This window comes from Antennarius striatus, chromosome 15 (assembly GCF_040054535.1).
Source record: "Antennarius striatus isolate MH-2024 chromosome 15, ASM4005453v1, whole genome shotgun sequence".
Taxonomy (NCBI): Eukaryota; Metazoa; Chordata; class Actinopteri; order Lophiiformes; family Antennariidae; genus Antennarius; species Antennarius striatus.
Genome location: NC_090790.1, coordinates 14,617,368 through 15,183,667, shown reverse-complemented (window position 1 = coordinate 15,183,667; position 566,300 = coordinate 14,617,368). Strand labels below are relative to the sequence as shown.

At 41.6% G+C, this 566,300-nt stretch overlaps 41 protein-coding genes across 69 annotated transcripts in view; 15 read left to right on the top strand and 26 right to left on the bottom strand.

Annotated features, from left to right (window-relative positions):
* grk3 (G protein-coupled receptor kinase 3) overlaps positions 1–30,344 on the bottom strand; it is a 37,701-nt gene extending 7,357 nt beyond the window's left edge. Inside the window, exons 1-13 of the mRNA XM_068334453.1 lie at positions 28,544–30,344; positions 18,674–18,750; positions 6,624–6,697; positions 6,414–6,515; positions 5,982–6,056; positions 5,365–5,426; positions 5,217–5,268; positions 5,038–5,129; positions 4,854–4,953; positions 4,478–4,556; positions 3,098–3,228; positions 2,099–2,193; positions 1,459–1,566 (exon numbers count right to left, since the gene is read on the bottom strand). Of these exons, the coding sequence (XP_068190554.1) occupies positions 1,459–1,566; positions 2,099–2,193; positions 3,098–3,228; positions 4,478–4,556; positions 4,854–4,953; positions 5,038–5,129; positions 5,217–5,268; positions 5,365–5,426; positions 5,982–6,056; positions 6,414–6,515; positions 6,624–6,697; positions 18,674–18,750; positions 28,544–28,656 (1,160 nt within the window). The 5' untranslated portion in view covers positions 28,657–30,344. The remainder of the gene's footprint in view (positions 1–1,458; positions 1,567–2,098; positions 2,194–3,097; positions 3,229–4,477; positions 4,557–4,853; positions 4,954–5,037; positions 5,130–5,216; positions 5,269–5,364; positions 5,427–5,981; positions 6,057–6,413; positions 6,516–6,623; positions 6,698–18,673; positions 18,751–28,543) is intronic.
* A 1,104-nt stretch (positions 30,345–31,448) lies between these two features.
* On the bottom strand, positions 31,449–33,379 carry cryba4 (crystallin, beta A4). Of its 2 annotated transcripts, none has more exons than XM_068335029.1 (6): positions 33,277–33,379; positions 32,983–33,026; positions 32,229–32,347; positions 31,999–32,140; positions 31,779–31,921; positions 31,449–31,685 (listed from the first exon to the last, which is right to left on the bottom strand). In XM_068335029.1, the coding sequence occupies exons 2-6, from the start codon at positions 33,019–33,021 to the stop codon at positions 31,538–31,540; spliced, it is 591 nt and encodes a 196-aa protein (XP_068191130.1). In that variant the 5' UTR covers positions 33,022–33,026; positions 33,277–33,379; the 3' UTR covers positions 31,449–31,537. The 2 variants fall into 2 exon arrangements, with proteins under 2 accessions (XP_068191130.1, XP_068191131.1); XM_068335030.1 differs by having other exon boundaries at positions 32,983–33,022; positions 33,277–33,321.
* Positions 33,380–35,609: 2,230 nt separating this feature from the next.
* Positions 35,610–39,270, top strand: crybb1 (crystallin, beta B1). Its single transcript, XM_068334721.1, has 6 exons — positions 35,610–35,768; positions 35,969–36,112; positions 36,633–36,751; positions 36,873–37,005; positions 37,828–37,970; positions 38,901–39,270. Exons 2-6 carry the CDS (start codon positions 35,990–35,992, stop codon positions 39,076–39,078), a joined length of 696 nt encoding a protein of 231 aa, XP_068190822.1. The 5' UTR covers positions 35,610–35,768; positions 35,969–35,989; the 3' UTR covers positions 39,079–39,270.
* A 465-nt stretch (positions 39,271–39,735) lies between these two features.
* acads (acyl-CoA dehydrogenase short chain) lies at positions 39,736–45,100 on the top strand. 2 transcript variants are annotated; one of them, XM_068334226.1, is made up of 10 exons: positions 39,736–39,826; positions 40,920–41,080; positions 41,219–41,368; positions 41,442–41,553; positions 43,000–43,151; positions 43,236–43,406; positions 43,528–43,665; positions 43,847–43,942; positions 44,018–44,074; positions 44,149–45,100. In XM_068334226.1, exons 1-10 carry the CDS (start codon positions 39,799–39,801, stop codon positions 44,299–44,301), a joined length of 1,218 nt encoding a protein of 405 aa, XP_068190327.1. In that variant the 5' UTR covers positions 39,736–39,798; the 3' UTR covers positions 44,302–45,100. The 2 variants fall into 2 exon arrangements, with proteins under 2 accessions (XP_068190327.1, XP_068190326.1); XM_068334225.1 differs by lacking the exon at positions 39,736–39,826 and having other exon boundaries at positions 40,027–41,080.
* Positions 45,101–46,776: 1,676 nt separating this feature from the next.
* Positions 46,777–47,775, bottom strand: cldn5b (claudin 5b). Its single transcript, XM_068334227.1, has one exon. The coding sequence runs from the start codon at positions 47,758–47,760 to the stop codon at positions 47,065–47,067; it is 696 nt and encodes a 231-aa protein (XP_068190328.1). The 5' UTR covers positions 47,761–47,775; the 3' UTR covers positions 46,777–47,064.
* Positions 47,776–53,727: 5,952 nt separating this feature from the next.
* Positions 53,728–64,721, top strand: septin5b (septin 5b). 3 transcript variants are annotated; one of them, XM_068335581.1, is made up of 13 exons: positions 53,728–54,806; positions 55,903–56,166; positions 56,300–56,310; positions 57,359–57,449; positions 59,228–59,314; positions 59,403–59,526; positions 60,840–60,974; positions 61,044–61,161; positions 61,659–61,760; positions 61,902–61,998; positions 62,068–62,203; positions 63,860–63,962; positions 64,086–64,721. In XM_068335581.1, the coding sequence occupies exons 2-13, from the start codon at positions 56,124–56,126 to the stop codon at positions 64,146–64,148; spliced, it is 1,110 nt and encodes a 369-aa protein (XP_068191682.1). In that variant the 5' UTR covers positions 53,728–54,806; positions 55,903–56,123; the 3' UTR covers positions 64,149–64,721. The 3 variants fall into 3 exon arrangements, with proteins under 3 accessions (XP_068191682.1, XP_068191683.1, XP_068191684.1); XM_068335582.1 differs by lacking the exon at positions 53,728–54,806 and having other exon boundaries at positions 55,847–56,166; XM_068335583.1 differs by lacking the exons at positions 53,728–54,806; positions 55,903–56,166; positions 56,300–56,310 and adding an exon at positions 56,855–57,230.
* Positions 64,722–64,987: 266 nt separating this feature from the next.
* mctp1b (multiple C2 domains, transmembrane 1b) lies at positions 64,988–79,422 on the top strand. Of its 2 annotated transcripts, XM_068335579.1 has the most exons (21): positions 64,988–65,701; positions 70,227–70,347; positions 70,416–70,558; positions 70,634–70,713; positions 70,989–71,112; positions 72,501–72,539; positions 73,577–73,732; positions 73,838–73,968; positions 74,449–74,635; positions 74,805–74,898; positions 75,089–75,191; positions 75,545–75,647; positions 75,735–75,836; positions 75,997–76,071; positions 76,184–76,303; positions 76,627–76,737; positions 76,816–76,869; positions 76,938–77,047; positions 77,479–77,588; positions 77,666–77,763; positions 77,890–79,422. In XM_068335579.1, the coding sequence occupies exons 1-21, from the start codon at positions 65,171–65,173 to the stop codon at positions 77,959–77,961; spliced, it is 2,664 nt and encodes an 887-aa protein (XP_068191680.1). In that variant the 5' UTR covers positions 64,988–65,170; the 3' UTR covers positions 77,962–79,422. The 2 variants fall into 2 exon arrangements, with proteins under 2 accessions (XP_068191680.1, XP_068191681.1); XM_068335580.1 differs by lacking the exon at positions 72,501–72,539.
* Positions 79,423–84,358: 4,936 nt separating this feature from the next.
* Positions 84,359–94,049, top strand: LOC137608877 (arrestin domain-containing protein 3-like). 4 transcript variants are annotated; one of them, XM_068335490.1, is made up of 8 exons: positions 84,359–84,861; positions 87,763–87,844; positions 88,815–88,962; positions 90,096–90,198; positions 90,286–90,542; positions 91,148–91,301; positions 91,378–91,532; positions 93,000–94,049. In XM_068335490.1, the coding sequence occupies exons 1-8, from the start codon at positions 84,582–84,584 to the stop codon at positions 93,078–93,080; spliced, it is 1,260 nt and encodes a 419-aa protein (XP_068191591.1). In that variant the 5' UTR covers positions 84,359–84,581; the 3' UTR covers positions 93,081–94,049. The 4 variants fall into 4 exon arrangements, with proteins under 4 accessions (XP_068191591.1, XP_068191595.1, XP_068191594.1 ...); XM_068335494.1 differs by having other exon boundaries at positions 92,968–94,049; XM_068335493.1 differs by having other exon boundaries at positions 92,965–94,049.
* Positions 94,050–100,421: 6,372 nt separating this feature from the next.
* On the bottom strand, positions 100,422–121,812 carry LOC137608264 (myocyte-specific enhancer factor 2C-like). Of its 3 annotated transcripts, none has more exons than XM_068334507.1 (11): positions 121,628–121,812; positions 119,000–119,098; positions 112,759–112,904; positions 111,154–111,357; positions 105,967–106,110; positions 105,707–105,890; positions 105,591–105,635; positions 105,324–105,487; positions 104,346–104,475; positions 104,149–104,272; positions 100,422–104,064 (listed from the first exon to the last, which is right to left on the bottom strand). In XM_068334507.1, the coding sequence occupies exons 3-11, from the start codon at positions 112,810–112,812 to the stop codon at positions 103,719–103,721; spliced, it is 1,395 nt and encodes a 464-aa protein (XP_068190608.1). In that variant the 5' UTR covers positions 112,813–112,904; positions 119,000–119,098; positions 121,628–121,812; the 3' UTR covers positions 100,422–103,718. The 3 variants fall into 3 exon arrangements, with proteins under 3 accessions (XP_068190608.1, XP_068190610.1, XP_068190609.1); XM_068334509.1 differs by having other exon boundaries at positions 105,707–105,887; XM_068334508.1 differs by lacking the exons at positions 119,000–119,098; positions 121,628–121,812 and adding an exon at positions 118,739–118,937.
* Positions 121,813–127,631: 5,819 nt separating this feature from the next.
* Positions 127,632–130,617, bottom strand: cetn3 (centrin 3). The gene is made up of 5 exons (XM_068335084.1): positions 130,492–130,617; positions 129,323–129,458; positions 128,870–128,984; positions 128,570–128,761; positions 127,632–127,997 (listed from the first exon to the last, which is right to left on the bottom strand). Exons 1-5 carry the CDS (start codon positions 130,506–130,508, stop codon positions 127,954–127,956), a joined length of 504 nt encoding a protein of 167 aa, XP_068191185.1. The 5' UTR covers positions 130,509–130,617; the 3' UTR covers positions 127,632–127,953.
* Positions 130,618–136,057: 5,440 nt separating this feature from the next.
* hapln1b (hyaluronan and proteoglycan link protein 1b) lies at positions 136,058–150,873 on the top strand. Of its 2 annotated transcripts, none has more exons than XM_068333978.1 (6): positions 136,058–136,141; positions 145,345–145,509; positions 146,391–146,554; positions 146,990–147,188; positions 147,516–147,818; positions 148,655–150,873. In XM_068333978.1, exons 2-6 carry the CDS (start codon positions 145,410–145,412, stop codon positions 148,942–148,944), a joined length of 1,056 nt encoding a protein of 351 aa, XP_068190079.1. In that variant the 5' UTR covers positions 136,058–136,141; positions 145,345–145,409; the 3' UTR covers positions 148,945–150,873. The 2 variants fall into 2 exon arrangements, with proteins under 2 accessions (XP_068190079.1, XP_068190080.1); XM_068333979.1 differs by lacking the exon at positions 136,058–136,141 and adding an exon at positions 144,201–144,393.
* Positions 150,874–152,380: 1,507 nt separating this feature from the next.
* On the bottom strand, positions 152,381–180,817 carry vcanb (versican b). The gene is made up of 16 exons (XM_068333977.1): positions 180,679–180,817; positions 179,553–179,624; positions 178,863–179,300; positions 177,001–177,175; positions 176,721–176,848; positions 176,022–176,318; positions 170,563–171,324; positions 166,079–166,263; positions 163,735–165,088; positions 162,567–162,680; positions 162,326–162,439; positions 159,739–159,897; positions 158,948–159,030; positions 156,908–157,052; positions 155,756–155,938; positions 152,381–155,670 (listed from the first exon to the last, which is right to left on the bottom strand). Exons 2-16 carry the CDS (start codon positions 179,611–179,613, stop codon positions 155,447–155,449), a joined length of 4,422 nt encoding a protein of 1,473 aa, XP_068190078.1. The 5' UTR covers positions 179,614–179,624; positions 180,679–180,817; the 3' UTR covers positions 152,381–155,446.
* Positions 180,818–181,038: 221 nt separating this feature from the next.
* xrcc4 (X-ray repair complementing defective repair in Chinese hamster cells 4) lies at positions 181,039–199,785 on the bottom strand. Of its 2 annotated transcripts, XM_068334921.1 has the most exons (9): positions 199,671–199,733; positions 199,468–199,589; positions 198,209–198,366; positions 197,645–197,829; positions 194,564–194,730; positions 192,789–192,920; positions 191,766–191,908; positions 188,947–189,088; positions 181,039–182,563 (listed from the first exon to the last, which is right to left on the bottom strand). In XM_068334921.1, exons 2-9 carry the CDS (start codon positions 199,497–199,499, stop codon positions 182,461–182,463), a joined length of 1,062 nt encoding a protein of 353 aa, XP_068191022.1. In that variant the 5' UTR covers positions 199,500–199,589; positions 199,671–199,733; the 3' UTR covers positions 181,039–182,460. The 2 variants fall into 2 exon arrangements, with proteins under 2 accessions (XP_068191022.1, XP_068191023.1); XM_068334922.1 differs by lacking the exon at positions 199,468–199,589 and having other exon boundaries at positions 181,040–182,563; positions 199,671–199,785.
* Positions 199,786–207,755: 7,970 nt separating this feature from the next.
* zcchc9 (zinc finger, CCHC domain containing 9) lies at positions 207,756–210,559 on the bottom strand. Of its 2 annotated transcripts, none has more exons than XM_068335085.1 (6): positions 210,452–210,559; positions 209,453–209,876; positions 209,219–209,369; positions 209,044–209,136; positions 208,710–208,778; positions 207,756–208,006 (listed from the first exon to the last, which is right to left on the bottom strand). In XM_068335085.1, exons 2-6 carry the CDS (start codon positions 209,852–209,854, stop codon positions 207,894–207,896), a joined length of 828 nt encoding a protein of 275 aa, XP_068191186.1. In that variant the 5' UTR covers positions 209,855–209,876; positions 210,452–210,559; the 3' UTR covers positions 207,756–207,893. The 2 variants fall into 2 exon arrangements, with proteins under 2 accessions (XP_068191186.1, XP_068191187.1); XM_068335086.1 differs by having other exon boundaries at positions 209,453–209,865; positions 210,452–210,512.
* Positions 210,560–212,867: 2,308 nt separating this feature from the next.
* Positions 212,868–214,605, top strand: LOC137608864 (astacin-like metalloendopeptidase). The gene is made up of 6 exons (XM_068335454.1): positions 212,868–213,102; positions 213,190–213,304; positions 213,479–213,651; positions 213,773–213,854; positions 213,925–214,046; positions 214,208–214,605. Exons 1-6 carry the CDS (start codon positions 212,868–212,870, stop codon positions 214,603–214,605), a joined length of 1,125 nt encoding a protein of 374 aa, XP_068191555.1.
* Positions 214,606–215,665: 1,060 nt separating this feature from the next.
* Positions 215,666–226,865, top strand: LOC137608361 (alpha-2B adrenergic receptor). 7 transcript variants are annotated; one of them, XM_068334689.1, is made up of 4 exons: positions 215,680–215,745; positions 217,600–217,639; positions 218,176–218,618; positions 221,875–226,865. In XM_068334689.1, the coding sequence occupies exon 4, from the start codon at positions 222,019–222,021 to the stop codon at positions 223,570–223,572; it is 1,554 nt and encodes a 517-aa protein (XP_068190790.1). In that variant the 5' UTR covers positions 215,680–215,745; positions 217,600–217,639; positions 218,176–218,618; positions 221,875–222,018; the 3' UTR covers positions 223,573–226,865. The 7 variants fall into 7 exon arrangements, with proteins under 7 accessions (XP_068190788.1, XP_068190790.1, XP_068190794.1 ...); XM_068334693.1 differs by lacking the exon at positions 215,680–215,745 and adding an exon at positions 216,255–216,313 and having other exon boundaries at positions 217,600–218,227; positions 218,515–218,618; XM_068334691.1 differs by lacking the exon at positions 215,680–215,745 and adding an exon at positions 216,268–216,313 and having other exon boundaries at positions 217,600–217,647.
* A 40,426-nt stretch (positions 226,866–267,291) lies between these two features.
* Positions 267,292–276,225, top strand: wdr45 (WD repeat domain 45). Of its 2 annotated transcripts, none has more exons than XM_068334313.1 (11): positions 267,292–267,410; positions 267,545–267,639; positions 267,717–267,791; positions 270,300–270,404; positions 271,198–271,303; positions 271,387–271,481; positions 271,569–271,648; positions 271,729–271,937; positions 272,333–272,434; positions 272,504–272,649; positions 273,296–276,225. In XM_068334313.1, exons 2-11 carry the CDS (start codon positions 267,591–267,593, stop codon positions 273,403–273,405), a joined length of 1,077 nt encoding a protein of 358 aa, XP_068190414.1. In that variant the 5' UTR covers positions 267,292–267,410; positions 267,545–267,590; the 3' UTR covers positions 273,406–276,225. The 2 variants fall into 2 exon arrangements, with proteins under 2 accessions (XP_068190414.1, XP_068190413.1); XM_068334312.1 differs by having other exon boundaries at positions 270,300–270,431.
* A 2,901-nt stretch (positions 276,226–279,126) lies between these two features.
* On the bottom strand, positions 279,127–281,379 carry LOC137608452 (L antigen family member 3-like). Its single transcript, XM_068334840.1, has 3 exons — positions 281,289–281,379; positions 280,463–280,591; positions 279,127–280,389 (listed from the first exon to the last, which is right to left on the bottom strand). The coding sequence occupies exons 1-3, from the start codon at positions 281,336–281,338 to the stop codon at positions 280,245–280,247; spliced, it is 324 nt and encodes a 107-aa protein (XP_068190941.1). The 5' UTR covers positions 281,339–281,379; the 3' UTR covers positions 279,127–280,244.
* Positions 281,380–282,050: 671 nt separating this feature from the next.
* LOC137608433 (cGMP-dependent protein kinase 1-like) lies at positions 282,051–295,011 on the top strand. Its single transcript, XM_068334813.1, has 21 exons — positions 282,051–282,184; positions 283,624–283,862; positions 284,484–284,613; positions 284,700–284,766; positions 284,845–284,944; positions 286,245–286,358; positions 289,384–289,489; positions 289,592–289,655; positions 289,738–289,815; positions 290,735–290,823; positions 291,383–291,448; positions 291,585–291,659; positions 292,357–292,453; positions 292,541–292,680; positions 292,772–292,861; positions 292,938–293,079; positions 293,156–293,319; positions 293,396–293,518; positions 293,599–293,661; positions 293,748–293,814; positions 293,887–295,011. The coding sequence occupies exons 2-21, from the start codon at positions 283,646–283,648 to the stop codon at positions 293,983–293,985; spliced, it is 2,091 nt and encodes a 696-aa protein (XP_068190914.1). The 5' UTR covers positions 282,051–282,184; positions 283,624–283,645; the 3' UTR covers positions 293,986–295,011.
* Positions 295,012–300,029: 5,018 nt separating this feature from the next.
* On the top strand, positions 300,030–302,006 carry stc1l (stanniocalcin 1, like). The gene is made up of 5 exons (XM_068335201.1): positions 300,030–300,177; positions 300,504–300,646; positions 300,735–300,842; positions 300,917–301,020; positions 301,459–302,006. Exons 1-5 carry the CDS (start codon positions 300,063–300,065, stop codon positions 301,751–301,753), a joined length of 765 nt encoding a protein of 254 aa, XP_068191302.1. The 5' UTR covers positions 300,030–300,062; the 3' UTR covers positions 301,754–302,006.
* Positions 302,007–305,407: 3,401 nt separating this feature from the next.
* fgfr1b (fibroblast growth factor receptor 1b) lies at positions 305,408–317,328 on the bottom strand. Of its 2 annotated transcripts, XM_068333975.1 has the most exons (17): positions 317,011–317,328; positions 313,889–314,014; positions 311,817–311,909; positions 311,555–311,727; positions 311,355–311,478; positions 311,073–311,263; positions 309,765–309,909; positions 309,501–309,691; positions 308,944–309,089; positions 308,474–308,595; positions 308,232–308,342; positions 307,959–308,149; positions 307,648–307,770; positions 307,117–307,187; positions 306,744–306,881; positions 306,461–306,566; positions 305,408–306,263 (listed from the first exon to the last, which is right to left on the bottom strand). In XM_068333975.1, exons 2-17 carry the CDS (start codon positions 313,998–314,000, stop codon positions 306,189–306,191), a joined length of 2,112 nt encoding a protein of 703 aa, XP_068190076.1. In that variant the 5' UTR covers positions 314,001–314,014; positions 317,011–317,328; the 3' UTR covers positions 305,408–306,188. The 2 variants fall into 2 exon arrangements, with proteins under 2 accessions (XP_068190076.1, XP_068190077.1); XM_068333976.1 differs by lacking the exons at positions 305,408–306,263; positions 306,461–306,566 and having other exon boundaries at positions 307,117–307,200.
* Positions 317,329–323,975: 6,647 nt separating this feature from the next.
* LOC137608863 (sodium- and chloride-dependent betaine transporter-like) lies at positions 323,976–333,709 on the bottom strand. The gene is made up of 14 exons (XM_068335453.1): positions 333,553–333,709; positions 333,309–333,443; positions 332,668–332,805; positions 331,580–331,670; positions 331,251–331,383; positions 331,037–331,171; positions 329,886–329,989; positions 328,587–328,711; positions 328,395–328,507; positions 328,166–328,303; positions 327,982–328,084; positions 327,775–327,875; positions 325,811–325,981; positions 323,976–324,152 (listed from the first exon to the last, which is right to left on the bottom strand). Exons 1-14 carry the CDS (start codon positions 333,707–333,709, stop codon positions 324,048–324,050), a joined length of 1,749 nt encoding a protein of 582 aa, XP_068191554.1. The 3' UTR covers positions 323,976–324,047.
* A 5,785-nt stretch (positions 333,710–339,494) lies between these two features.
* Positions 339,495–346,939, bottom strand: LOC137608862 (sodium- and chloride-dependent GABA transporter 3-like). The gene is made up of 14 exons (XM_068335452.1): positions 346,783–346,939; positions 346,547–346,681; positions 345,980–346,117; positions 345,599–345,689; positions 345,101–345,233; positions 344,897–345,031; positions 343,746–343,849; positions 342,507–342,631; positions 342,325–342,437; positions 342,095–342,232; positions 341,907–342,009; positions 340,593–340,693; positions 340,144–340,296; positions 339,495–339,616 (listed from the first exon to the last, which is right to left on the bottom strand). Exons 1-14 carry the CDS (start codon positions 346,937–346,939, stop codon positions 339,509–339,511), a joined length of 1,734 nt encoding a protein of 577 aa, XP_068191553.1. The 3' UTR covers positions 339,495–339,508.
* A 1,666-nt stretch (positions 346,940–348,605) lies between these two features.
* Positions 348,606–358,968, bottom strand: LOC137608253 (sodium- and chloride-dependent GABA transporter 3-like). Of its 3 annotated transcripts, none has more exons than XM_068334486.1 (15): positions 358,897–358,926; positions 356,640–356,798; positions 356,388–356,522; positions 356,101–356,238; positions 354,628–354,718; positions 353,943–354,075; positions 353,733–353,867; positions 352,182–352,285; positions 351,571–351,695; positions 351,384–351,496; positions 351,157–351,294; positions 350,972–351,074; positions 350,631–350,731; positions 349,986–350,156; positions 348,606–349,336 (listed from the first exon to the last, which is right to left on the bottom strand). In XM_068334486.1, exons 2-15 carry the CDS (start codon positions 356,794–356,796, stop codon positions 349,232–349,234), a joined length of 1,749 nt encoding a protein of 582 aa, XP_068190587.1. In that variant the 5' UTR covers positions 356,797–356,798; positions 358,897–358,926; the 3' UTR covers positions 348,606–349,231. The 3 variants fall into 3 exon arrangements, with proteins under 3 accessions (XP_068190587.1, XP_068190585.1, XP_068190586.1); XM_068334484.1 differs by having other exon boundaries at positions 348,607–349,336; positions 356,640–356,801; positions 358,897–358,968; XM_068334485.1 differs by lacking the exon at positions 358,897–358,926 and adding an exon at positions 357,294–357,330 and having other exon boundaries at positions 348,607–349,336; positions 356,640–356,801.
* A 2,672-nt stretch (positions 358,969–361,640) lies between these two features.
* Positions 361,641–368,739, bottom strand: LOC137608202 (sodium- and chloride-dependent GABA transporter 3-like). Its single transcript, XM_068334359.1, has 13 exons — positions 368,656–368,739; positions 368,094–368,231; positions 367,898–367,988; positions 367,385–367,517; positions 367,182–367,316; positions 365,319–365,422; positions 364,070–364,194; positions 363,877–363,989; positions 363,647–363,784; positions 363,461–363,563; positions 363,241–363,341; positions 362,722–362,892; positions 361,641–361,754 (listed from the first exon to the last, which is right to left on the bottom strand). Exons 2-13 carry the CDS (start codon positions 368,200–368,202, stop codon positions 361,647–361,649), a joined length of 1,431 nt encoding a protein of 476 aa, XP_068190460.1. The 5' UTR covers positions 368,203–368,231; positions 368,656–368,739; the 3' UTR covers positions 361,641–361,646.
* Positions 368,740–370,090: 1,351 nt separating this feature from the next.
* On the bottom strand, positions 370,091–381,927 carry LOC137608519 (sodium- and chloride-dependent GABA transporter 3-like). 3 transcript variants are annotated; one of them, XM_068334965.1, is made up of 14 exons: positions 380,087–380,326; positions 379,351–379,488; positions 379,183–379,273; positions 377,991–378,123; positions 377,787–377,921; positions 377,238–377,341; positions 376,506–376,630; positions 376,319–376,431; positions 376,085–376,222; positions 375,899–376,001; positions 375,131–375,231; positions 372,798–372,968; positions 371,563–371,633; positions 370,091–370,571 (listed from the first exon to the last, which is right to left on the bottom strand). In XM_068334965.1, the coding sequence occupies exons 1-14, from the start codon at positions 380,229–380,231 to the stop codon at positions 370,568–370,570; spliced, it is 1,572 nt and encodes a 523-aa protein (XP_068191066.1). In that variant the 5' UTR covers positions 380,232–380,326; the 3' UTR covers positions 370,091–370,567. The 3 variants fall into 3 exon arrangements, with proteins under 3 accessions (XP_068191066.1, XP_068191067.1, XP_068191065.1); XM_068334966.1 differs by lacking the exon at positions 370,091–370,571 and adding an exon at positions 381,810–381,927 and having other exon boundaries at positions 371,387–371,633; positions 380,087–380,221; XM_068334964.1 differs by lacking the exon at positions 370,091–370,571 and having other exon boundaries at positions 371,387–371,633.
* A 1,045-nt stretch (positions 381,928–382,972) lies between these two features.
* LOC137608212 (sodium- and chloride-dependent GABA transporter 3-like) lies at positions 382,973–390,861 on the bottom strand. 2 transcript variants are annotated; one of them, XM_068334386.1, is made up of 13 exons: positions 390,761–390,861; positions 390,162–390,299; positions 389,964–390,051; positions 388,814–388,946; positions 388,599–388,733; positions 386,979–387,082; positions 386,629–386,753; positions 386,437–386,549; positions 386,208–386,345; positions 386,007–386,109; positions 384,720–384,820; positions 384,283–384,453; positions 382,973–383,522 (listed from the first exon to the last, which is right to left on the bottom strand). In XM_068334386.1, the coding sequence occupies exons 2-13, from the start codon at positions 390,274–390,276 to the stop codon at positions 383,415–383,417; spliced, it is 1,434 nt and encodes a 477-aa protein (XP_068190487.1). In that variant the 5' UTR covers positions 390,277–390,299; positions 390,761–390,861; the 3' UTR covers positions 382,973–383,414. The 2 variants fall into 2 exon arrangements, with proteins under 2 accessions (XP_068190487.1, XP_068190488.1); XM_068334387.1 differs by having other exon boundaries at positions 382,973–383,491.
* A 1,071-nt stretch (positions 390,862–391,932) lies between these two features.
* On the bottom strand, positions 391,933–398,689 carry LOC137608373 (sodium- and chloride-dependent GABA transporter 3-like). Its single transcript, XM_068334713.1, has 14 exons — positions 398,523–398,689; positions 398,274–398,408; positions 397,368–397,505; positions 397,172–397,262; positions 396,341–396,473; positions 396,129–396,263; positions 395,604–395,707; positions 395,076–395,200; positions 394,886–394,998; positions 394,666–394,794; positions 394,479–394,581; positions 393,750–393,850; positions 393,289–393,459; positions 391,933–393,068 (listed from the first exon to the last, which is right to left on the bottom strand). The coding sequence occupies exons 1-14, from the start codon at positions 398,677–398,679 to the stop codon at positions 392,961–392,963; spliced, it is 1,743 nt and encodes a 580-aa protein (XP_068190814.1). The 5' UTR covers positions 398,680–398,689; the 3' UTR covers positions 391,933–392,960.
* Positions 398,690–402,078: 3,389 nt separating this feature from the next.
* LOC137608861 (sodium- and chloride-dependent GABA transporter 3-like) lies at positions 402,079–410,163 on the bottom strand. The gene is made up of 14 exons (XM_068335451.1): positions 410,007–410,163; positions 409,759–409,893; positions 409,169–409,306; positions 408,968–409,058; positions 408,663–408,795; positions 408,451–408,585; positions 407,689–407,792; positions 406,726–406,850; positions 406,543–406,655; positions 406,318–406,455; positions 406,137–406,239; positions 405,804–405,904; positions 405,027–405,197; positions 402,079–404,056 (listed from the first exon to the last, which is right to left on the bottom strand). The coding sequence occupies exons 1-14, from the start codon at positions 410,161–410,163 to the stop codon at positions 403,949–403,951; spliced, it is 1,752 nt and encodes a 583-aa protein (XP_068191552.1). The 3' UTR covers positions 402,079–403,948.
* A 7,698-nt stretch (positions 410,164–417,861) lies between these two features.
* Positions 417,862–422,597, bottom strand: LOC137608321 (BTB/POZ domain-containing protein KCTD9-like). Its single transcript, XM_068334607.1, has 12 exons — positions 422,439–422,597; positions 422,162–422,283; positions 422,042–422,085; positions 421,860–421,953; positions 421,717–421,775; positions 421,517–421,645; positions 421,373–421,440; positions 420,537–420,632; positions 420,291–420,440; positions 420,101–420,206; positions 419,843–419,976; positions 417,862–419,764 (listed from the first exon to the last, which is right to left on the bottom strand). Exons 1-12 carry the CDS (start codon positions 422,484–422,486, stop codon positions 419,648–419,650), a joined length of 1,167 nt encoding a protein of 388 aa, XP_068190708.1. The 5' UTR covers positions 422,487–422,597; the 3' UTR covers positions 417,862–419,647.
* Positions 422,598–423,516: 919 nt separating this feature from the next.
* marchf5l (membrane-associated ring finger (C3HC4) 5, like) lies at positions 423,517–427,936 on the bottom strand. 2 transcript variants are annotated; one of them, XM_068334633.1, is made up of 7 exons: positions 427,825–427,936; positions 426,772–426,855; positions 426,377–426,579; positions 425,985–426,115; positions 425,726–425,897; positions 425,183–425,349; positions 423,517–424,382 (listed from the first exon to the last, which is right to left on the bottom strand). In XM_068334633.1, the coding sequence occupies exons 2-7, from the start codon at positions 426,798–426,800 to the stop codon at positions 424,218–424,220; spliced, it is 867 nt and encodes a 288-aa protein (XP_068190734.1). In that variant the 5' UTR covers positions 426,801–426,855; positions 427,825–427,936; the 3' UTR covers positions 423,517–424,217. The 2 variants fall into 2 exon arrangements, with proteins under 2 accessions (XP_068190734.1, XP_068190735.1); XM_068334634.1 differs by having other exon boundaries at positions 427,879–427,905.
* Positions 427,937–428,950: 1,014 nt separating this feature from the next.
* Positions 428,951–435,897, top strand: actr1b (actin related protein 1B). The gene is made up of 11 exons (XM_068335599.1): positions 428,951–429,136; positions 430,699–430,763; positions 431,695–431,770; positions 431,990–432,115; positions 432,207–432,331; positions 432,709–432,925; positions 432,996–433,088; positions 433,176–433,350; positions 433,499–433,560; positions 433,780–433,820; positions 433,973–435,897. The coding sequence occupies exons 1-11, from the start codon at positions 429,089–429,091 to the stop codon at positions 434,073–434,075; spliced, it is 1,131 nt and encodes a 376-aa protein (XP_068191700.1). The 5' UTR covers positions 428,951–429,088; the 3' UTR covers positions 434,076–435,897.
* A 6,549-nt stretch (positions 435,898–442,446) lies between these two features.
* On the bottom strand, positions 442,447–463,045 carry npy8ar (neuropeptide Y receptor Y8a). Its single transcript, XM_068334984.1, has 5 exons — positions 463,015–463,045; positions 448,321–448,836; positions 447,516–447,757; positions 445,755–445,901; positions 442,447–445,184 (listed from the first exon to the last, which is right to left on the bottom strand). The coding sequence occupies exons 2-5, from the start codon at positions 448,627–448,629 to the stop codon at positions 444,734–444,736; spliced, it is 1,149 nt and encodes a 382-aa protein (XP_068191085.1). The 5' UTR covers positions 448,630–448,836; positions 463,015–463,045; the 3' UTR covers positions 442,447–444,733.
* Positions 463,046–486,272: 23,227 nt separating this feature from the next.
* LOC137608512 (cytochrome c oxidase subunit 5B, mitochondrial-like) lies at positions 486,273–488,087 on the bottom strand. The gene is made up of 4 exons (XM_068334956.1): positions 487,932–488,087; positions 487,424–487,494; positions 486,792–486,891; positions 486,273–486,651 (listed from the first exon to the last, which is right to left on the bottom strand). The coding sequence occupies exons 1-4, from the start codon at positions 488,026–488,028 to the stop codon at positions 486,539–486,541; spliced, it is 381 nt and encodes a 126-aa protein (XP_068191057.1). The 5' UTR covers positions 488,029–488,087; the 3' UTR covers positions 486,273–486,538.
* Positions 488,088–488,669: 582 nt separating this feature from the next.
* On the bottom strand, positions 488,670–490,572 carry LOC137608578 (cytochrome c oxidase subunit 5B, mitochondrial-like). Its single transcript, XM_068335065.1, has 4 exons — positions 490,437–490,572; positions 489,419–489,489; positions 489,225–489,324; positions 488,670–489,051 (listed from the first exon to the last, which is right to left on the bottom strand). The coding sequence occupies exons 1-4, from the start codon at positions 490,531–490,533 to the stop codon at positions 488,939–488,941; spliced, it is 381 nt and encodes a 126-aa protein (XP_068191166.1). The 5' UTR covers positions 490,534–490,572; the 3' UTR covers positions 488,670–488,938.
* An 871-nt stretch (positions 490,573–491,443) lies between these two features.
* On the bottom strand, positions 491,444–500,050 carry LOC137608450 (drebrin-like protein B). The gene is made up of 23 exons (XM_068334837.1): positions 499,840–500,050; positions 499,691–499,746; positions 498,370–498,482; positions 498,114–498,188; positions 497,541–497,684; positions 497,297–497,374; positions 497,060–497,205; positions 496,923–496,977; positions 496,490–496,549; positions 496,297–496,374; positions 496,061–496,212; positions 495,928–495,982; positions 494,981–495,040; positions 494,397–494,474; positions 494,160–494,311; positions 494,027–494,081; positions 493,190–493,255; positions 492,956–493,067; positions 492,727–492,867; positions 492,540–492,608; positions 492,371–492,459; positions 491,859–491,916; positions 491,444–491,718 (listed from the first exon to the last, which is right to left on the bottom strand). Exons 1-23 carry the CDS (start codon positions 499,920–499,922, stop codon positions 491,582–491,584), a joined length of 2,112 nt encoding a protein of 703 aa, XP_068190938.1. The 5' UTR covers positions 499,923–500,050; the 3' UTR covers positions 491,444–491,581.
* Positions 500,051–505,067: 5,017 nt separating this feature from the next.
* On the top strand, positions 505,068–515,611 carry LOC137608673 (transcription factor 7-like 1-B). The gene is made up of 12 exons (XM_068335198.1): positions 505,068–505,923; positions 506,004–506,073; positions 507,436–507,572; positions 511,181–511,258; positions 511,490–511,607; positions 511,685–511,766; positions 512,774–512,848; positions 513,026–513,151; positions 513,229–513,391; positions 513,983–514,090; positions 514,198–514,246; positions 514,833–515,611. Exons 1-12 carry the CDS (start codon positions 505,753–505,755, stop codon positions 515,351–515,353), a joined length of 1,698 nt encoding a protein of 565 aa, XP_068191299.1. The 5' UTR covers positions 505,068–505,752; the 3' UTR covers positions 515,354–515,611.
* Positions 515,612–518,344: 2,733 nt separating this feature from the next.
* Positions 518,345–523,537, bottom strand: LOC137608860 (serine-rich adhesin for platelets-like). Its single transcript, XM_068335450.1, has one exon. The coding sequence runs from the start codon at positions 523,535–523,537 to the stop codon at positions 518,345–518,347; it is 5,193 nt and encodes a 1,730-aa protein (XP_068191551.1).
* A 14,028-nt stretch (positions 523,538–537,565) lies between these two features.
* Positions 537,566–541,691, bottom strand: LOC137608753 (caspase-7-like). The gene is made up of 4 exons (XM_068335311.1): positions 541,456–541,691; positions 540,034–540,197; positions 538,799–538,931; positions 537,566–538,334 (listed from the first exon to the last, which is right to left on the bottom strand). The coding sequence occupies exons 1-4, from the start codon at positions 541,670–541,672 to the stop codon at positions 538,018–538,020; spliced, it is 831 nt and encodes a 276-aa protein (XP_068191412.1). The 5' UTR covers positions 541,673–541,691; the 3' UTR covers positions 537,566–538,017.
* A 938-nt stretch (positions 541,692–542,629) lies between these two features.
* Positions 542,630–545,651, top strand: dusp11 (dual specificity phosphatase 11 (RNA/RNP complex 1-interacting)). Of its 2 annotated transcripts, none has more exons than XM_068335297.1 (9): positions 542,630–542,919; positions 543,409–543,484; positions 543,568–543,699; positions 543,991–544,114; positions 544,279–544,339; positions 544,413–544,459; positions 544,538–544,613; positions 544,939–545,055; positions 545,139–545,651. In XM_068335297.1, exons 1-9 carry the CDS (start codon positions 542,882–542,884, stop codon positions 545,383–545,385), a joined length of 918 nt encoding a protein of 305 aa, XP_068191398.1. In that variant the 5' UTR covers positions 542,630–542,881; the 3' UTR covers positions 545,386–545,651. The 2 variants fall into 2 exon arrangements, with proteins under 2 accessions (XP_068191398.1, XP_068191399.1); XM_068335298.1 differs by lacking the exon at positions 545,139–545,651 and adding an exon at positions 544,799–544,837 and having other exon boundaries at positions 544,939–545,048.
* A 67-nt stretch (positions 545,652–545,718) lies between these two features.
* Positions 545,719–551,923, top strand: atp6v1b2 (ATPase H+ transporting V1 subunit B2). The gene is made up of 15 exons (XM_068335296.1): positions 545,719–545,825; positions 546,290–546,529; positions 547,720–547,775; positions 547,854–547,952; positions 548,054–548,147; positions 548,253–548,330; positions 548,476–548,615; positions 548,936–549,037; positions 549,653–549,750; positions 549,945–550,068; positions 550,147–550,297; positions 550,390–550,472; positions 550,723–550,827; positions 550,957–551,086; positions 551,255–551,923. The coding sequence occupies exons 1-15, from the start codon at positions 545,798–545,800 to the stop codon at positions 551,389–551,391; spliced, it is 1,665 nt and encodes a 554-aa protein (XP_068191397.1). The 5' UTR covers positions 545,719–545,797; the 3' UTR covers positions 551,392–551,923.
* The last annotated feature ends 14,377 nt before the right edge of the window (positions 551,924–566,300 follow it).

Below are 566,300 nucleotides of genomic sequence, written 5' to 3'. Positions count from 1 at the left end.
AAGGAATGGTGATTTGAGCTGACCTAGATTGTTCTCGCTCTAATTAACCGCCTTCGTGCTCCTGCCGTCGACTTTAAGCACTTCAGACTCACTACTGGAGGAAAAATGGACGACTCAGTCTGGTTCAAACACACGCCTGAAGCGTTCGTTCACACAAGAAATGAAGCCAAAAGCTCTTCAGAAGTAAATAACAAGAATTTCAAAAAGTGAAATAAATTATCGGAAAAAACAAGAATAGAAAAGAACGATTGTCATCAGTTGTAACAGAAAAGTCAAAAGGAAAATCTAAATTAAACAGTAATTATTAATGTGGCAATAAAAACAGCAAACATAAAACATAAAAACAAGTGGTGATATATGAACAGCTTAATGAGTTAAATGTCAGCAGGTTATTGTTTCAGTCAAACTTTAAACCGTTACATTTGATCATCTTCTTGTTTCACTGATCCCACATCAGATTTATCTGATCATTCCTGATGAAATCAGGTCGACTGATTCAGAACGGATCATCGCAGGAAGCGCCCGGGTCTGAAGGCGTCAGTTTAAAACGCACATCTAGACACAGGACATGTTCTGATTGGCTGATATATCTCAAAGCCACGCCTTCCTGGGCTTCTGACCCGTTGTTTAAACTCTGATCACCGCCGGACTCACTAATAGCAGAGAAAGCATCTCCACCTGAGAAACGCTCAGTGAAGCGGCTCCAAACAACATCTATAGTTTAATTAACGGCATCAGAATCGACCGCTGCAGACGGGAATCGATAAACGTGAACATCATGGATGTAAGCAGAGAACTTGTAGACGTCCAGACTGAAGACGTAAACACGAGCGCGTGGACGATTCATCGCTCCGCCGCCACTCCCGCATCGATTTACAATCACCTACGAGGAGAGAGGAGCAGGATAGTCTTCTCATATCTTGTTCATCTATCCTTCACATCCATTGGTTTCATCTTTATCCTCGTTTTTTTTAAGTCGGTTTCAGGCTGCAGGTCAAAGGTCACAAGAATCTCATCTTCCTGAACATAAAACCATCACAGGTGGTCTGACGTAACTTTTTCTAACTCCGGTTGCAGGAATGGATTTTCTCTTCATTCAGCCTCATGTCTGCAGTCGATGAAACCCCGAGCGTGAAATACGAAATGATGGAGCAACGGGACGATGCAGGTGGAGAATAAATTATGTCATCACGTTTAGAAGTCACGTGACGAACATTTCAAGTGTCTCTGAAGCAGCCAACCTTTGACCAAAGGCACTCACAGGTAGGAACATCAATAGAAAGACGCGTCACACTCTCTTCCTCCTCTCACCTGATTCCTGACCTGCCAGGTCCAGGCTGGCATTTACACACTCCACATCAAACCCCACACACACAGATACACACACGATCAAACGCGCAGCCGAACCAGAGAGGAGGTGTCCTCTGATTGGCTGAGGAGAGCAGCTGGAGTGTTTACCCTCGCAGGAGCTTGAAGAGCATGCAGCCTAAGGAGAACCAGTCAGCACTGCTGTCGTACGCCGTCCCCTTCTGGAGCACCTCTGGAGCCATGTAGCCATGAGTCCCTCTGTGACACACACACACACACACACACACACACACAGTTACATTAACGGTGGCACCAGGAGCAGCAGCTTTAACACGATTTAAAGGAAAGTACAATAAACCAACAAATAAACAGGAAGATTTGATTTATCACCAGATAAGAACTAAAACTGAACTAAAGCTGAAGGTCAAACAGAATTCTGTCAATTCATATGAACAGATGTTTGTAAAGGGAGGCGACAAAAAGACCACACACTCCAATACACTAGGGGGCGGTGTCAGCCCAATGAGATCAACTCTTATTGGACTGATTGATCGGTAAATCATCAACTTTTTAAAAATGATATAAGACAGGTGACCCTTCTGGTATAGAGAAGATGATTATTATTGATTATCAGCTCAAAAATATTGATAAGGTTCATCCTTTGTGTCTCTGTTTATGATATGTTATCACTACTGGTGATGGATGTTAATGGTAACCTCTCCTAACCAGAGTGTAATGTAAGGATGTCATATCTGATTAGCCCCGCCCCCAGAGGTGACATCACACTTACACGCTGGCGTGGGGTTTCTTCTTGGAGAAGTCGCAGGCCAGGCCGAGGTCCGAGATCCGAACGTGACCGTGTTCATCCAATAGGATGTTAGCTGGCTGTGGAGGAGAGGTGGTTGGGGGGGGGGGGTGTTAATGATGGATCAGCCTGTATCAGCAGCGTCCGCCGAGTGACGACGCAGCCAATGACAGACGCCCTCCCCGACTCCGTTGTTCTGTTTACTGAACGGCTCCCTGACTCCAGTTATTATGGCAACCGATCCAAACAGTAGGAGCAGAGGAACGCAGAGGGAGACGTGGTCTACATCAACCCACGGCGTCTTCTCCTCCAGCTGCTGCCACCAATCAGCACACTCCGTTTATGTTCTCATTGAAACCTGATGTTCAGGATGAGACCTGCTGGATTCTAGAGTCTACAATAAAGACACGACAGCATCCCCAAACGGAGGGGAAGAGATCGCCCCCTGGTGGATCCATCTCAGCATCTGACGTTTGTCCTGATGTGACCCGTCGAGGCTCCGGGGTCACCGGTCACCATCAGACTCCTTAACGTGTCGTACCTTCATATCTACAGCAACTAATACAGCAAACAGGCAAATCACCCCCCCCCCCTTTGATTAAGTGAACAAACATGTGACTCACTATGATGATCATGTGTCAACATGATGCTATTTGCTCACTGCATGTGGCTTCCAGTCAGAATCAACTACAGCTGCAGTTTGGTAATAAAGGAACGCGTCAACAATGAAGCTCTGAGGCGCCGAGAGGAGAGACATGAAGGCAAGGCGGTCAGCCAATCAGGAAGCAGCAGGACCGGCAGAATTGAATTTAAATTAGAGGCTGACGCCTCTTTGTACTCCTTCTTATTTACTTTATTTAACAGTAGATTTCTACCCATAAACCTTATGGGGGGTTAACGGTTTGTGTCTACTGGTTCTGGTCTCCTGCGAGGTTCGTTGATGATGTCACCTGCGGGTCACTGGTGGGCGTGTCTGCATCTCACCTTCAGGTCTCTGTAGACCACGAAGCGGTTGTGCATGTGCTCCAGGCCCAGAATGATCTCCGCTGCATAGAAACGCATTTCCTTCTCGCTGAAGACGCCGTGCTGGGACAGGTGGTAGTGCAGGTCGCCCCCTGGACACACAGACAGGAAGTGCATCAGCAAGACCCAACCACACCCCCCACTTTGATCAGTACCCAACAATACATGGCAGCGGTCTCAGACGCCGTCTCCCCTCCAGCCCTGAATCGTCCCTCTTAAAACGGATCGACCTGCGTATGAATCTCTGGACTGTAGCCGGTAACGGTCCCTAACGGGACGCTGTGAGACGCGTCGACGTTAACGGGTGACTCAGGCTGTGATGGTGAGAACAGTGTCTGACAGTCCTGAAGCGATGAGGCGAGGCTGTTATCAGACCAGTACAGCCATGTTGGTGTGTTTACTGGTGTAGTTCCTAAACATGTGTGAAGAAACCCTAACCCAAAACCTAATCCGAACCCTAATCCCTAACCCAAAACCTAACCTTAAACCTAATCCTTAACCCTAACCCAAAACCTAACCCTAACTCTGACCCAAACAATAATCCCTAACCCTAACCTAAAACCTAACTCTAACCCGATCCCTAATCTCTAACCCAAACTTGAGGGCCTGAGAGGAAGAATGAACCTCAGGAGAGCTCTTTTTGACCATAAATTTAAAATACAGTGCACCCTTGCGCATTTCGCGCATTAACACTCGGGACTCGTGACACCTCATTGTGGATTTCTGGTAGGTAGTCACGTGATACCATACGAGTATTTTATTGGCTGACGGCATCCGGAAGTGCGCTACTTTCTCTGGGTCTCTGACTTTCGTGAGACACAAAAGTGCTGTAAACAGTCTATCAGAGTGTGGGGAAAGGTAACACAGATAGAAGGTGGTTTAATATCAGTATGGGGAGGATTCATAAATGTTTAAATTACCGTAAATAATAAGATAAATAGATCACAATCTCGATTGCGGATTCCTTAATTGCGTGTGCTTCCTGGAGCGCATTGAATAGGTGAATAGGTGAAAAACACCTGCAGGCTGTGACAACAACAGGACCAGCATCCAGCTGGAGGTGTGACCCTGTGTCTGGAACAGAATCCTGTAGGAACTGGTTCTGTGTGTGTGTGTGTGTGTGTGTGTGTGTGTGTGTGTGTGTGTGTGTGTGTGTGCGTGTGTGTGCATGTGTACCCATTAAATATTACATTATCCTAGAAAAACAAAAAACACTGGAGTTCCGTCTCCACTGGACGCGTGAGGGGTTTCAACAGATGCTGACCAATGACGACGACTAACAGCTCAATAAATATTTTTTGGGGGGGTGGGGGGGTTCTTGGCTGAGGGGACAGGGCTTACCGTTCATGAGGTCCAGAATGAAACACAGCTTGTCGGGGGTGTGGAAGGCGTACGTCATGCAGACGATGAACGGGCAGTCCTGTGGAAGGAAACCGACGTCAGTGGAAGTTAAAGAAGAACCGGTTTGATCCGGTTTGGTTTGATCCGGTTTGGTTTGATCCGGTTTGGTTTGATCCGGTTTGGTTTGCTCCAGTTTGGTCGGGTTTGATCCGGTGTGGTCTGGGGGTTCCCAACCTGAGGGACGGGTCCATCTCAGAGGTCACCAGATGAACCTGAGTGGTCGTCCGTGTCGTCTCCACCGATGAGGTGAGTCCTCCATCGCCATCCTGATCACGCTTGACCATTTACCCATAAGCCTTTGTACCTGATCACTCACCCCTGTGCTGACCAGCGACAGCATGATCCTCTCATTGAGCGCTAGAGTCTCCCCCTGCTTCATCTTGATCCTCTTCTTGTCCAGACACTTCATGGCGTACCTGGACGTTAAAAAAAGGAAGTGTTAATCGTCATCAGACGCGGGAGACCCGCCTCCTCCGGAGTGGGCGTCGCCCTCGTCTTACATCTTCCCCGTGTCGGCCTTCCTGCAGCCGTAAACCTCGCCGAAGCCGCCCCTGCCGATGATCCGGTGCACGCTGAAATCGTTCATGGTCAGCTGGGGGAGGGACAAGGACGTCAGGCAGGATGTAAAAGAACACCCCCCCCCAACCCCAACCCTAACCCTAACCCCACCCCTACTCACGTGGATGTTGAGCTCCACGTTCTTCCACTGGCAGAAACGGGTGAATTTGTCACTATGGGGGGAGAAAGGTTGAAATGTGAATCGAGTGGATGCAGAGCGATCCCCCCCTCCACCACCCCCTCCGACCCTCGCCTCCCCCCCGCCTCACCTCTCGATGAACTTCAGGAAGATCTTCCCTCTCAGGCTGTCACAGATCTCCACGATGTACGGCTGCAGGGCGACAAACAGTAGTTCAGGAAGGGGCTGCCCTCGCTAACGCCTGATCAAAACTCTACAATACGGCTCAACGCTGTTTGGTCCGAACATGAAGTCAGAGCGGCTAACAGGCTAACAGGTGGAGTCTCACAAGTACGTTCAAATTGAGCATGAGAGCCGTGTTGTCGCCCAAAAGAGGAAATTGTTTATTAGATTTACGGCGTTGAGAGGGAACGACCTGTTCCTCTTTGGTTTGCTGTTCGCTCCGGTCAGAGGAAAATTAAAGGAGTGTGTTCAGATTACAGATAACGCTTGAGAATAAGAAGAAACACTTACAGATTCTACCTTTTTAAAGGTTACTAGTTACCATTAATATTGTTATTTTACTATTATTCAGTTTAAGTCAACTGGTTCCCACCAGGAGTAAAAACCTTTTTGTTCTGTAAACATCCGACGTCACAAGAGGAAGACAATAAAGCGCTGAATGAAGCCTTTAGTGACGGAGAAGGAACAACAACCCGACGAGTAATGGGTGCTGACAGGTGTCCTACCTGCCTACAGGTGTCCTACCTGGAAGAGAGTCGGGGGAACCTGTTTCTTTGCGAGGTGACTCTGGACGTGGTCCACGGCTTTCTTAGAAAAAGGCTGAAGACAAAGGAAATAAAGGGAATAAAAGGAAGACGTTAGAAGACCAGACACAAAGTCGCGTTGTTCATCCCTCAGCGCTGCCTTGCAGGAGGACAACAGCTGCTCCACAAATGAGACTTCGCATTCAGTAGCTCTTGATCTTTGCATTTTTGGGTGAAACAGCAAAATTTACCTCATTCAGGTTTTGCGAACTTTTTTATGAATGCTGTTGATTTGTTCGTGTGTGATCTGAGTTATTGACGATCCAAAGATGTGATAAAACTGATAAACTACAATATATTTTTCTGTCCATTTCGCGACCTTTAGGTTGGTCATGTGACCTGTGATCCCAACTGTGGACGGATGTGACCTCACGTGTGAACAGGACAGCAGCTCCTTCATGATGTAGCCGTCGTAAATCTGCCGACTGCGGCTCAACCTCTCCTCCTCCGAGTCCAGCTTCTCGTAGTCCTTAATCTGAAACGGGCAGAGGTCGCGTTACCACGCTGAATCGGGATTAATCCTGACCTCTCCACCCGTCCCGTCATGCCTTCTAATCCCACACACGGGACACGCTGGACTTACTTCTTCGTAGAACTTGAGCTGCGGCACGGCCTCGTCGATCTCGTTCAGACAGAAGTCCTTAAACAGGAGGAAGCCTGGAGGAGACAGACGGGAGGCGTGAGGAGAAATCGACCCGTGGCCTCGGGTAGAACGCGACATCTGACAACGCTCTGCTGTCAGGAGCACGCAGCTCAGCTCCTACTCTGATTACACTGAAGTTTACAGTATTTTCCGCACTATAAGGCGCACCTAAAAGCCTTTGATTTTCCCAATTTCTTATAATCCAATGTGCCTTATATATGGAAAAAGTTTTAAAATAGACCGTTCATTAAAGATGAGCTCTCACATGCGTTTTATGATCCAGTGCACTTTATGCATGAATTTTTTAAAAAAAATAGGACATTCATTGAAGGTGTGCCTTATAGTCCAGTGCGCCTTATAGTGTAAAAAATATTATATATGTTTATGGAGGCTGAAACGGCATTAAGAATGTGAGAAAACACTGAATCTATAAATGAAATCCACAAATTAAACAGACCTACAGGTAGAGACAGACAAGCAAAATGTGTGTGTGTCTGTGTGCGTGTGAAAAACAAGACTCAAGTTCACGGCTTTGTCCCAAGGCCTCCAAAATTTTCAGATTAGATTTGTCATTTGTTACCACACACACACACACACACACACACACACACACACGCACACACACACACAAAGCCCACAGGAGCGTGAAGAAGCTCAGATCCGCTGCAGAGCCTGATTTAGCCCTAATAATGGACTGAAGTTGTCTCCTTCTCTTTCGGGCAGAACAAGCAGCTGATGGCGCTCAGAGCACCCCCCCCCCCAGACCTACATACGTACCCCCCCACTGAGCTCATAATTACAGAAGATGACACCACAAATTAAAAGCGTCACTCCCAAACAGAGGATGATCATCTTCACTCAGTGAAACATCATCTGAGGAAGACGAGGAACACCATGCGTGCTGTTGCCATGGCGATTGCCTCTGTGTCTACTGCCGATGTCTGCGGCGTGACACCGCCGCCGGACTGTTGGTGGAAACGAAGTCGCGAATAGGTCAGAGGTCGCCGGCGGCGGCGCCGCGTGTTGGGTGCGACGTAGCGACACGGCGGCGCTTAGCGATGGATGGCGTGTTCCTCTCTGAGGCTTCACCCGATTAGCATCAGGCATTAACAGAAATAGAGGACTAAGAAGATCTGGATCTGGATGAGATCAGGAGTCCGATCCGTCGCTCTGACCTTCAGAACCGTCCTGGAACGCTGCTTCGCACCGCAGGAGGTCCAAAAGTCACCATTGAGTTTGATGTTTGAAGGGCAAGACTCACGTGAACGGATCTGGTGTCACATGACAGAGGCAGTGGGGCATTTGAATAAAAAAATGTTTTAACGCTCAATAAATATGTAGAATGAGATTGTCAGGTGAACGGTGGCAGGATGGATTCAAATGGTCTCTTTAACGGAACACAAAATGGGTTTGGTTCTATTGGTTCCCCTCAGAGTTTGGGTTCCGCCCCCTGACGGCTCCGCCCCCCCCCCCCCCCCCCCCCAGGCTCCACGGCGAGCTCGCCTCTCGTTTCCAGGCCTCCGCTATCTACTGTTCTCACTTCTTCCCCCTCGGCTTTATCTCCCCTGCAGACGCCATGCATCACTTCCCCTCCGCTCCGACGCTGACACGCCAGGTTCACACACATGGATGTGCTCACACACACACACACACACACACACGGTGGTGTGTGTGTGTGTGTGTGTGTGTGTGTGTGTGTGCACAGCTGACTGCACAGGGCATCCCTGTTTGTAGAGTTGCGCTGCTGACAGATCAAACACACACATGTTGTCAGCGGCGGCGACCGACACACACCGGAGAGAGAGACGGCTCTGACATTGCAGAGACTCCAGGATTAACCCTAATCTCTGGACGCTTCGACACGGCTAATCTGACACACGGCCTCCAGAGCGACAGACGTGAACTCTGGGCTGAGCTCCATTAGCAGGTTTTAGAAACACCGGACCGGTTCGATGTGTGGCCAAAAAAACAAATCCTGTTCACACCAGTTTTGGAGGTTCGATTCTAATCCCCCGCGCCTCTAATCTACGATGTCTCTCAGGATGTGAAGCTTTTCTTTTAACCAGCGTCTCCATTCTGCTGCTCCACTGTTGATGTTAACAGTGTCTAACCGACTCTTTAAAATCCCTCGTTCAGGGTCTAAACTCTCTCTGCTGTGGAAACAAGCCGTTTGTGTTTTGGAGGTGAAGATGATGAAGGTGAAAACACACAAAAATAAAAATAGTACGATTCTGTTCTGAGTCAATTTATGGAAAAGACAAAATCAAGATTCTTGTTGAGGGTCATGTGGGAACGACTGGCTGTTGTATTAAACATAAACTGACCTTTAGTGGAGGAAGAACGCCAGAAAGAGAGATGGGGGGGGGGGGGTTGCACGATGTGACAGATATTCATTCAACAACATCCGGATAAGCCAACAATGCTAACTCTTCGTTTTCTGTTCTCTGGCTCTGCTGTGTGACGGTGAATTCTGGATAATCGCTGCCGTCTGACAATTTCTGTCATTATTGGTTCAAAAAGTGAAGTTAAAACACAGCTCAAGCTTTTTTAGGACGTTATTGAACTTTGACGCAGCAAATGTTGAATTTTAAGAGACATAAAACTCCACAAATACGCCAGAAAAAAACAAAATAAAGGATCTTAGTACGTCAGCTCTGGAATATGTTTTAAAATCAACTCATATTTTTTTTAGTAGACCCAACACTTTGGGACAGGAGGGGCGCGGCCCCTTTAACCAGTTCAGTGGTGTTTGGTGAATATTGTCCCACATTACATATTTAATTCCCCTGAAGCCACAAATGTCCCAGTTAAAGAGGGAAAACACTTTTGTATGATCATTAATAAAAAAAAAAAACAACTGTCGGTGGTGCCTGAGAGTAGAACCAGTCCTGTCAAATATTGATCGATCAGCAGCAAATGTTCCTTTCAACGATTCTACGGTGAATAACACAACGTGTGATGGAGACAGCTTCCGCAGATGTCACATGTGGAAGAACGATTTCCCTTTTAAAGACGTGTGTAAACTTTCCCGTTCATTTTTAAAGTAAGTTCATTTGTGACACTGAGGCTTTATCCACAGATGATTTACATTGAAATTGCTTCGAGGATGTTGGCTAAAGCTCCGCTAACACGTCCCACATCAGGACTTTTGACACTGGCGTCAGAGGATTGTTTGCTAAGCTTCAGACGAGCAGCTGAACGACTGTCTCCTACAAAAAAAAACAGCCTGTTTGCACAGCCTGACGCATTGAATATGTTAACCGAGCCTGCAGGTGTTGGCATCCGAACGCGTTTCACCTTCTGCATCTCATTATAGCACAAGACTTTATTAAAAACAGACGACCGCCCTCGTGCTGAAAGAGACGCCATGATTTACTGCGTCCAGAGCCGGACGGCACAAACTAAGGACACGGAATACTCCACACGCTAAACGACTTCATCAGATCATGCCTGACATCCAATCACATCCAAGCTGGTTCCATCCGAAAGAGTCTTTGGGACCAATCGGTGTCCTTCGGATAAAACCGATGAAGTCGGCAACAGAAGTCAGGTTCAACTGCATTTCTATTGGTATTTAAAACCTGCGCTGCCAGGGGTATGATGGGTAAAAACCTTCCCACAACAGGACTGAAGAGACTCAACGTCCTGTGGGCTTCACCACCATCGATCAATCCCATCCCATCAGTCCAGAGTGACTCGCTGACGCAGCAGAAACTTTCTGAACAATTCTGGGGCAGAACTTTTGAGCCCCTTAGTGAACTCATTTCCATTTTGACCTGATGAGGTTTTACTTCCTCAGAGTCGACGTGAGCACCGATCGCTGGCGCTCGCTACCGATGTGACGACAGAACGGCGGCTCAGGACGCTAACAAGATTTTAGTTAGCGACGCCAAACCCCTTCATCACACCTCGTCTCTATGAATTCACAGGTGTGAGAAGGTGGAAGGAAACAAAGCCCTGATGCGTTTGGTGCGATCGAGTCGATCTGACCACAGGTTCACACATCCGACGGTCTGAACGCGGCTGCAGCTGAAGGTTTGGGGCGTAACCAGGAAGGAAATGTAGGCAAATCCATGTTAACGGTCTAGAGCAGGGGTGTCAATGGATTTTCACTGAGGGCCACTTCAGCATGAAGTCTGTCCTCAAAGGGCCAGATGTAACTAATAAATGTAACTAAATACAACTCAATGTATTGTAATATACAGTAAATGTAAAATGTAACTACTTATTAATGTTAAATAACGCCAAATTTATTACTGATTCAAGTTACAAACATTACAGTTACATAGAAAAAAATGAAAAAAAACCCACAGAACTCCATCAATCAAGGATCAAACCATTTAAGTGAATAACGAAAAATAACATCAAACACAAGTTAGGACATTAACTTTGTTCAAAATGGTTTTCTCAAAGTTAATTACTGCATTGTGGGAAATGTAGTTCTGGTCAAAGCATACTTTTGGCCTATTATTTTTAGACACTGACCTTTTATGCTCTCGCTGGCCACATAAAATGATGCGGCGGGCCACATTTGGCCCCCAGGCCCTGAATTTGACACATGTCGTCCAGAGAATCAATTCATTCTGTTTGAATGGAAGCAAGAAGCCAGAAGCGACCATCTAACAGGTAAAAAGTCCGCTTTTGAAGTCAACTAAAATGTTTCCATGCAAAGAATAAATCAAAAGCTACTAATTCTTAAGTGGGTAATATTTTTTTAAAGTTTGGTGATGCTGACATGTTGAAACACACATGCAATTATTCCCTCATTGAAGGTTGAGTGGGCGGGGCAGAGTGGGCGGGGCTAGCGAGGTGGAGGGTCAGGTAACGGACCTCAGACAGGACGTCCCACCGCCAGGTTCACTGACCGGCGGTCAGAAGAATGCAACTTCGCTCATGAGGCCAACAGGAAGCGGTCCGGAGGATTTTAATGTCTCCATGGCGACAATCATGTGTTACCACCAGAAGCTCCAGATGGTTGGTGGGTTGAATGTCCAGTGCGGTGGAGCCAACAACCCAGGCATTAAAACAAAAAAAACTCCACCAACACCTGTGAAGGCGGCGCGTTTGTCCCACCAGCTGCTGACTTCATTCGGAGACGTGTCTTTGTAATCGAGTCTGATCATCAGGGGTTTGATTGATTATCATCTAACGATACGAGCCGGCGATGTCTCCACATGTTTGAACAATGCGTTACGGTACGAGAGCCCCGTCACACCTACAAGCACCGCTCACATCCCTGTCGTGAAGACATGTGAATCATGACGGATGAATAAAGGACAGCCGTGAGAAGGGCTGGAGGCGTGGGCAGTCTGTTGACAGACACGCTCCAGGAGGAATGTTGCATTGTGGGGGAAAATAAAAACAAACTCTTTCCATTTATTGCTCTCCTTCTAACATCCTCTGTGTTTCCTCTCTCCCTCCATCCTCATCACCTGTTTTATTCCTCCTTTAATCAATTTCATTTCTCCCCCCAGTCGACGACCAAATGCAGCAGTTTCTGCCGGGGTTGCCACGGCAACCGCAGTTGCTAGGCAACCCGTGACTCTCCATCATCCATTCCAGAAGTCTGACAGATGGAGAGCTGAGAATGCCGAGGCAAGAGAGGAGACGGCAGAGGGGGAAGAATGGAGGAGAGAAAACGCAGAACGCACAAAAAAAGAAAAGAAAACAAAAAACAGGGGGGCGGAGCCTCGCCGCGGAGATGATGCAATCCGAATAAAACGCAGCGCCTCTGATGATGGCATCCGTGCTGCTGCTGCTCGCCTCGTCTGGACTCATTCTGACGGGAAGCCTCCATTAGGACACACTTCATGTCTCACCACAAATGATTTACAAAGATACACACACACACACACACACATGAAGGGTGTGTGTGTGTGTGTGTGTCACAGATTGGTGATTTAAATCTTTAGCGTTTACCTGCAGGCTATCACCTGGTTATACATTATAAAGCAGTGAAAGTGGAGCGGCGTGTGTGTGTCCGTTCATTGAAGGTGAACACATGTTCCTGCTAATCACACATGTGAGGCTTTGTCACATTAACATGAGTCAACATTAAGAGGCTGATATTTAACCGCAGGCGTACTTGTCCAAGGTAAAGAAAAGAGTTATTAAGAGTTATTAAATTAAAAATGTGAGCGGCTCTGACTAAACAAAGCCTAACCCTAATCCTAACCCTAACCCTAAGCCTCCTGATTGGCTGAGCTGTAAGGTCCGATCATTTTGGGATCATGTTTATTATCAGTTTATGAGTCAGCAGATATTTATCAACAGGATGCAATGTCTTTCACGGGAAAATGAAATCTACCAGTCGCTAACATGTGGTTGTCGTCAGTGTAACGACCTAAAAACGAGTGACCTGCTTTGACCCTGGGCCGTGATGGGGTCGGGCAGCGGAGGTCATGAGCAGCTTCAGACTGAAGGGGGGTTGATTTTGGAGCCAATCAGCTCTGAAGCTATCTTTAAGGACCGATTGATCTGATGAACGATGGAGTGGTGCTCCATCGGACCCATTAGGCCACTCGTCGATATTCCAAAACCAGGTTTTACGGTTAGAAGAAGAAACACTTCATTCTCAGCCCTGAGGAGAAACATTCCGGCATTTCTGAAGCTTCTCCTCCAACCTCGGTTGTCATGACAGTAAACAAGACGTTTGGATCTGAAGGACAGACCAGGAATCGAAAGGTGAATTCCAATTAGCTCCTGGCCGTGAAGATGAAATCTGAGCGCCGCCACCAGACGGGTCGGTTGTGGTTCCGTTTCACCTGGAGTGACCGACGCATCTCTGCACGGATCTTAACGCGAGGCGAGATCTGACAGTGGCGCTTTGAGCGTGAAAAACCTCACAGTCCAGATGGCTCATTGAGCCAACGCTTCCCAGGATGGAATTAGAATGGATATTCAAACTAGAATCAATTCCATGTGACGGGCTCGTTGGAGTCCGGCTCGTCGTGGTCTCAGCCTTTTGTCTGGATCAAAACCGCAGCTGCAGCGTTTTAAATGATCGAGGCAGAGCGATTAATGAAGCGTGAATGAGTCTTTGTGTCTGATGGTCGTCTGATTTTGGAAACGTTATGCAAATATAACCAATAAAAACTACGATCTGGATTTATTATAATGCTATTTACTATTAATATTCCAAAACCAGAATCAGACACGGGGCAGAAAGTGTGTCTGCCAAGGAAACAGTCCTACACGTCTGCATCCTACACGTCTGCATCCTGCACGTCTGCATCTTGCACGTCTGCATCCTACACGTCTGCATCCTACACGTCTGCATCCTGCATGTCTGCATCCTGCATGTCTGCATCCTACACGTCTGCATCCTACACGTCTGCATCTGCACATCAGAATCCTACTCGTCTGCATCCTGTGCGCCTGCAACCTAAGCATCTGCATCCTACGAGTCTGCATCCCACGAGTCTGCATCCCAAGCGTCTGCATCCTATATGTCTGCATCCTACACATCTGCATCCTACACGTCTGCATCCTACACGTCTGCATCCTACACGTCTGCATCTTACACATCTGCATCCCAAGTGTCTGCTTCCCAAGTGTCTGCATCCTACAAGTCTGCATCCTACGCGTCTGCATCCTACACATCTGCATCCTACACATCTGCATCCGAAGTGTCTGCTTCCCAAGAAGTCTGCATCCTACATGTCTGCATCCTATGCGTCTGCATCCTACACGTCTGCATCCTACACATCTGCATCCTGCACGCCTGCATCCTGCACGCCTACATCCTGCGCGTCTGCATCCTACGCATCTGCATCCTACGCGTCTGCATCCTACGTGTCTGCATCCTACGTGTCTGCATTCCAAGCATTTGTATCGTACACGTCTGCATCCTACACGTCTGCATCCTACAGGTCTCAGAGACAGACTTCCAGCTGACGGATGAACTCCACACAGCTCCTCACACTTTATTTTTCTTCATGCACTTTTCTCTAATTCTGTACAGCTGCTGTTTGTTCATGTCTCACATCACAAAGCTGCGTCGGTTTGATGCTCATGAAACCCCCCCAGTAGGATCCACATCTGCCTCCCGGGGTTCCTCCCGCTGCGGACACCAACGCCCTCACAACCAAAACCGAAGCCTGCAAGGTAAAAAAAAAAAAAAAAGATTCTGGATCCAAACCCAGAGTGACAGGGATCTCATCAGGTCACGTCCCATTCCTCTGGTTCGGAGCTACTTCATGCAATGCTTCTGTTTTTGTTTTGTTTTTTTTACATATCAGGCCGTCAGACAAAACCAACAACCAACCAAAAATAAGACACATGTCAACAAGCAGGTCTGGGGTTTTTTTGGGTTTGGTTTTTTTTTGCACACGTTTTCGACCACCTGACGTTGAACGACATCTCTTTATATGTGCAGATCCAAACGTTTGCTGTCCAGATGTGACGCATGCTGCGACCCCTCACACCTCATGATGCCCTCGCCGACGGTCCGTCAGCAGAACGTCCTACACTGTTCTGTGTGGATCCGGATGGAGCAGCAGATCAAGAGCAATTTCTTGTTTAGCTTTTATACAGCAATGAGGTGAGACGGCCAGAAACAATGGATCAGGTCGTCCCTGTTAATCAAACAAACTGAATTTTTAAAAATGGTTCCCAGAACACAGAACGGCTCCAGGGACAGGGGTGAGGTGTGTGTGTGTACACAAAGCTTATTGACACGGTTTTGCATAGTTTGACTTATTCACCTGAAAGCCTTGTCTGAGACACCAGCTCAAACTGTAACCATAGAAACAAAAATAAATAATAATGACAAAAGTCCCTGAATGGCGACAAACACTGCTGCATTTTATGACTGGTGAGTTTAAAAAGTTTGATAACAAACAAAAAATGAAAAAAGGAGACTTTATTTTGCTCCAGAAACAACAGATGGAACCGTTGTTTAGCCTCGACCCGTTTATGTGTGTGTGTGTGTGTGTGTGTGTGTGTGTGTGTGTGTGTGTGTGTGTGTGTGTGTGTGTGTGTGGGTGGGGGGTAATTATTGCTCTGCTAGCGAAATTGTCACTGTGTGCTATTTATAGAATTATTGCTGTGTTATGCTGGGCTTGCGCTAGCCATTCGCCACTTCGCCATAGGCGAAGTAAATTCCATATGGCTACAAGGTTTTTAGCTTGTGTAGCCACAGTTCTTATTTTTAGGAAAAAAATTCTAAAACTTACAACTTTTTTGGACTCACGAAAATCCCCGAGCGATAAGAAAATAATAGCATGCTGCTATTTCCGCATGCCGACGGAAATAGCCGAAGTGACCCCAACGCTACCGATCTTTAAATATGCACTTGGGTCATGCTTGCTATTTTTCATGCCTTTTTAAATTGAAATGAAAAAATCATATCATCGAATTTAAAACAAAACAAAACTATGGCATACCAATGGTGTTGGTGGTGGTCAAAGTTAAAATGTCTTCTAGTCCAAGTAAAACATACAAGTAAACATTGAGTAATATTTTGTGAATGCAAGTTTTCAATTGTTGAATCTCACATTCATACCTGCATAAAGTAGGATAGAAATACAGATAGTTCAGCTTGAACTGTTGACCTTGGTGTATTTTTGTAGGTAAACTGAACAGAAGATTTTGCCCTCAGAATGCAGGAAAACAACCACATTTTCTAAAAAATTTCCCATGGGGGCCCCCCTACGACAAGTGTGGTTTTACACCCCCCAACAATTGAAAACTTGCATTCACTATGTGAAGATAGTCATAAAAAATATTAGTCAATATTTACTTGTAAGTTTTACTTGCTATTATAGCAAGCCGCTGTCTTGGACACAGAATGTGGCTTTTTGTGGTTTACTCAATTCTTTACACTGAGCCACAGCTGCTTATTAGTGGGCGACATTAGTGGAGAGCAAAGAAGAAGTATACTTTATTGATCCCGCAAAGGGAAATTACATGGTCACTCAGGTTAGTATTTTTAACAGTATACGGGCCCCCTGAACACAGCACACAAGGGGGCCTGTAAGCATGCAGTTAATACATACACATCAAACTACACACATTAGGAGGCAGAGTGACGGGCAGCGGCTTCTGGAACGCGCTCCAATTGAGCAGCTTGTAGGGGGGATGGTGCTTTGCTCAAGGGCGCCTCGGCAGTGGTTGGGAGGTGAGCTGACACCTCCCACCCTCAGCTCACACTCCTGGTGACATCATGGCGGGAGCAGGATTTGATCCACTGATGGCTGGGGCGATCTGTCTATGAGACATCTGCTCTACGGCTGAGCCACTGCCGCCCCGAAGGGTTAAATGAGAGGAATGAAGCTGTTGATCCACTGCTGAACACACACAGACACACACACACACACACACTGTCCGGTGGTAGCAAGTGTTTCTGGGAGCGTCGCTAATGAGAGCTGTTGGGGGGGAGGGCTCAGGCCCAAAGGAAGATGGGAAAACGGATGAGAGGGGAGGCGGCCAATCACGTTGGAGCGGGCTGAAGTGGTTCTGTTCGAAGGAACCAGAGTTACTTTGGGTTTTTTTATTTTGACTGATTTCCAAGGATCATTAATGACTCGGCGCCGTTTCAGTTTCAGCCAATCGCTGCCTGGAGTCTGTGAAACATCTGCCGCTAACAGGCTAACCCAGGCTAGCATCAGGCTAGCATCAGGCTAGCAGCTCTCTGCACCGACATCTAATAAACATTCCATGAGGGAATCCTAATCCTAACTTATTGATCGTGAAAACATTTACTTTTAGTCCCCACCCCCCCCGGTCCAGAAATGTCATGTATATGTTGAATTCTGACGAGTGGATGAATCCATGAAATGTCAAAGCAGCCTCCCCGGTGGCAGTGGTGACATCATCAGATCGCTGCTGCGTCCAGAAGAGGTTCCGTTTCATAAAAACAATCCTGAGCGTCTGAGGAGCTGCGAGCAGGAAATGTTTTGACGTCTCTGGTCCAGAAATGACTTCTTATCAAAACACCTGCTGGTTGATTTCTGTGTGTCGCCTTAAAGAGAGTTTAATCACGGTTGGGGGGTGGGGGGTGGGTGAATTTTAACAATCCTGGCACGTGTCAGCGGCGCCGTCCTGTCAGAATGTGAAAGGGCAGAGCGTCACCTGGGAGGTGCTGGGATCTAATTGGACGGGTGAATGTCAGGAGTTTCAAACCGGCGTGTTCGCCCACACACACACACACACACACACACACACACACACACACACACACACACACACAACAAACACAGACACACAGCGTGGAGGAGGGGACGAACGGAGGGATGAGAGAGAGAATGAAGGAGCCCAGCGGAGAGGGAGAATTAACGCAGTGTGATCTCATGGGGGGGGGGGGGGACACCTCCAGCGGTAAGTAAAGCTTGTCGAAGGCTGTGGGGGGGCCGGTCCCCCTGGCACGCCACCACTGAGCAGCACCACACACAGGAAGCAGGAAGTGTGTCGCTGCTGAACGCAAAGTGATCTGCAGGGAAGTGACTTTGAACGGAAACTGACACCAACTGACACCAACTGACACCAACTGACACCAACTGACACCAACTGACACCAACTGTCCACAAAAAGAAAAAATAAATAAATATATATATATATATATATTTATACGAGGTAAAAACGTAATGAGGGAGTGACACATTTGTGGTTCCTGTCCGGGCAGGAACGTGGAGAACAACCAATCGATTGATCGATTGGCGTGGATGTGATACCTGACATTAAAAGAATCCACCCTGTGGGCTCGCCACATTTCAGCCAATCACAATCGATTTCATCAATATTCCTGAGAAAAAGTAATTTAAAAAACTAGACCAGGACAAAAACTCCAACGCAGCTCAGGTTCTAAAATCGTCAGGCCCCCTGACAGGCGGACCCCCGTCAGATCAGATTGAAACTAGTAGTTGTTCCACAATGGAGGAGAATCCTCTCAGAACCTCGTGGACCCAGATGCTGATCCGGGTCCTGATGCTGCTCCTTTGAAACATCTGCTGCGTTTCATCCTCTGTCACCACGGAAACCTGGAGACTCACCGATTTTCTGGTTGAAGATTTTGTCGAACGTCAGCTCGTCTCTCTCCTCCAGGTACTTCTGCATCACGCTGCGAATGCTGTGAACATAAAGGGGGGGGGGGTTAATGAACAGCATCATCACCAGCTCATCCAACCACAACCCAATCACACGCGGCTCCGTCTGCGATCCCAGCCTGGGTTTGGGACTCGCCCGGCCACCTGTCCCCTGACAGTCAAACCGCAGGGAGGCAGGGGGGGGCGACACACATGGGAGGCCGTGTGGGGTGGATGGGGGGGGTGAGTACACGCTACCCTGGGAACGGGTGATAATGAGACAGGGAGCGGGGAGAATGAATCAATTAGCGCCCCCCTCCCCGCCCCCGACGGCCCATTAACACTCCAGCAGCACCAGAGGAAAGCAGCCGGGCCGTCGCCTCAGCAGGAGCCAGCGGCGCGCCGATGGGGGGGAGGGTTGTCCCGTGAGGAGGGCGTCTCCTCACGGCGCGGTCAGGTTTCTCCACTGTTTACATTCTGATAGCGTTAGCGCACGCGGCTAGCTGCTGGTATGTTCCGCTCCAGCGGAGGACAAACGAACCAATCAGGAAGCAGCTTCTGCTCGCAGGATCGAGGGCAGAGAAAACCTGGAAGAAGAAGTTCTGCCAGACGGAGGTCAACATCCAACCCGATCTTTGACTCCGCGAGTCTTATCGCTGCTCTGGACCATAACTAGTCCACCAGGAAACAGGAAGCGACTCTGTGAAGTCACAACGCCACGTGTGAACGATGAGGCCGCAGATAGTCGTTGTCACATGTTCAGATCGACACGTCTGATGTCGCATTACTACAGAGATACCGTCCAGTCGACTCAACAGGTACTGGGAACCGTCTCCTTGTGTAAACCAGTTAAACCATTACTCTGAATCGTATCTGAGGCGGGATCAGAAACAGCGTTCGTGTTGACAGCAGACGGAAAAAACCCCAAAAACAACTCTCACTCCTAATGTTGCAAGCATTAGTCAGGTTTATTAGCATGCTACGTAAAAAAAAAAAAGAAAAAAAAGAATACAAAATCTCCACAAAGTCCTGCAAAAGCAGAGGTCAGTCAGTCTGAAAGCTGTCGTGGTGGAATTAAAAGAGAAATGCTTTTCACAAGCTGATCATTAAATATTCAAAACGCTAAAAATATGCATCGACCGCTTTCAGGGGTAGCAAAAACTAAGTTGACCTCCTTCCAGGTGGCTCTGGCTCGCAATCATATCTGGCATTGTGACATCACTACCAGGGACGCCACCGTGTCCACGCCGGCCATCAACTGGACGTTTCTGCTGCTACTGCTGCTGCAGCAACCAGGAAGTGAACACTTCCTCTTTGAGACGAGGGCCGTTTTGTGGCCCCTGAATCATCATCACAAGCTGACTCGGGAGGATCTGGACCGTCGTGTACATTCTCCAGTCTCACCCCAACACAACTGGTGAACTATTACTGTTCAAGCGTTTAAAATGAAAAAAAAAAAAAACACCTTCCACATACCGACAGCTGACATTTCAGAATTCACTTTGGTATTCGTGTGAACACGCCAGCAGCTTCCAGAATCCCTTAAACAAATATTTGATGAGCGTTTCACTGTTTTGTTCCATTTTTAAGGCTGTTAAAAGCTGACTTTTCAGACATGTGTTTAAAAAAATAGAAACGCAGCATCGACTGGTGTTTCGCCCCTAAATCGATGGAGACGTGAGTTACGGTTCAGGTCCCTCCTGTTGGAGGACGACCCGTCAGAAGACGGAGGTTCCACCGTATCCATTTCACCGTTCTATAAACAAACGATGAAAAAAAAAAAGCATGACAGTGTCTTCGCTCGAACCCGACCGCGCCCTCAGTGACAACAGGTGATTGGCTCTCGACCCACGGGATCCGGCCTGGAGTCACGCTGACGCGGCTGCCACTGAGGGACGCAGGAGAGCCTAACGTCAGCGGCGGTGGACAAGGAGGTGAGGCGAGGCGCTGCTCTGCGCCTGTGTCCTCAGCTGTACCCGCTGTACAGTAGGCTAACCGAAGGCCTGCATGCGGACTGCACGCACACGCGCGCACACACACACACACACACACACACACACACACACACAATCTGCTTCAGACGAGAGCTGCTGCCCAAACGGGGACGAGAACAACGAGCCAGAAGCCGCTGTTCGGACTCCCGCAGACTCCGAGATGACCTCCTGTAAACCATCGACGGCTGCGATGACAAAGCAGCGCCCTGACGGCAGGGGGTGGGGTGGTTGGTTGGTTGGGGGGGCGGGGGGCGTGTGACCCATTTACACGTCTGTCTAAAAAACCCTGAGCTGAGCTGACCCACAACCAGCGTTTGCTGGGTTGGCCTCCAGGCAGCGGCCCAGACGCCTGTATTTAACACGTCCGTGAATGAAGAGGTTTTAATACCAGTGGCTGCGTGTTTGCATGAGCCGGTATTTATCACCGCATCAGAGTCCACTGCTTACAACCTTTATGATGAAACGTTTCTAGAATACGCCGCCTCTCCTCTTCATCATCGTCAACAAAAACAGTCTTCTGTCTGTCGTTCTCTGCAGGCCTCATCATCACAGGATGGTTTCAGTCCAGACCAGGGGGGTCAAACGGATTTTCACCGAGGGCCACATCAGTATAATGGCTTTAATCAAAGGGTCAGATGTAACTTATAAATGTAACTAATCCTTAATGATAACTCTGAATTTATTACGTATTCAAGTTACAAACATTACAATTACACAGAAATTTTTTTTTTACTGTATTTGTTGCTCTGTTATAACATAAATTGTTTTAATTTATCAGGTTATTAAACCCACAAAACTCCCTAAATCAAGGATCAAACTATCCGATGAATAAAGAAAAATAACATGAAACACAAGTTAGGACATTAACTTTGTTCAAAACATTTTAATCGGGGTTAAAATGGGCTTGATTATTGCATTGTGGGAAATGTAGTTTTGGTCAAAGCACACGTTTGACCTATTTATTTTTATTTGACACTGACCTTTTTTGCTCTCGCGGGCCGCATGACATGATGTGGAGGGCCACATTTAGTCCCCGGGCCATGAGTTTGACACATGTGGTCTAGACCCTCCAGAACGCTCTAACGCGACAACATCAACAACCAATGGACCAATGAACAGGAAGTCAGGATGTCAAGAAGGCTGGCCCCATTCCATTCTAGTGCTCCCGGTTTAAATCTCGCTGCTAAAGCACAATTCCAGGACCCAGGTCTGAACAAATCTATGTGTGTGTGTGTGTGTATGTAAAGACTGATCTGACACGGTAACAACATGGTGACTGTTTAACACTACAGGAAGTGTGCACACATGTAAATATTTCACACATTAACAGGATGGGACAGACGTGTGAGTAGCCCGGTCTGTGGGCACGTCATTAGCGTGTTGCTAACACGCCGCCTGTTCACATCGATCCCTGATCACCTGATATTTAACACGGGCCAAGATGAAGCGTCACGTCTGTCCACGGCGCCGTATTTCAGCTCACCTCGGCCTCCAACATATTTACTCTTCCAGGAAATCGAGAGGAACTTTGAAACCTGTTTTTCTGTCTGCCGTCTGACAGCCAGCCCAGGATTCAGAGGAGAAACAATTTTCAGTAATTGTTTCCTGCTAATTTTCTGAGGAACCAAAAAAATATTTGGCCTATCTGATGTCAGTTTGGGTTGCTTTACGAAGCGGCTTCAGCTCAGAAACTGAATCAAAAGGCAAAGCTTTGTAACGGCGGCGTTGGACAGGTTCTGTGTCTCGGCTGATTGGACATGAAGGCAACTCGACAAACCAGAGAGACTCAGGAAGCAAATACCTCTGGCAACGGTTAGAAAGGAGTTTCCAGTCCGTCAAACACAAAACACGACTAAAAAGACACAGCAGGAAGTCACTGGATGTCAGTGGACCATGGTGATTACAACACAATACAAGTGTTCACCATGACTTTACCAGGATGACGTCACTTAAAGATGACTTTTGATAACAGAAGTTCTATTTTTCATCCAGATGCAGATACTTATCCTTCAGATCTGGATCCAGATCAATGCTTATCGCTTTCATGTCGGCTTTGATTGTTTATTATCATAGTTTTTCGTTAGATCGGCCAAATGTTGTGAAAAGTTCTCAGGCAGATAATGACAAAATGTCATTTATTATCCTATTTTATTGAAATATTAACGATAGATCCATGTGTTCAGCTCTTATAATCTCTTCCCATAGTGGGACAAATGGGAAAAAACGAGGAGACATTGTTTTTATCTGCTAACCTGAACACTGCCTGTTATTTTAGAACCAACATTCAAACCTTCTGAGTCCTGCAACAACAACTAAAGCTCTTCTGAATTTCCTACATGTGCAGCTCCGATGGAGTGGATCAGGCGGATTTTACCCCACTGAGGTCAAACGGGCCTGTTGGTGCTCTGCTGAGTCAGCGCTCCATTCCAGAGTGGAAATGAAACAAGTGTAAAAAAAAAAAAAAAACACCACAATGGCTGCAGAATAATGTCTGGTGTCCTGGAATCCATTTTGCGTTCACATTGGTCCAGATTCCGTGAGGGAACCGTTCTCCTTCTGTCACGTCAACAATAACGGACGAGCGTCGACTGTTTGCCACTCCAGAGAACTTACGTTCACGTGATTAACATCTGAACTGACTTCACCGCGTGCTTCAGTCGTTTTATTTCTGTGAATGTTGTCTCTATGCAATATTATCTGTCGTATTCAGTTTGGGTTTCAGGCCTGGGAATGATTCATTATTACACAAACACAACCAGAAAACCCCCCGCCGACCGGTAGAATGGACTGTTCCTGCACATGGGAGTTCCTCCACAATCCCTAAAACACGGATGATGATGATGATGATGATGATGACGATGATGTTCTTAACTACAGATTATTGTGTTAATATCTCTCACTGTGACTGCAGTAATTATCTCCGTGGGGGGGCGTCACATGACTGCCCCGTTGTGTTCATCAAGTTATTGTCCCAGGACCCAATGACAGTTTATCCCTGTTTACTGAGCAACAGTAAGTTAAATCCTAAAGCCTGTGTCGTCATAGCAACAGGCTCCACGATGACATCATGTTGTCAACAGGAGAATGCTAACTTATGCTCCCTCTACATGTTAAATTAAAGCCCTTCAACAAAACGTGGCTCCGGACGTCCAACAGGAGCGAGCCTGGATCCGGATCTGTGTGTAATCCTGACTCAAATTAGCCTGAGCTCAAACCCGACATCATGTCTGCACCGTCTTTATCCTGAACAAACCTGCAGCTGCTAAAAGCTAAACGTTGAGCCGGCGTTCCGAGGGCACAAAAGACGTGTAAAGTAAAACGTAGCCTCCAACACCCCCGTTAGACCTTCATCCTACCAATGAGGAGGTGTTCAGCTTGGAGTTAGCTGCTAGCCACTATCTAGTTAGCAGCTAGCGACAAGGGTCACACGTACAGGTCGCGCCTCGACACTCCGCGAGTGTTTAGGTAAAGCGTTGAGGAACAAGCGTGTAAACGGGCCTCAGGTTCCACCAGTGTCTCCCCTCCCTGGATGAGTCGTTCACGCCTCGTGTCAACAGCACACACACACACACACACACACACACACACACACACACACACACACACACACACACACACACACACACACACACACACAAAGCCTTGCATCTCCTCGCTGTCAAACTCTCACCTCACTGCCAGAGGACACAGCCTGGGCTCGCTAAGAATGTGGCAGCGCCGCGCTATCTCCAAAGTGGCACATTTAACCCCCCCCACCCAAAACACACGCACGCACACACACACACACACACACACACACACAGAAAGGTTCAACCGCTACCGTGAAAACCACGCATCCATTAAAGTTTTTCACAGTCTATCAAGTTCTGCTATTTTCAGACGCTGCTTCACACAAACTCTTTCCTCTCTCATGTCGGCCCTTCTGTTCTTCCAGGACCCCCCCCCCCCTCCAAATTAAAGCCGTCCTCTGAAGCACCATACATGATAAGGAGGTACAGTAGCCCCATAATGAACCTCCATCCAGCTGTAATAACAACAACCTGACTGAAGCGTCTCCAGTTAGTGTTCGAGTCGCTGTGAGAGTTGCTTTGACTGATTTACTCACCAGAGCTGCAATCGAGCTTTTACAAGTCCATTAGCGGAAGCTTTTATCTCTGCAGCTCCCGGATTATTACAGGCAATAAATAACCAACCGGTACGTAACATAAAGCACACCTAATAAACTGATTCACAAACCCCTCAGAGAAACGCCGCTTCAAACCGATCGGCTGCTTATTAATGAGATCATCAGTCAAACATCTCAGACGATCAGCAACGAATCAGCAGCAAGAACCAGATACTGATCAACACAGAACCATCCAGATACTGATCAATACAGAACCAGTCTACATACCAGTCAATACAGAACCATTCAAATACCGATCAATACAGAACCAACCAGATAGCAATCAATACAGAACCAATCGGGTAATAGGTTCATCTCATCACCAGGAGGATGAAGTCATTCAGATTTATAGGGTTAATAATTGCAATCCAATCAGGTGAAGCTAATTGATCTGATGTGTTTGTAGAGTTTCATGGTGATGGATCAATTAGTTAGAGAGCATCTCTGATTGGACGTTAAACTTTTCAGGTTCCTCTGATGTTTCTGAATGATGTGTTCTGTAGAGCTGGAGGACGAGGAACCAGCTATCAGGTTCTGGTGCTGATCACAGACCCACAATGCACTGCTGGGGATACGTGGTGGTGACCACAGGAAGATCACCGGGCTGCTGGCAGCTCCATTACGTTTATTTTTCTAAAGAACGTTTTAGGACCGAACCAAAAAAAACGACCGCCCAGCTTACATTTCTGATGCCGACTTGTGAGGTCAGCAAATGTCATTGACTTTCTGTTCCTTGTATGGTTTTAGATAATGCATCGATCAAGTGTGTACCTGATGTATTGATCATTTGTGTACCTGATGTATTGATCATGTGTGTACATGATAGATCTATGAATGCCGACCTGCTCCTACAGGTCGTCTGATGATGTCGATGCGACCAGAGGATGGCAGTGAGGCGTCAAACGCCTCAAAAACCAACACAGCAGGAGCTTATAGGGGGGTGGGGGTGGCACCTTGCTCAAGGGCACCTCGGCAGTGCTTGGTAGGTGAGCTCACACACACATGATCAAAGTACCATGTGGAAAAGGATATTTTCTATTTCAGAAGCCACCTTTTATCTGACTGGTTATTGATCATTAGCGCACAGGCCATCGGCATTTGGAATCTGCGACAATATTATGAGAAAACAAGAGTATAAGTAGTCTGGAGTTAATAGAATTACAAACAGAAACGATATTGATTCTAAACCCTGACCACAGGTGTGTTTACTAAAAGCTAACAAATCTAAAGGTGGGTGAGTAAATAGAGTTTACATTGAACCCAAAAACAGAATCTGCTTGAAAATAATCCAATTAGATGTCAAACTGTCACACATTCACATATATAATATCTAATATAATATATTATATTACATATTATGCAATGAAATATAAATACAGTGTGCCCTCGTGCATTCGCGCGTCAAAACTCGTTGACTTCACCTCATCGCGGATTTTTGGTGGGCAGTCACATGATACCGTATGCACATTCTATTGGCTGATGGCATCCGGAAGTGCGATACATTCCATGAGTTTCGGACTTCCGTGAGACACAAAAATGCTTTAAACAGTTGATAAGAGTGTGGGAAAGGTGATACAGATAGAAGGTGGTTTAATATCAGTATAGGGAGGGTTCATAAACGTTTAATTACAGTAAATAATAAGATAGATAGTATGTCGCTCTATCGCCGAACTAATTATTCGTGTGTGGTTCCTGGAACGTATTAACCGCGAATATGTATACAGTATGTATATTTGCATGTGTGTATACAGTATATACATGTACTGTATACGTATATAAAGAGGACCATCAACAGCTATACTAGTTAGCCTAACACAGGAAGTCTGCACAAACCAACAGGCCCCTACGGCTGTCCTTTGAAACATCTGATTAAGATTCTCAGCTCGAGTCGTTTTAATGACACTTTAATAATTTCATGTCGACGTCGATGGCGAGGTCATGTTTCCTACAGGGCTCTGGAACGCGGGAGCATGTGATGGAAATGTCACATTTAGATAATTGCTTCCAAGACACAGTTTAAACGTAAAGACCTGGTCGTCTCCAGACTCAGGTTTGTCCATTTGATACCCGAGGAGGTTTGTTCACATACAAATGGTGCAACAGCATAACAATGAAGTCTTTTCTCTGCTATGCCTTTTGTTTGTTCCTGCTGTGGTGTAACACAGCTCCAGAGGGTGATTCCAGATCACGGTGATCACCGGCAAGCAGCTGGACCCTCTGAAGGTTCCCTCAGGACAGAAGGAGCCCAGAGCCCCAGTTCTATCTGTATGATTAGAGGTCTGGAGCCCAAAACCATCTCAACCTATAGTCAAACTCTAAATATGTAGGAAGCCCCGATCGCCGGCTTGGAGCTGGGTGTGGCTCCTGATGCATCAGCCAATCAGAACACGCTTCATATCTGGATGTATTGCTTAAAATGACACTGTCAGAGCACACGCTTCCTGCAGCGCTGCATTCTGATTCCTTCATTAATAATCAGATAAATCTGATGTGGAATCAGTGAAGGTATGAAACCAGTGATCAAACATATTTGTTTAGGCTTAATAACAACCTGATGAGAACATGTTTCATTCATAGGACTCAACACAAGCTAACATTTAGCAACTGAACAACATTCCACAGATGGTTAGGGGAAATGCAGGGCTAAGCTAATTTACTGAACAGCAGCTATCATTTAAAGGCCTTTTTATGTCACACTGAGGATATCTGGTGGTGGATGTGAAGTCATTGTCAGGGCTCCGAGTTAATATTGACTGTAGTCATAAACTGCCAGAGGGAAAAATTCATTCCAACCCTCAGATCTTTGATGGCTGGAGGTGGAATCGTCTCATCAAACCTGTCCCAGAAGCCACTTCTGGTGGTTCGCTTGAATACTAGGCTAGCCTGTTTGATCGCGTTTAGAATCAGCTTTAATGAAATAACTTCAGCATCAACGGGCCTCGTTTGTTCGCGTCGGCTACACCCAATGGGTCACCGCTTTCTGCTGATCTGCAAAAATAAACAACAAGTCAGGCGGTGGATGAGCAGCTTCCACAGTCACTGACGGCTCAAACGCTGGATCCACCCTGAATGCAGCGCCGTTAGGTTGCGAGAAGGGTTTGCCTTTATCTACGTGTTCCGCTCTGTAAACAAGACGAACACAAATCAAACCTGCAAGCGGGGCCCTTCAGTCAGACGAGGATCAGCTCGGCAACCAAGCTGCCGTTCTCATCATTTGACTAAACCCACAACGCAAATTTACAAACCGTCTGTGACAAGCAACTCTGTCAATAAGCAAATGTTAACCACTTCCTCTGCATCAGGTCACAGGCTGCACAGCAACCAGGCAGGAGATGCTGCACCAGTGCAATCAGGGGAGGGGGGATGCTGGGGGGGGGGGAGAAGGGAAGGGGGTATTTAAATGTCCTGACGGCCCACAGCACAGATGGGACCGAGCAGCACCGGTTCATGCTAAACAGAACCTATGTGAGCAGAACCGGGGAACATCTGCAGCATCCATAGTGTCAAACCATGGCAGCCGTGAGTGCTGCGTGTATGCTGACACACACACACACACACACACACACACACACACACACACACACACACACACACACACACACACACACACACACACACACACACACACACACACACACACACACACACACACATGCACACCATCCGAAATGCGTTTACCTGGGCTCGGGGAGGATGATTTTCTTACTCGCCCGGGCCGCCGGAGTGGATTTGCTCTTCTCCATCGCCATCAAATAACTGACATCGGCGAGAACTGCTTCGAGGTCCGCCATCTTTCGACCCGGGGAATCAATCAGAAACCGGGAATGGGTTTGGTTTCAGGGGATTTGGGGGAGAAAAGAAAAAAAAAAAAAAAAAAGCACAAAAAAAACCCCGTGTCCTCCTCCTCCACCAGCGGATGCGACCAGCATCCAGCGCCGAGATGCGTGACTGGGCCGAGGGGTTGGTTGGTGTCTCCGTCCGTTTCAAGCTGCCATGACCGAGACGGACGATGTGAATTCAAAGAGGAGGTGGAGGTTGGGGTGGGGGTGGGGGGGTCCTGAGGTGACAGTCACCAGGTTTGGTAGATTATCCCCATTCGGTGTGAAAAATACAAAATAAAAAGCGCAGATCCGAGGAGGAGTCCGGTGCGTCCTGACCGGATCGGTGAGACGCGGCAGCTGCCGGGAACCGGAGACAGCTGTCAGAGCCTCTCTGGGGACCGTCCCGCTCCTCTCGGTGGAGACGTGACGGCTTCCAAAAAAACCGCCTCGGGCGCCTCCGAGTGTAAATACTGCGCCTGGGTTAATCCGAGCGAGATGCTCCCGCCGCGGCTGGTGGTAGAATCCGTGACCCGGGGATGGAGGAGGCTCGGCGGCGGGAGGAGATGTGTCTCATCCGGTTTGCTCGGTTCGAGCTCTTCTCAGGCGCGATTCGGTGAGGCGCAGGAACCGGTTGGAGTCATGGTGTGTTCCGGTGACTGCTTACCCCGTCCGAAACGTTCTTGAAGCTTCAGCAGCTTCGTCCTAATGGAGGCTGGAGCACCGAATCCCGGAGGGGCGACGGGTTCTGCTCGGCTAATCACCGGATGGAGCTCCAGCGAGGCTAACGCGCTTTAGCCGCTGGCGGCGCCGATATGCTAACTAGCGCCGAGCTAGCAGCTAGCTCCCCTGCTAGCTCGCAGGCTAACAGCGGAGCGAAGTGAATTCTGATTAATCAATAAATACATTTAATCGATTCCCTCTTCGATACCAGCAGTAAAATAAACTAATAACCAGCAGCGGATTGACGATCCGTGACCGGCTAACGTCTGCTGGTCAAGTCGTTCCGGGGAAATCTCTCTTTTTCCCGAAAATGGCTTCAGATCCTCCGGAGATGATCCATATCTGCTCGGTTAGCGGCGGGGGGCGACCGTCCTCTCCCGGAGACCCGGCGGAGCGGAGCGGCGGAGCGGTGACGCTGATGGCGGAGGAGGAGGAGGAGGAGGAGGGTTGGTGGGGGTGGGGGTGGGGGGTGGAAATCGGTTAACGTTCCCCTCGTCGCCGTAAACTGTGGTCAACCGACAACACAACCGACACTTGGGGGCCACCCGGGTCGCGTTAACACCCGACACGTAGCCGTTGCTGGTGGGCTGCTTTTCTGGATCGCCTCCGCTTCTCCTACCGACTCCTGGTTCCCAGGCGATCCGCGCTGAGGAAGTCCAAAGTCGGGTTAGAACTGTCGTCCGTCCCGCTGCGGTTTGTCCCCCCCCTCCCGGTGGGCGAGCCGTCCCCTTCCGTTAAGTCGTCCCGTTCCCCCCTCCAATATGGCACATGTTTATGATTCAGCGTCTCCTCGGGTGTATTTTTCGGTAATTTTCGAGCTCCACTCGCGTCGTCGTTCAACTTCCTCCCACTGCGGCGGGGAGAGGCTCGAAAACCCGGAGCGGGTGTTGGGCCCGGAGCCGGACTGCGGCCCCCCCCCGACGGGGACCACAGCGTATATTTACGGGCTCAGACGCTGTTTTTAAGAGCCACAGATGAAAGTTCATTTATTTAACACTTACGGATATTTATGGTATTTTACTGGGATTAAAAATCCACCGGTTCGAACGGGATGTGTCCCGGATTTATAAAACAGAATGAGATTAATTTTATTTGCGTGATAAGAAATTAGAATATTTGACCGTTTCCTTCATTCCGTGTCAGCATTGTGTTGTTTTTGAGTCACGAAGCAGCAACAATTCAATCTTCTAACACGCAGAATGGATGATGCGGGTTCAGCGGGAACGCAGTGCCGTTTACTGGACAGTGCCGGTAATATACCGGAATAAACTGCGGGATTCACAGATGAACGCGTTGAACGAAGCATTCACTCCCTTCGCTGACATGCGGTTTTAAATTAATATTTGATCGATTGGTTATTGATTAATAGTTTAAGTTATGAATCCATTTATCTATCTATCTATCTATCTATCTATCTATCTATCTATCTATCTATCTATCTATCTATCTATCTATCTATCTATCTATCTATCTATCTATCTACACTTCTTATTAAAATCCATATGACAAAATGTCATTTCTGACATTTATTCCACACTTTTGAAATATTTAATCCCATTTCATGCTTTTCATTTCTTCCATGTGACTAAATGTATGTTTTCACAAGCTAATAAAACTCTTTAGTATATTATACGCAAAAACCTTAAAAAGATGAATTTAAGGATTGAAAAAAAAAAAACCCCGAGGATTGAAATTAAGTGAAACAGAATATCAGGAAATGTTCTTAAACACAACTTTTTTTTCCTTGATTCAAAAATTTGGAATTTCAAATAATATAAAGAGAAATAAAACGTTTTGATATGAGAAAATCTAGATCCAGATAAAGCCCATCATCTTTTCTTGATATATCTTTTCTTTTTTAAGTCTAAATGGTTGCAGATGATTTTTAGCTATTTGATCAGCTCTTAATTTGACTCTAGACACTGTTTTCAACCTTCATTCCTAAACACCGTCTGCACCCCTGAATGACTTTGACTGAGAGAAACACGAGTCTGAGTTTTGAATCGTTCTTCATGTTAGAGAAGCAGATAGATTGATGGAGGTCAGTTTAAGAAAGACAGTTTATTCAGCACTGGGAAGCAGAAGGGGTCAAAGGTGAAGGGTCATGCAGCGTAGAGGGCGGGGTGAGCTGTTACTGCTGAATACGGCGGATGGACTGGATCTGAGGGGTCTGGCAGTGGGAGCCAAACTCCCTGAAGTGTTTGAACTCCCCACAGTGACGATCACACTCCATGATATACTGGTATCCACGGTAACCAGGGTACTGGTAGCACACAAATCTGTTGAGAAATCGCACAAAGGGGGAAGTACAGAGGAAACGTTGCAAAAGACGAGCTTGTTTTTCACAGATGAGGGGAACTTATGACACTCACGCTCCAGACTGGATCCTGAGAGAGCCCACTTCATTGTTGCACCAGCCCATGGCCTGGAGGGAGGGGTAGTCGTCGCTCAGCTCGCCCTTACGGCCCAGGAAGTTCTCCCGCTCGTAGATGGTCATACGACACTCTCTGTGGTTCTGGAGGGAGGGGGGAAGCGTTCGCTGATGAGCCCCGTTAGTCTGATCTAATGGACCTGATGGACGCAGGAACTTACGGCACAGGCGATGGGTCTGAAGGAGGTCATCCTCTCGATGTGGTAGGCGTTGCTGCCGCCGAAGGCATCACACTGGGGGTACTCGCCCCGCTCCAGCACGAACTGCTGCCCCTGGTAGGAGGCGTGCTCGTAGCCCACCCAGCTGTGGAGAAGCAACACGGATCGTTACCTCCTCAATATCATCTCATATGTTCATTTACTCCAGTGTTTTGTATCGGCTGCTGACTCACGCTCCGCTCTCCACCCTGAGGGAGCGAACGGTCTCGAAGCCAAACTCCATCACGTTGCAGCACTCAGAGGTGAACTCATGGCGACGGCCCTGGAAGCACTCCTCATCAAAGACGATGATCTGACGGAGAAAGCAACACGTGTGTTTGAAGGCATCGCCGCATGACAAGCATGATGAGCTCAGGAGAGGCTATTTGAGTACATATCATTAACAATATCTGAGAAAAACGTCCAACTTTAGAATTCAAATAAAGAAAGGAAATTCAAAAGGCATCTCTCTGTTTTATGGAAGATGTGCGCAGAAAAGTTTGTGGAAAACTATTCCACACTTTTTGAGTGACACCCCAAAAGTCTCGGTTAGAGACTAATTCCATTCGAAATGTTTTTAAATTCAAATTGCAACCATGGGAACAGAAAAAAATCTAAATACAGTAATAATAATCTGTACGTAGTGAAAGACACCAGTCCATGTTACCGCTGATGCAAAGTTTTGTTAAAAATGTACAGATGGAACTGCAGGACGGGCCATTCCTCGCTTCTTTAAAGTATTAAACTATCAAATGCTTTTGTCCCAGTGAGACACTTTAGCATTAATGTTATGATACTGAACTCTGAAGGTAAGATTCTATGATAGTAAAATGTTTATGGTTGCAAATAAAATCCGAATTGTCCAAATAAATAATACTTCTTATCAATTTTAATGGAGAACACCCATGAAAAGTGAGGAGACTTTGAGCGTTTTCTGGACAGACTTACCTTCCAGTGGCCGGAGAACTTGGTGCAGTGGTGAGTCATCCTGTCTGGAACAGAGGAGACGTTTGAATTAAATCTGTTCCAGAAACGATTCAGAGACTAAAGCAGAAAAACATAGAACAGCTGAAGAGGAGAATGACAGCCGGACTCCAGGGTTCTAACACAAACCCTCTTCATCTGATCTGAGCTCTACTGCTGCAGCCTCTGTGTTGGGGGGGGGGGGGGGTTGTTGTGACATGAGGTGGGGGGGTTGGGGTTGAGGGGGGGGCACTGGAGGGGTCAGGGACAGACACTCACCTTGTTTCGATGCTCTTGGTTTGTCCTGCCGTAAGAGTGAGAGAAGCCACACGCCCCCAACCTTATAAAGCCTCCCCTGGCAAAAGGCCACTGTGAAAGCCCCAGGTCAGCAGCAGGGAGGGGCTTTTTCTCTTTGTACGTCCCCCCCCACCGACAAAAGCCTGGTTAATCTGTGTGGGGCAGAAGTGCAGACACCACATTCTCACTCTGGGCGGTGGGCATAAAGTTGATATATATATGATGATATATATATATATGCATATATATATGTCCCCCCCAGGAGAGAAAAGAGTTAATTCCTGTTTAAGGTTACAATAAATGGTTGATTTTATTCTCGATTTTCATTCTCTTCATTGAATTCTTCCAATAAATGATGGCAAATCTTTATTTTTTTTATCTGACCAGCAGTAAACAAAATTATTTTTGCTCGGATTTGACAGAGAAACTCATGAATGATCGTTTCAATATGAGATGATCAGTTTCTACTCTCAGCTCTCATCTCTCATCCTGCCTCACCTGTGCAGGTAAAATAGATTTGAGCAGAATGGATTAACCAGAAGACCAAAAAGCTTTTATTACCCAAGACAAAAATATTAAAAAATAAAAATACAGTTCTGTTCTGTTCAATTATTTATATGTGAAATGATTAATTTCGGTGTAATAAAGAAGCTAATCCATTAGCTTGTATTTTAGCAAGGAACTGAAAAACACTAAAAAAGAAACAAGCTTAAAATAAAATATTTATTTCAGGATATCCTACAAAAAAATCAACTTATTTCATGATGTTTTAACATAAAAATCTTAATAGAAACATAAAAAAAAACACCTCAGTGCATCTGTAGGTTAATTAAACCATGTATTTATTTAAGTGTTATGTCCCAGGGAGCGACTTCAGATCAGCATCTGGCTCAAGGATCCTTCCACATGTGGATCTGGGAGAAGAAAGGCTGTAACCACCGACCTTCTGATCAGTGGATGAAACTTTACCTGAAGAAAAAAAACAACTCTGAAAACAGAAGCAGCAGATATTAGTTTGTGTGTCTGATCAGAAGCAACCAGAGTCTCTAAGGTCAAACGATTGGCTCGATTGGCTGTCCCAGTCTGACAGGTTCGTTCCACAGAGGAGACTAATTAATAGCAGAGGTGAGAAAAGGTCATGGGGTCAGAAAACAATCCATATATGTTCTCTTGTAAGCATGGATTTGAACACAAACTGCAGCATGTTCAACAAAGGCAGATGATTTCATGTCTAATAAAGATGATTTTATATTTAATTAGAAATGTACTCAGATAATGATATTAAAAGTCTGAACTCTAGTTCAACTCAAAGTTTCCCTCAACAAAATGATCTAAAAACTGGTCAGATGTTGTATTTGATCAATGACTTCAGATGCTGCCAGAGGGTATTGAGGGCCGATGCCCATCAGGCTCCACAGAGATTACACAGCAGGATTAGTTCACACCTAATCTGTGTATGTCAAACACACTTTAATCCCGCTTTCATCGCTTAGGTGTTATAATCCAGCTGTAATCCCAGAATTATTATCGTCATCATCATCATTATCATCACCAAAGGCCTTCATTTTACTTCCACACAGAGAAGTCATCAGTCTGTACCTGTGATAAATTCATGTTTATTTATTTAAATTTTACACATGATCACCATTATATCAATAAGCACAAGTAAAACTTGTTGTCTGCTATGTTGTCTGCTACTAGCAGCTAATATTTAAACTAATATTAGCTAATGTTACCTGACATTTACATTGACTGTTTAGCGTCTGGGTTTTGTTTATGGCGTTCGGTATAATCCGTATCATAGTGTAGATAATTTGGCTAATTTTAGCAAATTTTTCCTATCATTAGCTAAAAGCAGCATTTACCGTGTTACTCCTGGGTCACATTGATGTGGTTGGCTGTGACCAAATGCCCCTTCCTGACTTCAGGTCAGGATCAAACACAACCTTGACACTGATAATATCTAGATAAGAACTACCGTTGTTTGGAAAGACACATTTTGTGTGTTTGATTTTTGTCTTTTCCAACAAGTGATGTGGTTTAGATAAAGTCTGATAGAACGCAGGTTTCTGTTTTATGTGTTGTATTTCCTTTTGTGTGCGTGTGTGTGTGTGTGTGTGTGTGTGTGTGTGTGTGTGTAGGTGACAGAGGAGAGATTACCTCCCTGCAGTTCTTCTCTCTACATGCAACCAAAGCTGACACCCCTCCACCAACACGCGACAGAAACACCTTACTCAGTGGTTTCCTTTCATAGTAAAATGCTTACAGGCAGGCCAGAGAGGCCGGCGGCATTTCTAGGCTGTGCAGCGAGCAGCTGCTTTGGCGTGGGGGTAACTGTGATGACAAGAGGCTTTCTATTGTGCTGGGAGCTTCTGCATTTGGCCTTTGCCAGAGTATAAAAGCCTGGGTTGAGCGTGGAGGGACCAGCACGAGCCAGCCTCCCTCACACGGCACCGCAAGCTATACGAACGCAGGTAAGGACACGCAGACGCAGACATCCGCACCTGAACATCCACCACACACCTGGAACCGGTGCATGCCCACCACACCCAGACCAACCAGCCTCAGGCTGGAGGTCCAATCAGAAGTCCACGGCTCAAAAAAGTCTCACACAACCCCCCAAAACACGCCACCCCTCTAATAGTGTGTTCACCCCCCTCCATCTCTCCCCCAGACTCTCCTGAAGCCCCTCACCATGTCTCAGACCGCCAAGTCCGCCTCCAGCCAGGGCACCGATGCTAAGGACAAGGGAGCCCCGGCCCCCGCCGCCTCCAGCAAGGCCACCAAGACCGGCGACCCCGGCATGGGATCCTACAGAGTGAGTCACAACCCGAAGAACGACGTGTCGGCTAAAGTTAAAGGGCCAGTTCGCCCAACGAAAACACTTTGTCTTATTAACCAGAGCAGGTTAAAAGAACTGAGCAATTTGACCAAATTGATCCTTTAATGACGGTTTAGGTGTTGATTAATACTGCATGGATTTTTCTCAATGATAGTTTTATTGTATTACAACTACAGTAATTTATATTGGGGAAAAAACAATGTCCAGGACCACAAGTATACAGAAAGATCCATAAAAAGTGTTGAATTACAGCGACATTTGTCTCCACTGCATTAACATAGAAGTTATTTATGCTGCTACAACATAAAATTTTCTTGGAACTACTTTATATAGTAATATTAAATTAATGAGAGTGTTTTATCAGGTTTTTATGAATACATGAATCTGTAACATAGTAGTTCAGCTGTTGAATAAATGCAGTGGAGTAAAAAGTAGAGTCTTTTCCTCTGAAAGAAATGGGATAAACAGGAGGTTTGACTGATGATATCTCCTGCAGATCATGCTGTTTGACCAGGAGAACTTCCAGGGCAGGATGATGGAGATCCAGAATGAGTGTATGAACGTGTGTGACCGTGGCTTGGACAGAGTGCGTAGTATCATCGTGGAATGCGGCCCGTAAGTGGACACACACGCCCGATTGAAGCAACCTCCCCCATCCACATACATCCTGTAATGGTTTGCTGCTGTTCTCTCTTCTCCTGTGCCCCCCCTGTACCTGGTGGACCCCCTCCTGCAGCTTTGTTGCCTTTGAGCAGACTAACTTCCGTGGGGAGATGTTCATCCTGGAGAAGGGAGAGTATCCTCGCTGGGATACCTGGAGCAACTCCTACCGCAGCGACTGCCTCATGTCCCTCAGGCCCATCCGCATGGTCAGTTCAAGACTGCTGTTAGAATGTTCTGCACAACAGAACCTTTAATCTTCACATTTCCTTAGACTGTTCCACTACAAGCTCTTTAATGACCCCTACAGAAAATAGTAACTTAATTAGCCTAAAGAGTTCTTCAATGACCTCTAGACCTTCCTTAAGGACCACCTTAACCACATGAACTTCTGCAAAGTCTAGTGGGAAGACAAGAACCCATTTAGAAGCCCTCAGAACCTCAGAAGTGGGTTCTAGATGTTCATAAACAACAGATTAACATCTTTAAATTATGTAGATTATCCTAGACTTTTATAATCCATTTATTGACCTTTTAGACCAAAGGTGGGTAAACCTTTTGACTGGTAGACCTCCCAGAGTTCTTAAATTTGGCAGGTGGGCCAGCTGAGGAGCAGATGGATGGATACATTTGTACTGATGCAAACGACATGTAAAAACCATTACGTGAAAGGTTTTGGCCTTTAGCAGGCAGCAAAGTATAAAATTAATTAGTTTGGCGTCCTGATTACAAAGCCTCAAGGGCTGTAAACCACCTGTGGGCTGCAATTTGCCCATGTCTGCATCAGACCCTTAGTAATTTAGTCATTAGAACTCTTTAGATCACAAAGTGAAGATGGAAGAAGTAAATATTTTGGCAATTCAGTGAAATTCTTAATCATCAGTTCTTATTAACTTTCGGTCCATTGATTTATAAAAGAAATCCTGACTGTTCTTAGATCCAAAGAACCTCTAATGGAAATACAAACGCCTCCTTAGCAGCCATCGAAATGACCAGCAAACCTCCCGTTTCCCTTCATTCCATCCCTGCAGGACAGCCTGGAGCACAAGATCTGCCTGTATGAGCTCTCTGACTTCAAGGGCAACAAGATGGAGATCCAGGAGGACGATGTTCCCACCCTGTGGGCGCACGGCTTCTGTGACAGAGTGGGCAGCGTGAGGGTGCCAGGCGGAGCGTGAGTACACTCGAGTGCTTTCGATGAAAAGGGATGAATTCTGAAAAAAACCCTCAAAAAAGCAGCTCAAAAATTAGACTCACAGCCTGGAGACAGATACGAAGCTTTTTTTGTCCAAATGAAGTCGAGTCTCTGTACTGGAAATGTTTGAGGCATAGCTGCAGAGGAAATCAGACCAAACACTACAGCAGAGTCGTTCATACAAAGTAGGATGGGGTGTCGGTATGAAAAAAAAAAAGTGTATTTCTAGTCTGAAACATTTCTTCACATGTCCTTTTTTTTCTTAGTCTCCCAGAGAAATTCACATTAAATAGTTCAAGTGACAAAAGAACCTTTATGACTGATATATTGTCCTCAATGACTCCTCGAAAGACCCACAGAACCGCTGCAGTGACTTCTTGAAGTTTCTTAATCATTTCCAAAAGTCAGTAACAAGTATAACTTTCAGAGGGAATACTAGAACCTCCAGAGACCTTTAAACTCTCCTCATTTACAATGATCGTCTCCCCAGAACTCTAGAAGCTTTCCACTGACCTCTAGAATCTTCACAATAACCTGGAGTATCTGGAATGTATGGTTCTCCTGGGTCTTCTTAATTTGCCAACAGAACGTCTTCGGTGGCTTCTAGAACCACCTCAATGACCTTAGAAGCTCCCCACTGACCAGGAAACTAACATCACAAACCTTATGAAAAAGGAAAAAAAGAATACTAGAAAGACTCCAGATTGGATACTAGAATCTTTTTGGGTCAGTGGAACCTTGAGTGAAACGATTAATAATGTAATAAAATATATAAGGATACTGATAAGAGAATTTCCCAACACAAACATCTGTTAGGAAACACTAGATGCAACAAAAGCCCAGTAAAGACCTGAGGATCATTTAAACCGATCCTGGTGCTCATCATTGATCTTTCCCCTCTCCTACCAGGTGGGTGGGGTACCAGTACCCAGGATACAGAGGCTACCAGTACCTGTTTGAGTGCGGCGACTACAGACACTACAACGACTTCTGCGCCTTCCAGCCCCAGATCCAGTCCATGCGTCGCATCAGGGACATGCAGTTCCACCAGAGAGGATGCTTCACCTTCACCTCCGCCAGCAAGTGAGCGTCTGCTGGCCGCCTGGTGCAACCCTCTGGGCTTTTTATTGCTCCAAACGCCCCCCACCTCAGTTTCTTTCCTCAGTCTCCACCATCACCGTTCCATCCCAGAGGAAAGACAGAATGAGAGCAAATACACAGGACACACTTCACTGACTTTTTATGATGCTAAAAAATAAACATGTTGTGAAAAACTTGAGCCCATCCTGGTTGATTACCTGTGTTCTTTCCACAGTAACTACGAGTGGATCACATGAATTCACGTGGAGATCAAATGTTCTCAGCACTGATATCTGCTATTATTATTGACATACTATAATTTCAATAATAATATCTTATATAGTACTGATTATTATGGATATGATAAGTTACATTAGTCTCAAGATATATCTGCAATATTTTAGGATTTGTGTCAAACTATTTCTTCACATTTTGCTCTAGAACCAATGGAAGTATCACTCAACAGAAAACAGATTATGCTGTCAATCTTATTTATATAGGAATAAAATTTGCTCACTTTCTTTGCATGTACAATTAGATAATAATACTAATGATGTAATTCGCTGCTATCTAGACAACTCTTTGATTTCACTTCTTCACCTGCTTAGAACACACCCATCATTCCTCCCCTGCTAAATTGTAAAAATTCCAATACCCCGTGAAGGCAGCAGCATAGTGACAGTAGGTAGTGGAACTGGTCTGAGGTCGGATCGCTTCGGGAGGAATCATGGCTGCTTTCTTGAAAGCGAGGAGAGGTTCGTGTTTGACGATAATGACAGATTTACAGAAGAAATATCAATTCAGGAGGAGGACAAAACTAGCAGGAGCTGCTTTAGCTGCGATAGCATCGAGACAAACACTGGAAGTGAGAACAGCGAACACGGACAGCATTGCTTGCTAAGTAAACAGCTCATGACATGAAGCTCCCTGATTATACTTTACAGATTTATCTAAAATTAAACATATAACTTTAAATATTTAACTAACATTAAACATATTAATGTTTTCTACTCTGGATAATAACGCGCTGGGGTGAAATAAGAAACGGTGTTTAGCTAACAGTTGCAGTAAACCTTGACCCGGTATGGTTATGAGCTAGCCGGCTAAGCTAGCTGTGGCCAGTAAAGTCTTCTGCGGATTTTATTTTACAGACTTTACAGGATATTTTATGGGTTTATAACCCGTCCCCTGAACAACAACACAGCAAATCTTGTTAATTTTACGTTAAAGGTTAACTCAGAAGCAAATGGCTGATGTGACGTTAACCTTTCACCTAAATAACGTAACACCGGCAGAGCACTCGGGGTGACGATTGTGTTGTGATGGATGACACTTGAATGAATCCAATAATTCTCATTCTGTTGCCATTTAATTTTTCAGGTTGTTGGATGTTGTGAACAATATTTCATGAGTAGAAGGTTTATCTGCACATGTAATGTAGAGAATGATCATTGTTTTATCTATGCTGGTATTTTGTTCCGTTCTTAAAGCCTTTGGGTGACTTGTCAACGTGGGAAGTTGGATCGTCCGAGGCGCACATGAATGCACCTTAATGTCAGCTTCGTGCTGCCTTCAAGAGAGAAAAGTTCTGAAAACCAAACTCAGTGATGGAAGTCAAATATCTGTAGCCATCATATTTACTAACAGAGGTTGATGCATTTAAGTCTCCATTTTATTAAATTAAAACAATTAAATTCTTATCATTTCCAATCCATGTTCTAATCTAATGGATGTCAGTATGTGTTCTGCATCACTGAGACGTTATAATGGATGTTATGTCGGTGTGTGTTCTGCATTACTGAGACGTTATAATGGATGTTATGCCGGTGTGTGTTCTGCCTCACTCAGCTCTCGGCCTGTGTCTCAGCGGCTGTCGGAGGCTCTCTCAGCTGGCAGAGCTACCAGACACTCACCAGATCCTCAGACAGACCTGCAGAGACTACGCTGAAAGAGAACTGATCCCCATTGCTTCCAAACTCGATCAAAGTCACACATACCCGGCCAAACAGGTTAGTTTTATCAGTGCATTTTCACACTGATGGATTTTAATGCATTGCTGAAATGATTACGTGCCTGCTAACCAGTTCCTGTCAGTTTTGGAGGCATCAAACCCTTACCGTCCTGTCTTACCCTATTGAACCGTCCAGATCCAGGAGCTGGGGGCCATGGGAGTGATGGCCATAGAGGTGCCTGAGGAGCTGGGTGGAGCGGGGATGGATTACCTGGCCTACAGTCTGGTTATGGAGGAGATCAGCAGAGGCTGTGCCAGCACGGGGGTGGTGGTGTCGGTGAACAACGTGAGAGCAGCCTGTTGGAATAAAGCGCAGCAGGTGTGATGTTGTGTGTACTAATCCAGCTGCTGTGCTTCAGTCTCTCTACATCGGACCGATCCTGAAGTTTGGTACAGAAGAGCAGAAGCGTCAGTGGATCACGCCGTTCACTACCGGAGACAAGGTGGGCTGCTTTGCCCTCAGCGAGCCCGGTAAATATGACTCTTCACACAGGAAGTCTTGTGTGTTTTTATGCGTCATTCATTCAAAAGATGCTTTTACTTGTAGATTAAAATACATATTAGTATCAAGCCTCCCCCGTTGCGTATAAACAAGAAGAAACCAATGAAAATCACTACAATATACAGCTGGTTAAATAAGTTAAATAAGGAGTGCCACTATAACAATCATAAGAAGACTTGTTCATGTTCTTCCCGACCCGGTAGAGGACTGGAATGCTGATCGACAGGACTGTAGGATGATTAGTAGGAATGGATCCAGCAACACCGATGCATCAAACTCATTAGCGAAGCGCGTATTGCTTTAAGAAAGTCATGTGATCAATACAGGAAGTGTTTGGAACTGACTGACAAGCCAAACTGTTTATAAGAAAGCCTCATCTGGCCTGTGTGAGCAGCTGTTTTCTACAGCTGCATCAAAAAAGATTAACAGACTCAATTTCAAAATGCTGGAAACTTTTTTTTTTTAAGTGAAGGTTTATTAAAAAAAAACTCCCAGTCCACAAGCATCCCGGTTTACAACACATCCACTTAATTTTCACGTTACGATGCATGATCACATTATTCTTTGAGTATCTAAAAATTAAAAAAACAGTGATCCCTCGCTACTCGCGGTTAATGCATTCCAGGATCATCCTTGAAAAATGAAACTCTGTGCTAGCTACAAACTATTAGTTACGACAATTTAAACATTTATGAACCCTCCCCATACTAATATTAAACCAATTTATATCTGTATTACCTTTTCCCACACTCTAATAGACCGTTTTAAACAATTTGGAATTAAAGAAAAAAAGTGCAGTGTTCCGTGAGGCTCGGAACGCAGCGCATGCACGGATGTTGTCAACCAATGACATGTGCCAATGGTATCACGTGACTACCAACTACAAATCTGCGATGTTGTAAAGCTGTGCGTCTTGAAGCGCGAACAAGCAAGGGATTACTGTAATTTAAATTTCAATGAATGTATGAAATAATGTCTAAAATTCAATTTCTTAAATTATTTTATTTACTAGGTATTTACTAGATCATCAGTGTCACTTCTGTCAACTGGTCGCCTGTAGGGATTTTAATGTCCAGCAGGTGTCAGTATTCAGTAACACAGTATCAGTGCACTTTGGTAAAGTTTGTAAACCCTTCATGACACCTCATCTACCAACGCTAATGATAAGCAATATGGTGGCTATGATAATAAACAGCTTTAACACCGGGCTGGAGCCGAGTCGTTCCAGCCCGGTGTTAAAGCTGATTCACCAGTGAAGGAATCTGTTCACAGACCTGGAATCAGCCCGATAAAGTTTTCCCCTTGTTGTTTCTGTCCTACCGGTTTCAGATGTACCAGAAATCTATGGCTAGCAGTTAGCATGTTGCTCAGGAATAAACCCACCCTGCTCCTCTAACGTGATGTCATTCAAACAGGTAACGGCAGCGACGCAGGAGCCGCCTCCACTACGGCTCATCAGGACGGAGACCAGTGGGTTCTGAACGGAACCAAAGCCTGGATCACCAACAGCTGGGACGCCTCCGCCACAGTGGTGTTCGCTACCACAGACAAGAGCCTCAAACACAAGGCAGCACATTTCATCTGGTTTTGTGTTCACGTCCTCCAGATAGAGAGAGGGTCGTGTTTTTAACCCTGTCCTCCCCGTCACCAGGGCATCAGCGCCTTTGTGATCCCCATGCCCCATCCTGGCCTCTCTCTGGGGAAGAAGGAAGACAAGCTGGGCATCAGAGCCTCGTCCACCGCCAACATCATCCTGGAGGACTGTAGGATACCACTGGACAACATGCTGGGACCCCGTGGGGCGGGGTTCAAGATCGCAATGGTACTGGTCTGGAGTATCAAAACGAGCTGGATCCCAGAGAATCGCCTCGTAGAAACACGTCATTTTATCAGGGAGTAAATAAAGGCATGATAGAACTGACGAATGTCCGTCTGTCACTCAGCAAACCCTGGACAGCGGACGCATCGGCATCGCGTCTCAGGCTCTGGGGATTGCTCAGGCTTCCCTGGACTGCGCCGCAGACTACGCTCACAAACGCAGCGCGTTTGGCGCCCCCATTGGCAAACTACAGGCGGTGCAGGTAATCTGACCTCCGATCAGAAAAAAAATCTGACATTAGCCTCTTGTTTGAGTCATCTAACCTGATTTAAATGCTTTCTGAATTACTAGAGTGCCTCAGTTTTATTAGTCTGTTCACTGAGGATATTGTTGAGCTTGCTTCATAACTAATGAATAAAATAACAGAGGATTTCCACCTCCAGTTCAAACTGGCCGACATGGCCGTGGCCATAGAGAGCGCACGCCTGCTCACCTGGAAGGCGTCGTTCCTGCGAGACGCACAAAAACCCTTCACCAAGGTACGCAGTCGCCTCTGATGGCTCTGGTACGTCTGTGCTGCGTGGCGTTCACTGACCGTCTGTGTTGTCCTGCAGGAAGCAGCCATGGCCAAACTGGCGGCGTCAGAAGCTGCCACGTTCTGCTCCCATCAGGTAAGAGACTGGAACCCAACAGGAGAACCCGTCTGGACGACTCCTTCACGCCGTCTGTTTGCGTTTCGCCTCAGGCCATCCAAGTTTTGGGGGGAATGGGCTACGTGACCGACATGCCTGCCGAGCGCCACTACCGCGACGCCCGCATCACCGAGATCTACGAAGGCACAAGTGAGATCCAGAGACTCGTCATCGCCGGACAGCTCCTGAAGGAATACCAGCCGTAGACGCGGCGTCCTCATCAATACTTGAACATCTGGAATCAGATTGATTAAGACATGCCATCAACCCTCAGGACTGTGTGATGGATTTTAAAGGAATGCCTGTGAACAATCTGTGAGGCTTGTTTGGAGCGCTGCAGCAGAACAATGTTAAAAGCGTTCCAACACCCACCTTAAGCCTCCTGATCAGTGCAGTTAAACGTTCTCCCACGTTTTAAAATGTTCTCCTGCTATAGAGTTTTAAATGTTCTAAGACACCAACTGCCTTCAAAGTAGAATGTTTTTAAAACTACTTATAAACTGCAAAAGCAGTTTCACTGGAAAACACGTTGAACTCGACTGCAGGTGGCGATCATTTTTAATAAATATAACTGACTACTCGATAACTGACATTTACTGTTAGTGTGATGAACACACTCCATCTTTACACATCCATACGTCCACATGTAACTCCCAGAAATTAGTTTGGTGATTGTGAAATAATTCACTTCCAGCAGAATGTAGATGTTAAATTGAATCCTTATGTTTTGTTTTTTGAGTTACAGCTGAACGCTTTAAATCGTCTCATCCCTGGGCTCTGACCGCCGCTCCTTTGCCCTCCAGCCAGCAGGGGGTGACGGTGAGCCTGGTTTTATCTAATAAATTTCTCTGATTTAACGATGCTGGTGGACGAGTTTGGATGTAATCTTATTTAAACGTTTAATGAAACGGTCGATCCCACCAATCTGAGGTGCCTCCAGGACTTGTACATAAGTGATGTAATTTATTATGTGCAGATGAAAATTAAACTGTCTTTTTAAACAATTCTGATCATGTGACTCACTGATTTGAGCTGCTCTAATCAATACGTTCATCTCATATTTATCTGGTTTACAAAGAGGTGGATCCTAATCCAGATCTACATAAAATTTTCCATGTTTCTCTGGTCACCGACAAAAAAAACCTCATGAGATTTGGTTTATAATCCAATAATCCTGCTGACAAACAAAGGTGATCAAGGCCGTGTGAACCCTCCACCTTCGGTTCTTTTTTACCGGTGTTAATTGTTTGCGTCCTGTCTCATTCTTCATGTTTACCCCTGTCACCGATGAGGTCACTGATGGCTCATATGGTCCAGATCCAGGCCCAGCTTCCTGCCTCGAACCACTGATTGTATTAATGATGGTGACCGTCTGCTGGTCTCATTGTTTGCCCCACCACTCTGACCTGAGTCCTGATTATTTGGCTTTGTGATTCTTTCCTTTGGTTCCTAAACAAACAGCTGATGGAGAACATTTGTGTGAGCCCATCAGGTTGGTTTTCAGGATGTCTGGGTCAACAGCTTTATCATAAAACATCACGTGAGCAGACCTGCCATAGCAGCCAATAAGATCAATCCGCCTCAAGCCAGGATTGGTGGAGTCATTCAATAAAGAATTTGATTGTCACCGCGAACATAACCCTAAAATTAAGTAACTCGAGCTATAATGTGCTGACCTGGCTTTACTATTTAAAATTAGCAGAGATTAGCTCTGACACTTAGCATTAGCCACTTTTAGCTGTGAGAACACACATTAACCACCTTTATCTAATTGCTGACATTAGCTATCAGATTTCAGATAATTATTCTAAATTCGAATTTTAGTAAAATATTCCATTGTTACTGTCAAAGTTGGACTTAAATTTATTAGAACATTAGGACAACTTGTCAATGTCAGTAACGGTGTAACGAGTCAGAGGTAGGACCCAAGTACAGTACAGACTGAGACCAGATCAGGAATAGTCCCAACAGTTTATTCTGAGGTTCGCACGGAATGGCAGAACTATTCCAGAAAAACAGTCTCAGTAAAGAGGAATCCCAGGTGACAGGTAGCAGACAGGGAACAAGCAGGCAGAGTAGTCAAGGACAGAAGGCTGGTCAGTTTACCGGGGCAGAGACGAGGAAGACTGGTTGAAGACAGGCAGGGTAGAAACCGAGGAAGCAGTCCGGAGATCAATACGAGAGAGCTATGCATGACACAAAGACAATCTGGCAGAGACTCAGAGGAATGGGAGGGTATATGTACTGAACAGGCAGGTGAAAATCAGGTGAGGAAACACAGGTGAAGGCAGTTGCACTGATGAGGTGGGAGTGGAAGGCAGGTAGAGCTGGGCGGATGAGAGGAAAACTAGGAGCGGATTGTGACAAACGGTGTGTAATCTCAGCAAATATAAATAATTTCAAAAATTTGGTTTTTTTTTGGTAAATGACCTATTTAAATATCAATTTACGCTCAAAAAAGGAAGTAGAGGGATTGTTGTACACTTTTTAAAAATTACTTTTTTTCAATTGACTTCAAATACAAATATTTGTAAACTTCACCCAGTTTCTAATAAAGCTGGTGACTGATAGTTTCTGGAAACCTTTTGACAATAATTTTCATTCCTTAATAATAACATTTCTTGTAAAATGAATAAACAGAGCTAAATATCAACAAAATGAAAATATAAATGACAAATTGAGACAATTAAAATATTTTCTCTTTATTAGAAAAAGTCCGTTCTGTTAAAAGAAGACAGAATAGAGATAAAAAAAAACTGTACATGAATTCAAATCAAAATCCCCTGGTTTGATCACGTGGATGTTGACCTGAATAACTTGACTGAGCTGGTGATCATCCTGGTAACCAGGATGGAACCGGTTCGGTTCGGAGTTCTGCTCAACTCCTCAGTTCATATTTACAGTTCGTGCGCTTTCGTTCCATTACGCACCGGTGCGTCTTTTTGCGCAGCACCGACCGGTTCGGGGGGTCACACGTAATGCTTCTTGTCGAACTCTCCGTGGGTCGTGATGGTTTTGGTGGGCGCGTACTTGATGGGGTACGCGCCTCTCACCCCCTGGGAGAAGGAGCAGCACAGCAGGGTGCCCCCGAGCAGCAACAGCGCCGTGGCGGCCCAGCCGATGTAGATGGCCGCGCCGATCTCCCGCTTCTTGGACGGGGGCACCTGCGGGTCGTGGAAGTCCACGATGATGTTGTTGGCCATCCAGCAGAGCGGCACCAGCACGAAGAGCGCACTGACGATGTGGATCACCCCCCCGGCGTTCACCACCCGCGCCTTCACCACCTCGTCCCTGATGCAGTTGGTGCACTGAGCCCCGGCGATGGTCACCGTGAGGGCGACCACGCCCAGCACGGCGGAGATGACGGTGAGCGCCCGCGCCGTCTGCAGGTCCTGCGTCAGCGCCAGCAGCGAGTCGTGGACTTTGCACTGCATCTGGCCGGTGCTCTGCACCACGCAGGACATCCACAGCCCGTCCCAGATGGACTGCGCCACCACGATGTTGGAGTCGATGAAGGCGGTCACCTTCCAGGTGGGCAGCCCGCACGCGATCATCACCAGCAGCGAGCCCGTGACGCACAGCGCCAGCCCGAAATACTCCAGACACTCTGTGAGCATGGTGCCGGTCAGCGCTCGGTCTGCGCTCCGCGGGCGTGCGCTCCGCATTTATGGGACCCCCATCACGTCCGCACTTGTGTCAAATCAAAACTCCGGACCAATCAGGAGCGAATGCGTCACCGTGTCAGCCAATGAAGGAGCACGTGCGCGCCCGAGCGCCGGTGTGACCGGGTGTTTGCGCACGAGCGGCCCAGATGTGTTGTCTTCCGGTGATTCAGGGGATTGATGAGGGAGTTGTTGGGACCTGGGACCGGAGCCAGTAATAATATAAACACATAAATCTTAATGTAGATCGCAGATACGGAGATGAAAGCAGAAACGACTCCATTCTGGCTCCCCGCTGCGTTTCCTCATCATTGTCCAACAAAACGCAGCGCAGCGACGCGCGTAATGAACGCAGGGTGATGTGGGACAGACAGAAAGTTGGCTAAAGTGAAGGGAAATTAAAGGAAATTAAATGTTCCCAGGAAATTATTGTGTTTATGGTCTGAAATGCCGTCAGTGGTTTATGAGTCTCTAATTGGGTGGAGAGGAGAGAGATGGGGGTCTGAATCCAGCTATGGCTGACGTCACTTCAATGTTAACTATCATAGTTAATATTAGTTAATATTAGGTAAGTGTGGCTTTGATAGCTAACATTATTTACCCTTGATATCACTTTATTTAATTTTTGTGGCTCATCGAGGCATCCATGTTATTTCTATGTTTATTACATGAACACATTTTTCAGAAGTTGTCAGTTTCCAGATTTGGATTAAAAGACAAAAAAAAAAAATCAGTCCACAAAATTAATCAAACATTTACTTCCACCCACCATGTTTCTGCATTTATGACATCAGAATCAACGAGAGAAAGTAGCATCAAGTCAAAATAGTGAAACAGAAAATTTTCTAGCACAGCCTTTTTTTTTTATGCAGAAAAGTGAGACACAAAATTAATAATTGCTTGATGATTGGATCTGCTTATTAATTTACACGCTACAGAATATATTAAAGGATTGAAATTTATATGAAAATTTTTAATGAACAATTATTGATATTTTAGAAATAAATCTGGAGCAGAGCTGAGTTGAGAAAAGAACCAGGAGATGATCTCATAGTTATGTTTGTAACACAAATAAAAACATTACTTTATTCTCGTGGCACTTCTTTATTGATAAAGTCTAACTGACATCTCTCTCTAACGCTGACTTCTGACAACCACTGCCGGCAGGAAGCCGGACGTGGCGGCCATGATGACACACTCCATTGTGTGTGTGCCCGTCGCTGAAAACTTCCCTCAGCTCTCTTTGTGATTTTGTGCTTTAACTTCACTCACTTCACATCCTATACATGTTGCAACGTTAAAACCATGATGAGAGATGCATCAGAAGCAAAGCATTGTGGGCCGGTACTGAAACATCTAGAAACCCTGCCAACTTCTTGTTTAATCTAGGTCAAAACTGATTTGTGTTTACCGGCAATGAGATAACTGGAAAAGTCAGGACAATTTTTAATAAAGAGGTTTGTATAATAATATGTACTCTGTAACTTAAATTATTACTGTTTGTTAATGATGTGACAGGAAATCTCAGCCTCAAAGAAAGTCAAAGGCATTTCCTGGAATCAGCCGTATGTTGAAAGGAGTTCATCCTATCCTGTCACCATTTGGTTGGAATTCATTCAAAACATTTGTTGAATAACAGCATTAAAAGTTTCAAGTCAAGGTAGATAATTCTGTTAAAACCAAAGAAAAAAAAGGATTAAATTGGATTAAGTTAACGTGGTGTATTAAACATTTTTTAAAAATGTGAGAAGATACAAGTTTAGTCTCTGAGTTTGTGGAAACATTTTGGATGTTTACTGCAGACAAAATGAGGCGTGTTGATTAAAACTGGACCACACCTTCTGTAATGAGCCCCCCCCCATCTTTATTTCTGAGTCATGAACTTACTCCATCTCCATTAAATAGGTGAATCAGACTGGTATTTGGGGAGTGGATGGCGGTTTGGGAATGGGGGGCGGCGGAATCAACACCAACAGGGTGGAGGAAGAGCCTGGATACCAAGATAAAGGATTAAATCACAACAACAGTTAATCTGAGCTGTGAAGAGGAAATGCAATTAAATGTAGAATTACTCAGAGTGGAGAATAAGTTCATTCTATTATTATATTCTAGGGGACTATTTTATTTTATTTCAAAGGAACCTTTATTTGACCAGGAGGAACGGGAAGTAGCAGGGTCACAACAAATCACACCTACAGTTTATATCCCTGTAAGGAAGTCAATCAATAGCCCAAATTGATCACCCTTAATGATCGATCAGTAGCTGCTTCCATCTGATGTTCCTGCTTTCAGCTTATTTAAGGTGGATTTAAACCAGTTCTGAGGTTCTGGTGGTTCTGTTTCACGACGGCCTCACCAGAAGTTGTGACGCACGGCTGCAGGTGGTGTTTGTGTGAACCAACAACATTCCTTCTGCATGTGGAGCGCTCATTATATCACACACACACACACACACACACACACGATACTGATGTCACGCAGCCGGTGACTGGGTCAAGAAAACAATGATCATGATCATGACCGTAAATATGAACACTGTGTGTGTGTGTGTGTGTGTGTGTGTGTGTGTGTGTGTGTGTGTGTGTGTGTGTGTCACCAGGTGCTTCCTCTCCTTGCTCAGCAGATGCATGTTTACACGTACATAACATTTCTGATGGATCCTGATGAGATTGGCTAAAAAATTTAAACTCATTGATTGTAAACTAATGTTATAATAAGTGTTAAAACGACATTTGTGAATGAGAAACGAACCGGGAGTGAATTCAGGCACCGGTACCGGTTCAGAAGGACCCGGTTCCAAACCTGGGTAGAGGATTTGTTCCTACTTTCACTCCCAACGCGACCTGAACTCTTTAACCGACTCTTTTGGGTTTGTTTCCAGGGCTGCCCACTGACGTGTGGACAGCTGTGGTCGCTGACACGATGTCCTGTTTCTCTCCACTTCCTGTCCGCTCCATTGTTCTCCAAGGCGCTGGGATGTTCTCCTCCTCTGTTTCCACATCGTCTCCTTTTATGATCCGCAGCGAGGTGTCACCTGTTGTCACTGCCGGTGGAGGTGTGAGGCCTTGGTGCTGCAGCGTGTTTGTGTGTGTGTGTGACCTCTGTGATCTGTTTTGTTCTGGGCGCTACAACAGAAAGACTTTATACGACAGCATCGTTAAACTGCAGGTTATGGGACCGCAGAGGCGAATCTTCACTGATGTAAGTTGCTGTATTTCTGTCATCGCACACAAATGGTTGGATGAAGGAGACCGATCCTCTGTAAACCAACGTGCAAACAGTGACATCCACTCTCAGAGTCGAGCAGCGTTGTTTCTTCCAGTGAGTAGAGAGAATCTTCAGCAGGTCGTCGTCATGTCCGTCGCCATCCAACCTTCACCCGTCTCCCCCAGCTGGGAGACCTCTGACTTGGCGACGGGAGGCAGCGATCCTACCAGTCAGACGGTGCGTTAGTGTCTCTGCTATTCTAGTGTAAAGTCACGGCCAGCGATGGTTAGCGTTGAACGTATGTTGGTGTGTTCAGTCCAGTCTTCCAGGGAGGTGCATTCATGTGAATAATCGGAAATACGATTTCCTGATGGGGAAATTCCCATGGATTCCGCCTGAAGCTGGAACAATAACCTGATAGAGAGGGAGAAATACAAGATTCACTGATGAGTAAAGGTTGAAGAATCTCTTTTAATCTCTCTTCCTCTTCTTCTCCAGTGTTTTTTCCCCCAGCTGTTTAACTCCACCAACCGTCTCACGATCACAGCAGATGAAGGAAACGATGACCCATCACGTCTTCAGTGATAAAGCCACATATGAATCATGACGGGTGTGATTATAGCTGAATTATGGCTTCAGGGAGCCGTGGAGACAACCAGAAGAAATTCCAGCATTGCTGTTGGGTTGGTCCTTCATCTCCACTCCTCTTCCACTGCTCCCACCTGTTCAAACTAACAGAGGATGTCCACACGTCTACGTCACTCAGGGTGGCGTCACGGCGCCGTCATCCTGAGAACATCCACACCACCGGGTCCAGTTAAAGAGATTTATTACTGTTTTACAAAAAATATATCACTGATTTATGGACAAATCATCTAAATCCTAACTCAGTGTTTGTTCATTACTTCTTTTCCACCATCAGGTTTTATTCACTCTCTTTATGCAGGTTTGGTTTTTGTAATTAGATTCATTCTCAACCGCATCCACAGAAACTTGTTTTGATTTCCGGAACTGTTTTCCTGCCTTATCGCTGCCATCGTCTCGTTTCCTGTGTGAAACAGCAGCACTTCCTGTCTCTGTGGGGAGATAACGCAACCCAAACCTCAGTTTCTATTTGTTTCTATTTCTGCACACCTCCTCCTCCTGCTCCCCATGCACACCTCCTCCTCCTCCTCTTTCTCTACCTCCTCCTCCTCTTCTTCCTCCTCCTCCTCCTGATATCTCTGCTTCATCTCTGTCCTTGTCTGTTGACCCAGACGCTGCCTTCATGGTGGGCAGGAAATATCACATCATGAGTTCTGACAGAAGTAAATGCAGGATTTATACTTTACTGAAGTTAAAGGACTAATTTCACAAACCTAGAGGTGTGGCCCGTCCGAGGGGACACTGGACACCCCCCAGGGTTGGTCACATGGTTGATGGAAAAGGAAGAAGAGTTCATGTTCAGGGTTTTTCTGTTGTTGGTGTTTTGGATGTTTTCACCTGTCTGGAGAGAGAATAGTCATCTAAATAAAACGCCAAGGGAGAAGATAGATTACACATCTCATCGCTTCGACCATGTTCTGAGGTTCTCTGGGTCACATGACCATGAGAACGTGCCTCCAGAACAAACAACTCAAACTGATCCTAACTGAACCGTTGCCTCCTGTAGATCTTCCTCCTCTTGGATCTGTAGAGTTTCCCCCCAAACATTTCGGTCAGGGGGTCGCCGCCGGTCACTCTGGAGTCTGGGTGCGATGGCATCTTGTCGGCGCAGCACCGGCGTTAGGTCATCAAAGCCCTCAGACGGTTTCTTGTTGTTGCCGCCAACACGTCAGCAGTGAAGGTTAATGATCTCCATGGCGGCGGTGCTGGGTGATCGGAACCGGTTCTTGAGGTGCAGCAGGCGGATGTGATGCTGAATCTGGATTGTTAGATGTGGCCGATTGGGGCGGGGGTGACCTGGCGTGGGTCCACTGTCTACACTGGCATTAATCCACTATTGTAGAATGGTGGGTATTCAGCAGCGCGGCGCCGCCAGCATGTCCACGTCCAAACACTGGTGTGACGTCATCGTACACGTCATCTTCTCCGGATCCCTTCAGTCGTTCTGGATCAGGTGCATAAAGACGGTTTTGACAAACATCTCACATCTCAAACCGTTCCCACAGACGTCCAAACCGGTTTCACCCTGAGGCCCCTGGGAGTCCTCCACCGCTGGAGACACACAAATCTTGTGAAACAGAATGAACAGAAATGTTTTCCTTCTGCTCCTCTCTCTCCTTCCCCCCTCTCTCCATTGTCCCCCCACCAGGGGAGAGGAGAGAGGCTGGTTCACAACAATGTCCACTTCCTCCTGCGGGGGGGGGGGGTCAGCAGCTCCTGTGATGAGCTATTGTGCGGCGCCGCGCGGTGACCTTCCTGAGCGAGCTGGTTTCCCAGCTGAAGTGATTGTTTCACCTCCACTGCTCCTGTGTATGTGTGTGTGTGTGTGTGTGTGTGTGTGTGTTGGGGGGTCACATGACCATAGCACTACACGTCCATCGCATACATGTTGATCGCAGGCTTGTTCTACATGTATGTTCCTCCTGCAAACACAACACACACCTTCAAGGTCGGCCCATGAGGTCCTGTCCTGTGTGTGTGTATGTGTGTGTGTGTGTGTGTGTATGTGTATGGGGTGGGGGTGCGTCCCACTGAGGGGGGGGGGTCTGACTCTCTGTGTGTTTCAAAGACTTCTTCACATCATCCTGTAGCTAATTAGCTACTTTGTTGTTGGAGATTAATGAGCTGTTTTCAGACTTTAGCTTAGCTTTTTTGTTCGCATTAGTTGCTTCCTGAGCAACATTTAATTTAATACCTACAACAATCTGAGAGGTTTTTTTTTAAAAGGTCAGAAACCTGACGATAAAGTTGAAGATGAGGTCAGTCTTTTAACAAAACACCTACATTGTGCTTTGGTTCGTTTTTTTTATTTTGATAAAAGTTCAGTTAGAATCTGATGAGGAAATGAAAACGAATGTTCCTCTGAAACAATGGGAGGATCAAATATTCAGAAACAGAAAGTAACCGAACAGGAGTGATTCTCTAAGTCAGTCCAGCTGAACTGAACACGACTGCTAATTCATTCCATCCATCTTTAGATGTTTTAGTCTTTATTTCTCCCCCAACAGGTTTGTTTCCTCATTTGTAACTGAACACATTTTCCAAACCTTGTTATCGGCCCCAAGGTCTGGTTTTCCAGCTATTAGTCATGTTCAATATTTTCTCATTGCCCTGACAACCAACAGTTTAGAAGGAGAGACTAACACTGAAACAACACTGGGTTGTTGTTGCCCCCCCACCAGCACCACCAGCAGCACCAGCAGGTTCAGGCTACATGATGCTTGTAAATAAATAACTAGTGATTCCAGTGGTATTGTGTTTATGAGCGGGGGGTGGGATGGGTGGGGGGTGTCGCTGTGGTCCTGGGCCCTCCTGACATGTGAAGGAATCTGTTTTGGTGCTGTTTAGGAGGGAAGGTCACTCATTGTGTGAACCCTCCTGGCCCCCCACCCATGAGGCTCGGACAGGAAGCAGTCAGTTATGGCACCCTACTCCTGCCCCCACTCCCACGTTCCCATCATTGTTTGCCTATTCCTCCTCCTCCTGCTCCTTCACCTCCTCCTACTCCTCTTCCTCCTCCTCCCCCTCTTCCTCCATCACCCCTCCTCCCCCTCCTCTTCCTCTTCTCCCTCCTCCTCCTCCTCTTTTTCTTCTTCCTCCTCTCCCATCAGGTAATTGACGGACGTGTTTGAATCACTCTCTGTCTGTGAGCATTGAGGCGTGTCCTAGGGTGGCCCTGAAGGTCCAATCACAAACAGGTGAGTGGGTCTTATGAAATGATTGGCTCGTCACAAACTCGCTCCAGCTCTAGTGGGTGAGGACCCACACAGACGACACGGCAGCATCCTTAAACCCACCCCACACTCAGCTGTGGGAGGTCATGATGTAAATAAACATGTCGATGTAAATAAACAAACTCACGTAAATAAACATGAACATGTTGATGTAAATAAATACCTTGATGTAAATAAACATGGCACGGTTTGAAGAGATTTTGTCCTAGATTTACTGGAGCAATTCCTGAAGGGATTAATCCAACTAATTATCAGACGTAATGTTAATTAAAACACTCAGAACTAATTTAGATCATTAAGAATTACATTTATAAAATCCCACACTGCCTTTCCTCTGCCAGGTTTTGGATCTATGACACAGCTTTTCCTTTCCGATGAATGCAACACGATGTGAAGGCTGCTGGGGCTAAACTCAACAAACTTCATGTTCGTTTCTACTGAATACTGGAGAAATTTCCAGAATTTTTACCATTTTATTTCTTTCATTGTATTTTGAATATTGACTTTTCCCTGAGATATACAATTAACAAGAACATGAACAGTCAACAGTACCACTTAATTTTGTCTCTCAAAGAAATGCACATAATCTATCATTTTTATTATTATTATTATTATTATTATTATTATTATTATTATTATTATTATTATTATTATCATTATTGGTCTTAGAAGTTGCTATTCTCATTAATTTTGCTAATTGATCTTATATTTGTTATTAATAATGATGATGATCGTGATTGATGACTTATTTCTTTTATAATTATCATTGTTGTTATTGTAGCTATTACTATCAATATTATCATTATTATGATTGTTACTGTTGTTATTCTTACAATCACTAATCACTAATAATTCTTCTAAATTTTCGACTTCATCCTGATGAATGCAGGTGAGAAATGTTAACCCTTTATACATGGGTAGGTGGTGGTGATGAGGATGATGATTGTTATATTATTATTATTATTATTATTATTATTATTATTATTATCAGTTCATCGCAGAACCACACAGTGTAACTATTTGGCGTCCAGCAGCCAATCAGCGCATCTGCTACCCCTAGGAACACAACTCTACCGCCCTCTCCTGGTGATTCTTGGGGAACTGCAGCCTGTCTTCCACACAATGAGCATTGTGAGTGGATCTGCGTGGAGCAGCGCTGTGACGTCTCGAACACGGACGTGTGGATGTTTTTCTGATCCGGATCTGGACCCATCTTCTCCCTCCGGAGGTGAAACACTCCGCATCCTCCATTAAAGACGTTTTCCGCCTCCCGTGTCCGACATGACGACCAGCGGCAGATACCGGAGCCGAGCCCCCCGCTCAGGTACGGTGATCAGCGACAAACCGGAGCAGGTTGGTTGATTGGTGATCGATTAACGGGTGTTCTGATCCACATGTTCTCATCTCTTCCCGGGTGGACGGGTGTGGATCTGCGTCCAAACGGGCGGATGTCACAGATGATGGAGAGGTGAGAGACATTTACAAAATAAAAGCCTCCTGCTGCGTCTGCAAGAGACAATAATGACCCTTTATTTTGTCGGGTCAAACTGTCTGCTGGTGTGATCACGTGACACACCGCACAGGTTATTTTATATTTATCCGGCTGTGTGATGATGGCTAATTATCAATACAAGAAATTAATTTGTCTGAGGTTTCATCATCTCCATGTTTGTTTGTTTGTTTGTTTGTTTATTTGTCCTCAAAATATGGTGAACCGATTTTAACGAAATGTACGGCGTGGATCTGGTCTGGATGTGGATTCTTGATCATTTTGGCTCTAGAAAGGTTTAATGATTTTTATTTTATTTTAACAATATTATAATTTCCATTAACACATCTAACCCCAGCAGTGAGTGAGGTGAGCAGCGTCTATTTTAACAAGCACGTCCCCAAACATCCCATGAGTCCTTTCAGAACAGGTGCCTTCATCCTGCTTTGGACTCCTGAGTCAGAACCGGACGGACGCAGCAGTCTGGGTGTATTTTTGTGATCGGTGTGTGGGTGTGTGGGTGAATCCACAGACAGAATGTCAACACATAACCGGAGCCAGAACGGTCCCACACCTCCGTGAGCAAATATTACAAGAGGAGATGTGTAGAATAACCTGATGCATGATGGGAAGAGAGTCTACTCATCACACGCTATCCCTCTTCCCCTGTACGCCCCCTCCCCTCCTCTGATGTTGCGTTATAAATGCAGGCGGGCCCTCAGGGGCCGCTCTCAGTCCTCGCCATCGTCTCTGCTCAATAAAACATGCTGGTGTCCTACTGACACTGTCCTGACCCTGATGCTGCGCCGGGGGTGTGGGGGTGGGGGTCTGACCGAGATCAGACCCACATCAGACCCAGATCCAGTTCTGCAGTGATACACAGTGTGTGGTGTTTGATAGTAAGTCACATATTGAATCTACAGTGTGTGTGTGTGTGTGTTGGGTTTACACACGGCACCGATGCTACGACGTTGGGATAACGCGATCAGCTGCTTCCTCACCACTGATGATGTTTTTGCGTCCCCAGGAAAAAGATTACGTTGGTTTTGCTTCGTTACCAAATCAGCTGCACCGAAAGTCAGTGAAGAAAGGATTCGACTTCACGCTGATGGTGGCAGGTGAGAAACATCAACCCCGTTGCACGGGTAGCTGGTGGTGATGCTGATGATGGTGATAATGGTGATGGTGACGATCATGATGATGATGGTGATGATGATGATCTTTTAAACTTTAAACCGTTGCAGATAGAAAGATGAAAGAAAAACTCGGGCTGCAAAGGGGATGAGAATGAGATGATGACCTTGACCTTGAGAAAACTAGATCAAGGTCAAATTTCTACTTTTGCACATGTTTTCGCACATATCTCAGGAACCGGGTAAGATAGAAAGACAAAACAAAAGGCGTTATATACAGGGAGGCAAGGGGATGAAAATTAGATCACAATATTGAACTATGTCAAGGTCAATATTTCACTTTTAGACCTTTTTAGTTACACATCTCTGAAACCTGATGCGATATACCGTAATCGCAAAACAAAAAGCAACATTTTCAGGAAGCCAGAGGCAGAAAAATGTGATGATGACCTTCACCTTTGGATAACTACGTCAATGTCATACTCGATAGTACAATATAGAATTCATCGCTGCGACCATTATGAAAGTGGTTCAGGGTAAAATTAAGAATTTAAAGAACCTGTTATGTGGTTTGAATTTTCACAACAGAAACATTCATATGTTGGATTTATTTGCTCAAATTGTGCAGTACGTTTCACTACATGAGAAAATGAAGATGAAGACCGAGGGAACGGTAGCTTACACTCTGATAATATTCATCTTGGTGGATGTTTCTGGCCTGAAAGGGTAAATTAACTAAAAAAAAAAAATAGATGGAGGGAATCCATTTTAATTTAATTAGATTTCAATTTTGTTTGTGCTGCTAACATTGCTTTAGCAGCTAGTGTTAGAGCCCACAGATGTCTCTTAAAGGCTGACTGTGTGTACAGGAGCTCTGTGTCTCCATGTGGCGCCGGTCCAAAGCTGCATTCACACGAACAGCTCAAACTGGGCAGAATGCCGACATCATGATGCAGCTTCACCACCGCGCCTCCGTAACATCACAGCCTTCACACATTTCCTGTGAAAGTATCTGACTTGGCTAAAAGCTGAATGCTAATCCAAAGGAACAACTTTTTCCAAAACAATTATCTGAATTTAAAAAGGTTCTGAAACCATTTGGTAAAAGTCTAGAAGCAGCAGTGAAAACAGTTAGCATCGCATTCCAGCCATCCATGATGCTGTTAAAAGTCTATCATACGTCCATAATGACAACAAAGGGATTTATTTAGGCTTTGAGAATCTAATATAGTTTATAATTTTATTTGCAGTCTCATATATTGTCTGTGACACACTCAGAATCCCATCTGTGGGATATCGTGTTTTTACCAAGTCTGGCAAGATAAATATGTGATACAGTATTTGAGTCAAATTAAGTTTATAAAGTTTGCTTCAGTCTGTCTGCTGTGAAGTCTCCACCATGGTGACGATGGCTGATGACCCTGCAGAGATTGAGAAGCACCAAGAAACAATGTCTTTGTACTAAAGCCAATGATTGAATGGCTGAAAAAAAATCTCAATTTACTCTCAAAACCTGAATTAAATGATTGAGAAGCTTGGCGTGGTTCAAATTACATTAGCTATCAGATCTCAGTGTGTATTATTTATTCTGATTAGGTGATGACCAGATAAATCTGACATGGAATCGGTGAAAAGAGAGGAAAATCTTGAACCTACTGAATTTGGAGTCTCAGTATAATCCAGATTATCCCAGGATAATTTAGTGGAGGATCTGAATTTGCCCTGACTACAGACCTGATGCTGTGATATTCTTTACGCTACAGGTGAGTCCGGTCTGGGTAAGTCCACTCTGGTGAACAGCTTGTTCCTCACGGATCTTCATAAAGACAGGAAGCTGCTCAATGCAGAGGGTAAGCCACCGACACCGGTACCGGTACTGACCTCATGTCAGACCGGGAATATCGATCAACATCGATCGCTGGTGTTTTTGTTCTCTAGAACGAATCATCCAGACGGTGGAGATCATGAAGCACACGGTGGACATCGAGGAGAAAGGAGTGAAGCTGAAGCTGACCATCGTGGACACGCCGGGGTTTGGAGATGCTGTCAACAACACCGAGTGGTGCTTACTCAGAAACCACATCAGATTAAATCCACAGCTTGAAGTTCAGAGATTCTGTTTCCCTGTTCTTGTTTCTCTAGTGCTAAATAATCCTGTCTATTGATACACACCAATCACAATGTTCAGATCCATCAGAAATGTGATCATTCTGGTTAATATCTGCAGAGAACAACATTGATATCTCCTGCAGTGAACCAACAGGAATATAAGATAAAATAAATGAAAGGTGTTAGGTTGTCTGTGACATTTATGCAAAATGCACAGAAGCTGAGCATCACTAAATATTTAAATCTGTAGCAATGGGATGGTGCAGATCCAAAGTCCAAAACCACTAAAGAGCCACTTGACTATCATAGGAAACAAAAAATATTATTATTCACATTTAGAAGACAGAACCACTGAATTTTTGTATTATTTATTGAAAAGGTTACAAAAATTAGGAGAGCAGCTAAAAATAATGTAACAATAAATTCTTTATAAATTATTACCTTAATGAATTTCCTTTGCCTTGTTTTAGAAATGTTATTTCTCCACGTAGCTCTGACGAGATGTGAAATGTAATTGCAGATGTTTCCTGTTTAAACTGTTTGCAGCCTCAGCAGAACCAGAGATTATTGATCTGATTCCATTCAAGCACAGCATTAATTATTCTTCTCGCGCTGCTGCTGATCCTGTCGTATCGACCGGCTGTGGCTCCGTCATGTTTCTCCTGGTTATTAGCACCTCGTAAAAGCCTTGTTGTGATGTAATATATTTCACATCAACTGAGCAAAGCGACACACCTTCTGCACTGTTAAAATAAATAGGAAGGATAATATCGGTGTAAAAACAAGAGAGATGTGATCCTTACACAACTTGAATTCATCACCATAGATATTCTTTCATTTGGATTAAACCCTTATGTAAAGTTTCAAATAAAGCTTGATATAATCTACATGAAACTACTACAAACGTTTAGGTCCTTTTCTAAATAAAAGCAAGAGAATTGTTGATTTATAAAACTATTACAAGTAAAAGTCAGACACTGAAACTGTCCCTTTAGTAGTGTTAGTAAAAGGTATTGTAATATGACAAGTTATTCTTTCAATCTACACTTCATTTTATGTATAAACTCATATTTTTGTGTGTTAGTAGTGTTTCCTGGAATAAATACAACAACCCCGCCAGTGAGAGTTCTTCCATAGGGCTGAATTTTGCTTCTATGGGCGTGACGGGGTTCAAAACCGTATATGAGTCAAAGCAGTCAGTGCTTTGACTCATAACAATGCCTCTATGGCGTGACGGTTTCAGGAACGTCTCCATGTGTTTCACAGCTGGAGGCCCGTCACCGACTACATCGAGCAGCAGTTTGAGCACTACTTCAGAGACGAGAGTGGACTCAACAGGAAGAACATCCAGGACAACAGAGTCCACTGCTGCCTCTACTTCATCCCTCCGTTTGGACACGGGTAAAACACTAATAACTGCACGCATGCTACCTATTAAATACACACATGTGAACCGGTGTCCTCCTTCAGGCTCCGCCCGGTGGACATTGAGTTCATGAAGGCTCTGCAGGATAAAGTGAACGTGGTTCCTCTCATCTCCAAGGCGGACTGCCTCACCCCCACCGAGATCAGGAAGCTGAAGGAGAGGGTGAGAAACGTGGATCCATGATTATTTTTTTTGTTGTTGTTGATGATTTGTGTTAGCTGTCTTCCATCTGCTTTTATTAGTTTTTTTTTAATGATTTGCATTGTCTGAATGTATGTTTAGAGATTTATTAAAGGTCCCAGATTATGCTTTTTTAAATTCATGTCATTCAGCTGCCAGATGTCCAACTACACTGTATTTGAAACGTCTTGCCCCAAAGTGATCTGTGGTCCTAAATATCTTTGATTGAATATTGATAAATCTGAGTGGACCTGCTTCCTCATGTTCCCCAGTCTTTGCTGAATAAAGACATGGATATGAGCCCCAGAATCAGCTTTATATGACTGATGGTATGATGTAAATATTCCACCTGCAGATTTAATATGGACTGAGTCGTAAATCTGTAAACAGGGCAGGACTTCCTGTTGGGTTTTAGTGAAATGTGTGTGTGTGTGTGTTTCTACTGTTACCCACTCTTCTTGTGTGTGTCGTTGTTCCAGCTGAGGGAGGAGATCGACAAGTACGGGATCAAGATTTACCAGTTCCCTGACTGCGACTCTGACGAAGACGAGGAGCTCAAACGACAAGATAAAGAGCTGAAGGTGAGCTCGGTACCGGTACCGGTCTGTCGGGCGGAGATGCAGCTCCTGATCTTCAAGCTTAAAGTTTGGGACGGCCTGGTTGTGATTGGATTAAACCATGACTCCAGTTTTTAATTCACTGTCTTTTTTGTTATGATGCAGGAGAGCATTCCGTTTGCGGTAATCGGCAGCAACACTGTGGTGGAAGCCCGCGGTCAGAGGGTGAGGGGGAGGCTGTACCCGTGGGGCATTGTGGAGGGTAAGAACTGCTCCCTGGCTCGTTGGTCCTGGTGGTCTAGCCCTGACTCACAGCTCCTCTCTCCTGCAGTGGAGAACCCGTCCCACTGCGACTTTGTGAAGCTGAGGACCATCCTGATCAGAACCCACATGCACGACCTGAAGGACATCACCAGCGACTGTCACTACGAGAACTACCGGGCCCGCTGCATCCAGACCATGACCAGGTGTGTGAGCACCACGCTGTCATAGGCTCAGTCTCAGGCATACAAATTGTTGCATCGCATGATGGGGTTGTTTCATCACACCTGTTAGTGTTGGTGTCATAATCAATCAGCAGCTTTGTGAATCATCAGTGTTCTCGTTTGCGTGCGTCCTTCCAACGCATATTATGACAGGGATGCACGATCGTCAGACAGCGTGCGTCCCTGGGACACGAGCTTTACATGCACTTCCATTCAACAATAATATTCACAATTTTTCCATTTCTCCACTTATATTTCGAAACCGGGAATCGCCATTATGTTTTGATCCTGCGCGATTTTCTAGCGTGACTTTCTCGTCACGAGACTCACCATTCGTTATTCAGCCTGAGTAAGATCGATCAAATGGCAACGCAGCATCTGCTCGTTTTATACGCTGCAGTGAGAGTGAGGAGTTAGATAGACGCTCCAGAGCAATCATAAGCGTCCTGTTGGGTTTGTCTGTCTGTTAAAGCGCTTTGAAATGTCTGCTGATGTGATTAAGCGCTATATAAATAAAGGTTGATTGATTGATTATCACCATGCCTCCGAAAAACATGCATAAGTTGGAGAAAAAGCAAGTGACAATGGGTGCTTTCTTGAATAAAAAGAATCAAAGTTAATGAAGAAAAAGAGACAGATATTACTGAAATCTGTGTTTAGAAGGCGTTGTCAGCTTGGTGCTGCTTCCACAGGAGAATACAGTATATGAATTAAAGGCAAAGAAAACTGTTGAGGGAAAAACAAAAGTGAAGGGAAAAAAACTGTATTACGTCTTTCTTTATTTCTAAAACAGTTTTTTTAACGACTACCAGGATTTAACATCTTGATAAAAATAATACATAATTTTACCCTTTTTTTTTTTTTTTACTTAAACAGTTATGACATTGTTATTAATAAAATCATTTAAATTTACTGTTTGGTTAGTTTTTGTGCAGTACTATTGGCAAAACTCAATCTTTGCTTATGCTTCTACTGTATATTCTGTTATTTTCGGATGTATAAAAGGTTTACTTAAAAAATGCAGGCAGTGGAGAAACTTTGAAACATGCACATTTTCAGTGTTCGTGTGTTCGTCCGTCCGCCCATCCGTTCGTCCGTTAGTATGTCCACCAAATATCTTCGCAACCCTTGCAGATGAAAAAAAAAGCACATTACTCGGGCAGCAAAGGGGATGAAAATGAGATGATGAGCTTGACCTTAAGAAAACTATGTCATGGTCAAATTTCAACTTATATGCACTCAGGAACCGGATAAGATAGAAAGACAAGGGAGAAGGCCAGTGTGAGTAAGACCATAGACCAAAGCTAGTGCTTTGATCAACCTATGCACTAGCTTTGATCTATGTTCAAAGCTTGTGCATAGCTTTGACCTACCCGGAAAGGTCAAAGGTATGAACTTGTCAGGTACTACTTTCAGGGTACCCTGACCTACCCTGGAGGTAGGTCAGGGTAAGTCATGGGATGTGACTGCCTTGGTTCTTGTTGTCTTTAGAGCCCTCTAGTGGTGTCAGAAAAAAAATTAGTGACGCTAAATGAACAGATGGAAATCCGTTTTCACTGTAAATGTAGTCATTTTACTGGAAATGCTGCAGTGAGATAAATAAAATCCTTGTTGCTGTTGTCACCACTCGTGTTTTAGTAACATGGCTGCAGACAAACGGGTGGAGAGCCCCATCCCACTGCTGCCGCTGTCCACACCAGATGTGGAGACGGAGAAACTCATCAAGAAGAAGGATGAAGAGGTGAGTGGAGCAGCACCGACTCCTGATTACAGCTCAGATGGTGAATAATGCAATGCTGCCAGCGTTACGTAACCCAACTCCCTCTGATCCCTCCGTTTCTCTGTCGTTTCATCTCCTCTGCAGCTGAAGAGGATGCAGCAGATGCTCCAGAAGATGCAGCAGCAGATGCACGAGCAGGACCTGTGACCTGTGACCTCTAACCTCCGTTAGAATAACCAGAACCATGTCCCACAGCACAGATTTGACAAACACTGTCCCTCCAGGTGACGAGGCGGATAAAATACCACCTGATTCTGAAAACACTGGTGGCAGAGAATGATGAGATGAACGAGCATGCTGGGAAATGTAGTTGTGGGCTACTTTAAGTGTTTTTTTTGGGGATTATAGGAAGTTTCTTACAATTAGATTTTTTTAATGCAGTCTTTAGCCAAGTGAGTGTTGTTAGGCAATAGATTTTACTTTAACTGTAGATTACAGCTGATGTGTTCTATACCTGAAATAAATCTCACATCCTGCTGTTGTTGATGGGTTCAGTGTAAGTGAACAAACACAGCACAGAGGTGGCTCGGTTGAACGACGGCTGCACATTCTCACCATCCCATAATAGTAAATGTCATATGAATTCAGTGACTGTGTTAGGAAGATTTAGAAACTGCAGGTATAAATTGCAGTATTTGATACTGTCCAGAGAAACTGGATCACTCAGTTCTGTTGCTTTATAATATTAGTAATAATCAATCCTGTTTGTATGAAAGAATTAAGCAAATAAAAAATAAATAAAATATTGTCAAAAAGAGGATATTTTTTCTTTGATAATATTTGTATCCATGAACATACATATATATATGTGTATATATATATATATGTATATATATATACATATACACATACAGTATATATATATGTATATATATACAGTATATATGTGTGTGTGTGTGTGTGTGTGTGTATATAGTGTTTATTACCGGGGCGGTGGGCGTGGCGGAGGGCGTTGCCCACCCGAACCCTGCCCCGGGGCTCAGATACCGCTAAGGCCTACCTTCGTGTCCTCTGTGTGGGGCTGAGGGGGCTGGACGACCGCGTTGGAGGGTCCGGTTACGTGTGTGTTTCTGTGTCTGTGTGTGTTTTTATGTACAACACACATTGCGTAACTTTAAGGACAACACCGTCACCGGCCCGCCGGTGCGCCACACGGCCGGGAGGCGGGCATGGAGCGGAGGGAAGCGGGCGATCATGGGAGCTGCTCGGCCCACCAGAACACGCTGTGGAAACAGTTCCACGCCAGAGCCAAGCCGCTGCTCAGCCCTAAGCTGGGCTCCAGAGACCCCGAACACCGGAAGCAGCGCGGCTGGGTGTTCAGGAAGCCCAAACGGACGGAGAACGTCGTCCTGGACCGGGTCATCTCGTCGTCGCAGCCCGACCTGCTCTTCTCTTCCCCGGGGGATTTAGACGCGGCGGAGGCTCAGCTATGCGGCAAAGCGGCGGGGAAGCTGCCGCGGACTTCCACGCACCAGTCTGCCGCCACGAGTAAGTCCACGATCGCGTATCTGGTCCAGTCCCACCACAAGAGCTCTTCTCTGGGCTCTGCGTGCTGGGAGAGACTGGCCGACGGTCCTGGCGGCGGCGGAGGGGGACGCGGCGCGGCAACAGATGCCGAGGGACCGGGCGGCGGAGGAGGAGGCGGACGCGGCGCGGCAGCAGCTGCAGCAGCGGCAGGACCGCAGCTGGATGAGCACCCGGTGAGCTCCCGCCGGTCCGATCCGGTGGTTTAATCTCCGGTGTGTGTTGATAAGGGTTCCAATTTAAGGTTAATATCTAGATGTCCAGGTTTCCGTGCAAGATTCTTTGCGTGGCGCCATGTGTTAGATGCAAGAAGACGCATACAGTATACTGTTTAGGAGGTTATAATTTATTATAAGTTTTTCTTCAGTAAAAGTGAAATTGTTAGAAAAAGTGAAATACCACAGCACAGAATTAATAGAATAGACAGCTAATACATGTTTCAGAAAAACATAAAGTTATTCAACTTTATCATCTTTAATTTAACATTAATTTAAAATTTCAAAATAAACACTGATTTTTTATTTTTTTTTGCCAATTCCCAGAATATCGGAAAGCTGGATGGAAACAAACATGCATGTTTACGTAAAGTTTAATGAAAGAAATGTGGAGCAGTTTTGAATTACAACCCACAAACTCTTGGACTAATCCCCATAGAGTGAGTTCAAAATAACCTGTAACCATATAAACAAAACAAACACAAACAACAAAATGTGGATGTTGTGTGTAGGACGTTTTGTGAAATACATTGAACGTGTTCTTTATTTGTTCTAATTATAATGAATAAAAACCAGCTAAAAAAACAAACAAAACCCTTAAAACCTGTTTTATAACACAATCTGAGGAGTTGAGGAGTGATAAATAAATTAAAGTGACTCCTCTGACCTCCCTGGACGTGTGGCTGTATGTAAAGGACGGTTACACTGCTGCTGGTGCTGATGTTGCTGCTTGGGGGCTGGGGGGCTGGGGGTGCTGCAGAGGCCCTGTTGAATTGAACGTATTTTACCGGAGAAGATCGACGCCCTCCAGGAAACAAGGGAATGGACTCTATTGAATTAGAGGAAGAGACGTCGGATTCTGCGGAGGCGGCGTGACTCTGCAGCGTTTTGTTGGTTTCCTCTGTGACTTCAGGCGTCGTTTAGACGACGTCTCCTCCTGACTGCTGTCTGCCGCTGAAAGATGTGAAACACAAGGCCTCATTCCTCCTTATTGATCCGTGTGACATGTTATCAGTCCCGTATTGACAGGCGGCGTCTGCTCACCGTCACGTATTGAGTGTCCACTGTGTAGAGACGCTGTAGAGACGCTGACTCAGGTGGAAGGTGTTCTGGTTCTGTGAGGGCCCCTGGCTGTTAGCTTTATCAGCTAGTGGACAATCTGACCTCAGTTAGAAAAGAACGGATAAAAATCACCGGTGTGCACGCCGTCTGAAGGGCGAGACGACCGTGACCAGAAACCAGATGTATAGATGCTGAATTAATATGACGCTGCTGTTTAGAAGCTAATCGCTAAGAGCGAGTCCATGTCTTCTCTTCCGTCTTCCTCCACCTGGATGTCTTCACAGAGAAGGTCCATCTAGCAGTTCTGGGGGTGTTTGGCTGTGGTTCTGGTGATGACGCCGCCTCCTTGGTGGTGACGGCTGCTGTGGTCGAGAATCGCTCCCCAACACAAACACGACTGACAGCTGTATTGATCCGGGGGGGTCGGTATCGGCAGCCTGTTGACGTTAATGGACCACTGAGAATGATCTGGAGGTCGTCTGCTGACACAGACGAGATATTCTAGCGTTCCTTTGTGCTGTTATTGACCGTTATTCCAGCCTCCGTTCCTCCGGACTGACACGACAGAACATGTGACCTCATTGGTGGATCACTGACCCCAAACCCCAATGTGACCTCATTGGTGGGTTGCTGACGGCCCAAAGGGAGAGCATGAGTTCAGCTGATGGGATTGTGTGTGATGCTATTCTCAGATGGTGCTTCCTGATTTGACCGGCGGATAATCCCGGAGAGATTATGACAAGCGGGGTTCACTCTGACTCACCCACCGCCTGTGGTCGCGTGTTCTCCCGTTCTCACCTGCCAAGGTGACCCGAAGCCGTGATGAGACAGAAATATCAGATCTCTGTGAGGTCACCAAATGTTTATGGCGTTTCAACGATGTTTCATACGTCTCTGTTGTGATCAAATGTTCTAGAACATCGATTTCTATGTTGGTAGAATCTATAGAATCTCCTCTTCCTCTACTGTTTTACTTACAACTTTAACTGCTTCTTCCAAAACTAAAACTTTATCTCTACCAGAGATGGGAAGAATTTCAAAAATCACTTTTCCTTTGTTCTAAAATGTCTCCTCACAAATTTCCTGAAAATATGATTCACGTGAACATCAATGATGAACACCTTGAAACGATGAATTCTATTAGAGATGTGAAGAAGATGCCCTCAGGTCCTCAACTGTGCTCCTCATTCCATTAAAGAACCAGTTTTTATCCAAACAGAGGTTTGACAGACGGTGAGCTTGTGGCCACCTGAGGGTGGATTTAATGACATGTTTTAGCAACAGAACCACACGTCTGTCATTTTAACACGCGTGTTCTGTGTACAGATTAAACTGCGTGTTGAGATCTGGGGCGTTCAAGAGCTCTGGGGGTATTTAATCTCTTGAGTTCACACCTGCGGGGAACTGCTGCTGCTCTGATTGGTGTTAGCGTTAGCTGAAGCAGCTAACCTGAGCGTTAGGCGATGTGACCCAGCAGACCTCATTCACCAGCGCTGCGTCTGAACCGGACTTTACGGCCTCCTTGTGTCAAACAGGATGCTCACACCTACTGTGTTATCCATTCCTGCCCAGCAGAACTTCCGCTGCTTGCAAAACAGCCGAGCCGACAGAACTTGGCTCACATGAGAAGTTTTGAGCCTGAGGAAACCGGCGTGTTTCATAATGAATGAAATTCATTCCTGTTTGTCTCTGATGTGAGTTTCCTGCACGCAGATCAGCAGCATTACGTCTTTTTATAGGCAATAATTCTGGTCGTAAGTCGTTTTTATTCCACTGACGGCAAGAATAGCTTCCAAACCAACATAGCATCATTACATTATAATGGTCGGCAGTGGTGGGAGTCCATTAAGTAGAACCAAAAACCAGTTTGTCTGTCAGAATCTTCCCGGATTTACATTCCAAACAAAGATATTAGAGGTAATTTTGTTAAAAGTCTTCTTTGTTCTCAGGCCTTCATCAGTTCAAAGTTAAAAGCCTGCACGTTATTTTAGATTCTGGACTAGAATGAGCAGCTTTTCTTGACTAGGAAATATTCCATAAATATTATTTTTACATAAAGATAAAATTTAGTATATTATTATTATTATTATTATTATTATTATTATTATTATTATTATTATTATTATTATTATTATTATTATTATTATTATTATTATTATTAAAACTGTTCTTCAAGCAATGCCAAACCCCAGGATGATGCTTTTCTAGGCCCTACAGGCATTATTGATTGAACAACTGATTGAGTTTTAGAGAAGAGAAAGTGAACAATCAATTCTTGATCATCTGATCAGATAAACTGGATCCATGTTGTTGAAGCACCAGATGGAGTTTGTGTTTCACTGTGTGAACCTGGACTATTTCACTGCGTGAACCTGGACTCTTTCACTGTGTGAACGTCACAATGGACTGTGATCCTCCTCCTCCTCTTCCAGGTGAGACACACCTGGTTTTTAGATGAACTTGAAGACTTTTGTCTGAATCCATGATAAAACTCTCCTCTAAATACGAAAGTTGAGCTCTTCCTGTCTTCATTTCTTCATGACACGTTCTACATGTCCTCCATTGATATTCTCTAGAGCTAACCTCCAGACGTTAATGCACACCGTGGACCGAGGCCTTTACGTGTTATTACACATTACTAGTATTGATCTGTGACAGGATGTGTGTAGTGCTGACAGGGAGCAGAATCCCCAGCAGAGCGGTCCTACACTGAATATGATGTACGGTGAGACTGATTGATGTCCACTGATGTCTTCGTTGGACCAACGCTGCCTGATGTTTCCTAGACTTTCACATCTGATGGGTTTGATTCGTCACACTGCAGACCTGCTTTGGTTTTAGCTGTGGCTGCGTCCGACCACAGTTCACATCCAGAACCGCCGTCATTCTTTAACCTGAAATCTGAACCACGAGCGAGTTGGTCTTTGTTGTTCTGTGGCGTTCTTTGTGGTTTCTTTGTGTTGTTTTGTGGTTGTTTTGCTGTAGTCATTGAGTTCATTGAGGAAGGTGTGGGAATCCACCCGTGTGCAGAGGAAGTCAGTCCGTCAGCCGTCAGTTTTCAGCTAAATGTTGAGAAAGTATTTGGTAAAGTCGTCCACCCATCCTAACTTCATTTTGATTCTACGGTACCACAGCAGGGGTGATGCTGCTGCAGTAGAAAAACTTTCAGCTACACCTCTCTGGTCGGACTGGAGGAAGCTGCTCTTGTGTAATTTCCTGTTAGTGGTCGCCCATGGGAAGAGTTAGCTTCTGACAGTCAGTGCTGGGGGGTTGCAGGTGCAGATGCTGCTGAGGAAGTCAAGGCTGCGCTTCTTTTAGCAGGTTCTATTTCTCGCAAACATGTGGGTGAGTTTGCGACGGCCGATGTAGCCAAGGTTTTCGAGGTGTGCAGTTTGGAATGAATGCTGGTTTCTCCTCCTGACAGGGAGCGGGTTCTCCATGTTCCTCGAGAGTTTGTCTTGATGGATCCATTCAGAACACGGGGTTGTACAAGCTGGAGCTGGAGCTCAAGAGAGGACGCCATCTGGCCGTCCGAGACCGAGGAGGTAGGAGTCAGAGTTATCCGTTCTCCTCTGGATTAGATTGACCGCTCACGACTCAATCTGGTTCTTAGGCTCAAGCGATCCTTACGTCAAGTTTAAGTTTGCTGGTAAGGAGGTGTTCCGGAGCAAAACCATCCACAAGAACCTCAACCCAGTCTGGAACGAGAGAACGACTCTGGTGGTGGATTGTCTGAGTGAACCTCTGTACATAAAGGTAAAGAAACTCACCCAAAGCCAAGCTTCTCCCTGTCAGAGCCTCATGAACACCAACGGACGTCGTCTGTTGCAGGTGTTTGACTACGACTTTGGTCTTCTTGACGACTTCATGGGATCTGCTCACCTTCACCTGGAGTCTCTGGAGCAGCAGAGGTTTGTCAGTCCCTCCCTTTGTCACCTGTCTTTACCTTTATCCATCAGACTGATCGTTCTTCAGCTGCAGTCATCCTTCTTCTTGTGTGTTCTGGAGACTTTCTTTGATGGACATTTGGACGTGTGAGGATGACGCTCCGTCTTCAAAGCCCATCAAAGAAAATTTATGAATTTGAGAAGAAAATTAGCATTTTTAGCATTCCTAACATTTCTGATTAATCCAATATAACCAGACACTAGCTTCCATTACACTTGTGCTAATGTTGTTGCTACAGGACCATACCTGTGAACCTGGAGCTGACGGACTCCCAACACCCCGACCAGGACCTGGGCAGCCTGGAGCTGAATGTCACCCTGACGCCCAAACACAGTCCGGTGGAGGAACGGCGAGACTCCACGGTACGTCTGCTCACACCTATTTCATTTATCCCAATTTATAAAATACTATCAATGCAAATGACCGAACCATCACCCTACTAACTATCTAACACAACTGTCTTCAGAGGAACTTTAGATCAGATAGGGATATATTTGTTTCAAAGAACAAACTGTTGATGATTTATATCTTATTTGCTGATGACATCTTTATTTCCTCTGTGATCGGTGGTGCAATATATTTTGAAATATTCTTAATGTAAGTTTTTTTTTTGGAACGTATTTAACAGGAATACAAGAATCCGCAGCTGTTTTTACACAAGCTGTCAGATGCTGTTTAACTGAAAGGAAATTATTTAACCAATAAAAACGCGTCTGTGACTTATGACACAGACATTCATGGAGGCGTCTCAGACCACCGTTATCTAAAGCCGTGGATTTGCCCCCTGCTGTGAGGTTTGCCCTCATGAGTGTCTGTGTTGCCCCCTCAGCGGGGAGAGGTCGTGGCGTATCGCTGGAATCCATATGTGGATAAAGTGAGTTTAAAGGTGTTTCCTGTGTCTTCTAGACTTCCTGTAGCTCCATTGTAGTGAGCAGCTTCAGTCCTGAAGCTGATTACATTTATAATAGTGTTTAAGTTTAGTTTCAAACCCTCTGCTTCTGTTGAATCATCTCTACGAAACCCTTCAGTCGTGGATCAGAAGCAGATCTTTCAAGGTGTACTCATGACAACACTGACAGTTTTGGTGGTTTTATTATTTACCATGAAAATGGAAGCTCATGTCCACCACCTCGACCTCATGATGCAATTCAATTTGAATTTTGTTGATGTGTGGTTCTAGCGCCACCTGCTGGCAACAGCCATGTGTGATGAGTATTTTTTTGACATGAAATTTCTATGTTGTATACTATACTTTCTATAGTAATTAGTGTTTGTCATCTTGCGCCACATGGTGGATGTTGTGGCCAGTATATAACCCATTAATATACAGAACCGTGTGGATTGCAGTGGACGGGTCGGAACCTCAAACCTGCCTTAATCTTAAATTTGTTCAATATTTCAGCATCAGAAGAAGTTCTCCAAATGCACTAGAACACGAGCCATGTCTCATCCATGTTTTATTTAATCAGGATATAAATTAGTTAGAGACCAACTGTTTGTCCTTGCTGCATCCAGACGGAGAAAAAGGCAGAAATAAAGGAGGAAGAGAGGAAGAGTTCAGATAGGAGACGGTTACTGAGACTTTCTAATGAATAGTCAAACCTCAGAATCCACAGTCAGCCATCGCCTGTTTTAACCGTCTGTAGTTAGATAGAAATACTCCTTATGGTGCCCCCTAGTGGCTTCTTAAAGGCTTGGGTTCTCTTTTTGTTGCCCTCAGTTCTATTAACGCGTTCTAATGTATGTTCAGACTATGCTGCTCAGGAGGTCCTGGAAACGATCTACAAAGGTAACCTCCCATCGTTTGTGTGTGTGTGTGTGTGTGTGTGTGTGTGTGTGTGTGTGTGTGCGCGTGTGTGCGTGTGTGTTCTTTAACATCCCTCCATTAACCGTCCGTCATGCTGAACGCCTCTCTGTCCCGTCTGTCACTGTGTTTGTTCCCAGCAGGGGGTCATTTTTAGATCTTAGTGTTTTAAGCAGACAGACGGAGCTCTTCAACCATCATCTTGTGTTGTTGTTGTTGTTGTTGTTGTTGCTGTTTTTGTTGTTGTTGTCATTACACCCACCGGCTCTGACCGGGTTCTGTTCTTCAGGCTAACTCTGATTGGCTCGTCTGGGCTTCTGCTAAACACATCAGCTCATATGTGCTGATTTTTCTTATTGTCACTTTATCTCAAGTAACCAAACCCAATACAGCAGCTGGTAGTTAGATACTGACGTGACTCCACACCTGAACACTGTCCAGAGGTCAGACGTGGAGAATCCATCGCTGAACAGAGTTCACAACAAATGATTCAGAACTACAGGCAGCCCAGGTTTATTCCGGGTTTCCTAAACTTTGCATCGCAGGTTCAACAAAGACCTTCAGCCCGCTGATGAGAAAGCGTCTGATTGGTCCTTGTGGGCCCTGTTGGAGTGTTTCCCATCAGGCCCTGAGGTGGTTTCATTTCTGTTGCCCTTGTGAAGCCATGAGTCACAAAGTTTGGTCTGAGTGATTATTAATATACAATATCTATAAAAATTAACTTTATATTTTTGTGGGTTTCTGCTGGAATCAGTGGGTTTGAATCCGACCAACAGGAAGTCTGACAGTATGGAGTGTTTTGGTTTAATTATGGGATTTGTGGCAATAAGACAAATAAAGACCAAAGCAGAACCTGGATTTGAATATTATATTAAATCATCGAGTTGCAGGACCTGCATGTCGTCCTGCTTCTAATGGACATAAATACAGTGTGTGTGTGTGTGTGTGTGTGTGTGTGTGTGTGTGTGTGTGTGTGTGTGTGTGTGTGTGTGTGTGTGTGTGTGTGTGCGTGTGTGGACCAGCAGCAGCAGTCAGAACGGCGCAGGAAGTCCCTGTTCTGGAGGGGGCTCGTCAGCATCGCCCTCATCGAGGGGCGGGACCTGACCCCCATGGACCCCAACGGGCTGAGCGACCCCTATGTCAAGTTCAAGCTGGGCCACCAGAAGTACCGGAGCAAGGTGGGAGTCCCCCCCCCCCCCCCCCCGTTCACAGAGAGAGGTGCATGTTCCTTCAAAATAAGAATGTGTGTGTGTGTGTGTGTGTGTGTGTGTGTGTGTGTGCAGACTGTTCCCAAGAGCCTGAGTCCACAGTGGAGGGAACAGTTTGACCTCCACCTGTCTGAGGAGACTGGGGGGGAGGTGGAGATTACCGTGTGGGACCGAGACACCGGGAGGAGGGACGACTTCATCGGACGGTCAGTTGATCTCCAACCATCGTTCAGGAATATTGATGATCCCAACATGAAGTCTGTTAATAAAGGAGCATCAATCCTGAATAGAACTTTCTTCAGGAGCTTCTAAACCCTTCAAAGACCTTCCAGAAGTGTTTTGGTGATCTCTAAAGCAGTCCAGAAGAAGAATTATTTATTAATATTTAGTGGTCAAAGCTCTCACACCCTAAAGGTTGTCCGTGACCTTTAGTGACCTCCAGACCTCTTCTGGTACTGCTTCAGGATCCACATCCTCAGGTCCAGAAGACATAGCAGCTCTGATGGGGATGATGACCCTCCTGAGTGAAACGACTGCAGCGCCTCCTGCAGGATGTTGTGCGTTTTGATAGTTTTAACCGTATATGTTATAATTCTATTTATAGTAATCATACAGATCAAGGCGTAGTGGAGGTGAAGTGTTTCTGGGACCTTTCTGATCAGATCTTTTCCTCCATTCTTCCGTAGCTGCCAGCTGGACCTCTCCACGCTGACCAAGGAGCAGACTCATCACCTGGAGCTGCCACTGGAGGAGTCCCGGGGCCTCCTGGTGCTGCTGGTCACGCTGACCGCCTCGGCTCACGTTTCCATCTCAGACCTGACCGTCACGCCGCTGGACGACCCGCTGGAGCGCAGGGAGATCGCCAGAAGATACGTGAGCAGCGCGGTCCTCACACCCTGGTCCCTCACACACTGATCCATCACACCCTGGTCCCTCACACCCTGATCCATCACACCCTGGTCCCTCACACCCTGATCCATCACACCCTGGTCCCTCACACACTGATCCATCACACACTCGTGTGTTCTGGTGTCTCCTCCAGAGTCTGTTTCGGTCGTTCTCCAGCCTGAAGGATGTGGGCGTGGTCCAGGTGAAGGTGATGCGAGCTGAAGGACTGATGGCTGCTGATGTCACCGGTGAGTCACCAAACATCTGATTCTGACTCCGGCTCTGATCCAATTTGGAGGAGGAGGGTCAGGAACTGATGTTGTGTACTTGTGCTTGTTGTTTTTGCTGTTTAGCTGTGTTTGTTGTTTTTGTTGTTTACCTGTATTTGTTGTTTTTGTTGTTTACCTGTGTTTGCTGATGTTGTCTCCTCTCTTCCAGGTAAGAGCGATCCGTTCTGCGTGTTGGAGCTGAACAACGACCGACTTCAGACTCACACGGTTTATAAGAACCTCAATCCAGAATGGAACAAAGTCTTCACTTTGTGAGTGACCCCCCACCCCCCGCCCTTTATCACCTCCACCTGTCCCCCGATTATGATTATTATTATTATTATTATTATTATTATTATTATTATTATTATCATTATTATTATTATTATTATTATTATTATTATTATTATTATTATTATTATTATTATTATCATTATTATTATTATTATTATCATTATTATTATCATCATCATCAGTTCAGGATGATTCACCAGCACAGCGTCAATGATAATAACTACTGTAGTTTTAATTCTTATCCATCATCTGATTGACACCAAACTGTGTGATTCTCCCTTCTCTTCATGCTTCCTCCTCGTTGCTCCTCTTCCTCTCGTCTTCCTCTCAGCAATGTGAAGGACATCCACTCGGTGCTGGAGGTGACGGTGTTGGACGAGGACAGAGACCGGAGCGCCGACTTCCTGGGTCGAGTCGCCATCCCCCTCCTCCAGGTGAGTAGAACATAGAACCCCTGTGGGTCTACACCGGTTCTACTCTGGTTCTCCGACACCTCGTCTGGTGTTATATTTCTCTGTCAGATCCGTAACGGCGAGCAGAAGAGCTACGTGCTGAAAAATAAAGAGCTGAGTGGTCCGAGCAAAGGAGTCATCTACCTGGAGATGGACGTCATCTACAACACGGTGGGGGTCCCTCTGGGTCAGGGGGTGAGGGATTAGGGGTCAGGGTTAGAGGTTAGGTTTAGGGTTCTCATCTGCATACACACTCACTCTGCTGGACACACACTAGTGACAAGTGGGTCGGCTTTGACGTCATCACATTTTTAACTTGATGTCCTTCCAGGTTAAAGCTGCTCTGAGGTCAGTGGTCCCCGCAGAGCAGAAATACATGGAGGAAGAGCCCAAAGTCTCCAAACAGGTATGACATCATCACTGAAACAAGTATGACATCATCACTCACTGGAGGCTATCTTGTTCAGAGAGGAGCTCGTATTAAACGGTTAGCTTTGTGTGTGTTGTTTGTGTTTCAGTTGCTCCAGCAGAACTTTAACCGCGTGAAGAGGTGCATCATGGTCCTGATCAGCTATGGCGCGTACATCAACAGCTGCTTTGAGTGGGAGTCGACTCAGAGGAGCATCACCTCCTTCCTGGTATGAAAACACACACACACCACCTTTATGTCGTGTCGACGTGAACGACCATCAGACTTCTCGGAGATTACAAAAACACGAAAACTGTGAGATCAAATTTGGACAATTGTTGGTTCTATTTTTTTGGATGTCAAATAAACCCAATAAACTGCAAGAATGAACACTAAATAGAAAGGCGACGGTAGATTATTATAAAACACAGCGTAATGTCAGGTCTTAAGGAATTGAGTGTGTGACTGGCTTCTCCGGTCATGTGACTGGCTTCTCTGATCATGTGATTGGCTCCTCTGGTCACATGAATGGCTCCTCTGGTCATGTGACAGCTGTTCGTGGTGGGGGTGTGGAACTTCGAGCTCTACATGCTGCCTCTGGCTCTGCTGCTGCTTCTGCTCTGGAACTTCTTCTTCTGCTCGAGCAACGAAACGTCAGAAACGGTGAGGAAACGGGAAACGGGTCATAACCGATGAACAGCTGTGTTTAGGGGGTCGTTGTTGTTTCCTGTTCCACTGCAGACCATGGAGGCCATGTTTGAGTGGGACGAGGACGAGGACGATAAGGAGGACAAGGTGGGTTCACCTGCAGGTTCACCTGTAGGCTCACCTGAGCTGTGTGTAATCCATCCTTTTCCTCTCAGGAGTCCGAACACAGAGGCCTCTTGGAGAAACTCTACGCCATCCAGGACGTGTTCGTCAGCGTGCAGAGCGCCCTGGACGAGGTGGCGTCACACGCAGAGAGGGTGAAGAAGTGGGTATCGTCACGACGACGGTTTGTTAGGGCGAAAAGTTAAAGATCAAAACAGCAAATACAACTACAATAAAAGTCAGAGTTTGGTAAATCTGAACCGCAAAACAGAACGAAAGAAAGAAGAAAGCAGTGAAACCAGAGATGTTCTATATAAAAAGGAAACGCTAAACAGGAAGTGAAAACCAAAAAAGACATGTTACAGTGAAACAGGAAGTACTAAAACCAAAATCACAACAGTTTAATTTCTGACGTATCGTATTGGATGTTTTCTAATAGAACGGCAGAATACCAGCAGAGAGCGAACCGTTTGTCTCTGACTGCTAAAACACTTGACTTCCTGTACGTTCACATGTTGTCCTTTGATGGTGACTCTGTGATAATAAACAGGCGTCGTGACGTCACACAGGTGCGTTTGTTCTTCTCACCTGCAGCACGGTGAACTGGACGGTGCCGTTCCTCAGCTGGCTGGCGGTCGCCGCCCTGGGCGCAGCTTCGGCGCTGCTCTACCTCGTCCCCCTCCGATACGTGGTTCTGGCGTGGGGTGAGTCCTGCAGCGGCTGCTTCCTCCCTCCTCCCAGGGGTTCGACACACACACTAAAGCGATTCTCGTCTCCGCAGGCGTCAACAAATTCACCAAGAAGCTCCGCAACCCATTCGCCATCAACAACAACGAGCTGCTGGACTTCCTGTCCAGAGTTCCGTCTGACGTCCAAGTGGTGAGACGCTCGTCTGGACGTCTGATGGTGACATCACAGCAGTGATGACAGTGTGTGTGTGTGTGGGTGTGTGTGTGTGTGTGTGTGTGTGTGTGTGTGTGTGTGTGTGTGTGTGTTTGCGGACAGATGCAGTACCGCGAACTGAAGTTGGAGCCCGGACAGAGTCCCAGCAAACGCGGGAGGACCAACCCCAGCTAGCCTGTAAACAAGTAAACATGTAAACACTCTGGTATTTATACATCTTTTGTTTTTATTTTGTTACTTTGGAAAGATTTATTTTCTTACCTGCTTGTTTGTTTTTTTAAATTTCCCCTGAGGTGTGTGATGAAATGTGTGTGTGTGTGTGTGTGTGTGTGTGTGTGTGTGTGTGTGTGTGTGTGTGTGTGTGTGTGTGTGTGTGTGTGTGTGTGTGTGCGCGTGTGTGTGTGTGTTCCCACAGCCACTGCAATACATACACGTATACACGGGTATATAATCATAATACACACTTTACTCAAATGTAGCATGTTAAATCCCTTATGTGAAAAACCAAAAAGTGGATGGGCTGGATGTCAACGTTACCATAGCAACGTGGACCCTTTTTTTTTTTTTTAAAACTTTGCTGTCAATTTCTTTCACATCTTGAGGTCAAAGGGGCGTTTCGTCATGTTTACACAGCTTCATGCCACTCGGCCTTGTCCAGTGTCTGGATGGAGATTTATGATGTCATAGTGATGTCATCAGTTCAGACATGAACAATTTAAAGAAAGTCAGATATGAAACAGCAACTGTTGATGGCAGCTGAGTGCATTTACTAAAATATCTGCAGAACATTAATAATATCCTAACGAAATGCTGAAGGTTTAATTAACCCTTAATTCACATGTAAGACAACATCTCCCACAATCCCGCGGTACATTCACTCAGTCACTCTAGTGGCTGAAAACATAAACCTATAAAGCCTTTAAAGCCCTTAAAATGACTTGTTTACGAAGAGGAGACTACTTCCACAGTGGTTTCATTATTTCGCGAGTAATATAAGTAGGGATTTTTAAAATGACTCCATCTGTGCTGCAATTGAAGTAATTCAGTCAGTAAAGCCAAATGTAACTTAAATCATTATTAATCATATCAATCTGTATATTTTTTAACTTGTGGTAAAAGAAAGTCACAAAACTGCTTTTAATTTGAACATTATTCTGTTTATTCTTGCTTTTATACCTTTCAATATTTCATATTGAACATTCCAATTTGATTCATTATCCAGCAGCAGATTATTTATTTTAATGTACTGTTCTTTAAATATATTTTTTCCTGAGTTAGTGTTAAAATGTTAACCATTCTGTGTTTTATAATGTGGAGGTTTTGTGGAAATGATTCCCTGCATGTCTGTGGACGTCATAGTTTTTATGTCAAACTGTTTTTTGCATGACTGAACTTAAAATATATGCAAAGTGATTTTATGGCTGCTGAACGTGAAGTTCATCCATCGCTTGTGCGTCACACTGGGACGTAAAGGGAGGAAAAGCCGTGTTAAAGATCTATTTACTATTCCACACCGCTGTTGTTTTGTACATGATCCGTTTCCTGTTGTATAATGTTTATTTGCTCTGCTCTTGTATTGAAGTCAAATGCACTATTGCCTGTAACCACAGACTGAAAATATATTTCTACACAGACCTCATTGGCTCTGAGTTTCATTTGATTTGAACTAAGCTTGCAGGCTTGAGCCGGATGACAACTTTATTTTTCTTAAAATAAAAGCAGTTTGCGTAGAACACATTTTACATACAGATTAAGGTGTGTTCCGTATTTCAACAGCACATATTGACGATCTATAAAAATCACAATGATTATAGTTATATGTTAGTTATATGAATATCTTGTGGCGTTGCTGGGTGACTCAGGAAGAGCGCCCTGTACCTGCCTTGTGGTCGGTGAATGATGCTCGGCGGTCCGCCCTCTTGTTGCACTACTCAGGTTCCACCAGTAGGGAGCGATAGAGACCGGTAATTTCCATCAGAGCTGGATCTGGAATGAACTTTCTAACTGGTTTGTTACACCAGTAAAAATAAATATTTTTTTTATTTGTGTCAAGTTCATAATATGAGGAAATAATATATGTTGACATTCTCTATACTCATGAAATGTATTTTATACTCTTTGCTATTATGCTGTCCTTTGTTCCTGCAAACTGCTTGTCACATTTTAATCTTTATTTTTGTTCTTCCATAGTTTCTATTTTCTTTTTATGGGTCAGAAAAAGCAGAAGTGTGAGCATACTAAATTCTGAGGTCAAGATTCTTCTGCTGTTGCTTTTTGAACAAAGAGGTGTAGTAAACTGTCATGAGTTTCACGATAGGTTGTTGCTCCATGTTGCCCCCTCTCCTCCTCCTCCTATTGCAACCCAAAAAGCATCAAAGAAGTGGTCGTTCTGTTCATGACATTTAAAAAAGTATGGAATGTACTCTTTTACCTCCCAAGGTAATAAACACCTCACCAGACTCAGCTTTTACATCCAAATCACTAACATGTGTTTATGCTTGTTTAGATATCTGTTAATCTGTATGTGAATTCCTATGCATTGTAGTTGTGGAGTACGGGTTTTCCTGCAGACGGTGAAGGTCATCGCTCTGACTTTGTTGTGTTCTGGAGCGTTGACGCGGGAACAACATGTACACAACACAGAAGCTAGCACTGCTCAGAGCGTTTAAACATGGTGATGCTCTATGAAGATTTCTTATTATATTTTGCCAGACGTACTGGCTGCACCAACACATTACATAAACCAGTGAAAAGTGGAATTACTTGAATGTCCACCAGGTTAATGCTAATCGCTTCTTGAGGTCACACTGTGTAGACAGAAGCCATAGTTACAACCTGAGCCAACAGGACAAATATCATGTGAGCATATTAGTAATGTCCAGTGCAGTAAATAAAACACTTACATGCAACAATCATACAATTATTTTTGTCTTCTCTGTTTCTGCATCGGAGATTAAAGTAATAAGTGGCACCGTAGCCTCACAGTGAGACGGTTCTGGGTTCAAGTCCCGCTCTGTGTGGAGTTTGTATGTTCTAATTGCCCTTAGGTGAGTGTGTGTGCACAAGAGGTTGTTTGTGTTTGTGTGGCTCCACGGTGGACCGGCGTCGCGACCGGAGTGTCCCCTGCCACTTTCCCCATATGTCCGCTGGGATGAGCTCTAGCAACCCCTGTGACCCACAAAAGTGGAAGAAGTGGATAAGAAGATGGATGAATAGAAGTTGATGAGTCATGAGTAACATTTTGCACAATTTTGATGTTCAGATTGAAATTTTTGTGAAGTTAAAAATTTGCTTGAGTGAACAAGTCCTAAATTTGTATATTTAATTATCTTGTGTAGTTAATGCTAATAAATAATTGGTTGTTTTTCTCAATTGTTTTTTTTTTTTTTACAGTGTACAGGTCTTAAAATTAAGAAGCAGTAAAAGCAGCTCTTTGATTTTAAACGATAAGATGTTTTAACGTCACTTAAACTACAGTTTAACTGGCGCCGCATTCGGTATGTCCCCCGCCTCTCACCTGTAAGTTAACTGGGATAGGCTCCAGCAACCCTCGTGACCCACAAAAAGTGAAGGAGCGGTAATAGGGGATGAATGGATGAATAAACTACGGTTTAAATGTGTGTGGATGGAGAAGTTGTTTGATTGATAGAGCGTGAACTAATGATTGTTTCCAGATCATCTCATTTGTTTTGGATCATTTCTCAAACACAACGTTAAAACTTTAAAAAATAAATGAATTAAAATTGTTTGTTATTTGACCAGATTGCATGTTTTTTTTTTACATGTATTTGAATGTGTGGATGTTGCTGTCTGCAGCCGTAAAATAACATACATTAAGACATTTATGATTTCTGATTAGCATAAAAGTTACCAGGTCACAATTAACCAATAACAGTGCAGCTACTTTACATAAAAGTAGTTGTTTTTTTTGGTTTTTTTCTGTTTACAGTACATGTAAACAGTTACATTTAATTTACACAAATAAGTGGGTAGACATACACTATGGTTTACTGTATAGTTGTGACGTTTGAAAGTTAACTTTACTCCTGAAATCTGAATCTAAAGCTGAACACTGACATCTTTGTTTGGCTCTGTTGCCATTGGTTGGCTGACAATAGACCAATCATATGACATCATGACATAATGCTCATGATGGGAACCTCAAATGTCATCCTGTTGTGTTCCGGCTTGTTTCCGGCTTGTTTTTATCCGGACACAGTCAGAACTTGTCTCTGATTAGTCGTGTGAATGAAGCTCAATGTTGGAGCTTCTATCCTGTATTAGACTCAATGAAATGCAGCATTTAAAGGATCTAATGTCGGTGTGAGGCTAAACAACTTGTTGATGCACAGTAGCTCACAGTCCTCACACGGTCCTTCTTTTTTTTAACCCATTAGTTATGGCTGGTTAACAGTTAGCATCAAACCACCTCCTCGCTAAATATCACACATTATGATAAGAAGCGTATAAATTGATTTAATTAGCACACAACTGATAACAGAATGAAGATTTTTGGGAACATTAGGTCATTAAAAAACATTAAAAATCAACTGGCCTGTGTTGGATAACATTAGTGTTCAACCGCCTCCTAGCGAATGCTACATAAAACGACTACAAAGGTGTGAATTCATCCATCTTGAGCGATATATTTAAATCTGAGAGTAAAATGCAATGGATAAACTCAAATTATTTTTGTTAGCTGGGATAATTTTGAAAACTAACCTTAGCTTTCGTGGCTAACAGCTTGTATTTACAACAGACACAACCACAGTCTTAACTTAAAATATGACACAACATCCCTTCAGGTTTTCGCCTTGCAGTGACTTTTTTAGTTGGTGAAGCAGTAAAACGTTATTACTGATAAAATAGCCCGGGAGTGTCAGCTCGTGTGTGTGTGGTAGTTGTGCCCCGGGTTATAAGAATCCAACAAATCATTCTCCATTTTAAGACAGCTATGTAAATACTTCATTGATAGCATATTAAATATAATAATATTAAAAATCTGGAGAAGTAAAAAACACTTTTCAGGTTAAAACATGTTTAATTATCAATTATTACCTAACTAGTGCAACTGGGCTAACTTACTAACCTAAGAGGGGCACAGGAACCTGACCCTGCTTTGAAGAACACAAAGTGGCTCCTGTTGATCCAGCAACTACACTGTCTCAACTTTCCTACCCATAATGCCCTTTCCTACCCCTGATGTCCTGAACAACTTCTTCAGTGACAGATACAAGCTTTATAGGTGAACAATTCCACATCGGCAGCCATTATTGACGCCGGAGCACCACAAGGTTGTGTGTTCGGCCCGTTCCTGTTTCAAAACGACGACTCAAATAGAAAAGACTAAAGTTTGTCTGACGCCATGTGTTTATTTAAACCCTTTGTATCCTGGAATACATAAACAGCAAAAACATCAGGTATGATACCAGTCTTATGAATGATATCTTTTACAGTGACCTTTAAAACCGCTGTGAGGACAGTTGTGAAAATTCCACTAACTTTGCAGAAATTTGTTCCCACTATGACGTTTTGCAGCATTTTCTTGGAAATATTTTAATCCTTTGAACGTGTTTGTTACAGCGGTGAGGTTTGAACAGAATAGTCATTGTTAAAAGAGAAAAATGATCAGCAGATTAATGAATATACAGTGCTCTTAATGTCATCCTGTACAAAGCCTTTCAAAACAAGCCCCTTCAGCTAAAAGAGAATTAAAAACTGAATTTACATAGCAACAGTATAACTGAAGGGCAGCATTACGGATTCATTCCCAGGAGACATTTTCTTGCATTGTGTGCCTTCACTTTGAATTCTGGGATATACTAACTCCACATTTATTCCAGAACAGACTTCAAAGGAGGATTAATGACAGTTTCTTCCTTTCTCATCACTCTCTTCGTCCTTTATGAGAAACTGAGCTTCTTATTGGCTTTTTAGGCCCTGAGTTTGTCTCATAGGTCAGCAGAATACTTTTACTCTAAATATTATAATATTTCGTGACATTATTTTACGTGCGTACCATTGCAAGCAGATCTTTTACTTATAATGTGGTGATATTAGCGCGTTTCATCCACGGTGTGGATGAGCTGGGTCCTGTCCGGGGGTCCGGTTCGTCTCTTGGGGAATCCAGCTGTTGCTCTTGAAGAGTTCTTTCCTTTGAGTACTTCAGGTACATTTTAGCGGAAGCATGTACTTCTGTTGATGCAACACTTCAAAGCGACACAGAGTATTTTTCACTATTAGTACTTTCGCGGAGGTAAAGGAAACTCACTACTCAGAATAAAATAAGAAGTAGCACTAAATGGAAACGCGCACCTCACATTTCTCCAGTGGTTGCGTAAATATTCTCAATGACACCGCCGGGGCGAAACTAACATATTTATACTCTCTTTTCGTCCAAATGCACAACAGAGAAGTGAGAAAACGCTTTCGTGGGTAATTGTTTGTGCTTTCATGTTGTGTTTCGTGTTGGTGAGCGGCTGTTTGTGCGCACATGCTCAGTGAGGTCATCTTTGCGCACAGAGGCTATAAGAGCGCAGCGGCTGGAAGCAGGCGGCAGCAGACACCGGAGAGCGCCGGGAGGACCGGGAGGAGAGCGGAGCGCAGCGCAGCGCAGCAGCGGCTCATCAGCTGAGCGTCTCTGCCGGATGAACGGTCAAGGAACCGGCCGCAGATCCAGCTCTGAGCTGGGCGACCGGAGCTAATCAGGACAATCCATTTTTTTCTTTATTCCTCTCTTTTTATCATTTCTTTTTTTATTTTATTTTATTTTTTTTAAAAATTTCACTGACATCATGGTGTTGGCCAAAGTGAGGGCCTTGGGGATCTACTTTGACAGTCTGAATGAGAACAACCTGCCGGTGTTCTCCGGCGGGGACCTGGTCTCCGGGAGGGTGGTGGTGGACGTTACCGGGGATGTGCGCGTCAAGCGGCTGGACGTCACCGCCAGAGGAGTCGCCAAGGTCCGGTGGACCGAGTCACGGAACGCGGCGGCGAACACGGCGTACAGCCAGAACTACAACGAGGAGGTGGAATACCTGCACCATTACGACACGCTGATTGGAGAGGAGAGAGGTGAGCTCGCGCTCCGGCGGCACGTGACACAAAAGTTTACCGGTCCGCGGCGGAGACGGCGGCAGTGGTACTGATGCAACAGCTGGTCCGCGGCGCCGGTCATCACCCGCGGCAGACCGGACGACGCGCACCCGCGCGGTTACCAGCGGTTTAATTATGGGCACCCGAACCCTCATCCGTCCCGCAGGTTCGGGCTCTTTCTTTCTTGCCGGATGATGATAAGTTTGGTGAAAAGACTTCGAGTAAAAAGCAGAATTCCGACACGGAGCGCTTGTTTTTTTTTTCCCCCCCCCCGCATTTGCTTGCAACCGTGGCGCAAACTCGCGTGGAAATCAACATTTGAATTGATAACATCATGAAGTGGGTTAGCCCAGACAACTCCCTTTGTTAGAAGCGGTTCAAACCTGTTCAGAAACTAGCAGGGAGGGGGGGAGGAGAGGAGAGGGGGGGGGGGAGGAGAGGGGAGGACCCATCTGACTCCGTCTGTGTGTGTGTGTGTGTGTGCCATACTTGTAAACCTTATAAAACACGGTAATAGTAATTTAACTCTTCCACATCAGACATTTCACACACTGAGGACCCGACTATCACCTGGGGTGTGACCCGTTGATGTGTCACATTACTGAGCAGCACCAACCCCAAATCAGCAGAATAATTTTTTGGGTTTCCTGTTGTGGCCCTAAGCTATAACACCCCCCCCCCTATGTTTTCAATATTTGTTTGGTTATCATCATCCTCAGTATGAAGAATATTGAGGGTTTCGTGTTTGAATCAACATTTATTTGGACATTTAAGGGTCAAAAGGTCAGAAGTAACTGGAGTAATGATGGTAAAAGTTGACAGACGCGTCCCTTTTAGAGCACAAATGAAGAATTACCCTCAAAAGGAGCGTTGGGGTTCGACTGATACTACAAATGAATTCATTCATCTCCACGAAAACAAATGATTCGAACCAACACGGCTGCCTTTATGAGCGTCCATATCAAAGGTTAATCATGATAATATCGTAGCACAGACATGTTTGGAGATACAAGAACGATCCAAAACACATCACATGCAGCTGTCTAATAGTCAGCTGAACAGTGATTATACACAATAGAATGCACCGTGTTTTTGAAGAGAAATCTGTGGATTACCAAGGAAAAACAAACCAACCTATCTGTGAATTCAGGATTCAGAGTTTTTGTAGAAGTCCCCACAGCTGAGCTGCTAATTGTATCACAAGATTCTCCTCTGGACTCGAGCTTTTTCATTTTAATGAAAAGAATTTTGACTGACAAATCTGTTCAACAAGAAGTCGTACCACCAAACATACTTGAAGATTAACTGGGAAAAATGGGAGTTTTATTGTTGTTTAAAACAAGCTACCATTATTATCACGAAGCTACCATTATTATCACTTATTTTCTCCAATTTGAGCAGAAAATGTTACTTAAACATTTTCTCCAAGCAACAGTTTTGGCTAAAACCCGAGCTGTTCTCAGATTTGAGAAGTTTAATGATGAAAAAAAAATGTTTTTTTTTTTTTTTATTCCCATGTGAAGTTAATGTGAGAACAGCTCGATTGTTTGACGGACATTCAACAAGCACCTGAACGCATCTTGCGTCCACGGCCTGTTGGATCCGGTTTAAACCCGACACACTTCCTGTGAGTAACTCGGGAGTTTTTTGGGGGGAGCGACACGGGGGCCACACCTCCGTCATCTTTTCTTTCATTCATCGGTGAGGAAGTCGCTCCGACACCTTTCCGCCCGTCTCGACCTACTCCGTCTCACCCCACACACACACACACACCGCATGGCGGTACTAATGTGGGCAGGGGCTTGTCGGGGCTCCACCACTCAACGCGCGGCTCGTGCTCTATGTCAACTCCTCGTCCAATCAGGAGCCGAGCTGCGATGTGTGCGTTGGCGTTTCCAGCTGGAGGAAGCTGCTCAGGCTGGTTCGTACCGGTCTGCTCCTGCTTGCTCCGTACTGCCGGCGACTTGACGGCAGCGCGCGCTCACTCACTCACTCACTCGCGGTGCGCGCACTCGCGCGCTCGCGCACTCCAGCCGCTTTATGACAGCTGAGAGGGAGAGACTGCTGAGGTGGCAGGAAGATGAAGGTCTGGAGACGTTTGAACGCGCTTTGAAGAACATAAACGGTAGAAGAAGAAAACCCGGAAGTGAGCAGAGGGCTTGTTGTTGTTGTTTCTTCTTCACCTCCATCTTTAAGCGCGTGAAACATCGAGTGTTCGTTTGTAATGGAACAACTTTATTTAAACACAGCGTTTCGGTATAGTCCTGAATAAATTACTATTATTATAATATTATTAGTATAAAAAGTCAATTTAAATAGAGTACATTCGTTTTCCGTTGAAAATTTTTTTAATTATATTTTCCGTTTTTAACCATCTTCTATTGATTTTTAAGGATCAATCCTTAACATACTAAAAAGTTTTAAAAAAAATATTTTCCGGTGTCTCCGGAAGCAAATGTGTCAAACTGCACCATCAGAATATTCATTTTACTTCCAAATAACTGCAGACAAAAGGTGAAAATCCTTGTGTCTGCAGTCCTGAAATTACAAATTGAACAATTTGTTTACGAAAATAGTTTGGGGATTATTATACGGTTAGCAAGCCAACAGGTGACAATGTAAATTGGAATGGCATGTCTGAGGCGAGCTGGTAATTATGATGTCGTTTGACTGATGGTTTTATTTGTAGAACAGCCTTGCATAAAATTCAGATCTTTACTACAAAGAAGCGACGTGCACTGGGTTTACCACAGAATTAACACCACATGAAAAGTTAACGCTGGCGTGAATCGATGTTATTGTTATTAAGGCATGCATTTTACAATTAATGGCAGCGTGCACCAATGGATGAGGTGTGTAATGCTGATGTGCTTTTTTCAGATGAAGACTGTCCTGAAGAGGGTCTCACTGTTCTGCATGCTGGTTTGCACGAGTTTGCCTTCAGCTTCAACCTCCCTCAGATGTGAGTACATTCACAGACATCCACCACACGGTAGTCGTGTCGTGTTTTACCATCAAACATTAGAGCCACACCAAAGATTACTTCCCCTATAAAAACAGCTTATATGGAGAGAGTAGTCACCCACCAGGAAATAATATAAAGTTTCTCGCGTCTCCAGCATTATTGGGTCAAAATGTCCTCAGATGTTACGGTGAAGGCCCGACTATGTAGAGGAGACGATTAAAACAGGACGTGAGCCTTCAGCGAACACGAGGCCGCGACATTTCTTACATTAAAACCGCCCGGGAACATCCGACGGTTTGGGTTCGATGGTTAAAGGAAGGATGTGTATTCTCGTAAAGTTTCTGTTGAAAGTCGTAGAAATCAGGTTTAGATGCTGTTAAAGACTCGCGTCTATGTTTGGAGCAAACGGTTCAGGGCTTTACCTCAGACGATGCCTTCGCTCGTAGGACGGCGAGCTTCGCCTCCTGAAGCTGCAGATTGTTCTCTAATCGCTGACTCGGGTTTTATCGAGCGCCTTCGGATCGCCTCCATCGGCTGTTTGTCTCCATCAGCCCCGTTTAAAGCTGCACCTCCTCAGCAGGAAGGGATGGAAAATTAACACTGTTGAGTTGTTTCAGGTGACTTTCATATAGTTTGGGTGAAATTTGTGCAAAATTTAGATGTTTGACCAGAGAAGCAAACATAATAAAAGAAAACTCTGAATTTGAATATGAACGTGTGTTCCGTGTATGCTTTTCTTCTCTCCCATTAACCAACAGACGACCTGGAATATTTAGCTGGTGGCGCTTAAACACCAGATTAAACATAACGTTCTAATAATAATAAAACGAGACACGTCCAGTACTTATAGATGGAATGTTCCTGGAGTAACGCAGCACTTAGACTTGTGTAAAGGATCTGAGCGGTTACACAAGCGCAGACCCTCACTCCTCACATTCTTTGTGCTGCCCTCTGTCTCGTCTGTCAGGGCTCTGGCCACTTCCTTTGAAGGGAAGCACGGCAGCGTGAGGTACTGGATGAAAGCTGAACTGCACCGCCCATGGCTGCTGCCCGTCAAGGCGAAGAAAGAGTTCATCGTGTTCGAGCACATCGACATCAACACGCCGGTGCTGCTGGTAGGACGCCACACGTCTGCACGGCAGCAGCCGCTTAGCCTAGCTTAGCATTAAGACCGGATTCAGTCATGAAAAAGAAAGGGTTTTTCATCAAACTCAGCTTCATGTCTGCTAATTCACGCCTGGAATAAACTATTTTTAAAAAATTTAAAAAAAAAAAAAGAAGAGCAGCACAAACAAAACAATTAGAGAGATTCTTCATGAAACATGTCAACAATAAACCAATAAAAGATCACAGGAATTAAGCTGTAAAATAAAACAATTACAGTCAGCGAAATCTAAACAAGAGGGTAAAATTAGTAGAAGAAGAAACAATCGGATAAACAGCAAAATTAGAGAATCTGTGAATCTATTCAAATCCATCACACACTCATTGGAATACATTTATCTATATGATGATGAGTGTGTCAGAAATGATGGAGAACATTTTGAAAGAACATCCGTGTGAACTTAAACCATCCTGACATGCATACGTTCTCATTTTGGTCCTTGCAGCTATACTGAGATCAGCTCCTGTCGGATTACATAAGGCCACCTAACGACCCTGAAAACCTGCCCCTCATCACTTCTTTTTGTGCCAGTATTTTTATCTCCGTACGGCTTCTTTCTTACAATGTTCTCACGATGACGAACAAAGAGAAACGCGATCAGGAATCGGAAGTGAAAACATTATCAGTGCTCCTTTGGCTTTCTTCCATCGCAGAGAATGTCATTATAACCGACTGACAGATTCACGAGATATTTTGTGGTCGATCAAAATAATTGACGGATTAGATGTGTGTGATAGCTAAAGGAGACACCAGGGGGCAGCAACGTGCATTCCAAGTCATTAGCGTGTCCTGGTTTGTCAGAAAAATAGAGAGAAAAGTTTCTTGGAGGTTTTGATTATACTCGGAATGGTTGCTAGGCAACCAGAGGAAACCTTATTCAATAATTTTTTTTATTCCAAATGTAATAAAGATAAAAGCCTTTTTTCTTCTGAGCTGTGGAGGTGCTGGGAGTTGGGAGTTCCTTATAGCGGTGTGTCGCTAGGTTAGCTGCGTGCTAACTGGTTTACCATCTTTATGCTATGCTAAGCTAACAGGTTGTATCACGGGGGGGTTGTGACACTGGATGTTTTCCTGTGTGAACAGGCCCCCCAGGCGGGTACAAAGGAGAAGACTCTGTGCTGCTGGTTCTGTGCTTCCGGCCCGATCTCCCTCAGTGCCAAGATCGAGAGGAAAGGCTACACCCCAGGTGCGCCAGGCCTCCTCCTCCTCACCCCTCACCTCTGCTTGTCCTTCCAGCTGTCCCTCACACTCTTTTCTCTTTTCTCTCTCCAAGGCGAGTCCATTCAAATTTTCGCCGAGGTGGAGAACTGTTCCTCCAGGGTGGTGGTGCCCAAGGCGGCGCTCTACCAGAACCAGACCTTCTTCGCTAAAGGAAAAGGCAAACAGATCCAGCAGCTGGTGTCCAATCTGAGAGGAGATCCTCTCCCTCAGGGCAAGAGCCAGAGCTGGGAGGGCAAGCTGCTGAAGATCCCCCCGGTGTCGCCCTCCATCCTGGACTGCCCCATCATCAAAGTGGAGTACGCCCTTGTGGTGAGTCGGGGGTGGGGGTCCAACCGGTTCTGACACAGATCACATGATAACATAAGGGAGGCGTTCTGCAAGCAAAATGCTTTATTGTTACAGTTGCTAACGGCTAGTAGCTGTAACAGGATGCGACAGGTCATCCAAGCCTCACAATCTTTCCTGTTTTGCAACTTTAAGCGTTCCCTAGTCAATTCCACACTCGTTCAAATCGAGTTGATCTGCACGATTGTATGATGTGGCCGTGACGATGACTTAAATCCGGAAATCTGTGTCTCCATGGCGATGCCTGTGTATCTCTCGCCATTTCCTTTTTATCAGATAACACTAAAGAAAATTAAACTACTCAGAAAAATCTACGTCTGTGAATAAAGAAATGCTTTTAATGCAGAGCAGGAGTCACACATGTGTCGTTTCCACCATCAGCTGCATCATTCAGTCATTATGGGATTGATGGCAGGCCTTTGCGCTGCTTCTAATGATCTGAATGCTGCAGAACAAACGTCAGGAGTTTTGGAGTTGATCTCATTGTCATCAATAAGAACCGGTAGAACTGGCTCCCACTCAGGTTCTGGTATTTGCTTTAACCCTGCTCTTGTCGTTGATGCCTGCAGGTGTACGTGGACGTTCCCGGAGGGTTGAATCTCTCTCTGTCATTACCTCTTGTGATCGGGACCATTCCTCTCCACGCCTGTACTTCTCGCACCTCCAGCATCAGCAGCAATTGCAGCACTTTGAATTGGTTGGGCCTGCAGGAGACACCTGAGGGTGTGTATGCTGAACCAGTGTGCTCCTTTATTACTGTCATGTTTCATCGTTCGTGACACTCGTTTGATTGTTTCAGCGCCGCCAAGTTACAGCGACCTGTCAATATCAGAATCTGAGAGACGGGACTGTCTGCATGGTTGCGGTCGCCCCAACGACGACAGTGAGGAGCACGGATCTCTGCTGACGTTCATCACAGAGTTCAGATACCGCCCTCCGCCGCTCTACTCTGAGGTACAGGCGCCACTGTCTCACCGTGAACACATGAAAGCTAGAACTCAAAGTTCTCTTTTGCGTGTGTCCTTGCGTCTTTGATGCACATTTTTTGACAGGGATGCACGATTGTCAGAAATCGGCATTATGTTTTGGTCTCGCGCAAGTTCCTCACATGAGTTGCTGGTTATGAGACTCACCTGCGTGATTCTGTCTCATTAAAATCGACCGTGAGACAGTGAGAGCGAGGAGTTAGTTAGACCCGCCAGAGCAATCATAAGCGTCCTGTTGAGTTTCTCTGTCTGTCAAAGCGCTTTGAAATGTCTGCTGATGTGATTAAGCACTCTACAAATAATGGTTGCTTGATTGATTGATTATCACCAAACATGGAGCAGTTGGAGAAAAATCAAGTGACAATGAGTGGTTTGTTGCATAAAAATAATCAAAAGTTAATGAAGAAAAAGAGACAGACCGATATTATTGACAGATATTATTGAAATGCGTGTGGAGAAAGCTCTGTCAGCTTGATGCAGTGTGTACAGGACAGTACAGTTTATGAATTAAAAGAAAACTATTGAGTGAAAAGCAAAAGTGAAAAAATAAATTACAGCTTTCTTTATTTCTAAAACTGTTTTTTAAATGACTAGAAGGCATTTTGATAAAAACTTATATATAATTTTACTCTTTTTTTCTTTTTACTTTAACAGTTATGATTTTATGAATAAAAACATTTTGTTTAGTTTTTATGTTGTGCTATTGGCAAAACTCAATCCTTGCGTACGCTTCTACCGTATATTCTGTTATTACTTTTGGTATTCATAAACGTCATGTTGGGATGCACAATTTTTTTATAAAGTGCATCCCAGGGATGCACCACTTTCTTGAGATAAAATGAGCTCTGAGAACTGATTGAGAATATATTATAAACCAGCTCGATGTAAAACATCTCGTTCTTGTACTAAAAACGTAAAAATGGTACCATTGGCGATTTATGATCAACATTTTATGATGTCAAAAAATTCTAATTACTAAAGAATCCAAAGAAATGTCCTTAACATTTTGTATTTCCATCATCCTTTAATGATTCTTCCCTTAGAAATCAAAAACTGCTGAATCTTCTGACAACATTTTTGCAAAGTTTGGAAAAATGTTTACAATTTTACCATTTTGAATTTGTTATTAATTGAATTCATATCTGGATCTAAACCAAAATTTGGTAAAAAAAGACCAACATTTTTGTTCAGGAAAGTTACAAAAAAACAAAACAGCAATTGAACTAACCAACAAACTAATCAACAAATTGATAAAAACAGAGCCTAACTAACGCAGGAGCGAGATCTTCTGGACAGAATCGGGTCCCATCAGTGTGACGTTAGTGAACTTCAGAACTGTTTTGTCTCCTGTTGTATCTTCTTGATATTCACCTTCTGTATTTCATCTGTCGCTGCACCAGCAGCTCGTGACATTCCTCTGTGTCACCTGTCTCAGGTGGATCCTTATCCTGACCCCCCCGTGGAGGTGAGCGGGACCGCCGGCGTGACGAGACCTGACATGTGCCCATCCCGCTGACGGGGGCCCCGGAGGCCCCAGAACTTCTGCTTGAACAAGAATTCGTCGCCTCTAGCAGCTCCCAGACCTGCTGCTTCTCTCCAGATGGTGTATCACTGTATGTCACCGACCCCCCCCCACCCCTCACTCGGGTGGGGGGGTTGTCAGCTGACGGAGGATTTGATGACGGTTAACATATGGACCAGGGATTGAATCCAATCCTGTTCTCAAGACGAGGCAAACAAACAAACTCCTGAAGGAGGCAGGAAGTGAAGCGGACGCCTCCCCAGGCCTCACCGTGGATTTTGCACACGCTGTAATGAGTTTTTTTCTCTGGGTGGGGGTTTCTATACTGCAGGATGCCACGGGCCTATACGCTACAGATTCTGTCCACAGGTGTGTGTCTTTACTTTAAACAGATTTTAAAGCTGTCTTCAGTTAACGTGAGCATGTTATACAAGACAGCAAAATGTTTTCTATCGTTACGTTTTGTAAGAACGACCACCTCAAGCACTTAAAGCTCAACGTGTGTGTATGAGTGTGTGTCTGTGTGTGTGTGTGTGTGTGTGTGAGGGGAGTGAATGCAGTGCGACGACCAGGTATAAACCCAAACAGGGTCAACAAAAACAAAGCACAACTCCGACCAATCAGCATAAAGCCTCACACGTCTCCTGTTGGTTCTGACGAAGCTGTTCTGGATGTGGATTCATGAAAGAAGCTTTGTGCAAAAAAAAAAAAAAAAAGAAGAAAAAAAGTTTACAGACAAAAATATCAAATTGAGAATGTTGTTCAAACATGACTTCTTCCACCTAAAACTTCAAAGTGCAATATATTTTTGTATTTGTGTTTTTTTTTTTGCACTAGTTTTTCATATACTCTGTTGCTCTTTATTCCATTTCTGTGCATTATAACATATATATTATTGTTGTCATGATCTTTCTGCTGTCATGATCAACTTTTGATAAAATAAAGTTTATTTTGTAAAATAAATGAATTGCTTTTCGTTTTTTGGTTTTTCCATGAGTTCCTCAAGTCGTCGTCCAGAGTCACAATGTTTGAGACTTTCTTAAAAATGAATGACAAATTAATACTTTTCAAAATTAAAATCACTATTATTCTGGCTACAATCCAGAAAGAGTCTGACTTTTTCCTGTAGACGTTTCCATCAATATTGTATGACTTCACTCTCCAAACACATTTTTTGTCTTATAGAATTATTGCTTAATTCAGGTAATATTACAGCTCTACTCACAAAGTACAACTGATCTTTTTGTCAAGTTGTGATTTTACTCTTCTAATATGACTTTTGGTTTATTAAAAATTATTGCTGTATTTTTTTTTAAATACAGCAAATTTATTTTGGTATATGAGCAATAATTGGAAATTCTATATTATGCGTTCTTTTAAAAAAAATATGAGTAAAGTTTTCAATATAGTGACGTCTTCACTTGTAAAATTGCGATATCTTTTGATTTTTGAAACTTTAAATCTCACCTTTATGTTTGCTCTATGACTTTTTCTTTTCAAATTATGACTGTTTTTAATTAGGTTTACTTGCAAATATCTTTAAAACATTAAATTTTCTTGGAACATAAGCACTTTAGATAAATGGATAGATACTTTATTAATCCTGGAGGAAACTGTACATATCCACTGCTCAGGCATTACATAGCGAATAAAAAAAGACACTTTTTAGAAACTTTTTCAATTTTTTTTCTTGCCATTTTTTTGTAAACTTGAGACATTCTGTTTTTATTCTACAGATATTTTACTTTTTAGTCATTGAATCATTGTTTTTCATCATTTCAATTATCTGGATTTCTCTTGAAGCTTTATTCACTACAGTGAATAGTAGTAACATAACAATAGAAGCCATACTGCAAGAACAAAGTCATATTTTCAGATGACAAGTATACCTTTCTGAACATCTACTTTCGGCTGAATACTTTAAACTCGAGCTATTAGCAGTAAATCAGTCTTTTAACTCATTTTCATATCATTTTGTGTAAAACTGGTTTTCTGGATCTGTTGGCCTGTCATTTAAGACTATATGGCACATTTTTGATGCTTTAGTTACAACTTATGAAATTATTTCTAAGATACACAACAGTTCTGTTGTGTATTTACAACTTTTTTTGTCATAATATTATGACTTAAATAATATTTTTCCTTTCTTTCTAAAGTTCAACGCTTACAGAGTTGGAATGAGCATTGATCCATTGATCCATTGTCATCTGTGTCTGATCGTTTGTCCTGTTCAGGTTTAAAAAGAACAACTTTATGTTTATGAAGTTTATGAAACATTACATCATGTTCAAGGAGAGCTTTGTGTATGTGTGCGTGTGTGTGCGTGTGTGTGTGTGTGTGTGTGTGTGTGTTTGTGTGTGTGTGTGTGCGTGTGCGTGCGCGTGCGTGCGTGTGTACCTTGACCCACATATAATCACATGAATGGTGTTTTGGCTTCTTTTATGCAGGCTGTGTCTGCGGCTGATAAACAGAAACTGGTTTGAACTGGATGGAGACGCAGAAGGAGACAGTGAACGCACCACAGACAGGAAGAACAGGGAACGTCGCCACCAAAAGAAAACCGCTTGTTTTTTCATGCTGGGTGGAAAAGGTGTGTATCAAGAAGCACATGATGAGGCGTTTGCAGATCTTCAGTCCCGTTTGGGTGGAACATCGCTGCAGCTTCACCTCCACGATTATTTCCATTTAAATGAGATTTTTCAGAGATACTTACAGATTTGATGGCATTGGGCTGGACTGAAATTGAACACACAACATGTCTAAAACATGAATCATCCGCTTCACTGGTTTCTGTAATTATTCTGACTTTCATGCAGCAACACGTGTAAAACGTTGGAGAGGAACAAAGGATGGTCAAATCATGCACGTTGACAAACAGGTGAAACGTTTCCTGTGTGGACACGAAGGAGATGCCATCTGGGCAAATGAGGACAAATCCCACGGGGGATCTGTGACCTTTGACCTGCTGTTGTCCTGTACACCTGTAATGGTATGGGGGTGTTAGTATCCATGGCAACCTGTACACTCGACTGCACCTCATTGAAGTTGTGGGAACAATATTGTTGTTGTTGTTTTTGGGTTCAGGAACTTTTGGACGGATAATCATCAATCAGACAACAGTTATAAAAATAAGTTTTATTAATCACTTATAGAATAGGGGAGGCACCGTGATGCAGTGGGTGTATGTGTGTGTGTAGTTGTTTGTTTTTTGCGTGGCTCCACGGTGCACCGGTGTCGCACTTGGAGGGTCCCCTGCCTCTCATCCGAAGTCAGCTAGGAGAGGATCCAGCAACCTCCCGTGACCCACAAAAGAGAAATAATCCGATCACAAGACGAATGAATTATGATCGGCTTATTTGCTCCTCCTTAAAGAAAGGCAGGACTGCTGACACTCCTCTACCTGACATGGGACGTGTCTCTTATCTGATCAGTTTGTGATCTAACACGATCAATAGCGATCAAAATAAAACTGCTGTGCGAAGTCTTTGTTGGTTGAGCGTTAATCAACATGTTATAGAAACATCCTGTCGTCGTGGTAACAGTAATGAGCACATGTTCAAGGTCAACAGAAGAGAAAACACTGACCATCGGTACTACTTTCTAAACTCCATGCATTTCAAAATAACACAAAGATAACATTTTAAATATTGAAAATAAGACATTTAGCTGTTTTTACATGTCGCTTCAAAGCGGTGATGTATCGTAATTGTCAGTGTTCATCCGTTCGTCCGTCTGTCCGTTAGTCCACCAACCATTGCAGACAGAAAGATGAAACAAAAAGTTCATTTCTCGGGCAGCAAAAGGGATGAAAATGAGATGAGGACCTTAGCCTTGAGAAATCTATGAAAGGTCAAATTTCAACTTTTGTACACTCAGGAACCGGGTAAGATTGAAAGACGAGGGAGAAGGCCGGTGTGAGCAAGACCATAGATCAAAGCTCTGTACATTTCTGGTACAAACCAACACGACGTGGCCTTAATGACACCAAGTCTGCGTCACATGATACTGGAGACGACCGGTTTTCCTGGAAGCATCTTGCTGATTTCAGTGAGACGGGTTTGAACCACGTTCTGTACCTGTTCCTCCAGCATGGCTTCACCCCCCTTCTGCAGGTTCATCCGCTGAAGATGAGAAGGAAAATCTACAGCACCTGAAACCCACTGTCACACAGAAGTGGGAAAACATTCTGCTTTAAAATAACATTTAATTTTAACATCAATGCCATATTTGTGCCATTTCCCCTCAATTTAACTTGTAACCACAGAGACGAAATGACAACAGCTCTTTGACCTTTTTGATTATCAGGAAGAGAGTTTGCTTAAAGCTTGACCCAGTTTTTTGTTTTTTAATTATAGACCAGAGTTAAAACGTGCAAAGAAACCCTGTCCGTCTGTCGTCTTTGTCTCTGAGCTGCTGTTAAACGAGACTGACTCAAAGCTGCGTTCCTCCACCAACCAGCAGCGCCCACAAACCTGAACAACTGGAATGTAATTTCCAGCCAGCCGGAACAAAAGGCGTTTGTTCACACGAGTCATGGAACACATCCTTCATATATCACCCGCAAAAAAATAAAGATGACATGAAAGTTTAATAATTTCATAGCTGAAGACTTCTGAGGAATGGAACTTTTCTGACCTTCTGCTACACCTGGAATTACAGGTTCCTCCTCACTGGTTCCTTCAGGGAGATTCTGAAACTTCATCACCTATAGGCGACGGTGTAGAGATTCAAGCCTGGGGTGGGGGGTGTTGTTTCTTTTTATTATTATGATCAGTTTTCCTGATTTAGGCAACAGTTTACATCAAAGTTGAAGTATTCATTCATTAATTCATTCATTCGTTCATGTGTGATATTTCTCATCAGAGATCATTAATAAGATCAAACTGCGGCATTTAACAGATCAATGCTGGTTTCTATCGATCTGTCCAACAAGGATTTGGTTCGTCTCTATTTCCAGCTGGATTACACAAAAACCTGATGGATGAAGGGGTTGAATGAAACTTCGACCTCTGACCTCTACATCTAAAAAAAAAAAAAATCAATCCCATTTTTGATTTAATGACTAAAACGGAATTTTTAAACAATTTCGTTTTACTGTCATCTGCTGGTTACGGATGACAGAAATATGAAATGCTTTCATATTTCTGACACTTTTTTTTTTAACAATAAAAAGTTGATTCAGAACATTTTGAACCATAAAAGTAAGTTTTCATTATGGATTAAAGATTGTAGAACCTTCTAACTGAGATGACATGAAGGTGGAACTGCGGTTCGTGGCGCCCCCTGGCGGTTTAACGCGTGAATTAAACGCAAACACATTTTGTGTTCCAATAACTAGTGCTACAGGTATTCAGATCAGGGCTTTGAACCAGAACTTTTTTTTGGGACAATTGGTTCTCTCCGAATAGCAACAGAATTATAACGTTTCTGGTTTCATGGAAGTGGCGTGTCCCCTCCAATGTTGGAGACAGGCGTATTTTTCCAACCCAAAAATACACCGCGGGGGGGGGGGGGGGGGGAAGAAAAATATTAGATTTTGAAATTTTCAACTCACCATGCTTTTATTTTGAATGTGCAACACCGCCTCACGTCATTGGCCCGTTCCCTCCGTGTGAGGCGGGACTTAGCAACAGACGGTCCAATGACAGACAGTGCGTTGAATGAGGTCAGACGGTCCGTAGGGAGCGTTGCTATGAATATGACTTGTTGATAACGTCTTGTTTTAGTTTACGTTCATATTTAGAAACCATACATTTTGAGTTAAGTCATGTTAACTCGTTCACTATTTAACCGATAACTCTGTCAGTGCCCAGAGTGACGTCACCTTTAGCCCAAATGTTCTAATAATAATAATAACCATTACTTTAATTGTCCCTCTTGGGGAAATTCTTTTTTTACACATCACACGTACATAAAATATGTGTTAATTACACACACGGCGGCTACAGGCCCCAGAACACAGCACACACCAGGGGCCTGTAGGCATGCAGTTAGTATAGAGAGGACATACAGGGGTACAAGGAGGCAGAGTGACGGGTCACGCACGAGCATCTTGTAGGGGGGACGGCGCCTTGCTCAAGGGTGCCTCGGCAGTGGCTGGGAGGTGAGCTGACGCCTCCCACCGTCGGCTCACAAGAAAAAAATATTTATTATATTAGATCCAGTGAGGAGAATGATTGGTTATCAGCGGCACTAGAACACGCCACTAGTTTTCTACATATTTATATGGTGAAGAGCTGCATAATCCCTCCTGCAGTCATTGAGGAATACTCAGAGTTGAACAGAGAGTCACTTTCAGTGCAACTTTCCATGTTTCTCCTGGATTACTCCTTTAACAGGAGGGCAGAAGCTGTAGGGATCTTTTTGGACAAGTTGAAACACTGGTCCGGTTGCTTTTAGTCGTCCCTGTTTCCTCCTCTGAGGCAGAGAAGTTTTAGTGCCCCCTGCAGGCTCCAAACCGTTTTTTATTTGAGGTTTTGTAAGAGGCTTTAATTGCACAATGAGTATCCCCACCTATGTATTTGAATAATCTGATTTGAAAACCTCACAATGTCACGCTTCAGGTGTCTACCCGGAAGTTTGATATTATTGTTTTATTGTGGAATTTCCACGGGTTCCCGCTAGTAATCATATTACAACTCAACATTTTTGTGTTTTAAATTGATATTAAAAGTGAATAATTTGTCACATTCTTGTGTTTTTATCACAAAGTTATTACTTAAAGAACCACGAAGTGTTTCTTCATGACGATTTGCCCACATCTTATGATCATAAAACATGCAGTACATGCATTATTCAAATGCCGGTGTGCACAACACTGTTTTTTCAAGAAACATTTGAAGAAAGAAGAAAAAAAAAATGTAAAAAAATCACATAATATTTTGTGAATTTTTTGCAATGTAGTTCATTTATGACATTTCTACTCAAACTTTACGGGTCTATCAGATTATGATCGAAACACCGTTTCGATCATAATCAAAACCTGAGAGGACACGGAACTGCGGGTCGTGGCGCCCCCTAGAGGTTCAATATGTGAATTAAAGGCAAACGTAATTAATTAATGCTGAATGTATTCAAATAAAACAAGCAAAAAGGAAGCACAAATTTATGCACCTGCCTACTTTTGTTAAAATAATTATTGTGCATTTTCTGCACTTTCTACTATGATTTTTTTTAAAAACTTTTAAAGAGATATGTTTTGTGGTCTTTTCCACTTCTAGCTCTGATGTGCAATTTCCAACACTTTTCTGTCTCTACTTTAAGCCTCATTTCATTTGAAACACCTAAACTCCAGCATTTAGCTGAAGAAGCAACGACACACAGAGACGTTTTTGTTTTGACAGAGCCCATTTATTTTTGTACATTTTTCTGCAAAATACAAATACTAGCACATTTGTGTTTGAGCAAACTGCTGATCTCTGAACGTGAGGTGCACATCGTTTTTCTTCTGGGACACATCGTCTCCATGGCGACAAAGGCCAGCTTATGCCGCTACAACCTCTGCGAACACTTTATGAGAGGGATAAAAGCCCGGATTACAGCACAGACACATTCAAATGATGTCATCAGATACAGACACATTCAAATGATGTCATCAGATACAGACACATTCAAATGATGTCATCAGATACAGACACATTCAAATGATGTCATCAGATACAGACACATTCAAATGATGTCAGATACAGTCACTGTCATCAGGGCGCTTTGAGATTGGAGCACATTTGTGATTAACTTACACCCCACCTCCGCTGGAGGACAAGCTCCTGGCTCTGGTGACCCTCAGCGGGGGGCCGACCGGCGAGGGGACAACGCTGCCATCACAGAAACGGAGTGCAGAAGAAAAATGCCCCCCAGGGGTAAACGGGCTCAAACAGACGCGAAGCTGTGGCTGAAGGTCGGAGCTCCAAATATACAGTTTTTAAACCAAAATATTCAAATGTGATGACCCTCAGCCACCTCCCTGTTCCTGCTCAGACTCTGGGGGGGTCAGACCTGGTGAACCAAAGGCACAACGGTTCACCAGCCTGGGTTAGTGACAGCACAGAACACCAGAGGTGGAGAGGAACTAAGTACATTTACTCAAGTGCTCAGTGCCCTGTGGGCCTCATCAGTCCTTCTTTAATCCAATACTTTTGTGATTATTTACAGCTTATTGACTGGTTCTTGTTCAAGTTAATGTTTTAAATGAGAAAAAACATTATTAGCTTATAAAAACAACTTACATCAAACCAGAGGATACGAACTTCCGCTTCAGATGTCTGACTCATTCTCAAGTCATTAAATCTCAACAAATACTTGAGGCTAAATTAAAATTAAATTACAATTATGATTTTTCACAAAACAAAATACAAAATAGAGGAAAATCCAAATGAAAAATCAGATTTCTGAATAATTATCAACACTCACCTTCCTGAGTATGTTTTGTTGACTTTTTCTTAAAAATTAAACAAAAAATGTTAAAATTAAGTGTTAAATTAAAATTGACATTTTGCTTGTTTCTGTGAGTTAGAAAAGACAATGTAAACACACATTAACTTTTAGATCTGCACCTATGGATGCAATACAAAAATAAAAAATACTACTTTTATATATCCTGTAATGACACTGTTACTTGAGTAAATGACCTGAGTACTTCTTCCACCCCTGTAAATACTGTATGTTATAATAATCACACTACAGACTGTCACCATCGAGTCTGACGCCGTCTGAACCATCAGGGTGATTTTGCTTTTATTTAAAATCTCCCTGAATGTTTAATAGAAAATGTTGTGCACCTCCGCTTTTTATTACATTACTGTCATCTTTTTAAATAGAGCTGGAGACATCCAGGAATATCAATTTAATATAATAAGAAATTCCCCCCCAAAAATAACAACAAAAAAACACAACACTAAAAACGTGTGCAGCAAAGCATCACCATCCAGTTGGATATGGCTTAGAGTGCAGTCCTGACTCTGCTAAACACATTAGCACATGCTAACATGCTAACTGTATGTGTGCATAACGAGGACATGAGGCGGCTTCAGGTGTCACCGAAGTCTGACTGTATGGAAGCAGAAAAAGGCTAAAATTCACAAATTTTTCTTTTCTATTCAACTTGGAAATAGAACCAGGACTGAATACATAAAAACTACAACACCGAAATAGTTGTAATTCCAAAGATGTCCTTCTGTATAAATGGATGGAATCTCAGTTACCATCTCATATTATCTAAAGGCAATTTCTCAACAGTTTTTTTATTTTGCATAAATCTATGAATTAAAAAAAAAAAAATCTTCAACACTTCAGGTGGAAAACATTCAGATGCAATGCTTCTAATCTGTGTTTGTATAAAAGTCCCTTCTTTTTAAAAAGGACTGCAAGATATTATTAAATATTTTCTATTGTTATGATATGTTGTGTTACTCAAATGTTTCTTAATGAACTTCTTTTTATTATTTATGATAAATGTAATTTCAGTTGCTTTTTTTTTTTTTCATTTTGACATCGTTTAAATTTTTTTACCATTATAATTTTACATCTGTCCCTGGAAATGTCAAATTTTAAATGATATTTTTTAAAGCAAATCAAACCATTAAAATAAAAATAAAACTTTGGCCTTTCTGTGCTTCCATTCTTTTGTGTATCTGGTCTGAATCAACTAAAAAAAACACATTTATTCTAGCTCTGAAAATGATTCCCTAACTCTGATAATCGACTTCACATCAAGTGAACATCATCCAAAACCTCTCTTCCACACAACCTGTTGCAGAAACCGTTCTTTAACATCCAGTCACCCACCCTGTCCCCCCTCCGTCTGGACCTACCCTAACCCCCCCCTTCTGACTTCCTCTCTCCTTCTACCCGCTTCCTGGTCGCCACCTTCCGTACTTCCTGTCTGAACGTGTGCGATCATGTTGAACCTGCAACACGGCGTGGGCTGGCCGCTCCGCCTCAACACGCCTGCTTCACCTGTAGCTTCAAAGTACCAGACGTCTTCACTGTTAGCTTCATACACACCTGATCATGTGACCTGTTGTTTATTTACTAACAACCCCCCCCCCCCAACACACACACAACAAGCCATACATGTACAGCGACAGACCGCCAGCTGCTTCAGTACATGCTCATCCGGACGGTTTATCCAACTAAAGACGTTTGACCCTCAGATTCACGTCGACTCACAGAGCAGGAAAAAATAAAAGTCTTTTTTAAAATAGCTCCTGTTTTTTAAATTGTTAAGTGAAGAAGGAGAAAATCATTTAATAGTTTTTTTTACCGCCGGTGGTTTGTCCGTTTTTAGGACTATAATAAACCTGTAAATTTACAGAATCACAGATAATTCCCCCACTCTCAGATGGATGCTTGTCTCTGATTGGCTGCTACTGTTCTGATGCAGAGAACTGCTACCAGTAAAAATTTGCTGAGTCGAAAAGACGTGAGAAACGTTCTGATTGGTCGTTTGTGTTTAGCTGATAAACACTTGTCCTGATCTCTAGTCCTGCTACAGTACACCTGCATCACATCTGACCCCTCATTTGACCTTTACACTGAAACACGCCCACTCAGTACAAGAATATGAGAATAATAATAACACTATCTGGTAACTATGGCGACGACCCCTCCCCTCTGGCGGCAGGCCGCCGCCCATCATGTCGCCCACCCCTCTGATAGCCTCATGCGTTTCACTGACGGGCTGTGGTGCTCCTCCTGATTGGATAGAGGCCGGAGCAGGAAGTTGTCGTTGCCATGGTGATCTTCACGCTCCTCGCTGCCTTCATACGAGCTTCCGCAGCTGGACGCGCTGTCGCCGGGGGAGTGTCCCGCCTCGCCGGGACCCCGCCCCGCTGCGGAATACACGGCCGTGGCCACGCCTCCTCCCAGCCCCGTGCCCATCAGGCCGACGCCCCGGTCTCTGGGGGGGGAGGCCGGCTCGGACTTGATGTGGAGGTGATGGGAGGGGGGGAGGTTGAGGGTGGAGCTCTGGCACAAGTTCCTGAAGAAAAGAGAGACTCATTATTGGAATATTGATTGATCCATCGTTTGATCCTATTGGGTCAGACGTCTGCTTGACACCCACCCCATGTGTCCGAGGGCGGAGGGCTGCACGTTCTGGATCTGATGCTGCTGCCAGTTGGCGACGGACCCAAGACCAGAACCTCCGAACCCGGAGAGGGAGGAGAGGTCGTTGCCAAGGGAGAACTCTGAGGGAAAACACACACACGTAATTAATCAGTTTCTACGTCAGGCCCCGCCCCTTTTGTGTGTCGTAATCACCTGAGCCGTAAGAGGAGGAGAGTGAGGACGGGTACCCGCCCATCACTTGTCCAGGTAGAGTCGGGGCAGCGAGGGATACGGCGGGGGTGGACAGCGTCTGAGCGCTCTGAGAGTGATTGATTCTCTGGTTCTGCAAAGAGAACAAGAACATCTGGAAGATGAAGACGACTAAATTTTCATCACTGGGAGGAATTTTACGAATCCAGATTTAAATATATTAAATAACATATTTTTTGAAGCAACTACAAAGAAAACTGTCCTTAATTTAATATAATAATAAGAACCTCAGTGGAGCTGAATCCCTAAAGCGAGGGTCAAACTGAGTTTCACATCAGCATCATGGCTGTCCTCAAAGGGCCAGATATAACTCCGTGTAATGTAAAATAAATGAAATTACTCCTAAATGTTAAATGACTGAATTTATTACTTATTCAAGTTACAAACATAATAGTTTGCTTGTTTCTCTGTTGTAAATAAATCCTTTTAATTTATCCGGATATTAAACCCACAGAACTCCATCAATCAAGGATCAAACGATCCAAAAGAATAAAGAAATAAAACTTTGAACACAAATCAAGACATTAACTTTGTTTAAAACGTTTTTGTAAATGTTAAAATGGGTTTAATTACGGCATTGTGGGGAATGTAGTTTTTGGTCAGAGCACACTTTTTAAAATCTATTTATTTTTAAACACTCTGACCTTTTTTGCTCTCATGGGCCACATAAAAAAATGTGGCGGGACACATTCGGCCCCCTGGCCTTGAGTTTGACACATGCGCCCTAAAGTCATTATAAAACTAATCTAACGAAGAAACTTCGCTGAAAACGACTCATCTTCACGTCGACAGAAAACCTTTGTTTGTGTTTACGTCAGATCTACTCATCAACAGGAAGTCGTAATCGTCAGGCTGCGGCGTTAAAGCAAACACCGGAATGAGTCTCCCGTTAACAACCAGCCCGGCTGACGGTGAACTCACCATCGTCGGCATGGTGCCGCACTTGTTGGACGGCGGCATCAGCGTGCGGAGGTCCGGCTTGCGGCTCATACTCGCTGGGGGAGGACTCTTCTCCATGTTCTTGGCCACGCCTCCTGGAGACAGCATTCCAGGGGAGGGGCAATGGTTGCTATAGCTGCCGTTTCCTGCGAGCAAAGACAGGAGGTTACAGGGCAGGTGTGACAGGTGTGACAGGTGTGACAGGTGTGCAGAGACACTCCAGGAACCAGAGGGAGGAAGTGGACTTACCCACAGTGGTCGTGACGGCGCCGGGCAGCTCTGACGCCATCATTCCTGCAGACGGGAACACGCTCCGTCAGAACGTCACACCGTTAACCCCCGTGTTCACCATTGCACATACATACCTGCGTTCCCAGCGCTGGGGGGTCGCTGGGGCGACATGTTGTTCCTCTGTAGGTGCGACATGGGCTGCATCAGGCTGTGGCTACTGAGGCCGCATCCCATTCCGGACTGGGCGTACAGCAGCCCACTGGTGTTACCGGCTGGGATGGATGCCCCCATGTCGTAGTTAGAGGGGGGCAGACCCTGCTGGACAAATCAGGAGCTGTTAGCGTGAAGCAGGGGAGTTGGACGCCGCCGATGCGGACGGTGGGCGTCGACTTACACAGATTCTCTGCCGGTTGATCATCAGGTCGATGTCGTCGTTGATTTTTCGGTATTTCTCTTCTGATTCTGGACTCTGGCCGGCGGAGTCGTCGGCTTCGATGTCGGGGCTGTCGCAGCCGTTTAAGCCCTTCTTACGCAGCGTCTGAAGAAAACAAACATGTGAACACATCAGGTGAACAAACACATCAGGTGAACAAACACATCAGGGACAAATATCCTGATGTGTTTCTACACATAGGAACAAAATTCTAAAACTATCAATAGAAAAGAAATAACTGTTAAAATACTTTAGTGCAGCAGTAATAGATTACATCACTGGATGAAGATACTTTTGTTTTTCATACTGAGGACATCCTGCTGTTCAGATTTGCTTCCGTTTACATTGAACGTTCACATCTAGTGGAGAACATCCACAGTGAATGGATGAGTGGATCTTCCTCCGCCTCTGACCAACTGCCGTGTCCACCTCAGACACTAGAGGGCGCCGTCGGAGCAGATAATCCAACAGAAGACCCGTTTAGGAGCCAAAGAAGGCCCCAACAGACCTGCTGGTTTCTTCACATCAGAACGTGGATAAAATGAACATTTAAATGTTTTTGCCTTGAAACATTTGTCCGATTTGTACTTCAGTCACATGTTGAGGGGCTTTCTGCTGATTTACACCAAAGGTTAGAAGAAATATTGTTCTTTTAACTCTTTAATAAGAATTGAGCACAGGGTTGGTTGAGTGTGTGTGTGTGTGTGTGTGTGTGTGTGTGTGTGTGTGTGTGTGTGTGTGTGTGTGTGTGTGTGTGTGTGTGTGTGTGTGTGTGTGGTGTGTGTGTTGTTTGGCTCTTGGGGTCCTGCTTCAGCACTTCACAGCTCATTAGCCCAGTCCATCTCTCTCTCTCTCTCTCTCTCTCTCTCTCTCTCACACACACACACACACACACACACACACACACACACACACACACACTGGGCTCAGTGGTGGGCCCAGTGCAGCTATCCCATTCATCCCAGTCATGCCACCTGTTTGGCTTGAGAGCAGGAGGGTAGGGGGCCGGAGGATGAGGGTGGGGCAGCTACCACCAATGCTAGCCTGGCTACAGGAGCGATGGCCGTAGAAGGCTATTTTTTGCACCTCAGCTCGGAGGAGTTTCTCCCTCTCTTGCAATCTGTCAGTCTGGCTCGTCCATTAAAACAGCGGCCGTCGCCATCCAGCAGGAAATCATGGAAATCAATTTTCACTAAATTACAAAATAAAGCCGTTTGAAGTTAAAGCTCAGAAACATAAATCATCCACCAGCAAAGATAAAATTATGATAAAATTAAAACAGCGAGACAGATTAGTCTGTTTGTTAAAGGCGCCAATGTTTAGTGCCCTTAAAGCCAGTTAGAACGAAAAAAAAAAAGACATTAAATTCATGATTTCATTTGAAGAGCAGCGATAAAACTGTAATCTTTTCCACGATGAACTAAGAAGGGAAATTTTCAAAAAACATAATTCAATTTCCATGGACACCGTCACTGGGTCGACTTCACATGTGACCTCAAGAGATGAATGAATGTAATGGGTGACCATGAAGAAGTTATTTCCTCTCTGACCCGTTAATCTGAATATTTGCCAGAAGATATGAAAATAACCAGGAAAAATAAAGAAAGAAAGGGATGATGGGAAAGTCCAGATATTGGTAAAAGGTTTTCTTTCTCGTGAATCACGCTGGCCTTTAGATTTAACATGTATGTTGAGTTTAAAATGGAGCAAAACTGTCATTAAATAAATTCTTTTAAATGTTCAGCTGTCAAACGAACAAAGTTGAAGACTTCCTTTTGAATTACAGTGAAGCTAGAAGCGTCAGGAATGTGTGGCAGGTGGTGCGACCAGCCTCCTGCCGACAGCTGAGGACGGAGGGAATACGCCGGAACGTCAAGCCAGACCTGCTCCTCTTCCTCACTGATCCTTCCACACCTTCATCCTCACTGCTTTTCAGTTCCATCAGTTCTTTTTTCAGTTACGTGGGTGGTCTCTTCCTCCTTAGCCACAGACACGCTAACACTAGTCAAAGCTCTGGACACAGACATGCTACAGAGGTGTAAATACCAGGTAAATGCTAGCTGTAGCAGCTACACTCTGTCAATCACATCCATATTTTTCATGTTTCCTCCGATGTAACACTGGCTTCAGGTTTGACTCAAACAGGTGACTTCATCTCTCTGTTCTGTTCTGTTTCTCTGGAACGTTTGCCCGTTGGATTAACGTGAATCTTTACTCAGTTCGACCGCATTGAAGTACCTTTAAATGTGCAAACACAGGGACGCAAACCTGGTAAGAAGTTACTTCTTATTTATGGCAGGGAAGTCCAATAGATTGTTTTAACTTGAACTGAAATTTATGAAAAAAAGAAATCCAAACTAGAATCAACGTAAGATCAGAAACTTCCTGTGAGACAAACACGTCTGCTGTTGCTCTCCTAAACTTGCCTGCAGGATTATTAAATACATGCACAACAAACATGAGAAAGAAGAAGAGGAAGAAGAATAGGAGCTTGTGGTCGTTGCTCAGCCTGTCTTCCTCCTCTCTGTTCTACACACTCATCCAGTCACACACTCATCCACACACACTCCCAGCACCGTCATGGCTATTCTTAGCTGTGTACAGGACTATTTTTAGACCACTACCGGTTTCCAGCCATTTAGCAGGGAGGGATCTTGGCCAACACAAAGGAACTGGACTTACTCTGTGAGCGTCGGTGTGTGTGTGTGTGTATGTGTGTATGTGTGTGTGTGTGTGTGTGTGTGTGTGTGCACAAAAAAGTTCATCTGTTTCTAATCTGAGAGGACAGCGAAACACGAACAGAACAGGCCGGAGAAAAATGTGGAGTAAAAGTAAGGAGGGCAGATTTATAAATATCAGCAAGGTTCCCAGGCTAAACCAACACAATACAGTAAGCTGATAGTCACACACACACACACACACACACGCACACAACAAATACACACACACACAAACACATACACACCCCAGAGGCAACATGCCAACCTGCCACATTAGGGGGGGGGAACGGATGAAAAACAAAGGAGCCTCTCTTTTGCTGAATTCCTGTGAGGCAGACATTTCATTGGTGGACAGTCTTTTCACGACTGAATGGGACTCACAGTCCAGAAGGATCCTTTGTTAAACTCGCAACCCTTAAGGTTCATCAACAGCCGACTCACATGAGATCAGTCGGGGTCAAATTTCAGGCCCTGACTAAACTCTGGGCCTGACTTGACCTTTCAAAACCTTTAAAACGAATCTATGTCACGCAGTGTGGTCCTGTAGGTGAGGGAGATGAAGCTAGGCTAACTCTTCCCCTAGCTTTAAGTCTCTATGCTAGGCTAACAGAACCGCGTCCACCTGAAGGGTTGACATATTCCTTTAACATTCCGTTCACCAACTTGGCACGACGACCGTGACCTTGGCACCGTCGCCTCGATGCCGTGCTGTGCCATGTGTCGTTGAGGCTAAACAGCCGTTCAAAGATGTCTATCCCTCTCATTGTCCAATCAGAGAGCAGTAAGATTAAGCGTGGTGAGTTGGGCGACTAGCGGGTGTTAGCAGCTAATGCAGGAATCACATGGAGGAATCAGACTCCCAAAGAGGAACTTGTATTTAACAAGCTGTAAGAAAATTTTAGCAGATGACTTTGGTGTGTTTAAATTGAAAGTTTAGTTTGAAATACATACAAAATAAATCTTTACTGGTATTTCTTGTTTCTTCAATGTGTTTTCCTTAAAGGTTCAGTTGACTTAAATTTCATTATAATGACAAACCACATCGTGAATCATACATATTCTATTTATCAGACAGGAGTTTTAGGTTGTCGCTTATCTTTTTACTGGTATTTTTTTTTAAAAATGTAATTTTGCATCAAGTTAGCATTCTTGATAAAACTTTAACAAGGTTTTGTTAACTTTTATTTAGATCACCTTCTATAGTAAACATCTAAAAGCAGAATTCATACAAAGTGGGCGCTCTATGACCCAATCTGTTTCAGGGTCCTTGATCAGATAAAGTTAGGGAACCAGTAAGCTAGTAAAGAAGAGATACCATCTTAGGCTAACCCAGGATAGCATGGTCTTCCAACAGTATGAAGAACATAGTAAAAAAGCTATTATAAGCTTTTGTTGTTGGCGATCAGATGACACATGTAAAAACGTGATCACATCCACTGTTTGTTATGAGCAATTTGGGAATGTCCATAATCAACTTTTTTAGATTCCAAACAGGAAAACATACATGAGTGATGTAAGGACTGCCTTCAACTCTCACTGGTGGAGGTAATGAAATATTCTCGCTAACCTGAAGAACATAAAAGCTGCATTTTCAATCAGTTTGTGAGGGAACAATGTGGAGGATGAGACCAAAGCCAGGAACGGGAGACCGAGCGTGATGAGGGAGGAAACGTGACGTGGAGGTAAAAGTGGGCAGCAGAGGTAAAAAACCCGGAAACGAGGAGGCTGGTTGCACAGATTAGAGTAATGAGCTGAACTGGATTGTGGTAGATTACAGAGAATTACAGGGTGTAAGCCTGGTTGTGACGGGTGGGCCAAGAGGCCATGTGGTCAGCCGTGTGGAGGGAATAGGTAGAATCACACACACGGTACCAACATGTGAAAACAACACCTTTGTTCCCAACGTCACCGCCTGACGGCTCTAAAGACGTCTCCATAGCAAATCCAAAATAAGAACACCAACATCTCCCATCATTAAACAAGGCGTGTGTGTGTGTGTATGTGTGTGTGTGTGTTCCCCTAACACAGCTACATAACTCAGGACAGTTTGCTTTAATAGGTCCAGTATTGATCAGGCCCCACCAACACAGTCTATAAATGAGGCTGTGAGTCTAAATAAAACATAAAATCCTCCAGGATCCGCCCCGTTGTTCTCAAGCACATCAAACTTTAATGATTTCTTTCCCGGCCAATGACTCAACATTCCTCTAAATGTCATTATTAAATCTGTCAAGAGGCTGTTGTAAAATCTTGCCAACAAACAAACATGGATGGAAACAAATCCCCTTTAATGGAGGTAAGAAATCAATCAGTCATGAGTCAGTCTATTAGTTTACTAGCACAGAGGAAAGAAGGGAGTAAATATTCAGATTTAGTAAGTCTAGGTTAACTAAATCCTGATTAAATGATCCTGTGGGATCTGACTTACGTCCACAATGTCGGAGTTGGTCCGGCTTTCATGGGGCTCGTTGTACTCGGTGTATTTGAGCAGAACCTTGTCCATATCTGTGCTGGCGTACTGGAACAGTTTGTTGGTGCTGTTGAAGATGATGAGGGCGATCTCACAGTCACACAACACGCTCAACTCGTACGCCTTCTTCATCAGGCCGAACTTACGCTTGGTGAATGTCACCTGGAGGAGAGAGGACGGCCTTTAAGATGCATGGATGGATGATGTACAGATGAAGAATGACGGACGTACAGATGGACGTCTACTAAATGGCTTCATGGCCTTTCAAGTCTCAGAACTGCGTTTTTCCCCATTTCCATTCGTTTGAGCAAATCTGAGGCGATGCAGCGGAGCGTTGAAATCAATCTGCACTTAGACGCCACTTCCATACATAAATAATGGAACTAAATGCAGAGCTAATGCTGGTGCTGATGGATTACACGACTCATGCAAGTTTTAAGAGCCTGCCCATTGATTCCAACCGAAAACACTTGAAATCAATGGCTGCCTGAAAGTGGACCAAATGCAGAAAATAAGGATTTATTTTTGTGACTGTCAGCTGAACAGGGTCAGGGAAGGGGAATAACAGGGAATAACAATACATTTGTTTACAACAGCTACAGTTATTTCATCTATCTTTAAAGTTAATCTTAGCCCCGTGTTGAATGTTCTGAATAAATTTGATCACATTTGGCTGCTCCTGTAGAGCCTCCATGACAAATTAATCTAGAATTTATGTAAGAAAAAAAATTGGTCTCCTCTATTTGTGGGTGTAAATAAATGGTTGATCTTAACGTTTTAATATATATCAGTCTTTATTTGACACCATCGCTCTCGTCTCGTAGCGTTCCTCCAGATCTCAACTTTCACCGCTTTGTTTCTGTTTTTCTCTGATTGTTTCTGCAGCAGCTGAAACGAACAGAAGCTGAGACAAACTAAAGATGAGGTCAGTCCTGCTACGAGGGTCAGGAAGCACATGTGCCTGCATTTCCTGTCATAACAGGAAGAGAGGAACCGCTGCCACGACGTGTGTGTGTGTGTGTGTGTGTGTGTGTGTGTGTGTGTGTTCTTCGCTATCTTTCTCATGCCGCTACCAGGCATCCTACCAGACTCACATTCAATCACACAGCTTGTTTGGTTCACGTCTCTTCTTAAATTGATCTTTTTAAGGTGCCTTCATGAATTATTTTTACTTTTATATTTTAAATCCAAACCTCAGTTTTCAGATTTATGATTTTTGAAATTACGTGAAGTGTCATTTTTAGGCTTTACGTGCTACTAGCTTCTTCTTGAATCTTCTGGTTGGGGCTCATCACCAAACATCCAATCGGATCGCTCCTTCACTCTGATTTGATGATAGTGCTAGCAAGGCGAGTTTAGGGGTGGAGCAACTTAACACTTCCGTGACTTTTATACCGAAAAGCAAGTTGAAAAAAAGCAGACTGCGTAAAAGAGGCTGAATCTGAAGCTAATTTTTGTGTTTTTTAATTAAAGAGCTAATAAATATGAGAGAAATAATCTCCAGTGATTTTCATCAGGCGATAATCCAGTCGCCTTTGTTTGAAAAAAGTCTTGTGTACTCACATGTCTGTTGCGTTCATCCATTATCCGCGCTATTTGAATCTTTTTCCTCCCCATCTTGGTGATTTTTCTTGGTCGTCACAAACTTTGTCTCCTTGAATCGGCTCTTGGCTTCTCAGTTTGACTTTTTAATCCTGAACCTCTGACTCCTGCAAAGAAGACATAATGTGGATTAAAACCATTAGATGTCAACACCCCTGCTTCAGCATGGCAAGAAGAGGACAAACTGGTTCTTGGGGTTCGTGAAAAGTCAACAGCAGTGTAATAAAAAAAGACAAAAGAAAACAGGAACATGTAGTAACACCACATTTAATTACCAGCAGTGGATTGCGTGTGCGTTTCATGTCATGCTCTAATGAACAGCTAACCGCCATGCACGCACAAACAGGCAGCACATTATCTGTCTGCACGCCCGGCCATTCGCCGCAGCCCAATCCCCTGGACACACCCAGCATCCTCGGGGGGTTTCTGTACCTTCAGGAGGAAATGACACAACCGCATCGTCTGACGGCAAACAGCGCAGAGACATCAGCTCTTAGTGGAACAGCAACCAGAGAATAAACATCCAGAGGTTTGACAAAACACACAGAAACAACCCCAGGTGGAGAGATAGCAAATAACTCAGCAACAGACGGATTAATTATCAAACTTTATTTGCAATGCACTTTTGATACACGCCATGATCTTAAATTATGCTAATATAACTCCCTGGTGGTGGGATTGACAATCTTTTTTACATGCATGAACGTTTCATTATCATTCTAGTAACAGAAAAACAAAAGATTTAAGTCTGATTTTGATGAAAAGCATTCACATTTGAATCTTTTTTAAAATATCACGTTATTGTTAACACATCGGACAAAAAAACTATTAAACACATTTTTAGCGTGACTGAGACGAGTTGACTTGATCAAAAATGTGGTTTTGTTCTCAAGATTTTTGATCAAGTCAACTCGTCTCAGTCACGCCAAAAATGTGTTTGATTAATAGTTTTTTTTGTCTAGAACTACAAAAACATTTAATTTTTCTTGGAGCCAAATCCTCATTGGTTGAAGGTTCCACTCATGGTTCTGCTGAAACATCCTGAATAAAGATGATTGTTTGAGCACAAACAAACCTCCTCAGCTGACACTGAACATCTTCTTCACCTCGCAGCTCACAATGAGACCCTCACAAATGGAAGACACCCTCTCCTTCTGAAGGGATGAGATATAAACCGATCTTTTATCTCAGGAGCCTCTGGGCACAAAACCCAGGACGCGACTCCAGAACACAGGAATGTGTGTTCTACTGTCGGCCCGAGACGGCGCCATGTGACCCGTGTGTTCCTGCAGAATGCAGCTTAAGAGGTCGTCCAGTTCAATCGGATGAACACACTCAGAGACAAACACACAAACACAACAGGTTTCCTCGTGTCATCTCAGCCGGATGAAGGAAGAGGAGGAGGAGATGGCGGCCCTCGGGCTCAAGCGATGATGGGAAAGTAGGAGGAAGATGTAAGACGATGATGCAGGCGTGAGTTCTGCGTCTGTGAGTGCAAAACTAGAAGGGCACTAAACTAAACCCCAACCCGGACTCCAAAGCTTCCTGGATCTCCAGCTGGGTTCTAAGGGGTTCTTCTCTGGAACCTGCTCAACGTTTCTGCTAAGTTTCATCAGAATCTATCAAAGAGGTTTTGTGTAATTCTTCTAAAAGTTACACAACTAGGAACTGCTGAGAACAGAACCTTCTTGGTGATTTGAGTCCAACTCCAGGTTAGGTTCTGATGTTTTAAGTGATTCTGCTGGAACACAAAACATCCAGACGGAGGTCAAACGGAACGAATCACTGCTCTGACAGCTGTTTCCCTGTGATCGAATCAGAAGACGGCAAAAGTGTGTAAAATGGAAACGTTTAAAAAAAAAAGTTTCATCTACCATTGTGGAAAAATCCTTCACTCTCTGCTGTCCAAAAACCTCCACACCCCACCCGTGGCTTTGAGGCAAAATCAAGTTCAGGGAGAGACTCAGGAATCAGCGTTAGCTGTCATATAGGTCTGGTCGCTTCATCAGGATTACACAAAAACTACGCAACAGATTTCCTTGAACATCATTGGAGGGATGGACCACGCTGTTCCAGCTGTGTGTTTTTATCATTTTATTTTTGTTTAGCAGCAGTTCCCTGCCGACATGCCGTCGACTCCGCACCAGCATCCTGGTTCTTCTTCTGTTGTGTCTGTGACAGGATGGAATGTTTGTCGCACTGCGAGCGCCACATAAACTTTGGTAATAATAGATTAACGTGAGCCACACCTGCTCACAACTATGAAGGAGCTCACTCCCTCTTTCAAAAAAATGCACCCATAACCCGACACTCCTGCATTCCCAACGACGACAATGAGGAAGCAGAGTGCCGCTGATATCACCGTCCCTGAGAGCAGAGGTATCTTCAGCCCCTAGGCCTCAGGGCTGCATTGAATTAATAACTATTAAACTCATACCTGAGGTGTGAGTCAGAGTTTTAATGAGGGGTAGGGGCAGAAAATTAACGGCAGCGAGTCGACGTTTATTGACGTGTTATATTACAGCGGTACTTCACGTGTCTTCCCCATACCGTCCAATCAGCTGCTCTCTCCCCTAGAAGGCAGCTCTGATCAAACAAATTCGATAAAAAACGTTTGACTTTTTTACACATTTCGAAAATGTGAAGCTTTTATGCATTTAAAAACAACTTGATTCCTCTGTTTCTCCACATTAGTAGGACCAAAAATATCTCCGAATGTCACTTTTGGGATCTGTGCGGTGCCGTGGTTCCACGTTGCACTGGCGTAACATCCGGAGTGTCCCCTGCCTCACGCCCCTAGTCAGTTGGGATAGGCTCCAGCACCCTGCGACCCGCGACAGTAGAAGAAGCGGGTTTAGAAGTTGGACCTTTGGGATGTGGAAACATGATGATGTGACATTTTATGACAATTAACCCAGAAAATCAGATCATCGGTTTCAATTACAACCTGTGTTGACGACACCTGTCAGGGTGAGTCTGAGCTGATTGGCTGTGACAGAACACCACTCACACTCTGATGCAGAAGAGCGTTGAAGTATGGTCGGTATCATCATGAACATCTGAGTCACGCTGCTGCTAAACAGTCCAGGATCAACGGTTTAAATTTAGACCTGCAGACTCAGCAGGTTGTCATTAAAAGGGAATTTTAGGCCAAACGGAGACGTGAGAAGTTGTGTAAAAACAATCAGAAGCGGCGAGCGTGTGTGTGTGTGTGTGTGTGTGTGCTCTGATTGAATGTGGGGTTTGATCTTTTACAGGATGACAGTAAATCTCCACCCTTCACACGCCCACGCTCACAAACCGCCCTGCTATTTATAGCCTCAGCGTAAAATAAAAGAATGAACTTTTTACCCCAAACAACAATCAGGCTGGTTTCTGGTTCACACACACAGATGGAAACCAGCCACATCACACCATCCTCAACTGCCCCCCACCCCCCCACACCAATGATTTTCCAGCGGGCTTGAAGGCTGCGCACCGTTCACACCGCTAACGGGCGACATGTGGCGCCGCCCCTGTGTTCCTTGGCAGGACACTCTGCATGTCTTGGTGTCAGCGAGACGGAAAGGGTGAGGGGTGAGAGTCAGGGGGGGTGAGGGGGTCTAGGGTTCGCCCACTGACAGACAGGAGGGGGAGGGACATTGTGAAAAGACCACATTCCGGACCAATAGTGTTGGTCAGAGACAGGAAGTACAACCAATGGCAAGAGGCCGTAAGGAAAGCAGCCATTTTTCAGGCTGAAAGCTGAGAGACTAACATCAGCATTTGTTTCCTTCAGTGTGTTTTAAATACAGGCGAAAATAAGTATGACTGAAGTTTTACTTATCATTATCTACTGTTATCAGCTGCAACCAAATAGCTGAATCTATTACGTAACTAAAATAAAATCAGGTTCCCAGAAGCTAAAACCTTAGCGATTTGTTAGCATTCACTTCCTCTATGACGTTCCCTTTAAATTAGAAAAAAATAAAATAATTTTCACTCGCAGGGTAAACTTTACAGATTGTACTTACAGGGTTTTACTTTGCAAGAACTGACTTAGAACAATTATCTTCTTTTCATTCAGCGACTGAATTACCTTCTGTAGCTGTTAAACTGTGTTTGATCCTAATCTTTTTGTTGTCTCTTCAATTTGGACATACTTTTGGTTACATTGACAGTTAAATGAGAACTCCTTCTAATTAAAAACACTTTGGGGGTAAAGATGAACTCATTATGTCTTAGAGGCCCTCGGCTATAATCACATTTCACTGTTAGCACGAAGGTCTGAAATGAGTTCATCCCGACGTCGGAGCGCCGTCGGTTGTGTTCGGATGTATGTGAAGCAGAACAATGTGTCGGCTCAATCAACTTAAAATAAAACCAATCCGAGCTAATTACTGGTTCGAGTCCCTTTTAAGGTCTCAGATGTGGGGTAACTGGATCTGGTGTGGTCTGGTGAGGGATCCCCCCTATAAGCAGCCGGTGAGTCATGGCGGCTCAGACAACACTCCACATGCTCAGCATACGTGGATGAGATCATACGGACATCTGCTAAACAACATGGCTCACGTCTGAAGGACTCACAACCACAGCACAATCACATTTTCCAGCTCACAACTTATTTGACTCTGATTCCTCCGTTTAGGACGTCCTCAATGCCATCTGACAAACTTCTGGCACATTTTTTACCCCCCCGCAATTGTGTCTCTTTTAGATTATTTCTAATTATTTTTTAATTATAATAATAAAAGCTGTTTAATTGAAATTTTTTTCGTTTGATTGTGCTTTTTTCAATTTTTCATTTGCATTCATGAGATAATTATTCAGTCCCATTTATCGCCACCATTTTTAGTGAAAGCAAAGAAATAGTTTCACTTAAAAACTAAAATACAATTTCTGACATTTATCGACTATTTTATTCTAATTTTCCAAAGAGATTTGAACAATTCCTAAAATTTTCCGTAATTATGAATTAGAATTCACGTACTACTTGAAGACAAGGAATCGTAGATAGTAAAATTTGAGCCATACATGGTAAACAACTAAATAAATGACAACAACAACCATTTAGAACAACATGAGGAGCTCTTGAACGTAATTTTCATTCTTCTCTCATTTTCCTTTCATGTCACTTATCTGTTAATCAATAATAGCCCTGTTGTCTCCTCCACTTCCATCAATAAACAACATAACTGATGGTTGAAATTACCAACGTCCACATCGGTTTTGCTGTTTATCCTGTGAACGTTTACAGCGATCAGAAACGAGGATCTTGGGATTGACTCGGGCCCCAGCATCACTAAATTGAGCCCTGATTGGTAGAATTACCCACAAGTCTTTGCAGAGATGACCGATACAGAGAGAGGTGAAACATACGGACAAGTGAACCCACCCTAGCAGGAGCATTGACATATTTTGTAATGACAACTATAAACCTTCATATAGAAGAATCAATAACACCTCAAACAAACAAACAAACAAACAAACAAACTCCTAGAAGGCTCATTAACTCTGGAGGACAGAATAACACGTCTGCAGTACCAGCAGGGACCACTGGAGGCAGCGCCACCATCATTTAAGCGCCGCATTAGGAATGTTTACCGACGGGGCGGAGACCAACACACTGATATTAAATAACATATTATGAGGCATTTAATGACGTCACACACTTTAATTAACAAAGACAGAATCACAGCCTCGTGTTTCCATTGGCAATGAAACGCGAGTCTCTTCACTGCCCCCTAGAGGACACATCAACATGGATGTATGGAAGTAGGAGGTGTGAATGCACCTGAAGCCCCCCAGAGACTACAGGACGACGACTGACCTACAGTATTATTATTTTTAGGAAATGGAGATTTAATTTAATTTAATTTCAAACCCAAACCTAAAGGTTCTCCCAGAAAGAGTTCCCATCAAACTTTCTCCCGCTCTAACATCACTTCTGTCCGTTTCTTACCGGGAGTTGCTGCAGAGGAGAAAAACACACTTTGAATGTTCCATCAAAAAACACGTCCTGAGTGTTTCCACCGGACCGGTCCAGGGGTCTGCACCGAGCTGTTAACGGAGCCGCAGCTCCGGGATCCACACGACAATCTGACGGTCAGAGCAACCGATCCCCGCTGCTGTTTGTTTCCTGTTGTTTATCAGTCGTGTGGAGCCCCCACGCATCACTCACACACTCACACACACACTCACACACACACACACAGAGCCTTACCTCTCCGCTCAGCTCCGCATGTCTCCCGCGACTTTCTGCGTGTCTCCGTCCTGCGGTGATTCTCCCGGTGCGCGCGCTTCCCAGACTGTCAGCAAGCACCTGGACGTCAAGAGGCGGCACACACACACACACACACACACACACACACACACACACACACACACACACACACACACACACACACACACACACACACACACACACACACACACGCACGCACGCACGCACGCACACACACACACACACACACACACACGCACAAGAGGAAGCAATGAAAAAGATGAGAAACATTTGTTGTGTTATAAAAAATAAAGTTAACGGGATTAAAAATAAAGTTGTGTTTAATATTTTTAAAGTTTCCAACAGGTTTAACTGCTAGATATCGTTTGCGCCGCATCGCTACCGCCTTCAAGTGGACGCAGAAGAAAGTGCACCTGTGTTTTTATACATGACGGGACTGAAGATAAATTACCCCTATGTACATTTGCTCAAGGTTAGTACAAATTAGAGGTTTTGATATTTGCGTATTTGATGAAATTACTGTTTTTGAATTTCGGATTACAGTTTTAATTACATGTAAGAAGACTGTTAGCCCTCAGAAGGGTTCTTTTATTTACTGAGCAAACAAAATTTTTTTTTTTTTAGTCTTCAACAGTAATAAACTAATTTCTTTGGAATTGATTTGGCTGCCGGTTGCACAAAGTGCTTTTTGAACATATGGAGAGTTTGAAAACTAGAATGCTCTTTTATTCAGTACGGCTGGAACTAATCATATTTTAATGCATTAATCTTTGAAATCATGGAAACATCAAAACATCATAGTAACAGATGCATCAAGCTCAGTCTTAACTTCAGAAACACAAACCTGCACCAGACTGGTGGCACCTCATCAGCTGGTTCGTACAAATCTAAACTGAATTAATGCGACAAATAGTTGTAACGGAGTACAAAAGAACAAAGAACAAAAGGTTTTACAGTCTGAATTTGACGTTGTCGTGCTGACACGTCTTTATGAGTTGAAAATATTCTGTCATCAACAACAACACATTAATATTATCCTCCCCTCCACACAGGAGCACGTGGTTTCAGCCAGTCTTTGTTTGTCTGCAGGATGTCTTTCAAAAATTAAAACCACATGTTGCAGGGGTTGGGTCAAAAACCACTGGTGTTCCAGATCTGGACCGGGATCGGGAATTGCTGTTTATTCTCTTTAACATTACCGGAGCTTTTTTCAGTGCATAAAAACAACTGACCTAGACTCCATTAACTTTTGTGGAGGTGGATGGTTTAGGGTTAGGGTGAGTTCAGAAGAGAAGATCATTCGATTGTCAGGTGGTTTTTAAATGACATCTGAAATTTGTATATTTTCATGCATATACTTTCAAAAACTGTTGTTTGACTTTGTGATTTATTTCATAACCCACAATATATTAAGCTTAGAGAACGCTTAGTTTGAGGAAATATGCAAAAACATTTGATACATTTAATAACGAATGCAATCAACCTCATTTGTTCCACACATTAAAAGATATCAACAGCATTCATCCTGGACGCAAGAAAATCTTAAGTTAAAGATGGTTTATTTGTCATTATTTCACATTCAGTTTATGTCTGCAGCTTCAGTTTTACCATGAACTAAAAACATTTTTCAACGTTTAGATAAAAACCCCCAAAAACAAACAACAAGATATTCATCATTAATTAGGATGAACAACCAGGACACAAAGTACTAAATAGAAAATACCTCACTTTAACTTCAGAAAACATTTCAAATTCAGTGTACCGCTGGCACATTTACCGTCAACAACAACAAAAAATACTGCAACCGTCTATGAAAACCATGCAGCTATTAGCTCACATATCATTTACTATCATTAACGTTTGTCAGTCAATAACGTTATATTAATAATGGCTCACAGTTCAGCGGCTGCAGGACATTTTAGTGTCTTTCAGCTCATAGTTTTGATTCTATCTAAACTAATCCTAGCTTGCTAGACGCACAATGAAGGAGAGATTACCTCGAAGCTAACAAGTCAAAAGCTAACCAGAAACATTAATGCTTGTGCTGCTCCCCATCTGCCAGATGCATAAAAACACAACTTTATGCTTACACATTAGCTGTGCTAACATTATAAAATCACTTTGGCGTAAACAGCTGATATCCGGCGCCACCAAGTGGTTGAAAAGTGAACACAAAAACAAATAATTTTTGCTTTTTCCTACTTGTATATTTATTATCCTTAATGAATCGAATGTCAGAGCATTTTAGCCACTTTCAACTCATTGTTTCTGTCTTATTTTTTAAACCAGAAAAATTGGCCTGCATACGCTTAGTCAGCCAAACACAGAGATGTTTCTCTCAAGAGTTGGTGCGAGAGCAAAAAACAGATCACCAACTGTTTGCTAACACATTAGCTGCATCAGCGTTATCTGATCACATCTGTGTATCACAACTTTTTTCTGCTACTACCACAAGAAGAACAAATGACGCTTGTTCAACCCAGCTTCCAGCTCCAGCCTCTATTTTCTTGTACAGCCCAGTAAACATGTTTTTCTTATTGTCCTCTAACAATATTCCAGTTTTCCACTGAACATATGTCACCAGTCTTTGTGCTGAAGCCCACTTACCTGTGCTTGTTGTTGCGTCTTCACCTGGAAGGTTCCCCAGCAGCTCCAGCTGTGGGTTGGATCAATCAATCCTTGTATCAAACAAGAAACGATAAAAAAAAATAGACCAACGTGAAAGGAGTGAAGTCAAGCCAGACCAGCTGGCTTAGAGAGGAGGGGGACCCAGAACGGGGCTGCGTTGGGATCTGAGATCAGTCCGCTGTGAGCCGAGGTAGCCAACGCTCACAGACCCTGACCCCCAAACGCCGCCCCCTCCGTTACACCCGTCACACCCGCTGACCTCCCGTCTGAGCTGCTGGCCGGCGGACCAGCCCAGTCACCTGTCACTGTCACTCCAGGTATATTTAGCTCCGAGGTGTCAATGATGCTGCCTGAGTGTGTGTGGCAGAGAAAAATGTGTTGCTGACACTCAGGGCCCCCAGGGGCCTCGATGCAGGAGCCCAGGATTACTGGTCCAGAGCCCAGCGGCTCTACACATTACATAGACGGAGAGAGAGATCAAACCGGTGTGTCCCAGATATCAGCACAGAGCATCTGCTGGGTGAGGGTCGCTGTCAGCTGTCCACTCCCGTCAGGAAGGAAAGGAGAGCAGGGGCCGCTGTGGATCCATGATACACGAATCCATCGCATAACAGCCCAGAAACGCCCCAAAACAACAGCCCAAATGTTGGCAAGGAGGGTAGTGTGGGGGTCTGTTAGGAGATAAATGAAGCCTCACTATGAAGCTACGCTACAGAAACATGAGGAACGTTGAGAGAGCATAATCAGTTCCTCCAAAAGTCTCTTTCCTGTTTGCGTTCACCACCTGTATGTAGAGCCTTCTCACAAGAGAACCGACACGAGAACCCAGATTCATCCAGAATTTCTTGATCTCATGAGCGGATTCTCCTCCTACTCTGATCACCTGAAGGTTTCATGTAAATCTGTTCAATGGCTGCCATCATGTTTCCTTCTTTTGCACCTATTTTCAGTGATTCTCATGGACATTCGTCATATCCGACCATCTGCCCTCAACATTTGATGTTTCCTGTTTTCTAGCCTTTTAGCCGTTAGCCTCTCATCGATATTAGCTCTCAGCTAGCACTGCATTTCTTGTCACAGACTTCAGAAATGAGCATGGGTTGTTCAGCAATTCTAAACAGCTGTAGCCGTGAACCAGTTTACAGACTGACCTCCATCAGTAAACACTAGCAACGCGCTAAAAGCTAAAAATGTCATCAAGGTTGATTTGTTGGGTGTGTATTTGGAAAATTCACATTTATTAATTATGAGGTTTTATCTGAAGAAATGACCACTAAACAACTTGAATTTGGTCTCATCGTCCATTTTCTGCCACTAAAAGCTTCTGACCAGGTTTTGATGGAAACCGAACAGCTGAAGCATAAATGTTAATTCCATCTTAAAATAAATTTTCTGCATCATTTCCTTCCTTCAACACCCAGAGATGGAGAGGAGGGCGGATTGTTGGCGTACAGGCTTGAAAGGAATGTGTAAAACGTTCCGGTGTGTTGAATTCACATGTTTTAATCGGTTTGCATCCAACCGTTCCCTCCGTCTGAAAAAGAAAGGCTGTGTTCGTTTACACCCTCCTGTCTGCCCCCACTGAGGTGTTTAAACTCCTGTTCTGCTCCATTTACACCTGAGGATGGAAGGTGGGGGTGGGGGGTGAGGAAGAGGTAGCGAGGAGGAAAGCCAACGAGCAACTGTTTGTTCTTCATATTGTTGTCAGTAAACAGATTAAACTGAAATCTGGAGGATTCAGACTCGTTTCTGGAGGTCCTTTAATTCATGACAAAACTGACCCCCCCAGACTGGCGGATCTTGTTAAAACCAGAGACCGATGGCGGTCACGGCTGGAGGACGTTGACTGTAGGTGGGAAACAGGAAGCGTACCGCGGTCTCCGGTTTGTTGACCCGACCCACCACAGCAGCCCCCTCCCTGTGACGCCACCTCACTTCCTCCTTGCTCGCCACTGGCAAAAGTTATAATTAGTACAGCAGCGAGAGGTCGGTCAATGTGGAAACCTCGTTTTTGGATATTTACAGATGTTTTCATTGAAATAAAGACATTTGAAGAGATTTTTAGATGGTTGCTCAAGTTTAGTAAAGATCATAGTTTGTTTTAAAATGAAAATAAGAGTATATTAATACACTATTAAGAAAACGTATAAGTAGAAATACATTTATAATAAGTACAAATAACTGGGAATTAAGTTTTTTTTTACTATTTCACTGAATGAACCTGGACTGTTTCACTGTGAACCTGGACTGTGCGTGGGACCCTTTAGATGCTGAGAGGAAAACAAACATTTCATGAACATTAGATCCTGTCTGTGTGTCAAAGTTTAAATCATTAATGAAGTTAAGTTGCAGTGTATTATGGGCAAATTTAGTTGCTCATATGCGGTCAAACGCAGTTGTTGAGACAGGACAAAGAGACGGAGGAGTTAACACACCTGGCCACTAAAGGAAACGCGAGTCTTCAGGCTTAAACACTCCTATGAATAATTAGTGGGCTAGAAACATCACCTTAGTGTTTGGACCTTTGAGTTCAATCCGGTACCACGAGGTGAGGTGATTGGCTACCTACAAAAACAAGTCGTCGGACCTGCCCTAAGCGACCATTTACCAGCGACCCACGAGCTACTGACCATTTCTAAGAACATTAAACCGTTTTCTGTATCGCGACACAAACTGCCTTCATGAAGAAGCTTCACAGAGGAGCGGATCAGACCTGGGGAGGGAATGCCTGAGACGTGCTGTGGACTGTGGGCGATGCCTGGCAGCTGGTGAAGGTGGATTGGTTTACACTCGCTCATGGCTTTAACGGTAACCTGATATCAGCCCACGGCGCTCTGCAGTCGACGCTGTCATTGTGTGAGCACCAGAGCGACACTGACAGGATACGATGACCTTTTCTGATTTACTTAAACAGCGGCAGATAAAATAAGTTTTTATTATGGCAGCAGACACATTTCATCACTGCTGCTGAGGAGATATTGTAGCAATAGTCAGTTTTGTTAAAGCTACAGAAATGACTAGCAGGTCGACACTCATCAAAAAAAACCAAAACCTTCACTAAATTCATCCTCAAAACAGGTGAAGAATATAATTTTTTTCTAATCAAAATATTCTGATTATCTGTGGCATCTACAGCGTTTTGGTGTCTGGTGCTACTCTGGATGACCTGCCTGACCTGCTGCATCGTGAGGTGTGAACACGTGCGGTAGGACCCCACAGGTGGTGACCTACAGAAGGTCTGGGCCTGGTGGGGCCACAAAGAACTCTGAGGAGGCCTGTAGTTGTCCTGGTGGTCCCATCTAGGTCTAAAAGACCAACAGAACCAGCCAGTTCCATCTGATGGTTCCATTTTGGGGACGAAATACATCAGCCAATCAAAACACAATCCATATCTGGATCTAACATCATGGGACCAGACACTTTCTGCAAAACGGAATCATTCAAGCAGTTTTGATCAGATAATGATCAGAGAAATCTGAAGTGGAATCAATTGTTTAAGATGTAATAATAACCTGATGTCTTAGAAAAGATTTGAGTGTCAACACTTTTAATCAAAACTTTTGCTTTGACTGCAACACCACTAAAATGTCCAGACCTTGAGTCTAAAAATGGAATAAAAATCAGGTTCCTGTAACTAAACAATGCTTAATTAACTCACTCACGTATTAAACTGACGTCGGCTGGCAGACAGAGCGATGCTTCATATCGACACGTTATTCGTTGGTAAATAAATTTGAAAACGTTGATGAGCTGCTTAAGGTGCCGATCATTTCGGACACAGCTCTGGCTGTGGTGGCCTTGTCGGTGGAGGTCAGCCATACAACAAGGGTCAAAGGTCAGCATCCCCACCTGGACCCTGATGTCACGTCCCAGCTGGCATGAACTCTCAGAATCACCTAGAATCCATCCCTTTGCTCTGAGATTCTGTGTGATCTAATCCTGATGATGGTTGAGGGTGAATGCGATCCGTTTAACACCAACATGCCATCATGGGTTCAACCCCCCCCAGTGCTGTCTTGTCTCAGTGAGGGTCGGGGGGTAAGTGTTGTCACATGGTCGGCATAACTCTCCTAATGACTGACAGCTGGACACGAGCGCTGACACTGGTTCCCACTGCACAAACAGAAACGAGACTTCAGAGATTCTTAGTCTGAAGATCCAATTTGAACTCAAGGTAGTTCAGATTTTCATTAAAAATTAAGGTCAGTACAAAAATTCTGAAGTGTTCATGAACAAATGTCCGTTAATAACTGGAGCTGTTGAAGGACTGGAAGTTCACTGCCCTCACCTCAATCTGGAAGCTAAGCTAACGCTACTAGAGCTAACCAAACAGCTATCAGACTGTGTCGTTCCCTCACGGGTCTATTTTTAGACGTCCCATCAACACAGACGATTACCGGCAAAACACAAGACTGCGTGTAGAGTGTGTGGTGAAAACCACATGGGGGCGACTTTGAGGTTGTAACTGGGGAGGAACTGGGTTGGGTTATTCCTGGCGCTCGGGTCCGGGGAACCGACAGCTGAGCATGTGCCGGAGCAAGGGCAAGTCCTGCCGAGATGACCGGACGCAAGCGTTCGATCGCCGGCGCTGCTGCTGACCTTCACACTCTGCAACACGATCCCTGTAGCGTTCCTACAGCGCCTGAAGTCACCCTGTCATCTTCATTTGTCTCCAGAAACTCCAGAAACGTGGGAGAAAACCACTGTCATTCATTGTGTGATACGCTCAAGAACAAACTGGGTTCGCTAACCACAGGCCTCTTCATCTGAATCAACATGTGAGGGTCTGTGGGGAGCTCAATCACAGAGACACGCCTGAAGGCTTTTGGCTAACAGTCTTCATCAGTTCAACACATCTCTGGAAGAGGTTTCAGTCTCATTCTGTTTAGATTGTGGCCAATCAGCAGCCGCCCCAGTGAAAACTCTCTTCTATCATTGTTGATGTGACACCATTGGCGTCTCCCTTTGGGAACGAATCCTCCACTTGACTCGCGGGCTGCGATCTTCAGAGGCAGCTGGGATTTATCTGCTCTCTGCTCCAACATGTGCGAATGTAAATGTCATGGAGTTTCTAAAAACAACAGACTATACAAATGTGTGAGACTGATAATTGATCAGTCTCACACGTTTGGAATTTCAGAAGAATGAATAAGCAACTCCCTCTAGTGGACAGCTGAGGTAACGCAGGATAACTAAAAGCATCTTAGACAAATAAAATGAACCAATGAAGGTAATAAAGAATAGACGACACCTTATATTATCTTGTCAGCTGTTGCTGGTTTGTTTGTGCCCATCTATTGGTAGGTTGGTAAGTTTGCTTCAAATCGTAAAACAAGCGTTGCAAAGGTTATTGGATGGGATTGACTGAATTCCAGATAGGGAACTTTAGACGCGATTATAACTAAGCTGTTTTTAAAATCAATTTCTGTTAGTCCTTTATAAATAATCCGTCCCTGATAGAAGCCTCTCACTTTTTGTTATTGCAGGAAGTAAACTAGAAATCATACATAGAAAAATTCCCAGACAATTTGAATATGATTACAGTTTGGCGAGTATCCTGAGTATTTATAGAAGAAATATTAAAGTTCACACGCTGCATACTTTGTCAGTGTTGGTGAAACCTGTTCCACTAGTAGTAGCAAGAGTGGATAAGTGATAGCTGGTATCCACTGAAAGACATGTAGTACTTATTAATACTGGTAAGAGTAAAAGTAGAAACCTGTAGTAGAAGTATTAAGTTTAGTTTCCTCAAGAGGGTTTCAAATGACAAAAAAGCTCAAGGTAAATGGACCAATCAGAGCAGAGGAGTAACCTGTCAGCCATTCAGCACCAGCTGTGTGTAACCGTATCCGGGGCCTGAAAATGCCAGCTTCCCTTTGCCATAAGAGTTAGCTTCCAGATTAGCATCCTTAGAACCACACCATAGAAATAAAACTCGATGACAACCAGATTTATTTTTTACAAAATAAATAGAACATTCGAACAGTCATGTAATATAAACGGGAAAAAAAAGTAAATAAAAAGACTCTTCATGATGAACAAATCATGTCTGGTCTCCTGTTTTTGGAATGTGACACAGATTTTAAACAAGGTGAACATCAGATCAGGATTAAACCATTAATACACTACAGCTGGTTTGTGTTTTTTGTGTGAAACAGCTGTGTGACCTAAATGACATCCCTCTCCATAATGAATCAAGTACAAACCACATCAGACCCTTCAGACTAAGCTCACAACGCTGCCTCAAGTTCACCTTCATGCTGGAAGTCTATCATCAGGACCACGGAGCAACACGGACCTCTTCCTCAGGAGTCTCTGGTCATGATGGAGAGGAACTCCTCCTGGTTTACTGGAAGGAAACACAACCGGACTAACAGTAAGATAACAGTAAGATAACCATACTGACAGTAAGATATGTGTGTCTCTGACAGTCAGAGACACACATTCCTCCACCTATACCCACAATGCAGTATGTGTTTATCTTTCCTGACCTTTGACCCACACCATCACTGCCACGTAAATAGCAAACAATTACAAGAAAGCAACACAGTTGAGAATGTGTTACATGTCCTCTCCACTTCACACTGCTGCTGAGTAAAAGGCTTACATCATATTTGTTATGAAGCATCACCTGGTTTCAACTCAATGAAAATGATTAACTGTCTCCCTCTAGAGGCCAGTTGGTGCGAACCACGCAGCTGTCACCATCAGCTGAACGCGACCAGTCCTTTCCGGGGCCTCTGGATAATTTCTGCTGGTGCTACTCGACTCAGTCCACCCACGTATGAAGCTGAATTAGAAACTTCATCAGTTTTCCCCTCTGAAAACAGCCTTAGTTTCTTAGGTTTTTACTGCTTTCCACTGAAAAGGTTTGAGAATACAACAATAATCCTTGACCAACACGCGAGCTCCATGACTTACTTTCGCCGTCTCCATCGGTGTCGAACTCGTCGATCATACTGCGCAGCTCCTCATCGCTGATGCTCTCCCCGAGTTCTCGAGCGACTCGTCTCAGGTTCCTCAGACTGATCTTTCCCGATTCATCATCATCAAACAACTTGAAGGCCTTCAGGATCTCCTCTTTTGGGTCTCGATCCAGGATAAGTTCAGTCACTACGGGCATAAAACGACAAAGAGGAGGATTTACTCACTGCCAGCTCTGATACACCCTTTACTCCAATTACAAAAACTGTGTTCAGCGAGAAATAAAGGAAAACGTACCAACTTCATTGAAATCCTCAAACGTAATCTTGCCATTTCCTTCTCTGTCATAATCTTTAAGAATCTTTAAAACGTCTACTTTCTTCACCTCAAAGCCAAGTGCACGCATCGCCACCTGTTCGCATTTTTAAAATTATTAGACAGATGGAAAACACAATGTAAGATCAAATTTCTAGTCACTTAAAGTAAAAATCATGCTGGTCAACATTGAAATAAAGGTCTAAAGAAGAAAACTGACAGTTATTGCGAAACGGATGAATAAGCATGTCTGCATGTAGCACTGGCTAAATGCAGACATGCTAATGTTAGCTGAAGGTTCTGCAGGGGACTTCGGGTCATCAAATACAACCACTCTTTGTCTTTTAGATAGATGACCATAAATAAAAGTACAACCCCTCCCCCAACCCAACATCTGTCTGTAAGGCAACCTCAATGACTTCAGTCATCGCTCACCTTCAGTTCGTGGTAATCGATTTCTTTATCTTTGTCAGTGTCAAACAACTCAAAAGCTTCTTTAATTTCATGTTTCTGGTCCTCACTCAGCTCTCTCCTCTTCTTACGCTTGGTTTTGTCTGCAGCAAGTTCAGTTCTGGAAAAACACAAAGCAGCCAAATGATGAGACAATTAGGATGTTATTTTTAGCTGTACTTTTGGTGCTTATATTTCCATATGTTGTGATGAACTTATAGCAGCCGAAAGGCGTGAAAGCACAAACACCAGTCAGCTAGTCTATCTGGAGACCACAAATCCTTTTCTAGTAAGGATTCTCATTTATTTTTACAGAATACAGGGTAAAAATTCCTAAGTTTAATTGACAGAAAGGTTCAGTACAGTGGAAAAAGTTTCTGGCGCTGATCCCACATCTGGATTGAGTCACAGATGTATTTGGGTTCTGCTGCATGAGGATCCTTCTCAAAGGTTAACTGATATCTGTCGGGTAATTCTTGTCTGACTCTTAAAAGAGATCAAAACGACAAACAAATCTTCCATCACTTCCGCAGTGGATGTAATAAAACATCCAATGAGGTTCCATTAAATGGTTTGACAGGATGAAGATTAGATTCCTCACAAGGTCAGTCGAATTATGGTGCGTTCATGACACGTTACAGAGTGGGAAATACAAACTCTCAAGAAGACGACGTGATTTGAATTCATTGACTGTTGAATGTGATAGTTTTCATTATTATTCTATTAATAATAGAACCGGTTATTCTCACACTTGCAGAAATAGCATCTGCATCAATTGATGTCACTCCACTAGTGAACTCCAGCTCTGGGGATTCGATCAATCATGATAACAAACATACTGTTTTCCGAGATGCATGCGTGAATTGGCATCAGATCGTGCATGTAGCACTAGATAGTATGTAATTCATACCTGTTACGGTATCCCGTTCATGATTTAAAAGATACGATAGTTATCACCAGCTAGCTTAAAATGCTACTGATTAGTGTTATAAAATGAGATGGCAAAAGCAGCGGATTAGCCGACAACTCTGTTACAGAGAATTAATAACATACAAACGTGCTAACGCTAACGAGTTAGCTACGCCTCTGCAGAAAACATTTTGCGACATTAAAGTTATTCGAAACCAATAAATGAACCGTCGGGGTTCAATTACCTCAGGCTGAGACTCATGGTGGGTTTCAGGGTTTAAGTTACTCACACGGATACCGCGGCGCCGCAACAACCAACTCGGTAACTCGCTGTCATGTAAAACATTTCCATTGGTCGCTGGTTACCAGGCAGGAGTAAAGTAATTTCTGATTGGTGGATGGGACCGCCATTTTTTTCTTCTGAAACTTTATTTATAAAGTAACCAAAAACAACTACGTATCCCTCGTATGCGTGACAATCTGAACATTGTTTATACTGTATGTCAACGAAAGTAACATCAATTGAATAGAACAAGTAAAAAGAACAAATAACAACAAAATCAGCAAACAACAACAAAAAGGGATATTTTGTAACAACAAAAATACTTTTGAGGTGTTAAGTTTTTTGAGACAGCTGCTACATAAACAAGTAAATACATTTTTAAGATGGCAAACTTAAATATATAGTATATGAGAATCAGTTGAAATGCATATTTCTTTTGTATGGTTTTATCCCAAAAAGTCTCTTCTATTATCATAATTATTCACTGATATCCAGCCTAAACACCAGGATAAATGTTGTTCTACAAACAACATGTCAAAAAACTATTTTGTAATAGCACATTCCCATATGTAAATAAAGGTGCTAGACTAAATCCGGTCCCTTTGGAAATGAGGCCTTACTAGAGCCCAGTTCATGTGGGTTTGGCACCGGTCTGTGAGGAACAACCACAGAACCTATTTTCCGAATGAAGACTGTGGAGTCACTGACATCTGCTGGATAATCCTGAGTAATAACACCACTGTGACGAATTCACAACCCTGAAAGGGAAAATCAACATCTCATTTCAGTTTATTTCTTTTTCTCTTCACGTTCTGTGTGGTCTGTGTGTGCAGGAAGGAGAATCCTCTAAAGTTGCTGTGGTTTTAAATTTTTTTCGTGTTTTGCCGCAGTTCACATAATGTGACATAAAAATCTTTTGTTTTTTTCTGTGACATTTATGATTTTATTTACTTTTTAATAAATAAAATAATACTATCATTTCTTCAGCTCCGTCAGGTTATACATTACAGGATGCAACCAAATAAATCAGCGTCCCTCTCAGGTTCAATCCTCACTCTTCCTGATCGCCTCTTCCAGCTTATCCGGGGGTGCACCAAGGGTTTTCCAAATCAGTTGGTAGATACAAACTCTCCAGGGTCTCCTCCCAGCGGGTCATGACTGGAATCCCCCCCAAGGAAGAGTCACAGAGGCCACTTAACAAAAGGCTCAAACCATCTCAGCAGCAGCGACTCCACTTGGAGCTCCATACTCACAGACATCCTGTGGAGGAAGCTCCCAAATATATATGTTTATTCATGTGTGACCATTCAGTTTAAATAAACCCAGTCTGGGTTCAAATCCTAGTGAAAAAAATCACCAGATATTCTCTGCTTTAAAAAAAAGAGTCAACATAAACTTGTAAATCTTCTTTATCTGCCCCTGAAAGTTGTTTTCCGGAGTCGTGAGCCCTTGTGAGTCCCTTGTTGACCCCTGACCTTTTCACCACTATCATGTGTTTCCCACAGACGTCTCATCGGTGCTGATGGTCCTGTTTAAAGGAGATGCTGCCTGGTCTTTGCTTATCTCCTGATTCACATGTGTGAGTCGAGATAAAGGCTGAGAGAGGAGTTGTATCTCCACAAAGAAAGACTCTTCACTTGTTTTCCGCCACCAAACTGTTCAGTCAAAGCGGGGATCTATCTATGACACAACAAACTCTACATGATGTTGACGTCTTTGTCACGCAGGACAGGTTCTTTTCCCTCCGTTTAATCCAATAATATATAACATTCAGCTCTGGAGGAGCTCCTTCACGATCGCTGATGATCAAACGATGTGTGGAGATTTGTAGTGATTTTACACGATCATGGTGGATAGAATGACCTGATGTACCTGAGAGTGTTGTTTCAAATGAATAGTGTCTCTTTTCACTTTTACTAAATCCATGGGTTTTATTTCTCACACAGGCCTGTGAACAAAATTTGAGTTTGGAGGAACTAAAATAAAACTGGGATTAAATCACTTTTTCATCACATTTCTTGTACTAAATTGGATTTCGCTTTGTCTTAATCTTACGTAAAACAGAGATGACCTCATGAAACACTAACTGTGACTAAATAAATGTGAAATATGCTGATGAAAAAAGTAGAAAGAAAAAACTACCAATATGTGAAAAAATATTCTGTTTATTTGGAAATTAGCTTGTGTATGTTTTAGATGTTCATTCATTTACTTTCATCCTTCTGCTGCTAGGTTGCCGGAGCCAATCCCAGCCCACTGGGGGCATGAGGCAGGGTACAGTGCGGACGCGATGTCGGTGCACCGCGGTGTTTAAAATGTTGTAAATTTTAAATGATTGATGAATATTCTAGTCGTGGATCAGACGCCTCTGGCTCAGTATCTTGAAGTGGGTGTGGCTCAAGATAAACCAGCCAATCAGAACATGTTGTGGTGTGAGCCGAGCCCAAGTGAATGGAAGCGAACGGATGGTGAACACCAGGGAATGCAGATCCGAGTGAGTGTAAATCCAACTCCTGGTCATTCAAATCCACCTGAGGTCAGTGAAGTAACCACTGGACCAGCGCCGCTGTCCCACAACTGAACCCAGCACTCGCAGACAGAGGTGGTGTGTCCTGACAGACTGACCCTGAGCCCACAGACGTGAGGGGGGGCGTTCTGAGTGTTTACCTCATCCAGAACCAGCAGCAGCACAGAGGCAGCTTTCTACAGATGCCACATGTGAGCGTGCCGACCCGAGAACATGTGTTCTGGTGTGGCCCGCCGGAGCCAGAGGGGCCAGGCTGGGGACAGCTTCAGAAAGCAGCTTCTGTTCAGACTCTCACTGGGTTTCATTCAGACTTTTTTGAGGCTCACGTTCTCTTAATGGAGGTTATTAAAGGTCCATATCAGGAATGTTCTGTTCTGTGTGATCCTTTACCTTCACTAAGGAGATTATGTTTTGTTGGTTTTGTTGGTTGGTCTGTTGGTCAAGAGGTGCGAGGACCAGGAAGGAATCCATTAGCTCTGGGTGTAGATGTGGATCCAGGAAGTTTAGCACTATTTTTAAAAAAACATTGTTTGATTTGGTTGGTTTTCCACATTTTGACAACAAATCCACAAATTCCTGCCAAACCTTGTAATGAAGGAGCCGTGTTCATCCATCTATCCATCCATCCATCCATCCATCCATCCATCCTTTCATCCATCCATCCATCCATCCATCTATCCATTCATCCGTGTAATGTGAAACGCCTGTTTACAGAAACATAAAACACAAAACAGGATACAGAACCCCTGAGACGTGAACCCATCGTCTCATCTTGATTTCACAGAAATCGTTTCAACAGATTTCACAGAAATCTCTCCTGGAGTTTTTGCGTAATCTGGCTGACAAGCAAAGAATCCCACAAACAAACCAACATGGCTGAAACAAAGGCTGCTGGTGTTTCCCCTCCCCTGATGGAGCATGAATTGTGAATAGAGCTGGGTGTGTGTGTGTGTGTGTGTGTGTGTGTGTTTTCAGTTTTCATGTCATTAAACACTGAACTCCACCCTAAACCGGTACAAAGACCTCCTGTCCACATGTGTGCCCCCCCCCCCACACACACACAGGTTAAACAGTCCAGGTTTATACAGTGAAACAGTCCAGGTTCACACAGTGAAACAATAAAGGAGTAAAGCAGCTGAGATTCCAGCTGCTTTACTCCATTCAGATTTTGTTTCTATGGTGTTTTTGTTTAAAATAATTTTCCATAGACCTTCAGAAGTTTACATTGAGCTCATTTTCAGCAATTTAAGTTCATCTGATCAACATGATAAGCATATCTGTAGCATAACTTTCTGTGAGGAACTCGAAAACAGTTTTTGACAGTTTTTCTCAAACTATATAACTCTTAAGGTAATCTGAAAGGTAACTAAAACTGTCAGAATACTACAGAAAAGCACTGGAGTAATACCATAGCAGTTGAAGAGCGATTAACCATCACACCGACCACACACTTCACACACACACACTTCACACACACACATGACAACACCGACTGGAGCTCATTAAGTTCTCAACTAGATTTACTCTCAGGCATGAAGCTGATTGGTCGTTTACGGCTGACAGCTGATTGGTCCTTTATGGTTGAGCGCCTGATTGGTGACCTCCTCAACTCTTTACTGCTTTAACCTTTTGCTGTGAAGCTCAGTGACCGCGGCGATGGGGCCATTAACGGTGGATGTATGGAGTTTGTTGCAGCCTGAAACGCTCAGAGCCTCAGAGATGAGTTAATATAGTTTATCAGCATTTAAATGAACTAGTTTTCAGGTTTATTTGTGAGATGGAAGCAGGAAATCAAAGTATAAAACCATCACATTAACCTCCACCAAGGAGGTCGTGACCCCATGCTGGTTAATCAGTCTGACTTTGGTGAAGGCATCACTGATCAAAGAGAAAATTTGGACCTCGACAACCTCAAAGATGGGATTTTCATATAATGATAGTTTGTTATTGACTTTGGTCAATATGGTCATGAGTGTAAAGATAATTACCCCGTTTGGGAACAATAAAGTGGAGTTTTTTTCTTTCTTCTTTAAACACCGCAAAGAGATTCAGGTTGTTATTTTTTATTACACATGTAGGGTTTGAGTGTTATCTACCTAAACATTGTCTATTCAGACTATACAGAATAAATAGCTATATTTAGAGTCATTTCTGTGCTACCTGGTATTGCAGGTATAGGTTATGCTAGTTCATTAGCATGTTTCCTTATGCAGCAAACATTCAAGAAAATGGCTAGGGTTTATGGGAGCCTGTTGAGCTTTAGTTCCACACATTTACAAAAATAGCCATGATGAAACACCTTCAGGTGACATCACAGCAACATATCACCTGAGGCTCGATGACCTCACCCGGTGATGTCAGGTTCTGTAAAGTCATGTTGGACAGAACTGTCCAACATGACTTTACAGAAAATGAGCACAAAGGAAGTCCTCTACAGCTGTGCACAGGATGACATCTCCAACATCATCTGAAGGTTGGACCAGTCCATGGGGAGCAGGATTACTGCTGGTGTGAAAATCACCTGAGATATTGTCTTTGTTACTGATTCAATAAAGTTAGTCATTCAAAGTTACTGTAAAACAGACACAGGCTGTTGTTTCCATGGACCACCCAAGAACCTCAAACACAGGAACGCTTTAAAATCACCATAAACAACAATTTCATTGGTTTTTGAGTAGAACACACAGAGAGCAGGAGCGGTTCCCAGAACAAAGTTCCCTGATCAACAAGTTCCCTGATCAACTTGACCCTCCCTGATCCGGACACCCGGAACCACCAGAACCACCAGAACCAGGACCCGCCAGGCTCTGGACCTCCAGAATTACATGTGGTCCCGGTGAAAGTGATCCACCCGGTCTGGAGATGATCGTTACTCAATCTCACTGGACACACACACACACGCACACACACACACACGCACACACACACACACACACACACACACACACACACACACACACACACACACACACACACACACACACCCTCCTCCTACTTTGACGCGCGGAGTCGTTTTTGCGCTTCATTCCGCGTCTGAACCGCCGGAGAGTTCAGGCTTCAACCGCAGAACTGCGCACCGAACAAGGTACCGTTACTTTAGCGTTACTTTAGCGTTACTTTAGCGTTACTTTCTGCTTTGAAAAGCGCTTTCCAGGTTTTAGTTGAAGGTTAGAGAAAAACGGAAAACACGGAGGAGAGAAAGATATGAAAGAAAACTCAGGTGATTTTATTCTTGAAGGCTAATTAGAGGATGAAACGACAGACAGCGATGCACGAAATGAAGAGAATGAAGTTTATGGAGATCAAAATGCTTTATTAAGTTATTTACTGACATTAAACGAGTCAGGATGTGGAGATGTATTGAGAAGAAAGGAGAAAAAAATTATCTCTGATTCTACATTTCTTCTTAAATGTACTCTTTAAAAATGTTTTTGTAAGTAAAATATAACCATAAAATGTTTCATATTAAAATTGACGACAGTCTCAATTTTCTGTGAGGTGAGGCTCAATCAGTCCCAGAGTGATATCAGAAGAGATCATTTGAACCAAATCCTGAATAATAATTGATTATTAAAACACTCATGTGAACCGTCTGAATCAGATACAGAGCGTGTTGAGCTTCCTCCTCTTCCTCCTCATGATTTGACTGATGAAAGGTAAAGCAGAGTGACTCCTGTGACCATCAAATCACATCTGAGGATTTCAGGGTGAGGATGTGCAAATGTGAGGTCATTAATATTCCAATTTATACTCCATCTACGTCTGTTAGAGCAAGAACATCAAGTAATTTTGACATTAATTTTAAATTACAATTTTACATTAACAAAATACCCTTTTTGCAGTGTCAGTTTTCATGAATAGAAAAATGCCTTCATGTCTGTAGGCATTTGGGGTAAGTTGCTTAAATCACAATTTCAGGGGTACGGCACTGTTTTTTTCCCTGTATCTGTAGTTTTTCATGTAATGCAGATGGGTCAGGACAACATGAAGGTTGGGGGGGAGGGGTAAATTTGGGGGTTTAGCATGAGTTTAAAGCAATAAGTGCGGTCACACTTCTTGTTTCTGGAGCATAAATGAAAACATTTGGAATCCTTTCTCACAAAACTGAATTTTCGTCTTTGTCATTTTAATATTTCCTGTCTCCATGGTTACAAGCTGAACTTCAGTTAATTGTGGTGATTGGTTTCATTTCTTGAGCAGATTTAAAACGTTATTCAATATTTTTTCCAAACAGAACAACCAAACATTGAAGTGGTGGCTCTCCCTATTGAGGAACTTTTACTGCTTTTGTTTTCTATTGTTTCTGTGGTTACAAGATGAATGTAGACTCATTCCCTGACAGGGATTTGTCTCAGATGAGGGGCTCTGAACGTTTTTTTTTTTTACCAGTCACTATATAAACATCTCCATGTTGTAGAAGTGTCTTTTCATTTTGTGTAAGCATTTCTCCACCTCAGCCATGGATGGATTACATAATCACTTTTAAAGTGTTTACAAGCTGGATAACTAAAAAGTTTTGAATAGATTTCAATTACATATAGTGGGTAATTAATTTGGGCTCTACTTTATTCATTTCTTACTGCACATTTACAAACTGAACTAAGTTAATCACATTTCCTCCCATTAAACACACCAGCGAAGTGGGATCCTGAATTTTCATGCCTGCTTTTTGGTTTTAATTGATCGATACGATGTGAACCAAACTGCCGGGTAATAGAGAGGGATGCTGAATCATAAACGGGGGGGGGGGTGTTGATCAGATTGATTTAACACCGAGGGTCTGTGGGCCATGTTCAGCCCAACAACCCCTCTCTGTGTGCCGGCTTAGACTTAGCGGCTCCACCTGGACCCCCACCCATTAGCCCTAACAAACACGTATAGACTGTGGCTTCAACCCCCCCAATGAAAAGATGGGTGTTTCCTCTGTGGACACACACTTTCAATTTTCAACTGTTTCAATTTGAAACAACTGGTTAAATGATGGAGAACATGTGTGTTGTTTTATGTGTTAATCAAGTGGAGGTTATTTTCATCATGAATAGACGTGTGTTTGTCAGGTCGAGTGATGTGTGTGTGTGTGTGTGTGTGTGTGTGTGTGATCTACAGGCTGAAGAAATGTTCCACTACAGTTTGACTAGAAAACACTTCCTGAAGGACATTTTTACACGTATACCTCTATAAATGGAACAAGAACTTTGATTCAGGGTGAAAACATGAGCAAACTGTTCAGATTCAGATGAGGTTCAGATGCATTCAGGTGTTTGAAGGCGACTGAAAACACTGAAAGGTGACTGAGCAGGATGCTCGCTCAGCAGAATATGTGATCAAATAGGATTATTATGAAGAAAATGAAGGAAATCAGGTACAGATTGATAAATATTGATATATTTTAATGAAAATAGACAGAGCTGTCAGAATTATTACCAAAAACAACCAATAGAGGGCAGCGATACACCGGTGTGGGTTCTAACCTCACTTACCCAAAGAAGAAGAAGAAAGCAGCGACACCACCTGTGTGTTTCGTTGATGTAGTAATTGTTAAAATAGTGATTGTGTATTGTGGTATTTCCTGTAAATATTATTTATGATTGGTTTCAACCTCAGGTTGCAGACATACTAGATATCACATTGTTTTAGCTGTTTAATAGCATGTTGCTAAGAGAGTTCAAAAGCCATCAGTGCCTGGATGTGTGTTGAAGCTAACATGAATTAAAATGTTAGGCTAACATCATCCAAGACACATGGTAACACACACACAGTAACACACACACACACACACACACACACACACACACACACACACACACACACACACACACACACACACACACACACACACACACACACACACACACACACACACACACACACACACACACACACACACACACACACACACACACACACACAGTGCTGGTAGCAGTAGAGCTGGTTGCAGGTGTGCTAACATTAGTGTAAGCAAAGCCTTGCATTTACTAAATTGAACATAAACTTAATTCAACTCTTTTGGAAGAAAAAGCACATTTTATTTGCAGTTATCTGAAATTTTCTCATTAACTCAACTTAAAAGGTTTCATTTAATGGTAGTAAACACATGATTTTATGCTATTTTTACAGCAAGAAACCAACAAACACTGAAGTAATGACATGTAACCTAAGACCTCTAAAGGGATCATCTGTTTAATATCATGTGGTTGTGAACAACACTGAACTTTGACCTTAAGTTTTCACCCCGTCACCTTCAGTTGGGGCTATAGAGAGACCCTACATATACAACCTTCCTAAAACCAGAGGCATGCTGGGATGAAGCCCAGATTAACTTTTAACTGGTTCTCTTTGGGGTCAAGGTAGCCAGCTAACAAAGACAAGTTGTAAAATGGCCGATCCCAGTGGGGGGTGACGGGGTGAGGACAGGGGTGAGAGGTGCATCTGCTCCATAAGGGGCAATATACTGGATTGGTAGCCTGCTGCTGGGTTTTATGGATCTGGAAAAAAGAAAGAGAGTGGGTAAAGTTTACAGTGTGTAAGCTGTTTGTGACGCTCTAAAGGCAAGACGCTTTAAATCAAAGCAGATCATGTTGAGTTCTGGAGATCGGTCCTGGGAAAAGATATTGGCTGTAATATTCCCAAATTTTCCTGAGTTTCCCTTCAGACCCACACAGCTATGAGGAAATGTTTGACTTACCAAATGGGAGAACAGGAAGTTGACACCTGTGACATCACATATACCTTTGAAAGATGTGTAGACTAGAAAAGAATAACAGCCGATTGCCCCATGAAGTTTAAGCCATGTTTTCTGTCCTGCTGCCTCATTGGTCTACAGATGTGACATCACAGGCTGACTGTGCTTCAAACTGAGGACTCTTTGTAGGAGTCACGGTGGTGTGAAAATGAAGCGTTTGGTTGTGGACCGGTTTGAACCCACTACTTCAACCACTGAGGAGAATAATGTCCTGGGCTGCGGGGAAACTGACTGAGCTATTTGTGAATACCCCAGGTTGTGTGTAAATACCCCACCCATCACTTCCCGCCCCACCTATATACAAATACATACTAGTTCTCAGTTGTTTTTTTTTCCAGAACAGGTTGTCTGACAGCTGCTAGAACCTGTTGCTGCTCTCATACAGATGTTAGTTCAGTCTGAAAATTAATGGAAATAGTCTGAGGGGGGGAAATGCCTGCTTACACAAGACTGTAGCTTCAGCAGAGGTAAAGTAGAGCTGTAAAAATGGGCTGGTTGGATCTTTGCTGCTGATGGTGAAACATGATGAATGCGTGGACCCTCAGAGACATGGGTTGGTGCTGAAGCTCCCTTTTTTGACAGTCTTATTGTGTCGACTGAGCCTCTAAAATGTGAATGAAATGATGGCTAGAGTTCAGTGGTCATTTTCTTGTCATCCACTGGCGACCGTCCATCGGCCCACCCCGAATCACAGAGCTAATGTCAGAGAAATAAATGTTGTTTGTTTGGAAGAGGTTTTAATGCTTCTTCAAGATCTAAAATTGATCTAAAACCATCAGTCCTGATGGACGGGAGCTGCCACAAAGATAACTCCATCACCACCACCTTACTGTGATTTAGTCCATGAAGCGGTCTGACCTCAGAGCTAGCACGTTAGAGCTAGCACCTTCATCAGGTCAAAATGAGGCCACCTCCTTCTTTAGGACAAAATACTGACATACTCAGCTGGACCCTGAAATTTAGTCTGTCGATGAGTCATAAGTGTGTTTTGGATGAAACGATTAAACATATCAGTTTGTGAGAGCCTTCAACTGTTGCATCACTTCCTAAATCCAGATCTTGGATTTTTTGAAACGCATTTTTAATTCATTCTCTATTATTTTTATTTAAAAAATGAAATATTGACTTTGCCCACTGGGTGGAGATACTATGGTGTTGAAAGTGTTTTCAACAACAAACTATAAATCAGAGCAGATTATAGATTTGGGCAGTGATCTGGAGATCTGAGGCTGGTTCAGGTGTGTTTCCTCCATAAACCACATGACCAACTTGACACTGAGGAGGTACTGATGGACTTTCAAAGGAGACCTGCCAGCAGCTTCTCATCACAAACACTTATTAAGCCCAAGGAGCCATGACAGTTTCTTCAACATGATAGAACACCTTGTAGATATGCCGGAACAGAAAGAGGAGCAGCTGTGTGGTTGGGTAATCAGCAGGTCAGGCATAAAGACATCAGGAAAAGAATGGACCTATGACATGCCATGCCAGAGATGACCACACCCCCAGACAGATAAAAAGGACCTTCGTTGATAAGACTTCTTCCTGGGATTAGGGAATGGATGCTGTGACAACAATAGTCTTGCAGTCATTCCAGGACCGCTTTGAGGCCCCTCAAGGACCCATGGGAGACTTCAGACCGCAGCCTGAAACCCACTGTGGTAGGACTCTGGTTCAAACCAGTGCTCACCTCAATTAAGATGATACTGCTGATATTCTCTTTATGAATGCTAACCTTTTTAGCCGATTGAGTTACCATGCAAACTTTTGCTAAATGAGACATTTCTAACTGTTTGTCTTGAGGGGAACATGAACACCGGAATTAGCTCAATGCTAACATTATTTTCTCATCTTTTGAATCTTTTGAAGAAGAAGGTTTAACTCAAACCATCAATACGGTGATAGGCCACCTTGTTAATGATCTGGCAGATTTGGAATTTGTTTTGAGGGACAGTCTGAGGGACAGTTTATCTGCTTGATTACAACGGAAATCCATCTTCATTTGACTTCTGAGTTTAATCAGGTATTTTGAATAAAAACCGACAACAGACGGAAAATTTCACTTGAAAAAGAGATGCATGAACCTCACTGGAAAACCGTTGAAGTGTTGAGTTACATCCAGCTGGGTCCAGATCGAACTTCAACACATCGCCAAGAGCACTGATGATGAAGCTTTTAAACTAACAAAACTGAAGTCATGTCGGCTGCACATGAAGGAGAATTCATTTAGTCAAACATCACACAGTGGCTTCTATGAGGTTTTCTGTTAGACGATTCTCCTCTCGAACCTCTTGTCAAAAAGCTGGACTGATATTTGGATAAGTTTAAATGAGGAGATCAAAGGTCATTTAAGCATCTAATGGAGAAAATTACTTTTCCCAACGCAAACCGTGGACTCAATAAAATGACCAAAGAAGGAATGGAAACTGTGAGGGAGCCGGAGGAGCTTCGTTAAAACACTGGTTCGCTCTTATTCACCTCCAGCAAGTAGGTTGTTTCCAGTCGTTCCTCTGAGTCGGTTCATTGGTTGGTTGATTTAGTTTGTTTCTCAGTTGGTTGGTTGTTAATTGAGTAGTGATGTGGTTTGCTGTCGGACTTATTGCTCATTTGGCTGTTTGATTGGTTGGTTGGTTTAGCTCATAGAAAAAATTTGGCTTTTTTGTCTAGATATACGTAAAAATGATTATTTTAGCCATCCTGCTCCATTCTTTTAGGTTAATGTTAGCATTCTTACAAAGACAATGAAGGAAGTTGCCCAGATTTCATTAAAAAAAAAAACCATCAGAGAAAACATCAGAATCATCAAAAAAAAAAGAAATCTAGAAGGTATTGATGACTAGATTAGGATAAAAACACTGGACTGAATGGAGCGACCGTTGGTCTGTTCCTCTGCTGTCCTGCAGTGACTCCAGTGATTAGGAACAGGGAGGGGTCCCGCTGTGGAACAAAAGATGACTTCAGATCCAACTCCAACAAATCTGTGCAGCGATCGCTGCGTCTGAGTTCAGCTGCACATGTTTTCGGTTTCTTTAAAGCTGTGAGGCCAAATGTGAGTGTCAGAGGTTTGTCGACACGTCCTCTGTGTTTGTGCAGCGAGTGCTGGTGTGTGTGGGTTCAAATCACATTGTCAGTGAGGGAGATGATGTGAGAAACATGTCAGACCTCCGTCACAACCAGCTGAGTGTGTTTACAGCTGATCAGCTGATGGAGCTGGAGGAAGGTTCACATCTGATATGGAATATAAGCTAATAAAGATATTATTACACTCATGCATTAACATCAGATTCCATTGTGCAGCCATGCATAAGCAGGAAATAACCATTATGAATTTGATTTGTTATGTTAATAATAAACTTGGTCACAGACTCAATGCCCTCTCTTAATCTAAGGGCATTTTCTTTATTTTACATCTTCCGTTAGATTGACCTTCTTGACGTCTTTGTATCTAACCTGAGTCCATGTGTTCGGTTTATTTTATCACAATTTACGGCCGACTCTTAGTTTTCACTTTGCTGTCGGACAAAGAAAACTGAGATTTATCTGCAAATTGTCTTTTACAATAAAATGGTAAGATAAGAAGGTGAGATAATGAATGAAAAATTCAGATTTTTTTTTGGAATTCTCTAAATCAACTTTACTCCTGCGTCATTTCTTCCCCTGCAGCCTCCTCCATCCCCACCTCCTTCTCCCCTCACAGCTACATCTCTACTTTCATTTCACACATCATCTGCTCTCCTTGTCCCCTGCAGAGACTCAAAGTTTTTAAAAGGACGTTTAACTCCCTCCCTAACCCCCCCCCCCCATCCAGCAGTACCCCCTCGTCCCGTGTGCGCAGTGTTCTCCAGGCAGGGAGGGGGTGGTGGTGGTTGGGGCAGAAGTGTGTGTGTGTGTCTGTGTACGCTGCAGTTATTCTGCTGACTGCAGGAGCTCCACCTGGCAGAGGAGGGCAAAGAATCAGCAATCTGGACATTGAATGGAGACACACACACACACACGCACACACACACACGCACGCACGCACGCACACACACACACACACACACACACACACTGTGCTATAGAAGCCACTATTAAACTGGCTCAAGTTGAAATGTTTCTTTGGTTTTTTGTCTGTCACAGTTTAGAAAAATCCCCGTTACTGTCTCCATTACATCACTTTTTTCTAAAGTGTGTGACGATCAGCTGATGACTTATTCTACATTACAACAGTTCTGTGTCAGTAACCACCATTAATAAAAAACAATCCTCACTGAATCTACTGCAGTACTAAATGTTAGTCACACACTTCATCATGTGGACTTTCACAACAAAAATGAAAATCTGTTGTGCTACCATGGCAACAGCCTCCAGTTAATTTCTTTCAGTTAAAGACACTGGGCAGCTTTATTATTTCATAATCAGAATTAGAGACCATCGGTCCGATTGAAGGACTACTTTTTTCCCAGCATTCTGTGGGAGCAGATTTCAGCTGGAGCTGGTTTTCTATTGGCAGTGTCAGTCTTCCACAAACCGAGGCTGCGCTGTGAGACAGTTTGGGTCTGTCGCCGGTCCGACCTGCTGCTGCCTCGCTCTGCTGGATGCCTCATTCACTCACAGTATGTATCCTACCTGACATCTGTGTACCAGGTACAAATCTTGGAACACACTCCATGTTGTGCTGTCAGATTGAATCGTTTTGTGCGTGAGGATATCCGGTGCGTCCATCGTGGATGTTTTTTTTTTTTTCTGAGTTTTTTTGTGTGCTGACGGGATTCAATAACTTTGGAATGAGGTTGGATGTATTTAGTGTTTGCCTGCAGATGTGCTGACTAAAGGACGAACGCTGATCTGTGAAGCAGCAGCACTGCAGATAGAAACAGCTGCATGCAGAGCATTTAGACGACAAACTTTCCTTGCCTTAAATGTCTGCATACTGTTTATCCCAAGGTTGTTATGTCAGAACATTACAGCTTTGTTCGTGTTCATTACATCACCTTTAACAATGAATGGAAGTACAGAATAGTTTTAGCTCTGCCTCCTAATTAATTTGATAATTAATTTGACAATACCTGCTAATCTGATGCTGTTTCCAATACTGTGAGATTTTTTGCCTCATTGTGCTTCTGAAGTCATTTTATGCAGCTTTTACACTCCTGTGACATTTTGGCTCCACTTCCTAAGTCTGTGTACAGTATTGTGAGGTTTTAGCTTTGCCTCCAGCATGATGATGCGGATGAGTCTGTCAACGCAACTGTAGTCAACCAGATTTTTGAATTTATAAGGACTTGGGTTGCATCATCTCTTGACTATTATCTACAGACTCAATCATCAAATGTTTCAGTCTCTCATTGAGATGTTTTATTATCAGGATCCTGCATTTGTACCTATCCCTCTGTGAAGCTCCCGTCTCATTAAATTACCCAATAAATAACCTTTATCCAAATTCTGACAAGTTTCATGAAATCTGTCAGATAAACCAAACAGCATGTGTTCCTGAATTCGTCACTTAAAATTCTTGTTCTTCTTGTTCTTGTTCTTCCCTGTTTCACATGTTGGTCCTCCAATAGGAAACACCCCTGTCTCTTCTCCTGGCGCCTCTGCAGTGATCCGACCTCCAGCTTGGTGAAGGAAGATGATTCCTGTGTTGATCTGTGCTCTGATCGCTCTGACTGCAGCAGACCTGGACATCCTGTATCCTGAGCTGGAGCACTCCAGAACCATTTATGTGACAGGTGAGCATCGGAGTCCTCCTCCATTATCTCTCCCTGAGTTTCGTTCACAACACTCTCTCTACTGTGTCGTCTGTGTCCTCGCTTTATCAGTGTGTCCAGCCGCTGCGACTCAGTGATAACGCGACTATGTGGGGATCATGAGCTCACTGAGATAGAGTTATCTCATCAGGACTAGTTTGAGTCAGTGGAAATTGATTTAGTAATCAGAGAAAATGTTGGAAACCTTCCTGCCGAGCATTTGGAGGATCCACACCAACAGTATCTGTGTTCTTGTTGGACTTTTATCCTATCTTTCCACCACATTTGTAGATATCCATCCAGTTTTTGCAGTTGTTTGCTTACCAAGATGACCACAGGTGCTCAAACTGAGGTCAAACTGGAGATATTAGCCCCACCGTGATGTGGATTGTTCATGTGGTGCAAACAGTTCAAAGTCATAAATAAATGTGAATTCCTGTTGGCTGAGTTGAAAAATTCGCATATAGTTTAGTACAGTTTTTACTATTTTTAAGTTGAAATTTGTGTTTATATCTAGCTGTTGATTCTTGTTAATCAAGGTTTGGTAGACTTGCGTCTGTTTCGCAGGTAAGACCTACAGAAATTACCCTGTTCATCACTGGTCATGATGCGTCACTGATCTTTGACCCAAGCAACTTAGACAGATAAAATGATTGAGTAAAATCAGTTACCGTCAGTGTCATTCAGTAGTTGTGAGTGTTAACTGGGTGAATGTTGAAAAAGAAAGGTTTTCTTGTTTCTGTCCGTTTCTCTCTGTTTCTGTTTTTTTCTGTGAACTGAGAAAATATTGTACGACTGAAAGAGAGAGAAACATGTCATCAGCGTATGGCAGATAGAAAACATTGTATCATTCTGCGTTGCAGAAAACGGCCCCCGGCTCTCGGTGGTGGCTGACCAATCAAAGGTCGTGTCAAGGAGAGGGGGGAACGCCACTTTACCCTGCAGGATCCAGAGGGACCAATCAATGACACCAAACCGCAAGATGAGAATCAAGTGGACCAAGCTGACCTCCGACTATCTGAAAGAGGTATTTTATAAACGGCACTCCTTGCTTCTATGCCTCCATTATTACAATAACATTTTTTCGCTGAAACTTGGATGAAATAAAACAAATCACTGCAACAAGTGGTTGCATCCAGATCGGTTGATACTGAAAGAACACGTTTCAGAATGAGCTGTCATGGTTAGCGTTAACAGTGTTATTTAAATAAAGTGATTGCAGAATCTGTTTCCGTGAACATTAAACATTAAAGTGTGAAAAATTTATTCAAAGTATCAACTGGATGTGTAGTGAAATAATTCTTCGTTGTCTCTTAGGTAAAAGTACCTTGTGCCGATTTCCTAAAATGTGTAAACACTGTAGACCACTGATTGGTCACATTTATCATGTCACTAAAACCTCTTAAGTTTGAACTTAAACTCACGACATCTTGACATGGTATCAATGTGTTCATCGTTCTAGCTGGACGTTTATGTCACCATGGATTATCACAAAAGAAGTTACGGCGGTTTTCATGGACGCGTCCACCTGCAGGGATCCTCTCCCATGGACGCCTCTCTGGTCATCACAGAACTCACCCTGGAGGATTATGGGAGATATAAATGTGAAGTGATTGATGGACTGGAGGACGCAACAGTGGTGGTGGCACTCGATCTAGAAGGTATAATAGTTGGACTGAAAGGTCCCTGTCTAAAACTAAGACGCTTTTTAGTCCTATTGTGCTGTAACAGACAGCATCTAAATTTAGCACTGTAGTCAGAGATTGTTTGGCTGAGAGTCAGGAGCCAGTGTAAGCATGGCGCGCATTAGTGTCATGATGTTTGAGAGGAGCCAGAGATGTCAGCCATTACTGTTAAAGCCAGGAGAAAGCAGCTGTGCTTACACAGCAAGACCAGATTTTACTTTCATTAGAATAAATAACATGACTGAACCCAGAGGGACCGGTGCTGCTGGTCATTCATCACATCGTTCTCTCGTCTCCATGCAGGCGTCGTCTTCCCCTACTTCCCTCGTCTGGGACGCTACAACCTGAACTTCTACGATGCTGAGAGAGCCTGTCGGGACCAGGATGCCGTGGTGGCGTCGGCGGACCAGCTGTATGAGGCGTGGCAGGGGAAGCTGGACTGGTGCAACGCTGGCTGGCTGAGTGACGGCACGGTCCAGTACCCCATAACGTACCCCAGAGAACCCTGTGGGGGCAAGAACACGGTGCCTGGCATCCGCACCTACGGCCTGAGAGACAAGGAGAAGAACCACTACGACGTGTTCTGCTTTACCTCCCACTACAAAGGTGAAGGTTCTTCAAAATTTGATGGTTATAAACTTATATATAACATATAAAATATAATTTATCCAGATCCATTCCAAAATTTCATGGATTCTTCATGCCCCTTCTATATGATTTTATCCACCTAATGGATTTTTACATAACCATAGTAACATAAGGAAATACATGAAAGCATGATGTTTAAAGAACGAAATATGGGGACAATCAAACTAATAAAAAAATTAATGCGCAGTTTTTAATTTGTCCCACAACAAAAATTACTAAAGCATAATCTGGAACTGATTATTAATTTATTCAAGTATCTCATACTTTGAGGTGACCAGTTGAACTATTTTAAATCAGGACTGGTACTTTCTGGCAAAGCTATTGCCCAAACGTGGTATTATGTCATCATCCCGTTCATACTCCGCATTATCATCATTGGCCTGTGAAAAGCAACGATTGTACGACCACTCTCTTTCCCCTCATCACATACACTCTGTTAGGGGAGGCATCAGGACCCACATGGGGAACACCACAGGAGAAGTTCTCATTCATAGTTATAATTAGACACGGAAAACCCAGGAAACGCACAAAATCTCATAAAGGCCAACAAACTTGAAGCGCGGAAAAAAGTCTGATCGCGAACAAAAGGAAAGGCCGGCTTAAAAAGCCTCAGGCTTATCAGCCTGATGAGGCACAGGTGTGGAGATGAGGCACAGGTGTGGAGATGAGGCACAGGTGTGGAGATGATTTTTGTTTAATCCGTCTGACGACCAATTAGTGAATGAACCTTTAAACTGAGGTGTAGGCCATGTATAATGCTGCCAAAATATAAATCTGTGTCTTTACCTTCTCAGGTCGCTTCTACTACTTGATCCACCCTTCTAAGCTAACTTATGATGAGGCGGTTCGGGCGTGTCAAAAAGACGGCGCCCAGATCGCCAAAGTGGGCCAGATGTTTGTTGCCTGGAAGCTGCTGGGCTACGACCGCTGCGATGCCGGCTGGTTGGCGGACGGCAGCGTCCGTTACCCCATCTCCCGCCCCCGCCAGCGCTGCAGCCCCACAGAGGCCGCCGTCAGGTTCCACGGCTTCCCCGACAAGAAGCACAAGCTGTACGGCGTGTACTGCTTCAAAGGGCCGAACTGAGCTAGGAGACGACGTGCAAACACACGGCATTCACACGCACACTCACACACTAGTGAACGCAAAGGGTGGGAAACGGTTTGGGGAACCAACTGTAATTCTTTTGTTTTTTCATCGAGACCTGGAGCAACAATGCAGCCTTGAAACATGCAACGTCATGCCTGACAGGTAGGACTACAAGCCGAGCACAGAGCTGATCCTACCTGTCCAGACCTAACAAGGTGCTACCACAAATTCATCTAGTATTTAAAGTTTTTATAGAAACATCTTGGACCAAGCACTAGTCACATCCAACTTTTTATGATTTCTAAGTGTGTAGAAAGTTATTATTATGAAATGTAATTCTCCTTTTTTTCTTATATTGTAGAAATAATTCCGATTTTTTGTGTTATTTTGACCAAAATCTCTGGTTTATATAATACATAATAGTGGAAAAAAGACAAACTTGATAAGAAGAAGTCATTAATTTTGCACTAAAGATGTAGGAGATTCTCATTCCAGGCTCAGACTACAGGAGTTCTGAGGTAAAGGTTTAAAATCTGTTTGATTCCATCAGTACTTCCTGTGTGTGACCACCAATGAGACATCTTAGAACATCTGATGGTGCACGCTTTAGATTAGATGGAAGGTAATCTGTGTAGTCCTGTAGTCTGAGCCTGGTGTTCAGGAGGATACGAGGTGAATAGTGGGAAACGCCTGGCATGATTGAAACCATCAGCGAACATGCACAGAGCGGTTCTAAAAGCCCATTGGTGGCTGTTATTGTCTGTTTTGCTTCATTTTAGATACCAGAGCATGACGTAGCCTCTATAAGCATCTGTCAGTGTCTTTCTAGTCCATCCAGCGCCTTGATAAACTATTTTTGATACTGATGCTGTAGTTTCTTATAGCAAATAAACAGAGCCAATATTAGCCTCGTTTGAAACCTCAGCTCCTGTTTGTACTGAAACAGTCAATGGTCGCTAATCCTAAAGGACTTGTAAAACTATCTTTCTGTGATTCTTAATCTTGCTGTTTAGCATCATAATTTTACATCTGTGGGGTAAACTTTCCGAACAATTTGTTTGTTTTACTTTTGTTAAGTTACTGCAAACAATGTTTAGTATAAAAGAAAAAGCTTGACGTTTCCTGGCAGGGAAACGGTTCATGGCTGTTAACTCCCCATCAAAACTCGACTGTGTACAGATATCTGTTGATGGTCTGGATTGGAACAAGAATACAAAGTCAGTAACTTGTTTTTTGTACTTATTTATTTGCTTCTGGGTTTTTTTTGTTAATGTGTGAACAGATGGCAACATAACCTAAACAGTTACACCTTTCAGTCTTTTTCCATTGCCCCCATGGAATGACTTCAAATAATCTGAGAAGTTTTAAGAAAAAAACCCAAAGGATGTGATATGTATTTGTGATCCTGAGTGCCTTGGCCGCCTCTCTGTCACTCTTCTACAAACACACACTGATGTTAGCTTAGAAAAAGAGTCCTTGGATACCAGCAAAATGACCACAATTCACCAAAGTCCAAAGTCACTACTAACATGATCTGATACTGTGGTTTAGGCTGGCTAAGGTTAGCTAACGTTATCCTAGAAATGGAGTTCCCTAACATCAGACTGGCTCAACCTACTAAATATAACCAAATAAGTACAAAGTCACAGCTAATGCTACAAGGAATGTAAAATATAGTGCCTGCTGTTTGAGCTTCAAGCTATGTAACGACATACTGTATATAGAGCTTCTCATTGCACTCTCAAAGCAATTACTGGTAATTATATTTCCCTAAATGTCAAGCTGTTCCTGAAAAGATTTCAAAAATGTCTGCTTTAATCTTGCATATAATCTGATCAAATGTGCTTGTTAGGAACTTTGTTAATAACTGCAGCAAACCTGGAAACTTTCTGGAGCCAAAGGACAATAAAACAGTAGATAAAGCTCGACTCTGTCTTTGACTCTTAACTCCAGGCTCACAGACTTCACATTCTGCAGAAAGAAAAGTCGGCATGTCGTCTGGAGCTGGGATGAAGTTCCTGGGTGATGCAGTCATGTGTGTTTTCTAAGGGAGGGGCTCCGCTTGCACAAATGTTTTCTTCAGAAAAACACCAAGGTCATTCATGGAGCTGTTTTCACCGGATTCTGTAACTGAACTGCTGCATTGGCAAAGCATCAGTGTGGGAGCTCTGGCGACATGTTGGTGATGTGTGCCTGCGTTCTATGAGCACGTTAGCACATGTTAGCACGTGATCCAAGTTTATTGAAAATGTTCAAATAGTGCAATACAGTGAAAATCAGAGTTACGCATTTCGAAACGAACTTGCAGTGTGTAGAGAGTACAAATTTATTTTGCACTCTCTACACACTGCTACACAATTATTTTTTTAATTCAGGAGGCGCCATCTGCCGACAGAGAGGCCTGAACTCTGTTGGTATTACATAAGTGATGTGCATTAATTTGCTGGGTAAATATTATGTCTGACCAAAAGAATTTTATGTGTATTAAAAAGTCAAATTTTGAATAAATCCCTTATCAAAATCAAATATGGATAGGCTCGCTGCAGAAAACAGTCGCCTACAAATAAATTATCATTCTTCTTATGATCTTGGTTTAATTCCTCACATTTGAAAACTTTCCTGGTGTCTTTCTCAGCATGTGAACTGATTTACAAGCATATGGGATGACGTTTTAAAGGAATCTAAGTGATGTAACATTTTGTTTTCCTGCATCTCTTCCACTCATGTAATGTTAGCTATTGTTAGCTAGAGATGAGAACACAGTCAGTAATATTCAGAATCAAAACTACTGTAAAGCATGTGACGTATAACAAAATATCACAGTTTTAGAAATTTAATATTAGCTACTGTTAGCTGAGAAATGGATTGAGCTATGAGAAAAACTAGATTAACAAACAAATGAAACACTGAGAAGGTCAATAACGGCCTAAGTTATAAATTCTCAACCTTATTTGGATATGATCAAAATGAAAAAGATGTGTTTTATTGGAAACTGTCGGTAAAAGCAAAACACAAAGAAGCTCTATTTCTGAGAGAAAACTTTTAAGAATAGTACTAAATCTCAAATTTCAAAAGAAAAAAACTCTGGATTCTGGAGCTGCACAAGAATTCTGGAGGTAGAACCTTTAATTGCTTGATTTTAAGAGGCTGATCCACATTATTACAGCTGACTTCCTGCAACAGATAAACTTGAATTATAGCTCACAATGAGATTTATCAACAAGTAGATATTTATGAATTTGGAAGAATTTTGCTTCTAAAAATACCCCCAAATGCATTGAAATGTTAGAATAACTCAATGACACAGCATAAACAAATGGCTTTGTTGTAGAGATAACTATCGTAGCTGTAGCGCATCAGCTGGTTCACTATGAAAATGTCAACTGTTCATATTCAATGAAAGAGATATAAAATAAACACAACAACCACAAGCTGTCTTATTTTAGTTCTTATTATTGCACACGCAGCATCGAAACAGGACATTTTTACAGTCACTCAAATGGAACACAATGATTACATAAAACAAGCCTCTGCCACAGATACAGTGAACCCACATGGAGTAGAAAAACATTAAAAATGCAAAGACACCGACAAACAATATAGAAAAGGAAAATCGATAAAGAACATGACAAGGAAAAGGTCAAATGCATTAAGACGACATGAAAACATCTGGTGGAGCTTCGCGCCCCCTCAGTCGTTGGAGTAAAACAGATCCCAGATCTGTAGGAAAGAAAAAGTACCTCCAGCTTTGATAAATCAATCAGAAGTAATTTAGTGATGAAGAGTCACAGCACAACGAGAAAAGCTATTGTTTGTCCAACGCAACGTAAATGATAAGATCAGATGTTCTCATGACAGATTCTGTAAAAAGGAAGTCATCATTAACAGAATTGCTTCAGTTCCAATGACATTTATTTAATATCACAGTTCATTCATAGTTTTAAAGTGTAAAATAAGTTAAATTCTTATGGCTTCATATACGATCTATGATTAATAGACACACACACATTCACAATAAAATCCTCTTCAGCTCTGTGTGCGTCGCTCTGCTCCCTTTAGAAACCTTTTCTCAGCATTTTGTACAAAAATCTACAAGAGAAATCAGCGAAACGGGAATTAATGCTGCTTATACAGAAACCATGACGAGACAGAGGAGAAAGCTAAACTTTTTTGAATTATATTATTTTGTTTTGTTAGGATCACATCTGTAAAAATAAATCTAGTACAAAATCTTGTTCAGCAGAGTGAAGATGAATGAATGAATGAATGAATGAATGAATGAATGAATGAATGGATATATCTTGTTAGCAAATGATGTTAAAGATCATATGAAACATCCTTTTAATTATCCTGACCAGGAATGTTATTTTGGATATATGGACATAGGATATGGATTTGTAGTAGCAATGTTTTTTCCACTTTCTTTAACACTTCTCTCCACATAAAATGTTCACCTTGGATACCCAAGATAATAATTTGCACTGAAATGGTGGAATATTAGCATATATTTACATGTTTTGTCACTCTTCGCAGTTGTAATATTTTATTGCTTAACAATCTTAAGTGAAATTTATAGACATTGACAGCACATTTGCTTTCAGCAGGATCTGTCTATAGAACAGTCCATACTGTACCCACCCACAGAGTCCAGCAGTCCCTCTGAATTTAAACACAACCTGATATAAAGTCCTCTTAGGAACCACATAATGCTGTCCATATGAATTAAATCAGAAACTGGAATATTAGCCAGCTATTATCATGTATTTACTAAAAATTTTATCAAGCTGTAAAGATTCCTGGGTTGGTTGGACATGTTGCTGGCTCTAAATTGTATTGGGCTTTTCATCCATATGAAAAACCTTTTTGCAGCATATCATCAAAAAAAAAGTAGAGTCAAGCCTTTGGTAAAACTGAATGAAGGTAAATGCCTCATTGAATAATATTAAAGAAAGTGGAAAAGATTCCTCGATTTGTCCATTTATGTGTATGCCAGTAATGAATGGGGTCTTTCTCGGTTCAGGGTCCATCCTTCCACCAAATTTTGTTCAATCTGGTTAAGTAGTCTTTCAGTTATCCTACACACCAACAGACTTATGTTAAAAAAGCCTCATTGATGGATTCCAGATGAAATGTTTTTAAAATGTGATCCTGCCAAAACCTTATTTCACCTTGTTTGAAGGTGGTGAAAAAACATGCAAGAATAATTTTTAAACTGGTCGCAGTTTGTTCCTCACTTTCTTGCCAAGGTTTCTATGAAGTCTATCAATAAAATGAATTGAATTCTCAAAGCTAACGGCAAAGCTGATAAAATAAACCACGGCAAAGACGGAGTTATTGTGGTGGTACCAATGATGAATATATGTACTAGCATATGCAGCATTTTCATAATGTTAAAGGTACCCTGTGTAGTTTGTGATAATGTACGACAAAATGCAATGCTAACAAAAGTAAGGCGAGCTAACAAACTGGAGATTTGCGAGTTAGCACTAAAACCAGAGAAAACCACAGAGATGAGAGACGAGTGACAAAACAATGATTTTTGTCACCGTGATTGACAATAAATGGACAAATTAATCTGAGAAACAAAGTGAGAAAATACTTTAAATATTCATGGAAAAGCAATTTCGAAAAATTTGAAAAACAGATGACTTCTGAAAACACATTTAAATTATCAATTCCTGCTAAGCTGGTTGAATTTCTGTCTTATGCTTACGTCTCATTAACGATTTAAACCTCAAAGACGTTTGATAGGATTAAATGCTGGTGAATATTCTTATCTTGAAGTTCCTGTACACAGTCCAGGTTCATACAGTGAAACGGTTTGGAGTAAAGCAACTGACCTCCTTATAGAGTAAATCCAGAGACGACTCGTGAAATATATGGAGTCTTTAAATATGATTGTTGCTTCAGGCGGGTGGAAGAAACTACTTACTGTGAACCTACTGTAGGCTGTGAATTTAAATGTGTCACATGTTTCAAAGACGATCTTGTAAAATAAATAGTTTCCAGGTGTTTCTTGGATGATGACCCTCATCTTGTAGTTCCCTTGATGGCTCCTCAAGAGTCACCAGTAAACACACTCAAATTATTCTATGAATCAGCTTTGAAAATGTTTCCCTGTGTCACACATGAACATTTTTTTAAAGTTAACTTTTATTTAACCAGGTAAGTCAGAGAGACAACCCACGCAGTTGGGTTTAAACTTGAGACCTTGTTGCTGTGACCACTGCCCAAAATAACAAGTTCTGATGGGAAACAACACCAAAGGGGACCTTTAGAATCAGATTCTTTATCACATTGTGAAGACATGACTTTTTTCTAGCACTGAAAAATCAGTGACTTAAGACTAAAACAGAAACAGAACTCAGTTATGCTCAGACTGTGGAGTGTTTTTGAACAAACCTGCCCCTCCGTGTAGTAGACAGGTCAGCACATCTCTGTCTATCAACGCCAATGGACCAGCTGTGATTGGCTGTCTCCACTCAGCCGATCAGAGTCACTACTGGTCCTCAGGGTGTGTTCGGACCTTCTGATACCTCTTCTCCCGCTGCAGTATCTCCACTCGTCTCTGGAAAGGCTTCCAGAGGTCCTGGAGGATGCTGTAACTTTGCGCTTGATTGTCATTGGGAGTCTTGGTGTGATGAATGTGGTTGTCATAGTGACGGTTGTCATTGTTCTGGTTGATGCGGCGCCGCAAAGTTATTGACTTGTGATAGATTGCAGCTGAGGACACAGATAAAAAAGAGCTTTGAAAAAATCTAACAGTCATGTGATTCTGAGCCAACGCTCCTCAAAGACGAGTACTCACGGCTTGTGCAGGTTACTTTTGGGGTGTCCCATTGGCCATTGGCACGGCAGTGTATGATAGGGGTGTGTCTTTGGATGAAACCTTGTTTACAGTGATAGCGGAGAAGGGCATTGATCTCATAGCGAGGCTTCATGGGTCCAAACACCCGAGCATCCTTCACCTCGGGTGGCTGTCCACAGGACACTGATGGCAGGAAACAAAGATGTCATTGTCTCATGCTTACCGCTAAATTGGCTTGGAACGTTTTTTAAAAATAAAAGCCCCTCAATTCAAGCTATCTGCGAGAAAAGGAAAAACCACCAGCAGCTACTAGTCCAATTGTTTTAACCACACTGGTGTCCATCATCACCATTGCCGTGGTACCGGTATGAAACTATGTGAACTTTGAACAGTGAATATTCCAACACACATCATGCCCTCGTCTCTCAACATCTGAAAATAACGTATTCTCTTGCTCAGTTTGACCCGTGAACGTCCTGGGAAGCTGAAAAGACTTTTTATTTCTAGTACAGGAGCAACTAAGATCAGGGAAGGTCACATATTTTCAAGAAAACTTGTGACTTTTAATATCAGTGGAGAAGAGGGTTTCCAATGGTAGAAAATATTTCTACCACCATTCTTAACAATGTATTTCTGTCAACTGAAAACCTTTGTGCAGCATATGTTAGCACATCTGCAGCATATGTTGGCACATCTGCAGCTAGCACCTTCTTATTCACAGACTGTTGAGAACTGTCTAATGAATGAACCTGTTGGACAAATTGTTGTTGGAGATAACCAGGCCTTGAAAAAAAATCATTAGCAGCATGCTAACTAGACTGCTAAAAGAGTCTTAAAGCTGATTATGAAACCAAAAGTACATGAACTGTTAACTTTTTACAGGAAATATTACAGTAATCATCCCTGAGTTAGTGACGTCAGAACAACACACAGGAACAAAAATCTATTGCTACCAATCCAAAAGTGTACAGAACCATTACTAGCCATTTGTATGGCTCAAGCTCAAACTCATTGTATCCTACAAATCCCATAATGCAACACCATGGCAGATATTTTAGCATTGATGCTACTGCTCAACCCCAGAAGATACCTCAAATGACATTTTGTTATTTCTCCAGATAGGTTGGTGTGTGTATACGTGTGTGTGTGTACCTGTTCCCTTTTTACAGGTGAAGGTCAGGTGATAGTTGCAGGGCACGTCGTTCCACTGACCCCCCTCATGCCAGATCATCACAACACAGTCCTCCCCCGAGTGGAAGAAGCTATCCGGCTGGTTGGGCCTCCAGAAGTCATATTGCTGTCAAGATGCACAAAAATGTATCGTTATTATTATTACTATTATTGTTGTTGTTGTCATCGTCATCATTATTATTATTAATAATCTCAGTCTGGCTTCCCTCATTGCTATTATTATTATTACTATTACTATTATTATTATTATTATTACTATTACTATTACTATTACTATTATTATTATTATTATTACTATTACTATTATTATTATTATTATTACTATTATTACTATTACTATTACTATTATTATTATTATTATTATTATTATTATTATTATTATTATTATTATTCCCACTATGAACAAAGTACGAAGTATCAACCAGGAACTACAGTTTGTTGATAGTTTTCATGGCAGAACAGACTTCAAATATTACTACACTTGACAGAGTCCCCTTAAATCTAAAGCAGGTGTGTTCACACACAGCAAATACCCTTCAGACATAAGTAATTACAGCTGCACGGACAAACTGATGACAACATCTCTGTCAGCTTAGGTGTAATCCTGTCACAGAAATCACAGTCAGGACTTATTTCTACACTGCTCAAACACATTGTGTGGATAAAACCAATGAAATCACCACCGATTGATATTTGCAGGATGTAATACCCACAAAGAGCAGACAGTGGTGCTGCTGGGACGCCACCGGTCTCCACCAACCCAAAGCTTCACCTCCAACAAGCTGCTTCAGAACAGAACAGGAACAGATGCATGCAGCAAACATGAGGTAACACCCCCCCCTCATGAGGGCGTGCCTCTGCTGAACGACCGAGTTCACTGCATAACTCCGATCACATGCGTGAACAGCTGATCGTTCCCAACAGACGCACCATTGCTGTGAGTGTGTGTCATCGTGATTCTGACTGAGAAACACATATGTTCAGTTGGGCGTCTGCAGGAGCTCTCTGGAGGTCATGGAGAATGAGATGACTTCACTTCATTCTGGTGCCACAAAAAAACCCCAAACCCTTCTGTTGTCTTACAAAATAGCTAAATATCATCTTTAAATAGAACAAAGTTGTTGCCGTGTGATGGGTGAGGCAACAATCCAGTGTTGGCTTTAACAGACCCATTGACAAAGACTAACAGGTTTGGTTTTCATTGATGGTTTCCAGCTTAGAGAGTCTGGACAACACCTTTCAAACCGGTCTTCTAAAACGTTTTCACTGCAGATCTACTTTTTGATTTACCAGCTTCTGTTGCCCCACAGCATCTCAGCAGGATTCAAGTTTAAACCGTTCACCAGACTCTGGATTCCATTGGGCTAAACAGACGTTTTGATATCTAGACTGATCTTCATGAAATCCCAGTTTGTGTTTGTGGTAATTTTGGCCAGATTCAGATTTGCTAAGAGGAGTGTGTATTGCAGGAATGTGAGTGACATCATCATTCAAGGGGCGTCGAGCTGAAAGACTCTGTGGTCTGAACATGTGTGTGGCAGGAGTCCAGGACAACAATAGAAGAAGAGGAAACATTCAGGCTGAGCTGCTTTGGTAAAGATGGTTGACACGAATCAAACATCAGCAGCTTTCAGTGTAGATGGAACCGTTTAAACGACCTCATTTGATCTCATGCTCATCATCACAGTGGAGGGAAGCTGAAAAAGTCTCTTCACTACTTCATTAAAAAGAGATACTGAACCGGAACACAAATTAGTACTACCAACAAGTATTAAGTAGTAAGTAAATCAGTTCTTTTTGTTCTAATCATCTCAGTCTGGCTTCTCTCATTGCTATTTTGTCCTTGTTTTTATTTCAAAGTTTATATTTATACATAAGGTATGTGGTCCATGAAAGATGTAACTGATTATTCTTTAGCTTTTGTGATACGACTATAGGAAAACACACCAGAGATCAGTCACTCCCAGAACCCCTAGAGAAATGTTCCAGTAACTGTATTACCATTGGTTTGCCATCGGTCCATCTGAAGTCTCTCTCAAACATCTTGTCGTTCAGGCCGAGCCACTGGTAGTCGCTGCCAAGACCTGCAGAGCAAAATGCATCAGGTTCACGCCAGTGTCACAAAACATGTATCCCGGTGCAACAGGAAGTAACGCTCCACACAGCTGGGGGAGGCGTGGAGGGATCTGACATCGTGGAGGAGGAAGACAAAGTGTCAATGCCCCGATTTGAAGCTCTGTGGTCTGAACATGTGTTTGACAGGAGTTCAGGTCAACAATACAAGGAGAGGAAACGTTCAGGCTGAGCTGCTTTGGTGAATCTCATTGAGCTGCTGAGAGACGGTCGACATGAAGCCCAAACATTCGGCCCTGAACGTCTGTGGAAACGGTTTAAACAACCTCATTTGATCTCAGTCACACTCATCATTGGATTAGATGAGAATGGCATCGTTCCAGACATGTGGTTTTATTCAAGCTTACTGACCTATAAAACAGAGACACTCTGCTGGAGGTTTACAGAAGTAACAGGAGAAAATGTCCATAATCTTTAGGAGTGTTTTGGTCTCCTTGCCTTAATGCACTTAGATTGGGAGTTTTGAACTCATACCGTAATCCTTATTAAAATTACCCAGAACCTGAAGAACGATTGTATATACTCTCAATTAGAGCCTTCTGAAAGAAGCTAAAACCCCAGAGAACCATGGGAAGTCTAAAATGAATGCTACTAACTACTACAAATGCTAAAGGATCTCCAGAAGTAACCAACAACCCAACAGACCGTTATGAACTTACGGTTGACAAACACCTGCTCCTCCTGTGACAGGATGCTGGTCAGGTGAGCGCCGTGCAGCCGACACTCCCTCTCTGCTGCGTCCCAGGTGCGACGGTGGGTGAAGTACTTGTAGCAATGAGATTGGAACTTCTGCCACCCGAACCCACAAACCTCCGTGTCTGCAGAGAGGGCAGAAATGAAGAGTCAAAGCAGCGAACATCAGTTCTAGCGAGATGTTGACGCCCACAGAGAGATTCACTCAGTCCTTTGTAACGCCATCGTGGACGAGGTATGACATCATCAGGACTTCATCTTCCACTTGAACCCATGACTGTATCTCATTTGTCACATGTTGACAGTTTGACTTTGCCTTTACTCCAAGATGTTTCACTGTATGAACCTGGACTTTGTTCTTATGCGTGTAAATGTGTTTATTGATGGTCAGAGGTCCGGATGAGGTGCAGCAGCGGGTCACCACAGACTCCATACCTGCCCCCCAGGTGAGATACAGACCTGGTCTTCACTAGGGGGCAGGTATTCTTTCTCTTTCGCACTCTTTGCACCTTTTCCCTAACTTAGTGACTTCATCAGCTCCATTTACCCAGAAAAAGAGAGTTGGACAGACTTTTAAAGAACTTGCCCGTAGTTTGTTTAGAGTCGAGGTTGGGAATAAAGGCCCCTTACTGAATGAATTCAGTAACACACAGTTGGTCTCCATTAAGCGCCATAACTCTACCATTATCTGCTGTAACACACATTCAGTTTGATGCACACAGACCTTCAAGCCATACAATCAGTTCTCTCAGTAAACAATGGATGTTTTGTGTCGGCGGCTGCAGAATAATGTTGGTGCCAACGAAGCCGTGATGGAAAGCTGCTGTTGAAGCTTTGGGCTATTGGCCATTGTCGACTCGTCTTGTCTTAAAAAGTCCACTGTGCACCCACCTGGGGGGTCAGGTAGTGTCTCCAGACCCACGAATGAATGCAGAACTCTAATTCTGGCAAGAGCAGACTCATCTGAGTACAGAAGAGCTGCAAAACAATGGAGAGTTTGAGTCTGAGGCAGGATTTACCACACATTCAGTGCCATTCAGCTGCAAAAACTTTTTGGCGCAATGAGAGCGGAATTATCTTTTTCTTGTTCTTCTTTCCACTGGCAGAAGGTTAGGAGAGGACAGCTGTATATGGATCTCTCTCTGCTGCTGTGTGCATCAGGATGGATGACTCACATCCAGGTTTCTCTAACTTGCAGCCTGAGAATTAGCTTCTGGGGATTTCCTATTTCTAGTTTCTCAACAATCTACCAAGAATTGATGAGGACAATAAAGCAAAAATAAAAGAAATAAAAGTTAACTAGCTTTTTCTATTCTTGTCATCCATTTTAAACTGATGATAACTTTAGAGGACGGTCCAGAATTAACTAAATATGTTCACATTGGTGGAATTCTGAGGACTTTTTACGCATTTAATAACAGTTCTACCTTTGTCACAGTGAACCATCTTACACATCTGTTTAACTGTCATCACGCTGCTAATTAAAAAACAAAGATCACCTCTTGAAAATACACTAATTAGAGCCAACAAATCCTGATTATTATCTGCACACCCATAAACAGCATCAATATATGTGACTTTTTACACCAACGTTTATAGATTATTTTCTGAGAAATTTAAGAAAACATTTGAAAGATGATTCCTTGTATGGTTTATTTACCTGTTCTCTCATGCTTTAATTGATCTCATCAAATGGAGAGTTTATTTAAAGAAATTCCCTGAAAAATTCCAACAAATCTTTAACAATTTATTTTTACAGCTTGACTAATAGTCTTGGAGTATTAAATGTGTCAGCAGAATAGCTGATGCAGCACATCCCCAGATAAATCAGCCATTAGTCCAGACTTACGGTAAACACAACTAAGACAAATTAATTTTTAAAAGTGAAAACATCTTACACTGGTCACCAATCCAGAGACATCTTAAACTCTGTGAAGGATTGTTAATGGTCACGGAACACATTCGTCCTTGGAAATTTTTTGTATGGTTGGAGCTGCTCTGGTGGAGAGACGATCACCCGAACAGGAGGAAAGCTGATCATAAACACCTGTGTGTGTGTGTGTGTGTGTGTGTGTGTGTGTGTGTGTGTGTGTGTGTGCGCGCATGTGTGTGTGTGTGTATGTGTGTGTGTGTGTTTAGCTTTCCTATAAAATCAGTCATCCTATTTACTGGAGACTTCTTGTTGTAGATTTGATTATTTTTACTTTACTGAGAGCTGGAGGCTGGAGTCACTTTATTGATTGTCTGGATGCTCATTTAAAAAAAAAATCTATGAACAGTTTTTGATATAAACTTTGTGCAAGCAGATTTAAATTTTGTGACAAATACTGATGTTGATTCTTGATCACTTCCTGTCACATTCCCAACCCTCCGAACAAATTTCATCAAACTCCATTGGTTTTATAATCTTGAAATGAAAATGCAAATGAATAAAACACAACCCCACCTTGGTGAAAACAAGAATGGATTGCTGTTGATCACAAATCATCAACGTATCAGCTACAAACTGTAGCTCTCAAGGATTTTGCACATTTTTCCCATGGTGCAACTGACCTTGTTCACAGAACTCCCCGGTGTAGCTGGGCAGGCAGAAGCAGCTGAAAGAGGTGACTCCATCCAGACAGGTGCCTCCATTCAGACACGGGTTCGACTGGCAGTCATCAACATCTGCAGAGGAAACACAGGCCGGTATTATTCCATACTGGTTGTCTGTCACCATGGCAACACAGGCCAGTGTTATTCCTCATTGGTCGTCTGTCACCGTGGGGTTAGATAGACGACACCTGACACACACCTGTTTCACACAGCTGACCGGTGAATCCAGGTGCACACAGGCAAATAGCTTGGGCTCCGTTTTCATAGCAGGAGCCTCCATTCTGACACATGCTGGTGGAACAGGGCATCAGATCTGCACCATTCCAAATGGAAATGCATTAAAATCATGTGATAGTGTCTGATTATACAAGAGGTGTACAGCGATGTTTAGAGAAATCATGGTTCTTGCACAGTAAGGAAAAACAGATCTGAACAAAAAGTTTTTCAAAAACGCAACACTAAAATAATATTTCATGAGTCTTCCTATCAGCAAGAAAACAACCAAACAACCAAAAACATCCTTCACAATGCTTTTGTATTTTTGCGTGGTCAGCTGACTAACTTCTTAACTAGGTTAACTAATATGTGGTTTCTAGCCACAAATATCTCAGGTCACAACTGAAACATCCACTTTAACGTAGCTGCTGTAGCTGCTGTGACATCAGGCCAACATTTACAGCTTAAACTTCTTCAGCCAAAGGTTTATGGAATCACCATAAAATCCAGGGTCATCTCGAAACACATTTAACCACATTCTTGGTAATTCTGAATAGTTTACCCCAAATACAAGAGCAAACTGCTCCTTAAGGTTTATATAGTCCATAAAGCTCATCAATTACTGAGAATAAGAGCCGCTTTGGTATCATTTCATTAGCATATACTGTAGTGCGTATAGACATCAGGTTATCAAGAAATCCAGTGTACAATGTCAGAAAATAAATGACATATATTATATCTTTAACTACCTGAGGTCACATTTTACATTATTTCTATTAATATGTTAATGAAAAAGGGTTAGAGAAATGTGGATTAAATGTGGTTTAATTTGCTGGAATCTGTAGAGTCTCCTGTTTCTCATCTTAACAAACTAACTACATAGTCGTTAACTTAAAAAAACAAACCTGTAGATATATGTCCTTTATCTGTTTTATTTAAATATTCAACAACTTCTGTTAATCTAAGACTTTATAAACTTCAATTTAAGAAATGAAACCGTTCATCGTCATAAACACCTGAGCTGAGCTGTAAAACTCAGTGAGGATTCACCTGGAGGCAGCATGAAGAGCAAAGGTTCAGCACTAAAATAAGTTTACCAAAGCAAAAACATATAATATAATAAACAGGGTTTATTATATCTAGATAAATACCTCTGACATCCACACTGCTGGACTCCACAGAATCAGGTAAGTCAGTCCCGACTGGTGGTTGCTCCATGGTCCAGGTTTCTCCTGGGCGTGACTCCAGCAAAGGGACCATTTCTTTATCGTAGTCCACAGAATCAATCTCTGGGAGGGGGGTGGCAGCAGGGTCAGGGATCAGAGCCCACTGGGGGACGGAGTGGGGGCTGTGGTCAAACGTATACAAGGGCATGGTTGTGGAAAGTATCGCCTCTCTTGTGTTTTGTGTGGAAGCCGAGGTGGACCGCTCAGGCTGGAGACCAGACAGGTCCATTTCATGGCGGGTGAGGGCTTCAGTGGTGGTGGGTTCAACCTCTGTAGGTCCCTTAGGATCTGTGGCAGCGAGGAAGGGGTGAGTAGAGGGTTTTGGTACACTGGTTCCTGTGGTTTTGTTCTTAGTGTCTACGGTGAATGTGGTTTGGTCTGCAGAGGTCACAGCTGCTGCATCTGGTAGGACAGTAACTGTGACCCCCTTAGGAAGGTCAAGCGGACCACCCTGATCCCCAGAAACCTCCCCCTCCCCTGACAGCTGCTCTGCACCTGAGCCTCGTTCTGTGACTGTGTCAGCTGGTGGTGAAACTGCAGGTACGTCCGTGACCTTTGCACCTGCCTCAGGTGGTGGCTGTTGGGTGTGAGTTGTAGAATCTATCGGTGATAACGTGCTGGTAGATATGGGGGTATCTGGGGGGTAGATATCTTGTCCTGAAGCCTCGTCCTCCCCAGAAGCAGATCCTTCAAACTCCTCCACTAGGGTCTGAGTGCTGGTTTCCAGTGATGGTGTGACTGGGATCGACGTCGGAGCCTCGGTTCCTCCGATTTCAGTTTCATCCGTCATCACGCTGGACTGGCTGCCTGAAGCGGTGGTGGGCACGGCGTCGTCTGCTGAGCCCTCCTGCAAAAGGACTTCTTCGTCAGTCCCGTGGCTTCCAGAGGCTTCCATGTCCTCATAGGTGGAGACCCTATCGGAGACAAGGGGGGTCGCTGTGGCCGAGGGTGTGGGGGGTGCGGGTGATGAGACAAGGACTGTATATGGGGTCATAGTTGTTGTCTGGTCATGTGGTCCCTGGATTTTTATTCCGGGGGTTGTGTTAGCAACAATCTCCAAACCTATGACTGCTTCAGTATCTGTATGAGAGACCGCATCGCTGGTTTCCTCTGTCGGCGTCTCCTCAGTGTGGATTTCTATGGTACCGTAGTCAAAAGGAGTCGCGTGCACCTCCCTCTCCTCCTCCTTTTCTTCTTCCACATGACTGACCAGAACAGGAGCAGCCGTCTCAAACTGATCCCCTCTGACTTCCTCCGGCATGTCCTGCTTAAAAGTGACCTGAGAGGAGAAATGAGTAAAGAAAATAATCAGCAAGACATGAATTACAGCTTCGAAATGGAGAGAAATCTGTCTCTGTTCCTGGTTGGTACTGAAATTTGGCTCAAACTTTTTTGGTAATTTTTGCATACAGATACTTCATAAATCTCAGAAACTGCTCATAGAGTAGTTAGGGTCATGCCAAAAACATCAAAGAGATAAACACGTCAGACTTTTCTGAGTAGGACCATCACATTATTCTACTGTTGACAGAATCCTGACTTCTTTTTGAAGTTTATTCCTCTTTGATAAGCACTGAGTCACTAGCATCTTGCATTTGTTGTCCCGCCAACAGCAGTTGGAGGAGGTTATGTGATTACGCTTGTTTGTTTGTCTGCAAGATGTCTTCAAATGTTGTCAAAAAGGTTTTGACTAAATGTTATCTAGCGATGGAGGCGGAATATGCAGAACATATTCCATGTCAGAAATGCATAAGAGATGTTCAGATTTTTGTCAAAAGATCAACATAAAAAAGAAAAATCATTCATTTCCAAGTTTGCAACAGTAATATTTGTAAGTGTTAGCATGTGATAGCGGTTCTTTCAAGGTAAAATGATGGATGAAATTAAGTTATAATCCTATAAAATCCACAGAAACAAAACAGACAAAAACATATTTTTCGGAAATGTTGGTTAATGTAATATTTTCAAGGAGTGTGGGTGTCGTGTTAATATTGGGTTAGTGGCTTGTGCATATTACTAAGGATGAGCACAGGATTGATAATGGAAGTAAAATACAGTATTTATTTACACATATTATGTTGTTAATTCTGTTAATGTTATCTAATACTTGTCCACTTATTGCAAACTGAACTGAGATCAGTCAGTTTTAGATTTAGAAAGTGCACATCTGTCTTCGTTGTGTTTCCCAACTTCCTGCTTGACTATGTAGATTGGACAGCACATAAATTATTGATGTCACCAGATAAATGGGATTATTGACTGGCGGCACCTCATGTTTTCCATTGACGAAGCTGACAGTTGGAGGCAGGTCAACAGGAGAGGGGTCCAAAGGGTTAACATCGCCGCTGAACTGGACAGCCTCACCGGTGAACTGAGACAGATCCGTGATCTGAGGGAAGTGGGAGTCAGCGAGGCCATCCACATGTTGGGTCAAGATGTCCACAATGTGATCAACTACAGACAAAAAATACAGTACATAGACAGATATTAGTCCCTGCCCATAAAGCACAGTGTTGGTTAGCACCAATGAAACACTGCTAAGAATGATGTGATTACAGAGAGTTACTCAGGGGTCATTTTCATCATCTGTGCTGAGGCTCTACTAAAGTTTGCTAGTGTCATTTTATTTTGTAGTTTATTAAATGTTGGTGTGAATGTGAAAATGTCACACTATATGCAGATGATGCTGTCTTATACTTCACACTTCTTTTAATTATGTAATGCCAGCGAGTTATCCAAAAGTCACAGACTTGGGAAGAACCAAACATCTTTGTTAAAATGCAAAATCTCTGAAGAGGACTTTTAGTTTCTCAAGCAGAATAATTTGGCACAGATGGATGTAACCTACGTAGTCAGTAGTAGATAAGTCATTTTGTTAACCCCCCTTAAAAGTTTGACATCCAATCTTCATCTAAATACTTGACTAAATGCTTGCGTCACAAAAAAATTGTAACACCATCTCAGTTGCACTTTAAGTTTTTGACAGCGTTGGTTTATTGAACTATACATATTGTTCAAACCCCAAATTTTATTGATGACTAGAATTAATGTAAAAAAACAAAAACCTCCTCCTTGCTTGAGTTGCTTTGTTAGGATCTCAGCTCATTTTTAATGTTTATTAAAACAAGCCAGAGTGTCGATCTGGGTGGTTAACAGTCACTTTATGATTCATGTCAGTTGATGCCAGGGGCCGCTCTCAAACAATGCACGCCTGTTTCTCTTCATTAAGGCTTTATGGTACACATGGCAGCTATATCCATGGAAGCTATATCCAATTTGGATACGAATGCAGATCAGAGACGCACGCTCTGACCCGATTAGCCTCTAACTTGTCTACATCAGCCACCACATTTCACCCAAAGTAAAAGAAAAATACCTAAAACCTCTGCATGACTCACAACATGATGCCATATGAAACAGGAAGAAAAGTTTCAGTCAAACAAACTTTACTAATTCCCTCAAGATGTGGACACAGGGAGTCGGTGGGCATTAAACTGACCACAGCCTGTATTATGTGATGATATATATTACCTGTGCAAAAGAAAATCCCTCCAACATTTCAAAAATAAACACACCTGATGGAAGATGGCACCACACTTCTGGAGGTAAATAAACATCTGAGCTGTAGTTGGGCTGAGTGTGTGTGTGTGTGCGTGTGTGCGTGTGTGTGTGTGTGTGTGTGGTGTGTACAGGGGGTGGGTTGAGTGGCCCCCTGCAACAAGCCTCCCACTCGTGTTTAATGACTGTGGGGCCCAAAGCAAACCTTGGCACATGGTCCAAGTCTCATTTTTTAGTTGTCATGGATTCAGTTGCTTTTTTCTTTTACATAAACAGTGAAAGCAGTCAGTAAACCTACCCCTCCATGAGGCGAGGTGGTGCTACCGTCTAAAATGGGTCTGATTATGATGCTTAGTTAGATATGAAACATGTGAAGAAGGGTTTTAACCTTCACCTTGATGACCTTTTACCGAGTAGGCAGGGACAATGTGTTGAAATGTTTTCTTTAGTTCCAAGAGGTGACCCAGATCATCACAGAAACACAACGCACTAGTCATGATTTGCTAACTGCTCGAGGTGTTCTTCGGGGAGAAGAAGCCACCAGTGGCCAGTATGGATGTGTTTAGAAAGGGAAGCTGCGCCACGGCCTGTATTCAGTGGGGAGCTTCACATCTGGGACAAAGTGATGTCTTAGGTAAGATTTTCAATAAATATATCAAAGTAAACATCTGCGTTCATGAAAAAGAGCAAGGGTACAACATAAATATCTAAATCATCATAAAGAGACCATCAGGTTTCATAAGGCTTATATACAGTGCGCCCTCGCACATCAACACGTGCAACTTTACCTAAAAAAAAATCTGTGATTTTTGGTAGGCAGTCACGTGATACTATATGCACATTCTATTGGCTGACGGCATCCGGGAATGCGCTACGTTCCGTGGGTCTCGGACTTCCGTGAGACACAAAAGTGCTTTTATCATCATACGAAGTCTGCTAACCAAGATGAATCTGCTGAGCTGGTCACTTAACGCGATCGACTGAATTTTTTCCACCAGACCTGTCGGAACTGGGGAGCGCCATTGTCCAGATGGGACTTTTTTGGCTGGCTACATGCTGGACAGCTGGGGTACTTTCAAAACTATGTGTCTGGTCCCACTGGATGTGGAGGACGTCGAGGATGTGTACATCTTCACCACCATGACAATCGGGATAACAGCACTGGGTTTTGGTGTTTTCATGCTGCACCGCAAACTGAGAAAAATGGGATTACAACAGACCAAAGCACAAGAGGATACCGACCGAGCAGCAGAGGCAACGGCCAGGGTGTATAAGGAGGCTATGGCCATCATGCTGAATGAAGCCATAGCCAGGATGAGTGACCGGCATGAAGAGTCCAATGCTCGGCTCAAGGAGGATATCACCCAAAAGCTGGAGAAATGGGTAAAACATTTGGACGTGAAGGCCAGAAACTGTGATACTGACGCCAGCGATTAGGAGTGTGGAAGGCACAGAAAGCAACATCAACTCAGTCACACAAAGCAAGTCTTTCCAACGGCGATTAATAATAAATTTGACCAGAAACAACCCTTGAAAGGAATAACAAAATGAGCATTAACAAAATTCGGACTCTTCTCAAGAACTGATGAAGAGGTGTGCAAAGACGCACGCCTATTGGACTAAATGGACGGATCAAAACAACAATGTACCAGAATAAAATAATTGAAATTGATTTGTGACATGCAAAGTATGTATTGGTTGACAATGTGCTGTAATGAGAGAGATGTTGATGATTTAGGGGACGGGAACCTTACAAGCCAATGACTTTTACCCGTCAACCCTTTTTTTTCTTTTCGGATGATGTTGCTGATGTCTCAACACTGATGAAAGTAAAATCTGTTGTAATAACATGTCTGGAAAGAAGAAAATAAACTGAATAAATAAATTTTAAGTAAAACAGTCTATAAGAGTGTGGGAAAAGGTAATACAGATAGAAGGTGGTTTAATATCAGTATGGGGAGGGTTCTTAAATGATTAATGTACCTTAAATAATAAGATAAATAGTTTGTCGAAATATCGTGGAATTCGTTATTCGCTTGTGGGTCCTGGAACGCATTAACCACGAGGAACGAAGGTGCACTGTATATGATCAGATTCCTGTGTTTCCAGTCACAGCACAAAGAAAACCAACGACTGGAAACAGGGAACATTTGAAATCACTTATTACTAAAAATGTTACGTCTGATTCTACATGTGTCTTACATGTATGTAATTGATATTCAGTACCTGAACTTACAAAACAGTCAGCAAGCATGTGACAAGGTGATTGTTGAGATGGTTTGACAAGTTACAGAGATAAAAGAGATTGGTGGCGGGGCGACGTTTCCAGTGCTGTGGGACAACTGGTACCTCTTTGACGAGGATTAAAGTATTTAAACCACTGGGGGGTTCTGCCGCTGTCCCACCAGAAACCTGTGAGGTGTTTACATCACGATACGCTCCAAATCTGTGTGTCCGACTTCAGAACTTTCCACATCTGGCTCTGCAAACAGTGTGTGTTTGTGTGTGACGATCTGTCAGCATGTAAACATGAAGCTAACAAATCATTGGTTGTTTCCTTGTAGACAACAAACAATCGCTCTGAAGGCCGAGTCAGCACCACCAAACAAACATGATCTCATCCAGAAAGATTAATGTTCTCGCTGATAGACTGAAATGTGAGACTGTTGGTACCAAAACACCAACAGCCTGCGAGAGGTTTGGAAGTGGGGGTGGGGAGTGGGGGGTACATTAGTGTAGATGACGTGTAGAGTTCAGTGAAGGTCATGGATCACCTTCTAAATATTGTTAATTCAGTCTGAACCCCGACCGTAATGACATTTTAGCCTTGCAAAGAAAAACATGTGTTTTAGTCCAGTTTTAATAAAATTGTTGACATGTTAGTCTTTTCTTTTGTAAAACTTTGGATTAATAAAAATAATACAGTCAATCTAGTGAGGACCAAACCAGTATCTCTGATTCCAAATCAGAGCAACCAGTGCCAGCTAAAGGAACACATCTGGACTCAGAACGTGTTCTGATTGGCTGATTTATTTTTCCAGAGAGGGCGGTATCTGACCCATTTAATGTCTGACAATAGGTTGAGATAGTTTCTGTCACAAGCCCCACCCCCGTTTTAAACAATGCTAGACGTGAAAATGTCCGATGTGTTGTTAAGCAAAGGTTTCCAATCCACCTGATGCTATGCTAACTCACCTGACTGGTTCTGGTCGTGCACGTTGACAATGATCAGATGGAACGGCGGTTTGGCTGATGAATCCACATCTCCAGGGACGGCAAGTGATTGGTCCACATCAAATGTGATTTTAGTTCCAGGTGTGACATCCTCTTTGAAAACGATAGCGGGTTGCTGGCTCAAATCCCCAGTCCTGGCTGGGATGCCTGGCTCTGGGGTTTCCTGACCAACCACCAGCCCCTGTCCAGAGGTGATTGGGTCGGCACCCATCTCCAGATGCTCTGCTGAACCTGTCCTGGCCTCCTGCTCTGAAGGTGAGACAGTCTCTGGAGACCAACTCGGTCTTGATGTGGTCTCCATCCACACCTGTATCGGGGGTTCCACTGTTCCCACCTCAGTTCCATGGGGGCTACCCTTTCTGCTGCCCCCATCTCTGCTGTTGTCGCCCCGGCCCAACCCTGACTGGCCCACCACCTCTCCCCCATGGGAGATGTCGAGGCGTTCAGGTCCTGGGCGGATGGTGGGTAAAGGAGGGAGTTCCATGGGGTACAAAGTGTCTCCCCTATCTGGTATGGACTCCACCCTATGTGAATCACTAAAGTCTTGCGCATCGTACTCATTAAACATGGGGGCCAGGGTCTCAGAGATTACAGCGGGGTTCAGGTAGATGGGTGGGCTTCCAGTTGCTGAATATGACTCAGGATCTGGTGCTCTGGCTTGAATTTCAGCTCTTTCAGGGTCCAGTAGTGGTCCAGGTGTGGTGGTTGGCTCCGGTAGTTTCGCTGAAAAAAATGGGGACAGAGAGGAGGGGGTCATAAATTGAAGATTTGAAGAGAAATATTACAATCCACATGATGTTAATGAACATTTTTCCTCATCCTAGTTTGTTCTGACAAAGCTCATGAATCTTAGTGCTCCTCACCACAGCCCTGTTTTTGCACAAGGCAGAAGAAGTAGGGCATCCAGTAAAAAACCCATTACCAAACAAAAATGAGTGCCCATCATGGAAAACAGATGACACGCTGTGGAGTCTCCTAACAGGACAAACTGAAAGGAAGTACTGTATAGTTTTAATGAAACTAGAGAATGTGTTTGTCAGACTCGTGATGGAGATGGAGAGCATGAAGAGGAGATGGAACAGTCACAGGACAACGGGATGAAGCAACACAAATTGAGGCGCTAACAGAACATCAATAGAGACAGCTGAGGAAGGAAAACAGTCCAGGAGAACAGTCCAGGATAGTCAAACAACATTCACAGGCAAAGTCCAAAAATCTAACAATATCACAAGAACAGCCAAACAGTGAAAACAACTAAAACATATAGATGCAAGATCATGTTTTCACCTCTATTTGTTTGTCGAACTACGGAGTTGATTTTACACCAATATTTTTGTAGGGCTTGACGGAAGAGCGACACTAAATAGAACTGTTCCATCTTGGTACGGAGTGGGACTCCACAGCATAACATTTCACTTACAAAGGGAATCATAATTGTAAAATGATGAACACATTTTCCAAATGTCACAAACATTCCTTAACTGAATTTTCAGAATTTGGTCAGGCCGTTCCTGAGGCCAGGAAGTTGGTCAGCTCATTAACCTACCATGTATTTGACAATAAACCAAAGTTAATGTTTGCACCTATATATAAATATAAAGTTGCACCTACATATAAAATTTAAATAAATAAATAAATATACATATTCCTGTTATATATATATTCCTGTTATATATATAACAGGAATAATCACATATATATATTTACAATAGAATAATTACAGATTACATATATATGTGTGTGTGTGTGTGTGTGTGTGTGTGTGTGTGTGTGTGTGTGTGTAATCTGTAATTATTCTATTTATAGAATAGAAGAAGAAGAAGAAGATACACTTTATTGATCCCCTAGGGGAAATTACATTTGTCACTCAGGTGTTTGTTACATTTTTTGTGTTAGTTTTTCACACTATGTATGTACAGGCCCCTGAAACAACCACAGCACACAAAGGGGCCTGTAATCATGCAGTTAGTATACAAACACAACACAACACAACATCAAGCTGTACATTGGGAGGCAGAGTGACGGGCAGCAGCTTCCTGGAGTGCGCCCCAATAGTTGGTAATCCTGGCATTTCGTGTTGAATATAGAAATTTTAATTGATTATATTTGGGTTGGTTATTATAAACACCTGAATAAACAAGAGAGTTCGAATAATTTAGCCTCTAACTGTGTGTTAACAGTTTAAGTCATGACCTAAGCTACGCTATGATTGCTGCTTCAAAAAATGGTGCAGAAAATGAGACCAGAAACTCCTGCAAAAGCTTCCAAGAGTAAAAATGGTCTGTAACTGTTCTAGTCAAGCTAACGTCATTCGTATCTAAGAAGAAATGTTTACAGAATGATTCAGTATTTCAATGAGTCATTAAAAAAATAAAACGGAATCTGGAAAATGCTAGCAGATGTGGAGCCGCCGTTAACTTACGGTGGCTATAAAAGGAAATGTATCAGACTTGAATTAAAAAAAAATAAAAAAAATGAAGTAATCTTTCAAAAATAAAACAGAATCATGTCCAGATACTAAAATCTTCAGTATTGAAAGACCGAAGATTGCTGGAAAAGCTTCATTTTTAGGAGGAATCTGTCTGAGCAGCGACCCGAGCTAACAGTACAGTCATTTTCTGCTCTTGCTAAAGCTGGACTTCATATTTTTCTGTCTTCTCTAAACATATTTACTATTCTGAGCCGACCCTGAGGGTACAGTCGCTCAGACCTCTTCAAAGTCGAATGAGATGCTAGCAAAGATTTCTATCTCATTACACAGAAACACATACCACATGAGTAAGGACAGGCTCTGGGTCTACCCAACCTGCACACAATGCTAGCCTTTGTCAAGTTGTTGTGTGCTGACCTCATGTGTTAGTGTCTCGGGAGTAAGCAGCACACTTTGAACGTCACTGACATCATGCTTTAATAAACGCAATTGACTCGGTTCCGTCGCTCCAGAGGAGGAACGTATGGATAGAAGAGAGCGGGGTGTCCTTCTTCATTTACCGCTCTTCTTTCTACATGATCCTCTTCCCTGTAATTTGATTTGGTCTGAGAAGGAAAAGGTTTATGGCAGTGGGGAAACCTTGGTGGCAGGTGAGAGACCTCACCTGTCCAAAACTATAAAGGACAAATTCCTCCTGAAATTGTGGAAGAAGCTTTTTAACTTTTTTTAATAAATGAAAAGACAATTTCAATTCATGTCCATAGCATCAAAACTGGGTAATTTTGGACATGTTGGAACAATTTTAGCTATTATTGTGCCATAAAGAGTCATTTGTTCCAAGATTTCCGAACACTTTCCAGCTGCATCTGTAATGACGATTTCTTTTTTTTTTTTTTTTTTTGAGATCTTGAGACAATTTTTATTCATCTGTTCCTACATAAGAAGTTTTCAAAGTCTTTTTCAAAGCTGTAATTGTAGCAACTAAACAAGTATCTCAATCATAGATCAAGATCATTATTAGGCACATTGGCATCAATAAACCTTAAAGGGGGTTTTAATGAGATGTTGGGATAATTTACAGGCGTGTTTCTGGCCACCAAACCAGGTCAGACGATTCCTTTCCAAACCCCAGCCTGGTGTTTGTGTAACTAACTTTAACTAGTCTTTAATATTATTGTTGGAGCATAAAATTGAAAACTGAACATAAAGAATCGCCAAATTTCAGCACATCTATGGTTCATATCCCTAGATGGATGAGCCATGTGATTGTTTCTTCATAAAGTCTTTTAGAGCAAACCTTTTCATTGCCTGCATTCTGCAGCATGAGAAGGCCCTGCCTGAATGTTTGGCCCCGCCCAGGTGTGATGTCATGCGTTTGGCGGGCTGCAGTCCTCTGGCTGCACTGGGGTCTGTCCTCACACTGTCACCTTACCCTACATGACGTATCCTGCTGCTTTCAGGACGGCTTTGCGCTGCCAAACACGTGACCGTCTGAATTATTTCATGTGAGCAGAATCACAATCGGAGAGTTTAATCGGTTCCTGGCTGCAAACCTACGTCATGCTGCACAGACTAAACTGACCTCTCACTTTAAAGCGTCTTTAATGATGATGATGCTTATGGGAGAACTTGCTGTGTGCTCTCACCCTCCTCCCTCTGTCTGTCCAATGGGCCGGGTCCAGCTGGGAAGCATTAGGGACCTGTCCCCCTTCTGCAGGATCCATGTTCGACTGCATGAGTTGGGTTTTCCCCCTCATAAACGTACGTGCAGAACCATAAACAGGGCAAAGGGAGTTGAACCTCTTTGTTTTGGGGTTTTAGTGTTTGTTCATTCTTGTCCCTCTCTGTCGTCGCTTCTACACCCTCTGGTTGCAGATTGTCGCTCGTGTTTGTGACTCACCTCAGGGTTCCACGGCTCACTCTAGCACAGTTTCGTAAGCCACATGATTTGTGATTCCAGTGTTTGGAGGGGAGTCATTTTTGAGTGTTTGGCTGAGAATGGAAGGGAGGAAACCTCCACGTTGGCCCAACTAAGTGCATGAAGTGTCTTAATAGACAGTCAGACAGACAGACAGAAATGGACTGCCTACACCCCCCCCCCAGACTGACTTTCTTAGTTCACAAAACATTCCTGGGGCTCCACAGTAAAACAGCAGCGTTCTCTGAAACACTCCGGGAACATGGGACCGAAAACATGATGATGATGTAATCCCAGTTTCTAGAAACTCCCAAAAGATTAAAGAAGAATTTAACAGCTGTTTTAAGCATAAATCTTCAAAGTTGCCTGTAAACTAACTGTCAGAGTGCGGAACGCATAACCGTCCACTAAATGTAGTCTGATTCTTGTGTAAAACACTGATTAGATTTTAGTCAGCAAGTCTCGTTAGTCAGCTTTCACATCCGGATGTCGAAACCAGCGTCCGATCCAAGGTTTGAGATTTCTTAAATATGCTACATTTGATCCACTTACAGTTTATTTCACATTATACATGCACTACAGAACCAAAAGAATCTCTTTTGGCTGGATCAAAGAATGGTGCTCTGGAGCAAATGTTAGACCGAGTCAAACTGAAGGGTTCGAAACAAATGACTATTCTTATTTTTAGTCAAAGAAACTATTTTTAGTCATCAAATTGAACTAATCACCCACATCATGTGATTTCTCTGCTTCCTGTCTGGTCTGAATGGAGGGGGTTTGGAAGGAGGTGCTCTAAGTGTTCAAGCCGTCCCTGGTGACGGGATTCAGGATCCCAAGCCTGGAAGGACTTGGATTACACCAAACACAAAACATGAGTTATTCTGTTTACTTTTGAAAACTAGTCTCCATCGTCTAACCCTACCTTTTGGTATGGGGATGAGTAGATATTGTAATGTAATGTAATGTAATGTAATGTAATGTAATGTAATGTAATGTAATCTCTCTTGTCAGCTGGTGTAGCTAATATGGCTGACAGGTGTAGCTAACAGCAGATGTGTCTGTGATTCTCACCCTTGAAGCAGTAAACTCCGAATCTCTCCGTGGGGTCGGGGTATCCAGTCTGGTTTTCATACTTGTAGAGCGTGCGGACCCCCAGCAGACCCCCCCCACACTGAGGCCTGGGGATGGTGATGGGGTACCGGGCGCTGCCATCAGACAGCCAGCCGTAGTCACAGCGGTTCAGCCCCGCCCTCCAGGCGGCGAACAGTTGACCCGGTGAGGCCAACACGGAGTCGTGCTTCTCACACTCCTGTCTGGCCTGATGGAAGGTGAGTTTATCGCTGACAGACGGCGGGTAGAAGACGTCCCCTAGTGACATGAATAACTTTATTTGATGAGAACCCTCCAATTCTGAATAAGATGAATGAAAAATAGTAAAACTATTAACAAACAACAATGGCTGCAAGAAATATGATTGAGAGATGACCTGATGACACTATTGACTGACGCTGGCCAGTAGAGCTAACCACTTAAAACCCTGATATTCCATATTACATGTAGATATTGTGATACGGGTTAGTTTATCACACCGTCGTGGGGTTGGATGTGTTCACTCTACTGTTTCTACTTAACAGGAATCACCTCCAGCAGAGAACTCGAGTATGAATCAAACAAAGATGTTCCATTTGATGACTCTAAGCTAATCATAACCGGATGCAACTTCTGTCTTTGGCACATTCCCACAGGATTAGTATGAAGCTGTGTGTTTACCATGTAGTTCATCTACGTAACAGTACACGTCATATTTCTCTGCAGGGTCACGGATGCCGTAGGTTCTCACTCCGGGTTTGTTCATGAGATCACCGGCGCAGCCGGGACGAGGCTGCGTGATTGGATACCTGGAAGAGGAATTTAAGCACAAACCATTAGATCCGTTATTTGAGTCCTGCAAAGTGTTTTCTAGAAATGGACTGAGGCAGGAAACCGCCGCCTTTTTGAAGGATTTCAGGAACTGAAATGTCAACCAAAGCATGAATGTGGGTTTTCACACCTGACAGACTGATCGGCGAGCCAGCCGGCATCACACTGGTTAAAACCGTCCTCGAAGGCAGCCGTCAGCTGTTGGGGTGTGGCGATGGTGGCGTTCACGGAGAGACACGCCTCCACAGCCGCGGGGAAGTCCATAGTGTAGCGGCTGGAGGCAGCTCTGTAGTGGAACACCACACCTGGACAGGAAACAGGAAGCAGGAAACATCAAGAAGATACCAGAGCTGATTCCAGAACCAACACCAGAACTGATACCAGTACCCTACTGTTCCTTTAATGTCACTGGATAAAGAACAGGACCAGTGATGTTTGTCCCACAGACCAAGATATTTGTGTAAAGGTTGCTAACATTTGCTAACATTATCCACACAAAGCAGGTAAAATTGTCGCAGCTACACCCTTTAAATAAACATGGTTGTTTGCTGCTGAATAAAACTTTAAATTCTTTTGTTGTTGAAACTTTGGAGATCATGTTTTTAGTTTTCTATCAATCTTTTGCTTTCGCCTGCCACTAGCTTCATAGCTAAATTGAGATTCACGTGGAATCGGATCAGAGTCACAGACTAAAAATAATCTTGAATCCAAAATCAACTGTGTGGATTTTGGACTTCAGCCAAAACTGACGAGGAATCCAAAATCTGCTCAATGTGAAAATATCTGCAGCAAAGGGAAACCTCGATTATTATGTAACGAGCCACTCGATTATCTCAACTGTTGTCCTCTGACTACGTGTGACTATTAGTCCTTTATTTTCAGCTGGATTGGGGGATCGGTTCTCGTCTGAGAAACGATCATCTGGCTGAGTTACAGGAGGACATGAACAGAAGGTTAACTGGTTAAATGGGGAGTTGTGTGTCACTCATAGGGAGCATCTTTGTCTGGTGCTGCCCAGCTGTGTAAATGTCTGGAGCCAACAGTTGGCTTCCTCCTGACCCGCTGGTGTTTCTACAGGAAACCGCTAGTGGATGATCCCACCAAGTATCTGACATTCACTGTATTTAGCATCCAAAATGCAATGCAGTCGAGCCGATGAATCCAGTCACAACATTACCTCCAAAGACGTAAAACAAACAAGAGCTGAAAAAGTAGAGCTGAAATATTCAACAATCTGACTATCGACTAGGCAATTACTGAAATAAGGGAATTAAAAACGAAATGTTTTAGGGTGTTCTTACAAAAAAACAGTAAAGTGATTTTTTTGTGTTCCCACCAAAACCCTGAAGCATTTACCAGCGACTGAGCTACAGATTTCTCTTAGGAGGTTGAAGAGACAAAAGCGAAGAGCTAAAGACTATTATTGACTCCAAATGAGGGAAAACTTTTCTTTAACAAACTCAACCGTAAACAGCATTGATAGATGATACTTTATTTTTCCAGCATGTTGTTAAATTGTCTAAATAAATTATTCAATATGGGTTAATGCGTGCTTGCTGATGCTCTAAAATAGTGATCCAGAAAAAAAGAGGTGCCAGGAAGAAATTTAGCATTCTTATTTGGGATTGGTACTCAAATAGTCCATTAATCATTAGCAGCACAGGTACTCTCCTTATTAGAGGTTTACACTATAATTTTGGTCTCTACCACCTTCTGAGAGAAATGTGTGGTTCTTAAGTCACTAACCTCTATGCTATATTCACCACTTTGTCTCCAACGGTGTGTGTCTGCTGAGCAAGTTGTGTGCAGCTGTTTTATCGCTATGCGTTTGGCTTCTGGACTGAACCAAAACAGCAAATTTATTGGCTTTAAAACCAAAACAAAAGCTGAAAGACACTAAAATTTTCTGCAAAGCTGCCAGCAGGCTGGATCCTAACTGTTAACACGACCTATAAACGTGCACCTTTGACAGTGTGTGTTTGTTTTACTCACCCCTGACACTGAGGCTGACGGTGTCCTGGGTGTCCTCCATCCCATGCATGACCTCACAGCGATAACGCCCCGCATCACTTGCCCGGAGATGCACTATCATCAGAGACGCGTCCCCGATGGACAGCGGGTGGCTGGGCACCGACACCCGGTGCTGGTAGTCCAGCCCCACCTTCACCGCCTGTCCCTGAGCCACCAGCACCACCTTCTCCTCCTCGCCCTCCAGCTTGGTCCACTTAATTCTCACCTCCTCCTCAGGTACCGGGCTGGTGGAAGGAGTCTCACCTTGGAGGAGGAGTCCAGAGGTGGCGTGAGAGGGCGTGTCTGTGGGGCTGCTGGGAGAGGTGGGCATCATGTGGAAGTTGCAGGGTAGCACCACCCGGCCCGCCAAAGAGGCGGTGGCTGGGGTATTCTTCTCCATCTTCATCGAGTGTGACGATGCTGGAAAACACAAACCTGGATGAGTGTCGACTTAAATTTTTCCACAACTTTAAGCAGGAGGCTGTGTGTGTGTATGTGTGTCTCTGTGTGTGTGTAACCAGAGTCACTGCAGAGCATGTGTTCACAAGTGCCTCGTATTGGAGTGAAATACATTTTCCACTGTGTCAGTGTTGGATCTCTTCATGCATTTAACGTCAGAGACAGGCGGAGGAAAACAGGTGTCGATGGACGTTTTTTTCAAACCAGACTCACCTGGTTGGCCGGAACACACACACACCAGGCAGAGCAGGAGTGTGAAGATGTGTGGAAGCATCTCAACACAATCTGAAGAAACAAAGGAAATATTAAAATTGGATGAGACTCTTGCAAAATGAAGCTGAATGTTATGTTAAATAAACCCTTATTGTACTTAAATCAAAAATTTCATGAGATGTAATGTTTGACCTGAAATCAGTTGGTTAAATGGTAAATATAATTTTTTTTTATCTGACATCTCAGTTGTCCATTTTTATTGTAACTCTGGTTCATTTGAGAAATAACTCATTTCGTGAAAAAAAAAAAAAAAAAAAAAAGCTGACATTTGAGTTATGCCCATTTGAGAGAAATCCCGCTGTAGCTATGGAAACAAAAAATTCCAAACAATATCACTTCCTCAATTGCACAACACATTACTTTGGTGATCTGTATGTTAAATAGTCTTTAAGTCTTGCTCTGGAAACCAAACATGAGTCAGTCCTGACCCCACCCTCCAATTTCTGTGAATATTTTAAGGCTTTTTAAAACAGATGTGTTGTAATTTTATGATCTGGGTCATTTGATAAACATTTTTTTTATCAGTATTAAAAAGTTTCTATGCTTCCTACTTTTGCCTGAACCCCTCAGACTAACCAGTGGTTCTAACAAAAGTCTTTATTCATTATTATTGTCTGAATCATCCAAAATAAAGGTGAAGAATTTAAGAAGTAATACAAGAAAAGCATGACATGTGTGATCAATTCTATTCTTTCTATCAGCTGCATCCATGCAGGCATGTTTTCCTCCAGTGTGCAATAAAATAACACATAATACTTTAAATTTTTTTGTTGATTTAAAAAAAAAATCACCTACACAGATGTTTCTCAGCTGTACCAGGATCAGTTAACAGCTGGAGTGACGAGACGTGTGAGGTGATGGACAGAATAAAAGCTGTAAATAGACCTAAGTGGATCCTATCAGTGGGTCAGTTATCTAGTGGGAACATTCCTGCCCCCCCAACAAACCTGCAGCGCAAACAGCCCTGATCTAAAATAATAACGCACACATGTGAAATTTAAAGTAAATTAAACATCATAAATGAAACAAATTCAGCAAGGAAATTCTCAAAAATTTACTTTCTCACCTCTTAAATCCAAATTTAAAAAAAGAAGAAAAGTCCAGAATCCAGCTGACTTTTGTCGACTTCTCCAGCAGAAATTCCCAAATGAAGTGAAAGTCTGGAGCTGCTGCTCGACCTCCTCCTCCTCCTCCTCTCAGCACCGGCTGCAAGTTCAAATCCACTTTACACAGCGTTTATCCGGCATTCAGGAGAGGAGGGGCGCACATGTCCACACACCCCCCCACAGTACACCGCCCAGTGTAAAGGGGGGCAAAAACGGGAGGAGGAGAGTAGCGAGAGGGGAGATGGAGGAAGTGAGACTGAGGAAAGCCTGAAGAAAAGGGAAAGACTCTAAGAGATTGAGACAGAGAAAGAGAAAGGGAGTGTGTGTGTGTGTGTCAGAGAGAGAGACGGAGAGGGAGTGTATGTGTGAGAGAGAGACAGAGTATGTGTTTGTGTGTGTGTGTGTGTGTGTGTGTAAGAGACAGACACACTCCACATTTGATTTCACACAGTTTGACTCAGACAGATTAAACCTTATAATCATCAAGAATTTATCTGTTTTGAACAAACACCATTTCCCACAAGTCCTAGTTGTTCAGCAGGCAGACGCCCCGGCTGAATGTGTGAAAAAGTGAGTCTGTGATCAGAGGTAGACGTGAACCATGTGTGAAGTCAAAATGATGAGCACAAAAACCCCTAACCCTAAAACCACATCCACTGTTTATTATTACAAATATGTAAAATGACTCTAATGAGTCATAGGTTATTAACAGGTCATACGTTGTATTATGAAAGAAAAAAAATCCCAGTGTTTAATGCAGAACCCCTGGAAACCTCAAACAGATTTAAATCCATAGTTCTCAAAGTCATCAGCAGGTTCTAGTGTTTATTATTGTTTCTCGTGTTTATTATGGGTTCTAGTGTTTATCATGAGTTCTTTTGACATTTTCCATCAGTAGACACATTTTAGTTCAGTTACAGGGTTGCTTTATGGTGTTCTAAAGGCCCACTAGGATGTTCCACAGTTGATCTAAAGGGTTCTACCAATATTTATGGCGGTTCGAGTGTCACTTTACACAGTTCACAACATCCTTAGGGCATTTTAGTTTAATCTAATAATCATTTAGGATGTTCAAGGATTTTTTTTAGGGTGTTTTTTTTCAGTGTTTCATGAAGGTCCTTTTTAACAAAGTTCAACTGTGAATTTCCCAGTTTGGGATCATTAAAGTATATCTAATCTAATCTAACAAAAATCCAGGACATTCTCCAATGGCTTTAGGTGGTCTAGAAGGTTTGAGGGTTAAAGTTGGTCATCTTATCAATGCTTTGAGACACTCATTCATTTCTTTAGTGTTTTCTTGCAACCCTTTAGAATTTCTTAAAGTGGTTCTATGATTCCTTGAGCATTCCTTTGAGAGCCATTAGAACGTTCTCTGTTTCCCTTTGGTGAAAGCTATCCTTGTAGCACTTCTGGTTCTGATGATCATTTTGGGGCTTGATGGGACTTGAGCCTTAGTTAAAAGTCCTCCAATGGTTTTAATGATGGAAGGGATGTTTTCGGTTGTTAAACACCTGCAGCTCTCGAACCTGTAAACACCTACAACACTTAACACCGCTGATGTCTTTAATCCCGTTAGTAGAGTTCCACAGAGCTGGAGAACATCTGGTGAGGAGAACCAAAGCGGTTTTGGTCTGCCGTTACAGGAATATTTCTAATAATTTATTTCATTAAAAAAATTAGCTTTAATAAATAAACTCTGCATAAAAATAATAAAATCTGTGCTTTTATCTGTAAGATCAGGCTCAAAATTTGTCAAACAGGTCGTCGGCTGATGAACTTGTTGCTGCAGCGTCTGCGGAGCGCCGGGGTTTCGGCTGCTTACTGGATCCAGCATGGGGGTCCGTCCTGAACCACACAGAAGAAAGGGGGGGGGGGGCGAACAGGTAAGTGGACTAATGAAGCTGCTTTACAGGAGAGACTTCCTGTTGAGACAGGAAGTGTATCATGTGGCACATAAGAAGCAAGACTAGAAACACATGGGCAGTTTTTATACCTGCTTGTGTGTGTGTGTGTGTGTGTGTGTGTGTGTGTGTGTGTGTGTGTGTGTGTGTGTGTGTGTGTGTGTGTGTGTGTGTGTGTGTGTGTGTGTGAGTAGCAGCACCCCCGCCCTAAGAAGTCAACATCAAATGCTGGACGTGGCGACCGGTCTGCTTCACCACATGACGGCTTACATCTTCCCCCTGAACTTGAACGTAACACAGTGTGACGTTCAGGAGTCAAAGTTTAAGACATTCAGACGACAAACGAGTGGAAAATTAAAAAGACTACGCAGTATTTTATCCTGTTAAAAGGACCAAATTCTCCTTATATGAGGAATAATGGTGTGAAATATGTTGTCGTATTTAGAGAGTGATACCAGCAGCGTTTGTCAGATAGATACCAAGCTTAAGCTAAAACAGCAAATCAACATTTTACGAGGTGTTAGATGCTTCAAGAAGTGATGACATTTTATAAGTTTATGATTTATTGAGTTCTACTGAAGCTTTATGTGGTTGTAGAGATCTATTTGCGTTGAACAGTTCATTATGGAGAATCTACGATTGCTCCGGGTAGCTCTAGATATCTTTCAAGAATTCCAGTTCGCGCTAATTATTGTTTAGGATGCTCTAAGGTTCTTTTTGTGTGGTTCTGTTAATCAGTTAACAATTTCTAGGGCTGTTTTAAATTAGTTTATTGATGCTTTAAGATTTAGAGATAGTTCCAAGGGTCATTTAGGACGTTCTAAGGTTTCTTTCAGCGGTTTTTGGGATTGATTTTGGCAGTCAGTTTTCATACATTACGGTTTCATACATTACGCTTGGTTCTGACAGTCCTTCAGGAGGCTCTTGGATCTGTCCAGGTGGTTCTACAGTTCCTTTGGGTGGTCTTGTGATTGGCTAGTTGACAACGGCATTCTAGATTCCCTTTTGATATCTTAAGCGGTCCTGTGGATGGCTCTTCTAAGAATGTAATCTAATCTTATTTTGGGGGCATAGTTTCGTTTGGTCCGTTAGCTGTGTCGACCAATCAGGACACAGACATGTGATTTGTGCTCTCTATCATCCAACAGTTCAGAGACAACAACAGATATGGAATGAATTAACGTGAAATAACTTCTGCCCTGCTGTAATCCATCAAAGATGGGGCACCTCTCACCTCTGCACACGTGAATCACTGAGAACCCCAAACCAAAGTCGACAGGGGGACCACCAACAAACCCAATGAAGAACTTAAAGCCGCTCAGGAAACAAGGACATGAGATTTCTTCCCTCTATCCGATCCTGGTGTGCGATGATTAGCAAAAATGAGAAGAAATGTTGGGTGTGAGAGAGGAGAGGAGGAGGGAGGCCCTGAGCTCGGTTAAATCGTTCCCAAACAGCGCTGCGCTTCTGGAACCAGTTAGGAGGAAACTAGAGACATGTTCTCTGGAGAGGGGGAGCAGCTCCACGCCGCCGCCGAGGATCACTGGAGGTCTGACGGAGCTGCTCCAGCCTGAGAGCCGAGGTTAAGCTCAGGCACCCAGAAGCCCCCACATGGAGACGGTCTGGTGACATGAACACCAATTATGAGTCTGTCGCTTCAGAAGCTAAACAGAGGTTCAATCTGGAACAGGTAGGGCAGTCGGATTAGGTTTGTCCAAATAAGAGCAACTAAATCACAAGTTCTCTCATTGAAGTACACCAAATTACATTCAAAAATATGTTCTCACTTATCTCGCCAGGTACGTCCATTCAGTTCGTATATCAAAGGTTTAAGGATACGTCCAAACCATTCTCATTTAAAGGTGTGTGAGTTACTATCAGGTCTACACAAAGATAAATCAGATATCCACATATCAAATATTTCAAGACCTACACTGAAACTTGAGGCTTTATGACCTCATGAAATGACTGAGGTGAGAAACTATCCTAAAGTACCTGGTGAGATCACCTTGCTGCCAACATGAAGTATTGGCACTGAATATTTCTACAAATCAGATTCAAATATTCAAGTATTTCATAGTAAAAACAGTAAATATAGAAAATAAAGCATCCTGAATCTCTGTTGGTTCCCCTGGTTGGGGAACCTCGTTTGACGGCCACACATCCACAGACAGAATCATTGAACGGGTCCGTTCACACCTCATAAATACAGAATTCGATCAGGAGCTGAGACCAGCAGCAGAACCTCCTGGTAGAACACAGAATGTAACCAGGCCCACGTCTTGTAGTGATTATTTGTGATGGCTGAGAGCGATCTGTGATGGTTTACAGAAACAGTTCGTGTGTGACGGAGGAAGAGAGTGGCTTTGCATGAGAAACACACACACACACAAACAGACACACACACAGACAGACACACACACTAACAAGGACATGTTATTGGAACTATGATGAGTTAGAATTGAAGAAGATCAGTAGAAACAGCTGTTCAATCAAACCAAAAGTAACCCGAAGGAACCAACAGATGGGATTTGTGTGAGGAACCGTTAGCGTCAGGAGGTGACGGCTGGACCCGACACAGTTAGCTTAGCTCAGCACACAGATTGGACCAGGGGGAACCACTACTCTGGTTCTTGTCTGAACGTCAGAGCCGTCGACTAGTGTCAGATCAGCTGTGATCGGATGTCATCCTGGTTTCTGAGGCGTTCCTGTTTGTCTTCAGTTCCTCTGCTGTCGGAGCGTTGGGCAGAAAAATCACTGAGTTGATCATCAGCAGGACAAAAATACACCTGCTGATCCTCCCTGTAGGAGGCAGCAGAGATGAACAGGTAGAATATAAGAGAAGGAAGGAGGTGGCAAAACTTTGGAAGTCGGACAAATTCAATCAGCTCACACTGGTACAGTTTGGTGAGGAAGCACGATGGAGAGGATGAATAGATGGGAGAGTCGAGTCACATCCCCTTCACCCCACAGAGCTTCCGTGACACTCACAGCTATAGATTCACTATAGCTATAGATGCACTATAGCTATAGATGCACTATAGCTATAGACTCACTATAGCTATAGACTCACTATAGCTATAGATTCACTATAGCTATAGATGCACTATAGCTATAGACTCACTATAGCTATAGATTCACTATAGACTCACTATAGCTGTGACAGCGAATAATATCTCACCTTTTTGTCAAATGTAGATGCTGAATTTATACATTCGCAAATAATTTGTTATTTCACCATCAAAAACTTATTTCAATGTTATTTTATGGAAGGAAACCACTATTGACATGTTTGAGGTGTCACTAAAGCGGAAAAAATTAGTCAGACTCACTGTTCTGCTGACTCAGCTTTTCACTAAAAACTCATTTTTATCCGTTTCTTGGTCAAACCTGGGTGTGTTTGGTTCGATTAACCTGCTTTACTGCCGATATACAGTAGAACGGAAAACGTTACAAACTTTTTTCTTCTGACTTCTTGATGTTTACATAATCATAGAACATAATATCCTGGAGGATCGGTCAAAACACTCTAAGACTGCCAGCAGAGCTGGCCTCCTCCATTGCCAGCTCAAAAATCCCTTCTTCTCGAGGCAGTAAATGTGAAACAGTCGAACAGGAAGTGTATCGGGAGCTCCTGCCACCCTCGTTTCCTTCCTTCGCTGCAAGTTTTGTGATGACCGGGATGTTTGTTTGCTCTTCATCCTGTTGACAAACAGATGCAGAAACAAACAAACCTGACCGCAAAATGTTGAGCAACTCCTTTAATTATTCGTCCTCGTCTGTTCATGTGGTTTCATTCCATTCTGTTCAGGCTCCTTCTTTCCTCCTCCTGCTGCATGAAAGCATGGAGGAAGACTGAAAAATGGAGTGATGGAGATGGAGAAAAACAAAAGCTGAGTGGGCCTGTCAACCACTATGACCCCCCCCAGTAGGTTAACAGATGAAGGGGGGGACTCAAACATCGGTCCGCTGTTGTCAGGGCCGGTAACGGATTCTATGGTCGACGGCTGACAGCTCAGGACTGTTGGTGCCACTCACAGCGACATGTGGACCCGTTTACCCCCGCAGAGCCGATCTAAACGCTGCTGGACAGAACGACAGAACACTCTCCAACCGCTCACATCTAAAAGAAAATTGAATGTAGACACAACCGTCACAGACAGAGAGGGGAGGAGCACAGACCAAAAGTTACACAACTGGTTCTACAAAAACCAGTCATTGGCAATTTATGTCTTCAGTCTCCCCCAGAAATCACTCTCGTTCTGGTTCACTCTGGTTCAGGATGACAGTCGTCATCTTGCTCACAAATTCTAGAGCCGAGCAAGTGATAATTCTGTCCAACACTGGATAGTTTTTGGTTAATCCAGGAAGAGTTTGACAGAAACTCGTCTTTCCTGGATTTGTTCTTGTATTCAGAACTGAATGGGTTCTTTCTGATGCAAGGAAGAACCCAAACCTTCCAACAAAACTCACGGGGACTGTCTGACAGTTTGTGTGTAATCCTTCCAACAATGCAACAATCAAGAAAAGTCAATGAAACAGAAGTTTCTTGGTCAACGTTAGAATAAAAAGGTTTCTCTTCTCATAAGTGAGCGTCCTGATTTCTCTGAAAAATCCTCAACAGGGACTTCTTGCAGGCTGTAAAAAAGAGAAGTTCTTTTTACTTTGAAAACTCTCCTTATTTCCTCCTGACGAAGTCCCACTGAAACATTTTCACATCAGTGATGGACGTCACAAAATCTGAGCATATAAACCCAAAACCATTTGACCAGATATCAATGCTGTTGAAACCTGCTGTAACTTTATTTTAACGGTCTCAAAAGTTCAGGAGACTCAGATCCAAACGTGAGAGCTGATGAAGCTTCCTGATGTTTTCCACACCCTCATTAGTGGAGTTGTGTGTTCACATAAAGTCCACAGTGGAAAAGATCTTCTGTCCTGGGGCTGCTCATCAACAGCTGCTCCGCCTGAAGCCAGGCTACCATGTGTGTGTGCAGTTAGAGAAATAAAACCAGCAAATCATAAACCTGCAGGACAACACCAATAAACTCAGGAAACTGAATCTGATGTTCCCTCCAGAGGAATGTCGTAAAGGTGACGCCCTGAAGGTGGACAGCTGGACCTTCTCTGTGGACAGGGCAGTGATGTGGATCCACCAAGTTGGGGAAGAAGTGTACGAGGAAGAAAAGCAGGAGGAAGAGGAAGAGGAGGAGGGCTGCCAGACATCCCTGGATCAGTAATGGGGCTCTAGATCCATCACAAAAATTGTCATTCTGATTAATGTCTGATGGGATCCAGGTGGCTGAAATCATCCATCAATACTGAGGAAAATATTCTCGCATCACCTGCAGAGATCCCCCAGCAGCAGAAACCATAAATATGTCTCAATCTGTGGCATTTACCCACAATGCACTAAAACTTAACTTTATTAATGATTTAAATATCTGACATACTGACAAGTTTTAATGCTAACGAAGGTTCTGTGTTCTTCTACAGATCTGAAAGATCCCACACACGGTCCAGGTTCACACAGTGAAACAGTCCAGGTTCACACAGTGAAACAGTTCAAGTTCACACCCTTTATTTCCATCCACTGACTACTGTAAAACATGAACATAGTCCTGGTTTCTGCTGAAAATGATTAATTTCTACAACTTTTTTTTGGCTGTGTCCAGTTTATTTACTTTATTGTTCTTCTTGAAGTCGTGAGGTCACAGGAAACCATCGGTGGTGTCACTGAATGTTTTCTGTATCCTTAGTGAATCGCTGCTGCTCACATTCCTTCATATGTTTACTGATTGCTTTGACATAAATCAGCGGTTTACGGCTGCCGCCATATGAATGAGATTAGTTTCGACACTGCTGCCGTCTTGTGTGTGCTTCACCACAACCATTTGAGCGATCAGGTCCACAGAGAGCTCCCACAGACTGGGTGTAACTACCCAATATAAAGAAGATGGCTGACAGGGACATTTATGATGTTTGACTTTCCCATTCAGGGGGGTAAGGAGTGAGAAACAGGGGGGAAATAAGGTGTTTAAATTTAAACTCTCTGCAATAAAATTAATAAATGTAAATGCATTAAATGTGTATTTTGGTTGGAGGTAGCACCTCCTGACTACACGAACAAATCGGTTGCTTAACCTATCAAGATCCACTAAATCATTCCAAGAGAAGATGTTAACCACAAACCACAAAGCTGGAGACGACTTTTTAAGAGGAACTATTTTTCACGCATTGTCAAAACAAACTTGGGCGATACATACAAGGACTGTGACCGCTGTTAAAGACATTAGTTGAGGTCTGAAACGCTGTTCGGTCATTTACCTCTGTCTCTGGGAGCTCGGAGGATTGGGCTGTTTGATCACATGGTCAGGGGTCCTGAGGTGACGAAAGCGCCGCTTACGGGAGGGGGCCACGTCGGTGATGTCCTTCAGGCTGTCCTCCAGTGGACTTGAAGTAGGGGACTCTGTGGAACGCAGGAATCCTTCAGGTTCTGGCATAAAAAGCTTAAAAGAAGGCAGATGTATACTAAAGCCCTCAGAGAGTTCATGATGAGACACCAGAACCAATCCGTTTCCTGCCTCCAACCAAGTAATGAAAGAGAGCGTTCCCTCAGAAATCAAACATACATACTTCCATGGTGAGTGTATGAGCGTGAGCTGCAGTGTTTTCTCATGTCAAACCTCTCTTGACTTAATGGAAGCAGATAAAAAACCTCTTTCCAGAGATTGGATCCAGTTCCATAAGACAAAGCACAGACTTTGTTGTGCATCCAGAAGAGACACTGTTGCTTCTTTGCCATGATTTGGAAATGACTCATGAGAAAAGTATCATGAAAACTAAGAGAAACCTTCCTGAATGAGCAGTGAGGTTAGCTAGCACAGTTAGCCTCTAGTCAGATAAGTGGCCTAACATTGGTTTCGGGCTTTAAACAGCAGAGCTGCAGAGGCCGTGATGAATCTGAAAACTGAACAGTCTTCATATTAAAAATCAGTGCAACGCCCTAGAAGGTTGTGGAGTTTGAATGCTGAACAAAGGTGATGATGGGATGATACACTTCCAGGTGTGTGCTGGAATTAATCTCTAACATTTCGGATCAACAGCAGGTTCTGGAATTCCCAGCAGTCTGAGGTGTAGATTTTTTTCAACACTCCTGCATCTCGGTGTGACTTTCCTCTGTCCTTCTATATAAAGATGATGTCAGGAATCAGTGTATAGAAATCCACAGAAGAAGACGGGTCCCCGCCCACCAATCAGCACGTTCTCCAGGGATTACAGAACCGAGGCCCGCTGTGACCGAGCCAGCGGCAGCAGGATGACAGCTCTAATGCTAAGCACAGCTGACATATTTCTGTCAGCTGAGGGGAGAGGCTGGTTTCCACATTATCGTCCCTTTTTTTTTTAAAGCACTCGTCCCTTTTTTAAAGCACTGACAGTGAAGCAGTCTGTTAAACTGTCTGTTAACCTCAGTGACCCAGTAGCCCAAGACAAACCAACCAAACAGGTGTCAGGTGTGTCTGTTCCCCTTTTTCCCATTTCATGGTTCTTCTGGTTTTCAATCCACCACATTTTCAATGCACGTGTGTATTAGATTATTATTAGATTATAATATATTAGATTATTAAAGATATTACTGCCAGTATGTCTGCAGTCCTGCAGCTAACATTGGCATGTCTAAATCCTGTGCTACCGCTAATGTTAGCATGCCTGCAGCCACTGATCTGAACCCACCATAAACATTTCAGGACATTCAAACCTTGATGACATTAATATATAATTAATTACCATTTTGATTCATTGGCTGTACTTTTATTCACTCTTTCCGATGAAATTTGCAGGGTGTAGCATTTTTATTAGCAATAGCACACACACCATGCATTCTTTTGTCCAGTAATGTGTCGAATATTTATGATTTTTCTTTTCAGGTTGATTAAGGTATTATTATAGTAAATCAGTGAGTAAAGTAAAACTGGAATATTGAGAAACTTAATTCCAGGTAGAGGTATCGGTTTCACAAACCCATATGTGATAGATTGAAAATAAATCTGATCAATCATTTTGGTTGGTTTAAAAGTAAAGACATCAGATTTCCTGTACTTATTTATTGGGCGAGATTTAAAGCCTGGCACCAGCAGCCTGGACATCAACAACAGAGTGTATTGTTGTGTGGATCAAACCTGAAACTGTTCATTAGGGGCCGTCTCTATACAAACCGCAAAAACATCCACAGTATAACTACAAACTCCCTGAAACGTCCCTCCGTGTCTCTATCTGCTGGCTTTAACTGGCAACGCGCTGCCATCTGAGTCACTGTCGTAGCAACGGAATCAACACAAATCCTAAAAGATTTTCCTCATCAGATGGAGGGGAAGGCCCAGAAAGGACGACACCATCAACCCTTCCCCCACCCCCCAAATAATCCAACCGGTTTCTGGACGACTCAACATATGAGGAGGTGGAAAAATCGTGGATGTAAACAGCTAAGAGCAAGGCAAAAACGTCTCAAAAAACCCCCCAGAATTTCCCAGGATGGGTTTTTGGTGTTCAGCTCTTAACTTGTGTAACACACACACACACACACACACACACACACACACACCAATGCAACATACATGTCAGCCTCTGCTGGGGGACGTTAATCACAACCAGACTGTTTGGGGTCCGCAGGTTGATGAAGTGTAACATCAACCTGAGGAGTTGCTTGTATTTAAAGGTGTTTGGGGGCCATCAGCCGACAGAGGCCCCGGACCCTACGTTATATAACCCCTCAGTGACGTCAGGGTTAGTGTATGAAACACACTCCGCTCCCATGACAACAGCTGAACGTGTGTCTGCAGTCATATTTCACCAGGAAAACATATTCTGTTTTTGTCAGCGGGTAGCCGTATTTATCTCTGCTGGCTTCCAGCAGCTCTGCTGGTCGCCTTCACCAAGTGTTTCCGGCACCTGCAAAGGAAACGTTCTGTGATTTAGCATCAGCGTCTCTGTTCAGCCCTGAAGTCCTCCTGTCCGTTCCTCAGGTTTATCATCTTCTCAGACAAGAAGATGATAAATGTTTGATCTTGTTCACCTGAGAGGCTTCAATACGGGTCACATGGTGAAGACTGTGAGTGAGATCGGACAGAAGATCGGACCAGTCTTACCCCTGGATGGTAAAGTCGGGGCTGGAGGCAAATTCATCCTCTCTGGCTCCTCGTCGGTACTTCCTCCATATTCATCCTCCTCTTCCTCCCCTGCTGCTCGGTCTGCTTTTACAGAATCCTCCTTTTTCTCTGCTTCAGCACTCCTACCACAGACACCACAGAGTTCATATCAAGAGCAAGCAACAAAGTATTTTCACAAGTGAGGAAAATGTGCAGCTGAAATGCTCTATATCGACAAAAGTATTGGGACACTTGTCCCAAACATCTACAGCTGTTACAACATCCAGTTCCCAAATCACCAAAACAGTTTTTTGCTTTAGGGCACAGATGTCGTGTAGTGTGGTAAGTTGTAGGGATAGAACTGCAGTAAACGTCTCCGTCTACAGAAGCGTAACGCTTTCCCTTCATTCTAACCGGGGCATCTGGCCCACACCCTGAAAACTAGCCCCATCCCATAATCCCTCCCTCCACCAAACTTAACAGTCGGCACAATCAAACACTGTTTCTGTGCTTCGCACCACTCCATCCATTTGATACTTGGCATCGTGCTCAGTGATGTAAGGCTGGCATGCATCTGTTCGGCCGTGAAAACCCATTTCATAAAGCTCCCGGCTCAGGTTAATGCCAGAGGAGGTTTGGAACCCTGTGATTTCTGGTTCTACAGAGAGTCTGTGCTTTACACACATCAAAACACCAACACATCGGTGACCCGCCCCGAGACGTTACGTGGTCAGAGACCTCGGGACTGAGTCGTTGTTGTTCATAAACCTTTCAATACCACCAATAGCTGACTGCGGAATATCCTGCAGGAAAGTGACGTCATATGACAGAACCACCCCAGAATTCACTGGCTTCTTCAGAACAACATATTCTTACACTGTTAGTAAATGCAGACTGCAGAGACGAGACTGACTTTATGCACCTGTGGAACAGGTTCGGAAGGAAACATCTGAATTCAACTACAATGGTGTGTCCCAATACTTTTGTCCATAAAGTTGACAGTTTTGGGCCTACAGGCTGTACCTGGAGTCCTGCAGCTCTGTGATGGACTCCTGCAGACTTCGGATCTTGGCCTTCTTCTCGTTCAGGACTACGACGAACCGAGAATAGAGCTCCGCCTCCAGGGCTTCTTTACCTCCAGCATAACGTTTCAGTCTGAAACACAGAAACAAATAAGCGATGCCTCTTCCCACAACCCTCTCTTGGATGTCAGGAGAAGTTTACGAGTGTTTCCGTCTGGCAGCATCACAGTGCTTTCTCCGATCGCTGATGGATCGAGCGGTCAAGGCAGTGATTACAAAACCATGAAACACACAAGGCGAGCAGCTCATGGCATCAAACCAGCTCGTCTTTCATAAGAATGTAAAGGATGTTTGAATCTGAAGCCTTGCAGGCTGGTAATTTTATCAAACATCTAAACTGATGAAGAAAATCCTTACAAACCAGTTTTATAAATCAGTTATAATCTTGAAAAATCATTCACTGGAGCAGCGGCTGTCAATTAATTCCACCTATTTCCATAATTTATCTCGATCTGGTTGATTAAAAAGTACCGTTCAAATGTGAAATTTGTGAGGTGCTCTAAAAAATTTAAGGTTTTAGGGAGAACCAATGAGGTACCCCCCCTTCCCCCAAAGAAATCGGATGCACCCCCCTTACAACGGACCACAGAACTGGGACAGGGCCTTCAAGGCGTACTAGTTTGTTGTTCAGGACACTCGACGAGGCCTTTACAGTAACATGCATGATGAACAGGTGGGCTCATGTGAACCATGGGGCCCCTCTTGGGTGAGATCAGCTCACTGTGTGCCCCCCCACCCCCCCGATACACGAGTCGGATAATAGCTCAGCAGGAAACCTGTGATGGATTTAGGGGAACTAAAACTTTTAACCATGCCTGTGTCAGAATGTGCGTTGCCGGTTTCCCAAAAATGACTTGACGTCACCTTCATCACCGAGCAAACAGTCTGAGGCTCCGACATGAGGTTCTGATTATATTTATAGTTTATGGTTGCATTCAGGCAAAGAGGAAAGTAAATAAGACAATAGCCCTTCTCAGAAGTTTGAGTTATACAAGAATGGAAGTACTCAGATCCTCTACGTCAGTGAAGGTATCCATAAAGGTATTCCTGCAAATGGTAATCAAACTGTATTTTATTTATTTACGAAGATCTTCTTGCTGACAATCCAACAATGTGGCTCCCTCTGGTCTCTGATCATCATCGTGTTAACAATGAGCTCAGGAAATTTAAATATTTAAATATGACTCTACACAGATGTGGAAGAAGTAGTAGAAACATTCCACGTGGAGACGTTGTCCCTTTTCAGCAATTTAAAAACTTATAACTGATATATAATGGTGTGAATGTGTGTTTGTGCTGAATATATAAGGTCTATGTTAAAAATTTTAAGGGATTAAAACATTTTCACAGCGTGTTTTCCAACTTTGCTGTGTAAGTTTGACTGATATGAATATAACAACGTCCATTCTGTTCATCATTAACTTGAAATTATTTTAATCTAACGTGGAAAAAAAACCTTAAATTTATCAAGTTTCCAGCAGTAATGCTCCTCCTGATGGATTGACACACCCTGCTGGATGACATCAGACAGAAATAGAAAAAACATTCCTAAACTGGGTCAATAAATGCATTTTTGAATCCGTTGAGTGTATTTATTTTATGTCTTGTATAATTATATTCACATAGATGTATTATAATCTGAGTTTGAGACCATTTCCTGTTCAAATAATGGTTTGGCGATGATGAACTGTTTTTACTGTGTTTTACTGCGTTTACTCTGCGGTGATGCGCCGGTGCTCTTCACTGAGTCGTCGGTTTTCCTCCTCCAGCTTGTGGTTGTGGTTCTCCAGCGTGGTTCCCTTCTGCAGGCTGTGGACCAGCAACTCCCTCACTGCCTCTGCCGGCTGCGGGACGGCGTCCAGGAGAACAGAACCCAACCGAAACTGAGATGAAAAGTCAATGAGCAACGAACGGAGATGAGCTGCTCCATCACGCCACTAATCGTGCTAAAACAAACCTCGTCTCCTGGGAAACGGAGTTTTAAGTCAGTCACAGCGCTGCTATGTTTACACAATGATAAGAGGCTGAGCAGCGAACATCGCCGCTGACCTCTGACCCCTACCTCCCTACATAGCTGACCTTTACTGGGGAGACACAGCGGTATGTCTGCAGGTATCTGTTCAAACTGGATAAGAGGAGATAAGATGATCTGTTGTTTTCTAAAGTGGTCGGCAGACTGGAAAAACACGACAGTCGCCATAGGAAGATATAGGCTTTACTATCCTACTGCTAATGCTAATTTATTAGCTTTCATAAAAGATTTCTCAACTTTTCCCAGATTATATGAAATTATACCAAAAAAAAAGCATTAATAATTTATATCCTAAATACTTCACATGTACATTATGCGTTGTTGAACTTCACAGCCCGAGTTATAGATTTACCTTTAAACAGAGGCACTGTAGAAGCTCTGACACGTTGGTGCTTATGCTAGTGGAGCTTTTTAGCATGCTAACGGTTGCTTATTAGCAATAAACGCAGCACAGGCTGATCATTCAGTTCATGTCACTCATCATTTGAGCAGAAGGAAGAGCTTTTGTCTTTTCGCTGAGTTGTGGAGTTGCTGGTCAGCTGCTGTTGTTGACCGGTCTGAGATGCTGGCTCAAACACTGTTAATGTGGGCAAACTCATGTCGTCATGGAGACGCTTCAAAAGCTGTTCCCGACTTGCTGATTCAAACCAACCGACTGCAGGATGCTTTCATTTGAGGTCCAACTCCACCGACTCTAACGGCGCTGGAGGTTGGCTGATGTGAAGCTCATGAATAGAACAGAAGGGACTCGATCCAAACTCCAGAGGGGGCAGGATCACCCCACCCCAGCGTCACCCCACCAGGACTTAACGCCCTGACACTGTTTGAGTTGTAACATTTACTTTAAATCATATCTAAATTAAAACGCTATAAATAACCACAAATGTTTTCATCCAGCAGATCCCAATTTTCTCATCCGACTTCATGGACAACAATGATTGGACAAAAATGGAATTACAGTATCTGGATCCAATTCATAATGTGGATCTAGTCATCCAGAATGCTTAATTCCCTACAGTGGGACAATAAATAATGTGGGAACCACCCATCAGGATCAATAGAAGAAGACTGATGACTGTAACGGATTCACATTAAAAACCAACAGTCAGACATCAAACGGTGAGAAACAACACAGAAACCGTGATGAAACCAGTTTCTGCAGCACCCAACAGTGTTCATACAGATGAATGGAAACCCTTTCAACCAGTATAATAAATAATGGTGGTTAACCCAAACAGTGGGTAAAAGTTGTGGCAGGCATAGCTGTGGCTGTTGTTAGCTAGCCTGCATTAGCAGAGCACCAAAGTTAACATGTCAGAAAACGATCTGACTAAACTGATAACGATTGATATGCAATCAGTTAAATAATGGTTGAATTGAAACAGACAGTTTCTCAAGGATATCAAAAACCCTTTTCTGTTCTATTCAAACGGTTTGTTGAACAATGCAGTTACTGGTTGACCATCTGACGGTGATTAAGACATGTGATACAGGATCGGTTGTGAGTCTTAACATCGACTTCAGCCGTCTGATAATAGAAAACATCTCTGAACATGAGCCGACATGAAAACCACACGTCTGTCATCACAAACGTTCCGTCTGCGACACGACGTCAGGCCGTCCCAGCGGGAAGTGTGTGAGGTTTGCAGCTCAGATGACACCTGTACCTGTGTGTATGTCTGAGCCACGATCACACGGTGAACAACCAGACGTTAGACCGAGCCCTTTCATTATGACTCACAGCCATATGAACGATGAAATGCCATCTGACGACATCTCGGAACGCTTCTGCTAACCCAGCAGTGACCTCTAGAACAGAGGCACTGATTCATTTCCTCTTCGATGTGAACGGCGCATCCAGATTTCCTGTCTGTTGTAATTACCATGGCAACAGATGTTTTGCGTCTACATCGTGAAGGTGAGATCAGGCAGCTGACCCCTAAACACAGATCATTCAACCGGTTGCTAAATGCCATCGTGCTCATCATGAGTCACGTGTTCCGTGTGTCGACTTGAATGTGTCTCGAGCATGCTTCAGACAGTTTTATCATGTTTTCATTCCTCAGTTCTTTTCTGATCACATTTATCCGTCTGAAACGAGGAAAAGTTGACGCTGATCATTCATATTAGTACTCAGTTTGTGCTTCTAGCTTGGTGGAACACATGATGTCAGAAGAGAATCTAAAGTCTTGGTTCGTTTTTGATCCACGCTGCCTGATTGTGATGCTTTGTTTGAGTTTCTGTGAGAAACACTAAAAGTCATAAACCTGAAGACAAACTGAACTATGCCCATGAAAATAAATTCAGATAATTTTTTAGCTAATGTTGTGCATTTAACCTAAGATTTATTGTTGTGATCAAAACTTCTGGTCTGTGAACGGTTTTATGTGAGGACTGACTGTGGAGATTACATTGATTTGTAACTTTCATATTATCTAAATCACATGAAAATAACTAATAAAAGACCGTCCACAGATCTGAAGCTCATCACAGTCCACATTATCCTAAACAGTTGTTACGCTGGTGAAGACAGCACTGAGATTCCTGGACTAACAGAAGATTTAACACTATCAATCACCTCCTCCAAACCAGCTTGTGAAGCTTTTGCGGATTTCAAAAGTTATCTGACATCACAGCTTTGATCTACGATCAATATTTCACTGATAAAACACTCCAGTCCTTTAAGGGTTAAACCTCGTGGAATGTTGGAACAAACACATCCTGTGGTGACATCACAAACCCCATGGAGTCTGGGGTTCACCTACCGACAGGTCCTTCTCCACCTTCTCGTAGGCCAGCGTGACGGAGGAGGTGCGGGGGGGCGGAGACGGCATCAGGATGAAGCTGTAGGTGGAGGACGCCTCCGTCAGAGCCTGCAGGAGGTCCTGGGCGTATCGCTGAGTCGGCATCTCCAGCTCCTCGGCCTCGCCGCGGAGCGCCGCCGCGTTCACTGCAACGTCAGGAGGATACTTACTGACGGTAGGACTACACACAGGCTAACAGTAGGACTACACACACACACAGGCTTTGAATCAGGGGTGTATAAACGTCGCCATGGATCAATAGCAGCGTTTAGGGTTAGGGTCTCAGCACATCGTCTAGACCTGTTTTTCAGCACCTCGTTCAATCCTGACATGGCTGAAAAATCTTCCTCTGAGTCTAAGGTCAACAACGGCATGCTCCAAATGAAGTGGGAAGTGTGTGTGTGTGTGTGTGTGTGTGTGTGTGTGAGTGTGTGTCAGGTCTCGCCGACCAGCCATCAAGTGAGCATAAATCTGTCAGATCCATGGTGTTAAATGTCTTAAGGTCACACTACGTGACATTTTTACCTTCTCCTCTCCAAGCACCCTGTCCATCAGTCAGCAGCAACTGGAAGCCTGAATCTAAGCCCCGCCCACTCCAGTCCACTCTCAGAAAGTAGGAGGAGTCACAGTCAGATGAGACGTGAATCTGACGCGTCGATGTGGACATATCTGCAAATGCCAGGCTGGAAAAAAAGCACGAAGTTGAGGACAGCTCTGGTTTTTCTGCTCGGGTACACATTGACTGCTCTTTTCAATATTTACTATATCTTCAAAATCATTATGTTGATGCTAAGTCTAGTAAAAGGCTAAGCTAACATCACCCCAAACAAAGACACAGGTCAAAGTGATAACATGATGACAACACAATACTGCCGCATTGAGGATCCTTGAAATCAGAAGGTACCAAATCACCACGTAAATTTATGTTGCTTTATGTTAAAGAAACAAATTCTGAACTGAGTTTTTTTATTTCTTATTTTGAGTATTTCTAACCAAGCACATGTGATTTAGCCAACATGGCCCAAATGTAATGTCTCTGACTAGTGTTGTCCTGGACCAGGTAGAGATCTACCAAAACTCAAACGGTTGCTCTGACTTCATTTTCCTGGCCTTGGTCGCAGCCGGTTCACATGCCAACGAACACTTTGCTTCTGGTGCAAGCATTATGCAAAACAGCCAGGTGGAGAAAAGCGTCTTGGCTGCATGTACACGCTGTGGGAGGGGTTTTTACAGAATGGAAAACATACTGAAGGGAAAATGAATCTGCAAACCATCACACACCAAAAGAAAATTAAAAACCTCGGCCAAAGGAGAAAACACTGGACGCTTGTCTGTTGTTGAGCCATGAGAAAAGGAACTACGTCATAAAAAACCTTCAGAAACTCTCACATTTCTTATTTGGCAAAATGAACTTCAAATTCTGGTGGTCTGTCCAGAAATCCTCATAACACAGCGATTATTACAACCTCAACACTATATAAGAATATATAGAACAGCACATTATATTACAATCTTATGTAATTATGACTTAGTTAACGTTCTGCCACTATTAGTAAATATAAATGAATAAACTTGAAAAAATATAACCAAAGATTATATTGTGATGATCAAACTTGACATACTATGGGGCTAATTCGTGTTAGTTCCACCTGTAATTCTGTAACAGTGACAGGGAACATGTGACTGAATTATCTACTTAATTAAGTATTTTCTTTAACATTATATAAACTTATTCGGACAGTACACGCAGAAAAAAGCTCAGGTGAATAAAGTATCTTAGTTACTGATAATGGTATTTGATGTGAGTGCTGTACATCTACAGGAGGTTGTCCTTCTGTTCAGAACCAGAACCGCAGTAAACATCCTCCTCCTCCCCACGAGTGAACATCTAGCACTCTGACGCTGTCTGTAAACACGAGCACGTGATGTAAAGAACGTAAAAGTACTCGATTACTCCTCCAGAAGAATTTTCTACATCAGTTCTCACCGATAGCTCACTGTGTGCTCGTCCGATGGTTTATTTTATCCACTGACGAACTCGTCTTGTAGTTTTATTGACTCGCAGCAGCACCGGTCGCTAAGTGCAACGTCATCACCACGCGACACTGCCAGTTTGTGTACAGGGGCGGGCCTAGAAATGAAAGCTCTGCAGGGGCCAACCCGTTTTCCAAATATCAAATATTATTTTGACAATAACACTACTTTTTTTTTACTATTTTGTTTCTATATTATATTATATTATATTATATTATATTATATTATATTATATTATTTTATTTTATGTTATGTTATGTTATGTTATGTTATGTTATGTTATATTATATTATATTATATTATATTATATTATATTATATTATATTATGTTATATTATATATTATAAATATATAAATATTTATACACATATACTGTATAACAGGTACACACACACACACACACACACATACACACACACACACACATACACACACACACACACACACACACACATACACACACACACACACACACACACACACACACACACACACACACACACACACACACACACACACACACACACACACACACACACACACACACACACACACACATTGTAAGAACAACATCTGATATTGGCTGCTGATCCAGAACACTTCTCTCGCTCATGCTGCATTTTCCCATCATCCCTATAAAAGACCCTGAGATAATTAAATCAGTGGTATCTGGTGATTTTGGTGAAAAGTTAAATATTTGGAAAATCACAGGACTTAGAATTGAACATTTCCTTTATTTCAGCAACAAGCAATACTCCCTCTTAAAATGTATGAGTTTTTTGTGTGTGACTGTATTCAATTGTTCCCCATTTCAAAGACTATTCAAGTAAAAGATGACAGACTCAGATGTAATCCTGTGTTGTCCTTTTAACCCCTAAATTTCACAGCACACTGTAGCAGTAGATATTCAGGTTCATAAAACTACTACGTTCAACAACAGGAACTAAGTAATTAATAATAATAATAAACGTCTTTTGTCTCCATGTTGATGTGGCTTCCTTGTCAGAGAGGCTAAGGCAACAAGCTGTGTGCCACATGTTGTTGAGAGGGAAATGAAGGGATTACTGCATGACTAAGGTTTGAGTTCTGCAAACAGACACTCTTTCCAAGAATAATTGCTTTAAGAAGCGGCTCTGACATTAGAACGCTTTCAGTTAAGGAAACGTGTGTGTGTGTGCGTGTGTGTGTGTGTGTAACCTGTGCAGCTTTCCCAGGTGGCCTCTCATGCGTGATAGTATGACTTAAGGACTGTGGGAAAAGAGTGAATCAGAGTAAAGTTTCAGGACCGTAACTGCCAAACAGCCAATCAAATGTCACTAAATCCCACCTCAAAACAGTGATCGTCCAATCTTTGCTTTAAAAAAAACAAAAAAAAGAGACAGCCATGATATATGATGGGGTAAATTATTACATCCATCAGTATTTGATATGTTCACATGTTGAAGTTGTTCATGGAGCTGAACTCTGATGTTTTCAGAGAACCTGATTTAACTTTTAGTCCTCATTAACAAAAACAACTCTGAGCTCTGACCTTTAATAATAAAGGCTAACAGACCTGCTGATCTATATTAAAATTAAATTGGATCTGTGCTGGTCCAAAACCCATCCTTTCACCTTTCATGAAAAGCAGTTTGGTGGTTTTTTTAAAAAATTGTACCAGCGTCAACAGTACAATTTAAGAACTGTATTTTGTCTAAGATAGCTAACCAGCTAACCAGCTCACCGGCTACACATTGTTGCATTACCCAATGTTAGGATGCTACAAGTTCTTACATGAACTCAGTAATTGTCAGTATCTGTAAATAATTATGAGCTCTGGTAGATTTAGCCTTGAACACAATGAACGCCACTTCCTCCATCCTCCGTAATCCGAGCTCAGCCTGCCAAAATGGCTTTCAGGCAATGTCAATGCATTATTTATCCATTAATTTAGGTTGCTGATGTTAGTATGGCGCAACATGTTGAGTCTACCTTTACTGTATGAGACCAGATCATGTTTCCTCTCCTGGTTGACACGGCTGGGACTCAATCGAGGGAGTTTAAATTCAACCATACACCCAGCTGCAATATGCTAAATATGTGCGAAACAATCCTGTTTTGTCTCTCCAGTTTGGTGGAGGATACTTGTGGTCAAAGCCATGTTGGCTTCTCTCAGAAATGTTCTTTATGTTGGCTGAGATAACCTCACTTTGTCACGATTTGCTGTCTGTGGTTTCCTGCTGTCATTAAAACACTGCTGAACAATATCCCATCAGCGCCAAACGGCTTCTGACTACAACCAAGTGAGACGTTATCTCTGTCTGGTCACAGAGTCCACAAGCTGCTTAGAATAAAGCATTTATTCACAGAGATCGAGGCTGGTTTTCCCAACAGACCTTTAACGATAAAGAAGGTCAACAAACTGGCGCCCACTCCAAGACCCGGGTCATTTATTTAGACTGGATCATGCAGAATATGATACTGGTCTCTGTTTGGGAACAGAAGTGGGCAGAGAGGCCTGTCCCCAGTGACTCATCACACCAACTACATCCACCTAAAAACAACAACACCTAATCTTAAAGTTATGAGAAACGGTTGTAATTGTATGAAAATAATAATGTTGACTGCGTGAAGTTAAAGGTTTTCATTTCTTTTTCTGATAAATTTGAAGACATATTTAGCACACCATTACCAACTGGAATTTAATTTCTAATAAAAAATCAGTGAAAAGGAAATTAGATGTTGTCCAGGTTTGAAATCAGTGATCTGATCTTCTTCTCATTGTCATAAGCTAGAAGCAGAGGGCAGTGCAGTTAACAGTCAAACATATGTGTTTCGACTCATCTGGACAGACTTCTGTCATTAAGATTATTTGTACAGATTTATTGGCATAAATAATTTTTTAGCAGTATGGCTTTTCAAATAGTCATCTTGTATCTCCAATGGTGAGGTCACCCATTAGGGTCATAATGACATAATGTGATAGATAAAGAGAGGGCCAGCTGGGGGGATGTGTAGAGCTGCAGAGGTTAATATTATTACATCAGTAATATTGGAAATAGAACTCGTTAAAAACCAAGACGCTTTTATCCAAATTTTTTTGTTTGTTGAAATTGTCAAACTATATGCAAGCAAAATCAAGTTTCTGCATAGTGACGTTATTGAGCTGCTGAATAGAGACTCATTAGATGCTCTGTAATTGGCCAAAATTGTTGGTTTCCAGTGACGCCACTAGAGGGCTAGCCTGATTAGCTCCACTCCACTCCACAGATTCACTCAAGGCCTTCGTTTCTGATCTCTGCTCCATCATTAACTGAAAGCCTTCACTTTCATCTCCCCTGTGCGACTCAGGGATCCTTCCTTCCTTTGGTTTTTAGCATGGCCTGCCCCTCATAGCCCCGAGCAGACATATGTTCATATGTGTGTACTTGCGTCAAGCACTTAAGGCTAGATCCTACAATAATGACTTCCTGCTCAATCTGGGTAACGACCACTTCCTGCTACTCGTGTCTGCCCGAGGAAAACCACTGACCGACTTACTGCAGCCTCTCTGCGGTTATGAAACATTGCTGGACTCATCCATCTGCTGAACAAACACTGTTGATCATTGTTACCCACACACACATTTGTTCTGTGAACACTTACTGTAAATCAATACAATCTGGATTTAGATGTAAATACATTCAGGGGAATCATTCAGAAACCTAACATTTTGTTGCCCAAGACCCTGTCGTGGAAGAAAGAACGCCGAGCAGGAAAGCAAAGAGGCCTCCTTCCCGGACTGCGTGACAAATAGCTTGGGATATTGTTTGTGAGAGATCAGAAAAAGGGAACAGCAGTTGGTTTGGACTCTATGATGTCTAGAATGAGGCTAAGACATCAGGTGAGGTGTTTGGACGACCGCATGGAGCTCAGAGTAGAGTCTAACAACTGGTCAGGTTGACTTCTGGTCACCTGCTGGGAGAACTTCTAGGCCAATGCGATGAGAGCTAACTAGTCCAGCGTGGATTCACCTGGAGATCCCCGAGAGGAACTGAAGGATGAGTGGTAGATCCTACTTGGATGATTTGAAAATCAGCAATGGAACCTCTGGGAACACATTGTCGATGAGAAATTTATAATTTTTCTTCTGAAACTTTTATTGATTGCCAGGAACACCATTTGTTATGTCTGAGAAGGAACAGAAAGACCCAAACTCAGACAACCAGGAAGTATCAGCGGCAGGAAAGAATTTAAGGACAAAATTGAGGATTTTACAGAAAGGGTAAAATTAAAGATATAGTTCAATATAGAGTAAATATAAGATAAAGATAAAAAAAAAGCAGACACCATTTAAAAAATGAAGCAAAGATCCCAAATAGTTGAGAAGAGACGGATAAACATCAGGTAAAACCAATGAAGAATGAAGAGAGGGAAGAAATCACAACATATGGATAATAGGAAAGACAGGAAATCAAAATAAATGAGGGAACAGAGCTTTCAAAATGAAAGATGAAATAAGTTTAACCCAAAACCAGTCCAAGGAAATTTTAATAACTTCATATCTGTTATGTGTTTGAGTATCATTATGAATACATAACAGACATAACATTATTGTTAGCATTTTGAAATGAGTAGATGTACTTAAAATATGGACATTTCACAATATGATAAAACCACAGATTTTTGCAGAGATCCAGAACAACAGCAGCCAACTTGGACATTTCCTGGACCCAAATCCCAGAGTAAATTCTGTTTGGTTTGGATGTCCAGCCCCAATTAGTGGTTGTCAAATACTGACTAATGATAACTTCTGAATCTGTGTGTAAACAGGCTACAGAACCATTTAGAAGAAAAGCCAGAAGCTGGAGGTGGATGGAGAAATCTCCATTCATTTTTTTTTCAAGACTTATTGAGTGAGAGCGCTCCTGATTCCAGTCACCAGTGCTGTTTGGCGGTCAAGACATTATAAACCTCTGATGTTTCTCTGAAGTTCTGTTATACAAGCCGGAAAAAGCAGAAAACTCCCTTTTAATTGTTGCCATCCTCTCCGTCTCCAGTCACAATCAGCCCATAAATACAGGTTCATTATAAATGGAGACAGGGACACCAGGAAGGGGGCCTAAATTTGTTTTTTATGGATCAAGAAACTCTTCACTGATTCCATATAAGAGTTATATGATCATTATATAACAAAAAATAGTTGAATGATTCAGAATGCAACTTTGTAGAAAGCATCTGGTCTGATTAAGGAATAGATCCAGACATGGAACATGTTCTGATTGGCTTCTGCCTTGAATCACACCCTGAGCGTCTGACACATTTAAAGTTTGACAGTAGATTAAGATGATTTCAGGCCCCGGACACGAACAATTTTCTTAGACAGATAAAACTGAGCTCCAGCTGTGAGGGAACCTTCCAAAGGAACCGGCTACTAGACCGTTTCATTAGTCTTTGGCCCTTAAACCCAAGTCAGTCCACAAATTTGGGGCGGCAGTGGCTCAGCGGTAGAGCAGATATCTTGGAGACGGATCGCCTGGCCATCGGTGGATCGATTCCCGCTCCCGCCATGACATCCCTTGGAGTGTGAGCTGACAGTGGGAGGTGTCAGTTCACCTCCCAGCCACTACCGAGGCGCCCTTGAGCAAGGCGCCATCCTCACTCCAAGTTGCTCATTTGGGGCGTGACCTCCGTGCGCAACCCGTCAATCTTCCTCCCCTGGACTAATTGTATGATTAGGCCCCTAGTGTGCTGTGTTTCAGGGGCCTTGTTCACAATACTGTGTGATGTAATAAGACTAACACATATATACATGCATGTACTGAGAGTGAGAAGAGAATTTCCCCTCTGGGGATCAATAAAGTGTGAATTATTATTATTAAATTTCTACGTCCGATTTGACCTGGCTGTAGCACAACAGAGGGAAGCTAGCTTAGGGAACATTTCAGCATTTAAAATAAACTTAAAGCATCCTGCCTGTGTATTTTCTCATTAACATTTCAAGTATATTAGCATCCTTATTACTTGAATGCTCATGGGGGTAAGGGTTAGGGTTGGGGGGTATCTGGTGTCGAATAATGATAAAAATTCATTTAAGTTTTGGAGTGAAACTGCAGTCATGTTAAGGAACTTCAGTAAGCTGCTAACTGCTACTGGCTGTTGTTAACTCCATGCTGAATATTACATATGATCAAAATGTGACCCCCCATTCTGGCCCTGCTGCCCTGTTCCATTTCTACAGAAATGGGATTTGGAACTGTTCCCACTCCTGCTGGAGGCTCAGCAGCTCAACGATGACACCTTTTGCCTTCGCATCAGAATCCTGAGGCACATCAAGGTGCAATCGTTCAGCTTCCAACGGGCTGTGTAAGAGGGGCTTCTGATAATTCACAGATGTTAGGCAATCCAGCGACAGAAACACAATCGTTGGAGGAGACACCCCCTCTTAGCTTCTATTAAATTGGATCCAGGAGACATCAGTGAATGAACCTTCTGTGCTTTTGTTATGAGGCGCGCACACACACACACACACACACACACACACACACACACACACAAATCCTGTCGGGTAAATTGTGTAATCAGCCTCAGTGCTGGCAGCATGAAGTCGTCTGGCTGCAGCTCTCTTTGCCTCCATGAGAATGAATTAAGACTCTATGGAAACCAGGCACGGCAGGGGGGAAGGGGGGTCTTCTGAGGATAACCTCCAGGAGGTAACCCCCCCCCCCCCTTATTTACTTTGAACCAACCAGGGAGCATTTGGATCAAAACCAACTACTGCATAGAAGATCCTGATGAAGACAGCAGGAGCGAGCTGAGTGTAGCTGGGGTGAGAGAACCAATCAGATCCCTCAGTAACCAACATCAGACATTCCACCTATCTGTCTAAAGGTGTTCTAGACCTAACCCCCCCCCCACACACACACACACACACACACAAACAAAAAGACCAGATAGATCCCTGTCGTCCTCAAGCCCTTCAATGTGTGGGAACGGATGCTGGTCAGTGGATCCAGTAGCCAACAGAAGTTGTGCGCCGGTGCCTCCATCTCCTCAGCTGGGACACTTTCTGAGGATCACCACTTCCTGAATGAAAGTTACTCCTCAGTCACATCTTATTGTCCTTCTGTTCTCCCCTGCAGGAACCATCTTGACTGAACTATCATATGAGAACAGTAATCCTGCAGCATTCAAACAAACAAAATGTGTTTGTTGTTTCCGTAGCAATCGGGCCTCAGCGCAGAACACAAGATGAAAACCATCATTGTGCGGTTGAAGGGGAAATGCAGGGATGAACTAAACCTCTGGTTAAATTAAATTTAAAGGTAACCAGAGGTAACATTTAAGATTACTAAAGGTCTCAGGGGAACATCATAAGTCCTGTTATACGGTCCACTATGATTCTATAGATGTTCAAAATCTGTGACCATATCTGTCTTTTGTGTCATCCTGTCAGTGGCTTTTTGTTTGATTGAGCCAAAAGCAACAGTTCCTGCCAACAGGGACATCGACAAACTCCATTAATAATGGTAAGATAATTAAAGTATAGATTATTATTATTATTATTATTATTATTAAGTCGACACAACACTCTTCCTCCAATTGCGATCCCCACTAACGAACGAGCAGGGCTCAACAAAACTTATCCTCCCTGAACTTTCACACCCATCACCAAAACCAGCAGCTCTGAAAGTCAAGCCTGGTTCTATTGCAAACATAATAGAAAAATCTAAGCCCATGTCAGCAGCAGAATGAAGACAGTTTGAATCGGTGCTGCCTCCTAGTGGCAGAGGTTAGAAATGACAGCTACACTTAAGGAACCGTTCAATCGTTCTGCATGAACACCTTCCAGCAACCAGATGGCAGTGTTATCATCTATTTGAGATTTTTGACTCCTAAATTCCAACATAACACAGAAAAATAAGCATGACTTGTGTAAACACAAACAAGTCTTGTTCATAGTAGACATAATGAACTGTAAAATCTTCATGAACCATATCCTATCAGACAGTATTGACAGTTTTTCAAGTAACTGCAGAAACTTTGTGCGTGGAATAAGTGAATTAAGCCCACAGTTAAATCAGCCTGTAAATATATGATTTATTTAAAAAAAAAAATCTTTGGTATATAAACACAATCAGCTCAATGTGTGAATGAATGAACGAGTCCATCACGGTTCAGTGGGAGGACCTATTGGACCCAGTGATGAGTCAGCAGATCAGAAAATCACCACTTTAGTCTGTTTGGGTTTGACTTTCTTCACGGGGACATGAACATCCTCGTAGTCGGCGCTCATGTTGTTGGACAGCCATGCAACCGTCAGAGAGTTCGCTGGAAGCACAAAGAGCAGAGATTTGATTCTCATCAATAAAAACACATCAGGATTAGGGGTTTTCAGTCCTGCAGAGCAGATTCATTTATTGGACATGTAAATATAACAGACTTCACACCTTCACAACAGCCGAAAATAAAGGTCTGACGGGTGGAAGCCAATAGGCTTGTGAAATTCCCGTCCCCCAGCATCAACAAACATCTCTCTCATTACAATATGTTGTCAGCCAATTCAGACATGAAATATTTTCAAGATGAATGTTAAATAAATCTAACATTCATCTAACAATGATGAATGTTAAAAGAATCTATTCCAGTCTTAGTATCTGAGAGCAGAACTTAAGACGTCAGATCAAACGGAGACTTCCGATTCATGCAAAATGTGAGCATCCACTTTGCTCTAAATCAATTTCTATTGATCCAGGTGCCAATCAGGTAACAGTAATTTTTGATGAAACATAATAATAAGGTGGCTATACCCCCTAAAAATTTCTCCACAGATGTAGACGATTCACAAAATTGATCAATTTGAATTAAAATCAGAAATCTGTTAATCAGCACAAAATAACTATCTGTGGTAAAGAGTTAAGCACATAACATTTTAACTCTGCTGAATGAGTTACCATGGTGATTTACCCAAGTTAAGAACACTGTGCTGAAAAGGCAGACTTATCTGGAATAAAAACAGAATATTTTGACTCACTTGCAGCCTGGTGTTCTGGACAGTCCTTCTGAAAATGTTCCACTGAGCCACAAACACGGCAGGAACCTCCTGCAGATGCACAAAACAATTTAAAACAGTGGTTCGTTAAACTGGTTTGTGGCATGAAAAAGGTTCAGTCATTAATTTTTTTTGAAGACGAGAGACGTATCATCTTCACCCACTTATCTGAAGTAGGGGTCAAAAGTGTTGCCGGAGCCTATCCCAGCTGGCTACAGGCAAGAGGTGGAGTACACCCTGGATGAGACACTAGCTCATCACAGTCAATTAAAACAGTGAAAATGAATGATGCTGCATTGAAAGCCTGTGTTTATACCTTGTGCATAAAGTCCTTTAGGGTTATCAGGACACGACCGCGACAGATGTCCTGACTGACCGCAGATGAAGCACTTAGCATACGGGTAGTCACCTGAGAAGACCAACAACATAACGTCAATAAAGCCGCACATCCATCACACATGTCCTGTTGTGGGCCTCCTAGCCGTCCTCACCCAGAGCCGGGTCCACTTTAGCTCGGCACTTCTGGATTTCATGTTCAGTGGAGCCACAGCGGTAACAGATGCCTTGACCCATCTCCACATCCTGGATGGCCTCTGGACAGTCGGCTAGGCCGTGACCTGGCTTCCTGCAGTTAAAACACAGCTGGGGGACAGAAGGAAACAAGGAGAGGAATAAGATGAAGGGAACAAGTCGGCACCTGGAACAGTTGATGTGAATTTTCTCACCATGTTATTCTTTTTGTCTTTCTGCCTCTTAATCCTTCTGTTCTCTCTTCTTTGGTCTTTCTTCAGGGCGGTTTCCACCTCCACCCTGACCTCCTGATCCAACCCCTTCCCACTGTGGTCTACTCCAGACAGCTGCTGTCCCGTTTGCTGCAGATAGTCCAGGAATCCGTTCACGTCCTGATCAGTGTAGTCCTTCTTCTTGCGGTTGGGTTTTTTCACGGCTGAGCCACCAGGCTGAGTCCTGCTCAGACGGTCCCTCTGAGGTTCTTGTTTGCCACCGGCAGGAGCAGCCGAGCCGCCCGGACCTCGCCTACCCTCTCCTCCTGCTCTCAACCGGCTCCATGGAGTGGCCTCTGCTGGCTTGTGTTTGTGGATGTTGTTGGCTCTAGCCCACCTCGTCATAACTGCACCACCTGAAATGAAGCTTGAGAAACAAAGATATTACCGGTTGAACATTTGCTGGTTGGTCTATGTGTTAGGACACCAGAAACACCACCAGACTGGTGTTTGACAAAACTTGTTTTGAAGGTTTGGCCATGAAACAAAGAAGAACTCATGACATCTGGACAATAGGGGAATCAGGTGTTTGGTTGTAAGGCCTTGTAAAGTCAAGTCTCCTCTACTCTTTAAAAATATTGGTGCAGTCAGTGCTGTGGTAATGAACGCCCCAAACAGTAGCTTCACAACAAGCATTTAACACGTTTTCTGAGACATTGGTGTATATTTCAGTCAATCCAGTGGGGACCAAACCTATTTGTTGATTTACCTCACATTTAACTGATTCCTCATTGGATTTATACATTAAAAACAGATTGAAGGAATGTTAATTTGACTGTCAAGATATCTGTTAGCAGCTAGCAAAAACACGTAGCATTGAACTTGTGCCGTTTCAGAAATAACTTTTTGAACGATTGAATCCAAAAGGATATTTAGCGGTTGCATAGTTCTTTCTACATAACATGTAGTTTAAAATTAAAGCGTCATTTCAAACAATATTACCTCGTGTGCCTCTCAGTCCATACGTATTTTAGTTTCTTCCGGAAGTCGTCAGTCTTCTTCTACGGCTTTCCGGATTTTGTCTCTTCTTCTCTGAATTTTGAGCAGAACTCCACAGCGCCCCCTAACGGGGAGCACGACGCGTAACCACTAATACCCGTTTCATTGAAGAAAAATTAACTCGGTTTATGGGAGAATAATACTGACAATTTTTACGTTTCATATGTATTCATATTAAATTCAGGTGCACTGAGAAAAACCAGAAAGAAAAATTCTATTAAACACTTTGTGAAAATCTGAACTGATCTTGCGTTGGCGCTTTCGGAGGCATTACAGTAATTAAAATCACATTAAATAGGTCTACATTTTGTTAATGCAATATTTATACCATACAAATTTGGTATTTTCTATTCAATGTTACTCATATACTTTAATGGAGATTTCAACCATAACACTGGGCAGCTTACTCCCAGCTGTATATCAGTATATCAGCCCTATCACACCCCTTGACTTCCAGCGCTCCCTGGTACCAGTCACCATCTACACCGTCATTAGCCACCAGAGGAGTCTGTTCAGCCAAAGGTTATTCCTTCCAGAGTGCAGAGACTAAAATCAGTCCTCTACCCCTCAGGCCATCAGGGAGTGGGGCAGGAGTAACAAGAGGATGGGAAAGAGCAGCAGGCCGTGGTCACTGCAGTAGATAATTAAATGTGTCATACATATTTATCCACTGGATATCTTATGTTTATTTATACTGTGCAATTTTTTTTTAACCTTTGATAGGCTGTGTTTTTCTGACACTGATAACTATTGCTGCTGGAATCTTAATTTCCCCGAGGGAGCCTTCCTGAGGAATAATAAAGTTGTATCTATGGCGATCTATCTCTGTCCTTCCAGAAGGCAGAGGGCTGAAAAGTCTCTTCACTGGGTGGATGATAAACTGCAACCCATGTTTCTTTGTGCAAAGTTAACCACCTGGTGTTCTTAAAGGTTACAGTTTACTAAGCACAGTTTTGATCTCATGATGAAGATAAGAATGGAGACAATTGTTTAGCTCTATTAGTTTTTCTGACCCATACTGTATTTTTAAAAAAGTATAACATCACTGAGCAAAGCAGGCTGCGTATTCTGTATGCTTTGCTTTTATATCAGTCAGAATGCAGTACTTTATTGTTTCCTTAGAAAATTGCTTTTTTTTAGTCACACTGTGAAAAATAAATAAATTCCACAATCAAGTCCCCACAATCAAGAAAAAAAAAACCCTTACAAGACATTCAATAACTATATATTAAAATTAGCCAAACCTATAAATTACTGTCAAATAAATGTATTTCATAGAAGACAAGGGAGCGTTTTAAGTTTAGGTTTAACTTTTGTTATTTAATAGAACAAGATAAACGCGTGTTTAAAGCGGCCATGAACTCAATCTCATGCTGTCAAAGAAAATAGAGAAAAGAAAGAAAAACTGTTGGACCTCATCATCCAGATCCACCGTAACATTCAAATGTTGTTTCAATTCAACAGTATTTGAAGAAAAGAAAAACAGCTGTTTTTGTAGAACATGAATGAACTTTGTGGTCCCTGGTTTCCACGGAGCCTCTAAGGATCCATTTCATTTCTGCATTAGTGTGGCTCTGATCCAGATTCAAGTCACTTGTGCAAAATCAAAATTCAATTTTGTTTGGACATTTGCTGGTGAACAAAATAGTAACAAACCACAACTTTTTCACCAAAGGTTTTGAGTATTGGAACAAACAAAGGACTCCTTCCCTCTGAACTGGAACGTGAAGCAGCAGCTCAGGTGGTTGTATTTAAGGTGATCAATGAGCTGGAGCTGTTTGTCCTCACCTCAGATACATTATGTTTAGTTTCCTCCTCACTCTGCTTGTGTTCACTGAATCTCCTCTAGATGGTAAGAACTCATTTATGCGTCACAACCTTCCCCGAAGAGGAAAACAGTTTTAAGATGTGTGTTCTGTTGTAGTTCAGCCCAGTCCGATACGAGAAGATGCAGCAGGTAAAGACTGAAGCACGGATCAGTCAATGTTAGCGACTTTAAGGTTGATTTAAGCCCGAATGTTTTCACAGAGCTTCAGGAGGACTGGGTCACTAGAGTGTTGGAGTATGTGAACTCCAACTCAGAGACTTTAGAAGGTGAAGCCAAACTTCTGCATCTGTGTTAAATGTACTATATTTGAAATTAAAATAAAACAAAAAAATCAGCATTTTTTTGTTTCTCTTTATGACAGAGCTGACAACCAGCAGTCATTTGGTGTTTGAGGGAGACATCATTCCACTCGTGGGTGAATCTGACTCATTATTCAACTTATTTTGTGGATGAATGTTTACATTTTTTGTTGAAGGGGAGACTTGTGTGTCTCACGATGACAGTAACCTCATGAATGTCAGAGTAAGAGTTATGAAACACGCCCGCTGTGGATATCTTATTGCACTCTGGTGTCATTTTCACACGTCTTCCTCCCGGTATCACGCCTGTCCATTGACTCTGAGGCTACAGATTGACAGGAACGTTTGGATTCTGAGCCTACAGATTGACTGGAACTTTTTGATTCTGAGCCTACAGATTGACAGGAATGCCGTGGAGCATATTTGGCCCAAGTTGGAGATTCCGTACGACATCAGTCCCAAGATAGGTGAGCAGTTTGACGCCACGCTGCTCGTCTCTTTTCACAGGAAGTTGTGTTTTAGTTGTTGTTTTACTGTTTTATCGTGGTTTACAGTGGGACGCACAGACGACATCCTGTCGGCTATGGCGATGGTGTCTGAGCACACGTGTGTTTCCTTCCACAAGCGAACCTCTGAGATGGACTACCTTCTCTTCAAAGCCAGCAGTGGGTAGGAAATAATGACGCTGTGGATAACAAATAGTGTTGGATAACAAATAGTGTTTTATTATCTCGACTATTGGCTGCTTAAGATATTCAAAGCTAATTATTATTTTCACTGATTCTTGATGAATGCCTCGTATTAAAGTGGGATTTGGTGAATGTATATAATGTCATTTCCCAGTTGTGCTTCATATGTGGGCTTCATTGGCGGTCAGCAACCTGTGCTTGTTGGGCCCCTGTGCATTGTGGGCAACATCGCTCACGAGATCCTCCACGCTCTGGGCTTCCACCATGAACACACAAGGATGGACCGTGACAAGTACATCACAATTCTGTACCACAATATAATAAGGGGTAAGACTGCTGAACTCATGTCTATAATTTAGATATTTAGTTATAACTATTTAAAAGTTAACCCGGTTAAATTTCCTCACTGAAATAAAATAGAACTTTGGGGGATTAAATTGTCTTTCAGGGATGGAAGCAAACTTTCAAAAGCGAAACGGCCAAACATTCAATCTCGATTATGACATTTCCTCCATCATGCACTACGGAAGGTAAACTCTCCAAAACACAAACATGTCAAGTTTTTGACCTTCTAGTTTTAACCCTTTATTTCCAACTCAGTGGGTATTTTTCAGCGAACGGCCTGCCCACCGTTGTTGCCAACAGTCACGCTCCGAACATGGGTCAGAGAGTCACGATGACTGAGACGGACATAAAGCGAGTTCGTAAACTTTACGACTGTGGTATGTAAGCTTTTGACTGGATGTGGCTGCAATGGATTGGGCCAAATTTCTCAGTTCAGCCAAAGACTGCTATGCTAAAAATAACATGATTTGCAATGCGGAAAATGCACAATTCAATGGCATTAAAAATAAAATTACCCTCAATTTATCCTTTTTTGCAGATGCAGCAGAAATGAAGCTCGAAGAGGACAGAAAAGCCAGGGAGGAGGGCGGCAAAGCCACGGAGGAGGGCGGCAAAGCCACGGAGGAGGGCGGCAAAGCCACGGAGGAGGGCGGCAAAGCCACGGAGGAGGGCGGCAAAGCCACGGAGGAGGGCGGCAAAGCCACAGAGGAGGGCGGCAAAGCCAAAGACTGCAGTAATGATGACGTAAATGAAGGCAAAATTCGCAAGACAGAGGCAAATACAAACTTACACAAGCTGGTGCACTATCTGGCATCTACCCTTGATGACACACTGGGGGTGAACCACACATCCACCTCCGCCTCTGCAACGGCATTACTGCGCTTCTTAAATATCGCCACTAGGGGGCAGAATATCACCAAGACAGAAGAGTCCTAGAGTCTCAACCACACATAACTGATCCGTCATGTCTTCTTGTGCAGGAAAATGTCACAATAAATATTGAGTCAGATCGGAAACTGCATGTGAAATTGACTTTTTATATTACGGTCAGTAATCAGAATAATATGAAAATAAACAAATTCCACAAGAACACAAGCCTCTGAAACAATATTCTGTGAAATCTGGGGGTGATCCATGGATTGTTGGGTTGGCATTTGAATCTTGGGGCAGCTGTGGCTACGCATATAGTTTAACATCAATAAATACGAATGAATGAATAATGGAACAACTGTGAGCAATTGATTTCATTATGACGTAGAGGGAAGAAGTTTCCTGATCTCTTGTATGAGATGATTTATCCCAATAAGTCAGGACCTCACAGGCCTGCAGTGCCTGATCCGTTCATTCCCTTCCTGAACCTCCAGAAAATGAAAGTGTTTCCACAGCAGCAAAGGTTCAATCAATGGTGACCACGATGCTCCTCCTCAGGAAAACAAGAGATGTCTCTTTACTGACGCCTGATTTGTCTTAATGATCCTACCCTCAACGTCAAGTATCTCTAGTTCTTCACAGAGACGCTTTAGCTGTTAGGATGTTGCAAACATGGCACATATTACAGGATGACAGCAGCTTCATGAGGAATCTTTGCACTTTCCTTGTGGACAATGGCCTCCAGGTCTGGAATATTCCTGGGATTACGTGATGCGACCACTTCCAAGTTCCGTCGGAGATTTTCTATGAGGTGAAGGCCTTTACAACAATTCAAGGATCACAGATCTTTTGGAAAAGCCAATGATGTTCCAAACAGATGGTGTGATGTTTTCTTCCAGGATTTCCCAATTATCAGTGGAATCATATCTGACCTTCTACATGTTGCAAGTTTCCAGGGGAAGCAAAGCAACCATAGAACATCACCAATCTGACTAATTTCCATTGCCGGTAGAGTGTTTTTATGAGCATCAGTTCTTCCTCTTCCCAACAAACTGCTGATTCATACGACCTAAAGCCCCAATTTTGTTTTCATGGTTCCACAGAACAGCGTTTCCAAAACACTGGGGTCCTATCTGGATGGTTGTTCTGGAGCTTTTGGGTCAGTGGTCGTGAACTTTCTGGAGTTGGTACACAGAGCCACATAATGTAAATGTCTAGTTTATGCATAAACATGTTTATTCACAGATTTAACTTCCTGTTTGTGTGTTTGATTAATTGAGTGAAATGTAGAAGACAATGTGCAGGCGTCTTTACAGTTTAAAAACTCTGGCCTCATTCTGTCGTCTTAACTTTACCGTAATGGACACTTGGTGCTTTCAGCTTCACCGTGTGTGACTATATGTCAGGTGTAAATGTCAAAGTAATTTTATGCCTGCCCACCTGCACAACACACTCAGGTGGAAATAAACACCCAGCAGTTGCCTGAGAGTTAAGGCCGGCAGCCTTTGAAACCTTTCATGTCACTTAAGTGTTTTAAGAAAAGAAGAATTTTGCAGTAGATTGAAAAAAGTGACTCTGAAATTGGTTTTCGGTGTGTAGTCAGTGGAGCAACAGCCCTGAATGAGTCTGTAGCTGCTTGGAGGAGATAAGGTGACCCTGTCGTGTTGCGGCGAATGATAAAAAATTCATGTTTTACATAAAACACCGTATTTCTCTTTCTGAATACCTCTGCTATTATAAACACATCCTTTCAATCAGAAGCAGAAAATTCAAGGTACCTTAGTTGTTTCTGTCTGAAGCTTTAATATTCTCCTTTACCAATGTGTGCGTATATCTATCTATCTATCTGTCTGTCTGTCTGTCTGTCTGTCTGTCTGTCTGTCTGTCTGTCTGTCTGTCTGTCTGTCTGTGTATATATATATATATATATATATATATATATATATATATATATATATATATATATATCCACTGATCTGTAAATACTTTTCAACATTTAATTTTCTAGAAAAGTTTAATTTAGTGGTATTTGCTACCTCATATTATTACTGCTAAATTTTCAAGAACTGTTTGATAAATTTGTAGAAAACTCTTGAAAGTCTTTCTATTTTAGTATAATGAGGTCACACAAACAGTCCAAGTATCTTTACATGTATGATAAGATATCTGTACACACCTAAAGTGTGTGCGGTAGCTGCAAGAAATCCATCTGCTGTGTATAAATAATGGTAAAGAGACTGCTGTGGGTTTTGTCTTAATTCCAGCTGTCACATAGACATACTCTAGTTTGGTTGGTTCTTCCCGTTTGTAGCTTTAATGAGTAGCTCAGATGCATTCAGACGACATAGAAATCACTAAACTCTCTGGAGGAGCTGCCCAACATTAATCTTCTGTGTCCTGTATGAATTATTACCCGCAGAGAAGCTGAGATATATTTCTGTGTCATAATATTAAGACACTCAAAGCAACACTGGGTTCTGTTCCGCTATTAAAGTGGTGAAAATCAATCCTGTTTAAATCAAGACACAACATGCTGTATTATAAGCAGGGATTTACAGCTTTTAAGTATAAAAGAGAGTAATTACAGTCAATAATGGATCAAACTCACCAACATGGAATGGAGTGACAGGATGTGATCTGAAGGCATCGGGGGTCAAATTTAAGCTGGCGTGAGTCAGATTTCCCATGAGACTGTTTTTCCATTAAACGTCATTATGACTCATTGTTAATGTAAAACCATCATATTACTGTTATTTCATGCTGAGCTGGAGCTGTTTTCATTATTTTGTTTTAGACGGTAATGGTTGTGTTTTCGGAGTACATTTGACAGCAGAGTACATAAAAATTATAGAATGGATTTGTTGACTTTGTTTGGGAATGAGCCAGAAAAGAATCAGTTCCCTTTGTGGACCCAGGTTACAGGAGGTATTTTTTAAAAAAGGTTAATAAAATTTTTTGTACGGTGGTGCTGTGGGTAGCGCTGTTGTCTCACAGCAAGAAAGTTCTGGGTTCAAGTCCTTTTACAGTATGTTGTCTCTTTGTCTGTGTGGATCTCCTCAGGTTCTCCAGTGTCTTCCCACCTCCAAAAACATGCATTCAGGTGGATTGGTCAGTTCCTATTTGTCCCTTGGTGTGAGTGTGTGTGTGTGTGTGTGTGTGTGTGTGTGTGTGTGTGTGTGTGTGTGTGTGTGTGTGTGTGTGTGTGTGTGTGTGTGTGTGTGTGTGTGTGTGTGTGTGTGTGTGTGTGTGTGTGTGTGGGTGTGTGAGGGAATTGTTGTTCGTCTTTCGTGTGAATTAGGCGTCTCACCGCCTAATTCCTGGAAGTCAACTAGGACACGATCCAGTAACCTTCATGACCCGAGAAGGTAGAAGAAGCAGTTCGGAAAATGAATGAAAAAAAAGAAGAAGACATTTTAAAAAATATTTTCAAAATAATTTTTCAAATAATTTACTTTAAATAAAACAGTTTTGGAAATTCATTTAAAAAAGATTCTCCCTGTGTCTCTCTTGCACTTTTGTAGAAATGGGTATCTTTTCGACTGCACTGTTAATAGAAAGTGTGTGTGTATGTGTGTGTGTGTGTGTGTGTGTGTGTGGGGGGGGGTGATAAATCCGCCCCTTCTTCTGGATCTTTAGGGCTGATGATCATCTATAGGACATTGACAGACATATTACTCCAGTCGGTGAGGTGAGTGAAGTCCAGCCTTTAACGGGACTACCGGGACTACGGGGACCTACCTGGACAGCAGTGGGGTCCATCTCCGCGGGTCCGGTCCATCCCCGCCGCCTCCCTGACTCCCTGACGACAGACGCGTCTCCTCCGGAGCGCAGTGACGGACTGAGGACCCGTCGGTGTCCGGTTGCAGGAGTTCCACCACACCGGAGACCGGACTGGAAGCTCACACACCGGCGGGAGACGGGAGCCTCGTTACCGAATAAACTTTCCTTTATTCTTGCTTCCTTTGTTTCACATAGGATCGGGTTTGTTGGACTCGCATCGAAATTTTGCGCATCCGCGCAGAACATGTTCTAAAGTTTTTGTTTCTGCGGTGGAAGAAGGAGTAGGTCTCCGTCTCACAGTGAGTACAGAATCTTATTCTTTAAGTGGCGTGAGGCTGAATATTAGATTAAAAGGTACTTTACTGTCATCCACCTCAAACGTTTGTCTGTATTTCTGCCACTGACACGGAAATTAACACAAACTAGACATAATATTAATTGATCTGATCACTTGTGCGAAGAACGACTGGAAATGAAGCCAAACATAAAAACATATTCATAAAAATATTCATAAACATATTGAAATCCAGACAAGAGCTGCAGAAAAAGACACTGAATATATCTGATAGAGCAAAAACAGGTTAATATTTAAGATGTAATAAAAATATAACTATGAAAACAAGCAAACAAGCAAGCAAACAAACAAAAATCAACGTTTCTTTAGTTTCATTTTGAATCCTGAAGAAAATCTTTAATCGGATTTCTTCCTGCCTCCATCATCATCATCATCATCATCATCATCATCATCATCATCATCATCATCATCATCATCATCATCATCATCATCATCATAAAATAAAGAATATAAATATATGAGCAAACAGAATTTACCTTTAAATCCTCCATATTTCCAGAGATGATTTATTATCTGCACAATGTTTCTGATTCACATTAGAACTGAACCCTGTTGAAGTAACAGCAGCTTCTAAACGTATTAGAGACTCAAAGTGATGTTGGAAACATGAAACAGGGTGAGGACGTCCTGCTGTTGTTGATGCTGAGCGTTCTAGCACAAGTTAAAGATCGTCTGAGAACACATTTATGGTTCCACCATTGTGTGAGGAACACACAGCAGAAGAGATGCTGCTGCTGCTGCCTGTGGAGGAGAAATTATTTCTAAAGGTTAAAGGAGGATCAAAATGGAATCCTAGTAATCGGCATGAAAATTAAAATAGAGTTATTGCTTTGATAATCAGAAGGATTTAACAGGATTAAATCTGACGTTACTGTTCTGATGTTATCATGCATTCAGAAAGAACTTTGATTAACAAGACAAATAAAAGACAGAGAGTCCAGTGTAGCTTCTTTTAAAAGCTATAGAACTACTGTACTATCTATAGGTACACTATAAATACACTATCTATAACTACACTATCTATAAATACACAATCTATAACTACACTATTTATAACTACACTATCTATAACTACATGACCTATAACTACACTATATCTTCACTATCTATATCTACACTATCTATGTCTACACTATCTATAGATGTCCTCTATGGAACAGACTACTGATAGGATTCCTTTATGGAGCTGGCTACCTAGCGATAGTACACAGATGGAGAACATGGTTGCCCCTGGTGGAGGCAATTGGTGGAGCCCCACCTTTCTTTCTATTGTTAGTTTTAGCGCTTCCAAAAGTATTAAATTACTTCCACTAATCCAGTTCTATCTTGACGTATTTATTCCTGTGACTCATGTTAACTGTCGTTTACAGTCATCATGTCTAATGAGAGCCAGAGGAAGACAGATCCCCACCCCGAACATCTTTACCAGGAACAGTATTAAACAGGTTTAATCCATTGGCCGTCTCCTGATGTTACTATACCTTATAATATAATTATATATTTTTCATAAGAGTCTAACATCAGTAAATACTAACAAACCTCATTGGGACAGTGAGTCAATGCAGAGTCTGGTCAAGACAAAATACGTTTATTAATGGTTTGAGTTTTTCAAAGAAAACTCGTAATTTCAGAAATTGCCAAAATGATTTATTTTCAACACAATTATCTTCTTTTTCTGCTCTAAAAATAAATACAAAAATGGATACAAACAGTGACTTCCAATTTGTGTTTAAGGTCTAACATGATGTGACAGCACAGGCATTTTAATTCAATTAGACAGCCTAAGAGGTTTCTTGTGAGTTTAGTTAAATCATAGGGAAACATTTTTCAGTTACATTCCAGAAAGAAAAATGATTAAACATGGGTGAACAGACTGTATATATAGCCTGGAGAACCACTCAAAGGTCACAATACATATCAGACCAAATATACCTATTAGACAGTGTGACATGGTCATTTGATTGATAAATATTTACATGGACTGACTCAAAAACCACAAAAATGTGTAAATCTGAAAAGAGAAAAAAACAAGAAAAAACAAGCCATGCTGCTTCCGGTAGATATTTGAAATGACGGTATAAAAACACTTCAAGTGTCTGCTTCTGCCATAAAGAAGTGGTCTCATGCTCGTTGCCCTTTGGAATCCCTTTAAATGGCTGTATTCAATGTGTAGTGATTTAATCAAAAGGGTTTTACGAAATGAATCATATCCACACAATCTGATGGCAGCGTTAGCAAGCGGCTCATCTCATCCTGACAGGAACAGCTGTAGCTTCTGATGCAGCGACTAATGTAAAATAAAACGAAAGAACACATCATTAAACTTGGAGATGATCACATCTGACTGTCGGCTACAAGAGTACTCAAATCATCTTTTCATTCAAGGAAAATGTTCAATGTTATCAAGTCTGAGAGTGTGTTTTCATTATCACCATGCATGTTTGTGTAATACTTCTATTTCAACTCTCAACAAATGTAAAATTGCTAATGTAGATCTATAAAAATGTAGATATATAACTTTTACATTTTAGTGTAAAAGTTTAATTTCCTGTATTAAACTTTATATACAAACTGTCAAAACAATATTAAAAATTAATCAGTGTAATTAAAAAAAAACCCTTGAAACCTTTTGCTAACATGTGTTTAGGCTAAGATTACCAAACATGCTAAGCAATAATTATCCAGACCAGGGATGTAATCCTTGTGATTACATAATTTTAATTTAAATATGCACAAATGATCACAAGAGATGGATGTTTAAATATGACAAATATAAACTAGTCACTGAACTTCATCAGTGTTCACTCTTATATGTTTATGCTGTATATTTTTATATAAACTGCTCGACCACAAGGATACTATAGACCACATGTGTTACACTCAAGGCCCGGGGGCCAAATGTGGCCCGCCACATCATTTTATGTGGCCCCCCTTGGTGAAAATCAGCTTCACACCCCTGCTATAGACTAAATAACGTAGTGGAAAAGCATAAGTCTTTAGTCCTAAAAGCACATATTCTGTTGTAAATGTTATGCTCTGATACACTTGTCCAGCTTCTTGTTCATATCTGTGAGATATAAATGTTTTTATACTGTGTATATATGTATGTATGTGAGTGTTTATTATTTATTTATTTATTTATTTATTTATTTATTGAGTTCAATAAATAAAATGACAGAAAATATTTTTCTGTCTTGTAGATCTTGCTCTCTGATCACATGGCTTCACTTTGACCCACAACTATTCAGCTCCTTCTTTTGGAATAATCCGTATTCTCAATGGTTTTCCATGCAATCACCCTTCTTCCATAAGAGACTCCCCATAAACGTTTCTTTCTTGGCATCATGGCCACTGCTACTGATGTGAACTGCCTGTCAGAGTTTGGCGGACTCCCCAACAGGAACACCAGCCTCATCACCAGTACTCAACCTTGCAACCGGAGTACAATCAGGACCTCGCCTTACACACCGCAAGCCATCGCAGCCTTTGCTATCGCCATCACCTCTATGATGATTCTGACCATTGTGGGGAACATTCTGGTCATCATCGCCGTCCTGACATCACGATCCCTGAAGGGGGCTCAGAACCTCTTCCTGGTGTCGCTGGCCGCAGCAGATATTTTAGTCGCCACACTCATAATTCCCTTTTCCTTGGCTAACGAATTGCAAGGGTACTGGGCGTTTAGCTCCATTTGGTGTGACATTTACCTGGCCCTGGACGTTCTCTTCTGCACCTCCTCCATTGTTCATCTGTGTGCAATAGCCCTGGATCGCTACCTGTCGATCTCTCGCCCTGTTTCCTACGGCGCCAAGCGTACCCCTGCGCGTATCAAGGCAGCAATTATCGTTGTCTGGCTGATCGCTGCTGTCATCTCGTTCCCTCCTCTTCTCACCTTGGACAAAAGTGAAGGTGGTGAAGAGGTGTGTGAACTAAACAGTGAACGCTGGTATATCCTCTACTCCACCATTGGCTCATTTTTCGCACCCTGTGTGATCATGATTTTGGTGTATGTGAGGATTTATCAGATCGCTAAGCAACATACACGTTGCCCACCTGGACAGAAGCAGAAAGCAGAAGCAGGAAAAAATGCCAGCATGGAATCCAGAGAACCTCCGGTGAAATTATCAGAGCAGACACAACACAACGGCAATCAAGGAAGTACAACTGTGCACCACCAACACAAAGTCCTGGCCAAAATTTCTGGATCAGATTCTACACCATCATCGCTCCAAAACCCCAGCCAGAACTCCCTTTCAAGTCCAAGTACCCCATCCATCCAAAAGTCCTCCTCCGCCCCTTCAATCCCCCAACATGAAAGACAATCTGTGCTGAATGTTACCCACAAAGAGTCCCAGAAACATCTTGACGAAGGAGGTGAAGTTCCTCTAGACAACACTTCTAGCTCTGGGTCCGAGATGGAAATGGGCAACGTAAGTGCAGACGACAAAAAAGCAACCATTAAAGCAGATGAGAAAACTTTGGGATTGTCCCAGAACAAAGGGTTTAAAGTTCAGGTGCTAAACCTGGCATGCAGATACAAAAGCACTATGGCTACATCATCTGGCACTAAACTGGTACCTGAAGAAACACCTAAGATTCAGGGCACACCTATATCCCGCCGCAAGGCCATGGTGAACAGGGAGAAAAGGTTCACCTTTGTGTTGGCGGTGGTGATGGGAGTGTTTGTGGTGTGTTGGTTCCCCTTCTTCTTCTCTTATTCTCTCCAGGCAGTGTGTCCTGAGACCTGCAGCATCCCCACATCTTTGTTTAAATTCTTTTTCTGGATTGGCTACTGCAATTCTTGCCTCAACCCAGTCATTTACACCATTTTCAACAATGACTTTAGGAAGGCCTTCAAGAGGATACTCTGCCGGGACACAAAGGGAACATTCTTTTAGAAAGGATAGTCTATTAGATTCTTCTTTTGGACTGACTATCATGTCTCAACCGGCCTGTATACACATAATCACAAATGAAGTTACTGTGCTGGGACACAAAGGTACCTGCGTCAAGAACAGAAGTTGTTTAATGTATTTCCAGAGGACACAATAAGAACCTTCAGGGGATTGACCTCTTCAGCTCTTGTACAGTGAGAAAATTGCGTCCAATTTTTCCTCTTGTTTTTGTGTGAATGCTGGTGGCTGAGTCAGAGCAGAGAGGGAGATTTTAGAAAGCCACAGTCAAGTGGCTGAATCAATTATGTTTAATGTTATTTAAGAATACAGTCTAATTGAATATTCAATGACTGTGAAGGAAACAGATTCGATTATATTTTGAAGAGGAAGTCACAAGGATACAGGGTCAACAAGAACCACAGCGGAACATGTGCGGTCCGTGTTTGAGTGTGGAGGGGAGTGGAGGAGCGAAGCCTGAGGGTCCGACTGGAAGAGAACAAATATCACTAAGTGTCCTTTATCGGAGATAAAATGGGCACTCAAGGAACACAGGATCAGGGAGAATGTGAGCATCCTCTTCTCTGTGCATCTCACTCTTCTTCTGTTTGCCCCTCCATCTGAAGCTGTAACATTATTATGGATAGTTTTATTTCTCTGTGTATTCCCTTGTGTCTGAGAAACTGGATCTTAAACCTCTCACAGGGAATTGCTTGTTAAGGTGATACCCAGAGGCTTTACAAGGGAGAAAGTGGAGCGAGAGAGCAGGGAATCAGCTGAAGCTGCACGAAAGATGGAAACTATTCTGGTGATTGTGATACTTGGAGGTAGAGCTGAGAGCTGAGCTCTTTGCTTCCCCCAACAGATCTAATCTTTTCTCCCCCTTAATGTTCTTTTTATCCTCATGAAGGAAGGTGGTGCATGTGTTCAAGGTAAGCAGATGCAGTTCAAGTTGTATTTTTATTGCAATATTAATGATTATGATGGGCAGCAAGCTTCTTAGCCTCTTCTGTCTGCTGGCTACCAAAGCAATACCTGAACCCATGGCTGATCCTGAAGATAAGCAGAATCCCTGGTGAAAACACTTCTCCCCTGGAGTGATCAAACTTTTTGGGTGCATGTTTTTAAAAAAAAAAAAAAAAAATTTGCCTCATCTTTCGACAGCCAACAGAATTTGCTTGAATATTCTTCACACATGTAAAATAAAACCAGTGTTGGAATCAATTTTTGTACAATATTAGCTTAAACAGGAAATGCAGTGTTCCTGTTTGTTTTAAAGTCCAACTGAAATTGAATTGCATGCTTTTTCTGCTCCAGCTGCTCAGTTTATGGCTTCCTTTGTTACTTTGAGAAGCTGGATTCAAAATGATAGTCACAGTCCTTGAGTGGTCCTGTTTCCCAACCCATACAGATATTTGTATCCAGTGTGAACAAGATGATTTGAAGTCAATTGTACACTCTGAAGCAAAGTCTTTTCACAGCTTCTTTATTCCGTGGGTTCTTGTTATTGAGGTAAAGTAGGAGACTTAGCCGATCATCATAAGTTTAAAAAGTTTATTCCTGACAACAAGTCTAATACAGATATCCGGGCTCTCCACAGTCCCTGACTGCCGGTGCTACACAGGTCTTACATCAGACACAGCTGAAGAAGAGCAAATTCTATTTTGGCCCAGTCAGATTTAAACAATTCAGATTAAGAATATGCATGAGGGGATGTGGTGTCTTCTGGACCAATCCGTGACAGGTTTCCGGCCGCATCTTCTCGACGTAGTTTCCGTCTCCGGTCTCATCCTGTAAACAATCCTGCCTGTGTGTGTGTGTGTGTGTGTGTGTGTGTGTGTGTGTGTGTGTGTGTGTGTGTGTGTGATTGTTCAAATGTGTACAGACTTCAAGGGTGAGAAAAGGTTAGATGAGTTCTGTGAGCTCTGTGTGTACTGGGATAGGGTTCAACTGTCTGCAAAGATTAAATGAGTGTGTGATTAAAGTTGACTACTGTGAAGCTAGCAAAAATAGCAAATAGCATTAGCAAATAACACATGTATAATGTCTAAATCTCTTCAACTATTACTTAAACAACATCCAATTCCCCAACATCCAATTAGCAAATAATCAGGACACAAAAAGTTTATATCAATCTTACTTGTGTTTCAATACCATTTATCCAGAGTATGGAAACCAGTTTTTATTTAAGCAACTCAAGAGTGAATTTATCTTTCATGGTTATCGGACAGAAGTATTGACTATTAAGTATTAGTCATTAATTAACATCACACATTGTAGTATGGGTGTTTTACATGTCACAAAGACTCCCCTGGAAGAAAGAGGTGATGCCCTGTCCATACATAAATTATTGTTCTACTTGTAATAAGTCTGCTATCTTTGTAAAATTCACAAGAATAAATGACCTTGTTTGCGGTTCAGGTAGTCCTGGCAGCGAGTCTCCATTAACAAAACTAACTACATCTTGACATCATACTGACATCATTCTTCAAAAATAGTCAGCGTTTTCATTGACGTTAACATTTAATGAATGACAAATCTCTTTTTCCTGATTGCTGCTAAAACACTGAAGACAACAGATCAATGAAAGTGATAAACTGTTGTACTAACCCCACTTCAGATTGAATTAATCATGTAAACACCTGACATTTCAGGTAAGTTTATAATGTAGGCTACGACTGGACAGACGTATATTGTTTTTCAGTGTTTTGCTAACTTGGCATTTGTCATTTAAATCTCTACATGAATCACGTCTGGAGATTGCTCTCTGTCTCTACAACAGAATGTCCAGTCAGATGAGGGCATCTCCTTAAAGGTAGACCAACACATTTCTACATATAAGCAAACAGGCAGTCGGAGAAGTTTGTAAATGTCATGGATACTCTAGGTGTAAATAAAAAACTGTAGTAAGCTGACTGCTGAAATGCTATCAGCTGACTGTGAACATGTAAGCTATTAGCGTCAGTCTTTTTCACAGTGATCACAGAAAAGCGTCACAATAAAGTCTGTCCTACAATACATTATGTATGTTTACATTGAATAAAAAGTCTCGCAACAACGCTGCAACAGTGTATGACTTCAAAAAGCACCCCAAAGAAACAACTGCGTTTAACGCTCATTATTCTCTGTTCAGAGAATAATGAGCTCCCAATCATTGCTCTGCCTCTTGAAGTCGAAGTTTGTGGTTGACTTTCCTCATCTTTGAGTCAGATGCTAAATGCTACCAACTGCTTTCTGAGTCTTCTGGTTTTTAGCCCCTCATATAACGTGTTTTAATTAGTCTTGCCTTCACAGTTCGTGTTCACACAGATGGACAGTTTGGCTCATTGCTACTGATACATGCATCATAGAAGTAGAGCCAACAGACATTTTATTAATTACAATCACATAGATTGAATAAAGGCTCCCAAATCATGCCTGAATGAAGGCCCTGTCCTGATCATGGAAAACCACCCTGAGCTACCAAGCTGCTCAGGCTGAGAGGATAACATTCGCAGAGTTCTCAAAAAGCATTTGTCCCATTTAAAGAAATCTACAGTGTGCCATCGCTACTCTCAGTTAATGCGTTCCAGGAACCACACGCAAATAACGAATTCCGCGATATAGCGACAGACTAGAAGAAGAAGAAGAAGTATACTTTATTGATCCCCACAAGGGGAAATTACATGGCCACTCAAGTTAGTTGACAGTATACAGGGCCCCTGAACACAGCACACAAGGGGGCCTGTAAGCATGCAGTTAATATATTCACATCAAACTACACACACACTGGGAGGCAGAGTGACGGGCAGCGGCTTCGGAACGCACCCCAAATTGAGCAGCTTGTAGGGGGGACGGCGCCTTGCTCAAGGGCGCCTCAGCAGTGGCTGGGAGGTGAGCTGACACCTCCCACCCTCAGCTCACACTCCTGGTGACATCATGGTGGGAGCGGGATTCGATCCACCGATGGATGGGGCGATCTGTCTACGAGACATCTGCTCTACCGCTGAACGACTGCTGCTCCGACTACTAAGACTATTAACTTATTATTTACGGTAATCTAAGTGTTTATGAACCCTCCCCATTCTGATATTAAACCACCTTCTGTCTGTATTACCTTTCCCCACACTCCTATCGACTGTTTAAAACACTTTTGTGTCTCACGTAAGTCCAAGACTCACGGAACGTAGAGCACTTCCGGATGCCGTCAGCCAATAGAATGCGCGTACGGTATCACGTGACTGCCTACATTTGACGTGACACCAACATTTGACGCTAGAGGAAGTTACTAAGAAATACAATTTGAGAATTACTGCTACTATCTACTGTAAAAAAAAAGGAGCAAATTTTGTAATTTCAGTTGGACTTTAAATGTAGAATATTTATGAGAAGTGCAACTAAATATCGCCTTGCATTGTATCTTCTATCTCTGCTCCTGTGCTGTTGTGTCCCAGTGCTTTTATTTAAAAATTGCTTTATATTAAGGGTTGAAAAATCTCACACAGTGAGGCTATATAAACACTGCTTGTTATTTCAGAGTAGGGGGATTGAATACGAGCACGAACAGAGCAAAGAATAATGGAAACAAGCCATTTAGCATAGCTTTTTCTATCTGGGTATTTGGGATAATTATTTTTGCTGACATCAGTGACTAGAATATGAGATGAATTATGCATAAATGTTTAAGAAAGTGAGACCTTACATACCAAAAAAAAGTGTGACAATAAAAGTGATAATTAACTGAATAAGAATTAAACAGCTTCAGTTTTAATACCCATCAACTCAGAGCTGTCAGAGAGCCAAAAGCATAATGTGTTGTTTACTTGCTGTGGAGACTCACTTGTGATTTGAATGCAATGAAATGAGTTAAAGCCTTCCAGTGGTGTTATTTAGTGTAATTAGGATAGCTCTTATCACCTCCTGATGAGCTGATGTTCTGTCACCAAGAGCTAAATAAACCTCTTAGATTTATTTAAGCCCTCGTGTGTCGGATTTTAACATTTTGGATTTGGTGCACTGTGAAAGTTGGTACCAAAAATGACAGGAAGAGACGTTCAAAGAAACCCTGAGTCAGCAACGGCTGAAGATTGAAACTAAAACAAAGCCTTGCAAAATGATTCAGTTGCTAGCAGCAATGGAATAATTTTTATAATCAGGCTAATTGGTAAAATCTGCTTTAATCTTTGCAATAATCTAATAAAGCAAACGTTTAAATGGCCTGATATTCTGCACAAAATCCTATTTTTACTGATGACTGCTGTCTCAGATTGATTCTTCCTTAAATTCCAGCCTTCATGCTTTTTTAGATCAGACATCGTCAGAACACTAAGTTATATTTCATAGATTTACTTTAGTAGCCGAGGATTTACTGCTAAGGTCTGAATTTACATCTGGTCTGTAAAATGTTCACTACTGCTGACCCAAAAGCACCAGTAAAATGGCTCTAGTGGCTCAGAACAGTCCAGGCAAATCCATCATTACTACTAAAACTACAAAGTAATGATGGATTTGCATGAAACATGCTGTGGCCCATCTTTGGACCTGATCATACACTATACCTGAGGGAATTATCCGTAGAAATAATATTGTTGTTCTTTTTTTTCATTTTGGAGTAGAGATAAATCTTCCTCGAGAACCTCCTCATTGTCACCTCCTCAGATCATCAGGCTCCTCTTCTACTTTTCCACAGATGCCGCTAACACTGACCCGTCCATCTCCGACCTCATTATTTATTTGAGTTCTTCATACTTTTATCACTCTTGTGTTAAAATGTAAAGGTTTGTTCAATTTGAAGACATGTGATGCAGGAGAGGCAGATTTCTGTGGTGTAACTTTATCTGTACAGATATTCATACTGGTGCAGATTCCACCAGGAATTGTCTTCCACAAAAAAAGTGTTGTCTGAGGATTTTAAGTGTGCCATAATCCTTCACATCTCATATGTGTAGATTAGGCTAATCCCTCCTGGCCCCAGCTCAGTGATATCATTCTGATATCCATCTTTCCTTCCTGTTCTACCTTTTAAACTTACAGCATCTGTTTGTTTACCATTTCTGTTCATCTAATTGTTTTAAAATGAAATATGCGAAAAAACAACACCTCAATGTAAGTATATTCACACCTTTGGTTCCCACTTATGCTGTATTTCACTCCACTGCATTTATTTGACAGTTTTAGCATTAAATTATTTTCAAAAATTAAAATTAAAATACAACAATTAGTTATGATTAATTGTAGAAAAAAAAGCCACCCAGCAGTATATATATAAAAATTAAAATGAGTTCCATTGGTTCCATATCATGCACCCACGAGATTAAGGTTGCATGTTAACAATTAGTAGTGTATGTACTAATGCTCATTAGTATTGCTTGTGTGCTAATGTGCTTAGCTTTGAGGCTCCTGAGAAGCTATTTGCTTTGCTTTGGGGTTCTAATTTGTATTTAATGGCTGGGTTTAATCTAGACTTTGGTTTTTAATAAAATGCTTTTGTTTGGTTTCACTGTGAAGGTCCAGAAATAATTGGTGGAACTGGACAACTAATTTTGCATCAGCCTGACTACATTTTCATTATTAGATTGCCTTGTCCTTTAAGCCAGACATGGGGTGTAGTATCCTTACCTCGAACACTCTACCTCTACACTGTGGTATTAATATTCTTACGAGTTCTGAAAATTTGTTCCACCTCCACTTGGAGGTACGAAATGCTGACATTTGTCCAAACATCGTAAAGTCCATTCAAGTGTAAAATCATTTCATTCTGTACGAGGGTCCCTTCAGACAGTGAAATATTATATTCATCTCTGTATATTCATAGCTTCAAGGGCTTTTAATGTCTTCATTAGAATGCAGTACAAGACTCTTCCATGTGACATGGGTCATCTTTGCCAGACGCAATGTCCAGAAATGCGGCAGCTGCAGCTGCAAACAGTTCATTGTGAAACACGTTAGACCAAAACCAGCAGACATGCTCATGAGATGCATTAAAATCTGGTCGACTTCATGCATTTTAATATCAGGCAGAAACAACTGTTAAGGGTTCTAAAAACCCCAAATAATATTCTTGAATTTTTCTACAGTTTTTGCTGCTACAACAGCATTATTGAATACTATCATGCTGGAAAGCAAAAGATTAGTTATGTTCTACGGTGGTCCTCTTAAATAAAATCTCATTGGCATGAAAGTAATTAAGCACCAAAAAGCCATAAAGCATCACTTGTACCATCATAAATGTTATGGTCACAATTGACGATGTACAGAGTCAATTTCCTGCAAAAACTAAAAAAAATGTTTTAAATGTAATTTAATTTAATTTGCAAATGCAAATTAACAGCAATTTTAATTTAAATACTATATATTAAATAATAATTTGCAGTTCTGCATTGACCGTTTTGCTTTGACTTTGGTGACACACCTTAACCTTTATCAAAGTAAAATGGACTTAATTTGGATTTTTTCAAATAAATAATTGCAATTAGATAGATAGGTAGAACTTTAACAATTTGATTATTTTGTCAACAGGTATGTGATCGACTGAGGTAACTAGCTAACAGCAGCTACAACTGATTTTAATGAGCAAAAGTTTGCAGCTGGGAATTTGGCAACATCCTGACTCCTGCCTGGTTATGTTGATTTATAAATAATGAGAATATGACTTCAATTTCCTGCAGGCAAATTTGTCATTTTCAGTTCAACCCTCTACATGAAGCATGAACCACTTCTTGTGGCTGGGGCATAATCGCCTGACACGGACACAGCTCCACATGTTCAGGGTCACTCATCTGTCTGCTAACGTTGTTTCTGCACCTTAATGCAGTCGATACCACACACTCAACATCATCGGCGTGAACCTGTCCACGCGTGTTAGTTACAGGCTCACAGCTGAGTGTACACATGACCTCATTGGAGGCAAAGTGAATAATTTAGACAGATTATAATTTAATGCTACCCAGTCATGGAGATTGCTTTGCATGTAAATCTTATTTAAAATTGCATAATGGGAAACATTTAAATAGAAGTCAGTCATGCCAAACCTTTTGATAAGAAATATAGTACAAATCAAAAAAGGTGTGGACTGCTTGTAGAGAAGTATAAAAAGTCACATGAAGACTAGTGAACATAAGACATCACAATGTGCCAATCCCCATATTGGGACGGGAGAAATTTAGTTTGCACTCATTTGATTAGAGATATGTTTCTGTGAAGTGAGATAATATCTTGTGTTATTTTAGCTTAAAGACATGAAAAAGAGATCTGGATACTCCGAAGTGAGAAAATGTGGTAACATGTTTCTTCACCTCATACTTGTCAGTTAGAGAGGGTACAGGAAATAGATAGATAGATAGATAGATATACTTTATTAATCCCGAAGGAAATTGCATGTGTCACTTCAGATCATTCTAGGATTAAATGATGAAAAGTTCATGCAAATGCTGTCAGATAATAAACATGCTTGTTAAAATACTGAAGGAAACAGATTCTGCATTATATTCATTGTAAGATAATTACTCTAAATATACATCACAATATTAAGTCACTGGGCGAGCTACTAACAAAGTGTGGTTGAGGTAAGTTTAGCATTTATACAGCGTTAAATAAAAAATAAAATTATCCCAAGACATTAAGAGCAGGTTTAAACTCGGACTCAACAGCTAAGCTGAGCCTAAGCTCGTTGTTCATCCATTCCCTCAACGCTCCTGACTTCTACTGATGTAATAATGTGTGCACCTTGTTGCCATGGAAATAAGTGAGGTGGGCGTCAAATCACCCCTGTGGCCCCTGAAATAAAGAGAGACAACGTGACCACTGGCCTTTTGTTTCTCGCTTCGCTCCTCCATTGCCTCCGGTGCTGTCATGGGGGTAGGGGGGGGGTGATGACTGCTCGCCTTCAAGAGGATGGACCGGGAAGGTGGTGGGGGGCAGCCCAGGGCGAGGACTAGCAGCTAATGTGCTGTAGCTGTGAGGTGACCCCCGGGTGACGCAGGCTGTGACTCTGGTGGATGAGAATCTTTTGATTCTCATCCACCAGAGCGCCTGTAACATGAATAATAAAGTTTATCCGATCTGAGCAGCTAAAAGATTCATGTTAGAGGCAGATCTGAAGAAAAGGCTGATTTAAAGTGTGAAATATTCATACAGTTATAACAATACTTCAGCACATAACCCTGATTATGGGCTGTACTGTAATATCTACTGTGGGAGTAGAGTAGTATGACAGCAGTGACATACCACTGAAACTATTTTATACTCTATTAAAATATAACTACTATATTAGGTTTATTCAGTACTGACTGAACACACAGGATCATTTGAAGAAAAGTCAGTCATTAGCATTTGGTGCTGTTAAGTCCACAGCTACCTTCACAGAGGCGGATCAACACAGAGCTCCGCCCCCGTCGTCATGGTGAACCACAACAAAAGGGTGGAGCCGGAACCGTCCTCCAGCGTCAACAACTAAACAATGTTATTACTTTTAATTAATTAAAGATCATCTGAATGATTGTACTTTAATTATTATAATTAAATGATTGTAATATTAATGTATAGACAGACAGACAGACAGACAGACAGACAGACAGACAGACAGACAGACAGACAGACAGACAGACAGATAGTGTTTATAGTGCTTAAATGTCATGCCATATTTTCCTACTGTCTATTTGCATTTCTTTAATTCCAATAATTCTTAATGTTTCTTAACTCTCCGGTTCTGAGCTGCTGTGATGGGAATTTTTCTCCTTAGGGGTCAATAAAGTTTTATCTGATCTGTTCTGTGTTGAATATAAAGATGAGAAACAAGATGAAAGGAGAGACGTGCGTGTGTGTGTGTGTGTGTGTGTGTGTGTGTGTGTGTGTGTGTGTGTGTGTGTTTGTGTGTAATAATCCAATTGTGTGCAGTTCAAACAAATAAGGATGTTATTCTGTTAGAAAGTAGACGTTGTGCTCGGGGGTCTGTTGTGACATGTTTAAATGTCAGAGTCCATCTCTGCAGAGACTAATGGAAAGAGATCAGAGAAACACACACACACACACACACGCACACACACACACACACACACACACACACACACACATACACACACACACACACACACACACACACGCACACACACACACACACACGCACGCACCCTCCCTCTCTCTCTTTCTCTCTGACGGTTTCACTTAGGGTTTTTTTTTTTTCAAAATACAGTGCGCCCTCGTTCCTCGCGGTTACAGGAAACACACGTGATTGAGGAATCCGCGATTGAGATTGCAATTGCGATTGCGATTGCGATCTTTTTTTCTTATTTTTTACGATAATCTAAATGTTTATGAACCCTCCCCATACTAATCTTAAACAACCTTCTATCTGTATGACCTTTTCCTACACTCTTACCAAGCACTTTTGCGTCTCACGAAAGTCAGAGTCTGACGGAACGGAGCGCACTTCCGGATGCCGTCAGCCAACAGAATGCGCGTACGATATCACATGACTGCCTACCAAAAATCTGCAATGAGGTGAAGTTGCGAGCGTTGATGCGTGAATAAGCGAGGGCGCACTGTATGCAGAATCCCACTATCGAAGATGGTCAGGAAGAAATAATTTTGTTAATTGCTATGAGAAAAAGAAAACAGAAAATTGCCTCAAACTTCCACAGGCTCCTCTGGTGACTATTAGCGATGTGCACATAATGTTTGACTGATGGATAAATATTTTTATAGATCCCTCTGAAATTTGGAGAGTCCTACAAACAGCCACTGGCTTTTTGTTCGCAGCAAATATTAACAGAAAAAATAATTTTAAACCTCAAAACTCACATACACAGAGCAGTTGGCAAGACTACACCCTGGAACTCATAGGCAGGGAAGAATTCTCTCGCAGAATGAGTCTAGATTAAACCTGTAACCATGGAAACCAAACAACTGAAATGAGTGAAGCTTAAGCAGTTGCGTCAGTATCTGGTCGCCGTGTCAAAAAAAGGACATTATGGTTTTTCGAATTTCAGTCATATTTCATGCTTCGTTTGTGATGTGAAAATAATTATTTATCATCAACAACAGGTCAAATTATCAGATCCACAGGCTCCAATCACAGAGGCTTTTTTCAGATCGTATCACGCTCAGAATTTAAAGGTCAAGGCATCATATCTGTCGCAACGGTCGTCGCCTCGCTGCTGCTGATCGAAGACCACACACACACACACACACACACACACACACACACACACACACACACACACACACACACACACACACACACACACACACACACACACACACACACACACACATACACACACACACACACACACACACACACACACACACACACACACGGAGAATATGGTCGATCAATGCTGTAAGGTCAGAAATATAAAGAAATATTTCATGTCTTTCACATCAGCTTGACATTATCAGAAACATCAGACAGAAGCAGACGATGGCAGAGCTGCCGTTGGTCAGCTTCAGAGCAGTGCAACGATTTTAAACACGAAATAGGACTTTTTTCTTGAAATTTTCCAATTTTTTCTTTAATGTAGCTCAAATATCAGGTTCATTTTCCACTGATCTGAGGGCAGATTGCTCAGAAGAACCCACAACCTTCCATCTGTTGCCAAACCTGAATGCATCTCTTATAGATTATATCTGCTGTTTTCTTTTCACAACATGTATTGAGGGAAACAGTGAAATCGTCATCCCCAGGCCGAGCTGATGATCGCTGCAGAAAGCAAAGAGAGAAGCAAAGAAATAAAGAGTTTGATGGAGGAGCATCATGTTTGCCTGAAGGCTAATACAAACGCTTTATCGAGTCAATCAGAGGAGAAATGCGTCGGATCTCCATATTCATGACTTCCCTCTGCAGCTGGAGCTTTGACTGACTTCCAGGAGTTAAGTAACGGCTCTGGGACGCGAGCAGCAGCAGGCGTTCTAATAGAAAGACAAACCTGGCGAGTGGCTGAAGAGTGTGTTGGAGTGTGTGATTACAGGACGGAGTGGAGAGTCATACAGCGGGACGAGGAGCACATAATTGATTTTGGGATGCGGTTCAGTGCTGATATTTAGATGAGGGCGCTCCAAGTTGGTTGTTAGTCATGTATTTATGCTGCTGGCGGGCCGATCTGTGCTCATGAGGCGCTTTGTGCTTACGCTGCACATCTCAGGGGTCACGGCGCTGCGCTTCGCTCACACACTCCTCTGCAGGTTTTCTGGAGGTTTGCTAGTTTTTCAACCTGAATGATTGTCATCGTTGTTCCATCAGCCTCCTAAACCCCACCATGCCTCCAAATCTGGGAGTTAAATGAGCTGAAGTGGAGGTTCTCAGATCACACACAAACATTTTCATCCAGCAGAAGATTAAAGTCATATTTTAAATCCTGACAGGTCTGATTTTGAGCTGCACTTCGTAGAGTAGATAAACACACAGTAATTAAAATCATCACCGCTGGCAGCTGGCAAAGAGGGATTCAAACCATTTTAAGGAGAAGGAGTCAATTCTGGATCCATCCATTCACCCACCCATCTCCTTCCTCTTATCCAGGGTCGGTCGTGGTGTCAAAGGACTGATCAGGTATTCCAGACATCCCTCCCCCCTCCAGGATCAGCGGATCTGTCAGTCAGGGGGGGACGTATAAAGCAGGAAGTGAACATTTTGTCCTTGAAGTTCATGTGTTAGGAATAAAAATTTTCCACCATAAAAACATGAGTGACTTTTATGAGTGCCAGATTGTGATGTTCCCAGGCCTGCAGTGATTGGTGCAGACCAGAGAACCATAGAACCGGTCACAGAGGCCGATGTCGGCCAATCTCACAGAAGAGTACAAAGATTGAATTTTGGAGCAAAAACAATGACTTCAAGCTTTTCACCTGGTCTCCAAATCCCCAAGATGCATCCAATCCATCCTCAGTGGGATGTACTGATCCACTTGGTATCTGGTACATTTTCCTTTGTGGGGCAGGATATCTTCAGGGTAGGACTCGCTATGGTGCAGTCTTCAGTGTAACACACCTGATGATCCCTGCAGCATCTGCAACACTTGAATATAAAGTCATTCTGCAGAGTTGTGCTGTGCAGGAGACTCTGGTTTGGATGCTGTTTGGGTCCACAAGGGAGGCGGCGCTAAAACATGATATCCAGGTGCTTTCTACCAAATCTTGTATTTCTACGGGACCTTCATGGATAAATAAAGGAAAAATGACTAAACAAAAAAATCTGGTGTGTAAACCTGCATCACCATCCACTAATGTTTTAATTACATTTCTTTGTCTCGCAGTAAATTCAGCAGTCCATAATCCTATCTACAGAATCCTTTTTGACTTGTGTTGCTCACAACATTACAATCATCATCTGACCACAGAGAGCCATTTCCTGCCGTTCCCGCTGCTCGCTCCTCTTTTGGTCTGCATGGAGTATTTCATTATTCACTCTGAGCAGGATCTGATCACATCTGAGGATACTCCACCTCTCCACTGATTTCTTCTCCGGTCTTCAATCATTCCCTCCTCCTCTGGTGAATGACCCGTGCTCACGGCGTGTGATTATTACCTGGCTTCAACTCGGCCACAGGAAACAGTCGCCTTGATGTTGACAGGAAGCGGCGCTGCGTCTGATTTCTGCTGTTTGTCTTCACACATCGTGAACAACAAGAAGACATTTCGTACCCATATCTCCCCTGAAATGTCAGCAGACCCGATCACACCAACTCCTAATGTCAGAATGGTTCCCATATGAACTCATGTGACACGTTCACATCCCTTCACACGTTACAGTGAAATACTGTGTTATGAAAAAATGACAGGATTGATCGTTATTTGTAGAATTTATGAATACATATAGGCAGTCCTCAACCTATGAACACAATTGGTTCAGAGAGGTAATAAGTGGCTCTTTTACTGAACAACTCATTCAGTTCGACATGGAATCATTGTCAGGCATTTTTTAAAATGTAATTAATGTAATAGTTGCTTCTAAATAAATTTAATGAAAAACTTCACCATGAAGTGAGACCAAGTTATTTTTGAGAGCAGAACTATTACAGCAGGATCATATTCATTCCATCCCAAAGCGCTGGAATGTACCATCCTCAGTATATTTACTCAAGTACTGTTAAAGTTCACGTTTGAGGCTCTGCAGTCTTTATAGTTGTGATTGTAAATGTAGTAAATCACTGCATAAATCTGACAGATTTGTTTGCACAAAATAAATGATGACTTTCAAAGAATTGGATGTATGCATTTAATTCCTGATAATAAAGAGACTCAGTCCTGATTGTTGTTTTTTAAGACCAGGTTTGAATCTCTTCAGCCTGGAGGTGTGAACACATTCGAGTTATGAAACATCACCTGACTTCCTCTTTTCAGACCTAAGTCCACTACCTGCTGCCTCGCTATGAATATTGATCGTGGTCTTATCGAACAGCTTGATCACAACTATTAACCTCCTCTTGACAAGAGATTCTTCCCGAGAGGATCAGGTCTCCCAGGTGGACGAATCCCCCCCGACTGGACCTGGATTTCAACTCTCAGAAAAATGCTTCATCTGTCAGCAGAAGCTTGAATTATTTTCACAAGTCCTGTCTGAGTGTTTGTATATGAATTTAGCAAAGATGCAGCCTCATAGCCGCAGGACATGATTCAGATTTATGCCGCTGCGACTCAGTTTGGACTCTGAGGGCGAGGAAAAGTTTGCAACATCAGTCTTGTTTTTCGGCGTGATTCGCCTCGTCACGCAGACTAAAATATGTCAACAAACCAGACGGATTGCTACCAAAAATAAAAGTTCAGATGTTCTCACTCCTCTCAGAATGAAAAGAAATAGATTTGTGCGTCCTCTTTGACCCCGTGACCCTTCGTCAGGTCAGTATTTCAAAGCTTCCAGTGCTTTCTGTACATGACCGACCAAATACCTGCAAAGCTGTGGGAAACATTCTGAAGACCTGCAGTTGAGACAGGTCATGTGACATTTGGGAGGCATCATGTGACCAGATGAGCTCCTACACCTGTTACCCAACCAATGACGTTTTATAAACATTTATAATCTGTGCTTTATCATATTCATGCTTGCAGCTCTCCAGTAACTGGACACTTCATATGCAGTTAATTCTCCAAGCTCTACTAGGTGATATTTTAAGGGTATTTTCAAAACCTGAAGATCTTTAACCAAGATTCTGATGTTATATTGACGACATTTGATCAAGTTGCTTCTGCTTTCATGTTCTCATTTGTGCACTAAAGAACTTGCCTGCTAGTCCTATATCGTCATCTATATGGGTTGCGCCTCCCTATACTTGATGACTTACTGAAATGAATACTGACAAATCATCATAAAAAACACTGAACAAAAACAGGAACGCAACACTCTTATTTTTGGTCCCATTTTTCATGAGATAAATGTTTATTCTAGACGATTTCCCTCTAATATTGTTCAGATGTGTTTAAATCTGTGTGAGTGAGCGCAGCTGCTTTGCTGAGATCATCCATCCCACCTGACAGGTGTGAGACATCAACATGTTAATTTGACAGAATGGGTTTTGCACAGGTGTGTGTCAGGCTGGCCACAATAAAGAGTCACTTAGAAATGGGTGGTTTTATCTCACACCATGATGCTACAGATGTCAGATGGTTTGAAGGAGCATGGAATCAGTTGCAGGAAAATCCACCAGAGCTGCTGGCTGTGAGTTGAATGTTCATTTCTCTACTTTAACTCAAGAAGAGGAAAAAGGAATGGATTGGACTTGTAGACCTGCTTGAGGTTGATTGAAGAGGTTTCACTTCTCATCCAAGAGGCTTCATCGGGTAGAATCCAGATCCTCCCGCTGGAGATGGAGATGCCAAACGAGCTGAACCACCAAGATAAGCCGTCCAGTCAGGAGTCGTTGCTATTCTTCCTAACTAGACCCTTTATCTTGATGATTTCAGTTCTCACTCACTGATTCAGACATATTTGTGAACAAAAGGTGAGAGAAATGGTGTTTTTGTATAACTACAAAATGTTTTACGTGTTTGACTTAAGCTTGTGACAAATGGCAGTGAATTTACATTTTTTTTGTTCAGTTTAGAAAACTAATGTAAATCGTCTCAGAAAATGAGTTTAATCATACTGACCATTTTTTACTTTGATTTTCTGAGGGGACGCTGTACTAGACATTCTTGGGAGGGATTATTGTTACCCAGCCTGAGAACACCTCAGGATCTCTCATGATGCCCTGGGAAGTAAAGACTTCTGGAAAATACTGCCTCGATGTCACCATGACCCAAATGAAGGGAAGAAGGAACGGGTACAAACTGAAGATGAAATGGAAAAATATTGCATTCTTTTAGACCCATGAAGTCTTTGTGTCTTGTGGTGATTTTAATAAAAGAACAAACCGTTCATGTTTGTGGTGTGAGACTTGAATGCTGTTCTGGACAAGTAGATTCAAACATGTTGTCCGCTGAGTCTTGCGTTTGCCTTGCATGCATCATGTGAAAGCATCTCTGCAGGCAGAAAATGTTTCAACTCGGCAATTATAAATGTGCAGAGATGCACATGAGGACACAAACATGCAGCTCTGTTGTATGCTAAGCTGAACACGAGCATGTGGCCGGTGTCGTCACTGCTACCAAACCAAGCTTATGATCTTGTCAATACTATATACTATATTTCCTGTAAATGCAAAATTCAGTTTCACCTCCTGGTTTCAGACATACTAAATACTTTCCTAGATCCATTATAGGCTATTGCTGATAAGTCTAAGCTAAATCAGATATTGTCCACCTGAACATCTTGACATGCAGCAGCATTAGACACATTCCTCAATCCTCACTATTTTTATTCTGACAGTAAAGCCTGAAAATCCTCTCTGTTCATCACTTTCCTTCTACGTCTGACTTCACCTCTGAAGAGAACGAAACCGAAGTCAAGAGAAAATCCTCCAAAATCTCGTAAGTCCTCGACAGAAAAACATGCAGTCACCTCAGTGATTAAACGGGAAGGAAGAGCATCACGTCACTTTGACATTTTAGAAAGGGAAAAACAAATAATTACCATTATGGTGAAATGTTTGCATCATTCCTCAATCATGCTTGTGCAGTTTGTAAATTCTGCCACTAGGGGTCTCTGTGTAAAGATACTAATATGAACTCTTTTTAATCCTCCGCAAAGTTGTTTATTTCCGTTCTGCTTCATTATTCTACTGGTAACAATCTTCCATCAATGGGAACATGAAGACTGGCTGCCTTCAACAGGCAGAACCCTCGAGCTCCCCACCTGGAGGTGGCGACCGCCTGGTTCTTTGACCGTCTGCACATTTTAGCCTACCTTCACCAACCTACGTGCAAAGACTACAATAAGTAGCTGTATTTGATATATTTTAAGAGAATAAAGATGCTACTGCAGAATGTCTGCATGGTGAGGTAGTCCAAAACAGTTCGTAGAGTAAAAACATTTCATGAGTCATGTTTTTGACATAATGGGTTGACAGAATATCAAATAGATTTTTTTTATTTTCGTTTTTTGCTTCGGTCATTGTAGCAAACTGTTTTTGCATTGGATTTAATTTGCAGACTGTGGGAGACTTTGATGAAAGGTGTTGAGTTGTAAGCGGTTGTAAATCCTGAACCGACCAATCAGCATTCATCAGTAAAATACTAGTTTGTGGGGAACATTGCCTCCTTTATAAGAAAAACAAAAACAATAAGGTGCGTTCAGTTCTCTCATGAAATACAATCAATACTAGGGCAAACAAAGATTTTTTTTTTTTTGTAGAAGTGAAACTATTGTAGCTGTATACTTCCAGTGACCCCCCCCCCCCCGATAGCGCGCCCCCTAGCTGCTGGTGACGTTGGTACAACGGAGCTGACAGGAGTGAAGAAGCTTTGGTTGGTGTTATACAGTATATATATATGAGGAGAGTCAAAGTTGGTCATTGTTTCCATGCATATACCTCAGGTATTTGTATAATTTGGGGAAGATGTGAACAAAAAGCACATCAAATGTTAAAGCTCAAGTTCACTGAGCATCCACCAGGCAATACAGAAAGAACATCTCATTGGTGTCGATGATGAAATGAGAAAATCATAATTTCCCTGAATGCAGATGAATTTCTTCTTAATGTCTTTTTTTTGTTCTAAAGCTGTGATGCCCCGCCGATGGGGAACACTGATTCTTTAACAAACCGGACCGTGTTGTCTCACCGCTGATTAATTATCTCTTGATTAATTGTTGCAGCTTTGCGTAGAAAAACACCAATTACTGGAGATTAACACCCCCCCCCCCGTTTGGTGCTTGGATGATAGTGAGGTTCCACATACAGTAGGTGTTCATCCTGTTATTTAAACCCCTCAAACTGAGTTTAGCAGATGATAAACTGAGTTGTTGGAGCAGATAATCACTCCACCTCACCTATAATCTGTTTATGGTACAAACATAAATGCTTCTTATACAGCGTGGATATTTTATTGGACACTGAGGCTGCAGAGTATATAAGAGCGCCTCAGCTTTCAAGCATGTACAGAATATAAAGGAGGCTCAAAGAGACAGATCGTGTAATACATGGTCATAAAAAAACGCAGACATCTGACCCCGCCATCCCAACCCCCACAGAGAGACACAGGCAAAGTAAAAGCTCGATGATGATAGCCATTAATTTGAGATTACAGTACACATAAAAATCCTCCATTAATGTTTGTCAGGGCGGAAATGAAAGCGGTCACCGGTATTATTAACCACAGAGAAGTCTGCCATCGCTAACACACAATATCAGCTCTGACCTGCAGATAAAGAACAAACACATTTCACACTTTTAAAATCCTGATTCTATGATCTCATCTCAGTTGTTTGGGATGGGTTAATTATCCCATGAACACCTTTTAAACACACCAGAGTGTTTTTCTGTCTTTACCCACCAATCTCCGGCAGAAATGATGATAAATCACAAAGTAAAAAAAAAACAAAAAACATGATCTCCAGCCGGCTCGATTAAATGGAGAGGAGGAGGAGGAGGAGGTGAAACGGTTGGAGGAAGAAGCAGGGGAGGGGAAAGAGAGGTGAAGCATGGGGGAGTCAGCTGTGAAAAATGACTGAAAATTGGACCTAAAAATAAGATGAAAGGTAGGTGGTGTGTATGGATTCAATAAGACGTGAAAACAGAACCTGGAACAAACATTCATCCAGATGAGATGTAAATGTAACTACTCCTTAATGCTGAAAAACTGAATTTATTACTTATTCAAGTTACAAACATTACAGTTGCACAGAAAAAAAAATTGCTTGTTATATTTGTCAGATTATAAAACCCACAGAACTTCATCAGTCATGGATCAAAACTATCCAAGCAAATGAAAAATAACATCAAACACAAGTTAGGACATTAACTTTGTTCAAAATGTTTTTGTCAGAGTTAAAATGGGCTTAACTACTGCATTGTGGGAAATATAGTTTTTGGTCAAAGCACACTTCTGTCCTATTTATATTTACAGGTAGACTCTCTGAGCTTTTATGCTCTCGCGGGCCACATGAAATGATGTGGCGGGCCACTTTTGGCCCCCAGGCCTTGTTTTTGACATATGTGCTCTAAAAGATGGAATTTTCATTCAATCATATATTTAACTACCAGTAAGGTCATGTGTGTGTGTGTTGTTTGTTTGTCCAACAGGAAGTTCTGAACAGATTCTAAGAAATGTTTTGTAGAGGTCCACAATGACTCACTGACCTCTCTAAAGAATCTACCAACGCATCAGAGTCAGATCTGGATCGTGTTCTGGGTGTTTGAATTTACAGATGAGATGAATCATAATGATCCAGACTAACCTGAGATCAGTTTGAAGATGAGACTGATTCAGTTTGATGTCAAATGTTTCTTCTGAAGTTCCTGATCAGGACTATGAAGAAAGCCACCATGTAGAAATATAGTTTTATGAGATCCAGGCTCCACTGGAAAGTTTCCCGATTCTGGGGTCAAATGGGGTCAAATGTTAATGCTGGTCTTTAAAAGTCTTCTCAGCTTCTTACACTGATGGGTGTTTCTTCTAGCCTCACCAGAGGAACCGGATAACCCAGAACCAACTGGCTGAAAGTTCCATGACAGGAGGAAGAAGGAGGAACCCAGTCTGCTCCATTTAATAGAATGTATAAGAGCAACTGAAGCGCAGCAACTCCTGAATGATGCTTAGAATGTAAATAGGCCGATTTATTAAAGCTCTCCAATCAGCAGATGTGCATAAATCAGTCTGCATTTATCTATGTGAATATATGAATAAAAAACAGTTCAGTGATGGTGCTTTCTTCTCCTGAACAGTGTGTGAGCAGGGATTGGCTGCTGAGAGCTCTGTGACCACACAACAACCACACGCTTTAGTTCAGCCATTATGTTATTAAAGATAATTAGCAAAAGCCCATCTTTGCTGCTGTTGATATTTGGCATTTTCAAAACGAGATGCTACATTTTATCAGCGTGGAGGAGAGATGTGTGTTTTACATCTGTAGGTTTATATAAGGATATATGAGGGCTGCTGCAGTGGAAATAGAAAGAGCATTTTGGTGTAAGAAGTGACAGTTTTACAAGTTTTAATGCATAAAATGCCTGATTTCAAGCTGTGTGTATTTTTATCAATTACACATGAACACCCTGCTATTTCCCATAATTACACTAAAAGCTGAAAGCTTTCCAGGAATGTGTATGGAAGAGACAAGAAGCCACTAAATGATGTAAGAGATGGTGTGTATTTAGAGGGAGAAGATAACCCTAACCCAGGATTATTTTAGACATTTTTAATTGTGATGGAAATAATCTAATCAAATACACTCATTCTTATATCTACGTTTGTGTTAATGCAGTCAGATGCAGATCTGCTGGATATAGATGTGTGTTTACAGAGGGTGATGTTGGGTGATGTCACTTTTTGCTTGAGATACAGATCTGGTGTCATTCTAGCTGGAAATGTTTTTGAAAATGCTTTTATTAAAATATACGCTGCTGCTGGGAGTTGTTGTGGGTGGAGGGCGTCCACTTCACAACTTTAACACAAAAACACTTAACAAATTTGAAATTTAAATGAACAGACAACAGAGCATTTGATAGAGGAGCTGCCCTGGCGGTCATGCTAGTTATACCCTACGTGTGAAAAACAGCATCAGCCTCCTAAAACCTGCTGATGGCCCATTGGGGGACCCTCATCAGAACCAGATGCGTGTTTATCCTCATCAGTTCAGGACATATTGTTCCTTTTTTCCTCTTGTCCTTCTCTTTGTCTCCAGGAAGCAGAAGCTCACAAACAAATGAATTACTCACCACGAAGATGGCTGCATTTTTTTTTAATATGGCGCCATTAAGAGTGCTGCCCACACCCGCTTCTGGAGGACTTGTGCATTGTGATCGTCCCCTCAAATGGGACCTTACGTGGGCGCCACTAATTCCTCTCCGCTGTCGGAACTCTTTGTGTTGCTGTCTTTCACTGTCACTCAAGGCTACAAACGCACAGCAGGAGCCATAACGCCTTTTATACCGCTGGAGGCAAAGCCGCCAATGTCTCCGTACCGCACGCTGCATTTGAGTCACGCTTGTTTTCCTGTGAACAATAAGGCTGCTCAAGTTGATGCAAAAAAGTTAATAATAGGTGTGCATTGCATCTCAGATTAATTTGATTTGGGGAATGTTGACCGATGGGATCTGCTTCAACTGGTTCTGTTCCAGTCAATGAAATGGGATTTTCTCGACTGGCGTTGCGTTCAGGGTGCAGTGAAACAACTCCATCATCCCTCTGATGGCGTCGCTCGAAGCCCTAGAGATCAAACGCTGCGTCAGTCAGCATGTTATTCAGTAAAACTGTGGAAAACAGAAAACTGTTCCGGCTAGCGGTTTTCAGTGGACAGTCGGTTGAGATAGATCATCGAGCCTCCTGGATGTAAAACACATTTCTATCATGAAGCAGTTATATTACGTTGATAATTTAAACTACTATAAAGGTAATCAGATCAGTAAGGAAAGCTCGGCATTCACCATGTGGCACTCTCTCTCCTGCAGAAGAGCTGATGTGATCAGACGACTGCAGCATGTCTGCAGATATACTTAGACATGAACACACACTTCCTGCCCGGAGCTGGATATATTCTGTATTCCTTTGTACGAACACTCAAACACATCTGATGCACAGAGCAGCGGCCGGAAAGAGAGTGATGCTAAGAACTGATGCTTTTTTGCTCTTCACTTAAGGTGACAGTGTTTATTGAAGCGCGGGTCATCCGATGTCTCTGCAGCAGCCTTGGTTTTAGATTTCAGACACGCCACAGTCTCTTCTACACACTCTCTCACCAGCTGAGGCTTTCTGGAAGAAAAGCAAACAGCAGTCATAGGTCACAGGCAACAGTTCCGTAAAACGATTCCACCCTGACTTCCTACAGATGCTTACATCTAGATGTTTTTTTTATTGACTTCACATCACATAATTTCAGCTGAGCTCCAGCCCCGACAAACACATATAGAAAGGCCAGTTTTAGTGAACTTTCTTTTCTTTGTACCATCTGACATAAATATGTGCAAAGTTATGTATGATGACGAATGTGGTTTAACGTCCACACTGTGTGCACGAAGACGCTCTGGTCTGATTACATATTAATGTTATGCACATGTTTTCCTGTCCTCAGGCAATATCTGCAGCTACGTGTGTGTGTTTGTGTGTGGGTATGTGTGTGTGCGTGTGTGTGTGTGCGCGTGTGTGTTTGTGTGTTAAAAAGCTTCATGATGATGCAACGATGAACAATTTTCAGAAAGCACAATTTTAAATGAAAACAAATTGAGCCTCATTTGGTCGATATCTTCCTGTTTGGTTCCAGAAATGATTTTAATGGGGTTTTTTTTTGGTACTTAAGTATTTTTTGTCACGACAAACATGTAATATCACCCATGAAAAACAGTCACCAACTCATTAGAGTCATTCTACTCAGCACACGTTAGAAACAGCGCCACCACCTGTCTGTTATGTTGTATCATCACATTCAGGTCACTTCATGGTTAATTTTTACTGTAAACACAGATCATGTACTATTTGTTTCAGACACACCGCAAGCTGTGTTATCTACTAAAAAAAAATTTTCTGTGGAAGTTCAGCTGGTTTCCTGCCTCTGGCTGTGTGTTGACATTAATGCTCGCAAAAGATGCCAATCTGAAATCATCCAGGCAGTAAAAAAACATCGAGATAGCTTCAATCGTAACCTGTTCGTCTACGTTATTAATTACATGATGATGTCGTAAACATTTCAACGCCTCACATCAAAGTTTAATTGTTTATGAATGAGTGCAGCAGTAGCTAAAATTAGCAATAAGACAAGCTTCACATGTTCTTACATTCGCTGCAGCGTTGATTAAAGACACAGTCACGACAATAAGATTTGTGAATCGAGTCTCTAATTTTATTCCCTAGATTTATATTTCAGAGATGCAGGAAGTGGAGCGCCACCTAGAGGAGCGACGGGTGTTTTTGTCTCAGGTATACAAATATGTTGCACACTGGTTTAGCATGAACTGGTTGGTGGAGAACTGTACCCGACCCTTCATCAGACGAATATCAACATGACTGAGAATCCATGACCGTGTCAGTACACTAATACCGACATTATTAAGTGGAACACGTGAATCCGACACGAGGATCAGCTCACATGTACAGATAGAAGGTGATTCATCATCACACCTGATCAGAGGCAGGATTAAAGAGGTGATTCACCTCCTGAACTCCAGCGACATGGCAACAAACAGGACGATTTACAGCAGCTCCACCCAACACAACGACACAAAGAGACTGCAGTTAGTTAGGACTGATGTTCCTCCTGCAACTGTGAGAAATCTGCAAATGCATGAGGAAAGAAACCCAGATGAAAAATGTTCTGGAATATCCATTCATTACCCAGAGTGCTGACCTAGTGAGCGTCGGCATACGGCGAACGAAGTCACTGGAGAATAGATTGAGTCTCTCTTTATCTTTCTTAAGCCATCTTATTTTATCCTCAACATCTCCCTCTCAGTTCTACTTTCATCATCGTGATGGTACTCCTATGAATCAGGGATAAGGTGTCGGCGCACCCGGCTTTAAGGCGCCATTTCTCATTGGTTCGCTCGATCATCTGTCGCCTTGCTGGTAGTTGAGCGAGTGTTTCCATTACGCTCTGCAGGATTTGTGATCATCTGATCTAAAATGTAAAACTCTGGCATTAAGCACCAAATATTAATTCAGATGATGGAAATACGTTCTGCCAGGTTGAGGGCGTCCTCTGAGGTACAAGCTGCTATTTGTGTGGTTTTCAAAGAGCTGACACGGTTATATTGTCTGCTGACTTCATGGAGTCGAAAAAGTGAGACTGATCAGAGGATTCTGGTGACCTCAATCCTCACCTCCAATTTTTATTAATAGATTTTGCCCGGTTTACAGGCAAAATCTATTTATCAGCAGTTTGTAAACCAGCTGAATTTCAGCCCTCATTGGACTCATTCACAGATCAGCTGCTGTTAAAACCCTGAACCTTCACAGATTTACTCAAGCTGGAGAGCCCCAGAGGCTTTTCTGTTCAGGCCTAAATTTAATCACTGCTTACCCAAACACACCTGACCTGGCAACCCTGCAGTCAGATACCCAAAGATGGAAACTATTGGGTATCTATTGGGTATCATTTAACAGTTGGTTTCTGTCTGATTTTATTAATCCTGTTTTGCAACAAAAAGTTTTAAACTGAGGTAGTACGATAAAATGTTTGAATATTTAATTATTGGATTGATTATTGATAATAATCTTCATAAAAAACATTTCAAATATCTAACACAAAATGTGAATTACAACCAACAGATATCAACTTTCTTTTTTGGTATCTTAAAGAAAGAAATTTTCAAAATTACGCAGCTGTCAGTCTGGATTTATGAACAGTTAATGACCAAAATATAAGATGCCTATTATTGAATTGATGTTATCTCAAATTGAAGAAAACATTTACTTCGTATAATTAAATTGCAGTAAATTTATTTGATTTGATTTATTTTCGACACAGGTAACAGGAATTACAATTAACTGGTATAACTTCAACAACTTCTGTCATTCTTAAGTGAAACACGCCTGCGGCGGATTTCATTTTCATGCTGGTTCTGAGTTAAAAAATAGAAGAAAATGAATTCAATTATTAATTATTAAGTTCAGTTATCCTCTTGGACTCAGACTGAATTGAATTTCATCTTCATACTAGTCGAAGTATGACTTCATGTATATTTTGATATAACCAGATAAAAATAATATTGAATAAAGATTTTTAAAGCTCTAAAACTTGCCTGTCCTGAAATCCAACATTTGGTAGAAGTGAGATCACACAAAGTCCGTCTGTTCGCCCCGAGGCTGCGAGGGAAAAGGTGTATCGGATCGATACCTGGCTGACGGACAAAGCCGAGGAAGCAAAAAGTCCAGCTAGACGCCTCACTGGGGGCGTGGGGGGATCTTCTCCTTCCATCCCTGATGGAGGATGAGGAGGGGGGCATGTTGGGAGGTGAGGTAGAGGGGATCAGTCAAGGGCAACAGGAAGAAGTCACACATGTTTGAACCACCAGTATTTCCGTATTCCCCAGCGGCTCCTCATTAGTATGAGTCATGACGACTGTCATCCTCTATGAATGATGACACGCCTGTCAGCCCGTCGACAGAACACAAATTTTCTTCGGAAATCTGATCACCATATTTTCCCAGGCTGGCCTCCTGGATCTTTTCCATTTATTCATGACTTTTCTGTGGGCAGCAGATGCATGCCATGTCACCTCGAGAGACGGAGGCAAAAAGTCATTTTAAATCAGCATGTGCAGCAGAGGAGGCCCGTTGTACTGCGCCGCTGCCTCGCCACGAGAAATAAAGAATGTAGATGCACGGACAGGTATGAGGAGAAGAAGGATGAGGACTCCACTGTGCTTTATACTCCCTTTTCTTTCTATACAGGCTTTCTATCATTTCAAACTGTTTTTCTTTTTTCGCTGCGAAGGAAAAATGTTAATGAATCACGCAGTACAGATTATTTATCACTTTCCCACACAGGGCAGCAACACACTGGCCTTACACACCGGTAATTTAATTTAGAATAGAAGAACATAAACTAAAAATCAGTCATCCAGTGCCAGAACCAGTACAAACTAATAGATTAGACTGGAGACAAAGAAAAAGGTAAGTAGAGCGTAACCTTCTGCCAAGGCCCACCCGGTCTTTTAATTCAGTCAAGTATTATCCAAAGCAAACAGATCGACCCCCACCTACACATTTTAGTCCTCCCCTATAAATCTACTGGACTCCGATCTATTTATTTGCACTAAACAGAACACACTCAGATATATCTGATTCCTTTCAGCAAACTATTCCTGAGAAGGTGTCCCAATTGTCGGATGAGCAAACTTCTGTGTCCTCTTGAGGTCAGGGGCAAACGGTGTTCTGGTTGCCTGTTAAGTTACCCCACCAGGATTCCACTGCAGGTTCAGCTCTTGGAGATCCGCCGCTGCTTGACTTCACCATCCACCCACAGCAGGGGAGGGGGGGTCAGGAGGTGTGAGGTCCACCCCCCCCCCCCACACCAGGATGCCCCTGTCTGCCTGGTCACCCTTCAGATTGCTCCACATTAACTGTACTAAATAGACCCTGAGGGAGGCAAACAAAGTTCATTATTAAATATTTCCCATTAGCTGCTCCAGCGGAGAGCTTTAAAGCAACGATTTATAAATCAGATCACATCTGGGCCCCGAGGCGCCGCTGGTGAATCATTAATGCCGAGGTGCATTGACTTTGAGCTGAGGGTCAGACAAACCCGTTAGTGTGCAGCCGTCGCTGAACCCTCTGAATACTGCATGTCCACAGTTTCATTTATTCAGGGAGGTCACCATATTAGGTCTCTATTTATCTCTCGCCTCCCTTCACTTGTTCTCGCTCCATTTGTGTCCCACACAGCGCACCAAGGAAAATTTATCACTCTACAAAAGCACTTCACTCAGGCAGATGTACGATATTCAGGGCGGCAATTAAACTTTCTGCTACATGGAAAACTTTTATGGATATTCGTACTTTAAATCACCCTCATACCCACTCATTCCATCATCCATTTGCTTCCATAAAGAGCTGGAAGAAGATGCAGCGTGACAAAGATGCAATGAGAGCAGTCCTGGTGAGATATGGCAGCCCAACTTAATAAGCTCTGTTTAATATTAACATAACGTTCCGCTCTCGGTGTCGCCTACGCAGCCTCATCTACCAGACGGAAAAGAGACGCTCGCTCAAAAATAGGCTTGCTTAATCAGTGTGATGTGTGGTATTCGTTGGAGGACCGGGATGTTCTCTGGCTCTGCGCTGCAGCGCCGCTCTGCTGGTCATGCTGAGTGAGAGTCATGCTGTAATGTCCTCGTCTGCCAACACGCTTCATTTGCAACACGTGAGGAGTTACGAGGCGCCGCATCAGCAGCCATTGTGGAAGCAGAGTAATACTACAATGTAGAAGTACAGCTAGTATAAATCATGGATTGTGTGGACATTATTTATGCAGCGTGTTCATCACTGGAATCTGGCAGCAACTGAAACTGGAGATAATTTTAATTATAGAGCAGCAAAGCTCAGTTTCCCCCATGATGTCCTCATAACCCAACCGTTTCCTGGTTGGCTAACCCTAATCATGTGACTCCTGGACTGTGAAAATCTGCTCCTAGAATCTGGATCACATTGGTGTCATTAAATGGTGTTTGTTTGTTTTTTTAGGATCTGGATCAATAACTTTTGAAGTTAAATCAGTTTCAGCTCCAATATGATCTCAGGTCAGTCTGGATCGTTAGCAATGATCTCACCGACAAATTTAAACTTTCAACAGACGCCGACGTGTTCTAGATGAAAGAATCCTCTTGAAACCTGTTGAAATTCAGATGATGATCCAGATCACCTTAAACTGGACCCCACCTCTACAGAACATCCATCAGATTCTGAAAATAACTTTTAATAACCCTGGTAGAAACAAGCAAAGAAGCCAGCGAGGACATTACCCCCACAGCGGAGGTAATCACTTTATTTACTGCTGGACAGTTGATCTTTCCCCCTTTAGGATAAATTAAGTCTGATCTTCAACTATAATAGACTAGATCCACATGGTGGTCATCGTCTGCAGACACCTCCCACATCACATGGCTGATGTCTGCAAATGACACAAACATTTCAGGCCTTTCACTTTAACGTTGCAGACAGTTCTGATGACACATGAAATATTTTTATGAAATATGTTGGGTTAAAAATTGGAATAAGGATTTTTGTATATTTCAATTCACAGGGCCTCAGTATTGTATAATTAAAAGTTTTAGAGAAAGCTCTTCCTGTTTATTATTGTATGATTATTAAAGTCACATGACACGGGTAGTCTCCTTTTATCGTGTGGTGTCTTGCAGACAGTAAATTTCTCCTCCATGATTTTCCTTTTGATTACTGGCACCAAAAACACATGAATTTTTTTTTTTTTCATAAAGCTGATTTTGCACATAATCAATTCATTTTTCTTCCCCTACCAAAGGCAGAAGACTTTCCTGCATCCGAGCATCTGATGGAACAAAATCAATCGCGTTTCACACATTCTTGCAGGTTCACATTCCATCATAGGTTGTCCTTGGACACCAATATTTCCTCATGAATCTTTCATTTATAGCATTAAAAGCCTTTGTGTTTTAGACTTAGGGAAGTGCTCGTCATGGCCTACTTGTGATACAGACTGGAGTCAAAGTTCATCCCATCCTCCGAACAATAGGAGCTTGTTTTTTATTCTCTCCTACACACCTCCATTCCCCGTCTGAGAGAAGACAGATGGAGGCGATAAAGCCGGAGCTTTACGGTGAGTAATGCTTTGGCCCGATCGCCTCCAAACAATGAGCAGATAAAATCATTTCAGTGCTGAGCTGTTGTTCGTGTTTTAAATGAACAGCTGGAGCTCTGCTAGTCGTGGTGACGGCTGCAGTCACAGGAACACAGCAGCAGCTCGTGTCTGGGAACTTACTGATACCAAAGTCTGTGCTCTAATGTGAGAGGCATTAATGCATGCTTAGTAGATCCAGTGAGAGTATTTGCAATGCTAAATTAATGCTCCATCTCAGGATACCTCAAAATAAGAAATAAACTACATGGAAAGAAAAAAAAAAAGGACATATCTCATCTTCACCACAGGAGGGAGGAAACACTCGAATGCCATAGATTCTCATATAGGAGACCATCCGAGTATTTACAGTTTTTATTTGACAGTTTTTACATGTCCATCATGCATTGCTGTGACATTACCTGTTGTTTCAGACAACACATGACACACACACATCACATTACCTTGTTGCCCGTGGGGTGAAACAAAAGGCAGTCGTCCCACTTTGACCAGGATGTGTAAAACGGGCTTGAGGGGGTTGAACCCCTCAAAATTGACACATTTCTAAGGCACCTTTCATGCTGATCGATACATGCAGGTGTCGGGACGATATATAGATGACTGTTCTGGATCAGTCTTGCTTATTTGCTTAATGCAGAACCACATTCTACGCTCTAACTGCAGCATGACTCCATAGTAACACTGGTTTATATGCTGGCCTGCCATCTGTTCAGACTCATCACCCTTTTGGAAATGTTTGACACATTATGAAACATAAAATAGATCAAAGCAGACCCGACCTCTGATGAAAACATGCCACCTTCAGAATGTCAGCAGTGTTGTTAGAATGAGTAAAGGTAAGCAAAGTTTTTAAACTGTGTTGCTGTAATTAAATTCTGAACAAGGATATAATTAAAAGAGCATTTTGAAAACAATGCTTTTTTTTTTTTGCTGGATATCCTGAATCTTTGTCATCTTAATGGTTTTTTTAAAAATTTCATTCATTCATTCATTCATTCATTCATTCATTCATTCATTCATCTTCCAACCCCTTCATCTGCTGTGGCAAGTCATTAAGTTGGGGAGCTGGAGCCTATCCCAGCTGACTTAGGGTGTGAGGTGGGGGAAACTCCGGGTGCGAGGCCATTGGGGAATGAGGTCCTGCCTCAAGTGAAGGAGTTTAAGTATCTTGGGGTCCTGTTGACGAGTGAAGGAACAATGGAACATGAGATTGGACGGAGAATTGGGGCAGCAGGAGCGGTATTGCAGTCACTTCACTGTTGTCACAAAGAGGGAGCTAAGCCGAGAGGCAAAGCTCTCCATCTACCGTTCAATCTTCACTCCTACCCTCACCTATGGTCATGAGCGATGGGTCATCACCGAAAGAACAAGATTGCGGATACAAGTGGCTGAAATGGGTTTTCTTAGGCGTTTAGCTGGTGTCTCCCTTAGAGATAGGGGAAGAAACAGTGGTGTTGATGAGGGGCTCAGAGTAGAGCCGCTGCTCCTTCGCGTGGAAAGAAGTCAGCTGAGGTGGGCATCCAGGGTGAATGCCTCCCTAGGGAGGTGTTTCTGGCACGTCCAGCTGGGAGGAGACCTCGGGGCAGACCCAGGACCAGGTGGAGGGATTATATCTCCACACTGGCCTTGGAACGCCTTGGGATCCCCCAGTCAGAGCTGGTGGATGTGGGAAAGGGAAGTTTGGGGCTCCCTGTTGAAGCTGCTGCCCCCTTGACCCGACTGCGAATAAGCGGGAGAAGATGGATGGATGGATGGATGGATGGATGGATGGATGGATGGAGGGATGGATGGAGGTATGGATGGATGATATTGAAGTGTTTGGTCTTAAATCCACAGTGAGTTTCCCTCTTGTGTGTCTGGAAGTGTTACAGAGGTCTTCATCAGCTCTCTTCCTGGCTGTGATGCACATCTCACTTTAATCTTGTTCATCTCTTCCAAGTGAGATTGATGTCATGGGAAAAGCCGATCAATATCTGGCGTTCCCCTGGGAAGGAAGATTAATGCAGGACGAGGAGCCGCCTGAAAGCCACTTAAGTAGAACACTCCTCCCCAAGGAGATCATTCACATCTCGATTAGCTGTTAACGGGACACAGTGTGTGTGTGTGAGAGTTAAAATACACACGCGTGTTTCCGTCATATCAGATTTAATGAGATGGAGATCCCCACTAGAAACTCTCAAGTGTGCTACAAAGACGCCACCCTGTCACCGGGGGTGATTAATTACTGATGTCATGTCTCACGATTGCATCATGATAACAGCAGAGCGTTCAGTTCAGCTGCAGTGAATCTACGGCGGCCCAGTAGTCACATTATTGATCAGTAAGATCTCTTCCTGTTTGGATGATCAATATTAATCCTTGTCGTCTATCAGCGTGTGTTTCTCCACGTCCTCCCGTTGAATGAAGTGTCTATCTGGAGCCGTAACTGGAATGAATGTGAACACACACACACACACACACACACACACACACACCTGATTCATGGATGTTTAGAATCAAACATGGTGAGAATATTGAATACTTGGATTTCTGAGCTCAGTGGACTCTCTGGTGAATTTCACAGATGTTTCAATCATCTTTGGGATTAAATATGATTCCTAGAATCTGTGGGGTCTTCTCTCTCATTGCCGTGTAGTCAGAACCATAGCAACCAGTAGGATGCTGAAGAAAAGAATTTTCTCCCCTTCAGGTTTCAGATTTTTCCAAATATTTCAAGTTTCATCTCTCTGAAAATAGTTTGTACGTGTCCATCAAATACATGCTGGACTGGCAACATTTTTCCATTTCAGAACATTTGTAATGATTATTTCTTGTGTTTCCATGGCAACAACTCAACACCATTCTTGGTCTGAGGTTGGTTTCTGAAACCAGTTTTGTAAAGTCGACATGTTTTCATTTAAAAATTCATGACAGCGCAATTTTAATATTTATTTTTGACTGACAGTTAAACTGAAAGAGTTTGCATCCATTTTATATGAACCTGCACGAATAAATCAGGTCCTCCTGACTGACACACACACACACACACACACACACACACACACACACACACACACACACACACACACACACACACACACACACACACACACACACACACACACACACACACACACACACACACGTTCCTATGTGTTTTTCATCATTCATTTATTCGGTTGAACATCAATAACCACTCCTAAATTCCAAAATTCGACCTGAATAGTTTCAAATCATAATATTGACTTTATTTATTGTTTCCTAAATAAATTCCACTAATTTTCAACTTAAGTTTCAGATTGAATTATGTAGAATCTGGATTATTTTGCATGGCTCATCATTTCTGTGAACAAATAGGAATAAACGTCTCCGTCATGAACAAATTGGTGAATGTGAACCGGTCCAGCGTGCTGTGCTGGTCTCCCTCGTCCTCCTCTTCCTCATCAGTCAACCTCGAGCAAACAGCAGCTGCTAACATCATGGTTTTTTCTTACTACCATCCTGTCACAGTTCAGTGTGTGTGTCATGTTGCTTTGCTGTACTGGAGTGTGGCAGGAGGGGGGGCCTCATCACAAAAGACACATCTGCACCTTTGCATCAGACACAACTCTTTTAGAATAGCCTCTCAGTGTGTTTGTCCACTAGGATATTATTCTAGTGTGATTCTATTTGTGCTCCACGTTCACCTGCACCACACATCACCAAAAGGCCCCCTGCTTCCTGCAGGGATGAGGATCAGCCCCGTCTGCCTGTGGGGGGGAGGGGGGGGCACTCACAGACATACAATCTTCCATTGTGTTGTTGGGGATGTGCGTCATCAGCTTACACAACATGTGGCCCTACAGCAGCATTAATGCGTCCATGAGCAGGACAATCGCTGTCTTTGTGTTGGACTCTATAGGTAGAGCTGCTCGCTCTGCTTTTCGGGCGCCCTGAAGGCGTAGGAGGACGCGCCGTTGTTGTCTCACCCAGTCTGTCAGACGGCGTGAGTCAGACGCTCCTGTCGTCGTAAAAAAAAAAAAAAGGGGGCTTTTATTTTCCTGCTGCATTTATAAAGGTGATTAGCACAATTAAAGCTCCAGGGAGAGAATGATGGCATTAAAAGGCTCAGTGAAGGAGGGCAGCTGTTAAACCACACATAGCGATGGTTCATTCTCTCTAAGTCCATTCAGACAAGTTATTATAGAATGAATTTGTTCTTTATTGTGAGCTCCAGATATCCAGTGAGCGCAATCGCATTAAACCGGATCAATAGGTTAATCGAGGGTGACATCATCGCTTGTTAGAGTGCTAATCAGATTGTCTGCTGATGCTTTACACTACCACTTAATCCCTGATTACATCCTTATTCATGTGTCCCCGAGAAGAGCAGCTGTGGCTCTGAGAGACAACACGGATCACTTCTCTGCAACTAGACCAGCTCCTCCAAACCAGATTAAAATATATCAGAAACTCTAGCTAAGATTTAAAAAGTCCAGCTTTAGAGAGAATCCTGGTTTGTTTAGGACCAGATGTGAAAGTCACAGTGAAATATGTTAAGGGAATGCAGCAGAGGAATGAAGGAGTTTTAATTAGTACACAGTAATCTCTTGCTTATTCATGCTTCAGGATGCACGACTTCACTACATTGCAGATATTTAGTAGGTAGTCATGTGATACCGTACATGCATGGTATTGGCTGACAGAATCCGAGTATGCTATCGGAACGCAGCACACTTCCGTGTACAGTCTATAAGAGTGCGGGAAAAGGTGATACAGATATAAAGTGGTTTAATATCAGTATGGGGAGGGTTCATAAACATTTAAATTATCGTAAATAATCAAATAAATAGTTTGTCGCTTTATTGCGGAATTTCGTTTTTCACGGTTGCTCCTGCAACGCATTAACCACGAGTAATGAAGGATTACCGTACAGCTGATTTCTCTACCCAGGCATGGATGTAGCGTTACTTATTGTGATTTCTATCTGGATTAAAATTATTTTACTGAACCTAACTGGGACACGTTCACTGTCAGTGTGTATCCTTCTGCTTCTGATGATATCCACAAACTTCTTTTGGTTTTTGGACTTCTGCTCAGAAAAGGTGGTGGTCTTTGATTTGATATTGAGTAAGTCATCAGTGGATCAAACCATCACACATTTGATTAACATCTCTTCCTGCTTTTGTCACCCAAAACCAAACCTAACCTGACAAATCTCCCTTACCTATCCTGTTTTCTATAATGATCTAATTTAGTAACAGATGCAGAGAATATAAACATCTCATATAATTAATTTCCCACCTTTGGGCAGAACAGTCTGAATAGAAGCTGGGAAACAAAATACACACATACAAAAAGTCTGGGTATTTAGGAAACTGGTAACAGCACACTGAGCTGCTTAGTTTTAATCCATTCACTATTTGCTTAGCATTTTGCTGCATAAGACATTAAACGCGGCGTTGAAGCTCACAGGTCTAACATCAGTGTGTGCAGTATATTTTAATATTTATTACCTACAAGCTGGGAAGTTAATGGTGTTAGATGAGCATTCAAGGTCAACAATCGATGGGGGTTGATCCCTGGGCCAACTGTAAATTACATGGACGTACAGCCACTTGATTTTTCTATACATCGTCCCCACGGCACGGGGAAACCTTGACATTCATTTCACCAAAACGATCGGGTATCCTGCTCTGAAAACCATTAATATTTATACTGGACCTCAAACCTGTCGTCTTTGTGCTTTTTCCAGAATGGGTGATGTGCACATGCCTTTTTTTTTAGTCTCCATACAACAGTTTCTTCATGTGAAGCGTGCAGGAAAGGCTGTTTGAACATCTGTCTCTATGACAACAGCATCCAATTACATCAGATACGGGCAGGTCTGACATTGGGCACGCCAGTATGAATAAATATGTTTGTCCAGGATGAATTAATTTCTTTTCCTTATGCACTGCTTAAAAATGAAGGTTAATCCATTTTTGATGAAGTTGTTTTATTATTTTCTATTTATAAATCTTAAATATTACCTGAGAACTGTTGGTCGGTGGCCCTTAAGAAATGCATTAAATAACTTTCCACTCCCAACCATCTCCATCAGCTGTGGAAGTCTCTGATGACTCATTCTTCATCCAGACACTGGGGTTTGAGTGAACAGGTTTGTAGACTGGAACATCACTAGAGACTGTATCTGATCCTGGATCAGTTTGACACTGGAGCTCTCTTACGCTTGTTATGGTAGCAAACCAAGCTTTAGTTGGCTCACTGTACATCTGTATGAAAACAGAGGAACAGTGAGATGAACATGAAAAAGCATCGAAAAAATTGAGTTGAGATACATAATCCTTCATTTTTATAGTAAGGCAAGGCGAGCGGAAAAAACGAAATAAATAGCTGTTCTTGACTTGCTGCCTATAGATTGTAGTTTACTGTCACTTCTTCTGCGGCTGAGAAGTGCTAATAATCCCTGGTGTCACCAGCGCCCTCTATCTTGAGGCAGGAGAACTGCGTACCTCGCTTAGCTTTGTTTAACTGTTTAACACGTTTAATAAAATTAGATTTAAATAAATAAGATTAATGTCGGCTCTGTCTTAAAAGTCAAGTGGCAAATCTATTTGCACTCATCTGTGCAGCAGTGACCTGAAGCTGTGATGCGTTCAGGAGCATCATCTCCAAACAGCAGTAAGTAATTTTGCCACTTAGCAACAAAAGCCTCTTAAGTCCTTCCATCCATCTTGAAGTGAACAGTAATGGTGATGAAAAAGGAGGCGCATGTTTTGAGAGAGAACAACTTCCATTGTTGTACTGCGGACAGTAAAAGGAGGTCAAGAAATTAGAATAACTGAATAAATTTGTTGGAACCAATTAAAACCATTAGAATATGTTAATTAAGTGTGCGTAAGGTTCCTAGCTATCTTCAGGGAATTAGATTAAATAGGAATTTCTATTCATGTTTTAAATGAGGCTCATTCACCTTTAACACTGGACTGACGGGTTGTGCTAATTCTTTTCTCTCCTGCATAAATCACCACTGAAAACACACTCAGGTCCTCAGACATTATTCGGCTCCTTTTGCTTACACGCCTTTTGGGCTCGCTCAGTATTCCTCATCCTCCTTCAGAGGTTTAACATCAGCATTCTCCTGATTCGCTCCTGTATTAAATTATGCGGATTTTTCCATAGGCAACACTTACTGCGGGAAAGATGCAGCGTCAGGTGAAGTGTGCAGGTACAGCTGAGGCAGTTGCTCTCACACCAGTGTGGTCTGTTCAGGTCTGATCATTAATCAGTGCTGCTCGCTGCTGCTGAAGATGAGCAGATCTTCATCAAGTACAACATGTGTCTCACATGGATGCTGCAGCAAAACAGTAACATTTATTAAAGATGTTGCCTCCACAACAACAACTTTAAAACAAAGAGTTATATGAGATTCAGAATAAAGCAGCAACACAGAAAAAGTCAAAATATTACAGGAATATGTATGGGTATGATATTGTCAGAAAATGATCTCAATTGACATTATTTAACAAACTTTGTGAACGTATATTGGTATGTTTAATAATAATAATAGGGGGGCAGGGTGGCGCATTGGGTAGCTCTGTCGCTGCACAGAAAGGCAGTTCCAGGTTTGCGTCCCGCTCTGTGCGGGGTTTGCAGGCTCTCCCTGTGTCTGCGTGGGTTCTCTCCGGGTTCCTCCCACCTCCAAAAACATGTGCTTCAGGTTAATTAGCCGGTCCCAAATTGCCCAAATGAGTATGTGCATGCATGTTTGTCTGTGTCTGTGTGGTTCCGCGGCGTACTGGCTCCAGCTCCCCGTGACCCGCGACAGCGGATAAAGCGGTTGACAGAAAATGGATGTAATAATAATAATGTTATTATAATGATATTGTTACTATTCATTTTTAAAATTATTATAAGTATTGTTATATTGGATGGATGGATGGATGGATGGATGGATGGATGGATGGATGGATGGATGGATGGATGGATGGATGGATGGATGGATGGATGGATGGATGGATGGATAGTATTTGTATTATATCATCAGATCAGATTGTGGAACAAGCTGGATCCGGGCATGGATTTCTTTTCTTAATTTTCATACATCTTAAATTCTGAAATCATGGCATCATTGAAGATCAAAACCATCAGCACAGTTCCAAGGTGAAGAGGAAAATTACTGCCATTAATTCAGTATTTTGCCAGTTTTAAAATATGGACTCAATTTTCACCTTCTGTGGTGAATTTTTAATGCAGAATAATGGAGAGAAAAGTGAGATTACAATTTGACTTTCTGAATATAAATTTTCATGAAAAGTTCTATATTCCATATCTGACATTTGTCTGAAGAATTGTAGCAATCAAAAATTGGTCTTTTAGTTGGTTTTACACCAAATCCAGGAGAGATCAGATCAAATGTTGATTCTGTTGAAGAGATTAATGCAGTTTCCCATCTAATTAAACACTAATAGATAGATAGATAGATAACAATCCCAATATAATCTATACTATAGAGTACATAAAACACCTTCTTTCACTATAGTTGCACAGGCCTCACCTTAAAGATATGTGACTAAATTATTGTTATCCTGACATAAATCCCTGAAAAGCTTCTTAACACAACCACAGACACAAAAACCTCTAATGAAAAATGCTTCATTACCAGTTTTGGCACATAATGAGCTGCAGGCTGAAATAAGAATAAGTGTCTGACTGTCATCTCAATTATTAAGAGTAAACCTTGGGGATGGAGCTAATTGCTTGGATAAACTGCATTTTTTGGCCAAATATGAACTTTATCAGTTTCTGTGACAAGTCTCTAAAGAATCTTTAAGCATTAATAAGACAATAAAGAAGTTGTTTGTACTTAGAAAAGCTGTGGAAATCATTTCTATTGATGAAACCTCAAGGGAACAGGATTGTGTCCTATATTTATATTCACCTTATATACATGAAATGGCCATAAAATGGCTATAATGTGCCAAATATGATGACACAGAGAAGATAATTAGCATGGCAAGGGTTTTAATGTGACACCATTAGGATAAAGAACAGTTAGCCTCTACACCTTCTTGATTCGCTGAAGATGTTTCTGAAGGTGTGAAACACAGGAATGCGAGAACAGGAGAGGTTCTTTAGTTCTGGAAGAAAGAATAGGAAAATGATGGTAAATCAGTTCTTATACACAGATGATTATGATACTTTCTATAAATTGTGTCGTTAACTGTGACATCCATGGAATAATGACATCCGAATGAAGTGAATGAATGAGTCTCTGTCGCTAAACTTTGGTCATATGAGCGTTGGTTTTTGTTTTTAAGTGATTAGCCAAGTATAATGTGATCAGTCCTGTTTACAGACTGCATTATGCGCTCAAACAAGCTGCATCTGCAACATTAAAAGTGATTAAAACGCAAAAACATGAATTAACTTTGATGATTTAAATGGTGTCTGAGCTAACAAAAACAAATCTGCAGCAAATTCTGATTGATGGCAGTATCGTCAACCATTTCTCAGACCATCAGCACAGCTCCAGCTTAATCCCAAACCAGCCATAAACACAGGAACATGATCTGAGTGTCAAATAGCAGACAAGGTTAACATCTGACATAAACAGTCTCATGATGACATAGAAAACGAGAACCAAGAGGGAGGGACTGGTTTTTATCCCTCTCAACACCCATTATTATGTTTAAGATACTAAACGTGACTGTTCGTGCCCATCGATTTTCATCAGTTTCAACTGTTTATTAATTCTTACTAACTATTTAATTAGTTTATCACTAATTACACTGATTCCTTCAGTTGTTGTTATCATTTCTATCAAACTACTCAGTTCCTGCTAAACAAATATCCGGGTCATTATCCTGTCCCAGTACTCAGGCATTTTTGTGGGCAAGCTGTTGATATTTGTTGTCTGTCGTCAGGGAAACAAAGAAACGGCAGCATTTAGAGTCTTTACTGAGCTGAAATCAAAACTAGAGGGTGAAGTTATTTTGAAATCGAACTTATTGGCAAATGAGACTCTCATGGAATCCCTGAGCATCATGATGAGAGGACTCTTAATCATCACTGTCACGTGAGATTAGAACTTCAAGTAGCTGATTCTTTAATATTTTTATGCACAGACGGTTTTATTTTATGTAGATAGATAGATAGATAGATAGATAGATAGATAGATAGATAGATAGATAGATAGATAGATAGATAGATAGATAGATAGATAGATAGATAGATAGATAGATAGATAGATAGATAGATAGATAGATAGATAGATAGATAGATAGATAGATAGATAGATAGATAGATAGATAGATAGATAGATATTTATCATGGATTTCACTTTGTGTGACACTTTTGTTGCCTAAGAACAGTTTTATTGGGCTTTTAACTGGAACCAAGGGACTTTTTACTGGTCTTTCAATATGTGGAAGTCCGGTTTGAACAGAGACTTAAAGACGTCCCTCCCTCGGCACAACTCTGCCACACATGACCTCAAAGTTATTGTAAATCTCATCTTCCAGTATCACTTGAGTCTCTACTTGTGTTTATGTAACTACGTTACCCAGTGACTTGACATAAACATTAACTGGGAGGCCATCGTCCACTGTGAGAAACTTAATGGATCCCAAACTCTGTACTCACACATCTTATCCAGTTAGGATTGCTGGGTTAATTCCTTATAGTGTCAACAAGAAGTTGTTTGATTGCATGAATGCAGATAATAGGCTCTCTCCATTGTTCATTATGTCAGATAAATGAGGAAACAAGTTCCAAAACTTCAGTACAGAGATTTCACTTTCTGTCCTGTTTTGCCACAGCTGTCATTTTAGATCCCATCATCCCCTCTGGGTATACAGTAACCCATAATTCCTCTCAGCTGACCTTCCATTAAATTGTCTGCTTCCTGTATGGCCTGATAACTTTGAACCCATCTCAGGAACTGTCCGCAGACTCTTGATTTTGTGACCCTTATTTGAATAATTTTAACCTTTTCCCTTTTAACATCAGATAATCTGAATTTTAATTTCAGACCAGTTCTCCTTTTGTCCGGATGTTGGGTTCAAGGTTGCAGCTATTCTGAGACGTTAACATGAGTCTTCTTCTTCCCCTCCTGTCAGCTACTCCCAGTAGGGGTCACCACAGCGTGTCCTCCTTTTCCATGTCAGCCTATCTTCTTCATCCTTCTCTCTAACACCAACTGTCCTCATGTCTTCCTCACTACATCCACCCTCTCTTTGGTCTTCCTCTTGTCCTCTTTCCTGGTAGCTCCATCCTCATCATTCTTTCACCAACATCCTCGCCATCTTTCCTCTGGACGTGTCCAAACCATCCAAGTCTGCTCTCTCTTACTTTGTCTCCAGAACATCTCACCTTACTGTTCCTCTGATGAACTCCTTTCTGATCCGATCCAACCTGGTCACTCGTAGAGAGAACCTCACATCTTCATCCTCCACCTCCAGCTCGGCTGCCTCATTTTATTTATGCACAAATATTCTGTTTTAATTCGGTTAATCTTCATTCCTCTCCTCTTCAACGCATATTGCAATCTTCCTAAATATTCCTCCACCTGCTCTCTTCTTTCACTGCAGATCACAATGTCATCTGTGAACGTCATGGTCCATGGGGATTCCAGTCTAACTTTATCTGTCAGTCTACCCATCACTACTAACAATAGGAAGGGGCTCACACCTGATCTCTGATCAGTACCACATCTACCTTGAACTCCTCTGTCTCACCTGCAGCTCACTTCACCTGTTCTGCTGCCCTAGTACATGTCCTGTACTGTTCTAATGCACTTCTCTGCCACTCCAGACTTCCTCATACAATACCACAGTTCTTTTCTGGGTACCCTTTCATAGGCTTTCTCTAGATTTACAACTCTATCAAAATGTAGCTCCTTCTGACCTTCTCTGTGCTTCTCCGTCAACATCCTCAAGGCAAATAATGCGTCTGTGATACTCTTCGTAGGCATGAAACCATATTGTTGCTTGCAAATACTCACTTCTGTCCTGAGTCTAGCCTCTACTACTGTTTCCCACAACTTTACTGTCTGACTCATCAACTTTATCCTCAATAGTTCCCACAACACTGCACATCAGTCTTGTTCTTAAAATGGACATGAGCTCAACATGTTATTAATATCTTCACCAACCTCAAATCTCTCAGTCTCTGGAAGTCTCTGACTAACTTCTGATACCAGAAGTTAACATGAGGATACTTTGCTATCAATATTTTAAGAGGCTACTTCACACTTCAAAAGGATAAGTCTCTGTTAACAGAGACTTATCCTTATGGACCAATCAAAGAAGAGGAGCTAGCTGATTGAATGTCTAATCAACCAATCAATGTGTGCAACTGTATCATTGAGAGAACCCCCCTAGTCAATGGAGCAAGACCACCTGATCCCAAACCTGTAGCTGGCGTTATTAAAATGACAACATCATCAGCATTTTAAGAAGTTGATGAACATGTAGATTCACAATTTTTGAGGATGACTTAAAATGCAAACATAAAAGAGAGAGAGAAAGCTGTAACTTTTGGCTTTTCTCCACAGCTTTGAGGACAACGTTCAATGGAAGCTTAAGAAGCAGCTGATTGGAGTTCCTGTTGCTTAGGCGCCTTTCTGAGCTGCAACTTTATGTAAGTTAGCTTCCAATAGCATCACTCAAAGCATCGCTTCATGTCAACATCATAGGTGTGGAGAAAAACCTGAGGGAGCGAACTGAATGGAAAGAGAATACTTTGAGACCATTTTCCAACTCCGATCCACTCTAACAGTCTGTCACCCACACTAATGATAAGATTAGCCACTCTAACAATAACGTCACCCATACTAATGACAATGTCACCAACTCTGCCATCATGTCACTGTCATTAATGACACTGTTTACCCACTCTAACAATGATGTCACCCACACTGATTATAACATCACCCAGTCTAGTGATGATGTCACCCACACTAATGGGAATGTCACCCACTCTAAAGATGATGTCACCCACACTAATAATAACAACACCCACTCTAACTGTCAAATTCCAACAAAATACACCCGTTATAACATCTGAAGCCCACCACCCAAAGTCTGACTGAAAAACAGTTGATTGTGATTTATTGCAAGAGACAGATTAACTTAATATGTGATAATTAAATGTATACTACTTGCACAAAATATATGCAGAACTTATAGTTTCTGGGTAATAATTTAATCAACACAGTTATGCATAATTTTACATTAAATTATTCCCATTAATTCATAAGAGAACTTTTGCATTAAAGGCTTTTTTGTTAAATTTATTTGAAAGTTTTAAAACTAATTAGCATTTCAGCCCTGATTTTTATAGTTGTTTAAATGTAAACTTTTCTACATCACTTCAATAAATGTCTGGACAATATGAACCACGCCACTTAGTTTAGTCTAAATAGAAAACTTGTGTTGGTAGGCTACACTTATCTACTGAAATGTGCAGATAATAGAGGTTATGCTGACACTCATCAACTAGAGCACACTCATGGCTCTGTGAATAAATTAAAAAACTCCCAGCGTTCTGTCCCCTTTCATCCTGGGGTCTGCACATTTCATGCCATATAAGTATGTTTTAATATCGTCATCGCACTCAAACACACACTGTTTGAAATCCTCATGTCCTCATAGAATAGCATTGCCCACTGGCATTGTTAAAGCAATAAAGCAGACATAATTAAAATTGTGCTGCATTGTGCAGCTCTGGCTGTGACTCAGCTGCTGCTTTGAAACCACTTTTCACAAAGAACTTTTTTTTGGCTGCCTCCCTCAGTTCTCTGTCACCTCTCTCAGAACAGATCTCCCGGAAATAGGTAATCAAAACCTGATATTTATTTGGCATATTATTCACTAAAAGTTGAGGATTTAGATGTAACAAGGGATGTGAAAAGATACAAAGAGTTGATGCAGAACATGAACTTATTTTTTAATGGTCGTTTCATAAAATTTAATTAACAGCAATGTTAAAACAAATTCATATTCACCACTCTGTAAGATAAAGCTCCTCTTTTTCTCATAGTGAAATAAAACACCTTAAATTCTCCAAAACACATATGGTCTAATAGTTTTGGTTCCTAAATGGTTCACAAATATCTTACAGTACTTTAACAGAAACAATAGGCTATTTGCTTAATGCTGTAGACAAATTTGGAATAAATACCAGCAGTAAAATTTGGTAATGTATTAATCGTTTGGCCCTCTTTAATCAAATTTTAAAGAACAATTCACACTATGTAAAAGAAACATTTGGATTAAAACAGGAAACATTTCAGCCATGATAACAGTCAATGTTCAGTATATTTTTGATAAAAATGATTACTGTATAGAAGAAGTACACTATAGGTGAGTATTAGGTTTTGATGGCTTTTTAAAAAATCTCATTATAAATTACACTATTGGCTAGAAAGTTTGTAAATATCTCAAATTTACATACAGCCATGCAAATGAGTTTTGAGCCTTGTGTTTCCAACATTAACACATTTCTCAAGCCATCAGGAGGCTCAGAAGGAAAGTCAACAATCTTAAGATCTACTCAGAATGAAAAAAGGTTTATTTTCTCAAGGACTAAAGGAAGTGCATTGCCTAAATAGGCAATAAATATAAAGTACAAACTTAGGCCAACTTTGCTAAGACAGGTTCCTGGTGAGAAGATGGGCACATCAGGAGAACTCACTCAGGTAAATGAAAGAAGCAAATAAATAAGTAAATAAACAAAGTATACTACATACTGTACCTTTAATTAAAATAAGTCTTAAATTTAGCTTCATAATTTTAGTTTTTTAACTGAACCCCCCCCCCCCCCCCCAACCCCCTCATTCTTTACGTATTCTCGATTTTGTTTCGATTCTTTTCAATGAAAACCAGTTTTTTAAAAACAGGAACTGGAACCACACCGAAAGCACGTGTTAAAACGTCACTTCCGTCACAACCAAAACAAATGGTCGTGTCTCAACTTCTGTTGTTTTCCTCTCCGTCGTGTTTTCTGCCTTTTTTTTAAACGTTTCTCTCGTGGACTCTTCGTGTGGATGGTGAGACTTTAAAGATGTTAAACGGTGATAACCGGACTGCAGCCGCGTTCACACCGCTGTTACCGGATGCTGACGAGGTTAGCCGACAAGCTAACGTAGCAATTTTGTGAGCACGTCCCCTCTGTTGTCCTCAGGTCGTCCGGCTGAAGCCGTAGAGCACCGGTACCGGAGGTCAGCGCCATGTCTCAGCAGAGAGGAGTGAACAGCCTGCAGTTCAACCAGGACCAGAGTAAGATGACACCGACACGAAGCGACTAGCACCGGGGAACGGGGCGTAAACACGACCGATCTCTCTCTTTGTCTCAGGCTGTTTCTGCTGCGCGATGGAGACGGGGGTCAGGATTTACAACGTGGAGCCGCTAATGGAGAAGGGTCACCTGGGTGAGTGTTTATTTCTCCTGTGGATGTGGGGTGATTCAGTGTCTAATATCCTGCTCACTGATTTTATTAAATAACTAGATAACACCCACTAAGGCAGTTCGAGTTCTCCATGTGACCTAAAATAAACAGTGTCCTAAATGGAGGACACACATCACGTGACTTCCATACCAGGACAACGTGCCCTTAGTATCTGGATCACATTGGTGTCGTTGTTACTTGTTGGTTATTCTAGATCACTAATATTTTAGTGGTGGTGGTTTTCATCAGGTTGTAGATGAGGAATATTTGAACATAGATTTCACACCAAACTGAAAAGTTTCAGCTACAAACTGATCTCAGATCAACATTACTGTACTTATCTCACAGTAGTGGATTTGCTGTGATTCTATGAATTTAAACATTCTGATTCACCTGATCTAGATCTGACTGTGACATGTGGTGTTTTTTTGGTGAAATCATTGTAGAAGTTATCCATTAAATTAGAATATTAATTCTATTAGAAACAATACTTTACAAAACATTCGGGATTAAGATGATGATCCCGATCATCCCCCAATCCTCAGACCAGCGACACCAGAGTAGCATTGTGAAATTTGAAAACAGCAAGGGGTCACAGAGAAGGGAACTAATGTTGCTGCTGCTGTTAAAACCTCCAACACGTTGCATTTCCTGTTTCAGAATAAAAGCCTCCCTTAGGTAAGCTAGTACTCCTACTAGCTACAGCTGTCCAGCAAGAGTGTTAGCCAGTATGGAAACAAAGCATTAACTTTGATCTATGGTCTTATTCACACTGGCCTTCTCCCTTGTCTTTCAATCTTATCCGGTTCCTGAGTGTACAAAAGTTGAAATTTGATCTTGACATAGTTTTCTCAAGGTCAAGGTCATCATCTCATTTTCATCCCTATTGCCGCCCGAGTAATCTGCTTTTTGTTTCATCTTTCTATCCGGAATGGTTACAAAGATATTTGGTGGACAGACGAACGCACGAACACTGATGATGACATTACATCAATCAATCGAGTTTTATTTATATAGTGCTTAATCATGGCAACAGACATTTCAAAGTGCTTTAGCAGATAGAGAAACCAAACTGAACCCTCCAGAGCAAGCATAAGCGACAGTGGCGGGGAAAAACTCCCTCCATGAGGAAGAAACTCCGGGCAGGACCCAGACTCTTTTGGGCGGCCATCCGCCTTGACCGGTTGGGTGGAAAAGAAATAAAAGGAAGATAAGAACAGGGAAAGATAAAGAGAGACAGAGAGAGAGTGGCAGATAGGCCAGATAGAGACAGTGTCAATATGGTTAAGGTTGCTAAAGTCAAGGCACAATTACAGCTGCGTGGATGACTGTATGGCGACATGGAGGAAGAAAGGAAGCAGGACCCCAGCCGATGGATAAATGAGGGGTGGTACTGGTGGGCTTGGAGTAGATGTTCCACAGCACATGGATAGATGGGGGTGATACTGGTGGGCTTGGAGGTGCAGGTCCACAGAGGAAGGTCCACAGAGGATGGGAGGATGAGGGGTGGAACAGTATGATGATACGAAGGAAGAGAGGCAGCAGGACCCCAGCTGATGGTTTGATGAGGGGTGATACTGGTGGATGGGAGGTGCAGGTCCACAGCAGATGGTCCACAGCGGATGGGTGGATGAGGGGTGGATCAGTATGGTGGCGCAGAGGAAAAAAAAAAAATCACCGCTTTGAAGCTGGATGTAAAAATAAAGTGAATCTCCGGTGAGATAGGTCTGACGACACTACGTCGTGAAAACATTGGTTTGTAGATCTGTAGTCTGCCACCTGCTTGTGTGGAGCACTATGTCCTCTCAGCCAGTAGACTGGATGTTCCTGCCAAAGACAACATGAGGCATCGGAGTCTGTTTCCATCTGTTTGGTGCTTCATGCATGGCTTCATCACACTGGGCAGAAGTGGCTGAACTGCCAGCCCTGTAATTAACTGATCTCCTGACCGCAGCTGCATTTAAATGAACGTGTTGTAAAAGTCGTTCCCTCAGCTTCAGAGAACAACGTATGGAAACATTCACCTCAACTCCAGCAGTAATAACCTGATTAATCACTGTAATCACTGTCGACATGTTAAAAGGCTCTGCACTCTGTCATTTCACGCTGATAGATGTTTCACCAGCTGAGAGCACTGAGACACCTGATGACATAAAAAATCATGAATATGATAAATAATTGATTAATATTGATAATGCCTGTCAGCTTGAACAACAAAGAGAAAAGTTGAGATAACCTTAAACAACCGTCTAGAAGTTCGAGGTGAGCGCCTGCCTTTATAGATCCAGTTTGGTTTTAATGTGCGTCATCTTTGTTACTTGAAAAGCAGCTTAAGTCATTAAGAGGCAAGTAATTAGCTTGTTAATAGCTGAAGAACATTTAACAGCCTGTTTCCTTAAATTTTTCAGAACTTATTACACAGCAGGAGGTGAATTGTTTTATTGTCCACCTCCACCTGGATTATTAAGACTGATTCTGTGTCCTTTCCAGACCACGAGCAGGTGGGCAGCGTGGCCCTGTGTTCCATGCTGCATCGCTCCAACCTGCTGGCGGTCGTCGGAGGAGGAGTCAACCCCAAGTTCTCGGAAATATCGGGTGCGTTTAATGAAAGGATGGTTTCAGGTTTGTTTTAAGTTTTTTAATTTAACTGAATTAACAAGTGGGCTTGCTTAAGAACGCTTGGACATGTAGCTTCCAGGGGGCCGAGATCGAACCAGCAGGAGGTTTGATCTTGGCCCCCTGCAGAGAGCAGCTGATAGATGGATGACAGATCTAATTCTTAAGCCACCGTATATAGTAGACTTGAATCAACAATTAGAGAATAAAACGACTCTTCTTCTCTAATGCGTTCCAGATAATTGTCTTCTGTTCAGTTTCTAATCAGTGTAATTATATAAATATACCTCACAAAGAAGAACAGACAGTTATAGGAACTGTTCTCTTTAGACTCTGGTCTGAAAGCTGCAGCTCTCTCTAAAATTTACCGTGTTTTTTTTTTATTTTTAGATTTGTGAATCTCCCTTTGAGCTATCACTGTTTTTTATTTGGCTTCATACCAAAAATAGTTCGTAACCATATTTGTGTTTGTCTTCCGGACTAAATGATCTGGGATCTTGCCACGGAAAAATTAAATGCCTCCCGAGACAGTCAGTGGCGCTAAAGGCTAATTTAATTTTCCACTCATAGCAGAATAAATGCAACCAGAGGATGTTGTTAACGACAGACTGTCAACCTCTAAACTGGAAATAGTAAAGAAATTACCAACTGGCTTTACTGGCTATACATTAGCCAGTCCGGTGACAGCTGTGTTGTTGTTATCCGCGACTGTTGACCAATCAGAGGCTGTACTCCTGATGAGTAGCCTATTAAAGGGTGTTCTCTGTTTCAGTGCTGATCTGGGATGATGCTCAAGAGTCACGAGAGCCTAAAGACAAAGTAGCGGTGGAATTCACCTTCACCAAACCGGTTCTAGCCGTCCGCATGAGGCATGACAAGTGAGTCTACCACCTTCAGTTTGACCCTTCCCAGCTACCGTACAACCATTAAATACAATAAGTCTGTTTGTTTGTTCCTCCAGGATAATCATCGTTTTAAAGAACAGGATCTATGTGTACACTTTTCCAGACAACCCTGTCAAACTATTTGAGTTTGATACCAGAGATAACCCCAAAGGTAGAGAATCCTCTAGTTTTTGATATCTTTCCTCCATCGTGGCCCAACTTCTAAGCACCAGAATAAATCGGGCCGTATTTCCTCCAGGTTTGTGTGATTTATGTCCCAGTCTGGAGAAACAGCTGCTGGTGTTTCCAGGACATAAATGCGGTAGCCTGCAGCTGGTTGTGAGTCACAAACACACTCAGACACACAACTCACACTTAATGTCCTTCAAACTGAAGGTTGGGTTGCTTTTTGTTTCCAGGACCTGTCCAACACCAAACCTGGAACCTCATCTGCTCCGTTCACCATCAACGCCCACCAGAGCGAGATCGCCTGCGTGGCGCTGAACCAGCCCGGCAGCGTGGCGGCGTCGGCCTCCCGTAAGGGAACGCTGATCCGCCTGTTTGACACCACCACCAGAGACAAGCTGGTGGAGCTGCGGCGAGGAACCGACCCTGCCACCCTTTACTGGTACTCCACTGGCGCCGACACTTCCTCACTTCACAAAAACAATATGAACCGTCAGGCTCATCCTGAAGAGGACAGTCCTGCTTTTGTTCTTGTTCCATTTGAGGAATGGTTGGGATTTGGGAACTAATTTCTCCGATAATCCAAATACCACACTTTGATTGTCTGTGATCCACATCAATTCATGATCAAATGTTTATCTTCTAAGAAATGTTTGACTCGGGTCACAAGATTTTCATCATAGCGTCTTTATTGTACCCGAGTGGCTGCCACATCTGAGCGTTTGTCCTTAATAAATGTTCCGTTATCGAATCACACACATAAACATCAGCTGTTTGATAAACATTACTTGAGTTTGGTTGATCAGTCCTTCCTGTTTGCTTTTTTCTCCTCCGCAGCATCAACTTCAGCCACGACTCCTCCTTCCTGTGCGCCTCCAGCGACAAAGGCACCGTCCACATCTTTGCTCTGAAGGACACCAAACTCAACCGCCGCTCAGCGTAAGTCCCGCCTCTCACTTCCTGTCCCGTTAAACTCTTCTTTAAAGTCTAACCGGCTCCTCTTCCCAGCCTGGCTCGTGTTGGGAAGGTGGGTCCTGTGATTGGTCAGTACGTGGACAGCCAGTGGTCGCTGGCCAGCTTCACCGTGCCGGCTGAGTGCGCCTGCATCTGCGCTTTCGGGAAGAACACATCCAAGAACGTCAACTCCGTTATTGGTGAGGAAAACCAGGGGTCATGCTTTTTGTTGATGGTTTGTTTGTAACAAACATTAGACTTAAATAAAATTAGCCTCATCATGTCTTTCTCAGCTGAAACACTATTAGATGTTTGTCTTTAATGTTTCCTCATTACTTCCACCGCCCTCCAGCGTCTCAGATGACTGCTCCCTCAATACCCGACCAATCACAGCTCTGTATGCCAGCAAAGAGTTGTTTGTGTCATATTCACAGAAAAATCACCAAAACATGAACATTTCAGTCATTTTATCCTCTCCCTGTGCAGATGGAGAGTTTTTTAGTTTATAAAACATTTTTCACTGCAATCGTCTAAACAGCAGAAGAAGAGATGAGTTTTAAAATCATCAAATGACGTGGGGCTGCATGACATTTTAATGATGTGATAGTTTCTCTTATATTATGAATTTAGGACGTGACACAAGCACATTTTCATCTGAAAGGAATGAGTCGTTCTAGAATTTGGTGTTGTATGTTTCCGCTGTCTTAAATGGTTTGATCAAAAAATTACAATAATAGAGCTACTGTTTATATCAGAGTAAATGTTCTTCAGATCAGTAATGATGAGAAATTCACCTGGTGTTCGTTGTGACTTCATCAACATGATGTTTTCCCTCCCTTCCTGCAGCCATATGTGTGGACGGGACCTTCCACAAGTACGTGTTCACCCCCGATGGGAACTGCAACCGAGAGGCCTTCGATGTGTATCTGGACATTTGCGATGATGATGACTTCTGAAGCCAGCTGACAGACATTAGAGGAAAGGAGGAGGAAACGTGAAGTCAGTAACGAGAGATGAAAATGACTGGAGATAATGATGATCGTTCTGCTCTGGAGACAAGTGGGAGAATGTTCTGAGACAGAGAATCAGAGATGTGAGGAGGAACAGACACTTTAATTCTTTGTATTTTTTATCTGTAGTGTGTGATAGTGTGAAGAGTAGTGAATTTCAGTGTGAAACCTTTACATCATGGGTCTGGCTGTGGTGTAACAAACACAAAATAACAAATACACTCAAACAATTGAAGTGATTGATAAGAGGAAACCAATCAAACATATTAAAATGTTTTTGCTTCTAATCAGTATTCATCTCTGCCCTTTGACTTTGTAAACGGTCAAAGTACCGTAGTACCCTGAGATAAGAGTTTAATTTGATGCGTGACTGAACTTCTAAGTCAAACTTCTCTTAAGTAAAACAAATTTCCCCATTTAAAACAACTAAAACTGTTTTAATCTGTTCCAGCCTTGTAAAAAAAAGCCCCTCTAAACTCTCTAAATTATTGGAAAAAAACACATTTTTACTGAGTCGTACACATGCATATTTTTCCTGTGCATAATCAATAATATGCAAGTTACTTAGACAATGATAATGTCTGAAAAGAAACCCAAAAGTCACAAGAACACAAGAGCTACAGCTTTATTCCACGAACCAGAATGGGATGCAGCTTCAGCTGATGTTGTATCCATCCGCTAACTAGTGTTGGTGTCCCGAAGCACGACTAAGATCTTGATTTTTGCTCATATGTTGAACAAAAATATGGATATAATGGTGGCTCGTATCTCAGAAAACTCCTCGTATCTCAAGGTACTTCTGTAGGTTTGTCTTTTGCATAAACGATGAACCTGGAACCAGAAGCAGAACCGATTTGTGGCCAAATGTGGAGTGAGCTTTGTATTTTTATTCTACAGTGGGAGGAAAAGTATGTGAACCCCTCTGGAATTTCTTAAATTTCTGCTTAAATTGGTCATCAAATGTGGTCTGATCTTTATCTAAATCACAGGAATAAACAAATAGTCTGCTTAAATAAATACCACACAATTAATGATGTGTTTTCATGTTTTTATTGAGCAGAATATGTAAACATTCACTGGTTGACTCTTCTTTGCCAGCAATAACCTCAACTACACAACTCATGTAGTTACATATCAGACGTGCAGAACCATCAGGATGAATTTCTGATCATTCCTCTTTACTAAAGTCTTGCCAGTCAGCAGGATTTATGGGATGTCTAGTGGCAATAACTCTGGAGGTCTCAGTTCTGTTTGACTGAGTCACTCCAGAACACGCATGTTCTTCATTCTGTAAATTAGTTGCTTCTGTGTTTTGGATCACTGTCCTTTTGCATCTCTCACCCTCCTTTGAGCTTCAGCTGGACAGATGGTCTCAAGTTCTTCTGCAAAACATCTTGATAAACATGTGAATTCATTTCTCCATTGATGATGGCATGACACTCGCTTCACCACGTTTAACAGTTGTGTTTTGATGTTGGTGTTCCGTGTCGTTTTCCCTCCACACATGGCATTGAGTGTTCCTCCCAAACAAGTCTACTTTGGTTTCACCCATCCACAGAATAATCCGCCAGCTGTGGAACACCAAAGTGCTCTTTAGAAAACTTCAATTGTGGTTTTAAACAGCAGTGGCCTCCTCTGTGGTATTCTCCCATGGACCCGATTCTTGTGTGCTGTTTTAGGGATTGTAGAGATGTTGGCATGTGGCAGTGATTTCTGTCTTCAACTGACACTCCAGGGCTGTGCTCTTGCACTTGGAAGAGAAGATGTTGAACCGTCTCCATTTAAGGACAGTTTATCTACCAGTGGACTGATGAACATCAAGACTTTCAGAAATACTTCTATAACCTTTTACAGGTTTATAAAAGTCAATAATTGTTTATTGTGGAGCTCTCCTGAGCTAGGTGTGGTTCATGTCACGCAATGCTCCTTGACACTTTTAAGATGGTGTGTGTGGCAGCTTTAAACCTCACCTCCAGTCTCCTTTCATTGATGCTTGTCTCTGATTGACTCGTGGAGAATCCTTGAAGCATGTTCTGTTTGTGTATTCTTGTAACTTAAAGCAGATACCATATTTTATTACCAATTTATGCAGAAATTTAAGAAATTCCAAAGGGTTCACATACTTTTTTTCTCCCATTATATCTTATGTTGGAGCTTTTTTCTGTTTGGTTTTAAATACAGAAGTTTAGTCAAGCAGATTTCTGGAGTTGATATGATTATGAAATTGTTTTTTATACATTTAATTTACAGTTCGAATGTAATGAATTTGATGAACACCAATCAACCTTGACATTATGACCGCTGAGAAGTGAACTGATTATGTGCAGCTAATGCATTCAGCCTGTAACAGTTGCTCTGCTTTTTTAAAAAAACATTTTTTTCAGAACTTGATTACTGCTTATTTCTTGCTTATTTTTTTAACTTATGTTCATTAAATAACAGTTTTTCAGCTTTTTAGCAGTTTTGCTCATGCTAGAGCTTTCACATTACACCAACTCTGTTGGTGTAATGACTGGATTGAAGCTGGCAGGCATTATTTCAAAGTTTCTCTTACACCGAGGTTGTATGAGAAAAAGAAATCAGTGGAAGAGAGAAACAATAACTAAATGAATTGCAGAACAATGTGCATTTCAATAAACCAGCAAAGTCTGACTTGCCTAGCTACTCATGATTTTTTGTTGTATCAGAATCAGTGTGTGATTAAGTGTCATTTTTTCATGACACCTTCAAACCTTCCATCACAGCTAATCACAAAAAAATAAAAATGAAGATAAGATCAAACTTTTCACACTTTTTTCACTTATATGGCAGGAATGTCATTCCTTGTATGATTAGGATTCATTTAATCAATGAAGTGGTTTCATTAGTCTGTTCTAGTTGATGTCAAACATAATTTGACATATTTTGATTTTATACTGCAGCGGTTCCAGAGTCACACAAGCAAATCCACAGATTATTTATAGGTAGGAGGCAGATGGTTGGAGTTTCACTGGAGGCTGGAAATATGTTTTGGTTGGGGTGATCCACATGCATCCAGCTAATCTTCTGACAGTGCGGCTTTAAATCTTGGTAAGTGGATTATGTGCAGCAGTATTTAGGATTCTCTGCGGTACGACGCCGAGTCAGAAATCATCCCTGTTGTTTGCTTTCTCAGCACTCCATAAATGATTGTTCCACCATCCTCTGCTACTGACATTGTGCTAATCTTGGACGTATTCACATACTGTAGTAAATATGTGTATTCACATTGTTATGAAAGGTTACATTAATACATCAGAACTACTTCGATTTACTACTAGAAATATTTTATTTACTTATTGTTTAAAACAGTTGATCTGGACAAGAGAAAATATTTCAGCTTCTGGCACCAAAACATATTGGTTCTGGTTTTAAGTGTTGTGGAAATTACAGAACCCCAAAATTCACACGAACGTAACTTTAACAAACATCATTGAAGGAGCCAGATACTGAAACACATATTTATAGTTCAGAGTCTCAGAGATGGCAACATGGTGACACACTGAAATACTCCAGATGATACTTAAGCACAGAACTGAAGTGACTGCAAAGATATAAGATCCTGCATTTTATTTCCCTGACCCTTGGATCACTGCAGCTTAATGCTGCAGGTTGTTATTTCCCAGCAGATGCAGCTTCCCCTCACTAAACCGCTCTGAACCTCTCAAACCGACAACAGATCCCACGGCAGCGTTTGAAAGTGGACCCCCTGCCCCTGCCCTCGCATTTATTTTGATATATCCAGGCTTGTGTTAATTCACAACACGGGTTTACATTATGCTTTTACGGGTACTTGACATTGTGGAAGTGGGATGATGTTTAAATGTCAGTGAGGATGAGTCATTTTGTTGAAAACAATCCTAAACTAGGACACTTGATGGAACGTATACCTCCACCAAATCTAGACAATCCTACACATGTCAGTCAATGTGTTAAACCAAACCAATTTTTATGTTTAGTTTCAGGTGATGGTAGCATTTAGCTTCCTCTAGGAAAGGATCCAGACCTGGTTTTGTTCTGGCAAGTCTGGAGAAACACAATTATCAGCATGACGCTCTTCTTTCGCTCCCAGGAATGTCACCAGAGAACCTTGTAGACTGATGTCCTGCAGAGGGTCGAGATGAAGAACACAGACATGAGATGTCAGGACAGTTCACACAACCCCATCTCTATGCGAACTATTGGTTTCCTTTTAGATTTTAAGCCTTTCAACAGCTTCATAACATGCAGAACATGTTCATAGCCTCTTAATGTCATGACTCACTGTTTATATTCCATAAGAGGACATTTTAAAGAGGGCGGCTCCATCTGTGGTGGAAATGAGACACATGTAAAAGCACTCCATGCATTAGAACATCTCCATGACACCTGACACATGTCTCATCAGGTTATTGTGACTCATTTTTTCATGTAATAGCTGGTGGAGCTCACTTCTGGTTTGGTGATGTGTGTGTCTAATGACTTCCATTGTGGACCAATCTCATCCAATGTGGTCCAATTTTACAATGTCAGAACAGAATTATTGAGAATTAAAAGCAGAAACATTTGTTACCTTTCAGTGGAATGCAGTGCTCTTATTGTGAAAAATAATTTCTGTTAGGAAACTTTTGCACAATTAGAAAATCTGCCACTGTGGAGCTCGATGTTCTTTTTACTATCAAGTGATCCAACAACTTTACAGCTAACATCCATGTCATGTTAGCCATAAAGTTGATTAACTCACACAAATAGTGATGCAAACAGTAAAATGTTCTCGTTTTGACAGAATTAGTTGACATTGGTGAGAAAACAAAGATAATCATTTTATTCCTCCTGTCCTGCAAGAAATAAAAATATAACAACCCAAAACCCACACGGATACATAGCGCCTTATGAGCACCTCAGGGGTTTCAGTGCTTTGCTCAAGGGCACCTTTGCAGTCTTGAACCGACTACCCCCCAGTCCCCAAGCATAGACCTACTGACTGAGCTTCATTTGCATCATCGCTGACTTCATAGATGTTGGAACCAAAGGTGAAATCGAGTATTTTTACTTCACAGCTGCTGAGGAAATTAACCACTTGTTTGTAAAAATGTTGTGTTTAGTGTAGCTGACACTGAACTACTACACAATACAATGTACACACTGTAATACACACTCTACCCAGAATGAATCAGACCTGTAGGGTCAGTGATGGATGTGATTTCTCTGAGTATAGACAAGCCCCAACATGTCCACATAGAATAGGGTATTTCTACATTACAGATCAAATCACGATGAGCCCCATTCACAAACAACCTTCCCTGGCCAGAGCCGTCGGACAGCGCCGTCTCGCAGGAACCCAAACTTCCTGCTCCCACATGATCTTTACCCATTCAATACCAGCCAACGAGGGTATTTTTTTCATTCAGTTAACTGAACATAAGACTTGTGGAGATACATAAAGTTCAAACAGTTTTAACATCTAATAAGCTGAGGTGTTCTACACTGTAATAGTGCTGCAGTATTACAGCCATCAGAGTTTACCGTCACAATGTTTACGGTTAAATGTAATTACATTAATCAATCACCGTGGTCGTTGCTGATTAAATTACGATACAATGGCGCACTGCTGCCCTCTACCGGTTGTTATTGTCAGTTGCGTGCCTAAATATATTAATAATAATAATGGATTACATTTATATAAAGAAAGTCCACTTTAATAATCCCCTCCGGGAACATTGTCTTTACACTCCACACACTTTATACAGTTACATGCATATACTGTATATGTTACATCATAGTTGTGTACAGGCACCTGAAACATAACACACTAGGGGCCCGTAGGCATTAGTACAGAGCAAACAGTATATAGGGGGAGGCGGAGTGATGGGTCGTGACTTTGTGGTACGTCCCAATTGAGCAGCTTGTAAGGGGACAGCCTCCTGCTAAAGGGCGCCTCGGCAGTGGCTGAGAGGTGAGCCGACATCTCCCACAGTCAGCTCATACACTCTGATGATGTCTGGTCATAGGATGTCCGCTCTACCGCCGAGCCATGCTCCCCCAATTTAATATTATTTGTGTGTTCCATAAATGTGTGTACAACATTTTTCATTATAGCATGTGATTGTAGCCCCCGCGACTTTATGAACAGCTCTACATACTGTGTTCTTCCCGAGGTTTTCGGCATCGCCAACAGAATACATAAAAGTACCAATGAATGAATGAATCAATCCATGGTTTACTTAAACAAATATTTGATTAATGGCATTTTATTGGTGGCTTGCTTGTAACCCATCCAACGAGGGATTTAAGGACATAATAATTACGAACATCGCTAAATATATTAACTGTGGCAATAAAACCTGTGCAATGCACACTGTCTGCAGGACTGTCAGCGCGTGGTTGAAGTGCGTTACATTACTGATGTAAGGCTCCAGCAGCTGACAGATGTAATGTAACCCCTCTCCCCAAAACCTCTACCTTTCGTACAGTGATTGTTCAGGAAATTCGAACGGATTACAGTGATCTCTAAATATTCTCTCTGCCTGAGCGCTCTTCGCACCTTTATGGTACCAAAAAGACAGGGTTAAGCATGAAGTTAACTCGCTAAACCGTAATCCAGCTTTCTGGCACAGGCCTCTGATGTTGTGACATTCAATCAGCTGCCTTTTATTTTTAAAAAAGAAAGGAAAATAATCCACCATCAAACCACAATCCCATGGGTTCAACTTAAACAATGAGATTTTACATCTTGAAATTGTTCCAGCGGATTTCCTTTCAGATGTCACATGATGAGTCCAACAGCATCAAACCCATCCTGATCTCATGTCAGTTTGTTTTGGACACAGGGGGGGGCCAAACATCTCCATGGTCTCCAGAACGAGTGACAGATGATCCAAGAACGAGTTCACGGACACTCGCAGGATCCGAGCTTCATCTGCGCTCCACCTCCTGAAACAGAGACGTAGTTTAGCAGAAGACGTGAGCGATGACTTACATCACAGCTGGTGGAAACGACACTCACACGGATAGCGTGTCGCCGCACACGCTCATCTGCTTACTGATGCCACCTTTCCTCGGCTCACGGTCCGGAGATAAAGAGCGCAGAGCGATGGTGGCCTCATTGGCTGATGGGAAGGGAACATTCAGAGAACTGCAGGAGGGTCAAGGAAGAACAGACACATCTACAAAACAGCAGACCACTTCTACCCGACAACAAGTGATAAGTAAATACTACTGAAGCATGAATTTAAGGTGCGTGCATTTACTGCAGTGTTACCATTTTCTGCTACTTCTCGATGATTCAAGTGGGAATATTGTACATTTTTATCTAATTTATTTGATAACTTTGAAAGTTCGCAATAACAGCATATAATTAAAGTGCATTGATGAGGGAAATAGTAGGAATTAAGGGCAAAGATATTAATTGATGAAGCAAGAATTACAGGTTAGAGGATATAAATATGAGATACGTAGATCAATAGATATCACTGGTTGATTGGTAGATCAATCTTATTTTATTAAAACAACTAAAATAATTCAACTACACACACCAGCTAAGTCTTAGTAATTAACCCAGATTGCCATACTTTTTCACCTGATAACTGAGCTTCGATTATCTTGAAGCTAAACTGAAACGAATCAAATTGAAAATATTAGACAGCTCACGCCTCGGTTTAACGGAGAATTCGGTCTGGATCCAGAACCAGCCCCACACGGGGAAGCTAAACGGGTTAGCATTTGGCAAACAGTCGAAACTTAACGCGAGGTTTAAAGGCGTTAGTTAAATAAATCTGTAAAACACAACCGTGACTCAGAGATAAACGTTCTGGGCTCGTATTTAAGGATACAACTCAAGTTTCTCTGTTTCTTGCTTCGCTTTCTCCTCTAACGCCGCCATTGTTAGGTTCAAGTTGAAGAAGACTTCCGACAAGGACTTCCGGTCGGTGCTCGGCTGTGATAGGTAGTGATGTCACGCTGCTGCCGCCTAGCGGCAAAAAATGCGGTACTGCAACAGTTCCCCTCCGAGACAGATGCGACGGAAGAACATAATTACAGTACATGAATACTGGATAGACAACATAAAATATGATGATATTAGTGTTATACTGACACCCTGAATAGGTTTTAGACACAAACTTAAGTATTGAGCACATCGGCTTTAATTATGACATGTAATTTATTACTTTATTTGGACTAAAATATAAATAAAGTTTGGTTACCTTCTTAAAGTAAATGCTTCATTCAGAATGTATTATATTTATTATTATGTGATCTATCTATCTATCTATCTATCTATCTATCTATCTATCTATCTATCTATCTATCTATCTATCTATCTATCTATCTATCTATCTATCTATCTATCTATCTATCTATCTATCTATCTATCTATCTATTTATCTATCTATCTATCTTTTTAGTCTATACTGTAATAACGTATATTTCCAGGATGTACATCCAGGTACGTGAGTCGCGCCTCCAGCCCCGGTGCTTTTATTTTGGAGGGTCTCTGTCAAACTCAGCTGATGCCGTTTCGTCCTGAGTCGAGCTGAACCTCATCCTCTGATCACTGCTGCTCGTCGATCCACAACCATGACTCTGGCCGGACACGCACACACCTGACTGCTTCTACTCGATTAACCAATTAATTTATCGGTTAATTCGGAGCCAGACAGTGACCGTGGGTGACTCTCCTCCGCGTGGACTCACCATATACATCAGCGGATCAAGCTCTACACGCAAAGTGAGTTCATGAGGATTTATGAGGCTTTCGATTGCAGACAAGAGACCAGACAATTATTGATAATATATGTGGAAATAATTAATTGCTTACTGGCGTTAATATGCATTATGAGAAGCGAATTAAACGGAGCAATCAGATGTCTAACTTCAGCTCAGACTGGTTTAGAAGTAATACTCAGGACTTTACGCTGGAAAAGTACGAGATATGTTCAAATGTTGAAGTAGATTTTTGACAAAATATTTTCACCTTCTCCAGTTTTTCCACTGGTTGCTTGTTGATTGTCAGCGGGATCACAGACACACACACACACACACACACACACACACACACACACACACACACACACACACACACACACACACACACACACACACACACACACACACACACACACACACACACACACACACAGAAAAACCCAACAACAACTGAACGGATTTCCAATAAACTCAGTGGGAGGATGGCTCCTGGCCCAGAAGACTCATTTAAACTATGTGGTGGATTCAGAGTGTTTAATCTCTTTTAGTCACGGAGTCTGAATGTATACCTCCTGCAAAGCAAACTCTTCTGACTCAACCCAGAATCAAAGTCACATCTCTGGGAGTCTGGTGGTAGGACTGAGTTTGTGGCAGATGATGCAGATGGTACAAAGACAGGAAAGCTGCAGAATTTTTTTGACACTTCATGAAAGTGTGAAGTTGAGCCGTGAAAGCCTGTCGGTGTCGAGGTTCTCCAGGCATCATATGTTCAGACATCTGGAGGATGTTAATGTGAAATGAGGATGTGTGACAACACTTGGAGCTGCATGACAGGAGTGATGTGACCCAACTCATATATCAAATGAAACTAACTTTAAATTTCAGAATAACAACATTTCACTCACATTAAATGGTTTGATCATTATTGCCACCATTATGGATGTTTGTTATTAAGATATGTATGACAGAAATTCCCTGATGTCCAAACGGGTGTAGATGCTAAAACCCACTGGACCACTGAAGCTATGTTCATCCCTCACCTCTGGTCAGGATCACCAGAATGAGATGCTGGAGTGGCTGAAGGGATCTACCTCCATAGGGCAGCTGGAATTAGAGATTAGGGTGGAGTTTGGAAAGGAGCTCCTGCTCCTTCATGGTGAACGTGATCCCGGTGTTTCCCTTTGGAGGTTTTCCAAGAAGCTAGGAGGAGATGGCAGAGTCGACCTGTACCTGGATCCTCCAGGAGGAGCTGATGAAGTCTCCTGATGATGAACATCTGGAGAGCCCAGCTTGCCTCTAACAAACAATGATTTTTATTTATTTTATGATTTAATATATTATAGTCAGATGTGCAAAGGAGCTTGTGGTCTAATTAGAGTAAAAATGAACAGGAAAGAGCTCTGACACAACAACTCCTTACAGCTGTGCCATGTTTACAGTCTCCCACCTCTTCCACCCCAGTATATTTACAGGTTGTTCAGACATGGCTGCAGTGTCTAAAGGTAGTGGCACCTTGAGGGATCTGCAGCTGGCTCTGCAGCTGAAGATCGAGGAGCTGCGACAGAGAGACGCTCTGATCGACGAGCTAGAGTTGGAGCTGGACACCAAAGATGATCTGATCAGACAGCTGCAGATTGAGCTGGACCGACACCGCAACGCCTCGCAGCAGACCGTCGCCTCCGGGGAAGCCGAACACACCGGTGCGTCACCGCTGTTATCACACCTGCCAATTCAGGTGGATTCACACACACTAAGGTGGCATATCAGGAAGAAACAGAGCTGTAGCCACGAGGTCAAGAGATAACATGCAAAATCTGTATTCAAACACCACATGAGTTTTTTTATGTATATATTTTCAGTTTACTAAAAACTAGAGAAGCAAAAAAGTATCAAATAAATTTAAAATCTAATTGTTATCACAGAAACTGGGCGAGAAGCCAAACAAAAATCAAATCCTTAATTATTGTTGGGGATAACAGGATATTTTATTACCAATAAAAAACCAAGGATTTAATGGAAAGGTTTTTTTTTTTTACTGTTGTCCTTTTCTCCCTTTTGTTGCTTCCATTTTTTGTGTGCACCGATCGGTCTTTGACTGGTGAACAAATTCCTCAGGAGTATGAAAAATGCTGACTGATTCCAACTTTGCAGAGCTGTATATAAAATACGTATGTTTATCACACAGTTTCCTCTAGGGACACTAGTGGAACGGAGCCAAGTCGCTTCCACGGGGATAGCGAGACACAGGAGGTTTCTGTGGCCCAGATGTGTGGATGATGGAACCAGATGTGATGCTGAACTCTTGCCTGTTTATATTAAAGGTGCGGCGGTTCAGACTCCAGCAGTACCTGATCAGCGCACCAAGAGACAGGCCATCTCTGCAGAGCCCACGGCCCTGGACCCCGCCCAGCTCACAGATGTCACCCTCACCAGCTACTGCAAATCCAAAGAGTGAGCGCAGGGCACCCCCACCACCACCACCACCACTACAGGTGCTCCTATAGTTGGACATTTATGACCCCTCTGTGTGTTCATAGGTCTAGTGAGCTGATCCTGAGGGCGCTGATGGACAACGACTTCATGAAACACCTGGAACACGGGCAGGTACTGACACGTCTGTGAGCGTCAACCCACTCATGTCGGTGATTTTAAACCAACCAATGTGTCCTCCGTGGTGTCCAGATTCTCACCATCATGGAGTGCATGCATCCAACCAGCCTGGCCAAAGGATGCTGCGTCATCCAGGAAGGAGACGACGGCTCAATGGTCTACGTCCTGGAAGGTGAGTCCAGTCACCACCGCACACTATTCAGTTCAACTTATGTCGTGTGACACTTTGGTATTTGATGAATCTGCTAATCCAGGAACATTTCAGCATTAAAAGGACACAGGAGGAACAGAAGGAGCCAAATGCAGAAGCAGATCAGGTGCAGGTCAGAGATTCAACGATACAAACAGGAAATTTAACTTAAAGTTCATGCTTTGAAGCATGCGGCCGCTGTTACTCATGAGTGCTAGCATGTTCCTGATTGGCTAGCATGTCGTGGGTTAGCTAACCCTCAATTTTCATTCACTTGTTGTCATTAACTTTATAAAACGACACGTTTTGAAAACATTCATAGACCAATTCCCTGTCCAGCAGCTCACAAAGCCATGAGGGTTCATCCTCTGACAACCATGATCGTTCATTCAAATCAAATACGCCGTGAAAAGCAAGTCTTGCTTTAGAACTTTAGACTCCATCTGCTCACTGGGACTAAAGTAATGTAAGGTGAGACATTGATTTGGACTGAAGGTGACAGGGAGGCTTTCGTCCCTGGACGGACTGGAAATAGCCTGGACCAGCAGCGCAAACACAGACAGTGTGTGAGGGAAATGTCCACACACCCTGGTAGGGAGAATATATTAGAACGAGGCTTATGTAGTGATGGTGGTCGGGGTGATATCATGGTGAAGTCATTGTGATGTGGCGGCTCACGCGGCATGAACAGGAGGCGCTGGAGCCCAGCCGTATGTTCCTGACACCTCGTCTCCTCTGTCATCAATCGGATCGACTCAGACGCAGAGCAAAGGGCGTTGCTGCGGCAGAAGAAGTGTGTGTGAAACACTCTCATTGCTTGGTTTTGTTCTCCAGCTGTAACACAGATTCAGATTGTAGCTTCATTTAGTCTGGCCAATCATGAGTTCAGTCCACTTTGATTGCAGCTAATTGGCAAATGTTAGTATTAAGACAGTGAACTTGTGAAATAGTATGTTTTAAGTTTGTAAATAGAGCCTCACATGGTGTTCTTATGGCTTTACAGATTGGTCAGTCCACAATGTTGGTCGAGACTCACAATCTCAAATGTCATGGACTGTCATCAAATTTCATATAATCCATGTGAGCCGAGGATGCTGTGAACACCGTGTATCATCAGGAGAACATGAATTGTCTAGCTGACATTACCATTGAATGTTAGAATGTTCAAACCTGCATTGTGAGCATGTTAGCATGCTGGTAATTTATAGCATAGCTTTGCCTGCGAGCATCATGGCTCATTGTAATCTGGCTCATTGTAACCATTCCCTCTGTGTGTCCACAGAGGGAATGGTCGAGGTGACTAAAGAAGGAAAGAAGCTGTGCACCATTTCTCCAGGGAAAGTGTTTGGAGAACTGGCGATACTTTACAACTGTACCCGGACAGCGTCTGTGAAAGGTAAACACACAAACACACGATTACACACTGGATCCAGCGTGTGTTCCCACAGACGGGCCACTAAACTCAGATGTTATAGACATAGACTTTGTCCACCATCTGGAATGAAGACGTTATGGTGGTTCATTTATTCATTTATGGACATTCTAATGACCATCTCCATGAATAAAACCCCGATTTGGTAGAACCTTCCTTTCAACAGTTAAGCGCTTTTATATACATATTATACATATATAATATACCCCTGCTTGTTTGAACTGCTGTCTGTCTGTCTCTAGTTAAATAAAGGTAACAAAATACATTTATAAACAGCTGTTAGCAGGAAACAAAACTGATCAATCTTGGTTGTTGCTTGTCACAGATAACAAGCAAGAAAAGACTGCACCACACACACACACACACACACACACACACACACACACACACACACACACACACACACACACACACACACACACACACACACTGTAAAACACCAAACGATCCTTATTCATTCTGCTAGTGTTGAATGTTGAAGCTGCTAAAAGGTGGATTTTGTTCCTTTTGGAAGCAGCCATGCTGTTTGTGTATTACCGTAAGCTAACCAGCGCCTGTTTACAGCAAGATATTTACTCTACACATCACTGAGAATATTAAATGATGTGTAACAATATACCTAGACAAAAACCAAAGCATCTCTTTTTGTACTTTCTATTGGTCTGCTGAATTCTTTTTTTGGATACTTTTGGTTTTATTATGTTATACTGCAACATCTTTTTAAATACATGAATCAAAGTTAGAGATTGTTACCAAATAATTAGAGATTTCTTGACGATTAACAAAGGAGTTCACAGGATTAGTGATTAGTAAATCTGTCTTATTTCTGTTTCATCTTTAATCCTTCCTTCCACCTTTCTGCTGATGTCATAACACTATTCATGCTTTTCAATTCCATTCCAAGCTGACGGTTGTGCTTCAGATGATGGACTGGTTTTAAATGCGCTGTCAGACGCATTTCTTTGTGTTTCGGTGTATTTTTCTTGTGTGCTGAAAGGGCATTTGATAAAAATGACGGGGTTTTGGGTTTGTTTACTGCAGCCAGCTCTTTACAGTCCATTTATCCATTTTCTCTTCTCTGTCGGTGTCCTTGTGTTTTCAAGAAAAGAATGAAGGCACAGTCAGCTGCATTGAAGAATTCACACCCTCAGACTCTGCATCACTCATCTCAAGCTCAATTCACCATTCAATAGTCAATATTCTAACATGTCTGCTAATTTCCTGGACAGGAGATATTTTTATTCTACTTAACCACCAGCATTAAATCAGCAACTCTTGTTTGTCTTGTTATTGATTAAATGTGTGGATGAATTTCCTGAAGGTTGTGGTTGTAAAGACTCCCTCAGTTCTGTCTCTCTGTTGTGTAACACACCTTTAATATTTGTGCTTGTCAGTTGTAGCAGGTGTCACACAGCAAGAAAGACGCACTTCAGAGACCAGCTGGTGAACAGGCGGGATTATTTTGCAGCTTCGCAGCCGGACATTTACTCCCTTAGAGACCAAGACACAATGAGCTTTAAATTTATTATGTGACTCAAATATGTGCCACATAAGAAGCTTTATTCAACAGCGATTTACCAAGATACAGATCATGCAATCCGGAATTAAAGTATCATGTTTTTCTGCAAAATTTTGACAAATTAAACACTAATTTTCCCTCTCGGTACAATTTGTTTGGCCTGGCTCGAACACAGACCTCATGAAAAACTGATAACATGTGGAGGCTGGATCAAAGCAATAGTGATTATTTATTTAATAAAACCTCAATCTGATCAACCTGCAAAGTAAAGTGAGGTAAAAAGTTCTGAGGTCTAAAGTGGACTCAGTATTTCATCTTTAAAAATGTTGAAAGCTCGATTCATTCCATTCCACTCCAAACCTTTGAATCACAAATGAAGACTGTGTTCCTGTATTTTTTTTCCAGTTATCGTTTGTCCAACTCTTTGCAGAATTACTCAAATTGTCAGAAATGGATTTTGATTTTCTGGTGATCCAGCATGTTTGATTTTTTTTTTTTTTTGGGCACAGATTGAGCTGTTAGACGTCGGATCTGATGCCCGACAGAATGAAGCTGTGACTACAGAATGAGCAAAGCTGTTTCAGTGTGGACGAGGAGCTCCACGCTGCGGCTCATACATATTCCACATAAGTGGAAGAATGTGTTTTACATATCAATCAATGTGACGCATATACAGTAGAAGGACATTAAACCTGATGTTACTATAGCAACATTTTTGTTGCCTGAATTTAAGCTAGGTAAAGAATATATACTGGTTTGTGCTGTGAATCACTTTGGCAGCATGGAAACTGGAGGGATTGAAAACCACTGATGTGTGGTTCACTTTTAGGTTTTGATAGAATATTTTGTGTGATATTTTGGACCTATGGCTGAGTTGTTTCAGTCTGGGGCAAAATCTGGTCATGGATTCAATGTTTCAATCACATTTTTAATTTGTTAAACATGGCAAAACATTTTAACAAGATTAAAATAATTTTGAGTAATTTAGGTGTCCCACTGGGTTCTATTCTTGGTCATCTTCTGATTCTAAACACAAGTATTATCCAATGTACCACAACACAACTATAATATAAAGTAATATTCTCTTATTCTGATATTGGGAGTCTAAGGTCTGTTCATTTTAGATCCCTGTTAGAATAATTGTTTCGAGGCCTCTGATTGGACAGAACTGGATATGTTTGTGACAACAATAGAAGCTTTTTTATTTTAATTAAATGTTTTCAAGTTGTGTTTGATGCATTTTGAAGCTAAGAATTCATTTGGCTTCAAGTCAAAAGACTCCCCTCTGACTGAGAAGTCATTGATGTATTAAGAATATTCGTGGTCAAATATGAGCATTTTTTAAAATCTATCAAACAGATTTTTTAGGCCTGAACATAATTAAATCTGAAACACTGTAAAATATTTTACTATCTGTCCTGCGATGTGAGTCAGTTGTGTTTGAGTCGGTGTCTCTCTGTGCGTCTGTAGCTCTGACTGACATCAAGCTGTGGGCCATTGACCGACAGGGTTTCCAGACCATCATGATGAGGACTGGTCTGATCAAACATTCCCAGTACACAGACTTCCTCCGCAGGTATGGTTCTAACATACTCTAACATACGCTCTCCACTTCACCGTGTGAAGCTCTCACCTCATGAGGATGACTCACGTCTCCTGCTTTTGTCCGTCCTCCCAGTGTTCCCTCCTTCCAGGCACTGCCTGAGGACATTCTCAGCAAACTGGCTGATGTTCTGGAGGAGGTGATGACTTTACAGACTTACAGTATCTGTTCAAGACTCATCTGATGTAAATTCATGAGTCCCATCTATCTCTGTCCCTCAGACTCGTTACAGCGACTCTGATTACATTATCCGTCAGGGGGCCACTGGAGACACCTTCTTCATCATCAGCGAAGGAGAGGTGAGGAAGAGTGATGGCAGCAGAATGAAAGACTCATTAGGAGGTGAAAATAGAATAATTAACAGAGAAGGGAAGGGGAAGAGGAAGGGGCTAAAGGTAAAGTAAGAGGTCACATGGTTCTAAGTGCAGCGTTCCCCATGGTGCGTTCAATCCTGATAGCTGCACGAGAAAATGAGGGTCATTAGGAATCGGAACATGCTGCTATGTACAAGAAAGGATTTTGATTATGTGCTGCAGGCTTTGCATGCTACTGTCAGGCTTCAGCGGGTGGTTTCTACGGGGGGTGGGTGTTTGTGACAGAGTGAGATCAGAATCACACTCCACGGCCATAGTGACTGCTGTCACACGAGTTGTGAGAGTTCAGACAGTTTGTATGACTATTACTGTCAAATCAGTGTCAAGTTGTGTTTCATGACGTTCTTCCCCCTTGAGGTGATTTCAGATTATAATTGCCCCAATTATCCCAGTTGGGCTCATGTTGAGGCATTTTCTTTCATTAATATTTTTAATCATATCACAAATAGCTGCAAAATAATTTCAAAATATTATTCAAAGGCAAAATGCTGCACTGTTGTGAATGAAACCAATTTGTGTGGGTGAGGGTGACTTTAAATTTATCTAATGGGTAACACTGGTATCTCTCAGAAATCAGTAGCATAGCTAGCATTAGCTTTTCCAGACTCATGTTAAGTTATTATAAATAAAGCTTGAATTGATTGTAAAGTCTTATTTGTCGTATTAATTACTATTATTGCAATGCTATGATTGAGCAGCACAGGCGACTTTCTGTCCTCCATCACATGTAGACATATTTAAGAAATAACTCATTTCTGATGATGCATTAATAAGACAGCTGTTGGGGTTAGGACATGATGTGACCTGAAAACTTAATGAGGCTGTGATCTGTGATGCCCGACAGGTGAAAGTCTCTCAGCAGACCGATGATGATGAGGTGACGGTGAAGACTCTCTCTAAAGGCGACTGGTTTGGGGAGCAGGCTCTGAAAGGGTTAATCACAAACACACACATTACGACACGGAACGCTGTCACTACGGATATTTTGCAGATATCTAAATGTGTTTGTTCTTTTTCCTATTAATTTGAAAACATAATGAAATTGACAGATTTCTTCCCCCCTCATAAACATTATGGTTTCGGAGCTTGAGCCCCAATTAAAACCCAGAAGTTCTTAGATGAATGAGACCCGCCTGCTGAGTACCGGACATAAATACATTTCATATACTGTGCTTTACATGGAGATGTGTAAACACAATAAATACCACTGGGACCTCTCAGAAACAGGACTGTTAACATTTAAATGTTTATAAATGTTAACAATCTGAACTGACGAGAGTTCATCAATCTGTTTTGACACTGTGTTTAGTCGCAAATGTGAAACTATCATCTGTATGTTGTTGAAAGAACGCTTTTCTTTTTTTCTACAAACCTTTGGTGCCATTTGAAATTAAAATATTCAGTGATACGAGATATCTTTCACACACAAAAATGATTATCAGCCAATAATAACCAACAGCCTTCAGTGTGTTTCTCGTGTCTTTCTTTGCAGAGAGGACGTCCGAACCGCCAGCGTCACGGCTGTGGGAGACGTCACATGTCTGGTCATCGACAGAGAGTTAGAAAAGATCTTTGTTCACCATAAATATCCATTTCATGCGGTGGTGGTTTTCCCAGTTCACTCTGCAGTCCAGCAGTAAAAGAATCTTTGTGTTGTTTCTTTGCTCAGATTCTCGTTTGTGTGTACTTCCCAGATCTTTCAGGCAGCTGATTGGAGGACTGGATGATGCCAACAGTAAGCAGTACGACAGCAATGAAGTCAAGGCCAAGTGAGTCTCTGCTTTGGTTTGTGCTCTTGTGTTATATAAAGATTTGTTGAAGAAGGTTGATCACATCTAAAGCCCCTTTCACACTCTGGTGTGTTCTGGTACTTTAACTTTCTGACGGATGTTGAACAGGAAACTCTTCAAACAGGCCTCATGACTAAACCAATGAGCTGTCTGAACAGAGGTGGATGTGGTTTCATCTCTTTCATTCATGTTCTATACAGTAATCCCTCGCTTATTCGCTCTTTAAGATGCACGGCTTCACTACATCGCGGATTTTAAAAAGGTGGTCACATGATATCTTACACGTATTCTATTGGCTGACAGCATCTGTGTGTGCGTGCTGCGTTCTGAGACTCACGGAACGCAGCGCACTTCCCTGTATTAAAGAGACACTGTCCTTGAACACAAAAGTTCTTTAAACGCTTTCTGAGTGTGGGAAACGGTAATACAGATAAAAGGTGGTTTAATATCAGTATGGGGAGGGTTTATAAATGTTTAAATAAATGTACATAATAAAATTAATAGTTTGTCGCTGTATCGCGGAATTTTGTTTTTCGCTGGTGGTCCTGGAACGCATTAACCGTGAGTAACGAGGGATTACTGTAGTCAATAGCCTGGTCAGCTGACTGGTCTCATCAAATCATGTTCATGAAGGCTTATGTTGTATACAATAGTCTTTCTCCATTGCTTTGCATAGACTGCAGGCGGAGGCAGATTTCTTCTCAAGCGTAACCCTTGCTGACTTCAAAATCATCTGTACGTTGGGAATAGGAGGTTTCAGTCGAGTGGAACTGGTTAGTAGACATGAAGGTTCTCTTGTCCTGCTGATCATCCACAGGTACATGATGTTCTCCTCCGTCTCTACTGGATGTGTGTTTTAGGTGCAGCCAAAGAATGACATCAGTCGGTCGTACGCCCTGAAAGTGCTGAAGAAACGTCACATTGTGGACAACAGCCAGCAGGGCCACATCCTGTCGGAGCGCCGCATTATGATGGAGGCTCACAGCCCGTTCATTATTAGGTATTGGTTGCGTGTGCTAATTAGCATATTTGCGTGGAAGTATGGACACAACCCACATCACCACATCAAGCCCAACCTTGTTTCTCTGCAGGTTGTATCGGACTTTCAGAGACTCCAAATATCTCTACATGCTGCTGGAGGCTTGTCTCGGAGGAGAACTGTGGACGCTCCTGCGAGACAGGTGTGTGGTTGTTCTGTTGGTGTCTTAAACCTCCAAAGAAGGTAAAATCCTGAACATCAGGCCTGTTTCATGTCAGAGGATCGTTTGACGACAGCACCACTCGATTCTACACCGGCTGCGTCGTAGAGGCTCTGGCGTTCCTTCACGCCAGAGGAATCATCTACAGAGATCTGAAACCAGAGAATATCATACTGGACAAAAGAGGATATGCCAAGCTGGTATGGTGACGATCTTTGTAACGACAATGTGGGTTAGGGGGTAGGAATATTCTTCATGAGTTATTCTTTTGCTCAGGTGGACTTTGGTTTTGCTAAGAAGGTGGGTCTGGGTAAGAAGACGTGGACCTTTTGCGGTACTCCTGAGTATGTTGCCCCTGAAGTCATCCTGAACAAAGGCCATGACAGTTCAGCTGACTGCTGGTCATTGGGAATCCTGGTCTTTGAGCTTCTGAGTGGCAGGTACACCAGCTTGAGTCAGATTTGTCTCTTCAGGAGGAGGTATTCACATCCTTTTACTAGTATTTTCTGTCTCCAGTCCACCGTTTTCAGGCTCCGATCCCATGATGACCTACAACATCATCCTCAGAGGCATCGACATGATCGAATTCCCCAAGAAGATCACCAAGAGCACTGCCAACCTCATCAAACGGCTGTGCAGGTTGTAAATCCGCCTCCAAGCGGAGTAAAACCGTTTGGAGGCACCGTGAAAGCATCTCCACCATGTTTTGTGTGTCTCAGGGACAATCCGTCAGAGCGGCTGGGGAATCAGAAGAACGGAGTGAAGGACATCCAGAAGCACAAGTGAGAAACAAACAATGCTTTTCATCAGGAATCATTATGTGTGGGAGGGAAGAGTGTAGTCATGGCAACATGTCCTTGTCTTTCAGGTGGTTTGAGGGCTTCAACTGGGAAGGCCTTCGTCAGGGAACCATCGCCTCTCCGTACACGCCCACGGTGGGTATTGTTCAGCTCTGTGTCAGTTAGCAGTACAAACAGCGACATTGCTTTCCTCTCCTCTCCCTACAGGTGGACGGGCCGCTGGACAACAGCAACTTTGACTGCTTTCCTGAGGACACAGACGACGCTCCGCCCGACGAAGAGTCCGGGTGGGATATCGAATTTTAGCCGGACGTAAAGCTGACTGAACAGTAGCAACATAAACAGACCTTAATTTCGGTTTAAAATAATCACAATTGCAGCACGGTGTCACAGTGGGTGACACTGTCGCCTCACAGGAAGAAGGTTCCAGGTTCGATTCCTTTCTGTTTGTATGAGAGTTTGTATGTTCTCCTAGTGTCTGTGTGGGTTCTCTCCAGATTCTCTGGCTTCCTCCCACCTCCTTAAACATTGCAAATCGTTCATAGGTGTGAGGTGAGTAGCTGTCTGACCGCTGGTGACACATCTAAAGTGTACAAATGAATGAATGAATGAATGAATGACCACAAAGGAATGTCATGGTGTTAAAAAAGAAATTTGAAAAGTTATGAATTTGTTTATTTCCCTTTAAATTACATTTTAAAAAAGTGTTCAAATCACAATATGATGAGAAAAATGATGATATGTTGACAATATGTGCTTTAAAAAAATGTTATATGAAGAATTAAATAGAAACAGAAGAGACAAACGTACAGTGTAAAGATGACTGTACTGTTTTAAGTGTATTTTCCTCACCGAGGCTCATCAGCTCTACAGGCACCACCTGAATTTAATCACGAGCCTGTTTTAGTTTTTTGAAAAGAGCTTGATTACATCTTTTTATAAATTCTGAGAATCCTGTCAACGTAGCCATGTGTGTATTGGGTATGATTTAACATCGGACTATTATAAAACTTCACAGGAAAACAACTTGTACATTTTGACAGAGGTTCTTGACACATACTGAACAAGAACTTGATGTAATGTTTTTGGAAAATATATGTGTATTTATTTAGGTGGTAAAAAGAAAGCGTGAAGTGAAAGGAAATGAAGTCCGCCAAGACAAGGTGGGAGGGGTACAGAATTCTAATAAGCCCAGTGGCCTCCATCATCTATAAATGGAACATGTTCAGAACTTCCAGCTGGTGGTGGGCAACTGAAGCCTCATGAAGCACCGAGGCTTTCCTGGAAACTGTGCGGAGACAGATTGAAACCTCTAGGCTTCAGTGACATCTAGTGGACAACTGCTGTCATTGCCACAGCGACTGAAGCGCGTTCAATGTTTCAATGAAAATCAATAATAAAAGTTCAGAAAACACTGCATGAGCATTCAAGTGTGTTTTTAATTTATACTTAATAATGATGACATTATTACATATAAGTACAACTTATAAAAGGGGGGGGGGGGACTAATATGCACTGACACACGCTCTAAAATAGCGGTCCCCAACCTTTTTTTCCTCCACGGACCGGCTTCATCACAGACAGTAATATCACGGACCAGCCTTCATTTGCTCAATGATTGTTAATAATGCCAGGACGGCTCTAGTCTAATAATAAATCACTGCAGTGGTCTGATGTCAACTGCAGACATCCAAAGGCCGTAGGAATGAGTTTAACATGGGGGGGGGGGCATATCAGAAACCTGACAGATCCGTAAATAGCTCGAGTAGAAATGTGTCATAAATGAACTACGCTGCAAAACATTCACGAAATTCTATGTGACTTTTTACTTTCTTCTGTCTTCAAATGTTTCTTGAAAGAACAATATTGTGCACACCGAAATTTGAATAATGTATGTATGTACTGTATATCTTTTATGATCATATGATGTGTGCAAAGCATCCAGAAAAAACACTTCTCAATCTTACTCTTAAAAAAAAAAGAGGCTTGAGTCTAATTAAAGCTTAATAATGTTAATCTTTGATTTAAGGTTCGGCTAAACTCAGGACCGAACATTCCCGAGTACAGCCGAGCCGAGAGGTGAGTCGGTGTTTCACGAAGTTTGTCTCCGCTAAAATTTCATCTGTGTATATATATATATATATATATATATATATATATATATATATATATATATATATATATATATATATATATATATATATATATATATATATATATATATATATATATATTTATTTATTTTATTTTATTTTATTTTTTTTAATCGTAAAAATGGTACATTTGACAATAAAGTTGACTATGACTATGACAAGCCGTGACGACGGTCGTTCCGTTCGCTGACGTCACCAGATAAATAAAGCAGGTGGATTTCTGGCTCCAGCGCAGGTTTAGTGAAGCGGAGAAAATGGACCGGAAGCGTACAGAACATCTACTTTACCTTTAGGAAACTCTAACGGGAACGGAGAGGGGGGCTACTGCTGGTTAGCAATTGAAGCAGTTTTATGATTGTATATATTTCAAATAGTAAGGCATGTTGAACTCCATTGCTGATAAAATATTCAGAAGGGTCTTGATGGTAAATACGTGTAATGCCCTCTTGTGGCCAAAGTGAGGAACTACAAATCCTTCATTTTCATTTGATCGCAGATGTAACACGATGCCAATGCGTCTGAAATATTGTAAATAAATGTCAGAAAAACATTTTAATGTCACTTAACTCAAATATCGCTATTGTTTTTTTGTTTGTTTTTTTACTTGATAGAAGACAAAATTTTGTTAAGATGAACGAAATGAATTAAAATAGTTTCTTCAAAGTTGAACTGCATGCGACGCTTTTGGTTCTAAGATTGAAATAAAGTTAAACTATGTTAGATTGTCAAAAGCTTCCGGTTGTGACTATCAAAACATTTTTAATTGACGGTACTAATGCGTGTTTGTCCGCCCTGCTAAAAACGACTAAAATTTTGTAAACAACGCAAACTTCTAAATTAGTAATTTGCATGCCCGTAGCTCCTCAAAGTCCAACATTAGCAGAAAAGACTGCCATGATGTCCCCGATAGAGGTAGCAAAAGTAACTTTACCGTTACCAAGCTTCACCACCTGCAATTCCTGCAATTCTTTCAGTCTAAAAAGCTTCTGTGTTCCTTGGTAACATTCATTCAAACTGATGTAAAACATATTATTTTCTCATGAAATTCAATGAAATATAATTCGTTAGTTTGATGCTTTTATTTTGAGCGACTACCGAAAAATCAACATACAGTACTGTACATCATTGATTACATCCACCTTTATCTACGTCGTGCCTATAGTGCCATCCTGTGGTCAATGGTCGTATTACATATTTTAGCTTTACTCAGTCTTACTGTGACATTGGAGTTCGTCTCCGAACCCAGAAGGACAATCATCTAATTTACCTTCAGGAAACACTGAGGAGTAGGGAGAGGTTGGCTTCTGCTAGTTAACATTTGGAGAAGTTTTATGTTTAAACACATTTTAAGACAATGAGAACTGTTAAATTAAAATCCTGGTCAAATATTCAGATGACTCTTGATTGTAGGTATGTTTAATTCCCCCCTGTGGCCAAAGTGAGGAAATGCAAATGTTCCAGTTTCATTTGATCGCAGATGTAACACGACGATGTCAATGCGTCTGGTTGAAATATTCTAAATAAAACTTCAGAACATAGTTTTAATATTACTTTTCACATCATAACAACTCAAATATTACTATTTTATTTACTTGATAGAACGCAAACATTTGTTAAGATGAACGAAACGAATTAAAAGATTGCCTTAAAAGTTGGGAGTGCATGGGAAGCTTTTTGATTGATGTAAAAGGAGAATTATAATTCCAACGTGCAACATTCAAAGAAAGAAAATACAAGCAAAATAACACAAGCATGCTGAATTCATATTCGAGCCATGACCTCAGGTAAATGTACTCAAACCACTTCCTGCTCAGCAAATACATTTCCCACCCTCCTGTGGCCATACTGTGTAACTACAACAACAATACATAGCTACACGCAATTAAATTAACATGACTACTGATAGGCTTGAAGTACAACTTCACCAAAAGCCTTAAGAAAAAAATAAAAGTACCTTTGAATTTCCTAGCTTTATATCTGTTAAACTATTCCGTGGAAAACTACACAACACGGTTCTTTCAGAATACGTGTCAATTATGTTATTCTACGTTCTTGAAGGATCTGTAATCGTGATGCCCCCCTGTGGACATAATGTGTAACCACACAAATATTGAGATGAAGTTAGACGTTGTTAGATTGTCAATAACTTCTGGTTGTGACTATCAAAATAATTGTTATCGGTCGATGGGTAGTTGCGGACCGCTCACATTGTAGATTAAACCAGAAAATAAAATTACATGTTGATTAGGGTTTATTTAATGCTGTGCATAAAAAGGTTTGAAAATTATTGTGTTCTTGGACCTCAGAAACATAGTTTTGTGAAGTGTTTTAAAGATAATTTGTCATTTGGGGATCTGAATGATCAAGGAGGAATGTTTACTCACAGGAGCTGACAACTTTCTGTCTTCACAGGTTTTTATTTCAAAGTATAATAATTGATCTTTTACAATTTATTTTTTTATCACCTCCGACATTTTTTGTTTTTTACTTTAGTTTTAACTTTATCACGGATGAAGATTAAAAAATACAAAAGACCGGAGATTCAATTCTTTCATTTAAAAAAAAATGCAATATGACATAAATAGAGCTGTACTATTTAGGGCTACTATTTTGTATTTTTACATTCAAAAACTCTTAATAGATTTAAATGTTTTTTTTTCCAAATGATAATTTGAAATTGAGATTTATTTTCCTGATAAAGATTATTTCCGCAAAACCAGGCATTCCAATGAATTTCAGGCAGACTAATAACTCAAAGGGTCAAGCTTGTTCATGTGGTTTTTGTGGTTTGTGTTTGTAGTTTTGTTGTAATTGTGTTATTTTTCCACTGAATCCTACTTTTCTAAAACTCATTTGGACCAAGTTCTTACTGACTAACCTCAGTGCTCATTTTAAGATTCATTTTACAGACTGTGCTTTTGTCATGGTTTCAATTTAATTTTTTCTTATTGAACATGCTTTCGAGTTCAGTCAAAACGAATCATGTCTTTTGTTTTTTTCCTGGCGCGAATCAGATGATTATTCACAGATTAAAACACCCCAAATAAATGGAAAGACTATATTCTTTCCACCTGGTTTTGTGCTGGAGGGGAAGCAGTAAAACCAGAGTGTCACAGGTGGGAGATGTTTATCATCTGCTTGACCTCCAGGCTAATGAAGTCAGCAGGGGTTGACTGGTTCCTGTGGTCAAACTGGAAACGACTTTCTCACACTTTACTGACGTGGAGATAAGATGGAATTTTCCACATTCCCACAAGAACACGGCCAAGTGGTTTTCAACCATCTAGTAAACTAGATTGGCTTCATATGCAAACAACAGGTAAGTGTGAAACAATTTATTGACACTGAATTCACAAAATCTTCATAAAATATTTGTTGTCATATAATTGACCACAAATAATGAAACGTAACAAGAAAATATAAGATGATCAAATTTAACCTAAATTTTAATTCTGAACATATATTCCATAACATCCATAACATTTCTGTCAGTTTCATGAATGTTTGCTGGTTGCCTGTATATCTTGGATCATATGTTGTCATTGCATTCCAGTCTATTTAATTCCTACCTGCTTTGAGTGAGCACTTTAAAATAAATTGATTTGACTCAATTCACTCTTATAATAACTGAAGTTCGACAAGTATTATGTGTTTAAGTGCTTTACAACACGGTGTCTTTGGTACTTTCACATTACCGTTTTTCGTGTACTGGATGACATTGAACATTGAAGTGTTCATGCTGCGTTCAAATCACTCATCAGGCTTTTTTTTTTTTTTTTTTTAACAACCGAAAGACCTCACAGGAAAAAAACCCCCGACGTGACTGGAATCACAACCATCCCGTTTCCTCTTAACGTGACAGCAGACAAAGCCGTCAGAAATAGACAGAATTATCTATCTTCACCTCCTGACGCCATTTATTGTGATTCATTTATAGTGAAGTATTTTATTACATGGTTTAATTGTGCTCTGATTTTCAGCTTCTTAGTCTTATTGCGATGGATTGTGCTTCACAAGTCTAAAATAACCTCCTGATCGGAAATTCCATCCAATTACCTGCGTTGATAATTACATCAATGAATAAACCATTAAAACCCGCCCCCAACAGCAAAGGAGCGTTCTGATTGGTCCGTTCAGAGACGACCTGCTAGAAATACCAGGTGAGGACAGGGAGGCAGGAACACCTGAACCAGACCAACCTCGTCCGCCACCTGCAGCCCGAGACGCGACATGTTTTCCGGATCCGCTCTGCTCCTGCTCCTCGGCCTCAGCTCCGCGGCCTGCTTCGAGCTGCTGCCCGAGGAAGGCGCTCCCCGCCGGGCAAGATTCTCTTCCAACAGCCCGAGTGAGTCCCGGTTCTGGTAAACCATAAGATGTGTTCAGATCAGTGGAAGAATCCACGCAGTGAGCACAGAGGGGATGCTGGGTATCAACATTATTGAAATGTTTATTACTTATATATGTTTTTCTTTAATTCATTTTTATTTTATTATTCACCAACAATGTTTAGTATTGATGGTAGTTAAGTGGTAAGTTTTTATTTATTAAAGTAAGATGTTCATGCTCCAAGTGGGTTCAAACACTCAGTGAATACTGTAGAACAGTCATGATGATATATCTGACTACATCTGCAGGTGATCAATAAAAGTGCTGATGGTTTGTGTTTTGCAGCTGATGTGGCCAGATGTCTGAACGGCGCCATCACCGTCGGCTGCGGATTCTTCTCCTGTCTGGAAAACTCAACCTGCGACACCGATGGGATGCATGAAATCTGTGAGCTGTTCTTCCACACAGCCGCCGTCTTCAACACCGAGGTCTGTCTGCTTGTCTACCTGTCTGTAGGTCTGTCCGTTGGTCTGTCTGCCTGTAGGTACGTTTTTCTGACGATGTCTTCCTCTGCAGGGTAAAACCTTTGTAAAGAAGAGTCTCCAGTGCATCTCTCAGGGAATCTCGTCCAAGGTTTTCCACACGATCCGCCGCTGTAACATCTTCCAGAGGATGATTGCTGAGGTTGGTGACCTCACTCTGATGACAGCAGATGCTGCTCTGCTTTTGTTGGTCACTGACTTTTTGTGTTGTTCCAGGTCCAAGAAGAGTGTTACACCAGTCTGGACATCTGCACCGTGGCTCGGACCAACCCCGACGTCATCGGAGAGGTGGTGCAAGTACCCACCCATTTCCCTAACAGGTAAATGTCACGAATGAGTCTGAGGAATACTGGAGGCTACAGCTGGTGATATAGGTAGATCCCGGGTGCGCAGTCCCCCGGTGGCGGGACCCCTGGTAGCCTTAACCCGTCTACCCAGGAATCTAGCCCTGATGAAAAATCATCAACTCTTTTTCTTTTAAATTGCGTTGCCCGGACATTTGTTTCTCATTTTGCAGTTTGAAAGAAGCTAAGCTTAGCATCCTCGCTACTTCCCGTTCTATTCTAGATGATGATAAGGATGATTTGAACTTATGCAACAAAAATATAGATGTTAATGTATTTATATGTGTTTCACTCATTGAGATGAATCATACTGTCCTCAATACATGATTTGTTAACGCGAGAACAAAGGTTGGGTTTTTTTCTTAAACATGTTAGACCTCCTGTGTGTTTAATATTTGCCCTTAACCCCTGCAGATACTACAGCACCCTGCTGCAGACCCTGCAGTCCTGTGACGAGCAGACAGTGGCGGCGGTGAGGGCCAGCCTGGTGGCTCGGTTGGGGCCCGACATGGAGACCTTCCTCCAGCTGGTCCAGAGCAAACCGTGCAGCGGCGGCACCGGCTCCAACGCTTACAACAACCCCGCCAGCTGGAGGAACATGCCCGTGTTCAACATTCAGCCCGGCTTCAGGGGCCGAGACCCTACCCACCTGTTCGCCAGGAAGAGATCTCTGGATGGCGTGGAGGGAGGGGTCAACGGTGACAACTAGAAAACCTGCAGTCCAGAATCATTTAGATTTAGTGGCTCGTTGTTCTGTCACATATGTCACTATCATTTTATTTGTTCAGTGTGACTGCCTGACTGATATTTATTTTCTTAATTTATGAGGCTGTTAATTTTGATGTGAGCAGTTGGAGGATGCTGTCACGCTGGTCGTGGAGCTCCGGATGACAGAGAGATCAGTTTATTCACATTTAAAAGAGACATTACTGTGGTTGATGGTGGCTGATGGCAATAAATGATGATGCGTGATTGATTCTGACTCCGATGATCTTAAACACACAGAAACACGCAGTAATCCACAGAAAGATGAGAAAGGACAAGACACACACACACACACCCTCATCAAGAAGTACAGGTAACTAACTACACATTCTATGGATATTACATCACATCCAGGGTGTGGTAAAAACAGATATATAACATTAAAGTAGTAAAGAATATGGTTGTTATATATTCTAACATATAGACAAGTAATAAAATAGAATGTAAAGTTACTGCAGTGTATCTCTATGGTAATAATACTGCTATAAGTCAGTACTCAGTGGTTTTAGTTTGCCGAACGGCCACCAGGTGGCGACAACAGAGAACGTAGATTTTACATTAAAAACATTTGATGTGCTTTCATTTATCGATGAAACAAGGTCATTTTTTTCTTTTTTTCAGAGGCAGTGTGATGTTTGCTCCTGTTCTATCATCATTTTACCTCTAACCTTTTACAAAGTTTCATTTAAATCATTATTTTAGATCCAAATGCAACAAATGATCCTGAATTTCAAAAAACACCCTGAAGCTGGAAACAGATGCGTGAATCTTTTTCAGTTTTCATCTATCTTCACCTCAAATACTCCTTTAACATCCACACATCTTAACAATCTAGAATTTCAATACATGAAGCTGCTTTTGTCAAACAACTTTGGTACAATTATTTCAAGAGTTTTCTCAAGAAATTTTGCATCAAATGATGTTTATACACTATTATGTTTAATTCAAACAACCCAATAAGGTTCATTTAGGATAAGTTGTAACTAGAAGCACAACCAGTAGATCACAAACCTCCAATAGCTCCAATAGTCTGTTGTAATTACATTAAACTCCAATAAAAATCCCCAAAACATACGTGCACTTTCAAGATGGCATCATTTGGGTTCCTGTTCATACAAGTGATAAAAATTGTGCAAATCAATTCAAAATTTTTATTTCTGGAAGACACGCAATGCCTCTGCAGTAATACTAAATGATTAATTAATGATTTTGAGATAACAGCTCTTAAATGAAACACAAAGGTCATCTGTCCTTTTGAGTGAAAACACAAATGTTTGTGCTGCACACGTCCATGAACGGGAGTACCTCCTCACCTCCGGACTGACTTACGAGCAGGAAATGAGGTCATTAGTCCTCAGTGTTGTTTCAGGCTGGCTGACTGGAGGTGTGAAGTGACACTCAGCCATCTGTCCCACAATGCACAGCCTGACTCACCTCACTGTTCCGGGCCATTAACCCCCTTCAGGCCAGGAAAGACAGATTACCATCCCACCCCTCTTAGTGCAGGAGGTGTGTTTACCTCCCCCATATCTGCAGCAGATCTCAGATGATCAGGCAGCTGTTAACAGCCTCATCTCCAGGAATTAGAGCTGTTGAGCAGCAGCTCGTGGAAAACAGGGACTGTTTGTCCAGTGTGGAGGAAAGCAAACACATTTCTAGAAGATGAACTGGGGTTAGAAATTAAGAGAAGCATAATCAGATGGGAAACATATAAATGAATACAAACGCTATTCATTGAAATATGTGTGATGTCTTATTCTCTTTTAATTGTACAGTGTTTGAATATGCATTTTTTAAATTATATTGTAGGTGTATTTTACTGCTTTTTATACATCATGGCCAGGGGGCTACAGATGAAAACTAGCCTTCTGGCCAATTCTGGCTTTTTTAACCATGTGTAATCATGTATTTTATGAAATTGTATCGTCCCCTTTCAAATAAACTAAAAATAAACACTATACAGTTTACAGTCACAGGTCCAGATTGTGTGGATCAATAGTTACCAGTCAAGCCATTGTCGTTTGCTTTTTCTCCTAGCAAATAGGTCACAGGTCAGACTACAACTAATGCATGTGGTACTGTCTGATCATGAGTTTGAGTTTTGAACTGCCAGGCAGGAGGCCAAAGAGGAGGTTTATGGATGTAGTGAAAGAGGACATGAAGGTAGTTGGTGTGAGAGAAGAGGATGCAGCTGACAGGGTTAGATGGAGGCAACTGATTTGCTGTGGTGACCCCTGAAGGGAAAAGCCGAAAGGAGAAGAAGAAGACTGTCAGATCATGAATAACGTGTAACCCAGGGAGGTAAAATCTGTAGAAAGTTCGTTCAAATGTTAGCCAACGTCTAAATAACCAATATGCAGGAACAAACATGACATTTGTGTGACACTCTTTGTTTTTCTCTGATAAACTAAACCAATCAAAACACGTTCTGAAGGTGTGGCATTGCATTTTTTAAAATACAGTGCTATATAGATTTTGAAGTAAAAATATAAATATTTTGTACACATCTTGATTGTAAAATCCGACGGGGAAATATTGCTTTGCATTAATAATGATTAACAATATGTTTGTGTTCTTGTTGATTCATCATCAAATCATGAGAACTTAAAATTACTTTTTTTTTTTCCATTTTGATTTAATATCAGCCTGTAATATTGTCAATATTTTAGGTGGTTTCCTATTTGCCTTGAGCGTAATGAGCAGTTTGTTTCGTAAGTAAATAAAGACGTTCACTATTTTCTGTTTAAGGGCCCGCTGATGTTTGCTGATTAGCTACAAACGCAATCCTGCATTGGTGCGATCTCTTTACACATCAGAACGTGTTTGTGGCTCGAACAACAGAAGCAGTTACCGCCTTGAATTAGATCGACTTGAAACAAACGGCTTCATAGATAAAACCCACACATTAGCTGGATGTCACCTTTAAAGTGGTTTAATCAACATGTCAAAAGCATACACTGATTATTTTTGTGACTTATTCATTTTGAAAGTACTTCAAATGCTGAATGTTGAGGAAAGCTAAGCATCCGTCTGCTGACAGGTAAGCACAGTGTAATAAAGGGAAGGACTGAAGTAGAAACAGCAATAAAGTTACAAGAAATCTGTAGGAGTGTCTGATGAAGAAAACTGTCTGGAAATGAATTCTGGGACTTCACAGATCTCAGAAGGCGAACTGGAGCAGAGGGGAACAGATTTGTCTGTGTGTGGCTGTAACTTAATACACCAAACACATCAGGTATGAATTTGTGAAGTCAGCCAGAGGCTACAGAGGAACGAGATGTCACAGGGACCGGAGTGGATGATGTATGGAGCTCTGGTTCTACCCAACACGTTTCCCCTCTGTGGAACGGAAACAAGGCCTCAGCCGCCGCAGAGCCAACCAGCCTGAGGACGGAGTGTGTGATCGATGGTCCAGAGGTCCTGCTTCTTTCCAAAAGTCATCCGTTTAAATACTAGACACGTTTACCAGGTGGATGTTTCCTGTTGGAGGAACCGGGATCACGCTTTATCTCCATTCCAAAGGTCGCTCAAAAAAAGAAAGAAAATTGTGATCGATCTGATGTCAAAACGAGTTGCTGTGTCACATTAAATACTCCAGTCAGAATCTGCAGCATTTATTAAAAGAGAAAACAACTTTTTACGTGTTGAGAACAAATCTTTTCTTTGGGTTACGAAACCATCAAATGTGGTCATCTATCTCTGCAGTACACACGTTGTATATTTATATCCATTTAATCATCAGCGTCACTAATGCAGTAAATATTTAGAAGGATTTTAATACTATGAATCAGTTATTTTGCACATTCATCTGGAATTGTTAAATCAGCTGGCTGATAAGTGCAATGCTGAACTGTAACACTGGCAGACGTCGTTGTTGGCATCACTACTGACGACCAAACACGACTCAGAAACACTGACTTATTAGTGGAAAATAAATAACTGATAAAAATGAAAACTATAAATGAGAACCTAATTACGTCCAGAAGGATTAGGAAGATGAGATAAAAAATACAAATAAAATTACAATTTTCACATTTATACACATGTTTTTAGATACTTTGTTATGTGCTAACTTCTCCCTTTATGCCCAGCTTTCATATAACAAACTATTATTTACAATATTTACACTTCTTATTAACATTAACACAGTATAACGGGCCAATCAGGAAGCAGACTCAGCTGTGACGCTCTTCTAGAGTCTTTCCACCCTCTATGAACGCAAGCTGCTTCCTGAGGCCGTCCTGGGGGCTCCAGCTGGTCTTCGCATCAGGATGCAGCTGATGGACGAAAGCAAGGCAGTTCGTCCGGGTCGCGTCTGGGACCGTCGTCATCCCGAGAAAAATGAGGGTGATTCAGGAAGGGAACCGGTCCCAGGATGCCTATGTGGAGTCGGAGGAATGAGTGGAGCTGATGTGAGAATACTGAACCAGAGGAACGGACAGGTCCAGGTACTCCTGGGGAGAAACAAGCAGAAAAAAGTTCATTTTAGGTACTGTTGATCTACAGCTGTCAGCTGACACTCAAAGAGAGAACTGTTAAGTAAAAGTCAAAGACTGGGATTTTGCTCAAGTTTCCCACAGTCCTCAAATGCATCAGGTCACAATCAGGTCTTGAATGAAGCCAGAAAAAGTCTTGATTAATGACACGCTACCTGGTTCGCCATCCGAGAAAGAGCGCGATCTAAATCTTCTACCAGCTGCTGGAAAGTTGGTCTGTGAGACGGGACGGCGTGCCAGCAGTCCTTCATCATCAGGTACCTGTTCAGACAACACAGAACATGGCCTCAGACCGGCTTATTGGCTATCACTCACTCATCCAAGAAAAAAAAGTTCTGACAGATTTTTTTTTAACTTAAACATGTTTTCTCCTTTAAAGTTTTGAAAACCTTATTGATTGTTTGCAAAGTTTATGGTGTTGTGTGTGGATGAACTCACAGCTCTTGTGTGCAGGTGGACGGTTTTTCCATGCGATGTCCCTCTTTTAGCAGCTTGAACAGCTCCTCCACAGGGACTCCGGGGTAAGGCGACCCCCCCAGGGTGAAGATTTCCCACAGCAGGACACCGAACGACCACCTTTAGTAGCAGAACAGACCCATAAAAAAAATAACTCTCTTACATGTGGGGTTTAAAACTTATACCTCTCTAACAGCTGTTTGGTAGCACAAATCTAGCTACTGCAATGTACCTTAGCTTAGCATAAATATTACAAATAGAGGAAAACTGCTTGCATGACTTTATAAATAACAAACTACAGTGACAGCTGTTATAATTCACTGAATTATTCTGAGTTCAGTAATGATTCACTCACACATCACTTTGGTGTGTGTAGACGCGGTCGAACAACGCTTCTGGAGCCATCCACTTGACCGGCAGACGACCCTGGAGGAACACGCTAGGTGGTCAGAACACATGAAACATCTTATTGCTGATAATTTTTAAAATTTTAATTTAATATACTCGAGTAATCCCCGAAGGGAAATTAAGAGCACACTCTAGTTAGTCCAATCAAATCACATGCATATGTTAGTGTGTACAGGCTCTGAACAAACAAACACACACAGGGGGGCCTGTACGCATGCAAAGGAGGTACAGTGGCGGGCAGCTCCTTTGTGGTGCGCCCCAAATAAGCAACTTGTAAGGGGGACGGCGCCTTGCTCAAGGCCGCCTCGGCAGTGCTCCGGAGGGGAGATGACACTTCCCACTGTCAGCTCACCTCCGGGTGTTTTTTTGGGCGGGAATCGAACCGCCGATCTCTGAACATTGGACGACCACGCGCTCTACCACTGAGCCACCCGCTGCCCCTATTCTGTCGATATTCAGTTGTTTAAATTTGTCTCACGTTGGTGGTCTTTTTGTAGTAGTCGATGTGGTGGATATCTCGGGCCAGACCGAAGTCGGCAATCTTCATCACGTTGTCTTCAGTGACCAGAACGTTCCGCGCTGCCAGGTCTCTGTGGATGCACTGTAGAGGACAGACAGGTTCGTAGCAGACATGTCTGAGACTCACAAATAAACCAGCATGCTCTAAAGAGATGAATTTATGTCTGGCATGCAACAGTCACAGATATTTCATTTTAACTGTGTCCATAACGTTTTAAAAACGACAGATTTCAGAAGTAGAAGCTCCGCCTGCCACGGGATTCCTCTGACCTTCTTTGAGGCCAGGTACGCCATCCCTCTGGCCACCTGATACGCCGCTGACACCAGCTCCGTCATCTCCACGCTGCCCAGAGACACCTGCCGGGAGCCGCTCCAGTACTCCAGCCCCGCCGGGCGGCGGGTGCGGAGGTGCTCCCTCAGGTTGCCCTGCGAGGCGTATTCCACCAGGACGTAGAGAGGACCTGGACACACACACACCGGAGGAAGAGGAAGTGTGAACACGCGTTGCTGCAGACCGGTACCACGCACGGCACACACACTCACCGTCCTGGGTGCAGGCGCCCAGCAGGTTAATGATGTTCTTGTGTTTACCGATCGTCTTCATCATTTCCATTTCAGAGATCAGGTCAGACAGGTCCTTCTCTGTGGCATCAGCTGTAACAACAACATCCGGTTCAAACGATCTAAAGTCCAGGGTGCAGGATCCGATGCAACTCTCTACCAAACTGTCTTGCAGTTATATGCAGACTAGAAGGAAGTAATTCCTTTCAGGAAGCACTTCTCACCTTTGAGCATCTTCACAGCCACCTTTGTCAGACGAGTCGGTTTATTTCTGTCAAGCCCGACAGCCTCAGCCAAAACCACCTGCCCGAAACAGCCTTCGCCCAGAGGCTTCCCCAGAGTCAGCCTAATTACCATACGCACACAAAAACATGAATGAACCTTTGTTTTTTCTCTGTGCCCACGTAATAAAATAAGCACCTGAGCAAAAGGAGGTCAGACACGCTCCAAACACCCTCAGGTCTCAGACTGAAGAACGCGTGCATAAGAATGTGCAAAACAGCCCGAGATAACTTCAGCCTCCTCATTGTAATATTTCATTAATCAAAAGTAATTATTAATGACCTGTTAAAGAGCGTCTGGAGGCTTGACAAACCATCAAGGAAACAATTCCCCCGGCAAAAACGGTGCTGGATCATCTGCATAAAGTCGAACCTGGCTCGATGTTATCGGCCAGTCAAACACTACGGCATACCTTTCACGGGGCAGTTCCCACGCGGGATCGTAAGGAAGTTCGTACTCCGACACCCCGGCCAGAATGGTGGTGGCGGCACTGGAGAGACGAGACTGACGGATGAGACACATCCCAGACTGAAGCGAAGATGACGACTCAACAGAGACCTGGAGACCGACAAGAGACACTCGTTGAGGAATACTGGGAGGATTCAATGACCGGCTGTCATTAAGTCAGTGTTAAATACCCCTGGCATGCTTTTAAATGGTGAAGTGGTTGTGGTGATGTCAGGTTGGTTTTTTGGGGGGCCTTTCAAGTCTGAACCAAAACCTAACAGTTTCATATTTCAGTACTTTGTCTCTCTGATGTAGCAAAACTGTAATTGCAGCTGTAAGAATCAGTCAACACAGTCTGCAAAGAGGGAATCTGTCAACAGACCTGGAAGCAGCTGGAAAAACGGTTTTTGTTCTAAAACCTTTCCTCAAACTAAAGAAACTGATGGAATATCAGATATTATTGGACTAAATATAAACCATAACCTGTTAAAGAAAACCTGTACTAAACCCTGGATGTGCTACCTGTCTCCTCAGAGGCATGCTCTTAGCCAGTTTTTGGACGGCTATCTGACTGTTGAAGTCACTCTTCTTCGGGGCGCAGCAAAGTCTGCAGACGACCGCTGTGACTGTGAGGATGATGATGATGAAGAATCCAAGGCAGTAGATGAAGATCTCCAGGTATGTCTGCGAGGGGACGGGGGAGGGTGGCAGGTCTGACACAGGAGGAAACACGTCAAACCAGTGTCGGAGAAAAACGGTCGGTTATTTCTGCACATCTCGACTCACCATCGACGACGGTGAGCCACGCTGAGTGATGGGAGACGCCGATGGAGTTTCCTGCCAGACAGGTGTACTCCCCAGCATCGCTGAGGCTCACGTTCCTCAGCGTCAGAACCTCCATCTCTTTATCTGTCGTGTTCAAACCTGCAGTCTGAACGATAAATGATTCCATGTTCAGGTCAAAATCAATCGTGTTACTTCCTTCCTGTTTGGGATTGTGTCCCTCAGCCTCAAGACCTCTTTCTTTAACAACACAACAGAGATGACCTTTAAATCCTGGTGTCATGTCAGAGGATTTAGAAGACAATTGTTTCCGCTCAAGCTGCGATAAAATCAGATTCTCATCCGGGGTCAGGTCATGGTGTCAACAGTCATTCAGTCTACCCCAGTTGCCCTTCCCATCAACACTTTCCACTTCATACCCTTCCCTGAGGCATTCTCAGCTGCAAAGAAGCAAGTAATCACCCCAGTGACTCCGGGGTCGACTCTGGGTCCGCCTCCCGGTTTCTATGAAAACCCTCCAAAAGCCAGACGTGGCAGAGGCGCTTGTTGGTGAGCAGTTACTGCAGTACTCCAGGGGGCCTACCCCACTGTGGCCCCACCAACAGTGAGACAGGCTTTGGGGGTCAGTTTAGTGTGTGGTTGGTGAAAAAGGGGACACGGTTTGTTGACTACAGAACCGCATTTGAAAAAAAAAACTTAAATAAATACTTTAAAGAATTAAATATGAATGAAATGTGTGTTAATATGTTACTTTTGAACGGGGGCCCCAGGAAACCATTTAAGGACCCGTGGGCGTCCCTGGACTCCACTTGTTTACTAGTTGGTCTGAACAAAGACAAATCATCAGCTGAAAACACTCCTTTGGATTTAGTTTTATCACTTCTATTTCTTTACCCCTCGATTCTGTCTTGCAGGCGACGGGTCAAGCACTGAGCCTTGTATAACCAAGACTGGGTAACACGGGAGTGAATGACCAGGACTTGGAGCCTTACAGAAGCTCTTTCATTGTTTTCAGGAACACTGTGGTGCGTCCTCGGCTCCCGGCTGAATGACCGACACAACAAACCACTCTCTCATAGAATTAAACATCTGACATGTTTTACTCTGCCAGAGAGAAATGACACAGACTGGCTGCAACAAATACACACCAGACACTTAACATGTAGTCCTCGTTGTCATACATCACAACGAAAGGAATTTACAATAAAACATAAATTACTATGAGGTTCATCCAATGTGATGTTAGGTTAGTTAACAGACTATTAGCTGCAGGTGGAGATGTATCGGTACATGTGGTTGAAGTGGACTGACCTTAAGGACAAGAACATACGGGTGTCCGTCCGTCCCCTCCCTGCTGCCGTTGACCATGATGTGTTTGAGCCACTGGATGTGAGGCTGTGGGTCGCTGAACACTCGACACACAAACGACACGTCGTTGCCGACCACTGCGGTTTGGTTGGCCGGCAAGCCGGCCTGTAGGATGGGCCGGTGAGGAGAACGCTCTGAAAGAAGACCATTGAAACCAGAAACACATTAATACACCAAAAGCAGCGGTAAAAGAAAGACAATTTCATCTGGTCTGCTGTTCCTCACCCACGACATCCAGCAGGTAGGTGTGTTTGAGGCTCCCGTACTCATTCTCCACCACACAGGTGTAGTTCCCTTTGTCAGACGGAACAACGGATTCCATTATCAGAGTCCACATGTGGTCTTTGATCTGAAAGAGGAGATGCAAATTAGAAAATGGCTGTGGACGTGTCGTTTTGTCTTTCCAGGAGCAGTTAGCGACGCACCTTAAAGCCACCGATTCTTTGGTCCTTCCTGAACTCTTTTCCGTTCTTGTACCAGCGTAGGGATGGAACCGGGTTCCCGGTTGCTTGACAACGGAACTTCACAGTCCTGCTGGCTGGAACGGCATGGAGCTGCTTCTCCATCTTCTCTGGCATCACCCACTGAGGCGCCAACTCTAACAAGGGAACCATCACCATGACATCCTGTTGTGTTTGTACTGCTTCAACATTTAAAAAGACCAATGAAGAGAAAATGGAGCCTTACGCTGGAGCTTCTCATTGCTCATTGACAGCTCATTGGACAGTTTGTTCTCTTCCGATGACGACTCGTCGTCATCTTCATCTTCGGATGATTTCACTGCAATAGAATACAGATTTCTAAGATGTGGAAAAAGCTGTGCTGATGTGTGCAAACACAGAACGGGCAGATCTGTTCCTTCCAGTGGACAATGAAACCAGTGTGTGATTTGCCCTCTGACCTCTAATCCTGGCTCTGTGAATGAGGCTTTAAGCCTTCCTCCTCCACAGCCGGGCTCGCCACAGCTCAGTGCTTCACCCACAAAACACCCGCTAAAGGACAGAGACCTCCTCAGCGTCTGCCTTCAACATTAACAGCATGGAAGCACACAAACACACCTACAGAGCTTCCTGCCCACACATTTTTATAAAATGTGTAGGCATTTGACTGAGATGTAAACAAGTTCAGTGTCTGTATAAAAGCAAGCCAGGATAAGGAAGGGACTTGTTAATTTAAATAATTGTTTTTTTAAAAAAATTATTAGTAACTTCTTCCTTTTAATATACCTGATTTACTGCTGTATGGTCACTGGACTAATTACGGTGGGCAGCTCCAGAATCATGGCGGGGGATGGGTGATTGTGCAGCTCACCTCACATATGATTTTTTAGATGCACCGTTGCAAAGGCCTGTGTAAAAGGATCTACTATTTTAGACGGACTGTTCGTGAATGCGTACATTTAAAATAATCAGATTTACAGAGACAAGGTTGAACAGCTAGCAGTTGTTAGCACATATCAACCCGAAAATGCACAACAAATGCATCCAGACAGCTTTTAACTTTTTGTTTGACATGCAAAACAGCTGAACATCACCTAAATGAACCTGGACATCCGTTCCACAGTCGTGGAACTGTTGACGAGAAAACCCCCAACCCTTCACGGTTCACAGACACCAAGTTTATGATGCAAAAACTACATCTGAGACACATGCAGCTCTCTTAAACTGCTAAGCTGAGTGTTGTGGTGCTGAGAAAAACACAGCGACAAATATGCAGTTTCTGTTAAACACATCAAACAGTATATAAAAAGATCAGTGTGCCTGGTTAGACAGAATTCATGGGCTGTACTGGAACACTAATCTGGTTTTCTCCTCAGACAGCAGAGACTCAACATTCATTTGAGACATCTGAGAAGGTGTTTACCAAAAACAGCAGAGGATAAATAGGACGGTTCACCAAGAAAGAAAAAAGAGTCCACAGGCTCCAAAACAAGCGAATCACCTCGACCCGCTCTCAGCTGGAGACCAGATGGGTAGAACACTGAAAGTAGGGGCACAAACCCTGACTGGAATTGAGTATCCATGTTTTCTCTGAGGGGTTCATGCTGTGTTTCTGTTTCTGGACAGGATGCAGACCAGGAGCCAGGCCTCGGTTACACCAAGGAAAAAACCCTTTCACCAGTTTCACATGCCTTTGAGCCAAAAACAGCCAAACCTTGAAAAAAGTAACTTTCCCATAACAGAAACACATTCATTGGAAACTTTGTGAAGCGTTTATGTGAAAGGCAGAGACCACAGACATGAAAGAGAGCTCAAACAAAGAGAGGAGCAACAGCTCCAAACACATAAACCAGTTAAAGAAGCTTAAAACACACCAGCAGCTCCAGTAACTGTTAGGCTTTACCTCTGTCAATGACTCAATGACTAAATGTTGTCATTTCTGTCTGATGCAGCAAAGATCAGTTTAATTTTAAGAAAGTAAATTTGAATGTTTCTCTACAGTTAAAAAAAGTGAGGACTTTTTTGTCCTTGTGTGTGTTTGTGTTTAAGTTGGCAAATTGGAGAGTTTGTGTCTTCTTTTTTCTTTCTTTCTGCTAGGACTTAAATATATTCATTTAAATGTCACATTAGACTAAACAAAGCAACAGAACTCCAGATTTGAAAAGCAGAATGCAGGCTAGTCTGGCTGAAACTAATCTATGTGGAAAACACACACACATTCTGACATCATCTGACCACCACTAACAACAACGAATGTCTCAAATGTACTCGATCCCAAATGCACACTTGTGGTGCTTGTATGTGTTGACGGTATCGTACCTGTGTCTGCATCCTCTGAGGCGTGAGGTCTGGACTGGGTCAGAGGGAACCAGACCAGTAGAACCAGCAGGAAGCAGGTCAGCAGTAGCTGGGAGCAGCGCGACAAAGACATTGTGTCTCAACCCACTGCAGAGAAACACATTATAAAGTCACATTACTGCGTGTTCTGTGTTTGTTTTCAATAATATTACTCCAACTTTAATTCAATATTTTTAAAAAAATTACGATTAATCTATCTGCTGATGTGATCCTTTGGTTTAAGGATAAATGTCACTTTATCACCTTGTAATAAATGACACGGACATCGTGCCCCCCCCCCCCCGGGGGGGGGAAACATTTGTTACGTCTCATGCAGTGAATCACACACTATAGTGAAAGACCATTTGCTGCACGTCATCTCAGAGGTGTGAAACTCTTCTGGTAAATTCATTATCAGAATCAGAGGATTTATTGATTCCTGAGGGGGGAATTACTTTCTTACAATTGCTCTGCTCCAGAAAGAAACATAGATAATGTAAGAGTAAGTGAAAAAAAAGATAATAATGAGCAAAAAAAGAATAGGAATAAATAAGAGAATATAAAAGGTATATACAGGTACATTTGGTCCAAAATATTACCATGATCAATTGTATCAGCCAATAGGATCAGCCCTGTCTTTTTCATAATAGTTTACGTTCCTAAAAAAACTACCCAATAACACCAATAACATACTAAGCTATCGACACCCAAGATAGCGTAAAAAAAACCTCACCTATGTCTACCAACAACTTATCCAGTGAGCTAAATAACTTTATGAAGATGTCATGACGTTGTTGACGTCTCACTTAGAAGTCTTCATGCAATGTTGCTCCAGATGTGCTAACATTAGCTGCTCTTGATGTGCTAATGTTAGCTGCTCCTGCAGGAGACTTAACTTTCTGTCTATAAAATGTCCAGTTTTCACCTTTTAGATATACTTAGTGTTTGATCGGGTGTTTCCTCTGGTGAGACAGATCTGACTTCACCACAGATGTGTTACAGTGAATAACACATCTGTTATTCACTGAAGCAGATGTGTTATTCAGAGCTCACCTTTGTTAGCTCACTTACAAAGGTGAGCTCTCAGGAACTGAAATTCGGTCCAGATGGATTAGAATCATCAAGCCTTCAGTTAAAGCACATAGTCCTCTCACACTTTGAGACAAACATTTTTAACCAACTCCACATCTGTCTGGAATGAGCCTCCTCCGAATCACATTTCACTTTCCCTCCATGTTGAAGCCTCACCTACACAACAGATTCTGCAGCAGGCTGGCAGCTCCAAATAGTTGTCATACTAACACACCAACGAGCAATCCGACGCCCACACATCTGAGCTGGAAAACAACGTACAGCGAAGGGCCAAACAGGAAGGAACCATGCTGATCCCATGGTAAACATGGAGGAGTTAATTTAAATGAGAACAAGTAACGGGAGGTGAAGGAGGAGGAGGCTTTAAGACGAAGAGGATGTGTTACTAGCTGGGAGCCCACTGTGAGTAAGTCTCCACATTTAATGGAGGCGTTTTAACAGCCGACAAACAGCACACCATCAGAACATCGAGAACTGGAGCAGCTCTATTAACAAGAGCTAAAAGCAGCTTCACACCAGGTCTTCAGGCCAGCTTAGATAAAATAAACCACTGGAAAAAACAGTTTTTAACACACTTGAGGGATGTTTATAATATTGGAAGAAGCCTTCGGATATAATTTATAGTGGTATTAAGAATGAAAGTATGTATGTTGATAAATTATACTTTGAGGATATTATAGTATTGGATTATTATTATTGATATAATAATGTGAGTGCCTATTTGGGGTTATTATTGGTGATTGGGGAGGCTGAGACTAATTATAATTATATATATATATATATATATATATATATATATATATATATACACATATATATATATAAAAAACAATTAATCCATAAAGTTGAGTGTTTTCTTAAAATAAGGAAGAACTTCTCCAGAAACAATGTCCAAGACCTGAATATGTGGCTCAAAGTAAATGCTGCCTTCACAAACGTGCACAAAAAATTCACAAATTTTTTACTCAACAGACCACAGGACAGTTTTCCATTTCATTCCAGTCCATCCTAAATTAGTTCTGGCTCAACAACGGTCGTTCTGGATCCAGGTTTTTATATGGATTCCTCTGTCATTTCTGGAATCAGTGACAAACCCTGTTCACAGATCATGACTTCTGGAAGTGTTCCTGAGCTCAGACACCAACATCCGCTCCAGAAGTGTTTCTAAACCAGTGCTTTCTGAGAGCCCCAAGATCACAGCAACGCAGGATTTGTTTTGGGCCCCGTCCCTCACATACAGATTCTCTAAATCTTTTAATGACATTGTGACATTAGACAATGAAACCACCAAATTCCTTGCAGTTTTATTGAGACACACGTTCTGGAACTGTTGCAACCAGCTCACAGAGTGGTAACCTCTCCCCATCTCCACCTCAGAAAGACTTTAAATACCAAGTTATGTTACCAAACTGTTGAAAGATTCCCCCCCAGATGTTTATGTTTTTATCTGTCTGTCTATCTGTAATACTTAAGCGCATTTTTCTCACATGTTCATATAACCCATTTTCCTAAATGCGACTATTTCTAGGATTAATTTACATTTTGTTGCAAAATTTACAATACAGTGATTTTACTTGCATTGAGTATTTCATGATTTTTAGTTATGTAATTTTGTTAGTGTTTTTTATTACTGCATTATATAAAATAATTTACCAAGGTTTTTACAGTATGTAAAGGCTGGTTATACCGAAGTAAATGTTCTGAATAAATGCTCTGCGATTTTAAATGATCTGAATTTTGATAATTTACCTTTAAATAAAGTTTACTTACTAAATACTTTAAATACTTGTGTACTTTTACCTCACAGTCTTTCTTTTTTCCATATAAAGTATTTTTACTTTATTTGAATGTAGCTTAACTTTGACAAAACTTGGCTAGGTCACTAATGTTAGCTAAATGTTTACTGGGAAAAAAAAGTCCATACAAACACAGAAAAACACCCACAAAAAATAATTAAAAATTAACAACTATAAGTACTAGATAAATGGTATTTAGAGGTAAATAGAACTTACCGGTAGTCGGTTAATCCAGAATTAGCTGTTATATCCGAGGTAAATCAAGTGTATCGTCAGCTTTAATATTAGCCCCAAAACCCCTCCGTTAGCCTCCAACGCGTTAGCCGCGACAATCCCGGGGTTCAGATGGGTAGGACACAGGAGCTGCTTCTGCCGCTGACGTGTTTCTGTATATTAACAGCTTTTCAGATGTTTCAAACGTCTCGCACACGGTTAAATCTCCTAAAAGAATCCCATCTAGCAGCAGGAGAGTCGGTGGTGTTCCCCCTCAGTCGCTCCCGGACCGTCCGACGTGGGAAATGCGCTCCTCCTCTTCTTCTTCTCCGATTTTGAACTGGAGTCGTGCTCATTGTCGGTATGGTCTCGGTCAACACAGAAGAAACGCCCCCAAGGGGAGTGTCTTCCGACACGCCCGTTAGTCACCCGCCCCCTCCTCTCCGTTAATACCCCACACTCCAGCGAGTTACCCTCTCTCTGCATTAATTACCCCCACTTCTGGACATTGACTCTTTTTTTTCTTCTTGTTTTTGCTTCCCTCCTATTTGTCTGGCAGGAAATAGAAAGTCTGAGGAAACCGTTTTCATTTGGTTTGGTTAAAGTTTAATAGGCACTCAGCTGGTTTTCACGGGCTTAGGTACTACAGTCACTGCAAAACTCACTCGATTGAATACTACAATAGAGAAACAGCGATTGTTTACAACCTTGACTCCAAAAGAAGTTACTTTGTTGAACATGAATGTAATAGAATGTGTTTGTTGTTGTTTTTTAAAATCATTTTCTATTCTTCAATGACATTCAGTGCAAATGAAACAGAATCGACTTCATAATAATATTTTTGTAAATATACTTCTATTTTGAATTTAATGCAGCAACTGTGTTTCTGAAATCAAGAGAACATAGGACTGGGAAAGGTGAAAATGGTCAGAAATTCTTGATTGTGACCATTCAATGAGTAAAGAGGTTGACTGGTAACAAGTGATAGATTATGATTGTATAAGAGGAGCACCCTCTAAAAACGGAAGACAATCCTCAATAACGATCCTCAGGCACCATGAAACAAACAAACAAAAAAATTCTGCCCGCATATAATTTATTTTACACTTTCACAAACCACCAAGTACATGAGTGACTAAACCAAAGCAAAAAGTAAAAATCGTTTTAACAATAACTCAACAATGTAACTGTAACTTCACAAAGGAAAAAAATGCATTGACAGTAGAATTCCCTTATATCAGAGTTTCCGTGGAGCACATAGAAGACAAACAATACCTTAACTTACACCCATGTTAGACCACTCAGCAAAATCAACAAGTAAACAAAATTTTTAAAAAAATCCCTTTATCCATATCTGCACTAAAATTCATATGTAGTTTATTACATCCCACGAAGTCGATGTATTACATCCTGCTTCGAAGCAGTGATGTATTGTAATTGTCAGTGTTCGTGTGTTCGTCCGTTCCTCCGTTCATCCGTCCGCTTGTCTGTTAGTCCACCAAATATCTTTGAAACCGTTGCAGTTAGAAAGATTAAACAAAGAGCACATTACTCAGGCGGGAAAGGGGATGAAAATGAGATGATGACCTTGACCTTCAGAAAACTAGGTCAAATTTCAACTTTTGTACACTCAGGAACCGGATAAGATATTAAGACGAGGGAGAAGGCCAGTGTGAGTAAGACCATAGATCAAACCTGTGCTTTGATTTACCTTGACCCATGAACCCATACCCATGGTCAGGGTAAAATTTTGAATTCAGAGACTGCAACATTCTGCGACTTACCCTGACCTATCCTGAAAGTAGGTTAGGGTAAAAAAAAGTAGCCTGGGCATACTCTGGGCGCGACGCTAGTGCACGCTAGTGCAGAACCCACACACAAAGACAGACAACCATGCACACTCACACTCACACACTACAGGCAATTTGAAACGGCCAATTAACCTGAAGCACATGCTTTTGAAGGTGGGAGGAAGCCAGAGAATCCAGAAAGAACCCACACAGACACAAGGAGAACATGCAAACTCCGCACAAAACGGGACTCAAACCCGGAACCGCCTCGCTCTGCAGTGGCAGCACTACCCAATGCACCACTGTGCCCCCTATATAACATTTGAGGACAGACTTTTCACCTTGGCTCTCCTCACTATCACGATGATCTTTCCTGCTGCCCACAGTGGCACCATGAGAACAGACGACAGCATCATGATCCATCCCAGTACGAAGACCCAGTCAGGGTAAATGTACCGGTCATTAAACTGGAGGTGTTTGTACTCAACCAGGTAAAGGATGAAGGAGCTCTGTGGAGGGAATGTGATTATAAGTTATGTCTTTTCTTCATTTTATAAATACCTGTAGACCTCTCTTACAGTTATACATGTTTTTCTTGTTTTTTTTTGTTGTTGCTATAATTCATGTCAAACGTTTGTTGGCTAATATTAACCTACTAAATTATGTTGAACTGCATTTCCTGCCATGTGTGACCGCACTGCCTCCAGAGCTACAACAGTCCCAATGCCAGACAAAATGATTACATAATTGTGTGTGTGTGTGTGTGTGTGTGTGTGTGTGTGTGTGTGTGTTTGTGCGTGTGTGCGCGCGTGGCTTCACCACAAAGAAGTCAAATAATCTATTATTAAAACAGAATATCATAGAGCTGAAGTTAACAGCACTGCTAATCAAATATGTCTTGTGACATTACAAAATAAAAACATCATGACTGAAAGAAGTGATAAAAATTACCCAGTTTTACAGATCATTTTAAGGAAGTGAGATTGGTTTACTTACCAAAACCTGATGTCAATGCCAGACACTGAGAGAAATCCATTAAAACAGTGACAAGCTCTGGAGAAGCATAATAATCCAGAAGATGAAATATGTAAATCCCTCCCTGCAGCAGGAAGACAGCAATCAATGTAATGCAAATTTCTAGTACTATTTAATTTACCTCTGTGACCAGCATCAATTGTACAATGAAGGTAATCAGGCAGATGACAAGACAAAGATTTCATGTCTTCCTCTTCTACGAAACAGCTTTGGAAACAAGTCGAATATTGTATCGCAATGCTAACTGCATCTAAAGATGCAGTTATCTTTAGATGAAACACACAGTAACTCACCTTGTGCCAGTAGAAATAATTTCATCCAGCAGGTTGCAAATCCTTCCTGGGTGTACTGACCAATTGAGGTCTCCAGTAAAAACAGAGGTATCCCAAACAACACAGCAAAAAGACCATATGGTACCAGAAATGCACCTAAACAAATGAAAAACAAATTAATTCACTAATATCCTTCATAAGAATAGGCATTAACATAATTTCAGTCCACTACATACAAAATAATGATTATACTTTACTCACCTCCACCATTCTTGTAGCACAGGTAAGAAAATCTCCACACGTTACCCAGGCCAACAACCTGTCCAACAACAACCAGAATATAATCTGTTACTGGCCCACTATCCTCTGTTCTCAAACCTCCTCTGCCTTTCCTCCCTTCTTCTTTGTCTGTTCATCCCTGCTTCAACATACCAATGGGTGTCAATGTTATTTCACTTTCTGATTCCAGTGACTGACAGAATCCTAAAGAAGGGAGGGGCTTACTCCATACATTTATTTTAGTTATTTAAAAAATATTGGTATAAATCTATTTATACCAATATTAATAGATTTATTTAGCTCAATGAGGAATTCAAAAATTTTAAATGTGAACTTAAAAAAAATGAAATAATGTAATAACATTAAAGTTATGTTTTGAATTTGTACATTGTTTTATATCTAAGTCACATATGGTTTTTTCAAACAGTCTCATTCACATATTGGACCAGGTTAAAAAAAATCATGTGAAAAGTATGTTTCATATTAAAGTTGTTTAAATAAAGCTTTTTAATTTTAATCACATGTGAAAATATTATATCAATAACTGCTTTCAAATTTTTACTCATTTTCCGAATACATATTTATAAAATTAAACTACAGTATTCTATTTCAATTACTAAGTCATCTTGATATAATATAAAAGTCCTCTCCATGTTCCTCTTTCATCACTTGTTTAGAATAAAATTACATACACAAATGTCAAAACAGAACAAAAGAACTCCTTTTTTTACACCATCACACATTTCATTAGTAGCTAAAGAGGGATGTGAGATCAGTTCTGAGGTGCAAAATGGCCTGAATTTTCATTAAAGTTTAAAAAAAGCCTTTCTTTTGTTTTGATGAGAAATTATGAAATATTCAAATCCTTTTCTTAGGTGACAGTACAGTACCTCAATCCCACCATTAAGTCCAATGGGTTAGTTATAAAAACAACTGAAGCTGTAGGGCAGCAAGAATGGACAGACTTTAAGGAAAACAGTTAGCAATGTCTCTTTTTCAAACACTGAGTGTCCTTAAAATTAGTGAAAATAATGGAAACATGACCCTGACAGAACTGACTTCAGCTGAGCCTGGAGCTGAATCAAAAAAAAAAAAATGCTCATGTAGTATTTGATTTAAGGACCTTGATTAGCTTTCAATGGTTGTAAATGGTTAAATGGTTTTAATTTACATATACCTTGGAACAGCCATTAGCTATTTAAAATAATCATATAATCCCAAGGCCATTTTCCATTGCGTCATAGGTAAACATCATACGTCCAACCCAGTGTAATGTCAATGTTACAGGGAAGACAAGGAGATAGAGAGAGCACCCGTCCGTCCATCCATCCATCCATCCATCCATCCATCCATCCATCCATCCATCCAACTATCCATCCATCCATCCATCCATCCATCCATCCATCCAGCCAGCCAGCCAGCCAGCCAGCCAGCCAGCCAGCCAGCCAGCCAGCCAGCCAGCCAGCCAGCCAGCCATTCATTCATTCATTCATTCATTGACTTTCCATATCCTCTCTTTCGCTTTGCCTATCCCAGCCTATCCCAGCAGATTTATTGGAGAGAAGCGGGGGAACACTCCGGACAAAATGCCAGCGGATCGCTGAGAACATTTAGCATTTTATTTCATTATATGCTATTTCTTGCTATTTCTTTCTTTCCACAACACTGGGAGAGAGAGAAGAGAAAGAGTCTCTGGGAGAAGGGTGAGAGTAGATCTATGGGGCTGATGAAGACGAGGCAGAGACACCATTCAGGCTACCAAGCAAGAGCAGCAGATGGATCTGCAGATGCCTGTTTGATTGAGGCACAGGTCCTAAATCAAAACTTCCCAGTGTCCACAAGATCAGTTTGATCACTGTCAGGAAAATTATTCCTAAATCAGTGAGAGTTGCTAATCCTCTGAAGAATTAGATGCGATGTAATGAATTAGGTCTCTTCAATACATGTGCATGGAGAGAGTATGTCTCTGACATCTGTATTACATGTACAGCTTCCATACCCTTTCAGGCCCATCCCAACAACAGATTTACAATTGATAACACAGCTGTTTTACCACCTGGCTTCCTGGAAAGGTTTTCAATCTTCACCATTTTCTTCTACGGTCGGTGATCTGCCCCTTACCGTCTGAATAACCTTCCAGGTCAGGCTGTAAATACTTTGATCATTTTCCCAAAGACCCAGTCTCTCTAAGTTCTCTGATACAAACATTTCTCTCACATCACAAAAAAGAGCCTTCATATATAGGAAACAAAAGAGATAGATGGGTAGATAGATAGATATATACTTTAATAATCCCAAGGGAAATTCGGGGTGACATCTGCTCACAGAGATACAAATAAATACACATAACAGTGACGAAATTGGCACCGACAAAGACATTGCATTAATTACATAATTAGCATAATGACATAATTATACAACAGAAAAGACAGGGGAACCTAACATAAAAAGGAAGTGTAGGAACATTGAAAAAGCGTGAGATGAAGACGATGTAGGATCAGAAGGATGGATGATCCAAACTGTAAACCGAGCTGTAAACCGACACTAAGGACCCCCACAAAGTATCCCAAGAATAAAAAAGTTTAAACACAAATTTAGTGGAAATAAATACACTTACTGTATATATATATATACATACATACGTATATATACATATATATACATATACACGTAAGCACGTACGCGCACACACACACACACACACACACACACACACACACACACACACACACACACACACACACACACACACACACACACACACACACACACACACTCACATCTATGGGCAATTATTGAACATATCACACTAACAAAACCCAATCCAGTTCAATATTAACGTGACATATACGGAACTATAGCTAAAATACTAAAATAAAATAAAGACACTGATTCCATCTGGCCTATCTGCCACTCTCTTTCTATCTCTCTTTCCCCTACCCTGTCCTTATCTTCCTTTTATTTCTTTTCCACCCAATCGGTCAAGGTGGATGGCCGCCCAAAAGAGTCTGGGACCTGCCCGGAGTTTCTTCCTCAATGAGGGAGTTTTTCTCCGCCACTGTCGCTTATGCTTGATCTGGAGGGTTCACTTGGGTTTCTCTGTCTGTTAAAGCGCTTTGAAATGTCAGATACCATGATTAAGCATTATATAAATAAAACCTGATTATTGATTGAAAAACCCTTAACATTAAATTCATGAGAAGGTTAAGAAAAATGTTTGACTTAACTGAAGTATACAGAAACAGCAAAAAGAGCTCATTAAGGTAGAATTTCCACAAACCAGTCAGACATCTCTTTAGTCTCCATGGCCCATACATGTCAACTCTTATGAATCATCCATTTATTTAATTTTATTTGCTTCTCTTTCTGTCACAGATAAAATTTTACAACTTTTAGTTTTCCATCCAAACTTTTCTGGATCTTTCATTATTTTATGATAGCTTTGAAGAAAGTCTTCAGAATTTTCAGATGATCCAATGAAGTTTGGCATGTAGATCTCTCCACAAAGTCGAATGGAAAACTGATTCATTAGTTTTTGTATTATTAATGAAAGCTAGAAAAAAACCCCACTATGAAATTCTGAAAATAAAAAAAATAAAATAAAATCATCTGCCCTTTTATCCATATCTGCACTACAGTATGTAGTTCATCTTTACAGGTGACGCTAAGTCGTAACTGCAGATATCAGTTCAGTGGCTGTTCCCTCCTGTTCTGCCTTTCTCCTCTGCAAAGTCGGATGTTCAGCAGGACGTAAAAGGGAAGACAAATGCTGGGAAACAAAACAGGACAAGTTTAAACACAACCTTAGTGGAAATGAACTTTTGCAACATTTCAGTAGCTAAAAGTGTAGCACAGAAATGTCACTCAGATCACTCCACATCACTAAATATGACTGAATGTTCCACATGAAACAACAGCAGACTTAATTTTCAAACAATTCAAACATTGAAACTGAAATTATCACTTTTTGGATAAAAAGTCCGGGTAGCATTCACTGCACCTAAAATCTGTTATTGATACTTTAGTTTTCAGCAGCTTGTGGATTGTTTCAGAGATGACAGAGAAGATGAAGTTTGGGTTAGAGAAACAGACTTTGTTTCAGCTTTACAAAGACAAAGATTTACAGGTTAAGTGAATGTTTCTACGGTAGGGATGAAATTTCAATTTCAAATATATCAGTAGTTATTAATGAAACAAAAACATTAATACACATGATTACCACTTAAGTTATTAAATTATGTAAACATTTTTTTGAATTACACCAAGTCATAGCATAGTATGAGCAGCAGAGGGTTAAACTAGAGAAATCATTTTAACTCTAAGCATGAAGAATATGGACTAACGTAAAGCATCTTTTGGTATATTAGCCCATTGGATTAATTAGACTAAACTAAATATAGAACTGTCTAAAGGATCAATAAAAACAGCTCTACATGAGTGCGCACACACTAACATTAGTTGCAGCAGAAGTTTCATCTCTTGCATTGAACTGTGTACCAATACTTATTGGAGCAACAGTTTTTCAGGTTGTTACTCTCATTCAGATATACAGTATTAATTCAGTATCGATTGATTGAAAGTTATTTTGAATTTGAATTGAATTTGTATAGACTGTAGTCTGGACAAGCTGATTAGGAAGGCGGGCTCTGTCCTAGGATACTCCCTGGATTCAGTGGAGGTGGTGGTGGAGAGGATGATGACAGCCAAGCTGTCATCAATGATGAAGACCCACTCACACTCCCTGCAGGGCACACTGGAGAGCTCCCTCAGCGATAGGTTGCTTTACTCAAGATGCATGAAGGAACGCTATCGCAGGTACTTCCTGCCCACGGCCATCAGACTCTATAACCAGCAATCCTCCCAGCAGACCACTCAGCAAACACATCCGGATTACCGATGTAATCTGCAGTTTTGTAGTTTGTAGTGCATAGTTTTTAGTGTAAATATAAACTGTAAATTGTTGATAATATGATATATGTTAATACTGTATGTATACCATATGTGAATATGTATATTTCATATGTTACATATATTAATATGTATGTATATTATTTAAGTATTTATGTATGACACCCCTCCCCCCCAGCTGCCACGATCGCACAAATTTCCCCACTGTGGGACAATCAAGGATTATTTTATTTTATTTTATACATTACTAATCCCCGAAGGGAAATTAAGAGCACATTAAGTTGCATGTGTTTTAAAACATATATGCAGGTGTTTTAACAAACACCTGCATATATGTTAGTTAGTATGTTTGTATGTATGTTACTCAGTCGGTACAATTAATTATCAGTAATGATCAGACTAAATAAGTACAAAGTGTACCAACAATAACAAGTGGGATGCGACTAAATACAATCTAATGGTGCAATAAACTATTGTTGAGACACCCAGAGGTACTAATAATGCTCTAAAGACACTCACCAATGTGGGTGTCTTTATCATCACAGGGATCTTTCCAGTTGCCCACAGTGGCACCATGAGAACAGACGACAGCATCATGATCCATCCCAGTGCGTACGCCCAGTCTGGGTAAATGTACCAGTCATTAAACTTTAGGTTCTTGTACTCAACCAGGTACAAGATGAAGGAAATCTGTTAATTGTAGAAAGAAAAGAATTGAGTTCATCATTCACAAGAAAAGCAGTAGAATATTTGGTGATCCCTGAATTTTTTGGTACCCCCCTGAACTACCACCTTATCGTGGTGGGGGGAGTTTGAGTGCCTGAATGATCCAAGGATCTATGTTGTTGAGAGCTTTATGCTCCTGGTAGGGTCTCCCACGTCAAACAGGTCCTAGATGACGTTAACAGACTAAGAGCAGGTCAAAAACTTCTATGGAGAGAAATAAAAGAAGGACCGTGACAATGGCCTCTTCCTGGAGCCAGGCCCAGGGTTGGGGCTCCGATGTGAGTGCCTTGTGGCCGGGCCTCTGCTTGCAGGGCAGAATGGATGACGTAGGCCTAACCACGGGTGGACTCACTACCTGCTGAGGGAACCGTAGGGAATCGGTGCAGTGTGGATTGGGTGGCAGTGACAGTTTCCATGGAGGAAACAGAACCCAAGGTCTCAGAGGTGGACTGGTCCATCACCAGGGCTGAAGTCAGCGGGGTGGTTGCAAGCTCCTCAGTGGCAGTATCATTTGCGGTATCTCAGGTCTCTGGATATGCAGGGATTGTCTTGGTTGACAAGTCTCTGTAACATTGCTTGGCAGTCGGGGACAGCACCACTGTACTGGCAGACTGGGGTGGTGTTCTCCCTTTTCAAGAAAGGGGATTGGAGGGTGTGCTCCAACTGCAGGGGGAACATGCTCCTCAGTCATACGGGAAAAGTCCGTTCTAGGCTACTGAAAATAAGGATTAGGCTGTTAGTTGTACCTTGGATCCTAGAGGAACAATGGTTTTCGTCCCGGTCATGGAACAGTGGACCAGCTCTACAATCTCTATAAAGTGTTTGAGGATTCATAGGAGGTTGGTCAACTAGTCCGTACGTGCTTTGTGGATCTGGAGAAAATATTTGTCCACTGCATCCCTTGCAGTATCCCTTGCGGTATTTTTTTTCCTGGTTTTTACCCAGTATTTATTCATTATGTAATGCCTGAGCAGTGGATATGTCCAATTTCCTCCAAGATTAATAAAGTATCTATCTATCTGTCTGTCTGTCTGTCTGTCTGTCTGTCTGTCTGTCTGTCTGTCTGTCTGTCTGTCTGTCTGTCTGTCTGTCTGTCTGTCTGTCTGTCTGTCTGTCTGTCTGTCTGTCTGTCTGTCTATCTATCTATCTATCTATCTATCTATCTATCTATCTATCTATCTAACTTGTGGGAAGTGCTCCAGGAGTATGGGCTTCAAGGCCCTTTGCCAAGGCCTGTCCAAACCCTGTGTAACCTTAGTATGATTCACCTAATTTATGTGCTGAACCATCATGCTAATAGTAAACCACACAGTATTTCATTATCGTGTGTGTGATTCTCCCTGTTGATTTTGCAAAATCCATCATCTAACCTCATCAAGTTGAACAATGTTTCCTAAGTTGCAGTTCCCCAAGAAACACGTGGATGTACGAGAGTAATGGAGAGTAACAGGGAAAGATTTGTGCCGTGCACCTGACCAGTGGTAGAATTAGCATTTCCTTATAGGAGGACTATACATCCATTATGGCCAGTACTTCAGTCTCTTGTGTGATCCTCTTAGACATGTATGACATGTATAACATAGGAGTTGGGTTGTGAAGTGGATAGGTGCCGGTTGAGTCCTGGTCAAGACAAAAAACACGGAGTATGGACTGGTGGCTGGAGAGGATCCAGTGTTCTTCCAGGGTAGAATTTTAGGTAGAGCCCCATTTACAAATGCAATATAATCATGTTTTCTGCAAAATTGGTTTTGACTCACCAGTGACACCACAGGAATGATGTACTTCCAACACAGTTTGAAGAAAACATTTGGTTTCTGGCCTGTCATATCCTCAATGATAGTAATAATGCGATCAGCACCTGGTAAACATCAAAATAAAACCACTCCAATTAGCACTATATCTGTTTGTCTTGTGTTTCATCTGAACTTTTTTGGGAATATTTTATATAAATAGATTTTGCTTACCAAAACCCCAGGATAGTGCCAGACACTCAGATAAAGCCATGAAATATTGACAAAATCTTGTTGTTCCATAATAATCAAATAGTTGAAAGATAAAAATCCCTCCCTATAACAGGAAGCAACTTTATTATGAGAAACATTGCAGATAGAAAGTAATTTAATATGAAAAAGGGAATATTTCACTCACATCAGTAGCCAACATCAGATGTATGGTGAAGAAGATCAAGCAGATAATGAAGACAAAGATTTCATGTCTTCCAGTTGTCCGAAACAGCTTTGGAAATAAGTCCATTATTGAGGTGATCAAGCATTCGACTGTAACAAACTGAGATTGGATTTAATGTAGCACCAGTTAGGTATTTTACCTTCACTAAAATGCAAATGAATCAAAGTCTAATATAAAGAAAATGTCTTACATGTGTGTCAATGGAGAGGAACAAGAGCATCAAGAAGAAACACACAGACCAGAACTGTGGCAACGGCATCAGAGCTGTTGCCTGAGGGTAAGCTATGAAGGCTAGACCTGGACCTGTGGACAGGAAATAATCAAGAAACAGAATAACTGTGTTTTTGGACAGCATGTCAGTAAATGCTGCATATTAACTTACCCGACTGAACCACTGTGTCAACAGTCACACCCTGTGACTGTGCCATGAACCCAAGTACAGAAAATATGACAAATCCAGCAACAAAACTGGTCCCACTGTTCAGCAAACTGATCCAGAAGCAGTCCCTGGAGGTCACAAAAAGACAATAGACCCAACTTAAATTGGAGATATTTTTTTTAGTAGTATAAAGGTTCTGAACATCTTTTGAACATATTATGTTTGAGAAGTATTGTATCAGACCAGTGTGGTACAGAAACCTGGACTCTGCCTAGATTGCCCCTTGTCAACAATCCCGTAGACATTTGTCATGGACAGAATCTCAAGGTGCACCTGGATTGAGGATAGTGTCCTGCTTGGAGTAACATATGTGCTGCTGATACCTCATGTGTCCAGCATCTTAAGCTTTAATTTGGTGGATTCTTATCTTTAGGGGATTTGCTGCCTAATTGTGTTTAAATTTACACATCTACATATGCAAAATGCCGAATAAAACTGGACCAAGAACATATCTTGGTGTTTGTTTTGTGTTTGTTTCAGGGGCCTGTACTAATAAATACTGTAAAATTATGCATGTTCATCAGTAAGAGTGAAAAGATGATTTCCCCAAGAGGGATAATAAATGTGTGTTCCTTCTTTCTTCTTCTTATCTACCAGGCAAAGTTGAATTTAACACCTCAAAAGCACAAGTAATGTGTCATGCTACCCATCCTGTAGCTGGGTGGCATGTTGATGAAATGTCCAACTGCCAACATTACCAAAAAAGTAGCAACCAAGAAAATCAGAAGGTTTCTAGTCTATGTGTTTTGACTGACGGAGGCGTGGCTGCTACTCAACGCCCACGGCCCCTCTGACAACCACCTGAACAATCACACACATCAGTGAGTGCCTCACTGGAGACAAGGAGAGTGATGTTTCTTGCCCAAGAATACTACAACAAATGACTCGGCAGGAGCAGGAATCGAACCGCCAATCTTGATTAATTGGACAACCTGCTCTACCACTGAGCCACCGCCGTCCCACAAATTTTTTACTGAAGTTGAATACTCTGAACTCACCATAATTTAGCTTGTGACTTTTTTTAAATATAATCTTGGTGCACGTCTTTGAGTTCTCTCAAAGCTGCTGGTAGGTGTTTCTTGAGATGGATTTTGGAATTTGACCACTTTGGATAATATTTGAGAAATGGATGGATGGGTGGATGGATGGAATATTGTCATGTAATAGATTTGTAAAGTCCTTTAGCCTTTTATTCAATGCTAAAACACATGCAAATTGTCATAATTTTTGCATTTTACTTACTTGTAACAGTTGTTGTTGTATTCATTATAGCTGCCCAGGACAGTCAGTGTTCCAGCTGTAAGGCTGTATGAGAACATTATTTGAGATCCCGCCTCTAACCAGACCTGTGATAGGAGAGAAAAGATTTTGCTCTTTATATTGATGATAGAGTCCGATATGATCTGATAAGACAAATAAAGATGAAAACAGCCCTTTCTCAGCCAAAGGAGCAAACCCAGCAACCAATGCCTACTTATCTTAACTAAAACCGTCTATAGTACATTCCTTTATTGCTCTGTCTAAAATGACAAGTCATCCATTATTTATCCATTGGTGATGAAAAGTTTCTGTGGGTTCTTCATCCACTAAATATTTTTTGTTGCATCACAGCAACATAATGTTGCAGAATTCTCCTGAAATTTCATCATATCTCACCACCTGCACATAAAAATAACATGTGACGTGGGCTGCATCACAGGTACTTGATGTTACAACTTCAGCATTGGTCTGTTTGTTGGTGAAAGAGCTTCCAGGTAGCAGATAAAATCAGGATGTAAGAGGTTTGTAAATCCCCATTGAGCTCTTTGGGGGGACATAGTGCTTGAAATTTCCCTGCTCTCTTTTAGATCTACTAGTATTTATTTATTATTTTTTTATGTATTTATTTATTTATTCAGTTTCTTTTTCTTATTTCCAAACATGTTATTACAGCATATTTCACTTTCATCAGTGTTGAAACATCATCAACAACATCCGAAAAAAAAAAAAAAGGGTTAACGGGTAGAAGCCATTGGCTTGTTAAGATTCCCGTCCCCTAAATCATCAACAAAACATCTCTCTCATTAGAATATGTAATCAACAAACTCAGACATTAAAAGTCTTCAACCAGCTCATACATTGATTTTTGACAGACGTTCATACCCTGATCCACTTCCAGATATTAGCCTTTTACCCTAGAGCATAACCATGTTTACATTCTTCCATTAAGTATGAAGGTACTGGTCATACATTGATGGGAGTGGACAAATTTAAGATAAAGGATAACACATGAATCTTTCATGATGGTGAGCAGAACATGACTACATTTGCTTTTTACTTATTTTATCTGAGTAAGCACTATGCTTAAAATTCATATTTTCATGACAATGCACAGAAACAAATTGACTGTTTACCTTGACATTAGCCAGGCGGTTTATGTCTGGATACAGGTAGTAGTAGATCCCATCCAGAGCACCAGGTAGAGTGGCTCCTCTTATGAGCAGAATGACGAGCATCACATAGGGGAACGTGGCTGTGACGTATGCTACCTGAAATAGATAGGAAATCAACTGAAGAATTTATTTGAGGTCATTGATGATCAATCCTGGTAATATATTTCCACCGGACCTTCCCAGAAGATCTGACACTTTTCCAGACACTGAAGTAACAGAACGTCCAGCAGACCAGAAGACACAAGGCCAGCTCCCACCTCACACTGCCCAGCTCCTCAATGCCTCCAGACATTCCCAACACCCGCCGTCTGGGGAAGTAGAGGATTCATGACATCACACTCATTCTGGAATAAAACCTTTCTTGGAGAGGAACTGAAGGCCAAATTTGGGCCAGGTTGAAAGTTATTGCCAGAAAAGTAGACTATAGGCTACCTGTTGGAAAAGTCTGTCACAGAACACCTCGTGTTATGATAGACCAAACAAACAACACATATTTGAACTTACTCCCAAAACTCAATGGCAGCAGAGGTGGTATTCTTCAGTACGGTCCCATTTGTTGAGTTAAAATCCAAATTGTGAAGACTCAAACAGTCAGCTGGGTGAACAAAAATAAGTGGATTTTTTACATTTGTACTACATTTTCTACTTCGAGACAAAATTCATCACCTCCTGCCTTGAAATCCTATCAATTTACCCCCAGACTGTAAGAAGTGTGGCGGTTGGATCCACATACAGCACTATTACACAAGTAAGTCAATGATGATCTTTTATTAATAGTAAAAACACAGGCTAATGATTAGCTCTGATTATTTCTTCCTCTAAATCAACAACTTGTCTCTGAGACTCCATCCCAAATAACTTGGTTAGAAATTTTAAGTTTTACCTTCAGTCAGAACTTCTCTATTACATGTGATTAATTTTCCTTTTTTTGCTGACTATGTGGCTTCTCTGTGCTTTCTCCTCCTACTGGTGACTACGAACCATCTAACGCTAGAATCCTAGTTGACACCCACTGAAACCATCAGTATCACCTTCATTACCATTATTATTATTATTATTATTATTATTATTATTATTATTATTATTATTATTATTATTATTACTATTATCATAATTAATATCACATTTGCATGCCAATGTATCCTTGAGCATGATACTACACAGTTTCTCAGGTATGAACTTTCTAACAGTCTTTCCTGTATAATTGCATGTGACAGTGATGCTAATTATAAAAGTTGTTGTGGTCATGTCTGTTACCTTCCCCTCACTGCTTTCCATATTTAACATGTCCTCATGATCAGTTTCTCCACCTTTCTCCCAAACTAGTTCCTCTGTTTACTTTTTCTTCTTCCCAAGTCCCCTCTAAGTTTCTGCTTATTAAAGGGGGTGGTTTTTATGTTTTTTCAACCATTGTCACCAAGTACTAGCTCACAGATGATTGTGTGGTCTCTGTGGTCTCTACCTACTTTTAATGCTAAGTGCCTTTACATAATTTATGGTGTCTTGTGGGATTTGGTGCAATTAAATATATTGAACTGAATTGAAATAAGCAAACTGAAGAATTTTAACAATACTATAACACTTGTGCATACCTGTATTCCAGAAGTTCTCACAGGTGGCCCAGGGGAGTTGGGAGCTGAAGGAGAATATCAGGTAGAAGAGAGCCCAGGCTTGAATTATAATGAAACTTAAATCAAACATTTTGATTATAATATGTCCATATCCCACTCCTGAAAAACAAATAAAAAACATGTTTACCATTGATGGGGGTTTGCCAATTAATTCATATAATCTGAATAAGCCTGTGAACCATATTTTCAGAACTAGTTGAGAAATTCTAAGACAAAGTATTCAGTGAAACCCCACAAACAGTCATATAGGGCTCTTGACTGATTTTAGTTTTTGAACTTTCACTGGTTTGGTGATTTTAAGGTGATTTTAAGCACAGACAATCTTTGAAAAACAATTGTTTGTAATTGAGTGAAATTGGATCATATCCCACGGCACACCAGAAGTTTCCTCACTGCACACAATTACAATGAATTGATCTAAAAAATGAAAACAGATGGACAGAGAAAAAGTTATAAGAATAAACAACAATGATAACAATAATACAAGTGGAGGCCATGTCAGACAGATGAATTGGTCTAATTTTCACATGATTTTGTACATTTATGTCTTCAGATAAATGTTCATGACTTTAAATGTTCTACATCAACACACAGTAACTCACCTTGTGCCAGTGGACATAACTTTGTCCAGCAGGTGACAAATCCTTCCTGGGTGTACTGACCAATGGAGGTCTCCAGTAGGAACAGAGGTATCCCAAACAATAACGCAAATACACCATATGGTACCAAAAAGGCACCTAAACAAATGTTTGACTGTGTTAATGGGAAATTCACTGATATCCTTTAATGTTATCAGCATAAAAGTATCAGAGCATGAAATAGAAATTACATTTACACTCGACTCACCTCCACCATTCTTGTAGCAGAGGTAAGGAAATCTCCACACGTTTCCCAAACCGACAACATTTCCAGCAACAACCAGAATATATTCTGTTTTACTGGCCCACTGTCCTCTGTCCTCAGCCCTCCTCTGCGTTTCCCTCCTTCTTTGTTGCATGGTCATCTCACTATAAAGATGCCACATGGGTGTCACTGTTATTATAGAAGGGAGTGACAAATTCCACCCACTTTTAATTTTAAATTTCCATGTCCATGTCATGCTGTTCATCTAGTCAGTTCCATAATAGCCTTTTGGCAGTGCTTACAAAAATCCATTTCAATTATTTATAATCTAAATAAATTATTTTCTGTTTTGGATTTTCACTTCTATCTGTGCACATTAGATATTCAGAGTTGCCTGAAAAAGATTACTCTATCCTCAAATGACATGGAGAACTGTTTAGATAAGAAAATTATTAACTTTGTAAAATGCAATAGGTCACAACGGGTCACAATCATAAGCTGCTGGACACTTCTCCTCCTAATGTTACTGGAATGTATTACACCACAGTACATCCTGTTCTATCTTACCAGCAGTACCTTCGAGCTGTGTTTCCCAACTGCTGGTATGCTGTGCCAGACTACTGTGCCTTGAGAGAATGTCAGGTGTGCCACAGCAAATAATCCCATTTTGCATAATTGGCCAAAATGTCCTCATCAGGTGTCAGTGCTGTAATCTAGATTGGTATGCCACGGAACAGTGGATGGGAAACATTACCTTACATATCGTGCAGGGGAAATTCTCCTGCTCAACCAAATTTATGTGAGGGCAAATGAGAGCAAGAACAAGCATCCTAAAATTCTCCTAAAAATGCCCAGGTGCAAGTTTAGGGATCACACAATGTCACAAGGATCCATAATCAAGGGTCAGTTGATCCTACTCCATAAATAATACTCAATCGTACTCCATACTCAAAAACTCTCAAGGAGGAACATCAAGGGAAACCACACTAAAAGAGGAATGTAACACTAAATGAGGAGAGAAAAAAAGGGATGAAATGAAAAGATAAGAGGAAAAAAGTGAAGTCTGCAAAGAAAAATAACATAAAAGGCATTCAGTATTTCATGGTTACTTTTGTCAATGTAAAAATGTGCCTGTGAAGTGTTGGACATGGACAAAGGGAGGGGGCTTAATGCAATGAAGCCATTACAACAGAACTTTACTGAACTTAATGAGTGATTTTCAAAGTGTTCAGTAAGAACATATTACATGATATCACAAGACCTAATAAAACTGTTTATAAGAAGTGCATTTTCCTATTGAGAAATGTAAACATAAAAATCGACAATATCGGTGACTCAATGCATGCCTTTAAATTGTATTCCTTTGATTTTATCTTGTCAATAGATCTCAGTTCACGCAATAAAGGGTCTTTTGGTTTCAAGGACTGCCCCCATACTAGAAGTTGAAGAAAAACATAAAACATGGAGTCATTGATAAAAGTCTATATTCATATGTTAAGTTTAAATGTGATCAGACAGTTAAATAAAGCTATGAATTGAAGAAAGGTTTAAAATAAAATGAAGAAAGAAAAGCTAGATACTGTATATAGATGGTCTTCCCAAGGGATTAATGAAGTTCTGTCTACATAATAAAAGATTTTAAAACCCCCCCACATATGCTGAAATTATGAGAATGGAAAAACTTGTTTATCCATATCTGCTCTAAAATGTAAGTACTTGTACGTAGTTCATCTAAGTTTACAGGTCACTCTAAATTTGTATTGATGTCTTTTCAATGCCCTTTTCCTCCTCTCTTGCCTTTCTCCTTTGCACGGTGGGATCTTCAGCAGGGCAGAATAAGGAGGAGAAATGCTGGAACAGAAAGAAACAAAACAACAACAGGTTTAAAAAACAACTTTAGTGGTTATAAGCCTTAATAGCATTTCAGCAGCAAAAAGTGTAGCACAGAAATATCATTCAAGTCACTCCACAACATATGGATGATGTGTGCAGTTCATTTGTCCAAGTTTCCACGCCAGTAATATGACTGAATGTTCTTCAGTTTAATATAATACATGGGCAAACTAAATTTCCATTAAATTGAATATCAAACCTAAAATGATCAGAACCAATACTTAATAATTTCATCAGTTTGACATGTACATATTTGCTTGAACATCCAGAGCATCAACTATGTATGGATTATTTCAGAGACCACGGCCAAGATGTTTCCCAGAGGAACAGATTTTATTACATCCATGCAACGATAAAGTTAGGTTTTCAGGATCACTGTACAAAATGATCAGTTGATTCTACTTGAAAATGCGTGTTACCTGGCTAACTTGTAATTTTGAGTTAATTTAAAGCAATAAAACTAGTCCTCTCAAGGAGACGATAAAGTTGTGTCAACTTAATGGCTAGTTCATTCAACTATCATGTCCTGTCCAGTCAACTAAGCGATCATAGTTAATACAACTTCCATTTTACTGCATACAACTTTAAATTACTCATCAAATCAACTAACTTACTTGTATTGAGTCAATGGAAATTGTCATCAACTTAACAACATCTAAAGTTGTCATGATATGCATTTTAAAAATTTTTTGAGAAAGGTTTCACAGTAGTTAGCTCAACTACATAATATACAGTATGTTGCATTAAATTTTCCAAAAAGTAACCTGGTTGCCTTGGAAATACAAGTTTTCTTAACTTACTTGCTTAAGTAAACACAACAAATGCCCATTACAGATAATTATTTTAACATATTTTTAATGGAAACATGTATCAAAACATGATGTAGATGTCAAAAAGAATATTTATTGAATATGAAGAAAACTTTCAATAACAGACTGCAACAATAACTAATCCACAAAAGTGAAACCAATGCAGCTGAGCAATTGTCAAAATCCACACTGAGTTAGTGTGTGAGAACAGAGAACATACGAAACATCAGCTTTTTGACAAATATCAACTCGTACAGTTTTTTAACAGGAGTCTGTTACGGAGTTCTTTTACTCTTGCTGAGCATGTGTCCTGTCCAATGTTCATGATTACTTTTTGGAGTACCTCAAAGGTATACTTCAGGTCCTTTGGATAGGCTATGTTAAGAGCATATATCAGACCAATCAGGAGGGAAATGGCATTGGGGACTTCCTTCACAGGTCATGAAGAACCATCTCCTCTTCGGGAGAGTTTTGCAGGATTCTCTTCAGTGACCACCAGGATCCCAGTTTCCATCCCTTTGAGCATTTCATCTTCTTCATCAGTTTGCTAGTGAGATTACAAAAAATTAAAAATCATCAACTGTTCCTCAATGAATTCTCTGCAGATTCATGGTGTTGCATTACATATGGCAAGGCTCGTTACATATCACATAAGTTGTTGGATAACTCTGCTTTTTCAAAGTTGAACAACTATGCCTTTTCACTGACAATATAGTAGATGCCCCACTTACATCACAGATCTTGTTAAATTTAGAAAGATCATCTTTCAGAAAGTAATGCAGGCCAAGAAGGACAACTGATCTTTTCTGGTTTGAAGTCTGCAAAAAATGAGAGAGCAGATGGAACTCTAAGCATAGGGTTTGCAAAAGCAGTTCTAAAAGCAGTGGGACAGTTCATTACTTAAAGTGGAAACAAAAATACTCATGTCTCCATCCAGTGACTCAAGGAGGACTTGTAGGTCCTCAACAGGTCTTTCTTTGGCTCTGTGTAATGTACACACAATCAAGAAACCGAAGAAAGCACAGTACAGTAACAGATAAATGACAACATCAAGCATGTAACATAAAGCAGACAAAAAGAAATGAATGGAAGGACTCACCAATTGGCTGCATGCCGAGTTTAATCTTACTTTAATGAATTCACTTCCTTATAACAGGTCACAGTGGTCACATGACCACTTTGACCTTCCTTTTTCCTTTTTCAGCAAGCAAAAAGCTTGCTGTCATTGAGATGTACAGATAGTGCTAGGTTACCTGAGAGTGCTCGGTCAACCCCTGTAATAAGACTATTATATATCCATGCTCTATTGCTAAAAAATACATCCCTCATTATAATGACTCAACAATAAGCTATTAAAGAGAGCTTCACTCATCAAAACGTGTTTAAGTTGTCAGTAGGCTCTCCAGTCCAGAGACAATGGCAGGCGTAGTCCTCCTCACAAAATTTTAACTGGGAGTCGCTGACTCCAGTTGTCTGTGCATATGGATTTTTACATCACAGCGTCACCTTGTGGTGAACTGCTACAACAAGCGGATATAATAGAAATTCAGTTATGGAAACGATGTCTTTGGTTTTCACCTCTAAAATCATTTTTTGTAAGTTTTCCAAAGTTATAATTAGTATAAAGTCCAGCGATTTTTTTTAATCTCTCACACATTTTAATGAAATTTTTGTATACTTAACTAAATAATACAAGTTAACATAACAAAAAAGGAAAATACGTTTTTGCAGTGATATGTCAGTGTCTCTACAGTAGGTATCGAATTTGACTTTCAAATATTTGAGCAATCATTCATTAATAATCATAATAAAAAAAACCCACTAATATACACAAACCTCAAGTCCCCAGTCGGCTGGGATAGGCTCCAGCATCTCGCAACCTGCAACATTGGACGAAGCGGTATTGAAAATGAACATATGAATTAATAATACACATAATTATCTTTTAGTCATTTTTACCCTAAACATAAATAACTGGCCATCAACATTTCCAGCAACAACCAGAATATATTCTGTTTTTTACTGGCCCACTGTCCTCTGTCCTCTTCCCTCCTCTGCCTTTCCTCTTTTCTTCTCTGTTCATCTCTACTGGATAACTGTGACATGGGTGTCACAGTTATTATAGGAGGGAGGGGCTGATTCCACCAACTTTTAACTTTTGTGAAGCACATTTATACTTTATACAATGATGCATATGCGTGTGTATGCCCACGTGTATGTAGACATTTAAACATTGTATTTTCAGTATCAGCATTAAATATCAAATATTTATTTATTTATTTTTATTTAATCATACGGAACATGGTCTTGAGTTACTTCTATACTCGCCATACTAGGTGTGTTCAATATCTCAATCTACCAGCTGATCGCAAAGGTAGTGCAGATAGATTTGATTGATTGATTTAAAAATCATTTGAAGTATGTGAATGGTATGGTATGAAATGGTATGATGTGGAGAAGTTTAAGAGAAGAATTTGACTAAATAACAATGGAGATAACTAATAGTACTAAAAAGTGGCAAACAAAAAACATCATTATGGTATATTCCCATAAACCTTTGGTCTGTATGACTCATTCATGTTAACTCTAATGGAAAGTCCATCTTTCTATCTAATTAATTTTCTTTGCTTCTATTTCTAGTCCCTAAGATGAACAATGTCAACGCAAACAGTTCACGTCCTGAAGCTGATGTCTTTCTGTAACGGTTATATTTTTGCAACTTTTTATTTCTTAAAAAACAAAACAAAAACTTTATTGGATGTGTTGCAGAGTTTGCATGCTCTCCCCGTGTCTGCGTGGGTTGTCTCCGGGTTCTCCGGCTTCCTCCTACCTCCAAAAGCATGCGCTACAGGTTGATTGGCCGGTCCCAAATTGCCCGTAGGAGTGAGTGTATGTGTGCTTGGTTGTCCGTCTTTGTGTGTGGCTCCGCGGTGCACTGGCGTCGTGCCCGGAGTGTCCCCCGACTCAAGCCCTATACCAGCTGGGATAGGCTCCAGCTCCCCGTGACCCGCTGCGGCGGATACAGCGGCAGAAAATAGATGGATGGATGGACTTTTCTGGATGTGTTATTATATTGTCATAGATATGATCAAAATCTTCAGAATATTCAAGTTACATAGAAAACTTTTAGTAGTTTTTGGATAATTAATGAAAGTTAGAAAAAAAGAAACTAACCATGAAATTACGAGAAAAAAAATCATGTCTGTTTTTCCATTTCTGCAATAAAGTTAGTAGTTTATCTAATTGTAAAGGTCACACTAAGTTTTTACTGCAGATGTTGTCAGTTCAATGGGCATTTCCTCCTCTCCTGCCTTTCCCCTCTGCAAGGCGGGATCTTCAGCAGGGCAGTGAAGGTAGGATAAATGCTTGGAAATGGAAAGAAACAAAACAGAACAAGTTAAAACAGAACTTTAGTTGAAATGAACTCCCACCACATTGCAGCAGCTAAATGTATAGCACAGAAATGTCACTCACATCGCACCAAACCGTGTGGATGAGGTATGCAGTTCACTTTGTTCTTGCATCACTAAATGTGACTGAATGTTCTTTAGTTTAACATGATGCAAGAGCAAACTTAAATTTCAATCAACTGGACAGTTGAAAGTAGAATTAACAAAGCCAATACTTAACAGATTTATCAAATTAAAGTGTACAAATTTGCAGAACATCCAGAGCACCACTTGGTGGGTGAAAAGGCTGGTTGCCATTCACTGCACCTGAAATTAGGTATTGACACTGTAGCTCTATGCTGCTCCCATGTGGACTGTTTCAGAGGCCACAGTCCAAATAAAAAATTCCAGTGAGAAAGACTTTATTACATGCATACACACTAAGATATGAGATAAGATATAATGGTGAAAAAAATTATTTATGAGGCACTGGATGTCCTTACTGTCACAAGGGTCTTTCCAATTGCCCACAGTGGCACCATGAGAACAGACGACAGCATCATGAGCCATCCCAGCGCATACGCCCAGTCAGGGTAAATGTACCAGTCATTAAACTTAAGGTGTTTGTACTCAACCAGGTACAGGATGAAGGAAATCTGTCAATTGCACATTTTGTCATGAATTAGGATGCTGTTAGTGGACCATTTATTGTTTGTGAACACTGCTCTGGTCCCTGGCGTGATCGTCTAGACATGATAAACTCAAATGTCAACTTGACCCCTCACTATCTTCCTGTGGATGTCAATCAATGCCAGCGATAAGGAAGAATGGAAATATGTGGATGGTAAGAAATTCATCCGTTCAAAATCACAAAATGATTTTTATGAGTAGAATCTTTATTCATGTCATAAGGCAACACAATCAGGTCTTCTGTGAAATATTTCTGACTCACCAGTGACAGCAGGGGAATGATGTATTTCCAACACAGTTTGAAAAAAGCGTTTGGTTTCTGTCCTGTCATGTCTTCAATGATGTTAATAACACGATCGGCACCTGGTTAAAAAAAATATCAATGAAACCTTTCATAGAATTCATTAAAAGAATACACTTTCTATGGTTTTATATTGCTTTCATAAAAATATTTTAGCTAAATTCAGTGAGTCTCAACAGATATACAGTGCTACCTCTACTTATGAATGTCTCTACATACGAAATGTTCTACTTACGAAACGCCTCAACAGGAAAATATTGCCTCTAGTTCTGAAAGTAATTTCGAGTTACGAAAGGTAAAAAAATACAGTATGGGCTGCTACTCGCAGTTCCCAAAGGTTCCTGAACTCAACATTCTGATAGCTGCTCTGCCATTGGCTATTACCTACCATCTTCCTGGCATCCCATTGGCTAACAAGGACCTTTGTGTGTAGCTAGATTGGTGTCTATGCAGTGTCATTCGGCCCTCGACCCATGAGGTGTTCTGACAGTTTTTACGCAAACAGATTAACTTTTTGAGTATTCGCCATGGACCCCACGAAAGTGATGGAGAAAAGAGGAAAAGAAAAGATGAAGAAGAGAGTTTTTTTGTCCATACAAACAAAGCAAGAAATAATAAAAAAACATGAAAAAGGGATGTGTTTGGTTGATCTCGCCAAAGAATATGGCCGTAACGCATCTACAATCGCCACGTTATTAAAGCAAAAGGAAGTTTACGGAGTTTAAGGCATTGCGTGGGTGGTTGGAGAAGTTCAAAAGGAGGACTGGAATTCACTCTGTTGTTCGGCATCGTGAGATAGGAGCGCATGAACCAAAGAGGGCAAAAAACAATGAAGACAGCAGTTAAAAGGTAAATGGCCATCATTTTTATTCGTTGTTCTTTGTTTTTTATATTATGCACAACTCTCATTTATTGTGTAATCATCTAATTGTAACATGTATTTGTTACATGTTTTGATGCATTTTTATGCTTTATAAAACATGTCTGAATTTTTGGGGGCTTTGAATGGATTAGGGCATTTGCATGGAAAACGCGTCTCTACTTAGTAAATTTTCTACTACGAAATTTCTTCCGGAACCAATTAATTTTGGAAGTAGAGGTAGAGGTATCAAAATAATTCATTACGAAACCACTCCAATTAGAAATATTTCTGTACATCATTTCTTTTGTCTCTGCTTATGGGAATATTTAAAGGAATGAATTGATGAATGATTACACTAAGGTGATTTATACAGATTATAGTGAACATGAGATTTCATGATATATTTTACTTACCAAATCCCCAGGATAGTGCCAGACACTCACAAAAAGCCATGAAATAATGACAAAATCTCGTCATTCCATAATAATCAAACAGCTGAAAGATATAAATCCCTCCCTGTAGCAAAGAAATATTTGTATACATGAGAAATATTCATGGAGAGCATTTAATGTAAAAATGGAAATAGAAATACTTTACTCACGTCTGTGACCAACACCAGATGTATGATAAAGAAGATCAAGCAGATAATGAAGACAAAGATTTCATGTCTTCCTCTTTTACGAAACAGCTTCGGAAACAAGTCCATTATTGAGGTGATCAAGCATTCGACTGTCACAAACTGAGATTGGATTGAAATGTAGCAACAATTAGGCATTTCACTTTCAATCAATTAGTAATGAGTCAAAATGTAACATAAATAAAATATCTTACATGTGTGTCAATGGAGAGGAACAAGAGCATCAAGAAGAAACACACAGACCAGAACTGTGGCAGCGGCATCAGAGCTGTTGCCTGAGGGTAAGCTATGAAGGCTAGACCTGGACCTGTGGACAGGAAATATTCAAGAAATGGTTGTTTCTGAACAACACGTCTTGGTAAATATATCAGGTTACCTGACTCAACCACTGTGTCGACGGTCACACCCTGTGAATGAGCCATGAACCCAAGTACGGAAAATATGACAAATCCTGCAACAAAACTGGTCCCACTGTTCAGCAAACTGATCCAGAAGCAGTCCCTGGAGGTCACAAAGACACAACAGATCAAAAAACATTTTCAGCTTATTGTCATAGAGAAACAATCTTTGGTGCGAGTCATTAGCACACCTTGTCCTTTAGCATGGTGTTAATTGTATCAGACCACTGCAGCACAGAAACTCAAACTCTGTGCCCCTTGTCTAAGATTGTGTTGGCAATTTTCATGAACAGAATCTTGAGGAGGAGTTAGATTGAAGATATTGTCCTGTTTGGAGTGACAGAACTGCTGCCGATATCGTTGTGTTAGTTCCATGAGCCCAATGTCTAGCGCATTAATTGGTGAATTGCTCCTTTTGGGGGGGAGTAGCTGCCTTAGATGTGTGTACATTTTTGATTACAAATATCCAATGTGCAGAATACAACTGAATTGACATTCAGCATTTTACCAGGTAAGGTCGTAGTTACATTTTTCTCTTTTTTTTGGGCCCTTGGGGTGGCATTGGCTCAGTGGTAGATGGGAAGGTAGAGCGGGTCCTCCAATGTTCCAAGATCGGCGGTTCGATTCCCGCTCCCGCCCAAAAACACTGACAGTGGCAGGTGTCAGCTCACCTCTTGAGCACTGCCGGGGCACCCTTGAGCAAGGCACCATCCCACTCACAATTTGCTCATTTGGAGTGCACCAAGAAGGAGCTGCCTGCCACTCTACCTGCCATTGCATGCTTACAAGCCCCCTGTGTGTGTTTGTGTGTATTACAGGGGCCTGTACACACTAATATATATATATATATATATATATATATATATATATGTATATATATATATATACATACACACACATATATATAAGCATGGGTTTGATTGACAAAGATACTAGAGTGATCACTTTGGTGATCATAATAGTATATAAAATTAAAAAGAAAAAGTTAATGTGTTTTGAAAGGAACAGAAATACTTAAAAACACCTTGTTCAAAAACATCTACTTGTAACTTTGTATGAAATCTTGGGTTCTCCCAACCAGTCTTGGAAAATGGTTGGGAAATGGATGGATGGGTGGATGGATTGATAGAATATTGCCATTTCAAATATTTGTAAAATCATTCGGGCTTTTCCTCAAAGCTAACACATGAATGTTGTAATATTTGCATTTTACTTACTTGTAACAGTTGTTGTTGTACTCATTATAGCTGCCCAGGGCAATGAGTGTTCCACTTGTCAGGCTGTATGAGAACATTATTTGAGATCCTGCCTCTATCCAGACCTGTAATAGGAGAGATAAGATTTTACTCAATGACTATAGACAATCCTAGTTCAACTATCATTGCAGTTCTCAAGTGCTTTATGAAAATGGACCATAGTCATTCGTATTCAGAATTCGGGATTATGTATTGATCTGACAGAGGAAGATTAACAATTAAGTTACTGATCTTCCCAACAGTGATAAGTCACGTATTATTTATCCACCGCATTAGTGATGGAAAGTTCGGTTTCTTCATCCACAAAATATCTTTGGTGCTTTATGGCAACATAACTTTGCAGCCCCCCCCCCCCCATCTCAGCATCTCTCCATACTTGCAGGGAAAATGAATACAAGGACCTTGCTGCAACTTCGTGATTGGTGTGTTTGCTGGTAACAGAACTTCCAGGTAACAGAAGAACACTGACGTATGCAGAGATTTCAATTGAGGTCTTTTGGGGTGGCAGTGACTTAGAGTGGTTTCATACGGACTGGAAAGTTGTTTTTTCAAACTCTGTTTGAAAACAGAGGTTTTTTTTTCATAGTTCCAGCAGTCAACGTCCTTACTCTCAGTCCTATACCCTTGGCGTTCCTCTGTTTGAAAAAACTCAAACAGTTTTAGTATCTTGTCCCTGACCAAGATATTAAACCCAGTTTACTTCCTGGGTACTGTTTGAGCTTTCTACACCTACACTACACTATACCCCATGGGTCAGTCAAATGCAGGGGAATTCTGTTTGCTTGGGAATTAAAACCAAAAAAACAAGCAAACAAACTTTTTTATTACGTTTTTATTACAATATAATATCAATTTGCTGTGTCCATCTGTCAGTGCTTGGATGTACTGATGCCACCATAAAGTATGAAAATACTCACGATACACTGACTGAAGTGGACAAATTTATGTTAGGGACAATAAATTAATTTTTCCATCTGCATGGTGGTGAGCAGAACATGACTAAATTTCTTTTTTAAATTTCTTTTTGCGTAAACTTTTTATTTGATGAATAACAATGCTTCAAATTCATATTTCTATAACAATGCTTGGAAAAAAATTGAATATTTATTTACCTTGACATTAGCCAATCGGTTTACGTCTGGATACAGGTAGTAGTAGATTCCATCCAGAGCACCAGGTAGAGTGGCTCCTCTGATGAGCAGGATGACGAGCATCACATAGGGGAATGTGGCTGTGACGTATGCTACCTGAAATAAAAAGGAGTTTAATTAATTTCTTATAGGTCATTAATATTTCTTTTTATGTTTCCACTGGACCTTTCCAGATGATCTGACACTTTTCCAGATACTGAAGTAACAGAACACCCAGCAGACTAGAAGACACAAGGCCAGCTCCCATCTCACACTGCCCAGCTCCTCAATGCCTCCAGACATTCCCAACACCCGCCGTCTGAGGAAAAAAAGGATTCATGACATCACACTCATTCTGGGACCAAAGCTGTCTTGGAGAGAAACTGAAAAGCCAGTCCCAGTTCCTGTTTTTAAACAGGCATTTTTCAGTGCCCCTTATTTCGCTGAATTGCACCTCAAAATGATGTGATTTGTAGTTTCTAATATTCATTTTGTTTATTTTTTTGTACATTTTTTAAAGACTTGATCAAGAATGATTCTAGTAATGTCGGCTGAAACATGTAGCTGACATGTGGTTAATTATTGACACAATCAATGTTGATATTTTTGTGTCAAAAACTATCACAAGTGTAAAATTGTTTGAATATAATTAGTTGTCAATCCATAAAAAACATTTTTACTTACTCCCAAAACTCAATGGCAGCAGAGGATGTGTTCTTCAGTGCGGTCCAATTTGTTGAGTTAGAGCCCAAATTGTGAAGACTCAAACAGTCAGCTGGGTGAACAAAAAACAAGTGGATTTGAAAATTTTTAGTTATTTCTACTTGAAGCCAGATTTCAGTGTCATGCCCAGTGGACTGAGCTACTGGCTCCCCAGTAAAGAGTTAGTTTTACCCTTAGTCAGCACTTCTCTAAAAGATATGATCAATCTGTCTTTATAAGCAGTACAATCTACTCTGTGTAAGTAAATTGAAGTGAATTTAGATGAATAAACAAACTTGAAACACTATAATAATGGTATGATAGCAATTTCACGATGTAAACTTGACTTCACATGCTGCATACCTGTATTCCAGGAGTTCTCACAGCTGGCCCAGGGAAGCTGGGAGCTGAAGGAGAATATCAGGTAGAAGAGAGCCCAGGCTTGAATTAAGATGTAGCTTAAGTCAAATATTTTGATTATAATATGTCCATATCCCACTCCTGAAAAACAAATACATTTTTTACTGTTCACTGGGTGTGCAAATATTTGGATATTATCCAAATAAGTCAGTCAACTATCTTTTCAGAAATAGTTGAGAACTATTAACAGAAAATGACCAGTAAAACCCCGCAAGGGAGTCAAATATAGAGGTGTTCTAGACTGATTTTAGTTTTTAAGCTTTCACTGGATAAATGATTTTACACTGATTCAGAAGTTTGACCGCCTTCTGTGTAGCGCACATAAAAATAAATATACTACTACTACTACTACTACTACTACTACTACTACTACTACCACTACTACAAATAGTAATAATAATAATAGGCTCATGGAGGTTATGTGAAACTGACAAATTTTTTGATCAAATTTTATTATGTCTTCAGATGTGTTCATGTAGTTGAACGCATTTCTATTTCTCACTGTCTCACCTTGTGCCAGTGGACATAACTTCGTCCAGCAGGTTGCAAATCCTTCCTGGGTGTACTGACCAATGGAGGTCTCCAGTAGGAACAGAGGTATCCCAAATAACACAGCAAACACACCATATGGTACCAGAAAGGCACCTAAATACACATTTGACTGTGTTAATGGGAAATTAAGTCACTGATATAATTTGTCATTACCAATATATATAAAATACAAATAACATTTATAATCTGCTCACCTCCGCCATTCATGTAACACAGATAAGGAAATCTCCACACGTTTCCCAGACCAACAACCTGTCCAGCAACAACCAGAATATATTCTGTTTTACTGGCCCACTGTCCTCTGTCCTCAGCCCTCCTCTGCCTTTCCTCCTTTCTTCTCTGTCTGTTCATCTCTACTGTAAGGTTCACATGGGTGTCACAGTTATTATAGGAGGGAGGGGCTGATTCCATCCACTTTTTAACTCTACTGAAGCACATTTATTACTTATACGTGTGTGTTCATGTATGTGTTATAATTTTAATATTAGATTCTTTACATTATGTTAATTATATAAATTATTATTATTATACAGTGTGCCCTCGCGCATTTGCGCATAAACGCTCGCAACATCACCTCATTGCGGAGTTTTGGTGGGCAGTCACCGTGATACCGTACACGCATTCTATTGGATGACGGCATCCGGAAGTGTGCTCGGTTCTGCGAGTCTCATACTTACGTGAGACACGAAAGTACTTTAAATAGTTGATAAGAGCTGTTTAAAGCACAGGTAATACAGATCTAAGGTGGTTTAATATCAGTGTGGGGAGGGTCATAAATGTTTAAATTACTGCAAATAATAGGATAAATAGTTTGTCACTCTATCGCCGAATTCATTAGTCACATGTGGTTCCTGGAACACATTAACCGCAAAGAATGAGGGCACACTGTATGTATATTATTTAAATGTCAAACAAGTAATTTTCTCATTCAATGATATGTGGAAAAAATTGAAGAATTGAGTTTGAATGATTTAACTTTCACTCAGTTCACACATGCACGATCAAAACTATAGTATCTATAAATATGTTTTGACTTAAAACCCCATGTCCATGTCATCCTGCTCATCTTGTCATTTTAATAAAATAAAAAGTCTTATTTAGGATTCCAATTCTGTCCTCTTGTCAGTACTTAAGAATAAAGCATTTTTACTGCTACTTGTGTACAAATTAGGACCTGCCATTTGGTCCTGTGTGGTTAGTTTGAGAGTTAAGCGATTGTGCTTTGGTTTTCTCTCTTTTTAGTCGGTTAGTTGATATTTTGACCTTTATTTATCCTGAGGCTACAACAGCCAGTTCGTGTTTGAATAATTTAATCACTGTAAATTAATTCACATTATGTACATAGCAGTTACCCTTGTGTCTACTTGGAATGTGTGGAAGATAAAAAATAAATCGTGTTATGTCTCAAACGCTTCTAGACTGGGCAAAACAACAGAATTATCACCCACTGATTTGCCAGAAAGCAGTGGCTTTCCACTCCAGTGTTTGACAGCCACCAAACTGCTGTGTGAGAAACTTTTAAAGGAGCAAGGTCGATCATTTCGTGACTCTTGAAAAAGAGTTTGACTGGCCGTTTATTCATTTCAACACTTTGGAAGTATAACACATGAAGAGGGCAGGACAATTATTATCTTAAGACAATTTCAAATCATTGCAATTTTAAAAAGGAAATCATCCTTCTTTGTGACTTCGATATCATCAGCATATTTACATTGATGCTCTGGCTGGCATTTGATGGATGTGCAATGTCGTAATAAAATAAAATTAAGATGAAATAAATCAAATAAATACACTGCAGTTGCTACCAGCTTGAAATATCTGTTCTTCTTCATAAAAATATACATGACAATTGCACAGGACTTGTTTGCATTCAACGTTTAATTCGACATTTAGCTGATTAAAACACAATTGATGTCAAATATTTGACTAATTACTGCTTTCTTGTTAACATAGTGCTCAATTAAAATGGAGAGGTAATATTTTGCTATTGACTTGATTTAACGGCACATCTTTATTTTCACGAGTGAGACTTCAGTCACTGACTTACATCTTGAGCACTTAGACGACTGAAACATAAAAAAAATTACACAATGAAATATGTACAATATTTGGGTTATGTAAGTTACATGTATGGTATGGTGTGGTATGGAATGGTCTGGTACGGAATGTTAATGGGTTGTGTTGAGGGTAATATTGATCACAATAATCACACTGAAAGCTTATTTATCCACTGCAACAATTTTAATTAAATGACGATAGTAAATAGTAATTGTTCAGCTTTTAGTTGCTAAGATAAACAACATCCACACACAGACTGAAGGTGATGTCTTTAACAGTTATATTTTTAAAACTTTTAGTTTTAAATCCAAACTCTTCTGGTTGTTATTATATTCTGACAAATTTGATAAAAATCTTCAGACTTTTAAAGTTGAACACTTCAAGTTTGTTTCAAGTTAAACATGTTTGTAGATCTCTTCACAAACTTAAATAGAAATTGGCTAGGTCGTTTCTGCATTTCTAATAAAAGTTAGGAAAAAAGAAACACAAGTTATCAAAATAAAAACACACACACACTGATTTACCTGTTTATCCAATTCTGCAGTAAAATTTATGTATATAGTTCCTCTAACTTTACAGGTCACACTAAGTTGTTATTGCAGATGTCAGTTCAGTGGCCGTTTCCTCCTCTCCTGCCTTTTTTCTCTGCAAGATGGGATCTTCAGCAGGGCAGAAGAGGGAAGACAAATGCTGAGAAATGGAAAGAAATAAAACAGGACAAGTTTAAACACAACTTTAGTGGATATGAACCTTCACAGCATTTCAGCAGCTAAAAGTGCAGCACAGAAATGTCACTCAGATCATTCAACAACACGTGGATGCCTCTTCAGCTCTCCTCCCAGTCTTCGTCAGATCGTCCCTTGACTCTAGCGGTGATTTTTGCACCTTCTACCTTCTGTGTACTGCGTCACTTGTTGCCTCACCCCCCTGTGACATATTTTCTCACCCCCTAAGAAATGGCAATCAGCCCAGTGGACTAATTGGACTAAATTAAATATACAACAGTCCAAAAGACCACAACAGCCCATCCACATGAATGTGCACATGCAATATTAGCTGCAGCTGCAGAAGAAGTTTCTTTTGTCTTGTGCATTGAGATGTGTACCAATACTTACTAAAGTGACAGTTCTTCAGGTTAAGTTACCGCCATTTGGATATATTAACTTAGTCCTGATGGATTCAGTTTGATTATGACTCGGTCATTACCATTAAGTAAGTAACGATCAGACTAAATAAATACAGTCTACTAACTGTAACTAGACAGAGGACACTGAATAAGATCTGATGGTGAGACTCTTGGGACACCCAGAGGTGCTAAAAGTCATCTAAAAACACTCACCTTTGTGGACGCCCTGACAGCCATCAGGGTCTTTCCAATTGCCCCAAATGGCACCATGAGAACTGACGAAAGCGTCATAATCCATCCCAGTGCGTACGCCCAGTCAGGGTAAATGTACGAGTCGTTAAACTGGAGGTGTTTGTAGTCAATCAGGTACAGGATGAAGGAAATCTGTTGATTATGGAAAGAAAAGACTCATCACTAACAAGAAAAGCTGTAGAATATTCGGTGATCAGCTGACTTATTTGGTCATATTACGATCAGCTGTAACTCATATGAGGTGCTTATCAGCTAATGTTACTGTTGTGTTGTTGTCATCTCCCTGCCTGCACTCCCTCTAGTCTAGTATCCTCCATCAGTATGCCAACCGGTTATGTGCTGAAGCACAGTATTTTAAAATCATGTGTGTGATTCTCTCTGTTGATGTGCACAAACCGTCTTCTAACCTCAACAAGTCAAACAACGGTTCCTTAACTTGCATCGCTCCAAGTAACACATGGAGATAAGAGAGTGATAGAGAGTATCACCGTGCTCCTGACCAGTAGTAGAGGAACATGTCCCTCCAGGACGGGATTTTAGGTAGAACCTTTACTCATGTAAAGATGCAATATAATCATGTTTTCTGTGAAATTTGTCCTGACTCACCAGTGACACCACAGGAATGATGTATTTCCAACACAGTTTGAAGAAAAAACTTGGTTTTTGTCCTGTCATGTCCTCAATGATAGTAATAATGCGATCAGCCCCTGGTAAACATCCAAGAACATTAACATAAAGTGTATTACTCTTATAACAGTGTTGAAGCTCAATGCCGCTCATCCAAACAAAAACATCTAAACAAATCAAAATGAAACCATTCCGATTAACAACATTTCTGTTTGTCTTGCCTTTTATCTTAACTCTTGTGGGAATATTTTAAAGAAATAAACTGAATAATGTAGTAAAACTATTTCTGATTATGAAAAGAAAATTATTTTATTGCTTACCAAAACCCCAGGATAGTGCCAGACACTCACATAAAGCCATGAAATATTCACAAAATCCTGTTGTTCCATAATAATCAAACAGCTGAAAGACATAAATCCCTCCCTAGAGCAAGAAGAAATTTGAATATGAGGAACATTTATTAACAGCAAGTGATTTAATACGAAAATGGAAATATTTTACTCACGTCTGTGACCAAAATCAGATGTGTGATAAAGAAGATCAAGCAGGTGATGAAGACAAAGATTTCATGTCTTCCTCTTTTACGAAACAGTTTCGGAAACACGTCCATAATTGAGGTGATCAAGCACTCGACTGTCACAAACTGAGGATGAATGTAAAAGTAGCAACATTGTATTGTGCCTTCAATAAATTACAAATGAATCAAAGCCCAATTTAAAGAAAATGTCTTACATGTGTGTCAACACTGAGGAAAAGGAGCATCAGGAAAAAACAGACAGTCCAGAACTGTGGAAACGGCATCAGAGCTGTTGCCTGAGGGTAAGCTATGAAGGCTAGACCTGGACCTGTGGATAGGAAATGATCAACCAACAGAATGGTTGCTTCTGGATATTGTGCTATTGTAAAATCATAAGCTTGCCTGAATCAACCACTGTGTCGACTGTCACACCCTGTGACTGAGCCATGAATCCCAGTACAGAAAATATGACAAATCCTGCAACAAAACTGGTCCCACTGTTCAGCAAACTGATCCAGAAGCAGTCCCTGGAGGTCACAAAAAGACGATAGAACTTGATGTTTGTTTTCCAGTGTATGCTTTTGGGAAAACTGACATATAATCAAGAAGAATTTAACTTAAAAAGTCGTAAGCTGTGATATACCTGTATATATTTTCATTTATATGTTGTTTTTACGTGTGTCCTTTAATTGTGTCTGATAAGTATTAGGGGAAAGTATTTACCTATTTAGAATAGTAATAGCATTTAAATGACCTCAAATTGAGACCATTAATTGAAATTTAATAATAATAATAATTACGAACAACCTCTTGGAACTAATTTCGTTCACAAGTTGAGGACTACCTGGTTAATCTGATTAGTCTGCTGCCACTTTGACCCACTTTGGATTATAAGTAATAAAATGGATGGATGGGTGGATGGATAGAACATAACCATTTAATAGATTTGTAAAAGCTTTGAGCCTTTTACAAAGCTAACATGAATGTTGTTGTAATATTTGCATTTTACTTACTTGTAACAGTCGTTGTTGTACTCATTATAGCTGCCTAGGACAGTCAGTGTCCCAGCTGTCAGGCTGTATGAGAACATTATTTGAGATCCAGCCTCCATCCACACCTATCATTGGAGAGAAAAGATTTTGTTCAATTCATCTGCGATACAGCCTGAGTTCAACTTTCACAGTAATTCTCAGGTGCTTTAGGAAAATTGACCATTGTCAGGGAGACACATTCAGAATGAGTGACCGTATGATAAAGATCCAGTGAATGGAAATGGAGATGCCACCGAGAAGAAACAACTTCTTAGCCAATGAAGAAAACCAAAAAACCCTTGCTTACCCATCCTAGTGAAAACCATCTACAGTGGTACCTCTACTTACGAATGTCTCTACTTACAAAATTTTCTACTTACGAAATTTCTCAGCAGGAAAATATTGCCTCTAGTTACGAAAGAAATTTCGACTTACGTAAGGTAAAAATACAGTATCGGCTGATACGCGCAGCTCCCACAGGTTCCTGAACGCAACATTCTCACAGCTGCTCTGCCATTGGCTATTACCTAGAACTTCCTGGCATCGCATTGGGTAAGAGGGACCTCTGTGTGGAGCTAAATTGGTGTTAATGCAGGGTCCTCGTCATTCGGCTCTCGACCCATGAGGTGTTCTGATAGTTTTGTGTAAATATACTGTATTAACTTTTTGAGTGTTCACTATGGACCCTAAGAAAGTGACGGAGAAAAGAGGAAAAGAAAAGATGAAGAAAAGAGTTTTTTTGGCATAGGGACAAAAAAATAGTTTAATGTTCTGTTACCCTTTTTAGCTTAGAGGCAACAGTGAATGATCTCTGCTGTATGAATGTAAATAAATGTAAATCTGTCCTCTAGAACGATCTCCTGCAGACTTGGATTATGACTTACATGTTGAATAAAGACATAAAATAATTTATGTTGCTACGCAGTGGGCAGTGGGCAGTGGGTTTGATTCTTGTGCAACTGTTGTTTGTTCTCTTTTGTCCGGGGTGTCTCCTAAGGTGAACTATCATATATATCAAATTCTCTGGGATCTTTCGTGTGGCCACACAATTAGCTTGTGTCTAATCTGGAGTGTACGCCGTCTCTTGCCTGTAGTCAGCTGTGAGAGGCTCCAGTAGACCCGTGACCCACGAGGCAAATAAGCAACTGCAGACGATTGGGATCATCTTATCGATGGATGGATGGATGGATGGATGGATGGATGGATGGATGGATATATTGATCTCAACACCAACTACATTGCTACATTACATTCAATGGACTTGCTCCATCTCCCTCCATCTTTCAGTGTTTGAATCTTCACTGCCCTCTTGTGGTTGTACTGATGTCACCATAAAGTATGAAGGCACCGGCCATACATCGATTGGAGTGAACAAATTTAAGTTGAGGGACAAATGATGAGTCTTTCCATCCCCATTGTGGTGAGCAGAACATGATGATTTTTTTTTTTTTTTTGGTTTTGCAAAAAACTGTTTCTGTGAGTAATTGCAATACTTTTTTCATAATCATGGTGGGAAAAAAATTACATTTTCACCTTGACATTAGCCAGGTGGTTTATGTCCGGATACAAGTAGTAGTAGATCCCATCCACAGCACCAGGTAGAGTGGCTCCTCTTATGAGCAGAATGATGAGCATCACATAGGGGAATGTGGCTGTGACATATGCTACCTGAAATAAATAAGAGTTTAATTAATTTATCACAGTTCATTAATAATGAAATATATTTGTATGCTTCCACTGGACCTTCCCAGAAGATCTGACACTTTTCCAGACACAGAAGTAGCAGCACATCCAGCAGACCAGAAGACACAAGGCCAGCTCCCATCTCACACTACCCAGCTCCTCAATGCCTCCAGACATTCCCAACACCCGCCGTCTGAGGAAGTAGAGGGTTCAGGACATCACACTCATTCTGGGACCAAAGCTCTCTTGGAGAGGAACTGAAGGCCCAGTCCCAGTTCCTCTTCATAAACGTTTTTGAGTGCCCCTTGAATTTCCCCTCGACATCTGATCTTTAGTTCGAGATATAAATTTATTGATATCTAATTAGTGTGTTTTTGAAAGAATACAATAACGATTCAAGCAATGTCCACTGAAGTATTTGGAAGTGTTTCATTGTTTGCACAATTAATACTTATATATCACAGGTACTAAATCATTTGGATAGATAGATAGATAGATAGATAGATAGATAGATAGATAGATAGATAGATAGATAGATAGATAGATAGATAGATAGATAGATAGATAGATAGATAGATAGATAGATAGATAGATAGATAGATAGATAGATAGATAGATAGATAGATAGATAGATAGATAGATAGATAGATAGATAGATAGATAGATAGATACTTACTTTATTAATCCCGGAGGAAATTGCATTGGATGCCACTATTGGTCAATCAAGAAAAACATTTGAACTTACTCCCAAAACTCAATGGCAGCAGAGGTGGTGTTCTTCAGTACGGTTCTATTTGTAGAGTTAAAATCCAAATTGTGAAGACTCAAACAGTCAGCTGGGTGAACAAAAACAAGTGGATTTTTTACAATTTTACTACATTTTCTACTTCGAGACAAAATTCATCACCTCCTGCCTTGAAATCCTGTTAATTTACCCTGAAACTGTAAGAAGTGTGGTGGTTGGATCCACATACAGCACTATTACACAGGTAAGTCCACGATGATCTGTTATTAATGGACTCAGGTAAACACACTGACTAAGGATTAGCTTGGATTATTTCTTCTTCTAAATCAACAACTTGTCTCTGAGGCTCCATCCCAAATAAATTGGTTAAAAATTTTAAGTTTTACCTTCAGTCAGAACTTGTTTATTACATGTACTGTATTTAATCTGCCTTTATTAGCAGGCTATGTGGCACAGTCCTTTAACCTAACAGGAATTAAATATGTTTTTAAAAAAGCAACTTTTTATCCAGAGGTCCGAGCCGACTCTAGATCTATGTTTGGTGTGTTTGTTTTTTTTAAGTTCTAGCAAAAGCATTTATTATTCAGTAATGGGATTTCCTCCATAACAAAAACTTGTTTGATAATTTTCAGTCAGGCTTTAGCATAGAGGCAGCATTAGCCAAAATGATAAATTACCTTTTAATTGCATTAGATGAGAGACCGATCACTGTGCTTAGATTTTATAGGTGCATTGATCCATTAATTCATGTTCATAACTTTCCTGCCTTCTTTGTGCTTTCTCCTCCTGCTGGTAACGATGACCATCTAACGCTGGAATAATAGTTGAAACCCATCAGTCATTCATTCACGTTCCTCGCCGACGCCAGTTCTGGGTCAGACCGGGTTGCACTGCCTGCTGGTGGGAGAACTCTCTGATGGGTGCGCTTGGTTTATAATACCAATACATGTGTTTTCATATGTTTGATATGAAGTCTGATATTATTGTTTTATCGCGGAATTTCCATGGGTTCCCGCCAGTTATTATTGTATTTAATATCATGTATATTTTTATGTGACAGTGATGCTTATTATAAAAGTTGTGGTGATGTCTGTGTTACCTTCCCCTCATTACTTTCTGTCTCTAACATGTCTTCACAATCTCTCTCTCCACCTTTCATCCAAACTACTTCCTTTGTTTTGTCTTTTTCTCTCCCACAACTCCTAGAATTCTTTGCTTGTTAAAAGACTTGGGTTTCCGTTGTTTTTTTTCCATTGTCACCAAGTGCAGGATCACAGGAGATTGTGTGGTCTCTGTAGAATAGTGGTCTCTAGCTGCTTTTAATCTTAAGTGCCTTCATATAATTTATGTTGTGTGATTTGGTGCAAATTATATATATTAAACTGAATTTAGATAAGTAAATAAACTGAAACAATATAAATAATGGTACATTAGCAATGCTATAATCTAAATTTAACTTCACATGCTGCATACCTGTATTCCAGGAGTTCTCACAGCTGGCCCAGGGGAGCTGGGAGCTGAAGGAGAAAATCAGGTAGAAGAGAGCCCAGGCTTGAATTATAATGTAGCTTAAGTCAAACATTTTGATTATAATATGTCCATATCCCACTCCTGAAAAACAAATAAACATATTCATAATTCATTGGGTTGGCAAATATTTGGATATACTGTAATCTGAATCAGTCTTTGGAGATTTATGTATAATTTATGTCATCAGATAAATGTTTATGAATGTTTTACATCAACACACAGTAACTGACCTTGTGCCAGTGGACATAATTTTGTCCAGCAAGTGACAAATCCTTCCTGGGTGTACTGACCAATGGAGGTCTCCAGTAGGAACAGAGGTATCCCAAACAATAGAGCAAACACACCATATGGTACCAGAAAGGTACCTATAGACACATTTGACTATGTTAATGGGAAATTAATTCACTGACTGATATCCTTTATTAAAACCAGTATGAACACATAAGAGCATGAAATACAAATAACATTTGTAATCTACTCACCTCCACCATTCTTGTAACACAGGTAAGGAAATCTCCACACGTTTCCCAGACCAACAACATTTCCAGCAACAACCAGGATATATTCTGTTTTACTGGCCCACTGTCCTCTGTCCTCAGCCCTCCTCTGCCTTTCCTCCTTTCTTCTTTGTCTGTTCATCTCTACTATAAGGTTCACATGGGCATCACAGTTAATATAGAAGGGAGGGGCTGATTCCACTCACTTCTTAACTGTACTTTACTAAAGCAAATTGAGTAATTTATAAAATGCTGAAGAAATTATGTGTGGTCAGCATTGCTGTCAGTGCTGAAGAATAAAACAGTTTTACTGCTACTTGTGCACAAACTAGTTCCTGCATGACATTATAACATTAGACATTCATTGATAAATCACAGAATATCCATCAAATGACATGGTTTGGAGGCATCAGGTTCCCTTCAGGCAGAAAAAACTTCTTTATCAACCTTGTTTAAAAGGGAACAGGTCACAAAACAGTCATCACAGAGTGCTAGGAGAGCAAAAGTCACCCAACTGCTGGTGATTTGTGATTATACTCACACACATTCTATTCTCACTTATCAAGAGTACAGACGAGATGGTGCAACAGCTGTTGTCCTTCACAAGCAAGTTTGTATGAGAACTGTGAACAAACACACCTAAAGTTCCCCAATGTCCAGGTCAAAGGTTCTGCTGGGTCACATCCAACGGATGAGGGATGAAACACGAATAATATTTTTATTACCACTCTGTGCAAAAGGTTTCAAAAGCAGCTGTAAATATGGATACATAAATGGACAAAACAAGAAATATAAATAAGGTAAATAAATCAAAGCTAGATAGATACATCCATCCATCCCCAATCATAATCGTCTCGTCTACTTCCACATGTCCGGTTTGCAGGTCACAGGTCTTCTGGAGCTTGTATCTGCTGTCTACAGGTGAGAGGCGGGGTATACCCTGGATGAAATGCCAGCTCGCATGGCCACGCAAAAGACAAGACAAACAAATAACAATGCATGCTCACATTCACACCTGCAGACATTTCAGTGTGACCAGTTCACCACAGCTGCATGTAACAAAGTTAGTAATGAGGTCTTGTGCGTTGCATGATTTTCATTTGCCATTACAGTATTTGCTTGATTTGTTAGCTTCTGCCAGTTTTGCTCCAGGTCCTTTTGTCCTGTTAAGTTAGTGTGAGAGCTAAGTTTGTCCTTGTTAATTATTTTCTCAGATATTTTGACCTTTATCCTGAAGCCAGTTTCTGATTGTCGTACTTAATAATAAACTTTCTTCACACAGCAGTTTTCCCCTGTAGCTACTTGGAATTCAAGGAAGATGAGGCCAGATCATGTCATGTCTCAGATACCTCTAGACTGGGAGAATTATCACCCACAGGTTTGTAGGTCAATGGAATATTGTACATGTTGTAATACAACTACTATACCTCATTAACTCCTGAAAAAATTCTCAAGCAATTAGTGATGATTAAAATATAGTCAGTTTACGTTTTCCACCTTGTTTATTCAGGATACTGAAGAATCAGATATCTGTCCATAAACACAGACACAGGACTCAGGTGTGTTTAACACTGCATTTAGATAACAAGCAGACTGAAGCAGACTTTATGTTGGCTTCTTATTATCCTCCATGATCACCAACAGAAAATGGGTTTCAGGATTATATGAATCACAACAACAATGGAGCAGTACAGCCCAGTATTTTATGGGAGGCTGTCATCAGAGATGTGTTCAGCCCAGAGGATAGAGAAAAAAATAAAACACAAACAAAACACAATACAAATAATGACCCAAACAATTTAAATAATATTTGGAAAGTAATAAAAAAATTCAATGACCTTCATTACTTTCTTCAATAAAAGCAATTTCAGGAAAACAATACTGGATTATAAGGATTATAAGGATAGTGAAGGAGGACTGTTCAATTGAGTTGAGCTTTGTTGACATTTCTAGCTGGCTGTATAACCAAACCACACCAAACTTACACTAAACTAACACGAATCCTACACCAAACCTACACCAAACTAACACCAAACTTACACCAAACCTACACCAAATTTACACCAAACCTACACCAATCATACACCAAACCTACACCAAACTAACACCAAACCTACACCAAACTTACACCAACATACACTAAACAACTGATGTTACACAGTAGAAACTACAGTGGGCACCAGATTGAAGTAGTTCTTCTTCTCATGAAAGTAGACAAAGCGGTTGAATAGGACTTGTTTACCTGCTCTATTTACAGTGTGCCCTCCCGCCTTCGCGCATCCACGCTTGCAACTTCACCTCAGCGCAGAGTTTTGGTGGGCAGTCACGCGATACCGTACGCGCATTTTATTGGCTGTCAGCATCCGGAAGTGCGCGACATTTGCTGAGTCTCGGACTTCCGTGAGACACAAAAGTGCTTTGAACAGTTGATAAGATTGTGGGAAAAGGTAGTAATTTAATATCAGTATGGGGAGGGTTCATAAACGTTTAAATTACCGTAAATAATAAGTTAAATAGTTTGTCGCTCTATTCTGGAATTCATTACTCACATGTGATTCCTGGAACGCATTAACCACGAGGAATGAGGGCGCACTGTAATTAGTTCACTTCTTGCTAACGCAAACACTTAACAAAATATGTCAAACATTTGACTCGTTACCGCCTTGCTGTGGACGTATTTCTCAATCAACAGATAATTTTTTGCTGTTATTTGGATTTAAATGGATATTTTTATTTTCACATGAGTCAATGACACTTCTTGAGCACCTAAAGGACTATGAGTTCAGAAGATTTACACAATGAAACTTCTTTCACGACTTTAAGCTTAATTATATTATGTTTATAAAATGGAATGGCATGACATGAAGAGGTAACAGGTTGTTTTGATGACAATAATCTTAACTCAGAACTAAATTTATCTAATAAGAATTGATTGTAGAAAAGCTGTGAAAATTTTAAAAAAAATTTTTTAGGTAGAATTCCCACAAACCATTGTTTCGGTGGCATATAGCTACAGCGGGGCCAACAGTCATACACATCTGTTAGTCTGCAGGACCAAAACTGAACCAGAAAAAAACTGTTCCCTCAATCTCATAATTGCTGAGTTATTTTGACACGACAGGTTAAATCTTAATCTATGGAGTGTTAATATCATATCTTACAGACGGTTCACATCAGTCTAAATCCTATGGCCATGTTGGTGTAATTGGCCCTTATCAATGGTCCTGAATCCCAATTAGTACATCTTCATTATCTTCATCTTGCCCAATGTGGCCGACACAGAAAATTAAATGTTTTGTGTCTTTTTATGTTGGTGTTTAACATGACCCTTAGCTTATTTAAGAGTAGACTCAAAACCTTCCTCTTTGTTAAAGCTCATAATTAAAAACAACACAGATTCCACTAGATAAGACTGCTGAGGGTATTTCCCTCTGTCTCTCCCGTCTCTTTTCCTGCTAATATTACATTGACCCTTCAAATGCTTGCAAGACACTGCTGCTGTATACCTGAATGTGCTTCTGCTCGACAGGTGGGGAACATGTATAGAAGACAGGAAATACAAAGGCCCGGAAATCCCGCCCTCACATCAGGAACTAGAGCACGGTTATTACTGCAAATTCTATCTGGCCTGTCTGCCACTCTCTCTCTTTTTGTCGCTCTCTCTTCTCCTTGCCGTATCTATCCCCATTGTGTTTCCTTTCCCACCCAACCAGTCAAGGAGGATGACCGCCTCCCAGAGTCTGAGTCCTGCATCGAGTTTCTTCTCCAATGAGGGAGTTTGTCTCCGCTGGTACATAGTACATGGTACTTTGTCAAGTTTATGCCTTTTTTGGTCATTATAGTTGATGTTACAAAGTAGAAACTACAGTTGGAGCCAGCTTGAAATAGCTCTTCTTCTCATGAAAATAGATATGACAGTTGCACAGGACTTGTTTCCTTCCCCTGTGTTAATCATAGACTTATTGCTCATGTAAACACTTCAGAAATTATGTCAATTATTTGACTCTTTACTGCCTTCCTGTGGACGTATTCCTTAATCAACTGAGATAATATTTTGCTGTTGATTTGATTTGGATGTTTTTTTGTATTTTATTTTTACAGGAAATAAAACACACCTCCTCTCTCATGGTGGTGTGCTCTCTTTTGACCTTAGAGTCATATATATATATGTCCCTCTCACCCTTGTGGGGTGGTATCTGTGTGTCATTCTCAAGCTCAGGTCCTCTACCAGAGGCCTGGGAGTCTGAGGGTTCTGTATCTTAGCTGTTCCTATGACTGCACTCTTCTGGACTGAGGCTTCAGATGTTGTTCCAGGAATCTGCTGGAGCCACTCTTCCCGTTTGGGGGTCACTGCCCCAAGTGCTCTTACTACCTTGACCTTCCACATCTGTTCCAGCTGTTCTTTCAACCCTTGATACTTCTCTCTCTCTCTCTCTCTCTCTCTCTCTCTCTCTCTCTCTCTCTCTCTCTCTCTCTCTCTCTCTCTCTCTCTCTCTCTCTCTCTTCTCTCTCTCTCTCTCTCTCTCTCTCTTCTCTCTCTCTCTCTCTCTCTCTCTCTCTATATATATATATATATATATATGTGTGTGTGTGTGTGTGTGTGTGTGTGTGTGTGTGTATGTGTGTGTGTGTGTGTGTGTGTGTGTGTGTGTGTGTGGGTGTGTGTGTATACACACACCCACACACATACATACGTACATATATTATACATAGATATACTGTATATGTGTGTTGCTTCTGGATGTGCTATAATGTTCTAATAGGTTTTGTGAAAGTCTTCAGAATTTTCAAGTTCATCCAATGAGGTTTTGACATGTATGTATATACATGTCAAATATATAATGTATACACATATACATTTACATTATAATAAAAGTAATTAAAAAAACAAATGCTGTGAAATTATGACAAAGGAATAAATTCCTGGATGTGTCCCTTTTATCTTTAACCGCAGTAAGTATTTAAGTAAATGTAAATTTTTTACAGGTCACGCTAAGTTTTTAATGCAGATGTTGTCAGTTCAATGACTGTTTCCTCCTCTTCTGTTTTTCTCTTCTGCGAGGCGAGATCCTCAGCAGTACAGAAAAGGGAGGACAAATTCTGAAAAATGGAAAGAAATGAAACAGGACAAGTTCAAACACAGCTTCAGTTCTTATGAACAACATTTCAGCAGTTAAAAGTGTTGCACTTCAGTCATTCAGATCACTCCAGAACATTTGGATGAGGTATGCAGTTCACTTTGTCTCAGTTCCCATACCACAAAATATATCTGAATAGTCTTCAGTCTAAGATGATAGAAGAGCAAACAACACATTTTCAATTAATTTGAATATTAAAACTAAAATCAGAAAAAACAGTGAATGGTACCCAACTGAAAAGGCTGGATACCATTACTGCAGCTGAAGACCGTTATTGACACTCTAGCTCTGTGCTACTTACAATACTTACTGGATTGGTTCAGTGACCAAAGCCAAGATCAAATTTTCTAGAGACATTAATTTTATTTCATGCATATAAAACATAATAAGTTTTTCATAGCTTTTCAGGTTAAGCGAGTGTTTCTCGGGATCAGATTTCACTTTCAAAGACTGAAGTAATTATTCATTCATTAAAACAGAAAATTGATGTACACTATTACGGTTTTGTCGATAAATGTTGAATAAAGTTGATTTTATTCATTTTGTTTAATTTAATTTAATTTCTTGAATTACCTCATGTCATAATGCATAAATAATTGGACTAATGCAAATAATTTTCGGAACATCAACCCAGGGATGTAATTAAACTCAATTAAATATGGAAGTGTCAAAACAATCATTCATAGCACCTCCACATGAACTCGTACAGCACTGGCTGCACAAATGCTAATATCAGCTGCAGCAGAGACTAATTGACTTATCTAGCATACATTGATTCAATGCAACTGTTACTCAGTCAGTACCATTAAGTAATAATCACACTAAGTAAGAACAGTGTCTAATAAGCATGACAAGAGGGAGGCCAATGAATAGGATCTCACAATTGTTGAGACACCCAGAGGTGCTAAAAGTCATCTGAAAACACTCACCTCTGTTGATGTCGTTACTGTCAAAAGGATTTTTCCAACCGCCCACAGTGGCACCATGAGAACAGACGATAGCATCATGATCCATCCTAGTGCATATGCCCAGTCAGGGTAAATGTACCAGTCATTAAACTTGAGGTGTTTGTAGTCAAGCAGGTACAAGATGAAGGAAATCTGTTAATTATGGGGAGGGGGGAAAAGTTGTGGTCATCACTCACCAATTAGCACTGAACTATTGCTTGGTTTCTTGCTCAAGGGCACCTCAGCAGTGATCAAGAGGTGACCTGACACTTCTGCAGCTAATAATTCAAGTCCTTCAAGTCAAGTTCAAGACAAGTCCTTGTGGAAGGAGCTAGCTAAGTTTCATGTTTTTGGTGGTGTGAGGAGGCTGGAGAACCCGAAGGGAAAACATGCAAACAGATCAGTCTAAACACATTACCACCAACAAGGCCCCACTGTGCTACCTTTACTATGTAATAAGACAATACAATAAGATTTTCACTGAAAGCCTTTCTAACTCACCAGTGACACCAGAGGAATGATATATTTCCAACAGAGTTTGAAGAAAACATTTGGTTTGTGTTCTGTCATGTCCTCAATTATGTTAATAATGCGATCAGCACCTGGAGGGAATATTCTGAAAAGTTATAACGTTGTGACTATTTGAACTGACAGATAAATACCAAGTTTTACATAAATTATGTCATGAAAATGTGGTTTATACATTTTCTTGTTTGCTTACCAAAACCCCAGGACAGCGCCAGACATTCCCATAAAGCCATAAAACAGAGAGAAGCTCGGGTAGAGCCATAAAACTCAATAAGTTGGAAAATGTAAATCCCTCCCTGCAGCAGGAAGAGATTTAAATTTAGAAACTTTGTGTGAGAATAATTAACATGATTCATGTTTTTGGAAATAATTTACTCACCTCAGTGACAAGCATCAGTTGAATGATGAAGGAGACTGAGCAGATGAGTAAAACAAATATTTCATGTCTTCCAATTTTATGGATCAGCTTCGGAAACAAGTCCATAATTGAAGTGATCAAGCATTCGACTATCACGAACTGAGATTGAATTTAAATGAAGCACCAATTAGGTAGAGTACCTTCAATGAATTGTGGATGAACCAGTGTCTGATATAAAGAAAATGTCTTACCTGCGTATCAACGCAGAGAAAAAGGAGCATCAGGAAAAAACAGACAGTCCAGAACTGTGGCAACGGCATCAGAGCTGTTGCCTGAGGGTAAGCTATGAAGGCTAGACCTGGACCTATGGAGAGGAATTAATCAAGAAACAGAATGTTTTTTTTCTGGAGGGCATGTCTCAGTAAATACTGTGTATTAGCTTACCTGACTGAACCACTGTGTCAACAGTCAAACCCTGTGACTGAGCCATGAACCCAAGTACAGAGAAGATGACAAACCCAGCAACAAAACTGGTCCCACTGTTCAGCAGACAGATCCAGAAACAGTCCCTGGAGGTCACAAAAAGACAAAGCCAGTGGACGTTTCTCTGAGTAACAGCAATTGGCAGCTTCATGGAGATGGATGAAGATCTAGTGTTGCCTGAGGAATCATGTATTTCCAACACAGTTTAGAAATACATCATTCCAGGGGCCCTACTTCTGTAGGTGACTACAGAAGTGGGGGCCCTGGTGTTGTTAAATTTGACGGTGTGGCAGCGTCTTTTAAGAATGATTCAGATTCAAAGAGTCATATTTAAAGAGTCATATTTCCAAACCAGGCTTTCATAATCAACTCCACAGAATGAGATCAGAGGTAGTTCAGAAAATTAATGTTGGAATCTACAAACTTAACAAAGACTGTAGAACTTGACTGTCAGACAGGCTTTTTTGTTGTGTACTCCTAAGATCATATACTGCATCTTCCCATTTTCTAATTTACTTCAAGTGGGTTGTCTCGATTCTTTTCCCTCTAAGTCAGTGAACAGGTTGTGTCAGATTGTGGAACAGTGTCTTGATTTGTCTGTTTATTCATCCATGGAGTAAAACTATTTACCTCATCCTGTTAAAGTGGGAGAAATATATAAGTTAATTTGTGCATCTTCATCGGAATTCCAAACTTCCCTTTCCCCTGACACATCAACCAGCCGTGACTGGGGGATCCCACGGTGTTCCCAAGCCATTGTTGAGATATAATCCCTTCACCTGCTGCTGGGTCTGCCCCGAGGTCTCCTCCCAAGTGGACATGCCAGGAACCCCTCCCTAGGGAGGCGCCTTGGTGGCATCCGCACCAGATGCCGATGACGCAAACAGGACCATATATTAATTGCTTTCCTTAAATAAAAAAAGCTATACACTAAATCAAGAAGAGCAAAAAAAATTAATCTGTCTGTCCATTCAGTCAGTTCTGATTAACTGGTAAACACACCAGATATCTGGAGTGTTTGGATGAGCCTCTTTGATGAGAGGTGAAACTTCATTAACTAAACTACAGCAAGTCCAGTTGATTCTTCTTTGTTATTTAGGATTGACCTCGACCTGGATGACTGAGAACCTACACAGACCAGCTATAGACTGTTCCAGCAACACTGTTCCACGAAGTGGGAAAATCTTAGTAATATCTGCATTACACTTACTTGTAACAGTTGTTGTTGTAGTCATTATAGCTGGCCAGGACAATTAGAGTCCCAGATGCCAGACTGCCGGAGAATATTATTTGAGATCCTGCCTCTATCCAGACCTGTGATGAAAGACAGGATGTTATTTAATCAATTGATTCTTTATTTATCTGTCAATTTCAATTTTGAGGTACTTTCTAAAAAAAGTAATCAGGAGGTCATAGACTAAATGAAATGCTCATATTATAATTTTCTGCATATGAATATTTACTTTGGAAAAATCCCCCTGTATCATCTAAAACATCCCACCAAAGTAAATTTCTACCCACACCAATAGTTTTCAAAAAATTTTGTGAAGTTTGATAGTCTGCAAAACATTTTGGGAGCTTCAGCACAGTGTTGCAATATTTTCCTAAACAACTGAAGAAAGTAGAGTAGAGACTAGCTCCAAGGTTGCTTTCAAAGGGAGCAGACGTGTTCCTTCTATCTCCTGTTGTCTCTCTCTAACGCTCACTGATTCTCACCAACTCACTGTAATAACAAAAATGACGAAAGGAAAAGTAAAGGTGGATGAGCATGAGGACAAGAAGATGCAGAATACTCTAGAATAGATCATACCTCCTCTTCCAGAGAAGAGTCAAAAAAGAGATTTTAGGAAGAGTTAAAGAAGGAATTTAGGCCGATGCGAGACACCATGGAAGAAATGTGGAATGAGACTGCCACATTGTTGCCTTGGAACAGGGACAATAAAGAATGGATGATTTGGAGCAAAGCATCCGCATGAATGATGTGATCATCACTGGCATAAAAACCAAGCCTCATACTTATGGACATGCTGTGGGGAAGTGGAGAGGGACACAGTGGAGCAACAGGGGATTTCTCAACTCAGAGACCTAGAGATAACTATAGATCTGGACCAGATTGAGACATGTTATCCATTGCCAACTGGGGGCAGGAGATCACGTGCAGTGTTGATAAAATTCTAAAACCGTAAGGACAAGATTGCTAGTTTGACACAAAGCTTCAAACTGAAAGGAAAAAATATCTACATTAATAGGAATCTCACTAAAAAGAATGCTGATATTGCCAAAAGGGTTTGTCAACTGAAGAAGAATGGGCTGATTGACAAACCTGAACAAACAACAGCAAGATCTTCATCAAAACAAAGGGACAACACATTTTAGGAGCTTCAGGGCAGCCCAGTGTTGCAAATTCTAAGACAACTGAAGAAGATGGAGACTAGCTTAAAAATAAAATCAGCATACACATAACAACCTTCTTCCTATATTTTCTTCTACTTCGTTCATATCGGCATTAATGTTGTCATAATTTAGGCATGACACAACAATTGCCTACAGAGACGTAAAAGTGGGCTTCTCTTCTGCAATTGGATGATTTCTTTTTTACTTTTACATGACAATATATTTAATTGCTGCCTTGATGATGGTTATACTTATTCTAAATACTAACATTACTTTTTAAAAACTTTTATGTGACAGATATGTTGTCTGAAACTGTATACAGGGATACCTCGGCTTCTGTGGTTAACTGGTTCCAAGAGACCCAATGTAAGTAAAAAAATGACTCAAGTCAAATTAACTTGTCTCCAGGATAAACTGAAAATAACAATTCCCAGTTCTGTACTGCATTTAATCTATGAATGCAGTTGCATTTTTTAATGTATTACGGAAAAAAACTCGCTCTCTCGTACGTCATCGTCTTGTCTTCAGACGCTTCTCCCTCATTCCGTACAAACAGCATTGATTTGACAAGATGATTTATCCTGAAGACTGAATACTGAAAACTGAGTTATGCCTTTTTTTGGTCTTTTTTTACTTCTTAATTCTTTAGTTCAATCCTAGAAGCACATAAATTGTCCACCTCAAAGTTAGCCAGCCGGCTTATGTCTGGATACAGGTAGTAGTAGATCCCATCCAGAGCACCAGGTAGAGTGGCTCCTCTGATCAGCAGGATGACGAGCATCACATAGGGGAACGTGGCTGTGACGTATGCTACCTGAAATAAAAAGGAGTTTAATTAACTTATTATAGATCATTAGTATCTTTTTCTTGTTTTTACTGGACCTTTCCAGATGATCTGACACTTTTCCAGATACTGAAGTAACAGAACACCCAGCAGACCAGGAGACACAAGGCCAGCTCCCATCTCACACAGCCCAGCTCCTCAATGCCTCCAGACATTCCCAACACCCGCCGTCTGGGGGGATTAGAGAGGAACACAAGATATCATGATTCATGATTTCTAGACACATCTCGTGGTGGGAGAGGAATCTTCTGTTGTGACTTCAACCAATGTTTTTTCTGGCCTCACTTTCAAAAATGTACTGACAGTTCTTGATTGTTTTGTAAACATGCAATAGGACAATACGATTTGCATCACCTGATCTAGTACAGTATTCTTTTTAAATGTTTATTTACCATTGTGGCATGATGATAACACAGTGAAATTTAACACAGCTGTCGTCATCCAGGAACATGTGAGTAGCCCTGCAGTTGGTGCTGCTACAGGTGAAAAATCCTTTGGATGACATTATAGTTTGATCCAAAAAAAAAGGAACAAAAAACATTTGAACTTACTCCCAGAACTCAACAGCAGCGGAGGTAGTGTTCTTCAGAATGGTTCGATTTGTTGAGTTTGAATCCAAAGGCTCGAGAGTCAAACAGTTAGCTGAGTCAGTGAAAAAAAATTAGAAGTCCTTGAAAAAGATAGCAACATATTATAACTGTACTATAGCACCACTTTGGCCTATAGTTAATTTAATAGTCTGTTCACCTGTATTCCAGGAGTTCTCACAGCTGGCCCAGGGGAGCTGGGAGCTGAAGGAGAATATCAGGTAGAAGAGAGCCCAGGCTTGAATTATAATGAAACTTAAGTCAAACATTTTGATTATAATATGTCCATATCCCACACCTGAAAAACAAATAAAAACCTTAATTATCTTGAGCACTACAAATATTATCAAACCGATTGAATATGTTAATGAGTCAGACCTTCAGAACTACTTCAGCTATCCCTGGGATTTCTTTTTATTTATTGCTGACAAGAAGATGGTAAAGTGACCAATGTCTGTCACTTTCTGCTGACAAATTGTATTTGTCTCTTGAACATATCTGACAAATACATAGTAGGCTCATCAAACTTCACACAAAATTTACATATAATAAGTAGCAATGCCTTTACAATCCAGGAATTTGTTAGTCTAACAGTCTTAGTTTGATGGAAAGATTATTTTAAGGAGTTCTTTTGTTGAATAAAGGTTTTGGGGGGATTTATGGTCTTTAGATAAATGTTGGTATTGAATACAACTTCTATAATTCAACACACACTGTCTCACCTTGTGCCAGTGGACATAACTTCCTCCAGTAGGTTGCAAATCCTTCCTGGGTGTACTGACCAATGGAGGACTCCAGTAGGAACAAAGGTATCCCAAACAACACAGTAAACAGACCATATGGTACCAGAAAGGCACCTAAACAAATGTTTGTCCTTGTTAATGACAAAATAATTCTGTGATATCCCTCATCAATACAAGAACTTTTTCCCCATACCTTTTACACAAAATAATGATTATATTTTACTCACCTCCACCATTCTTGTAGCACAGATAAGGAAATCTCCACACGTTGCCCAGGCCAACAACCTGTCCAGCAACAACCAGAAGATATTCTGTTTTACTGGCCCACTGTCCTCTGTCCTCAGCCCTCCTCTGCCTTTCCTCCCTTCTTCTTTGTCTGTTCATCCTTACTTCAACATACCAATGGGTGTCAGAGCTACTGTATTATAAGAGTACAGGATAATTACACCTACCTGCTGACGAAAGGAGGTTTTTAAAAAAAAAAGTCTTCCTTGAATTACAATACTGCCTCCAACAATTCCCAGTGGTACTGCTTCATTTTGTCTATTTCACCTTCTGTCCATAAAATGTGTACCTTTACAAATGAAAAGAAGGAAGATCTGGACAAACTGCTCTGCATATGTGAAAATGACAAACTCTCTCATTTATACAAAAAACCCTCAAAAGTCCTGAAAAGCGATATCATTATTATACTTATTATTATTATTCGTAGTAGTAGTATTATTACAAAATGGTAAGTTGACTTGGAAATGAAAAGTTTATTCATAGCATGGAGTTATCATTTTCAAATTAATCGATGCTTTAGACTATTACAACTCACTTTTCTCAGGCTGTTCCAAAAAGTCACTGAAGACACTTTTTAACTAATCCAGAATGCCGCTGCCCGTGTTCTGACTAGGACCACTAGAGACCACATTTGGTTCGTAGAGTCTACAAAAGTAGGACAGGAGCTAGAGCCATCAGCTATCAAATTCCTCTGTTATGGAACCGCCTCCCTACCTCGGTTTGGGAGGCAGACCCCCTGTCATTATTTAAAAGTAGGCTGAAAAAGTTCCTTTTTGATGAAGCATATAGGGGGTGTGGCTCAGGCTGCGTAGTCATTTTGCTGTAGGCCTAGACTGCTGAAGATTCATCACGACACACTGACTCCTCCCTGCTCCTCCTCCTTTCTGACCCTCTCCCTGCTCCTCCTCCTTTCTGACCCTCTCCCTGCTCCTCCTACTTTCTGACCCTCTCTCTCTTAATCATCACTACTGAGCTCCTCTCTCTGCACTCCTGTCAGAGTTATTCTCCAGATACATTGTGAGAACACAAAGACACAGGCAGACAAAATTTAACTTTTATACTGTACTAGAGACACCAGTAGACCCAGCGCAGTGTGCTCCAGGTTGCTGGCATCTTTTGCAGTGTTTTATTGAATAGTTCAATTAGGCGGTTACATGTTTTGCGCATAGATCATCTAACAAGAAAATCATCACAGGTGTAATAGGAACCTCCAGTTATATGTGATTGATTAAGTATGATATATGTGAGTGATTTACTATGAAATAATGAAATAATAATGAAGCAATGATAATGGAGAATGAATTCTTCCATCATTTCCACCCTATTTCTCGTTGCTAAATGTCTAATTCTCAGATCCAACTTTACATCATTGCCTGCTCAGGATTTCTGTAAACATAATACTTGTAGTGGAAGAGTTTTTCTTGGTCACCAATGATTTTATAAACAGAAGAACACAGAGGATTAACGCAAATATTAATAGCAATATGAAGGTAATTGGCATTGGTATCTTCAACAAGATGCTTCCACATGATCCAAATGTTAATCAATGAAAGGCGTCAAAATTTTTAACCACAAAATCCTGCATATGTGTATCCATCAGTGTCCATCACCTGCAAATGTACAAGTGCAACAAGAGTCATTGAGAGCAAAACAAAAACACCTCCACTTTCTCAATCAATTTGAAAGAGATATGTCATGACAATGGCTAAAAAGACATCAAAAGCAAATCAAAATGGGATTGGTATATTACATACCACATAACTTCTTCATAAAATTAAAATGGCAATCTCGACATTTTGGTCTTGTTTTTTATTTGTGAAAAGATTATCATTACAGCAAGAAAGAGTTTGCTTTAGCTACTATGGAATAATTTTTGTCATTTCAAATATCAAGTTTAATGCATTTATTTGAATCAGTTATATTTTAAGTATTTCAAAGTAAACGTAGTTATATTTAAATTGTTTAAAAGAAGCACTTTCTTTTAACTTTTTATATGCAATTTCCTCCGGGATTAATATAGTATCTATCTATCTATCTATCTAATACAGTTTGCCTAAATAAGGAATTAGGCTTTTTTATCATATATTTTAAATAATGATATGATAATGATAATAATGATGATAATGATATGCTTTTGATTTCAAAAAATGGGATGGCATTGAAAAATGCCATTATCATTTTATAATTTCTCATGTTGTTATTGTCTTTGTGTTACATAGAAATGTTAAACCATTTTTTCACTTAAAATAAAATTAAATAAATGCAAACTAAATAATTTAATTTCAACTTTTCCTCAATTCAGGCATACACATTGATAAAATTGTGAAAATATATTGTGGACCTCAATTTTTAGCTTTATGAAACCTTTTTATAACTTCATCATGATATCCTTAAAATTTCAGTTCACATTTCACTACAACCCGTACAAAGACTGATTCTCACTCAACATTACTGTTGCCCAGGTGATGTTTCTATTTTCTCCTGTCTGTGTGCATTCGTTCAAGGTTCTCCAGCTGTGGAAACCCCATAGAGCATAGCTGGGAACATTAGAAAGAAAGGTCAGACTAGGTTGCCACTGCAGGTGTTGCTAGTTCAACATACATTTCTTCGCCTAGAGTGTTGTTCCTTCGCAAGGCTGGATCTTCAGGAGGACAACAGAGAGCAGACAAGTGCTGGAAAAATAAGAAAAGTTTTATTTTATTTCTGTCTTTCTATTTTATATGCTATATTGATCCCCGAAGGGAAATTAGTTTCATTTATACATCACATTTCAACAAGTCAATTTAAAGTGCTTTACAAAATATGCCATCCATCTATTAATCTTCATCCAGTCATCTAAAGTTGAGTCGGGGGGGGGGGGGCGGCAGCTTCAACAGGGAACCCCAAACTTCCCTCTCCCTGGCCACATCAACTACCTGTCTGGGAGATCCCAAGGTGTTCCCAAGTCAGTGTTTAGACATAATCCCTCCAGCTGGTCCTGGGTCTGCCCCGAGGTCTCCTCGTGCCAGGATTATATCCCTAGGGAGTTCACAGCATCTGGTGGCATCGGCACCAGATGCTGTGAACTAGACCAGTGAGTGCTGTAGGTCACAGGCCGATGATTCTTACAGAAACACATCATCTGCAACAAGCAGCAATGCAATCCTCAGCTCACCAAACTGTAAGAACTCCTCACCACGACTACGCCTCGATATCTTGTCTATGAAAATCACCAACAGAATTGGTGACAAGGCGTAGCCCTGGAGAAGGCCAATAGCCACTTGGAACAAGTCCGTCTTACTGCCGAGAACTTGAATACAACTCTCACTTTAGGCTGACTTTATACCCCTCACCCCGTATTCCCACAGTATGTCCCTGAGGACCCGATCGTATGCTTTTTCCAAGTCCACCAATTAAATGTATACGAGGTAGATGAGCATACTCCAAAACCCCCTCCAGGATCCCTGCAAGAGTAAAGAAATGGTCCATTGTTCCATGACCAAGACGGAATACACATTGTTTCCCAGGGAGGGTGAGGAGTTTGATGTCCCTGTAGTTGGCACACTACGAGTCCCACCCTAGTCTGCCACTCTTTCATTACTGTCTCAGACTTCCATGCAATGTTAAAGTGAACAGTAATGGATAGATTCACGTATTTTCACTGATGGGTAGACTAATCCAGCAGAATTTGATTCAATGTGATTGTTACTCAGTTGGTACCAGTAAATAATTATCACACTAAATATGTACAGAGTCTACTCACCATAACAACTGGGAGGACACTAAATAAGATATAATGATGAAATAAAGTATTGATGATACTTTAGAGGTGCCACGAGTCATCTAAAAACACTTACCTCTGTGGACGTCTTTACTGACACAATGATCTTTCCAGCTGCCCACAGCGGCACCATGAGAACAGACGACAGCATCATGATCCATCCCAGTGCATACGCCCAGTCTGGGTAAATGTACCAGTCATTAAACTGGAGGTGTTTGTAGTCAACCAGGTACAGGATGAAGGAAATCTGTTAATCATGGAAAGAAACAAAAGTTTGAAAATCCCTGAATTATTTGGTCACATTATAACCAGCTGTAATCCGTGAGCAGTGCTAATTGGCTTCTGATTATTTTATGTTAATACATATATTGCTCAGCAACATTTCAACATTGACAAAAAGGTTTTGAACAAGGGTAACATCCTAACTTGTGATTGATGTTATTTTTCTTTATTCACTTGGATAGTTTGATCCGTGATTGATGGAGTTGTGTGGGTTTCATAACCTGACAAATTAAAAGGATTTATAACATAGTAACAAGGAAACTTTTTTCTGTCCCACTGTTGTTTGTAACGTGAGTAATAAATTCAGTTATTCCATATTAAGGAGTAGTAACATTTATGCAACATTACATTGAGTTCATGTATTTATTACGTTTGGCCCTTTGAGGACAGCCCTTATGCAGATGTGGCCCTCGGTGAAAATGTATTTGACACCCCTGCTTTAAGTGGACCCAGCTACTGCATAAAAAGTTAACATCTTCAGGGAATTAACATGTGCTCAACAGTTTATGATAGAGTATTTCTGTTTAACATCCTGTTTTTTCAGCTAAAATTGCAATAGTGACAACCTCTAAATCACAACCCCTGCTAATAAGAACTCCCATTTTATCCCCCATTAACACAGTCATTAACCTCCATTATAAGATGTCGAACTGTTCAATGCAATCCCAACCAGTACATTCAGAGAACCGGTCACTGAACATAATGACCACGCTTTACTTCTAACAGGGCTGTTGGAGACAGTCCATTAACACCATGGTTGAGTAATGGGCAGAATAATTCCTAAAATCATGGCTCAGTAGAGTATATCTACAACATGGACGGTTCTGGTCATATTTCAGGGTAAATTATCTATTTTTTGAGAAAGGTAAACAATGTAGCAGAGAAAACAGAAAAAAAGGTCATTTGATCTAACGTTACAAACATGTCGGGAGAAAATGAGAAGCCACAGATCATAGGAAAGTCATCCTTTTCACAATGTTTTTAAGAAAATGTAACATAATAATTATAAATATATTATCATCGTTACCAGTTAGAAGGCTGGGGTTTCCAACAGGCAAAAAAACTCTGCCATTCTTAAGGTCTGGACTTGTTTTTCAGAAATCAGCTGAAGTTTATTAGAACTTGTTGATATTGTTGATAATTCTTAGTTAATGGTTAAGGAAGTACAATAAAATGTGGATCCAGAGACCCTGAAATCTGTTTCAGTATGTCTCTGTTTTCCAGTGATCTTCTTAGACAGTCTTGACTGAACTCTCAAACGCTTTGACTCTTCCTTTCCGTCGTTATGTTCACACACACACACACACACACACACACACACACACACACACACACACACACACACACACACACACACACACACACACACACACACACACACACACACACACACACACACACACACAGAGATGGTGTGGGGCGGCAGTGGCTCAGTGGTAGAGTGTATGCCCAATGATCAGACACCGGCAGTTCAGTTGCTGTTCCCGCCAGCCATTCTCAGAGTGTGAGCTGACAGTGGGAGTTGTGTACAGTTCACCTCCCGGTTAATGCTAAGATGCCCTTGAGCAAGGCACCATCCCCTTTCAAGCTCAACTGGGGCGCACCACAAGGTCGCTGCCCGTCACTCTGCCTCCCCCTATATCGTACTAACTTGCATGCTTACAGGCCGCTAGTGTGGTATGTGTGTTTCAGGGGCCTGTACAAGAATTTGTATGCATGTCTAACATATATATGTATATACAGTATGTACTGTATAGAATGAGAAGATAATTACCCCGTTGGGACCAATATAGTCATGTTTAATCTTTAATTTTTAATCTTTAATGGTGAAGTGATGGGCAGCCACATAGCAGATCCCTTGGAACAGTTTTTCTCAAGGGCACCTCAACAATGCTCAGGTCCTTGAGGACTGATCCACCTAAGTTGTATGTTTTTGGTGGTAGGTGGAGGCCGGAGACCCAGTGAGAGTCCATGCAGACATGGGGAGAACATGTAAGCCCAGAAAGGCCCCATGTGGAAAAAAACCAAGAACCCCTTTGTGGGGCAACAGCAGGACCCACAGTGCCACTTTTATTGATGTAATAAGACAATACAATAAGGTTTTCATTGAAAGTCTTTCTGACTCACCAGTGACAGCAGAGGAATGATATATTTCCAACACAGTTTGAAGAAAACATTTGGTTTATGTCCTGTCATGTCCTCAATGATGTTAATAATGCGATCAGCACCTGGTGAAAATTCAACAACTGTACATAAACCCTGTTGTATGAGGCACATATTTATTATTATTAGAACAATACTGAAAATGTTCTAAATGTGGTGCGTGCACACACACAGACACACACACACACACACACACACACACACACACACACACATACACACACACACACACAAGCAGTGTTCATAGTGGGTTTGAAATCAAAACAGGGTCAGACGTCTGTGTGTTTAAAGACCAAAACTGACCACAGGACTGAGAACAGCCTGATGATGAACTGATAACAGCTTGACATCGGGTTAGATACCAGCTTTTAATGTTGGTCTCATATCTGATTCACTTATGGTTTTTGGCTCTTTACCGTGTTCAGCGTGCTACACAATTGGTTCAATATTCACAACTGCAATGTTGTAGAGATATAAATACAGTTGTGTGGTTGCGAGCCAACAAAAGAAAATCAAAACATTCTTGGTGTCAAGTGACGGTACTGCTGTGTCACAAGACATCTACAGAAAATTATGGAAAACACCTTCCCTTCTCATCTTGTAAGAGAATATTTTGAAAAGATACAACATTGTGACTAATTGAACTTACAAAGCAAGGCAGGTTTGGCACAAATCATGTCATGAAAAAAAAACTATATAAAACTATATTCACTGGTTTCTTTGTTTGCTTACCAAAACCCCAGGACAGCGCCAGACATTCACACAAAGCCAAGAAATAGAGACAAGCTCGGGTAGAGCCATAAAAATCAAGAAGATGGAAAATGTAAATCCCTCCCTGCAGCAGGGACAGATTTAAATTTAGAAACTTCGTGTGAGAATGATGGAAGTGATGCACTTTTTTGGAAATACTTTACTCACCTCAGCGACAAGCATCAGTTGAATGACGAAGGAGATTGAACAGATGAGTAAGACAAAGATTTCATTTCTTCCTTTTTTACGAAACAACTTTGGAAACAAGTCCGTTATTGAAGTGATCAAGCATTCGACCGTCACAAACTGAGATGGAATTTAAATAAAGCACTGATTAGGTATTTGATTAGGTATTAGGTATTTAAGGAACAGGTGATGTGTCATATAAAGAAAATGCAGTACATGCGTGTCAACGCTGAGGAAAAGGAGCATCAGGAAAAAACAGACAGTCCAGAACTGTGGCAGTGGCATCAGAGCTGTTGCTTGAGGGTAAGCTATGAAGGCTAGACCTGGACCTGTGGACAGGAAATGATCAAGAAATAGAATGTTTGTTTCTGGGTAGAGTATCTTAGTAAATGTTTTTATCTACCTGACTGAACCACTGTGTCAACAGTCACACCCTGAGCCTGAGCCATGAACCCAAGTACAGAGAAGATGACAAACCCAGCAACAAAACTGGTCCCACTGTTCAGCAGACAGATCCAGAAACAGTCCCTGGAGGTCACAAAAAGACAAAATTTTTCAATTTATTATATTTTTAAGTAGCTTGACACTTCAGGAATTGCGTGCTGTTGTTGTGTTGCCTGTCACCTGACATGGACTGCACAGATCCCCAAAAAACATGACTGAAATGTTTTGGAAAATTTATGTTGGCGTCTCCAAACTTAAAGACCGCAGCTCAAACAAAACTGGACTAAGAGACCGTGTTTTTTGTTGTTGTTTTTGTTTTTTTGTTGTTGTTCTGTCTGCATACTAATGGACTCTTGAGACAATATATATTCCGAATTTCTCACTTGCTTCAAGTGGGTTGTCTCAATTCTAAGACAAGTTGTTTCTCTTAAAACAAGCATGAGGCTAAGCCAAGCAAAAAACAACCAAAAACTCAGTCCATTCAGTCAGTCAGCAATTTCAGTCAGAACTGAAGACTCTAGGATGAGAGGTGAAACGTCTTTAACTAAACAACAGCAAGTTCAGTTGATTCTTCTTTGCTCTTCTTGATTGACCTCGACCTGGATGACTGACAACCTACCAGCTGTAGACTATTCCAGCACCACTGTTCCATGAAGTGGGGATGTCATAGTAATATCTGTGTTACGCTTACTTGTAGCAGTCATTGTTGTAGTCATTATAGCTGCCCAGAACAATTAGTGTCCCAGATGCCAGACTGTTAGAGAACATTATTTGAGCTCCTGCCTCTATCCAGACCTGTGATGTAAAAAAACAAAGGAATATGACTGGTTTAACAGTCATTGCAAGTACAGTATTAGGTATTAAAAAGACAAAGTATTCAGGAGGTCAAAATGAGGGGAATTTTTTCTTTCATATACTACAGTATATTTCATGATGCCATGACACTCAAGAACTGACCCCTGTACATTACTGCCTGGATTTTAGTCGTGCTAATGGTAGATACTAACGTCACATTTTGTTTTGTTTTGAAGTTTGCACATTTTTATTACCCTCTTGTGAATGCATCATTGCCAATGTGAGACCAAAATAATTATGTTAGCAGTGAAAGATATGTTATTTGAAACTGTATATTTAATTTTGCATATAAACAGTTTTGAAGACAGATGACTGAAGATTGAATTATACCAATTTTAACTTAATAATTCTTTAATTCAATCCTGGAAACAGATAAATTGTCCACCTCAAAGTTAGCCAGCCGGTTTATGTCTGGATACAGGTAGTAGTAGATCCCATCCAGAGCACCAGGTAGAGTGGCTCCTCTGATGAGCAGGATGAGGAGCATCACATAGGGGAAAGTGGCTGTGACGTATGCTACCTGAAATAAAAAGGAGTTTAATTAATTTTTTATAGGTCATTAATATTTCTTTTTATGTTTCCACTGGACCTTTCCAGATGATCTGACACTTTTCCAGATACTGAAGTAACAGAACACCCAGCAGACTAGAAGACACAAGGCCAGCTCCCATCTCACACTGCCCAGCTCCTCAATGCCTCCAGACATTCCCAACACCCGCCGTCTGGGGGGGGGTTAAAGAGGAACACAAGAGCGAGAGTCATGATTTCAAGATACATCTAGTGGTGGCAAAAAAGTCTTCTGTTGTGACTTCTACCAATGTTTTTTCTGGCCTCACTTTCAAAAATGTATTGAAGTGTTTTGATTGTTTCGTAGACGCAGAATTTAGATTTGCATTACGTGATCCTGTATTCTTTTAAATGTTCTTTACCATTGTGGCTTAAGGTAGTTATGTACGGTAATTTTAAATTCTATGTAATAATTCATGACTCATAGTCATACAGATGTACAAAGCCATCATCGTCCACCATGGTCCAAGTACATCAAGCTTCTGTTCTACAAGTCAGAAGAGAAAGTGTTTGTACAGAAGTATGTGATTTTATTCTGTGATGATGATTTTAAGTATTTAGATCACATCTACTGGCCCGGAACAGCATTTTGAATATTTTTTGTGGATCCCTGTGAGAAATATTGTTTCGATTTTGTTATCTCAATGTCTTCAATTGTGAATGGAAAACCATTTTGGTCATTTGAATGTGATTTCTTATTTACATTAGTTGAGTGGTAGAACTGGTAAATTGATAGTGCATTCTAGATCAGCTGGTTCTTCACCAGGACAGTGCATTACAGTGCCTGCAACAATTCTAATGTCACACTGAACACAAGTCTATCCCAGATCCACAAACACATAGACTGGGAGAGGAAATTCCATGACACTGACATTATCCTGTAGGGGTAAAAAGGATTACCCAAGTTACCCAAGTATCAAAGAAAAATGAGCACAGGTCTGGACCATGTTACACTCAAACATTACGTTTATTATTTTCAATCCGTGATTCCCACACACGCCCAATTACAAAACCCCCTCTCATACTGGTAACACAGACGACAGAGTTCTTCTACGAGATGTTCCTTTTATTATCTGCAGGGAAATTTAACAAGCTGCAGTCACCTGGAACCTGCGAGTATCCCTGCAGTTGGTGCTGCTACAGACATAAAATCATTCTGATGACATTATTGTTCAATAAATGAAACAAAAACAAAAAAAACTACTTGAACTTACTCCCAGAACTCAACTGCAGCGGAGGTAGTGTTCTTCACAGTGGTTCGATTTGTTGAGTTTGAGTCCAAAGGATCAAGACTCAAACAGTTAGCTGAGTTAGTGAACAAAAAAGTTAGAATTCATGTAAGAAATTAGTTAAAACAGATTGAAATTTAACATTCTGTTTACCTGTATTCCAGGAGTTCTCACAGCTGGCCCAGGGGAGCTGGGAGCTGAAGGAGTATATCAGGTAGAAGAGAGCCCAGGACTGAATTATAATGAAACTTAACTCAAACATTTTGAGGAGGATATGTCCATATCCAATTCCTGAAAAACAAATAAAAATCATAATTATCATAATTATCATAATTATGATGTGGCACCCAGAACAGTTCATTAGTTCACATTATGTTTAGAATTTTTTGTTTTGTTTTATTGGGTTGTGTCAGGAAGTGATGAGAGTGAGTGTGTGCAGATATGATAATTGGTGTTTATACAGAACAAACAATACGGAGCAAGTTTTTTCTCTGGGAGAAATGAAAAGAAATAACATGACACTGAGTAAAGTTCTGTCACTAAAAGCACCTGGATGAACTTTGCTATTATTGCACAAGTGTAAAACAAATATTTTGAAACATTAAATATGTCAGTGACTCACATTTTTATCTTTCCCTGAGGAAAAATACTGTAATTTTAATCACTGACATAAAATGAAGAACTAATTTATCCGTTAACAAAATACATATATGAGCATATTTGACAAATAATACATACTGGACTGATCAAACTTCACACATTATTTTACCACAATATGTATTAATATTATATTCTTAGTTTTATGGAAGAATTTTTAAAAAGTTGCTTGGTTAATTGATTAATTTATGCCATACTGATGAATTGGTTTAACACACACACTGTTTCTGACCTTGTGCCAGTGGACATAACTTCCTCCAGTAGGTTGCGAATCCTTCCTGGGTGTACTGACCAATGGACGTCTCCAGTAGGAACAGCGGTACCCCAAACAATAATGCAAATACGACATATGGTACCAAAAAGGCACCTAAACACATGTTTGACTGTGTTAATGACAGATTTCAGTGATGTACTTTGATAAAAACCACTATAAACATCTCAGATCATCACAAACGGAAAATGATTACACTCTACTCACCTCCACCATTCTTGTAGCACAGGTAAGGAAATTTCCACACGTTACCCAAACCGACAACATTTCCAGCAACAACCAGAAGATATTCTGTTTTACTGGCCCACTGTCCTCTGTCCTCAGCCCTCCTCTGCCTTTCCTCCTTTCTTTTTTGTCTGTTCATCTCTACTATAAGGTTCCAATGGGTGTCAGTGTTATTTTACCTGTACAGAGGAATTCCAACCACTGGCTTGACTTACCGTACTAAACAAAAAAGTCTTCCCTGAATTATGATAACACTGCCCCCAACGATATTCAGAAGTATTGCTCTAATTTTTTTTTTTTTAAATATTTCAACAAGCTTCCATAAAACAATTACTGGACTGAAGAAACAAGGAAGATCTGGACAAGGGGCTGTGTTTGTATAAAAATGACACACTCTTATTTACGATGAAGTTAAAAAGTCCTTAAAAGCATTTCAGTACTATTCTAGTACTACTACTACTACTACTACTACTACTACTACCACCACCAATAATGATAATAATAATAATACAGTAATAATACATTTTTAGTTATGTCATGTACAGCTCAAAATAATTACAAAGTTGAAGAGTAGCTTAAAAGCAAAATCCTTCATTACCCTCAGAACATCTGGGATGTTGTAACACTTGTGAAAACTCCAATATGAATGATGCTCTCTGAAGCTGAAGTCCTAAAATTATCATCTATTTAATTAATGAAAGTGTAAAGTGTTTAAAATGTTTGGCAGTATCAGGAAAATAAACACGTAAAATAAAGTGGGTCTACTACTTTATCCCCTGTGACCCATGAAAGTGGAAGAAACGAGTAAGGAGATGAATCAATGACACTTTATCCGTATATGTAATAAAACATCGGTGTGTCCTTCTAATTTTCAAGGACACCTTAGCTAGGTAGTTTATATCTGGATACAAGCAGCAGTAGGCAGATATAAACTGCTATCATAATGCAACACACGTGTCAAAGATTTCATGCACGGAAGAATGAACAGTAAATATGCATAATCATGTTTCCCTGCACAGTTAGATATTCATGAGTGATCAAACTTGCTGCTTCGGTCTTCCTTGTCTCATTCACCCTGAGACAACAGCCTGCAGCACATTGTCATCAAATGAAAATGTAATCATCTTAGCTCAGGTGAAAGTGAGACAGTAGTCAAGTGTACCAAATTGTCATTAACAGTTTTGAGTGTCAAAGTTTTCTTCTTGTGTGTGATTGTTAGTCAGTTTTTCCCTGCTTAGTGCCACAATGTGAAATGAATGTATGATCAGGTCAATGTACTGTAGTTCTCTTCCCCACGAAAGACAGAGGTCGGTTCAATAATAGGCTTTCAGTCCTTAGACTGGTGCATGTGAATTAACATGTGAAGGAACACTTAAAAAAACTATGACAAAATGCGAATACTAAATAGCACAAACGTTAAACAAAGACATCTCATGGAAATAATTACATTATTCTTTACCTCTTTTAGAAATAATGACATCATAACCTCCTGCACGCCACTTTCTCCCAGCAGAGGAGCTCCTTCAGCAGAAGATTGAAGTCACCGAGCTCCTCTACAGAGAGACAGAAAGGCTCCTTTGTGATTGGTTGATGATGAATATAGATATGACTTGCTCAGTTCCCAGTTCCTGTACATCTGCCCCTTATGTTTTTGGGTACTGCTGTTTTTGTCTGCTTAGTTCTGTCCCTAACTGCTGTACTGCTGATAAACGCCATTATTACACAGATATACGAAACATTGGAATCCTGAAATGTGTGTCCCTCTACCTTTAGGTGAAGACAGACTACTGGGTCCTGTCCTGATGGCTGTGTTGAGCCATGTGCTTGTGGAGTGGTTGTTTGGTTTCCCCTATGTAGACATCTGAGCATTCCTCACTGCATTCAACTGCATCTACCAGATTGCTCTTCTGACTGTGTGGTGTGGGGTCTTTTGGGTGGGCCAGCCATTGTCTAAGGGTGTTGTCCGGTTTAAATTACACAGGAATCTGGAGTTTGTTAAAAATCCTCAGTTTTTCAGACACTCCAGGCACACATGGGATCACTATACCGTTACGCCTGCTCTCCTTCTCTTCTGTCCTCACTGTGTTGTTCTCCTATCTGGATCTTGTGTAAGCCTTCAAAGAGGTCCAGTCAAAATATCCACAACTTTTCAGTGCCACTTTCAGGTGTTGGTGAACCTGATGTTGCTGTCCACCGAGTTCATGTGTTTGGTGAAAGGTTGTACCTTGTGGATTTTGATCTTGACCCATGTGTTGTCCATGTACCGGAACCAGCAGCTTGTTGTTGCTCCGTTGACCGAGGTCAGGGACCTGAGTTGCACTTCTTCCATGTACAAACTGGCCCTAACCCTAACCCGAAAACGTCAAAAGCAAATCAAAATAAAACTACCCCATAACTCCCTCGAAAAAAGGAAAAGGCTAATTTTATCATTCGTCTTATTTTTTATTTGTGAAAAGATTTTCGTCACAGAGAAAGTAGCATTTGCTTTGTTTACTGTAGAACAGTTTTTTTTTTGTCATTTCAAATAAAGTATCTACTATACAACAGTTTAATTTATCTTTTTAGATCAGGTGTATTTTAAATACTTCAAAGTAAATGTAATTATGTTAAAATTGTTTCAAAAGTGTGCTTTCTTGTCTAAATTAAAAAAAACTAAGCTGCATTAAATATTCTATAACATACCATTAAATATTGTCCACATTGGAGCAGATAAGTTTTTGACAACGAAATAAGCCACAATCATTTTCTCACATATTATGTTTGTCAATGTTCTTATCTTCCTTGTGTACACAAATTAATGTCAAATCTTTTTTTCTGTTAAATGTCAAAATAATGGTGAAATAAAATTAAATGAGGATGAGTTAATTTAATTTTAATTTGTCTCCAGTTCAGGCATTCCTACTTATTACATTGTGGAACTATAATTTCAGGTACTTCCCACTCAACAATAATGTTGCCCAGGTGGAGTTTGTATGTTCTCCGTGTCTGTGTGCGTTTTTTCAGGGTTCTCAAACTGTGGAAACCCCATAGAGCAAAGCTGGGAGCAGTGGAGAGAGAGGTCACTCTAGGTTTTCACTGTGGGTGTTACAAGTTCAACATGCATTTCTTCCGCTAGTGTTTTGTTCCTCCGCAAGGCTGGATCTTCAGGGGGACAACAAAGAGCAGACAAGTGCTGGAAAACCAAGACAAGTTCATTTGTACATCACATTACAACAAATTATTATAAAGTGCTTTTAAATTACACAGGCTTTTTTTTTAGTTTAAAAACATTAAATAGAGAATGAATGATATAAGAAGTACAAGAGTGTACAGGATGTGAACTTAAACACTCGTTACAACAGTCAAACTGATTGACAAAACATGCAGGGGCCTGTTTTTACATGCTTACACGTAATTAACAGTTTTATTGTTTAACTTAAAAATAATTTAGTACACATGACTGTTGAATTGTTCAGTAAACCTACTTAAAGTAGAGCGAAGGAGAAAAAAGGGGAAACACAATCTCATAACCAGTTGCCTACGTTAGACACAAATTCTGGTGCCCCATGTGAGGCTTTCAATAAATCACCTTTATTGCAATATACTTAACAATTCTACTTTTAGGGTAGAATTATATTAAAATAAAAGCAATATTGTAGAAGTCTCAAATCTCTAAAACAATACTTGGACATGCTAAACATACGTGCATTTATGTTTGTGAGTTGACTGTATGTTTAGTGGTCAGTGGAATTTTAATATTTTTGATTGTGTCAAGACTCACAATCAATCCTTATGTTTGGCAATGGTGTGACATGAGGTGAGTAACGATCATGTTAAATAAAAACAGAGTATAGTACCGAACCCTCGTGAGTGACCACAGAATAATATTTAATGGTCACTCTAACTGCTTTTGAGGTATCCAGAGTTCCTTAAATTAATATTTAAGCTCTTACCTCTGTGGACGTCCTTACTGTCACAATGATCTTTCCTGCTGCCCACAGTGGCACCATGAGAACAGACGACAGCATCATGGTCCATCCCAGTCCGTATGCCCAGTCAGGGTAAATGTACCAGTCATTAAACTTAAGGTGTTTGTACTCAACCAGGTACAGGATGAAGGAAACCTGTATGTGTTAGAGAAAATTATATTAGAGCTCATTCATTCACATGAAATGTTAAAACATATTTGTTGATCCCTTAATTACTTGGTCATATTGTAAATTCCGATTTCCCCCAAAACTAATGACATATTCATCCGTCGTGTGTGTGTGTGTGTGTGTGTGTGTGTGTGTGTGTGTGTGTGTGTGTGTGTGTGTGTGTGTGTGTGTGTGTGTGTGTGTGTGTGTCTGTGTCTGTGTGTGTGTGTGAAAACGTTGAAAACGTTTCTCACCAGAGACAGCAGAGGAATGATGTATTTCCAGCACATTTTAAAGAACACATTGGGTCTATGTCCTGTCATGTCCTCAATGATGAAAATAACACGATCAGCACCTGCAAAAAAGACTGTACATAAACCCTGTCATATGATTCATATAATAATAATAATAATAATAATAATAATAATAATAATAATAATAATAATTATTATTATTATTATTATTATTATTATTATTATTATTATTATTATTATTATTATTATTATTATTATTATTATTATTATTATAGAGCATTACGGAAAGGTAAATGACAAAGCAGCTAGTAAAATGAAGATATCTAATAAAATGGAAATAAGGAAATCCTTCATATGAGCGATACAGGTAGTCCTCAGCTTATACGAACACAATTGGTTCTGAGAGGCTGTTCGTAAGTTGAATTGTTTGTAAGTTGTTATTTATTAAATTTCAATCTATAAACTTCCATTTGAGGTCATTTAAAAGCCATTACTACTCTAAATATGAAAGTACTACTGTATTCCCTAACACTTACCAGAAACAATTACAGGACGAGGGACTCATTACCGGACATCCAACTCACCACTATGTTTGATTACTCTGTTTGGTTTTCATTAAGTTTCTCAGTTAATTCAACCAATAAGTAACGTCAAATAGCAAATCTTTAAAATCTCTGTGTTCATTGTTAACCTCAGCTAATGCTGAAATCTAACTCAAAATCTAATGTTAACTCCTGTATTATTTACTTCCTGCAACATAAAAACATGATTGTGATTCGCATTATTGCCTTGAATTCATATTAGTTTACAGTAAACATTTGCCCCTTATAATCTAATCCTTGAAGAAAAGAAGAGAAGGAGGAGGGAGGAATCATTGTGAGTCAGAGTCAGAGTTGTCATCAGAGAGATGGTCACCACTACCACTATGTTCACTAGCCTTTGATTTATCATCCGAGATAAACAGTATACGTGTTATGAAGCCTGTTGCACTGAGATGTTCACAGAGACAATAACAAACAGCAACAAGAGGGGGATACCAGTGTACAAGATGTGTGAAGGCAGCAGTGCTGCCCCCACAGGGTTTTCTGACACAAAGGGTAACTGCAGGGCAATAGTCAGATATGACAGCATGCATTTGTTCATAACTCCAAATGTTCATAAGTCAAATATTTGTAAGTTGAGGACTACCTGTATTTCTATTCATGTTATATCTTGTGGGAAACACGTGCCTGACTGAAATGGCAAAAAAACAATTGTAGTTTTTCACAGATATCACATATTGCTTACCAAAACCCCATGATAGTGCCAGACATTCACATAAAGCCATGAAATACTGACAGGCTCTTGTATAGCCATAATAATCAAAAAGCTGGAATACGTAAATCCCTCCCTGCAGCAGGAAGAGAATGGTATATAACTGTGTTTAATGGTTTGATGTTAGTGTTGTCCAACTAATTTATTCAGTATAGTTTTATGAAAATATATCACCTCAGTGACCAACATCAGTTGAATGATGAAAAAGACAAAGCAGATGCTTAAGACAAAGAGTTCATGTCTTCCACTTTTACGAAATAGGTTTGGAAACATGTCTACTGTTGAGGTGATTAAACACTCGACTGTCACGAACTGAGGATTAAATAGAATGAAAAACAGTTTAGGGGAGGACTGAAATGAATAGGTAATAAATCAACACATAATGCAAAATAACATGCCTTACTTGTGTGTCAACGCAGAGAAAAAGGAGCATCAGGAAAAAACAGACAGTCCAGAACTGTGGGAAGGACATCAGAGATGTTGCCTGTGGGTAAGCTATGAAGGCTAAACCTGGACCTGTGGACAGGAAATAATGAAGAGATCAAGAGAGAGACCATTTTCTGGATAGCATTTCCTTGTAAATCTTAAGGTTTACCTGACTGAACCACTGTCTCAACGCTGACACCCTGTGAATGAGCCATGAATCCGAGGACAGAAAATATGACAAATCCAGCAACAAAACTGGTCCCACTGTTCAGCAAACTGATCCAGAAACAGTCCCTGGAGGTCGCATAAAGACGTTTGCCCCATGTCCAAAAGTGAAAGCAAATATCTGTCAACATTAATCATTAGAACCATTGTGCGATGTCATGGGTCGCATACTCAGTCCCACTCCATGCCTCCATCTTTCATTGGAGGTGTTGGACTGAATATTGTTTTAATAAATTTTGCAAAACTATTTTTCTTAAAGTATGAATGTGGTTGTAATAGTTTTGTTACACTTACTTGTAACAGTTGTTGTTGTACTCATTATAGCTGCCCAGAACAGTTAGTGCCCCTGCAGTTAGACTATAGGAGAACATTATTTGAGATCCTGCCTCTATCCAGACCTGTAATGTACAGAAATATGTTGCTAGGATGGAGTTCTTGTTTAATTTCATTGAAATACTGGTGTACATTTTAAATAGTCACCCCAATACGGAGGTCTTATACAGAATAGACGTCTTGCACAAAAAAAGGAAAATGCAACCAACCTTCTAACATTGCAACTGGATCAAAACCAACAATCTTACCTTAGCCATTGGACAAACCCCAACAGTCATTTAAAGAGCTGACCAGTCCTAAATACAGTAAAACACTCAACTCAAAAATGAAAACACAACCTTTTTTAAAAAAAATTATAAAAGAAAATCTGGGTGTTCTTTGAAAAATGCACACATGGCATTATAGAAATGTCCGGAAGCCGTGACATTCAAATTTATTCGAAAGTGCTATGTTCACCGTTTAAATTCAAAATAGTGTAATTGCCTGATTGCAACTGGCTTAACTTAGGAGGGTTTGAACATCTGTACATGTGCTGCAAGATGAACTCAACAATTTTAGCATATTTCGCCATCTATACATCCACTTTCTTATCGAGGAAACAATCTCAGTCGTCTTGTTTACAGCCACTTTTCCACATTGCAGCTCACAAGTCTGCTGGAGTCTATCCCAAACCAGCTACGAGCCCCAAATGAGAGGCCAGCCCATCATGGAGCCATAATGCTCAATCAAGCTTGTGGTATTTGCCATGCAAGAAATTTGGTGGGACACCAAACACTTCATCTGATAGCATACACTACAGTTCTCTCACTATATGTGTTGTATGTTGTGTGTCATTACGTTTCTCAAGTTTCCCATTGATCCCTGTATTCAAGCCATTTATTCAGTTTGTGTTGGTGGCGCCAAACGTATTATCAGGTAATCAGACATGGCTGATCTATTTAATTGATCAGTTTAATCAATTATTTTTTCCTGGTTTAATTGATAAGGACAACTGTGCATAATCAGCATAATGATAATGGGTATTGTGTTCCCTCATGCTAAAATATAAACATGTATGTACATGTTAAACACTACGTGTAAGATGAAGAATATCATACTTTATATTTTTTGTTGTAGCTGGTTAGCAATGTTATCAAATTCATCTCATAGACTTAATAATAAGAGTTATATTCCTCATCTGATGAAAGCTGAGGGCCATTTGTAAGCGTTATACTACTTTCAGGGAAATCCTTACATGAACTGTTAGGTAGTAAATTGCATAAGTGATTATCATGGTTTATCAAGAAGTCCTGACAAAAAGTAAAACAATTTCAACGTAAAGGAGATATGGTCTAAGAGAAGGCTGTTAGTTTGTGGTGAAGGTCAAAGGGAGACAGATCTACATAGGCATTCAGGATATGCTTGGGCATTAATTTATCTGATGAACACAGATGGAACTGATCAGAAACACTGTGAATTTTCTGGAACAATTTAGGATTAATTGAATCAAAACTTGATAAGTTGAGAAGACAAGTTGAAGGCATTTTTTTGACAAAAGAAACTTCCAAATTTCTTTATTTTGGAAGCAAATGAAATGTCCACCTCAAAGTTAGCCAGGCGGTTTATGTCTGGATACAGGTAGTAGTAGATCCCATCCAGAGCACCAGGTAGAGTAGCTCCTCTGACGAGCAGGATGGCGAGCATTACATAGGGGAACGTGGCTGTGAAATATGCTACCTAAAATAAAAAAAGAAATCAACTGACGTGTTTTTTACAGGTTGTTCATTTTCAGACCTGATTATATGATCCATTTGAACCTTTCCAGACGATCTGACACTTTTCCAGATACTGAAGTAGCAAAACGCCCAGCAGGCCAGAAGACACAAAGCCAGCTCCCATCTCACACTGCCCAGCTCCTCAATGCCTCCAGAGATTCCCAACACCCGCCGTCTGAAGAGAGGACAAACAGGAACACAATATATCATGATTCACAATCTCTATACATTACAGAAAAAGGGTGCGGAAACTTTTGGCTCGGCCACCTAGTGGGGTACCATGCATTACAGGACAAGGTCAAATGAATGCAATCATTATTCTGTCAATATTTGGTGGACCGGATTAAGAAGACTAATGGGCCGAATGTGGCCCGCGGGCCATAGTTTCCCACCTGTTATAGAAGAAACCTTTATTGTCACATACATTTCTACATAGGACAATCGTGTGCAATTATACCAGCGATGGCTGCTGGTCTTTCAATAAGTTTAGGCTCATTGTCAGCCTACATTATAAAATTTGTCAATTTATTAAATTCTGGTTAAAAGAACTAACAAAATTATATCAAACTCGAACAAAGAAAACTTGAAATTATGTGAAATTGAAACAAAGAAATACTATGAGTGTATTTAATTTACGGCGTAAGAAATTAATAAATTTTTTGGGAGATAATTGCAATCCTCTCTTCAACAGCCCCTTCTCAGCCTTGCAGGTGAAGGGTCTGCTGAAGTCTATCTCAGGTGGCTATGGAAGAGAGGCAGGGTACAGTCCGGATCAGATGACAGCTCATCACAGGGCCAGTGTAGGAAATGCATTGATGAAATGGTTATACTTTGTTCTGTGACTTCACTTGCAAAACCCATGATGGAACTGAGTTCCTAATGCTCAAGATGTGATTGCGAGTCATATGATGGAGTTGATCATATGGAATTCTGGAGGAAATAACTTGATAACTGGTAGTTAAAGATGGCATTATTTAATATTTCTACAATATCTGTGTATCAAACACCATTGTAGTTTCAACATTATAGATTATATATAGATTGAACTGCCAAGGTATAACCAGTTAATTCTTCTTTGTTTTTTTTGTCCTCTGAGGAATGTTGCTGTGGTTCACTAATGATACGTTAATAGAATCAAAATAGAATCAATCAAAATAACAACAAAAATCTAAATAAAGTTATTTAAACTTACTCCCAGAACTCAATAGCAGCAGAGGTGGCATTCTTCATGGTCTGATTGGTGGAGTTAGAATCCAAAGTCCAAAGACTCGAACAGTTACCTGGTTAATGGACAAAAGCAAGTTAATAGTAAACGTGAAGAGTCACTTTAGGTAATTTGCCATCTGTAATGGTTCTGCATCACCTCAATTAAAATGCATATCCTGTTTACCTGTATTCCAGGAGTTCTCACAGATAGCCCAGGGGAGCTGGGAGCTGAAGGAGAATATCAGGTAGAAGAGAGCCCAGGCTTGAATTAAGATGTTGCTGAACTCAAACATTTTCATAATAATATGTCCATATCCAACTCCTGAAAAACAAACATAAATTTAATTTTGTCAGATTCAGAAATCTGGTCATAGTTTGAATGTCTGAGTCACAATTTCAGTTTTAGTTCAGTTATTAGCTACAGAGCTCATTAACAGCAGAGACAGATGAGGATTTGATGAATGTTACCATGGAGTTCACACTGTACCTGTGAGACACTGAACACTCAACAAAGACAAGCTTAAAAGCTCACATTTCAGATTTTTGATGATTCCTTACATACAAATAAAAGACCGTGATATGAAGTCATTTTTGAACTCACATATAAGGTAGCAGAGACTTTAGGGGCTCTGAAAAGAGCTAAAGGTCATCTGTCTATAATGTCAAAAATTCTGACAATATCTTGTCCTAATCATATCAGGAAAACTCTCCATAGTAGTTTCACCAAATGCAGTACATACTGTTGATTTCAGGATCAACTTAAACCCTTACACCTTAACACACCTTGTGCCAATGGACATAACTTTGTCCAGCAGGTGACAAATCCTTCCTGGGTGTACTGACCAATGGAGGACTCCAGTAGGAACAGAGGTATCCCATACAACACAGCAAACAGACCATATGGTACCAGAAAGGCACCTAAACACATGTTCGACTGTGTTACTGGGAAATTAGGTGATTCAGTCCTTCGTCAATGCTAGCATCAATTTTATTTCACTACATACAACTCTACTCACCTCCACCATTCTTGTAGCACAGGTAAGGAAATCTCCACACATTTCCCAGGCCAACAACATTTCCAGCAACGACCAGAATATATTCTGTTTTACTGGCCCACTGTCCTCTGTCCTCAGCCCTCCTCTGCCTTTCCTGTCTTCTTCTTTGTCTGTTCATCTTTACTTCAAGACTCCCATGTTCATGACAGTTAATATACTGTAGGAGAGTGAAATAGATTCCACCCACTTATGGAATTTACATAAAACCCTAACTCTAACCCTAACCATTCACCTGTGGGGACATTCTTACATAGTTTTTTGTTATTCTGTGACCATGGATTATACTGCTTTCATTGCTTTCTTCCTACTGTAAAACAGTTCCACGGCAGCGTCCTCTCAGTCGGGTCTTGGCTTATTGACTTTGTTACTCAAAGGTTTTGTTGCGTTCAGTTGGTTGTCTGGTTGTCTTAACAATACACTGCACCAAGCACATATAATAAACGTGATGTGATGATGTGTCATTATTATGTTCTATGCTTAACAAAGCATTATTTCATTATTTCATCAATTATTGGAGACCGGGACACTTGTTTCCTGAGATGTGTCGCTGATGCCATCTGGTTAATAAAACATGGCTTTCATTCTCAAAAAAAAAAAGGAATCCTTTGGTCATATTAATGACTCAACTTAAGATAAAAGGTTGTTATAAATTCCCCAATGATCCAATATGAAATAATAAATATCAAGATATCAATTGTATCAATTTCAAATTTTTTTAAGATTTTAAGAAGAAAAGAATATTTTCATGATAAAATTGCTACAAATGTAACTTTTTTATTGTGATCTAATTAATGTTACAAAATGAAAAATTAGGCTGCATTTTAATTTTCATTTGAGTGCTTTCGAATCATTTAATCACACTTAATTCAACATTTAAATCTTTTTATTTTTAATCATGTGTGACAACAATTCAATTTTTCATACTTTTATTTCAGGAAACAACAAAAGACATTCCATTCGCTCCATGTGTGCATCTCTAAAACTTATCTCCGTCATCTCACCCTGTTCATTTATTCAGTTATAGATTATTATAATGACTTATAAACAATTCAGCTTACAAACAGCCTCTCGTAACCTATTGTGTTGGTTAATTGGGGACTCATTCATGAATTGGGGACTGTATCGCTATGGCTCGATATGATGCCGGGGACACACTGACACACACACACACACACACACACATGCATACACAGTTGAGGAGCAATGGTGCTTGTCTACCCCTGCTTTATTTCCATGATACTAGCCTCAAAAGCGTTGCATAGCAGACCTAAGCAAAGCTAACTAGTTAGCCAAATACAAGCTGACTTGTCTATACTCATAGGCAACTGTAACATAAAACAAAACTTACCTGTGGGCCGGGTGCAGTATGATTGTGATGGTCAGTGTCCAGAAAAAGTCAGAAAAAGCTACTTTTGTACTTTTGTACTGAGCCTCATTGCTGCAGATGAAATGAAATGCAACCACCTCCTTTTATGTTCTTCTTGGGCTGGGATAGTTGACTTGTACAAGCAACAACTGAGCAACCTGCTTGTGTAGCTCTGAGCGATGACACTTTTATACACTTCTTCCTTCCGCCAGTCACAAAGAGATTCACCTCTAAGATGAACACACATTTTTGAATCGGACTCAATTAAAATGAATGTTTGCCCTTAACAATAATTGACGTATTTAAGTTTAGGATGGAAAATTTTTATTATTCAAGGTAGAACTACCTCAAACCACAGTTTCTGTGGTTTCCATCTTTTTATCACTTTATCTGACATCACCCATTTTAGATCCCTCCACAAAGTGACAGGGAAACTGGTTTAGAAGTTTATGCATCATTCAGAAAAATGCCCTGGAAAAACAATCAAATAAAGAAGTAAAGCAGTGAATAAACGGATTTTTCTCACATACATTTCCTTATTTCATTTCAGGTGCAGGTCACATTAAGGTGTCGCTGCAGTTGTCACAAGTTCAAGAGTTGTATTGTCCCCTCCAGTTCTTTTTCTCTGCAAGGTGGGCTCTTCAGCAGGATGCCAAAGGGTGGATAAATGCTGAAAAGGATTATAATTATTATTTAAGTATTAAGTATTTATGGATAACTCTTCATCTTTTGAATAATGTAGTTTTTAACAAGGGGTTGCAGCAGGTAAACATTTCCTGGGCATGTTGAACATGACTTTTCACAGGAGCGACCGTTTTTCACCCCAACTTGTTAGATTGCTTATCAATAAAATTTCAGACATCCAGCCTGGTTAAAAGTGAAATATTCACCTGTGTGGACCTCCTTACTGTCACAAGGATCCTTCCTGCTGCCCAAAGTGGCACCATAAGAACGGATGACAGCATCATGGTCCACCCCAGTGCGTACGCCCAGTCAGGGTAAACGTACCAGTCGTTAAACTTAAGGTGAGTGTACTCAACCAGGTACAAGATGAAGGAAATCTATGAGGAGAACATTTGTGAGCTCATGTTGTATTGTACTCTTCAATTTCTTGCAAGAAAGACAATTATTTCAGGTTGGTAACCTGTGAAATATCTGCAACCTTGACAAGGTATACACCTTCCTGGAACTGTTTATGTGTATGCTTCATACAGTACATGACAGCAGATATTTCATAAAGAACAACGAAGATATTTCTTCTATTTATTATCATTTACTTTCAGAGGAAGAACCTTGACTCTCTCAATAAAGCAGTACAACTACATTTTCAGTGAAATTGTTTCTGACTCACCATAGACAGCAGAGGAACGATGTATTTCCAGCACAATTTGAAGAAAACGTTTGGTTTCTGTCCTGTCATGTCCTCAATGATGTTCATAATGCGATCAGCACCTGGTGAAAATTCATAAACATATCTGAATAATATAGAGTTTAGCATTATTATAAGATGAAGCAAAAAGTTGCTAATCTTAACAAATACAAAGCAAGCCTCACAGTTAAAACAAGGCAGTCATATGACTGCAACGTCCCGTGACATCCCTGAATTCAAAATTTCACCTTGACCTAACTTTCTCAAGATCAAGGTCATTATCTTATTTTCATCCCCTTTGCCGCCTGAGCAATGTGCTTTTTGTTTCATCTTTCATCTGCAACAGTTTCAAAGATGTTTGGTGGACTAACTAAAGGACGGACGAACGGACGAACACATGAACACATGAACACACGAACACACAAACACACGAACACACGAACACACGAACACACAAACACACGAACACACGAACACACGAACACTGACAATTATAATACATCACTGCTTTGAGGCGGGATGTAAAAACAATTTGACGTCTTCAATGGTAGTAAAGCTTGGAATCTAATTGACATTTATTGGGAGTGAATGAGTTAAAAAAATGAAACCTTGTCACCTTATTAAGTAAAAAATTTAATGCTCACTTTTGCATGTCACATCATGAAAATATGAGTTAATAGTTTCTTTTTTTTAAATGTTTTAATGTCTCACCAAAACCCCAGGACAGTGCCACACACTCAGCTAAAGCCATGAAATACTGACAAGCTCTTGTAGAGGCGTAATAATCAAGAAGCTGGAAGACGTAAATCCCTCCCTACAGTAAGAGGAGAGTTGAATTTCAGAAAATGTGTTTGACACAAATTAATTTAATATACTCTTATGGAAACACTTTATTTACCTCAGTGACCAACACCAGATGTATGATGAAGAAGGCCAAACACATGCACAAAACAAAGATTTCACGTCTTTGCAATAATTTAGGATACAAGTCCGTTAATGAGGTGATGAAACACTCGACTGATACGAACTGAAAATGAAATACAATACATATCAATTATTTTTGTGAAGACAATGAATTGGTTATGAATCAACACATAATGTAAAAGAAAGTATCTTACATGTGTGTCAATGCTGAGGAAAAGAAGCATCAGGAAAAAACAGACTGTCCAGAATTGTGGCAACGGCATCAGAGCTGTGGCCTGAGGGTAAGCTATGAAGGCTAGACCTGGACCTGTGCACAGGAAATATTCAAGAAACAGAATGTTCTTTGTTTCTGAACAGCGAATCTGACTAAATATTTAAGTATACCTGACTCAACGACTACATCCACAGTTACCCCCTGTGAGTGAGCCATGAATCCAAGCACAGAGAAGATGACAAATCCGGCAACAAAACTGGTCCCACTATTCAGCAAACTGAGCCACAAACAGTCCCTGGAGATCAGAGAGACAGTGAACCCTTTTACATAATGATGTAATTTATATAAAGGAATGTTTATATGAAATATTCATCAAAATGTTGACCTTGAAAACCAGCGTGTGGGGACCTTCAAACCAAATTTCCTCTCTTGCCTGGCAACCCTAACCCTAACCCCAGATGAAGACTTCTACCAGTGGCTCCGTGAAGCTGACTTGGGTTATGCCTTGCTTGTTAAAGAGCAAAGAGATGAAATCCTACAATCAACTAACTTGAAACAATTTGCCACGTGACAGTATTGTCCAATTCTGTTACAAACGTCCTGAACAGGATTGGCAACAAGGACTACCTGGTGGAGTCTTACCCCAAATGGTTTTTACTTACACATAGATGTTTTTGTAACATTTGTATCATCCTTACTTGTAGCAGTTGTTGTTGTAGTCATTATAGCTACCAAGGACAGATAGTGTCCCTATCGTCAGACTGTAGGAGAAGATTATTTGAGATCCTGCCTCTATCCATACCTGAAATGGAAGAAAGTATGCATTATATAAGGAGTTTGCATTCCTAACTCAATTTCTTTGCAATGTTGAGGTGCTTTAGGTGTTTTTATTAAGAGAGGAGAATTAATATTAAGCCAAATTATAATGAGGGATGCAATTTATTAACCACTGGGCCTCATCAAACATTAACTACTTATATTAATAGTTCACCCAAAAATGAAAAGTCAGTCATACCCATTCCAATGCCGACAGAAGGTTTGATGAAGTTTCATAGTTCACATTTCCAAAGCTTCAGAGAGACACAATGCTAAACCTTTCTCTAAAACAACTGAAGACAGTTGTTCATGATGGAAATATAATTTTCATATGAACCAATATTCCAAGAAATTTATATATTAAAGCTCCAGTTTGTTTTTTTCTTGGAAACAAGCAAATGGTGCACCTCGAGGTTTGCTAGATGGTTTATGTCTGGATACAGATAGTAGTAGATCCCATCTACAGCACCAGGTAGAGTGGCTCCTCTGATGAGCAGGATGGTGAGCATCACATATGGGAACGTGGCTGTGACGTATGCTACCTAAAATGCAATGAAACTTGATTGAACTATTGATTATAGGTCATTCATGGTCCTCAGATTTTATGCTTCCATTGTACCTTTCCAGATGATCTGACACTTTTCCAGATACTGAAGTAACAGAAAACCCAGCAGGCCAGAAGACACAAGGCCAGCTCCCATCTCACACTGCCCAGCTCCTCAATGCCTCCAGACATGCCAAGCACTCGCCGTCTAAGGAGAGATCAATGACATCACAAATTATAATTTCTAGGCAGTCTAATACGGTACTGAAATAATACTTTCGTATAAATATGTATTCTAAGATATACTAGGTTAACACTACATATTGGATACCTAGTTATTGGATGTTCAATGCTAAAGCATTATCTCCATAATTTTTTTGGAGATCACCACCACCCTCGGTGATCGTTGGCTGTGACGAGTGGGGTGCCTGCCAGAACTCCTGCACCACCTCCTCTGTCTTGGAGCTTAGACTTCACTGGTGATTGATATTGACCAAGACTGCACTTGGTTAGTTATTTTCTGTTTCCAGGGTGGTGCCCCCTATTTATTGCTAAATTTAATAATTCTTTTAAAAGAAACCATATTTACTCTACATTACGACAAGTAATTGGCGTACTTCAGAACTATTAAACTTAAAAACCAACACTAATTATTTAATTTTAAATCTTCTTTCCAATAATCATTAATTATGGCTGTATGAATGTCTGCACTCTCAGTCTCATGTCTGGTTAAAATAAAACAGCCGTAACAGAATCTGGTAAAGAACCTAACTGGTGATGTCATTTGTAGAATGTAGAATGTAGCTCATTAATCAAGTTTGTAGTGATATTTTGGTATTATAAAGAAGTATATGTACAAAATCATTTGGGTTACTGGTCTAACAAGATAAATAGATTTCAACTTACTCCCAGAACTCAACAGCAGCAGAGGTGGTGTTCTTCAGCATGGTCTGATTTATCGAGTTAGAATCCGAAGTCTGGAGACTCAGACAGTTATCTAGTTTAGTACACAAAACAAATCATGCTAAACATATTGTACAAACTAAAGTACATAGTTATACAGCACCTTTTTACACTTAAGTTAACTTCATAGTCTGTTTACCTGTATTCCAGGTGTTCTCACAGGTGGCCCAGGGGAGCTGGGAGCTGAAGGAGAATATCAGGTAGAAGAGAGCCCAGGCTTGAATTATAATGAAGCTTGAGTCAAACAGTTTGATGATCATATGTCCATATCCAACTCCTACAAAGCAAACAGAAAAAAACCATTCACCTTTTAGACAGTTTAAAGAAATTGGTATACTACAAGCAGATGTGCCTTTTATTTGTTTATAATATATGTTAGTGTGTGATGGAAATTTACATGAACCTATGTTTATGTGTGTGTGTTTTGGATCATATATTACCTTTTACCCCTCATCTTTCAGTCACTCTCTGTTATTGTATCCCAAAGCATGAGTCATTGGCTAACCTATACAAATCATTTCCTTACTGCTATCTCTGTACATATACACCCTAACTGTTTCCATAAGGACAACATCGAAATATGAGGAGCGCTGCCCAACACTGATTGTGTAAAAACTCAATTTCTTGGAAAAAAATAGTGTTATCACAAATTCTGGCACATTTTCATTTAATCTTTTTGACAACTTCTTCCACGTTTGTGGGTCATAGATGTTGCTGGAGCTTATCCCAGCTGACTGATGAGGGTTTTTTTTTAAATCTTTTCATGAACACTTTCAAAATATTTTTTTTTAGTTGTCCAGGGACACATATTTATTGAAGACTCTAAAGGTTGGCCATTTTTCCTTGGCATTTACTCAAAACTGGAGCCATAGATGGCACATTCTGTCCCAGGCATTTTATTTTCCAAAATGAGAAAAATAATAATGGCAACAATCTCACTTTGAAAAAGGCACAAATCTTTTATTGGTACATCATCTTTCAGTAGTGTGGAGTAATGACCAAACTGAGCAATAGTATACCCAATAAAATAAAATTAGCAACTCACCTTGTGCCAATGGACATAACTTTGTCCAGCAGGTGAGAAATCCTTCCTGGGTGTATTGACCAATGGAGGTCTCCAGTAGGAACAAAGGCACCCCATACAAGACAGCAAGCAAAACATATGGTACAAGAAAGGCACCTAAACACATGTTTGACTGTTAATGACAAATTAATTCACTGATATCCTTCATTAGAACCAGTATTAATATTAGACAAATGCATGAAATACAAATAACATTTATACTCTACTCACCTCCACCATTCTTGTAGCACAGGTAAGGAAATCTCCACACGTTTCCCAGACCAACAACATTTCCAGCAACAACTAGAAGATATTCTGTTTTACTGGCCCACTGTCCTCTGTCCTCGGCCCTCCTCTGCCTTTCATCCCTTCTTCTTTGTCTGTCCATCTCTACTATAAGGTTCACATGGTTGTCAAAGCTGTTATAAGAAGGTTTAATTAATTCCACTCCCTTTTGTTTTTAACTTTCTAGCTTAAAATTTAACAGTTTCATCAGTGTGTCATTCAGTGTGTCCTGTTGAGGACAAAAGAATCAGCTGGACTTGTTTAGGTTGGTTGGACATTTTACCTTTCAAACCAGAGTTTTCTTCAGTTCTGACTAACTGGTGAAGAGTCCAGATACCCCTGTTGGAGCAGGACAGACCAGGACATCGTACAGTATACAGTCTCTGGCCTTTCTGTCACTGTTGGCATTGGATCCACAATATGGTGGCTACATGATGTTTACACTGGCTGTATCTTGCTCTTTAAAGGACTGACCTCCAGATGTTTGCAGGCAGGCTTTTCTCTTAGGTCTGTTTTTCTCCCTAATCGTATCCAGTTGCAGTAAATTCTTTCTCAACCAATACAATTTTTAAACAACTTTTTAAGCTGAGACCATGTTGCAGAGTAGATGGATGGCTGTAATACTGCAATTAGTCTGCTGCCTACACAGTCTAATATTGGATAAGAGGAAGAAAATGGAACTTGATGGATGGATGGATGGACAGTTTATTTTTATCCGGTTTTAATTGATAAGTACAATTGTGCATCATCAGCATGATGATATTTATTATGTTTCCCCGTTCTCTAACCTAAACATACCATGTATAATGTCAGCAGTGGTGTCCAGTTCACCTCAAAGATGTCACAACTCGAACACGACTGGCAGGGGGAACCCAAAAGCACGATACGGAAGCAGGCGAGTCAAGTCTCAAAGAGGGTTTAATCGGTCAGGCAGGGGTCAGGTATCGGGTCATCGGTCCAACAAGCAGATGAATTAAACAAACGACAGGTGAACGGGCAGAATCTAGGAACTAGGCTTGGTCATACGCACTCAGCAATCCAAAAGCAAGCAGACAAATCAGACAATGGGTAGGCAGCAGGCAGGGTCCATGAAAACAGGCAGAGTCTAACGCATAATCAGGATAATAGGAAGGATATTAAGGCTGGAAGGTCAGGGCGAACACTAAACAATCTGGTAGAAGGCTGAACCGGGTATAAGAAGTGTGACGGCAGATTGGGCAGTGGCTGCAGGTACTGTACGTGGAGAGAAGGCAGGTGAAGGGAATGAGCTGACTGCAAATGAGACAAGATCTGCAATGACATGTTAGAAAAAAAATAAAAAAGATTAATGGAAAGCTTAATTGTCCAGAGACATGACTAATAAGATGAACACAGAGTATTGTCCTTCATCTAATGAAAAGTGAAGGTCACAATACGACTACTAGAGAAATCCTCACACAAACTGTTTTGTAGAAAATCATATAATTCATTAGTAATAGCTTTATAAAAATATTTAGAAACAAAGTGATTTTAAGATATAGATATAAGGGGCAGCAATGGAATTTAGGGGCAGTGCTACCTTAATCTGTTGGTGACTCTCCTTAGGTTGCCAGAGCAGTGAGATCCACAGAGAAATAGTGTAAACTTGTGTGTAGAGAGCTACCAGATGACCTAAGTATCGTCAAGGTGCTGTTGAGCAAACCCCACCCCTACCAACAACTTCTTATTACTGCCAGTCAAAAGGACTGAAGTACATAGGCTGTGAATAATGAAATTTGGGTGATATTAAATTCGAACAAGTAAATGTTAAACTCATGTTAAATTATAACACGGAAACACAGTACTGTGAGTGTACTTTATTTTCAGTGTGAGAAATCCATCCATTTTCTTGTAGATGAGGAGACTAAAATTCCAAGGAGTTGGTTGCATTTTGTTTTGTGACTTCACTTGTTTAATCCACAATGGGTTCCCAATGCTCAAGTGATGGTATGTATCTCAAAATAGTTGTCAATTAAAAAGGGATTCAGCCTTTTATCCTTCAATCTTCAAAAGCCCAGCAAGCCCAGCATGCAGGCTGGCCAAGGCTCGTCCGCTGCAACTCAACAGTGAATTATTCAATGACTGTTGAGTTTCAAGGCAATGAAAAGAAACCGTCCATGCAGTCCAATTGAAGTGAATAGTCCTGAAACTGCACTGATTCAGTTTGATGTTATGTTCTTCTTATTCAGAGGAAAACCACCATTTACCAAATTCCAATACAGAACTCACAATTTCAAATATTAGTTATTAGAGTAGCAGAAACTGCAGTGGTTTGAGATTGTCATCAAGGCTCTAAACTTACGTAGAGGACCAAAGCTGACGGAAACATTGACGCATTAATGGGTACAGGACTTCATAAACTTTGGATGGTTAAGTATCCATTTCTTGAAATTTGATGTTTCTTTGGTAAGTAGAGGATCACCTTTGCTATGGGCTTAAATGTAGAGCTAGGCAGATGGAGAGAAGCAAAGTCAGGTCTACCAGTTTCAAGTTCATGCATCTTTGAACCTTTTTTGTTTCATAGTGGCCCATCAAGTAAGTATTACATGTACACCGGGGCAGCATGTGGAATTTGCTCCGTTATTGGTTTTGTAGAACATTTATTCATTCATCTTCTGAACCGCTGTTTTCTTTTGCAGATCACAGGGTTCCTGGAGCCTATCCCAGCAGACTTACAGGGTGAGAGACAGGGGACACTCCAGGCGCAATGCCAGCACACCATGGTTAGAACATTTAGTGAACCAAAAAATACACCAGTGTGACTAATGTTTTAACTTACAACAAAGCAAGCCAAAAAATGTGTGAAGTTGTCCACTTGTGCAAGCATGATCAACAGTCATGCTGTTAAGGACCTCGGAAGAATTTTGCTGTGGTTTACTGCTGATGCGGTATGAAGTAGTATTTTTGTATTAAAACCTATTGCAAATACAGAATAATTCAGATCGTCTTTAATTAAAACTTAAGTTAAAATAAGTTTCTTTAAATTTTATTCCAAAACATAAAAAAAGAAACATAGGTGCCATTCTTCAACGATTTCTCATTTTTTAAGTGAGAATCCAACTTAAATGACAGTTACCTAGTTCAATAAAAGATACAAGTGAGTATTCAACAAAGAATCACCTTCCACAACCTGTGATCTGTAATAATGGAACGAATTGCACCCACTTGTTTAGTTTAACTAACGCAAAACAAGAAAAACACTAATGTACTATATAGATGCACAATTGTATGTCAGAAATAATTTAATCAGACTATTGAATGAAGCAAATATAAATGTTTATTGCGTCAAACTATGTGATAATTAATCACAAGTTTTTGGTGCTTTTATTTTTCAAGTAGATAGAAATTGACCAAAGCTTGTCTAATTTTGGTTTTGTACAGTATCAATGGATTTTAAATGAAACAACTCAGATATAGTTAAATATAGACATTCAGCTTTAATTCAGTGGGGTGAACAATAAAAATGCATAAAAATGGCAGGAACGAAAACATTTTTTAACCACAACCCCTTAATTTTAAGGGCTCAAAAGTAATACGTTAAATCAAATAACTGAAAATGTTCATTTCCAATATTTGGTTGAAAACTTCTTGCTTTCAATGACTGCCTGAAGTCTTGAACTTATGGACATTACTAGACGCTAGGGTTCTTCCTGCTTAGTGCTTCTGAAGTTTAGTCTTTGACAGGTGAAATGCATGCACACTGACTTGGCTATTTAAGATTATTCTACCTCTTTGCATTACTAAAGTCCTCGGTATCTTCATCCAGCTGCTTGTGCTCTGTGTTACATCATCAATAAACCCCAGTGACCCAGTGCCACTAGCAGACATGCATCCCCAAGCCATCACACATGCTTTACAGATGATGTGGTATCAATCATGAGTTGTGTCATACCTGTGTCATTCTGGTGCTGGGTGATTTTGTTTCCATCTGTCCAAAGAGTGTTCTTTGTTTTTCAGCAGTCATTTTAACCTTTGTATTCCTGAGGCTTATGAGTGACTTGCACCACGAATTGTCTGTTTACTCCTATGCAGTTTTCTCTTTATGGTAGACTTAGACAATGACACTCCTTCCTCCAAGTGTTTTTAATTTGGTGGAAATAGTTTCTCTTTAACATGAAAATAATCCTGTAATCATCCACTGCTGTTGGCTTCCATGGACATCCAGGTCTTTCTGCCTTGCTGAGTTCATCAAGACTTTTCTTTCTCAGGATGTACCAAACTGTAGATCTTCAACTCCTAATATTGTAACTTTTCTGATTACTTTTTTTCTGCTTTCACAGCTTGTTTCACTTGCATGGAGAGATTGTTTGACTCAAAGCTGTCTTGACAGCAAATTTTCCTAATGCAAGAACCACACCTCAAATCAACTCCAGGCTTAATCAATGAGCTTAATTGGTAATGAAGGTTTTGCTCACACCTACCTATGAAATGGCCATGGAGTCAACTGTCCAGTGACTTTTGGTGTAACAGGTGTGGTTTGGACCCAGAAGCATTACAACAGAGGAGCAGTCCGGAGACGCAGAAGCATTGTTTGGGAGCTGGTGGAGGGTGAATGGGGGCCAAGAAGAAGACTCACAGCCAGGGGAGCAGACTGATGCCAGAGAACGTGGGTCAGAGACCGAAGGGTCAGACAGGTCAGTAGAGCAGGTTGTGGACAGGCAGAGTCCATAATGAGAGATCGGACAGGAAAACAATGTTGGAAAGTCTTGCATGAAGCAGTAGAACAGTCTGGTAAGGTGTGAGCAAGCGGGAGTGGATTAGATGCAGGGCTGGATAGGATGAGCTTGTGCTAACAGGTGAATGGAGTCGGGCTGATGAGGTGAGAGTTGAGAGGAGAAATACAGAGGGAAGGAGGAACAACTGGAACTGAAGCTGACATTTAGTCCCTTTTAAACCAGGGTGGAGGAAAGCCTTCATCCAATTTTTATGGGGATACCCTCTATGGAACCTGTCATCATTCTGATATATTTCCTTTCCATGATTGCAACATACTTTTGAATATACAACGTACATAGTATTGTAATATTTAATTTATTCAATTTGATTTCACATGTGAAAATGACTATTTACACTGGACAGTCGTATTTTAGGTGTAACTCAGATCACACACTATCTAAACCACCTATTTGATTTACATTCCAAATTCAAAGTCATGTTGGTATCATGTAATAAAAAGTCTTCCATGGGCTTCCATCTCAAGAAAGCCCAGAAACAGGTGAGAAAAGAAGGAGTTATTTACTTCCTGAGGGATATCAACAGTTACAGAATTATGGTCCTGTATGGTGATCTGTCCAGGGTGTAACCTGCCTCAGCCTCAGCTGAGATAGGCTGCAGGTCTGACTTTGCAAGTCAGACTAAGTTGTTCTTGCAGATGTTGTCAATTGAACAGATGTTTCCCTCTCTCCCATTATTCTCCTCTGCATGATGGGATCTTCAGCATGGTGACAAAGGGCAGCAAAATGCTGGGTAATAGGAACAAACACAAAAATATTGCTGAATAAATAAATGCATTTCAAAAGTTGGTCTTCCTGTCTTTAGTGCTCGCTATACCAAATAAATCCTCCCGAGTAACTGCATCATCCTCAAACCACTGCTGACTCATCCATCAGGACACTGCTGAACTACATTATTGCTCAAAGCAGAATCACATTCTCTCAAGCACGTGGTCACTGCTGACTGTCATCTTGAGCCGTTTCTTCATCTACCTCAGTGCATCACACGCATTACTTGTGCAACCCTATTTGTTGCACTGCAACCCTGTAATGTAGTTTTGAGGCAAGTCATTGCTTCCAAAGTCTTTTACCCCTTCATCCAATTTTAACCTCACCACTTAGGCCCCCATGTTTCTCATGACCTTCCCATTTTCATCTCAGATGATTACATCAACTCCAACCATTGCTCAGTTTGCCTTGTTATGGTTCAGCAAATAGGTCTGGGTGGATGAAATTGGAGATCCTCCAGTGCAGTTCTCAGTTCAGTTTTCAGCACTTCAGATGTCATTTTTTCCCCCTCCTTTTCAATCTGGCTGCTTTGTTTGTGGTATTTGGCAATAGTTTGGCAATGCTGGTGGTGTGTCTGGTCTCCTCATGTTCCAGTCATACGATAAACAAAGCAGGAGTATGGAGCAATGCCTATTAGTGAGATGTGTAACTGGTGAAACAACAGCTGAATAGTGTTCGGATGGTGTTTTATTTTAGGAATGTTTCCCCTCTCCTGCCCTGGCTGCTGTGATAAACACTCATCATGTTCTTTTCTTCCCTCTTTTCTGTATTTTAAAATAATTAGTTTTAAACCCAAATACCCTGTTTTTGTGTATTTGAATCTGTGTGACCTTTTTTGGCCTTTGAAATGCCACTTTTTTGGGGCGAACTAGTGTTCGTTATAAAATTATTCCCAATGCTTTGCAAATTCAAAAAGTCTTCATGCACGCACCTTTTGGGACATGTGTCTTGACTCAAACTTCTTCCCAATCGCCCACAGTGGCACCATGAGAACAGACGACAGCATCATGGTCAACCCAACTCCGTACGCCCAGTCAGGGTAAATGTACCAGTTATTAAACTTAAGATGCTTGTATTCAACCAGGTACAGGATGAAGGAAATCTGTGAAGTAAATCCGTGAGGGAGGAGTTGAACTCACTGCTGGCATGATGGAATAAGTGCTGCTCAGTATTTGGTCATATTATGACCAAATAACCAAATTCATAATAGGTTTTTGGCTCAGCTATAATTTGTCTTGTCTTCGAGAAGATGAAGATGAGTATGATAACAAGACAATCATAATGATGGATGATGATCCATCCATCCATCCATCCATCCCTCTATAATGTTCAAAGTGTCGCCATGGGTTGCACTATTGCCTCACAAGAAGAATCCAGTTTGATTCCTTTCTGTGCAGTTTATGAAATGATCACATCAAATTGTCCACAAGTGTGAGTGTGAGTGGTTGTTTGTCTTTTATGTGGTCCTGCATTGAGCTGGCACCTCATCCAGGGTGCACCCCAGGAGGATAAACAGCTGAACACGGGACGATTACTGATTGGCTCATCTTCAAGAAAGTAAATGAATGAATGAAAAAAATTAACAAATGAATGATGCAGCGGTTGAAAATGACATGTATTTTTATACAGAGAGGAAGTGTAACTGAGCCTTTACTCTTATTATCAGAGCAATACAATTATCTGGTCATTGAAAGTCTGTCTGACTCACCAGCGACACCACAGGAACGATGTATTTCCAACACAGTTTGAAGAAAACATTTGGTTTCTGTCCTGTCATGTCCTCAATGATGTTCATAAAACGATCAACACCTGTTAATATGAGTCATACACATTTTATTATACTATTATTATTATTATTATTATTATTAGTAGTAGTAGTAGTAGTAGTAGTAGTAGTAGTAGTAGTAGTAGTAGCATAGTGTAGTCTTATGGAGTATTCGACAAAAGTCTACCAAAAGATATTTAATGAAAATAAAGGAACCACTCCAATCAGCAGCATTTATAATCATTCTATGACTTTGTGTAACATTTAATTTCTCACCAAATCCCCAGGACAGTGCCACACACTCAGATAAAGCCATGAAATACTGACAAACTCTGGTGGTCCCATAATAATCAATAAGCTGGAAAATGTAAATCCCTCCCTGTAGCAGGAGGAGATTTGATTGAGAGAAACTGACAATAATTAATTTACTGCACTTTTATGGAATTATCTTACTCACTTCAGTGACCAGGATCAGTTGTATGATGAAAAAGACCAAACACATGCATAAAACAAAGATTTCATGCCTTCCTTTTGTACGAAACAACTTTGGAAACAAGTCCATTATTGTGGTGATTAAACATTCGAATGACACAAACTGGGGATGAAGGAGAGTGAGACAACAATTATTTTTATGGATGCCTTAATCATGAACACACAATTAACATGAAATGATATGCCTTACATGTGTGTCAACACTGAGGAAAAGGAGCATCAGGAAAAAACAGACAGTCCAGAACTGCGGCAACGGCATCAGAGCTGTTGCCTGAGGGTAAGCTATGAAGGCTAAACCTGGACCTGTGGACAGGAAATGATCAAGAAGGTGAACAGTCTTTGTTCCTGAGCAGCATGTCTTCGTAAAGTATACCTGAATCAACCACTGTGTCGACGGTCACACCCTGTGAATGAGCCATGAACCCGAGGACAGAGAAGATGACAAACCCAGCAACAAAACTGGTCCCACTGTTCAGCAGACAAAGCCAAAAAGAGTCTCTGGAGGTCACAGAAAGACATGGACTCATCATACAAAAGACTCGTGTCAAAATAGGAGAAGGAGAAGAATCTTGGACTTCACCAATTATATCCTGAGTCACCGTCTTGGGTATGATGTTAAACTTCATCCTACCTGGAGAGGGATGGGCGTCGCCTAGTTCAATTGCCCAAGACAGACCATATGATGACAACCACAGGTTGTCTGTGGTCCTACAATGACCCTCCACGGTTATGGGATAGGCTAGGCTATCCTAAGTCACTCCTTTTTACAATATTTATAGAAAGTATCTCAAGGTGCGGTCAGGGTGACAAGAGTTTGTTATTTGGTAATGTCAGAATTAAAAATTAAAGTATGGCATTAACCCAAAAAGTAGAACATGCAGCAGACTAATTTATGGCAAGAGTGAATCAGCTGCCATTAGAGTCAGTACCTCCAAGACTGAGGCCATCGTTCTTTGCCAGAGATTGATGGATATCTCTTGTTTGGTATGACATGTGATGATTTACATTAATTTACAACCCTGTATAGTCATGTACTCTGGGTTGTGGCCAGAGGACTGAGATCAAAGACGCAATCCCTCAGTTTAATGGAATTAAGTCAAATTCACTGTTTTCAGAATTTTCAAGTAACTTCATGATATGATCACGATGGTTCTCCCAGAGGTTTTTCCTCATTTTTTTTTTCCTGTTAGGGTTTTTGTGGCAATTTTCCTCACTAATTTTCAGGGTAGACGGGTAAAGGGTTTTACCATGTACAGTTTGTAAATCCCTCTGAGGCAAATTGTGATTTGATTCTTTGAAAAATTTAAAGCAGTTGCTTTAACTGAGTTATCCTTACCTGTAACAGTTGTTGTTGTAGACGTTATAGCTGCCCAGGACAGTTAGTGTCCCTGTAGTCAAACTGTAGGAAAACATTATTTGAGATCCCGCATCTGCCCAGACCTGCAATGTAAGAATGTAAAAAAAGATGGTTTTGATATCAGAGTCCTAATTCAGCTTCTCTTGAATTCGGAGGTGTCAGTATAAATAACAGTCCTAATCAGGGGGATTTATTAAGACATGATAGGGCTATATTATCAAGGTTCATTCTATGGAGTTGGAGGATTCTGCCCCATAAAGCACCTTAAAAATAGTCAGTAGACCAAACCAAACAATCAAGTACGATGACTAAACCTAACATTATATAAATTAAAAGAATGCTTCATCCAGAAATGAAAAGTGAATCAGTATCTATCCACTCCAGAGTTTGGTGAAGTTTTGTAGTTCACAACACATTTCTGGACTTTCAACAAATAAATCTAGAATAACTCAACACTTGTTCCTTGTTATTCATTTATAGAAGCTGCAAGAATTGTCCCTTTGTAAAGGTATCAATGCTGAAAATGATACATGGGAGAATGTAAATCTTGACAGAAAAATAATTTGGAATGGATGTATGGATGTATGCATATTTATAGCACAAGAAATACAAATGAGTCTCGGCATGGTGGTGAGCAAATCCTGGTGGAAATTTGCTACAATGACATTGAACAATTCTTCAAGGAATCATCCTTAAATTTAAATGATTTAATTGATTCTCAGAAGCAGTTAAACAGTCCACCTCAAAGTTAGCCAGGCGGTTTATGTCTGGATACAGGTAGTAGTAGATCCCATCCAGAGCACCAGGTAGAGTGGCTCCTCTTATGAGCAGAATGACGAGCATCACATAGGGGAACGTGGCTGTGACGTATGCTACCTGAAATAAATAGGAATACAACTGTAATATTCATTAGGTATAAAGGATGAACAAGCTTGAAAATGTTTCCACTGAACCTTTCCAGAAGATCTGACACTTTTCCAGACACTGAAGTAACAGAACGTCCAGCAGGCCAGAAGACACAAGGCCAGCTCCCACCTCACACTGCCCAGCTCCTCAATGCCTCCAGACATTCCCAACACCCGCCGTCTGGGGAGACATTTAATGAAATGTTTTGGGAATTCTTTATATTTTGACGTGAAACAGATCACTGTCTGAATCCAGTGATTTTCAATAGAGCACCTCTACTATGTAAAAGCTACCGCAGGTATGAAATCATTTGAATATCAATATTAATCAATCGAGATTGCTTAAAACTTACTCGAGGAATTCAACAGCAGCAGAAGTGGAGTTCTCCAGAACGGTTTGATTTGCTGAGTTTGATTTCAAAGTCTGAAGACTGAAACAGTTAGCTGGTTAAGTGAACAAAAAAAAGTTGTAGTGAGCAAAATGTGGAAAATTAAACATATGATAATACTAAAACACGTTTTTTGCTCGAAAGTTAAGTCTGTATCCTGTTTACCTGTATTCCAGGAATTCTCACAGATGACCCAGGGAAGCTGGGAGCTGAAGGAGAATATCAGGTAGAAGAGAGCCCAGGCTTGAATTAAGATGTAGCTGCAGTCAAACATTCTGATAATAAGTTGTCCGTATCCAGTTCCTGGAAAAACAAATATTTTACTAACTTTTTATAGGATTTAAAAATGGAAATCTCCTGTCCGTGTGGATATAATGATTTGGTGAACTTCCCTTTGAGGCATTTGGGGAAACCAGCCAACTTTCAAGAAGAATGGTATTTGGGCTACCAACAGGTACTTCATTTAAAGGAATGTGTATCCACAAGCAATAAAAACACATATAGACGCACATGTAACTTGTGCCAGGGACCAAGTGATATATTTGTCACTGGGTTGAGAGGTTTGGGAGTCATTATCTGCTGGGCTGAAATGCTGCTTTACATTTGTATAATATTTTGCACACAAATATACAATAACGTAAAAGGGAGGCACTAGAACAGCAACCGTTCCTTAGGACTTTTTACTGGGCCTCAAAGCCATCCTACGTGTGCATAGCCACAAACAATGATCTTCATCTCAACACACAGTGACTGACCTTGTGCCAGTGGACATAACTTTGTCCAGCAGGTTGCAAATCCTTCCTGGGTGTACTGACCAATGGAGGACTCCAGTAGGAACAGAGGTATCCCAAACAACAAGGCAAACACACCATATGGTACCAGAAATGCACCTAAACAAGTGTTTGATGTCAATTACAGGTTCATTCAGTGAAATCTTTTATTAAAACCAGTGTTGCCCTTATGTCACTGCATGAAATACAAATAATGATTACACTCTACTCACCTCCACCGTTCTTGTAACACAGGTAAGGAAATCTCCACACATTTCCCACACCAACAACCTGTCCTGCAACAACCAGAATATATTCTGTTTTACTGGCCCACTGTCCTCTGTCCTCAGCCCTCCTCTGCCTGTCCTCTCTGCTTCTTTGTCTGTTCATCTCTACTATAAGGTTCCAATGGGTGTCAAAGCTACTAAAGGAGGGTTTGACTTTTTCCACCCACTTTACCCGTCTAGCTTAAACTTTAACAATGGTGAAATTTCATCAGTATACTGTAGAGTCTATTGGGAAACTCCTGTAGAGGCATACACTGGAAATGAAATTAAATGAAAAATTTTGTAATATAAATTTGAGATCAATTACACTCCCAGACTGGCTTTAATGAAATTCCTAGAAGATAACCAGTTAAAAGGTTGGGTCACAGCCTGAACCATCGATCGTAACAATGAAATGACAAGATCATGGGACAACCAAGAGAAATTCTGGAGGGCTTACTCTTTAGAGGTAAAATTAGCCAATGTGGTTGGTTCTAATGCTTACATATGGCCATTTTTTTCAAAGAGGTGTGGAAAAATGTTTCTGTTAAAGTTTTGCAAGACAATGTGCCTATGGGGGTTGATAGTGTATTAACAAATGAATGTCACAGGTGGAGGGTTGTGTAGCAGCAAGAAGCAATCCATTGACCCGAAAAAGTCCATGTGAAAGACAGCATCTGACATTTGTTTGTTTGAAGCATGTTTGTGAATAAATTTGGATGAAAAATATTTATTTTGTCTAAAACCATGTAATAAAATTAAATCTACATGAAACCAGACTGTTTGAACCAAAACACAGCTGTCATTCAACAGGCTTGTTGAATGCTGAGAACACATTGGTTCAGTTCTAACAGATATATTCTTCTCAGGATAAATAAATAAAGAATTCAACCAAATGTCTCCCCATAAAGGAAAGAAGCAGGACAATGTACTGAATGAGCCCCCCATCCCATAGATAACTGAGTGGATGTGGTGTTTAGCTCACACACAACACCACACCCAGCTGATGAACTGGTGTTTGGATTTGCTCAGCGCTTCTACACGACCGTCTCTGTTTTGAAGGAGTGGAGGCCAACAGCCACAAGCATCTTTTAGCTCCATGAGAGCATCAGACTGAGTTCAGCCAGGATGTGTTTCCATTCAAGAGTTCTCTCTGTTCACGCTCCCACAGCAGATCATCCGAAATTCCAGGGTCTGAGGGCATTTTAGTCACTTTTATTTCATTTCTTCTTCTAGAAGTAAGAAAAAAAAATTAGAGAATAATGTCAGCTCTCAGTAGATGTGGTACTTATTTGTTCCAGGACAAGTTCCGAACAGATCATTTGACCCAAATTCTTTAATTATTTTAAGTTCCAGGGAAATAATTTTGCAATATTGAATAAAAAATGAATTTACAAAGTAAATAAAAGACATTTTGTAATATGTTTTTCAGTAGAAGTGTTGTTTGCAGAAATAGAATTAAACTGACTAATAACTTAATGTTTCATGCGATGTGTGCAAATAAAAAGTAAGCAATCCAATTAAATATCTATTTATAAAAACACAACAGAAGGAAATAATTTACCAGTGAGTGTTTTTATTGTTTTATGTTTATTAAGTGTTGTCTTTACACGTCTGTGGTCTCGGTATTCTGCAGCTCATCGAGTCAATTTCTGCAAATGATTTACGGAGGAATAAAAACACAGAAAGGAGCAATGGCTGTTTAATGTGTGACCACAGGTGAATGAAAAACCTGACACTGTATGAAGCTTCTGAAATCCTGAAAAGAAGTTGTCTCAATCTCATGGTTGTTCACCATGAGATTGAAATAGATATACTGGCACCTGCTGGTACCAGGATGCAAGCGTCATGACATTTAAATATTTTACACACAATTCATTGTATTTCAACCATTTGTTTTCTTTCTGATCATTTTTAGTAACTCCATGTGTTTCTCATCATTAGTATCGTTTAGTGATTCAGCTTTTTCAGCCCGCATTGTGGTTTAGTGTCAGCTTTTTCATAAGCTTGGTATTTCCCTCATTATTCATATTTCATCAGTTTTCTGCAGTTTTCCTTTGTCATTAATATTTCATCGTTTTCATACTTTATCAGTCTAATTCGACTTTTCTTCAAGCAGCATTGTGGTTTACCATCAGCACTTCAACATGCAGTATTGACACCTGCAGTTTCTTCACACAACACCTTCTGTCTGCAGAATCACTCAAAGAGCTGATCTGCAGATGTCCTCCCGCAAAAGGTCATGACCTTCACCTTTATCCCTTGGATGCACCATTCACAGTCAGTTTGTTCGATCTGACAGTGCTGCAGATCAAACATTTCCCTTTGTTTATTTGCTATGCCGGTGTGTTTCAGCTCCTAATGTCTTCCAGTCTTCTCGTCATTATTTCGGCCAGTCCTTCAGGAGCAGATGTTTCTGTGAAAGCTACAGCAGTGGCCCCAGCCCCGACTCTAACCACTGACCCTGTTAAACCACACTGTAGGAGCTGTCTGGATCCACCCAGACCTGGAGCCAGAGCCAAACCCCAGACTCTGACAGACCAAAGCAAAGCCAGGACATCCCAGGCCAATAAAAAACACATTCCTAGTCACCAAAACCTCCCTCAAGATGTAAATACAGCTGCTTTTCTCATCATAAAGATGAGTACATTTAATTGTTTTAAGCACATGAGCTTCCTCAGAAATGACTGATAGGTTTGAGGTCCACTTCAGCTGGAAAACCCACAAACCATTTAGTAAATTTAGAGTGAAATCTAAATATCATATACTTTCCTGTGTCTTTGTCAGCGCTGACAAACAGGATGCTGCAGGCTTTCAGTAATGAGTGTGTAATCTAACCAACACGTCCACTCCACTCGTCTGCTCTCTAACAACCCGGTCTGGCCAGGATGATGATGTGAGCGAAACAGGAGGTGTTTACAGACCTGGACAGAGTTTTATAACCTTGAGTGTGATAATGTGTTCTTTCATTGCCTGTAATTCACTTGTAAAGCGCGCGCATGCTGCTCATATGTTTGTACATGTGGGCGAGGTCACTGAGGCTGCAGCTGCAGGAAGGTTGTTGTGAAGCTGGTCAGAGTTTTTAGTGGTTTCAAGGCGGAACAGAAACTCCAAATGGTTCCATCCTGAATGCTTCCATTCAAATAGGTGACAGACATTTGTAGTGAAGTTCTGTTGAACTTTCATTAATCGTTGGTGAAAGTATATGAAGAATTTTCAGCTTCACTCTGCAAGGTTACTGATACTGTAATAAATAATCGCCGTCTGTCTGTGACTGATACCTGAATATAAATTATATTATTAGATTGTTCGTATTGTAATAAGAAACATCTGAAGAATGTGGTTTAATTAGTTTAATATTGATTAAATGGATACTAGCTGTAAACTTAGGGAGCTGCATTCATATATATTCATAATTAACGTAGCTAGAGTGGATGATAGCCCATAATCTTTTCTGTTACCATAAAGTGCAACTTCAGTTTTATTTCTTCACACTATATTATTAGTCCAGTAATGGGAGATCGTTCATTTTATGAACTGTGAATGTGTTGTTGGTTCAAACCCAACAGCATTAACATTTAACCCCACCCGACTTTGACAGCTGAACCACTCCAACCACAAGGTGGCGTGATTCAACATTCAGTGTTGAACCCCACCCTGAGTTGCAATGGATTAGCATGAGGTTAGCAAGAATGAGTGATTCTGCAGCTGCCACATGCAGCTGTCAGTTAAACTAATATACCTGTAAAAGAAGGAAAGACTAAACAGAAAGCATGTGAGTCCATCCTGAGAGGATCTTCACGCATGCAGCCTCCTCCCTCCATTAAACAGACACAAACCACAGACTCAGGAATGTGGGCTTCACATGGGATGCTCTTTATTTGGCCTAAAAAAATGTTTCCCCGCTGAGCTAAGAAACCCACATCCCACACACATCCACACCCACTCACATAAAGGATGGAGCTGTAAATTCATTCAAATGTCCAGAATAGCATCCATCTCTTAACATTTAATAGAGGTATCATTAGTGCACAGAGCTTTCTGGAAGTGGTGAGCAACAGAATTCATTAGAGCTTCAGATGAATGTGTTATGTGACCCGTTATTTATGTCAACTAAGCGATCATGAACAGGAAATCATGTCAGTGTCACGGAAAGAGAAAGTCCTGGACAGTTCAAGAGGGAATTGAAAGATCCTGAATTTTAGTCCCTAAAGGTTATGTTTAAAAAAAGGTTGTTCCTTTAAAAATAGCTAAACAGAAAAAGAAAAAAAAAACCTTAAACCAGCCAATTTTAAATGCACTCTATCAATTTTAAAACTTTAGCTGGACGAAGCTCATATTAGGCAGGATGTTGGCTTTTCTTTTCTTTCTTATTTGCTGGTTTTGTTCCTTCACTTGTTGCTGAAGTTAACTCCTAACTGCCTCTGACCTCACAACACCTGAATGACCTCCACAACCAACCAGTGTGACCAAACAAATCCTTATTGTGAAGCCCATGAAAATAGCATGAGGGATGGACAAGACCCGATTTATGAGAGAACACACCTGCACCAACTCTCTCTCTCTCTCTCTCTCTCTCTCTCTCTCTCTCTCTCTCTCTCTCTCTCTCACACACACACACACACACACACACACACACACACACACACACACACACACACACACACATACACACACACTGAACTCATACACAAACCTATCTATAAATGTTTGATATCTTCCAGCAAAAAAGAAAATTGAATTTGTACTTTGACAACACTTTTTTTTTCTTGTAATGACATTTGAAACTTCCTCTGCTCAGAATCAGTTGTGCTGGTTTGTTGTATGTTTGTTAGGAGGGTTACGCAAAACCGCAGGACACAAAACCACAGGGCTCCTGAAATATGAATGAGTCGAGGAGTGGATACACATCCATTGTTTCAAACACTGCATCCTTTTGTTGCTGTTTTTGTATTTTTTTGTTTTTGTTTTTTACAGTTTTAGCAGTTACACTTGAAATATTGAACAGAGCTCCATGAAACTGGGTGGCAGAACTGACACAGTCCCAGAGAAAGAACCAATGGAATCTGGACTAGATCCAGAGAATCGATTGGATCTCTTTATTCAGAGAGGAGGAGATGGTTATAATTTGGGAAGAAAAAAAGAAAATGCTGAACCAACTGCTTTCCTAATATATACCTATAGATGGATGGAGATCTATGTTCTGATGGTGAGAGATTCTTTTACAGGTGTTTTCTACAAACAGACGTAACTCCATGGAGGCTGTGGCCCTTGAAGGGGCCGCTGAGCCTTGGTGGGGGATAAAGAGTACTGCATGCAATATCCCTTCTATTCTTGATATTCTATATTTCAACATTTCCCAAAAATTAAATTCCATAACATTTCTCTAAGTTTAGTCTACAATTTCAGGAGTCAGCATGCCCAAGAAACAATGGACGTAACCTTAATCTCTCTATCTTTATCTCAGCAACTCGTGGTGAAACATGTCTTTTTTACTGTTGTGCGATGCATTCAAACCATCGGACAGTCATCAGCTGGGGTTTACAGTTCATGCTTTAAGAATAGTGGCTACAATTAAGATTCAAGAATTCAAGAGATTGAGTGTGATAATGTGTTTTCTTTAATATGATCTTTTTAATTTGTTCAATGGAAACGATGCCGTTTCATTTCATTTTTGGGATCATCTGAAGACTTGAGTTAATCACCACGAGCTGCATGAAGTCTACTTATTTTTGAGTTATTTTGGAGACTGCTGCAATAATGCTTTAATATAAAGCAGTATGATGTTTTATGTGGTGAGTTTCGCGGCTCAGGAAATACGGAGAACTTTGTTTTTTAATAACTTTGAAAATACTTGACTCTGACTGAGAAATGTGTCGGGTAGCAAACATGCAATTTCAGATGAGCATGTGATTTGATTAAATGTTAAAAATAGTTTGTCAGCTGTCTGTTTTTGCACATATTTTTGATTCTGGTTGTGCATTTTGCTGGTTTGAAACTTCCTGCATAGAAAGCCTTTATTCCAGCAGCACAACCTCTGAAACTCAAACTGTAATCAGCACTCAGGTTGAGGAGGTGTGCAGAAACCAGCCACATCAACACAAAAACTTCCAGCCCACAGGCTTGCATTTTATTACTTCTTCCAAGCATGAAGTGAAGCAACACACTCCTGTCTCAGAAAATACACCCACCTGTCTCCTTTGACACACACACACACTGCATGAGGGAGTGTCTTGTTCAGCAGCTGCCAGAACGTCTTAAACCAGACGGGCCACGACCAGCTGATGGTGGATGGTTGAAAACACAACATGAAATTGATGCAGGCTGCAAGAATAACTGTAGATAAGCCAGAGGACTTTTGGATGAAGAAATAAAAATCAACTTTATTAGTCCACCCTAGGGGGAATTATTTGTCCACTGCAGTTGTCAGGTTCACATGGGACTTAAACCGGCCACCCTCCGGTGAGCTACTGCCGCCCTATGTTGTGAAAGAAAACAAAATCTGTTAAGGTTTTTTTCCCATTTAACCCTAAAATGATGGATTGCTATGATGAATGAGAACAAAAACACCTTGTGAAAGTGTCTGCAAACACATTTTTACAGTGTTCTCGTCACTAAAAAAGGACCTTTTACAACATTTGGTTTAAGAAGCTAAATCATTTGGTTTAAGAAGATTATCATTTGGTGGGAACCAAATGATAATCTGAGACATTTGCTTTAATCCTTTGAAGTTTTGTGGACATTTTCTAGCAGCTTTCTGAGGCTCAATTTTATTCTCAAGCTTTGTGAAAAGAGATCATATAGGACAAACCCTGAAAAGATGCTTCCTGGATTTCTTTAAATCTCTTGCAGATTATGGGTTCTAGTTCTTAAATGGGTACTAAATCTGAGGACAACTAACGGAGTGGAATATTTCAGTTAAATAGGCAACCCACTGCAGCATTTCACGAAAATTCATCCTTTATTTTTGTGAGTAATCATGTTGACAAACCAACAATGAACAAATAGAAACAGGTGAAAACAAAACCTGTTATAGCCTATTTTCATGGACCAACTGGTACCAGGCATGTATTTAACTAGAACTGGACCCGTTGTTGCCTCAAGACTACAAACCCACCAATCAAGACCTTCCACCCACAGCATCATTTCCTTCGTAAACACAGAGAACAGAACAGCATCATGTTCTCATAATGGAAGGCTCAGGTCCACAGGTGTTTTTACACGGTCATGTTTTTACCATAAAGACAGAACATGTGTCAGAAATAATCCAGATGTAGCCTGGAGACAGACCAACATCTATGGAAGAAGCAAACAGGATGCTAGAGGTTCGAGGTCCGGATCCACATCTGGAGGAATTGTTCTATATTTGACTGGTTGTTGATGCTGAATTAAACAAACTCTGAAAATAGTCTCCACAGCTTGTTCTCCTCTATGTTCAGAACTACAGGAAAATACTCTCATGAACACGGTGTACCAATTTTCATTTTATGACGCTGGTCACCAACATTGGGGCAACACTGCCCCCTGTCGGATCATCGGTGTACAACACCCTCCTTTAATAGAAGCGCGTCAGTCAGAATAAAATTCAGAAAATTTAAATTTGCCCATACAGTTGGAATTAACTGTTTGCTATTGAATACACAGACTATAAATTCCTTTATCAAAGTATAAATTCAGACAGAAACAGGAAGCCGATTAAAGAGAGAAGACATCAGCATTAAAACGATGGATGTTACAGGGAGCAAAACACACGTCTTAGATACGCATCTCTATCAGGACCTGCTCCAAAAGAAGGTAAGGAAGTGAAAGCAACGAGAAAAAGGAAAGTTCAAAGAAAAACATTTATTAAATAGAATAAAATAATTCAGCAGATCAGACAGTTCAAGCACCTTTACGTTACACACCAATATATGATGTAATGCCTGTTAAAGGAACAGTTAAGCTAAAAATGTAATGTAGTCTTTAGCTTCTTAAACCAAAATTATTATGTATGATGCAAGAAACATTTCAAGGAGGTACAAAACTAGTTTGGAAAGATGTCAGTTACATCCTAGAATCTTCACTGGTGCTTTCGCCACAAACATTTTCCACTTAAAAATTAGTGAAAGTAACATCTGTTCAAATCTCTTCTGGAGACTCGGAGTACATTAACATTTTTAAAATGTTTACCATCAAAGTAGCTGCTTGCAGGATTCTTTTAAAGTTAAAGAAATCATCATCTTCTTCAGCTGTTTGCTGTGAAGCTCCAGAAATGTTCAGTGGGTGTCTGGGAGATTTTCCATCAGGGCTGGGATGAGGTGATAACACGAACTGTTCATTTAACACCAGTGAGTTAAAGCTACATAAAAACAAACAAACACACCACCGTTCAGCAGGACGCGACATTTACACAAACCCATGTTGTTCCTGTCGACACAGGAAGGCCCTAACGACGCGTATAAAAAGTTAAGTGAGCAGAACGTAGATAAGGTCCCTGCTTAAATGAAATAGTTCTCATCCTGTTATATAATAATGACATAAATTTGTACAATCTAGTTTTATATTTCACTACTTAAAAAGGCAGTTTTCCTCCAAAAACTGGACGGATTTAAGGAAACACCTGTCAGAGGTTCAATAGTAATGACACAATCATATTATAAAAACAGATTAAAAAAAAAACAACACCTGGTCAAAAATTAAACTGGAAACGTCTTTTTCACCAGCAGCAGGGGAGAACAAAGAGGATGATGATGACGATACGTTAACTACAAAAAAGTACCACTAAAAAAATGAATTTAAAAAGTAAACAATAAAAAGACACAAGCTGGACCTTTTCTTTCAAAACTGAACATTTAAGTGTTGAATTATTTCCTTTTACTTTAAAGCTTAATGAGCGCTGCTGGAAAAATGACTCTGGTTTTGGATCTAATGCATTCAATTAAAATGTGCTTGAAAATTCTTTAAATGGATGAAAACAGAAAAAAAGGTTAACGAATGTCACAAAGATAGTAAATGATCCATTGAAGACATTCAGTCGATCTGTTTCTAGATGAAACACTAACATTTTGTGTTGTTTCTGCTCCTTAAAGGAGAAACACTTGAACAAATGGCATTAAAAAGCTGCTTCCATTGAAGACATATTTACACGTTTGCTTGATAGGAAAAAAACATTTGGCATTCATTGGTCATCAGAGAGACGAGAGTTGATCCTGCTAGGAGTCACTTATGATAACAATCCTGATCCTGATCCAGGATCAGGATCAGGACGTTTTAAAGAAGACAAACTCAAACCTGCCTTTTCCATCTCAGCGTTAACAGTGAAATGCTGCATGCTTTTCACGTGAAACTCCACAATTGCTTTTCAAAATAAGACATTCCATTTTCGGCAACATGGGGGAGACGGGATTCGTATTTTTGGCTGAACATTTCCAACATAACAGGTTCATCCTGATGTCTAAAATCTTTGTAAGGATTTTTTTTTGGAGACACACATTTTTCTCTCTTTTCAAGTATCCAGAAATTCAGGTTGCATTCAGGTGCACATGAAAAATAAGACAGCATCTGACTTGCTTGATCGTGAAACACGACACTCCCCCTCTTCAGTGGGACTAAAACACAAGCTGGAAGATTCAGCGAACGCTCTGGGACATGTGCAGCGGCGTCAGCATCTCCTCAAAGATGGCTCCCTTCACGTTGGAGCCCCTCAGGTTCGCCTCCTGAAGGTCACACCCCGATAAGTCACAGTTCTGGAGGAAACACAAGACACCCAAATAAAATAGAGATTCAGATTTTAATTAAGAATGTGTGTGCGCGTGTGTTGTCACCTCCAGATCCGTGCCCGCCAGTGTGGCTCCTCTCAGATTACAATTCTTCAGTTTGGCATTTTTTAGCGTTGCGACCCTCAGGTTGATCCCCGTCATCTGACTCCCCTCCATGTCCACACCCTTCAGGTTGGCTCCTGCACACACACACACACACACACACACACACACACACACACACACACACACACACGAGCTTAACATAGAATCCACTTGCTCAGGTGTGTGTACCTGTAAGAGGAATGTGATTGGCTGCTTCACCTTCCAGGTTGGCTTTGATTCCCGCTGGATCTTCAAAGTTACATCCTCTGAGCGACGCTCCTTCGGCGTTGGTGCACAGCATCTTCACCCCCTGCAGGTTGGCGGCCTGAAATGGACACACACCAACACGCAACTCACTTAAAGACGTTAAACCTCATTACATGTCCTCCAACGTGAAAGCGGCACTCACATCGAGACACGCCATGGACAGGTCGGCTCGCTCCAGGTTGGCCCCACTCAGGTTGGCGTGGCTCAGGTTTGCTCCTCTCAGGTTGGCCATCTTAAAGTTGATGTAGCGCAGATCCAGACGTGACAGATCCGCTCCATTAAAGTTCAGACCCTTCAGATAAAAAAAAAACAACAAAAACATAAGTGCATGTAGAAGAGATGAGGGGGGGGGGGTCTTGTTTTATCAGGAACTGCTGATGTTTGGTACCTGACACCGCAGCTCAGACTTGGTGGTTGTGGCCAACAGGAACCTGATGAACTCCTTGCGGGTAAGGGGTGAGTGGTCATCAGGAGGCTGAGAGGACTGAAGAACAAAACATGTGGTCGAAACATATACAGGTATATATATATGTTTTTTAGCCACACCCAGCTCTGAGCCGCAGACCTGGGCTTCTAGGTGGAGAATTCAGGGATGCTACATCAGCTGTCCTCAAAGGGCAAGATGTAACTTATAAATGTAACTAAATGTAACTCAAAGGAATATAAAATAAATGTAACTACTCCTTAATGTTAAATAACTTATTCAAATAACAAACATTACAGTTGCACAGAAAAGAAATGTTTGCTTGTTGCTCTGTTATTACATAAATCCTTTTAATTTGTCAAGTTATGAAACCCACAGAACTCCATCAATCAAGGATCAAACTATCCAAGCGAATAAAGACAAATAACGTCAAACACAAGTTAGGACATTAGCTTTGTTCTAAATGTTTTTTTCAAAGTTAAAATGGACTTAATTACTGCATTGTGGGGAATGACGTTTTTGGTCAAAGCACATTTTTGACCTATTTTGACACTCTGACCTTTCATGCTCTCAAGGGCCACATAATATTATGTGAGGGGCCACATTTGGTCCCCAGGCCTTGATTTTGGCATACGTGGTGTCGATGGTTTCAGCCCCAGACCTCTAAACATTGGCTTTAGATAAAATTGTGAGACTCCAGAACCTTCAGTTGGAAACAGCTACTAGATGGCCCCATTAGTCTCTGGCTCCTACACCCGTAGTCGGACCCCTGACGTGTGGGACGACATGTATTCACTCACCTTTATGAGGGACTCCAGCTGTTCGGCAAGCTCCTCAATCCCAAAGAAACGAGCCTCTTCCAGCACACCTATAGAGGAACAGATGAAGATGAGCAGACCTGTCACCTGGCAGCTCGTCTTCCCTCTCAGTGTCAGCTGTCATACCCAGAGGGTTGATGCCCTCGTTGATGATGAGCTGTCCGTGTCTCAGATAATTCAGAATGGGCTCAAAGTAGTCTGGGCTGCGATCGATCAGGTACGCCCCCTGAGAGTCCTGCTTGTTTCCCCAAACATCTGAAACGGCAGACACAACGTTAACATCAAAATCCAATCAAAACATCACTGGAGGTCATCGGGGGCTTCACCTTTCTCTCTAAACATGTGAGCCAGCATGCTCTCCGGCTCCTTACTGACCAGCGTGCTCCTGAAGAAACAAACACAAACAGCTGAGCTTTGCTTTTAGCAGACTTACACACTCTATCCTGCCAACAGCGAGGGTCACATTTACCTAGTTGTGGTGAAGCAGCGTCCGCCAACATTCAGTGTCAGCCAGTCAGTGTGAGTCTGAGCCTTTTCAGAGCTGCTGAAGTCCTCCAGAGGATCTGCACAGACATAGATTCAGTTACGGAGTCCATTTAGATTAGAATATCTCCACATCTACTGACACTTTTCCTTTCATCATAGACTTACCATCAAACGAGTTCTCCTCTGATATGTACAGCACGTCATCGTCTCTGCAGGAACAGACAGATTGGAACAAACTGGACATTTACTGCAGTGATGGTGGAGATAAACCGGGTTCGGTCCAACCTGATCAGCGTCATGTCGTCTATCAGGCCGCCGTTCCCGTTATAGACGCTAGAGGCTCTTATCCCCAGTTTGGAACTGGCCACAGACAGTAGATCCTCCATGGAGCCGTACACGGCCACCACCTGTGTGATCACACCGACAACACACACCTGTTCAGCCAACAGCGCGTCCAGCATTACCCGCTAACATTAGCTAACATGATAAGCTAGCTATTGTAGTTTAGCACAGATGCAGACATGAACGCTAACATTTCGCCGTCTTTTCTTCCATAAATCACCTTCCCATTGGACGAAGTTCCGTTAACGAACAGTGTGACTCTCCTCATGGTGAAATTAGTCGGTTGAACTGTCGTTTGCAGTCAGATTTATCCATTAAAACACATCCTTTAGCCTGACTCCTTCCTTTACTCTTCAACTCCGTTGAAACACACAGGAAGGGAAATTAGCCAATCATCTACTCAGACCAGAAAGTAGTAGCCAATCAGAGTGCAGAGTGGGCGGGACCAACACAACCATGAACTATAACAATAACAGGGCAAACGCCGTAGGGCGCTTTTAATTTCAATGTCTGTTTGGTTAGATCAAAAATAAAAGAAGCAATCGATGAATGATGTGTAAAATTACAATATGTAATGCTCATCTGATCCACCTTCAGGTGAAATTCATATTTAGAGAACAGCATTTACTCTGGTTCTTTGTTTTTCATTTAGCACCATCAACAGAAATTAAATAATTATTATATAAAAATCCTACCAGTTGCGGTGATATTCCAGATGTCATTTCATCCCAAGCTCAGTGCTTTTATAGAGAAGGTCAGATAGACAAGGACGTGGTTGTTATTGTGAGAGGGTATAAAATGTCACAGGAGTTTTAGAAACAGCTTTAAGAAACTGTTCTGACTAAAATTAAGAGCTTTGTACAACAATGTATGGGTGAAAAGAAATAACATGGCTGAATCGTCGACGTTTTCATTTAAAATGACCACAAACACTTTTGACATATTTATCTCCAGCTATTAGACATTAAAATACATGTTTGTTTGTTTTGGGGCTTTTTTTAAATAAAAGGCTTCAGACAAACGCTGCTTCTCCAACTCTGTTTGCTTTGGCTGTCATAAAATAAAAATACTGCAAGCAGCCAAACCACAAATGACTGATCCTGCACAATGCTGACATGCTTTGACTGGGATTAGACTGGTTAGCAGTGGGACCTGTGGGAGGATTTCACATTGCACTGGTTCAACCCAACCGCATCCAAAACGACTGACTCAGCAGGGTTACATGTTAAAACAAGACATCCCATATGGAAGTAGCAGATCGACTGAGCCGGGAACATTAGAAGAAACTGCTCCGAAAATAAAAAGTTAATTCATTTATTTAATACAGTTGGATCAAAGTTTATAAAACAGCAGGTCCAGCTGATTGGTTAACATGTAACATGTGACCCTAATATCACAATTCAATGTCTGGCAGCCCAGCCAGACACTGACTGTGTGAAGTTCTTCAAATATGACTTGAGAGAAATATGTTGGTATTTAGAGATAGTGCTTCACCATAAGAAAGAATGACAAGTCAGTAGAAGTTTCACCACAACAGTCCGTTTTTGATTGATTACCGTAACACCGTCAATCAGAAGATTCCAGTATTGGACGAATGCAAGGAATCATACAGCTACAGAAAAGGATTTTCATCGGGAAAGAAGTCTGAACTTCTATATCCACGTAGGGGAAATCAGACCTACCAGCTCTCCCAGCGTCCTACGCGTGGGGAGGAAGTGCAGACGTATTGACCAATCTAATATGCAGTCAGTGGCAGTTTGATGTTTGGCAACTTGGAGGAGTTGGAGTCATCTTGGAATTACAAATTAAAAGGTTCCACGGGCTGAAAGCTCGATAACATTCAGGCTGCTGATAATCTGATGAAGGCACATCATACAAACTATGTCTAGAATCCAAACACTCGCTCTCAGCGGTTTAAAAGGTCATTGTTCTGCACTGTTTCACGGTACTATTGATTTTATCTCCACTCTTCACCTCGATCCACGCTACTGTAATAAAACTATTCATTGCCACTGTCCTCTGTGTCGTCCTCTCCGCTCTCACTCTGTTCATCCTGGTTTGTCTCTGGGTAGTTGAGGATGTGTCTGTTGGCCTGAATGATGTACTGCTGCTGTCTGAAATAGATCTTCAGGGCTCCCTTCATCAGCACGAAAGCAATTCCACCCTGTGGAGAGAGAGATTAGGGATGAGAGGATGAGGTCAGCTGTAAAACATGTGAACACAAGAAGAATAATGAAGTGATGTCTAGTCCAGACAGGAAGTCTCATTCATTCACATATTTTCTGATTCCAAACAGGGGTCAAGTTCATCCTTACTGGAGGATTCCAGGTCAGATGAGATACAAGCTATCCCTGCAGTATCTCCTGTGTCTATCTCTATGTCCAGCCGGATGGTATCAGAGTATCTCAAGAAGAACACATCCATTTCAACATAAAGGAGCAGCAGCTCTGCTCAGAATCTCAGGCCGAGCCCCTCAAGAGACGACACATTTCAACCTCTAGCACCATGTTAGTACAAAGATCTCATGAGCAGAAGTGAGGAGCAGAAGAAGACGTGTAATTAAACCCCTTAGAATCCTACATTAGCTGCAGAAAAAAAGCTCATCTCAAACTTTGACTAATGTCTCTAATAGATTACTATCTATTATTATCATAGACTTTGTTTAAAAACTGTCAAGCAGAATGAAATTTTGTCATGAAATCAAATCTATTATAGAATCTGGTGTTACTTTATGACAAAAATTAAAAATGTTCCGTGTCCTTCATTTATTATGTACAGCAAAACAACTTCATGTTATGTTATGAAGCTGATAGAAGCAATATTGTTATGTTTCTACCATGCTTGAGAATTGTTACTAACAGACTATGGACAAAAGTATTTAGACACTTCATCGGTCACAAGCTTCTGCTGTAATGAGACTCCAGGCATCAGATGAATAGCATGCAGGACGTGAGTAACGCCCACCAGCACGGTGCGCTGCAGGTTCGACGCCACCTGTCCAAACAGCAGCCGTCCCACCACATTGGCGATGGAGGGAAAGATGAGGGCCCCACACAGAGTCCTGGACACGGAGAGGTGGTCTCCTGGACCGGCGCCGTCCATCGAGACACGGGCTAGATGATGACTGCGACCTGAGGGGGAACCCACAGCCACAGTCATGCGATCATATCAGCCAATCTTCTCAAGGCAACCACTGCACACATTTTCCAGCAGCACATGATCAATATCATGTTTTAATTTATATTATTATTATTATTAGAAGAAGAAGCAAAATCAATTTATAAGAGATTAACAGAATGACTACAGAGACTTCTTTACTCTCATGCCGCACCTTTAATCATCATAACTTTAACCTACGGTTCACCTCCTCAGGTCTCAAGCCTGTTTCATTGTAGTTTCTCTTCATCAGCAAAAAATAAGGATTATTGCTGTTTATTGATGTTCTATCATTTCCTATCAGATTATCTTGAATTAGTTTCAAGCGGCTAGATGCTTGTGTGTCACTACCTGGTAGCATGTCCTGTCTGTAGGAATATCTCTGCCACAGTCTCACGATGTAATCCTCCCACCGGATCATCTTCCCCAGGACAAGCGCCACAGGAATGGTGGGAAGACCCATCAGAAGGAAGAGAGGGTCGGCTCGCTCCATCACGCTGAGCCCCTTCTTATGGCCCACAACCTGCAGAACACAGACAGAGCTGAACACTGGAGGCCAGTAACACTCTCCCATTCTACAACTCTGTGCAGGACTGTTGGGTCTGGTGACCTGCATGACCGTCACAGCTCCGTATGTGACGGCGGACCAGTAGATGGTCCCGACCACCACCCCGACTGCAGCAAAGGGACTGGCCCGGGACAAGACTCGGTCTATCTGCTGGAGGAAATACACCAAGGGGCCTGAGGAGGAAACAGACATGGAGAAGTTGCTAGAAAATCTAAGAGGCCCCACACTGTGGAACTGTGCTTACTGGTTATCACTGGGGCTCCTGCTGAGGAGCCACATCCCGCTAGCTCCAATGTTTTTTTTACTAATTCAACTGGATAAAGACTTGTGCCACTGCCAACATCAAAATAAATAGTTCTAGTAACTCTTTACCCCTAAAACTCTGCGTGGTTAAAGTTTCCCTTCTGTTCAAAATATGAAAAACGTTCATTTACCCATCTTGGGGAAGGTGATGTGATATTCGGTGCCACACTGTGGGCAGCTCACAGTTCCCCCAATGTTTCCTTTCAGCTTTTCGTCCAGCCAGCGCTGCAGACAGGACTGGTGGATCCATTTTGTGCAGCCTTTACATCTGCAGGGACTCACCCACTCTGCGTTGTGGTCATCTCGCTCTGTCGCAAAACACACCCAACAGTGTCTGGAGAGCAAACAGAAACGGTGTAATGATGCAAAGAGCTGACTGCCAAACATCTGGTCAAGGGGTTAGTTTCTAGCATGTATAACTGATTTAAAAATGTGTGACACCTAGCTTACCAGGCACACTCACAGTATTGTATGATTCATCAGAAAAAGATCCTGACAGACTAAAAAACCTGAGAAGCGTTCTTACTTCTCAGTCTGCTCCTCAGTCAGGGCCATGGTTCTGAACAGTTTCTGTTCTCCTGGATGTTATCATGAAGCCCACAGCAGAGACCTGGAATGATCACAATGGACTTCTGAGTCAATCACACTCATGAATACACGCTCATGAAAACACACTCATGAATACACACTCACGAATACACAGTGCTGAGGCACATTTAGGAAGACAGCAGGAGTGGTGCTAAAAAGTTCTTCATAACAGACAATGAAAAGATTTTCTTCAAGATTGTAGAAGATGACACCTATCTTAAAAATCACTTAATTTACTTCATATTCAAAAATACCTGAGGATACTGATTTCACACGCCATGTAAAATGATTACTTGGTTAAACACTGTTACAGAGAATGCATTACTTCATTTCAAGCATGACCGATTAACTACACTTAACTATGACTTAATGAAGTCCATTCTTCTTCTTTCCTCTTCTATTCTTAAGGTCACATGAAACAAAAGTAAAAGTTAAAGCAGCGGAAATGACGTCAGCACCAGACTGCACTAAGTGTTTTCAGTCCAGCTCTTCACATGTAAAATTAGAATCTTCATCTGGGTAGGGTCCCAGTTCTGGACCCCTCCAGCAGACATTGGGGTGATCAGACCCCATTAACACCAGGGAAAACCGGAAACACTGAGAGGGTCATGTTGTTAGACTTACTCACTGCCTTTAGCCCTGAGCATGACTGACAAGGAGGCAGGAACAGAAACGGAACCTGACCCCCACTGGGCAGTATGGGCCTCCCACTGACAATAACAACTGTAGTAATAATGACAGTAAGGCTTTTCAGTAATGTTAAGACTTTTATCCGTGTCTATTACGTTTTATAACACTTGACTATAACCTGTTCTAGCCCCACGCACGTGCTAAAGCTAACTGGAACAAGCTACTTAACTTCAGCTAAAACGAGGTTACTGTGTCTCTATGCCCGAGTACAACTAATCCCGGTTATCCGATAATACTGGTGTCCTCTCTGCCTGTCAGTGTAAAAACCGCGACCCAATGATGAAATAAAGACAACACATACCTGGAAAAATAAGAATATATAAAAATCTCAGATTATTTCACTACTTAATCGTACTTCTACGTTCTGTTTTGCTTATCGGTGACGCTTCATTTCCAGGAAGAGACACGAGGACGGGAGCGTTGTGATTGGTCAGCGCATGTGACAGACGATGTTGCGTTCAAAGTTCCGGGAAAGTTCAAACATATCTTTCGAGCTTGAAAAATTTCATCATCTCAGAAGTGATATATCATAATACTGTATTATATTTTTCTCTGACTCATTCATTTGATAGTTACTCTGTACGTCATGATTATTTGCTTATTACTTATTATTATTCTTACACTATTACTATTCGTACACTATTACACTATTATTGTACAATTTCCTCCGGGATTAATAAAGTATCTATCTATCTATCTATTAGAGTGTAATATCAATCTTATATAAAATTATAGATTATATTGCGTATGAATCACCAGATTTTCCAAATGTGTTTAGTCAATCTACTGGACGTGAAGAAAGTTCTTGAGGACCTTTCGTCTCTTGACCAAGAGACTTCTTCAGTTGAAGACTTCAACTGGATTTGAATTTAATAACTTTTTAAAAAATTTAGCAGTATAGAATATTAACAGTACAGTAATTAAAACTTATTAAAATGCAAAATGTGAATTTGAAACCTGAACCTTTTTATTAAAAAATAACGATCACAGCTATAGATTTGATGATGAAAATCCAATATATTGCCAAGTACTGTACATCATTAATAGTTGGCTTATTGTATTACTACAGTACATTGATTTTTTAAGATAATCACCTCAACCCTAAAGAAACATTTCCTTGCGAGTTAAATGACCTTTCTCCCCTCCATATCCGAACTCTGAAGCTACTATTATATACTTAAAGACATTAAAAGATGTAAAAAAAAACAACAACTGGTCCTTCTTTATTAAAAGACGCTGTTTTCCACTGGTTTGACAGGGGCGCTCTTCTTGCTCGTTGACAGGCATGACACGCATGGTATTCGATTGAGACCTCTGATTGGTTCATTTTCCTGCCAGTCTTAATTATTTTATACTTAATCTGATTGGTCGATTCTCTTGCCAGTCAAACGGATGCCGCGTTGATGTTGTTGTGGCGGAGAGGCGGGTCCACCGTCAGTAGCAGAGGAGCGGTAGCGGCAAGACGGTGCACCGTGACAGAGCGTTCTTTTACATGCTTGAAAAACTAAACGGGGACGAACACACACACGGATCTATAGAAACGTATCTGAAACACCCAGTCCGTCATGGAATCCTATGACATTTTGGCGAACCAGCCGGTTGTGATTGATAATGTAAGTATGATGATGTCATTCATCCACACCCAAACCGAGGCCGCTAGCTAACAGCGATTGCTAGCCTTTAGCTTAGTTAAATATTGTATTATAGCTAAACACAGTGGGTGTCAACCATAGTTGTAAAATGTGAAATATTTAACATGTATGCTTCACTCAACATGCTATCCACATTGCTGAAGTTACCGATGTAGTTAGCGGATCTTGATTTATCCATCCCAAATGAAGCACTAGCTAAACCTTCCGATAGCTAACAGCACTAACCGGGTAGCTAAGCTTCTCTTTGTAAGATCCCAATGTTATACTGTATGCTATTACAGATAGCTATCATATAGGGTTGAGGTCACAATTAAAGTCATAATAATTGATAGTATACAGCATTTTAATATGTTGCATTGTAATATGTTGCATTAACAGCATCTTTGCTTTGTGCAGGATGTAGGCACTGGTTATAGCCAATGAAACGATAACAGCGTTGGTGTTTCTCTTATTTTTACCTATTTTAGTGTCGTTGTTTAGTATATCTTGTTATCAAAAAATAATGTATAGTTCAAAACATGCTCACAAAACCATCCTGATTCTGCAATCTTCAATTAGTTCCTACAGTTTAAGATATTTTCTTTAGCAGCTGTCTGGTGCTGCAAGTTTGTAGAGCAACCAAACTTCATACGTCAATAGTTGGTCAACAAATAAATTGAAATCACAGATTATAAAGTATATAAATCTATCTAAATGTATCTAAATAAAGTTACATGCTATCAGGGCTCAGAATTTGCTATTGCACCTGAAACTCAGGTTCGATTATTTGTGTATCAGAGTTAAATACCACAGAGCAGTGCACTAAATGATGAACATCATTGGACAAATAAAACTAGCAGAACAAATCAAAATTAAGAAGAAACAGTTAATCCATTAAAAAAATGGTAAGGCATATCAAAGTCTGTGCTGTAATTCTAAATACAAGGAAATTATACAAACTGGAACAGGAAAGACAGAGTAAACACGGGATTTTAATGGAGATTTGAAAAGTGGTATTGATACTATATGATCTGTTCTGAAGGCAAAGATGGAACCAATGTTAAGAAGCTGCCACTAATTAGACTCGTCCACCCACAAAGGACCAATCTAGTTCTAAACAGCACTAATATCTTCAGGTCTAACAACCCTAGCAGGTGACAAGGAACATAAGGAATGCAGTGTGTCTGACAGTAGTCTGGGCTGGTCCATGGATACATTAAAAAACAGTACAAAAAATGTGTAATTAATCCTATAATAAACAGGCAGTTAATGTCAGAAAAAATGTGTTCAAATATAAGAAATTGTAACAAATTGAACAGAAACAAAACGGCAACTGTTCTAATTTGGTGTCTCTCCTGGACAAAGTCCTTGTAGAGATGGAAGTGATTGGGTTCAGTGCTGCTGCTCGTGGCTCGGCGGGTGATTCCTGCCAGCCTCGGGCTCCGTCTCATGACCTCCCTCTCACTGCTGGGAGATTAAACTGCTGCAGCTCAAACACACCGTGTGATGTTGAATGTAAATGTCTTCTGTCCTGTCTTCTTCAGGGATCGGGAGTTATCAAAGCTGGTTTCGCAGGCGACCAGATCCCCAAGTACTGCTTCCCAAACTAGTAAGCGTGACTCGAGCTCTTTTTTTCTGCTCATCTGCAACTTGTTTTATCAATTTATTCCAGTTAATGTGTCTATGACATGCTCCCGGTTTGTGAAAAAAATACACGTCATCGTTAGATTTCTGACATTAGCAGTTTGGACATTGTTTCATCATAGTTGTTGTTGATGATCCACGATGTTCACATAAAGACATATTCTTCCAAGAGTTTAGTCCCTCCATAGATGATCAATCAGTGACGTTAAAGGATAATTTAATTCCGGATAATCGGATTAAATAATTCAGTCAAACATCAAATTTAAAAATAACTCTGTTTAGTTCAAGAAATGAGAATGACAATGAGAAGATAACATAATCAATGTGACAGTCATAATTCTAACCATAGCTAATGTATGTTAATAAAACACACAAACATATGGTGGACATTTTTGTTTTGTTTTTATTTTTGCTTTTCAAATGAACATTTTAAGTTTGTTGCATAAAATATTATCACGTATTTTGTGTCATGTATAACAACACAGTGTTAGTTTTATAGAGGTTCAGACTCACTCATCTCCCAAAGCGAGAGTAAAGACATCATTTACATACAAAACTTAAATATTGAGTCTGGATTTTTGAAATTCTTCAAATGTCCTGTGAAATACACCTGGCCTCATGTGGACTAGTCATTCTGGTTCTTAAGTGACTTCGTCAAAGTCTGACACAGAAAGAAACAGCGGAATTTTAGTATAAAAGAGTGGATCAACACAGACATATTTTCTACGATGTTTATCACAGAGATATTAATAGAAACACCAGAAAAAAACCCTCCTCAGACCTCAGAGGATGAATTGCCTACAGTAGACAGTTTTGTTTGGAACAACATTTTTGCTGTTAGACGTTTTGTGTGTCTGTGTTTTGTTTTGTGTCTCACACTTCTGTGTGTGATGCAGCGTTGGACGTCCCAAACATGTTCGTGTGATGGCAGGAGCCTTGGAGGGAGACCTCTTCATTGGACCCAAAGCAGAGGTCACACACAGACACACACACAGACACACACATATTGACATTCCGGCTGTAAGAACGTTGTTTTGTTCAGTGGCCGATCAATACTAAAACCTCTGGCATCAAACCACAGACCCTCGTGTTGAGGGAGGATCGACTGAACTACTTGAGCTTCAGATATTGGTTGTTTTGATTTGCATCCTTTTCATGTCTCTGTATTTTTGTCTCTTCCTCTCTGATCAGGAGCACAGAGGCTTGTTATCGGTTCGCTACCCGATGGAGCACGGCATCGTGAAGGACTGGAACGACATGGAGAGGATCTGGCAGTACGTTTATTCCAAAGAGCAACTGCAGACCTTCTCTGAGGAGGTGAGCGCCTCCCTTCCTGACACATGATGATGACAATGATGATGATGGCAGATCGGTAATCCCCGCTCCCTGCATGTCCGTGTGTTTCTAGCATCCTGTGCTGCTGACCGAAGCTCCTCTCAACCCCAGCAAGAACAGGGAGAAGGCAGCAGAAGTTTTCTTTGAGACCTTCAATGTTCCTGCGCTCTTCATCTCCATGCAGGCCGTCCTCAGTTTGTAAGCGCACATTTACTCTGCCTGACAGCTATTGGCTAACATCAGCGCTAGTTCCAGGTCATTGGAATTAGGAGTATGGACTGAAGGAATCTAATCAGAACAACAAGTCAGAAATGAGTAACTTCAGCCTGGTGATGTGAACACGTCTTAAGGATAAAACTGTCTGTAATAAGTCCAACCCAACTTGCTCCATCTGTGCTGGTAGTCAGTGCCCCTCATCTGTAGGGGATTCAAACCAGCCTAAACATCCTCTCTGACCTTTATTAGCATCACTTAATGGTCCGTCTGACCTTCATCAGCCGGACGCCTCGAGACAGACGGTGCTTCCTGCATCAGTGCGGATTAACAAGGATGTCACTTACCTCTGTTTGATGCAGGTACGCCACGGGTCGTACCACCGGGGTCGTGTTAGATTCAGGGGATGGCGTCACTCATGTGGTGCCCATCTACGAGGGCTTCGCCATCCCACACTCCATCATGCGAGTGGACATTGCCGGACGCGACGTTTCACGATACCTCCGCTTGCTGCTGCGCAAAGAAGGGTACAACTTCAACACCTCAGCCGAGTTTGAGGTGGTTCGCACGGTCAAAGAGGTGAGACGGTCAGAAGTCGTCGGATGCGTGAAGGACTGCCTCATCTAATTGACTGTTTCTGGCTTTGCAGAGGGCGTGTTATTTATCTCTCAACCCGCAGAAGGACGAGACTTTAGAAACAGAGAAGGCTCAGTACGTTCTTCCCGACGGAAGCACTTTAAATGTGAGTCCGTCACGCGGCTCTGGAAGGGTTCTGGAACGATCGCACACACATTCCTCTCCTGACTTCAAACCGCCATCTCCCTTTCAGATCGGTCCGGCGAGATTCCGCGCTCCAGAGCTGCTCTTCAGACCCGACCTGATCGGAGAAGAAAGCTCGGGGATCCACGAAGTACTGGCGTACGCCATCCAGAAGTCTGACATGGACCTCCGACGCACGCTGTTCTCCACCATCGTGTTGTGTGGAGGATCAACGCTCATCAAAGGTGGGTGTCGGCTGAGCCTCCTACTCAGAGATTACACATTAGTCACAAAAATGACTCTGCCCTCTTTGGTTATTGCACTAAATGGCGACTCAGCTTCTAGCAGCATTGATCCCCCGTCTGAAGAACATTCACTGTTTTTCTCTTCCAGGCTTTGGGGAACGACTATTAACTGAAGTCAAGAAGCTGGCGCCCAAAGACGTGAAGATCAAGGTGGGTCCAGGTCCTCCTGACTGACCTGTGATGTGTTTGACATCCGTGACGAGTTTTTAACCGCCTGCTAGACGTCAGTCTTCTAGTTCACTCGTTTTTAGATAATGATATTGTGAGATTCCTGCTGATTTAGCAGTCGTTGTCTTTTAGTTTCAAACAAGAGAACAGCATCACAGTTAAACCTGAATTTTTACCTGTGGTTTCTTTGCTCCTGTCCAGATTTCTGCTCCCCAGGAGAGGCTCTACTCCACATGGATTGGGTAAGTACTCTGGTTGAGTTCCGGTGTGATTCATTCAGAACTTTCTGAACCTTCTACTTTGAAAATGGCACCACACCCGGTACTGGTGTGCATCCCAGATGGGGTCATAGTCCCGGTCTCCATGTCTGATCTAAACCTCGTCCTCCCTGCAGCGGCTCCATCCTGGCGTCATTGGACACCTTTAAAAAGATGTGGGTGTCGAAGCGGGAATATGAAGAAGACAGAGCACGTGCCATCCACAGGAAGACCTTCTAGTCGGGGCCGGTGTCCCACCGTTGCCCCCAGAACTGCCCTCAAATGCCCGCCCCCTCCCCCCCATCATCCAGTTGGAGATTCCTGCACCTGCTTCACCTTCTTCACCCAGAGAAGCTCACGTTCATGTGAGCTCATCATCTTCTTTGCCTCCTCTTTCATCCCCCCCCCCCTCCTGCTATAGGGTGACCCCCCCACCCTCCAAACACTTGCACACAGGGGGCTGCCAGGGCGTCTGGGGGGGCAGCGATTAGCACTGTGGGCTCTCCTGCAGTCGTTTTGCTCTACAAAAGCCCTGCAAGGTGTAGAATATCATGACATGTCAATAAACCCTGTTTTGTTTTTTTTTGTTTGTTTTGGGGTTTTTTGTTCCTGTTGAAGTTTCCATTCCAGACAGAAGATTTTTTTCTTTTCATGTCCATTTTGTAGAATTTTATCTCCTCCCTTATAGAAACACAGTGCTGGTGTCAATGAGCGGATAACCACTGCTTTATACATTGGGCCTAAACTGCACAACATGCAGTGTTAATGTTTATATGTTCTGACACTGAAACGTTTCTTCGTAAACGAGTCAGCTGATTAAAACAGTCGAAAAATTGCCTTGAATTTTTTTTTTTTTTTTTTTAATCAACTTGGGTTTACGGCAGTTGAGAAGCACTGATAGGTAATCTGGTGGCGTTTCAGTTTGGGTCTGGTCGAAATCATCCTAAAGTTGAAGGAAGGAGTGGAATGCTCTTCTTTTTTTCTTTTTTTCTCCATAAATCGTATCAAACATTTAAAGATCGTCGGGTAATTTATCGTCTGGCGTTACAACAGAGTTGGTCTCAGTCTTCCAGCCGATTCCTGGGTTTCAGTTCTTCTTCCTGTCACAGTGTTGCTCTCTGGTCAACAAAGAACTCAGATCAACAAGCTGATGTTTTACTTCCTGTCAGCGTTCTGTCCAACTCCGGTTGAGACAATCACTCCAGCAGCTCTGAGTTAAATCTTCTTACCGTAAACCTATTCATGCAATTGTGTATCGCAAATGTTTTGCAATCAATTCACGAAGACGCCGTATTGATATGACATGGATTCATCTAGTTGTCATTGATTTATTGCAGTGTTACATTTCTTGTTTGAACTCTGGCCACTAGATGGCAGCAGAACGGCAGATGCAGCTGAGACGAAGAACTCGGCATGCATCACCATGGTTACGGCATCCCTATTTAGTTGTGGCAGATTTATTGTGTTATTAGTTTTACCGGTTGAAGACGAGGCTGTGAAAACTGGGCCAACTTTGATCGTAACAGTCCAATCCCTTCGATTAATTTGTGTAAAGTTATTTCAGAAGGTTAATGCAGCGTGTGATCGCTTGAACCCGTCTGGGTTCAAGGTTTTTGACTCTCTGAAGACCCAGTTTGACCAGCTTTAAACGGTTTGTTTCCTTTCTGTTAAGACGGAGGTCGACTTTCCTTCTGTCTGTTTGTTGGTTGTGTTGGGTCACTCTGCCTCAGCGACATGAAGAACTGCCTCAATGTGTCGTTTTTTTGTTGTTTATTTATCGTCTCCTCTGTATCATCTGGATCTGCTGAGTTCCCTGCATCTCGCTGGCAGTGAAGGGGGTCGCCTCCACGTCCGTGTCCGCCTTACTCCGGAGCGTCCACGTCATCTCCTGGTTGTTTTTAAAAAAATTAAGGTGGTAAGACATCGTTTGTGGAATGCTTCATGAAACCAGCCACCGCAAAAAAAAAAACATGGGATAACAGACTAAAAATGTACAATAATGTTTATTCAAGTGTTTGCTTTTACTTTTGGTAAATTCAGTATAATAAATAAGTTAATGAGTGCTGCTCTGATTCTTGTCTTCTGTCAGCTTTAGACATTGATATGACATTTATAAAGACAAAAAATTTACATATATTCCACTACATAGTTATTAAAATGCAGCATCTCAAAGATGAAACTGAAAGCAAATGAAATGAAAACGTGAAAAATGTCAAAACCTGATGAGTCGTGTCTCATAAAAAAAATTGAATAAATTTATGTTTAAATTTCTACTTTCTGGCTGCAAGTTTCATCCATTATGAATTGTAATTTGTATCCATCACAGCATTAGTGCAATGCATGCTGGGAACCTTTTGCTATTTCGTCAGATTTTTGAATACATCGACAAATTATTCACTTGTAAAATTAATTAAATTAACTGATTAGAAGTTTTGGAACTGATATTTAAAACTATTTTTTTTAAAAATATAAATTAACCAGGTTATTTATGGAGAGAAGGGGGCCTACCTGCAGTATGTTTGTTCACCAACAGATGTCAGTCTAACTTTATTCTCTGTAATGTTCCTCCTGAACACGTGACTCCAGATATACAGTAGGTCCACCAATCAAGGTTCATCACTTATCAAAGAATTATTGATCATTTAGAGTATATAGTTTTCATTTTTATTATAGTTCAACACCATAAAACTGCACCGAACAAAATGATGCAAATATCCATCACTGGCATTTCGCTGAAATTCCACAACAGAGAAATGATCAAATATTCTACTTGTATGAGTAAAGCAGCAGCTTCCTGACATCCTTAAGTTAGTAGATGCAGTCAAACATTTCTGTACATCCTCCAATCATGAAGAATATAATATATGCCAAACTAACACTAATAGTTTTCTTTCTCAATGCAAATATCCTTACAAAGGGAGCTTTTGTTGGTGAACTCAGCTTTCTTCATTCATTTTTCATACACAACATTTCACACTTTAACAATATAATTTGACATAAATACAGTAAATTGGAGTTAAATTCGAAGCTGCGAGAGAACAAATAGACAATAAGCTCCTTTGTTGTTTCACGACAGGACAAATCCAGGATGGGTTAGACGCTGATCCCCTGAGCCTTTACTTTATTTCTACATATGCTAACACACAGACTATGTTGTCATCTGGCTTTAACAAGATAAGACTCTTACATTTACTAATAGCCAAAGCACATTTCATCCAGCGGAAACAGTTGGTTTCATTCATTTAAAAATAGAATATGAAGCTTTTCTCCACGAAAATGTTTGCAACCTTGTTGTATATTTAGTGCAGTCGTCTGCTTCCATCATCACAAACAGCATCTGCAGTATTTTCAGTGTTTGATCTCTTGCTGGACATTTGGGTTATAGAGTGAGAAACAACAAATGCAAACAGACATGAATGAAATTCTTAAACACTGCGTGGAGGCTGAACAAGGGCGAAGTAAATATGAGGATAATAAGTGTAAATATGTATTAAACCAAAACTGTTAAATTGACATTAAAAAAATACCAATAAGCTAGACCAATTTTCACTCAATCTCAGTTTAGGGTTGGGAGAATCTTGCCTTACGTCCAGATAATCTGACTGTTTCTTTGAAGGAAAGCTGACACCATAGAGTGGAAGGGAGCTGGAAAAAGGCCTAAAAAAATCTTATTGCATTGTTCTCACTCTGTTTTTTACTTCCCATCCATAATGTTGCCGTGGAAACATAGTAAACATGTGCTGTTCTAGTGATGCTAGTTTGGAAGGTAATAGATATACCCTTATGGCAGAGAGGAGCTCTGAGCAACAGGAACCCCGCCCACCGGCCTCCTGAGCTTCCATTTCAACTCTGACCTGAAGATTGAGCAGGAAAGCTGACGTTCATATTCTTAACTTTATCTATACATATTATAGATCGTTATGTTCAGCAGCCTCTTAGGGTGCTGACTATGTGCTTAAATCAGTCTGCCTTTTCACGCCCCGGATACACTTAAACATCGCTGATGTTAATTGGCTGTTGAAGCCTCTTATCAGGTTGCATCTTTATTCTCATTGGTTCATTCATATTCATGACTCTACATGAAGTCAGAACTACTGGTTCTAATAATAACAGTACAGGTTTTATTCTACCACTGGATCACACAGTATTGATTTGTACTTGTATCAATACATGCTCCAAGCATCAAGATCAATTAAAATGTTCTCAGACATGTCCTACTTCTGTCTTGGTTTTCTTTCCTTGTGAATTATTCCTTTGTCACATTTCCCAGCAGTTGTTTAATGCAAACTAAGCCCATGAATTATGGATGAGCTATCTCATAAAAAACAAAACGGGCAAACTCCAGAGGAAGTCGGCTGAGGTGAAAATGTAGCGGAGAGAATTCATCAGGTGTGGAGACGGTGCCACAGAAGCCTTTTAATCAGTTTGACATTATTTAACAGCGTGCTGGATTGATCCTGGGACGACACCCTCTTATCTCTGCTCCTGAGACCCGCCCCTGTAATCCAGCAGCTCCAGAGGAAATGTCTGGCGTGCAGGTCAGTCACATCCTCTCTGATGAACGAGTATCGCCGTGGAAACCAAGGTTTTCATTCTGCTGAGCAAAGAGTCTCCAAGGGACTTTGAATCTCATGTAGCTGTCAGTGAGGAAGTTCAGGACAAGAGTTTTGTGGAAGTAAATTAAACCGTTTAAACTGTGGTGTGGACGGAGGAACCACTTCATTGTATTCTTGCATATTTTACAAAGGTCTGTTTCATTCCTTGGACCCGACGTCTGTTTGAGTGCTCAGAAAAAAAAACTCTGATAATGTCCCATGCACTCAGGTTTTAATGCTTCAGACGGTGTGACGTTCTCTGATCAAGTCTGACAAACACCAAACGCATCGTCAGACATGATCAAAAATCCAGACCTGAGTCATTGTTTGTATTTAAACACACACCTGGATTAATACACGATTGAATGATAACATATGAATGGAATATTCAGAACACCACTGCTACTAATGGAGGCCAAAAGTACAAGTAAATATTGCAGGACTGTATTGTTTCATCTTATCGGTCAGATGTTGATTCGAACATTTCTCTCAGGCAATAATCTGGAGTCCAGTTCAAAATAAAGATTTTAGTATTGGCTATTTGATTATCCAAAAGGAACCAAATCCAGTGACATAACTTCAACACTGCGATAAAAACCCAACCACAATTTCAGACCTTTGTCAAAGATAGGCTTTTGTTTTGGCTCAGTGGGAACATTTGAACCTGGACTGTTTCACTGTATGAACCTGGACTGTTCACATTATGAACCGGGACTGTTTCACTGTGTGGATCTGGATAGTTTCACTGCATGAACCTGGACTGTTTCACTGCGTGAACCTGGACTATCTCATCCCATCAACTCTTAATCGAGATGATACTTCTTCTAACAGATTTGCAGTCTTTGATTGGCGTGTATCCATTTGACACAACCACATTGTGTCTCACGTCCTACTTTACGTCCTGATTTTGCTCCATTTAACAAACACCAAGGATGGGATGCGATCTAGAGAAACATGTCGTCAACTTTAGACCTCATGGCTTAAAAATTAAAAAAATTTAATACATAGGGATCTATGAACCAGTGTTACGGCATTGATTTGTGTGTGTGTGTGTGTGTGTGTGTGTGTGTGTGTGTGTGTGTGTGTGTGTGTGTGTGTGTGTGTGTGTGTGTGTGTGTGTGTGTGTGTGTGTGTGTGTGTGTGTGTGTTTCTGCACAGGTAACCAGGGAAACGAGGGAGCGGGTTATGGTTGTGCTTCCTGCTTTCCTGTTATCTTTCTTTCTCATCTCAGGCTGCAGCTTTGTGTCTGTCAGCTTAATAAATGTGTGTCACGATTTCAGCCAAAGTCAAAGTAATGAATGAAAAATGAGTTTGACCTCCCCTTAAAAACAAACTAACAACAACAATGGACTGTTTAAATCTGTGAATTGCATATTTGTCATGTTGGAACTCTTGAAAATATTTTCAGACGTGGATGCTCTTCCTGCCATAAGTCAGCCACAAAGTCCATTACTGCACATTTCACGAAGGAAAATCAATCCGATCCAGTACTTCAAATTTCATTGAGTCTCCTGCTGTCAGTGAGCTGAAGCTCAAGTTTATACCTGTATGGAAGTTTTCAAACGCGTTGAGAAAACACTTGAGAAAACAGCAGCAGCTCCCAGCGACCTCATGAATCCCTGGTGTCATGGCAACAGAGATGATGGCTGGAGTTTGAGATTTTGAATCACTTAAAGGAAAAGTTGACCCGAAAATGAAAATTCTGTCATTGTCTGCTGACTTCATGTTTATAGAAAGTCTGTCTAAGTTTTTTTTTTTCCCTACCAATTATTTCTGGAGCTCACAGTAAAACTATTTTCCTTTCTGCTAAACACCTAAAGAGTATTCACCAACACACACCTAAAACCATTCTTTACAGCTTGTACGTTGTAATCCAGCATTTAGACGATATATTGATATAAAGACATATCCATCAACGGTCACGTACGTCTGTAAAGGGGAAGAAGAAGAAGAATATGTCTAAAGGCAAAAATATTTTATCCATTGAAAAGATGCAGGTTGTTATTTAAAGATCTACAAAATGATAACCTGAAATAAACATATGGGCCAGAAATAGGAACCCCTGACCATCAAACGGTTTTTGATGCTTCAAAGGCTGAACACAACTACGATATTGACCTGTGATGAAGACGAAGGCTCTCCAAATGCAGACATGGGAGATTACAGAGACTTTCACACCAGATGCCACAGCAGAAGAAGAGACTACTGGCGGTGAGGTCTTTGTGTGTGATCAGTCAGCCGACCTGATGTCAGACCGGAGACGGACGACGTCTCATTCTGAAGATCCACAGTTAACTGTAGCTCAGCTCGTAGCAACGTTATTCTGGAGATCAGCTGGTTGTTGGATCAAGTCTCTTTCTTAGTCCTTTTTAAAGCGATCTCTAAATTTGATTTATTTTCAACTGTGAATTAACAAACAATGATGTCTAAACATCAGGAAAGTTTTTAGAGCTGGGTCTGAACCTTTTCCTCTTTAGCCATCATGCACTCTGGTGATGATAGCTAGCAAAAAAAAGTAATATAAATATTTGGTTGTATTTGTCCTTCAACTCCAAACACACATTTTCCCACCATTGTTTCTAATTGGACTGAAAGGACCTTTATTAATCAATACTGACCAGCTCCAGTTGGTAATGTTGCTAAGCAACAGCGTCTCCTAATGGAAGGGCTGAAAGAGGAGGAGCAGCTGGACTGATTTTTACCGCCTCTTGATGCAAGTGTTCAATCTGAGTAGCTCAGGTGGTACAGAGGCTGTTTGGGCATTGGTTCAGGAGGTCATGGGTTCAATCACCTCACCTGTCTGAGGTTTTTTGAACTCATCTTTTTGATCTGTGGCTCTCAGGTGTTTACTGACTACAGTACCTGTAGTGATTATCTGGAAGAAAGATGACAGACAGACAGACACTTTATTAATCACAGAGGAACTTGGAGATGGTTGTCTACCTTGACCAGTTGGCGTTACAGAAGACAGAAAAGAAGACAGAGAAAAGATGGGAAATAGGGTGGGTTTTGTTTTGTTTTTACAGCAAAGAGGAAGTTTGAAATGTTTTAAATTTGCATATTCATGAGCGTAGACTTTCCTGGCTTCACCTGCATGACTGAGACTCATCAGCATTATAGCCGGATTCATTAGTGCAACGGGTAATTTAATCAGCTTGTGATGAACAGGCAGGAAGTCAGCATGCAGCCAGAAGCCACTCAGGGGGGGCAACCTGAGGCCACTCCAGGCGTTCTGAGTGGGATGTGTGATGCACACAGAAGACGATGCCGTGTTCACACACATTCATGCTGAAAGCTGATTAGATGGAATCAAAAGTGAGTCTGTCTTTGATGGTGAACAGCAGACCTCCAATGATCTGAAGACACTCAGCATGTTTGGGTCTCAAATTCATCTGTGACTATTTTTAAACACCCTCCTCTACTCCATAACAAAATTCATGACATGACCTGAGATGTCATGAGAGAAATCGGTATGAAGGATGTTATTAGCAGCCCATTCTAGAACCGTACAGACGACCAACCCTGGAATTGTTTGATGAGGAAGAAAATGTACAAACAGGATGACTCTCAGGTGAGTTCTGCAGAGTCTTTTTCTCTAAGAGAACTTTAATCCTGAACCATGGTCTTGTTTTAAAAACATGTTCACAATAAGGTCAATGAAGAAGTCCTCCAACTTTTGCAGGATTAACACAATCAAAAATAATTCTTCTAACTACAGAAAAAATATTAGAAAAATCTAGAAATTGGGCATTAAAGCTATATTTATACTATCTGGGAAGTAACGTAAAGGCGGACAAATGGTGGCATATTTTCATGTAAAGACTCATAAGCACATTTCAGAGATGGATATTGAAATATTTCAATAACTGATGGGCATAAACTTCTCTGAAATAGATTCCATTTTAATAATGATGACATTATCATTTGTTTTAACATCACACCCATCACCTCACTGGGTTTTGGCTCAAATTAAATTACAATGACACAACATCATCTGGAATAATCTTTGGTATTTTGGAACAATTTAAATAGTGTAGATAGTGAGATGTGAGACTATAACATCATGCATAAGATAGCAATTTTAATATTTTATAAGGCAGTGAAAATAATTCTTATGAAAAAAACACAAAATGTGTATGCAAGTAGTTTACATCCTTTTATGAGGGAGTGTCCTTTCAAACAGCCAATCATTTAATAAATAATCAATCACATGACATTTTCATAAAGGTCGGGACCACCGCTGTAAAGACTTCTTTTTTTTAACCTTCTTCTCCTTTCGGCTTCTCCCTTCAGGGGTCGCCCCAGCGAATCAGCTGCCTCCATCTAACCCTGTCTTCTGCATCCTCTTCTCTCACACCAACTACCTTCATGTCCTCTTTCACTACATCCATAAGCCTCCTCTTTGGTTTTTACCTGCATCTCTATAATGTCTGTTGATTCTTCTACAGAAACTTCTGAACATTTGGACTGTTGCTACATCTGGTTCAGAAACGTAAGGCAGAGTGTCATCTACATAGATGTTAATACGTTTATAGTTCAGTCATTAAAGATACAAAAACCAATCAGGTTTGTAAATGTTCATGATGTATTCATGTTCACTGCCTGTAATGAAAAAGTTCATAATAAATAAGCTATACTGTATAGTCATTTTAAGCAGCCTTTACTTTCACCTAAATGCTCACTAAGGCATGCTGATCAACAGTTCAATATAATGATAAAATTTACAATTTACAAAGTTACACATAAAACAAACGTCAGCAAACTGATGACAATAATGTTTAAAGTTTCTTCTCCATCATCGTATGACATTTCACCGATTGTCTATAAACAGCCCAACAGCTGGTTTAAAAAGAGGGAGCCAGCATTTGAAGAGAACGAATATTTATATGCGTTCAAAATATTTTGTTTACATTTCGAAATAAAGAAAGAAACACAAGCAAAAACTCTAGAAATTAATTTAAAAGTGCATTCCATCTGTTTCAACTTAACTGCTACCATAACCCTGTTATCGCTTACCGTTAATGTCATGTTGGCCAATAACTACATCATTACTTTGGGCACAGACATCGACAGCATGGAGTCAGATTGGATCGTTAAATAGCAATTTTCCAAAAATACACACAAAAACGAAGACATTTACTTTGATATGTCTTACTAACTAGCACACTATAAAATACTATTACTATAGTTATATTTAATTTGTTGGGTTATGGACATTTAATTTGTAGGAGGCAGTTTTCCTCATTTTCTTCATCGTCTTTTACAAAAATATGCAAGTAAAAATGCAGGGAATTAATATTTGACTGTTTTACATGAGCTGTAAATGTTAGTAAGTTCTTCATGTGCCAAGCAACATTTCAATAGACTGTCAATAAAACATTAATGTAAAGATTATACAGTAGTTAGCATCTGAAGTGGGTTATGATAGAACACTGTTTTTCTTTAGCTTCTTACACCAAATTTTGATTACATTTATTAATACTTTCATGTTTTCTGTCAATCTAATACAATGCTAAACTTAGAAAACTTTTCTTCAAAAGGCAAACAAGGCTGTCCCTTTATTTCCATGTTTTTATGATAACAAGACAGCTTTAGCCACGGGATTTCAACCCAACGTCATTTATGTCCCAATGAAGTGTATCTATGGACATTTTACAGTCATTACACATTATTTAACCAGTTCTCTGGTATTTGGCCATTTAACTGCCTTTATCTGGTAACGTCTGCCATTTGTAATCTTTAACAACAAAGTCGGTGATTGCTTGTTAAAAATAAACTGCTTCTGTATACTTCTCTCTCAAAACAAGTTTTGGTTTGTTTTTGTTTTAACTATTAATTTTAACAACCTCGAATGAAAAAAAAAAAATCTGTAACAAGCAAGACAATAAAGAATTAATCCAACCTGTTATCTGAAGTGATTTTCAGTGTTTAACATCAAATTTTTTAGCCTGACATGATTTATGTTTCCAACAAAATGTACATTCAAGACTCTTAAACATGCTTTAACCCAACTCAGCTTGACTGTAGCTGCGTTGAGCTAATGTTAATTAGCTGGGTAAAAAAACAAAACAATGAATTTTGACTGTAAATCTTTCTCCATCTACAGGGAACCAGAGGGAATGTTAGCATTCCCTCTGGTTCCTTCAACAAAGTCCAGTGAGATGACATTTTGTGGTTTCCCGTGTCATTTTCCAGATATGAGGCTACATTAGCTGACCTTCAGCTCTGGTGAAACAAATTGCTTCACTCTGGAAGAACAGGAAGTTAAAGTGTGTCTACTTCCCAGCAGTCTCAAACACTGATTTATGTGTTTGCTGGTATTCTCTTTGCCAGTATCGCTGAGCTCATCTCGGTCCGGGGGGAGTGAACGTTCACCGACCCCATCCTGTTGAGGGAGGTGGCCTTTGTCATGCCCTCGCTGCCCACAGTGGACAGAGGGAAGCTCTCATAGCTCTCCGCCGCACGGTTTCCACACTGGCATCGCTGCAGCGTTGCCCTCAGCTCCCTCTGGAAGTTGCTGTTGAGGAAGCCGTACACCACGGGGTTGATGCAGGTGGAGGCCATCGCCGTTAAGTGGCACGCGGAGAAGATGGCGTCGTGCTGGCAGTCTGGCAGAGCCTGGTGGTGCCAGTCAAACAGGGTGTTGAAGACGTTCAGCGGCAGCCAGCAAAGAGCGAACGCGATGACGATGGCTAACAGCATCACGTTAATCCTCTGGGCTCCGCGAGTCCTCCTGCTGCGCTCCATCATGTCCCTGCACAAAACAGCATGACGCCTATTGTCAGGTGGCGCTCTGAAATATCACACCAGACCTCAGGCACAGGCATTCAACGTATAAATAGACTCCTGCAAAAGTCAATGAGCCCAATGCATGAATAATAGCTTATGTCTCAGATTGTTTGCAGCAAAAAGCAGGAGAAATTAAAAAAAATAACACTGTAACACAACACTGACTGTTGACTGTTTTTGAGACCTCAACACAAAATTGCTGTCAGACTAATGTTACATCTGTTAACCATCGCCAGAATCTCATGCATATACCCCCTCAACATATCATCAACAGGCATCACGCCATCTGGAGCTCCTGAGTTCTGATTACTATAATTTTGTGCAGAAATATTATTGATCTTGCACAACACAAACTTGACTTTTGTGCGTCTTCAAATCCAATATTTCCTGAGACCGGTGAGAAATACGTGACAATTTATTAAAGTGTTGGCATTCACGACTTCAGATCCAATCAGTGTCATCTTGATGTCATAAGCAGATGGCGAAAGCTTGTGATGTCAGGCTTTTAAGAAAATGAGGGTGTCGCTGTGTTGACCTGCGTCGCTTGAGGCGCAGGAAGATTCGGAGGTAGCAGAGGAGCACCAGCAGCAGAGGGAGGCAGTACTGGAACAGCAGCAGCGAGGTGGTGTAGGCCAGACGGTGCTTATCGGACGGCCACAGCTCCATGCAGATCAGATGGTCCCTGAGATCAGATAGGAGGTGAAATATTCACTCACTATACATTTACATGCATTATATTAATACATAAGAGAATTTTCATTAATCATATGCAGTACATTTCTTCTGTTAGTGTAAATGATATTCTGCAGTCATTTTGATGCCACTTATCACATCATCTTACCACATTAGTGATAACACTGCAGTAGTATTATACTATCCCTCCATAATATTCATGGAATAACAACGCAGAAGAAAGCAGGATATAATTCCCAGATAATAAACGTCTGTTTTTATAATCTAAGGGTTTCTCATCCGACTCACGCTGCTTCCATCCATCAGGTTTCACTTAAATCCTGTAGTCCTATAGATTTTGTGGAAATCTACTGATAAATACAAGCGTGACATCTTTGGCCCATGTGATTAAAAGTAGATTGTCAGATTTTCTTCAGGACCGGAGAGTATCTGCTACCTCATGACCGGATATTTCTTCTCAGACAGTTTTTATGTTGTTACACTTGTTCCAAGCTTTATGTTCCCTCATATTATTTCTAATATATGACAAACTCTTTAGCTTTCCTGGAGCTGTTTAACCAACAGTGACAAGAACAAAATGTTCAGCTCTAGTGTAATCACCTTTTATTGATGAAGCTGCTGCTTGTTGTTCGAATTAAGAGGAATCACCTTGTGTTCTAGTTTCAGTTCTCCTCACTCAGGAGATTATTCACCTCACCAACGCCCCAACTTACAGTCTCTTAACTTCCAAACCCAAAGCATTTATTCAAAACTCCAAACGGTCTTTCTGATTACCAATATTATCCACTTGTTTAAAGTTGCATAATTTTTAATTTTTTTGTATTATAGATAACTCATGGATAACTTCACATCTTTGTAGTATAATCAACTATTTCTTTGCTCAATTCTAAATTCAACCTGCTCTGAGATTCCCAACCATGTGCTCATCTGGCAGATTCATTCACGTTACCCATCATGGACAGACAAATAAGTTTCGGAATCCAGGGGCGATGGCCGTGTCACGGCTGAAATGAGTCTGCGAGCGCCACAATGAAAACGCATGAGTGATGATGAAACACTCTGTAAAGCACTACAAATGTTCTGTGCTCCATATTTGAAGGGACGTGGAATAAAAGGCCTTGTGTTCAGCAGATGAATCACAACGGCAAACATTTTCAATCTGGTGCATCAGGACCAAAAAAACTGTGATTATTTAAACCATAAAAGAAGACAAGGAACAAAGACTGAATTTATTTTTCATTATCAAGCCAAAGCAGGAGGATTATGAGCTAAATATGAGACATCATTGATCTTCATTTGCATTAACCTGCTGACAGGACGTCACGTTCTCGTCCATGTTCATCAGCTAGTTCAGCACAATTTTGGTCATGTTTTGGTGCAAATCTGGATTTTGTGAATTTCATTAGGTAAGGCTAACAGTTTTCATGTAACTATGGAGACCAGAAAACCCTGTGGCTTCAAGGCGTCTCAGAAATCCACCTGAACTTTCTTTCATCTGTAGACTTTGCAGAAAAAGTGTCACTTCATGACCGTCGCCCCGGAGGTTGTCAGGATTACACAAACTATTGTGGATGGACTTCGTTTAACAGATGCATGAGCTCACCTGAACGGGTTGGCCGGCAGGCTGATGTTCTGGAAGGGGTCATTGGTGAGGATGTTGAAGGACAGGAAGGGCAGAGAGATGAAGCACGCCACCAGCCACGTCAGCCCTACGGCCAGGTAGGAGTGTCCGGCGGCAGGAGACCATCCGGTGGGGTGGAGGATCAGCTGGTGGCGCTCCAGGGCAATGAGCACCAGGGAGAAGATGGAGACGGTCACTGACATGCACTGAACGAAGGGGGTCACCTGATGGAGAGACGGGGGGTGCATATTTATAAAGATAAGTCTGCAGTACCAGGAGGAGTCATGCCCAGGTACTGTTTACCTGGCACCCAGCCCTAAAACCCTAACCCTAACCCTACGGGTCACACCCCACAGGGCGCGGCTGCACGTTATTTGCTCAGCCTGAGATTATCAGTTTGGATAATCTGGGTGGGGTGTCACAACGCTTTTATGATTGACTGATCTGGAGTTTATGAATCACTTGTACAGTAGTTCAGGTCTTTTCCCAGACTTCTCACAGAGGATGAATGGAGGTCTTTAGCCTGACGGTCTGATAATGTAGCTAACATTAGCATGTCTGACCTGAGGAAACACCTCGCCAAAGGTTTCTGATCCCCTGTAGCATGTGAGCAGTTAGAACGGTAAACCCTCGAAGGAAACCTTCAGCCAGGTATCGACAACTTTGTGACATCGTCTAATAAATGAGGATTAAATTTAAATTATAGAAAACCTTTGAGACCAACCATCGTATTTTCAAAGGGGGACCTAATCCACCACTAATACCAAACTAAATGACACACACTGACCTTACACAGGGCTTCTCCCAGCACCCAGCGGTCCATCAGCGTGTAAATAACGGTGACGGGGAGACACACCACACACATGAGGATGTCAGAGCACGACAGGTTGGCGATCAGGATGTTGGTGACGTTTCGCAGCTCCTGTTGCCTGGCGATGATGAACACCAGGCCGGCGTTGCCCAGCAATCCGATGGCGATGACGGCACTGTACGCTACAATCAGAAACGTGGCCCCGCCCACCGAGGGCGGGCACTGAGGGGTGTCGGCCCAGTTGGAGGCCTCCCAGACGCTGAGGAACCTGCTGTCATTGGACATGGTAGGGAGAGGAGAGGGGGAGGGAAGGGGTGATGCAAGGGGGGACAGTGTTTCAGGGGTCAGGGGTCAGCAGGTCCAAAGAAGGCTTCCCCAAAACAGCCCAGACCGGCGCTGCTGTTTGTTTTGTAAATGTGAGCAAAGACTCAAATATAGATGTCTTCTCCTCCCATAAATAGGAGCATCCCGGTGGATCGGCTCAGCTTTTCCCTGCAAAGGACAAAAAAACTACATGAGAATCAGGAAGGATGAGGGAAAACGATGAGAAATAAAATGAGTCCATTAACACCTTCTGCTGTCACTCTCATGTTTCCCTTCCCTCTACTGAACTCAGTCACCCACCATCACTCATTAACATAATCTATTGTTGGTTTGATGTCGCATTATGCAGCCCGAATCACCAGGGAGGCACTCAGTCTGTGCGTGTGTGTGTGTGTGTGTGTGTGCGTGCGTGCGTGCGTGCGTGTGTGTATGTGTGTGTGTGTGTGTGTGTGTGTATCATAATGAACTGTTTTTGAGTTTTGTATCTTCAAATAGAAAATATAAAATCAGCCTCAAGAGACCACTTGCATCAAAGCCTCTGATCGTTTAACCGTCATCTGGAAAGACGGCAGACGGGAGAAATGAGAACCAAAAATACCAGCACAGCTTCCTCTGGGGACCCGTGTGAAACCAGAACATGTGCGTGGTGTTTCAGAATCATCACAGCATGAATCCCCTTTATGTGAACACCTCCACCATGATGAGCCCAACACATGTCAGCTCGAAGGAAAACTATTTTTTGACATAATTAAGGGAACTCAAAGTAATTCACAAAATCTATATAACATAAAGCCATACTAGTAATGCTAACAAACGGTGCACGGTAGGGGTGAATAGAGAAGAAAAGTCTGCATCTGCATCTGTATTTGAAGCCACATTGATCATTGATGCCCCCCATCCTTCACTTCAGTGGGAATCAGTCCAGCAGGTTTTACCATAAATCAACCCCCAGAAGCCACAAGTTCAAGAATGATTTTGACGATTAGCAATGAGATGCATCGTAATATGTAAATAAGGTCTATATTTTCATTTGCTGGATATTGAAACCCCATAGGATCCTCCACCATTGCACAAACTACACTCAAACTACCCCTGAACATGCGTGGGCATTAATACATGTAATGGTGTAAACACGCTAAACATCACGCTCTGGTGCGGAATCAATTACATCCATCTACGTGATTCACTCTGAGGTGTGATTCCTCCTCCAGGCTCCAGCTGAACTATTTGATTAGGGTGCAGATTTCTCCATCTGCTGAAACCATCACTGATTAAAGCATCTTCATCAAAAACACACAAGAACATGGATAAAACCCACAGGGAATATGAACCTACATGGACGTGGATACATCCAAATACGCATACATACAAAACACACACAAACACGTGTAGAACCAGGCTGCAGTCACAGGAGAGCTCTCCATCTCGGAGCTCCTTTCTCCTCCAACACCTTTTTTATTTCTGGGCGCTGAGCGACGGAGCTACCAGAGAATGAAACACACTCGCAGGTGTTGGTGCACATGCACAATGACTCACCGGCACCATTCACTCGTGTGTGAAAACGCTTACAAAAATACTCTCCACCGACCATGACGTCTACACTGCACAGGCATGCAAACACATTCAGGTCCTGTGACTATGTCTATTGATCCGAATGAGCACAACTGTGCATCAGTTTAAACTAAAAGCAGGTGTGATGCAACATCTTCTCCTCCACAGGTGCTGCAGGGATTTGATCAGGGATTTTGATTCATCTCCACGCAGGACAAAAAAGCTTCCTCCAACGGTGGATTTGCAGCGTAAAATCTGCTGTTTGCTGTAACTGAAGCATTTTTTTCCCATTCTGACATTCAGCAGAGGGATGGACGGAGCTGCGAAGGAAAATATAATCAAACCGACTTTCAAAAAAACGTACATGGGAAGTCTGTGTCAATCGATGTAAAACTGCTCATAAATAGACTGATGTCCTGTTTACATTTATTTATAATACTAGAAAAGGAGTTCAGGCTACAAAACTGCACCAAGATCCAACAGTAGCATACAAATCGTTCAGTGATTCATCAAGGAGTTCAAGAGCAACTGATAAGAATGGTCCAGAAAGCTTTAAAATAAATAAATCCGGAATTGACTTTAAAATGTAAGATCTTTCCTGCCAAATGTTTAAACCTTACGATAAGTTTCACCCAAATCCATCAGCTAGTTTTCATCCTGCTGATGTGATCATTTGCAATTACAATTACAATTGTGATATTCTTCGTTTTTTGCGTCTCTTGATTTCTCCAGAGTATAAAGTTGAGCAGAGAAGTAATGAAACAAGTGCAGTTAAATTAGCATTTGATGAACAGAACATTAAGTTTGGTTGGATTTCTGTTGGGAGACACAACGAGGCAAAAACCGACAGACAGTAGGGAATGAGAGGAAAGTAAAAAGACAGTATAAGCAAGTAATTATTATGAATGGTCTGTTCAATAAAGGTAATGATCTCCAGGTCAAGTGGAGTGTAGATCTCTAAAGCATGTAGGATACATGAGGAAAGTTTTATTTTAAGTTCTTCATGTTGAATTTTCTGGATTACTCAAAAAGTTGAAATGGGCTCAACAAAACAAATCTTTTGCACAGCTGGGGTTCAACAAACGGTATGAAATTCTTTGTATTTCATTTTCAGGTTGCTGCTTCTTTCACTTCATCACAAAGCTCTCCTTTCCTTTGCCTAAATTTAAGATGTAAACAAAAGTGAAGTCTTGGCACGGAGAACGGAAATGGTTTTCAGATATTCATTTGTGTTTGTGTGCAAAGGTGAACTCAAGCAGTGATGAAGAAACATCAGAGTATCAAAATTCACTGGGATGGGATCTGGAGTGCAAACCTGTGAACATGAAAGCAAGCATCCATCTGAAATGAATTCAAAACAGCCCTCAAAGACATTCAAGGACATTGTGTTGTGTTATAGAACAAACCTGTCAAAGAAAAGACAGTTAATGTTTGCGCAAGTAGAACAGGTCACCATAAACGTCTACAGGATAGTTCTCACTAAGACAAGCCAGGAGGCCCCCGACTGAACGCTTCCACTCTTAATGATGATGAACACAGACTCATATTAGCTCACTAAACACAACCTAAGCTGTGATACTTCACTTTCATCATGTGTCCTCTACTTGGTTTAGTGGATCAGACCTACCTTCAACAAAAACGACGGACATTTGCCTTGTTGATAAAATAATCTGACATCATCCACATAAAATGATATTCAATTTTGAACAAAGAAGGAAATAAAAACAGATTTATTATAATAACATCACATTTCATTAATCCTACCCTTGCAAAAATTCCTGATCAGATTTCTCCTCTGAATGTCCAGAGAGGTGTCAGATATGGGACTTGACTTTGTGGGTCACGGGGGTTGCTGGAGCCTATCCCTGCAGACTACAGGTTTATAGGATGAAGCACCTGGGTGGGGTTCATATTTCCCCTTTAATTAAAATCCACTCTCACTCCCATAAATATTTAATCACACCTGCCCAACATGTCACCCAAAAGTAATTTCAATATCTCTGAGCCAATAAAAAATTTATAGTTTACCTTCCATGGTTGATCAATTTACCAATTTTTATAAAGCTTCACTACAAAGTAATGAAAAGATGTAAAAAAAAAAAAAAACTGGCTTCAACCTCCACTTCCTTATGTAGCTCATTATATTTTTATAAGAGATCCAGTTCGTCTGTTTTTCTGAAGGTTCAATAAAACAGTCAAGTTAATCCGAGATCAATCGCTATTTGATTGACCTCTTCTTTTTCTTTTTTCTGTTGCTATACATGCTCACGTTCAGTTATATTAAGGTTTATTTTTCTTTCAGTGTATGAGTTTAGTGTAACTTAAGTTAATGCTAACCTAACACATTATCTTCTAGTGCCAGCTCCCTCAGACTTACCCGTCTGAGTATATCTGTATGCAACACAACCTGAAAACCTCTCAAAATGATTCATTTATTTAATAATTATATTTCTTGGCTTTGGATGCAATTCTAAATTTAGCCAAACATGCTAGCGTCAGCAGTTTAGAATTCTTCCTCTGGAGATCTTTGAAGGAAATCTTTTTGTTGTTTTATTGTTGCCTTGAAGTATTTGTGCAGGTAAAGAATATTTAACGCATGTGTGCTGCTGTCACCATGTTAAACATTAATAGTCATTAATAAATAAATACATTAAATAAATAAATAGATAAATAGATAAATAGATAAATAGATAAATAAATACATACATACATACATACATACATACATACATACATACATACATACATACATACATACATACATACATACAAACATACATACATACATACATACATACATACATACATACATACATACATACATACATACATACATACATACATACATACATACATTAATCAGTACAGAGACCAAAGAGTGGCAGCGGTTTCATTTTCTGGTTGGTGTGATTCTTCAAGCCGTAGAGATAAAAATAACTCCAAAGTTTTTTGGATCTGGGGCATCCAGATGGGACTAACATTTAATCCAGTTTGGTTTAAACTATATCATAGTTTGCTTTCTGCTAAGGAAAGAAAGAGAGGAGTGTTGTGATTTAATGCCTGAAAGGACGTCAAGTGTTTTCAGTTCGAGGGAGAATAACTTCACAAGATGACTCTGGAGCCAGGAGGGAGTGCGAGACGATGGCTCCAGCGAAAAATAGAAGAAGGACGAATCCAAGGACGAATCACAAAGAGGAAAACAGGAGCGTGCTCCACATGGAGGCCGAAAGCACATTCACACGTCTCCCTCCGATTGGATTCCACTCGTGTTCCGATGAGCTGAACCTCCCATGAATTATTCAAGTGGATTTTAATATGTCCAACTGGAAATGCACAATTAGGATTTATCTCACCGCTGATTTTATCATCCTTCAGCATCTTTATCAATCACGACGACAAGAAACAGGATGATGTGCCTGATCTGTGAGAGGATAGAGAAGCTAATTCCTCCTTCACAAAATCATGTAAAAAACACAACCTCTTTCTCCTCTTTCTATCTCGTGAAATTCCACCAGGCAGGAAACAAGCAAACACGAGCCTCGTCAACAACCCCTCTTGTTATGCCCATCCCCTCTGTCGACACTTCAAAGTTTCCAGAGTCTTATCTAAATGAGGTCTGCCGGAAACCTGATCTGGTTTCACAATGAGTCTGTGATTTAAATCCGTTGAAAAGAGGAGTCCTTATCTGGATCGTGTTTGGTTCTGAGAGCTGTTTATGACAAACCATTAAAAATGTGTCGTGTCAGAATTGCCAGCAGCAGCCGTAAGGTACTCATCGCAGCTTAGTTCCACCAGCAGCTGACAGATAAACATAATTAGTATGCAAATGGTTCTGGAGGACAACGCAGATTTTTATTTTTCCGTCTGTGAGTCCCTGTGTTTGCTTGAAGTCGTCTGTCACAGGAGCAGAATGTGATCAGTCACATCTCATGTTCACCTCAGGTCTTCAATTCGCTTGTTGCCATGATGGGGAACTGACGTCTTTCTGGTGATGCAGCGATCACATGCAGCACACGAAACAAACACACACACACTTTATTGATCCACAAATCAGGCTGTGGATTGAGATTCAATCCTTCTGAGATCTTCTGATTGATTCGATTATTTTAGATTGTTGGTCAGGATTTCCCAACGTCTTCCTGTCCACCACCTCCTCTAAGGAGTCCAGTTTCCATCCCATAATGACGGTAACTTTCTTAATCATCTTAATACGTCAAGGTAGGACAGAGTTGGGACTAATGGAATCTGATTGGCTGTTGATCCAGCAGATGTGACTAGCCGCTGAGCTGATAGCGCCCTTATAATCCTCTTTTCTCATTTAATTTATTATTTATACAGTGCATTATATTGAGCTTACAGCTGAAATCTCCCTGCATTCAACCCAAATGTCTTTAAATGATTCAACCTTCAGAATATTGTCCCTCATCAGAGACACATTTATATACAAAGAGCTGAGTCAGCCTTCACAGATTTACTTCATCAGCAGAGGAAACCTTAAATTCACATCAGGGCTTCTTTCATCACTGCTGAGCCAAAAGCAACAGAATGGAGATGAATTAATGGTGGTGACGCTCCATCCAGCTGATCAATAGTCTTTGTCATTAAATCTAAAACACAATAGTGGCTGAATGACTTTCCTCTTTAGACTGATGTCGCCTGTTGTCTCTGCATCCACAAGGCATTTATTCACAGCTGCATCTTAACAGTAAAAGAGTTATTGAGATATAAACACACAGGTAATATACCTGAAGCACTTCCATACTCATAAACATCTTCTTTTATTTATGAGATGTTCAGGCCCAGACAAATATTCATTGATTCCGATTGTAAACCCATATGGAACTATTTGCATCTCTCATAGTCTTACAGACGAGTCGATAAATAAGTAGAACATTCCTCCTATTGTTTATCAAAAAGCACCGTGACAAGCTTATCACATATTCTCATGACAATGGCTGGATCTCATTCTTCAAAAGAAAGATATGATTGAAAAATTGAATCACTTTTAACGTTTTATAGGTTACTGCAGTGCATTGAAATAAAAAAAAGAAGACTTCTTCTGGAGATCTGTATACTGTCTGAGCTGCATGGTGTCATTTCATGTTTGTTTTCCAATAAGCACCACCATCCCAAGAGGATACGACAAGATGTTATTTACACCCTTTTTAAACTAAAATCTTAATTTAGCATCTAAGCTGAAATCGTTATCGCGCATCCCAAGTGAGCAAGTGCATGAGCTCTGAGGTTTTCATGTGGTATTTTCCATTGGAAATGTAAAATCTCTCCATAAAGCATAATAAAAGTCTCCAAATTGATTTGCTAAAACTTGATTTACATTCTGAAATCAAAAGCGCACAACCAATAGCCACCATGTTGCTATTTTAAGATCTTTTCACATCAATAATCCTCCATATCTTTTAATTTTAAAAAAAGGTCTTCCATTTTTATTTGTGGATAAATGTCAAGTTCTTCTTGGTTACTTTACATAACTCAGTGATGGTCAGCACCTAAAATAGCATTTTGTTGGGTTTATGTCAAGGCTGGACCATTTTATGTAGACTGACAGGTGGGAGGTATTTAATTAAGGCTGAGGGGAAGGACGTCGATATTTCACTCGTCTCCAGATAACCTTTAGAGAAACAGTCAATCAACACAATGATTTTTACTGTGAACACTTAACCTGACCCGACAACTGGCCTAGCAGGAAGAAACTGATATCAGCTCAATATTAGACCGAATAACAAGCAGATCGAACTGAAGGATCATGAATAACCAGTAGAGGGCAGCGATTCACCACTGTAGCATCGACTCAGCCAAATGCGAAGAAAAAAATGAAACATCATCATGTTGTGATGTCACAACCACAGAAAATTAATACTGCAATATTTAAGGTACATTATACACAGTACATCCTCAACATTCAGACAAACTAAAAATCTCTTTGAGTTTAGCCAGCAGTTAGCTTGTTGCTAAGTAGAACAGTGTTACTATTATTGGTAAAATGAAGTAAAAAGAAATACAGATACTAATGCTAACATTTAAATCAAATGTAAAGCACATTTGTGTGCTCCTCTATTCTGTTAACTGATGGAACAAATGAATGCTCTCACTGGTTTGTTGGTTTATTTCCACCAGTTCCTCCTGTCAGTCAGCGAAACTAAAGTCAACATGACTGCAGCTTTGTGTTTGTTGTGGGTAGTTTGAACAATCAACATCATCCTTGGATAAAATCCTGTTCTAAGCCTGTGCAGCAGAGCAATGCAGGCAGAAACCCACTAAATACAGATTTAAATGAAAAGAACTGATGTAGAACTGATCAATACCCTTCAAAGTAGCTTGGTTTGAAGAAACAAAACCTCCTATTGTAATTAAAAAAACAACTTCTGGGCAGTCATAAGTGATCTGAGAAATCTTTTGATTTGGAATAAAATTAATTATTCCCGCCGAAAAATCCGACACCATTTATCTCAGAGATTCATACGGGCCATGAAGGGAATGAAGAAGGAAGCAAATCCAATCTGTCGGCTCCCATTAGTTTCTGTTCAGTGTGACTCTCCTTGTCCAAAAGACGTCTGCTGGGTTTTAATTATACACTGGATATTGGCTCAGCGCCACTCCATAGCCAGAGAGAACAAGCATGCAGTTTGTTAGAACGTGATGGGTGGATGTTCAGGTGCAGGTCTGTCCTTCCTGTCGTGAGATAAAGGTTTATGAACCTGTCGTAACTCAGGTGTTACATTTTGAACAATGGCTTCACTGCTTTTTTTTTAAAGACAGAGTTCATAAATTATGTAATTATAATAAGTATATAATTATTACACTTATACAATTCAAGAGAGCAAGGGAAGGGGGTAACAATGGCATGTTTATAATAGGAATTGACATCAAGCAAGCGTACTTATCAACAATCGGCTAATCTACATGCTATTTTTTTTAATATCATAAAATAGGAAAAGGAACCTTCTGTTGTTGTGTTAAATTTGGATGGAATCATCGTGAAAATAATTTATTCTATGGTTTGATGTCCTTCGACCCCCTCAGGACCTCTGCAGGCTGCATGATTGGGCATTGAAAATACAATCCTGAGAGGATATAAACAGAATGTGTGTGTATATATATATATATATACATATGTCTGTGTGTGTTTATATATATATACACATACAGACATATATATATATATATGTATATGTGTGTGTTTATATATATATATGTGTGTGTGTGTGTGTTAGTGTGTGTGTGTGTGTGTGTGTGTGTGTGTGTGTGTGTGTGTGTGTGTGTGTGTGTGTGTGTGTGTGTGTGTGTGTGTATATATGTATATATATATATAAATATACACATCGTGAATGTTGATTTGGTAAACGAGGACATTTTAGGTGTAACAGCATGAAATGAAAGCAGGTGAAATGAAAAGGCTTGACCGCGGTGCGTCTGAATAGCGGCGCTGAGACTGCTGAAATGTTGTCATTTCAAGCTGACACACTCCTTGTCGTCATTGAACGAAGCCCAGCAGGCGAGTGAGTCACGCTGCCGGTGTGTTCCTCACACTGGACTGTTGGTGTTGGATGCTATGATATAAAAGCTCATGCAGTTTTTTTCCTTTCAATTTTAATAAAAGTCAAATAGTTTCCTGTGGACTGACCTCGCCACTGCCTCGCCAACGACTGGCCTCACAGACCTTTCCATGAAAAGCAAGCGTGCGTCCGTATCTGCATGCTGACACTAGAGATCCAAGGCTTCTGTACTCACACTGAAAAGCACTTACTTGCAGTTCTGCGCAACCTGAGTGAAAACCTGTCCTTTGTATTAAAAGGTGGCCTATGTGTACAGATAGGTTTTCACTGCTGCTGGCTGAGCTCCTTCTAAATGGTGGACATGTGTTTCAATACATTCCACAAAGAAGGCATCATTTGGGTGCAAAGTAAAACACAAAGGAGTTGTCCTTTAATACTCAGTCTTCCAGAATTCTGCAACTACTAGAACGACCATAGCAGTCATTTTGACTGCTCAGTTGTATATAATTTGGATTGTCATTAATAATATGTCAAAATAAATTGGTGGAAAAGGTAAAAACACATCAAGACACTAAATGAGAGCTATAATAATTGAGTGTTTTATTTATTTAATGCTTCATTGTAACATGTGACCAAAGTAGAATGTTGCACTCTAAGGGTACTTGTGTCTAAGGATGCTAACAACTCTTTTTGATCAATTTTATAACTAAGGCTTGCTTCCTCAGCTGTGCTGCTACAAGTTTAGGTTGCCGTTGGATTTCCCATAATGCACTGAGCTTCTCCCACTCATCCTGAGTTTCTCTCTAATCTAACCAGGGCCTGCTCGGAGGTTTTCTTCCTGTTAAAGGTAGTTTGGTTTGGCTTCTTAAAATAAAGACTAGTTTAAAATGTCACACTTTCTTCTAACTGAACGCTGTAACATTTTAACTTGTAAAGCTAAAAAAAATCAATTATTTTCTGTAGACAAAAAAAAAAAAATTCCCTGAGGTTGCTTTTACATAACAATGCACATCTTTTTTTCTCTATCATCCTAGTTTAATGGCATCTCATTACCTCAGTCAGGTTAAATCATTACTCTTTGACAAGCTTTTAGCTCCGATGAACAAAACACCTCTGAGGACTCACTGGAAACCATTAGCTGCTTTCCTATTAGACGAATGTTTATTATGTCTGTTCTCATCCTGTAGGTGAGTTAGCACGCCAAAGTGATGGCTGGTTCATATTGTAATTAGATGTTAACTCGTATCAAGTGATGCACTTCCTGATGATGAATGAGGATTTAAAGAGGATGCAGACTTATATTACTCTAGATCTGGATCTTTACTGTGTATATTAAACATGAGGGACTCTTCAGGAAAGCTCTCCTCACTCCACAAACCTGTTGGTTTCATGCTGACGAACAACTTCTGTTCATGTCAGGTGTTTAAATAGATGCTGTGACACCGGCCAGCAGGAAGAACCTGAACCAGCTGTTTGAGACGTGTCCTCAAGCCAATAGAATGAGCAAGAACAGACATGTCATCAGCGGCTGTACGATCCAAACACAAGGCTGAGGAAGGTCAAAAATGATCCAGAATCCACAATCAAACCTGGATTCACCTCCACATTTCGTAAACTCTTCCTCAGCCCAGGATCCAACCCGACACAGAACTTCATCAAATCTGCTGTTATCTCAAGACAAACAAACACATCTGATCCCACAACTTCCAGCTGCGCCACAGCAGCTTAAAGGAGATTGGCTACAAAGTGTCCAGATTCTAATAACATCTGCAGGAAAAGGTGTCTTCGAGGGTGACCGACCCTAGCTGAAAGCTTCTGCAACCATCTGTCCACCCCATCAGCTCATCGGAAGACTCAAATAATCAGTGCAGCTTGTCTCTATCAGCTACCTTAACAGCGTGCACATTAAAAATTGTACTTATTTTATCCACCTGCATCGCATCGTCTATTCATTTGAATGTTCATGTACACTTGACCCAGCTGTGGGCAGCTATTATGGCGGACGGAGGTTCAGTATCACCTCGATGTGCACAGGAGATGTGCACAGCAGACCTTCTGTTGCTCCACATCCGCCATAGAATTAGAATTTGTTTAAACTACCTCCTGTGTCCATATGAACATACTTTCAATTCCAAACCAGACTACAAAAATACTTTAATGCTTGCTTCCTCGGTCAGATTTTAAGAAAAAAAGCATAAAACCTGAGGTGCGGATGTTACCACCCCGTCTACTAATTGCTGTTTTTTTTAAATCCCTCAGGCTACAGGGAGTTTAAAGTGGAACAGTCTCTCTGCTGCCTGTAGGATTATTGTCTTACGCTGGTAATCGCCTCCTGCAGACTGAGCTAATGTCATTCCTCGAAAGAGTCGCAAAAACATCTATTTTCTAGAAATGCACCATTGCATTAATTGGTATCCAGTAATTGTGTTTTGCTGTTTAATGGTGAAACATGTTCTTGTTTTAATAATGTAAAATAGGATGCTTATTCCTTTATATACTCAGCTCTTGCTGAAGGGTAATTTCCTAATACAATACATTTAAGAATAATTAAAATTATAGTTTTTATGACTAGATGGGCACGTGCCATTAGACTTACACTAAACTTTATCACCACAAACTTTATCCAGATCTGACAATGTCTTTTTTTTCCTTCTCCTCAGAGTTTAGTGAAAATCTGTTCAGCTTTTGTGTGAATCCAAAAACCAACAACCAAACACAGGTGGAAATAACCTCCATGTCAGAGGTTCCACACTGCTAGAATTTCCCTCCAGGCTGTTTCCCATGTGAAAACTCCCTGAGCTTCTTTATCAGCACTATTAGTGGTTTTCTGTCAGACGTGGAAGCAAATAAACTGAGCAGAAAAAGCAAACAGTCTGACTACAACAGGAACAGACATTCATCTCTACATGTGGATCAACGCTGGGATGAAAACCAGACAGCAACACCGAATGAAATGATGAAGTTTAAAGAGTGACGTTACGATGAGGAACCAATAAGCAGATAAGATTCATGAAGTACTGCAACGCCAGCATTGTGCTTGTTGCTTTGGTAAATGGATCATGCATAGAAATATTGTTGAGAAATCATCAGAGCCTAAATGGAAATGATGGGCTCTTTCATCAGAAGAGAACATCTTGTGACTTTGGCTTTTATCATGTCTAATTTTAATGCTTTTGTTCAGAAATGGGTTTCTGTAGGAACAAATGAACAAACAAGTAGTGATCATCACACACAGGGAGGGGGTTCACCCTCCAATGAGGCGCAGTCATCGCCGCCAGATGTGGCGGCGCCTCGGTCCTATCAGTCTGTCTGTTCTGTGACACTAAGTGCTGCCTGACAAACCCGGACACTCACACTGGATGTCATATGTGAAAAATGTTGAACAAGGAACTTTACAGCATCTCAGTGACACAGTTTGATCACCGGGCACACGGTTTGTCCCGTTCCCTCAAGGATCCAGGTGTGTCCCACCTGTAGCACTGGTGAGACCCCCAGCCTCGACTGTCTCCCCATCCTATACGCCTCATCAACAAGTCACTGGACTCCAAAGGAGCAAAGTCCGACATATTTAACTGAGGGAGAAGAGGAGGAGGAGCTGGAGCAAGAAGATTACACACACACCCCTGTGTGTGTGTAATCTCTTATATGGCTCATCCACACAGTCCAGGTTCATACAGTGAAACCGTTTCCATCAAAGCAGATCCCACCACCTACAGGCTACATGCGACGTCGGAGGAAGGAGCCTCGAAATTTTTTTTATTTTTTTATTATTTTTATTTACTGTTATAATCTCAGAAGGGAAATTAAGAATGCACACTCTAGCATGTTAGTTCATCAGTCACACACAGGGGGCCTGTAAGCATGCAATGGGAGGTAGAGTGGTGGGCAACCCCGTTATAGAGCGCCCAAATGAGCAACTTGTGAAGAGGATGGCGCCTTGCTCAAGGGCGCCTCGGCAGTGCTCCGGAGGTGAGCTGACACCTCCCACTGTCAGCTCACACTTGGTGTATTTTTGGGCGGGAGCGGGAATCGAACCGTCGATCTTGGAACATTGGACGACCCCCTTAATCGCCCGCTCTACTACTGAGCCACTGCCGCCCCAGTTGGTTGGATGAAAAAAGTGATGACATCAGAATGTACGCGCATCCGATGCTGCAGTAAATATTATACAGCACTGACTTTAGAGCAGAGTTCTGGAGGTCAAAGTTCAATCAGTTTCTGTTGCCTCAAAATAGCAAACCTCGAACAATGACCACAAAACTCACAGTAACATGAATGCAGATATTATACCAGTACTTAAACTCCCTTAGAGATGACACTTTTTCTGATATTTTTCAGAAGTAGATCTCATCTCTCTAATAATGTTAAATGAAGTGGAAAAACTCATTTAGAATCAACAATCCTGAACCGAATCCACCTCCACACACAATTTCATCAGAATCTGTGCAGAAACTTTCTACAGACAAAAGACAGTTTGGTAAAAATATGACTTCCTCCATCTCTCATTGGACGAGCTAATCAAACACTTCCATTAAATAAATGAATGGAATAATGTTAACATCCTTAAGACATTAGAAAGAAAATATTTACATGTAAAACTGAAAAAGAAGCTTATTGCTGGAATCACAGGAAGAGAGAGGTTCTGGTTGAAACCATCACAAACCTGATTTATTAGTTTGACTCCAAACTTCTGTTTTTCACTTACATCCTACATTCACATGTCTTTACAATCCTGGAACATAAACCTCAACATAAACCTGCAGGAGCTGCGAGACATCCAGAGCTCCAGGTTGTGACAGTTATTGATGACATAATTTGTGTGAACCTGCTTTATCCCACACACCTGAACGCCACACACAGGTCCAGTGAAACCAGCAACAAACTGATCAGACTTGTTTCAAGACTCTCTGGGAGTAAATATGGGGGGGGGGGGATATAGAAATGTCTGTCTATGAAAACTGTCTATTAAATATTATAAAGTGATTTGGGAGGCAAAAAGGGACGATTCCAATTTGATCACCCAGTCCTCCCAGTCCAACCAATCACGCACCCAATCACACCTTCTATCACTCAAGAATTTCAATTAATAACAGGATCATGTGAAGCCGCTCAGGTGAACGAGAAGTTACCTCAGTGCGCGTTTTGACCGTCCGCCCCGCGCTGCGCTACATCACCCAGGACAGCGGCTGTCCGTCCGGTCCCACCGCGAAACCAACGATCGGTTCGGGAGAAAGAGGAAGAGGAGACTGAAGCGCCGCGGAGGGTGGACGCTTGGACTCACCTGTCCCCGTGTGACCGTGTCCGGAGACGGAGCTTCGCTTCTGCCGCGGCTCTGCGCAGAGAGGCGGGCGTGCGGAGCGCTGCGGCGCGGGAGGTGTGCGCGGTTTGCGGGGAGAGTGCGCAGTGAAATGCGCTCTGGAGACAGCGGAGGAAAAGTTAGTTCCTGAGGGATCAGGTCTGCAGGGATGGAACCAGATGCCATCATAAAGGGTGGTAGGTTGGGGGTGGGAGAGGAATGCCCCCCCATCCCGAGCCGCTGTGTGGTTATTATTATGTCATTAAATACTGTATAAATACTGTTAAGAGTACAAATGAGGTGGTGAAAACCTTATTTAAATAGAAGCTTAAAGTTGTTATCAGGGGAAATTTATTTTGGTTTAAGTCAAAGTAAAAACTGAACTATTTCCAAGGAAAAGCTGCAGAGATGTGAAGCTGGAACGGTTTCAGTAATATTCATTTTCAAATCCTGATAAAAATTGGCACCCAGAAATACCAGACAAAAATGTAATCTACCAGTTAAAATAAAATTCACAAAAATTCTATTAATTGGATATTGGTATAGAACTTTGGTTTCACCAGCTGAGTGGAGATCCCATCTCCTCCTGGTCAGGTGTGGTAGGAGATGTTTGGACAGAGTGGTCTAAAGCTAACAACCATCCAGGAGCTGGTTCCCCATAAAGCTTCACGCCAGACAGCTGAAGCTCCAGGTTTCATTTCTGTCTGTTAAAGGTCTTTGACCTGGAACCATCTCAAAAATATTGTTGAACTTTAAATGGGTGAAGGGCCCAGTTTGCTGGTTTAGGTCTGGGATCACCAATCAGAACACGTCCTGTGTCTGGTTGTATGTTTTAAACACACCATCAGCTGCATTCTGATACATTCTGCTTCTATTAATAATGATAAGATAAATCTGATATGGAATCAGTGAAGTAAGAAATTGAATGAATTAAAAGAAGATTAAATTACATATAAATAAAAAGGTTTTAATCAACGACAATAAGACAAAAATGTTGAGACCTTCTATCAAACTTGAGTAACAGGATTAAATAGATAGATAGATAGATAGATAGATAGATAGATAGATAGATAGATAGATAGATAGATAGATAGATAGATAGATAGATAGATAGATAGATAGATAGATAGATAGATAGATAGATAGATAGATATCTCTTTCTCTGTTCTGTCCTTTGTATCCTCCCTTCTTTCCTTTTATTTTTCCTTCTTTCTTTCTTTACCTTGGATTGCAGTCTTTAAGTGAAGTGCAGGTTGGTCTCGTTTCCTCGTTCCACCTGAGTCCAACCTTGAAGGCGTTCTGTACAAAACATCTAATATCATTAAAGATCAGGTCTGCTTCGTGCAGAAAGGAGGGAAGCGTTCGTCTGTTTTTGTGTGAGTGGTGGGAGTCTGATCACGAACACCCCCCCCCCCCATTATCAACCTCTAATGTAAATCACGTGCTCAGCCCATCAGATTCACAAATGAGTTGAGGAGATAAGTCAGAAATGAAATGAAATAACACCATTTGCTTGTCACTGACTCCAAGTGATTTGTGGTAGGACAAAAATTGCCTTCTGCAGTGATGAAACATTTATCAGGTCATGTTGAAGATCTGAGACAAACCAAGAGATACAGAAACACCTGACTGACTGATTCTGCATTGCATCACCAGCCTTTAGTCGAGTTTAAGATGAACACACAATGATTTATTGTCGTCTGCCATGGTGAAGTTAATGGCAATTCTGAGCGAGATCAAGGGAAAATGTCGTGATGGCTGCTGTGCCTCGTGGGGAGATCTAATATACCGGACTGGTGTGTAACGTTCGGTACTCAACATAAGAGCCGAGCAGAGATCAGACACACATGATAAGATGTTGAATCACATAATATGAGCAAACAGAGAATAGGAGATAACTTAAAGTCAGAATCCAATGAACACAAAGTTTGAGAAGTGAGATCTCCATCTTCTCTCCTGTGTTTTTGTCCAGAAGTGTCTTTTCTATCCTATTCTTGTTCCCTTCTGTATCCAACTGAACTGGATCCAAGTTTGCTGTCGGTTAATTATTCTCACCAGAGATCATAAGGATAAATTAGAGAAGGGTTAAAATACAATTCAACTGATCACACGTATCCTCAATCCATGAGTCAAAAAGCGCAGTAGCATAGGGCTGCTTCTGCTGGATGGGGAGATCAATCGGCCGCGGGCGTCAGTCATTTGCAGTTTTGCACATCATTTTGATTGCATGCCATTATGACTTGCTTGATTTCTCAGTGGGATGTAATCATTTCGATATTACTTGTGCTGCTCGGTGATTTCAATCCAATCCAGAATTAGTCTTCTTCTTGTTTTTTTTTAAGTCAGCTGCAATCATGTCCTGTCCTACAATTCCCAGAGCTGAATGTGTAATTTAAATCCCATCCAGGTTGACCTACATGTATTTTAAAGTTGATATTTGTTTTTTTTCCACGTGAACAGCTGCCGTGGTTATTTGACCGAAATACTGGCTTATGTCAGACGCACTAACCAGCATCCACCTGGAGGTCATTACTCATTGGCTGTGAGAACTCGATAATCCCAAATGGCTTACATAGTCCATCATGAATCTAGAAAATACTGATGATCTTCAGCAAAACAAAAAAGGCTTCATTAATGCTGTAAAGTTTCAACATCAATCTAAAGGACACAGGATCTAAAGATATTTTCCTGTATCCAACAGGTCCCACACACAGTCCAGGTTCACACAGTGAAACAGTCCATATCTACTTCCAGTTTTGCATGAACTTTGAATGTTATTCACTATATGATAAAAAAAAATATTCACCCCATTTGTGGTGTCATTTATTAATATTTCAGCCCCGAGGTGTCCAACCTTCCCTACCCTCCTACTCATCAATCTCCAGGTTCAGTACATCTCTTTTCACCCAGTTCTTTTTCATGTACCTTCCAGCAGATCATTATTTCGACCCTGTGTTTGTACCACCACCTCAGTGGTGCTGTAAACCAAAAATGTTTCCAAACTAAATGACTGAACATCATCTCCTTCAGTTGTCATTCAGCTCCCGTTCGTCCAGTCGAATCAGCCGTGACACACCAGATTCCTTCTGAAGGATCTTTTTTTTTCTAATTGGATGTGTAGACACTTATTTCAGATGAACATCACAGCTAATGATATCCTCAGGAAGTGACAACAACACTCTTCATCTCAACACATCACAAAGCTTTACAAGAGCCCACACATCCATCTCCCCTGGGCAATTAGAAGAGTTGCTGTAAACACATCAGGCAGTGAAGCCAACAGCAGCAAACTCCAACTGGATGAAAACATCTCCAGTGTAATTGAGAAAGCATCTCATCATCACAGACACTTCTGCTTTTTTTCCACACAGTGATTTTTGTTTTCATCTGCTTTAAGATAAATCTATGGCCACTGGAGAGGATTTTTGTTTGCCAGCTGCCCTCCAGGGAAGGTGAGTGATAAATAAAATTTAAACAATAAGTAAAGGTCTGAAAAAGCTTGCTGGCAGCTACTTGTTCGTCCCTCCGCCCTCTGGAAAATGGCCTGAACGCATCAGCGAGGCACCATCTGCTTCTGGAAAGGTTCAGTCCAAATGTCGCTCAACCCACATCCCTGACCATTCTAACCCCACCCCAAACTGGCACACATCCTGGGCACACACCTAAATCAACCCTGACATCCGTCTGACATTTACTGGTTCAGCTCAAGGTAAAAAAATAAAATTTTTTTAAAAAAGCACGGTTAACAACACACTCTCTCAAAAGTCACTCAGAGCAGCTCAGCTGAAAATAAAAAATTCATTTTTTCCACCGTTACACCGTGTCAGAGGAAGGACATGCACTTCACCTCCACAAACCATATTCCAAAGCCTCCTATGAGATGATTTCTGACATTTCCTGACAATCTAATCTAATGTTCCCTTGTTTCCTTCCACCTCTCACTTCAAACTCCTGTCAGAATCAGAGCTATTGGTCCACATGAGGAAAGATGATGTTTCCATCAAACACTCTCTCATTCCAGCCTCGTCTCCCGGAAGATGAGAACATAAATGTTGTTGGCAAAGATGAGTTTCATGCATGCAAGCATCTTAGAATAATTTATTTATGAACAGACGTGAACATGGAAAGACGGTGAACTCTTCCTCCATACAAACAGTGACTGATTGATGAAGGTGATAAGATCTGTTCCAGGATGGGATAAGGTTTGAAAACTGATTTTGCACCTGGACAGAGTAGTTTCGTTAATCTAAATCAGATCTAATAATTTGATAAATCTGCTTTTCATTATTTTTAATCAGATATTACAGTTTGAGTTTTAATAAAAAGTTTAAATTATAATATCTGATTAAAACTTTATGGACAAAATAGTGAAGACAACAAATCTTCATTCATGAAATTTCCTCTTTGACTTAATATTTCATGATAGTTTTACTTCATTATGATTCTGAAGGCGAGACATTTCCTTGAGGAGCAGTGATATTCTGTGATATTAATATTTTTCCATGTCATTGGATCCACACACAAGATGCCACCCATGCAGTTGGTTTGAGTCATTTATCTTTATTTCTGGGCAGTTTCTATGATGATGTCAGAGTTTCTTTCTCTACTCAGAAAAGCTTTCAGCTGGTATTAATGGTCTTTATGACTGTAATCATGCAATAGAGCTGCTAATGAATGATAAAGACCCTGTAATTACATGCAGTAATCCCACGCCCACTCCAATCATTTCATCTGGAGTAAGCAGTCATCCTCCATCCATCGTCCCTCAGCTGCTGTCTTCTTCTTCATCTGTTGAACATTTCTGATGAAGACATGTTTGAAAAGCAGCCAAGGTTGAGTTTATCTGGAGGAGGAAAGAAGGAAAATTGAATCTTAAAACAGTTAAATTCCTTTATTTTCATGTTAAAATCCTGTTAGAGTTCAGATAACATAATTCCACATGAGATCAAGCTCTCATGAAGAAGCTAAAACTAATAGTTATGTTGAAGAAATCGGAAAAAAAATAAAAATAAAAACTGTCATTGGATTAGCATTTTTATCTGTATTTGTTCACAAATGTAATCATTATTTCAAACAAACCCAACTTTATTGAAAGTCACTCCATGAAGGCCACAAATAGGAGCAAGAGAAAGAGGAAAACGTTTTGACTCAGAGATAACAGAACAGAACAGAAAAGCTTCTTTACCCCGAACAAACCATAACGTCCATAACTTTACTCCGTTGCATCATCTTAGACAGCATGATAGCTTTCCACATGCGACAGGGGTGTGACATGTGACATGCAACATGGCAACGTCGAGCGTGCCGTTTTCCATTAGTGGAATAACGCGGCAACCACTTTTGCTTGCGCTTGGAAGGCAAGAAGCTCCCAGACCTCATGATGGAGACTGTTTCCTTTCCTTTGAATTACCCTGAAAGCAAAATTACCGTTAGCTTTACAAAGCTGCCTCTTGTGGGTCGCATGTTAACATGTTATCACGACTCCTGTCCTGTCTACCTCACCGGTTCGCCCTTTAACAGGATATTGAGAGGCGACATTGGAGCAACAGTCATGCCTTGGACACTTGCTGCACTTTCACTCTCATTTGTTGTCCGCATGTTGCCTTCTTCTCATAATGGAACACTATTTTAAGTCACCCTAACGGGCACAGCGGATCAGACGTTGTAATAAGAGACATATAGATTAGAACGCTTCATCATATTCAGAAATTCTAATAAGCACTGCCGTCTTAGATAAGTGCTTTGAGTGACACGCTAACAAATGAATGTCTAATGCCTCCTTCTGCACAGGGACCTTCAGGAGCAGCTATTACTCCACCAGGAGATTATTTCCACCAACAAAAGCATCAACTGACTGGCTCGAAAGGGACAGATGGTCTTCAGGTCTTAGGATCAATCTTGAGTCTCATTATGATCTTTAGAATTACAGTTTTATCGGTGTGTTAAAGATTCCACGGGGAACAGAACCACTCACTGTTCTCCAGTTCATAATATATGAGCACAAATGACTCGGTCTGGGCTCTAAAATTAATTCTTTGTGTGTTCTTGGTAAATATTGATGCTACCAAATTAATTACTGCAAATTAAGTATAAATTAAGCACTAATGTGCGCCCGAATGAATAATTACCGAACTACCGCGCCCCAATTACTCTCAAATGGCAGACAGAGCTGAAGCTACGCTTCTGCTGCTGCTGGGTTTCCACCTGCAGGTTAGCGATAAATAAAAACCTGAAAGGAGGTGGAGGATTATGGGATTAACACACAGCTGGTGTGTCAGAATCACAAGTTATAATTTAGTTTATAGTGAGAAACATTATGAGAAAAATGTTTACTCCTTTACACCTTAGGATCTTCAAATAAAATCTCTCGTGATTCATATCTCTGAGAAAAGTTTGCTCTGTGACTTCTCCACCACCCAGCCGGGTTTAATGACATCTGGGAGGCGGCTCCGTCTCCACAGATGCTCTGGTGTTTTCTCTAATCGTTCATCAATAATCTCCTGTGCAGTCAGGCTTTGTTTGGGACATTCAGTTTAAATAACTTTGGTAATGAATTCTGGGTCTCCTCATAGTTGGACCTGCCCACAAAACCACCTGAGAAAGTCACTAAAGAGGATCCTAACCAGATGTTCAACCACATTAGCTGATTTCTTTTGACGTGAAGTTTCCCCGACTTAACTCTACCCATTCCTACTTTTTCCAAAGAGCTCATTCAGGTACTTACAGCAGCTATTTTCTTTTGACATGTTAGCAATCCACCATTTCTTAAACCATGACTAACCACCTTGCAGAATGACGAGGCAAACAGGAACACATAGAGCAGCAACTCAAGAGTCAAGAAATCAAGAGCAAGTCAAGAGGTCCTGAAACAGACTCCTCAGCCCGGCTGCACCTTCAGACCCTGAGATCTCACTTTGGTTCTCAGGGGATTTGATAACTAATAGGTTATTCTATAGAAGAAAGTCTCTTTCTTAGAGTTTTAAGGTGTAAATCTCATCCTCTAACTGAACTGTGAAAATAATTAAACCTTTTCCTGGGAAATGGCTGTTGAGTTATATTTTTTGTGGTCACACATGAGACTTTATCTACTAACAGCTCCTCCTGATTCCTAATTATCAGATAAGTGTTGACCAAATGGAGGCCCTGGCACCACTGTAGAATCTCTTTAGTTCATGAATATCAACCTTAGATTTGATTTACCAAACCAGATGGACGGACAGCCATGTCCAAACGTGCTACAGATGGCATCGACATGACAGAGTGTTTTCAGGCCAGCCGTTAGTTTATTCTGTGTATCTGCTTCGAGGCATCGGCAGGACGCAGGTTTACATCATGGGCCGACACGGCAGCGACCTCCTGTCTCATCATTACACACTATCTGCACACAGTTTCAGATTCAGTATTCATTAAAAAAAAAAAAAAAAAAAGGGGCAGCTATTTGGCAAGCGCACACGCTGTGCTGAAACACACCAACTGACAACATTTCAAGCTGGTGCCAATTGTGTTGTAAAGCAACCTGTTCTAACGATCCAGTTCCATCTGCTGACTAATTAATGTTCTCAACATACAGTCAAGTTTTCCTCTAACAATCAATTTATTTCAACCTTTTGCACTTTTTGCATTGAAGCGTTTCACAAATCATCAGATTCACAGGAGAGGTGAAGGAAAGAGTCCAATAACGGATGCTGAGTTTTACATGATGTGGTCAGAGCTCACAGCTGCTGTTGAGAAGAATGCAAATGACTAAAAGATGGTGCACTCTGTTCAAGAATAAACACAATTACAAGGCCAGGTAAGAGTTGTTTTTCAGCTGATTTATTATCCTTACCAATGTAGAAATCACCATAGGTACTTTGACGATGGCTTTGAAGACAGTGTTTCTCCCAAGACCTGTGGGGTCATCCTGGAATCTGGCTTTGCTCATAACACTGTCACGGTTTGGTATTTGTGTCGTGTTGCTCTGCTGTACTGGAATGTGGCAGGAGGCGGAGCTGAACATGTGGGCGGAGCCTCATCTCCACACCTGTTTCTCATCTCCACACCTGTGCTAGATCAGACTGAGTAGCCTGAAGCTTCTTTAGCCGACTTCTCCTCTGGTTCTGTTCAGACTGTTTTGTACTCTTGAGTTTTCTTGTGTTTCCTGGGTTTTCGCCTTTTGCTTGATTAAACTATGAATGAAAGCTTCTCCACTGGTGTCCTGCATATGGGTCCTAAGCATGTCCTAACAGCAACACAGAAGAAACAGTTTTTACTCATATTTGATCTCAATTCGTAAAAAAATTAATAATCTTTAACACAGCAATGTAGCCTGAATAATGTAGTCCGTCTTGCTATAATAAGAGACCGATTAGATTTGCCTTCCGCATTCTGATCAGCTGCTATGATTCCATGTCCTGATAACCAGCGTGACCCAGACAACCAGGAGCATCAATCCTGCTCTGACTCCATGTGTGGACCCATTAAGGCGTTCATCACGCTGACCTTCTGACCTCCAGAGGACAGTGTGTGTCTGTTCTCTACTCCGTTCGTGGTCCAGCCCAACTCAGGTCCCAAATCACCTTTTAGATCACATATCATGTGATCTCATAATTAATCACACAACAGCAGTGCAAATCTGTTCATTGATTGCATGTAATTAATTTTTAGCTTTAATTTACTTTGGTGTCTATGAGCTCCTGTGGTATCTGGTTCCCACTATATGATCGCTCCCTTTTCTAACTGTGTCTGTTTGGAGCACAAGTCAGACCTAAATCAAAATAGATGAGCTCCAAGTCCAGATCAACACAGGCTCAAGTCAAAGATGGACAAGTTCTAAAAGTGAGGATAAATTTAAGACCGACAATCCGTGAGTTAGTTTGTGAATGAAGTCACGGGTCGAGAATAAATATAGATCAGAGAAGACATTGGGTTTGTCACCATGCGGTCATTCCAGATTCTTCTTTTATCGTAAATTCAAACATTTTTATATAGCAGCAAATAAATATAGAAGTTATGTCATCAGCATTATGGGAATAAAATGACCAAAAAACAAAATATATTGAGCTGAAACTCACTTTAATATCTGTACAGCCGAGGAGGTTGCAGATTGACTTCTTCAGGGTCGTCACCACCAGAGACATCTTTATTTTTATGTTCACATATCGCCTCTTTATTGTCATTTAATCTACTGCTGTGAAGAATTATGGGCCGGCTCCTTAAAGATCTTGGCAGAAGCTCACGGATTTTCTGGCTGAGTGCAGGACAGAAAAGCAGGACCTGGATGGAGAGCCTCCTCTGAATGTCACCTCCTCATCCTCTGTTGCCAGACACCTCCACCCTGCTTCACAGCCACCTGCAGCTAAAGCACACTGAGAAAAACAGAATGTCATCACCATTAAAGAAAATGTCATGACCAATCCACAGCAGTCGTTGGTGTCCCGGTGAAGAGCTATAAGTATTTTACTCCCCCCTCCCAAATCAGCACCCCACCACCACCAAACTGGTGACTCATTCTCACTCAACAATAGCCGGTGTTCGCTACGGTGTGGGTTTCCAGTGAGTCTGACATCCTGACAGCAAAATGAAATCCTCACATCGAAATGGTCCATTTTTGAAAATGTCAGCGATGATATGAAAAGGTCCATCTCTGATAATGACAGCACTGGTGAAGGTAAGAGCATTTGGAGAGAGAGAGAGGGATAATAATGAGGCTCCAGTGCAGGATGACAGGGGGCCTTTGAGGAATGATAGCAGTGGAATTCTGGTCTGGATTGAAGTACTTGTTTCGGCATGGAACCTGTTTTCCTCATTTTGCCGATGAGTTCTATGGATGATACTGTAATCAACAAATTAATGAGAAGTTTGATGCATCATGGGAAATGAAGGATGGGTTGTTGCGGACAATCCTCCAGGTTAGTGATTATAAAAGTCACTCAGAGTTCAGAGGGTGGTTTCCTGTTCATTGATTGATTATTATTGACACATTTCCATCTGTATGTTTCCATCCACTCCACAGTTTTTAGATCTAGACAATGTTTAATTTGACAAACTACTTCCACCAACAGTCCAAACCTGATCTGAATCCTAACCCTTTACCTGGACCTGCACTGACATCCAGTCCCCCTGCAGATATCATCGATATCCAAACAGCAGATTAAGTTTAAACCTGCTGACAAAGTGACCAACAGACCTCTGTGGCAGAAGTAAAAGAAGGAGGACGCCGCACCTCCCCAGGAGGCTAGGACCTCCATCAGGGATGAAGTGACTCTAGTCTGGAGTTCTCTTTAGATAACTCCCCTGTGGCGTTCTGACATTCACAGTCTGATCCATATCACACAGTCACTGTCAAAGAGCAGAATTTCCATCTTTACGGATCTCTGTGGCTGTGGAAACGACACAGTGGTGACGTCTTCAAACGCATTATAATGTGAGCTGCTGTTCTCTCACTGCAATCATTGTGTGAAAGATGGAGGCCACTGAATTGCTGGATCCCAGAAAGTCAATTTCAGATGAGGTGCAGACGGTAATGACGGGCAATACTCCGAGGCAGCTCCCGTGAGGCCTTCTGCCGACTGAAAGTGTCATCGAATTACTAGATCGTCATGCATTGAACCCACCGGAGAGCAAAAAACACCTTCTGGAGGGCCGTGGATGCCGTTCACAGTTCAGCTGGACAGGGATTTGTGAACCGTTGCTCATTATAAAACAATTTGTGATAAGTGAACAGTAAAAAGAGAATAACAAACAGCAAAGGCATGAGGATAATTGTTCTGGTGTATCTGTGTGAACCATCCATCCATCCCAAAGCCCGGGCCTGGACTCTCCCTTGATCCCTTGAAGTCCTTGAAGGGATGTTGGGGTGGAGTCGCTCCTGGGTAGGAACCTTCCAAGCGCTTCTCCTTGGACGTTTTCTGGACCAGGTGGAGGAGAACCCCCACCTCCCCCAGGGGCAGACCCAGGACTCACAGGAGGGATTACATCACATGACCTGAGACCACCTCAGGATCCTCCATGAGGGGAAGGAACGCCGAGAACACCTGATTAGTCTGTTGTCATCATGACCCGATCAGAGGAAGAGCAGCTCAGGTTCACAGCGAACGCAGTTGAATATATTCCAGCACCGACGAAGGCTCATTATTCTCCCTCCAGTTAATCATGAAGCACCTGAATATCACCAAGCTCGCTTTAATTGGTTTCTGTTTTACCCAGCAAACACTGTTTCTGTTGGCATTACACCTGCAAATGAAGTTTTTCAACTGTCTGAACAATTATTCTAAGCAAATAAAAGCTTCAAATAACCTAAAATTCAACACCGCCGCTTTCATGTGACATTTTGATGTCATCACAGCCAGGATGTGTTGTCAGTTACTGCAGCGCTCGGATTTACAATCAATTATTCATGTTCACCGAGGCAAACAAAGTAGTGTGTTGTTCACATTATCTCCCTGAGAGCAGAGGAAGAAGACATGACATGAACACACACGCACACGTACACACACACACACACGCATGCACACACGCAGGAACTTCAGCTGCAGCCTTGTTAACGGAGACGGCCCTGATGAGCGCAGCATCAGGACCCGTCAGAGAAAGCCGTTGTCATGGAGACTGAGTACGTTTACAGTAATTGCAGGCGGGTTCTCCGCTGAAGACGTTTTGTAGTCAAGATGTGTGTGTGTGTGTGTGTGTGTAGACAGGTTTAGTGCATCTGTTCGACGGGAACATGTTGGATCAATAGACATGACAGCGATAGAATCCTCAAGACCTGGACAGTATCTTGATCAAAGACTGAAGTCAGCTGAACTGATAATGATTGATTGACAGCTGTATTCTGTGCTGACTATTGTTTATTAATATTATTCTCGATGATCCGAACCTAACACCAGCATCCTGTCTATGTGTCAAGGTCTGCTTTCATATTATAGTGAAATAACATAAAGGTGTGAGACTCGCTGATGTGGAATCAATAACCTGCTGACTGACTTTACTTTTATTTTACTTGTTAATCTTGAAAAAGGGTTTCAAAGTAAAACAAACCAATAAAATACCCAAACGTATCTACATAAAATATGTGCATGTATTGAAATATGGTCCCGAAATGAAATTGGATGGTTTTTCTTCAAAGACCTCTGTGCTTGTTTTCATTCATTATGCTGAAACAGTTTGAGCACATTCTCACAGGGTCTGAATCTTCTTCATCATTTTTATCCACATTCTATTAATGCCACATCGCTTATGGGTAATTTAATGGCGACAGTGACTCAGTTGGGACAGCGGGTCGTCCAGTGATGGGAAGATGGGCTACATTTGATCTCCTAATCAAATAAAAATTAAATGTAATAAAGCAAAAGTTTCTCTTTCCTCAGCATCCTATTGGTTGTTGTGAGTCTCATATGATCTGGTGAGAAGAAGAACAAGGAAAGGAGAGTCCTCAGACTCGACCAAATAACTTTTAGGACAAATGCATTAGATATTTGTCCAAAATAGACGACTGCTTGTGTGTAGATAGAAGGTTGGCTGACATACAACATGAATTCAGTCCAGTGAAACAGCCCAGGTGGGATTTTTTCTTCCTTCCAGTGCAGCAATCCACGTAGACTCGATTTCCTCCTTCAGGAAGAACGTGGAGCAGATGGAGTTTGGGTGGATTTGCAAACTTTCAGAGAGTCTTTGAGGTGAGTCGTGGGGAGCAGAGAAAGAAACAGCTCCTGCATATCCTGGGGCTGTTCTGCCAACTCAAACCGAATGAAACATTAGAGCTCACCATGGTGCCTTTACACTCTGCTTCTGTGTGTGTGTGTGTGTGTGTGTGTGTGTGTGTGTGTGTGTGTGTGTGTGTGTGTGTGTGTGTGTGTGTGTGTGTGTGTGTGTGTGTGTGTGTGTGTGTGTGTGTGTGTGTGTGTGTGTGTGTGTGTGTGTGTGTGTGTGTGTGTGTGTGTGATTTTCCCAGTCTAGGGGATGAATACCGCTGGAGGCTCGTTGTACAATCTGTAAATCTAAGCAAACACTCTGCCATCCTCGTAGACCCTCGTCTTCCTCGCTCCAGTAGGTCCGTTATACGAACAGGCAGCCTGCTGAGTGACATCGCGTGTGAAGCATGAGTTAAAGTGTAAATAATAAATAACTCATTATTTACACTTATTTAAAGTGTAAATAATGAGTTTCCAGACAAGTCCCTGCAAATTCAGTCAACTCCTGTTGTGTTTTTCGCTTACTGGGGAAGATCTACTATTTAGCCACCAGAAGGGTCTCTTTCTTCTCCTGGAGGTCCTCCTCTGTGCCTCCTCCAGTCGGGTCGTCCCCTGGTTGGTTACCTTTATAATATTGAGGGCCCAGAGGTTTAAAATAAGGGTTTTAGAGGTAGACAAGGTGTGACATATGAAGTGTTGTGGGGTGATTGTGAACTTCTGAGAGTTTTGAAAAAGTTCCTCTCATCAATAGTTGTTAGGAAACCTTAAAAAAAACACACAGAAATGTATTTCTAGTAGGTGTCATGTTTTCTGTCTTTGTGGATTTATGTGCTCCACTGACTATGATTCTGGTTTCTCTTTACGTTAGAGTAACCAATAGAATCACTGAAATTACTTAAGCTAGCTACCGTTTTCAAATGAGTCAAATCAGAAAGACCAAAACTTTTGATTGATAAAAATGTTGGACAGCTGAATTATTAATGGCTAAAAACCTTTCACTAAAAGACATTTTTCCTGATTTTTTTTTTTTTTTTGTGGGATTCTCTTTAAAAATATAATATTCTCTCTCTTGCAGGGCCTGGGAGTCACACTACTTTTTCCAACAGTGCATCCTGCTGTTTAGCTGCCGTCCTGCTGAACCAGGGTGTTTCTGAACTGCCTGCGCCTGCAGAGATGAACTTTGTGTGATCTGAATCTAATGACGCTGCAACTGCTTGGCCGTCACATCAGCAGACACTTGTGTTACGTCCTGTTCAGGACAGGACCTGAAGGCACCGCTAAGCCAATAGTCTCTATGGTCCACTGCAGTTGCAATTGATAGTGTTACACTCCAAAAAAGGGGGATTAAAACCACCACACGACCAATGCCATGCTTCTTCCACTTGAAGTTATTTTATCAATTCCAACTTTTCATACCTCCGGTCCACACCAAACCTGCAAACTTCTTCTCTCTTTCCTTTTTACAAAACCCTGTCTGGTTGCACACCAAACCAATCATTCTCCACATCTACAGATCCAGACATTCTTAATCTAAACAGAAATGATTGCAAACTGTTCTTCCAAATGCAATAAACAAAACTCATGAAATGGATAAACAATCATTCTAACATTTTTTTGTTTTCTGTTAAAAATATAACCAAAGAAATAAACAACAATCATCATAACAATGTTTTTTACATCCCGCGAAGCGGTGATGTATTGTAATTGTCAGTGTTTGTGTGTTTGTCCGTCCATCCTTCCATACAACCACCAAATATCTTCACAACCGTTGCAGATAGAAAGATGAAACAAAATGCACATTACTCTGGTGGCAAAGGGAATGAAAATGAGATGATGACCTTGAGCTTGAGAAAATTTCAAGGTCAAATTTCAACTTTTGTACACTCAGGTACTGGATAAGAGAACGACTAGGGAGAAGGCCAGTGTGAGTAAGACCATAGATCAAAGCACTAGCTTTGAATGATGGTCTGAGATATTTTCTATCCTGAGATACGTGATAGCATACATGCATTCTATTGGATAAAGGCATCCAGAAGTGCGCGGCGTTCTGTGAGTCTTTGACTTCCGTGAGACACAAAAGTGCTTTAAACAGCCAATAGGAGTGTGGGAAAAGGTAATACAGACAGAAGGTGGTTTAATATCAGTATGGGGAGGGTCATTAACGTTTAAATTACCGTAAATATTAAGATAAATAGTTTATCGCTCTATCGCAGAAGCCGTCAATCGCATGTGGTTCCTGGAACGCATAGGAGGAACGACAGCTCACTGTATACCTTTTTAGATACAAATCTCTGAAACCTGGTGAGATGTAATCACAAAACAAAAAGCAACATTGTCAGGAAGCCAGAAGCACAAATATGTATAGGTCAGGGTAAATGTTGAATTCAGGGGTGTCACTGGATGTTGCAGTCTCTGACTGCCTTGTTTCAACTGTGATGAACCCAGAATCAATGAAATGAATAAACAATTCGATAATGTTTGTCCTTTTCAACATCAGCAAAATTTCTAAACTCCTCGAGTTTATTACTATCTCATTCCCTCTCTCCTGACCCATTTCTTTGTCTTTTTTTTAATCTAACCTACAGAACTTTGTTGTGATATTTCCATTAACATCTGTAACAACGTTCGGCTTCTTGTCTATTACCTAATATTACACACTATAACACATTATTACACACTATTACCCACTATTACACTCTATTACACGCTATTGCACACTAATAAATTAGCACATTAGTAAACAGTTAACTGTTTAAACCACATAGAGACTCACTGTTAGCTCAGCCTCTTTAGCTGCTAAATGATCTACAACAGGTTCCTAACAAGTGTCTCATGTCATGAAGGTTCCTAATCGTTATTTTCTTGCCGCCTGCTGCTGCTCCATGCTAAGCTAACATTTCATGCATATTAAACTGGGCGTCTGGTAAGGAAACTGACAGCGCTGGTAATCAGCCAAGTCGTTGCTTGGCCTCCTGCTCTCCACCTTCACGACTCGTGTTTTCATGCAACTAAGTCAGTTTCAGAAATCTCATTTAATTTTGTTTGTCTTGTCAAAACGGTGATTTAATTGGGACTGTGGAGAGTTCTGCAAACGGCTGAGACATCGACTTCTGTGTTTGGAGATGTCCCAGTTTGCAGCAGCCTGCCAGTGAGAGAGTGTTCTGCTGGCTGCTGATTATTTCTGTCTGACAGGATGCTGCTGCCTGCAGGAGACCGAATGAGTCAAGGCCTCGGAGGAAAAATCAGTGGCACCTTCTCAGCTTGTGTCTGTTCAACAGCGCCGAAGAACGCAAATCATTTCAGCCAGCGGAAGAAACAACATCGCACAAGAGACACCGCTGCAGGAAAAGCAGCAAAAGAAACATGTTTACTTAATAAACTAAAATCAAGGCAGTCACAGACTGCAACATCCCGCGACACCCCTGAATTCAAAATTTTGATCTGTGACCTACTTGCGTAGATCAAAGATCAAAGCTAGTGCTCTGACCTACTGTCATTGATCAAAACACTAGCTTTGATCTGTGGTCTTACTCACACTGGCCTTCTCCCTCGTCTTTCTATCTTATGTGGTTCCTGAGTGTACAAAAATTTAAATTTGAGCTTGACCTAGTTTTCTCAAGGTCAAGGTCATCATCTCATTTTCATCCCCTTTGCCACCTGAGTAATGTGCTTTTTGTTTCATCTTTCTATCTGCAACGGTTGTGAAGATATTTGGTGGACTAACAGACGGACGAACGGACGGACGAACACTGACAATTACAATACATCACCGCTTTGAAGCGGGATGTAAAAAATTCAATCATTATCAGAATAGTTTAATATTCTCAGCTGTAATTCATGACATATTCATCAGATGTTTTATGTGTTTTTATTGCGGTGAAATAATTAAATTTTTCCAATAAATCTGGTGAAGCAAAGGGAGAATATTTCCCTGTGGGCAGTTATTACTGAGCATAAGCACCACAAGCTGGTTTTAGCAGCGGTACTGAATGTGACGACAGAGGACCTGCTGAAACAAGAATTCAAATATCAAAAATAGCACAACAGGACTTTTTCTGTCTCTAATGAAGGTTAAAACGAACACTCCGGAACTGATCTGGGGTGTAATCTGTGCACAAGGTCCAGACATGTCCAGACAACTCGGAGGGAAATGAGTCAAACGGGATGATGTTCAGATGTGTGATGATGGAAACTGGAGGTGTCAGCGGAATGGAGACAATCACACATGACCCAATACAGCAGCAGCATATTTTTATAGAAAAATAATTCCACAAATTTATGTCCAGTCAGGTGTGAAGAAGAGAGACGAATCGATGGGAACTTTCACCATCATAAAGACTCTTCTCTGATTGTCTCGCTTGGCACATGTATAATTTACTCAGTGACATCACTAACTGACGTGATGATGTCATAAACCAACTTCATACTTCTAGATGGATGACATGATGCCACACATCTCTTCTTCTGCTGTTCTTCACTCTTTAAAGAAGGAAAGAAAAACATATTAACTACGCTGTGACCCGACCAGAATATAAAACCTATTTTCCTCGTCATTGGGGCTCAAAAAAATAGAATAAAAGGCAATAATCTTACCGGGACTGGCTTTTATTCTTCATTTTTCCCAGTGAGCTACATGGATGACTGAAATAACTATGAAGCAAAAGCTTTTCCATACAGTTCAGAGAGAACAAAATCAACTTAACAGCTTGTCATTTAACGATGTCGGTTTTATGATCCACCAGGCTTCTCTATCGACATGCTGTTGTGTTTGAATGTCAGCAGTTTAACAGCCAGCCATAAATTTCATGTGTGGGAAAGCATCAAACAGCAGACGGGCGTTCTTGTGTCCACCCCTGCAGCGATCATCAACCCATCTCCTTCATTTCCGTCTGTCACCTTTCCTGCACAGTGAAAGATGATTTGCATGTCAATGACAGGAACTTCCTCCTCCCTGTCAGGATAGGGTGCATCCTGACAGGAAGGAGGAAGTTCAGTGACACTCAGCCTTCTGAAGAAGTTCAGTGTCGGCTTTGAATGCAGTCACGATTTACAGCCTGTGGAAGATTCTGCTAAAAAAAACAGCTGGAATCCACTCAGCAGAGAATAGTACGTCTCTGTCAGGATCCAACAATTGTCCAATCAGCTTGCTCCAACCCATCCCCCGCCCGTCCTTGAACAATGACACTTCAAGTGGGGCATCAACACCTTCATGACGTCATCAGGTGATTAATGAGGAAGCTGAAAATAGTCTTCAATATCTTCAACATCCTCATCAGCGAACGCAGGACTGACACTTAAATAATAATAGAAATCAACTGTTTTGTCTCAACAAACAACATTTATGACATCGTGTGTAATTATGAAATTACCAAATTGGTTAATTTAGCACTGACATTTAAAGAATGGAATATTTCAACCAAATATAACCTTAAAAGAGAACATTAAAGATAAATCAAATGATGTTACACACAGCAGGTGTGTGAATGCTCCAGATTGGATGGGTAGAGTTATGAAGAAATTTCTTTTTAATTTTTTAAGACTGAACCAACCACATTTTCATTCCTAACAATCCGTCTACAACCGCCTCTGCTTTGTGGGTCATGGGGGTTGCTGATTACAGGCAAGAGGTGGGGTACACGGTACACCCTGGATACGTCGTCACTGGTTTGCTGAGCCACATGTAGAACAAACAACCACTCATGCACCCACTCACACCTACAGGCAACTATTTACTTGTTTGGGTCAAAGCAACAAGGGTTTTTTGTTGTTTTTTTGTAGATGTTGATGTGAGCCTAACCCTAACCGTTTGTAATTAGTTGATGATGTGATGTTCTATCAAAAGATATCTGGTGTGAGCCGGGTTTCATGTGCATGCGTTATTATTACGTTAACATTGGTGAAGGTGTATGTCTCCTCTGATGGTGGGATAAGAAAGGAACACATCTCAAACTCTCTCTGTGTGTGTTCACTCAGGAGGTCTGCTGCGCTCTGACCCAGAAGAGAACCCAATAGAATCACTGACTGGCCTCCAGCCGGGAGCGGCAGCTCCATCAGCCTGAAGACACAATAACTCGCGGTCAGTTAGGAAATGACAGAGAGACAGACTGACAGACCGACAGCTGTGAAGACTGATGGAAGGTAAGGCTGGCACCAGTCAAAGGTCCGAGCTGGTCCAACTGCAAGTTTATCAACCATTTTGACTTCAACTCATAAAAGTTTTATGTTTCTTCTTTGCTTTGTTGAACTTCAGGAATCCAGCAGATCAGGTTCACCCACAGGTGGAGGTGCTGATGCAATGCTGTGCAGTAAAACAGCAACAAAAGAAGTTCATGATTTAACAACTTTTAGCGGTCATGAAAAAGCAAAACATGGCTTCAAGCAAACTTATTTCACTGTGTCAACCTGGACTGTTTTCGCCAGAGTTCCCTGTTGGCTGCTTTGTCATGGAATGCACTGCAGATGTGGTCCTGAACAAAAATGTAAACCACATATCTGATGTCACCACAACCCGTAAAACGTTCCCCCACCTGCATCTGTCTGAGGTTCTTGTGTTTGTATTCATCTCCTCTCCCTCCTTAGCGACTCCCTGCAGCCTCCGCTCATCCTAGGGTCGTCACTCCCCTCGGCTTCACCTGCCGCTCAGTATTCTACACAGGCAGTGAAACCAATTACATTTCAGGTTTTATTAAACTTACTGAATCGTGCGTCAGAAATTAAACATTTGATCGCTGCTGTCTAGCCGGTGGTGCTGTGATGACATGTCGACATTTCGAGCACTGTGGAAATACTGGTGCGTACTTGTTTACTTGCTTGTTCCTGATAGCACTGGCACAGCTGTTTATTTTTGTGTGCAGAATTCTGGGATGTCTACAGAGGGTTAAATAGATTCCATCACATCTTGCCATCTATGAGGAAGATGAAGCTCGATGTCAATCTCACGTACGTCACACTGGTCACTGATCCAATCACAGATCACAATTAATTAGCCCAAATCCAATAATGATTCTAGACTATATCAATATAAATGTGAGTAATCTAGCAGTATAATGCAAACAATAGAAATCACAAAAGATCAATATGATTCCAACCTCACCGGAAGCTGGAGTCAGTTTGCACAATAATAAAAAGTAACTAAAGGGAAAAAAACGTAGATAAGCTTGTGATTTAAGGACGGATCATTTCCACAGATGCTGACATTAAAAGGAGACTTTTGTTAGTTGATAAAAGAACTTAATGAATCTATGATTGGGTTATTGTTTAAATACCAGTGGAGGTTGAATACATTTCTTTCCATCTGCTCATAAAGCTGCTAACACTTATGTCGTCTTTGTGGCCGTCCAATGAGTTAGTTCTCAAAGATCAGGTCATGTTGCTATGACAACTGGAAAGGATGGTGATGCTCAGCGCTGTTTGTGAAGGCTAAGCTTTATTACCCAAAATATTGTTTCTGATTCACGACATGAATACACAGATTTTCTTCAAAGGAAGTCGACATCCAAACAAGAAAGATCCTAAAAAGAAAGGAGAAATTCTGTACAAAGTGATATTTCCAGGCAACATTTTAGAATTTGCCATTTGAAATAAAAATAATTTTTTAAATGTTTGATTATACATGAATCTGTTAGGGTCTGTTATAAAGTCTGTAAATTGATTGTTCGTCTTTAACAATAAAGTTGAAAATGTTTGAAATAAATGTTGAAATAAATGTTTTTCACTTACGTTTATGTATATATATACTTACACAGTGCATAGAGTACTGTATATACACAATAGCTCGTTTCATACATGTAGCAGAGATTCAAGGACAACTTGATCTGAGCTGTGGCGATGATAGGAAGTAGAGAGAAACCATCCCAGAATCTGAACATAATCTTCCTGCTTGCACTTTTCAAATGTGATAACAGAAGCATCGTAAAATAAAAATGCTTCAGCAGGACGTTAAAGGTCAAAACTCTACCTCTGTCCACCAGATTTAAAAGAGCAGGAGTCCCGTCCGGGCCTCGCCATGTGGGTCCACACCACGTCCATCACAATCAGCTGTAGCTGTGCTGCTGCCATGTTGTCGACTGGGCTGTCAGGAACTAGAGCGCCGCCCCGTAGGTGGGTGGAGGTGGGCAGGTGGGCGAGGAGCTGGAGGCACGCTGGATGGACTAAAGGAAGTGTCACTGATGAGAAGGTGACAAAAAACCCTGAGAAGAATTTACAACGCCTCACGATAATTTTGATCATTTAGCACAAGTCTTAAAGAGAACTGGTTTTATGTGCTCCTTTCGTCTGAAGCTGATTATCCTGATAGAAGAAAAACACTTTCCCTGTTCAATCATATTTTTCTATTTTAAATTATTTTTATCATTATGTTAACATATGATTTTTTTTGACTGCATAGGGTTTGTCATTATTTAAATAACTAAATATTTGGAAAATATTGTTTTGAGAGAAGAGGTTTTTTTATTTGATAATTGTCAATTAAAAAACAATGTAATGATTTTGAGGCATTACATTGTGAAACACAGGATTGTGTTTTAAAGTGGGGAATTAAAATCATAATCTCCTTGTCTAATCCTCTCTGGAATAATAACCTGACACTTTTAATCACTGTTTTGACAACAGAGATGGGACTGAGGATCTTGTCCTCCAGAATCAGATCTCTAAATGAATAGGACTTCCTTATTACAGTATGTAATACTATAATACTGTATGTATATAATAGAGTATGTCTTAGATTCACACACATACTGAGTGCTGATTTAATATGGATTATTTCCTCTCTGGATTGATGACCTGGTGATCGGTCAGGTGTGTGTTGGGAGGGCTTCAACGTCTCCCAGCTTCTTCATGGAATATTTTCTGCCCATGTGAGGAAGTATAAGCATGTTATCTCCAAAGTGAAGTATTAATTGCATCTTTTCACTTTATGACGGCGGCCTTTCACCCCAACAGTTATTTTAAGAAGAAAAAAGAAAACTTGAAGCCAATTACACCTTGTCAGGAGCCGTCAGTGGATCCCAGGGATGAGACAAGGTGTAATTATTCTGATTATGCAGACAATGAGACTCTCAGTGCTAAAGAATTCAGAAGAAGATGGAAGACAGACAAAATATCTATAAATGCCAAACCATCTTTTAACATAATCATTTTCTGCTTATAGTAACTCTGAGGGGGGGAGATGGAGAAAATAGTTAAAATGGACTTGAAAATCATAGAGAATCTACAAAGGCTTCCAAACAGCATGTTTGAAGGGAAGCAGACAGAATTATTTACAACCTCCTCACCCACCGCAGTCGGAACTTTCACCCTCAGGGAGACTTTAAAGGCTGTCGATGATAAAAAAAAATAAAAAGCTACAACAAATGCTCCATGAAGGTGAGTGGAAAATGCTAAGGGAGCTCACACCTCCACCTTTACCGTCATCAAATATGGAGCAACAGATTTCCAGAGCAAAACACAGCAAAAGCGTCAAATCATTATCAGAGAAACACTTGCAAAAGAAAACGTTACATTCAGTCATAAAAATACAACTATTTACAGAGAACCACCACAATCAGCCATTAAATGTAAATTCTATACAAAAAATATATACAGTAATTAAAGTTTTACCTCAGATTTATTGGCACCTACAGATTATTTATAGAAAATACAGCAATGTGATGTATGCTGGTTTTATTAAAATTAAACCATTTAACAAAGCTAAATGTAGATGGAACACATCAGCACCTGCTAGAGTTCTAGCTTTTCAAGACAACTACAATTTGAGGCTAACCACAAATAATTTTACTCATACAGTACCTTAATCTGATGGTTAGATGAACACAAATGTGTAAATCTTGCTGGTCCTGAAAATCATTTAAAGAAATGGGCCAAAAGTTTCATCTTTTAATTCGCCAAAAGGGAAGAAGTTCATTTTTCTAATTACCTTTTGACTTGAAGAGTCTTTTATAAGCAGGATTTGTACAAGTGACAGAATGTTCATGGTGTGAAGTTTTTCAGTTCTGTTGCATCAGGAACACAAGGTGAATATTTGTGACGAGCGCCCTCTAGAGGAAGAGACGTTGTAATCTCTTGAAATTAAATACAGTATTCTATAATAAAACTAGATGTTATACTTTGTTTGGCTTATGTTTTATGCAGCCAAAGTAAATTTGTCTGACTTCAAAAGTCTGGACATACTGCTGGATGTGATTTTTTTTTTTAAATTTAAAATAAACTTCCACTCTGTTTTCATTTGGACACATACCGTAATACTTTAGTTTGATTTTGAAGTCTTTAATGAGTCCACTTAACTTCCAACATTTTGGGAAAGTAGACTCAAGAATTTGGTAAACAAATTTGAAGAAACCATTTAATATAGATAATACAGTATTTCAGATATTTAAATCCGTTTTGATGTGCCCGGTGATCCCTATGCACATCAAACGGGAGCCTTGACTACAGAAAAATTGACATATATAACGCTTTTGAAAAACACTGTCAAATTTGATAAAGTCCATTTTCTAAGAAAAAAAAATTGGGAAAATTCCATCAGAACTAATGTCTAAAGCACAACGAAGATATTGAACCCATAATGAGAAGAGTGAGTGAAGACTTTAGAATTTATTGGTTTGAATAGCAGGAGTCAGTGACACATTGAACAACATGAAAATGACAGTACAATGAATGCTGTAGCAGTTGTGTCCCAAACCTCAGGTGATCCCTCTGTAACTGATGAGGTCAGCCGGTTTGTCAAATCAGGACCAGGAAGTCGACAGAACCAAAAAAAATTTGTTTTAAATTAAGTTCCAGGAATAGTTTGTAGAGAAGCCAAAGCTGAAGCTAACATCTGTATTGACAGAGGTGTGGGGCAGTTAGTGGGGCATCTCATGGGGCACCAGTTTATAGTGGGAACCACAGGATGGGCAACGATGGGCCTCGCCTTCATGGAGCCAGAACCAAACCACGGTTGTGTTGTCTTCTTCACCTGTGGATAAAGGAAACACAAACATAAGCTATTGATTATCAAAATCCCTACGCTCAACCCCTAATGTCAAAAATCAACAGTGAGGACGGGCCAGCGTCTGTCCATCAAATAAAACCTCCTATCTTTTATGAACAACTTACAGACACATCCGATGATCCTCTTGTTTGTGATGGAGGGAACGAGGTGGGGGTCGTCCTTAGTGCCGGCGTACTCTTTAGGCTTCATCATGTTGTAGGGGTCCTGAAGGAGGAGGACAGGTTTGGTCCGAACTACTGAATCATGATACATTTCCTACGAATACACTTCAGTCCAATCTGTTCCGACCACATTGGACCAGAACAGTCACTGACAATTGAGGTCTAACTCTGTTCAGGAACCAGCCTGGAAACACAGCAGCTAATGTCTGAGATAAGCAAACCTAATTTCCCAGTTTATCCCATAACATGCCTGCTGAACAAAGATAAGACCTCCGGTAACAATTAACTGGCTACGGACATTTATTCCCTTCAAGAAGAACAAATTGAAGACGAGCAGATTGTGTTTAATCTGCAGCTGAAGGTTCACATTCACACATATATTCTTCAGGCAAACATCTATTACCCCTATATTCATCACATGCTGCTGATTGCTGTACAGATCGATGTTGACCTTAATTTTCTTAAGTGGCCGGTTCATTCTGAACACGAATTGGGTTTGTAGTCTTTTCAAATACCTCCTCAACTTGTTCGACAGTGACGCAAATGTTTGTTTGACCACAGATCAGCGATCTTACCGTTCCGTCTTTCATGGCTGTCATGATGATCTTCTCCAGTCCTGTGGCTTGTTCCTCATCACTGGGAATCCCTGCCATCATAAGAGGGAAAAAAAGGAAGAGGACCTATTGAGCAAAGCATCCTGCTAGACGAAGGACAGCTGGTCTGGGACAACATACAGAACAACAATTCAACGTGGATTAATGCCAGCTAAGCTAACAGCTAGCATTGCTAAACGTCTGGTGTGTGGCTAACGTCCTGTGTTTTGTCACTAACAGTTTAATCAAGTAAAATTCGTTACACTATTCAACAGAAACAGATAAATAATAATTAAGTTAAATTTTTAACAACAACGACATTATAATTAATTTACTCAAATCCCGGTTTTCCACCCACGGAGTCATACTGCTAATGGTGCTAATTCCAGCTAACCAGGTAGCATGTCTGGGACTTTTGAGTCTCTGTCGCGGCCGTCTCAGAACCTTTTTCGTCCGTCCTCCAGCCGTTAGGTGTGGGTTCAGTTCTCACCTCCAGCCGCCATGCCGCGCCTCAGAACCGGGACCCGGGCAGTGCGGCAGGTCGTCGCGGCTCTCAGAGCCGAGCGGAGCAGTAACCTTGCAGCCATCTCTCCTCCTTTCGCGTCACTTGAGCTGGTCGCAGTCCGATGACGTCAGGGACTTCTTGATTTATCACTGGGTTTGACACAAAATACGTCTTAATAAAATAAAGTAACAAGTCCGAAAAAACATAAACAAAATTAATAAAAAAAGGAAATAAATACAAAAAACACGTCATTTGGTAGTTTATACCTCTTCGACACACTATTTAATTCAGAACTCACCCCAAAACCACACTTGTATCCCTGGACTGGACAGACTGATCCCAGTTAAACCATTTTAACCTAGTGGGTCTGGATTTTGATTTTGAGCCACATCAAACTGAACCTTAAGTTGTGCTGATTTGGTGTTTTCTTGACTCAGATTTAGATTCAAAAACTGTTTCAGCGGTTTTGAGGAAAAGATTGATTCGTTCTGAATATTTAGAGTAGCCAGAGTCTATTGAGTCATTGTCCTTTCCCTCAACCGTATATTGAAGGAATATGATGGATAATGTGGATGAACAGAGTCCTCTTAATGACACTTCGGTAGGTAGCATGTCATTTTTAACGTAGCCCTCTCATGTTAGCAGTAAAATAACAATCTCACTTTAACAAGAAACACAATATTGCCTCTAAAGTGTCTCAACAATGAAAGACAATCAGATGAATAGGAGGTCAGAGACTTTATTGGTTAAGTAAAAGGATTCAGAATGCCATCGTTATCATCAGTACATGTGTGTCTATGTAAACTGAATGTTGAAACAGTTGTGTCCTAAACCTCAGGTGATCCCTCTGAAACAATAAAGACTGAAGAGGTCAGCAGGTGTGTCAGGTCTGGACCAGGAAGCAGACAGAACCAAAAAAGTCTGACATCATCTAAATTAAAGGAATATTTTGAAGAGAGGATAAAGCTGAAACTAACATCTATATGGGGCAGTTAGTGGGGCATCTCATGGGGCACCAGTTTATAGTGGGAACCACAGGAGGGGCAGCGATGGGCTTCACCTTCTTGGAGCCAGAACCAAACCACGGTTGTGTTGTCTTCTTCACCTGTGGAGATGGACGGGTTTGGTGTGTTTAAATCCCCATCAGCGAGTGCACGTGCTACCGTTAGCTGCAGATGTGCTAATGCTAGCTGCAGACATCTAACTTTATTACAGATATTACGGCAAGAGCAAGTCATCGCTCCAAAGATGAGTCCTCTGATCAACCGAATCACTTACACACACATCCCACGATCCTCTTGTTTGTGATGGAGGGAACCAGATGGGGGTCGTCCTTAGTGCCAGCGTACTCCTTAGGCTTCATCATGTTATAGGGGTCCTGCAGGAGAGCGAAGGGTTAATGACGTGCTGTGGAGTCCAGCAGTGTTTCAGTGAGTAACATTTATCCACCGTTTTAATATAAACGTTCCTACCGTTCCCTCCTTCATGGCAGTCATGATGACCTTCTCCAGTCCTGTGGCTTGTTCCTCATCAGTGGGAATCCCTAATTAGGAACAAATGGATGTGAATAACCTCATCATATCATATCATAAACTTTGCCTCAATTATTCAGGATTATTTATTTTGGAAATAATGAACATTATTTGTTCATTAGCTGATCAAGACTTAGCGGTCTTCTATGTCATATTTGATGTTTTATAAAGCTCCAAACATTTTCAATGGGTGACAAGTTGACGCTGAAGGTCGGCTAGTTCAGCATTTGGACTCTTCTACTATGCAGTGATGCAGTTTTCATACAGGTAGAATGTAAAGCATCATCTGTTTGGCAGTACTAAACCCTGAATAAACCCTGTATAACAATAAACCCTGTATGTGGTTCGAATCTTATCTGTTTCTAACACAGTGCAGCCTCTCTGTGTCGTGAACCCCTCTAAATCTCTACCTCAGATCATCTTTTTTTTTTTAAACATTTCACAACTTTACTTCTAAAACATATTGCTGCAACATTTAACATGTTATTTTTGTGCTATTATAATGAACATTTTAATAAATATAATGAACTCATTTAAAAAGTAAAATAAAAAATAAATGTTGGATGTAAATATTTCAATATTAAATTTAAAAATGTGATCATTCATGATACGTTTTTTACTTAAAACTGTATATAAAATTTTTCTGGGATGTTTGCTTGATGACAAATTTAACACATTTATACATTTAACAAAAGTAAACTTGAATTGATCCAGGGCCAATGTACTTTTTATTTTACCTATAATCATTTACTTAAATCTACTGAAATAAATGTCTTCTTGCCCAAACAAACAGGTTCGGATTAAAACTGAAATACTTTTGGTTCAATGTGAACAGAGGGTTGTGATCATTGGTTCGAGGCTCAGACGCCTTGACGTGACTCTGACCTTCCTGTCATCTAGATTTAATCGGTTCTCCAGTCCTTCAGGGTTTAAGTGTCGGTTCCGGTTCGGTTCTCACCTCCAGCCGCCATCCCGCGGCTCAGAACCGGAACCCGAGCCGTCCGGTAGGTCATAGCGGTTCGCACCGCGGAGCGGAGTAGTAACCTTGCAGCCATTTCCCCGTCTTTTACTGTTTACGCGGAAGTCGCTGATCTATGACGTCACGGCAGAGCTAGTCACCTGCGTTTGACGTATCCCCTTTATTTCTCTCGTATCATTTTACTGGAAATGTATTTGTTTTTATTTTTTACAACCTGCTTCAAAGCGGTGATGTATTGTAATTGTCAGTGTTCGTGTGTTCGTCCATCCGTCAGTGTGAGAAAGACCGTAGATCAAATCTAGTGCTTTGATCTACATATGCACTAGCTTTGATCTATGGTCACAGCTTTGACCTACCCTAAAAGTAGATCAGGCGGGATGTTGCAGTCTCTGACTGCCTCGTTAAACTTGAGATCAATTATAATATTTCAGCACATAGAAGAGATTTAAAAATATAATATCTATATTTAAATACAAAAAAATTACATGATTTTTTTCCACTCAGTACAATTTCTGAAAGAAAAGAGAATAAAATAGACATTAGCTTAAAATGAGCATAGTCAGCACTCATTTGAAGCTCATTTGAAGACTCACAAAATTGTTATTTATGATAACTTTCATTCATTTATTCATTCATTCATTTACTGCACCTGTCTAGGCTCAGAGAGGCTGAAGTGGATCCCAGCTGACGCTGGGCAAGAAATAGAATAAAAAAGTTTCCATCCAGTCCACTGAACTATTTATGGTGAAAAAAAATTTATAAGCATGAAGAATCTTACTTTGTCTGTCTAAGTCCCTCAACGACATCATTTAATATTGAGATTAAAATAAAATGTACATATTTGACAAAGGAAACTCTCTTGTTTAGACGTGTATGAGCACATTGATGTCAAAATCAGCAGTAAATGATAACATTATCTTTACAGAATGAGATTTGCTATTAGTCGTAGATATAATAATTTGAGATATGAAGCCAATTTGTGTTCAGAGAGGACAACTTTTATTTTAATTTTCACAGAAGTTTGTTCATCTAATTAACTAATGCAACAGAAGAAACATTCATAAAAATCCAGTTACTGTCAAATGATCCCTGTTATTGTTTTGAAAATGAAACATGAGGGGAAGCTAGAGAAGCTCCACGTAATTGGCAGGAAACATCCCGAAATTTCCGTCAGGACCGTAACCTTTCCACCAGCCCTCATCCACCATCTCCACCCTGGTGATGATGTCATCAGGGTCAAAGGTAATCTCAGTGTCATCAGCTGTGGGAGAGAGTTGATGGTAAAGCAAACAATATACAGTACGTGTGTGTGTGTGTGTGTGTGTGTGTGTGTGTGTGTGTGTGTGTGTGTGTGTGTGTGTGTGTGTGTGTGTGTATTTGTGAGAGAGAGGGAGCACATACCAGCCTGGTAGTCGTACAGAGCTCTGACACAGATGTTGGACTCCGTGTTGTTTTCAGCCTAAAGGTAAAGGTGAAAACTGTTATGTTATATGAACACATTCAAACTGCTTTCTGATTTCCAAAAGAAGAAAAGAACTCATTCATGTACATCTCAGAAACACCTGACATCACAAACTGAATCGTGAAAAACATTTCTGCTGTAGCAAATCAGAATGAAGAAAGAGAAGGAGGATACATGAGTATCCATCGGCAGACCTTCAAGCCTTTCTGCAAAGATGCTTTGATTAAAAAAAAAAAGCCTCAACGCTGCAGTTTCGTTGCTAAACTGTCCACTATATTGATCAACAGGTCTTCACCTGCATGCTGCTGAACATCTCCTGTTTGTAGATAAACAAACTGAAACTGGTGGATGGATGCTTGGCAGCCTGAGGCTTGGTTGATGTCTCGTAGGTGGAGAGACATAAAAAGAGATTTAAAAACATGGAGATGTTTTCTGGAGACAGTGGACTCACTGAGTTGTTGAGGCTTTCATAGATCGCCTCCTGGTTTGTCCCAGCTGGTGTGATATCCTCGTAGATGTCCTCCTGAGCTGGATTTCCCACTGCAGATGGATAAATCAGCATCATAAAAGGGAAAATTGGGGAGTATTCTGACTCTTTACTGTGAGACGAGGTATCAAACCTGGATTATCTCCATTTGCGTAATCATCGAACTCGTCCGACCATTCCTCCTCCTCGTTGTAAACAAGATCTGTGACAAAACCGGAGACATCAGTTCTGAGGGATTCAACATTTATACTGATGTGAAAGAATTGGAATCAGTTGGCTGACATTATCATCACTGATGGGGAAACTTAGATATATGTGACCTGCAGCTGGAACAGGTGACGATGACAGCACAGGGGAGGTGGGTGAGGTCGGAGACAGGGGAGTCGTGGAGAAACCTGAGGGGTACAGAGGCCCCCCCCTCCCAGAGGATGTCTGAGACACAAATGGACTCTGCAGCCTCCCTGAAGGTGAGAACAGGAAGGAGACAACTGATAAAGCAACTGCCTGTCCCGGTAGAACTGTTGTTTACTTTGTCAATAAGTTGTTTACCAGGTTGAGACGCAGCTGGAGACACACCGCCGTTAGCCTCAGAGCTCTGCTCCCACTTTTTGAATATGTCTCTGGGATTCGTTGATCTCTGAGCAATGAGCGATTTGGCTTCCTGTCGAGGAGTTCAGACAATTAATATGTCATCTGCATAAAATCAGAGATTATGAGAGATAGATTTCAAGAAACAAAAACCAGGAAACACACACACCAACACATAAAGCCGATCAAACTCACATTAGCCTTCTTCACCGATGGAACAAAACTGATTCCTGCCAACTTGTTTGTGTTTTCCTGCAGGTTCTAAAACAAGAAGGTGACGTTAATTGTTTTGTTCCCACAGTTACACCTTGGGTCTCATTCTGTGGTGTATTGAATCTGATTAAATCTGAAAGATTGTAGGACGTCTTCAAGAGGAAGAAGCTCAAGGCTGACTTCTGGGAACAAGGATGTGAAGAAATGTCACTTGATATGAGTCTGACACGACAGAAGAAAGAATTTGCAAAGAATTTGCAACAAAATTTGCATTAGTCTGCAGCAACTGCAGACTGATCCTCTCCTATTGTTTAAAGCCACTCAAGATCTGGTAAACTGGGCGACACAGTGGTGGAGCAGGTGGCGCTGTCACTGGGATAGGCTCCTGCAACCCCTGTGACTTGCAAAAGCGGAAGAAGCGGTTCGTGAAATGAATGAATGAATGTCTGAGCTGCTCGTCTCTCTGCATTGCTGCTCTGAACCGTTAAGTTTATATTCTTATTCCTGGAAGTCAGCTATGCATCACTGCTCTGTAGTAACAGCACAGAAATTCAGCGAGGCAGTTGTGACACTCTGATGACAACATTCATGTGTGACCTGATCAGGTGAATTGATTTGCAGCTAGCAGCCATTAGCAGCTAGCAGCAGCTTACAGATGGAAGCATCTGCAGGATCCTTATGTTAACATAGATCCTTAGCCCGACAACCTGCCTGATGTTCCAGGAGAAAATGTTGCTGCTACTGATAGAAACCACAGATAAATAAGATCCAAATGTTTATTAAACCAAAATTAACCTTTAACAAAATCTCCACTCTCACCTGTTGCTGCTCCTGCCTTGCTCTTTCCTCTTCTTCTCTCTGCCTCTGATAAACCCTGGCACAAACACACAAACCACCCATCAGCGTTGATTCTCCTATGACATGCATTGTCATTGCCTTGAGTTAGACTCACCTCTCCCGTTCGATCTGCTGAGCTCTCTCCTTCTCCCTCCTCTCCCTGTCACTCGCCTGCCTCTCATCCAGCTCCCTCCTCTGCCTCTCCATCCTCTCTCTCTCCTGCTGCATTCGTCTGGCCTCCTCCTGTCGGCGAATCTTTTCATCTCTCTGTGGAGTGAAAAGATTCGCCACAGAGGGATGAATTTCAAATAAAACTACAAATATTCAGATACCAGAAAATATGAAGAGAAACCTCAGCCTGGCTCCAGAAGTCTTCCTTGTTGGTCTGTTGGATTTCCGCCATGGCGTTGATTTTCTGATACACAGAACCCTGTTTAATCAACATATGATGAAGATTCTATGGTTTAAATGTTATATTTTTAAGAATTACAAGACACATTAATAGAACACCTGTCTGGATCTGTGCAGAAGACCAAGTAAAACTCCTTCATGTCTCCCTCTTGCTTGGTAATAGACATTATGCTCAGTTTAGCAATAATAAATTAGATAAATTATATTAAAAAGGGGCTCAAAACCTGTGCATTGAAAATGTATAAAATTACAAACATTTGTAAATAATCTGAATCCAATTATTTTTCCCCTTCCAAGATTGTTCCTAGTTGCCATTTGGTGCAACTTCGTTTATCTCTTTTCAAAAAGTTTGACAAAAAATGGTTTGATGGAAGAATCGATCAGCAGATTGATCTTGAATGAAGACATCCATTCGTAGAATCCCTCTACAACAACAGTTAACAAGCTAATATAAATAAAACTACATTACTGTATTACTGTTATTGTGACTGTTATTTTTCATGGTTGTATGACGCGTCTCCTCACCACAGATCCTATAGGCATGTCTCCAGACCCCATGGGAGCATCCTTAGTCACACAAGCTCCCTGTTCTCACACACACACACACACACACACACACACACACACACACACACACACACACACACACACACACACACACACACACACACACACACACACACACACACACACACACAAACACACACATCAGAACACAACAGTGATGTCATAGCGCATCATTGGTGCTGTGGATGGAAAGCTGACATCATCAATTTGATGATCTCTGACTTTTCATGCAGCACTGTCAACATTTTAACAATTTACTGTGTCAGTAAAAACAATCAAAAACAGAATCAAACATTCTGCAGCATCCAGCCATGATCGTGTTTGACATCAGGTCACTACTAGCACGGGGGGCGGGGCTGGGACAGGGGGGTCGGTTTAGTGTGGGTGTGTGTTTACACACACAACATCGCTGGGTGCAGCATTGTCTTCACAGAGTTAAATAATCATTATCGTTATCAATAAGTTGTTTGTGTGAGCAGCCAACACAGTTCACAGCAGGACGGAGGGTCTGTGTGTCCAACACACAGGAAGTGTGACTGATGCAGCTCCTCCAATCAGAAGTCAGGAATGCTACCGGTGCATCCTGTATTACTTTTCCATTGCTTGAACTTGAAGTCAAAATTTTTTCACTTATGATGGGGTGTGCAAAACGTTGAGGCCTACCCCTGCCCCGAGCTAATGCCAACCTAAAACATGATCCATGAGTGACCTGATCAGGAGAATTGATAAGCAGCTAGCAGCCTTTAGCAGCTAGCAGCAGCTAACAGATGGAAGCACCTGCAGATCCTCAGCCCGACAACCTGCCTGATGTTCCAGGAGAAAATGTTGCTGCTACTGATAGAAACCACAGATAAATAAGACACAAGGTTCATTAAACCCAAATTAACCAAAATCTCCACTCTCACCTGTTGCCGCTCCTGCCTTGCTCTTTCCTCTTCCTCTCTCTGCCTCTGATAAACTCTGTCACAAACACACAAACCACTGGTCAGCGCTGATTCCTCGACGACTTGCATCTTCATCATCATACCTTTGACTCACCTCTCCCGTTCGATCTGCTGAGCTCTCTCCTTCTCCCTCCTCTCCCTGTCACTCGCCTGCCTCTCATCCAGCTCCCTCCTCTGCCTCTCCATCCTCTCTCTCTCCTGCTGCATTCGTCTGGCCTCCTCCTGTCGGCGAATCTTTTCATCCCTCTGAAGAACAGAGTTGTGGAGTTTTTGAATATCAAATAAAACTACAAATGTTCAGATACCAGAAAATATGAAATGAAAACAAACCTCAGCCTGGCTCCAGAAGTCTTCCTTGTTGGTCTGTTGGATTTCCGCCATGGCGTTGATTTTCTGATACACAGAACCCTGTTTAATCAACATATGATGGAGATGGGAATCAAAGACAGATATTTTAGTTTCCGGTGTGCTACATGTGGCCTTGTGTCATATTTAAATTAAGTTGCGTGACCTATCTCCTCACCACAGATCCAATGGGCATGTCTCCGGACTCTGTCCGAGCGTCTGCTGTCACATAAGCTCCCTGTTCACACACACAGACACACACACACACACACACACACACACACACACACACACACACACACACACACACACACACACACACACACACACACACACACACACACACACACACACACACACACACACATCAGAACACAACAGTGATGTCAGAGTTGATCAGTGATGCTGTGGATGGAAAGCTGACATCATAATCATGATCTCTGATTTTTCATGCAGCAAGATCATCCAGTTAACACTTAAATGTGTCAGTAAAAACATTCAAAAACAGGATCAGACATGGGTTGATCAGGACACACGTGTGACCGTCTAATGACCTGATCAGGATATTGAAAAACTGCTTATTAAGCTTTAATACAAATCTCCACACTCACCCGTTGCTGCTGCTGCCTCTCTCTTTCCTCTTCTTCTCTTTGCCTCTGATAAACTCTGATAACACAAATACACAAAACCAGCCATCAGCGTTGATTCTTTGACGACATTCATCGTCATCGTAGTACTTTTGACTCACCTCTCCCTTTCAATCTGCTGAGCCCTCTCCTTCTCTCTCCTCTCCTTCTCCATCCTCTCATCCAACTCTCTCCTCTGCTTCTCCAGCAACTCTCTCTCCTGCTGCACTCGTCTGGCCTCCTCCTGTCGTCTGACTTTTTCATCCCTCTGGAAGAACAGAGTCATGGTGTTTTTAAATATAAAATCAAACTAGATACTAGCACAGAAATACCAGAAACATGAAATGTAAAAAACAAACCTCAGCTTGGCTCCAGAAGTCGTCCTTGTTGGTTTGTTGGATTTCATGCACAGCGTTGACTTTCTGATACACAGAACCCTGTTTTATTAGAGAACATGTGATGGATAAATAGAGATTTTAGTTTATGTTGTGCTACATGTGACTCTCTGTCTTCTAGAAACATATTGAAATACCTCAGCTTTTGTATTTATCACTACAAATTTTGAAACTTTATTTTTCATTGTCGCCTGGTGCGTCTTCTCACCACAGGTCCCGTGGGCATGTCAATGTACGATTGTGTCTGTTTGTGAAACGTAAATGTGGCTCCAGACGCTTTGGACACTTTGTTCAGGATGTCTTCTGGTTCCACATCATCTTCCGTCCGAGCATTGATGGTCACATGAGCTCCCTGCATCAGGTGACACATCAGGTGACACATCAGGTGACAAATCAGGTGACATCAGAGCGTGTTGAACCCCAAACTGGAATACCTCTGCCAGTGCTACCGCTATTATAGCATCAGGTTGCTAATGCTGTTAGCATGCAAACATACTCAATATGGTGAATCTCAATCTTAATGTTAACATTATCATAGATCTATATTTGCATTACTGTTAATTAGTTAAATTTGGAGTGATAAGATTTTTAGTAATAAAACGTTTTGTTTATTTTAAATCACATCCGACCACAGACCCGACAGCAGCAACATGATTTAAGCTCTTAGCCTCAAGCACAGGTCAAGTGTATCATATATTAACTATTTATTAAGAATCTGACATTATTCTAACAAACATCTGTGTCGCCTCTCAGCAGACTTCAGCGTTTTGCTGACACTCACCCTCAGGAAGTTCGCCATAGAGGTCACATGGTTCGCACATACGCCTTTCCGAAAGTCCTTCACACCTTCACCTGTCTGTCACAGACACACACACACACACACACACACACACACACACACACACACACACACACACACACACACACACACACACACACACACACACGTGAGACACTCCAACAATCTGTTTGTGTGTGTGTGTGTGTGTGTGTGTGTGTGTGTGTGTGTTGTGTTGTGTTGTGAGTGTTTGTCTCACCCAGTTGATCAGGACATATTTGGGCAGCCCTGAGTTGGGGTCCTGGACCCGACAGAAAGCGTACATGACCTTCCCGCTGTTGAGCTCTTCCACCATCTCCTCCAGGCCCCCATCTACACACACACACACACACACACACACACACACACACACACACACACACACACACACACACACACACACACACACACACACACACACACACACACACACACACACACACACACACACACACACACGTTATCTTGTCTATACGAAGGATAGTCTGGTTCATATAGACATATTTAATCACATTTATTACTTCAACTATATTTTTAGGCAAGCAATACATTATAGTCAGTCTGTACATTTTGTGATATTTTATACTTCTACTCGACTAGTTTTCAAATAAAATATTTCAATAAAATACTTCGTTGTTTTTTTGCAGGATGCTGACAGTGTTTGCAAACTTTTACTGCTTTTACTCCAACATTAAAGGACTTTCTGTAAAATATTAGTGACCAAAAAAAAGGTGTCATTCCAACAAATCTGTTCCTTGAAGATGTTTCGCTTCTCATCCAGGAGGCTTCTTCAGTTCTAGTGCTGGTTGGTGTTGTCTCAGCTTTTAACCCTGAGGTTAAACACCAACCAGCACTAGAACTGAAGAAGCCTCTTGGATTGATTCCATGACCTGGATGAATGAGAACCTACACAGACTTCATTACAACCTAAAAGAGAGCAACAACAACTTATCCAATTAAACTTCACCGGTTTCACTGACTTGTGTAAATGTTTGCTTGTTCTGAATTTTCATATCCTTTCTTAGGAGCTCTTGTTTGGACCAATCCATAGATGTTTGTGACTGAATATGAAATATGTGACACCCACAATCTTCAGACCATAATATTGTACCAATGACCCAACAGTGCACGCCTGTGACCTGATTTTATCTCAATTAAATTTAAGGGAACCAGCAGAACCACATCTGCTACCATCCAGACATCTTTTTCAGGGACGTCTGACTAACTCCAGACAATGAAACCACGTTCTGCCACTTTACAATAGCTTCAGTCAAAGGTTCCAGGTACTAGCCTGGCCCGACTCAGCCCAGACCTGACCCCCAATATCAAAAGAACAGAGGACTTCACCTACTAACGTCACTTCATTGTGGTATAACACAATGTTAACATCAAAACATAACAACTTAAAACAAATGTGATGACAGCAGGACTTTCAGTCTGAGTTTAGTTTTAGTTTTGTGAGACAAGAGCAGGGAAAGGAGTAAAAAAAACAAGAGAATAATTTAAAAAAGGAGTGAAGCAATCATGGGGTGATATCATACCTCCTTTCTGTGCCAGACGAATATCATTACTGTTCCCTTCGTATGTAAACAGCGCCCTGAAATCACATAAAGGTGTAGAAACCCCAGGATTGTTGGAGACTCCATGAACCAGTGGCTTGTTTCTATCCAATCAGTTAAAGACAGCTCACCAGTTCGTCTCCGAACGTCCATCCACCACCTCTTTGTAAGCAGCCATGAGTGCCACACCATTTTTACTCAAATTCACAGCCATGTTCCTCTGGGTGTCGTCATCCACGGTTCAAACGGGCCCTAACCGGAGCTGAAGCAGCCTTCAAGTGACACGGAGCTGATATTGGTTCCTGGCGCTACAGGAGAAAGTCCCAGACTGACAGAATGAATCTGGTCTACTGGGTTTCCAGAGCAGATGAGTCAAACCAGTTGGGGAAGAAGAGGAGAACCTGATGAGCCACATTCTTATACTAGTTGTGTCACCTCTCGCTCACACTCATTCATTTACTAGTAAGACTTTAATGTGTGTGAAGGGGGAAATATATGTATATATGCATTAGTCCTGGGTGTGTTCTCATCTACAGGACCCTGTGAGGGTGCGGGATATGTGTGTGTGTGTGTGTGTGTGTGTGTGTGTGTGTGTGTGTGTGTGTGTGTGTGTGTGTGTGTGTGTGTGTGTGTGTGTGTGTGTGTAACCTGGATGACAAAAAACAGGGCGTGATTTATTTGTGTGCACAGACGGAGTAACACAGCAAATTCAACATCACAGATGTACAGTATATGTCCACATTCATGCCCGGCACTAGTTTAGTTAAAATTCAGAAAGTTAGCATTTTTATTAATAGTTTGAAGAAATAATTGGCCTATTTTCATATTTTTGAAGCTGGAATAATCAAATGTTTTAACTATATAATTGACCACTTAGTCATCAAAGTTATAGACAGTTAAGCCCAAAATTATACATACTTACAAACTTAATGTAATAAAAGCCTGGGAATATTTTTTTCCATAACAATGCCTCTCGTCTGTCATTAACAATCAAGCATTGCTCGTTGAATAAAAGTAAATTTACATAAAATTTCCCGGGGGAATGAATATTTTTCTGGTCTGCTAGTAATTACATAATTAATGGTTCATTTAATTGTTGGTATGCGGTAAATACCGAGTTGGAACTACGTCTGTCAATAATCAGTCGTTCTCTTTCCTGCTCATACACGATGCCTACATTACCCAGAGTGCAACAGGACTGCTGAAAGTTGAGAAGAAGAGGCTACACCATGCTAGTAGCAGCTAATGTAGCCTCACGTTTTTAGCTTCAGGCTTCAACTGACGCGGACTCAGTTGACATTTCTAAAGATATTCTCTAAGACTTCAATTCATACTGGAGATACGCTTTTGCACTTATTGATATAATCTTTTTCTAATATATATAAAAACTCAACGCACTTCCCCCCACTCACCTGTATTGCAAAAACTGCAGGTACATTTTTCACCACGAGATGGCGGCTCAACACAGTTTATTGGTTTCCTTCCGCGTTGTACAGATGAGATGGATGCAGACTGCCTGGGACTACTTTCAGCTGCGGACTAGACGCTCGAAATAATGACGGACACAGTGCGTCGTTTACCGACACACAGGTACAGTTTTTTTCAATCATTATTGTTTTTGTCAAAATATCTGTAGCAGAAAGGTTTTAATGTGATATACGTTTGTTTAAGTTATTCTAGTATATGGATTAAGATTGTTTATCCAGTTTATGTGCCTACCGTTCATTATTGATGGTTATTTTTAGATAAAATTAGTGAGAATTGGTAAAAAGCACATTAAGAGTTTTTTTTTTACCACTAAAAAGTTTAAGTTTCAGAACTTTGAGGACTTGAGACAATAAGCTTTTATGTGACTTTAAAAAAACCCATTTGGTCCCAGTTTAGGTTGGTGTCATCCATTTGAGTTCCTTTCATACTGCTGGTGAAAAATTCAATAGATCAATATATAACAGAGAAAACAACAAATACAGAAATCCAACAAAACTGAGAATTTGTGTGCAGAACATTTTTCCAACAAGACTAGAAGTTGTGCTTCTATTACTAAGACCAGAGGTTGATGAATGAGGTTTGGCTCTGACAAATCGGATCAATAAAAAGCTGCGATGTGACTCTTATTTGATACAATGAACCCTGAAACGCCCCGGTGTTTGACTAACTGTGTGACGGAGGAACTGATAGTAGCAGGAGCAGGGATCACCCAGTGGAATAGTGCCTGCAGTGATTACTCTGATAAGGTGTTTATCTGAGACTCAAAGCGGTCCCACCCAGCCTGATGCCAACACCTTTCAGATATTTCACTGATTCAACTATAAAGTCATCAATAATGACGTGTGATAATCGCTGGCTGCACCCTTCCAGCCACGTGTTTGGAGTGTAATGCATCAGCACACCTGTGTTTCCCTTCACACGACCGGCGACAACGTTTTGGTCCTGAAAGCATCACAGGTCAACGTCTATCAATATCCATCTGTCACCGAGCAACATGAGCTGCTTCTGGACCAGCGTTCTGGGTCACTCTTAACTCCGTGTCTAATTCCGTTTTTGTTTTTTTTTTGCTAGTGACACATAATGTAGGTGCAAAGTACGGCACAACACACACACAGGTTGTATTTAGTTTCTTAATTCATCTCTAGGTTTAGTGATGCACATCGATCACAGATAACAGCTGACAACCTTTGGAGTGTGTTGTTTTATAAAATGGAAATGTATAAAGCACAACGTTGAGAAATGAATTGAATTTTCATGTAAAGACTCTAGAGGTGTTTTAAAGAATACTCATAAATTCTGATGTTTGGTTTTACAGAAAATAAACCCTATTTATCACAAAAAATGGCTTTTTAAAAAATTTTCATTTGCTTTATTAAATCAGAATGTAGAAATATTCTGGTTTTTTTTTTCATTATCCTCAGAGAAGACTGTATAAATAACGTAGCATCCATCATTCCACCCGACATTCAACCGACGGAACAACAGGAAAAACATTTCTAGCCGGCAGGACTTTATGTACAGGATTTTAGTTCAGGTCCAAAGTTTAAGACCACAAGTTACATAAATGCTGTTTTTTAGTTAATGTATGAATGAATCGTGTTTTTACAGATAACAGATATTCAGCAATAATTGAATAAATTAGAGTAAATGTGACAGTAACACACTCTGAACGTGATGATCCTGGTTTCCGGTGGTGTTGACATTAATTTAATCACATGGTGTTGTCTTTCTCTCCCTCACACACACACACCCACACACACACACACACACACACACACACACACACACACACACCCCTCAGTGTGTGAGGCCTGGCCGATGATCCTGTTAGTAAATGAATGGGTGATTGATGGACTGAAGCTCAAGAGCAAATTACCCCCTGAAGCTAAGCCCCCCCCCCTGTTCTTATCCTCTTAAACTACCCCCACCCTCACCTCCACCCCGCCTCTGTCTCCTGGCTTATCTGCTCTGGCTGTCACAGCAACCATTAACCATCTCCTTCACACCTCTGCTCCTCTTCAGCTGCAGTCGGAGCTGATAGGGGAGCATCTGAACCAACACTTTTCCATGATCCAAGTCACGTCAGGAGAGTAAAGCACTGTTCAAACATGTTTTTCATTTGTGATTGGTCAGAAGTTCACAGGTGACAACGTCTGTTTCTAGTGCTTCAACCATCAGTCACTTTTATTTACCGTCTGTCGCCTAAAATCACAAGTCAAAACTCGCCCCAAACACCTTGTCCTGAAAGTCTTGAAGGAATAGTTCACCCTTTTCACAACTTGTTAAATCTTAAATTGGCCTCACAGATTTCTTCTTACACAAAGATCACATGTAATGAAGACTTTTCTCAGCAACAGGGTTAGCAGTTAGAAGCTGGTAGCAGTTATCAGCAAAAAAAAGCTTTCTTCAACCTTTTTTTTTCTTTTCAACCCATTTGATTTCTTGACGTGACATCCGAACATGAATCTCAACCCTTGACATCAAAGTCTGGATCTTTCTTCAAAAGATGCTCAAACCTTCACGAAACCTTCTCACAGAACATTATCGAGACATCAGAATGAATTTAAACGTAGAGACACATCGTTTCTAGAAACATCTGGCCCATTGGATGCTCCACTCTCCATTACTTTCTCCGTCTGTCTGCTTGATGGACTGGGTCACATGTTCATCCTTCCGCTTGTATCGTCTCTTGAGTTTCCTCCATTGAACACACAAAGCACACACTGGGCTTCCTTGGAAACAAAAGAGGGATTTCCTCCCCACAGACGGGACCTCAAACCTCTCACACCCATGCAAACACTGGTGGTGGAGGGTCAGCTCCACGTCCTGGGGCAGATTTGGAGGTTACGTCTGAACAGAGGTATGCAGTGACACCCCTCTTTCCCCCCCAGCTCCCTGCATAGCTTTGGGGGAGAGGATCTTCAGGCTGGCTGTAAGCCAAACACTGAACCCTCTCCATAATCCCCTCCTGCTGATACACACAGCTGCTGGTGTGTGTGGTGCTGGTTTACAATGGCTGTCTCCACGTCTCACCACAATTCATGATTCCCCTCCAGCAGACCGGTCACATCATAATCTGTCCAACAGGATTGAAGAGGAATATCAGTGACATATGGATTTTAAGGCTCCATCACGAACTTGGGAAGTTTACACCAGTCAACACATCCTGGTTTTAGCATGCTCGTAATGGTGGAAATGAAACTGGAGATTTGGGCGTATTCTTGACTCCAGATGGAGTAAATTTCTCTCTCACTCGGTTTTTGGAGTGCAGAGAACATTTCTAAGAAAGAAATCTCAATTGTCCAAATATTTACAATTGACAGGTAAAGATCAGTCATCAAATTGTCAGAATCTTCCAACAATATTCGACATTGCAGGGAATTCAAATGATCCAGAATGAACCTTCTAGTGACCACAAAGTGACTTGTCTCCACATTTTTTTCTTTTATATGTGATTTCACTGTAATGTTCTTTTTTGTCCAACGCTATTTCTTTATAGCTTTTAAAATTCAACCCATGATCCTACACAAATCAACACACAGACAGAAAATGTCCCAATGCAATGTGACATAGAACAGTTTCACTTTAAATCTCAGATACCTGGACATCTATGACATCACAACCAGTTTGGAGCCGATCAGATTCCACTATGAAATCTGACGCCTCCAGGTCACAGACACCCACTCCACCCGTGTACACAACATAAAAAAGTCTTCTTTGTCTGCAGGGTTTGAACCATATTTTCCTTCCTCGGGTCAAGAGGTCAGGAAAAGTGTTGGAACTGCTCCTTTAAGGTCTAAAAGTGACCTTTTTGTCCACTTAAACTCCTCCTACCTCCTTTCTCTGCAAACAAACGGGATCAACCTGTTGTGTCCGATCTGGAATCAGCTCAGCTCGGTGCGGCTGCGCAGTGAATGGGAAGGCGCGCGCCTCCTAAGCTGATCCAGGGCCTGTTGGAATCGCCAATCCTCCTACGGACACTCTTTTCCTTCCAGAATTGCCAACTAGTCCGACTGTTTCCCACCGCAAACGACCGGAATCAGATGGGGGGAAAAAAACGGATTAAACAGATTTTCACCTACTTATGGGATGTATTAACCATCTACATCTGATGGTGCAGGAATTAAATCAAAAAGGAGATCTACTTTTTCCTCTTGAACAACACAGACGGGGACGTAAACTTTTCACTTGCATATTTTTAACGGAAACCGTGCTGAGTCGGTTCTGACTGCTTTTTGTAAACCGATTTTATGTCAACGTATTGTTGTTTTGTTGAGTTTATTTCTTGTAAGAAATAAACCGAAGGAGGATTTGTTTATCAGGAATTTAGAAACTGACACGTCCGTGAACGTCACAGCCAGCTAGCTAGTTTTAAGCTAGTTTTAGCAGGGAAAAAAACCTCCCTAAACATTAAGCTAACAGTGTTTGTGAGGTGATTAGCAGGCAGATAATGTTTGCCTGATATATTCTGACGTTTTGCAGTTTTGTAAACTGTTTATAACAAACAGTGGGTTTGCTGGTTGATTCATGCTAGCTGCTGCGGCTAACGTGCTAACATGCCGCAGCTAAACGGGGGAGACGACTTGGGCGCAAACGACGAACTGATTGCGTTTAAGGACGAGGGCGAACGGGAGGAGAAGCGGAACGTGTCCTCCGAGCGGGACCTGGACGATGTCAAGTCCTCCCTGGTCAACGAGTCCGAGACGAACAGCAGCTCGGACTCAGAGGCAAGTGGACCGGTTACCGAGCTGGAGGCTGCGGGTAGAGCTGAGTCTGTATTTACGCGTGATTTGTGGTTTGTGTGCAGGCGGACAGACGATCGAAGCCCGATCCAGATGTGGAGAGCAGGACCAGACGCTGCCGGCTGGTTGAGGAAGGTAAGAACATGTTTACAGCTGAAAGGAAAGTTATTCATCCCGCTTCATGCATCAGGATGGTTGGCAAAGTAAATTAGGTCATTGCAATGTGTTACAGTGTTTTTCTTCATCAAATGTAGCCCGAAAATGTCATTCTACTGATAGATTTAGTGTTTAAATGATCCAAACCTTACTGACAAGACCCTTTGCTCCTGCAAACATGAATATCCAGACTAGCTTTCCTGAAGAATCTTATCCCATTCCTCCTTTTGTTTTACTTGCCGAAAATGCTTTATTTAAATCCCACTCAGTATTTTACGAGATTACAGTCAGGCGATTGTTACGGCCTCCAGAAACAATCCAGGACTTTGTTGGACTATGAGACTGCTTTAGATCATTGTCATTATGGAGCATCCAGGGAAGCTACATGAGCTTAATCTTCACAGATGGAGATGCTTTCTTCTAGAGTTTCCTGATACATGATGGAATCTGTTTTATCCTCTTCATGCTGCAGCTTTCCAGTGGTTAAGAAGCGAAGCAGCCCCAGCACATCATATTCAGGGGAATGTGGAAAGATATAAACTGTTCTAGTTTAATTCCTCATAAATTTTATATATTTTGTCAATAATTCTGATATACATAGGTAGTTGAATAATTTTTTTCTTTGTTTGAGATCAAGACTCAAAATTAATGGTTACCCTGTAATTTAATATTAGTCTATTTTAGATGTTTGCCTCAAAGCTCAACAGTCTTCCCACTGTAGACATTTTATCTTGAATTAAATGTCTTATTTCCATCGGATTCATGCCACATCTTTATGTTCTTTCATTAACTTTGAGCTACAGAATAGGTGCAATACAGACTCTTCTGTTTATCACCTGTTGTTTACCGTGCTATAAGCCAGTCGTTTTCTTACACAAGCACGAGACAGACATCTGAACAAGATAATGCGCCAAGGAAGACGCTACCGTCAGTGTGAGTTTGGAACAGATATTTTGCACATCATGCACACCCCTTATGATTGAAACAATGAAAGCCACAGAATACAGGTTTTAAGTTGAGGGCTGTTGAAGTAGGAAAGCTGATGCTCGGAAGCTCAGCATCATGAATTGATATCGAGACGTGGGACACAGCAGCGGGGTTTTACTGTCTTGTTGCAGGTGCTGTTTGAAAAAAAAAAACGGTAATTAATATTTTTGAAAACCTTTCTGTGTAAATATCTCATGTTACAACACCCTGACGCCTGCGGCTTATAGTGAGGTGCACCCAATAGTCCGGAAATTACTGTATTTACACAGGTCAGACCAGTAACGACACGCAGCGGTTTTGGCATTTTGCGTGTCGTTCTAAACGTGTGACACTAGTGTTTAATTTCTTTCTCAGCCCTGAGGAGACGACAGGATGGAGGTCTCCTCCCGCCGTCGCCATATGTCGGATATCCCTTCTTCATGATCCCTGACCTGGGGAACCTCTGCAGTCCATATCTCCCCAATGGAGCTCTGGCAACAAGTAGTGGGACGGTAAGAGGCAGGGACACACACACACACACACACCTTTCCAGAGCGCCTGCAGGGAAGCGTGCGGTCTGGTTTCTCCCAGATTTGTTGCTCCTGAGGTTTCACCTGCCATGATGTTATTTATTAATGTTACATTAGTCAAAGGTGTCATTTAACTTAAAAGAGCAGAAACAATCTTTTATAAGGAAGTACAAATATTTTTGTACTATTCTGATTACTCATGAATCTGTCTTCATTTGTCAAGTTTCCTCGCTGTAAATCAGAGAATCATGGGTGGGACATGCTGTAATGACACACCCTCATGCTCTACCACACTTTTACTAACAATTTATTAACTCCTTTATGTCTCTCATATATAATAATTAATTGTGAAAATAAACTACCCACTGACCCATAATGAGTCAGTTAATAAATCCCCTGTTATCATAATTTTCCCAAACCATGTCACCGCAACCATGTAGAAACCTGTCATTCATGAGACGAACCCAAACCCAACATCAGAATGTCTTCTTTTCTCCACACACACGCACGCACGCACGCACGCACGCGCACACACACACAGACACACACAGACACACATTGTATCATTTAATCCACCAATCAGCCCAGTGATCTCCAGCACGCCTCACATTTCATGCAGCCTTCAGTTGCCTTTGCAGAGTTTGGCTGTTTGTCCTGTGAAGCTGCTCTGCTGCAGGTTTATTAGAGCCTGACGTCATGCAGATTAACTCGCTCACAGGCGCAACTTAAACCCGACTCGCCCACCACACAGCAACAGGTTCTGGCTGCTTTGCAATGTGGGGATATTGTTGTGCAAAATCGACAACTGGATATTGTTGACCCAACATTGTCCTGAACGTTTCTTTTGTTTGTGCGTGTGTGTGTGTGTGTGTGTGTGTGTGTGTGTGTGTGTGTGTGTGAGAGAGAGAGAGAGAGAGAGCTCTTGTGATGAGTAGCTTAGAGGTGGTGCAGGGTGAGACAGGTTTGGACACAATCTGCCTGCAGCAGGAATGAGCTGCTGCTTTAGCTGCCGCTACTCAGCGCTGCCCGACTTCCCCGTCCCTACAGCTTAATGGTTGCTCAGCTGGGATTATGGGAATGCTGGGTTTAATAAAGCAACACCCAGGCCACTCATATCAAGGCTGCGGCATGTGCGCTCCGATGGGCTTTACTCAAAAATGTGTGGCGAAAGACGACGTGTGGAAGCTCGTATCTCCCACCCGGATGATTTTAAAAAATCATCTTTAAGTAGAAACAATCTAAGTAATAAGGAAAAGTTGATTTGTTTAATAAAATAACGGCAAATGTCCGGTTTGATATGAATGTGACTTTTTGCTCATTGTGCTGTGATTTGCCGCTGCATGACGACACCAAACATGTCGTCATCAGCACAGAGGATTGTCCAGGAAGAAATAAAATGTTCTGAAAAAAAGTTTTAAAATTTTTAATTTTTGTCCACGTCATCAAACACATTATCATTACCAATTATTAGAAATTCTTAGTTTAATCAATGCAATATAATGTCATTTACTGTTATTATTCCTTCACAATAAAAGCCCAAATATTATGGTTGTGCCACCCTGACTAGCTGTTATTGGCTCAAATCTCCATTCCAGCATCTTCACACTCATTATCATGCATGTTGTTGTCGAGCTTCCTGTCATTCTGACTGCCTGAGGACACACTCGTGACGTTGTCCTTTGTGTGGATTTAGCTCAGGCGCTCATGCAGACGAAACAAACGGCTAAACGCCACCAACACACACACCTGCATTCCCCTCTGTTAGCGGCTCATCGTTGTAATTAGCAGAGTCTGAGTCATCCTAATACGTGTCTCTACAAGGGGATTGCTGTAGACACATACCTCACACACACACACACACACACACACACACGCATACAGTGTCACACCTGAGCTGCACTGAATGGTGTGTGGAATGAGGTCGGATGAGCTACTTTCTCTGAAAAAGGCTTCTGTTGTGTGTGTGTGTGTGGGGGGGGGGGGGTTGTTTAGTCAAAGCTGGCCTCCTTTCAGCAAACTGAACAATCCTGGAATTCCTCTGTTTACTCGACATTGTCTCCTGGGCCTTAAAATACCGAGAGGATGACCTGTCTAGAACAACCCTAAACATACACACAAACACATACACACTGAAAGCTGTTCTCACCTGGACCCATGTGTTCAACTGGCCAAGATTCTCCAGAACATTTCTTAAAATTTGGATAAAGGAGCAGATGAATTCATTTCCTTTGGCCCAGACATTCTGGAGAATCAACCCCCTAATGTGAGATGAGCTTTAATCCAACGTTCATTTCTGGATCATCGTCTTCAACAACTGAAGAAGACAGACAGGAAAACAGAAAATGTCTCCATACAGTTCATACAATGAGTTTTTATTATTAACTTTCCTTTGCATCCTCTTTAGCTGAAACTTTCTTTGTTAGCTCTGTGCTAAAGAAGTTAACCTCTAGTCTGCTGGAGATTACTTCAGTCACGTTTTCTTGCTCTCTAAGACGAATTATAGCCTAATTTTCAGGATGCTGGTATTGTCTTGTACATTTTGATTTAAAACACTTGGACATCATGATGAAAATTCACATTAAAAATGTGTATTTTAGAAGGAAACATCTTCAGACTACAGAGGATTTAACCTTCCATCATTTCAAAGGTCACATTTGTTTCAGTCTTCATTGATGTTTAGCTTCTTTATTTTATTGGATTGATAAATAATAAACTGTTGGATTTATTCTCAGATTCTTCATCTGTGGTGAACATTTTGCCTGATCCTCAGTTCTTTGTGTTGAACATGAGCTCTGTTTGAGTTTGGTAAACAGCAGTGAGCTTTAGAACGTCCCCTCTAGGCTCACGCTGATTTTATGCTTCCTTCACTAATAGACTGACTGTGCAGAGGTGTGTGTGTGTGTGTGTGCGTGTGTGTGTGTGTGTGTGTGACTGCCTTCATTCATTCTCCTGGTATTTCCAACAGCTGGATTCAGTTAGCACTCTCAGCCAGAGCTTCCTCTGGCCTCTGAATGGGGGACAGGATGAGTCATGGGGCTTCACACAGCAGCACGAGGACGAGTTTGTCTCAAACCAAACCAGAACAAACCAAATGAGTGATTCTGGAGGGTAACGCAGTGTGGTGCAGTCAGGGGTAACATCCCAGTGTGAGCTGCACCGCTAGCTTTGAATAATGCTTACATGTGAAGTGCTCCTTGCAGGTTAGACAGGAACCCAAATACATCCTACTGGTTTAGCCGGAGTCCAGTATAAATCCTACTGCATTAGCTACAGTCTACACACATCCCACTGCATTAAAAGCATCTTGTCTCCTTGGTGTCTGCAGCAGTTGTGGAACCTCTGATGCACAAACCTTAAAACTGGTAGATAACTTTAGCTTCATTACATGAATAATAAATCAGTAATGAATAAACTAACGTGGTTCTATCCGGCGGGGACAGCAGGGGGATTGGATCTGTTTGGACTACAACCTTGAACTGCCACGTCTGTTTTGGAGTTTAAAAAAAAAAGAATAATTTGGAATCTGAGTGTCTTCTGGGAGGATTTTGCTCAATTGTTCTCGATTTAGAGACGCTGCTGTCTTTCTGCAGTACCTGCCGTTCCAGTGGCCTCTGCTCGACGTCCCAGGAAGAGCTGCTGTCAGAGACTCTGCAACCCCGACTCACCTGGTGAGGGGACACACACACACACACAAACACACACACACACACACCAAGCCCATCATGTTAACACAAAAGGTGGAGTGGGTGTGTTCTTCAAACGTAACTTGACAAACTGCCTGTTCTTATGGGACTGATAAATTTTACACCTTTTGAATGATGCTGACCTCTGGTGGACAAATGACATCACTGCACCTTTTGTGACCTCCTGTACCTTTGCCCTGTGTTTTATGTGTACAGTCAAACAATGTGCAGGTGGTGCATCACCCACACATGACCCACCTCCACCCACTGCTGTCCTACAGCCCAGAGGCCTTCTCCCCCCAGAGAGCATCTCCTGGGTTCTCTCCCGATGCGGGTACTCCTGACACCCAACCTCTCACAGTCGTTTAATTTCCTACGGCATTCTGAGCTTCTCTTCTGTCTTTGGAGCAGGTATTTCGAGGAGCCCCCACACCCCCTGCTATCCCGTCTCTCCTGGTGGCGTGGCTCAGATCGCACACCCCCTAGGATGGCTGTGAGTAAAAAAAGACAAACCAGAGAGCTGAACTTCGAAGGGGGTCCAACCCCCTGATGCCCTGTCTCCATCCTTGCATCTTTTAAATTCACCAAGCTGCTTACATGCTGTGTGCGTGCGTATGTTCATGCACGCACGCATCACAAAGACTAGACACATCACGAAGACACATTGGGGGGGTTGTTTATGTCCTACTAACAAACACTAGAGTGAGAATATTGTGAGCAATACTGACTGGGTCTCTTCGACTTTTGGAGGCAACATGTTTTGAGTTATCTGTTTTTCATAGAAAATTATTATTGAAAATTATTGTTATATTGTTGAAGGCCAATGAGGTTTTGGCCCCGTCTACATGTAGCCGGGTCTCTTTGAAAATCCATCTTTTTTCTTACGGTTAGGCCTTTCATACAGACAACAGCACAAATATCCAGGATGAAAACGCTGGGTATGCGTTGTGGACGCTGCAACCGAGGCTCTTTCAGTCGGGGTGTGTCTCCCTGTGACAAAAACCGCTGTGACGTCGTGTGTGTGACCGGTCTCTACATATACCAAGAGACTGGACATCGTTAAAACCGTGTTGGCGGCAACGATTATCCAGCCGTTTTTAGTCATCTTGTTGTTTCAAGCCCAAGCGCTGCTTCTGCACATTGAGCACAGACAAAAGTCGGCTGTTTTGGGTCGCACTGCCTGCTGGTGGGAGAGCTCTGATGGAGGTCGTCCTCCAGGAGGAACGGCATGAATTTCCGCACGTCCCGGTCCTCTCTCCTGTCGTTCTCAAGAGTTGTTACGGAGTTGTTCTGCTTATAAACGTGTTGATCAACGCTCTTATGCGGCCATGTGTGGATGGAGATTTTTTCTAAAACGATGTCGTGTGAACGCAAATATTTTCCTATGCGGGTGTAAAAAAAGATATGTTTTCAAAAAAACCCGGCTACATGTGGATGGGGCCTCAGTCTCTCGGTCGTCATGTGACTGCAGGCCGTCTGAATTTTTGTCTCTGTTTGTAGGCAGGGACAGCCGATGTACCCCATTGCTGGAGGGTTCTCCCCTGCCGCCCTTGCCATGAACGCCTCCATGTCGAGGTGAGTGCCGTGATTCAAAAGCAAGTCAAGACAGAAAATATGAAATGTACAATTTTAAGCTTGTTGTAACTTTGCCAGAAAAGGACATACTTTTTTTTTTGGTAATATCTCCCACTGGAGTGTGGCGAGCATCACTGCCACCAGTGCCTGATCTGTGACTTTGTGTTTGGATTCCAGCCTAATGTCGGGAAGCTTCTCTCCACGTTTGGTGCAGACATCCCAATCATCCGTCCCCCAGCAGCCGGCCATCGCCTCTGCAACCGTGAAGCAGGAACCCGGAGGCAGCAGCAGCAGTCAGCCAGGGTAACAAAAGCGACTGAAAGATTATTCCAGTGTGTTTGCTTCTCTAGACTGAAGCAACACCTTCCTTTACTCTGCAGGAATTCAGCTGATGTCCAGAAGGAAAAAGAAGATGAGAAAAAGCCACATATCAAGAAGCCGCTGAACGCATTCATGTTGTACATGAGGGAGGAGAGGCCCAAAGTGGTGGCTCAGTGCAAAGTGAAAGAGAGCGCCACCATCAACCAAATACTGGGACAAAGGGTAAGTCTGCAACTCCCCACCGAATAGAGAAAGAGTAACCAGCTTAACAAGAAAAGTGACAAGTTAGTATTATTTTGAAAAGAATATTTTTTTAACATTTTGAGACTAAATATTTGATTCCTCCATAAAGGAATTAAAATAAGCAAATAAAATGCAAGTAAAAAGTTGAATTATCACAAAAATGTTATAATATTTAAGTTAGTTGGGCTTGTCAAAAAAGTGCAGCAACATGTCAAGATTCAGAGAATTTTTAAAAAAAGTTAGGCCAAATGTCAAGTAAATCAAATGTATTTTTAATGAGAAATATAGAATATTTTATCTGGAAATATACTGGAAGTATAAACAGTTAAATATAAATCCAAATATAAAATCCAAAATATCAAAAGTCATGAGATTTCAGTTATAAATTTACTAGAATAAAGTTAAACATTTATGAAAACGACATCAGCTGTTGTATATCTTAAATCTTCTCTCTAAACTTCCCCACAAACAGTTACTTGGGTTCAGCTAAATGCTCTGAAATATCTGCACTTTATTTGTAATAATTCAGAAACTGAGCCGTCAACTCATCGTCATGGTTTCCGTCCACAGTGGCATTCTCTCACCAAGGACGAACAAGCCAAATACTACGAACTGGCTCGTAAGGAAAGACTCGTCCACTCCAAACTTTACCCTGGCTGGTCGGCCAGAGACAACTACGTGAGTTCAGCTGCTCGCAAGCATTGAGGCGTCGCTGCTCATGAAACAGTCAACAGTGAGAGGTCTCCACCTGCTGGCGAAGGTTAAACGTGTTTGTTTTTGTGTAGGGGAAGAAGAAGAAGAGAAAGAGGATGAAGAGTGACACTCAGATCGAAGGTAAAAAAATCAGAGCCTCGTAAGGACCTGGTATTAACATCCATCCCATAATCCACATGTGCATCATTTCATACATAATGAAATTATCGAACGATGATCATATTTAGCATTATATCTCCTTGATAGTGTTTGCCTTCACTGCTGAGGTCATTTTTTCCTTCTGTGAGTTAGTTGCTAACAGCTACTAGCTGCTAGCTCTTTTTACACACAAATTGTCGTGTTCCATCCAAACGGTCCACCTGTCCTACCTTGAGCTGGCTGTGTTAAAGTTCTTCCACTATTAGCAGCCTCTCTCTTCAAAATGAGGACAGCGTGTGAGGCACAGGTGCTCCTTACCATTCTAACATGTTAGACAGGTCATGTAACACGGACGTCATGCGGCATTGCCATGTGTTACGCTTACAAAATGTGGGGTTTTCTGTCTGTTAAAGCGCTTTGAAATGTCTGTTGCCATGATTAAGTGCTTTATAAATAAAACTTCATTGACTGATTGAAAATGCCTGCATGTTGTCTGAAGTCACACGCTGGAGCAACAGATATCCCCCCCCCCAGTCCAAACTGACCAATATGTGCTTTTGTTTCCCAGTTCCTCCGGAGGGTCTCCCCTTGCAGCTGAAGAGACCTTGCATCCAGCCGGAGGAGTCGCCTCATGCTCACTTCTCCCGTTCCCACCTGATGCAGTCGCACACCACCTCTCACCTGACGCACACACACCTGTCCCAGGCCAGCCCAGCATCCTCGCTGGATTCCCCGGCCACGCCCACAACCGCTTTGGCCTCGCCGGCAGCTCCGGCGCCGACACATACTGAGCACACACACTCCTCGTCCGGCGGGCACACGTCTCCGTACGGTGAGCAGCTGCAGCCACTGTCCCTCACTACCAAACCACACCGGACGCCCCACCCCCTGAGTCGAAGTACCCCGGGACCCTTGACACCATCGTCCACCTGCGACACTCCCACCTCCTCCCCACTCATGGCTTCATCAAGGTGTTCCCCTCCTCCTCCTCCTCCTCCTTTCCTGGTCCCACCTCCTACCTCTGTTCACCAACCAGTAAGCTCCCACAGTGCCTTATCGCTTACAGTTCGAAGAACCAATCAACTGTGAGGAAAATAAAACACAACGGAACAAATACATGGCTTATTGCTTTTTGATGTTGTAAATGGTCATCTTTAACTTTTTTTTATCACATTTTGTATGATTAGTATGATAAATAATTGGTCAATATTTGACCTCATTTCTAACTTCATCAATTGTCACGTTTTTTTAAATAACTTTAATGATTAATGGGGTTTGCTTGTTTTCTCCCTGATCAGTGTGAATCTATTTTCTGGTCCTCCCTGTTAATAAACATTCACTGAGTTCTGACACAAACTCTGTGCTCGTCTTTGTCGTGAAGAAGAGCAGGTTATTCAAACATTACTCTCAGCTCAGTGGCATTTGTGCTATCAATGAGGTGCTTTGCGTCTGTATCCACATCAAACTTAAAGCCTGTTGTCTGTGTTCAAAATCACCGTCATTAGCTCCAAAGAGGAATTGTTCTGTAAGGACCAACAGTACAGTGCGCCCTCGTTCCTCACAGTTAATGCGTTCCAGGAACCACACACGATTAACAAATTCTGCGATAGAATGACAAACTATTTTATTACTTATGGTAATTTAAAGGTTTATGACCCCATACCGATATTAAACCGCCTCCTGTCTGTATTATCTTTTCCCACATTCTTATCGACTGTTTAAAGCACTTTTGTGTCTCACTTTAGTCCGAGACTCACGGAACGGATGCTGTCAGCCAATAAAATGCGTGACTGCCTACCAAAAATCCGTGATGAGGTCAATTTGCGATCATTGATGCACGAGGTCGCACTGTAATAAATTGTGCAACACAGTGATGGATAGATGGATGGTAAGAAACTAAAACTTCTTTCAGATAGGCAGGTGTCTGGGCGTGAACGGCAGCCGGAGAAAAGTGAGTTGCAACAGTCTAGCCTGGATGTGGTAAACGTATGGATTAATTTTGAATGCATCACCTTGTTTTAAAATGTGCCAGATTTTAACAATGTTGCGGAGAAGAAAAAAGGTAGTTGTGGAAATCTGTTCTATGTGTGAAATAGATCCTGATCAAAAATGACACCTAGATTCCTCACAGTGGTTTTGGCCTCAATAGTAAAACCATCGCAGGTGATTACATTACTAGACACTACATCCCTAACAGTCTTTGGGTTGGGCACAATGACTCCGTTTTGTCAGAATTTAACAGCACAAAGTTGTTGGTTATCCAATCTTTAATCTCTTTAATGCACTCATGTAGTTAGGCCAGCTGAATTGCTTCATTAGGTTTAATAGATACAATTAAGTATCATCAGTATAACAATGACATTTGAGTGTTTCCTTATCAAATTACCTAAAGGAAGGATGTATAAAATATACGGTATTGGTCCAAGAAACGAGCCTTGAGGAACTCCATAGCTCACTGTAGTGTACTGGGAAGAGTCATCAATGTTAATAAACTGGAAAGGATCAGTTAGGACTTAAACCACATCACCGCTGATCCCTTAATACTAACTGTTTTGTCCAATTGTTACAAAAAGGATTTGATGGTCGATAGTGTCAAAAGCGGCACTAAGGTCCAAGAGAACCAGAACAGAAACAGTTCCTTTGTCAGAGACAGTTAGGTCATTGGTAACTGACTAATGCCATTTTTATACTGTGGTGTTCCCTAAAACCTGACTGGAAATTCTCAAACTGGATTTAAGGAGGTCACTTAACTGATTAACTGCTATTTTCTCCAAGACCTTTGATAAGAATGGGAGATTTGGTATGGGTCTATAGTTAGAACTGCAGGGTCAAGGTTGGGTTTTTTGAGAAAGGGCTTGATTACAGCTACTTTAAAAGATTGTGGTATGTAGCCTGTTGATAATGACAGGATAATTATATGAAGGAGGTGGCTGCTAAGTAAAGGTAAAGCTTCTTTGATGAGTTTTGTTGGACAGGCAGGAGCATGGTTTCGATGAGACTATCGAATAAGATGACTGATCTCCATAAGAGAAAAGACACCCATAGAACCAAAAAGTTCAAAAGTCAACTCTGTCGTTTATGGATCTAAGTGATTTAAGAATGGACTAGGGTTGCTGGAGGACAGGACACAATTTATCTTTGATGAGCAGGATCATATTGTTGAAGAAATTCATAAAATCCTTGCTAAGGAGTTAGTGGAATACTAGGCTCATATGCATTGTGATTCTTTGTCAGTCTGTATACGATATTGAACAATAATCTGTAATTTCTTTTATTTTCCTCTATTAAGAGGTTTTGGAAATAAAGTCAGAGGCCAGACTGAGTTGGTTTGGACATGTCCAGAGGAGATATAGTGAATAAATTAGGAGAAGGATGCTGAGAACTGCCAGGCAGGAGGCCTAGAGGAAGACCGAAGAGGTTTATGGATGTAGTGAAAGAGGACATAAAGATAGTTGGTGTGAGAGAAGAGGATGCAGAAGACATGGTTAGATGGAGGAAATTGATTTGCTGTGCAGACCCCTGAAGGGAAAAGCCCAAAGGAAAATAAGAAGCTTCTTTATGTAGTTGGAACAGCTCAACCTCCCGCACAAGCTTAAGCTGTCTGACCCTTAACCTACCATAGAATACCCAAATTTCCCCAGACAACACAGCTTCTATGATTGTTAGGCTAACACCTCCTCCACAGTAAGGTGGCAGTTTATGGAGGGGTCAATAAGAATGCACAAACACAAATTGTTAGCACAAGACTTTTACTTCAAAAATGTATCTGAAAAGCAAGCCAGAGTACCCGGAGGAGAACGCCTTAAATGGCAGGAAATGCTAACTTCAGACATGAACACAAAAACAACAGTTAGACACATCTATCTAATCAACAGATAATCATAATATGATCTATTGATTACAATTATATATTTTTTAGTTTATTATTTTTCTACTATTACTTGTTTTTCAATGTGAATGTGAAATTCACACACATGAATTTTTTTGTCAATAAAAATGCTTTTAAAAATTAAAAGTGACTCATGGATAATGCATAGACATACAATTTATGTATATGTATGGATTAGTGCAGTTTTTTGGTCATATCTTCTTGAAATCTTTATCATTGTAGGTAATTTGAACACTGTCATCCCATTGTGGTTTTGGTGGCTTTGGTGGCTTTGTCTTCTTTACCCCCTGACCGTAAGCAACGAGAGATGGTTTCTTTGGAAAAGGTTTCTTTTGCGGTGCTGTTGAACGTCTGCTGGTAGTTGGACTATTTTTATCGTAATCACTTTGACTGGCAGTTCGAGCTGGGCGTGAATGCGAAATTTTCACTCCATCCTCTCTTTCAACTGGTGTTACTGTTTGGAGTGAAGAAAACAGAGAGGCCTTCTCTGCTGTTACGTGTTTGACATGTTGACTGGGAATTTCTCCAATCTCAGTCTTTTTTAGTTTTACTGGAGTAGCTGATATTGAAGGAAACTTCTCTTTGGCTTTTACGTCTTGGTCACGTTGGCTAGGAATTGATCTTTCTCCAGTGTCTGTATCTATTGGTGTTGTTGATGTAGGTGAAATTGAGGGAGACTTCTCTTTGGCTTTTATGTCTTGGTCACGTTGACTGGGAATTGCACTTTCTCCAGTGTCTGTATCTATTGGTGTTGTTGATGTAGGTGAAATTGAGGGAGACTTCTCTTTGGCTTTTATGTCTTGGTCACGTTGACTGGGAATTGCACTTTCTCCAGTGTCTGTATGTATCGGTGTTGTTGGTGTAGGTGAAATTGAGGGAGACTTCTCTTTGGCTTTTACGTCCTGGTCACATTGACTGGGAATTGTACTTTCTCCAGTGTCTGTATCTATTGGTGTTGTTGGTGTAGGTGAAATTGAGGGGGACTTCTCTTTGGCTTTTACGTCTTTGTCACGTTGACTGGGAATTGCACTTTCTCCAGTGTCTGTATCTATTGGTGTTGTTGGTGTAGGTGAAATTGAGGGAGACTTCTCTTTGGCTTTTATGTCTTGGTCACTTTGACTGGGAATTGTACTTTCTTCACCATCTGTATCTACTGGTGTTTCTGGTGTAGGTGAAATCGAGAGACACTTCTCTTCGGTTATTGCATATTTGTCATGTTGACTGGGAATTGTACATTCTTCATCATCTGTATCTATTAGTGATACTGGCGTAGGTGAAATAGAGGGAGACTTCTGTTTGGCTTTTACGTCTTGGTCACTTTGACTGGGAATGGTACATTCTTTACCATCTGTATCTATCGGTGATACTGGCGTAGGTGAAATTAAGGGAGACCTCTCTTTGGCTTTTATGCCTTGGTCACTTTGACTGGGAATTGTACTTTCTTCACCCTTTGTATCGATTGGTGATACTGGCGTAGGTGAAATTGAGGGAGACTTCTGTTTGGCTTTTATGTCTTGGTCACTTTGACTGGAAATTGTACTTTCTCCACTGTCTGTATCTATTGGTGTTACTGGTAGTGGAGGTGAAATTGAGGGAGACTTCTCCTTGGATTCTATGTCTTGGTCACTTCGATTGGGAATTGCTCTTTCTCCACTGTCTGTATCTATTGGTGTTACTGATGTTGGTGATATTGAGGGAGACTTCTCCTTGGCTTTTATGTCTTGGTCACTTTGACTGGGGATTGTACTTTGTCCACTGTCCGTGTCTATTGGTGTTACTGATGTAGGTGACATTGAGGGAGACTTCTCCTTGGCTTTTATCTCTTGGTCACTTTGACTGGGGATTGTACTTTCTCTACTGTCTGTATCTATTGGTGTTACTGGTGGTGAAGGTGAAATCGAGGTAGACTTCTCTTTGGCTTCTATGTCTTGGTCACCTTGACTTGGAATTGCACTTTCTCCACTGTCTGTATCTATTGGTGATACTGGTGGTGAAGGTGAAATCGAGGGAGACTTCTCTTTGGCTTCTATGTCTTGGTCACCTTGACTTGGAATTGCACTTTGTCCACTGTCTGTATCTATTGGTGATACTGGTACTGAAGGTGAAATTGGGGGAAACTTCTCTTTGACTTCTATGTCTTGTTCAGTTTGACTTGGAATTGCACTTTCTCCACTGTCTGTATCTGTTGGTGACACTGGTAGTGTAGGTGAAATTGAGAGAGACTTCTCCTTGGCTTTTATCTCTTGGTCACTTTGACTGGGAGTTGTACTTTCTCCACTGTCCGTATATATTGGTTTTACTGATGTAGGTGAAATTGAGGGAGACTTCTCCTTGGCTTTTACCTCTTGGTCACTTTGACTGGGAGTTGTACTTTGTCCGCTGTCTATAGCTATTGGTGTTACTGGTGTAGGTGAAATTGAGGGAGACTTCTCTTTGGCTTTGAAGTCTTGGTCACTTTGAGTGGGGATTATACTTTCTCCACTGACCGGGGATTGTACTTTCTCCACTGTCCGTGTTACTGGTGTAGGTGAAATTGAGGGAGACTTTTTTTTAACTTTGATGTCTTCGTCACTGTCACTGGGAATTGTACTTTCTCCACTGTCCGTACGTATTGGCGTTACTGGTGTATGTGAAATTGAGGTAGACCTCTCTTTGGCTTTTATGTCTTCATCACTTTGACTGAGAATTGTACTTTCCCCACTGTCCGTATGTATTGGCATTACTGTGGTAGGTGAAACTGAGGGAGACTTCTTTTTGACTTTGATGTCTTCGTCACTTTCACTGGGAATTGTACTTTCTGCACTGTCCGTACGTATTGGCGTTACTGGTGTATGTGAAATTGAGGTAGACCTCTCGTTGGCTTTTATATCTTCGTCACTTTGACTGGGAATTCTACTTTCCCCACTGTCCGTATGTATTGGCGTTACTGATGTAGGTGAAACTGAGGGAGACTTCTTTTTGACTTGGACGTCTTCGTCACTTTCACTGGGAATTGTACTTTCTCCACTGTCCGTCCCTATTGGCGTTACTGGTGTTGATGGAATTGGGGGAGACTTCTCTTTGGCTTCTATGTCTTCGTCACTTTCACTGGGAATTGTACTTTCTCCACTTTCCGTACGTATTGGCGTTACTGGTGTATGTGAAATTGAGGTAGATGTCCTTTTGGCTTTTATGTCTTCATCACTTTGACTGGGAATTGTACTTTCCCCACTTTCCGTATGTATTGGCGTTACTGTGGTAGGTGAAACTGAGGGAGACTTCTTTTTTACTGTGATGTCTTCGTCACTTTCACTGGGAATTGTACTTTCTCCACTGTCCGTACGTATTGCTGTTACTGGTGAATGTGAAATTAAGAGAGACCTCTCTTTGGCTTTTATGTCTTCGTCGCTTTGACTTGTAATATCCCCACTGTCCATATGTAATGGCATTACTGATGTAGGTGAAATTGCGAGAGACTGCTTTTTGACTTTGACATCTTCGTCACTTGCACTGGGAATTGTACTCTCTCCACTGTCTATACTTATTGGCGTTACTGGTGTAGGTGAAATTGGGGGGCACTTCTTTTTGGTTTGTGTGTCTTGGTCACTTTGACTGGGAATTATACTTTCTCGACTGTCAGTATCTATTGGTGTTACTGATTTAAGTGAAATTGAGGGAGACCTCTCTTTCGCTTTTACGTCTTGGTCGCTTTGACTGGGGATTGTACTTTCTCCACTGTCTGTACCTATTAGTGTTACTGATGTAGGTGAAATTGAGGGGGACTTCTCTTTGGCTTCTATGTCTTGGTCACTTTCACTGGGAATTGTACTTTCTCTACTGTCCGTACGTATTGGTGTTACTGGTGTAGGTGAAATTGAGGGGGACTTCTCCTTGGCTTTTATATCTTGGTCACTTGGACTGGGAATTTTACTTTGTCCACGGTCTGTATCTGTTGGTGTTATTGGTGTAGGTGAAATTGAGGGGGACTTCTCTTTGGCTTTTATATTTTGGTCTCTTTCACTGGCAATTGTACTTTGTCCATGGTCTGTATCTATTGGTGTTATTGGTGTAGGTGAAATTGAGGGGGACTTCTCTTTGGCTTTTATATTTTGGTCTCTTTCACTGGCAATTGTACTTTGTCCATGGTCTGTATCTATTGGTGTTATTGGTGCAGGTGAAATTGAGGGGGACTTCTCTTTGGCTTTAATATCTCGGTCACTTTGACTGGGAATTGTACTTTCTCCACTGTCTGTAATTATTGATGTTGCTGATGTAGGGGAAATTGAGGGGGACTTCTCTTTGGCTTTTACTTTTTGATCACTTTGACTGGGAGTTGTACTTTCTCCACTGTATATATCTATTAATTTTACTGGTGTATGTGAAATCAAGGGAGACATCTCTATGGCTTTTACGTCTTGGTCACTTTGACTGGGAATTGAACTTTCTCCACTGTCTGTGTGTATTAGTGTTACTGATGTAGGTGAAATCAAGGGAGACATGTCCTTGGCTTTTACGTCTCGGTCACTTTGACTGGGAATTGAACTTTCTCCACTGTCTGTATGAATTTGTGCTACTGATGTAGGTGAAATCAAGGGAGACATGTCCTTGGCTTTTACATCTCGGTCACTTTGACTGGGAATTGTACTTTCTCCGATGTCTTTATCTATTGGTGTTACTGGTGTAGGTGAAGTTGACGGGGACTTCTCTTTGGCTTTTACTTCTTGGTCACTTTGACTGGGAGTTGTACTTTGTCCACTGTCTATATCTATTGGTGTTACTGGTGTCGGTGAAATCGAGGGAGACATGTCCTTGGCTTTTACGTCTCGGTCACTTTGACTGGGAATTGTACTCTCTCCGATGTCTTTATCTATTGGTGTTACTGGTGTAGGTGAAATTGAGGGAGACTTCTCTTTGGCTTTTATGTCTTGGTCACTTTTACCGGGAATTGTACTTTTTCCACTCTCTGTTTCTATTGATGCTAATGTTGTTTGTGAAATTGAGGGAGACTTCTGTTTGGCCTTTATGTCTTGGTCACTTTGACAGGGAATGGTAGTTATTCCACTAACAGCGTCTGTTTCTGTTACTGGTCGGAGTGAAGTTGAGGGAGACTTCTGTTTGGCTTTTACACCTTTGTCACTCTGACTGGGAATTGTAGTTTCTCCTCTCTCAGTCTCCATTGGTGTTATTGGTCTGGGTGAAATTGAGGGAGACTTCTGTTTGGCTTTTACGTCTTCGTCACTTTGACTTGGGATTGTACTTTCTCCACTCTCCGCAGCTGTTGGTGTTACTGGTGTAGGTGAAATTGAGGCAGAAATCTTTTCTGCTGTTACATCTTGGTCTCCACTGTCTGTATCTATTGATGTTACTTTTCTGGGTGAAGTTGAGGAAGATGTCTGTTCTGCCATTACACCTTTGTCACTTTGACTGGGGATTGTACAATCTCCACTGTCCCTATCTATTGTTGTTAGTGATGTAGGTGAAATTGAGGGATACTTCTCCTTGGCTTTTATGTCTTGGTCACTTTGACTAGGGATTGTACTTTCTCCACTGTCCGTATCTATTGGTGTTACTGATGTAGGTGAAATTGAGGGAGACTTCTCTTTGGCTTTTACGTCTTGGTCACTTTGGCTGGGAATTGAACTTTCTCCACTGTCTGTAGGTATTGGTGTTACGGATGCTGGTGAAATTGCAGGAGACTTCTTTTTGCTTTTTATGTCTTGATCACGTTGACTGGGAATTGTACTTTCTCCACCGTCTGTATCTATTGGTTTAACTAGTGTAGGTGAAATTGAGGTAGACATCTCTTCTGCTGTTATGTTTTGGACACTTTGACAGGGAATTGTAGTTTCTCCACTGTGTGTATCTCTTGGTTTTACTGGCGACGGTAAAATTGAGGCAGACATATCTTCTGCTGTAACATGTTGGTCACTTTGACTGAGAATTATAGTTTTTCCATTTACTGTATGTATTGGTGTTACTGTCCTGGGTGAAGTCGAGGGAGAAATCTCTTTGGCCTTTACGTCTCGGACACTTTGACTTGGAATTGTAGTTATTCCACTGTGTGTATCTATTGGTGTTAATTTTCTTGATGAAGTTGAGGGTGATTTCTTTTCTGGCGGTACACCTTTTTGACTTTGACTAGGAATTGTAGTTTTTCCACTGTCAGTGTCTTTTGGTGTTACTTTTCTGGGTGAAGTTGAGGGAGACGTGTCTTCTGCTGTTAGATCTTGAACATTTTGACAGGGAACTTTAATTTCTCCACTCACACTCACTTTTGGTGCTACTGGTCTGTATGAAGTTGATGATGGCTCATCTGTTGTTATGTCCGTCTCATCTTGAACGGGAATTGTTTCAACTCTTGTTGATACTTCCTCTTCTCTTTCAGTGTGATGGCTGTTATCTACAAAAGGTGACATATTTCAAATAGAATTAGCCATTTTATTGGGGATGACTTATTGCAATGGTCCAATCTTCTATAATAGTGTCTGTCCCTTCATAAGTAAGTAACTCGGTACGGAACTTGGAGGATCTGGTCAGCCATAATAAACCATCAGGTTGTACTTACAATTACCTCTCCCCTGTCTTCAAGAAGGTTTTCCCTAGTTCAGGGCAGATGGTTCTTGTCATAAACAGCAGTCTGTGTACTGGTGTTATTCCTCTTAGTTTTAAAGGTTTGGTGGTACAGCCCCTTCTAAAGAAATCTGGCCTAAATAGTAGTGTGCTTCACAATTTTAAGCCCATCTTCAAGCTGCCTTTTATTTCCAAAATACTGGAGGAACTTCATGTCCAATTAAAGACTTTTTTGGATGTACATCATGGAGTCCTAGAGGTATTTCAGTCTGGATTTAAAAAAACATTACATATCACAAAGTCAGTTTTTAAAGATATTTTTATGGCAAATTACTCTGCTGACCATGTAATTCTTGTTCTGCTGGACATACTGTGTCTGCAGACCTAGCAGGCATTTGTGGTACTGCTCTAAACTGGGTCAAATCTTATCTAACAGTGAGAAGTCTAAGTGTTTGCCCTAGAAACTCGGTCTGGAGACTGCTCTGTTGCTGTTTGGGGTTCTACGGAGGTCATTTTTAGGGCCATTGTTTTTCTCCCTGTATCTATTGCCTCTGTATTCAATCTCGGGGAAGCATGGTATTTCTTTCCACTGTATGCTGAAAACAGTCAGATTTATGGGCTGTTAAAAGAAAAATGCTGTCCCCCTCACACCACTTCTGCACTGTCTCCAAGACATGACAAAAGCCTGGATGACCCTGAACTTTTTCAACCTTAATGAAAAGAAAAATAAGGTGATGGTGTTTGGTCCCAGTGGATCTTGCAAAACCCTTTCTCTGGATTTGGGCCCATTGGCAGCTTATGTAAAGCCATCGGTTTCGAACCTGTGTTTTAAGATGGACAGCGACCTTAATCGGCAGATTAGTGTGCTGATTAAATTGAGTTTCTTCCTCATTAGGCTGGTGCCTAAGAGAAAAACCTTCCTTTTACAGTGACGTCTTGAAAGTTAACCATGCCTTTGTAACATCTTGGCTGAATTACTGTAACAGTATTTATTTTGTGGTCAGCCGATCCTCCCTCGCACATCTCCAGCCGGTGCAGAATGCAGCCACTCTGCTACTAACTGAACCATTTAAGAGGGAGCACATCACTCCCATCCTGGCTTCCCTCCACTGGCTGCCTGTTTTGCTTCACCATGCCTCTAGAAGTTGCTGGAGGGATTTGCTGGAGCCTATCACAGCAGACTTGGGGTGTGAGGTAGGGTACACTCCAGGCACGACACCAGTGTATAATGGAGTCAAAAAGTAAACAATGGACAGTAAACTGTACAGCCTTTGTACAGTACATACAATTAAAGGAGAGTGGATCAAATGTCAGTCTGACTTGACCTACCCATGTACAGTAAATTAGTTAGTGAGTATGCACAAGTAATGACATTTATTGTTAGCTTCTTGTATCCTAAGACTTCTCATATGAAGAACAGAACGAGGAGAGTGAACAAAGACTTTCTATACCTGTGTAAGTTATATCCACTACTAAGAGACATGCTCAACTGAGGTGTGAGTGCATGAATGATGAGCGAACAGAACATTATTTATGCCGAGAAAGTGAAAGATTTAGAACAAGAATGCAAAATAGGGATGAAGAACAACATAAGCAATGGGGAGCATAAGACATACAGAAGCATCGTGAAAGGAGACATGGTCCTTCAATAAGTGAAGACGTTGCTGCGCCGATAGAATCTTTCAATATTGGTTATATGAAGGCAGGGATTATTATTATTACGGGGATAATTATTATGTAAATAATTTACAGAGGTCCTGATTATTATTAATATTATTATTATTGCTCTAATCTATCTATGTAATTTACACAGGTCCTGCTACTTATTAATGTGCATCTATATTAATCAGACATTCTTATTAATTTTTAACATTTAACTATTGTACTTTAGTGATCCCAATTTTAAACATGGCAAAACCAACATAGAACCTCAAACTTACACCAATCCTGTAAAAAGTTGATGTTGATGTCATCATTCACTGAGAGATCAATCAATAAAAAACGAAGAATGTCTTCGGGCGATTCTTGGAGCAGTAGTCTTCGAACAGTCTGCAACAGTCTTCTGGTCTCTTCCTCACTTAGCATGATAATAGACTTTGGACTTGAAGCTTACAGGAAGTTGGTCAGGTCAAACATTTATAATACAGGTTCAATGCATCTTAAAATGGAAAAGATGAAAGGAAATAAAACCCAGACTGCTTTCATGTGACTCATGAAACACACCAAATTCAAAACTATGGTGACATCAAAACCTTTTGATGTCACCATAGTTTTTGTGATCAAAGATTATTGATTCATTTTCTTGAATACAAGACTTGTCGTATCGTCAGAATGAGACGATACTGGAGTAGGGGGATGATAGAAGAACAAAGACATGGAGAGGGACAATGCATACGGAAAAAACAGTAAACAATGAAGGCTATGATTATCTGGTCTTCAAGACAAAGGATGATACAATGAGAGGATGAGACAATTATAGACACAGGACCTGGGAGTTTCATACAAACTCCACACAGCAAGGAATCAAACTCAAAACCTTCTTCCTGCAGTAATGATAGTAATAGTAGTAGTAGCAGTAGAAGAGTAGCAACGAGGAATTAAATAGCTGTTGTGTTTATTGGAGAAAATGGAATCTCACCTGCAAAACATTTTTCTCTTCCGTTCGGTGTGTTCCGTTACGGGTCGCTACAGCGTGTCATTTCTTTCCATGTCAGTCTATCTCCTGCATCATCTTCTTTAACACAAACAGCCGTCATGTCTTCTTCACTACACCTTTCCAGCTTCTCTTTGGTCTTCCTCTTGCCCTCTTTCCTGGTAGCTCCATCACCATCACCCTTTCACCAACATCCTCAACATCTCTGCTCTGGACGTGTCTGTTAGGGTTTTACTCTGAGCAAAACCCTCTTTGGTTCTTTAAGCTCAATTGAGAGGTGTATCTTCAATGATAAGACAAGTTATAGTCCAAACAAGCTTTACTGACGAAGTTCAGCAGTTTACAAAGTTGGTGAGGATACAGCGCTGGGCTCTTCAGCAGACGCAGCAACAAACCTCTGGAGAAGAGCCCTGAAGATCCCCGAAGAGCCTCTCCAGAACCCCTGAATAGACCTTGCCAGGGAGGCTGAGGAGTGTGATCCCCCTGTAGTTGGAACACACCCTCTAGTCCGCCTACTTAAAAAGGGGGACCAGCACCCCAGTCTGCCAATCCAGAGGTACTGTCCCCGATGTCCACGCGATGTTGTAGAGGTGTGTCAACCAGGACAGCCCCACAACATCCAGAGCCTTTAAGAACTCCGGGTGGATCTCTTCCACCCCTTGGGACCTGCCACCGAGGAGCTCTTCAATCACCTCGGTGACCTCAACCCCAGAGATAGGAAAGCCCGTCTCAGAGAACCCAGACTCTGCTTCCTCATGGGAAGGCGTGTCGGTGGAATTGAGGAGGTCTTCGAAGTATTCTCCCCACCGAGTCACAACGTCCGGAGTTGAGGTCAGCAGCGCCCCATCCCCACTATACACAGTGTTGATGCTGCACTGCTTCCCCCTTCTGAGGCGTCTGATGGTGGACCAGAATTTCCTCGAAGCCATCTGGAAGTCGTCCTCCAAGACCTCACGAACTCCTCCCATGCCCGAGTTTTTGCCTCAGCAACCACCAAAGCTGCATTCCGCTTGGCCAGCCCGTACCCATCAGCTGCCTCAGGAGTCCCACAGGCCAAAAAGGCCAGATAGGACTCCTTTTTCAGCTTGACGGCATCCCTTACCGCCGGTGTCCACCAACGGGTTTGGGGATTGCCACCACGACAGGCACCGACCACCTTACAGCCACAGCTGCGGTCGGCCGCCTCGACAATTGAGGCGCGGAACATGGTCCACTCAGACTCAATGTCCCCCACTTCCCCCGGGACGTGGGTGAAGTTCTGCCGGAGGTGGGAGTTGAAACTCCTTCTGACAGAGGATTCCGCCAGGCGTTCCCAGCAGATCCTCACAATACGTTTGGGTCTGCCTGGTCGGACCGGCATCTTCCCCCACAATCGGAGCCAACACACCACCAGGTGGTGATCGGTTGACAGCTCCGCCCCTCTCTTCACCCGAGTGTCCAAGACATGCGGCCGCAAGTCCGATGACACGACCACAAAGTCGATCATCAAACTGCGGCCTAGAGTGTCCTGGTGCCAAGTGCATGTATGGACACCCTTTTATCTGAACATGGTGTTCGCTATGGACAGTCCGTAACGAGCACAGAAGCCCAATAACAGAACACCACTCAGGTTCTGATCGGGGGGGCCGTTCCTCCCAATCACGCCCTTCTAGGTCTCACTGTCATTGCCCACATGAGTATTGAAGTCCCCCAGCAGAACGATGGAGTCCCCAGTGGGAGCGCTCTCCAGCACCCCCTCCAAGGACTCCAAAAAGGGTGGGTACTCTGAACTGCTGCTTGGTGCATAAGCACAAACAACAGTCAGGACCCGTCCCCCCACCCGAAGGCAGAGGGAGGCTACCCTCTCGTCCACCGGGGTGAACCCCAATGTACAGGCGCCAAGCCGGGGGACAATAAGTATACCCACATCTGCTCAACGTCTCTCACCATGGACAACTCCAGAGTGGAAGAGAGTCCAACCCCTCTCGAGAGGACTGGTACCAGAGCCCAAGCTGTGTGTGGAGGTGAGCCCAACTATATCTAGTCGGAACTTCTCGACCTCACACACCAGCTCGGGCTCCTTCCCTGCCAGAGAGGTGACATTACACGTCCCAAGAGCCAGCTTCTGTAGCCGGGAATCGGATTGCCAAGGTCCCCGCCTTCAGCCACCGCCCAGCTCACAATGTACCCGACCCCTATGGCCCCTCCCACAGGTGGTGAGCCCATGGGAAGGGGGACCCATGTTGTCCTTTCGGGCTGCGCCCGACGGGCCCCATGGGTGCAGGCCCGGCCACCAGGCGCTCGCCTTCAAGCCCCACCTCCATGCCTGGCTCCAGAAGGGGGTCCTGGTGACCCGCGTCCGGGCAAGGGAAAACATGGTCCATTGTTCGTATTCATCATTAAGGGTCTCTGAGCCATCCTTTGTCTGGTCCCTCACCTAGGACCTGTTTGCCATGGGTGACCCTGCCAGGGGCAGAAAGCCCCAGACAACTTAGCTACTAGGATCATTGGGACACACAATCCCCTCCATCATGATAAGGTGACGTCTCAAGGAGTGATAAATGATAGGGTCGGGGAGAAGGCCTGGCAGACGTGTATGAATGGTGTGTTTAGAGAGGGTTAGGGTTATAAATAACAAAGTGACAATGTTAAAAGAATACTTTGGTGTTTATTGTACTTGAATAAATAAAACACATTGTAAAATTTCAATAAATGCTAAATGTCCCAGCCAATGCGTCTTCGTGAAATCTTTTAAATACAGATCCCATTTGTCTCGTCTCTCATCCATCCATTTTTTGCTGATGATCTTCACACGTTCATAGCTTGGTTTGCCTGCCTCTGACTAATGGACTGATGTGTGGTGACTGGTCTCTGCCTGCTGCTCACCTGTATGAGGAACACTTGGATTTTTTCTCCATGCATTCATTGTCAAAATATTTAAAGATGCGGGATACTTGAACAGGTTTTCCACAGTGCTGAACATACAACCCTCCTCTCCATGAGATGACAGGACAGCCAGAAAAAAATAATTCAAAACAAAACAAAACTGCATCCTCTTTTTCAAATGGTGTTACTATTTGGAGTGAAGAATAAGGAAACACCTTTTCTGCTGTTACGTCTTTGTTGTGTTGACTGGGAATTGTACTTTCTCCAATCTCAGTATCTATTGATTTTACCGGAGTAAATGATATTGAGAGAAACTTCTCTTTGGCTTTTACGTCTTGGTCACTTTGACAGGGAATTGTACTTTCTCCACTGTCTGTATCTATTGGTGACTGGTGCAGGTGGCATTGAGAAAGACATCTCTTTGGCTTTTATGTCCTCATCACTTTGACTGGGAATTGTACTTTCTCCACTACTGCGAGCCGTAGGGTGCTGGAGCCTTTCCCAGTCGACTTTATAGCTTTATCATCGTAGACAATTTTTACGCTGTCGTCCCATTCGGGTTGTTCTACCTTTCTCTTCCTCTTCTTCACTGGCTGACTATAAGGATGGAGTTTTTTGATTTCTATTGGTGTTACTTTTCTGTGTTTCTTTTGTGCTGCTGTTGAAGGTCTGCTGATAGTTGGACTACTTTTACCATTGCTACTTTTATTGACAATCCCAGCTGGGTGTGAATGCTGAATTTTCACTGCATCCTCTCTGTCAACTGGTGTTACTGTTTGGAGTGAAGACAGAGACGCCTTTTCTGCTGTTACGTCTTTGTCATATTGACTGGGAAATGTAGTTTTTCCGATCTCAGTGTTTAGGTGAGTTAAGGGCGACAGCTCTTCTGTTACATCTTGGTCACTTTGAGTGGGAACTGTACTTTCTCCACTGTCTGTATCTATTGGTGTTACTGATGTATGTGAAATTGAGGGAAACTTCTCTTTGGCTTTTACTTCTTGGTCACTTTGAGTGGGAACTGTACTTTCACCACTGTCTGTATCTACTGGTGTTATTGATGTATGTGAAATTGAGGGAGACTTCTCTTTGGCTTTTACTTCTTGGTCACTTTGACTGGGAATGATAGTTTTTCCAGTGTCTGTATCTATTGGTGTTACTGATATAGGTGAAATTGAGCAAGACTTCTTGGCTTTTATGCCTTGGTCACTTTGACTGGAAAGTGTACTTTCTCCACTGTCTGTATCTATTGGTGTTACTGGTGCAGGTGAAATTGAAGGGGACTTGTCTTTGGCTTTCATGCCTTGGTCACTTTGACGTGGAATTATACTTTCTTCTCTGTCTGTGTCTATTGGTGTTATTGTTGTAGGTGAAATTGAGAGAGACTTCTTTTTGTCTTTTACATCTTGGTCACTTTGACTGGGAATTGTACTTACTCCACTGTCTGTATCTGTTGATGTTACTGAAGCAAGTGAAATTGGGGAATACTTTTCTTTGGCTTCTATGTCTTGGTCACTTTCACTGGGAATTGTGCTTTCTCCACTGTCTGTGTCTATTGGTGTTATTGTTGTAGGTGAAATTGAGAGAGACTTCTGTTTGTCTTTTACATCTCGGTCACTTTGACTAGGAATTGTACTCACTCCACTGTCTGTATCTGTTGATGTTACTGATGCAAGTGAAATTGGGGGAGACTTTTCTTTGGCTTCTATGCCTTGGTTACTTTGACTAGGACTGGTACTTTCTCGACTGTCTGCTTCTATTGGTGTTAATGATGTAGGTGAAATTGAGAGAGACTTCTTTTTGGCTTTTTCATCTTGGTCGCTTTGACTGGGAATGGTACTTTCTCCACTGTCTGTTTCTATTGGTGTCAGGGATGCAGGTGAAACTGAGGGAGACCTCTCTTTAGCTTTTACGTCTCGGTCACTATGACTGGGAATTGTACTTTCTACACTGTCTGTATTAATTGGTGTAGTTGAAATTGAAGAAGACTTCTCTTTGGCTATTACAGTTTGGTCACTTTGACAGGGAATTGTACTTTCTCCCCTGAGTGTTTCTGTTGGTGTTAATGATGTAGGTGAAATTGAGGGACACTCCTTTTTGGCTTTTACGTCTCGGTTACTTTTACTGGGAATTGTTCTTTCTCCACTGTCTGTTTCTATTGGTGTTAATGATGAAAGTGAAACTGAGGGAGACTTCTCTTTGGTTTTGACGTCTTGGTTACTCTGACTGGGAATTGTGCTTTCTCCCCTGACTGTTTCTTTTGGTGTTAATGATGTAGGTGAAATTGAGGGACACTTCTTTTTGGCTTTTACATCTCGGTCACTTTGACTGGGAATCATAAGTTCCCCCTTGTCTGTATCTATTGGTGTTGCTGGTGTAAAAGAAATTGAGGGAGACATCTCTTTGGCTCTTATGTCTTGGTCATTTGGACTTGAAATTGTACTTCTTCCACTGTCTATTTCTATTGGTGTTACTGTTTTATGTGAAATTGAGGGAGACCTATCTTTGGCTGTTACGTCTTGGTCAATTTGACTGTGAATTGTAGTTTTTCCATTGCCTGTATCTATTGGTGTTGCTAATTTAGGGGACAGTGAAGGAGACATCTCTTTGGCTTTTACATGTTGGTCACTTTGACAGGGAATTGTACTTTTTTCACTGTCTTTTGGTTTTACTGGTGTAAGTGAATTTGAGGGAAACTTCGCTTTAGCTTTTACATCTTGGTCAATTTCACAGGGAATTGTCGTTATTCCGCTCTCTGTATCTATTGATTTTATTTTTCGGGGTGAAGTTGAGGGACACTTCTCTTCTGTCGTTACATCTTCGTCACTTTCACTTGGAATTGTAGTTTCTCCACTCTCTGTATCTATTGGTGTTACTGGTCTGGTTGAATTTGAGGAAGATGTCTTTTCTGCCGTTACACCTTTGTCATTTTGACTGGGAATTGTACTTTCTGTACTGTCTGTATCTATTGGTGTTACTTTTCTAATTGAAATTGAGGAACTTGTCTCTTCTGCTGTTACGTCTTGGACACTTTGTCTGGGAATTACATTCATTCCACTCTTTGTATCTATTGCTGTTACCTTTCTAGGTCTCGTGGAGGGAGATGTCTTTTGTACCGTTACACCTTTGTTACCTTGACTAGGAATTGTAGTTTCTCCACTCTCAGTGTCTTTTGGATTTACTTTCCTGGTTGAAGTTGAGGGAGACTTCTCTTCTGCTGTTACATCTTTGCCACTTTTACTGGGAATTTTAGTTTCTCCACTCTCAGTCTCTATTAGGGCTACTGGTCTGGGTGAAGTAGAGTGAGGCGTCTCTTTGGCTGTTGCACCTTGGTTACTTTGACAGGGAATTGTAGTTATTCCACTCGCAGTGTCTTTTGGTGTTACTGGTCTGGGTGAAGCTGATGGAGACGGCTCTTCTGTTGTTCTGTCCTTCTCATCTTGAATGGGAATTGTATCAACAGCTGTTGATACTTCTTCTTGTTTGTCAGTTTGATGGCTGTTATCTACAAAAGATGATGTGTTTCAATTAGAATTAGCGATTGTATTGGCGATGACACATTGCAACAGTCCAATCGTCCATATTATAATTGCGCCTAAGAGACTGTTCAACAGAGGCCTGGGAACATGAATGAAGAGCAAAGAGAACATTTTTTACACCAAGACAGTGAAAGATTTTGAACAAGAATGCAAAATATGGTTGAAAATAGGGACGAAGAACAACATAAGCAATGGAGATTATAAGGCATACAGAGGCATAATGAAAGGAGACATGGTCTTTCAAAAAGTGAAAACGTTGCTGCGCCAATAGAATCTTTCAATATTAATGATATGGAAGCAGGGATTATTATTACAAGGATAATTTCATAGGTCCTAACTATTATTATTTCAGTAATCCCTTGCATATTTGCACTTCAAGATGCATATCAAAATGCAAACTCATGGTCTGAGTTCATAAAAAAACTTGCTCTGTAAATTTCCTTTACTATTGTGATCAAAAGCATCGAATCTCAATTCTAAGGCTGTTCTGTAAATATTCCTTCATACACTTAAGAATATTCATCTTCTGAGTTCATAAAAAACTTGCTTGATAAATAGTTCTCTTTTGTGAGCTAAAACATTGATTTGAATTTCAACTATGAGGCTGTTCTGTAAATAGTTTTAAAATAAATATAGTAACTTCTGATAAATTCATATCAATTTCAGACTTCACATCACATCCACTTCCGGTTTAAACCTCGTCCATTCCGAGTACAGATAATTTAGATGGTTGAACAGATAGATAAAGATGCAGATACAGTTAGTAGTGTATTTCGTCATCCCTAGTAATTTATACAGGTTCCACTATTTACCTATTAATTTGCATCTACATAAATCAGACATTCCAATAAATTTTTACACTTAGCCATTTTTCTTTAGTGACCCCAGTTTTAAACATGGCAAAATCAAAATTGAACTCAAACTTACACCAGTCCCGTAAAAAGTCGATGCTGACGTCATTATTCACTGAGAGATCGATCAATAAAAAACGAAGAATATCTTCAGGTGATTCTTGGAGCAGTAGTCTTCGAACAGTCTCCAACAGTCTTCTGGTCTCTTCCTCACTTAGCATGATAATACACTTTGGATTTGTAGCTTACGTGTGGTTTACCGGGTTGAACATTTATAATACAGGTTCAATGCACCTTAAAATGGAAAAGATGAAAGGAAATAAAACCAGACCGCTTTCATGTAACTCATGAAACACACCAAATTCCAAACACTGTTGACATCAAAACCTTTCGATGTCAACAGAGATTTTGAGATAAAAGATTACTTATTACATCCCGCTTCAAAGCGGTGATGTATTGTAATTGTCAGTGTTCAACCGTCCGTTCGTTCATTCATCTGTCCTTTAGTCCGTTAGTCCACCAAATATCTTAGCAACCATTGCAGATAGAGAGATGAAACAAAAAGCAAAAAGCAAGGGGATGAGAATGAGATGATGACCTTGACTTTGAGAAAATTAGGTCAACGTCAAATATCAACTTAGGTACACTCATGAACCAGATAAGATAGAAAGACGAGGGAGAAGGTCAGTGTGAGTAGACTGTAGATCAAAGCTAGAGCTTTGATCAATGACAGTAAATTATAGCACTAGCTTTGATCTTTGATCTATGCAAGTAGTTCAGGTTAAAAATTTGAGTTCAAGGGTGTCGCGGGATCTAGCAGTCTGTGACTGCATTTGTTCTTGTTTATTATTGGTTCTAGCTTTTGATCGTGCAGTAATTCTTTCCCTACTTGACTTTGCTCGTTCTTCAACATCCTCTTCACTGTTATTGTCAACATCCTCATCACTGTCTTCTTCAACATCATTTTCCCTGTCTTCCTTATCAACTTTCTTTTGCTCTCGTGAACTACCAACATGTACCGCTGATATCCCTTCCCCATCACTTTCAACTTCTTTTTTGCTTCCTTGTCTTACTTCTTCAGTCTCAACACCTCATACTCCACTCTCTGTCTGTCTTCTGTCTCTTGCTGTTAATGTTATTTTTAATCCAACTAACGTTTGTTGTGCATCATCTGTTTTTCGGTCCCCTTTAATTTTTAACACTCCCTCTCTTGTATGCCACAGGGCTTGTTGATTAGCTGGACAAGCTGCAACATTTGTGGCTTTTGTTGTGTTTGTTTTAACATCTCTTGAACCTGGACATCCGACACACTGGTGTATTGTTTCTCCCTAGTTTGAATTTACATGTTCCTGAAGGGAATGTTACCCTTTTTTTCAAAAGAATTATTCTCCCTATCTTTAGTAAAACTATTGTCCTTGTTCATGGGTTCTGGCTGTCGTGGGTGGGACCTTCCCTCAAAGCAAGAACATCACACGTAGGACATCAGGGTGCGGTTTGCTCTTTACTAGACAATTTCGAAGAAATACAGTCTTGGACCGCGCCCTGTGTGAATTTCAATTCATCTTCTAATTTCTCCAATATCTGTTCATTGTTTCCTCAAAAGGTGTTTTAATACTTGTTTTAGATAGCTCTTTTTTTGTTATGTTTATTATTTGTGAGCTCATTGTTCTGGGATGAGAAAAAGGTCCCATCAGACCTTCAATCAGATTTACATACTATTTTATCAGTCTTTCGATTGTTTTATTTGCTTGTTTGGTTGGAGTTTGGTTGATTTTTATTTTGGCAAGCTTGCATAGTACATCACCCCAGGTACCTGATTTTGACTCTGCTTCCGCTATTTCGTAAATCACTGTCTCCTCAGATGTCCTGTTCCTGCTCCTGTTCTGACTAGTCAGCGGTTCTACCGGATTGACCCTATCTGCGGTCTATGCACTCGGACCCCACCTACGCCAACTCCCACCAGGGCCTTTGACCCTGGACTCTCCCAATTTCCCTTCCTGACAACTTTTTCACAATATAAAACAAAACTATATTTTTATGCTTAACTGGTGCCACTCTGTAACAAAATTTGCACATACTAATGTGATAAACCAGGGAGGCTATCTGGCAGAATTTTAGAAAAGGTTTCTGCTTAACTTTGTATGCGCAGAATGTCACCTCTCTCGAGTCTTGGATCATGGCACCAGTCTGTTACTTTTACTCTGAGCAAAATCCTCTTCGGTTCTCTAAGCTTGGTTGAGAGGTGTATCTGCTATGATGAGACAAATTGTAGTCCAAACAAGGTTAACTGAGGAAGTTCAGCAGTTTATGAAGTTGGTGAGGATACAGCGCTATGCTGTCTATCATTGAAGATACACCTCTCAACCAAGCTTAAAGAACTAAAGAGGGTTTTGTACAGAGTAAAACCCTAACACCGCTATGCCATTGTGTTGTCCAGTAGTAATAGTAGCAGTAGTAGTAGTACAGTAACAACGAGGAATGAAATCGCTGTTGTGTTTTTTGGCGAAAATGGAGTCCCCCTTCAAAACATTCTTCTCTTCCTTTCGGCGTGTCCCGTTAGGGGTCGCCACAGTATGTTGGCCTTTTCCATGTCAGCTTATCTTCTTCATCCTTCTCTCTAACACCAACTGCACTTGTGTCTTCCCTCATTACACCCATGGGAAGGCATCAAAATCTGTCATAAACACTAATGAACACCTACACCTACATCATGGAACCATGTAACCAACATACATACACTCACTGCTACTGACCATAGGCTGTTACAAACCCTTCCTTGCTCTATTAATGAGATAGAGACTTCCTTAAAATTGAATGGGGGATGTATTTCATTCACCTGAATTTGTTTTCATTTATGTATTTATCAATATGGAGTTCAGGAAACTGTTTTTTAAGTTGATTGATGAATGATTGAGTCGAGGAAAAGGGCTGGCGGACCTGTATGAGTGGTGTGTTTTGAGAGGGTGTTATAAATTATGACATGGTGACAATGTTAAAAGAATATTTTTGGTGTTTATTATAGTCCTTTTCCTTTCGGCTTCTCCCTTCAGGGGTCACCACAGCGAATCAATTGCCTCCATCTAACCCTGGCCTTTGCATTCTCTTCTCTCACACCAACTACCTTCATGTCCTCCCTCATTACATCCATAAACCTCCTCTTTGGTCTTCGTCTTGGCCTCCTGCCTGAGATTTTAAAATGTGCTTTGTATATTATAGTATTTGAATAAATAAATCACATTTTAAAATTTCAATAAATGGTAAGTATCCCAGCAAATGCTTCTCTGTGAAATCTTTCGACTGCCTGAGTTTAACATCATCAGTCTTGCAGATCTTCTAGGAGTATCTCGTCTCTCACTCATCTACTTTTTTGCTGATGATCTTCATATATTCATAGCTTGGTGTGCCGGCCTCTAACTGATGGAAGGAGTCCGTGTTGTAAAGTTGTCGCTGTGGACCAGTGATGAGGCTGAGAGCCCTGGCGCCTTCCCGCTGTCTTTCCTCGCCTCAGCAAAGGGGAACACTTCTCTAGTCATTCGTGTCATGAGGCATGGCATCTGTCTCTTCCCGGCCAGATCACGCCCTTTGGCCTGGAAGTTGTGGGCTACTCCGTGGGAGAGACGTGTCATGAGACGAGTCAGCTCCAGGTTTCGATTTCCTTCCCCTTGTAGTAAAGTACAGAAAGTGCGGAGGAAGACTGATCCGTAAGGGTTACTGAAAGCTGCATAACCTGAAGAGTGGATTGGAATGGAAACAGAAATTGAACAAGAAGGTCAGATTAGAGCATCAAACAAGAACTCTGATTCAGCTGTTAGGTCTGATGCATTATATTCTTATTTACACATTTTAATCTACGAAAAGGCTGGAATATTTCGGATTTCTACGTGAAGCAAAAAGATTCTTTCACACTGATCAATTTAGAACATATTTTATCGCATTCACCTCGATAACAGTGAAAAACGTGTATCCCCTCCACCCCCTACACCTTCAATCTGGCAATTTCCACTTACACCTATCTTATTATATCTCTTCTTCAAATTGTTGAATTAGTAGGTCTCCAGATGATTGTAGTAATAAACATGCTTAGAGTAAACTGTAATATCACACATTGTGAATGCTCAATCGATCTGGTTCTTGAGAGGGAGATGATCCTCTAACACCTGGTCTCCAGCTGAATGTAGAGTTGGTGGTTACCTGGCGGTGTGGCGAACATCACAAGAGTATCTACAGGAGCAGACTGATACATAGATGAAAGGACGCTCTCTGGACTGGTATCAAGAGCTGAATCCACCTCCACGCCATCATCCAGACCTTCTCCCCGACAAGCCTGCAGAGGCAGAGGTGCTTTATGAAGTCATGTATATTGTTATTCATTGCATATTTGTAATCAATATAATGCCCTATGAATGTTAATGTCTACATATGATGGTGTCTGACCATGCATTAGCTTGGTTTTAGAGTTGTTCAACTAATCGAATGCATCTGGGATTCCTTAGGGAAGCATTCTTTGTCAAGTTTGAATTATATCTGCTGCCCCTTAGAAACAATCATCACCAGCTAAAATTCTATGCTGATGACTTATATGACTTATGATCCCAGTGCTGTACATTCTGACATTGTCTCCCTGACATTGATTGGATGAGTTTAAAGGAGAAAAAAAAAACCAGTTTAAGGTTCAGATTTGCCACAGTTTGTATAAGGAGAGTCAGGAACCAAAATGCAGAGCAAAATTGAATAAAGTAAAACTGAGATTTATTAACAAATTTTATAAAAATCACCTTTAGGGAAAAAATGCATGCAACACAGGAAACTGGAAAACAACTTGAGACAAGAACTAGAAGGAAGCGAAAGAAAATGTTCTAGCACAGGGAAAGACTCGAGGCTAGTTTAAATGTCCAGCTGCTTACAACTATTCACAGGTGTGTGTTGTTTCCCCTACTGATACGATCAGCAAAAGCAACTTGACAAGATTTCCAGATGAAATTATAACTGGGGATAAGTTTCACACACTAATTGAGATTTAGATTTTAAACAAAGTCAATAAAACATCTTCTTTTTTTTAATTTAGATTTTTTTCTTTGTAACTCAGAATGATGCTAAACTGCCCATTCATGTTGTTATACCCAATTATTTAATTGATTTTTACTGGGGTTTTATTTGTTTATCTAAAATGTTGAAAGAATTGTCGCTAGCTTAAAATGCTGCAGCCAGACTGAACTTCACCCATGAATGTGAGTTCTCCAGTTGAATGCATGGAGCTGAAGTTCATGCACCTAGTTAGTTCTAGAGATATCCCGGACAATAAAAAAATGTGTTCTCCTCTCCTTGATATAAAATAATGAAATCAGCATGAATGACAATTTTGTCATTGTGGGAGTGTGTGTTGATAATATGTGATGTGTGTTGACTGGTCTCCACCTGCTGCTCACCTGTATGAGGAACATTTTGGCTTTTTTCTCCATGCATTCATTGTCAAAATACTTGAAGATGCGGGATAGTTGAACAGGTTTTCCATCGGCGCCGAACACACAACCCTCCTCTCCATGAGATGACAGGACAGCCAGGAAACAATCATTTACAGGACGCTGGCTCTCTACAGCACAAACACACAAGCACAGTTTGACAAGTGAAAGAATGTTCAGTACATTGACTTTGAATTCCCAGGCGTTATGTCGTGACTCGAGGCTGTTATGAACCACATTAACACGATAGAGGTGTTGTGTTCAGATGGGTCACAGATCAATATCTCCATTTGAACTGATAACCAATAATCAATAATAGCGCATGACTGTTCTACTTTAATCTGTTATAGATCAGCAGCCATAAAAGCAGCCATAAAACTAATACACAGACAATAACCAAAGACAGGTGAAAATTTCAAAAAGGAACCTGCAGCACGCAGTACTCACACACTCAATCTTGGGTTCCACCCATTTAGTGGTACATTATTCTAAGGATTTAAAGGGTAACAGGGGATTATTCTGTTCCCTACGAGATTTAAAAGGTGGAACCAGGCAGAAGTGGTTCTCTTATAGATTAATGTGGTCATAGTAACAGTTCTCTGAGTCCTTTGTAGGGTTACTGTGGTCATCAATGAGGTTCTAGTGGTGCATTTAATTTCTAGTGGTTCATTTAAGTGCTGTTTTTGGATCCTGTTTGAGATTTGACAGATTTGTTTTGAGGATTTTGATTGTTATCAAAGTTCTGCAATACTGAGAATTCTGGCAATCTTCCCTTTCCTTTATGAAAGGAAATGACCATATCCGCTAATGTGGTCATTTATAAGGTTCTGGAGGTCTTTTACACCACCAAGCAGGTTCTGTTCATCTGGAGCACCACATATCTTTCAGGGAATAAGGTTCTATGTTACTTTCAATTTTTTATGTTCATTCAGGAGGCTAATTGGGCTCCTGTGGAGGCTTAGGTTCAAATGATCGTTCTCCAAGAAGCTGTGGTAGCCATTAAAGCGGAAGTCAGATTGCACTTTTGCACAGTTTAGGATTTAAGCTTTTGACATCAAGTGGGTTCTGCAGTTCTTTATCAGAATCAGAATTGGAGAAGCCTCTTAGATGAGAGGTGAAACATTTTCAAGGAACTTTTCTAACGTCCAGTGGATTAAGAACCATGGATAACAAGGACCTGGATAAATAAGAACCTACACAGACAATTTTATTCACGTACAGAGAAGTTTTGTGAGGTTTTGTTGGTCCTCCTGAACATTGTCACGGTTACTGAGAATATTTGAAAGGCTCCTGACTTTCATCCTATAATACAGTTCGGCATCTTTGGAAAGGCTCTAACACAGGACGCAGAAGCTGTTCTGGAAATGGCTGACGGAAAGTGTGTATTACCGTTTCGAAACAGATTGTCGATTTCTTTGCTGCTCAGGTTGTTGTGGATGTCCACCTTGAAGCCCAGTTTGCTGAGGGTGCGGTGGAGTTCCTTGGTGTCCCTCTTGGCCCCAGGCCTGTGCTGCAGTTCCACCCAGTGATCAAACTGGGCTACGGACACCAACACCGCCCTGTTCCGAACCCCTGCCGGATCTGTTGGTCCTCTGAACTGCTGCATCGCTCCTCTGTGTTGACACTACTGTGTGAACTCTGAAAGATAAAGGCCAGCACCTACAATGAATGATGTAGTGATAGTCAGTCACACCCTTCCCATGACCTTATATGGTCTTTCTTTTTCAGGCAGTTCCAAGAAGTCAGATGTTCTCCACAGAATTACGCAACATACTGCTCACCTTCCTGTCAGGTGTGTGTGTGTGTTCCTCATATATTTACATATGAGTCAGGTCATATTGTAAAAATGAGTCCTGTAAATGAGCCTTCTAATGTGTCCTCTTGTGTCTACATTAAAAAAATGAGTGTCCTCAAGCAAACACAATGTTCAGGCAGTGACTGTTGCGTAATCTTTTCATTAGTCTCATTAATCTAATCTTCTGTGCAGCTTGTTCTCAGGTTATGTCATGTTCTGCAAAGCATTAGCTGCTGCTATAGTGTGTGTGTGTGTGTGTGTGTGTGTGCGTGCGTGCGTGCGTGTGTGTGTGTGTGTGTGTGTGATGCCTGTTTTGCACAAGTTGACTATATTTAAGGGCACACATGTGATAGATAATACACTGTTCAATGGAAATTAAGCCTTTATTCCAGCACTATTAACCAATCTCTATGTGAATTAGAGTGTCTATCTTGTACATCTTAGCCTATTTTTGGAATGGGGGTTAAATTAGGTAAAATGTAAAGAAATATAGCTAATGTTAACACTGCAACAAATTACTTGACATGAAATGTTAGACCATATCAACCTTTTCTTGAAATTATTTAAAGAATGTTTTCCAATCTTTCTAAATAAATGAAAAACAAATATTCCAGAAAAGCAAAATCAAGAAATTTAAAACATTACATATTGTTATTGGAGTGTATTTTGTGTTGTTTTTTTTTTACGCTAGAACGCGATTTTATTTTTATTTTTTTGTATAGCAACGAACTTGAAAAACTGGTGAATGACGTCATCAGCGTGCGCCTCCAGTCGACAGGAAACAGATGCGGCTGTGGAAGAGTCAATTAGCTGTCCAGATATGTTCCCTCTCGTGTTAGCTGAGTTTATATTATTTTAAAGTGGTTACAAATGTTTTTACTGTTTAACGTCAGCGCGAACAAACCGCTCACGGCGGCAGGTTGTTGTAAAATACCGTCAGAAGGAGGCTAGGGACTGTTTGGCTACACGTGTCGACGATCACGTTTCTAACTTTTATTCAAGTAAAGGTAGACTCAGAAAATGTCCCGACACAGTCACTGTAAAGGAATACCGGACAGGTAAGCGGAAACAAACCGACGCATAAGCCGGTAAAAATGACGTAGGGGAAATTAGTTTGAGTGCAAATGTAAATGAAGCTAAGATTCATCCATAAAAGTCCATATCTGTTCATATAAATGTGGTATGTGTAGTTGAATATAATTAAAGGTGTAAGTCATCGTGATAGTTTTAATTAAATGACTTCAGGAAGCAGGACTGTTCCAGACTGACATGACGTCATCATTAAATACAAATGGAAACGGGCCAGATTTGACTCAGGATTTGTTATCATTGCGTCAAGACTTACAATCAAAGTAGAGTACTTCCTTGTAAAGAAAAGTAAGTGCAAAGATGTTGCTACTGGCAACCGTGTTTTCAGGTGGACAATGTGAATGTAGGTTTTCAGAGTTGGGATTATGGAGTAATCTCTTATCCTGGACTACAATTATTCCCATAGTAATCCAGCGCTATGGTACTGTTGCACCTGATGTAGTTTTTCTTCCTATCAGGTGGCTGAATTACAAGGCTGTTGGGAAAAGACTCCGCGGGACGCGATTCATCGCCTTCAAAGTGCCTCTGAAGGAGGTGGAGTTCTGATCATCACCTCTGCAGATTGAGATCCGTTTCATTTAATACCGTGTTCAGTGAAGTGAAATGTTGTGTTTCAGTCTTTGAACCGTCAGCTGGCTCGCTCCGACATCTTCGGTCACCAGGAGCTGCTGGACGATGTGAACAAAAAAAACCAACAACTCGGTCTGATAGTCGACCTGACGTTCACTACGCGCTACTACTGCTTTAAAGTGAGGGAGCACACTCTATAACGGCCGTTTAAAGCACTTACAGTATTTTCCACACTATAAGGCGCACCTTAAAGTCGTTCATTTTCTCAAAAACCGACAGTGCGCCTTACAATTCAGTTGGCCCTATTTGTGAAAAAAGTTTTGAAATAGGCCATTCATTGAAAATGCACCTTATAATCCAGTGCGCCTTCTATATGAAAAAGGTTTAAAATAGGTCATTCATTAAAAGTGCGCCTTATAGTCCAAATATACTGTAGTCTGTGTCGTGAAATATGTATGGTTTGTGTGCAGGATGTTCCAGAGTCGCTGCTGCTGGCCAAAATCTTCACCCGCGGTCATGAAATCCCGAGTGACGACACAATCCTGAGCTTCAAACGCGCCGTGAGAAGATTTCTACGAAATAATTCAGACAATGGTGAGAGACTGGAGTCAGTTTGTAATTCATGATTTTTCAGATGTCCAATGAGGATCATTAGGTTTCAAATTAAATGTAAGAACGCTGAACTCCTTCTAACTGATGGTGTGACGCTAATAGAAACCCGGCATCATGTTCGTGAGGCAAACTCTTTTCTTTTCCAGACAAGTTGATTGGAGTCCACTGCACCCACGGCGTGAACCGGACCGGCTATCTGATCTGCAGGTGTGTGCGGTGTGAACCACACATTCTGGTCTGTGGGTGTGAATGTTGTCTAATCGCTGCGTTTGACCTGCAGGTATCTGATCGACGTGGATGGTATGGATCCCACAGAAGCCGTCAACCGTGAGTGTTGTGTGATCACGTCTTGCTTTAACGTGTTTGTCTCACTGAAAGACAGTCAACACGTTCTTTTATTGCCAGTGTTCAACTCGTGTCGGGGCCACGCTATCGAGCGACAGAACTACCTGGAAGACCTTCGCTCTGGACCCAAGAGGAGGTGACACACACAGACATACACACACATGATGCAGGTTTTATTTGGAGATGAATTTGGCCTGAGTAGGAACTTCAGTACAAAGCTGCACAGGATGTGTTTGTTTTTAATAAAAGACTGATTTATAGATAAAACGTGTAATGATCGTCACTCATCAGGATGCAGATGATGTTGTCTTTATCCTGTAGGTCGCTGTTAGAATCAGGAAGAGGAAAAAGAGTCTAAAGGTGCTTTTTAGATGTTTTAGAGTTAGGGTTCTGTGATGTAGCATCCCGTCATTCACACTCATTTACTGATCTGTCTGTCTGTCATGATGTTTGTGAGGCAGTAATGAGGGGATGGACGAAGCTGAGCGGGAGCCAATCAGAGGTTGCGCTATACTGCGACAGTCAGACTCTGAAAGAAGGGAGAAGAGAGGAGCTCACCTGTCCTCCCAGCCCCACAGGTAAAGAGGAGTGTCGTTTTAGCTGCTTTATTACCGGTTATGATACTAATCTAAGCTAACAGCGTTCATTATCTTTGTCTAAGATCGTTCCCTCCCAGAGAAACAAGCCACCGCTCGTATAACAGCCTCCATTATGGTCGACCTTTACCACCACCACCCCCTCCCCACCAACCCTACCGATGGTCGCCCCCGGATCCCCACAGGCAGTGGAGGAGACCCCCCCACCGGGAGGAGGGCAGGTCCAGATATCTCCCAGCAGAACCGCAGTGGAGATCGAGGCCTCCTCCTTCGCTCCCCCGCTACTCCCCCCGCTGGGATTCGTGGTCGTGACGCGCCTGAGGAGGAGTGGGGGTGACCGAGAATGAGATGCAAAGTCCACACCTACGGCAACTGTCGATGCAAAGCAGACATCTGGATCATTAAGTTTCGATGTGTTTTGACTCTGTTTGCGGTTCCTTCCCTCTGGTGGAACACAGAGCTGGACGTCTGCACAGGTTTCAGGCGCTCACATGGGAAGAAAAATGTTTTCATTTAATGTTGGGGGATGTCTGTTAGTTATATGTAATAAAAATATTAATAGTCACTGAATAATTAAACCGGTGTCTCGTCCGTGTTTTGTCTCTTTGTCAAAGTCAGTCAGTCATTTTCAGATTACCACCGCTATATCCGCCGCAGCGGGTCACGGGGAGCCGGAGCCTATCTCGGCTGCATAGGGCGTGAGGCGGGGGACACTCCGGGCACGATGCCAGTGCACCGCGGTCTTTGTCAAAGTATAGTATTTAAATTAACATGCATTAAAATTATTTGTCAGCATTCTCAGTCTGCTGGGTCTTGGGCTGGGGACCAGAAGGTGGTTGGTTGAAGTCCCACATTGACCAAAAAGTTTGTAGTGTGAACCGGCTGATGCAGGATATTACACAACCACAGATCTGCTCTTAAAATAATTTCTCCCCTAAAATGTAGTTTTTGGTGCTTGAGTTTTATTCTCATTCTTCAGAGTCGATGTTTTTTAAGTGGTGTCCCTATTCCAGTTAGTTTGGATAATTTATTGTTCCTAGGGTTGTACAGTTTATGGTCCGTAATCATCAAAATCAAATTTAAAACATATTTTCAGAATCAGATCTTGAATGGACTACTTTTAACACAGGAAAAAAAAATACATATTGTTTTTATGCAGAAAATAAAGATAATAAAAATGTCGAATAACGTGAGTTGTGTTTCGTTTTATATTGAGGGCATCCTCCGTTGCGGCCACTGCGCATGCGCGCGAGGTGTCACGACTCAGACGCGCTGCGGTTGTCTGGAGCAGACATGGCGATGAAGGCGCTCAGAGGGATGGTGAACGGGGCCATGAGCGAGCTGTCCTCAGCCGTCAGCGGGAGCAGACCTCCGGCCGCCGCCCCGGCCTCCGCCGCCGCCTCCCGGGAGCACGCGATGGCCGTGAAGCGGGATTACATCTCCCAGCCCCGGCTCAGTGAGTCCCGGCATAAACCCAGATTATCCTGATAAAGAGATTAAATCAGATGAGGCTCATTTACTAGTTACGTTTTTTGACTGTAATAACAGGAAGAAAAAAAAAGCTTTATAATTGGACCATGTTTGGGTTGGGCCAGGGCCGGGTCCAGATGTTTTAGAGTGGGGTGGGCCACTGACACCCACAGGGGTGGCGTTATCACCATGCGACTATTCTTGTGATTCATTTGTTAATTAAATCAACACTGCTGTAAAGAAAAGAAAATAATACAAAATTTCAGAAGATGGAAGTAAATATTCCAAACCCCCTGGAAACTCACTGACTTTCTATACCAACAAGTCCCCCTAGTGCAGTGCTTTTCAATTATTTTCTGTTACGCCCTCCCTAGCAAGAACAACATTGTATCCTTATTAACACTAAAGAAAACAAAAAAAAAGAAATATAGTTCAATTTATAACAAAGAATACTTTTATTAACATTATTTTTTATTCTATAACAGAAAAGATTTTAAGTGCATCACGATGCCTGATATTTTTTAAAAAACCAACCTTGTTTAAGCTGTAAAAAATTTTGACCAACTTATCACACCATTTGTTACTGAAAAATAAAATAAAATAAATAAATAATAACAAATTCTAATTCAGTTCAGCAACATTAACTGAGGAGTCCAAAATATAAAACACTTTAACCTACAAAACAAAAATGAATAAAACAATTTGTGCTGTTTTTTTCTTTCATTTTTTATTTAAAAAGTCATGATTAATGGCTACAATGAGCACGTTTTGGCAGTGCTCAGCTGTTCTTTTCAACCCTGTTAAAAATGTATTAATGTTGTCTCTTGAGGGTTTGTTTACTGTGCTTCATATCGCCAAATCCTGCACCGTAGAGCTACAACTTCCTGCCTACACCTGACAATGAGAGCGCCACTGCTAGCTTCTGTAGTGGATGTGCAATTACACATTATTCTAGTACAGCAAAAAAAAGCATGTTCCCCAGGGTCACATGTGCCTCCCCTGGCATCGCACCGCACCCGCTAGGGGGCCACGCTCCACGATTTGAGAAACGCTGCCCTAGTGGAAAGTCAACCACCTCAGCTTTGCTTTAATCAGCAGCATCTCAGTGCTAACAACATCATAATAAGAGTCGATCATTTTGCTGTTCGGGTTCAGATCTGTTTTCTGCTTCTCCAGCGTATAAAACTGTGTCTGGAGTCAACGGCCCGCTGGTGATCCTGGATCAGGTGAAGGTGAGGATGGCGAACGCTTACGGAGGTCATTTCCTGACGCCATCGTAACACAGTCCCTCAACATTTTCGCTTCAACAGTTTCCGAGGTATGCTGAGATCGTCCACCTCACGCTGCCCGATGGCACCAAGAGGAGTGGACAGGTGCTGGAGGTCACCGGCTCCAAAGCGGTGGTGCAGGTACGGTCATCTCGTCAGTCATTGGATTAATCTATTTCCTGCTCAAGAAGAGAATACCTACTCGTGTGTTTGATGTGGTGCCTCTGCTCTGACCCCTGCAGGTATTTGAGGGAACTTCAGGCATCGATGCGAAGAAGACGAGCTGTGAGTTTACAGGAGACATCCTGAGGACGCCCGTCTCTGAAGACATGCTGGGTAAGAAGTCACAGTGTTCCATTCCAAGAGGAAGAAACAGCAGCTTTACATCCGTGTGTGTGTGCGTGTGTGTGTGTGTGTGTGTGTGCGTGTATGTGTTTGCAGGTCGTGTGTTTAATGGATCTGGTAAACCAATCGACAGAGGGCCAGCAGTCCTGGCTGAAGACTTCTTGGACATCATGGGTATCTATCTGTCTGTCTGTCTGTCTGTCTGTCTGTCTGTCTGTCTGTCTGTCTGTCTGTCTGTCTGTCTGTCTGTCTGTCTGTTTGTCTGTCTGTCTGTCTGTCTGTCTGTCTGCCTACCTACCTATCTATTTCCTTGCCGTAGGTCAGCCTATCAACCCCCAGTGTCGTATTTACCCTGAGGAGATGATCCAAACGGGTATCTCAGCCATCGATGGGATGAACAGCATCGCCAGAGGGCAGAAGATACCCATCTTCTCTGCTGCAGGGCTTCCACACAATGAGGTACATCCACATCACACTGGTAGAGGTTAAAGTGTAACCCAGGAAATGTACTCAAAGTACTTGAGTATGTCATGGTTCTACTCTTACTTGCCATCGTTGTTAGAGTGGTTCGCAGCTGGGAAAGTGTCAAAATGTCTTCTTTTTAAATAACTAAGCCTAAATATATATACCCCAAACTCTTTTTCAGTGCAGTAGTTGATGGGTTCCCCCCCCCCCACGTGTTGGAGCGTCACTTGTGACGTGTTTGCCTTGGGTTGGGTTCTGGTTCGTGTCCCTTTGCTACACGTCTGCTCTTCACTCTCTCCTCTGTTTCTGGTCAGATTGCAGCTCAGATCTGTCGGCAGGCCGGTTTGGTGAAGAAGTCCAAAGGCGTGATGGACTACAGCGAGGACAACTTCGCCATTGTGTTCGCAGCCATGGGGGTGAGGACGTTAGTTCGTGACTCGCCCAGATTAGACGATGAATACCTTGGAATATTCAATACTTGACCTTACCAAACATTTCAACGATAGAAAAACACGGCCTGTATCTTGTTTAGCGTTCTAAAACCTGTTGTTGGTTCTCCACCATCCAGCAGAAACCTGCTCCCTGAACTAAAGTTTCTACCTACCTGCTACCTGTAGTAGAGCGTTCATGATCGTAGTAATACAGTATTGCTAACCACTATGTTGGTGCTGACGAACCAGGGGGACCGTGGTTATTAGAACACAACCTTAATTTAACCATGTAGTACCCCATTTACACCAAATGCGCTGGACAAAGACCCTTTGCTCTGTTTCTGCTGGATGGAGACAATGTTTGCTTGTCCATTGAGTTCACAGCTTGTTTTACTGCCTCCTAGTGGTCAAATAAAGTAATTACTGTCCTGGAACTTCCTCCAGGATGACGAAACCCAACATCATTAACACCATTAAACCTTTACTGTTAAGTATTTTCCGCTTGGATTTGTTCCAACACACCTGTGACCCACGACTGTGGAAGAAATGGGTAGATGAATGAATGAACGAACAAACGTTGAGTGTTTCTGTTTCCACCAGGTAAACATGGAGACTGCCAGATTCTTTAAGTCTGACTTTGAGGAAAATGGTTCCATGGACAACGTCTGCTTGTTTCTCAACCTGGCCAACGACCCCACGTATGTAATCTCCTGAAATTAGTCATCTGCTCACTACCGATCCAATCATGAATAAAACCAAATACCCTGATTGGTTAGTGGGCTGAATGGATGAATGTCATAAGTTTGTGATGTTTACAGTAGATGACATTGAACATCTTGAAACAGGTTAAAATACACTAAAAGTAAACCAGTAAGAGTCTTTCTTTGCTCAGCATCGAGCGAATCATCACGCCTCGACTGGCTCTGACATCAGCAGAGTATCTGGCCTATCAGTGCGAGAAGCACGTCCTCGTCATCCTCACCGACATGAGCTCCTACGCCGAGGCTCTCCGAGAGGTCGGCCCGCGATTTCTTAGTAAAGACAGCTTGAATCATAAGTTGGGCCCACACTGACCAATCACAGCTCTGCCTCAGGTGTCTGCAGCCAGGGAGGAGGTGCCGGGTCGGCGTGGTTTCCCCGGTTACATGTACACCGATCTGGCCACAATCTATGAGAGAGCCGGCAGAGTGGAGGGACGTAACGGCTCCATCACCCAGATCCCCATCCTCACCATGCCCAACGACGGTACTCACACAGTCAGCAGCAAGCTAACTACGCTAACGGTGTATGATGCTAACGGTGGATAATGTCTTACCGTGGGTGCTTGTGTTTCTCAGACATCACTCATCCCATCCCTGACCTGACGGGTTACATCACCGAGGGACAGATCTATGTTGACAGACAGCTTCACAACAGACAGGTAACGAGGATCTTTATAAAGTCTGTGGACACGCTTCCACTGGAGTCACGTGATTTCATGCAGGAGCGGGATTGGGTCACACTTTAGTTCATCTTGATTCGGTCTTGAGCTAAAAAAACGGTTTGACTGTTTTGATCGACTCTCAGTTGTGTCTGGAAGTTGAAATTCTGACCCAGTTCACCGGACATGAAGTGTGTATCAGCTGTGTTCCCTGTTTGAGGCCTGGCTGATCTCTGATCTTGTGGTTCAGATCTATCCTCCCATTAACGTCTTGCCGTCGCTGTCCCGTCTGATGAAGTCCGCCATCGGGGAGGGGATGACCCGCAGAGACCACTCAGATGTCTCCAACCAGCTGGTGAAGTCCTCACATACTTCCTGCTGCACGACCTGCCCTCCATCATCCAACTAAAACAGAACTACGTTTTTGTGTGTGCGTGTGCGTGTGTGTGTGTGTGTGTGTGTGTGTGTGTGTGTGTGTGTACAGTATGCCTGCTACGCCATAGGGAAGGATGTCCAGGCCATGAAGGCGGTGGTGGGTGAGGAAGCTCTCACAGCTGATGACCTGCTTTATCTGGAGTTCCTGACCAAGTTTGAGAAGAACTTCATCTCCCAAGGTGCAGTGGGGCGCAGCGGATAAGTGACGCTAAAGTGATGATTGGCAGAAAATGAACAAGTTCCAAGAACCACAGACTAAAAAAATAGAAAACGATGGATTTAGAACTGAGTATATTTACTTACTTAAAGTAAAAACCACCTGATGTGTTTTTGTGTCGTCCGTCCAGGTGCCTACGAGAACAGGAGTGTCTTTGAGACTCTGGATGTGGGATGGCAGCTCATGAGAATCTTCCCCAAAGAGATGTTGAAGAGGATCCCTCAGAGCACCTTAGCAGAGTTTTACCCCCGAGAAGCGAAGCATTAGGCGAACCCGCTGAGACATCACTGCGTACTGACCACAGCGTGTTGTTCTGTCACACATGAAACGACGCTTTACCATCCCCCACACTCGTGACATTCCTGTAGCGCCATTCCCGCTAAAACGGCCTGAAACGCAAAGAGCGTGGAGGAAGACGTGGATATTTGGCCATGAAGGGCGGAATTGAAGGTTCAGCCAATAGGAAGCCTTACCTGAGTGGGTCTGATGACAGGCATTTGCCCCCGTTGGCACGCAGATACCTGTCAGAATAGATCCGCTGTGGTCTATCCCTGCTTTGTAATGGAGCCAGAAGAAGAAGCTTTATGAGGGAAACGACCAATGTTCATTCCTTTAATGTTGGATGTTGTGGTTCTTTTTATCCTGGTGCCAAAGCTTGAAGTGACTCATCTTTTCTTTCAGCCGTTAAATGTCACTAGATGATGTCTTTGAACTGTGTGTGCATGTTGACTGGATATATTTGTCTGGATATATGTATTTATATATATATATAAAGCTTGCATGCATCGTTTCGTGTTTCCTGCCAGTGCCTCATTGATTAAAAGCTGCTGAGTCATTGTTTCATGCGGTGTTTTATGTCAGCTTTTTTCTTCTTAAGCATTTGAACACGTCTGAATTGATAGATTTCATGGTTTCTCATCAAAATTGGATCCAAAACTTTTTCAGTGAAAACTACCGATTAGATCAAATCCCATCAGAAATGTTCAAACAGATCAGCGTGTTTTTCTTTTGACCAAACGTCTACATTTACTGACAGATGTCCTCCAAAAATCAATTTGTGATTGAACCACTTGCGATGAGGCTCCACTCATCACTTCTGGTTCAGTCATCAACACCAAACAGATTTTATCAGTAAACCACATTTCTGGAGGTGAAACATTTTTATTTCCAACATTTTATTATGACTCACGAAAACGTGTCTCTCTAATATTTGATTCGGACATGGTTTAAATATTTGAAGTCGTTTATGCACATTAAGTATTCGGAGGTCACTATAAGACGACATGGAGTTCCTCGGATGATCGCTAGGAGGTGCTGTTGGACTGCGTGAGTCTTACGGTCCAGGGGCCTCTTTTATAAATCTCAATGTAGATTCCACCTGGAACCACTGCGTAAGAAAATATTCCGATCTATGAATGCGTCCTGTGATCATAAATACCCACCTGAGGTGAATCATGGTCTCCTCCCAGCGTAGGGCTGCAATCCCCTCTAATTGGTCATTGCATGAATGTGCTGACGAGGTTAATTTCTCTGTTGGACTAAACAGGAGGAACAGAGAGAGATGAAGTCTGAAGTCCTTAAGTTAAAAAAAACAACAACTCTATATATATTTAAGATTGATGTAAAATTCAGAAGATGATTTTATTCAACAAAATGTTCTGCTTCATGCAAAACTGAATAAAATGAAAAAAGCGTAAATGAATGAAAACACCCTGTTGCTTTCAGGAGCATCCAGTGTGTCTGTGTGTGTTCCTGTTGATAAAGGTTATAGCTGTGCTTCTGGAACACACCCCCTCTTTATTATTCCTGTTTGTGTCTGTGGATATGTGCATATATGTGTGTGTGTGTGTGTGTACACAAACAGCTGATGCACATGAGTGTGTGTGAGGATTCACATTCATTTATCTCAAAAGACGGCAAAGGAACCTTTTAATTGGATGCAAACCAAGACTATCTCATTATTCTGTAGTTCAGTATCGTTTTTAATTATCATTATCATTCCTGTGTGTCTGTGTGTGTGTGTGCGCGTGCGTGCGAGCGTGTGTGTGTACGTGCGTGTGTGTGTGTGTGTGCGTGCGTGCGTGCATGTGTGTGTGTGATCTAAAGGATAGATCAACACATGCTTCCTGAACAAAACCGGAATTATTCATGAGCTGTCACAACGTGTTTCTAGACACACAACACACCCGTAATTGAAATAATCATGTTACAATACTCATACACACACGCACGCACGCACACACACACGTAACTGTGTAACCATTGACTGTAGCACCAACTAGCATGAAAATTGCTGATAGTGAACGTGTGATAGATAGATAGATAGATAGATAGATAGATAGATAGATAGATAGATAGATAGATAGATAGATAGATAGATAGATAGATAGATGGATGGATGGATGGATGGATGGATGGATGGATGGATGGATGGATGGATGGATGGATGGATGGATGGATGGATGGATGGATGGATGTTGATGGGGTCATGTGACTCAGGTCAACCCTTTGTTGCTGGGTGACGGCCGGACGCTGCCGATGTGAAATCTGGTGTGAAATCACTGGATAATAAAAAAGTGATTTTCTTCACAGCTGCACGTGTTTGCATATGTTTCCAGTGCACACGTGTGTGTGTGTGTTTGTGTGAAGTGTGTGTGTTCAGAGACACATGTGTGTTTGAGCAGAAAGTCACAGCGCCGTCCTCCATCCATCTCAATCCCCTCGGCTGTCTCTCTGTGAACCTTAAGCAGAAAATCATTGTTTGTTTTGACAGGCGCTGAAATCCATTTCCTGGATCTGTCACATGCTGCCGAGTCCGTCTGAAGTCCATCCGCTCCGCTTCTGCCTCCTGGATTTGTTGGAGGATGTGGATGTGACGTGAAGAGTGTCCGGAGTGGGAGCGTGATCACAGCTCTTCATCACAGCTATTCATCGTCCGTCATTCCTCCAACGTGAGCCTGACAGACATCTGCGGCAGCAAACCAGGGATGATGAGAGAAATAAGGGGAATGAATGGATTGAGTCCAGTGGAGAGGAACATAATCCCCAGCCTCCTCTGCCCTCAGCTCGTTTCCTCTCCTTGTTCCCTGTCTTCTCTTCCGCTTCTTCTGGTTTTCTTGATTTCCTCTGCTAATCTTTTCATTTCCTCAACTATCCTCACTGCTGTCCTTCCTCACTTGTGTCCTTAACGTGTTTCCTTTCCTGTTTTCATGTATGTTCTTCTTGTTCTCCTTCCTTCTTAAATCTCCCAGCGTTATTTGCTCTGTGTGTCTCCTTGCACTTGTTTCCTTCCCTTGTGTCCTTACTGTAGTGTGTGTGTGTGTGTGTGTGTCCTTGTTGTTCCGTTTTTCTTTTTCATCACCTTACCTTTTTCCTTCTCCTTGTTCCCATTGCATCAATTTTCTTTTTCTTCTTTTCTCTCAATATCTTCTCTACATCTTAAATGTATTTATTTATTTATTTTATATTGTTCCTTTTCCCTTCCTGTCTCCTGACCTCATTTCATGTCTCCGTGTTGAATAAAGTTAACTGGCCTTGGATGGTCATCATGAGGAGAGGTGCTGTATTTGACCTGCAACATGAAAACTGCATTGTTTTGAAGGAGGACAACTGACTAACACTGTGACAAAGTTGGGAAATATTTTTTTAAAATAGCTGAGTTTCAATTTGAGACAATGTTCACATAATACAAGCAGTAATTTTTCCAATGAATGCATTATAAGTACTTTTACACATGCAGAACAATAAGTAGCTGCAGTAGGAAAGAACTTTTATCATTTAGCCTCATTAATATACGTCTTTGTCAGGTTTCCGCTAAAATTAATGACTTATTCTCTCATGTAAAATGACTTGTGAAGTTGAATTTCTTGTTCAAAGGTTGTTGAGGATTCAGTCTGAGGGTGTCAATCTGTACTCATACCGTAAACTCAGGATGATGGCTAATCTGGTCCCTTCATCCAGCGACTCATACATCATCCCCGCTCCTTTCTGGTGTTCGTGCCGCCGTCAGCAGAGTTTGAGTTACATGGGCTTTGGAGATCAATGAGCATCGATCTCTGGCCGGCTCACCAGTTGGTGCTTAATGCACACGAGTCTAGACAAAGACCAGCATATGGAACAAGAACATTTGTATTTGATTAGATTAATTCTACAACTTGGTATATTCGAGTCAGAGTCACGCAGAATGTTTGAACATTGACCCCTGGAGGGATACAGCTTAGCTGCGACCCCTTTCAAACAAAATCTGGATAAAATCATCGGCTGATGATTAAAACTAATCATAACTAAACAGAACTCAGAGGCCAAACAAACCTCTGCCCAGGCAGATCCGTTTCCACATGACCTCATCAGATTGGAAAGCAATTCAGCGTACATGACTAAAGCGTCGCATCGGCAAAAATGTCAACCTAAGAAAAACTGCGTTTGTGTTTTTCTTTCTTCAAGCGTATAACAAAAAAACATAAAAAAACCTCTGGAACACTCAGGAGGAGAACAACGACACAAAAACAGATTGAACGGTAGCGGGATCATCACGGTTCATGTCTGAGCTGTTTCATGTTAACCTGTCGAGTTGTTTATGTGTAAGTGACAAAAGCTGCTTAAAAAGTGAAAAAGCACAGATGTTTTTCCAGGACCCTTTATCAGGTATCAGATGCTTTATGTGTAATAGATGAGGAAATATATCCTCTAAATGTTAAAGATAATAAGTTAGAGAAAATGATCAATCTGTTCTTTTATCCAGATCTGGTTCCAATTGGTTTGTGTTATTGGAGCAATGCAAATAACATCTATTTTGGATATTCTGGGGCCATGGATTATGTGGTAGAACCCATATTCAGTCATTTTATGTTTGTGTTTGGTTCTTTTTAAATTAGGCTCCTGTCTTCTTGTGTTATTGACAGAAATGCTGAAGACAAGCCTGACTTTAGACGCGCTAACGTCGGTGTTCCCTGCATGCAGCTGAAGCTAATTCACATTTTCTTCATCATTATGATTCATAGCTGGAAGAGTTTCTGACAAGAAAAAGGTTCATCTATTTTAATAAATGTTAGTCATCTCTGTGCTTTTAGCCCAAATTACAAACTAGTAAAATATTAAATGGTCGTTAAGCTTAGCAGCAATTTGAAGATCTCTGCGTTAAAAGTGTCGATAACAGGTTTTCTGGTAAAACATATATTTTCTGGAGACTTCATATTACATTTTGTTTTGTAAAATTCTTCAGGTTTTCAAGAAGACGACAATTTAAAAACCTTTCTGTTGATATTCAAGTTCTCAATGACTTGATATAAGCATAATAGCAACTATACTATCACCTGCTAACTGCTTTATAATTAAAATTATAAAAGATAAAGTTGTGAAGTTAAAAATGTCTTATTTCATTCGGTAGATGATAGAGATGCAAAGAAAGAATAGGAGTTTCCTGGTCATTCATTGGTCGAGGTGTGAGAGCCAATCAGAAGCACGAACGGGGCGTAAACAAACCAAGTGATTTTAGCCTGATTGAAACAGTCACTTTAAGATGTTGGTATGTTCTGGATTGTCACTCAACACGTTATGAGAGCAGCTGGAAACGTTTCTACTCAGCCTGTAGAAAAATTATTGTTCAGGCGTGTGTTAGCTTCACACACGTTAGCTCATTAGCGTCATGCTGCTCTGCAGTGCTGGAAGGTGGCAGGAGGCGGAGCCAAACTGGTGGGCAGGGCCTGGTCCCCACACCTGTGCCTTGTCTTCACACCTGTGCCTGATCAGAATGATCAGCCTGAGGCTTTTTAAGTCGGCTCCTCCTCTGGTTTGGTTCCTTTTTTTTTTACCGCCCTTGCACGTATCTGTAGTTTGTTTGACTTCTGGACTTTTCTTGTTTTTCTTGGATTCTTGCTGATCAGATTAAACCATGAATGAAAGCTTCTCCACTTGCTTTCTGCATATAGGTTCTAACTAGTGATGTCTGAATGGTCTCCCATGAGGTTTCGAACCGTTTGCGACAATTGTGCCGAAAATGGTTTCATTAGTACTCGGCGCCCCATTCATTGGGAACGTGGGTGCCCTCTTTGGCAGGATGAATGTACTGCCATGCTTCGTGTGCATGGGTTACATAGGATGATTGGTGTCACTGGGGGAAAAAAAACAAGGTCTATGTTGTGAGATAAAAGTGGGAATACCGAGACGTGATCACAGCAGCACCACCGGCTTCGTTCTCACGTCTGGATCGGTAACGCCTCATCACTGTGTTGTTACTGTACGTCAGGTGCTGGGAACAAGGCAAACACTTCACCTGCAAATTAGAATGACATGTGTGGTTCATTATTTTCTACTGTGTGAGCAACAGAGCCTGAAAATAAGTTTCTTAGAAATTAAACTCTACTTTGTTTGGCGGCACCAGTTCTAAATGTTCCCAGACTTGGGATCTCTTTCTGGTTGCATCCATTGCAAAGAAATTAGAAGGCAAAGTGTGTGTAAGCAATCTGCAAGGTAATCTGATCAATCCAAGGGATATTGACTTGATCCGCAGCACACCGCGCTGTTTCATCCATTTTGACACACCTGGGACCGTCAGGTGTTCCAGATCACCCATTGATCCGCACCACTAAACTGGTTCACCTGGCGAATGAAGCGCTTAGTGTTTCGAAGCACTTGAATGTGTCAAATGTCATCAGTCACGGGGTTTTTTCCATGTTTGAAGCAGGCTTCGAAGCAGTGGTCCACAAGGGAACTTATACTGAGTCCGGGGCGCGTATGGGAGCTTGGAAACAAAGCGGACATCACCAGTTGTAACCCCACACGTGAGAGTTAGCCTATTAAGGTTCCTCAGCAAAGGGAATGGATTAGTTGCCTTTCCATTCCGAGACAAAGACCCCTGAAACACGCCACCACCTTTTGCCCTTTTACTCTTTTTTTTTTTTAACCTGTTTTTCCGTATTAGTGAGGTAATTTTTCTAGAATTCTGAGTTTTCATTAAAAACTCTTCACTGTTCTTCTGCATTAATGACAGAGTTAACTCATTAATTAGATTTGTCAGAATAATAAAATTAATTCTGGTCCAGGTCTTCTGAATTAATGCAATAATTATTTTAGCAATTAATAACAGAAACAAGGGCAATATTTTTCTAAATTAGTGCTTATCTCAGGTTTTGGCATCCCAGATTTGCCTTTATGGGGTATTTTAATGTGTTTTTATTTTATTATAATATTTGCCGGCTGGTGTGCGATAAAGTTAGAGGTCCTTTTGGGTTTGTTGTTTTGGTTGCTAAACTTACTTTAACGTAAAAAATGCAATAAAATTTTAATTATTAATTATTATTGATCAATTCTTTTCAATCCAATTATTTACATTTTTATTGTTGTTGTTTTTGTTGATATTTATCACCTCCACCTCCCTATCCTGACAGGGGTACCCCGTTCACAGCCCACTCCCTCAGCTCCTCCCGAGGTGTCTGAGAACAGTTCCCGTTCTCCATGGAGTCTTGAAGTTTGTGTGTGTGTGTGTGTGTGTGTGTGTGTGTGTGTGTGTGTGTGTGTGTGTGTGTGTGTGTGTGTGTGTGTGTGTGTGTGTGTGATTCTCCCAGTAGTTTTTATTTCTGTGTCAGATGCTGTTTGTGCGTCCACCGGTCGGAGGCTTGTGATTGATGCTGGCAGGTGTTACTTCCCACACACACACACACACACACACACACACACACACACACACACACTGACATCTCACTCCCATCTGAGTCATTCAAAGCCGGACTCGGTGGGCTTCGGGCACCCGGGGATCACAGGCTGAATGCTAACCCCCCCCCCACACACACACACACACTCTGAAATCAGATCACAGGCTGATGTGACAGGTGGGGGGGTGTGGGGGTGTGTGTGGGGGGGGGGAATCAGAGCTGACACCTCAGCTGGTCTCTGTTCCGTCGCCGTGGATGGCGGAGAGCAGAGATAAGGAGAATAGAGAGGGAGGTGGGGCACATGATGAAGTCAGCCGGCAAATGAGATTAAAGTACAAATTGAAGGGGGGGGGGGGGGTAAATGTAGAAAAGAAGAAGAAGAGCCCCTCCTAGGAACATCTGTCATCATGAGTCTGGCTTCAGAAACGCTTCTTTCCTGTTCTATGCAGCTTCTTTTTGTATTGTTCTTTTCTCCTCTAGCTGTCCTCACACACACACACACACAAACACACACACACACACACACACACACACACACACACACACACACAATCTGCACATATTTACACCTGGATTATCAGTCTGATGGATGCGGATGAAGCTCAGCTGAGTGCTAAGGAGGCTGAAAGCCACATAAATGCATTCCAAATAATAGTGACACAGTGACCTTTTCACCTTTTCCCGCACCTTTTTTCTCCTGTAATACACCTGTTGATGATGATGATGGTGATGATGATTAAAAATATGCTGACCTTTACATCTTTGTGTCAGACGTCTGGTCTCAATCACAGAAGGTGGACCAACAGATGTAAACATTGATGAAGCTTTTTTTTGTTTGTTTTGTTCTGCAACCTGCATGAGAATTTATCACTTTGGATCAGTTTCATACCCGTCTAGACACGCGGGTGTTTCTGTCTCCTGTCTGAAACATCTAAATGCCCCCTGCGTTTGAGGGGGAGGTGACCTACCAGGCTCTGATGTGGCTCAATATGTACTGACATCTAGTTTATCTGTGTGGTTGTGCTGTTTCAGCCTACAGGGAAGCATCAGGGGTGATGTACGGGGGACGCAACAGGAATACTGATGAGACACCTGCTTTTAAAACAAATGCATAAAATCAGGTAAAACCCGGCAGGGGAAACCATGATTTCAAGTGTTTCTGTCTTTAAGTGCATTAAAAATATTTAATTTATAAGCAACCAGAGGAGATGGAAAAGCTGCCTAACCAACATCTGACCCCCCCCCCACTTCCCTTAACTGGGACATAATTTAAATGATGCTCCATGAAACACAAAAAAGGGAAATAAATACAAGGAATATTAAATTTTTGCTGCTTGGACATCAGTTTAATTAAAGGGAACCACATGTAATTAAAGAAAGAATGACCAGTAAATGTTAAAAGAGGTGATCAATGATTGGTCAGATATCAGTAAAAATGAACATGAATCCTGCAGTTCCCTTTTAGAACGCATTTATTAAATCATTTCAAGTCATTTTGAAATTCCGTAATTAAATTAATTAAGATGATGTTTTTATGGTTGGTTCTGTTCACTGTTAGAAAATTAATTTCTTAAACCAAACATGTTCTCTCCTCATATGGCTTTAAAGAGAATGAACTGACAGAATAAGAACATCATAAGAAAAAGCTTTGAAAGTCCATGTGTGTTCAGTGTTCAGTAACATGTTAGCAGGACAGCGTGTGAAGTCAGGACTGGAACTTTCATTTGGTTCCTTGCTCTGCACCAAAAAAAAAAAAAAAAAGTTAATTTCAGTATTTTGTAATTTCATTTTAAGAATCTTTGTTTACAGATCTGGGATCAGCTGGAGAAGCAAACTCTTTTTTCAACATAGGATTAATGAAATGTAGTACGGACTGTCCGAAACACTGTCAGTAACAACCAGTAGAGGGCAGCAATATGCAACTGATCATCGAGACCGCATCATTAAAAGAAGAAGAAGCAGCGCCGCCACCTTTCTGTTAGGGTGTTGTCTCGACTCCAGGGATAGAAATACAACAACATGTCCTGTAAATGACGCACAATTCACTTTTAGCTGCTAAATAGCATGTTGCTAAGGCTAACTAGCTGCTCGAGTCTATTTAACATGCACTCTTCCTCCTTTATATACATTTGATGTGTGATCGGTTGAGGCGTGTTCCTGTGTTCAGATTGGACTTGATTACAGTCGTCACAGCAAATTTGTTTGGAATTTAGTGTTTCCATGCTGACACCAGTGAGCGTGTCTCTTTACTCTCCCCTCCAGAGGCTCTCTCAGGACTGATTGTGACTGTGATTGATTCAAATTGAATTTTTTTCTCGGTACTGCAGGAGTAATTCGGGCCTTAAAAAAGTCCCAAATTACATTTGTACCTGACTTCAATCTGGAAATGTTTCAATCTCATTCTCATTTCAACACGTGTTCACACAGGCTATATAGAACCGTGTCACAGTACTTTGTCAACCAGTGATGGATTGTGTGTTTCGTACATATACAGTAGTGTGAATGTGTATTCTGTGCTGCTGCACACACGGAAAGTGAAAACATGGTGACATTTATATCTCTGGCCACACAAGTCGGCATCAAACCTCTATTGTAGCCATTAGAGTGTGAATGTACTGGTGATCCTGTATGTGTGTGTGTGTGTGTGTGTGTGTGTGTGTGTGTGTGTGTGTGTGTGTGTGTGTGTGTGTGTGTGTGTGTGTGTGTGTGTGTGTGTGTGCGTCAGCAGTAATAGAGGGTGCTGTGTTTTGTGGTTCTGGATCAGAGCCCGGTAGGAGATGTAAACCGCCACGGCAGCCAAACACACAACGCCACACCAGATCACCACAGCATCACGACGGCAGCACCGGCGCCATCCACACCGATAAAACCCGTGGCTCTGAAACACTGCACGTGGATTTGGCTTCCATGAAAAAAGAAAATTCAACTCCAGTTTACCTTCTGCAAAAAACAAAAGCTTGGTTTTAATCTCTTAATTATGCATTTACTTGGTTTTGGGGGGGTGTCTGACTCTGTGGATCCTCTGCCTCCACTTTCTTCTAGGCCATCCATAAAACAACACATTTGCTCAACTGTAGCAAAATGGAGCTTATGCCATGTTTAAAATCTCACCTTCTACTTTACTACATAAGGTTTCTATGAAGCTTTGGCATTGCAAACAGGCATCATATCAGACAGCCTGAGCTCCTCTGATCATATCCACCATTTCTGCCTGTTCTCAAATATTCCAATCCAATCTCAGCTGGATTTAGTGGCTAATCTTTACAACATGTGACAACATGGACACTCCAGGTGTTTAAACATCTAAGCACATCAAGAGCTTTAAGTATTTGAAAAAAACTCAAAGGAAAATCTCTACTCCAATACAACTTTGTAAGAATTTTCATATAAGATAATATAGAAGTGTGTTAATGTAACAGTAGACTTTACAACACACACTGACTCCTTTTTATCTTCTTCGTATATACCATTACTTATACTTAGACAGCAATAAGCTGTGCTTCCATATTTTCTTCCTACCACTGTATTTTTTTATGTCATTATATTATTATAGGTATATATCTGTGTATAAAAGCAATACAAACACATGGTTTTCAACAGGCACAGGAGGGAAAAAGGGCTTCAACAATCAGGTGTTTTCATGAAAGATTTATGTATTTATTTATTTACACTACGTTAATTTTCACTACTTACTTTTTTGTAAATACGTACATGTATATGTATGTTTACTTAATTCTTTTCCTGTTTTTGTAAAAATTCATGTATAACTAATTGTGTTTGGGATTGTTAATTAAGTAGTTGAGAAGGGGTAGGTTTAAATAAGTTTATGCTTCACTATACTCCTTTTTGAACATATGAGAATCATTGCTTTGACTATTGTTATTGTTGTTTTGTGTACTTTCAATAGTCTTGTTTTTTTCTGTTCAGTCTATTTGGTTATTTTACTACTGTGTGTACAAAATTAAAAAAAGCATTAGTTAATTAATTCATATTTTTATTTTATGTCACAGGTTTATGGGGGTTTTACAATTTTCAGTTATAATCTTAATTTGAAATACAACGTGAGAGTTTGGTGGACAACTTTATCTTGAGTAGTTGTGGGGGACACATTCCCCTTAACCCCCCTGGAGACCATGCCAGAAGTCGGATTTATTTATAATGAAGTACTCATGAAGTACTGAATATTTATTATCTGATGCATTAAATGTCAGCATCTCCAGATAGACGTGGCCTCGGCTGAAGCCTCTCAGTCCGAGGAACAGCAGAGCGATTATGTGCTCAGTGAGAGTTTACGCCCCGAGCCTGCACACCATTTACCAGCAAATGAATTTGTCAAGACTGACTCGTTTTATTGATTGTAGTGCTGATGAAGAGGAGGATCATTGAATGTGAATGCAATTCAGGGACGAAGAGGGAATGAGAAGAGGGGCGCCACTGTCAGAGGAGGAGATGTTAGCGGCTCTGACAGCTCAGCCAGAGAGAGACGCGAGCCAAGATGACAGCCCACAATCAGTTTCAGTGTGAGGCAGAGAGCATACTGGGTGCCACAGTGACGTGTGGATGTCAACACAAACAAAACACTAATTTGTCTGTCAAAGCAAAGCTATTAGCTCATTACAGTGTTTGAATCAACAGGTGCAATATTCCTGCAGTCATATCTGTAAATAAACAGCATCACCTCGATAAGAGTTAACTCCAGGGCTCTGGGAATTATTCTGCACCAGAGTTGTTTAACATGTCAGGCTTCTGGTCATTAGTTACACTGCCCTTTTTAATTCAGCCTTTTTTATTTGATTGCATGGCCAAATTCTTTTGGACAAGTCATGATAATGATGCCAAAGCATTGGAATGCATTGTTGTTCAGATGATTATTATCCTGAAGCTAAATTTTAAAGACTTGGAATACTTAAAAGATGTCAAAAACAGACACAATAGTCACAAGGTATGAAAACTGCAGTCTGGTATGTGATCCACAATTGGTTGTTCCTGTACATTTCAGAAACCTACGATTAATACAAGTAGAAAATTTAATGCCATGGACATTACTCATAGTCTTCCCTGTATACTAACTCTCATTAACCTCATCCAAAGCCATATCAAGTCACTCTTATTTATTTAATGCCAAAACACAAATCTTAAGTGACAAACTTCACCAAACCCAACATAGAGTAGGTGTAATGCTGTGCTGCTGCACACATGGAAAGTGAAAACACAGTGACATTTGCATCTCTGGACACACAAGTCAGGATCAACAACTAGAAGCACTCACTAAGTGGTGCTAGTGAGAAAGGATTTTAACAGGTAGAAACCTCTGAGCAGACCCCATGGCTCTACATGGAGGTTGGCTGCCTTTCCAATTGTCTCTTTCACTATGCAGATGATACTCTGTTTTATCTAGTTTTCACAAAATTAGACGCACTCTTGACACACACTCAACCTAGAAAAATTCAGCAAAGCAGCCCAAGTCTTGCATTCCACCTTGAAATGTGAATGTTTATTATACATGTATGCATCGCATCCAGATACAAAGATTATTCATTGTCGTTAGTACAAAACTACACATCTAGCAAGATGCTTCAAGGTGAAGTTGATTTACACATGTTGGTTCAAGTCTGATAAAATATTTAGATACAATGGTTGACCTCCTCTATGCATGTAAGACAGTCTGTTATATCTGCTTTTTCCTGTCTTTATGTCCAGCTGAGTTCATCTGGATGGAGGAGGAAGTTTAAATCTGGGCGACTTTCCTGTCTGGTTCCTCCAGGCAGCCTGGTGTCTGATTTAACCGGTCTATTTCTGGCTTTCAGCTTTCAAGGACATATCCTGCTTGAGCGAGGGAGGGGGGAGCAGGTAGAGTATTGTCTATGTGTGTGCAGCATTCTGGAGGAGCCGGCAAACTAACCAGAGCTGAAAACACTAGCGAAGCTCCCATCAGTTTCAGTGTGGAATTCTATATGAGCCTGAAACACAGTGGTAGCGTTCAGTGGCCACTAATATTACATCACGATAATACATGTTTATTTTAATGCTATTTATGTAATTTAGTTATATGGCCTGAAACAGATCAGAAAAGTTGTAATTCTATAGATAAAAGGAATTCAAAGATGTTTGGCCTACAGTTGTCTGTTAGCAATTTACAGCTACTGCACTCCCTGATATTTTCAGGTTCCCAGGTGATCTGGGGGCCTGATAACACTGTTACATCTACATCGTTTATACCGTTCAGAACAACACACATAATGAATATCTATAGTTTTATAATTTTACAATTTCTACATTTTTAAAATTTATTTATTAGCTCATTGCACCTTTTTATGTTGTACTTCTATACTGTTTATTGTGTTTTTTACTGCTTTATGTGCTTTCAATTTCCAATGAAGACAAATAAAAAATTTTGAATTGAATTGATGTTATGAAGTGAAGTTACACTGCCAACTACTGGTCTGGCATACATACTGCAGCATTTTATGGGTCTTTTTTCTCTCAAAGACTGTATTCACAATATAATTTTTTGAACATACATATAAACATTGATTCTAGCTATGTCCGATTTTTATTTTGTCAAGTTAGTGTTTTTAATTCTAGTCCCTGTGTCTTTCACCTGTCCTTTGTCCAACCTTGAGTCGGGTTGTGACAAACTGAATGAGGTGTTTCTAAAGCGAAGCGCTGTACGACAGTCGGTGAAGGTTGCTGCAGCTGGAGATAAAGTATTTGCTGTTTGCTGTATGTTAAAGCTTAGTGATGTTTGTAGATGCAGCCTGTAGCCTCACTGACGTCCACACAGGAGGCCTGCAGACACAGCTGGTTAATCCGTCACCTCTGATAATACACCCCGTAGGTGGATGTTTGGTTACACGTAGCTGTTGACATTTTCATTTCAAACGTTTGACTCTTCTTCCCCTCCACCTTATTTACCTCAGAATACCACAAAAGGAGAAGCACCTGCATCATTAGCTGGCTGTCAGTTGGGTGTTAATTGCTGCTACTGTGAACAAAGCCGTACAGCTAAATGATCAGGTGTGTGTTTGCAGCAACACAACAGAGGAGATGCTAGCTCCAAAGGTGGAGGCAGCTGTCACAACACAAGAGAGCTGCTGAATTTCACGCAGTTAAATGTGGAAGAGGCAAGAACAGTGCTACGGGTCAGGTAGTTTCGCAGTTCATCTTGCATCAGCCGCTCACTGTAAAAGCTCCACATAAGCGAGCCGACCACCTGCGTGATAAAGATCAGCCTGGAAATCAAAGTATGACCTCTGCTGGTGTGTAAATGGACGGGTTTGGGTTAAAGGATGGTTTGAGTTTAAGCTTAATAAGAAAGGCCGCGGTGCACTGGCATCGTGGCTGGAGTTTCCCCCGCCTCATGCCCTATGTCAGCTGGGTTTGGCTCCAGCTCCCCGTGACTCATGCAAGTGGATGAAGGGGGTAAGAAAATGAATGAGTGAATGAATAAGAAAGGGAAACCAAATCCATCAGGGAATCGTAACACAGGAAACCGTAGCTTGTGTTTTTAAACCTCTGAACTCTAGA

What these genes read in the sequence shown, in the direction of transcription:
- LOC137608452 (XM_068334840.1), bottom strand. Translation starts at nt 281,338, where the DNA reads ATGGCGGCGTTAGAGGAGAAAGCGAAGCAAGAAACAGAGAAACTTGAG. An exon ending in GAAACAGAGAAACTTGAGTT is followed by an intron (nt 280,592 to 281,288) that starts GTATCCTTAAAT and finishes ACCCTCCTGCAG; the next exon opens with TTCTCTGAATGTTCCCTTCC. An exon ending in TGCGGCGACACGCTATCCGT is followed by an intron (nt 280,390 to 280,462) that starts GTGAGTGTCGTT and finishes TCTCTGTTTCAG; the next exon opens with GAGGTGGAGCGCAGATGAAG.
- cryba4 (XM_068335029.1), bottom strand. Translation starts at nt 33,021, where the DNA reads ATGACTCACCACTGCACCAAGTTCTCCGGCCACTGGAAG. An exon ending in AGTTCTCCGGCCACTGGAAG is followed by an intron (nt 32,348 to 32,982) that starts GTAAGTCTGTCC and finishes TTTCTCCGTCAG; the next exon opens with ATCATCGTCTTTGATGAGGA. An exon ending in TCAGACCCATCGCCTGTGCC is followed by an intron (nt 31,922 to 31,998) that starts GTAAGTTCCTGC and finishes CCCTCCCTCCAG; the next exon opens with AACCACAGAGAGTGTCGTAT.
- LOC137608253 (XM_068334484.1), bottom strand. Translation starts at nt 356,796, where the DNA reads ATGAACAGACAAAGAAGAAAGGAGGAAAGGCAGAGGAGGGCTGAGGAC. An exon ending in GTGTTACAAGAATGGTGGAG is followed by an intron (nt 356,523 to 356,639) that starts GTGAGTAGATTA and finishes ATGTGTCTATAG; the next exon opens with GTACCTTTCTGGTACCATAT. An exon ending in CTGTCAGGGCGTCCACAAAG is followed by an intron (nt 349,337 to 349,985) that starts GTGAGTGTTTTT and finishes TCCATTTCTCAG; the next exon opens with CATTTGTCTTCCCTCTTCTG.
- septin5b (XM_068335581.1), top strand. Translation starts at nt 56,124, where the DNA reads ATGACGACCAGCGGCAGATACCGGAGCCGAGCCCCCCGCTCAG. An exon ending in ATCCCTCCGTTTGGACACGG is followed by an intron (nt 60,975 to 61,043) that starts GTAAAACACTAA and finishes GTCCTCCTTCAG; the next exon opens with GCTCCGCCCGGTGGACATTG. An exon ending in TCAAGAAGAAGGATGAAGAG is followed by an intron (nt 63,963 to 64,085) that starts GTGAGTGGAGCA and finishes TCTCCTCTGCAG; the next exon opens with CTGAAGAGGATGCAGCAGAT.
- LOC137608433 (XM_068334813.1), top strand. Translation starts at nt 283,646, where the DNA reads ATGGCTGCAGTGTCTAAAGGTAGTGGCACCTTGAGGGATCTGCAGCTG. An exon ending in AACACCTGGAACACGGGCAG is followed by an intron (nt 284,767 to 284,844) that starts GTACTGACACGT and finishes CGTGGTGTCCAG; the next exon opens with ATTCTCACCATCATGGAGTG. An exon ending in TGGACGCTCCTGCGAGACAG is followed by an intron (nt 292,862 to 292,937) that starts GTGTGTGGTTGT and finishes GTTTCATGTCAG; the next exon opens with AGGATCGTTTGACGACAGCA.
- stc1l (XM_068335201.1), top strand. Translation starts at nt 300,063, where the DNA reads ATGTTTTCCGGATCCGCTCTGCTCCTGCTCCTCGGCCTCAGCTCCGCG. An exon ending in CCGCCGTCTTCAACACCGAG is followed by an intron (nt 300,647 to 300,734) that starts GTCTGTCTGCTT and finishes CTTCCTCTGCAG; the next exon opens with GGTAAAACCTTTGTAAAGAA. An exon ending in CCCACCCATTTCCCTAACAG is followed by an intron (nt 301,021 to 301,458) that starts GTAAATGTCACG and finishes TAACCCCTGCAG; the next exon opens with ATACTACAGCACCCTGCTGC.
- wdr45 (XM_068334312.1), top strand. Translation starts at nt 267,591, where the DNA reads ATGTCTCAGCAGAGAGGAGTGAACAGCCTGCAGTTCAACCAGGACCAG. An exon ending in AATGGAGAAGGGTCACCTGG is followed by an intron (nt 267,792 to 270,299) that starts GTGAGTGTTTAT and finishes TGTCCTTTCCAG; the next exon opens with ACCACGAGCAGGTGGGCAGC. An exon ending in GCGGTAGCCTGCAGCTGGTT is followed by an intron (nt 271,649 to 271,728) that starts GTGAGTCACAAA and finishes TTTTGTTTCCAG; the next exon opens with GACCTGTCCAACACCAAACC.
- LOC137608673 (XM_068335198.1), top strand. Translation starts at nt 505,753, where the DNA reads ATGCCGCAGCTAAACGGGGGAGACGACTTGGGCGCAAACGACGAACTG. An exon ending in ATGAACGCCTCCATGTCGAG is followed by an intron (nt 512,849 to 513,025) that starts GTGAGTGCCGTG and finishes TTTGGATTCCAG; the next exon opens with CCTAATGTCGGGAAGCTTCT. An exon ending in GGTCGGCCAGAGACAACTAC is followed by an intron (nt 514,091 to 514,197) that starts GTGAGTTCAGCT and finishes GTTTTTGTGTAG; the next exon opens with GGGAAGAAGAAGAAGAGAAA.
- fgfr1b (XM_068333975.1), bottom strand. Translation starts at nt 314,000, where the DNA reads ATGTCTTTGTCGCGCTGCTCCCAGCTACTGCTGACCTGCTTCCTGCTG. An exon ending in CGTATGTTCTTGTCCTTAAG is followed by an intron (nt 309,910 to 311,072) that starts GTCAGTCCACTT and finishes TTTATCGTTCAG; the next exon opens with ACTGCAGGTTTGAACACGAC. An exon ending in TGGGAACTGCCCCGTGAAAG is followed by an intron (nt 308,596 to 308,943) that starts GTATGCCGTAGT and finishes TATGGTAATTAG; the next exon opens with GCTGACTCTGGGGAAGCCTC.
- LOC137608361 (XM_068334687.1), top strand. Translation starts at nt 222,019, where the DNA reads ATGGCCACTGCTACTGATGTGAACTGCCTGTCAGAGTTTGGCGGACTC.
- marchf5l (XM_068334633.1), bottom strand. Translation starts at nt 426,800, where the DNA reads ATGGCCCTGACTGAGGAGCAGACTGAGAA. An exon ending in CAGACAGGACATGCTACCAG is followed by an intron (nt 425,350 to 425,725) that starts GTAGTGACACAC and finishes GTTCCCCCTCAG; the next exon opens with GTCGCAGTCATCATCTAGCC. An exon ending in ACCTGCAGCGCACCGTGCTG is followed by an intron (nt 424,383 to 425,182) that starts GTGGGCGTTACT and finishes CTCTCTCCACAG; the next exon opens with GGTGGAATTGCTTTCGTGCT.
- LOC137608877 (XM_068335490.1), top strand. Translation starts at nt 84,582, where the DNA reads ATGGTGTTGGCCAAAGTGAGGGCCTTGGGGATCTACTTTGACAGTCTG. An exon ending in GCTGATTGGAGAGGAGAGAG is followed by an intron (nt 84,862 to 87,762) that starts GTGAGCTCGCGC and finishes TGCTTTTTTCAG; the next exon opens with ATGAAGACTGTCCTGAAGAG. An exon ending in AGCTTCAACCTCCCTCAGAT is followed by an intron (nt 87,845 to 88,814) that starts GTGAGTACATTC and finishes CTCGTCTGTCAG; the next exon opens with GGCTCTGGCCACTTCCTTTG.
- crybb1 (XM_068334721.1), top strand. Translation starts at nt 35,990, where the DNA reads ATGTCTCAGACCGCCAAGTCCGCCTCCAGCCAGGGCACCGATGCTAAG. An exon ending in CCGGCATGGGATCCTACAGA is followed by an intron (nt 36,113 to 36,632) that starts GTGAGTCACAAC and finishes TATCTCCTGCAG; the next exon opens with ATCATGCTGTTTGACCAGGA. An exon ending in CCCTCAGGCCCATCCGCATG is followed by an intron (nt 37,006 to 37,827) that starts GTCAGTTCAAGA and finishes CCATCCCTGCAG; the next exon opens with GACAGCCTGGAGCACAAGAT.
- actr1b (XM_068335599.1), top strand. Translation starts at nt 429,089, where the DNA reads ATGGAATCCTATGACATTTTGGCGAACCAGCCGGTTGTGATTGATAAT. An exon ending in AGCCGGTTGTGATTGATAAT is followed by an intron (nt 429,137 to 430,698) that starts GTAAGTATGATG and finishes TGTCTTCTTCAG; the next exon opens with GGATCGGGAGTTATCAAAGC. An exon ending in TCATTGGACCCAAAGCAGAG is followed by an intron (nt 431,771 to 431,989) that starts GTCACACACAGA and finishes CTCTCTGATCAG; the next exon opens with GAGCACAGAGGCTTGTTATC.
- vcanb (XM_068333977.1), bottom strand. Translation starts at nt 179,613, where the DNA reads ATGCTTCCACACATCTTCACACTCCTGCTCTGCCTGGTGTGTGTGTGT. An exon ending in TTACGTAGATGAACTACATG is followed by an intron (nt 176,319 to 176,720) that starts GTAAACACACAG and finishes TCATGTCACTAG; the next exon opens with GGGACGTCTTCTACCCGCCG. An exon ending in GGAGCAGGTGTTTGTCAACC is followed by an intron (nt 159,031 to 159,738) that starts GTAAGTTCATAA and finishes TTTGCTCTGCAG; the next exon opens with GTCTTGGCAGCGACTACCAG.
- LOC137608861 (XM_068335451.1), bottom strand. Translation starts at nt 410,163, where the DNA reads ATGAACAGACAAAGAAGCAGAGAGGACAGGCAGAGGAGGGCTGAGGAC. An exon ending in TCGTTCCTGTGGTGTCGCTG is followed by an intron (nt 405,198 to 405,803) that starts GTGAGTCAGACA and finishes TTTACTTCACAG; the next exon opens with ATTTCCTTCATCCTGTACCT. An exon ending in CAAGACACATGTCCCAAAAG is followed by an intron (nt 404,057 to 405,026) that starts GTGCGTGCATGA and finishes CCTATTACCCAG; the next exon opens with CATTTTGCTGCCCTTTGTCA.
- LOC137608450 (XM_068334837.1), bottom strand. Translation starts at nt 499,922, where the DNA reads ATGGCTGTGAATTTGAGTAAAAATGGTGTGGCACTCATGGCTGCTTAC. An exon ending in ACTTCTGGAGCCAAGCTGAG is followed by an intron (nt 497,206 to 497,296) that starts GTTTGTTTTTTA and finishes CTGTTCTTCCAG; the next exon opens with AGGGATGAAAAAGTCAGACG. An exon ending in ATGAAAGCCTCAACAACTCA is followed by an intron (nt 491,917 to 492,370) that starts GTGAGTCCACTG and finishes CTTTACCTTTAG; the next exon opens with GCTGAAAACAACACGGAGTC.
- xrcc4 (XM_068334921.1), bottom strand. Translation starts at nt 199,499, where the DNA reads ATGTACAGCACTCACATCAAATACCATTATCA. An exon ending in GGGTGCTTGGAGAGGAGAAG is followed by an intron (nt 197,830 to 198,208) that starts GTAAAAATGTCA and finishes CTGACGTTGCAG; the next exon opens with TGAACGCGGCGGCGCTCCGC. An exon ending in CACCGGCGCATCACCGCAGA is followed by an intron (nt 192,921 to 194,563) that starts GTAAACGCAGTA and finishes TCTGTGTTTCAG; the next exon opens with ACTGAAACGTTATGCTGGAG.
- LOC137608753 (XM_068335311.1), bottom strand. Translation starts at nt 541,672, where the DNA reads ATGCAGCAGTTCAGAGGACCAACAGATCCGGCAGGGGTTCGGAACAGG. An exon ending in CGACAATCTGTTTCGAAACG is followed by an intron (nt 540,198 to 541,455) that starts GTAATACACACT and finishes TTTGTGCTGTAG; the next exon opens with AGAGCCAGCGTCCTGTAAAT. An exon ending in GATGTTCGCCACACCGCCAG is followed by an intron (nt 538,335 to 538,798) that starts GTAACCACCAAC and finishes TCCACTCTTCAG; the next exon opens with GTTATGCAGCTTTCAGTAAC.
- LOC137608202 (XM_068334359.1), bottom strand. Translation starts at nt 368,202, where the DNA reads ATGTTTGACTTAAGTTTCATTATAATTCAAGCCTGGGCTCTCTTCTAC. An exon ending in GTGTCAGATCATCTGGAAAG is followed by an intron (nt 367,317 to 367,384) that starts GTCCAGTAAAAA and finishes TTTTTATTTCAG; the next exon opens with GTAGCATACGTCACAGCCAC. An exon ending in GGCGCTGTCCTGGGGTTTTG is followed by an intron (nt 363,342 to 363,460) that starts GTAAGCAAACAA and finishes TATTCCCTCCAG; the next exon opens with GTGCTGATCGCATTATTAAC.
- cldn5b (XM_068334227.1), bottom strand. Translation starts at nt 47,760, where the DNA reads ATGCGGAGCGCACGCCCGCGGAGCGCAGACCGAGCGCTGACCGGCACC.
- hapln1b (XM_068333978.1), top strand. Translation starts at nt 145,410, where the DNA reads ATGATTCCTGTGTTGATCTGTGCTCTGATCGCTCTGACTGCAGCAGAC. An exon ending in CCTCCGACTATCTGAAAGAG is followed by an intron (nt 146,555 to 146,989) that starts GTATTTTATAAA and finishes TCATCGTTCTAG; the next exon opens with CTGGACGTTTATGTCACCAT. An exon ending in CTTTACCTCCCACTACAAAG is followed by an intron (nt 147,819 to 148,654) that starts GTGAAGGTTCTT and finishes TTACCTTCTCAG; the next exon opens with GTCGCTTCTACTACTTGATC.
- LOC137608373 (XM_068334713.1), bottom strand. Translation starts at nt 398,679, where the DNA reads ATGGACAGACAAAGAAGAAGGGATGAAAGGCAGAGGAGGGCCGAGGAC. An exon ending in TACAACAACAACTGCTACAA is followed by an intron (nt 395,201 to 395,603) that starts GTAAGGATGATA and finishes TCTGATCTCCAG; the next exon opens with GGACTGTTTGTGGCTCAGTT. An exon ending in CAGTAAGGAGGTCCACACAG is followed by an intron (nt 393,069 to 393,288) that starts GTGAATATTTCA and finishes AATCCTTTTCAG; the next exon opens with CATTTATCCACCCTTTGGCA.
- cetn3 (XM_068335084.1), bottom strand. An exon ending in TCGATTACCACGAACTGAAG is followed by an intron (nt 128,985 to 129,322) that starts GTGAGCGATGAC and finishes AAATGCGAACAG; the next exon opens with GTGGCGATGCGTGCACTTGG. An exon ending in CACCGATGGAGACGGCGAAA is followed by an intron (nt 127,998 to 128,569) that starts GTAAGTCATGGA and finishes GTTTCCTTCCAG; the next exon opens with TAAACCAGGAGGAGTTCCTC.
- acads (XM_068334225.1), top strand. Translation starts at nt 40,883, where the DNA reads ATGGATGTTATGCCGGTGTGTGTTCTGCCTCACTCAGCTCTCGGCCTG. An exon ending in CGGGGTTCAAGATCGCAATG is followed by an intron (nt 43,407 to 43,527) that starts GTACTGGTCTGG and finishes TCTGTCACTCAG; the next exon opens with CAAACCCTGGACAGCGGACG. An exon ending in CCACGTTCTGCTCCCATCAG is followed by an intron (nt 44,075 to 44,148) that starts GTAAGAGACTGG and finishes GTTTCGCCTCAG; the next exon opens with GCCATCCAAGTTTTGGGGGG.
- LOC137608321 (XM_068334607.1), bottom strand. Translation starts at nt 422,486, where the DNA reads ATGAGGAGAGTCACACTGTTCGTTAACGGAACTTCGTCCAATGGGAAG. An exon ending in GACGACATGACGCTGATCAG is followed by an intron (nt 422,086 to 422,161) that starts GTTGGACCGAAC and finishes CTGTTCCTGCAG; the next exon opens with AGACGATGACGTGCTGTACA. An exon ending in AGCTGGAGTCCCTCATAAAG is followed by an intron (nt 420,633 to 421,372) that starts GTGAGTGAATAC and finishes TTTGTTCTTCAG; the next exon opens with TCCTCTCAGCCTCCTGATGA.
- LOC137608860 (XM_068335450.1), bottom strand. Translation starts at nt 523,537, where the DNA reads ATGGCAGAACAGACATCTTCCTCAACTTCACCCAGAAAAGTAACATCA.
- LOC137608519 (XM_068334964.1), bottom strand. Translation starts at nt 380,231, where the DNA reads ATGTGTTTAGGTGCCTTTTTGGTACCATATGTCGTATTTGCATTATTG. An exon ending in GTTATGTCCACTGGCACAAG is followed by an intron (nt 379,489 to 380,086) that starts GTCAGAAACAGT and finishes TTTGTTTTTCAG; the next exon opens with GAATTGGATATGGACATATC. An exon ending in TACAACAATGACTGCTACAA is followed by an intron (nt 376,631 to 377,237) that starts GTAAGCGTAACA and finishes TGTGACCTCCAG; the next exon opens with GGACTGTTTCTGGATCTGTC.
- LOC137608512 (XM_068334956.1), bottom strand. Translation starts at nt 488,028, where the DNA reads ATGGCTGCAAGGTTACTGCTCCGCTCGGCTCTGAGAGCCGCGACGACC. An exon ending in GCGCGGCATGGCGGCTGGAG is followed by an intron (nt 487,495 to 487,931) that starts GTGAGAACTGAA and finishes TTATGATGGCAG; the next exon opens with GGATTCCCAGTGATGAGGAA. An exon ending in CAGCCATGAAAGACGGAACG is followed by an intron (nt 486,892 to 487,423) that starts GTAAGATCGCTG and finishes CTCCTCCTTCAG; the next exon opens with GACCCCTACAACATGATGAA.
- dusp11 (XM_068335297.1), top strand. Translation starts at nt 542,882, where the DNA reads ATGTCCCGACACAGTCACTGTAAAGGAATACCGGACAG. An exon ending in TGTAAAGGAATACCGGACAG is followed by an intron (nt 542,920 to 543,408) that starts GTAAGCGGAAAC and finishes TCTTCCTATCAG; the next exon opens with GTGGCTGAATTACAAGGCTG. An exon ending in CTGTCCTCCCAGCCCCACAG is followed by an intron (nt 545,056 to 545,138) that starts GTAAAGAGGAGT and finishes TCTTTGTCTAAG; the next exon opens with ATCGTTCCCTCCCAGAGAAA.
- npy8ar (XM_068334984.1), bottom strand. Translation starts at nt 448,629, where the DNA reads ATGTCCAATGACAGCAGGTTCCTCAGCGTCTGGGAGGCCTCCAACTGG. An exon ending in TGGGAGAAGCCCTGTGTAAG is followed by an intron (nt 447,758 to 448,320) that starts GTCAGTGTGTGT and finishes TCTCTCCATCAG; the next exon opens with GTGACCCCCTTCGTTCAGTG. An exon ending in CTGCGCCTCAAGCGACGCAG is followed by an intron (nt 445,185 to 445,754) that starts GTCAACACAGCG and finishes TGTTTTGTGCAG; the next exon opens with GGACATGATGGAGCGCAGCA.
- atp6v1b2 (XM_068335296.1), top strand. Translation starts at nt 545,798, where the DNA reads ATGCCAGTGCACCGCGGTCTTTGTCAAA. An exon ending in GCACCGCGGTCTTTGTCAAA is followed by an intron (nt 545,826 to 546,289) that starts GTATAGTATTTA and finishes TTTTATATTGAG; the next exon opens with GGCATCCTCCGTTGCGGCCA. An exon ending in AGACTTCTTGGACATCATGG is followed by an intron (nt 548,331 to 548,475) that starts GTATCTATCTGT and finishes TCCTTGCCGTAG; the next exon opens with GTCAGCCTATCAACCCCCAG.
- LOC137608863 (XM_068335453.1), bottom strand. Translation starts at nt 333,709, where the DNA reads ATGACCATGCAACAAAGAAGGAGGGAAACGCAGAGGAGGGCTGAGGAC. An exon ending in GTTATGTCCACTGGCACAAG is followed by an intron (nt 332,806 to 333,308) that starts GTGAGTTACTGT and finishes TTTGTTTTTCAG; the next exon opens with GAGTGGGATATGGACATATT. An exon ending in TGAGAACTTCTGGAATACAG is followed by an intron (nt 331,671 to 332,667) that starts GTATGCACAAGT and finishes TTGTTCACCCAG; the next exon opens with CTGACTGTTTGAGTCTTCAC.
- mctp1b (XM_068335579.1), top strand. Translation starts at nt 65,171, where the DNA reads ATGGAGCGGAGGGAAGCGGGCGATCATGGGAGCTGCTCGGCCCACCAG. An exon ending in GATGGCTGCTGATGTCACCG is followed by an intron (nt 74,899 to 75,088) that starts GTGAGTCACCAA and finishes CCTCTCTTCCAG; the next exon opens with GTAAGAGCGATCCGTTCTGC. An exon ending in ATACGTGGTTCTGGCGTGGG is followed by an intron (nt 77,589 to 77,665) that starts GTGAGTCCTGCA and finishes TCGTCTCCGCAG; the next exon opens with GCGTCAACAAATTCACCAAG.
- LOC137608864 (XM_068335454.1), top strand. Translation starts at nt 212,868, where the DNA reads ATGAAACACGCCCGCTGTGGATATCTTATTGCACTCTGGTGTCATTTT. An exon ending in CGACATCAGTCCCAAGATAG is followed by an intron (nt 213,103 to 213,189) that starts GTGAGCAGTTTG and finishes CGTGGTTTACAG; the next exon opens with TGGGACGCACAGACGACATC. An exon ending in GTACCACAATATAATAAGGG is followed by an intron (nt 213,652 to 213,772) that starts GTAAGACTGCTG and finishes ATTGTCTTTCAG; the next exon opens with GGATGGAAGCAAACTTTCAA.
- zcchc9 (XM_068335085.1), bottom strand. Translation starts at nt 209,854, where the DNA reads ATGACGAGGTGGGCTAGAGCCAACAACATCCACAAACACAAGCCAGCA. An exon ending in TAAAGTGGACCCGGCTCTGG is followed by an intron (nt 209,137 to 209,218) that starts GTGAGGACGGCT and finishes TGGTCTTCTCAG; the next exon opens with GTGACTACCCGTATGCTAAG. An exon ending in TAAAGGACTTTATGCACAAG is followed by an intron (nt 208,779 to 209,043) that starts GTATAAACACAG and finishes GTGCATCTGCAG; the next exon opens with GAGGTTCCTGCCGTGTTTGT.
- LOC137608578 (XM_068335065.1), bottom strand. Translation starts at nt 490,533, where the DNA reads ATGGCTGCAAGGTTACTACTCCGCTCCGCGGTGCGAACCGCTATGACC. An exon ending in CCGCGGGATGGCGGCTGGAG is followed by an intron (nt 489,490 to 490,436) that starts GTGAGAACCGAA and finishes GTTCCTAATTAG; the next exon opens with GGATTCCCACTGATGAGGAA. An exon ending in GAGGATCGTGGGATGTGTGT is followed by an intron (nt 489,052 to 489,224) that starts GTAAGTGATTCG and finishes CCATCTCCACAG; the next exon opens with GTGAAGAAGACAACACAACC.
- LOC137608264 (XM_068334507.1), bottom strand. Translation starts at nt 112,812, where the DNA reads ATGGGGAGGAAAAAGATTCAAATAGCGCGGATAATGGATGAACGCAAC. An exon ending in CCAACTCCGACATTGTGGAC is followed by an intron (nt 106,111 to 111,153) that starts GTAAGTCAGATC and finishes TGTTTTCTTCAG; the next exon opens with ACGCTGCGTAAGAAGGGCTT. An exon ending in TCCGCCCTCGGACACATGGG is followed by an intron (nt 104,065 to 104,148) that starts GTGGGTGTCAAG and finishes TCTTTTCTTCAG; the next exon opens with GAACTTGTGCCAGAGCTCCA.
- LOC137608862 (XM_068335452.1), bottom strand. Translation starts at nt 346,939, where the DNA reads ATGAACAGACAGAGAAGAAAGGAGGAAAGGCAGAGGAGGGCTGAGGAC. An exon ending in GTTATGTCCACTGGCACAAG is followed by an intron (nt 346,118 to 346,546) that starts GTGAGACAGTGA and finishes TTTGTTTTTCAG; the next exon opens with GAGTGGGATATGGACATATT. An exon ending in GCTGCCATTGAGTTTTGGGA is followed by an intron (nt 345,234 to 345,598) that starts GTAAGTAAAAAT and finishes TTTTTTCCTCAG; the next exon opens with ACGGCGGGTGTTGGGAATGT.
- LOC137608212 (XM_068334386.1), bottom strand. Translation starts at nt 390,276, where the DNA reads ATGAAAATGTTTGAGTTCAGCAACATCTTAATTCAAGCCTGGGCTCTC. An exon ending in AACTGATGTTGGTCACTGAG is followed by an intron (nt 386,110 to 386,207) that starts GTGATATATTTT and finishes TTCCTGCTGCAG; the next exon opens with GGAGGGATTTACGTATTCCA. An exon ending in TCATTCCTCTGCTGTCTCTG is followed by an intron (nt 384,454 to 384,719) that starts GTGAGAAACGTT and finishes TAACACATACAG; the next exon opens with GTTTCCTTCATCCTGTACCT.